At 38.4% G+C, this 576,716-nt stretch overlaps 4 protein-coding genes and 2 pseudogenes across 6 annotated transcripts in view; 2 read left to right on the top strand and 4 right to left on the bottom strand.

The window, feature by feature from the left end:
• The first annotated feature begins 106,543 nt into the window (after positions 1-106,543).
• GHR (growth hormone receptor) lies at positions 106,544-416,967 on the top strand. Of its 2 annotated transcripts, none has more exons than XM_019013672.4 (10): positions 106,544-107,051; positions 255,408-255,488; positions 325,070-325,135; positions 383,894-384,023; positions 389,932-390,104; positions 394,842-395,020; positions 405,577-405,742; positions 407,798-407,888; positions 413,193-413,262; positions 413,594-416,967. In XM_019013672.4, exons 2-10 carry the CDS (start codon positions 255,419-255,421, stop codon positions 414,563-414,565), a joined length of 1,917 nt encoding a protein of 638 aa, XP_018869217.4. In that variant the 5' UTR covers positions 106,544-107,051; positions 255,408-255,418; the 3' UTR covers positions 414,566-416,967. The 2 variants fall into 2 exon arrangements, with proteins under 2 accessions (XP_018869217.4, XP_055223504.2); XM_055367529.2 differs by lacking the exon at positions 106,544-107,051 and adding an exon at positions 107,065-107,686.
• On the bottom strand, positions 155,536-156,808 carry LOC134757648 (SERPINE1 mRNA-binding protein 1-like; annotated as a pseudogene).
• Positions 157,042-158,483, bottom strand: LOC129528047 (zinc finger protein 35-like; annotated as a pseudogene).
• A 28,926-nt stretch (positions 416,968-445,893) lies between the features above and the next one.
• On the top strand, positions 445,894-490,824 carry CCDC152 (coiled-coil domain containing 152). The gene is made up of 9 exons (XM_019013294.3): positions 445,894-445,974; positions 448,212-448,300; positions 451,546-451,651; positions 458,689-458,757; positions 468,748-468,812; positions 472,753-472,855; positions 485,615-485,742; positions 488,141-488,224; positions 488,417-490,824. The coding sequence occupies exons 2-9, from the start codon at positions 448,214-448,216 to the stop codon at positions 488,537-488,539; spliced, it is 765 nt and encodes a 254-aa protein (XP_018868839.1). The 5' UTR covers positions 445,894-445,974; positions 448,212-448,213; the 3' UTR covers positions 488,540-490,824.
• Positions 488,638-500,955, bottom strand: SELENOP (selenoprotein P). The gene is made up of 5 exons (XM_019013293.3): positions 500,595-500,955; positions 496,908-497,123; positions 495,651-495,863; positions 493,409-493,526; positions 488,638-490,087 (listed from the first exon to the last, which is right to left on the bottom strand). Exons 2-5 carry the CDS (start codon positions 497,108-497,110, stop codon positions 489,476-489,478), a joined length of 1,146 nt encoding a protein of 381 aa, XP_018868838.1. The 5' UTR covers positions 497,111-497,123; positions 500,595-500,955; the 3' UTR covers positions 488,638-489,475.
• Positions 500,956-525,425: 24,470 nt separating this feature from the next.
• The window catches only part of LOC129528046 (uncharacterized), a 134,634-nt gene continuing 83,343 nt past the window's right edge, over positions 525,426-576,716 (bottom strand). The window contains exons 5-7 of one of the 2 annotated variants that reach the window (XM_063700439.1): positions 545,333-545,476; positions 544,094-544,150; positions 541,834-542,041 (exon numbers count right to left, since the gene is read on the bottom strand). In XM_063700439.1, coding sequence (XP_063556509.1) covers positions 541,953-542,041; positions 544,094-544,150; positions 545,333-545,476 — 290 coding nt within the window. In that variant the 3' untranslated portion in view covers positions 541,834-541,952. Of the gene's footprint in view, positions 525,459-541,833; positions 542,042-544,093; positions 544,151-545,332; positions 545,477-576,716 lie in introns of those variants that run through there. The other variant, XR_010131659.1, reaches the window with a different exon arrangement.

The following is a 576,716-nucleotide window of genomic DNA, read 5'->3' as shown; positions in this document are numbered from 1 at the left end:
GGAAATAATGGTCTCTACAGTTAATAGGTCTGCCCTAAAATATCTCCCCATCTCTGCTGTGTGCACATATGCATGTGTAGTGACTTGCTCACTACAGGAATATGTGCCTCTTTGTCAAAATTACATTATAATCCTAACCTTTACACTATCCCTCTCTGTTTAAAAAGGATATTTCCCAACCTTACCTCTCTGAATCTACCCAGTAAAGTATTGAAATTTTTAAAAAGAAGGTGCTTCCTGGCTGGGTAATCCCCAAGTCAAAGAGAATAATGATTAATATAATTTTTCTTGTCCTCAGGGATGAACAGAAAACCAGCACACTGATGTAATACCTGTCTCATAGTTTTTGTAAAAACCAAATCACTGAGGGAAAAAGACACATTAATGAATCTGCCAGTGAGTGCACAAACAGCTGTAGGAAAAATTATCACAGGTGCCAATATGAAGAGACAGGATAATTTGAGTAGTTAAGTAGTTTTTTTGTTTGTTTGTTTTTGAGATGGAGTCTCACTCTGTCACTCATGTGGGAATGCACTGGCGCTATCTCGGCTCACTGCAACCTCCACCTTCCAGGTTCAAGCAACTCTCCTGCCTCAGCCTCCTGAGTAAGCTGGGACTACAGGCACGCACCACCATGCCCTGCTAATTTTTGTATTTTTAGTAGAGACAGGGTTTCGCGATGTTGGCCAGGCTGGTCTCGAACCCCTGATCTCAGGTGTTCCACCCACCTCCGCCTCCCAAAGTGCTGGGATTACACGTGTGAGCCACCGCACCCGGCCAGGAAGTAGTCTTTTTAAAGGTAAAATACCAAAGTCTCTTGAGTTTGCAAATATATAACAAAATATTCTTTTTTCTAATCATTTAAAATCATTTAAATTATTAAAGCTAAAGCATAGTATTATATGAAACAGAGAACAAAGCTCTATTTAAAGTTGTTCTGACCCTGGGTCTTAGGGTAAATTCATACTTTTAAAGCCCATGAACTATTTGAGAATTTCTGTTTTACTCGTTTTCTTTTCTTTCTTTTTCTTTTTCTTTTTTTTTTTTTTTTTAAGACGGAGTCTGGCTCGTTGCCCAGGCTGGAGTGCAGTGGCACAATCTCGGCTCACTGCAAGCTCCGCCTCCTGGGTTCCCGCCATTCTCCTGCCTCAGCCTCCCAAGTAGCTGGGACTACAGGCGCCCGCCACCACTCCCGGCTAATTTTTTGTATTTTTTTAGTAGAGACGGGGTTTCACCGCATTAGCCAGGATGGTCTCGATCTCCTGACCTCATGGTCCGCCCGCCTTGGCCTCCCAAAGTGCTGGGACTACAAGCGTGAGCCACCATGCCCAGCCTACTGTCTTTTTCTATAAATATAAATCATCATGCTACTAATATACCTAGGTTAGTCCGGGTAAGCTCAGTTGACCCAAGGCCTGCGATAAGGAGCCTAGTGTTGTAAAGGATTGGATTTGAGCCCTTTGAGGCCAGATTGCTCTTCTCTGTCCTTGCCACAGTCTGTACCATTTCCTGATACCAAAGTCAATATTCTTTTCAAAGCCTAATGATTCTGCTTTATTAACTTTGAAGGGAAAAGGGCGAAATGAGGATGAGCACTTAGCTTTTAAGAGAGTCACTGCAATCATCTTTATTAAAATTTAAACTGTAACCACCTTTATTAAAATTTGATTCCATTAGCCATTTATTGAGATTATGCCTTTTCTCTGAATAACCCAGGAACTATGAAAATGAGCTCCAGAAATGAAACACAAATTCAGTTAAAAACACAACAGAGGACAAGACAGGTGAAAATCCCAGAAAATGGAAAGGGGACTCAACAGTGGAATAGCAGCCTATTGTCCACAAGACACCATATACCCAGGATTAAAGGAATTCTGCTGCTCTGTCAAGTTTCTTCTCTGACATCAGACTCTGGATCCCGGAATAAAGTCTTCAGGGAGCCTTGTCCTTAGGATTTTAGGAATGGTACTCCTAGTATGCAGGAAATATATTCTGTTCTTTGGCAGATTAGGGTAGTTCTACACCCAGGGAGTACCAATAATTTTTTTAAAAATCTCTAAACAGTAAAATGACACTACATAGGGGACATTGCAGCAGAGACTCCTGGCAGTTCCCCAGTCTAGACTCTTTCTATTGAAGTTTTATATTCCTATTTTTAACTTGGCAAATGACTATAGTTAAAAATGACTACAGTTTTCAGCTACTCTTCTTTCTACCTAGGGAGGGAAATGCAGCAAAACATTTTGGTAAAATTCAACAATGTGAGGAAAAAAAGAATTCTCTGTAATTAAAAGTAGACATGAACTTCCTTAATCTGGTAAATGGTAACCGCAAAAAATATTTAGAATCCTACAAGAAGCATTGTAATTAGTAGTAAAAATTTTGAATCTTTCTCTTTGAGATGAGGAATGAGAAAAGAATTTATGTTGTCACCACTTCTAACCAACACTGCATTGGAAGGCCTAATGAGCACCATGCAATAAAAAATTTAGAAAGAAAACAAATTGGAAAGAAAGAAAACAAAACTGCCATTATTAACAGATAATATGATGATGTGCACAGAAACTCCAAAGACGGTAGTAATAGAGTTGATCAAAGTCCCAGAATGAAAAATCAATATACAAAATAAACTATTTCACACAACACAATCAAACAGAAAATGAAACCTTTAAAATACCATTTGTAAACATATGAACATATATAAAGTGCTTAGAATAAACCTGACAAAAGATATACGAGACTTTTACAGAGTAAATTATAAAAGGTTTCTTATAAAAATATTAAAATAGTATTAAATAAATGGAGAGATATAATTTGTTTATGGAAAGGAAGACTCAATATTATAAAGGGATAAATTTCCTTCAAATTGATTTATAAATTCAATGCAATCTTAATCCAAATACCAACCACTTTGTGTGTGTGTGTGTGTGTTTGTGTATGTGTGTCATTTCAAAAGTTGTTTCCAAAAATATGTATGAGAATGCAAAAGGTACTTCAAAATAAGGACAAAGGTGGAAAAATTTGAATTACCGTACAGCAAGATGTATTACAAAACTGTGATATTCAAGACAATGTTTATTAACAAAATACAGACAAAAAGATTAACAGAACAGAATAGATATCCAGAAACTGTGCCTTGCACGTATTATTTATAATAAAAGTGGCACTTCAGAGAATGCGGGAAGACAGAATTTTTTGTAATTTAATAGAGGTTTTTTCTTAGCAGTTTTAGGTTTACACAAAAATTGAACAGAAAACACAGAGTTCCTACATGCTATTTCATCCAATCCCTGGTTTCCTCCATTATTTATATCTTGCAATTATAACATTTCTTACAATGCTGAGCTAATGTTGATAGATTATTATTAACTGAAGTCTATAGTTTATATCAGGATTCAATCTTTTGTGTTGTACATCCTGTAAGTTTTGACAAATATATAATGATACGTGTTCATCATTACCATATTATTCTGAACAATTTCATTGCCCTGTGCTCTACCTATCATCCTTCCCTCTTTTCCGCTCGCAACCACTGGAAACCTGTGGTCTTTTTACTGAAAGGCACATCTTTAAATAAATGGTCTCAAGATGCTTAGTTACCCATAAGTAAAAAAATAAATTTTAATTCAAAGCTTTTCTCATATCAAACACAAAATCAGTGACAAATGAATTAAAGGTCTAAATGTATAAGACAAAACTGTATGTTTAAAAAGGAATGTAAGAGAATATCTTCATGACTTTGTGGTACAGGTGAATTTCATAAACACAATACCAAAGTACCAACCATAGGAAAACATTGTTAATTAAAATCAAAACTACTGTTTATCAAATGACATTATTAAAAAAGTGAAAAGATAAGTCAGAAACCAGGGGAAGAAAAATATTTCCAGCAACATAACTAACAAAGAACTACCAATATGTTAACAAGATATAAAGGACTATAAATCTGTTGCAAAGATGGTAAAACCAGTATTTAACTCCAAGAGTTCAATCAGGTTCTCACACTAAATATTAGAGAAAAATCCCCTCTTACTTCAGGCAGGGAGAGAAGAAAAAGAATCATTTTCAAATACACAAAAGCACTCTGTTTAACACGGTCTGTTCCTAGTAAAAACTCCTTAACCAGAGAATAACCTATCAAGGCATTGTAAGAGTCCAGGAAGAGAAATACCCAACTTCACTCAGCTCTAGTCTTCCACATAAGAGAAGGACAATACCCAAATACAGCCTACTCCAAGGAGAGAGAAAAAACTGAGAAACACTTATGAAGTCTACAGTCTAGAGGAATAAGCTCTCTAAAATTTGAGACCTAATCACAGGACTAGTGAATGCTTCCCCTGTCCCACACCTCACCACCACATTACTAAAGACTTCTTTACAACAATTTCTTTTACCAAAAATCACAATTTGAAAAGAGCAAGCAGCAGAACCAGACATGGCAGGGATGCTGTAATTATCAGAATGAGCATTTAAAATAATTGTGATTAATATGCTGAAGGCACTAATGTTTAAACAGAAGAAGAGATGGGCAATGTAGGCAGAAAGATTAAGTGTTAAGAAAAAACTAAACGAATACTATAAAGTACTATAACAGAAATGAAAAAATGCCTCTGATGGACTAATTAGTAGACAGAGCACAGCTGAGGAAACAATCTCTAATCTTGAGGATATTTTAATAGAAACCTCTAAAACCAAAAAGCAGAGAACAAACAGTAAAGGAAAACAAAGCAAAACAAAAAACAGAAGACCCACAGACTGTGGGATAACTACAAAAGACATGAAACACAAGCAAGGAAAAGATCAAAAGGAAAAGAAAGAGAGAGAAACAGAAGATGAAACAATAATAACAGTTGCTTCCAAATTAATGTCAGATACTAACGCACAAATCCAGGAACCCCAGAGAACACCAAGCAGGTTAACAAAAACAAACAAACTAACAAAACACCCACAAAAAACATGTACCAGAATGAGAATTTAAAATTAATTGTGATTAATATGTTAAAGTCTCCAATAGTTAAAGTAAACAGAAGAGATGGACACTTTAAGCAGAAAGATTAAAATTTTAAGAAAAAAACTAGAAATAGTAGTACTATAAAAGAAATTAAAAATGCCTTCAGTAGGCTCATTAGTAGACTAGGCACGACTGAAGAAACAATCTCATATGATTTTCAAACTACATTAAATCAAGGATAAAGAAAAGATTCTAAAAGAAGCCAGAAAAAAGAAAACACCTTATCTATCAAGGAGAAAAGATAAGAATCATATTCAACTTCTCCTCAGAAACCATGCAAGCAAGGAGAGTGAAGTAAAATATTTAAAGTGTTAAGAGAAAAAAAACACCAACTGAGAATTCTATACCGGGAAAAGTTATCCTTCAAATGTTAAGGAAAAAAATACATTATTAGACAAATGACAATTGAAGAAATTGTTGCCAGTAGAACTGCGTTGCAAGAAATTTAACAGAAGTTCTTTAGAGAGAAGAAAAAAAATATGTCAGAAACACAGGCAGATCATTTTAAAAGAGAATTAAAGAAGGAAGAAGTGGAGGTCAAATAAAAAACTTCTCTTTCTTATCCTAAATCAATCTAACATAATAGCTTATACAAAATACTGGCACCAATGTATTCAATTACATATGCTTATGCATATGCATATAGCATATATATACTTATGTACACATATATATACACACACACTTATGTATGCATAAATGTAACTGAAATGAATGAAAGTAATGATACCAAGGATGAGAGGGAGAAATTAAAATTATTTTATTGTTATAAGTTATACTATTTATAAAGTGGTATAATGTTATTTGAAAGGGGACTTGGATTAGTTATAAATGTATATTGCAAACCATAGGCCATCAAGTAAGGAAGTAAAAAATAAGTTATAACTAACACATTAAGAAAGGACAGAAAAAATAAACATATAAAGTGCTAAATGACAATCAGAAAAAGAGTAGAAGACAAAAATAAGAGAATATAGGGACTGTTGGAAGGGCATGATTGTGTTTTGAAATGTGAGGACATGAGATTTCGGAGGGGCCAGGTGTGGAATGATATGGTTTGGCTGTGTCCCCACCCAAGTCTTATCTTGAATTGTAGTTCCCATAATACCCACGTGTCATGGGAGGAACCCAGTGGGAGGTGATTGAGTCATGGGGTTGGTTTCCCCGGGCTATTCTCATGATAGTGAATAAGTATTTATGAGATCTGATGGTTTTATAAGGGGCTCCCCCCTTTGCTCAGCTCTCATTCTTCTCTTTCCTGCTGCTCTGTGAAGAAGGATGTGTTTCCTTCTCTTTCTGCCATGATTGTAAGTTTCCTGAGACCTCCCCAGCCATGCTGAACTGTGAGTCAATTAAACCTCTTTCCTTTGTGAATTACCCAGTCTTGGGTATGTCCTTGCAGTAGTGTGAGAACAGACTAATACATGTATACATTATTTCATCTAACAACATCGGAATACACTTTCTTCTCAACTCACATTTACCAAGATAGACCACATTCTGGGCCATAAAATGCACTTTAACAAATTTAGCATAATAAAAATCTAACAATGTCTGCTCTCAGATAACAATGGAATTTAACTAGAAATTAGTAACAGAAGGATAACTGGAAATCCCAAAATGCATGGAGATTAAACAAAACACTTCTACATAACATTTGCTCCAAAAAAAACTCAAGTGAAATTTTAAAAATTTTGAATTAAACATAAATGAAAGCACAACATATCAAAATGAATGGGAAGCAGTGCTTAGAGAAAAATTTATAGCATTAAATGCCTATGTTAGAAAATTTAGAAAAAATAAGATTTAAAATCAAGTATCTAAAGTTTCCACCTTAAGAAACTAGGAAAGAAGAGCAAATGAAATCCAAAGTAACCACAAGAAAACAAATAATAGGAATTAGAGCAGAAATCAATGAAATTGAAAACAGGAAGTCAGTGAAGAAAATAAAACTAAAAGCAGAAAATATCAATAAAAGCTATAAGTCTCTAGGCAGGGCTAACCAAGAAATAAAAAGAAAGGTTACAAATTACTAATCTCAGAAATAAAAGAGCTGATATCACTGAAGATCCCATGGACATTAAAATGATAAAGGAATACTATGAACAATTTTAGTCCCCCAAATTTGATAACCTATATGAAATGAACTAAATTTGAAAGATACAAACTTTTAAAATTTACACAAGAAATAGATAATCTGAATAGGCCTACGTCTACAGAAGAAATTAAATCAATAATTAATAGCCTCCCAAAATAGAAAGCCATAGGCCCAGATGCATTCACTGGTGAATGCTACCAAATATTTAAGGAAGAAATTATACCAATTCTTCATAATCTCCTTCAAAGGACAGAAGCAAGTGGTAAATCATTGTATGAGTTACCAAAACCAGATAGACATTACAAGACGAGAAAACTATAGACCAATATCTCTCATGAACATACATGCAAAAATCCTCAACAAAATATTAGCAAATTGAATCAAGGAATGCATAAAAATTATACACCACAACTCAGTGGAATTTATCCCAGGTATACAAGGCTGGTTCAACATTCAAACATCAATTAATGTAAAACATATCAATAGCTAAAGAAGAAAAATTGTGTGCTCATTTTAATGGATGCAGAAGAAAGATTTGACAAAATCGAACACCCATTTATGATAAAAACTGTTAGTAAACTAAACATAGAGGGGGAACTTTGTCAACCCGATAAAAAGTATCTACAAAACACCTACAGCCAACACCATGCTTAATGGTGAGAAATTTGAAGCTTTCCCACTAAGACTAGGTACAGATAATGATGTTCCCCCTAATTACTCCTTTTCAACATTATCCCAGAAATTCTAGCTAAAGCAATAAAACAAGAAAAGAAACTGAAAGGTATGCAGATTGAGGAGGAAGAAATACAACTTTATGCACAGACAACATGATTTTCTACGTAAAAAATCTAAAGGAAACAACAAAAAAACTTAACTAATCAGCCATTATAGCAAGGTTTCAGAATACTAGATTAATATGCAAATGTCAATCACTTCTCTATGTAACAGCATTGAACAATTGAAATTTAAAATAAAAAAACACACTACCATGTACATTAATTAGCATGGCAAAATAAAAAATACTTAGCTAAAAATCAAACAATATCTATATGAAGAGACATACAATATCTATATGAAGAAAACTACAAAATTATGATGAAAGAAATCAAGCAAAAATATAAACAGGTATTCCATGTTTATTATGGATAGGAAGATTCAATGTTGTCAAGATAGGAGTTCTTCCCAACTTAGTTTATAGATTTAATACAATCCCAATTAACATCTCAGCAGGTTGTTTTGTGGGTACTGATAAACTAATTCTAAAGTTTATATGAAAAGGCAGAAGACCCAGAATAGCCAATGGAGAGAGGAGAGGCTCATGAAGACAGCTGACTAGTGGCATCTTGTACTGCCCTTTTCCACAATGAAAAGAAACAAAATAGTAAGTAGATAATCACACTTCAAATATATCATCTAAGAGAGAACACTGGAATTCTACAGAGAAGTGACAGGAAACACCAAAGTAAGTAAGGAGTGGAAAGCTAGACAGCCTGCTCAGTGAGTACAAGCTGAGAGCCTGGATGAGCTCCCTAATGCAGGGAAGTGATGAGTGAGTGACCCTCAGCAATCATCCAAGCCACAGGAAATCCTCTAGCCTCTCATGGGGTCCAATACTGATAACAGAGAGCTGCCTGGAGATTGCACAAAAACATTTATTCAAAGAAGGAGCTCACACTGGGTCCTATATACTTCTTGAGCGCTATACAGCTACAGCAAGGTGCCGGATTGAGAGCCCACCTTCCACCAGACTACTTCCTGCCTAGGGGCCCAACAGCCTCTGCAGCTCCACATCCCTGGAGCCCAATAAACATTCCCAACCCACTGCCACTGCTACAGCTGCCTGCCACCTCTAGGGCTAAAGTGTGAACCATTAGCAAAGACCCTGCTGCCCCCAGCAGCAAAGCCACTACATCATTTCAAGCACTCTAAGGACAGAGTTCTCCACCCACAGCAGCCACAGCAGCAAGCTGCCACAACTGGGGCTGAAGCACTAGCAAAGTGAATGTTCTTCAGTCCCCTGCATATAACTGCTGCCATTGAAAGCTACCCCACCCTCCCCAGTAGCAAGGCTGCTGTGCAGCCACTGCTACTCCCACCCAAGCATTCTACCTTGGGCCTGGAGAATGTCCTGCTCCTGCTTCCACAGCCAGCACCCGCCAGCACCAACCGGAGGCTTGAGAACAGGTTCACCTGGCCCAGCTCTTTCCCCTACCCAGCATGCTATATGGGGGCCTGGGAACTATCCAGCCAAGCCCTTTACTGCTGGCACCTGAGCACTCTTCCTGGGGCCTGTAGGAACCACCAAACCAGGTGCTACCACCACAGGAGGTACCCATTAAAATGTACCACCTGTAAGCCTGATGACTGTCCCACCCAAGTATGTTGCAACCACTGGCAACACCAGCACAGACCACTGGGACCCAAAAGTTAATTCTATCACTACTATAGTCATTACCCATTCCAGATCCACTGCCCAGGGACCTAGAAACCCACCAAATTCCCCAGCCTATCTCTGCCACTACCAGCCACCTGAGCAAATTGCCCAGAAGCTCAAATATAAGTCCCCCTGGACCCATTAACACCTGTGCATGTATACACTGCCATGGGTCCCTAACACAGCTACGCATGGCTTACCACTACCATACTGGGGCCCAAGGATAGGCCCACCTGTCATCTCCATCTCCAGCAAAACTTCAATACAGCTTCTACTAAAAACAGCACACTAAGCCACTGAGGAAACCACAGACACCACCAGTGCTCTTTACAGCCAAATAAAGCATACAAAAAAATGCCTGTACTACTGAATGCACCCAAAACCACAGCCAAAGTACCCTACCCAACCAACATGATAGATACCTTTTCAGCAAAAAGACCTCTCCCACAGAAGCAAATTCAAAACAACTGTTACACCACGTATGCAGATATCAATATAAGGACATCAGAGATATGAAAAAAAAACAACAAAGAAAAATGACACTTACCAAAAAAATTCTCCAGTAATACATTCCAATAAAAAAATAAAATCCCAAATAAATAATTCAAAGTAATGATATTAAAGAAGTTCAATAAAACACAAGAGAAAACAGAAAAACAATACCAATAAATCAGAAAAACAATTTAGGGAGGATATACATCATAAAAAGAACCAAACAAATTCTGGAACTAAAAATTTCATTAAATGAAATACAGAATACATAGGAAAGTTTCAACAATGAACTAGATCATGCAAAAGATATAATTTCAGGATGTGAAGACAGGTATATTGAAACAACTCAGACAAAATTAAATAAAAGACTAAATGGGAATGAGCGAAGCCTATATGACATATGGGACACCATAAAAGAACCATATGTTTAAATTTTCAGTGTCCCAGAAAGTAAAGAGAAAAATAAAAGGCTTAGAAAGCCTATTTAACAAAATAATATTTAAAAAATGCTCAAATCTAGCAAAAGATTTAGGCATTCAGATACAAGAATATCAGAGATTCTCAAACAGATACAGTGAAATTATATCTTCTCCATGGTACATTATAGTCAAGCTATCAAAAGTCAAAGACAAATATAGAATTCCAAAAACTGCAAAATAAAAGTGTCTGGTCACTTATACAGAAACCTCCATCAGACTTTTACAGTGGATTTATCAGCAGAAACCTTACAGGCCAGAAGAAACTGAAATAATATATTCAAAGTACTGGAAGAAAAACTTGCCAGCTAAAGATACTGTATTTGTCCATTTTCACACTGCTATAAAGAACAACCTGAGACTGGGTAATTTAAAACAAAAGAGGTTTAATTGACTCACAGTTCAGCGTAGTTGGGAAGACCTCAAGAAACTTATAATCATGGTGGAAGGTGAAGGGGAAGCAAGGTATATCTTCTCATAGTGGCAGGAGAGAGAGAGTGCAAGGGAGGAACTGCCAAACACGTTTAAACCATCAGATTTCATGAGAACTCACTCACTTTCACTAGAACAGCATGGGGGAAACCACCCCTGTGATCCAATCACCTCCTCCTAGGTCCCTTCTCTGATACATGGGGATTACAATTCGAGATGAGATTTGGGTGGGGACACAGAGCCAAGCCATATCATTTCACCCATGGCCTCTCCCAAATCTCATGTCTTTTTAACATTTCAAACCAATCATGCCTTCCCAACAGCCCCCAAAAGTCTTAACTCATTCTAGCATTAACTCAAAAGTCTAAATCCAAAGTCTCATCTGAGACAAGGCAAAGTCCCTTCTGCCTACGAGCCTGTAAAATCTAAAACAAGTTAGTTACTTCCGAGATACAATGGAAGTACAGGCATTGGGTAAATGTTTCTAAATAGGAGAAATTGGACAAAACAAAGGGGCCACAAGCCCCATGCAAGCCTAAAACCTGGCAGGCACTTATTTAATCTTAAAGCTCTAAAATAATCTTCTTTGATTCCATGTCTCACATCCAGAGCATGCTGATGCAAGAGGTGGGTTCCCACGGCCTTGGGCAGCTCCACCTCTGTGGTTCTATAGGGTACAGTGTTTCTGGCTGCTTTCACGAGCTGGTATTGAGTGCCTGGGGCTTCTCCAGGTGCATGGTGCAAGCTATCAGTGGATTAACCATTCTGGGGACTGAAGGATGGTGATGCTCTTCTCTCAGCTCCACTAGGCAGTGCTCCAGTAGGTCTCTGTGTAGGGGCTGCAATCCCACATTTCCCCTTTGCATTGCTCTAGTAGAGGTTCTCCATGAGGGCTCTGCCCCTGCAGCAGATGTCTGCCTGGACATCCAGATGTTTTCATACATCTTCTAAAATCTAGGTGGAGCTCTCAAAGCTCAACTATTGTCTTCTTTGCACCTGCAGGCCTGACACCATGTGGAAGTTGTCAAGGCTTGGGCTTGCACCCTCTGAAGCCACAGCCTAAGCTTCACCTTGGCCCCTTACAGCCACAGCTGGAGCTGGAGCAGCTGGGATGCAAGGCACCAAGCCCTAAGACTGCACAGAGCAGTGGGGTTCTGGGCCAGCCCTGCCCATTGAACAATTTTTTCCTCCTAGGCCTCCAAGCCTGTGATGTGAGGGGCTGCTAGGAAGATCTCTGACATTCCCTAGACACATTTTCCTCATTGTCTTGGCTATTAATATTTGGCTCCTTATTACTTAAGCAAATCTCTGTAGCAGGCTGTAGCAGGCTTTAATTTCTTCCCAGGAAATGGGTTTTTCTTTTGTACCACATGGTTAGGCTGCAAATTTTCCAAACTTTTATGCCCTGCTTCCCTTTAAAACATAAGTTCCCATGTCAGGTCATTTTTTTGTGAACTCATATAACCGTACACTCTCAGAAAAAGGCAGGTTACCTCTTGCATGCTTTGCTGCTTAGAAATTTATTCTGCTAGGTACCCTAAATCATCTCTCTCAAGTTCAAAGTTTCACAGATCTCCAGGGCAGGGGCATAATGCCACCAGTCTCTTTGCTAAAGCATAAGAAGAGTCCCCTTTGCTCCACTTCCTTGTAAGTTCCCCATCTTTATCTGAGACCAACTCAGCTTGGACTTCAATTTCCATATCACTATCAGCATTTTGGTCAAAACCATTCAACAAGTCTCTAGGAAGTTCCAGACTTTCCCACATCTTCCTATCTTCTTCTGAGCCCTCCAAACTTTTCCAACCTCTGCCTGTTACTCAGTTCCAAAGTCGCTTCCACATTTTTAGGTATCTTTATAGCAGTGCTCCAATCTCCCAGTATCAATTTTTTGTATTAGTCTGTTTTCACACTGCTATAAAGAATGACTTGAGACTGAGTAATTTATAAAGGAAAGAGGCTTCTTTCACTCAACTCATTGCAGCAGGAGAGATAGAGCACAAGAGAGGAAATGCCAAACACTTTTAAACCATCAGATCTCATGGAAACTCACTATCATGAGAACAGCATGGAGGAAACCACCTCCATGATCCAATCACCTCCCACCAGGTACCTCTCCTGACATGTGAGAATTACAATTTGAGATGATATTTGGGTGGGGTCATGAAGCCAAATCATAACAGATACATAGCTGGAAAATATTCTTCATAAGTAAAAGAGAAATAAAGTTTTCCCCAGATAAGCAATAGCTAAGGGAATTAATCACCAATAAGCAGTTCTACAAGAAATGCTTAAGTGAATACTACACCTGGAAGCTAAGAGACAATATCTACAATCATGAAAATGCATGTAAGTATAAAACCCATGGGAAGAGTACACATAAATAGGAGAGAAAAAAGATTCCACTGTTACCAATACAGAAAAGACCCCAACAACAATGGTAAATAGTAAGAGAAAAACAAGAAATAAAGAATATTGAAAACAATCAAAAAACAGCTAACAATATGATATAAAAAAAGCCTCACATATCAAAAATAAACTTGAATGTAAGCAGATTAGACTGTTCACTTAAAAGAAATATAAAGAAACACTGAATAGATTTTTAAAATGAAAAGAAAAGAAAAAGGCTCTAATTATATGCCGCTCACAAGAAATTCACCTTAGTAGTAAAGACACTTATAGATTGAAAGTAAAGTGATAGAAAATGATATTTCAAACAGAAACTAAAAGTGAGCAGAAGTAGCTACACTTTGACAAACTGACTTTAAGTCAAAAACAAGGGAAGTTTGTAGTGATAAACGAATACAGTAGAAAAAGTAGAAAGATTTTAAATAAGCAATCTAGCTATGCATCTCAAGGAACTAGAAGAGCAAGAACAAACCAAACCCAAAGATAGCCTGCAAGGAATTATAAAGATCAGAGTAAAACTAAACAAAACAGAGACTGAAAAACAATACAAGTAATCATTGAAACAAAAAGTTGGGTGTTTGAAAAGATAAACAAAATTAATGAACCACTAGCTAAAATAACCAAGAAAAAATGAGAGAAAATACAAACAAAAAAAACTTAGAAATGGAAGAGGAGACATTATAATATAAATACCGAAGATTATCAGAGAACTATTATAAACAACTATAAAATAACAAACTGGAAAGCCTAGAGAATAAATTTCTGCACACATAAAACGTATGTAGATAAAATCAGGAGGCAATAGAAAATCTAAAAAGACCAATTATGAGTAATGATATTGAATTAGTAATAGGAAAATCTCATCCGCCCAACCCCCAAAAAAAGTCCGGGACCCAATGGCTTCACTACGGAATTCTCCCAAACTTTCAAAGAGCATATAACCTCAATTCTCCTCAAACTCTTTTAAAAAATTGAACAGAAGGGAGTTCTCTCTAACTCATTCTACAAGGCCAGCATTATCCTGATACCAAAATCAGATAAAGACGCAATACCACCAACAAAACCTACAGGCCAATACCCTGATGAACACAGACACAAGAATCCTTAACATAATGCTAACAAACCAAATTCAACAGCACACTAATAAACTAAAATACACCATGATCAAGTTGGATTTATCCTAGAAATTCGATGATTGTTCAACTTATGCAGATAAATAAATGTGTTATATTACATCAAAATAATGAAATACAAAAACTATATGATCATCTCAATAGATGAGAAAAATCATTTGATAAAATTCAACATCCCTTTATTATAAAAACTCTCAAAAACTAGGCATTGAAGAAACATACATCAGCATAACAAAGGCCATGTATTATTACAAACCCACAGCTAACATCATATTGAATGGGGAAAAGCTGAGAGCCTTTCCTCTAACAATGAAACGAGACAAGAATGCCCACTTTCAAAACTCCTGTTCAACATAGTGCTGGAAGTCCTTTACAGAGCAAGCAGGCAAGAAAAAGAAATAAAAGACATTCAAACTGGAAAAGAGGAAACTGTATTTTCTCTTTTTGCAGATAATATGATCTTATATCTAGAAAATTCTAAAGACTTCACAGTAAATTATTAGATCTTATCAATGAATTCAGTATATTTGCCGTAAAAGCAACATACAAAAATCAGGAGCATTTCTATACACCAATTATGAACTAGCTGAAAAATAAATTAAGAAGGCAATCACATTTACAATTGCTACAAAAAAAGATAATAAAATATTTAGGAATAAACTGAATGAAGGAGATAACAGATCTCTACAAGAAAAACTACAAAATGGAACCAAACAAATGGACAGACATCTCATGTTCATGGATCAGAAGTATTACTATCATGAAAATGGCCATACTGCCCAAAGCAATCCACAGATCAAATGCAATCCCTATGAAAGTGCCAATGCCATTTTTTCTCAGAAATAGAAAACAATTATATCATTCTTATGAAATCAAAAGAGAGCCCCAGTAGCCAAAGCAATCCTGAACAAAAAGAACAAAGCTGAAGGCATCAAATTACATTACTTCAAAATATATTACAAAGCTATATTAACCAAAATTGCATATTTGTTTTAAAACAGACATATAGGCCAATGGAATGGAATAAGGAACTCAGAAGTAAATCTACATATTTATAGCCAACTGGTTTTCAACAAAGATACCTAGAACATACATTGGAGAAAGGATAATCTCTTCAGTAAGTGGTGCTGGAAAAACTGGATATCCATATGCAGAAGAAATAAACTATATTCATATGTCTCATCATATGAAGACCTCAAACTATTAAACCACTAGAAAAAAAAAAAAGCATAAGAGGAAAACTTCAGGACATTGGTATAGGCAAAGATTTTACAGCCAGATCTCAAAAGCACAGGCAACAAAACAAAAATACACAAATAAGACTATATTAAACTAAGATGCTTCTGCTTAGCAAAGGAAATGATCAACAGAGTGAAGAGATAACCTGTCCAATGGGAGAAAATACTTGAAAACTATTCATCTGACAGTGTAGTAGTATTCAGTATATAAAAAGAACTTAAACAACTCAACATTAAAAAAATAGATAATCCTATTAAAAATTGGGCAAAGTATATGTACAGACATTTCTAGTCAAATGACCCACAGGTATATGAAAAAAATGTTCAACATCATTAATCATTAGGGAAATGCAAATCAAAACCATCATGAGATATCATCTTACCCCAATTATAATGCCTATGATCAAAAAGACAAAAGATAACAAGTACTAATGAGAATGTGAAGAAAATGAAATCATTGTACACTGTTGTTGGTGGACTTTGTTCACTGTCTTTTATTCTTTTATTAATAAAGTATAAATATATTTATATAAAAGTATATAAATGAAAGTATTAATCAGTACAGATGCTATGGAAAACAGTATGAATATTTCTCAAAAAAAACCCCCAAAAACAGAAATATCATATAATCCAGCAATCCCACTGCTGGGTATTTATCCAAGGGAAAAGAAACTAGTATATCAAAAGGATACCTTCACTATCAAAAGGATACCTTCAGCGCAGTGTTTATTGAAACACTCTCCACATTTACAAAGATATTGAATCAACCTAAGTTCCAGAAAATGGATAAATGAATAAAGAATATGTGGTACATATACACAATGAAATACTATTTAGCCATGGAAAAGATTGTTACCAAGCCATTTGCAGCAATATGGATAGAACTAGAGGCCATTATGTTAAGTGAAATAAGCCAAGCATAGGAAGACAAATATCTCATGTTCTCACTCTTATGTGGGAGCTAAAAAAGTTGATCTCATGGTTGTAGAGAATAGGATGATAGTTACCAAAACTAGGAAGGGTGTATGGGGAGGTGGTGGTAAAGAGAGGTTGGTTAATGGATACAAATATACGGTTAGATGAAAAGAATCTGTTCTAATGTTTAATGGTAACAATGTATTATACATTTCAAAGTAGCTAGAACAGAGGACTTGAAATGTACCCAACACATAGAAATAATGAGTGCTTGAGTTGATAGGTCCCTCAGATACCCTGACTTAATCATTACACAATCTACACATGTAATAAAATGTCTCATGTACCCCATAAATATGTACAAATACTTATATCAATAAAAAAATAATAATAATAATATTAAAGGAGAACAAAGTTGAAAGAGTGATATAATTTGAATTCATGACTTATAAAGATATGAGATAATACTGATGAAATCATAAATACATCAACGGAAAGCAATAGAAATCCCAGAAATAGGCATTATATAAATATGAACTTATTTTTAACAAAGGAGCAAAGGCAATAAAATGAGGCAAAGATAATCTCTTCAACAAATGACTGAAATAACTAGATGTCCACATGCAAACAAAATAAATAAATCTAGACACAGATCTTATACCTTTCACAAAAATTTACTCAAGATAAATTATACACCAAAATGTAAAATGCAAAAATATAAAACTTCTAGAAAATAACAAAGGAAAAATACTAGAAGACCTTGGATATTGCAATGAGTTTTTAGATACAACACCAAAGGTATAGTCCATGAAAGAAATATTTGATAAGCTGGTCTTCATTAAAATTTTAAAAATTCTCTGTAAAAGACACTGTTGAGAGAATGAGAAGACAAGCCACAGACTTGGGGAAAATATTTGCAATAGACACATCTGTTAGAGAACTGTGATCCAAAATATATGAAGAACTCTTAAATCTCAAGAAAACAAAAGCAACCCAATTCAAAATGGGCCAAAAACCATAAGAGATACATCACCAAAAAATATATAGAAATGGTAAATAAGCCTATTAAAAGATGTCCCACATCATATGTCATCAGAGAAATGCAAATTAAAATAACAATGAGATACCACTATGTATATATCAGAATAGCCAAAATCCAGCACACTGACAACACCAAATTCTGACAAGAATGTGTACCAATAGAAACTCTCCTCTGTTGCTGGTGGAAATGCAAATTTGCACAGCCAATTTTGAAGACAATTTGGCAATTTCTCACTCAACTAAATAGGATATGACCCAGTGAGAATGCCCCTTCGCATGATTTGAAAGGGGTTTAAAATTATATCTACATAAAAACCTGCACATAGATATTTAAAGCGGCTTTATTTATAATTTCCAAAACTTAGAAACAACCATGATGTCCTTCAGTAGCTGAATGGATAAATGATACTAAGATACATCCAGATAATAGAATATTATTCATCCCTAAAAGAAAATGAGCTGTGAACCCATGAAAAGATGTGGAGGATGCTTAAATATATATTACTAAGTGAAACGTTCCAATCTGAAAAGGATATATTACATAGGGTTCCAACTATACGAAAATTTCCAAAGACAAAACAATGAAGAAAATAAAAAGCTCAGTGGAGTGGGCAATGGGATAAATAGACAGAGCCCATAGAATTTTTGAGGCAGTGAAAATACTCTGTATAATACTCAAAAAATGGATACATGTCATTACATTTTTGTCCAGTCTGTAGAATATACAACTCAGAGACTCAGCTCTAACATAAACTATGGACTTTGGGTGACTATGATGTGTCAATCTAAATTGTAAAAAATGTATCAATCGGGTGGAGAACGTTGATAACCGGGAAGTCTATGCATGTGTGGGGGCAGGGAATACAAGGAAAATCTGTATCTTTCTATTTTGCTGTGAACCCAAAACACCTCTAAAAAAAGTCTTTTTATAAAGTAAAGAAAGTAATTGAAAAGTAAAAATAAGTAAATAAAGTGGGGAAAATACATAAAATCTCCCCAAGTGCTTTTAAGATGAGGCAAAGTTTGATGTGTAAAAACCACCAATATACTACTGCTATTCTAGTTTTATAAAATGAGTAAAAGAGCATTTCTTCTTTCCTATTCTTGGAGCCTCTTTGCATAAAGAGAATACCTGTCCTGTGAATATTTGGTCATGCCTATAAGATCATTTGGGAGTACAAATCCCCACTGATATGGATTGGCTGTGTCCCCACCCAAATCTCATCTTGACTTGTACCTCCCATAATTCCCAAGTGTTGTGGGAGGGACTGGTGGGAGATAATTGAATCATAGTGGTGGTTTCCTCCATAATCTTCTTAGGGTAGTAAATAAGTCTCCCGAGATCTGATGGTTTTATAAGGGAAAATCTCTTTCACTTGATTCTCATTCCTTCTTTGCCTGCTGCCATGCTTTTTGACTTCTGCCATGATTGTGAGGCCTCCCCAGCCACGTGGAACCATGAGTCCATTAAACCTCTTTTTCTTTATAAATTACCTAGCCTGAGGTATGTCTTTATCAGCAGTTTGAAAATGGACTAATACAGTAAATTGGTACCAGTAGAGTGGGTGCTGCTGTAAAGATACCCAAAAATGTGAAGCAACTTTGGAACTGGGTAACAAGCAGAGTATGGAACAGTTTGGAGGGCTCAGGAGAAGACAGAAAAATGTGAGTTTGAAACTTCCTAGAAACTTGGAGGGCTCAGAAGACAGGAAGATGTGTGAAAGGTTGGAACTTCCTAGAGACTTGTTGAATGGCTTTGGCCAAAATACTGATAATGATATGGACAATAAAATCCAGGCTGAGGTAGTCTTGGATGGAGATGAGGAACTTGTTGGGAACAGGAGTAAAGGTGACTCTTGCTTTGTTTTAGCAAAAAGACACATAATTTTGCCCCTGCCCTAGAGATTTGTGAAACTTTGAACTTGAGAAAGATGATTTACGGTATCTGGTGAAAGAAATTTCTAAACAGCAAAGCATTCAAGAGGTGACTTGGGTGCTGTTAAAAAGCATTGATCTTCAAAAGGGAAACAGAGCATAAAAGATCAGAAAATTTGTAGCCTGATGATGCAATAGAAAAGTAAAATCGATTTTCTCAGAAAAAATTCAAGCCAGCTGCAGAAATTTGCATAAGTAATAAGGAACCAAATGTTAATGCCAAGACAGTGGGGAAAATGTCTCCAGGGCATGTCAGAGACCTTTGTGGCAGCCCCTCCCATCACAGGCCCAGAGGCCTAGGAGGAAAAAATAGTTTTATAGGCCAGGCCCAGAAACCCCCTCCTTTGTGCAACCTAGGGACTTGGTGCCCTGTGTCCCAGCAACTCTAGCCATGGCTAACAGGGGCCAAGGTACAGCTCAAGCCATGGCTTCAAAGAGTGCAAGTCCCAAGCCTTGGCATTTTCCACATGGTGTTGAATGTGTGGGTACACAGAAGTCAAGAATTGAGGTTTAGGAAACTCTGTCTAGATTTCAGAGGATGGAAACATCTGGATGTCCAGGCAAAGCTGTGTTTCATAAAGAACCTCTGCTAGGGCAGTGTGAAAGGGAAATGTGGGGTTGAAGCCCCCATGCAGAGTCCCCACTGGGGCAATGCCTTGTGAAGCTGGGAGAAAAGAGCCACCATCCTCCAGACCCCAGAATGGTAGATCCACCAATGGTAGACCCACAGTGCAGCTTGCACTGTGCACCTGGAAAAGCTGCAGACACTCAATGCCAGCCCATGAAGGCAGCCAGGAGGGAAGCTGTACCCTGCCAAAGCACAAGGGTGGAGCTGCTCAAGGCCCTGGGAACCCACCTCTTGCATCTGTGTGACCTGGATGTGAGACACGGAGTCAAAGGAGATAATTTTGGAGCTTCACAATTTGACTGCACTGTTGGATTTCAAAATTGCATGGGGCCTTTAGCCCCTTTGTTTTGGCCTATTTCTCCCATTTGGAATGGGTGTATTTATCCAATTTCTGTATCCCCATTGTATCTAGGAAGTAACTAACTTAATTTTGATTTTACAGCTCATAGGCAGAAGGGACTTGCCTTGTCTCAGATGAGACTTTGGACTGTGGACTTTTGAGTTAATGCTGAAATGAGTTAAGACTTTGAGGGACTGTTGGAAAGGCATGATTAGTATTGAAATGTGAAGACATGGTATTTGGGAGAGGTCAGGGGCAGAATGATATGGTTTGCCTGTGTCACCATCTAAATGTCATCTTAAATTGTAGCTCCCGTAATTCCCACATGTTGCAAGAGAGACCTGGTGGGAGATAGCTGAATCATGGGGGTGGTTCCCCCATATTGTTCTCATGGTAGTAAATAAGTCTCATGAGATCTGATGGTTTTATAAGGCAAAACCCCTTTCACTTGGTTCTCAGTCCCTCTTTACCTGCCACCATGTAATATGTGCCTTTTCCCTTCCAACAGGATTGTGAGGCCTCCCCAGCCAAGTGGAACTGTGAGTCTATTAAATCTCTTTTTCTTTATAAATTACCCAGTCTCAGGTATGTCTTTATCAGCAGCATGGAAACGGATTAATATACTCACCTTAAAAAATAATGCTGTAATCACATTCTTATGGGCTGGTAGCAGGTTTTCTTTGGAATATATGTGCAGTAGCAGAGATTCTGAGTCATGAGATATTCATACACTTAATATGACTAACTTCTGCCTGCCTACTCTTTGACATAACCACTCCAGCCCACATTTCACCAGCCAGGTATGAGGGCTAGAATAGTTCCCATGGCCCTACCAACACTTGACTGTAAAGGGCTTTCAAAATTTTACTACTCTAATAAAGTTATATCTCTATTGTTTTCACTTGCATTTATTAGACTACTAACAAAATTGAGCCTTCCCTAATATGCCTGTTAGTTTGTCAAGTTTCTCTTTTACAAATTCCTTTATTCATTTTTTTCTTTGGAGTGGCTTTCATTTTTGTTGTTGTTTATCTGAAGATTGTATATTCATCTTCTAGATATTAATCCCATATTCATTTTGATATTGCAAATATATTCATATTTTCTCATTTCAATATCAATCTATGCCTTTGACTATTTTCCAAACCTTTTTAACAGAAAACCTTGACTTTAATCAAGGTTATCAATCTTTTGCTTTAAATATTGATTAAGAAGTTTTTTTGTCCCAATTCATTAACCACCTTTTCATTTTGTTGATTGTTTCCTTTGCTGTGCAGAAGCTCTTCAGTTTGACGTAGTTCCACTTACTTATTTTTGCTTTTCCTTGCTGTGCTTTTGGTAAAAATACTCAAAAAATCTTCCAAAGGCCAAAATCATGGAGGTTTTTTCCTATGTTTCCTTTCAGGGGTTTTACAGTTTCAAGTCTATGTTTAAGTCTCTAACCCATTTTGAGTTGATTTTTGTCTATGATGTAAGAGACCAGTTTCATTCTTCTGTGTGTGGATTTCCAATTTTCCCAATAGCATTTATTAAAGAGCCTGTTCTTTTTCTATAGCGTCTTCTTATCAGCCTTGTAGAAAAGTCAAAAATTAGTTGACTGCATATACTTGAGTTTATTTCTCATCTCTCTACTGTTGCATTGGATTGTGCATCTGTTTTTATGCCAGTACCATACTGCTTTAATTACTATTGGTTTGTAATATAATTTGAGATCAGAAAGTATGATGCTTTCAACTTTGTTGCTTTTTGTTTCTTAAGTTTGTTTTGGCTACTTGGAGTTTTTTGTGGTTCCATACAAATTTTAGAACTATTTTTTCTATTTCTGTGAAAAATGTCACTGGAATTTTGATAAGGATTATATCGAATCTGTATATTACTTTGCATAGTACAAACATTTTGACAATATTAATTCTTCCAGTCAACAAACACAGGATATCTTTCCATTTATTTGTGTCTTCTTAAATTACTTTTATGAATATTTTATAGTTTTCAGTGTACACATTTTTTACCTCTTTGGTTAAATTTGTTTCTAAGAATTTATTCTTTTTGTTGCCATGATACATAGGATTGTTTTCTTGATTTCTTTTGTATTGAAAGAAAATATTTGCAAACTATATGTCAGATAAGGCGATTCAGATAAGGGGATAATATGTAAATATATAAACAACTCATACAATTCAATAGTCTAAAATCAAATAACCTTATTAAAAAATTGGCAAAGACCGGAATAGAGATTTTTTCCAAAGAAGACATAAAAACATCACTAATCATTAGGGAAATGCATATAGAAACCACAATGAGATATCACCTCATATGTGTTAGAATGGCTGTTACCAAAAAGACAAGAGATTAAAAGAGTTGGCAAGGGTGAGGAAAAAACATAACTGTTCTACAATGTTGGTGGGTATGTAGATTGGTGCAGTCACTGTGGAAAACAATATGGAGGTTCCTGAATAAATTAAAAGTAGAACTACCATATTACCCAGCAATCTGTCTTCTGGGTATATACCCAAAAGGAGTTTACCATCTTGTAAAGATATCTGCACCCCCATTTCATTGCAGCATTATTAACAATAGGCAAGATATGGAAACAATTTAAGTATCTATTGATGGATGAATGATAAAAAATTGTGAGATATACACACAGACACACATATGACAATATTTTTCAGCCATAGAAAAAAAATAATGCCATTTGTGACAACATAGACCTGGAGAACATTATGCTAAGTGAAATAAGCCGGACACACAAAAATGTATGACATAATTTCACTTATATGAGGAATCTTAAAGAAAAAAAACCTTAAACCTTAGAAACAGAGAGTACAGCAGTGATTTTCAGGGGTGGGGTGATGGGAGTAGAATGAGGAGATGTAGGTCAAAGGGCACAGAGTTACAGTTACATAGGGTGAATAACTCTAGAGACCTAATGTACAAGATGAGGACTCTGGATATTTCCTGAGAGTAGATTTTAGGTACTTTTCACTTATACACACACAGAGACACAAGGCAACTATGTGAGATGAGGGATATCTTAATTTCCTTGGCCATAGTAATTATTTCACTATGTATATCAAATCATCATGTGGTACAATTTAAATAAATACAGGTTTTAAAAAGTTCTTTTCGATTCAGGGTTATAAGAATATTCTCCTATATCCTACACATAAGCTACTCATTCACCTCAGCGCCATTCAAGATGATTTTGAAATAAATCCAAAACATCATATTATGAAATCCACAAATATTTTAGTATATATTTCCAAAATCGATGACTCCTGAAAAATAAATTCACAATACTGTTATTAAGCCTTAAAAAGCAATTCATTAATATCATCAAAGCAGCTTATCTTTAAACAGGAAAGATTAGGAAGTTTAGACATAGAGAGTTACAACACAGGACTCAATGTGTTAATGGCATACAAAAAGTACAAAGGAGCTATGGGAGTTCAGGGAAAGGGGAAATGATTTTCAGCACTAAAGAACAACTCACCCAGGGGAAAGAATCAATGTTCAAGAAATTTAACAACTGTTTGCTTTTGGCTTTTCTCAGAAAACTGGTTCTGAAATAGTACACAGAAGGAAGTTTCCTTTCTACACAGAACACTTGCAGATTTTTGTGTTCTTTCTCTTTTCCCTAGTAAACAGGAAATAACAGGAAGAAGGACTCAGTTGAAGCAAAGAAGTTGTACCTTCTCACTTTTGAACAATTTCTAAGCATTCAAAGCCTCTGGATACTATATTAGAATCATCATCTTCCTAACTAAATGTACTTTCTTTTTCCTAGTTTTCAAAATTTTATCTCTAGCCATTGAGGGTATCTTTGAATTGCTTGCTTGAGCCAAGCTTCTCCAGAATTACGTATTACCAAAAGTTTGCCAATGTATTTCAGCTGCTCTAGCATTTCTGAACCATTCATTCAGGCCTTGCACTCAAATTTGGTATCTTGATATAGGTGAGATGATCTACTTTTTTCTTATATAATTTTTGCCTTTTAGGAGCTCAGAATGCACGAGGTTAAAAAAATATAACCTGCTCCATCAAATGATGATAATATTGGACTATAACCTATAGAACAGGGGGAAAAAAATCCATGAGTCCATGCTGACATAAATAAGTAAGTAAAACATATTGACACGATGCATTGGAAAAGGTACAACATCATTTCTATACTATTTTTGCACAAAATGCACAACTTCAAAGAGGAACAGTCTATAAAAATAATTACCAGTTCTCCCCAAAAAGGTCAAAGTTATGAAAGACAAGGAAAGACTAAGGAAGTGTCACAGGTTGGAAAAGACCAGAGACGGGACAATTAAAGGTAACATGGGATCCTGAATTGGATCTTGAAACAGAAAATGAACTTCAGGGGAAACTAGGTAAATCTGAGAAAGGTCTGTATAGTTTCATTATGGTATTGTACCAATGTTAATTGTCTGGTTTGGCTAATTTTACTATGGCTGTTTAAAATATTAACATGGCAGAAAGCTGAATAAAAAGTACATGGGCACTTTCTCCATTATTCTGCAACTTTTCTTTAAGTCAAAAATTATTTCAGGAGGGAGGCTTCCAAGGTGGCTGACTAGGAACAGCTCCAGTCTGCAGCTCCCAACAAGATGAACGCAGAAGATGGGTGATTTCTGCATTTCCAACTGAGGTACCTGGTTCATCTCACTGGGACGTGTTGTACAGTGGGTGCAGGCCACAGAGGGTGAGCTGAAGCAGGGCAGTGCATCGCTTCACCTGGGAAACACAAGGGGTCAGGAGATTTCCCTTTCCTAGCCAAGGGAAGCCATGACAGTCTGTACCTGGAGGAATGGTACACTCTTGCCCAAATACTGTGCTTTTCCCTCAGTCTTCACAACAGGCAGTCCAGGAAATTCCCTCCCATGCCTTGCTTGGTGGGTCCCAAGCCCACAGAGCCTTGCTCACTGCTAGCGCAGCAGTCTGAGATTGACCTGTGATGCTGCAGCTTGGTGGAGGGAGGGGTGTCCAGCATTGCTGAGGCTTGATAAGGCGGTTTTGTGTTCACAGTGTAAACAAAGAGGCCAGGAAGCTCAAACTGGATGGAGCCTACCATAGCTCAGCAAGGCCTACTGCCTCTCTAGATTCCACCTCTGTGAGCAGGACATATCAGAACAAAAGGTAGCAGACAGCTTCAGCAGACCTAAACATCCCTGTCTAACAGCTCTGAAGATAGCAGTGGTTCTCCTAGCATGGCGTTCAAGCTCTAAGAACAGATAAACTGCTTCCTCAAGTGGGTCCTTGACCCCGTGTAGCCTGACTGGGAGACACCTCCCAGTAGGGGCCGACAGACACCTCATACAGGCAGGTGCCCCTCTGGGATGAAGCTTCCAGAGGAAGGATCAGGCAGCAATATTTGCTGTTCTGCAGCCTCCGCTAGTGATACCCAGGCAAACAGTGTCTGGAGTAGACCTCCAGCAAACTCCAACAGACCTGCAGCTGAGGGACCTGACTGGTAGAAGAAAAACTAACAAACAGAAAGGAATAGCATCAACATCAACAAAAAGCACATCCACACCAAAACCCCACCTGTAGGTCACCAACATCAAAGACCAAAGGTAGATAAAACCACAAAGATGGGGAGAAATCAGACCAGAAAAGCTGAAAATTCCAAAAACCACAATGCCTCTTCTGCTCCAAAGGATTACAGCTCCTCACCAGCAAAGGAACAAAACTGGACGGAGAATGAGTTTGACGAGTTGACAGAAGTAGGCTTCAGATGGTTGGTAATAACAAACTTCTCTGAGCTAAAGGAGCATGTTCTAACCCATTGCAAGGAAGCTAAAAACCTTGAAAAAATGTTAGACGAATGGCTAACTGGAATAAAGAGTGTAGAGAAGAGCTTAAATGACCTGATGGAGCTGAAAACCACGGCACGAGAACTTCATGACACATGCACAAGCTTCAATAGCTGATTCGATCAAGTGGAAGAAAGGATATCAGTGACTGAAGATCAAACTAATGAAACAATGTGAGAAGACAAGATTAGAGAAAAAAGAGTGAAAAGAAATGAACAAAGCCTCCAAGAAATATAGGACTATGTGAAAAGACCAAATCTATATTTGGTTGGTGTTTCTGAAAGTGATGGGGAGAATGGATCAAAGTCAGAAAACACTCTTCAGGATAGTATCCAGGAGAACTTCCTCAACCTAGCAAGGCAGGCCAACATTCAAATTCAGGAAATACAGAGAACGCCACAAAGATACTCCTTGAGAAGAGCAACCCCAAGACACATAATCATCAGATTCACCAAGGTTGAAATGAAGGAAAAAACGTTAACGGCAGCCAGAGAGAAAGGTGGGGTTTCCCACAAAGGGAAGCCCATCAGACTAATAGCAAATCTCTCAGCAGAAACCCTACAAGCCAGAAGAGAGTGGGGGCCAATATTCAGCACTCTTAAAGAAAAGAATTTTCAACCCAGAATCTCATATCCAGCCAAACTAAGCTTCATAAGTGAAGGAGAAATAAAATCCTTTACAAAAAAGCATATGCTGAGAGATTTTGTCACCACCAGGCCTGCCTTAAAAGAGCTCCTGAAGGAAGCACTAAACATAGAAAGAAACAACCAGTACCAGCCACTGCAAAAACATGCCAAATTGTAAAGATCATCAACACTATGAAGAAATTGCATGAATTAATGGGCAAAATAACCAGCTAACATCATAATGACAGGATCAAATTCACACATAACAATATTAACCTTAAATGTAAATGGGCTAAATGCCCCAATTAAAAGATACAGACTGGCAAATTGGATAAAGAGTCAGGACCCATTGATGTGCTGTATTCAGGACACCCATCTCATGTGCAAAAACACACATAGGCTCAAAATAAAGGGATAGAGGAAGAACTACCAAGCAAATGGAAAACAAAAAAAGCAGGGGTTACAATCTAGTCTCTGATAAAACAGACATTAAACCAACAAAGAACAAAAGAGACAAAGATGGCCATTACATAATGGTAAAGGGATCAATTCAACAAGAAGAGCTAACTATCCTAAATATATATGCACCCAATACAGGAACATCCAGCTTCATAAAACAAGTCCTTACAGACCTACAAAGAGACTTAGACTCCCACACAATAATAATGGGAGACTTTAACACCCCATGGTCAATATTAGACAGATCAACAAGACAGAAGGTTAACAAGGATATCCAGGACTTGAACTCAGCTCTGCACCAAGCGGACCTAATAGACATCTACAGAACTCTCCACCCCAAATCAACAGAATATACATTCTTCTCAGCACCACATCACACTTATTCTAAAACTGACCACATAATTGGAAGTAAAACACTCCTCAGCAAATGCAAAAGAACAGAAATCACAACAAACTGTCTCTCAGACCACAGTGCAAATCAAATTAGAACTCAGGATTAAGAAACTCACTCAAAACCGCACAACTGCATGGAAACCAAACAACCTGCTCCTGAGTGACTATTGGGTAAATAACGAAGTGAAGGCAGAAATAAAGATGTTCTTTGAAACCAACGAGAACAAAGACACAATGTACCAGAATCTCTGGGACACAATTAAGGCAGTGTGTAGAGGGAAATTTACAGCACTAAATGCCCAGAAGAGGAAGCAGGAGAGATCTAAAATTGACACCCTAATGTCACAATTAAAAGAACTTGAGAAACAAGAGCAAACGAAATCAAAAGCTACAGAAGGCAAGAAATAACTAAGATCAGAGCAGAACTGAAGGAGATACAGACACAAAAAACCCTTTGAAAAATCAATGAATCCAAGAGCTAGTTGTTTGAAAAGATCAACAAAATAGACTGCTAGCAAGTATAATAAAGCAGAAACAAGAGAAAAATCAAATAGATGCAATAAAAAATGATAAAGGGGATATGACCACTGATCCCACAGAAATACAAACTACCATCAGAGAATACGATAAACACCTCTATGCAAATAAACTAGAAAATCTAGGAGAAGTGGAAAAATTCCTGAGCACATACACCCTCCCAAGACTAAACCAGGAAGAAGTTGAATCTCTGAATAGACCAATAACAGGCTCTGAAATTGAGGCAATAATTAATAGCCCAACAACCAAAGGAAGTCCAGGAGCAGACAGATTCACAGCCAAATTCTACCAGAGGTGCAAAGAGGAGCTGCTACCATTCCTTCTGAAACTATTCCAATCAATAGAAAAAGAGGTAACCTCCCTAACTTATTTTATGAAGCCAGGATCATCCTGATACCAAATCCTGGCAGAGACACAACAACAACAAAAAAAAGAATTTTAGGCCAATATCCCTGATGAACATCGATGTGAAAATCCTCAATTAAATACTGGCAAACTGAATCTAGCAGCACATCAAAAAGCTTATCCACCATAATCAAGTCGGCTTCATCCCTGGGATGCAAGGCTGGCTCAACATATGCAAATCAATAAATGTAATCCATCACATAAACAGAGCCAACAACAAAAACCACATGATTATCTCAATAGATGCAGAAAAGGCCTTCAACAAAATTCAACAGCCCTTCATGCTAAAAACTCTCAATAAACTAGGTATTGATGGAATGTATCTCAAAATAATAAGAGCTCTTTATGACAAACCCACAGCCAATATCATACTGAATGGGCAAACACTGGAAGCATTCCCTTTGAAAACTGGCACAAGACAAGGATGCCATCTCTCACCACTCCTATTCAACATAATGTTGGAAGTTCTGGCGAGGGTAATCAGGAAAGAGAAAGAAATAAAGGGTATTCAAATAGGAAAAGAGGAAGTAAAATTGTCTCTGTTTGCAGATGACATGATTATATATTTAGAAAACCCCATCGTCTCAGCCCAAAATCTCCTTAAGCTGATAAGCAAATTCGGCAAAGTCTCAGGATACAAAATCAAAGTGTAAAAATCACAAGAATTCCTATACACCAATAACAGACAAACAGAGAGCCAAATCATGAGTGAACTCCCATTCACAATTACTACAAAGACAATAAAATGCCTAGGAATCCAACTTATAAGGGATGTGAAGGACCTCTTCAAGGAGAACTGGAAACTGCTGCTCAACAAAATAAAGGAGGACATGAACAAGTGGAAGATCATTCCATGCTCATGGATAGGAAGAATCCATATCATGAAAATGACCATACTGCCCAAAGTAATTTATAGATTCAATGACATCCCCATCAAGCTACCAATGATTTTCTTCATAGAATCAGAAAAGACTACTTTAAAGTTCATATGGAATCTAAAAAGAGCCTGCATTGCCAAGACAATCCTAAGCCAAAAGAACAAAGCTGGAAGCATCATGCTACCTGACTTCAAGCTATACTACAAGGCTACAGTAACCAAAACAGCATGGTACTGGTACCAAAACAGATATCTAGACCAATGGAACAGAACAGAGTCCCCAGAAATAATACCACACGTCTACAACCATCTGATCTTTGACAAACCTGACAAAAACATGCAATGGGGAAAGGATTCCCTGTTTAATAAATGGCGCTGGGAAAACTGGCTAGCCATATGTAGAAAGCTGAAACTGGATCCCTTCCTTACACACTATACAAAAAGTAACTCAAGATGGATTAAAGAGTTAAATGTAATACCTAAAACCATAAAAACCCTAGAAGAAAACCTAGGCAATACCATTCAGGACACAGGCATGGGCAAAGACTTCAAGACTAAAACACCAAAAGCAATGGCAACAAAAGCAAAATAGACAAATGGGATCTAATTAAAGTAAAGAGCTCTGCACAGCAAAACAAACTATCATCAGAGTGAACAGGCAACCTACAGAATGGGAGAAAAGTTTTGCAATCTACCCATCTGACAAAGGGCTAATATCCAGAATCTACAAAAAACTTAAACAAATTTACAAGAAAAAAATGAACAACCCCATCAAAAAGTGGGCAAAGGATATGAACAGACACTTCTCAAAAGAAGACATTTATGCCCCCAACAGACATATGAAGAAATGCTCATCATCACTGGTCATCAGAGAAATGCAAATCAAAACCACAATCAGATACCATCTCACACTGGCTAGAATGGCGATCATTAAAAAGTCAGGAAACAACAGATGCTGGAGAAGATGTGGAGAAATAGGAATGCTTTTACACTGTTGGTGGGAGTGTAAATTAGTTCAACCATTGTGGAAGATAGTGTGGTGATTCCTCAAGGATCTAGAACTAGAAATACCACAAGACCCAGCGATCCCATTACTGGGTATATACCCAAAGGATTATAAATCATGTTACTATAAAGACACATGCACACATATGTTCATTGCAGCACTATTCACAATAGCAAAGACTTGGAACCAATGCAAATGTCCATCAATGATAGACTGGATTAAGGAAATGTGGCACATATACACCATGGAATTCTATGCAGCCATAAAGAGGAGTTCATGTCCTTTGCAGGGACATGGATGAAGCTGGAAACTGTCATTCTCAGCAAACTATCACAAGGACAGAAAATGAAACACCACATCTTCTCACTTATAAGTGGGAGTTGAACAATGAGAACACATGGACACAGGGCAGGGAACATCACACACAGGGGCCTGTCGTGGGGTGGGGGTCTGGGGGAGGGATAGTATTAGGAAAAATACCTACTGTCAATGACAAGTTGACGGGTGCAGCAAACCAACACGGCACATGTATACCTATGTAACAAACCTGCACGTTGTGCACAGGTACCCTAGAACTTAAAGTATAATTTAAAAAAATTTTTCAAAATAAAAAGTTAAACATAAAAAAAGTCTGTTCCAATAATACACAGGTATACTGTGGCTTGGGTCCTCCTTACAAACATGTTACCCTTTAAATAAATACTGGGCCAGATTGTGACAGAGCAGATTTGCTACACAGAGGCCTTTTTCTTGGAGGCCCCAAAGTCTCTCCCACTATGTACTGTGTATCCCTCGGGATCAGCAATAGAAGAATTAAAGTTGGAAAAAAATTTTTATGCTTCATGAATGGCTTAGAGCACCTCAAATACCTCGTGGAATAATTTTTATTTGCTCTAGTTGGAGACAGCAGATAACTGGAGACAACAAAAGATGGTTTTAGACATAACTGTGGACTACAGGGAGCTTTCTATGACACATGCAGACTTCTCTTTCTGGTTCCTTATGCCTTGAGCATCTCTCCTTTACTCTTCCCTCTGTCCATGTTCTGCCTTCAATTAACAACACTCTCAAGACTCTATTCTCTGAAGTGAAATTAAAGCCAGCAGTCGTCAGAAAATTTCATTGAACATGTGCACACGTGTGCATGCATGTGTGCATCTGTGTGTGTGTGTGTCTCTCTGTGTGTGTGTAGTTTAGGAAGGTCTCATGGCAGCAATCACCCAACTTCTATCTGTCCATTCACAGGAGAGCATGGCTGGACCTCAGCACAACTGCAATTAGGTGTTTGTACCTGCTGCTGTAGTCTCCCTTTCTGTCCCTTTTCTCCTTATATGACATCCCCCCATCTGCCTTTCCATTTTACATGACTAGCTCACCCTCTGCTAAAGCAGAAGGAGATCCAATAACATTAACTATACTGACAGAGTGTCTGTCACATTAATATAATCATTCTTTCCATTCATGGACAGCATGAACAATTTAAGCGCTCGGGAAATTGTACATCCTGCCAAAATACTAAGTCTTAACACTGACCTCAGTGAGCAGGAAATGCTCCTGGCCAGACAATAATTTGGGGATGGGGATAAGTATTTTGAATCCACAGCCTTGAAACAAGATCTCTGACTTTGGAAGTTAATGAGTTACTTACTTTGAAAGTAATGAAAGTTAATGAAGTCTCCTTCCAAAGCTTGGTCCTAACTTGAACCTCTCACAGACATAGAGGAGTCTGGAAGACAATTTGGTCTGCCTCTGTGAACTGTTCAATTCAGACATAGAAACATCCAAAGAAAGCTGTTTTGATGCTAATTGGGACTGCTTCTAGCCTTGCTCTGCTATCCCTGTTTCCAGAGATGGCAAATGTGGAAATAGTATCAGAAGATGTCCTTATGTTGGTAATTAATAAAAGAATGTTTGAGGAGAAAAGAAGATGGATATGTACATATTGATTTTTTAATAGTTCAGTTTTTAGTGTAGGCTTCTGACCTCCCTACGTTTCTTCCTTATCCCACCATTGTTACAATACTGTAACTAATCTATAGCCCTTATTCAAATTTCACCAGTTTTTTCTGCTTATGTCCTTTTTTTTGCTCCAGGATCCCACAACGAATGTAGTTATCATGTCTCCTTGGATCTCTTCTGATATCCAAATCCTTTGGGTTCTTTCTTTACCCCACTAAGATGGTATTTTCACTGTAGATTAAGCTGAGTTTCATTAATTGTCTTAGCCTGGCTGGAGTCAGTAGGGTCTCTTTAAAGAAGCTGCCATGCTGCAGGTAAACATGGGTCTGAAGTGTGGAACTGCTTTGTTTCTCACACATATCCACCTAGTTTGCCTAATAGGAAACTGGCTCATATATCAAGGAAGTATTGGGGCATCAAACTACAAGCACACAGATACTTTTTAAGTCTCATGCATTCTATTTAAAATTTTTAGAGATTTTATATTTTACTCAATAAATTATACATACTTATTTTAATTCAAAAAAATATTTTCCCAAATACTCTAGACAAAGTTGACATACCAGAAAGATGCACTATATTTAGTACATGGCTTGAAGTACTCATTGGCATACTTCTGCATACTTCAGTTTGAGAAACTCTAACAGTGTTATTTTACTGTTTCAAATGTATGATACTGGATTACACAAGCCATTGTGACAAACTGCTGGTGTCCGGACATTACTTATAACACTCTTCCTATGAGTAAATGCTTTCCAAGTTACACACAACTGACTCACAAATAAACTTTTGGCCCACAATCCATTTATATGTTGGGGACTGTTTGTACTAATATAAGATCCTTGCCACAGGATTTTTAAAAGTCATTGCAACAAATAATTCTTTTAATTTCTAAGAAAACCCACCACTTCTGCAAATTGTGTGTTGTTTTTAATCCCTAGATATCAAATTGCCTTAAAGCAAAACTTCCCAGTATGCATATCTAGTTGGGAAAATAGTCTGACAACAACAAAGAGAAGATAAATGAGAAAGCAAGATTGAACATAACTCATTTACAAGAAAAGGCCTTTGATTCTGTACTTTGTCCTTCAGCTTCAGAATTCAATTTTCCTACTCAATTTTCTGCTGTTCAAATGCTGCAGTCGTTTTGTTGCTTGGATATAAATGGTGGACTCCAGCTCTGAAAGAAACAAAGTTGGTGAAAAATTCACAGGAAGCCAACTCCTTTCAGTTCTTTGTCAAAGCCCTTTGTATTTTCAAAGTGATCAAAGGCACTTGCAGGTGAAAAGCCGAGAGCTGTCAGTGGTGCTAGGGAGGGCGTGCTGTGGAAATGCTATCCTTTTAGGAATACAGTTTTTTTCTGAAGGAGGAAGAGTGAGGGAATTGTATAAATAATCCTAGAGGCCATTGGAGTACAATTTTAACTTGTCAGCCCTATTTAAATTTGGGTCACTCTTGTTACTGGTTCTGGTTATAAAAAACCTCCCTCAGGGGGTAAGAATCCTTTCCTCTCCTCACAAGATCTTTCCTAATTCTCCTGCCTCCCCTTGTTCAGGCATCATGCTTGGAGGAGAGCAACATAATTTATGTAGCAGCCCATTTCAAGCTTCTTTTAGATGGAGATAATTACAGATGGAAAATGTGCCACAGTAAGAGACCACCTGTGGTCAGTGCCTCACAAATGGAAATGTAAAAGGTGACTTGTATGGATCACAATGCTCTGCAAAGCTAACTTCCTGAGTAATTTTAAATTCTTTTAAGATGGAATATCTCTCTTCAATTATGATTTGGGATAATCGAATATTATAAGGGAGCCTTGGGACATAGCATATTTAAAGAGACTTGCCTGTGTGCACAACTCATGCTGAAATAGAAGTAGATTAAACTCCATGCCACTCATATAAAATCTCTAACCTGTGAGAGTTTATTATTTATAGTAGTGGGTCTGCAAACTACAGCCCTCACGCTAAATCTGACTCATCGCCTGTTGCTTTGCTGTTGTTTTTTTCAGCTTACCGGTTAAGAATGGTTTTTATACTTTTACGTGGTTGGAAAAAAACAAAAGAAGATAATGTTTTGTGACACATGAAAAGTATTTGAAATTCAAATTTCAGTGTACAGGAATATAGTTTTGTTAGAACATGGTAATGCCCACTCATTTATGTGTTGCTTATGGCTGGTTTTATCCTACAACTGCAGACTTCAGTAGTTGCAAGGGAGACTGTGTATGGTCTTCAAAGCTTAACGTATTTACTATCCGGATCTTTCTGAAAAAAACTTGCCAATCCCTGTTTCATGTTCACTGAGAATTCACTTTTTCTAGTGATGTGCTGCAACGAGGTAGGGCATTCTTGGGGCAGGAGACAAATGTTATAAAGGAGAGGGGGAAATAATCCCAGAGAAGCATGAGGGCATCGGAAGGCACACCTGCCAGCATCACAGGTTGTCTCAGCTAGGGCTGTGATTTGCTTTTCTCTGAAGAACTTCATGCCTACAGCCTATATTTTTAATAGAGGGAACTAGGATACAGCGAAAGTTGGACAAATGAGGACACAGAAAAAGAAGAGAGAATAGTGGCAGCTATAACACAGACATACATTATTTTCTGTCTCTGACTCCTCTTCTCTCCCTCACTATCTTTAGTGGTCGCACTTGAGATATGAAGAGGATGGGGAAAAAGAGGGAGGAAAGTAGGAGGGAGACAGAGGTCAGGATGGAAAGGTGGAAAGTAGGAGGAGGAGAGAGAGAATTGTAGAACGAAAACTGAGTGTTAGAGTAACAGAGTAGAAAACAAAGCAGAAATCAAAGTGGGGAAGGTAGAGAAAAAGAGGTTATGGAGTAGTGAAGAGGGCCTTCCAACTATCTATTCCTACCACAAGTTAAGCTTTCTAAAAGGAGGCCATAGAGGCTTTGTTAATTAATTGATTGACTGATGATTGATTGAAACGAAGATCAAGACACTAAAGACGGAGGATATAGAAAGGTGATAGAAGAGAGATGTGACATGAAAAAATAATTTTAAAAACTATAACGTGTTCAAAACCAGCTTTTGAATTTTTTGCAATTGCACTTTTAATTCGAATAAAAGCTTATACATGGGCTTAATATGTAGACAATATAGTTAGATAAGTTCTGGCCTGACCTCCAGCCATGCACCACCTCTCTCCCTTTACCAGGGGTTTCCACAGAGTACAGTTCAAGGACCCCTTACCCTACTTTGAAATAATAATCATCACTTCCTCACCTGGGGTTAGGGGGTCATTCTGATTTTACAGGAGGGAGTCGTTTTGAATCTAATTACCTGAAAGAGAGAGAACACAAACCTGTATTTGCAGTTTCTGTCCATATCGAACTTGTATAACAGTCATAAAATCGTTTACAGTTTGGTAATAACACAGATGAATTTGAAGCTCACACATTTTTAAGCCATATTGTAATTCTCACATGGAACCCGAAAACACTAAGTAAAGGGTTAGAGCATGACACATATGAAACCGTCATAGGTGTTTTTCCTGTGATGTGGGGCAATTTTTTAGGGCATTAGATATCTAGAAGAGAAGTAACATTAATTCTGAATTTTAAAACAACATTAGCAGCACGAGAACTACGTGAATAGGATTCCTTATAGCCTTAATCCATTACAAATTTGGATTTATAAAGGTGTTTGCCTTAATATTCCTTTTTTTCTTTCTTGTCTTTTTTTTTTTTTTTTTTTTTTTTTTTTGCAGTGGCGCGATCTCGGCTCACTGCAACCTCCGCCTGCCGGGTTCACGCCATTCTCCTGCCTCAGCGTCTCTAGTAGCTGGGACTACAGGCGCACGCGGCCTCGCCCGGCTAATTTTTTTTGTATTTTAGCAGAGACAGGGTTTCACCCTGTTTGCCCAAGCTTGTCGCGAACTCCTGAGCTCAGGCAATCCGCCAGTCTCGGCCTCCCAAAATGCTGGGATTACAGGCGGGAGCCACCGCACCCGGCCAACATTTGTTTTTCTTTGAAGAATTTTCCATCCTTGTCCACTCTGGCACACAGGTCAACTTGTTAGAAGACCAGGAGACATGGGGTTTTCTACACTCACTTTTGCCACTGTGTGGTTTGGTTCAGACCACACAAAGCACGTTAGAAAACACAAATGTGCCAGGTGTGCCTGCCTACCTCTCCATCACATTTGCAGCCCCCCTTTCCTATCTGAACATGGAATGCCATAACCTTAGGACAAACCAGGACTACTTAAAAGGGCACCTAAATGTTCTAATGAAAATAAATTTGAATGTCACTCATTATTTTGCATTGAGAAATGTACTAGAAATATTTGTGGTCAAAGAGGAAGTTTTACTACCCTGAAATGTTGCCTTGGAGATGCACAGTGAGGAACAGGTAAATGAAATCTTTTCCCTTTAGTTTCATCTCTCCTCTGTGGCTAAAGGAAGTGTTATATAGAAATATAATCATCAGCTCTATCCCAAAATCAACAGAAAAAATGTTAAGGACTGGACGCAGTGGCTCATGCCTAGAATTCCAACACTTTGGAAGGCTGAGTGGGAGGATTGTTTGAGCCCAGGAGTACAAGGCCGGCCTCAACAACATAGCAAGACCCCATCTCTACCAAAAAAAAAAAAAAAAAAATTAAAAAATTAGCAGGCATGGTGGTGCAAGCTTGTAGTCCCAGCTACTTGGGAGGCTGGGGCAGGAGGATCTCTTGAGCCCAGGAGTTCAAGGCTGCAGTGATCTATGATTGTGCCACTGCATGTCAGCCTGGATGAAAAAGTGAGACCCTGATCTCTAAAAAAAATAATAATAATAAAGTTAAGCACAAATTACAAATTGTCTTCTATTTACATAAATAGAAGTGGATCCTACTACTGAAAATATGAGTTATTCTAAAGCAAACCATGCCCCTTCTGGGTAGGCAGGTTATCTTGGAAATCAACAGACATCAGGTTAAAATAGAGAATCACAGCCTCACACTGAAACCGTCATGATAGGATTAGTCAGTTCCCTTATAAGAAGAGACACAAGAGAGCTTGCTTTTTCTGTCTCTGCTCTCCTTTATGTGAGTATACCAAGAGAAGACAGCCATCTGTAAATCAGGAGGAAGCCCCTCACCAGACACTGGATCTGCTGGATTTTTGATCTTGGACTTCCCAGACTCTGGAAGTGTGAGAGTAAGTGTTTATTGTTTAAGCTGCCCATTATATGATAATTTGTTATCACTGCCTGAACTAAGACAACCATCTTAACCATTTTTAAGTATACAAGTCAGTGGCATTTAAGTACATTCACATTGCTGTGCAACTATCACAGCCATCCATCGCCAAAAGTCTTTTCAACTTGTAAAACTGAAATTCTGCGCCCATTACACAATAATTCCCCATCCTCTCCTCCCTCATTCCTTAGGAACCACCATTCTGACTTCTGTTTCTATGAATTTGATTACCCCACATACTTCATGTAAGTGGAATCATACAGTATTTGTCTTTTTGTGACTTTATTTCCCTCAGCATAATGTCCTCAAGGTTCACCTATGTTGTAGCATCCATCAGACTTTACTTCCTTCTCAAAGCTGAATAATATTCCATTGTATGTATACACCACATATTATGTATCTATTCATCCATCAATTGGTGCTTAGGTTGTCTCCAACTTTTGGCTATGGTGAATAATTCTGCTATGAAAAGATATTTATAAATGTATAAATACCTTTTTGAGATGTGGGATATTTTTTATTTTCATAATTAGTGAGAAGGTGGGGGGGGCATATGCAGAGGTAGGAGCAATAAGAAAATCATTTATTACCTTGGTGTCAAGGTGGAAAAAAATGTCCAGCAATGCAGAAGACAGTTTCCCACAATGAAGAACTTTCCTACCTAAAATGCCAATTGATACTCCCATTACAAAACACTGCAAGAAGAAGAAATATCAATTAATAGGCCATTGCAGTAAATCAAGTACTAGGTGATGAAGCCCTGAACTATAGGGGAGATAGCAAAAAAGAGGAACAGGTAAGTATGAGGACCCTTTGACAAGATTCAAGGCCAACAGTCTGAGATAAGAGTTCTCTGCATGGTTTAAGACAGTTTATTGATCATTACTGGGCCCCGATTTCTTATTTATTTGCAAGATGAAAATATGAATTATTTCAAGTTTCTATCATTTCTCACATTCTATGGTCTTTTGACATTAGATTTTGACATTAAACATGACTGTCGCACACCTAAATGAGGACGTATAGATACTTGGCAATCCCTACTGAAAAACCTGATCTTTGGAGAGCTTGTGAAGTTGGTCAAGTTTGACTTGATAATCTCTCAGCTGTCCTTATGTCAGTACTTTCCCACCAAGCACCTGCCCATGAACATTCTTATAGGTTCCTGGCTGCCTAAAACTCCCTGAGGTGCTTTGAGAGGATTTGCCTTTCTAGAGCCTTACCCATGCCCACAAATATTTTTCATCTTTCTATCAATTGATAGAAATAATTAGCTACTGCCGCATAACAAACTATTCTAAAACCTAGTGGCTTATATTTTAAGACTTAAAATAATAATCAATTATTACTTCTCATGAGCCATGGGTGGGCTGGGCAAAATTACTGAACTAGAATGACATAAGCTGATCTCAACTAGGCTCACTCATAATTCTGTAATCAACTAGCTAATCAGCTAGGGTTGGCTGGTCTAGACTACCCTGAGCTGTTTTCATAGGTGTGGCAGGGTTTCACAAGAGCAGAAACAAAGCCTCTTAAGGTGTAAACTTGGAGCTTGCGTGCTGTCATTTCTGTTACATTATTAGCAAGTAACAAGTCCAGGCTCCATCTCTTAATGAGAGGCACTTTCAAAGTTACACTGCAAATACATGATCACAGAGAAGAATAGAAGAATTGGGTCATTTTTGCAACAAATATACTATCAAAACTTCGTGTGTCCTCCAGTCTACTCTCAGGAAATAGCTAAGTGACAGCTAGTACTATCACACTAATCAAGACCATGAATTCCTCAAGAATTAGGATAAGTCTTTTATCTTGGTAATCTTGGTTATACAGTATAAGAGTTAAGGCAAGCCCTGAAGAAATATTTGTTGAAATGACATGAAACCCATTTACAAAGGCATTTTAATAGTTACCACAGAAAATGTTTTTCTGACCCTTTCTTCTCTAAAAGTTAGGTAGGCAATTTAAGGATGTGCTTTATAGAACGCTATTGTGTTGATTTGGACTGTTACACATCATTGAAAGAACTAAGTCTGTGATTGTACTACACAGCATATTTCTAAAAATCTTATTTAGCTTGTAACTCTTTTATACCATGCAGAGGACTCAATATTTCTTCACTAATGAGCAACAGACTGCTGTCAGTTAATAGCTGGACAAAAACAGCTAAACTAACATGACTAGGGAATTCTCAAAGCGAAGAGGTGGAACTACTCTAAATTAACATATCATGTGGCTTTAGGTTTCTTTGGTTTCAACCCAAAACTGGTTTTTCTTTCCTCCCTGCCCTGAATATTTTTAGAATATTTTACTCAGCGATGAAATATCTGTTGCAGTTTACTCAACCTGCATCTTTTCTCCTCTTATGATAGAGCCACCTTTAAAATCTTATCCACCACTTGGCCCTTACTGCCAATGATTGGATTAATTAGGGCTTGCTATTTTGATTAAAACAACAAAATGTCTAACAATGTGTCTTGTCTTTAACACACCAGAAATTATTCTTAAGGTCAGGTAAAACATTGAACTATTTGGAACAATTTAGTAATTCTTGGGTGATTACAGACACAATTACTATAAAAACCAAATAATTTAGGCAGACCATTTCCCATTAATTTTGCAAAAAGCACTTCTCTAAGTAACAATGAAGACACTGGAACAAATAGGATGTTAAAACATTTGGCCATATATTTTTCATTGGTGTGGTTTTGGTCATGGTCAAAACTAACTGCTGAGACTAGTATTACGCCTCTTCTGTGTCCTCTGGAAAAGAGGATAATAATAGAACTTATCTCAAAGAATATTTGTGAGGGTTAAATTATCTAATTCAAGTAAAATATTAAGTAAGTATAATGCCTGGCACATAGTAACTAATCATCACTATCAGCTGGAGTTCCGTTAATTTGCTTCACTGATTAGTCATTGCTCTTACACAAAATCAACGCTTGATTCTTATTCTGAACAAATGATGACTTTATTGCATTCCAGCTGAGCATAGAGCATGGCACTATTATTAATAATAGTAATAATTATAATATCAATAATGGTATTGTGAAAAATAAAAAATCAATTTATCCAAAGTTTCTTTTTAGAAGGAACTTACCTTCTAAACAGGGATATGAAATATTACTACACCATGACCCCCCAAAAGTGAATATTTAATACCAATGAAAATTAATTATGAGTAAATATCAATATCCAAATGATGTTGATGATTCCCAAGGAGATCTAAAATTCATTGTTTACATGGAAAAAAAAAGTTAAGTATCTATGTCACAGTGCACACAAATAAATGCCAGATGGAAAAACAAATCTCTATGACCTTGGGGTAGAAAAAATATCTTATTAAGAAACAAAAAGTGCCGGCCAAGCGGGAAAAGACTAATATATTGAATTCTTCTAAATTCAAGAACTAAGAAGAACATTTTGTATGAAACGAACGGTGCCATAAATAAATTTTAAAAACAAATAATTGGCACAGAAAAGATAATTGTAACACAAATAACTGTCCAATAATTAGTGTTCAAATATATATAAATAAATCTGCAAATGAATAAAAGAAAGTCAAACAACCTAATAGGAAAATATTGAAGAATATGAATATACAATTTACAAAACCAGAAAGCTGAATAGCCACTAAATATCAGAAAAAAAATGCTCTACTTCCCTGGCACAAATTAAAACAATGGCAATCCGTAACACATCATCAGCGTAGCAAAAAATATTTAAGTCTGGCAAAATCAACAGTTGACAAGGAATTGAGAAAATGGGATTGCTCAGGCATTGCTAAAGGGAATAAAAATTGACATCACCTTGAGAGTACTTTGCCATATCTAGAGATTTCTATAGCCTATCTATACCACTACCTACTATACACCCTAGAGAAAATCTCCCACATGTATTATAAGACATAACATACATAATGAGACATGTTTAGGAATATTTATAGAAGCATTGTTTATAAAAGCAAAAAAAACTCGTATTAATTATACTAGAGTCATATAATGAAATATTACATAGCATTTAAAATTAAGAACTATAACTGCATGTTTATGTATTTTTTATAAGTTACACAGCCTGAATGAGCTACTATAACAAAATACCTTAGACTGGGTAACTTATAAACAATAGAAATTTATTATATACAGTTGGGGAGGCAAAAAATCTAATTTTCACATGTCAGTAAATTCAGTGTCTAGTGGAGGATTGCTCTTTGTTTCAAACATTGCTCCTTCCCACTGCATCATCATGTGGAGGAAGGAAAAAACAAAACCCCTCAAGCCTGTTTCATAATGGCTCTAATCTCACACATGAGGGCAGAACCTTCATGACCTAATGGTGTCTTAAAGGCGCCACCTTTTAATACTATCACATTGGAGATTAGGTCGCATCATACGAATTTTAGGGGAGCACCAACATTAAGACCATAGCATGTATTGTATAGATCAACCTTGAAAAAATAATTCTAAATGAAAACAAATTACAAGATATTACATATAATGTGACATTCACATAAAATTTAAAAACATACAGCTATATTATATAAATGAACTGTGAATGCCTGCCAATTTTAGGCAAGTGGCTATATCTGGAAAAGAAGAAAGAGAAGGAAATCTGTGAGGAATTAAAAAAACTTTAGTTTCTATAACTTTTTTTAATAAAAACCCTTAAGTAAATACAGTATGGGAGATATTAATATTTTACATAATCTGTTTTGGATATATACACATTAAAAATAATATTTGGGAGGAGCATTTTTGGCTTTTTTGAAATATTTCATAATAAAAGGAAAAGTAAACCTTACCAATCCTTTAGGAATACTCATAAAGCCATTAATAAACCAAAGCCCATTATGATAACATCACACCTCCAGAGCTGTCATTCATTGGATGATTTTGATCTTACAGAAGACAACCAAGACCAAGAAGCATCTAAGTTGTCAAACCAAGCTCCAAAACTATGTGTCCAAACTCTTAATTGTTATTCTTAACAGAGATTCTCAGTTCCTTATATAAAGCTACTAAATCTTACTTTACAAGCTTGGTTAAAAGTTGTAAAAAGCAAAATATTACTAGAAAGAAAAGGAGAAGAAATAAAAATATACTAAAGAGACATGAAATTATTAAAAGTTAAATGGTGGCTATTAAATATACATATACATATATATGTAAATCCATAAAGCCAATAGTAGTGTACAAAATGGCACAAGAACATATGCTGGTAATGATATCAAATAATTGATAACATTTGTCATCATGCTCTGTGTACTCTAAAAATAGAGGGACATCTGCAATACATTTTAGAAAAATGCCCATTAAAAATGCTAATATTTTTTGTTTTATGGGCTTCATTTCCATTGTGTACATGGTAATAAACGATTTAACCCAAAAGTGTGACTCTAATCATGGCAATTTCAAACACAGTATAAAGTTGTCAGCTTTTTGGAGTTGTGGAACATATATTTCTTCTAGATGAGGTTTGCTTCTTTTACACATACAGCTTCCCTCAAAGTGTGACTGCAAGTAGACTATCTAAAGGACAGTGGAGAAGGATTGCTCTCAGAGAACAAAAAATAATTATAAAATTCTTTATGTACAGAAAGGATTTGTCAGCATTTTAACCCCTGAATGTCATACGATATATCTATGAATCTCAACAACAAAGATTAAACATAAATGCCATTAATGTTAATTTTATTAATTTATTTTTTACCTCAAATTCTAGTTCTTAGTTTAACTGAAGTCATATATAATACACAGAGAAAATATTTTAATAAAGGAAAATGGATCCACAGATATAATTTGCAAGAGATGGAAAGGAGATTATGATGATAACTTTGGTAGTGTTATAAATTATTTTTTTAAGTTAACAGGAGAAAGGCTTGCCCTCTAATTCTCATGGTTAAGAGTTTGAAGAAAGCTGTACCTCTATCAGATAATGTAAAATCTAATGAAAGATTCTAGGAAATCAATGGACTATTTTATTGATATGAAATCTCAATCTAAAACTTTTAAAAGTTTCTTCATTTTCTTTACTATAACACTCCATCGTTTGGCTATATAATCTTCAATAATATTTGACTAAATTTTCATAAATTTTAAAAAACCTATTTTATAGTCCTTCAGAGTTAAATGCATAATCAACCAGTTTGCTTGCAACATGCATCTAAACCAGAATGAAGAGCCACATTCTTTGGTCTATTTCATGTTCTCTCCATCTTGATCTTAATTGCATTATTGCTAATATTAGTATATTAATTTTTTCATCTTACATTATTTTAAGTGGTGCAGAAATGTGTAATAAAACACTCAAATGTATCTGCAAACAAGTTCCATTTTTATGTAATGATGGTTGCTTGATGGAGGCTGAAAAAGTTGACTAGTAGGCAGAGAGGGATGACAGTGCTTGATATTCACTTGCTGGATGAAAGTCTAAAAGAAATAAGAAAAGTGATTTAAAGGTAGCAGAGTAAAAGTTGAGGTCCCATAATACACATAGATGAGATGGGTTCTAGAAATAGCCTGCCTGTATATTTTGATTAAAGAGTAAGGTTTAAATATCCTGGCTGTTGAGAGAAGAAAAACTAAACACACACACACTTGTTGAAAGGTGTGGAAATCTCTGGTTTAGAATTTGATATCAGTTCTGAGAAAGTGGCATCTCTTATAGAATACTAGTAAGCTATACCACATAGTTTGATTCTGAACTTGGCGTAGATATATGACATGGGAATAAATGTACACCTGCAAACCAGCTCATTTGGTGAGGTCAAAATGAAGCCTTTTGACTAAAACTACCAGCTTTTGACCAAAGGTAAGTTGTCCTTTCCCACTAGCTTTTTATCCAGTGCTACCACCTTATTTTGGTTCCTCATTCTGGTGGACTGTGGTCATTAGTAAAATACTGTCATCAAGCAGAAATCAATGAACCCCACTTCAAGCAGCTGAACGTGAAGGATGTCTTCAAGGAGAACTACAAACCACTTCTCAAGGAAATAAGAGAGGACACAAACAAATGGAAAAACATTCCATGCTCATAGATAGGAACAATCATATGAAAATGGCCATACTTCCCAAAGTAATTTATAGATTCAATGCTATTCTCAGAAAGCTACCACTGATTTTCTTCACTGAACTAAAGAAAACTACTTTAAATTTCATATGGAACCAAAAAAGAGCCCACATTGCCAAGACAATCCTAAGCAAAAAGTACAAAGCTGGAGGCATCATGCTACCTGACTTCAAACTATACCACAAGGCTACAGTAACCAAAACAGCATAGTACTGGTGCCAAAACAGATATATAGACCAATGAAACAGAACAGAGGCCTCAGAAATAATGCCAAACATCTACAACCATCTGATCTTTGACAAACCTGACAAAAACAAGCAACGGGGAAAGGATTCCCTATTTAATAAATGGTGCTGGGAAAACTGGCTAGCCATATGCAGAAAACTGAAACTGGACCCCTTCATTACACCTTACACAAAAATTCACTCAAGATGGATTAAAGACTTAAACATAAAACCATAAAAACCCTGCAAGAAAACCTAGGCAATACCATTCAAGACATAGGCATGGGCAAGGACTTCATGTCTAAAGCACCAAAAGCAATGGCAACAAAAGCCAAAATTGACAAATGGGATCTAATTAAACTAAAGAGCTTCTGCTCACCAAAAGAAACTATCATCAGAGTGAACAGGCAACATACAGAATGGGAGAAAATTTTTGCAATCTATTCACCTAAGGTCCAGAGTATACAAAGAACTTAAACAAATTTACAAGAAAAACACAGCCCCATCAAAAAGTGGGCAAAGGATATGAACAGACACTTCTCAAAAGAAAACATTTATGGGGTCAACAAACATGAAAAAAGCTCATCATCACTGGTCATTAGAGAAATGCAAATCAAAACCACAATGAGATACCATCTCAAGCCAGTTAGAATAACAATCATTAAAAAGTATGTAAACAACAAATGTAGCAAGGATGTGGAGAAATAGGAATGCTTTTACACTGTTGGTGGGAGTGTAAATTAGTTCAACCATTGTGGAAGACAGTGTGGCATTTTCTCAAGGATCTAGAACCAGAAATACCATTTGACCCAGCAATCCCATTACTGGGTATATACCCAAAGGATTATAAATCATTCTACTATAAAGACACATGCACACGTATGTTTATTGCAGCACTATTCACAACAGCAAAGACTTGCAACCAACTCAAATGCCCATCAATGATAAACTGGATAAAGAAAATGTGACACATACACACCATAGAATACTATGCAGCCATAAAAAAGGATGAGTTCATGTCCTTTGCAGGGACGTGGCTGAAACTAGAAACCATCATTCTCAGCAAACTAACACAGGAATGGAAAACCAAACACTGCATGTTCTCATTCATAAGTGGGAGTTGAACAATGAGAACACATGGACACAAGGAGGGGAACATCACACACCAGGGCCTGTTCAGGGGGTGGGGAGTAAGGGGAAGGAGAACATTAGGACAAATACCTAATTCCGTGAGGGGCTTAAAACCTAGATGATGGGTTGATGGGTGCAGCAAACCACCATGGCACATTGTATACCTACGTAACAAACCTGCACATTCTGCACATGTATCCCAGAACTTAAAGTATAATAATAATAAAAAAATCTGAACAAAAGGATTAAAAAATGGTATTCTTAGTTACCAGATCTCAGACATAGTAAAAGGCATGAGCTGTCAGTGCAGTAAAAAGGAGACAAATAATAATCTAATAAGCTGGCTGATACTGACTCCACAGGTGAGGTCACAACAGGCATTTGGCACTAAAAAGAAATGAAGGAATAGAAACAGTGGGCAGATCTTAATATACTCTCTGCTAGAATGCTTTTGTAACTACACCTATCCATTATGGTTTTCATAAATTCTTCTGCTTCCATTTTGGCAACTGTTCAAATATTACAATATCACCTTATCTGTTCCTCTTGTACAATTGTCCCTGCAACAGAATAATCACATTCAGGACCACATTAGCATCAGGACCACAGTAGCCAGAGCAACTAGTAGAAGAACTCTTACATCCAAGTCTCTCTTGCTATATTCTTTATTTTACAGCAATGTCCAAACAGTTGTGAATACCTGCTATGTGGTTTACAAAGGTCAGGCATGGATGTGCCTCTTATAGATCTATCTCTAGGATATTGCATCTGTTCCCTTGGGTCATATGATACCTCCTTATACGTCTGAGAGACAGGCTTTTCCCGTCTCATGGCCATAATCTCACATATATCATTTGGATAGAGCTCCTTGATAACAGGGACTATTTTTTTATTTTGATGACAAACACCCAAGTGCTCAGGACATAGTGTTACATGCCAGATATGTGTTTCTGAACTGATTGAATGTAATTTCCTTCAATTACTTTAAATATTTATAAATCAGTGTTCAGTGGCTTTGTTTTCCAACCAGCTCCATTGACAGCCTTCATACTGAAATGATTAGCTATTGCTTTGGGTGTTGAATAGAAACAACACAACTTCTAGACCCTGATTATTCATTTAAGAGGGCTTATATTAGATACAGAATTAGTGTCATGATTGATTCCGCCTTCATGTCATAAAAAAGTGTCACAGACCACATATGGAAATTCAGAATGCAGCAGGAATTCTAGAGCTACTGAGAACCTTGGTCATGGCTTTTAGCAGAACAGAACACAAGAAGCACCTGATCTCTTGCTGGATGCTGTAAGGGTAAATGGATCTGGGAGAGTGCCACACGCAGCTCTTGAGATGTTAAGATGCTTACACTCAAGGGATAAGCTAGACATTCAAATATATCTGAAGTTTGAATAAGATTTTGAATTCCCCAAAAGCTTGACAGTTGACTCATCTATGTTCTGTAATATGAGGGATTTTCAAAAAGTTCATGAAAAAAATGAAATTAAAAGATAAAAAGTAAAAGATATAAACTTTATTTCTCAACATAAGCTCCACAAAGGTCAAGGCACTTTAGTAAGAAATGATACCAGCCATTTGGTCCATCACTAAAGCATTGAGGGTCCTAGGAATTTACTCATATCAATGCAGTCTTTTGTACATTATTAACTGAAGAAAAATTAATGTCCTTTATAGATTTTTTAAGATTAGGAAACAAAAAGAAATCAGAAGGAGGCAAATCAGGATTCTAAAGTGGTTGCCTAGTAATTTCCCATCAAAAATCTCATAAAATTATCCTTGTTTGATGAAAGGAATGAGCAGGAGCATTATTGAGGTGGAGAAAAACTCTGTTGAAAATGTAATGGGCATTTTCCTGCTAACGTTTCAACTAACTTACTCAAAACACTCTCATAATAGATAGATGTTATCATTATTTGGCCCTTGAGAAAGCCAACAAGTAAAATGCCTTGAGCATCCCACAAAACTGTTGCCATAATCTTTGCTCTTGACTGGCCACTTTTTCTTTAACTGGACAGCTTCCATCTCTTGGTAGCCATTGCTATGATTTTGCTTTCTCTTCAGGACTGTACTGGTAAAGCTATGTTTCATCAGCTTTTACAATTCTTTGAAGAAATGCTTCAGAAGCTTGATCCCACTTTTTAAAAATTTCCATTGAAAGTTCTGCTCTTGTCTGCAGCTGTTCTGGGTACAATACTTTTTGCACCCATTGAGTGGAAAGTTTGCCCAGCCTTAATTTTTCAGTCAAAGTTGTATAAGCTGAATACATTGAGATTTCTATAGTGTTGTCTATTGTTTATGCTGTTAATTGTCACTCCTCAATTAGGGCACAAACGAGATTACTTTTTTCCCTTCCCAATCAATCTGGATGGACTGAAGCTGCAAGATTAAGCTTCAACATCGTCTTGTCCCTTCTTAAATTACATTATCCACTTGTAAACTGCTGATTCCTTTGGGGTATTGTCCCCATAAACTTTTTGTAAAGCATCAATAATTTCGTCATTCTTCCACCCAAACTTCACCATGAATTTTGATGTTTGTTCTTGCTTCAATTTTAGCAGAATTCATGTCGCTCTGACAGGGGCTTTTTAAAAATTGATGTATTATACTTAGTGCCTCAAACTAGATTCTGTCCAGTCATGATATAACAAGTTAGCACAAGTTTATTTTGGTGCAAAAATATTTTGAGATCCATGCAAAGTTTTTTTAATATATAATAGGTATTTTTCATGAACTTTTTGGAGACCCCTCATATGATAGGAACAAATATGGAGGTAAGAATGGGCCGGCCAGTGTTTATGGCTGTTCTTACTTCTTTCCCTCCTAGATTCTCAGTCTCTGTCTCATTCAGCTGCCTTAAATCATTTGAATATCAATCATGCTTCCCCTCAACACATCCTCTATCTCTCTCTTCTTGCTCTCTTTTTTCTAAATTACCTACCAATCTATTTTGAGTAAAGCGTAAAAAAAAATTTCTTCTTAATTCATCCAAACCAACATGAAAAGTTTTTAAAAGCAACTTTCAGGGAAAATAAAATCTAAGAAAACATAAAACAAAACAGTGTCCAAACATACGAGGTTCAGCATGGTACTTGCATAAAAACAGACATATAGACCAAGGGAAAAAAATAGAAAACCCAGAAACAAATCCACACACCTACAGTGAACTCATTTTTGACAAAGCTGCCAAGAACATACACTAGAAAAAAGGCAATCTCTTCAATAAATAGTGCTGGGAGAACTGGATATCCATATGCAGAAGAATGAAACTAGACCTGTATCTCTTGCCATATACAAAAATAAAATCAAAATGGATTAAATATTTAAATTTAAGACCTCAAACCATAAAACTACTATAAGAAAACTTGGAGAAAATCTCCAGAACATTGGTCTGGGCAAAAATTTCTTGAACAATACCCCACAAGCATAGGCAACCAAAGAAAACATGGACAACGGGGATCACATCAAGTTAAAAAGCTCCTGCACAGCAAAGGAAATAATCAACAAAGTGGAGACAACCCACAGAATGGGGTTAAATATTTGCAAACTACCCACCTGACAAGGGATTAATAACTAGGCTTTATAAGGAGTTCAAACAACTCTATAGGAAAAAAGCTAATAATCTGACCAAAAGATGGGCAAAATATTTGATTACTCATTTCTAAAAAGAAGACATGCAAATGGCAAACAGGCACATGAAAAGGTGCTCAATATCATTGATCATCAGAGGAATACAAATAAAACAATAATGATAAATCATCTCGCCCCAGTTAAAATGGCTTATATCCAAAAGACAGGCAATAACAAATGCCATCTAGGAAGTGGAGAAAAGGGAACCCTTCTAAACAGTTGGTGAGAATGTAGATTAGTACAACCACTATGGAGATCACTTTGGAGGTTCCTCAAAAAACTAAAAATTGAGCTACTATATGATCCATGATATTGTTTTACTGTGTCCCCACCCAAATTTCATCTTGAATTGTAACTCCCACAATTCCCATGTGTCATGGGAGGAACATGGTGGGAGGTGATTGAATTACGGGGGTGGGTCTTTCCTGCACTGTTTTCATGATAGTGAATGATTCATGAGATCTGATGGTTTTAAAAATGGGAGTTTCCCTACACAAACTCTCTCGTTTTGCCTGCTGTCATCCATGTCAGACATGACTTGCTCCTCCTTGCCTTCTACCACGATTGTGAGGCCTCCACAGCCACATGGAACTGTATAGTCCATTAAACCTCTTTCTTTTGTAAATTGCTCCGTTTCAGGTATGCCTTTATCAGCAGCATGAAAATGGACTAATCCAGCAATCCCATTCCTCTGTATATACCCAAAACAAAGAAAATCAGCATATTGAAGAGGTATCTGCACTCCTATGTTTTTTGCAGCACTGTTTACAGTAGCTAAGATTGAAGCAACATAAGTGTCTATCAACAGATGAATGGATAAAGAAAAAATGGGGTACTTACATGCAATGGAGTACTATGCAGCCATTAAGAAAGAATGAGATCCAGTCATTTGCAACAACATGGATGGAGATCATTATGCTAAGTGAAATAAGCCAGAAAGACAGACATCACATGTCCTCGCTTATGTGTAGGATCTAAAAATCAAAACAATTGAACTCATGGACATAGAGCATAGAAGGATGGTTATCAGAGGCTGGAAAGGGTAGTGAGGGACTTAAAGGGGAAAAGGTGGTGATGGTCAATGGGTCCAAAAAAATAGAAAGAATGAATAAGGCCTACTATTTGATATCACAACAGGGTGACTATAGTCAATAATAACTGTACATTTTAAAATAACTTGAAGAGTGTAATTAGATGGTTTGCATCTCAATGGATAAATGCTTAAGGAGATGGATACTCCATTCTTCATGATGTGCTTATTTCACTTTGTATGCCTGTATCAAAACATCTCATGTATCCCATGAATATATACACCTACTATGTACCTACAAAAATTAAAAACAAAAAAAAAATTTCAAAGGATGAGTTTCATAGGGCATATATTTATGAGCCAAGTTTACTAAATTAAACAGGTCAGATTGGCTGGCACCACTTGCTTTCCTCCCCACACTCAGAACATTTACCATCAAAAGAAATAACTTTAAATATGACTTACAGTGGCTATATATTCCACCAAAATGAAAACAAAACCAAAAGAGACAAAAAAGTCTTTTTGTAACTCCATTTACCACCAAACTTCCTGAGAGACAAGGCTAACCTCACTGCCTTCCCTCCACTTAACCACCTGCCACTCACTCCTCAACCCACTGGGTTTGGCATCTGCCTCCAGGGCTCCTCTAAAGCTGCTTCCAGGAAGGTCAGCAACAGCCTCCTGATTGCCAAATCCAATTCCCAGATCTCTTTAACTTGTTCTTTCACCCTGTTAACCAATTCTTCATTCTCAAACCTCTTTCCTTGGTTTCTGTAATCCTTTTTTTTGTTTCCATTCAATTTTTTAATTAGTATACTTCAAAATAATGTCATTAATAAAATTAATCACAAGCTGGAAAAGTATTTGAAACAACAATATTCTTTTTAAAAATTTTTTGAATTTTGCTAATTCTTCATTCTGGTCTGAAACAATATTCTTTTTTTTTTCTTCTTTCAGAAGACAAGGCCTTGGCTATGGTGCTCAAGCTGGTCTCCAACTCCTGGGCTTAAACGATCCTCCTGCCTTGGCCTCCCAGTGTGCTGGGATTACAGGCATGAGCCACTGTGCCCAGCACTGAAACAATATTTTTTTCTTCTTCTTCTTCTTATTATTATACCTTAAGTTTTACGGTACATGTGCACGATGTGCCGGTTAGTTACATATGTATACATGTCTTACCAGTGAATGTTCACGTTTGTTAGTTTCAAAATAGACTTGAAAAGACTAAAAAATAGTATGAGTTTCTACCACATGTCCTTCTCCTACCTCTCCCCAAACTCCTCTCTCTCTTGCTGGTAGTGATTACCACTTATTAAATCAATCTCTTTGTTTTACTCTCATTTGTACTCACTTTCCCTCTTCTTACCCCAAATTTCTTCTACTTCCATACCTCCAATTTCACTTACTGAGAAGAAAGACTTGTTAATTGACTTAACAAATCCTGGTCTCTTGGCTCCCATTTCCCACTGTCTGCTGACCAACTCTGCATTTGCTGAACGGCATTATTCCTGCTACTATCTTGGCCTAGAGGAATAAATTGAAAGGGCAGTCTACCCATCCCATCTGCAGCCGTGGGTTTTTGCATTTTAAAAGTTTACTTACCCTTTAAGGTATAATTTGAATTATAGGGCTTTGATCTCATCAGTCTGAATTCATCAGTCTTTCCTATGAACTGACCCTTGTATTTTCAGACCTCTCATGTTAGCATATCATGAAAACTAGCTCCTTTTTGCTCCCCAATATGACTGTTAGTAGATTTTAAACTCTCTGAGAACAGAAATCTATCCTGAACATGTGTTACATAGCTTAGTACAATACCTTGCATTAATTCATTCACACATTCACTTATTTTTATCATGAAATATTTATTGAACACCTACCTGTGCTAGATGCAGTTCTGGCCATTGGAAGCACAGTGGCATACAAGACAGATACAGTCCTTATCCTTAAGGCACTAGTCAGAGAAAATAGCCATATGAAAGGAAACAAGCTAATTACAGAGAGTGGCAAGTGCTATGAAGAAAACAGTGCAATGAGAGAGGCACTAACATGTCAGGGGCCACTCTGTATATGAAGTTTAGGAGGCCTCTCTGACAGCTCAGCTGAGGTCTAAGTGATAAGGACAAGCAAACCACAAAAAAATCTTGAGGAATAACATTTCAGAAAAACGGAATAACAAGAACAAGTGTCCAAGAAGAGAATGGAGAGGTAACCAGAAAGTAGTTAAAGGGTTTTAGTTTTATTTTTAATGCATGCAATGGGAAAATATAGGAGGGTATTAATCAAGAACATTATGTGATCTGAATTCCAGTTTTCAAAATCCAGTTTTCAAAAACACTCTGGCTGCTATGTGAAAAAGAAACTGAAGAGCAGATGCAGGAGACTAGGTAAAAAATGGTGCGGGAGCCTGGGCAAGTATAATGGTGGAAACTAGTATGAGCTAGGTTGGGACTGAGGAAATGGTGGAAAAGAGTTGTATTTGTGATAGATTTTAGAGTTGACATCAACAAGATTTGCATTGGATAAGGTGAGGTCTGAGAGAGAGTTATTACGTAGTAGTTAATAAAGATTTGTTGATTCAATGATGACTTATGTGTTCAGGTACTTCCAAGCTAAGTGATCTTGTAAAATCCTCCAAATATGGTTTAAAAATAGAAAAAAAAAAGTTAAGCAGATGTGTATGTATGACTGCCACCAAGGGAAAAAATGGCGTTTCAATTGCAGCCTAAGTCCAAATATCACACCCATCTTCCCTCCACACATACACACCACTCTCATATTTCTATATTTCTTGGAGAAAGATTTGTGCATTTTTAAGTGGACTTAAAAGGAATGTAGAATGAAATCTAAGGATATATATATATATATATATATATATATATATATATATGTATGTAGAGGTGTCTGACTATCTTTGGAAGTGTGGGAGGAGGATTGTTTTATGTTCCTAACAACGCAAAGGACTCCAGACTTTTAAAATGATTTGACACTTTAGCCTGGAATCAATCAAAGGGTCAAACAACCATGATTACGAGAAACTCAGCTTTGACAAGTTCATAAATACACATTTTAGTAGTTCTTTAAAGTTATGAGAAAAAAAGTTTCTCTACAAATGAACAATTTTTATGTAAGTTATATCTAAAACATCCTAATTGTCCCCAGCCCATCTGTTTCCACAAGTAAAAAATAAAAATACTTAGAAGGAAAGATTTTAGTGATTTGGGAAAAAAAAACTCTTAATAATAGTTCAATTTATATTAGGTTTCAGAGTGCACCAGACCTATACATATACTTCTTGCCAAGTTTGCACTGACGGTTCTTATAATAACTAATACTGCCTCCATGTATCTAAGAATATGTATACGTAGTAAGCTCATTGAGCTTTGAGAAGTGTTTTTAAAATAATTTTTGAGTTACACAAAAGTTGCAAAATAGTACAGTTTCTATATATCATTCCCCAACCTTTCTCTAATATATACATTTTTTATATAACCATGAAGAATTTATGAAAACTAAGAAATTAACCTTAATATAATACTATCAACTAAGGAACAGAACACATTCAGATTTTATCAGTTTCATCCACTAACTGTCCTTTTTCAGTTCCAGAATGCCACATTGCATTTAGATCAGGGATCAGAAAACCATGGTCCCAAAGGCCAAATTTGGCTCATTGTGTCTTTTTGTAAATGAAGCTTTATTGGAACATAGCTATGGTGACTTATTTACATGTTATTTCTGACTGATTTTGCACTAAAATAATAGGAGTGAATAATTGTAAGAAAGACTGTATGGCCTACAAAGCCTAAAATATTTACTATCTGGCCTTTTACAGAAATAGTTTACCCACCCTGATTTAGATGTAATGTCTCCTTGATCTCCTTCAGTCTGTGACCTTCCCCTAGCCTTCTCCCATATTGCATGACTTAGGTTTCTTCTGATTAAATTGTGGTTACCTAGTTTCACGAAGGCCACCATGGAGGGGATGTGCTCTCCTCACTGTATTACTGATTACAATAGCCTTGATCACTTGGCCAGGTTAGAAAGTTTCTATTTTTCCTTTTGTAATTAATAGATATTTTAACAAAGATAATTTGAGATTATGCGAATATCCTGTTTTGACTAAACTTTAGCAAATAAATGTAAGCATTCATAATGGACTTTGCCTGCAGTACTTCTTACTATGATGCTCTGATGGCAATTTTTGTATTAGTTTCATTCCTTTTACATTTATTAATTGCAATTCTCCTATAAGGAAGAGTTGTCACTTTGTCTTTATTTTTAATTATATCGGTATACATTTATATTCATTTTGCTTTATAATCTAGTACTATTATAATTTATTTTGTTGTTCAAGTTGTTCTAAATTTGGTCATTGAGAGCTTTTATAGATTAGTTCCTGTGCCCTTTTGATATGCCACAATTTTTTGAAGACTTTATTTTAAACACCACAAGATACTCAAGCTAATTTGTGTTTTCTCTGGCTCAGTTCTGGAATAAAACAGTTCTCCAACGAGTCCAGCTTCCTCTTATTAGAGAATGTATTTAGAAAACAAAATCTGCATGCTAATTGTGCCCGTTTCAACTGAGGTATGACTATTCTAGCCACTCTCAGTGGATAAAGCTAATATAGTAAGCTTACATGTTTATCTGTATACATATTTTAAAAAAGACTCCATATTGATACCTCTGATATCAGTCCACCTCTGTAGGGTTTAATCTATTTTTTTATTTTCTTATTTTCAAATTCTACTTCTGACAGTGAGAAATATGGCTCTTTTTAATCAATTTTATGTATATAGATATACACACACACACACACACACACACTTAATTATAAACTATAGTATAAAAATAAAGTAGTTTCAGAATTCCTAACCCATACCCCTGTGAGGGACAAAATTGCCAATTACAGTACAGTGTTTATGTACAGGTTTTTTTTATCATTAGCTTTATAGTTTGCAGTCAAAACGCTGTTTCCCAAAGTTACTTGGGTCAGTCCTTTTCTTCTACCCCCTTTGGTTTGATTTTTTTTGTCTGTATTATATTGCTTAAAAGAAAGTCAAATTCCTACCTTTTCAGACAAAAGACCCCAGGGCAGAGTTCTTATATATTCTGTATTTCCCATCCAACCACTTAGGACTAATAACTTCACAAATTTGATTATTAGGTCATACTTGTGTTTCATTGATTAATCTTTAATTTTTTAACTTATTCAGCCAATAATGGAAAATTGAAATGACAGCACTATGGCACAGGCATCCAGTCACTTCAACTCTTTTTGAGTCACTTCAACTCTTTTGACTACTTAAACAACTGCCTTGAGTCTGCTAGAACTAACTCAGGCACTTCTGTACAGACAAAGCCCAAGAGGCCATAAATGACCTTTTATAGCAGATATATTCTGCTTCACAATATATCTTTATATTCTCTTTAACATCAATTCCTGCTCAGGTCAAGCTCAGAGAGAAGAGAAGAGAGGACATCTAAGAGACACTGTCTGACTTTTACATTTTTTTCCTGGCCCACATTCACTTCATTTATATATCGGATATGTTAACTAAAAGTAATTTTCATAATCATATAAGCTGGGGACTATGATAAATTTTAATATATATACATTCCACATTACATTTTAGATGGAAGGGCTGCCCTAAATTTGCTTACATTTCTTTCAATCCTTATGAGGCAACATACACAAAGCATTTGGGGATTATTGTCAAGCCTGTTAGGGTTGAGACTCTTCCAGAATAAAATGAAGAACAAATCCCCTTAGAGAAGGCACAGGTTCACCATAAGCTAAGAGAATCATGGAATGGTATCCTGCCTTAGGGCAGAGCAGAAAAGTTAGCAGGTTTAGTTCCCCATTAAACCTGAATTAGGGTTAAATGAGCTAGAAGAAGCTGTTGAACTGCAAGGCTTCTGTGAGATAAAGACAGCCACTGCTACATCTTACAGTGTAGAAACCTTGAAAGCATAATTCTGAGCTGTCTCCTCACTCACTTACTGATCTGGCAGCAGGCCCATAACTAGCTCTAGGCTCAGCCCTGTACTTTGAAGAGTTTGAAAGAAATATGAGAAAGCCTTGCTCTCCAAGGACCTTAGAGACTCACCTTTACTTCCTTCATGGTCTGCCACCTGATGATAGTAACCAGAATAACCTTGATAAGAAGGTTTAACTACTCTGAAATACCTGCTGAGAAGTTAACAGTAAGTTGCAGCTAAATCACTGCGTATTTTTAAATTGAAATATGCATGAAAAGGAAGATAAGTCTGTGCTGCTTAGGATAGTGTAGATAGCCAGGATAAAGAAAGATGAGAAATTCAGATATATCGCTCAATCATTGGCAGTGTTACTGAAGACACAGAAATCAAATGGCATGTGAACCAAAGAGCGCTAATGTTTCACCTTAAAGTGGAACCAAATCAGAGATTGAAGATGAGGCAGGCAAAAATTTTCTGAGACCACACAGCTAAGAAAGGGAAACTTGAATAACGGGCATTGTTTGAGTGTTTTAAATACATATTCAGTTGTTTGAATTACGATTGGAGCAAAACATATCAGGCTGAAGAATCTTACAGCCACAAAAAGGCTAAAGGGAAAGGAGAGGATGAGTGTTTTTTCAGAACTGCAAACTGGAACATGGGTCATCCAAACCTGATGAAACTAGGGTAACCATAATGGGCAGAGCTATAAAGGAGCAGTTAAAAAATATAGTGGATGAAAGCCAGCAGAAACCAAGATCAAGAACTGAGTGCATGACAGGGCTGCGTAAATGAGTAACTTCCCTGTTCTGGGTAACAATAAAGGTTAAAGCAGAGAAACTACTTTAAAAGCATACAGTAAAATTTCAGTCATCCTTCATATGCCTATAGTGAATTATGTTTTCCAAAGCACATTCACATCCCTTGACTGTGTTCTCATAACTACAGTAAGGTGTATTATCCATGCTTTACAGATAAGGAAGTTAAAGGTCATGAACGCCGAGTAGTTTATACTGTGTCACACAGCTAGTTAGCGGCAGAAGAGGGTGGGAAATCTCTTAATCTCTTTCTCCAGTACTCTGTCTAATATATCATGCTGCGTCTTCCTAGCAAACAGAGTCATCATCCACAAGCCCATTTTTGCAATCTGGGAAAAAGTCTAAAAATGTTCCACAAGCCCCACATGGGCAGGCTCCTTCCCACTCTGTGCCAAATATCCCCACACCACTGTCTCAGGTGATGCCATGCACTGGACTTGCTGCAGGGCTTAGCACATGACATTCCTTCTGCCTAGAAAAGGGATCCCTCCATATTTCTCCTAGTTCATGGTGACTCCTCTTTCAGCCTAAATGTAATTTCCTTCAAGGAAGTCTCCCCTGAACTCTAAGCTGCCTTAAATATTTCTATGTGATATGGTTTGCTTGTGTTCCCACCCAAATCTCATCTTGAATTCCCACATGTTGTGGGAGGGACCTGGTGGGAGGTAATTGAATCATGGGGGCAAGTGTTTCCTGTGCTGTTCTTGTGATAGTGAATAAATCTCACGAGGCCTGATGGTTTTAAAAAGAGGAATTCCCCTGCACAACTTCTCTCTCTTTGACTGCTGCCAACCATGTAAGACGTGACTTGCTCTTCCTTGCCTTCCACCATGATTGTGAGGCTTCCCCAGCCACTGAATTTAATTAAACTTCAGTTTAATTAACTGAAGTCCGATTAAACCTCTTTCTTTCATAAATTGCCCAGTCTAGGGTATATCTTTATCAGCATCACGAAAATGAACTAATACACTATATTACTCTATAAACACTTTGTATCATAACATTGTTTTATTTTACATTTCTTTAGATCAATAATTGATCAATCATCTACTCTCCCATTAGTCTAAAAGTCTGCTTTGCTCACTTTTATATAGTAATTATTTACTAAAAAGTTGTTGATTAAGGAAATGACTGCTGGACTTTCTTCTCGTATGGAAAGAAATCACTAATTTTCTGAAATAATTTAGTCATGTTGAATATTATGTCTAGGTCACGTCCTCATGTGCGGCAATTACCTGGTGTGCTTGCAAATATGTATCCCAATTCCCGGAGATTTAGATTTGGTTTATATCAAGTGGATCCCAGAAGTATTTGTTTTTACATTAAGCCTCTCAGGTGTTTCTGCTATGCATAGTCCACAGACCATACTTTGAGACACACTTCCAGGGTAAAGATGTTTCCAAAGAAAATGAGTACAAAACTGTTCTATCTTTAGGCTAGATTAAATGAAAGACAATTGATATGAAGGATAAAGCATGGATATATACAGAGACAGAGACAGGGATAGAGACAAAGACAAAGATAGAGATAAAGAATAGAGACATAGAAAGATAAATAAGTGATCAAAATCTAAAAGGATTCAGAACAGCTCTAAAAAAAGAGGCAGTTAAATCACGAATTATAACAGTGTATCTTCATTGTCTCTTCAGTACAATCTGGTTTTCATGAGAATCCATGTGTACATCTGCTTGTATATTTTTGAATGCCTCTTCTTTCTCTAGAAAATACAAAGAACAGGGGAAATGTAGTGGAAATTGACAAAAGGTGAGTTTTTCTGGGAGCAGTTCCAATTTGAAAGGCTTATAGTGTCTTCATAGGCCAGGTGGTCTTAAAAACAACAGCAACTGCATCAACAAAAATCCTATTTTTGTAGGAGAAACTGAATAATTCCCTATGGAAAAAAGTGGAGGCAGCATTCAAATTTAGTTAGTGCCTGGACATTTTGATACAGATTGCTGGGATGCATTATCCTTACTACCAGCAGCTTGACCTCAAGGTATTTCCCCAACCTATAACTTCCTGCCCAGATGGGGAAGACCCTGACTCCTATTTCCTCCTACAGGTTCTCTGACTTAGTATCGATGCAAGCCCTCTTTCATTCATGAAAGCAAATGATAAGGAGATTAGAATCCTGCAAAACAATCTTCCCCACCTTCTTCTCACCTCCAAGAAATCTTTTTCTGCAATTCATTTTTCAACTGATCTTAGTTATCCTAGGGTCACACAAAAAAGACTAAAGAGACTTTACTAACACATTAGTTAAATAAATAAGTTTTCTTATCTATTTTCTAAGTCCAGAAAAATTTCCCTAAGTAGAAACCGATAGGATCTCTATTTCCAAGAGGCAATTCTTCATTACCATTAAAATTTTTAGTAAAAGTACCTTATTTGCTATTCTGAGCCAGGCATATCTTCCCTAGAGAGTCTATGAAGTAGTTCCTGTTTGCTGTCAGATACTTTTAGAATACTGGTGAGGTAAAACATGCCTCAAAGTGAAAAGATTCATATTGAAATAATTGCTTCGTACAAATGGCTAAGATTCATTTCCAAAGCTGATTTGAGCTGACTTCCCAATTGCTATTCTCTGTCAGCTCCACTATAACATCTCTATTCCTTTCCCATGATCAACAGCCATGGAATGAGTTTCACTGCTGTGTTTATAACTTTTAGACAGTGGAAATTGCTGAGCAAAGGTGTCCTTCAACAATCTCCAGTTAAAGAATTTGTTTGTTAGAACCGGTTAGGACAAACACTGTCAGTGCCAAGGTCTTATACAATGAAACTCCTTCCCATTTCCTCCCCGTGAATGGCATGCAAAGGTCAAGCATTTAACCACCTCTGGAATTCCAGTTGTTGAACACCATCAAATATGTTGGCAATGATCACACCATTAGGTCTTCTTCCTCTCTTTCTCTTTAGCTATCTAGATGTATCTTCACAGAGTTTTGGCTTTATGTTATTTAGAACAGATAAAATATGATTTAGCTAAGAAATTAGTGTTTGAAGTTTCAGAAAGGGATTGTCTTACCAGAGGAAAGTAAATGTATTGGAAAAAATAGTCAGTTGACAACTGAACTGTAGATTACTCTCACATGTAAGGGGTGGGATATTAGGAAGAGTCCCAACAGGAATAGGATGTCATATTTAAAGGAGTGACTGAGAAGACTATAAAAATGGGGGAAGGGTTAAGGAAAAATCCTAAGAGATGGTTTTCCTGAAGATTATACAGGAGGAAATAAATGAGTAGAGGGAAAATGCAGAGCCTAAAACCCAAGAAAAGCTGAAGCATGGGACAAGGGTCACCCTCCAGGAAGAATGGAGGGACACAGCCATTGTCAGTCCAATAGAGAAAGCCAGGGGAATAAATACCCAGGCCATTCTATCTTCATGGACTCTAGTTTATCACCAACATCTCCCATTGGGTGAACCCAACTGGACGCCTGGGTACAAGATAACTTCGTTGATGCAGTCCATACAGGTCAGCTACCTGGTCTGAAAGTATGGCAGAGAAGAGTGGATACTGGTTCTGGAAGTAGAAACAAATTATCCAGGAGAAAGAAAACAATCTCTCTCCTTTTGTATTTAGTACCCCTGTTACTAAATCCTTTACTTTACAATTTCTCCAGTGTCATAACTAAATGTTTTTACTACACACACACAGCACAAACTTAGATACTATTGGCATATTTGGGAAGGATGGAACTGGGCTTTTTTTTCAGAATTAAGTTTATTTTTAAAGAAAATGTATTTTATATTTAACTTCATGTACAAAATCTTGATTTTACAAGAAAATTTTCTCAAATAAGTACAAGACACTTTAATATTTTGTTTAAAGTACATAAGTGGATGAATGATAAATTTGTATACTAAAAGCAGACATTAAAAGTTTGGAAATTTCAAACATTTTTATGTAGTAAAGCATGTAAAATATCCAGTTTTTATAAAGTCTGAAATTTATTTTAGATTCATTTCAAAAGTGAAAATTGTTACAAGAACAAAAAAAAATGGAAATTATTAATAAGTTCCACTGCCACCAGCATTCTCTCATTCGCTATTTCTTGAAGTAACCAGTGATAACACCATGGTGTTTGTCCTTGCATGCATTACTTCATCCTCATTAAAATGCATATATATGTAATACGTATTATCCCTCAAGTTGTTTTTTGTTTTTCTTTACTTAAAAAAATGCAGCAATTCTGCAAGGTCAATAAATGTGGATGTAGTTATGAGTCCTTTTTAATAGTAGCATTGTGTTTCATTGTTTCTTTGTTTGAGACAGAGTCTCATTTTGTCGCCCAGGCTGGAGTGCAGTCGGGCAATCTTGGCTCACTGCAACCTCCTCCTCTCAGATTTAAGCGATTCTCCCACCTCTGCCTCCTGAGTATCTGGGATTACCGGCTGCATCACCAGGCCTGGCTAATGTTTTGTATTTTTAGTAGAGATGGGGTTTCGTCATGTTTGCCAGGCTGGTCTTGAACTCCTGGCCTCAAGTGATCCACCCACCTCGGCCTCCCAAAGTGCTGGGATTACAGGCATAAGCTACTGTGCCCGGCCAAGTTTCATAACATTAATGCATTATAATTTGCTCCCCAGTTCTATTATTGATAAAGATTCAAGTGATCCCCACCTCTGGCCATATATACAGAATTCTAATCAAGTTAGAGTGTTGTTGAAGAACCAGTTGTGTCAACACCAGAGTGTATTAAAATATTTAATCTGTCTCACTGATTTATTTGCTTTTAAGAGACTGCATAATATATTTATCAAGGCCATGTTTGAACCTAGACTTCACTATGTATCGGCTATGTGACCTTGGGCAAGCTTCGCAGTTTCTTCACATGTGAAATGGGAATAATAATAGTATCTCTCTCTAAGAGTTAAGAATTAAACAAGGCCGGGCGCAGTGGCTCACGCCTGTAATCCCAGCACTTTGGGAGGCCCAGGCGGGCGGATCACGAGGTCAGGAGATTGAGACCATCCTGGCTAACACGGTGAAAGCCCATCTCTACTAAAAAATACAAAAAATTAGCTGGGTGTGGTGGCGGGTGCCTGTAGTCCCAGCTACTCAGGAGGCTGAGGCAGGAGAACGGCGTGAACCCAGGAGGTGGAGCTTGCAGTGAGCCGAGATAGCGCCACTGCACTCCAGCCTGGGCGACAGAGCAAGACTCCCCGTCTCAAAAAAAAAAAAAAAAAAAAAAAGAATTAAATGAGTTAATGTTTGCAAAGCATTTAGAATTATTAACATAATAAGAATTACATATGGTTTGTTAAATAAATGTAAATAAATTCCAATGGCATACCTTTCTACTTCTGTTGTAGTAAATTTTTAATATCTGATAACACTAGTTTCCTTCACCAGTATTCCTTATTCTAAATTGTCTTGGCTACTCTTAAGCAATTATGCTTCCTTTCATATGTACTTTAAAATACTTTTGTCTTAACCAGTTGGAATTCTGATTGGAATTGTCTTAGAATATTATATTAATTTGGAAATGATTAATATTTTATTATATTTTAAAAAGTACTTTTGTCTTAACCCATTAGAATTCTGATTGGAATTGTCTTAGAATATCATATTAATTTGGAAAGGATTAATATTTTATGATATTAAATCTTCCATCCAAGAGCACAAGTTTCATTTATTCAGGTCTGATTTTATGTTTTAAAGGTGTATTTTGTAACTTTCTTCATAAAAGTTCTGCTCCTTTCCTGCTAAATTTTCTTCCTATGCATGTTATAATTTAGGGAACTTTTGTGAATAAGATGATTTTTCATTTCTGTGTTTTAAAATTTTTATTTATTTTGAAATAGATAATATATATACAGCTCAAAATTCAAAATGCACTCAAGAATATACAGTGAAAGCCTTCCTCTAATCCCTTTCCCTAGTTTCCTTTCTCCTATGGTTTTTATTTTTTAATTTTTTTAATATTTATTTATTTATTTTGAAATGGAGTCTCTGTCGCCCAGGCTGGAGTGCAGTGGCATGATATTGGCTCACTGCAACCTCCACCTCCTGGGTTCAAGTGATTCTCCTGCATCAGCCTCCTGAGTAGCTGGAACTACAGTATTTTTAGTAGAGAGAGGGTTCCACCATATTGGCCAGGCTAGTCTCGAACTCCTGACATAGTGATCTGCCAGCCTCGGCCTCCCAACGTGCTGGGATTACAGGCGTGAGCCACCAAACCCAGCACTTTCCTGTGGTTTTTAAAAGGCCCTTTCACAACTTTAAAAGTAAATAGGTTTGATCTTCATATTATAGAAATGCATTACATGCAAAAACGATATATAGGGCTTTCAATCTACTGCCCTTTAATTATACTTGGATTTCAACATAGCCATCATCTTTTGTGGTTCAACATTTTCTCTGATTTACTGAAAATATTTGTTACTTAATGTAGGATGTTTTCATAAACTTATCTTCATGAGCAAACGTCTACTCTTTGATGAGTAAACAACAGCTTGCAATGTCATTATAAAATGTCAGTGAAGGTTAGAAAGAATATAAGGTAAATAAGCAATATTTGCATCAATGTCTAAAATGGCTTTAGTGAAATAACACTACTCAAAAATTGTCACACATTCTAACTAAGAATTGTCATGCTAGAAGAATGCTTTTTTAGGTTGCTACCTCTGCAACTCTTTTCCATAAACAGATAGGATTATTTGGCCTCATTTACACAGAAACAGTCTTTTCCATCTTGGGACTATTCCTGTCTGAGGTTGGATATTGTATGCATTGCAGCCCCACATCTCTCTCTTCCCTAAAGCAAAACTGTCCTTCCCCACCTCTCCTAGCTAGGTTAATACCTACACCATGTACCAGTTCCCCAGCTGGGAAACCCTGGTAGTGGAAGTACAGCTCACAGTGAGCCCAGAACCAGTAGAGACCACCAAGCACTGTGCTTTCTTCTTTATGGCGGTGAAGGCATGTTATGGCAATTTGACTTCTATTTCGTATGGAGTATCATAGCATGCTGTTGACCATGGTCTCTTAAGATCTTCACTGAATAGCAGGTACCTGAATCTTCAAAAGGTTTATATGCCACCCTTCACAACGTGTGTATCTTCCCAAGGCTTCCAGCATATTAGTCGCCTCTTGCTCATCTTTCCCAATTAGCATATATCATTGATAGGACAGATCTGTGTGAGGTTCTGTGGCATATCCAGGCCATCCAGATTACTTAGGTCATATGATGACAAAAATCAGACTTAACAGGGCCCTAAGGCAATACTGCAAATGAATATTACCATCTGCTTCACATAAATTTAAACAGTTTCTGATCCTCTCTTCTGATACAGACAGAAAAGAATGTGTTTTTTACATGAATGACTGCATATTACGTACCTGATGTCTTATTAACCTGTTCTAGCAACAATACCCTTCTTGCTACCCAAGCGCTGCACTGTACCAGGGCTATTACACAGTTTAGTTGCTGTAGTCTTTAGTTATTCCCCAGGATCCAACCAGTTTCTGCTGAGGCCAGACTAGCAAAGTTAATGAAAATAAGATAGGGAACACTATCTCTGCATCTCTAAGGTTTTTAACTGGAGACACCTAGCTCTGCTATCTCACCCAAGTGTCATGTTTTTGATTTACTCTTTTAACCACAGTGGGGGGCAGTTTCAGCATTTTCTGCTTGACTTTCTCCACTATGGTGACTCTTACTGCATAGGCAAAGGACCAAACTGTGTGTTGGGGTTTGGAGGAAGAAAAGTGTAACTCCAATGTGAAGTATAATAACCATAACTATACATTCAGATAACGGGGGGATAATCATAATATGCTCAATGGGAGTTGAACTTAAACCATAATTCCAGAATTCCTTCTTTCTATTGTTGTTGTACATGTTAAGCAGCACATTTGTTGGTTGTCCCTCTCCGGACGGACATTCCATATGCCTCTGGAATTAACACACTCTATCTACCAGCTCTGCAACTCCCTGTCAGTCAACCTTTCTTAGCTGCCTCTATAACTTTCCCTCTCATGATAATTTCATTATCATGGCTCTATCAGTTAAGTGCTGCCAACTCGCTTTTATTGTTACAGGTCCCACCATTCCAATGATATTAAGCCCAGCTCTGTGACCATCTCCACTACCACCAGGCCTGGCCTGCAAAAGAGAGCCATTACCCCCCTCACCTTCTTCTGGTAGTCTTGACTGGTGTCCTCACCAGTGCATTCTTGATGGTTTTGGTGGATGGTATGTCCTCTAGACCCTTGTGAAATATCAAATTCTGTTGGCTTTTCTGGCCTCATATAATATAATATATCCATTCTGGTATGCCCACTTTCTGGAACCTCTTCATTCCTTTATATGTTGTCTGACAGGGCATTTTGGGCAGTTCTATTTTGTTCAGCATTGGTTATTATTTCTTGCAGACCTATAAGAGCCACACTAGCAATGACTGTGATCTATCACTTGAGGCTTTGCCAGGGTGATAAATCCTGTGTCTTGAGAAACTAACCCTAAGTCAATAAATTCTTGCTTATCTAGTTTTACATTCTGGCCCCCTTGATCATGTACCCTCAACATCCCAGTGGTACTCCAATGGATTTTGCCAATACAACATAGCAAATTCCTGTAGCTTCTTCTATGGTAATCTTTTCTCTCCCTTTTCAGATCCAGCACTTCCCAAGGCAGATCTTGCCAGTTATTGACTTAGCAGCCAGGAAAGGAAGTTGGGGGCAATTCTTACCCCCCTCTTACTTTCCCTCTTACCAGGGAAGTATAGTCACCTTTTTAATCTGTGAGGGTTCAGAGGAGTCTGCAGAGCCAGAATCCTCAGGGTTATCCATCCAAATGTCCCCATCCAGTATTTCACAGTCTCAGGTTTGCCCAAACAGGGTCTGTTAGTGTAAGAGTTCTGCCTTGATTGAACACCCAAACACCTTTGTAGTTAAGCAACTCTAACTACCATTTACGGCTCAACTGTATCAGAAATCTCATAAGATATGGGGCTTTTTGTTATTTACCAATGAGGCACTCTGGCCCTCAAAATTAACCGGTGACTACATATTAATGGATCTCAGTTTCTCATTAGCTTTGTGCTAGGCAATTTAGTAGTAAGCAATTAGCTCTGCTATCCCCATCACCACCAATGTCTTTTAAATTCCTGAATTACTACACTTGCAAAGGCATTCCTCTCTACTAATGAGGTTTCTTCAGGTCATCACCAGTGAAATTTGTAGTGTTGTACCACTACCAAGTGCCAGGTCTATCTACATCCCACATTTCACTTAGGACAGCATCCTCTTTGCCTACCAGGCAGTGAGAAAACTAGTCCCAGATTCTCATCATACCACCTGTGTGGTCAAACCACTTCTGGCACCACTTGTGTTAGCTGAGGATTTCTAAGAAGCAAATGTCAAGATGGGACCAGATATAAAATAGATTTATTGGGGAAACCTATCTTTGATGGAAAATATAGAGAAAGCCTTAGGAGGCTGGGAGAACCATCAGACTAGGAGGCATGTCTGGCCCCTATTAAGAAGAGAGGGAAGAAAAAAAAGCCAGACTGCAATGAATTTCCACAAAAGTTTCAGCAAGTCTCATAGAAAATCCTTGAGCCAAAGTCACCTGCAGAAAAGTCATACATTTCCCAGGAATAGGACTGCCTTAGTATCTTCTCTGTGCTCAATCACTGGCTGAAAGAAGCCTGTGGGAAGTCAGACGTTATCATGAAGGTGGTGGTTAATTCAGAGGGCAGCAACTGGAACATTTTATGGCCATGATAGATATAATGTCTTATATTTTTATTACTATAAGCAATTCTGCAATTGATATCCTTATATATGTTTTCTTTTATACACGTATAAGATTTATATAAGTAGGTGCAGGTTACTGGAACACAAGTTATATGCCTTTTTCATTTTACTAAACCCTTAATGACATTCTTCAAAATAGTTGTCATAATTTAAGCTCCCAGTAGCATGTAATGAAAACTTCCGTGTTTTGCCAACTCTTGATATAATACATTTCAAAACATTTAGCTGACTTTAATGGGTAAATAGTGAAATCTAATTTTTGCTTTCATTTGTATTTATCTGATGTCTAATGAAGTTGAATATCTTTTTATGTGTCTATTGGTTATTTGAGTTTTTTCTTCTGTGAATTGCTTGTTCTTGTCTTTCTCCTATTTTTATTTGGGTAGTCTTTTCCTTTTTGATCTTTAAAATCTGTTTTAATGTACTCTAGAGACTGGTCTTCTATCTGTTGTACATATTTAAAATATTTTTTCTTTAAGTTTAATGATTGTCTTTTCATTCTGTTTATGGGGCTATACTATATATTCTTGCTATACTCAAATCTTCCTATTTTGATTTGTGCTCTTGGGATCCTGTTTTAAAAACCTTTCTCCACCAAAACATAAAGATTTACAGCTATATTTTCTTCTACTAGCAGATTAAAAACTTGCTTTTCATGCTTAGTTCTTTCCGTCCATGTGAAACTCATTTTTTATATATGTTGGGAGGTAGAAATATAATTTCGTTCTTTGATGTGTCCAAGGTTATGTTTATAATTCATGGCCATTTTCAGATTTTCAGTGAGTACTACTCTTTAAAGAGCAGTAGAAACAAGTTTGAAACAAGTGCACTACATGGGCACTCTGCAGAAAAGAATGAGTGAGAATATTTCAGATACATTTGCCTCATTTTGGAACTTCTTACATTTATAGTAAATTGTGGGGCTACAGGAAAATAAATGGGTAAATAAGCTTTAGAATATATTTATTGGCAAAACAACTTCCCACTGACCTGTTAAAAGGATATTTAGCTAAGATATTAATAGCGCTAACAGTATTTAGCTGTTACTTGAATTTGATTATGAAGATAAAATTTGATATATAATTTGATTTATAAAGATAACATTCAAAGTTACATTTATTTGACTTTAAATCAGTTGTTTTAGAATTGATTTCAGTGTGAAATGCTAAATTATGTAAAATGGAATATGTTCGAAATATTAAAGCAGTTTGTAAAAACTAAATAAACGTGAAGGTTTCCATGTAAGATTATGATGAGTTCAGCTTTTAGTCTCTTTGTTAATCGATTAGGAACTCAGGTACAAGTAAAGGGAACTCAAGTCAAACTGTCTTGAGTCAAAAGAGGCCTTAATTGCCTCACATACCAGGACAGTCTATAGAATAGAACTTTCAGCGTTCCAAAACTCAAAAGCACCAGGCCTCTAGTTTGAGATTTTGCCGCGGACTATGTCAAGTCTACTCGTAGCCTCTCTCTTCATGATTGCAAGCAGCATTGATATAGCACCTCTAACACCATTTTCTCCCAGGAGCAGATTCTGTGGGAGAGGGCAAGGACTTCTTCCCAGAAGCTACAGCAAAAGTTTTGCAGTAACTTCCTTTTTGTTTCTGAAGTACAAGAACAAAGATTCGCTCCCCACAGAAAAGGTGGTTTATAGTTAGAATAAAAAGGTGACTGGATGCAGGGCCTCCTGAACAAAAGGTGTTCACTATGTTCCCTCATGCTCAGATTCCCATCAAATAACCATCTCAAATAACAATAGAGAAAAAGTCCCCTTAACCCCAGAAATTGGAGAGCAGTAATATTCCCAAGTGAGAATATTTGCAGAATTTCTCTGAATATTGTGAAGACGTGAACAGACTGAAAAAGAGCCCACCCTAAACCTTGTTTGGGAAGGGAATAACAGAACACCTGGCAGCAACCTGCTACCACTCCCTAAATCAACGAGTGAGGAGTGGAGGAGAAGCGAGAATCAGCCCAGAAGGACCCCTCCATAGTATCAGGAAGCATAATGAGTTCCAGAACCATGGAAAGTACAAAGCACACAGTTCTTACAGCCTAATTTACCCTCTCTATGGTCCGTCACAACTGATGAGGAGTGTCGACACCACTGCACTGGGCTCCTAATAAAGGAATCTTTTCAGGCAAAGAATGAAGATTCTGCTTTGATTAACCCCTGGACACCATAAAAATCATGACAGAAATAATTCCTTACGTTAGTGGAGGTTCCTATAACAACTTCATCTAGTTCTTTCTCTCCCCACTCTCTGCGCACTTTTAGATTTCCAAAGTAGCAATTAGCTACAATAATCTCTATTTTTTCTTCTCTCTTTCTCCAGATCATAAAAAATGAACAGAGATTTACATGATCTCTGAAAGAACACATTTAAACTCCCAATTCTGACACTCATAGATCTCCCTTTATAAGCATTAGAAAAGAGTTATTAAAAAGCAACCTCTGAACATACAAAAGAACATATGCATTCAACAGATGTTTGTTTTAATTTTCTTGAGGAACTAGCAGATGACCACCATTCCTCATAGAATTACTGCAAAAAAGAAAAGTATATCAAATTCTTTATTATGTGGCATCAAGTTTCAGTAAAACATTGTGTTCATGGACTAAGAATAGGAAATCAAAATAATCATGCTATGAGACTAAGAAAGGTTTCATGGAAATCTGATTCCTGAATTTAAAATTGTAAAGGAGGCAATGAAAAGCAGATTGGATGGATGCTATACATTCCAGACTTCAAGCCTTGGATCAACCTAGCTACTTATTTTTTTTTCTGTATCAGCACCCAAGCAATCAGGAAAAATAAAATTGTCTAAGTAGTTACACTTCAAATTGATGATTGAAGAACTCCACTTGGACACTCAATAGCCTCTAACAATCCGACTACATATTCCAAATTAATGTGGTTTCCCACTAATTGAGCTATTTCACGCCTTCACTTAGAACATTCTACAACAGCAAGACTCATGCTAAAATCAATGTAGAACAGGAAATGAGGATGCCAGTATGTAATCTGATTCCAAAGTTTAAGAGGCTGTGCAGTGGCCAAAAAACAGCCATATCCCATTTGTGAGTAATTGTTATTGTTTAAGAATAAATTTTTTTTATTTTAAAAACATTTTACATATTTTCCTTAGTGAATAATCTCACCTTATCTTTATTGAGAATATCATGAACATCAGTTTGGAAACTTCCTCATACCTTCACTTCAAACACACAAACCTGTCTGGGTTCTTACTTACACTTTCTTCTCTCTTTTTATAGTGAAGGATAAGTTCCTTTCCACATCAAAGATCAGTCTCTCAATCCTTCCACCCATGCTCTGCCTTCTATTCCATCTAGTCAAATCAAGAACTTTACTTCCACAAATTTCCCTTTTCTCTCCTGCATCAATAACTTTTTTTCCTTCTGGAATATTCTCATAAGCCTAAAGACATTCTACACTTTCTTTTATTTTTAAAAATAATTAAATAAGGGGCTTCATTTTACCACAGCTTTCACACCATTTTTCTGATTTTTATAGCAAAATGTCTTGAGTTACTTAAGCTCATTTTCTCCAGTTTCTCACCAAATTTTCATGCTTCTGCCTGTGTCATCTGGCTTCTGTCCCAACTTCTCCACTGTCAGTATTTTTATTGAAAATAATGATTATCTCCTTATTGTGAAACTCAAAGGATACTTTTTTCTTCTTGCTTGACCTCGCAGCTATCCTTGATAACAGTTGTTCACTGCCTTCTTTATGAAATCTTTCCATTCTCAGGTTTTTTACATTATATTCTTTTGGTTATTTTTCTTATAATATTCACCATTCTTCTCCAGCTCCTCCACTGTCAGCTCTTGTAGGAGACCTCTCAGTGCTGAAGTTCTTCAGCAATTGAACTTGAATCATTTTCCCTTTTCTATCGTCATTCTTCCTTCAGACCTTTTCTTGCTTTAAACATCATTTATGTGTTAACAGTGCTCAAATTATATTTCTAGAACTTGTCTAATATTCCATCTTCTCAACATCTCCATAAGGCATACCTGTTTTACCCCTATCTTTTCTATCGTTGTAAATTGTTCCATTTGCTCCAGCAAGAAGCTTTGAAGTCTTTTTCCCCTTCACCCTCACATCCAATAAGTCAGCACATCTATCTGAAAAAATATACTGTTGCTACCCTAATCCAAACCAGATCTCTCACACAGATAGTTGCAATAGCCCACTTACTGGACTGCATTTTCTCTTTGGCCTTTCTACAATCCTTTCACCCTTTTTAGAGCATTCAGAACAACCCTATAAAAACATCCATCTCTTCCTGCTAACAACCCTGGAAATAGCTTTCCATTGCACTTTAAATTCTTATCTTTATACTTATCTCATGCCATGACCATCCTTTCTTACTATGTGTCAGTCATGCAGGATTTTTTTTTCAGTCCCAGACTATCCAAAAGTCTTTGCTTTACAGTTCTCTTTACTTAGAATATTTGTTCTTCATCTGGCTGGTTCCTATTCATTGTATAGTGTAAAAGTCACCTCCAGAGGGAAGTTTTCCTTTGTTCGTGCTTTCTAAGTAGCTTACTGAAGGTATTCTCTATCACAGTACACCATTTATTGACTCATAGGAAATACTAAAGTTGGCCGGGCGTGGTGGCTCATGCCTGTAGTCCCTGCACTTTGGGCAGCTGAGGTGGGCAGATCACAAGGTCAGGAGACAGAGACTATCCTGGCTAACACAGTGAAACCCTGACTCTACTAAAAATACAGAAGAATTAGCTGGGCGTGGTGGCAGTCACCTGTAGTCCCAGCTACTCGGGAGGCTAAGGCAGGAGAATGGTGTAAACCCAGGAGGCGGAGCTTACAGTGAGCTGAGATTGCACCACTGCACTCCAGCCTGAGTGAAAGACTGAGACTCTGTCTCAAAAAAAAAAAAATTAAAGTTGTAATTATTTAATTTATATGTTGTTTATATTACATTGTTTATTTATTTTCTCCCACTAGCCATGGAAAAGGTGCTACCCAAAAGGAGCTGTGATATTTGGTAGAGGAATGCCACCCTCTATTCCAACCAAGTTCTGTTAGGAAGAAAGCAGGGTGAACAAACACCTCAACCTCAATCCCCATCTCCTCTTATCTATTTCTGTTTCCTTTTGTCAATCAGACCCAAAGAGCAAAAGAAGCTAAGCTAGGTGATGTAGACAATAGAGATCAGCATCCTAAGAAACATAACAGGACAGAGGAGGGCTGAGAAGGAATCTGAGAGGCAAATTGAGACTACCCAGGACATAGATTGAAGACAGAATGAGCTGAGTTTAATGGGAAGTCAAGAAGAAAAGCATAGTATGGGGGCTCAGTCATGGTGGTGGGAAAGATTTTAGAGGAAATAAACACAAACCTTGGAAGGCCAAGAGGTTTGCATAGCTTTAGTAAATGTCTTGGCTGAAGGCAGCTGAGTTCTCTTAAAAGCTCAGGGCATAGATACATAAGAATGTAGAGGAGTTTATCTAAAGAGCTTGCTTACTCATGTGGTCCTAAAATTGACCTTTGCTCACTCCTGGGCAAGATGGCTCTCCCGGGGTGGGGGTGACCAGATTAATTACCCACAGGTGTGTTGACTCAAAGTCAACCATGCTAAATAAATGCCCGCAGGGCCAGCTAATCAGGGCCATTGCTCCTGACTCTTTACAACACCTTCCTTGGTGTCTGTGAGTGGCTTGGACCCCTAGCTGCTCTTTGACTGAATATTGGTGTTTGAGTACGTTATCCATCCGTCGTGCAAGCTGGGGTCTGCAGAACAGACCCCCACGGTATAGAGCATTCTGTAGAAAGGGTGTGATCAAATCAACAATGGGAAAATAAAATCTTTCCTGAATTGAAGAAAGGCTTGAGTCTACCAGTCAAATAACAGAAATGCAAAGGTTTGAAAATATACTTTATAGATAATATCCCTTAAAGCACGAATCAAAGATTTACCAAAGCTCTCCAAGAAAAGAGACTAAATAAGCAACTCAGTAATTAGCAAAATAAATGAACTGGAAATAAGCAATAAAACTAATAAACCAGAGACTCATATTTTAGTTATTTATAAATGTTTAGAAAATTTAATGCAAATATTAAAAATAAACCCGTGAATCATAAGAATCTTATAAAATAGATTCTCAATTTCAATCATAGATGATGTTAATAAGATTGAGTAATAGAATAAGAAAAGAGCAAAATTATTTTACAGGGTTGTCAGTAGAAAGAATTTTATCTTTGGAATTTATAGGTAAGGAAAAAAAGATCATTTTTAAAATAAAAATGATAATGCCAAAAAGCTATAAATAGAAAGAAAAAAGAAAACATAATCAAATATCAGAGTACATAAAAATAACCTCTAAGAAGTATTAACACAGAAAGATATAATAAGTATAACTGGGTTGACATTCTCTATTATAAAACAAAGACTAATATATTTATCACAACTCACTAAAATTAAAATTAAAGTTCAGTAAGAGAAAGTTTTAAAATATTCTCTTGATCTGTGTTTGGGTCTGTATTAGTCTGTTTTCACACTGCTATAAAGAAATACCTGAGACTGGGTAATTTATAAAGGAAAGAGGTTTAATAGGCTCACAGTTCCACATGGCTGGGGAGGACTCAGGAAACTTACAATCATGGCAGAAGGCAAAGGGGAAGCAGGCATCTTTTTTACAAGGTGGCAGGAGAGAAGAGTGAACAAAGGCAGAAGTGGTAAACACTTTTAAAACCATCAGCTCTCATGAGAACTCCCTCACTATCATGAGAACAGCATGAAGAAAATTGCCCCCATGATCCAGTTACCTCCCACCAGGTCCCTCCCTGAACACCTGAAAATTACAATTAGATTACAATTCAAGATGAGATTTGAGTGGGGACACAGGGCCAAAGCACATCATTCTGCTCCTGGCTGCTCATGAATCTCATGTCCTTACATTGCTAAACACATCATGCTATTCCAGTAGTCCCTTAAAGTCTTAACTCATTCCAGCATTAACTCAAAATTCCAAGTCCAAGGTTTCATCTGAGACAAGCACAAGCCCCTTCCACCTATGAGCTTGTAAAATCAAAAATAAGTTAGTTACATCCAAGATACAATGGGGGTATGGGCATTAGTTAAATGTTCCCATTCCAAATGTGAGAAATCAGTCAAAACAAAGGGGCTACAGGGCCCATGCAAGTCTGAAATACAATAGGGAAGTCATTAAATCTTTTTTTTTTTAATTATACTTTAAGTTTTAGGGTATATGTGCACAATGTGTAGGTCTGTTACATACGTATACATGTGCCATGTTCGTGTGCTGCACCCATTAACTCATCATTTCACATTAGGTATATCTCCTAATGCTAACCCTCCCTACTCCCCCCACCCCATGACAGGCCCCACTGTGTGATGTTCCTCTTCCTGTGACCATGTGTTCTCATTGTTCAATTCCCACCCATGAGTGAGAACATGCAGTGTTTGGTTTTTTGTCCTTGTGATAGTTTGCTGAGAATGATGGTTTCCAGCTTCATCCATGTCCCTACAAAGGACATGAACTCATCATTTTTTATGGCTGCATATATTCCATGGTGTATATGTGCCACATTTTCTTAATCCAGTCTATCATTGTTGGACATTTGTGTTGGTTCCAAGTCTTTGCTATTGTGAATAGTGTCGCAATAAACATACGTGTGCATGTGTCTTTATAGCAGCATGATTTATAATCGTTTGGGTATATACCCAGTAATGGGATGACTGGGTCAAATTGTATTTCTAGTTCTAGATCCCTGAGGAATCACCATACTGAGAAGTCATTAAATCTTAAATCTCCAAAATAATCTCCTTTGACTTCGTGTTTCACATTTGGGCACACTAATGCAAGGGGTGGGCTCCCACAGTCTTGAGAAGCTCCTTCACAGGCTGATGTTGAGTGTCTACAGCTTGCCCAGGCACATGGTGCAAGCTGTTGGTGGATCTGCCATTCTGGGGCCCAGAGGCTCTTCTCACAGCTCCACTAGGCAGTGACCTAGTGGGGACTCTGTGTGGGGGCTCTGACTCAACATTTCCCTTCTGCACTGCCCTAGCAGAGATTCTCCATGAGGGCTCCACCCCTGCAGCAGACTTCTGCCTGGAAATCCAGGTGTTTCCATACATCCTCTGAAATCTAGGCAGAGGCTCCCAAACCTCAATTCCTAACTTTCGTGCACCTGCAGGCTCAACCCACATGGAAGCTGCCAAAGCTTGGGGCTTTCACCCTCTGAAACAATGACCTGAGCTGTACCTTGGTGCTTTTTAGCCAGGGATGGAGCTGGAGCAGCTGGGACGCAGGGCATCAAGTCCTGAGGCTGCAAAGAGCAGCAGTTCCCTGGGCCCGGCCCTTGAAATCATTTTTTCCTCCCGGGCCTCTGGGCCTGTGATGGGTGTGGCTGCCTTGAAGATTTCTGACATGCTCTGGAGATGTTTTCCTCATTGTCTTGGCTGTTAACATTAGGCTCCTCATTACTTGTGCAAATTTCTGCAGAAGACTTGGATTCATTGCCAGAATTTTTTTTTTTCTTTTTTTGGCTACCACATGGTCAGGCTACAAAATTTCCAACCCTTTATCTTCTGCTTCCCTTTTAAATATAAGTTCCAATTTCAAACCATTTCTTTGTGAACACATAAAACTGAATGCTTTCTGAATAATCCAGGTCACCTCTTTAATGCTTTGCTGCTTAGAAATTTCTTCCACTGTATACCCTAGATCATTTCTCTCAAGTTCAAAGTTCCACAGATATCTAGGGCAGGGGCATAATGCCACCAGTCTCTTTGCTAAAGCATAGCAAAAGTCACCTTTACTCTAGTTCCCAACAAGTTCTTTATCTCCATCTGAGACTACCTCAGCGTGGATTTCATTGTCCATATCACTATCAGCATTTTGCTCAAAACCATTCAACAAGTCTCTAGGAAGTTCCAAACTTTCCCACATCTTTCTGTATTATTCTAGGCTCTCCAAACTGTTCCAGCCTCTTCCAGTTACCCAGTTCCAAATTCGCTTCCACATTCTCCAATATCTTACAGAAATGCCTCATTACCTCAGTACTAATTTTCTGTATTGGTTCATTTTTACACTGCTATAAAGAAACACCAGAGACTGGGTAATTTATTAAGGAAAGAAGTTTAATTTATTCACAGTTCCACATGGCTGGAGAGGCCTCAGGAAAATTACTATCACAGAAGAAAGCAAAGGGGAAACAGGCACTTTGCACAAGGAGGTGGGAGGGAGGAGTGAATGAAGGAGTAACTGCCAAACACTTTTAAAACCGTCAGTTCTCATGAGAACTCTCTCACTATCATGAGAACAGCATGGGAAAACTGCCCCCATGATCCAATCACCTCCCAACAGGTGCCTCCCTGGACACCTGGGGATTACAATTCAAAATGAGATGTGGGTGGGGAAACAAAACCAAACCATGTCAATGTCAAAAAAGAAAACCAAACAAACCAATTACATTGCAAACACTATATTAAAATAATATATGAGACTATCCCAAACCTTTACTTATGAGTACATTTGTAACCTAAACTTATTTTATTCTTAAAACAAACAGAATAAAAATAAATGAATTACGCATTCAACTCCAGAATTTAGGAGAAGGAGGAGGAGAAGCATAAGGAGAGTGCAAAAACATAAAACAAACAAACAAACAAAACAAAACAAAGACATGTCTACAGAAAGCAAGAAGAACCAAAGCAAAAAATAATACATTGGAAAATATGTTGTTTTAAAGAGAGAATGGATATGTAAATGCAATTTCTACAAACACACAGATGCACACACACAGATGTACTGAAAATATTCATGAAAAATGTTTAAATGTATCATGTAATACACTGTGATGTTATTATTGACAAATAAGCTGCATACATTTAATTTCCACAGTTTGATAAGTTTTGACATATGTATACACCCATGCAGCCATCAACACAATCAAGATTATGAAAACATCTAACGTATTCAAAAGTACCCTCATGGCCGGGCGCGGTGGCTCACGCCTGTAATCCCAGCACTTTGGGAGGCCGAGGCGGGTGGATCACGAGGTCAGGAGATCGAGACCATCCTGGCTAACACAGTGAAACCCCGTCTCTACTAAAAAATACAAAAAATTAGCCGGGCATGGTGGCGGGCGCCTGTAGTCCCAGCTACGCGGGAGGCTGAGGCAGGAGAATGGCGTGAACCCGGGAGGCGGAGCTTGCAGTGAGCCGAGATCGCACCACTGCACTCCAGCCTGGGCGACAGAGCGAGACTCCGTCTCAAAAAAAAAAAGAAAAAAAAAAAGTACCCTCATGTCTCTTTGCAATCTCTTTCCATCCCCTCTCCTTCCTCCCCCATCCACAGAGAAACACTGATCTTCTTTCTATCACTATGGATTAGTTTTAATTTCTAGATTTTTAAAAATACAGAATCATAAAGTATGTGCTTTTTTGTCTGGTTTCTATCACTAAGAGTAAGTATTTTGAAATCTTTCCATGTGGTTTCCTGTATCAATAGCTCATTCTTTTTTATTGCTGAGTAATATTGCATTGTATGGATATACCACAATTTATTTGCTCAATTATATGTTGATGGATATTTGTGTTGTTTCCAGTTTGAAGCTATTAGAAATATTATATTCCTGTTTAGTTTTCTATTTTTAATGTGTCCATAACCTTCTTAAACTGATGGTACAGCCACTAATGAGACATAAGCCATAGATTTAAATAGTGTCTTAAGACATAAAATGTATATCAAGTATATCAAGGAGAAGAGAGGAAAATAATAAGAAGTTATTTCTACTATGACACAGTTTAAAGATACAGTTTAAAGATCCCCTTTAGATCCACCTCTTTCTTTAAAACCTAGCAGATAAACAATATTAACAGTTCACTTTTAACATTCCTGTTAATCGGCTATTAATTCCCTTAAGAGGGAATTAATAGAAGTCAACACAGAGCAAGAATAAAACGTAAGAAGATGGGGTTGGGAAGAAGAATAGGGACAGGAATGATAATAGGGATTACAGAAGGAGAGACACGTTGATGAAGGCAATTGACAAGGTGCAAAGGACAAAATTCACCTATGTGCCAATTTCATTTAAATTGTCTCCCTTGACCCTTTGACATATATGATGCAGATACCATATCTTTTCCTAAATTTCCTCATTTCTTTTGCTTTCTCTATATAGACTGCATTCAAATAGCAGGCCTTCATTTTTGTTAATATTCCTCCCCCCAGATATCTTCACATGGTAAAAATTACCAATACAAAATGAAATGGTGGCAGTTGGTATTAGGTTCAATATATGTACAGTTAGCCCTCCATATCCACAGTTCTGCATCAATGGATCCAGTCAGTTGCACATTAAAAATATTCAGAAAGAAACTGAAATAATAGTAAAACAATAAAAAATACAAATAAAAAACAATACAGAATAACAGCTATTTACATAGCATTTACATTGTATTGGGTATTATAAGTAATCTAGACTAGAGATGATTTGAAGTATATGGGGAGGGTGTGCATAGGTTATATATAGATACTATGCCATTTTACATAAGGGACTTGAGCCTGTATGTGATGGCAGCAGCAGCCCCCCTAAAGCGGCTGCTGCCATGACCCTGGCTGCAGGTGGGGAGGCTTGGCCAAGTGCAGGCAGGAGCCCCACCCTCCCAGGTGCAGCTTCAGCTATCAAAGCCATGGCTACAGACTCGGACATCTCTGCACTCTTGGGGGCACAGAAAGGCCCCCCAAGCCCCACAGGCTCAGAGGTATCTGCTCCTGCTGCCTGGTCTCTCACCACTCCTGGCACCTGCTCTGGTCTCAGAGCAAGGTTTGGCCTGAGCCCAGGCACTGTCACAGCCTGACTGGGTGCGCACATGCTTGGGGCAGCACTGACATGCCAGCCCCCTGCTGCGTCAGCCCCCTCTCAACTTTGCATTGATATGCACAGGAGGGAGGCTGAGGAGGGGCTGAGGGCAACTCGGTGCTGGCCTGCAGGCACCCCATGGTACAAACAGCCTGGGCACCATAAATGGCAGCAAGAGGCAGACAGGCTCCTGGGCTGAAGGGCACAGTCCCAGTGAGCCCCACCTACAAGCCAGGGGAGGCCTGAAGCCTGGGGGCCAGGCTGCTGGTCCAATGGACCAGAATGAGAGCTTGTGGTGCTTTCTCTGGGTGCGCCCATGGCTGCCCATGGACCGATTGCCACACACTTCCTCCCCTCTTAAGCTCATATAAACCCCAGACTCAGCCAGACTTGGGGAGATGACGGGATGACCAGCTGTGGAGAGCAGCTACCCACCCTAGGGTCTCCTCTCTGCTGAGAGCTGAAAAGATGACGGGATGACCAGCTACACAGAGGAGCTACCCACTTCAGGGTCTCCTCTCTGCTGACAGCTGAACACTCAATGAGAAGACCTGCCTGCAGAGAGGAGCTACTCACTCCAGGGTCTCTTTTCTGCTGAGAACTGAATACCAGTTGGGACACCCTGCCTGCAGAGAGGAACTACCCAATGTTGGTCTCCTCTGAGCTGCTCTGTTGCTCCATAAATGTCCTCTTTGCCTTGCTCACCCTCCACTTGTCCATGTACCTCATTCTCCCTGGACACAGGACAAGAACTTGGGAACTGCCATAGTGGAGCCAAAAGAGCTGTAACACAAACAGTGCTAACACATGCCCCTGGCTCACCACATTGTGGGCAACAAGAAAGAGAGAAGAAAAAAAGACAAGAAGAAAGAAGGAGAGAAGAGCTGTGGCCCTTCAGGGATCCCAGACCTAGGACCTCCTGGTGCCAGGGCTGTGACACCCTCTTTGGGGCTTTGTGGTTCCTGGCATCTCCAAACCTCCAGGTGCTACCATTTTTCCCAGTGCTAGCTGTGGAAGCTGCTTGTGGTATGCTTCATCCAGCCACAGCCTCACAAAAAGCTGGCACCCGTGCTGACATTCCTGGCTGTGAGCAGTGTCCAGACCCCATACTTTCTAACACACCCTTCACCACTCTGTGCCTGGCTTGCCCTTGGCAGGTGCGGGGTCCAGGCCAGTAGCACGAGCTGAATGCAGCCTGCCAGGACGAGTAGGCCCTGCAGGCCTGAGCAAAACTAGGGCAAAGGCGTCACTGGCCACAGAGGTTTCTGACTGGCAAAGCGACACCCGAAGCATTCTGTAACACATGGATTTTGGTATTTGCAAGGGGTCTTGGAACCAATGCTTTGTAAATAACAAAGGATGACTGTGTATTGGCATACAATTTATAATATATGTATGATAACTAATAATAGCAATAGCTTAAACAAAATAAGAGTATTATTTTTCTTGCACATGAAAATGTCTGGAGTAGGCAATCCAAAGCTGATACAGTATCAGCTTGGTATTACGAAACCCTATCCCTTCTATTTTATGCCTTTCTAGCCTTAGCCTGAAATCTTTTGTTCAGAGGTAGTTTATTGGTTATCTGTGTATATGTAAGCCTATGAGGATCTGTCTGTATGTGCTCTCTCTCGCTCTCTTCCTCTCTCTCTCTTTCCCTCTCTCTCTCTGTCACACACACACACATACACACGCACACGAGTATGGTGTAGTAATGTAACAGTGAAAGCACAAAAATAATCGATATAACTATTAATTTTTGTTTAAGGGGTCTTTACCAATCTCTGCACATAGACTAGGATAATTTTAGAGCACTGAGGTAATATGCAAAAACAGTAAATGTGTAGTTTTAAAAACTAAGTCTGGGATTAAAGGAGAAGTATGTAAACCCATAAAAACTGATACGCTGTTCAGCATCTTTTTTACTGAGTGGTTCCAGTCATGCATGCACACACATACTTTTAAAATTTTAATCAGATACATATTTAATGATCTACCACTTGATCACCTCCTTTCTAGAATCAGTGTTCCTTTGACCCCAAGATACCTGCAGGTATTGCCTCTTTTAATAATCACAGCATTCGTATGAAGTATACATTATTATTTCCATTTTGAAGATAAAATAACCTCTAGCACCACTTTTTGGGTCACTTTTTATTGAAGGATAACATACATAGAGATATGTGAGCAAATGCGTATAATTCAATTTGTTCTTACATGCCTTTTAGCCATCATCTAGATCTGGATTTAGAACATCTTCAGCATCCCAGTAGCTTCATTTATGCCCTCTCATAGTCAATAGAGAGGTCTAGCCTACAGATGGAACCTATGAGATCTGGACAAAATCATTAAGGGAGTGCCATCATGGTAGAAGAAAAAAAACATTTGAGTGCAGAAGTTCTAGGAGACAATTGAGAATAAAGGAGTCTCATGCACATACTACTTGTGAGCACCATGTTACACATAGGTTTTATTGGGAAAAATCTCACAAATGGAGACATAGCAGAGCACACATGATTCCCTAAGCTCTCATCTCCACAGGCAGGACTCCAGGAGAAGAACACCACTCCCATAGCACTCTAGCATGTGTAAGAATAGGTAGGAACACTTAGATTCCTAGGTAACCATGGAAACTTCCTCCTTAAGGAAGTGACTCTCCTAGAAGCAGCTGGTATTTGCTAGTTCTTTCATTTAGTTAATTCAGCCTTGCTAAACTACCAAAAGAGAAGAAATAAGCCTCCAGAACCATCTAGATGTCTCTCCTTGCCTAAAGAAGAAGCAGTATCAAGGAGTTGAGAGCAATCAATTATTTCAAATGCTGCTGATAGGTCAAGTGAAAGAACTGAAGATTGGATTTAGTAACAGGCAGGTCATTGACCATGTAGACAAAGCCAGTTTTAATGGAGTGCTGGAGGAAATGCCTTAGTGGAATAAAATTAAGAGCAGTTGAAGAAGAGGAATTGGAAATAGTGACTATAAAGAACACTTGCAAGGAGTTTTGCTGCCAAAGGCAGAGAAAAAAATGGGTGACTTAGCTGGCAGGGGAAATGAGATCAAGCACAGTTTTTCCTCACGTTAAGTCAGCCTGCTTACAGGAATGATGCAGAAGAGAGCAAAAACTAATAGGAGGAGTAAAGGGAAACAGCAGTGTCCTGAGTGAGACGACTTGGGATCTTGTGCACAAGAAGGGTATAGGACTTTAGAAAGAACAGAAAGGTTGATCTATCATAACAAGTTTGAAGACAGATTGCAAGTGGAAAGATGCTGGAAGGAGGGGTAGATGTGGTGGTGGTGGTGGTGGTGGTGGAGAGTGGGTCCATGAAAGTTCTCCTCTGATTTCTTCAATCTTCTTAGAGAACTAAGAAGCAAGGTCACCAGCTGAAAGTGAGGATGACAAGAAGGTGTTGGACATTTGAGGGGAGATGAGAGGCATGAAATAATCATCTGAAATTATATGCTATTGAAAATAATTGGTAAGCCATTATCAGTGGGCTCACACTAGGAGTATAGTAGCATTTGTCAGAAAATTAAACAGCTAAAAAACCTAAGCATTATTCACCCAGAAAAAATATGAGCATGCCTGAACTCATTACTCCCACATAGCCCAAACCTGACAGTTTTCTTCTGTAACTTAACATTTAAGATGTTGAGTTACAACATGTTTGCTATGTTTGTCTTTCATTACAATATTTCACGTTGACTATTGAGAACTATAAGCCAATTTCCTTTTAGACTCTTGATATTTTGCTATTAGTTACTGTTGAACAAGAGCCATATCAGCTGTGCAGCGCCTCCAGGGAAAGGGTGGATAAGTGTGTCTCTGGCAAGATAGAAGAAAAGCTACTTGTTAGCTTGTTTCTTCTATTTCCTTTTGTTAATTCTTTGTTTCAACTAGGATGAAAAATCTAGACCTCTTTGCTTCATTTTGGTGACTGTATTAAAAGGAGACCATCTAAATCAACTGAGATAGCTCAGTGTTCCCTTACAGGCACATTTATCAAGTTAAAATCTGGGTCATCTCCCCTCATGCAGAAGACAAAAGGAAATCATATTTTCAGGTCTGTCTTGATGCATCCATAAAAAGAAGGAGTAATTTTTTTTCTGTTCCTGAAAAACATGAAAGAGCCTCTATTCCAGCTGTCACTGTGGAACAAAATAGGAAAGAGAGACAGACTGAGCTTTTTGGATTTATTTCATTTTGATCATTCAATATGTTTTCAATAAGATGCTAGATTTGGTTTTAAAATAAATATGAAAAATGTAATGGCAGATCCATCGGGCAAAAGATTTGGCTTGAATTCGCAGTGGATGATAACATAGGAATACCAGATGTGGAGGGAATACATGAGAAGAAGAGCAATTTTATAAGCTAAAAAATAGTGGGCTCAGCATTTTTTAGGACTCTTAGTGCTTTGACTATTCTTCTTTTAATAATAAGTAGAGGATGAGTAGATTATTCAGCAGTAACCTATTACAGCCAAAAATTCCAGAAAACCCATATAAGGCTTCTTGTAGTCTATAACTATGCGAATGCATGCATAAAACTAAAGAGAACTCTGAGGAAGGAATGATATGATTGTGCCCCAGTGCTTCCTGGCTTATGCAATAATACTTGGCCCATGTTGCATCAATTTGCTAATATAAACATGATATTGACTACATTTTATATGGTAATTATATATCTTCAAGAGGAAGATAAATTTGAGATGCCAATGATTAAAAGAGGAAAAACAATTTATATCATACTATACATAGGAGACTTTCCATCTGGATCATTCACTGATTTTTAAACAGTTTGAAGTGACTACTGAAAGATCCAAATGAACTTTATCTCCGCTGTAACTTGATAGAGTTATCAGACTAGAAAATTTAGAAAGAGTGCAAGTGAAGAAATGCACATATCAGAGAACTATCACCCCCAAAACTATTGCTTGAATTAGAATTTTTAATAGGGAACACTAATTAAAACCTTGTAGGATATTTGGCTTTTTCAAACCTATGTATAAATTCCGTTGCATCTATATGCATGAAATATATATAATACATGTATAATTTCTAGTGATTTATTACTTTTAGATGATAATATCTGTTTTAAGATTTATTCGTGGCATTAAACTTAAATACACTTTCCAAAGGAGCCCAGGACACTCATCCCCTCATGAAACTTACATTTTTCTTTTCTTGCCATATATGCTCTATTTTAATGTAGAGAGAGAAATAGAAACTTAAAGTTTCAGAAGACTTGGCACACTCAAAAGCATACATGGAGGCTTGTATCCTACATTGCATATAATTACTATTTTTTCAAATTATGTTTTGGTAGGAGCTTATCCAGATTAGCTACAGAGCAAAGGAATGTTGGGGCAGGAAGTAACCCTAGAGAGGGTCAGGGCTCTAGGCCGATTAAACTTGTTTTATGAGTAAAGAAATTCTCTTGGGGAAGTTAAAGGTCATCACCAGTGTTACATTACTGTATAGCATGGTCTCTGTCTTCCATTGTATAGTATATTTGGGAAAGTTGTACCAAGTATATGTAAAGACAGACTTGGGGTCAGTCTAGTCCACATTAAAATCTCTGCTAAACTAATAGCTATGTAACTTTGAGTGTTATTCAGCTTTTCTGAAACCCAGCTCCTATATCTTAAATCAAAGATAATAAATAGCATAACACATACAGTTGTAATGAGAATTAGTGGAGGTAATCAATGTAATAGGTCATAGCACATATAAAATATATAATAACACAGGAAATGTATAAATCTACTATGCTAAAATTCCCAATGGTATTGTAATAGAGAATAAAATAGTCTTCTATAAATAGCATAACAATTAAATTTGAATGGAGTTTCATGAAAAAATTCTTCAGACTCTTTATATTCATGACTTTCATTAGTTACAGAGGGTTTAATATTGAATATGAGGCACTTAGGTACTCTACGTGTCTATGCAAAATCAAACCAGTATGAAGGAGGTCTATGCAGATGAAACAGTGGGTGATCCTATGCACCTATTTGCAATGCAAATGAACATGATATATATTCATATACACCTGACTGAAAAAACTTGAAGTAAACTGGCCCTCTTGATTTATCCTTTTTCATTAATTGAATCTGGTAATACTAAAATCAGATCTTAACATCTTCAATGCATAGATTATCATTTTAAATACAGACAAAATATAAGAAAAACACTATATTGTACTCTTATTTGTTTGAATTTAGTCGATCCAGATGTTCAATCTCTGCATGTAAGAATTCTGAACCTGAACATCAAAGATTTTTGCAAAGTACACCCAGCGAGATGCCAACCAAGAGTCATGACCAACTGGCACCAAAACAACTCTTTTTGGCTGATAGGCAAATTGTACTTGGATCAGGGAGAAAGCCAAAGCACTGAAGATTCTCTCACAGCATTCTAAACAGCAAATAGTTTTATTCTTCAGAAAAGGGGCTCCTTCCTCAAAGCCTCCTTGTAAACAACCCAAAACATATACAGACAGCAATGGCTCTTACTGGAGCAAGTTTTTAAGCAGTATTTAAAAGTTCTTCAGGCTGGGAGCAGTGGCTCATGCCAGTAATCCCAGCACTTTGGGGGGCCAAGGTAGATGCATCACTTGAGGTCAGGAGTTCAAGACTAGCCTCACCAACATGGTGAAACTCCATCTCTATTAAAAATACCAAAATTAGCCGTGCATGGTGGCACATGCCTGTAATCCTAACTACTCGGGAGGCTGAGGCAAGGGAATTGCATGAACCCAGGAGGTGGAGGTTGTAGTGAGCTGAGATAGCACAACTGTACTCCAGCCCAGGCAAGAAAGTAAGACTCCATCTCAAAAAAAAAAAAAAAAAAAAGAAAATTCTTCAAAAAGGGGCTTAAAAGTTTTAAAGAACTATTACTGCTATTGCACATTGGGATCCATTTAATTTATTGTATCATTTCAAGTCCTTTGAGAAACAGATGCCAAAATGAATTAAATGTTTGAAAGATTTATGGGAGAAAACACCTGTGAAGGATATAGGAGAGAGAAGCAGGGGAGACTTCAAACCAAGCTGCAGGTTTAGCATCTGACTAAGGAAGAAGGAAGAAAGGGCGATTGTGTACAAGGAGCCTCAGACTATAATGAAGCTCTGCGAGTATCTCAATGAGGTCAAGAGGGAGTGCTAGAGCAAAGATTCACCTGTAGAGGAGTCCAGTGTCAGGCAGAAATGGCTCAGCTCTAGTAGCCAGTTGTTGGCTGGGAGCAGCCTGCAAGAAACTGTGGCCTTGGCAAAAACATTATGAATCCAACATATTTTTGAATTGTTGTCCACTGGAGACTGTCAGCCAACCCCAGTACTTGCAGAAAGTTCTCTCAAAGGGATATGGGAGCAGCTCATCTTCATAGCTACCACTGATGCCTCCCTAAAACACTACCCACAAGGATTCTCTAATCGGGCTACTTAGAAAGACAAGAGAGTTAAGAACAATTAAAACAGTTATATGCAGCTTTCCATATATAGTATTATATGCAATACATTATAGGCAATAGTTAGGGCTCTGATGTTAATTTCCATTTCCTATGAAATAAATTGGTAAAACCTTTGGTCCGGCATGGCTTAAAAGATTATAATTGCTTCAGTTGTGGTACAGGTCAGGTTTCTTTCTTAGCCATTTGTGGTCCAGGTTTCCTTCACATGCGTTTCGTGCAGTTATAGGCTGAAATGGATTTTCCATTGAATAATTGACCATATTACTGATACTACTACAGAAATGATCAGTTCAACTGCATAAAGTTCTTATCTCATAAACTTTTCCATAACTATTTTCATAGTCTATTCATATAACTTTTCATACACTATTTCAATAACTTTGTGACTCCTTTATTTTGTAAAACTTAAAGATTATCCTTTGTTCTTTCTTGACAATTATTATTATGTGGGAATGGTGACTTCCTATAAAAGATCTTGTGAAGTTCATGACTATTTTTCTTCTAATAATAAGTAGAGGATGACTAGGTCATTCAACAGTAATCTATTATAGTCAAAAATTCCAGAAAACCCATAGAAGGCTTCCTGTAGTCTACAACTATGAGAATGTATGCATAAAAGTAAAGAGTACTCTGAGGAGGAAATCTGATTGTGTCATATGATGGGAATGATGACTTCCCATATAAGAGCCTGTGAAGTTCTCCTGTTACTTACTGAGGTACTTCTGTTGTTCTGCACACAGAGAAGTGTAGAGCATTCAAGAAGAAACGTTACTATGTCTTCTTTGAAATTCGCTAGGGAGCAATAATTCTAGTATTTCCTCGGTAAATCCTGTATCTAGATGAATCAACAAAGTACAGGCTGTCTCTTGAGCTAAACTTTTTACCATGACGGTATAATCTAACCTTAATCTAGAATGTGCCAAGAATTTTGACAACTCCTCCACAGGAAAGAATGCATTCTGTTACAAGATTCCTCCCTGACTTACGCTGAGATAATTCTCTGCCAAGCAAGCACAGAAATCAGGTCCCAGCCCTTATGAGAAATGAAAGAAATTAATCTATAATGGGAGTTGGAATAGTGACCAGCTTTATTCCACTTTGTATCCTTCCTTTCCCCAAAGTATGTGAATCAACTGGGTCTATGTGAACCTGAGAGAAGCCTTGTGAGGATTTTTAACACAACTACCATTCTCTCGGACTCATTTTTGCTTTAACCATATTAGGACATACCAAGAAAGTTGGATTAATAACAATGCCAAATTTTAATGTAAACAATTCCTATTGAAAAAAAGACTTAATCCTTTGCTTTGTGTGCTAATGAAAGTTATCTTTCAGTCTCAGATTGCTTCAAGGGTTTATCACAGTTCTTGGACTACACAGCTTGGTCACATTTCCTTATGCAGAGAAGAGGTGGAGAAAATGTCTAAAGCAGGCAGCCAGTTGCCTCTTTTAGTTTTTTCTTTTTGCAATACTCTCAATGACCTGTTTCTTAAACTAAAGCAGAAGTATTACTTTCATCTTTATACAAATCATTGCTTTTTAAAATATTACATAGTTGTCCTTATCACTAAAAAATTTAATAAAACTAATATAAAGAGTGAATTTATAAAGTTTTACATACTCACTGGGAAAAAAGTCAAACATTACAACAAAGTGTGTAAAAAAAAAAGAGAGAGAGTGAATATTCATCTTTTTCCACTTCCCTCTTCTCCCATTTCCACTCTGTTGGGGTAACTGGATCTTTTGCCATACATTTTTATAAAAGTTCATTCATATTTTAGTTATTTTTCTGCAACTATTTTTCTTTAACAACATAGCACTGACAGCCAACTGTATTAGTGAATACTTGTCAATCTCATTCTTTTAAAAGTAGTACAACATTCTGTTGTATGAACTTTTAATTTAAGTGATCTATATTAAGGAGCATTTTAATTGTCACTAATTTTCCTCTATTACCGTTAAAATCGGAAGAAATATCTTTTTCCCTATGTCTTTGCACTTGGGTAAATGTTACTGTAGGATAATCCCAGCAGTGAAATTGATGGATCAAAGGGTAGACAGAATTTAAATTTTGATATATATTGCCAAATTGCCTTTTTAAAATGTTACTAACCATACATTTCCATAATCATATGCACTTTTATCTTTCCCCATGCACTTGTCATAACTGGGTGTTATCAATCTTTTTGATGTGTTGCATTTCCCAATTGTAAATTACCGAAATCATTAATACTTTCAGGATATATTTTTAAAGATGGAAATGTGGTTTCACCTGCTTAAGCATTCTAAGGTTCAGCAATATTTTGATGCATATTTTATAAACCAGAAACTACGAGGTAGAAAAGATGACTCCACTAAGTAGACGATGCCATCAGCTGCTAGGAGTAGTTTGCTATTGGGTGGTCCCCAAACTGGTAGGAATTCAAACAGTTAGTGGTGGTGATCGCAAAGTTACTTTCAATGTTACATTATTTTCAACATTTCAAGATTGGGTTTGCTGAAGTGAAAATAGCACAGGCTTTGAAGTCAGTTAGAACTAAGATCAAATTCCTGCTCTCATTCTTAATGGGTGAACTCTCTGAGCCTTAGTTTCCTCAAATGAAAGGTAGTTGTGCTCTGTCCTATCTCACAGCAGAGTTAAATATATAAATAGCTATGAGGAACAAATAGACACATGTGCCATATAAAAATTAAATATTCATAAAAACAATGTACCATTTTAAAAAGTCAAAAGACAACAAATGTGGGAGCATTTTAAAATTTGCTTCCTTCATAATAAACATACACTTCTAAAAGTGGAATTTCTGTATAAAAGGATACATGCGTTTAAGTTTATAAATATGCCAAACTGTTCTGAAAATAAGTTTTACCTATCTATATTCTCAATTGACATTGAATAAAAATGTCTTTGTCTCCACACCCTGACTGATCATGTGCACTATTGACACATTTTTCCCCAATTTGATAGGTTAAAAAAAGTTCCTTGTTGTGATTTACATTTCTTTAACAGTGAATTAATTTGAATATCTTTTCATGTGTTTATAATAATTTTTGTTTTTCTATAAATTTTCTGTTCTTAACTATTTTTGAAATATTTATTTTCCTATTGAGCTGTTTCTAAATCAGTTTTTAAGATCTCTTATATGTTAACTAAATTTTTCTTGTTTTACCTGTTGCAAATAATTGTTCATTCTATATTCTTTGGTGTTTGATTTTTTACCATGGTGATATATTATATTTAATATAAAGTACAATTCTAGACTATGTAGACAAACATATATATTATGACAAACCTATATCTGCATATAATTACTTTCTTCTAGTGCAAAATATACATTACCCATGATAAATCCAGGTAGGAAGAATAAAACACTAAATTCCTTATCATTGGGTAAAACATGTTAATGTTGTTTTGAGGTGATCAGCGCCGCATTTTGTAATTATATAGATATATAGATTTTGACAAAACCGTTCTGCAAATCAAGCCTCAGCCGAAAGAAGGAATTTTATCATTGCTTTTAAGATGCTCAGAAGGATACATTTAGGGTAGAGCAGCATGAGGTGAGAGTGGGGAATTTTACCAGGAAAATTTTGAAGACCCTGATTCTCGCCACAGAAAATTGAGCTGCTGATTCTACCAGTCTTATTATAGCCACATTCAATTATTTAAGTGTACTAATGCTATTTATTTCTGTAAATTTATTTTCAGAGAGTGATCTAAAGGGTAAAAATCAGGCTCTAAGTTATGTTTTGATAGCTTTCAGTTCGGAATCAACATTCATCACGCATAAGGCATGAAAGTATGGTTAAAATGGTTTATTAACTCTTGTGAATCATAAGCATAAAAGAATCCGTTGATATATTTCTAGTAAATGTAATAAACCCCAAGATAATGCAGTACTTAGGTCAATCTTTTACATCAAGTAATCCCAGGAAAACTGGAGATTGTAAATAAATCTCAGATATCTTGCTCATTTTAGTTTTTGTTTATCTGGATGCATTTTGCTCAATCCCTGAAACTCATAGTTTCACAGACGCATTGAGATTTTCATGAACTATAAAAGCAATTAAATATTTAAGTACAAAATTCTCAAATTCAAGATATTACTAAACTGAAAATTGCAAAAAATAACTTTTGAACCAAAACTTTCTGTGGTAATCATGAAGTAAGCAATTTATGTTTCTTAAAATTAAATTTCACCAATGTCTTTGAAATAAGAAGAAGTTAAAGATGAGTATGAGATTGCCCCTACTTTCTAGTAGCATTTTTTCCATTCGGGAATCTCCATGAAAATTTTAGAGAGAGAGAGGGCCTCTGGGTCTCATCTTATATAACATCATTGCCACTACATTATCCAGCCCACTACCTCTGGCCCCTATTAAGATGATCTTGAGAAACAATTTCTATGGATTAGTTTCAGAAGAATATGCACTTCTAAAAATAACTGCTTGGCTTTCACTTTATGATTAACATACATGTTGTAAAGGATTATGATATTTTATTTGTTATAGCCACAAAGAAACTCAGAGCCAAGCTAAGAGCCCACTTCTAGCAAAAGAACAGGATGTTATGATACACATTACAAGAGCTAACTATCCCTGCTGGTTATCTCAGCTTTATATCCTATTTTTCTTACATTCTCATTTCCTCACCTGTTTTATTTATTTATCTTTTTGGCTTATATGTATTTCTAGAAGCCACCTCAAATCCTCTTTTAGAAGAAAGGGGTAGAGAGACATTAAATATATGAGTGAATAAGGTAAATAAATAACAACACAGATGATAAGGATATACACAGATTAAGAACTCTGACATATTGGTTTGGAAGATTATCTAAGTCTGCATAAATAAAGTGATTGTTATGCATCAACCACTTTGTTTTATCCAGGCTTTTTATCATGTTGAAATTATTAATAAATTGGTTCATACCTCATCTCATACTGTATAATAAACGTTTCTTTAATGTTGCTTGTGAATCAAGTCATTGTAAAGTGAATCATGTATTTAATCTACTAGAGAAACTTACCATTCAAGCACTTCGTAAATCACAGAATTTTAATATTCTGTTAAGATTCAACTTCTTATATAGATGAGGTTTCCATTATACAGATTCAGAATTTATGTTCCCTGAGTTAAAAGAAAACTAGAGTGTAAAAGCAAGGTAGAAGTCCTTGTTCTCTCATATACCCAACCCCCTTACACTTTCCAAAATTTTCACTACCTACATTTTCCTAGAAAAAATCATTTAATAGTTTCATGTAATTTTTTCCAAATTAAAAAATAAATATTCATAAATAATGTGTGTAGCTATATGTGTGCATAATATATAAAGTTAGATAAAATAAGAAAGAACTAAACAGACACTTTTGAAAGAAAAGATCCAAAAAATCAGTAAACATGAAAAGGCATTCAAGTTCCTAAGAAATCAGGGGAATGCCAGTTTAAACCACGATGTAGTATGCTCCACAGGCACCACAATGGCTAAAACAAAAAAAGATGAAAATTACCAAGTGTTGGTAAGAATGTAAGAAATGAAATCTTTCATACACTGCTGGCAGAAGCACAAATTCATACAACCACTTTTGAATATCGTTTGGATATATATATATATACTCAAGAAAAATGTGGACAGTCTCTAAAAGACATACAACAGAATGTCCATAGGAAAACTATTTGTAGTAACCAAAAATTGAAATCTACCCAAATACCCATAGATAGTAGTATTTTGCTATCAAGTTGTTGCTGTCTTCTGCATATATGTTTCCTACATATTTCACATTGTATTACTTTTCTTTTAGCTTTATTTTCAATAATGAGCATCAGATAGCCCAAAAAATGAAATTCAACTTTTTAAACAAGGATTTGATAAGTTCTTAATACACTGAATTCCATACTGGGCTCCTCAATTGAAAACCAACCCTGAACCTCTTTTCCAAGCTGCTCTTAGATGAATATCTGCCCCCTTCCAGCCCTGTTCCCACTAAAGAAATGTACAGAGGTCTCCAGAAGATCATACTGTAAATACTGCCCACTGGCCAATGCTAGAGAGTTCCCGAGATGTCTTTCCTCCAGCAATGTCCCCATTCACCAGACAAGGAAACTTTGGATGAATGAGATGTGCCTGGCCATGGGCTGTGGTTCCTCTTCAGACCATTCTTTGTGATATCTCAGACTTTGGAGTTCCTAGCTGAAGTGTCCTGGAGTTCCAAGGTGGGGGAGGGAGAGGTTGGCTAGAGCTTGGACATGTATGCTCCTATACACACATATATAGGAGACCCTTGCTGAGCATAGTGGGAGCCAAGAATGGGGAAAGTGGCAACGATTGGGGACTAAGAATCAAACTGAGGACCAGATATCCCTGCATGACTAACTTCTGGTGCAAAATTCTGAGAGGTCTGAGAAATCTAAATTCAAACCTGTCCTTTCAGGTCATTATGAAGGTATATTTCTGAAGGTAAGAGGATAGAACACATTGTAGCCAACAAGTCATTCGACTGACAATACTTTAAAATATTAATATTTAGACTTATGGACTTATACTATGTGGGCTTCATTTGTCCTCTGGCTGTGGCTCCCACAAATGTTAGAAATGGGCCTACATGTGATGGAACTAAAATGCAATAGACTTTCCTTATGTCCTTCCCTGCTACCACTACCATTAGTTTGGTTCCTAGATATTGAAAGATAATTTTAAAGTTTTTGCCAAAGATAGATGCTTGTAGGGTGGTGGCTTGAAAACACAAATTGAGCAAGATGGTAGCATGGCTACATGAAGAGGTATGGAGTTGCCCACAGAATGCTCTTGTTTCACTGGACTATATCAATCTCATTGTGTGACTTGGTCTAGTTGATTTTCTTCTCCAAGCCACTTTCTTACTAATAAAGAAAGGACAATCACACCTTTTTCACAGGACTACTGTGAAAAAAACCTTACATAATTTATGTGATTTGTGCTTGGAATATTGCACAGTGTTAAAAAAAATATGGTAAACACATTTTAGGAAGCAAATAAAATTTGGACAATCTGATTTATTTTTGTCTACAACAGCTGAAACCTATTTTACTTAGCTTTTAAGTTCTTTTATAGAGGTATCACTGTTTTTTATGTGGCTAGACATCTCAGCCTTACACCTGGTTCAGAAAGTGCTCCAGAGGGCCAGTGGCTGGGAGAAAAGTGCTATTACCTTCCTAGTCATCTTGTTTCTCAATATAGCCCTTACCCTACCTAAGGAGTTTTTCCAGCCAGAAATTCTCCAGTAGTTCATACCCTCACTTGACCTTTTCTGGCTTCACTGGGTAGATATTGAGTAGGCAGAGCTGGGTTTTTTTCAAGCTCAAAAGCGTTCAGTGTTATTTCTCTTGGGCATCCATGATGCCCTCAGTCAAGTCTGATTAGCAAGTTACATTGAGAGTTCATTTAGTAATTGGAAATGATCTGTGTGCCTTTTATGAAGGAAAGCTGTTATGAGAAACTTTCTCATACCTGGTCAGATTCCTTTCTCATTTATATCCTTTTTTTTTTTTTGCTTTTATATTTTCACTTCTTTTAAAAATTAAGAAGATAGAGGTAAAGAAAAAAATCCTACAGTATGTGAAGATAGGCAGTAGGAAAGGATTGAAATGGAAAATGAAAGAAGGGATAGACATCCCTTTATCACACTGAGGTGCCTGAATTCACTTCCTGGGAGTGTAGGCTGAATAAGTAGCACAGGTTGTTTGGAACTGGGATCCCACCACATCTAACAGACTCCAGGGCTTCTGTCATTTCGTTACTCTATGGCACCTAGCTGAAAGCTTATGGTCTTCCTCTATCTTGTGGTGACCACAATGGAATTGAATTTGATACCGGGAACAGCAATTTATGAAGGAGTTTTATAAACTGGGGCACACACCAAGGAGGTAGCCCAGGATGGTGTAGGGTCAGCAAGTCTCATTGACTTCTCATGTCAATGAGAAGTAGTGAAAACACCTGTGTGTGTTTGGTCTGGAGAAGAGGTAACTGGCAGTATGACATGTAAGTGTGTCTCATGAAACAAACAAATTTAAATTGCTAATTTTTTCCCTATGAGAGATAGAATCAGGTACAAATAATAGAATAGCAAATTCTTAGTAACATATTTTTAACAAATAATGCAGTCATGCTGCCCAGTGAGGGAATTAGTGGGTTACTCATCAGTACAATTATTCAGAAAGCAGAAATCATCTCAATGTTTCTAATTGTTTCATCATCTTTGATAGATGATTGTCTATCAGATGGGTTTTTAAACAGGCTTTTGCATTTGGTGAAAAGGTAAAGAAAATAATGTCAATTTTTAAAAATCTCCACACTTAAATTATTTAAAGGGGAATGTTTATTCATGAGTCTCTTTTGAGACCTGTTTGATTTTATTCCTCTCTACCAGGTGGCTGTACATAATCTGGCATATCCCTGGCCTGGAACTTTCCTGTGGGTGAATCCACTAAAGAGCATAAAGGAGATCAGTTTTATTTATTCCTTTGAGTTTTTATAAACTCTGAATTGAAATACCAATTTTTTGAAATTCATAAAATAAATGGTAATTTTCATTCATTTGTTTTTGCTTTTTTTATTATACTTTAAGTTCTAGGGTACATGTGCACAACATGCAGGTTTGTTACATAGGTATACATGTGCCATGTTGGTTTGCTGCACCCATTAACTCGTCATTTACGTTAGGTATTTCTCCTAATGCTATCCCTCCCCCATGCTCCTACCCCATGACAGGCACCAGTGTGTGATGTTCCCCACCCTGTGTCCAAGTGTTCTCATTGTTCAATTCCCACCTATGAGTGAGAACATGTGGTGTTTGGTTTTCTGTCATTGCTATAGTTTGCTCAGAATGGTTTCCAGCTTCATCCATGTTCCTTCAAAGGCCAAGAATTCATCCATTTTTATGGCTGCATAGTATTCCATGGTGTATATGTGCCACATTTTCTTAATCCAGTCTATCACTGATGGACATTTGGATTGGTTCCAAGTCTTTGCTACTGTGAACAGTGCCGCAATAAACATACGTGTGCATGTGTCTTTATAGCAGCATGATTTATAATCCTTTGGGTATATACCCAGTAATGGGATGGCTGGGTCAAATGATATTTCCAGTACTAGATCCTTGAGGAATCACCACACTGTCTTCCACAACAGTTGAACTAGTTTACACTCCCACCAACAGTATAACAGTGTTCCTATTTCTCTACATCCTCTCCAGCATCTGTTGTTTCCTGACTTTTTAATGATCGCCATTCTAACTGGCGTGAGATGGTATCTCATTGTGGTTTTGATTTGCGTTTCTCTGATAACCAGTGGTGATGAACATTTTTTCATGTGTCTGTTGACTGCATAAATGTCTTCTTTTGAAAAGTGTCTGTTCTTATACTTTGCCCACTTTTTGATGGGGTTGTTTCATTTTTTCTTGTAAATTTGTTTAAGTTCTTTGTAGATTCTGGATATTAGCCCTTTGTCAGATGGGTAGATTGCAAAATATTTATCCCATTCATGTAGGTTGCCTAGTTAACTCTGATGGTAGTTTCTTTTGCTGTGCAGAAACTGTTTAGTTTAATTAGATCCCATTTGCTAATTTTGGCTTTTGTTGACATTGCTTTTGGTGTTTTAGTCATGAAGTCCTTGCCCATGCCTACGTCCTGAATGGTATTGCCTAGGTTTTCTTCTAGGGTTTTTATGGTTTTAGGTCTAACATTTAACTCTTTAATCCATCTTGATTTAATTTTTGTATAAGGTGTAAGAAAGGGATCCAGTTTCAGCTTTCTACATATGGCTAGCCAGTTTTCCCAGCACCATTTATTAAATAGGGAATCCTTTCCCCATTGCTTGTTTTTCTCAGGTTTGTCAAAGATCAGATGGTTGTAGATGTGTGGTGTTATTTCTGAGGGCTCTGTTCTGTTCCATTGGTCTATACACCTGTTTTGGTACCAATACCATGCTGTTTTGGTTACTGTAGCCTTGTAGTATAGTTTGAAGTCAGGTAATGTGATGCCTCCAGCTTTGTTCTTTTTGCTTAGGATTGTCTTGGCAATGAGGGCTCTTTTTTGGTTCCATATGAACTTTAAAGTAGTTTTTTTCCAGTTCTATGAAGAAAGTCATTGGTAGCTCGATGGGGATGGCATTAAATCTATAAATTACCTTGGGCAGTATGGCCATTTTCATGATATTGATTCTTCCTATCCATGGGCATGGAATGTTCTTCCATTTGTTTGTGTCCTCTTTTATTTCATTGAGCAGTGGTTTGTAGTTCTCCTTGAAGAGGTCCTTCACATCCCTTGTAAGTTGGATTCCTAGGTGTTTTAGTCTCTTTGTAGTAATTGTGAATGGGAGCTCACTCATGATTTGGCTCTCTGTTTGTCTGTTATTGGTGTGTAGGAATGCTTGTGATTTTTGCACATTGATTTTGTATCCTGAGGCTTTGCTGAAGTTGCTTATCAGCTTAAGGAGATTTTGGGCTGAGATGATGGGGTTTTCCAGATATACAATCACGTCATCTGCAAACAGGGACAATTTGACTTCCTCTTTTCCTAAATGGATACCCTTTATTTCTTTCTCCTGCCTGATTGCCCTGGCCAGAACTTCCAACACTATGTTGAATAGGAGTGGTGAGAGAGGGCATCCTTGTCTTGTGCCAGTTTTCAAAGGGAATGCTTCCAGTTTTTGCCCATTCTTTATGATGTTGGCTGTGGTCTTGTCACAAATAGCTCTTATTATTTTGAGATACATTCCATCAATACCTAGTTTATTGAGAGTTTTTAGCATGAGGGGCTGTTCAATTTTGTCAAAGGCCTTTTCTGCATCTATTGAGGTAATCATGTGGTTTTTGTAGTTGGTTCTGTCTATATGCTGGATTATGTTTATTGATTTGCGTATGTTGAACCAGCCTTGCATCCCAGGGATGAAGCCAACTTGGTCTTGGTGGATAAGCTTTTTGATGTGCTGCTGGATTCAGTTTGCCAGTATTTTATTGAGGATTTTTGCATCGATGTTCATCAGGGAGAATGGTCTAAAATTCTCTTTTTTTGTTGTGTCTCTGCCAGGATTTGGTATCAGGATGATGCTGGCCTCATAAAATGAGTTAGGGAGGATTCCTTCTTTTTCTATTGATTGGAATAGTTTCAGAAGGAATGATACCAGCTCCTCTTTGTACCTCTGGTAGAAATCGGCTGTGAATCTATCTGGTCCTGGACTTTTTTTGGTTGTTGGGCTCTTAATTATTGCCTCCATTTCAGAGCCTGTTATTGGTTTATTCAGGGATTCAGCTTCTTCCTGGTTTAGTCTTGGGAGGGTGTATGTGCACAGAAATTTATGCATTTCTTCTAGATTTTCTAGTGTATTTGCATAGAGGAGTTTATAGTATTCTCTGATGTTAGTTTGTATTTCTGTGGGATCAGTGGTGATATCCCCTTTATCATTTTTTATTGTGTCTATTTGATTCTTCTCTCTTTTCTTCTTTATTATTCTTGCTAGCAGTCTATCAATTTTGTTATCTTTTCAAAAGAACCAGCTCCTGGATTCATTGATTTTTTGAAGAGTTTTTTGTGTCTCTATCTCCTTCAGTTCTGCTGTGATCTTAGTTATTTCTTGCCTTCTGCTAGCTTTTGAATTTGTTTGCTCTTGCTTTTCTAGTTCTTTTAATTGTGATGTTAGGGTATTGATTTTAGATCTTTCCTGCTTTCTCTTGTGGGCATTCAGTGCTTTAAATTTCCCTCTACCCACTGCTTTAAATGTGTCCCAGAGATTCTGGTACATTGTGTCTTTGTTCTCATTGATTTCAAAGAACATCTTTATTTCTGCCTTCATTTTATTATTTACCTAGTAGTTATCCAGGGGCAGGTTGTTCAGTTCCCAGGTAGTTGTGCAGTTTTGTCTGAGTTTCTTAATCCTGAGTTCTAATTTGATTGCTCTGTGGTCTGAGAAATAGTTTGTTGTGATTTTTGTTCTTTTACATTCGCTGACAAGTGCTTTACTTCCAACTATGTAGTCAATTTTGGAATAAGTGTGATGTGGTGCTGAGAAGAATGTATATTCTGTTGATTTGGGGTGGAGAGTTCTGTAGATGTCTATTAGGTCTGCTTGGTACAGAGCTGAGTTCAATTCCTGGACATTCTTGTTAACCTTCTGTCTTGTTGATCTGTCTAATATTGACTGGGGGATGTTAAAGTCTCCCATTATTATTGTGTGGGAGTCTAAGTCTCTTCGTAGGTCTCTAAGGACTTGCTTTATGAATCTGGGTGCTCCTGTATTGGGTGCATATATATTTAGGATAGTTAGCTCTTCTTGTTGAATTGATCCCTTTACCATTATGTAATGGTCTTCTTTGTCTCTTTTGATCTTTGTTGGTTTAATGTCTGTTTTATCAGAGACTAGGATTGCAACCCCTGCCTTTTTTTGTTTTCCATTTGCTTGGTAGATCTTCCTCCATCCCTTTATTTTGAGTCTATGTGAGCCTCTGCATGTGAGATGTGTCTCCTGATTGCAGCACACTGTTGGGTCTTGACTCTTTATCCAATTTGCCAGTCTATGTCTTTTAATTAGGGCATCTAGCCCATTTACATTTAAGGTTAATATTGTTATGTGTGAACTTGATCCCGTCATTATGATGTTAGCTGGTTATTTTGCCCGTTACTTGATGCAGTTTATTCTTCGTGTTGATGGTCTTTACAATTTGGCATGTTTTTGCAGTGGCTGGTATCAGTTGTTCCTTTTCATGTTTAGTGCTTCCTTCAGGAGCTCCTGTAAGACAGGCCTGGTGGTGGGTAAATCTCTCAGCCTTTGCTTGTCTGTAAAGGATTTTATTTCTCCTTCACTTATGAAGCTTAGTTTGGCTGGATAGGAGATTCTGGGTTGAAAATTCTTTTCCTTAAGAATGTTGAATGTTGGCCCCCCTCTCTTCTGGCTTGTAGAGAGGGATCTGTAAAGATCTCTTGTAGAGAGGGATCTGTAAAGATCTCTTGTAGAGAGAGATCTGTAGAGATCTCTTGTAGAGAGAGACCTGTAGAGATCTCTTTCTGCCAAGAGATCCACTGTTAGTCTGATGGGCTTCCCTTTGTGGGTAACCCTACTTTTTCTCTTTGGCTGCCCTTAACATGTTTTCCTTCATTTCAACCTTGGTGAATCTGATGATTATGTGTCTTGGGGTTGCTCTTCTTGAGGATTATCTTTGTGGTGTTCTCTGTATTTCCTGAATTTGAATGTTGGCCTGCCTTGCTAGGTTGGGGAAGTTCTCCTGGGTAATATCCTGAAGAGTGTTTTCCAATTTGGCTCCATTCTCCCCATCACTTTCAGGTACACCAATAAGACATAGGTTTGGTCTTTTCACATAGTCCCATATTTCTTGGAGGCTTTGTTCATTTCTTTTTACTCTTTTTTCTCTAAACTTCTCTTCTCACTTCATTTCATTAATTTGATCTTCAATCACTGAAACCTTTTCTTCCACTTGATCAGATTGGCTACTGAAACTTATGCATGCATCACGTAGTTCTCATGCGATGTTTTTCAGCTCATTTAAGGTCTTCTCTACACTGTTTATTCTAGTTAGCCATTCGTCTCATCTTTTTTCAAGGTTTTTAGCTTCCTCATGATGGGTTCAAACATCGTCCTTTAGCTCGGAGAAGTTTGTTATTACTGACCTTCTGAAGCCTACTTCTGTCAACTCATCAAAGTCATTCTCCGTCCAGCTTTGTTCTGTTGCTGGCAAGGAGCTGCAATCCTTTGGAGGAGAAGAGGCACTCTGGTTTTTAGAATTTTCAGCTTTTCTGCTCTGGTTTCTCCCCATCTTTGTGGTTTTATCTACCTTTGGTCTTTGATGTTGGTGACTACAGATGGGGTTTTGGTGTGGATGTGCTTTTTGTTGATGTTGATGCTATTCCTTTCTGTTTGTTAGTTTTTCTTCTACCAGTCAGGTCCCTCAGCTGCAGGTCTGTTGGAATTTGCTGGAGGTCTACTCCAGACACTGTTTGCCTGGGTATCACTAGCAGAGGCTGCAGAACAGCAAATATTGCTGCCTGATCCTTCCTCTGGAAGCTTCATCCCAGAGGGGCACCTGCCTGTATGAGGTGTCTGTCGGCCCCTACTGGGAGGTGTCTCCCAGTTAGGCTACACGGGGGTCAGGGACCCACTTGAGGAGGCAGTCTGTCCGTTCTCAGAGCTCAAACACCATGCTGGGAGAACCACTGCTCTCTTCAGAGCTGTCAGACAGGGCCATTTAAGTCTGCAGAAGTTTCTGCTGCCTTTTGTTCAGCTATGCCCTGCCCCCAGAGCTGGAGTCTACAGAGGCAAGCAGGCCTCGTTGAGCTGCGGTGGGCTCCACCCAGTTCAAGCTTCCCAGCCACTTTCTTTACCTACTCAAGCCTCAGCAATGGCTGACGTCCCTCCCCCAGCCAGGCTGCCACCTCGTAGTTTGATGTTGGACTGCTGCACTAGCAGTGAACAAGGCTCTGTGGGTGTGGGACCTGCTGAGCCAGGCACAGGAGGGAACTTCCTGGTCTGCTGGTTGTGAAAACTGAGGGAAAAGTGCAGTATTTGGGCAGAAGTGTACCATTCCTCCAGGTACAGACTGTCACTGCTTCCCTTGGCTAAGAAAGGGAAATTCCCCAACCCCTTGCTCTTCCTGGGTGAAGTGACGCCCCACCCTGCTTCAGCTTATTCTCTCTGGGCTGCACCCACTGTCCAACCAGTCCCAATGAGATGAACCAGGTACCTCAGTTGGAAATGCAGAAATCACCCGTCTTCTGCATCAATCACACTGGGAGCTGCAGATGAGAGCTGTTCCTATTTGGCCATCTTAGGTTGTTTTCCAATAAATGATAATTTTAAGCTTTACCTGGCTCTGGGACCTCCTCATAAATTTTGGCTAAGAATACCCAGATCATGAAATAGCATTTTCCCTGTTACCTTCCAATATAGGGGGAAAGCAATAAATACTTCCCTAAGCCGTTTTTTTCTCTTCATGATTCCCTTGCCATCCTCACCCAAGGCAGTTGTGGGATGGAACTAGGGAACTAAGGTAAAGAGAGTACCCTAGTCAAAGAGCTCTCACAGTGTGCTCACAAGCATCACATGCTCAATTCCATGATATGATGAGTCCTGGGCAAGGAAGGAATTCTCAGCACTCTTGTACCTGCTACCTGACATTCTTGAGCCTCTTACCCTGCTATGGTTTTCTTTAATCAGCACTTTAGTGATTTACTTATCATGTTTATTGTTCATTGTCTCTCCTAACTAGAATGCAAGCCCCATGAGGGCAGCATCTTTGTAGATATGTGGTATAAATTTTGTTCCCTGATGCATGCTAAGTTTTTAGAACGAAGTCTGTCATAGTGTAGGCTCACCAACATTTGTATGAATGAAAGAACATGGTGAATGGGAATTCAGTGTTAGTTTAAAAAAATTCATTAAAGGGATAATGTTTTATTAGAATCTTATTAATTTTACCAGTAAATATTGTATTAATCAGGGAGAGATATATATATATATATGTCATATTCATGAGATATATATACAGAGACTTATTTTGAGAAATTTGCTCACATAATTGTGAAAACTGAAAAGTCAAAAATCTACAGGGTAAATTGGTTGCAGATTTAGGGAATAGTTGATATGCAGTTTGAATCCAAAGGCTGCCTGCTGACAGAATTTTCTCTTCTTTGGGATAGGTCAGTTTTTTTCTCTTAATGCCTTCAACTGATCGATTGAGGCCCACCTACATTATGTAGGGCAATATGATTTACTCAAAGTCTATTGATTTAAATGTTAATCTTACCTTAAAAATGCCTTTGCCAAAATATCTAAAATAATATTTGACCAAATATCTGGGTACCATGGTCTAGCAAAATTGACACATAAAATTAACCATCTCAATGTGTCAACTTTGCTAGAGCATGGTACCCGGACATTTGGTCAAATATTATTCAAATAAATTTAGAATTTATCACAAATGTTTGATATCATAATTTGATTTACAAATATCAATCTAATACTTTATTTTACAGCTGAATGATCTCAGAGAGCAACCCCTTCCTTCTATAGGCCAAGAAATGGAGTCATTGTGAGATTAGTAATTTACCCAAAATCACAGAGGACCCACACAAGATCCCAAGGCTCCTGACTAACAATCCTATGTTCTTCAACTACAAATGCTATAAAACAAAACAGCTATAAAATGCTACTTTAAGTGTTTTGGCCTCTTTTGTTTTGTTTTGAGAAGAAGCTTTGGCATTTTATAGTACAACAGAGTGACTAAAGCCATGCTCTAACCTCAGATAACTGTAGATTTAGGAAGTTTATACTGTGGTGTTTTATGGTTTGGGGAGATGGCGATCTGACCTAGATATCTGCACTTGAATATATATAATCAGAATTATTTTCTAATTGTTTCTATTGTCTTCAAGGCAGTTTATATTTTTTGCTAAGCCCTACTGGGGATGTATAAAAGACTGGGGAAGGGTGGGCCATAATAAGGTAAAATAGGTTGGACAAGATAAGTTGGCCAATATCTGAGTAAAGACTTCAAGGAACTATAGGAGGAAGCAAATGAATATTTGAGGAAGTGTGTTTAAATCAGAGAGAAAAGCCAGCAAAAAGGCTTCAAGTTAGGAGTCTGCCTGGCCTGCTTAAGAAACAGCAGGGAGGCCGGTGTGCTGGGAGCAGAATGGATGACCCAGTGATGGGGAAATTCATGGGAGATGAGGTGTGGGGCAAAGGTACATAGCTCATGTAGGGTCTCATGGGCCATTCTGAATTTTATTCTGATTTGAATGGAGAACCATTGGAGGGTTTTGAGCTGAGGAATGACATGATATTAGTTTTAAAAGGAATGACTATGGCAACTGAATTTATACTTTGGGTTGTTGTTGGTGTTGGTTGGGGGTTAGGGGTGGGGTTTGTCAAAGCAAGGAGACCAGTTGAGTTGAGAGACTACTGCAGTAATCTGAGAAATTCTGGTGGTTCAGACCAGGTGTCTCTGGACCTCTCCAAGAAATAGACAGAGTTTTGAACGTGGAATGTGATTGGCAGAGAAGAAGTAAGGATGATTTCAAAGGTTTGTGGCCTGGGTAACTGGCAAGAAGTAGTTGCCATCTACTGAGATGGAAATGTCACCCACTGTGATTGGAGTATGTTTAAGGAGAAAGAACCAGAGTTCAGATGTGGACATGTCAAGTTTCAGAGGTCTGTTAGACATCCAAATGGAGATACCCAGTTGTTAGCCTGGAGCTCTGTGGAGAGATCTGGGTTAGAGATATAAATCCAAGAGATACAAGTTTTCATTCAGTTTGATTATTTATTGGATGCTCTATAAACTCTGTAAATACTGGGCACTAACCTAGACATTGCAGGTACAGATATTAAGAATATATAGTTTCTCCCTCAGAAATCTCTTAATTCATGAGAAAAGCAAACATATCAACAAAAACTGCAATATTTAATAAAAGAAGATATAAAGGCCTATAAAGGTGCTGATACAGGGAGAATTAGCTAATTCCACCCTGGGGAATAGTCAGGAAGACCTTCAGAGAGAAAGTAAACAACTGATTGGAACTTTAAGATTAAGAAGGATTTCTCTGGGTGGACAAAGTAGGATCTTCCAAGCAGAGTGAAAACCATGAGCAAATGCAGTTTCACTCTTCAGAAGGTAAATGTGCTCTGGCATGCCTTAACTTATAACAAATTAATCAACTCAATACCTGCTACATTTTCCCTCACAATTTGGAATATATAAAGAGGCACATACTACTATAGACCAATACCTGGTCATATATGAGATTGAAGGACCTTTATTTACGAGGCTTAAAAATAAAGACTGCCCTTCATGTCAGTTGCAGGTTTATATCTAGTCCTATAATATTAACCGAGGTGTCTTTTCCTATGTTTTCTGTGCATGATGACTTTTTAAAAATCAAAGACATAGCAGCAGCCAGAGTAGTCTAGTTTCATGGCACACAGAATGGAGGATATTGCTGAACCCAGATTTAAAAAAAAAAAAAGTCAATTCTTATTTTTTTAAGTATGGCCCTGAGCTCATCTCAGAGCACAAACAATAGAATTTAGAATATCTTTTATGACTCCGTCTGGCACCTCCTAAGCTAGATCAAGATTCTCTAGCTCAGGGAAGAAGGGCAAAGGATGAGAAGGCATAGAGAGGATATAAACAGAGAGGTTGGTAGTGCCAGGCTCTGAAGAAGGTCCAACTTGGAAGGTCATTTCAGACAGGCGTGGAGTCAGCATTTGAGGCCTGTCTGGTCTCTACTCCTGCCAGGACTACCCTGTCAGCCAGCTTGGCAGGTATGGACCACCCAGCAGGAGTTTTTCTTGACTGTGCCCTAATCTTTTACTTTCCCAAGTTTCTCTATATGGGTACCTCCCCTTTTAAAAGCTCCAGACACAGCCAAGCACCACTATTGCTCCAGCAAAGTATGAAACCCCAGAAATCAATGGTTTGGGGAAGAGTCTTAGGGGAACTAAATGCCTCCTTATTTTTAGATGCGATAGAACAAGAGCAGTTCAGGATCAATAACCATCCCACCCCATGATAAAACACGCCCCTTCCAGAATCTTTCCTTTTTCGTTCATTCTAGGTGTCTGTCTGGAACAGCTGGGGTATTTGAGCCACAGCTGAGCTTCTGAAAGCATTCTAAGGAACAGTTTTTCACTTATCTGATTCCTCTGAAAATAGGGGTATCTTATGTGATATCTGCTATCCCAGAGTCTTTGGTCCTCTGTTCCTTCTCAAGTCTTGGCTCCCGTGTACTACTTCAAAGCCCTATAGATATTTTATTCTAAAGAAAAGAAACTTGGTTCCTTTAAGTTGTTGTTTAAACATTTCTTTCTGGGTATAAACTTGGGTTTGTGCCTGGGAGCTCTGTTAAAAAAAAAAAAAAAAAAAAGTCTTTAGTAAGCCAAAGCTGTTAGAAGCTTATAAGTAAGTGACATTACAATTGACCGTCAGTAAATAGTGGAAAGATCGCATGACTAGCTCCTTCAGATCTGAGACAACCTGGAGCTAGATTTCTGTACTCTCTACTCAGAAAAGCATATAGTGACTCGGGGTTTGATGCTGTACAAAAATGACATGCTTATGCACAACTTTAACTTTCTGCAACACTTTTACAACTTCTTGTGAATGAAGTAGGCAGGGCTCGCATTTGACAGATGAGCTATGTCCAGCGTGAGGCAGAGTTAAAACCCTTTTCCTGGCTCAGGAACTTCAGGCTGGGGCCTGTGTCTGCTCTCCCTGCATCCCTGTCCTTTAGCAGATACCTCTCTGCTAACATGCTAAGTGTCCTTGGTAAATTACTCATTCTCTCTGTCCCCGTCTTCTAACCTCCACAATAAAGTCCTTCGTAGTTTTAACTATCTTTTCACTGTGCCCCAGTGAGCAGGAGTTTGGAACTTGATTGCTGATGGAAAGGCAATATTTGGATGGCTAAACACGCTTTCCAAGGTATCTTGCTCATCTTCCTCTCATTCCTGGAGATAGCTAACCTTTTTGTAAGTGTTTCTTTGAGTCTATGGACTGCACTTAGCGCTCTTGTAGGTCCTGCTTTCGTTTGGGAACGGGCAGGCGGAGAGGAAGGAAGTGTATTGCAACCACCAATATTTTCCTCTAGGAGGAGCCGCGCAGCTCAGTTGAGAGTGACACGCACCAACTCCAGCTCCTCGCCTGGAAGACTTCATCCCAGCAACTCGGAATGCTTGGCCCGGGCGGCACTCGGCCTCTCCGCAGCAGTTCTCGAACTGGCCTCCTTGAACGTCCGCTTCCCCTTCGCTTCTGCAGCCTGGATCTGGGGGACGGCGGGCCAGGCGCGGCGTGACCCCTGGTGAACGGTGGCCGCCTTTTCCCACCCCTGCCCTCCCATCCTCCCTTCCCGTTTCACCCCGCCCCCTCTCTCCTCCCCAAGCCTGACAGCCCGCGAGCTGCCAAGCAGGGCGCAGCCATGGGAAGAGGAGGAGGGCTAGGGAGCGGCGGCGGCGGCGGCAGCGGCAGCAGCGGCTGCTACAGTGGCGGTGGCGGCGGCGGCGGCGGCTGCTGCTGAGCCCGGGCGGCGGCGGGGACCCCGGGCTGGGGCCACGCGGGCCGGAGGCCCCGGCACCATTGGCCCCAGCGCAAACGCGAACCCGCGCTCTCTGATCAGAGGCGAAGCTCGGAGGTACTGGAGTGGGGCTCCGGGAGTCTGGCTTTATTTTCCTCCTGTTGTGCCAGGGGGCCTGAGAGTGAACCCTGGGACTCTAGTTGTTTATGAAAACGGGAGGATCTGTCTTATATATTTACACGGATAATTTTTTATTCCGGATGACTTGGCTGTGCTCCCCTCCTCCTTGCGAAGAAGTAGTTTTCTGCTGGTGGGTTGTTGTAACCCAATCTAGTGTGTGTGCGTGTGCGAGTGTGTGTGTGTGTGTATGTGTCTGGAAGTTGGTGAGGGCGGCAGGGAGTTGCGGGCGACAGACGAACCATCACACTCTGGCGTCTGCTCTGGCCCGCGAGTAGGGTACGTGGAGGGGTTTACTCCGGAGACAGTTTTGTTAAAGTCATAAAAGTTTTGCTAGTGTGTTTCTGTTTGCCATCATCTGCCTGGCTGAGGCAGGAACTGCCGAGGCTGCTGCTGCTGCGCGGGGAAGAATCCCCGGCAGCGCGACTGGCGAGACTGGGGAGGTCGAGCTGTGCGCGTGGACACAGCGCGCAGAGCGCGCGGTCTTTTGCGCGTTTGTGCGGGCCGCAGCCGCACATTGGCACCGATGGAACTGGGGTCAGTAGAGTGACGGCCACCAGTCTGCATGAACTGGGGTAAGTGGAAATTGTGGCGAGCCGACCTCCCCCAGCCTCTGACACACTAGTGGTTGTAAAATCAACCAGGCTTAAAGTTTTGACAGAACTGCCAGAGGCTGCGGGTCAATGGGGTGGCCGCGTGTCTAGGGAGAGGGCGCTGGCGGCGCAGAGGGTGCGGGGCAGGGTCACCCACTTGCGAGTGCGTGGGGAAGTCTATTTGGGGCGAGTGCTTTATATATAGCCCGAGGGGATGCCTGCTGAGACCGAGCTGCGGGGGCTCTCGGTCTGGCGCGGACTGTGTGTCCTGAATGAGTGTACGTGTGCGCTGTGTGTGCGCGCGCGAGTGTGCGCCTGGGGAGGCGTGTCGGCGCCTGAGCCAGTAGGGTGTGCAGGGTGGAAGAGGCCACAGAGGTGCCGCCTGCCTGTTTGTGCCGCCAGGAGACCTTGGAAGGGACAGAGAAAGGTAACGGAAGGCCAAAGTGTTGGGAAGTCAGAGTAGTTTCTGCATAGGATTAAGTATTAAGGGCTTTAAAATAACTAAACGCATTGCCCTGAGTGGCTGAGGACTGGAAGTGAGGGTTTGGGGAGTTCTCAGGAGAACTGCATGGGAGGGCGTTTGGGAGGTCTAAGAGATGTGTAATATGTGTGAGTACAGAACTTCGGAGACAGACACAGGTTGGAGCTATGAATTTGAAATTTTCAGGGTGCTGCTGTCCACAGTCCAGGGACTGGCTGATTTCAGAGGTGTTCAGGCTCCCTGGTGTGTGTGCCTGGGAAGACACTCATCTTTTCTTGCAGACATGGGATATTGTGGCAGGTCAGGCTCTGTTTCCTGAGCAACTGGTGTTCCAGGCTAGTTTCCACCTGAATCACCCTAGAAGTATCTTTTTTCTGATGATAAATGTTGAAACCTTTCCAGAAATTAAAATGCTGGATAGAAACAAAATTGATGCAGCAGACAGGATTGTTGGTTCTATTTATTCAGTGATTGGGAGCTCTTTTTCCTTTTGAGAAAAGCAAAGCTCAGTGTTTCCAGATTAGATTTCAAGGAGTTTTCAGCTATCTACAGCTTCCCTTCAAATGGGCCTTTGGATGGAGCTGGAAGGATGTGTTTTGCCCTAGAGACCTTTGGAAGACATCATGTGTAGCTTAAAGGGGTTGTCTCGTCTCTCATCATCTTCTTCCACCCTTAAAACTTTTTGTTTTGCATTAATCTAAGGAAAGTTGGTGTGTCAACATTTAGCTTTTTTTTTTATTGGAGTAAATATATCACAGTGAAATTATAGTTATGGTCTCCTGAAGCCCATGGAAAGCCAACACTTAATGGGCAAAGGTGTGAAATGAAAGTCTATAAATGCAATGACAAAGTGACGAGATGAGTGCATTCTTTTTTCAAAATGAACATAACTGTGCTCACAAAAATGTGTTTTAGCCAGGGTTTGGGCCCATGTTTTTTATTATTAGTTTTTAAACAGCAGACTCCACATCATAAACCACTTTAAAATGGATACTAGATGCCTCCTCTATGCTATCTCTGGCGCCTGCTTAAACAGATGTTTACGGTGCTTGGTAACCTATGGGATTGTCATGTTGAGTATCTTGTTAGCTCAGGACATAATGTTTATAGCATAATATAATAAATGGAGCCACAGTTGCAGCGTGCTTCTTCCAAGTGCATGAAGCAAATCTTGCAGCAGGGAAACAAATCTTGCAGTTGGTCCAACTTGGCTAGCCTTCTTTGGCTATCTCCTGGTAAGCAATGTTAATGTAAAGATAAATGTGAGTGACGTAGTGAGAAAGTGGGACAGTAAATTGTTTAGCTTAGCGAAAAAAGCATGGATTATGTTTTTTAAATCTGCTAACCTGAAGATTACACTTCTCAGGTCGTACCACTGGCAAATTGCACAACTATGGGAATTTGGTTTGCTTTTAAAGAGCAATTTTTAAAAAGTATGTCAGTAATGAAAATAACTTATATTTCTTAATGTGTTTATGTGTGTCCATACAAGCAAATACTTTTTCTTCTTTAAAAAGAACCCTATAATTTCTGTGGTAATTATTTAAATATTATGAGCATTCAAATCACCTAATCACCTTTTCAATCTTCAATTGATAAGAATCGAAGTTTGGTAAGACTGGAGTCATCCCTCAGCCAATTGTGTAAACAAGACAGTACAGAATGTCTTTCTGGCAAGTAATTTTTTTCAACCTGAAACAGATAATATAAATAATATGTCCCATAAAAGAATTACTTAAGATGATAATTACTTTAGAGGTAATTATCTGGTGCATGAACCGCTACCTGTGAAAATGGTCTAGTCTATCTCTTCTTGGAAATAATCAGTTGGAAATCTCCCTTTTTCATTGGTCAGTCCATTCTAGGAAAGATTCATTTCTAGAAAGTTCTTATACTGAATCAACATTTTCTTCCATCCACTTGCCTATCCTTCAGGAGCTGACCACAATGAATCTAGTCTCTTTTCCCTGTGTTTACCATACTTGAAAACAAACATTATCCTCCTTGCCGAATCAATCCCCTTTTGCCTACTCTTGGAGCAGTTTTTCATCCACTATAGGGTTCCACCCTCCTCTGCCTTGAACAAGATGCCCTTGATTGTACATTCTCATTGTATTAGTCTGTTCTCATGCTGCTAATAAAGACATACGTGAGACTGTGTAATTTATAAAGAAAAAGAGGTTTAATGGATTCACAGTTCCACATGGCTGGGGAGGCCTCACAATCATGGCGGAAGGTGAAGGAGGAGCAAAGCCATGTCTTACATGACAGCAGGCAAGAAAGCATGTGCAGGGGAACTGCCCTTTATAGAACCATCAGATCTCATTAGACTTATTCACTATCATGAGAACAACATGGGAAAAACCCACTTCCATGATTTAATCAACTCCTACTGGGTCCCTTCCACCACATGTGGGAATTATGGGAACTACAATTGAAGATGGCATTTGGGTGGAGACAAAGCCAAACCATATCATTCTGCTCCTAGCCCCTCCTAAATCTCATGTTCTCACATTTCAAAACCAATCATACCTTCCCAACAGTCCCCCAAAGTCTTAACTCATTTCAGCATTAACTCAAAAATCCACAGTCTAAAGTCTCACCTGAACCAAGGCAAGTCCCTTCCACCTATGAGCCTGTAAAATCAAAAGCAAGTTAGTTACTTTCTAGATACAATGGAGGTACAGGCATTGTGTAAATATGCCCATTCCAAATGGGAGAAATTGGCCAAAACAGAGGGGCTATAGGTGCAAGTCCAAAGTCTAATAGGGCAGTCATTAAACCTTAAAGTTCCGAAATGAACTCCTTTGACTTCATGTCTCACATCCAGGCTGTTTTCATGGCTGGCATTGACTGTGGCTTTTCCAGGCACATGGTGCTGTCAGCCCCTACTATTGTGGGGGCTGGGGAATGGTGGCCCTCTTCTCTTAGCTCTACTAGGCAGTGACCCACTGGGGACTCTGTGTAGAGGATCCAACCCCACATTTCTTTTCCTCATTGCCCTAGCAAGGGTTGTTTATGAGGGCTCTGCCCCTGCAGGACAACTCTGCCTGGACATCCAGGCATTTCCATACATCCTCTGAAATCTAGGTGGAAGTTCCCAAACCTCAGTTCTTGTCTTCTGTGCACCTGCAGGACCAACACCACATGGAAGCTGCCAAGACTTCGGGCTTTCACCCTTTGCAGCCATGGCCTGAGCTGTACCTTGGCCCCTTTTAGACATGGCTAGAGGGGCTGGGACACAGGGTACCAAGTCCCTAGGCTGCACCTAGCAGGCTCAGAAAACCATTTTTCCCTCATAGGCCTCTGGGCCTGTGACGTGAGGGGCTGCCATAAAGGCCTCTGACATGTTCTGGAGACATTTTCCCTATTGTCTTGGTGACCAACATTTGGCTTCTCATTACTTATGCAAATTTCTGCAGCAGTCTTGAATTTCTCCCCAGAAAATGGGTTTTTCTTTTCTATGGCATCATCAGCTTGCAAATTTTCCAAACTTTTATGCTCTTTTCACCTCTTGAATGCTTTGCTGCTTCGAAATTTCTGCTGCCAGATACCCTAAATAATCTCTCTCAAGTTTAAAGTTCCACAGATCTCTAGGACAGGGGAAAAATGCCACCAGTCTCTTTGCTAAAGCATTAACAAGAGTCACCTTTGCTCCAGTTCCCAACAAGTTCCTCATCTTCATCTGAGACCACATCAGCCTGGACTTTATTGTCCATATCACGATAAGCATTTTGGTCAAAGCCATTCAACAAGTCTCTAGGAAGTTCCAAACTTTCCCACATCTTCCTGTTTTCTGAGCTCTCCAAGTCTCTAGAAAGTTCCAAACTTTCCCACATTTTCCTGTCTTCTTTTGAGCCCTCCAAACTGTTCAAACCTCTGCCTGTTACCCAGTTCTAAAGTTGCTTCCACATTTTTGGGTATCTTTACAGCAGCACCAACTCTACCATTACCAACTTACTATATTAGCCCATTCTCATGCTGCTAACAAAGACATACCCAAGACTTGGTAATTTATAAAGAAAATTAGGTTTAATGGACGCACAGTTCCACATGGCTGGGAGGCCTCTCAATTATGGCAGAAGGTGAAGGAGGAATAAGGCACTCTTACATGGTGGCAGACAATAAAGCATGTGCGGGGGAACTACCCTTTATAAAACCATCACATCTCATGAGACTTAATCACTATCGCAAGAACAGCATGGGAAAAACTCGCCCTCTTGGTTCAATTACCTCCCACTGGGTTCCTCCCATGACACGTGGGGATTATGGTAGCTACAATTCAAGATGAAATTGGGGTGGGGACACAGCAAAACCATATTACTGACTGTCCCTCCTAATGTGTGTTTTCTAAACAAAAGATTTATAATTTGTAGTTCTGAACATTCTATATCTATTAAGACAGTTTAATATTAATGAAATTCTTTAGCCATTTCATTACGCTCTTGATTAATTTCATACCTATAAACAAGATAACTTGTTCTTTTCAGATTATTAATCATCCATAGTCAAAGCATTTTTATAATAGCTTCAAAACATTTTTTCATGCCTGAATGTCCTATAAATTTATGGAAAGTATAATACTGTGCGGGTAAATAAAATTCTATAAACAGTGCAAATAGTGCCTTAATTTCTCCCTATCAAGGAATATCAACCCCAAATATACCGAAAGTAGAATGTTCCAAAGATAAACAAGTTGAAGCTACATGTTATAGACAGGTAGGGACTATGATGTATTTTTTTCATAGGCCTCATTGTGTCTGCTTCCATGAACATGAGTCAGTACTAGCAATCAGGCATTTATTGAAGGCTTGTTCTGCCAAAGTCCCAGAGAGTACGCCATCTGGCCTTAAATGAAGTGAAAGTACATCAAATAAAGATACTTCCTTGGGCAACTGGGATTTAAGATGTGCATGCAGGACATGTCTAAGTCAGCCATCTACTTTTTCTCAGGAGGTAAATGGCTTGCCAATGCCACAGGAAAGTCTAAAGTGTTCACACTCCATAAGCAGGTCCCATGTCCTGTTGTAGGTCTGGACAGGAGCTGGACAAAGGCCCTGTTACTCTTAGCTTACCAAGTCTTAGCTGCCTTGGAAGAAGATAGCAAATCTGGCTTATCCAGAGGAGAGGCCTGAAGTGTGCATTGGGCACCTACCTGGTGTGATTGATTTCTCTTTTATGTATCTGTCTTGGGCTTCCAGCTAAATTGTGAATTCCCCTTGCCACCAAGCTAAGAATCTGCCACAGCATTGTCTTCCTGCACACACACACACACACACACACACACACACACACACAAACATATATGTTGGATGATGAAGAGACAATGTCAGTTTTTCAGCAAGTCTGAATGTGAAACAAATGGCTATGTTTCTTGGTGCAGTGGGGTGGGAGGATGAGAGAGAAAAAAACAACCTGTGATATAATCTGACATCTGAGCCTACCAAAAGCCCTTTGAGAGACCTTTGATCAAGACAAGGGGATAATCATAGTGTTGTGCACTTAGATAAAATTGTCCATGCTAGTCCCGTGTGTGTGTGTGTGTGTGTGTGTGTGTGTGTGTGTGTGCTTCTTCACTTTATCCCCAGCATTATGGTCCCAATTCATACACATTTGCTTTTCTGCTTTATTCTAGTCTGATATGAAGAGAAGAAATAAGCAACGATTCAGTTCCTTTTTTTACATTTCAAACATTTATTTCACTACTCCCCACCTCCCAGTCCTCACCCCCCCAAATTACAAGAGACCCATTGGCAAGTACTTGGACATGCAATTTTCAAACCAAAGGTTTACTTTGCTATAAGAAACGTCTAAGTTAGGATGATATAATATGAAATAATAGTAAATTAGATGTCAAGAAACTTGGGTCCTCTCCAAGCTCTGCCTTTAATGGGCTTTGCAGTTTTTGCCAACTTTTTAACCTTCCTGGGCTTCATATTTCTTGTATGTTAAAAACGAGCAAAAAGGAGAAGTAAACAAAGTGACCCCTTAGAATTCTCTTCAGGGCTATTGTTTGGATCCATTTAATTATCAAATTTCTCTCTTCTTTTAAATGTAAGCATCAAAAAAGTTTGCCTATTTTATTCTCTCATCATTAATTTTTAATCAATTAAATAAAATAGATAAAAATTTTATCAAAACCATGCTTCTTGCTTTCATTCTAAAACAATGCAACTCATCACTGTCTGATGCAGAAAGTCTTTCTGAAGTATTGTTTTTCTCTTTTGTTGTTGTTTTTTCTTTGTGCTAAAGAAAATTCATTGATGAGTACCAGGTTCTTCAAAGAAGGATGGAAAAGTCATGGTTTTTTAGTCTCAACTTCTTTCTTCAGTGCTTCTTCCTACCTTTTAATATAGGCAAATAAAGCCTTAGGCCAGGCACTAATTTTACTTAGTAATGATTCATAAGAAGGTAGTGATTTTGTCAGAAATTGCTGGGCTGCATGCTTTTAATCAGCATCTAAACTTACCTTCAAATACTCCATTCCAAAATCAGCAGATAACTTCTTCTACAGAGTCTTTCAAACTTCCAGATGTGTTTACTGTTTTGATTAGGGCTTTCTTCTTTTGTTGTTGATAAGACTTCAGCCAGTTTTCTTTAGGCTAACATTATTATATTCCCAATGAATTATATTTCTTAGGTTGTGAATTTGTTTAAAGATAAATCTATCTCCAGCTGGCTGGCTTCTAAGTAAAAAGGGGTATCCTAGGGAAGAAGTGCACTTCACAGGGATTCAGTACAGGTGTAGAGTATTCCCTGATAGATAATTGGAACACATCAAGAGTTTGCAAATTGAAAAGGTACTTTTATGTACTTATCCATGGTGGACAACCTGTGTCCTAGGGAAGAAGCGCATTTCGCAGGGATTCAGCACGGGTGTAGAGAATTCCCTGACTGGAACACATCAAGATTTTGCAAACTGAACAGGTACTTTTATGTACTTATCCATGGTTGACAACCTACTGTGCTAGACATTTGCTGTAGTAACTCCTTGATTTTTTCCTCGGTTGTTTATAAAATTAAACATTTGAAGTAGCCTATTGAAAAGTCTTAAAAGAGGCATCTCCTCTATTCCTTTAGAATACAGTATATTAAACAAGTGATAAAGTCCAAAGAAAAATCCTTATTCTTTTCTTGCTTTAAAAAATGCACTTTATTGTATTAAGCATTATATCTATCTTTTAAAACTTTAAATTGCCATATCAATGAAAGTAGAGTGTTATCATTACAAAACAGAATCGCAGATAGTTCTTTCCCTGTGCTTATTGAGAGAAAAGGTGCATAATTGATGCTGTAAATGATCATCTTGAATTTGATGATGGCTGGTGAGAAACCTCAGTCAGACATTCAATTTTGATTGCCATTGTCAGAAAGGCAGCCTTTGTTCTTCGTCAGTATGTGGCACATGATCCTAATTCACCCTATCAGCTGCTTCTCTGCACACTTTCAAGCTATGTGATTGTTATACTAGAAAGCCTCTAAGTTGGCCAAACTAATGAAGACTAATCTGACAAAGCATATGTGAATGATAAATTGTGTAAAGACCGTGAAGATAGAGCCTCTGCAGTGGCTTCTTCCCCTGGGGGCAGAAGAAGATACCAGAATCCCTGGGCAAGATGAAATAGATAAAGGAAAGGCATCATTTTTATACCCAGGAAATCAGAAAGATTAAAGAAAGAGAAGCAAGAATAAAGAAGAACTACTACTTTCATAGTTCATTCTTTCAATGTAGCACCTTATTTCCCATAGAGACATTGGTGAAACCATGCTTTGCTTTGCCATAGAATAGGTGTTCAGTAAATATTTTGCAGGTGGCCTTAATATGTGGTAAAACAGACAGAAATATGGAAGCATTGACAAGAAGTTTGTGGATAATTTGAGGGCAAAAGGATGTAGGTAGGATCAGGTTCATAATGCAAATTTGCTATTATTCTCCTTAGATTAATGATGTCACTCAAACTTCATGACCTGCTTTCCAAGGTGTATGCTGTTCACAACCTTGGAAACATTTAGAAGTTTTTAGTACTTGGAGCAAGATGGATATATGTTTCACATTTTATCTAGGACTTAGTAGGACTTGGGAGACATATCTACTTTGCCAGATCTTAGTATACTTATTATGGAGCATGACATTTTAATTTTCTTTGCTTTTGTCCTACAAAGTTTAGTGTTTTAATTTATTTTTCTCAGTGCATATAGGGAGAGAATTATTTATATAATCTGAAAAGTACTTTGAAAACTACTTGGGAAAATATGTTGAATAAATAAGTTTTTTTTTAAAATTAGCCTACAGGATGTAAGTCTGGCCAGGCTAGTGGTATTTTTGGTATCATTGTGAAAAATCAAAAACAGAACATGTATTTATCAATCCATTAGTGTGTTCCCAGGAATGTGCTAGACACTAGGGAATACAAAAGTAGTATAAAACATGACTCTTGACTTTAGTACCAAGCATTCAAGCTAGAAGGCAACACTATTAATGTACATTCATGGTGTGATTATGGAACAGTCGATGACTGTACAACTTAATGAAAAGTTCATTACAGACTATAAATGCTGCCTTTATTTAGAGAGAAGGACAATCTGTTTGGACTGAGGGATTGGAAGAGTGGCCTTCATGGGCAACATGGCTCCTGAGCCAGGACTTAAGATATGGTATTTTTTTTTTTTTTTTTTTGGATAGGTAGAAGGGTTGGAGAGGTTTCATGCAAGGAGTTAGGAACTGAGGACCAGGAGGCGTATCTTGAGCTCACTGGGGTTACTGGTAACAGGGAGGAGGCAGAGAGTACCAGGCTGTAGATTTGTTATCCATTGGAAGCTCTTCCCATTGCTTATTATGGTCGCTGCGTATAGGCTCATCCCTTGAGTAGGGCTATTGGAGTGGCCACCCTGAGCCTATTGCTGATTGGATAGTGGTGGCTGCTGTGTGGTATTTCAGCACATTTATCTTTTCTGAACATTATGTAAATTCAGTCTGAAAACTTCTTTCTTAAACAATGTTTCAAGAGGCCTATTAAAGATGCCAACAGTATGACTTCCATTCAAGAATATGATCTTGAATGGGCTTTACAATGGCAGAGCTGACCTGAGATTACCTCCTCTACTCCTGCTCTCAAGCCATGTGCTGATGCTGACAGTCCTGGCCCAATAGAGCCATAAGGCCTCACAGAACTTGAGATCATCTACCAGTGGCTGTCAACCAAGCCACTCCTTTCTGCTAGGTAGTGCATAGGGACATTGGGAAATACAGTTATGATAAGAACTGGAAAGAGTTGTAGGCTTTTGGTGCCTGAAGTCAGAAATGCTAAATATCTGTGATGCCAGGGGCAGTCCTATATAAGAAATTATTGTGCCTCCTCAAATGCCAGTAGATCCCTATTGAAATACTTGAGTCTCATATCCTCACTTTATTTATAGGTGAGGAAATGGGAGGCCCTGAGAAGTGACAAAACTTTCTTCTAGGATTAAACTTCACAGTCTCAGTGACAGATTTATAACTCAATTCTTTTAGTTTTCTTTCAAGAGCTCTTGTTGCAGCACCACAGTCCCTCCTATTAACATGGGCTGTAACTATGGAATAGCATGTTGTTTATCTCTGCCATTTTTATAGAAGGATGATAGTTAGCTATGTTAACTATCTGAATGGGTGGAATGTGAATTGAGATAACTGGTACTTGACCAGCAGTTCTTTCCCCTGGGAACACACACAGATTCACCTGTAAATTAGGGTTGGCAGATGCCTGTTGAGATGTCAACCATAGCCAAAGCTTACAAATTGGTTGACTTTTTGGAAAGGGCATGGAGTAGGCTTTGGATTCACACAAATCTGCTTGTCTGACAGGATTTGAATACAACCCTTCTTATCTTTACTATCTTTGTGACTCTCAGCCAATTAAACTCTCTGAGCTTTATCTGCAAAAAAACAGGTGATGATTCTTATTTCACAAGCAATGAGTCAAAATAGTGCCTGGCACATATTGGGCACTGCAGATATAGAGAATTCCCTACAGTATCTTTTTGAGCGTAAAGACTTGAAACCTTCACTTATAAAAGACCCTCTTGATAACAGTCACTATTTTTTTCTCCTCCTTTCCCCAAACAACGAAACTAGGGCTTCAGTGAGTCCCTGAAGTGTTTATTTTGTTGGAACTGTTGAGATTTCCCTCCTTCAGAAGAGTCCTGCTGGCCAGAGATGAGTTTCTTTTGACTTCTCTGTCAACGTGCCTGTATTATTGTCATATAGTAAAAATGGAAGATATATCTAGATGGCTATTAGCAGGTTATGAAACTTAGATTTTAAAGTCAATAATAAAAGCCATTCCTGGGTAGAGAAGTTTTGCAGAGAGCCAGCGATGAGAGAGCCTCCTTAGGTGAGGTGAATACTTTAGGCAAGTTAAGGGATAACACAATATAATTTATTTAAGTAAGTTTTTTATCTGGGACTAATTTCAGGTTTGCAGAAAAGTTGCAAAAATTGTAGAGGTCCTGTATATTCCTCACCTAGTTTCCCATGTTGACATCCATAATCATGATATATTTGTCAAAACTAAGAAACGAATGTTAGTACAGTACTATTAACTAAAATCCAGACTTCATCCTAATTCCCCCAGAGCTTTGACTCACATCTTTTTTTCTGTTCCAGGATTCAACCAGAAGCATGCACTGCTTTTGATTTTATGATTTTTAAATACTGTGCATATGCTTTTTTTAATTTGGGCCCTCTCATGTGTTAAACTAACCGGGCTTTGTAACCAGATAGCAAGTTCTGTAACAGAAAATACAATGATGTTGAATCCAACATCATGCTGGACACAAAGTATGTTCTCCAAACTAATTAAATTTATCACAGCAACAAGAACGAAGTTTTACTCAGCGTACATATGTGTAGCTGAGTCCTCATTGGTAAGCTAAGAGGTACTCATAAGAGTGGGATAACTTGGAAGAAATTTGATTTTGAATGTGTGCCCTGAACATTGGTTTATACCTGTTTTATAACAGGACCCCCTAAATCATATATGAACTGAGTCTGTACAATGTGCCTAGCATTGTGTGTGCATATCACAGTTACTCCTGATAACTGTAAGGCACATAGCCTTGAGTAACTTAGCTGAGGAAATGAGACCAACGGAAGTTAAGTTACTTGCCCAGGGATTCACAGCTAGTAACAAAGCTGAGATTAAAACATATGTTTTTCTGGCTTCAGAGCCTACACTCCTAATGCTGTATTCAATTACTCCCACACTTCTCCACTTGCTTAACCCCTATTCTTGGTGTCCTTTTCCTAGGTATACAGAATTTGAAAACTCTATATTGTCAAACTACAGCAGACCTGGATGCATGGTATATACTTCTTTGTGAGCTGGATTAAGTTTCAGCCTTGAATTTGTGGATTATTTTCAAAACCTGCCTAACATCTGTAAAACATGTTATTTTTTTAATATGTAGATATCCACATAAATTGACCACAGTGCTCTTCAGAAAGTCCCATAATCCAATAATAAATAAATTTTTGATACATGGCTAATAACAGGCACAGAAGCATCTCCAAAGGGCAGGACATTGATATTGTGTAATAATTTAAAGTATTTTATGATTGTATAATGTGCCTGAGTTTTGGATAGTTGACCTCTATTTCTCAGTCTTTACATAGTTACTGCTTTTTTAAGTGTTACATGAGGGATGTGGAATATTCAGTGTAACATTTGACTAATCTTTATATTTTGAGTGGCCCAACTGAAAATTACCCTTGGTTGCCTTGGAACTCTGGGCATGATGTTCAAAACTAGAAATTCTTGCAAATTATTTGAGCTTTGGCTCTGGGAAGAGAAACAACATGAATAACTAGGTTAACCAGGGCTGAAATTTCTCTAACCTATAATTCTAAATTCAGAAAAGAATGGGCTTTAGGGTTTTTTGTTTATTTTTGCTTTGATTACAAGTTGTTGGAAGCCTAGAGTTAGTATCTAATAACACAATCTATGTAAAACACAAATTATTGGCTCAGAATGATATCTAATTTCTAAGAAGATATGAGGAGGCAATCATGTAAAAACGTGCTTTTCTTCCTAGAAGGAATAAGCTGGGATTGGCCAAAAGGTAATCCCTTTAGAGTCTAATGTTTAGAGCATTGCATATTTTTAAAGAAGACATATTACCTTTTAGAACATATGTAGGAAACCATTTTCTTTGCTTATATGGCTACATAAAGTTGTCATGGTTTTAAACCATGACCTTAGATACCTTATAGAAGTAATTACAGGCACAATCTGTGAATGAAGATTTGCAAACTATGCTTCACCAAGCCTCAGGGACTATTGGATGTCCAGAGGACAGAGCCATGTTGGATGTCTTATGGGCCTTCAGTCCTGCAAAGTGGTGTGCTTTCATGTTTTATACACAGCAGTTCTAAGAAAATTTAAGTTGAAAAAACAGCCTCTCTTCTTCTTATTTTTATTTTTATTTATTTATTTATTTATTTATTTATTTATTTATTTATTTATTTGAAACGGAATCTTGCTGTGTCACCAGGCTGGAGTGCAGTGGCATGAACTTGGCTCACTGCAACCTCTGCCTCCCAGGTTCAAGCGATTTTCTTGCCTCTGCCTCCTGAGTAGGTGGGACTACAGGTGCAGGCCACCACACCCAGCTAATTTTTGTACATATATATTTTTAATAGAGACAGGGTTTAGCCAGGTTGCCCAGGCTGATCTTGAACTCCTGAGCTCAAGTGATCAGCCCACCTCAGCCTCTCCAAGTGCTGGGATTACAGGTGTGAGGCACCGTGCCGAGCCATCCTGTCTTCTGAAAAAAAAAAAAAAAAAAAGCGAACAAAAATGTTTAAGCCTGGTATATATTTTCTTATATTGCATAAGCTACTTTTCTGACTGCCTCTCTTTAGAAATTCCTCTGATTTCTAGAGAAAAAAAAATCACATTAGCTTTTTGGTTTCTAAATTCAGGCTTACTTTAGTAACTGCTTGATTATAAACTCTTAGAAGGCAAAGGTCTGTGTATTCTCTACTTGTGGACACTCAATTAGTTTGCTTAAGCAATTACTTCTGTGTAAGCAACATTAATGAAGTGCTTACTATGATCAAGGGCTATACCAAGTCCTTTTTTATATTATTTAATCCCACACAAAACCCATGATCGACCTAATTGTACACTTGGTGAAACTATGATGTAGGGAGGTTAAATAATTTGTTCAAGAACCCACAGCTGGTAAGTCGCACAGTGTATTCAAACCCAGATCTTCCTAATTGCAAATGTGTCCAACTCCCATGCTTCTAACTACTGCCTATGTGATAGTTCTTTGAAATTCCTCCCTCCAAGAAGTGGAATTTAATTCCCCCCGTCCATTGAATGTGGGCCAAACTCAGGTGACTCATTTCTATTAAATGGAGTAAAGTGGAAGTGAAGATGTGTGGCTTTAGCGACTAGGTCATTCAAAGTGGCTCCTGTCTTGGTTGTTCTGTCTCTTATACCTATTGGGCATTTAATCTGGGGAAAACCAGCTGCCATGTTTTGAGCTGCTCTATGGAAAGGCTAACATGAAAAGATACTGTGGATCCTACAGACAGCTTCAAATGAGGACCTGAGGTCCTCAGACCAATAGCCAGTATGAAACTGAAGCCTCTTGACCACAGCCTCCATGAGAGTAATGGAATCTTGACCCCCTAGTGAACCACAGCCTCCATGAGAGTAAAATTCAAGATGGAGCCTTGACACCCAGTGGAGCCTCGAGATGACTGCAGTCTTCCACCAACAGCTTGATTCATCAAAGACCATCAGCCAGAGCCACCCAGCTAAGGTGCTTCTAGGCCCCTACTCCTAGAAAATAAATATTTGCTGTTCTGAATGCCAAGTGTTTGATTAATTTGTTACACAGCAATAGATAAATAACGCAGCCTAACACTGTCCTGGTCATTTTTAAAAAAGAAATTGTTTTAATTTTACTAAATCACAAATTTTAAAACATTGATACAGCAAGGAGAAACTTTCCAGAAAAAAAATGCTGCCAAATTTAAGTAGTAAAATATTAATGTCCAAAAAACATAATAGTTACAATGACATCTCTAGGATTGAGGATTTTGTAAGTTAAAGGTCAGCTGCTTAAAAAACCCATAATTTTAAAAGGAAGGATATTAATAATAACTGCATTATTGAACATAGATAGCATTTTGAACTTTTAAGAAATCCTCATGGGAAAACTCAGGAAATAATTTGTTTGGTAAGTTATCACTCATAATCTTAAATTGTTAGGTGCATGTTTGCACTTTCCATGATTTGAAGAGGAATATAAAGCAAAGTTGAATTTTAACCTCTTCCCTAGTGATTTTACTCAGCTTTTCAAAGGGGTCCTAAAAGCTCAGAGGTCAAGTCATTTCTTGGTTTGCTCTACCTGACAAATTGCATTAACTCTGCTTTATAGCCACTTGCAGTTTAATAAATGACTTAGACTTTGATTAATATCTTTAGTGCTTAAGCCCAAGAATTTGTATAAGACTTTGGGATATAGTACTGTAAATTTATCTAAAGATGGACACTGGAAGGTAGAAGGAGATATATTAGTGTTGGTTTGGGTACATGTCTAGGTACTGAATTTGGATCATCATAAGTCCTTACAGAAGATACTTGTTGACTTGTCTTTTAAAAAATATGTGAAAGTGATTTTTTAATATATTTACAAAGTGATTTAAGTGATTTAAGGAATTCATTCATGAAGTGGATATGACTAGTTCTTGTTTAGTATTCAGAATGACTGTAAAATAGAAATGCTGATTTTCCTTGCCCAGATTGTAGAGCACAGATCAAACCCTCCTAGTCCTTCCCTTAAATGTTTTTTCTCCATACAGCTTATGCCCTGAGTTCTCAAAACATTTTTTATATTGAACTGGACTGGATACTATATGCCTGACCCTGATTCATGGGATTATGCTGCAAGGGAATATAAAGATGAATATTGATAGCCTGAGTGTGAAAATTCATCATTACTCTCATCCTCATTCATTAATTCATTTGTTCATTAACTCATAAACACACTAATTGATTCAACAGATATTTATTGAACGTTTACACTTTGCCCAGTGGAGCACTGGACTAGGTGCTAGCACAGTATAATAAGCAACCCAGAAATAGCCTCTGCCTTGCTGGATTTCATAGTCTAGGATGGAGAAAGGCATTAACCAAGTATAATTTAAAATTGTTTTAAGTAATGTGAAATAAACATATATGAGAACTTGACTCAGGTTGGTATTTGATGGTTAGGGAAAGCTTCAAAAACGGGATATTTGAGATCTAAGTAAGAGGGAAAAGAAAGAGTATAATGGGTAGAGAAAAAATAGGACCCAGGACGATACTTAGTACTTCTGAGAACTAAAAACAGTCAAGTCAGTGTAGTCAGAGTTCAAAGAAGGAGAAAGAACATGATCCAAGAAGAAGCCAGAAAAGTAAGCAGGGACTACATCTTACACGATGATGTAGGCTGTATTTTAGTTTTTACTTAGCTTAAGAGCAATAGAAAACCATTGAAGGGTTTGAAGCAGGGGAGTGACATAATCAGGTCTGCATTTTAAGGAGGCCACCTGCTCTATTATGAAGCATGAATGGAGGAGGATGGAAAGAGATATTCAGGGAGCTGGTTTATGAGTCTGTTGTAGGCCAGAGGTATTGGTAGCTTGGACCAGGGTGATGATGCTGAAGATTGAAAGGAGTTAATAGATTTATAATATATTTGTGAAGTAAAGTTGACTGTACTTAGTGCTGACTTAGATAGTACTGGTGAGGGATGTCATGGTAAACTCCAAGGTACTGGGCTTCTTCAACTGAGTGGAAAACACTAGAGGGAGACCAGGTAAAGGTTGAAGGAAAGTGAGGAACAGTAGTTCAGTTTGGGGATATTTTGATTTGGAGGCCTTTTTAAGACTTCCTCAAGGAGACACAGTGCAGTCTTGAGTCCTGGATCAGAGGAGATACCTCAATGTATAAATTTGTAAGACAATGGTTTATGCACACTATTAAAGCCACAGAGGTAAGTGAGATCATGTACAGAGTGAAAATGAAGTGAGAGAAGAAAGCATAAGTCTGAGCCATGAGAACTCCAACATTTAAAGGCCAAGTGGAAAAGTTGACAAGAGTGGGAATTGTGACTGGGGTAGATGCTAGAGGGGCATCTCAGAGGCCAAGGAAAGAAAATCATTTAAGGTGCTGATGAGGGGTAAAGTAAGAAGGTCCTGTAAATGTCCTCTTGGATTAATAAATTTGATGTTTTGAAGGACTTTAGGGAGAATGAGTTTGTTGTAGTGATGGGGGCAGAAGCCAGAATGAAGTGTCATGGGAAATGGGTGGAAGTCTTGAAAGAGAGACAATGAATATAGATAACTCAAGATATGTGGTCAAGGGAAACAAAAAGGATAAGGCTTTAACTAGAGGAGGAAACGGAGTTAAAGGAGGAGTTTTTTGTTTTTTTTTTTGAGACGGAGTCTCGCCATGTCGCCCAGGCTGGAGTGCAGTGGCACGATCTTGGCTCACTGCAAGCTCCGCCTCCTGGGTTCACGACATTCTCCTGCCTCAGCCTCCTGAGTAGCTGGGACTACAGGTGCCCTCCACCACGCCCAGCTAATTTTTTATATTTTTAGTAGAGACGGGGTTTCACCGTGTTAGCCAGGATGGTCTCGATCTCCTGACCTCATGATTCGCCTGCCTCGGCCTCCCAAAGTGCTGGGATTACAGGCGTGAGCCACCACTCCCAGCCAGGAGGAGTATTTTTTAAAGATGGGAGACTTGAGCACATTTGAACACTAATGGGGAAGACCAGTGGGGAGGATCAGGGGTGGCCTGAAGATAGACAGAGGGTGGATAAATAATCATGTAGGATTCCTGAGAAGATAGAAGTTGGATCCAGAGCACAGCAGGGGGAATTAGCTGGCCTTGGAGAGGAGAGATGATCTCTATCCTCTATTCTAGAAGGAAGCCAAAGGTGATGTGTGCAGATGCAGAGGTGTGTTTGATGTGGTGAAGCCAAGTCAAAGGAGTTTTTGTTCGATGCCTTATATCTGCCCCAGAAAGCAGTTGAGTCACCAACTGAGACAGGGAGAGAGAAAGGGGCTGGCATACTAGGAAGGAAAGGGGATCATTTCAGATATTTGAGGAGGACAGAGTAAGTTGGAATATGAAAGGGAGTAAATGAGTAAAATTTAGTAGGACTGCTAGTCACTGCTTGAAGGCTCAGCTGAGGCTGATGATCATGAATTCATGGTACTATTGTTAGATATTATTATAAAATATATGAGCCTTTTTGGAGGTGCTCAGCAGTTTACCAGACACAGAAAAACAGGGTCATCTAGGCTTAAGATTTTGTCAGAGAGGTATGATGAAAAGATTGCAAAGGAGTTTAGGATATTGGCATGGGCAAGGGAGCTTCTGGAGTGATAAACCAGGAATCTAAGCCTGCTAGGGAGGGACATATAGACAGGAGAAGGAGAGTATAGAGATCTTTCTGAAGGTTAGAGGAAATTTGTAATCAAAGTGGTTGATTAAACAAGACAGAAGTATAGCAGTCAGTGATCAGCCCAGGATGCTGTACCCCAGATCAATTAAATCTGTATTTCTGGGTGTAGGGCCCATCCCAGTTTCTCAGGAGATTCCAGTGCTTTCCTTAAGGGAGAATATTGATATAACTGTTATTAAGACTATTGTGAAAAAAGATATTAGCAATGTGAAATCAAGACAAAAACACAAACACAGAAAGAAGTTAGACAAAAACAAAAAACACTGAAATTACACATTTTCTTTTTCACAAATCAAAGTCAAATTCACGGGCCTTCTTCCCTGACTCATTCTCCCTGACATTAGAAGTCCAAAGGGAGTAAGTAAAGTCTTTATGGGGAAGATGGTATAATTAAGCACCAATTACCTAGGGACCAGATGCTTTGGGATTTGACTGATGAAAACAGATTAGAAGCATGGTGAATTTGTTCACTACAGTCTTTTTGGAGGGGCAACACTCTTGGCTCACTTGGCATGAGGTAGTGTCAGTCTGGCTACAAAGACTTGAATGTGGGGCTTGAGTTTCTAAAAGGGGACTGATTGGACTTCTCTTAGCCAGGATACTCGGACTTGGTGGCTATATCATGGCTCACAGTGTCTTGGAATGGTCTTGAGCCTAGTTGAAATTTGTTGAAATTACATATGAATATTCATTAATGTATTACTTGGAACTCAGTGAGAAGGATCATCACTGCCAGATTTCCTAGTTAGGAAAACTTACCTTCATTCCTTCCAGTTAAATAGAAGACCATTGTATAGTTCATTTTGGGCTAAGTGGAGTGTTTATGAAATGTGTAGGGCTTATAGGCATAACTATTGCTAGAGAAAGCCCAGTAAAGCTTGACATCCCCTCTGTTGCCCTTGTCTGTCATTCCATAAATTTAATGTCAAGAGCATTTTTAGAGAAGATGATCACAGGATGATTCAGGTAGACATGGAGCAGGTTGTGAAAACACTGGCATGTTTCACCAATGTATTAGGGTTTCCAGAGAAACAGGACCAGTAGGGTGTGTGTGTGTGTGTGTGTGGATTTATTTTAAGAGATTGGCTCACACAATTATGGAGACTTGCAAGTTCAAAATGTGCAAAGTGGGCTGGTAGGTTGGAGACCCAGAGAAGAGCTCATGTTGCAGGTCAAGTCCAAGTCCGCTGCAGAATTTCCCTTTGCTTGGGAGGTCAGTCTTTGGCTCTATTAAGGCATTCAACTGATTGGAGGGCAGTTTACTTTACTCAGAGTACGTCATTTAAAATTTTAATATCATCTAAGAACACTCTCATAGAAACATTTAGGGTAATGTTTGACAACATATCTGGGCACCATGGCCCAGCCAAGGTGATATAGATATAGATATAGATATAGATATAGATAATGGATATATATAATGGATATATAATGGTTATATAATTAAACATTACACCTGGGAAGTTGCAGCACTATCTTCTCTGGATTAAACAACAACAAAAATACTCAGTCCAATTCATGATTTGTTGAGGGTCTGTGTAGAATATAGAAATTATACTACAAGTTTGGTTTTCTTTAGGATGGTGAGCATTTTATAAAATATGTATATATAAAGAGAGGCATTCTCTTGTAACACTTAGAATAGTCCTGTACACATAGAAGGCACACAGAATGTCCAGTGCCAGTGACATGAGACTTCATAATGATGTGTTTGAAGCCAAAGCTTTGTGTAGTAAAAAGCCATGAGCAGTTAATAAATTAACATTTGATGGCAGCTATAAATATTAACCAGAAGACTCATAACTGTGTTTTCAACTCACATACCTGGGTTGGGGCAGAGGCAATAGTTTCAGCAGCCTTTATTTATCTGTTTTTAATTCCATCTCACCATTGTTAAATTTACCTGAAATAATTGCCATTTTGACAATGCCCTCAAAAATCATCTTATTGCCTGGGGACTGATTTTCAGATTCCTGAGCCCAGTATTCAGAATCCTATATATTCCCTCAGCCTATCTTTCCATGTGTATTTTCTGTTGAGCTTCAAACTGAACTACCTCTTTGCTCTCAACATATTCTATTTGTTAACTTTTGTTCATGTTATTCCCTCTAAAATGACTTTTCTCTAATTTTTTTCATTCTTTCATTCTTCTTGTCTTTCGGGGCGGAACTCAAATGCCACAACGTCAAATGCCACAGTATCTGCTATGATCCTTCCCCTTTCCAGCTACAAATTCCTCTTTCCTCTACCACTTCTTTGGCACATTTATTAAGACTCGCGATTTCTCTCATCTAAGTCTCTTGTGCAATGTCTTACTGTATGTGGCCTGAATTCAGGATCTATGTCTACAGCCTTCCCTTTAGCCTCACTCCAGTATCTTGCAGGTGGGCAGTCCTATGTAAACACTTGTTAAAAAAGTCAAAACACATTTTTCAAATCAGAAAGAACCTAACATACAAAGCCTCATTGTCATTTTTAAATTTCATCGAAGAGCTATACATTGAATTTTTTGTGTGTTCTCTATAGTACCTAGCCATGTGCTGGACAGTGGACCCACAGTGGACATTCAGTAATTAGTAATTGATGGATTTATTCTCTATTTAACAAAATTTTCTGGATGCTTTTAGACTGAAGGAGATTGGTTTGATGACACAAGTTTCAAAAGACAATGTTATTGCTAATGCACATTATGAGGGAACTATGGTATATTTTGAAGTCCAACAAATAGAAAAATGAATCAATCACGAGTCAGATTTATTGATGGAATTGTGCCACCATCAAGTTCTAAAGTATTAGTCGTGATGTTATCAGAAAATATCCCACTCTGAGATCATCTGTAGCCAGCTTTATACTCTAAAAGAATAGTCTCAGTATGTTCTGCTAGGAAAAGGGCTCAGTGGTATAGGAATTATTGTTTTTACTTTTTCAAAGTTTATAAACTTGGCATGACTGTGCTTTTCTGTGGCTTCCAATCTCTGGTGATAAGTTTTCTCAAAATATTCCTGACTTATCCTGATGTAAATCACAATTCATAAATATCAAGAGAGACTGCCTACAGTACCATCTTCTGATTTAAAAACACATTTGAATCAATATTTACTTATATATAATGCATTCTGCTGAATAAGGAAGTTCTGACTTGTTAAGCTCAGTATGCTTCGATAAGAAAGCAAAATTTTTTTGTTGGGTTTTTAAAATGTATTTTAAGGTCCTTATCTCTTGGTGATAGTTCTTTACATATTGAAGTGCCAGGGAATAACTGTCCAGTAGCTGGACAAGAGAGACTCATAATATGGCAGCTGAAGCCAAAGCATTAAGCAAAAACAGTTATTAATATTAACAGGCTCACTGTAGAGAGAAGCCATAGTTGTCAGGGGAGGCAGAACTGCCCAGGAAACCCATCTTTGTCCTTTTGTCTACACAGGTTGGGGCAAAAGCAGCAGTTATTTGAACTCAGCAAACCTGTGTTCCATATTGAAGGCCTGCATAAGTCAGGGACCAGGGATGTGATGAAGACCAGACATGGACTTTAGGAGCACACAGTGTAGAGATAAAACTGCACTCATAATGTAAGCTAATGGGAGGCAGGAACGATGGAAGCAGCAAAGACTTGCTACAGTGGGAGGAGTTATGAGAGACTTCCCAGAAGATATGGCATCTGAGCTGATTCTTAAAAGTTCTGTAAGAGGCCAACAGGCAGAGAAAAAATGAAAAAATGCTATTAAACAGGATAGCCCATAACCATGGGGATATACCAGAGGATGATGTCTTAGGGAAATGGTAAGTACTTTAAAGTGGCTAGATCAGAGAATGTTTGAGGGCAGGTGAAGGGAAAATTAGGCAGGGTTCTTATATTTATATCAGTGATCTGGGACTTTGTCTGGGGACCAGCAGGTAGCTGCTACCAGAATTTCTTATGTCAGTAAGTAACATGATCAGATTTGTTATTTTAGCAAGACAACTTACACTATAAAGTATAGAGAGGTGTTTGGAGTGCACTGATTGAATAGTGTGGAGGTGCGTTTTTTAATAATAAACCAAATGAGTAATAACATGTCTTACTCTTACATAATTAGTAAGATCTTGCCAGCATCTTTGTTGGATGAAAGGAAGCCTAGTGTTTATCACCAAATCTTTTGAGATGTCAGTATAACACAACACTGTATTCCATTTTTGAAAACAACCATCCCTATAGTGTGTGAAGAGAATACTTAAAGTGCAGACAGACGAGTGAACACAGCACTTCTTTGTCACATGCAGTCAAGAAACCAGACAAGATATTTAAGCTATGATTATTAGTGTTGGCAAGGGTTCAGCTCCAGGGAAAATAAATACACTGAGTTAGTGGTGGTGATGAGATTGACACGAATAGAGTTGTATTTTCCTTTTCGTGCTGTTGCAAGGGAAATGAAGCTTTAAACATAATGAAATTGGTTCTTGTGAACAGCAAATCTGCTATTTCTTCACTTTTTATGGCTTTGTCAACAGTGATCTAAGTTTTGCTTTACTTATTTATTTTAAATTTTGTTTTATTTTAATAGTTTTTGGGGAAGAGGTGGTTTTTGGTTCCATGAATAAGTTCTTTAGCGGTGATTTCTAAGATTGTGGTGCACCCATCACCCAAGCAGTATACACTGTACCCAGTGTGTAGTCTTTTATCCTTCACCCCCTCCCACCCTTCTCCCTGAGTCGCCAAAGTCTATTATATTATTCTTATGACTTTGCATCCTCAGAGCTTAGTTCCCACTTACAAGTGAGAACATACAATATTTGGTTTTCCATTCCTGAGTTACTTTCAACTCCATCCGGGTTGCTGCAAATGCCATTATTTTGTTCCTTTTTATGGCTGAGTAGTATTCCATGGTATATATATATCACATTTTCTTTATCCACTCATTGGTTGATAGGCATTTAGGCTTGTTCCATATTTTTGCAATTGCAAACTGCACTGCTGTACAAATGCATGTGCAAGTTGTGCAACTGCCTCCCTCCCTCCATCTCTCTCTCTTTCCTTTCTTCCTTCCTTCCTTTTCTTCTTTCCTTGTTTTCTCCCTCCCTCCCTCCCTCTCTCTCTTTCTTTCTTTCCTTTCTTTCTTTCTTTTCTTTCTCTCTCTCTCTCTTCTCTCTCTCTCTTTCTTTCTTTTCTCTTTCTCTAGCCCTGCCACCCAGGCTGGAGTGTGGTGCCGTGATCTCAGCTCACTGCAACGTCCAACCTCTGCCTCCTAGGTTCAAGCAACTCTCCTGTCTCAGCCTCTGGGATTACAGGTGCCCACCACCATGCCTAGCTACTTTTTCTATCTTTAGTAGAGATGGGGTTTCATCATGTTGGCCCGGCTGGTCTCAAACTCCTGACCTCCAGTGATCCACCCACCTCAGTCTCCCAAAGTGTTGGGATTACAAGCATGAGTCACCATGCCCCGCACAAGTGTCTTTTTCATATAATGACTTCTTTTCCTTTGAGTAGATACCCAGTAGTGGGATTGCTGAATCGAATGGTATTTCTACTTTTAGTTCTTTAAGGAATCTCCCTACTGTTTTCCATAGCGGCTGTACTAGTTTACATTCCCACCAGTAGCGTAAAAGGGTTCCCTTTTCACTACCTTCATGCCAACATCTATTTTTTTTTATTTTTTAATAATGGCCATTCTTGCAAGTGTAAGGTGATATCACATTGTGGTTTTAATTTGCATTTTCCTGATAATTAGTGATGTCAAGCATTTTTTTCCATGTTTGTTGGGCATTTGTATCTCTTCTTTTGAGAATTGTCTATTCATGTCCTTTGCCCACTTTTTGATGGGATTATTTGTTTTTTTCTTGCTAATTTGTTTGAGTTCCTTGTAGATTCTGGATATCTTGCCGATTCTGGATATTAGTCCTTTGTCAGATGCATAGTTTGCGAAGATTTTCTCCCAGTCGGTGGGTTATCTGTTTACTATTATTATTATTATTATTATTATTATTGCTGTGCAGAAGCTTTTTAATTAATTACATCCAATTTGTTTATTTTTGTTTTTGTTGCATTTGCTTTGGGGTTCTTGCTCATGAGTTCTTTGCCTAAGCCAATGTTGAGAAGAGTTTTTTTGATGTTATCTTCTAGAATTTTAATGATTTCAGGTTCTAGATTTACATCTTTGGTCCATCCTGAATTGATTTTTATATAAGGTGAGGGATGAGGATCCAGTTTCATTCTTCTACATGGGGCTTGCCAATTATCCCAGCACCATTTGTTGACTAGGGTGTCCTTTCCCCACTTCATGTTTTTGTTTGCTTTGTCGAAGATCAGTTGGCTGTAAGCATTTGCCTTTATTTCTGGGTTCTCTATTCTGTTCCATTGGCCTATGTGACTATTTTTATACCAGTGCCATGCTGTTTTGGTGAATATGGCCTTATAGTATAGTTTGAAATCAGGTAGTGTGATGCCTCCAGATTTGTTCTTTTTGCTTAGTCTTGTTTTGGCTATGTGGGCTCTTTTTTGGTTCCATATAAATTTTATGATTTTGTCTCCAGTTCTGTGAAGAATGATGATGGTATTTTGATGGGAATTGCATTAAATTTGTAGATTGCTTTTGGCAGTATGTTCATTTTCACAATATTGATTCTACCCATCCACAAGTGTGGGATGTGTTTCCATTTGTTTGTGTCATCTATTATTTCTTTCAGCAATATGTTGTAGTTTTCCTTGTAGAGATCTTTCAACTCCTTTGTTAAGTATATTCCTAAGTATTTTATTTTTATTTTTGCAGCTGTTGTAAAAGGAATTGAGTTCTTGATTTGACTCTCAGCTTGGTCATTGTTGGTGTATAGCAATGCTACTGATTTGTGTACATTGATTTTTGATCCCGAAACTTTACTGAATTCATTTATCAGATCTAGGAGCTTTTTGGAGGAGTCTTTAGGATTTTCTAAGTATACAATCATGTCATTGGTGAACAGTGACAGTTTGACTTCCTCTTTTCTGATTTGGATGCCTTTATTTCTTTCTCTTGTCTGATCACTCTGGCTAGGACTTCTAGAACCACGCTGAATAGAAGTGGTGAAAGTGGGCATCCTTGTCTTGTTCCAGTTCTCAGGGAGAATGCTTTCAACTTTTCCCTATTCAGTACAATGTTGGCTGTGGGTTTGTCCTAGATGGTTTTTATTACTTTGAGTTATGTCCCTTCTATGCCAATTTTGTTGAGGGTTTTTATCATAAAAGTATGCTGGATTTTGTCAAATGCTTTTTCTGTGTCTAGTGAGATGATCATATGATTTTTGTTTTTAATTCTGTTTATGTGGTGTATCACATTTATTGACTCGGGTATGGTAAACCTACATCCCTGGTATGAAACCCCTACATCCCTAGTATGAAACCTGCTTGATCATGATGTGTTATCTTTTTTGAAATGCTGCTGGATTCAGTTAGCTACTACTTTGTTGAGGATTTTTGCATGTATGTTCATTAGGGATATTTGTACTTTTAGTTTTCTGTTATGTCCTTTCCTGGTTTAGGTATTAGGGTGATACTGGCTTCACAGAATGATTTACTGAGCATTTCCTCTTTTTCTATCTTTTTGAATAGTTTCAGTATCCAATTCTTCTTTAAATGTCAGATAGAATTCAGCTGTGAACCCATCTGCTCTTGGACTTTTTTTGTTGGCACTTTTTTTTTATTACTGTTTCAGTCTCACTACTTGTTATCGGTCTGTTCAGAGTTCCTGTTTCTTCCTGATTTAATGTAGGAGGGTTGTATATTTGCAGGAATTTGTCCATCTCCTCTAGATTTTCTAGTTTGTGTGCATATAGGTGTTTATAATAGCCTTGAATGATCTTTTGTATTTCTGTGATATCGGTGGCAATATCTCTTGTTTTGTCTCTTATTGAGCGTATTCGGATCTTCTCTCTTCTTGGTTAATTTCACTAATGGTTTTTCAATCAATTTTGTTTATATTTTCAAAGAACCAGCTTTTTGTTTCACTTATCTTTTGCATTTTTGTTGTTGTTGTTGTTGTTTCAGTTTCATTTAGTTCTTCTCTTATTTGGTTATATCTTTTCTTCTGCTGGGTTTGGGTTTGTTTTTTTCTTGTTTCCCTAGTTCCTTGAGGTGTGACCTTAGATTGTCTATTTGTGCTCTTTCAGACTTTTTGATTTAGGCATTTAAAACTATGAAATTTCCTCTTAGCATCACTTTTGTTGTATCCTATAGGTTTTGATAAGTTTTGTCACCATTATCATTTTGAAAGAATTTTTAATTTTCATCTTGATTTCATTGTTGACCCAAAGATCATTCAAGAGCAGATTATTTAATTTCCATGTATTTCTATAGTTTTGAAGGTTTCTTTTGGAGTTAATTTTCATTTTTATTCCACAGTTGTCTGAGAGGATACTTAATATGATTTTGATTTTCTTAAATTTATTGAGACTCGTTTAGTGGCCTATCATATGGTCTGTCTTGGAGAATGTTCCATGGGTCTCTTGACAACAGCAGACACTTGGTTGTTGGATTTCTCTCCATTCTGTCATTCTGTATCTTTTAAGTGGAGCATTTAGGCCATTTGCTTTCAACGTTAGTATTGACATATAAAGTACTGTTCTATTCATTATGTTAGCTGTTGCCTAAATACTTTTTAAAATTATGTTAGTGCTTTATAGGCCCTGTGAGATTTATGCTTTAAGAAGGTTCTGTTTGGGTATATTTCAAGGTTTTGTTTCAAGATTTAGAACACCTTTAAGCAGTTCTTGTAGTGCTGATTTGGTAGTGGCAACTTCCCTCAACATTTGTTAGTCTGAAAAAGACTATCTCTCCTTCATATCTGAAGCTTAGTTTTGCTGGATGCAAAATTTTTGACTGACAATTATTTTGTTTAAGGAGGCTAAAGATAGGACCCTGCTCCCTTCTGGTTGGCAAGGTTTCTCTTGAGAAATCTGCTGTTAATCTGATAGGTTTTTCTTTATAGGTTACCTGATGCTTTTGTCTCACAGCTCTTGATTTTTTCCTTTGTCTTGACTTTAGATAAACTGATGACTGAGTGCCTAGGTGATTATCTTTGCAATGAATTTTCCAGGAGTTCTTTGAGCTTCCTGTATTTGGATATCTAGGTCTCCAGCGAGGCCAGGGAAGTTTTCCTTAATTATTCCCTTAAATAAGTTTTTCTAACTTTTAGATTTCACTTCTTCCTCAGGAACACCATTTATTCTTAGGTTTGACTGTTTAATATAGTCCCAAATTTCATGGAAACTTTGTTCATTTTTAAAAATTCTTTTTTCTTTGTCTGATTGGGTTAATTCAAAAGTCTTATCTTTGAGCTCTGAAGTTCTTTCTTCTTCTTGTTCTAGTTTGTTGCTGAAACTTTCCACTGAATTTTGTATTTCCCTAAGTGTATCTTTCATTTCCAGAAGTTGTGGATGTTTTTCTTTATGATATCTATTTCTCTGGAGAAAATTTCGTTCATATTCTGTCCTAGTTTTTAAATTTATTTAAATTGTTTTTTGCCTTTTTCTGGTAACTCCTTGAGTAGCTTAATAATTGACCTGAATTCTCTGTCTGGAAATTCAGAGATTTCTTCCTGGTTCGGATCCATTGTTGTGGAACTACAGTAATCTTTGGGGGTTTTATAGAACTCTGTTTTGTGATATTACGAGAATTACTTTTCTGGTTCCTTCTCATTTGGGTAGACTATTACTTAAAATTGTTTTTGTGGACTGTGTTTTTTTTTAATTTCTTATTTTTTCTTTCTTAAGAATCAGACTCTAATGTTTATTTTAGCCTAATTGGAGTCTTGGTGCTTGTAGGGGTGAAGACTCTGTATGAGATCCTTAGTTATAGAATCTTCCTGCACTGGTTTTCCCCAATGCTGATTTTAGTAGTTACATTCTTGGTGTGTGGGTGAATTCACTGTCTCCTGTGAAGCTGGAATGGCAGGGATCCCTTGACGCTTATGTCCTCCTCTCATGGTATACAGTTTATTTACTGGTCTTTTATTTACTGAGTTGATGATTCAGGCTTCAGGACAACTGGGGAGGTATCCCCCGGCAGGCACCAGTTGTGGCTAAGGCAAGTGGGTAGATGTAATACCCAATGGCGAGCCGAGGTCACAGCCTTGATGAGGGTGGCTGGAGGAGCTCTCAATTAGGTGTGCTGAAATTTTATCAAGGTGAAGAGTGGGAGCTTCCTCAGCTCCCCTGCCAAGTCAGAAAGAAAACTATTCACCTCACAGCCTCACTCCTGTCCTAGCATTTCAGCTATTCAGATCAGACAGGCACCTCTTTTCATCTATAGGAATGTTGTTGTTCCAAGTAGGGAGGAACTGTGACTCTGCCTCTCATGCAGGACTGAATCTGGGGTGTGCTCCTCTTGTGGGCTATACTCACCCTGGAGTGTTCCAGAAAGGCTGTCTACAGGTGTATCCATGCTGTGTTCCTGTGGGGGAAGCCCCAGCTGTGTCTGCAGTGGAGTGCCAGGGGGAACAAGAACTCCTTTTCCAAGGCCCTTCATGGTCACAGAGGCTGCTTGCCTATTGGGGTATAGGTGTAAACTTTCCCTACTGCACCTGGCACTACAATTGGGTCTCTGCTGTCAGAAACTACCCACTAGCAGAAAGATCTGAAACTCATACTATTCAGATTATTTTGTCTCACGTAGTGATTCCTTGATGTGGTGTTCTCCTCTTTCCCCTAGGGATGGGCTTCCTGAGAGCCAGATTGCAGTGACTGTTATTGTTCTTCTGGGTCTAGCTACCCAATGGAGTTACCAGGCTCTGGGCTGGTGATGGCGAATGTCTGCAAAGAGACCGGTGATCTGATCAGTCTTCAGGTCTCCTAGCCATGGATACCAGCACCTGCTCTGGTGGAGGTGACAGGATAGGGATGTAGACTCTGTGAGAATCCCTGATTGTAGATAGGTGTAGTGTGCTGGCTTTCTCAAATGCTAGTTATGCTAGTATTGAAGTTGCCACATGGACAGACTAAGGACCTCTGGTTAGCCAGGATGTTGCAGGCAGTGATATTAGCTGTTGTTTTCTCCTTCCTGGGAGCAATATTATTGTCATGAGTATGGCCTGAGTTGGTTGGCCTCCAGCCAGGAGGTGGTGTCTTTTGCGTTCGGCTGCCAAGGCAGATAGAAAAATACCATCAAGTGGGGGCAGGATTAGGCGGGTCTGAGCTGAGACCCTTCTTGGGCTAGGCTTGCCACAGCCACTATGTAGGATGGGGAGGATGGTTTTCAGGCTGATGGGGTTATGTTCCAGAGGGATTATGGCTGCCTCTGTGGCACACAATAGTTCACCAGGGAAGTGGAGAATAGCCAGTAGTGAAAGGCTTCACCCAGCTCCCACACAGTTGGTGAGCCCAATCTCACTCCTGCAATGCTGTGTTAACAGCACCAAGTTTAGATCCATGCATCCTGCTTGTGGAACTCAGTCTTACTCCAGGCCATACACTTCCCCACTGAGAAAGCAAGCAAGGCTTTCAGGCCACACCCCTCCCTGTCTGCCCACAAGGTTCCTGTGCTCATATCTGCTGCAGTTCCCATTGACCCACCAGATTCTGTTCACGCAGGTTCATGCCCACTCAAAATTATCACAAAATTCATTTGGAAGCTTCTTTCACCTTGTGGCCCCTCCCTAATTCTGCTGGCTGCCTTCCCTGAGGGCCCCTGTGAGATATAGTCAGGCATGGCTTCCCTGGGTTTGAGCTGGAGACTGGGAGTGCCTACAAGACTCTTCCTGCTGCTGCTTCTACTTTTGTATTTCACGTGGCTCCCTAAATCTGTTCCAGCTCTAGGTAAGGTTAAATCCTTCTCTCATGATCTGGATTTTCAGATTCCCCGGTGAGGATGTGTGTTTGGAGGCAGGTTTTCCCCCATTCACACTTTGGGAACTCATTGCTTTTTGCCTGTCTCACAGAGTTTGCAGCAGCATGTCACTTCTTTCAAAGGATCTGTGAATTCTTTCCATTTTCCTGATATGATCCTGTGGTGGTTCTTGGAAAAATGGTTCACAGTCTGAGTCTCCACACACTGTTCTGTCCATCCAAGCAGGAGATGTATGTTAGCCCTGCCTGCTATCTGCCATCTTTCTTCTGTCCCCAATCCTTCTCTTTAGATAGCTGAGATACCATCTTTTGTTTCTTCTGACTTGGTTCTATTCACTGACATTCCTCTCTATCAAGTAGATTTTTGAACTTTCATGGAAATTTATTCCCAATTTATATGGAAATAATTCCCAATTTATATGAAAAGCTTATAAAGTGATTCATTAACCAAGTATTTACTGAGGTGCTAAAAGTATACTCTGAAGCAGGAGTGGCAAGTCCTTTGCCTTCATGGAGATTGCATTCTCTTGTAAATGTTACATGATGGTCACTAGATTTAGGAATAAAGGACTCCAGCATAAAACACTGACACTTCTGCTGGAGAAATATTTTACAAACTATATATATTGAAGCCCAAACTCTGGTTTATTGGTAAAGGAGTAGCACTGATACTAGAATTTTGTGATCAACATGTTGGGATAAGAAGTCAGAAGACTTAGATCTGTGTTCTTTTTCTCCCGCTGGCTATAGGTTGCTTTAATCTCTGAGCTGCAGTTTCCTCATCTACAGAATAGGTTAGACCAGATTAGTGGTCTTCAACTTTGGCTGTATATTAGAATTATCTTACTCTTGACCAATTAAATTAGAAATTTCGGGCCACACACAGTGGCTTACGCCTGTAATCCCAGCATTTTGGGAGGCAGATACGGGCGGATCACAAGGTCAAGAGATGGAGAACATCCTGGCCAAGATGGTGAAACCCCATCTCTACTAAAAATACAAAAATTAGCTGGGCGTGGTGGTACACACCTGTAGTCCCAGCTACTCAGGAGGCTGAGGCAGGAGAATCACTTGAACCTGGGAGGCGGAGGTGGCAGTGAGCCGAGATCGTGCCACTGCACTGCAGCCTGGTGACAGAGCGAGACTCCGTCTCAAAATAAATAAATAAATAAAAATTAAAATTAGAAATTTCCTGGTGGAGAGGAAGGCAGAGGTATTTTTAAAGCTCTCAGGTGATATATTTCTGTTTTAAGGTAGGACTAAAAATCATGGGACTACGTCAGAAGTTCTAATTATAAATCTATAGGTTAGTTTTCTCCAGGCATGGGTATAATGCTTAAATGCCTTTTAAATTTGTTACCAACATAGAAAAAAAAAGGTTTCCGGCTTCTCTTGAAAAATGGAAATATTAGGCAACAGTTGGGCTTATGTTTCTGAGTGGTAAAAATTAAACAAAGTAAACGAGTCTCCGTTTCATTTGTTCCTGTTGCCTTCCTGTCTTGAAGGCATTGTCATTTGTGAAAACTAAACTAGATGGTCTTTAAAGTCTCCAATTATTTGAATTGCTTATTTCCACATCCAGAAAAGAGACGGTAAACAAACTATACCTTTATCTATAAGCTAGTTGGTTTGTGAAATCAAAGGGAACTTAATCTTTGAATATGGAAAAATCCCAGGGTCCAATGGAAGAGAAACTTCATCTCATTAATAGCAGGACTCCACAGACTGCTATGGAAAAGACACCCACCCGGGGCTAAGAGGGAGGGAGGCGGAAGAGGACTTAATTCATTTTCTGGGCATTTTTAATGAAGCTTTCCCCTCTTTCATTATTTCTTATTTGGGAGCTGGATCATTAGTTGGGATGTGACTGGCTTTCCCTGGGGAGCAAAAAGGAGATTAACAGAGGTTTTGCTCGCTTCTTCCTGTGATTTACTGTGGGAAGTCTCCCAGGTTCTTCCCTTCGCTTCTCTGTGGCCTTCATCTTCATGGTTTCTTGCTGTGTCTCTCTGAGAGCAAGTACCTGGGTGAAAAAGGCTGAGTGTGTGGTTTTTTGGCAACTGCCTGGCATTGGATTTAAGTGGGTATATTTGAATTACTAGAATTTTACATTTTATACGTTCAAAATATGCACTTGAATTTTGTAGGACCTCTTACCCAAATTGAATAATCCTTTGTGCCTTGTTAAATTTTAAAAAGTCACACTATCAACATTATGACATATGGTATATATGATGGCAATAATAAAAATAACACACTTATTGTCCACTTTAATGTGCCAGCAGTGTTCCAAGTGATTTGCGTAAATATCAAATTTGTTCCACGCCATTATCCTATGAACTAAATGTTATTATTTTCTGGTTTATAGGTGAGGAACACAGAGGCTCAAAGCAGCTATTTGATTTCTCTTATTTCAAAATTAGGGGAAGTGAGATACATTAACCTGTATAACCAGACCTTGTTAACTGTTTTTGGTAAATTCCAATGTGTATTGATTTTCACAAAGACAAATCACACCATTGTTATATTAAATATTAATTTTTTCATAGTCCCTCAAGGTGCTTACTGGCTATATTGTTATTGTCTTTTGATGTTGTTTATACATGGTGGATTACAGAATTCCATGAACATAAAAAATCTTGACTTTATCCTAGCCTATTTCCTATTCTTACCCCCTGCAAAGTAAAAAGTTCAAAATAGCATTAGTAAGCCAAGCAAACTACTTACTAGCCACATGAACCTACTAGCCTCTCTGCCTCAGTTTCTTTGTTGGGAAAATGGACAATACCTAACTCAACTCATAAGGATATTTCTAGAATCAGGTGTAATATCAAATAAAAATATATTTCCTTTTTCCTAGAAGATACCCATGTATATCTTAGGTACTGATGTATTCATAGTGATGCAGAACATAAAATGTTTATTCTTTTGCTTAGCAACAACTATCCATAGAGATTTTTCCACTTTAGAGATTTAATCCCATTAAAGGTTTTTAGATTGATTGGACAATGAGAATGTTTTTGTCTCTCTGAAACTGAGGCTGAAAGTTGATTTCATTCTCTCACTTGTTCCCAGTAAAAGCTCCTTCCATGCTATCACCAGCTAACTGCTGCCAGCCTCTTTTCAGTGCAGATAGACAACATGATGGATTAATTTCTCTTGCTGAAGTCATTTCTACTCTTCATTGCTGAAAGATTGCTTATTTGTGTGCTCAGCTTCTTGAATAAGTTGGCACATTCAGTGAATCTCCCCTTGTATAGTTCATACCCACTTGTCAGTAAAAGATTTGTTGTGTGCAGAAAGGGAGTGGGGGGACAATAGCTCTTGCCTGCTAAGCAATCTAAATTATGAGTTGAGCCTTTCATTCATTGCTTTACATGTGGTTGTATGCTTGCTATTAACTAATTGTTTCTGTTTATGGGAAAAATAGTTGCCTTTTAAAAAGAAAAAACTGAAAAGAGGCATCCATATTCTTCTCAGGTCTTAGTCCCTGGGTGAGTGGGTATGTGCATAAACATATCTATATACATATATATGTAAATATAAATTTATATACATGTGGTATATGTGCATACTTAGTGTAACTAATGCTATATATAATTCATGTGGCAAATTCAATAAGGACAACAGTAACAAAAAGGCCAGGGAATGTAATCTTCTCCCCTGAAGACTTCAGCTGCCCAAGAAACTTATTTGTCTTTCATATTGTGGAGTAAATAAAGTTCTATTTTAAAGCAACTTTCTCAGATCTTTAAATTTTTTTTTTTTAGATACAGGGTCTTGCTCTGTTGCCCAGGCTAGAGTGCAGTGGCAAGATCATGACTCACTGCAGCCTGGAACTCCGGAGCTCAAGTGATCCTCCTGCCTCAGCCTCCTGAGTAGCTGGGACTACAGGTGCAGGCCACTGTGTCTGGCTAATTTTTTTTTCATATTTTTGGAGATGGGGTCTGGCTGTGTTGCCCAGGCTGGCCTTAAACTCTTGGGGTCAAACAATCCTTCTGCCTCTGCCTCCCAAGTACCTGGGATTACAGGCATGAGCCACTCAGATCCCTTTGTGTTGCATGTATAAAACCAATATTTTAAAATCTGAGCAATCTTTTTTAATCCTTGGAGTAACCTTATGAATGTAGTAAATAAATAATAAATGCTCGGAGATCTATAATCTCTACTACTTTAAAGATTTATAAAAAATTTGAGTTTTTATTTTCATAATTAGTATTTTATATAGTTATAGTAAATAGTATTTTATAAATGTATAAATATATTAATGCTTTTAAAATTTATTTTGGAGTTTTATGTTGACTTCAAGATAATGTTAAGTCTTTTAAGGGTTACTTATTAATACAATTTTCAGCTTTTATTTATTCAAACTCAAGTAATGAAAATTTCTGCTTAAAGGAGAAGGTTTTACTTCCAGCCTTTTCAGGATTAACTTGAAAGAAAATGTCGTTAAACTCAAAAAGCTATACATAGTACACCACCAAATACCTGCTTTCTGGCACCAATAAATTAGTTTTTTGAATACATCCACCTTAGTAATGAATTATCTGCCTGTATATACTTCCATTTTAAAGGATAAATGCCATTTGTTACCTGTGTTTCAGTCACAGATTTTTACTAAACTTTGCTCCCTGGTATAAAACACAGAATGGGAATTTGCAGTATAGTTGTGAAAAAAATCAATTTGTTTCTTATATTAAGAGCCTATAAGCAAGGTAGAGGTGGTTAACTGAGGAAATAGAATGATAACATCCAAGCTGAGAGCCAATTCAAGAATACAATCCCATTCTCAATAGCCACAGAAAGAATACAATACCTAGGAATACAGCTAATCAAGGAGGGGAAAGACATCTACAACAATAATTATAAAACGTTGCTCCAAGAAATCAGAGATGACACAAAAAAATAGAAAAACATTCCATGCTTAAGGGTAGGAAGAATCAGTATTGTGAAAATAGCCATACTGCCCAAAGCAATTTACAGATTCAGTGTATATCAAACTACCAATGACATTCTCCACAGAGGTAGACAAAAACTATTTAAAAATTCATACTGAACCAAAGAAAAGCTCAAATAGCCAAGGAAATCCAAGGCAGAAAGAACAAAGCTAGAGGCATCATGTTATCTGACTTCAAATCATACTACAAGGCTACAGTAACCAAAACAGCATGTCACTGGCACAAAAACAGACACATAGACAAATGGTGTGTCTGTTTAGATTAGAGAGCCCAGAGAGCCCAGAAATAATGCCACACACCTACAACAATCTGATCTTTGATAAAGTTGACAAAAACAAGAAATGGGGAAAGGACTCTCTATTCAATAAATGGGGCTGGGAAGCTAGCTAGCCATATGCAGAAGATTGAAGCTGGACCCCTCCTTACACCATATAAAAAATCAACTTGAGATAGATTAAAAACTTAAATGTAAAACCTAAAATTATAAAAGACCCTGGAAGATAACCTAGGAAATGGCATTCTCGACATAGAACCTGGCAAAGATTCCATGACAAAGATGTCATGACAAAGATGTCAAAAGCAATTGCAACAAAAGCAAAAATTGAGAAATGGAAACATTAAACTAAAGAGCTTCTGCACAGCAAAAGAACTATCAACAGAGTAAACAGCCTACAGGATGGGAGAAAATATTTGCAAACTATACATCCGACAAAAGTCTAGTATTCAGAATCTATAACAAACTTGAACAAATCAACAAGCAAAAAACAACCCAATTAAAAAGTGAGCAAAGGACATTAACAGACATTTTTCAAAGGAAGACATACATGTGGCCAACAAGCATATGAAAAAATGCTCAATATCACTAATCATTATGGAAATGCAAATCAAAACCACAATGAGATACCATCTCACAAGTCAGAATGGCTATTATCAAAGAGTAAAAGAAAAACAGATGCCTGTGAGGTTGTAGAGAAAAGGGAATGCTTATACACTGAAAAGGGAATGCTTATACACTGCTGGTGGGAATGTAAATTAGTTCAGCAATTGTGGTAAGCAGTTTGGTAATTTCTCAAAGAACTCAAAGTAGAATTACCATTAGACCCAATAATCCCATTATTGGATATAAACCCAAAGGAATATAAATCGTTTTACCATAAAGACACATGGATATGTATTTTCACTGTGGCACTATAACAGAGACACAATAACAAAGACATGGAACCAAACTAAATGTCCTTCAATAGTAGACTGGATAAAGAAAATGTGATACATATATACCATGGAATACCATGCAGCCATAAAAAGAAATGAGATCATGTCCTTTGCAGCAACATGGATGAAGCTGGAGGCCATTATCCTAAGTGGACTAACACAGGAACAGAAAACCAAATACCACATGTTCTCATTTATAAGTGGAAGCTAAACATTGGGTACATATGAACACAAAGAAGAGAGCAACAGACACTGGGGCCTACTTGAGGGTAGAGGGAGGGAAGAGGATGAGGATTAAAAAACTACCTATCAGATACTATGCTTATTACCTGAGTGGCAAAATAATCTGTACACCAAACCCCTCTGACATGCCATTTACCTATGTAACAAACCTGCATAGTACCCCTGAACTTAAAAGTTAAAAGAAAAAAAAATTAATTAATGAGCGTGATACTAGAACAATATTATGATGCAGGGCTATTTTTTGTGTGTTTGCTAGCTGGGCTTGAGATTTGACAAATAAGTCCCATTGTCCTAATCCGCTAGTGATGATGTTCTAGCCTTTGAAATTCAAACTACTACTACTCCACTTTGAGAGAGACTGCATGAGAATTGGACCCAGCCTGGGGCTTTAGACACCATGGTTCAAATCTTGGCTCTTATCATTTTTAGCCACGTGTCGTGGACTCAATGTTTTTGTCTCCCAGCTCCCCAGATTCACAGGTTGAAGCCCTAACCTCCAATGTGGCTGAATTTGAGATTAGGGCCTGTGAGGAGCTGGTAAAAGTTAAATGAATTCTTAAGGATAGGTCTCCAATCCTATAGAGTTGGTGCTCTTACAAGAAGAGGAACAGACACCCGAGTTCTCTCTCTTTGCTATATGAGGACATGGTGAGGAGTGGCCATCTGCAAGCTCAGAAGAGAGCCCTCACCAGGAACTTAAGTGTCTGGTACCTTGATCTTGGACTTCCCGACCTCCAGAACTGTGAGAAATAATTTTTTGTTGTTTAAATCACCCAAACTGTAGTATTTTGTTGTGGCAGCCCAAGCCAACCATGTAAGCAGGTTACTTAAATTTACTAAATATGTAAGTTACTTAAAATTTCAAATCCTGGTTCTAACTTTACTAGCCATCACTTTTACTAGCTAACACATTACATTTTCTTCAACTTGCCTCATGCTTTTGCTGTGAGTTTTAAATGAAATTGCTTAAGTACTTTGCTTATCATACTGCTGATCCATAGTAGGCACTTAAAGTTAGTTTCCAGGAAGTTTGGAATGGATCTCACTTATGCAAATGGTTGACTTTGACGGTGCTTGTTCCTCTCTGGAAAGGGTTCACCTCCCATTAGAATAGTCCTATGACTGCAGTAATTTTGTATGTTAAACTTACATGTTTATCTGCAGAATGTTAAATCTGCAAACACCATCCATCAACCCAAAAGCAAAAAAAGAGTGTTTCCTAATAGTTAATAGTTGGTAGCTTAATAGGAAATCTAGAAAAAAAAATGTTTAATAATGAAGGCTATATTAATACCAAGTCTCATTTGAGTGCCTGTCAGTAAGGAAATAGTTATCTTTCATTGTTAATCAATGAAGACCAGTTGCCGTAATTAGGGCTCTGGTGTGTTTTCTTCAAATGGTCTTCTAGGACCTAATGTAATATCATTTGAGAGGCTCAAAGAGGATCCCATATTCCCAAAGGTATCTTAGAGTCCTCAGCTGCCCAACATCCCACCATTAATCATGCTTTGCAGATGAAAAATTGAAGACTCCTTGTCTCTGAATATCTGGTATATGCTTTCATTCCTAGGATGGACATTTTTCTTCTTCACCAATAAGGAAGAAAAAGGGACAGAGGTGATTTATAAGAGCAGTTCTACTGAGTGAAATGTGGGTCCTAGCAAAGGAGGACACAGCTGCCCCTTGTAATAGTGGAGGGAAGGAAGGAGGCAGGCTGGCTGTACTTTGCCCTCCTCAACCCTAAACCCTATCTGTTTACCACAGTGGACCTTTTTTCTGAACTCTGACCTCGTTATTTCATTCATTATCCACGTAATATTCATCAATGTTCTCCAAGGCTCTTAGAATAAATCTTTAACATTTCCCCAAAAAGTCACAAGGTCTGACACCTGCCTTCCTTTTTCCAGCTTCCTATCATAATCCTCCTTTTTGGCAGTGGCCACACTGATCTTCTTTCAGGTTCCCAAGCTCAGCATTTGCTTTTCACTGTGAGCCCCTTACATCATGACTGTCAGCCCGATTGTCATTTCTTTGGGGAGGCCTTCCCTGAACCCTGGAACTGGATCATATACCCCTATCATGTGCTTTCATAGCACCATGAATGTCTCCTTGGTGGCAGTCCCCAGTAGGAGAATTCTGTGTTTATCTGTATGGCTGTTTCATAAATGTTTATCTTCCTCCCAATAGTCTGTCAGCACTTTGGCAGCCAGTTGTGTTTTGCTCTTGATTCTACCTCCAGCACAGAATGTCTCTTAGTATTTATGGAAGGGGACATGAAAAAAGAAAAAGTCCACTGCATGAAGATTTAATCCAGTGAGACTGAGGCCTGAACATCTAGCTTTAGGGAAGCCAGCTGCTAGCAGGACAGACTGGTAGGGACTAGGTAAGGAGAATGGAAAAACACAGGGAATGAGCATCACTTTCTTTAAGATTTTGCCTCTGGCAGACCCCTCCAAGTAACAGATTCCAAAGAGATTGTGAATGTTCTCCCTCTGGTATGGAGTCTCCTGTCGTGTCAGAAACATGGTACCCAGAGGCCAAAGCTGCTGCATAAGCAAGTTATCATGAAACTATTCCAGGACAGGTTTCAGAAGCAGGGTCTTAAAAATGAGTATTAAATCTAATATTCACCCAGATACATTTCCAACCCACATATAGACACCGAATTTAACAATGAAAGTGGAAGTTACTCTGTTGAGGATTTATTTGAAATGTTGGTTTTCTCTTGTCCATCTGATACAGGTCATAGCTCTGTTTCTGTCATTAGATTGATTTTCATGTTTCTCAACACAGACTCTCTGTGAGTCAGAGGTAAGTTTAATTTTTCAGCATGGCCATAGGAATGATGAAGTCACTCCTCATTAAAATGAAGCTAAGCAAAATTTAATAGTACTTGTTTAAGATTCCTTATTTACTTTTCTACACAAAAAGAGTTGCAAGGCGAAAACAAAAACTTTAGCTTTGAGTAATTTCCTTAATTCAAATATAGATTTAAACCACTTTGTCATAATATGTAAATGAACTATTGCTTTTTTCACCACAGGTCTGTTTTCAAATAGATAATGAGATTATATAAATAATTACCTTATATAAACATAAGGTTACTCATTATTGAAAGCAATTTTCTTTTTTTGTTTCTGGTTTATTATGGTTTAAGAGTGAGCCTTTGTTTTAGATATTTGAAAACAAAATGTGTGTGTGCATGTGCATGTGTGCGTATGTGTGTGGATGTGTGTATCTACGGAGGTCCTCAAATTCAAAAATTATAATACAAGGTTGTAATGTCAGCACTTCCTATTGCATAGTTTTATAATGGGGATATATAGCTATGCATTAAAATGCATTATTGAAATGGAAAATCAGTATGTGTTAAAAATGAATTAGTAATTATATTAAGATCTGAATGGGAACTAGCATACAATGTAACTTAAGCTTTTGAAAAATAAAAAAAAATCCAGAAAATAATTAATGATAAGTTAGTTTCAGTATTACATTGATAAATATTTCAAGAATAAGCTATAAAAAATAGGGAGGTAGATTTATTATTTTAAGGTCATACTAAAAGATTGTAATATTTACTTAACCTTTCTTTATTTAATTTAGAATAAGATTACTGTCATCTCTCTAAGCATCTATGTAATAGTGTTTTATTTACTTTTCCATTAAATATTACTGAGATAAATAAGGAGTCCTGGTGAATGAAATATAATTTAATAAGCAGGGTTTTCTTAGGTGAAAACTAATCATGTCCTGCTATAAATGTATATTGACAGAGAAGCTGAATAGACAAGCTCCATGATTTAGTCAATGATACGACTTCAGGGAAAATGTTTTTATGCCTTATTGGCCATATCTTTTAATACTTGCATTGAAAATAAAATTACATCCCAAGATATGAGGGTTGTGAAATTTTATAATTAGATATTTAAGTCCTGAATTGATTAGCAGCAGTATAAACATAGAAATGGATTTTGGGTTAAATCTGAGAACTATTTTTTGGTACTAAAATTTGCATGCAGATGACAATGGGAAAATCAAATGTTTTCCTGGAAAATTTTCAAATGGGACAAATAGTCATCTTTCTGGAAATATGAAATAAAGGGAGTAGTAGTGGTTGGACTATAAACCTCTTTGAAGGCCTTTTAATCTTTAGCTGTAATTCATGTTTTATCACCATTGAATTTTCTTTTTTTTTGGATGGAACTCAAGGCCGTTATCTTTATTTTTTTTTATTTTTTTTTATTATACTTTAAGTTTTAGGGTACATGTGCACAATGTGCAGGTTAGTTACATATGTATACATGTGCCATTCTGGTGCGCTGCACCCACTAACTCGTCATCTAGCATTAGGTATATCTCCCAATGCTATCCCTCCCCCCTCCCCCCACCCCACAACAGTCCCCAGAGTGTGATATTCCCCTTCCTGTGTCCATGCGATCTCATTGTTCAATTCCCACCTATGAGTGAGAATATGCGGTGTTTGGTTTTTTGTTCTTGCGATAGTTTACTGAGAATGATGGTTTCCAATTTCATCCATGTCCCTACAAAGGACATGAACTCATCATTTTTTATGGCTGCATAGTATTCCATGGTGTATATGTGCCACATTTTCTTAATCCAGTCTATCATTGTTGGACATTTGGCTTGGTTCCAAGTCTTTGCTATTGTGAATAATGCCGCAATAAACATACGTGTGCCTGTGTCTTTATAGCAGCATGATTTATAGTCCTTTGGGTATATACCCAGTAATGGGATGGCTGGGTCAAATGGTATTTCTAGTTCTAGATCCCTGAGGAATCTCCACACTGACTTCCACAATGGTTGAACTAGTTTACAGTCCCACCAACAGTGTAAAAGTGTTCCTATTTCTCCACATCCTCTCCAGCACCTGTTGTTTCCTGACTTTTTAATGATTGCCATTCTAACTGGTATGAGATGATATCTCATAGTGGTTTTGATTTGCATTTCTCTGATGGCCAGTGATGATGAGCATTTTTTCATGTGTTTTTTGGCTGCATAAATGTCTTCTTTTGAGAAGTGTCTGTTCATGTCCTTCACCCACTTTTTGATGGGGTTGTTTGTTTTTTTCTTGTAAATTTGTTTGAGTTCATTGTAGATTCTGGATATTAGCCCTTTGTCAAATGAGTAGGTTGCAAAAATTTTCTCCCATGTTGTAGGTTGCCTGTTCACTCTGATGGTAGTTTCTTTTGCTGTGCAGAAGCTCTTGAGTTTAATTAGATCCCATTTGTCAATTTTGGCTTTTGTTGCCATTGCTTTTGGTGTTTTGGACATGAAGTCCTTTCCCATGCCTATGTCCTGAATGGTAATGCCTAGGTTTTCTTCTAGGGTTTTTATGGTTTTAGGTCTAATGTTTAAATCTTTAATCCATCTTGAATTGATTTTTGTATAAGGTGTAAGGAAGGGATCCAGTTTCAGCTTTCTACATATGGCTAGCCAGTTTTCCCAGCACCATTTATTAAATAGGGAATCCTTTCCCCATTGCTTGTTTTTCTCAGGTTTGTCAAAGATCAGATAGTTGTAGGTATGCGGCGTTATTTCTGAGGGCTCTGTTCTGTTCCATTGATCTATATCTCTGTTTTGGTACCAGTACCATGCTGTTTTGGTTACTGTAGCCTTGTAGTATAGTTTGAAGTCAGGTAGTGTGATGCCTCCAGCTTTGTTCTTTTGGCTTAGGATTGACTTGGCGATGCGGGCTCTTTTTTGGTTCCATATGAACTTTAAAGTAGTTTTTTCCAATTCTGTGAAGAAAGTCATTGGTAGCTTGATGGGGATGGCATTGAATCTGTAAATGACCTTGGGCAGTATGGCCATTTTCACGATATTGATTTTTCCTACCCATGAGCATGGAATGTTCTTCCATTTGTTTGTATCCTCTTTTATTTCCTTGAGCAGTGGTTTGTAGTTCTCCTTGAAGAGGTCCTTCACATCCCTTGTAAGTTGGATTCCTAGGTATTTTATTCTCTTTGAAGCAATTGTGAATGGGAGTTCACTCATGATTTGGCTCTCTGTTTGTCTGTTGTTGGTGTATAAGAATGCTTGTGATTTTTGTACATTGATTTTGTATCCTGAGACTTTGCTGAAGTCGCTTATCAGCTTAAGGAGATTTTGGGCTGAGACAATGGGGTTTTCTAGATAAACAATCATGTCGTCTGCAAACAGGGACAATTTGACTTCCTCTTTTCCTAATTGAATACCCTTTATTTCCTTCTCCTGCCTGATTGCCCTGGCCAGAACTTCCAAAACTATGTTGAATAGGAGCGGTGAGAGAGGGCATCCCTGTCTTGTGCCAGTTTTCAAAGGGAATGCTTCCAGTTTTTGCCCATTCAGTATGATATTGGCTGTGGGTTTGTCATAGATAGCTCTTATTATTTTGAAATACCTCCCAACAATACCTAATTTATTGAGAGTTTTTAGCATGAAGGGTTGTTGAATTTTGTCAAAGGCTTTTTCTGCATCTATTGAGATAATCATGTGGTTTTTGTCTTTGGCTCTGTTTATATGCTGGATTACATTTATTGATTTGCGTATATTGAACCAGCCTTGCATCCCAGGGATGAAGCCCACTTGATCATGGTGGATAAGCTTTTTGATGTGCTGCTGGATTCGGTTTGCCAGTATTTTATTGAGGATTTTTGCATCAATGTTCATCAAGGATATTGGTCTAAAATTCTCTTTTTTGGTTGTGTCTCTGCCCGGCTTTGGTATCAGAATGATGCTGGCCTCATAAAATGAGTTAGGGAGGATTCCCTCTTTTTCTATTGATTGGAATAGTTTCAGAAGGAATGGTACCAGTTCCTCCTTGTACCTCTGGTAGAATTCGGCTGTGAATCCATCTGGTCCTGGACTCTTTTTGGTTGGTAAACTATTGATTATTGCCACAATTTCAGCTCCTGTTATTGGTCTATTCAGAGATTCAACTTCTTCCTGGTTTAGTCTTGGGAGAGTGCATGTGTCGAGGAATGTATCCATTTCTTCTAGATTTTCTAGTTTATTTGCGTAGAGGTGTTTGTAGTATTCTCTGATGGTAGTTTGTATTTCTGTGGGATTGGTGGTGATATCCCCTTTATCATTTTTTATTGTGTCTATTTGATTCTTCTCTCTTTTCTTCTTTATTAGTCTTGCTAGCGGTCTATCAATTTTGTTGATCCTTTAAAAAACCAGCTCCTGAATTCATTGATTTTTTGAAGGGTTTTTTGTGTCTCTATTTCCTTCAGTTCTGCTCTGATTTTAGTTATTTCTTGCCTTCTGCTAGCTTTTGAATGTGTTTGCTCTTGCTTTTCTAGTTCTTTTAATTGTGATGTTAGGGTGTCAATTTTGGATCTTTCCTGCTTTCTCTTGTGGGCATTTAGTGCTATAAATTTCCCTCTACACACTGCTTTGAATGCATCCCAGAGATTCTGGTATGTTGTGTCTTTGTTCTCGTTGGTTTCAAAGAACATCTTTATTTCTGCCTTCATTTCGTTATGTACCCAGTAGTCATTCAGGAGCAGGTTGTTCAGTTTCCATGTAGTTGAGCAGCTTTGAGTGAGATTTTTAATCCTGAGTCCTAGTTTGATTGCACTGTGGTCTGAGAGATAGTTTGTTATAATTTCTGTTCTTTTACATTTGCTGAGGAGAGTTTTACTTCCAACTATGTGGTCAATTTTGGAATAGGTGTGGTGTGGTGCTGAAAAAAATGTATATTCTGTTGATTTGGGGTGGAGAGTTCTGTAGATGTCTATTAGGTCCGCTTGGTGCAGAGCTGAGTTCAATTCCTGGGTATCCTTGTTGATTTTCTGTCTCGTTGATCTGTCTAATGTTGACAGTGGGGTGTTAAAGGCTCCCATTATTAATGTGTGGGAGTCTAAGTCTCTTTGTAGGTCACTCAGGACTTGCTTTATGAATCTGGGTGCTCCTGTATTGGGTGCATATATATTTAGGATAGTTAGCTCCTCTTGTTGAATTGATCCCTTTACCACTATGAAATGGCCTTCTTTGTCTCTTTTGATCTTTGTTGGTTTAATGTCTGTTTTATCAGAGACTAGGATTGCAACCCCTGCCTTTTTTTGTTTTCCATTTGCTTGGTAGATCTTCCTCCATCCTTTTATTTTGAGCCTATGTGTGTCTCTGCAGGTGAGATGGGTTTCCTGAATACAGCACACTGATGGGTCTTGACTCTTTATCCAACTTGCCAGTCTGTGTCTTTTAATTGGAGAATTTAGTCCATTTACATTTAAAGTTAACATTGTTATGTGTGAATTTGATCCTGTCATTATGATGTTAGCTGGTGATTTTGCTCATTAGTTGATGCAGTTTCTTCCTAGTCTCGATGGTCTTTACATTTTGGCATGATTTTGCAGTGGCTGGTACCGGTTGTTCCTTTCCATGTTTAGCACTTCCTTCAGGAGCTCTTTTAGGGCAGGCCTGGTGGTGACAAAATCTCTCAGCATTTGCTTGTCTGTAAAGTATTTTATTCCTCCTTCACTTATGAAGCTTAGTTTGGCTGGATATGAAATTGTGGGTTGAAAATTCTTTTCTTTAAGAATGTTGAATATTGGCCCCCACTCTCTTCTGGCTTGTAGGGTTTCTGCCGAGAAATCCGCTGTTAGTCTGATGGGCTTCCCTTTGAGGGTAACCCGACCTTTCTCTCTGGCTGCCCTTAACATTTTTTCCTTCATTTCAACTTTGGTGAATCTGACAATTATGTGTCTTGGAGTTGCTCTTCTTGAGGAGTATCTTTGTGGCGTTCTCTGTATTTCCTGAATCTGAATGTTGGCCTGCCTTGCTAGATTGGGGAAGTTCTCCTGGATAATATCCTGCAGAGTGTTTTCCAACTTGGTTCCATTCTCCCCATCACTTTCAGGTACACCAATCAGACGTAGATTTGGTCTTTTCACATAGTCCCATATTTCTTGGAGGCTTTGCTCATTTCTTTTTATTCTTTTTTCTCTAGACTTCCCTTCTCGCTTCATTTCATTCATTTCATCTTCCATTGCTGATACCCTTTCTTCCAGTTGATCACATCGGCTCCTGAGGCTTCTGCATTCTTCACGTAGTTCTCGAGCCTTAGTTTTCAGCTCCATCAGCTCCTTTAAGCACTTCTCTGTATTGGTTATTCTAGTTATACGTTCGTCTAAATTTTTTTCAAAGTTTTCAACTTCTTTGCCTTTGGTTTGAATGTCCTCCCGTAGCTCAGAGTAATTTGATCGTCTGAAGCCTTCTTCTCTCAGCTCGTCAAAATCATTCTCCATCCAGCTTTGTTCCGTTGCTGGTGAGGAACTGCGTTCCTTTGGAGGAGGAGAGGTGCTCTGCGTTTTAGAGTTTCCAGTTTTTCTGTTCTGTGTTTTCCCCATCTTTGTGGTTTTATCTACTCTTGGTCTTTGATGATGGTGATGTACAGATGGGTTTTCGGTGTGGATGTCCTTTCTGTTTGTTAGTTTTCCTTCTAACAGACCGGACTCTCAGCTGCAGGTCTGTTGGAATACCCTGCGGTGTGAGGTGTCAGTGTGCCCCTGCTGGGGGGTGCCTCCCAGTTAGGCTGCTCGGGGGTCAGGGGTCAGGGACCCACTTGAGGAGGCAGTCTGCCCGTTCTCAGATCTCCAGCTGTGTGCTGGGAGAACCACTGCTCTCTTCAAAGCTGTCAGACAGGGACATTTAAGTCTGCAGAGGTTACTGCTGTCTTTTTGTCTGTGCCCTGCCCCCAGAGGTGGAGCCTACAGAGGCAGGCAAGCCTCCTTGAGCTGTGATGGGCTCCACCCAGTTTGAGCTTCCCGGCTGCTTTGTTTACCTAATCAAGCCTGGGCAATGGCGGGCGCCCCTCCCCCAGCCTCGCTGCCGCCTTGCAGTTTGATCTCAGACTGCTGTGCTAGCAATCAGCGATATTCCGTGGGCGCAGGACCCTCCGAGCCAGGTGTGGGATATAGTCTCGTGGTGCGCCGTTTTTTAAGCCGGTCTGAAAAGTGCAATATTCGGGTGGGAGTGACCCGATATTCCAGGTGCGTCCGTCACCCCTTTCTTTGACTCAGAAAGGGAACTCCCTGACCCCTTGCGCTTCCCAGGTGAGGCAATGCCTCGCCCTGCTTCGGCTCGCGCATGGTGCGCGCACCCACTGGCCTGCACCCACTGTCTGGCACTCCCTAGTGAGATGAACCCGGTACCTCAGATGGAAATGCAGAAATCACCCGTCTTCTGCGTCGCTCACGCTGGGAGCTGTAGACCGGAGCTGTTCCTATTCGGCCATCTTGGCTCCTCCCCTCCTTATCACCATTGAATTTTCAAAACGGAAAATACCTTAGAAATAATTTAGTGTTACCTTGTTGATATTACCAAAAAAAAAAAAAAAAAGTGCTCAGAGTCACATAACTTGATTCAGTCAGAGCTGGTACTAGATGCTCAGTCTTCTGACTTCTAATTCAGTTTGCTTTCATTATCTACTACCTGCTGCTGACTCAGAGCTCCTCAGCTATCTGCAAGTGGATGTGTTTATTGAACATTTATGATGTAAATGAACTGCTCTCAATGCGAAGGATGCCATGGTGAATGGGAGCTTACTTTCTGACTCAAAAATTAGTTTTCTCTCTTTGTATTCTAAATGAAAGTGTCCTTTTGCTTTATCTGAAGCAGAAAGTTGTAAGTTTGTTTATTTTACTTTTGAAATTTTGGAGAATTGGCAGTGGGGTCATGCCATCAGAAACACATACGTGCAATGCATGGATGCACGGTGTGAATGAGCTCTCTGGAAGATGGTAGATTATGGGAAAGAAGGAAGCTCAGGAAGAGAGTGGACCAAGTCAAGAGGAAAGAGAGAAGAAACAGGCAAGTGTGGAGCAGAGGAAAAGTAGGAGGGTCATGAATCCATTCTGCAGGTGTGTGCTGAGTGACTGGAAGAAGGAAAAGAACCAAGGAAGTCTCCGCCATGTTATCTTAGTTTTGTTAAGGGTATAAAGAGATTGAAGAGAGTTTAACTAGGCCGTCCTTAACCCTAGGACATCCCTAGAGTACCTGGCAGAACTAATAATCTAAATTATGAATGGCTGTGTGTGCACACACACAGGATGCACTTACTAATGTCTATCATTATGAGTATCTTCTGTCTTCTCCACTACAAAGAAAGGAAGGGAATGTGACCCTCTTTCCAGATTAGAAGTAACTAGGGCATAGTAACACAAATGGATGAATTAAACTGTTTGAAATGGTGCACTGGAATATATTTATTTTGGGGCAAATCATGAAGAAATAAAAAAGGAAGAGATTCTCTTTTGAGAAAAAGTTTGTTTCCTATTGTCAATTGAGCAACTCCGTGAACATTCTAAAGATAAAGAATGATTATTCTGTAAAGTGCTGGGATTTCTGGTGCTGTGTGACAAAGTCCAGTTCCTTTTGTCTAAGTTAGTTATAATAATCTTTAATGAAAAGCAGAGGGGTCCCATGGTTTGGAACAAGTATCTGAGTCAAGAGTTGACAAGTAGAATAGCTGGGCGCAGAGGCTGCTGTCGAGTTGACAAAGCCAGAACAGTACATTTGGACAGAAAGAATTTGATTTTCTTATACTGAATGTGATGATCTTGAAGAACAGATTTTTTTTTTGTTTGCATGAAAATAAATCTTTATTTTCAGTTATTACCCACCGGTAAGAGAAAGTTAGGTTAAGGGTATAAAGGGATTGAAGAGGTTTCTACTTTCGCCCAGTCCTTATTTTGAATAGCCTTCCACTCACCCAAAGTCATCTCTTTTGGACCCTCCTCGTTTACCTCTTCAACTTCATTCTCCTTATTTTCAGTGTCTGCCACTGGATGATGTTCTTCACCTTCAGGTGTTTCCTCAGTCACATTTGATTGATCCAAGTCACTGCAATTATAAGATATTTGTTTCTGAATGTATTTGGGGGACTCTGTTAATTCATCTTTGACAATTCCCCCGTTGTGAGATCTGCTACCTCCACGTTACAGGTCCTCGTGCTTCAGGCCACTGTAATGTGAAAAAAAAGATCTATCACTTCCACTATACCTATCAAATTCACGTTTGCCACGAGAATCAAATCCATCTCCTTGGCCCATTTCACGTCCACTGCCCTCTTGACCTCTTCCAAGACCACCATGACCTCGAATAGGTCGGTCAATAATCAGTCTATCAACTGAATATTCACCTCCTTCACCCCTTTCATCAAGTGGCTTTTCAAGTCTTCGTTCACAAGGTGGTCTCCTTTCTGGTCTTCTATCAGTTATTTTCCCTTCACCGTGAAGTTGTTGAGCAGGTCTTCTTCCAACTCGTCTTATTCCTGCTTCTTTTTTTGTTTTTTATTTTTCCTTTAGGCAAGCTTTATTCTTTGATTCCTCTATCCAGGAAGGGGGCTGTTGGTTACATCTTACCCAAATGGAATGCAATGGGAATTGGGAGCTTGAGTTGTGTGGAGGAGGAGTTGTCGATCTTAACAAATGACTATAGCTGGCGTGTGGTGTCCATCAATCCTTGAGGGCTTGGCCATGCAGACTAGGGAATGGTCAGAACAGACTCAACAGAGGTCTCCAGAGCTTTACAATATCAAGGTTCAGGGGGTATAGACAGTAAGGAAAAAGGCCATTTCCTGTTTCTGTCCATTTTTGGTACAGTAGACAGTTAAGGTTTTTTCTTTTGACCAGCTTTTAAAAAATTACTTAGAAAATGGAAAGCTTATAAACATTCATAAGTGAATTGTTGAATTGCTACCCCAAGTGGTTTCCTTACCTAGTCACCACTTAACCAGAAATACTAGAATACACAGTTCAACCAGAATTCAACCAGGCAGATAACCTGCCTATTGCTCAAGCAATCATCAGAGTTTTAGAAAACAAAATTAAGCAAAAAAGACCTTTCCCCAAATACAATCATTACTTTGTATGACCCATTCCTAAGAAAGCCACATTCCATTTCAGAAAACATGACCGCTTAAGGTACAGTTAAAACAAAGTCCTTGCCTTCAGGTGCTTACTTTCTGTTTTCTTTAAATTAACTGCTGAAATGTTTATCTTGTGTTTTGTGCTGCATTCCTGAAAACTGTAACTTTTAAGGACATAGGCCTCATCTTTATAAAGGAAGAAGAAAACAGCAAAGAGGTGTCTCATTTGGGAGGCAGAAGGTTATGACCAATGCCGGAAGTCTTCCTCTTCCTTACTTGTTATTCAACAAGATGGGTTCTGTGGTGTCGCATGAGGTGTGAGTTGGAAATGAAAGCTGCATCACACTTCTTATATTCATAGGGCTTCTCCCCAGTGTGGGTTCTCTGGTGCACCGTGAGGCTCAACCTCTGTCTGAAGGCCTTCCCACACTCATTACACATGTAAGGTTTTTCTCCATTATGGATTCTCTGATGAATAAGTAGGTATGAGCTACATGTGAAGGCCTTCCCACATTCATTACACACAAAAGGAAGATCTCCACTGTGAATTCTCTGGTGGACAAAAAGGCAAGAGAGCTGACTGAAGGCTTTCCCACATTCACTGCAGTCATAAGATTTCTCTGCAGTGTGAATTATCTGGTACATAATAAGGTGTGAAAAACCACTGAAGGTTTTCCCAAACTCTTTACACTCATATGGCTTCTCACCAGTATGGCTTCGCTGATGTACAATAAGATTTGCAATCTGCGTAAAGGCTTTGCCAGAATCGTTACAGGCAGAGGGCTTCTCCCCAGTGTGGATCCTCTGGTGGACAATATGGTTTGAGCTCCCAGTAAATGTTTTCCGACACTCATTACATTTACAGCATTTTTCTGTAACGTGGACTTTCTGGTGCCAAGCAAGTTGTGAGCTATAACTAAAGGCTTTCTCACATTTACTGCGCCTAAAGGTTTTTTCTAAGGAGAGGTTTTTTTGATATACAGTCAGATTTGAACTCTGATTGAAGGCTTTCCCACATTTTGAGCAAACATAAGGTTTCTGTCCAGTGTGGATTCTCTGATGCACATCGAGGTTTGCACTCTGAATGAAGGCCTTCCCACACTCATGACATTCAAAAGGTTTCTCCCCGGTGTGGATTCTCTGATGCACAACGAGGTTTGCACTCTGACCAAATCCTTTCCCACACATGCTACAATGTAAAAGACTTTTGCCCAAGCTGGGTTTTTGGATTGTTAACAGTGTCAGAATTAAGGCTGTATTTTCCCACAGATTTCTTACATTTCTGGTCTTCCTCTTCTTTGAAGCTTTCAGGTAAGTGACAGCCATTCACTATCACTTATCTGAAATCTTTCCTTTCCCTCCTTATTCTCTGCTTCTTTAACATGTTTTCTTTTTCACAAGCCTCTCTTAACTCAGGTCCTTAAGGATCAGCTTTCTGGATTCTTCCTAATATGATGAGGGGGTTTTCAGCTTCCTCACATATCTCAGTTTTTGGAACCAGTAACTGAAGGTTCTTGGTTTCAGCACCTTTTCTTCCTCTTCTGATCCATCAAGGCCTGTCTAACGAAACTCCCCTGGGGCCCAGACTTTGATGTTCTCAGAGTGCACTTGTTGGCTGGATGCCTGACCTGGGAAGTTTTCTTCTTCCTCCTCCTCCTTTTTCAACTTCACTGGGCGGCATGGGCCTAGGGCCATGGCTTCTCTCAATTCTGCAGTCATCTTCTCTGCTCAGCAGGGGAACGCCTATAGCTGGGAGCTGCCCAGCACAGGTCAAACCCCATCTAAGCTTTATGTTTCAAAAGCTTCTTCCTGAGTTTCCTCCCAGGGCCAAGATGAGTATTGCCTACGTGCGCAGCTGAGAGGCCCGACCAGAGTTCACCCGCTCTGCAGCAGGAGGCTGGGGGACCGGGACCTCAGCTCCTACTGGCACGAGAACAATGACCCTTATTCCTTCTTTCTTAAGCGCCACGGACGGCTACGTCTCCTCTTTCTTGTCAACCACGCCAACGCTGGAGGGCAGCGGGTTCTTGCTGTCTTTCTGGGACTCCTTGCGCAGCTAGCTATTTGCCTGCCGCCTTGGAGTTGGTCTGGGCCGCAGCCTGAGCTGCCGCTCTTGGCCCCAGAGACGCCGCCCCCGCCAGCTTATTTTTTCTTGTTCTTTCCTGCCTTCAGCACCTCGAAGGGGTCTGATTCGTTGTCAAATAACTGGTCGAATCGGTTGGTGACCAGGCAGCTGAAGCCTTCCTGTAACTGCCCAGGCATGATGGTTGCTCGGCGGCACATTCCTCCACGGATTGCAGCGGGCTGCGCCGAGCCAAGAGCGCGTGCTTCAGCTCTTCCCACAAGATCGAAGAACAATTTTTTTGAAATCTGCCTGTAAATGTCAGGCAAGGTAAATTTCAAAATGAATTTTTAAAGTCTCTAAAATGGAGTTATGTTTAATTATGACTTTATGACAAATTAAAAGATAGTTCTAGATAATATTATTCTAGAAAGAAGCTTCTCTTGTTCTGGGAAAGAGAGACAGTTTGGAAACTTGAGACAAGACCCTTATTGTCTGTTTTATTATTTACTGCTAACAAACTGCATTCTCTCACTGTTCACTGGAATAGGTGGGTCCAGGGAACTTAGGAAAGCCTAATGGGAAGTGAGAAAAGTAAATTATTTCTTATATTTTTATGTATACAAATAGTTGATAAAGGAGGAAGTGTAGTGGTGGGGTGGATCATGCAGATTGGGATAGAAGAGATAGTATAATTATTCACAATTATAGATAAGGAGATCTAGGCTTCACATTTTCACTTCTGGAATATTCCGCTTTGACAGAACAGTCTACTGTCTGCCTCAGCCTATCCTGGAGATGTCCTGGTGGTGGGAGAGGACCTGCTTTCTCCTTGCTGTGCTCCTACAGTTTGTCTCTGCCAGTCATGTCCAAGCCCCTTGTCTTAGTGCCTCACAAGACCTCTTCCTCTGACCAGGATTCAGGCACCTTCTCAGAACCTTCATTCCCCTGACGGCAGGACCAGCCAGTCTCCCAGACCCGGGGTAGTGCGAAGAGGAGAGCAGACTCCTCAGACCCAGAGTCCCAGGACACTTGGCCTCAATTCCTGTGACATCTATATCACCCAGACAACTGGGAAATGGAGGTGCTGGTGCCAGAACAAAAGCATAAGCTGTGTTTCTCAAGTTTGGACTTTACCTGGGCTGTTGCTTTATTTTCTAGCTGTTTACTGATTTTTAGAAGCATAAAGGTTTCTTTCTGTGAAGTTCCTAGGGACACTTAACGGAGTGGGGACAGGTATTCCTTTTGTCTTTCAGAAAGGCATGTTAAGAGTTAGTCTCTCAGTAATTTAAGTCTCACCTCCTAAATGGGGTAAGAGTGGGGAGAAATATATAAGTGTGTATATTTGTGTGTGTATATAAACAATATATATACTACTAATATAATTAATAATAATGTGTGTATAAATAATATGTAAATAACATTATATATCAATAATAAAATATTATATTATTAATATATTATATATGTTATTACATTAATATATTATATATTATAATATATAAGATATAATTGTATATTATATACTATTTATTATATCTATAACATATAATATATATTAATATATATCATTATATAATATATTACATGTATTAATATATAATATCTATATAGTAAATATATGGGGTGTGTATTTGTGTATACGCACACACACACACACGCACATATATATCCTGCATTGTTTGCTTAGAATCATGCCTTGCAATTATTAACTGCTTTTTCTTCCTTCCCTTCATCTAATACACCAGAAGAATATTTCAGTTAGCCAAAGGTGAGAATCCAAATTCATATTTGTATTCCCAATAGATTTCCCCCAAGATTCTGGGGGAATTTTGGCCATTCAAAAAGCAATCAGTGCCTTCTTGTTGATTAGCACTAATCACCACAAGATCCTTCCAATAGTAAATTTTCCAGAGCAAAATTCTAAACTTACAGATTAGTTTGCCGCAGCCCCTAACCCTACACTGTAAGGATCTTCCTTTCCATAAGGTCCATTGTTAAATGGAAACGTTCCCCTGGCTCTATGCAGTGCTCAGGTGTTTCTTACTCAGCTGAAGGACTAATGAATTTAGTTTGAATCTAAATTTGGAGTAAAAAATGCCACTCAGGAGAGCTGCTTCTGTGACTGCATTGCCTTCCAACCTGCTTTTCCATTTTTCCTTATTACTCCATGTCCTTGAGGAGTTTATTCCTTTATAGCTTTTGTGATCTGGCTGTAATTATTTTGAAAAAAAATTTCATTATACTGGACATTTTAGATTAAGTCCTCCAAATTTTCTTATTTGTGAGAGTACAAGTCACTATTTACACTATGGTAAACTGCATGCAAACATCTGAGTACCTCTCTGTTCCTGTCTTCAGCTGGGCCAGCACTAAGCTGGAATAGCCTATACTTCGATGTTTTTCTGAGGAAGTACATTTTCCTTCTCCCTCAGATTCCTGGTGCCTGGTATAGCACTTTTTTGATTTGCTCTTGTTCTGGCAATAGGTCAACTGGCTTTCATGGTCCTTAACATTTCAGGTAAATAATTCCAACAGTTGTGACTGGAAGGAATTCAAATCAACTCAAGGCATACACTCTATGTTCAAAATGCCATGTTTTGAGTGATTTGTCCTTTGGTTAGTAACTTTAAAAAATATGAGGACTGGAAGGAGAAGCTACTATTTGAGGAACTAATGGAAAATCAAGCAGTTTTTGATATACTAAGATATTCACTTATGATGCAAGGAGTGTGATCATTGACCGTCCTACTTACCTAAACATTATGCTCTCAGAGCATGTGGATAGGTAGCATAGCCTAGTGGTTAACACACATAGAAAAGTCAGACTGCCTAGTTCGAATCCCAGCTTCATCACTTGCTAACTATATAATCTTTATTAAATTAGTTAACTTTCCTGTGCCTCAGTCTGGTTTTCCTGAGGATTAAATGATTTTATATTTGTTAAGTGCCTAGAACTGTAGCTGGTCTGCAACAAGTACTATACGTCTTTGTTTAAATAATAAATAAAACGACAGTATTGTTCATATGGAGAAACAGGGGTCTTAGGCAGCTTAGGAGTTTTTCTAAAGTAACAGAATCATTTAATGGCAGGAACAACAATATTATCACTGCCCAGAACCCTAATGGAGAACTATAGCTCTTAAGGGTGATGTGGGGAGAAATACACTGATGAAAAACAAGCAACATTATTAAAGACAGGATGGGAGAGAGTGGGAACTCGTCATTCATTTATCTAATGGCTTAGTCAGCAAGTAACTAATGCCTACTTTGGGCCTTGACACTATACCAACATTGTGCAGAAAGTGATTAAAATGCAAAAGAACATTCACTTAGGCTGGGATAAACAAGAGGTCTTTTGCAAAATCTGATGATGAGCTTGTTGATGTTGAGTTGACAAACTATGCAGCAGGTCAGTGGGGGGGTGATTATCATAAAATTCCATCCCTTAAACATCTACAGGAAGATGATTATTTTAAGATGCTTTACTTCTGGAGATGTATGCTTTACTTCTACTTAGAGAATCTGGCTTATGTTCTCATGTTCTGGTTTTATATGTAATTGGTCATGAGCTTAATTTGAGCCAAGCATTTGACACAGTTGCCCCCAGAAGTTAACTCATTTGTGGATTGTATAAATGCTATTGCACAAAAAAGAAGTATATATATACAAATAGTCATAGTAGACCACATCTCGGTTAATGGCTTCAAGTCTAGATGAAATGTTTTAAGAGGGATATTGACAAATTAGAGAACATTAGAAGCATTTGCCAGAATACTGGCAGGGCAAGAAATTATGCCAAATAGTAGAAAGAGAATTAGATGCCTAAGTGGAACATGGTGTATAGCCCATAAGAATTTGAAGGATTGTCATTGGTAGAATAAGATGTTATTCTTGGCTGCTTCCAGCTGAGGAGTGGTGGATGGGTGACTAAGGCCTATAAGAGAGCAAATATAAGGAAGAGTTTCTAAATATTAAAATCAATTTCCAAAGAAACAGCCTGGCCTCTAAGGGAAAGAGCTTCTTGTGAGTAGATGTGTTTAGGTGGGGCCAGATGAACAAGCTCCTGAGCTCTAGGGATTAGACTCCATCTGCTGGATAGGAGGTACAACCAGGTCATCCCAGAGGTTCCTTGTGTTCCAAGATTCTGTTACTCTGTGATTTCATGACTTGGATGTCACCTCCCTTAGGTTGGTTACTCTAAATAATGTTAAAAGTCAGTGTATGCCTTAAGATTGGGTGCATTGCTATGACAGAATGAGGTTTACCAGAGAAGCAGTTGAGTCTAAGAATGAAACTACTGTTTCTAAGTGAAAGAGGTATGAATAACCTAAAGATAATAGTTTTCTCTGTAGATAGAAAGAATTTGTATTATAGGTCTGTGTTGGGTGTATAGTAGGGCATCACCAGAATTCACCCTAACTGGGTGAATTCATGGCAGTGATCAGTAGAATATGTAGTTTAACAATGAGGCCTTATCATTTCTAAGTAGTTTCTTTTTGAGACGGAGTCTCACCCTGTCACCCAGAGCTTTGCCCTGGAACTCTTGGAGTGCAACGGCGCGATCTCGGGTCCCTGCAACCTCCGCCTCCCAGGTTCAAACAATTCTCTTGACTCAGCCTCCCGATTTCTAAGTGGAGAGTTATGAATGGCCCAAAGATAATATTTTTCTCTATAGATAGAAATAATTTTTATGCTAGGTATGTGTTGGATATATAGCAGGACATTACCAGAATTCAGCCTAACTCGGTGAATTCATGGCAGTGAACACTGCAATATGTGGTTTAATAATGAGGCCTTATTCTTAAGGCAAAGCTCAGAAAAGCTGATAAGCAAATTAGAAAGGTCTATTGAAAAGTGTCTGTTGGCCGGGCGCAGTGGCTCACGCCTGTAATCCCAGCACTTTGGGAGGCTGAGGCGGGTGGATCACGAGGTCAAGAGATTGAGACCATCCTGGCCAACATGGTGAAACCCTGTCTCTACTAAAAATACAAAAATTAGCTGGGCATGGTGGCATGCGCCTGTAGTCCCAGCTACTCGGGAGGCTGAGGCAGGAGAATCGCTTGAACCAGGGAGGCAGAGGTTGCAATGAGCTGAGATTGTGCCACTGCACTCCAGCCTGGTGACAGCAAGACTTCGTCTCAAAAAAAAAAAAAAAAGTGTCTGTCTGGCCAGGCGTGGTGGTTCATGCCTGTAATCCTAGCACTGTGGGAGGCCAAGGTGAGTGGATCACTTGAGGTCAGGAGTTCAAAACCAGCTTGGCCAACATGGCGAAACCTTATCTCTACTAAAAACACAAAAAATTAACAGGGCGTGGTGGTGCACACCTACAATCCCAGCTACTTGGGAGGCTGAGGTAGAAGAATCGCTTGAACCCAGGAGGCAGAGGTTGTAGTGAGCCGAGATTGTGCCACAGCACTCCAACCTGGGCAATAGAACAAGACTCGGTCTCTGAAAGAAAGAGAGAGAGAGAGAGAGAGAAAGAAAAGAAAGAAAGAGAGAGAGAGAGAGAGAAAGAAAGAAAGAAAGAAAGAAAGAAAGAAAGAAAGAAAGAAAGAAAGAAAGAAAGAAAGAACAGTGTCTGTCTGCCAACCTGCTTCCACAAAGGCCCCTCTTCTGATTGTAGAAGTGCCTGGTTTAGGATGGCAGTGTGCTCTACCTGCTGTCTGGTGAGTAGTCAGGATTGGACTTCTATAAGACACCCTCTATGAGAGGCTTGCAAATACCTTCAGAATCAGGCAAAAAAAAAAAAGGCAGGGAACTTAAGAGAGAAATGGATTTTAGTCACTAAGAACACGAAGAGGAACATTTTGATAATATGTACTCTATACAAACAGAATGCTTATACAAAACAATCAAAGAGGAATGGGTAGTTTTCTAAAGAGTAAAACCTGTATTTTTAGGAACATATATTTGTTTACAATATATTTTTTCTTTTTTCACCCTTGACTTTTAACTATTTAATAATTTTCTACAACATTTTTTTTTTGCCCCCTTTTTTTTTTTTTTTTTTTAGACAGAGTCTCGCTCTGTTGCCCAGGCTGGAGTGCAATGGTGCTATCTCGGCTCATTTCAACTTCCGCCTCCTGGGTTTAAGTGATTCTCCTGCCTCAGCCTCCTGAGTAGCTTGGATTATAGGCACCTGCCACCACACCTGGCTAATTTTTGTATTTGTAGTAGTGACGGGGTTTCACCATGTGGGCCAGGCTTGTCTGGAACTCCTGACCTCGAGGCCCACCTTGGCCTCCCAAAGTGCTGGGATTACAGGCGTGAGCCACTGCGCCCGGCCTGCCCTTGATTTCTAACTATTCCTCCTGTGAAAATTTAAGTCTTTCTATGGGTTAAAGGGAACTGGTAAAGAGCACTGGATTTATGCTTGGGCTGGAATTTCCCTCTAGGTTTGGATGTAATGAAGGCAGTAGAGATTTGGGTTTATAACAGAGGCAGATTTGTGAAACTTTAGGAGTTGAAGCCTGAGGGTCCCTCACTTGCAGAGACCCCTTCCAGGGTCCTGGAAGGAACCCTGCTAATGTGTTATTATGGTCATTTTTTTTATAAAAATTGCAAAACATAATGTGTTTCAGCCATGACTGGTTAAGATTATTGTCTTCTTCCAATTCAACTTTCCCTCCTTTCTCCTCCCCTTTCTAGTTGGGTGGCATTAAAGTGGTCATGCGCATTTTGTATTTGTAATTATGTATTTTTTTTTTTTCTTAAAAAGGACCCCCCCCACCAAATTGTATAAGTTTCAGGCCCTAAAAACGTGGATCTTCCACTGGGTGTAGGAATGGAATGAGTAACAATTTGGAAATTGCCTGTGTAGCAGAATCAGAGAAAAGTCAGAGTCAGCAGTCAAAATGTTGTGATGGGGTGAGTGAGAGTAAGCTGAAATCCATAATCCCAACAGCATTTGACAGTGGGAAAATGGAGCTTTTTCCCCCCTCTTTAGGGTTCATTTTAAAGAATTTCATGCAAAGGATATCATGAATTGAGAAATATACATCAGATTCATCAGATTAAATTCTTTTTTTTTTTTTTTTTTTTTTTGAGACGGAGTCTCGCTCTGTCGCCCAGGCTGCAGTGCAGTGGCGCGATCTCCGCTCACTGCAAGCTCCGCTTCCCAGGCTCACGCCATTCTCCTGCCTCAGTCTCCCGAGTAGCTGGGACTACAGGCGCCAACCACCATGCCCGGCTAATTTTTTGTATTTTTAATAGAGACGCGGTTTCACCGTGTTAGCCAGGATGGTCTGATCTCCTGACCTCGTGATTTGCCCGCCTCAGCCTCCCAAAGTGCTGGGATTACAGGCGTGAGCCACCGCGCCCGGCTTTTTGTTGTTGTTTTTTTTTGTTTTTGTTTTTGTTTTTTTGAGATGGAGCCCTGCTCTGTCGCCCAGGCTGGAGTGCAGTGGCACAGTCTCGGCTCACTGCAACCTCCGCTCCCGGGTTCAAGTGATTCCCCTGCCTCAGCCTCCCGAGTAGCTGGGATTACAGGCACGCACCACCATGCCCGGCTAAATTTTTTGTTTTTTAGTAGAGACAGGGTTTCACCATTTTGGCCAGGATGATCTCCATCTCCTGACCTCGTGATCTGCCTGCCTTGGCCTTCCAAAGTGCTGGGATTACAGGCGTGAGCCACTGCACCTGGCCTAAATTCTTTTTAAAAATAGCAAATTCTTAAAAATAATGCAAATTGATGATGAATTATGAAAATCATGATGAGAAACTCCTGACTGAAGAGAGAAATTGTTGGAAAATGATTCTCCTTTTCCTCTACTACTTTATGTAATTATAAAGCCTTTTTCTAAAGTTCCTTTCTGACACAGAAATACTGGCCAACAGAAATTCAAAGGAAAGTTGAGGCTTTTGAAGTTCAGGCAATTTATATGGTGTTTCAGGTGTTACTACCTCTAATAGTCTATCAATAAAACCCTGATAGGGGATGGTCTCTCTTTTTTGCCTTCTACTCCATCTCTTCTCACACACACTTGATTCTTTTTCTTTTTTTTTAATTTTATTATTATTATACTTTAAGTTTTAGTATACATGTACACAACGTGCAGGTTTGTTACATATGTATACATGTGCCATGTTGGTGTGCTGCACCCATTAACTCGTCTTTTAGCATTAGGTGTATCTCCTAATGCTATAACTCCCCCCTCCCCCCACCCCACAACAGTCCCCAGTGTGTGATGTTCCCCTTCCTGTGTCCATGTGTTCTCATTGTTCAATTCCCACCTATGAGTGAGAACATGTGGTGTTTGGTTTTTTTTCCTTGCGATAGTTTGCTGAGAATGATGGTTTCCAGTTTCATCCATGTCCCTACAAAGGACATGAACTCATCATGTTTTATGACTTCATAGTATTCCATGTGTATATGTGCCACATTTGCTTAATCCAGTCTATCATTGTTGGACATTTGGGTTGGTTCCAAGTCTTTGCTATTGCGAATAGTGCCACAATAAACATATGTGTGCATGTGTCTTTATAGCAGCATGATTTATAATCCTTTGGGTATATACCCCGGTAATGGGATGGCTGGGTCAAATGGTATTTCTAGTTCTAGATCCCTGAGGAATCGCCACACTGACTTCCACAATGGTTGAACTAGTTTACAGTCCCACCAACAGTGTAAAAGTGTTCCTATTTCTCCACATCCTCTCCAGCACCTGTTGTTTCCTGACTTTTTAATGATTGCCATTCTAACTGGTGTGAGATGGTATCTCATAGTGGTTTTGATTTGCATTTCTCTGATGGCCAGTGATGATGAGCATTTTTTCATGTGTTTTTTGGCTGCATAAATGTCTTCTTTTGAGAAGTGTCTGTTCATATCCCTCACCCACTTTTTGATGGGGTTGTTTGTTTTTTTCTTGTAAATTTGTTTGAGTTCATTGTAGATTCTGCGTATTACCCCTTTGTCAGATGAGAAGATTGCCAAAATTTTCTCCCATTCTATAGGTTGCCTGTTCACTCTGATGGTAGTTTCTTTTGCTGTGCAGAAGCTCTTGAGTTTAATTAGATCCCATTTGTCAATTTTGGCTTTTGTTGCCATTGCTTTTGGTGTTTTAGACATGAAGTCCTTGCCCATGCCTATGTCCTGAATGGTATTGCCTCGGTTTTCTTCTAGGGTTTTTGTGGTTTTAGGTCTAACATGTAAGTCTTTAATCCATCTTGAATTAATTTTTGTATAAGGTGTAAGAAAGGGATCCAGTTTCAGCTTTCCACATATGGCTAGCCAGTGTTCCCAGCACCATTTATTAAATAGGGAATCCTTTCCCCATTTCTTGTTTTTGTCAGGTTTGTCAAAGATCAGATAGTTGTAGATATGTGACATTATTTCTGAGGGCTCTGTTCTGTTCCATTTGTCTATATGTCTGTTTTGGTACCAGTACCATGCTGTTTTGGTTACTATAGCCTAGTAATATAGTTTGAAGTCAGGTAGCATGATGCCTCCAGCTTTGTTCTTTTGGCTTAGGATTGACTTGGTGATGCAGGCTCTTTTTTGGTTCCATATGAACTTTAAAGTAGTTTTTTCCAATTCTGTGAAGAAAGTCATTGGTAGCTTGATGGGGATGGCATTGAATCTATAAATTACCTTGGGCAGTATGGCCATTTTCACAATATTGATTCTTCCTACCCATGAGCATGGAATGTTCTTCCATTTGTTTGTATCCTCTTTTATTTCCTTGAGCAGTGGTTTGTAGTTCTCCTTGAAGAGGTCCTTCACATCCCTTGTAAGTTGGATTTCTAGGTATTTTATTCTCTTTGAAGCAATTGTGAATGGGAGTTCACTCATGATTTGGCTCTCTGTCTGTTATTGATGTATAAGAATGCTTGTGATTTTTGCACATTGATTTTGTATCCTGAGACTTTGCTGAAGTCGCTTATCAGCTTGAGGAGATTTTGGGCTGAGATGATGGGGTTTTCTAGATATATAATCATGTCATCTGCAAACAGGGACAGTTTGACTTCCTCTTTTCCTAATTGAATACCCTTTATTTCCTTCTCCTGCCTGATTGCCCTGGCCAGAACTTCCAACACTATGTTGAATAGGATTGGTGAGAAAGGGCATCCCTGTTTTGTGCCCGTTTTCAAAGGGAATGCTTCCAGTTTTTGCCCATTCAGTATGATATTGGCTGTGAGTTTGTCATAGATAGCTCTTATTATTTTGAGATATGTCCCATCATTACCTAATTTACTGAGAGTTTTTAGCATGAAGCATTGTTGAATTTTTACAAAGGCCTTTTCTGCATCTATTGAGATAATCATGTGGTTTTTGTTTTTGGTTCTGTTTATATGCTGGATTACATTTATTGATTTGCATATGTTGAACCAGCCTTGCATCCCAGGGATGAAGCCAACTTGATCATGGTGGATAAGCTTTTTGATGTGCTGCTGGATTCGGTTTGCCAGTATTTTATTGAGGATTTTTGCATCAATGTTCATCAAGGATATTGGTCTAAAATTCTCTTTTTTGGTTGTGTCTCTGCCCGGCTTTGGTATCAGAATGATGCTGGCCTCATAAAATGAGTTAGGGAGGATTCCCTCTTTTTCTGTTGATTGGAATAGTTTCAGAAGGAATGGTACCAGCTTCTCCTTGTACCTCTGGTAGAATTCGGCTGTGAATCCATCTGGTCCCGGACTTTTTTTGGTTGGTGAGCTATTGATTATTGCCTCAATTGCAGAGCCTGTTATTGGTCTATTCAGAGATTCAACTTCTTCCTGGTTTAGTCTTGGGAGAGTGTATGTGTCAAGGAATTTATCCATTTCTTCTAGATTTTCTAGTTTATTTGCGTAGAGGTGTTTATAGTATTCTCTGATGGTAGTTTGTATTTCTGTGGGATTGGTGGTGATATCCCCTTTATCATTTTTTATTGCATCTATTTGATTCTTCTCTCTTTTCTTCTTTATTAGTCTTGCTAGTGGTCTATCAATTTTGTTGATCTTTTCAAAAAACCAGCTCCTGGATTCATTAATTTTTTTGAACGGTTCTTTGTCTCTATTTCCTTCAGTTCTGCTCTGATATTAGTTATTTCTTGCCTTCTGCTAGCTTTTGAATGTGTTTGCTCTTGCTTTTCTAGTTCTTTTAATTGTGATGTTAGGGTGTCAATTTTAGATCTTTCCTGCTTTCTCTTGTGGGCATTTAGTGCTATAAATTTCCCTCTACACACTGCTTTGAATGTGTCCCAGAGATTCTGGTATGTTGTGTCTTTGTTCTTGTTGCTTTCAAAGAACATCTTTATTTCTGCCTTCATTTCGTTATGTACCCAGTAGTCATTCAGGAGCAGGTTGTTCAGTTCCCAGGTAGTAGAGCGGTTTTGAGTGAGTTTCTTAATCCTGAGTTCTACTTTGATTGCACTGTGGTCAGAGAGACAGTTTGTTATAATTTCTGTTGTTTTACATTTGCTGAGGAGTGCTTTACTTCAAACTATGTGGTCAATTTTGGAATAGGTGTGGTATGGTGCTGAAAAGAATGTATATTCTGTTGATTTGGGGTGGAGAGTTCTGTAGATGTCTATTAGGTCCACTTGGTGTAGAGCTGAGTTCAATTCCTGGGTATCCTTGTTATCTTTCTGGCTTGTTGATCTGTCTAATGTTGACAGTGGGGTGTTAAAGTCTCCCATTATTATTGTGTGGGAGTCTAAGTCTCTTAGTACATCACTAAGGACTTGCTTTATGAATCTGGGTGCTCCTGTATTAGGTGCATATATATTTAGGATAGTTAGCTCTTCTTGTTGAATTGATCCCTTTACCATTATGTAATGGCCTTCTTTGTCTCGTTTGATCTTTGTTGGTTTAAAGTCTGTTTTATCAGAGACTAGGATTGCCACCCCTGCCTTTTTCTGTTTTCCATTTGCTTGGTAGATCTTCATCCATCCCTTTATTTTGAGCCTATGTGTGTCTCTGCATGTGAGATGGGTTTCCTGAATACAGCACGCTGATGGGTCTTGACTCTTTATCCAATTTGCCAGCCTGTGTCTTTTAATTGGAGCATTTAGCCTGTTGACATTCAAAGTTAATATCGTTATGTGTGAATTTGATCCTGTCATTATGATGTCAGCTGGCTATTTTGCTCATTAGTTGATGCAGTTTCTTCCTAGCCTTGATGGTCTTTACAATTTGGCATGTTTTTGCAGTGGCTGGTACCGGTTGTTCCTTTCCATGTTTAGTGCTTCCTTCAGGAGCTCTTGTAAGGCAGGCCTGGTGGTGACAAAATCTCTCAGCATTTGCTTGTCTGTAAAGTATTTTATTTCTGCTTCACTTATGAAACTTAGTTTGGCTGGATATGAAATTCTGGGTTGAAAATTCTTTTCTTTAAGAATGTTGAATATTGGCCCCCACTCTCTTCTGGCTTGTAGAGTTTCTGCTGAGAGATTAGCTGTTAGTCTGATGGGCTTCCCTTTCTGGGTAACCTGACCCTTCTCTCTGGCTGCCCTGAACATTTTTTCCTTCATTTCAACTTTGGTGAATCTGACAATTATGTGTCTTGGAGTTGCTCTTTTCGAGGAGTATCTTTGTGGCATTTTCTGTATTTCCTGATTTTGAATGTTGGCCTGCCTTGCTAGATTGGGGAAGTTCACCTGGATAATATCCTGCAGAGTGTTTTCCAACTTGGTTCCATTCTCCCCGTCACTTTCAGGTACACCAATCAGATGTAGATTTGGTCTTTTCACATAGTCCCATATTTCTTGGAGGCTTTGTTCATTTCTTTTTATTCTTTTTTCTCTAAACTTCTCTTCTCGCTTCATTTCATTCATCTTCCATCACTGATACCCTTTCTTCCAGTTGATTGCATCGGTTACTGAGGCTTCTGCATTTGTCACGTAATTCTCGTGCCTTGGTTTTCAGCTCCATCAGGTCCTTTAAGGACTTCTCTGCATTGGTTATTCTAGTTATCCATTCGTCTAATTTTTTTTCAAAGTTTTTAACTTCTTTGCCATTGGTTCGAACTCCCTCCTGTAGCTCAGATTAGTTGGATCGTCTGAAGCCTTCTTCTCTCAACTCATCAAAGTCATTCTCCATCCAGCTTTGTTCCATTGCTGGTGAGGAGCTGCGTTCCTTTGGAGGAGGAGAGGCACTCTGATTTTTAGAGTTTCCAGTTTTTCTGCTGTTTTTTCCCTATCTTGGTGGTTTTATCTACCTTTGGTCTTTGATGATGGTGACGTATAGATGGGTTTTTGGTGTGGATGTCCTTCCTGTTCATTAGTTTTCCTTCTAACAGACAAGACCCTCAACTGCAGGTCTGTTGGAGTTTGCTAGACGTCCACTCCAGACCCTGTTTGCCTGGGTATCAGCAGTGGTGGCTGAAGAACAGCAGATATTGGTTAACCACAAATGCTGCTGCCTGATCGTTCCTCTGGAAGTTTTGTCTCAGAGGAGTACCCAGCCGTGTGAGGTTTCAGTCCACCCGTGCTGGGGGGTCCCTCCCAGTTAGGCTACTCAGGGGTCAGGGAACCACTTGAGGCAGTCTGCCCCTTCTCAGATCTCAAGCTGCGTGCTGGGAGAACCACTACTCTCTTCAAAGCTGTCAGACAGGGACATTTAAGTCTGCAGAGGTTACTGCTGTCTTTTTGTTTGTCTGTGCCCTGCCCTCAGTGAGGGAGCCTACAGAGGCAGGCAGGTCTCCTTGAGCTGTGGTTGGCTCCACCCAGTTCGAGCTTCCTGGCCACTTTGTTTACCTAATCAAGTCTCAGCAATGGTGGGCGCCCCTCCCCCAGCCTCGCTGCCACCTTGCAGTTCGATCTTAGACTGCTGTGCTAGCAATGAGCGAGACTCCATTGGCATAGGACCCTCCGAGCCATGTGCGGGATATAATCTCCTGGTGTGCCCTTTTTTAAGCCCATTGGGAAAGCACAGTATTAGGGTGGGAGTGACCCGATTTTCCAGGTGCCGTCTGTCACCTCTTTCTTTGACTAGGAAAGGGAATTCCCTGACCCCTTGTGCTTCCCAGGTGAGGCGATGCCTCACCCTGCTTTGGCTCGCACACGGTGCGCTGCACCCACTGTCCTGCACCCACTGTCTGGCACACCCCAGTGAGATGAACCTGGTACCTCAATTGGAAATGCAGAAATCACCCGTCTTCTGTGTCGCTTATGCTAGGAGCTGTAGACTGGAGCTATTCCTATTCGGCCATCTTGGCTCCTCCCCCAGATCACACACTTGTGATTCTTGCTGGCATTCACACTTACTCTCTCTTTATTTATTTATTTTTTGAGACAGGGTCTCACTTTGTCATCCAGGCTGGAGTGCAGTGGCGCCATCTCAGCTCACTGCAGCCTCCACCTCTGGAGCTCAAGGGATTTGAGTAGCTAGGACTACAGGCGTGCACCTCCACCACCGGCTAATTTTTGTATTTTTTGTAGAGCTGGGGTTTTGCCATGTTGCCCAGGCTGGTCTCCAACACCTGGGATCAAGCAGTCTGCCCACCTTGGCCTCCCAAAGTGCTGAAATTACAGGTATGAGCCTCCATGGCTGGGCACTTACTGTCTTTTTAATTATCAGCTTGCAAATGAGAAATCTGCCCAAGGAGCCTGAGCTTGGTGAATACAAGTTCATTTCAGCCCCATTGGTGAGTTTATGATTCTATGAGACTTTAAAGATGTATTTTATTTGGACATGTTAAAAAAAAAAAGAACTGTGTTGTTTCTTCACAACATCCAAAATAATTATTTTATTGGTATTGATAATTATTATTGAGGAATAGGGAAGTCATGCGTGTTATCAACCACTTCCTAAATGATACCTAGTTAACACGTTAGGGGAGGGAATCGAATCTGAAAGTGATGCCCATTTAGTGAAGCCAAGCAATGTAGCAAGAGTTGAGAAAAACTTATAAAGGGACCTCTTAGCCCATGTCCATAACATTGTCGTTAACATAAAGATAGGTTGCCAGAGAAAGGGTAACTGTATGGTCAATTTAGCCAGGTCTGAACTCTCAAAAATCAAGCACTCTCATTCTGTTAGGGTGAAGTCAGAGAAAAGAACCTTCACAAGGTTTGAAAACACGGTTGTAACATACTGGGCTGTATTCCAGGGCTAGCATTTGACTCAGATTTTTATCTTGTGCTTAGAACCAGCCTACTGTTGTCTCTGTGCAGAGAGAGTACTAAGTAGGTACTTAATAATACTTGCTGTCCAGCACATAGCTCTGTGCAGAACGAGCACTAAGTAGGTACTTAATAATGCTTGCTGGCCGGCACATGGATGGATCATGTTTATAAGTGTGTATCATAAACACTTTGCCTTGAGGAAATTGTTTTCTTTTTAGAGTTTTCATACTGTGGACATCCTTAAAAAGCCCAGAAAATGTATCTTTATGGATTGACATGTGACTCCTTACATGTGAAGTTAGAACCCAATGAAACGCTGTTCTTTGGACTAAACTTTCAAGACTCATGTGTGTGGTGTCTAATTCATTAACTAAAAATATGATTCATATTTACCTTATGTAGGACTACAGGTATCCACATATCCACCGTTAGGATATTCTTTAAATCTGGTAGTTTGGAAGATTTCCAGACATTGTAAAGAGTAAATGCATCAGAAATAAGCATTTTCCAGAAGAGGGAGGTATGAAATTGTAGTGATCAGCCTGTTGCTTAGTCCTGGAAATGTGAAATCAGATCAAAATGAAAAAGATGCTTTCCTTGCATTCTCTTCCAGAAATATGCAGCCTGCTGCTCTTTTGTCTTCAGTGTGACCATGCTTCCCTGAGGAGAGCCCAGAACTGTTTCTAAATTCAAAAGGACAACTGCTTTCTGCTCACTCAGGTCCACTGAGGCATGCTCCAAGACAGGAAAAAGGTGCTTAGCGGGGCTCTTTGATAGAGATTCAATATATGAATTTTACTTTGAGAATAAAAAGCTCACCCACTTTTAAAAGGTTAATCAAAAGCTCATTGTAGTGTATTCTTCCTTTCCTATGCAGTTTCCTATGGAATCAGTTTAAATTCTGGCCTCAGAACAGCAATATTTTTCACAGAGGCAGTCCTTCTGCCAAGTGGCTCTAGAAGCACCCATAATATCCATGTCAGGAGTATGAAAAATGAAAGGGATGAACACTTCCTTCAGAAATTATACCTTTGATTCCTTTACTTTACAGCCAGGCAGGAAGAATCCTGAGAGAGGTCTTTACTGAAAGTTCAGTATTTATGAACTACATACTGAAAAATGAAAAATGATTCCTAGCACTGAGTTGCTTACCCTGTCAAGTTTGCCCGTTATTTTCAGGCTGTTGAGCATTGTTTGAAAAATCGATCTGAGAGCTAAATGTCCCTTACCATGGTCTTGCTGTTATAAATTCACACTGGGCTATTTCCATTCCCTAAGTTTGCTTTGCCCTTTCCTACCCTTTACCTTTATGGTCTTCCATCCGGTAAATTTTCTCTCACCCTTCCTGGTCTAGCTCTATTTCATCTTCACTTATGAAGGCTTCCTTGTTTTCCTTTTTTAGAATTAATTGCTAATTCCTCACTGCTCTCTAAGCATTAATACCCCCATCATAGCCTTCATCATAATATGTTTTGTGCTGTAGTTATTTATGTACTTACTTGTTTTTCCCCCTTCTTTGCTCTTTGATTAAATGCATGCCAGATCCAACTTTACAGATGAGAAAAATGAGCTCTGAAGTTCAATAACTTGCCCAAGGCTACCCAGTTAGAAGAGTTATGGACTTCACTCTGAATATGGTGACTTTTGTTCTAGTGTGTTGCCTTCTCTAGTCTTCTTAAGAAAAACTTTGTCTTCTTTTCTTTTTTCCTTAGGTTGACTTATTCTATACATTAGAAGTTTCTAAATTATAATCAAACTGTCATTCCAGGGTCATAGTCAGCCATATGTAAATCAGAATGCAGTTTTACATAGATTCATTATTACTGTGCATGGAGATTAGAAGCCAGCTCACAAGAAGACTTAATTTGGAAAGATATGTAACCAACTTCACATAAGTGCTAGCCTTTCATTGATTTCTCACCTCCATTCTATATTCCTCCTGGCACTTGTTTTAAATCTGTTCTACTGAAGTCCATACTCTACCCCCTTGCTCTCAGCCGATGATCTGTTTACCTGCTCTGAGAAGATTTAGATCAGTAGTTCTCAAACTTTAATATGTATAAAAATCACATGCAGAGCTCTTTCTAACATAGTTTCCTGGGACTTTTCCCAGGAATTCTGATTTCAGTAGGTCAGGGTGGGGCTCATGAATGCTCCGTTCTGACAAGCTCCCAGGTGATGGCAACACAGCTGGTCTGAGGACTACACTTTGAGAACCTCTGATTTAGGCCATCCTCTGCAATAGGATGTCTTCTCCAATACATCTTCTCTGGATATTTATCCTTCCTCTCCTTCTATGAGAATTCAGTCGTTCTATTCTCAGGCTGAACCCTCTCACCACGAGCTTTTATCCCATCTCACTTCATCTATTTCAGGACCTTGCTTCAACTCGGCTCTCTTTGAATCTTTTATATCACCCTCTCAATTGCTTTTTATTCTCTACTGCTTTACTAATAAAACTGTTCCTTTCTCAGTTGTACTATTTAAGATACATCTAATGATTGTAAGCAAAATTATTTTCTCTAAGAATGGTCGACAATTTCAGATTCAACTCAGCTGGCTAGGAACTAAGTTTCTGTAATTTGGGAATTGGCTTGTAGAGAGCAAAATTAAGAAACCAAGTTTGGCCGGGCACGGCGGCTTACGCCTGTAATCCCAGCACTTTGGGAGTCCGAGGCAGGTGGATCACGAGGTCAGGAGATCGAGACCATCCTGGCTAACACGGTGAAACCACGTCTCTACTAAAAATACAAAAAATTAGCCGGGCGTCGTGGCGGGCGCCTGTAGTCCCAGCTACTCGGGAGGCTGAGGCAGGAGAATGGCGTGAACCCAGGGGGCGGAGCTTGCAGTGAGCGGAGATCGCGCCACTGCACTCCAGCCTGGGCGACAGAACGAGACTCCATCTCAAAAAAAAAAAAAAGAAACCAAGTTTAACTTTTTTTAATGGATGTGAGTGGAAGAGACTAATGAGATACCACAAAAGAGTTAACTTCTTACATTTCTGTAGTCTAATACGAGATAGTTTCTCCAGGAATTAACACAGCACATCTGGTTCACTGACCTGAGTTTGTTTCCTGGTGAGGCATTGCAGTATCATCCATATCTCAGGCAAAGGTACTCCAGCATTTTGTAGTTAAGCAGTTGGAGGAGGAGTAGGGAGAACTTCTGTACTTTGAAACGTTTCACAGTGGACTACTTTGCGTTCTAATGATGTTCTCCTTACTTAAGGACTTTGTTATGTAAGGATACTTTGTCCTTCTGATAATCACTTACACTTTTCTTCTGTGTTCATGTCACTTCATTAATCCTGATTACTTGTAATGAATCATAATCTTACCCACTTATTCTTGTGTGACTCATTCCTACTTGTATTCTTAATAGTATTTTCTATGTCTGATAACACATTGTCAATTGACTATGCTATTTTTAACGTAAGCGTTGGCAAAAAGGTTTACTTAGAGAAAAGCTCTACATTTAATTCCCCGGTGCCTCAGTTCCCAAATTTGCTAATAAAGATTATACTTAGCTGTCACTCCACGTTTCATCAGTAGGATTAAAATGAATAGGGATCATGAAATAAGACAATGAAAAAAGATAATTGTAATGGACCAGATTGAGAAATCACTACAAATCAACACAAGTGACCTGCCATGTCAGATTCCTAGATGCAGTTTATTTACTCAGTGGGCCATATTTCTTCCTTATTCTTTCTTTTTCCATGATGCCTTCCAAAACTACATTTTAACCAGGAGGGAAATACCATTTGTCTTCTGATATAGGAAGATCCTACTGAGAGATTATATTCATATATTTCGTCCATCGGCCTGTAGGTGGAATTGTATTTAAAATACTAATAAAGGTTATTATTGCTTATATATCTAAAAATGCTCCAACTCTCCAAACAAAGCTTATACTGTTGATGATATTTATCAGTGGCTCTGAACACTTGCATATCATAAAATTCTCCCTCAAAATTTAACCTTAAACTCTTTCAGGCTTGTCTTGGTCACAGTGGGAACTGAGGACAGCTGCTCATGTTTTTTGATAGAACAGCTCTTAACATGCTTTTGCTCTTGCCTCCCACTGCCCAACACCAGCTGCATACACACAGTCTACTTGCTGTGTGCATGCTCTGGCTCCTGTCTCCTTTTCCTTCAGCCTAGTTAGCCTGGTTTTATTTGGTTTCATCATACAAAGTATCTATTAGTAAAACTTTTATGAACTCTGATTATAGTACTAAACTCATAATAAAGTAATCAGAACTTCATTTATTAAAACACTGTCTTGAGCTTATTTTTTAATTTAGTACACATGACAATTTGGTAAGGTAGGAATTTTCATTCCCCTTTTATAGATGGGAAAACTGAGGTCCAGGATATAGGTAACATTTTCAAAGTTAACTCGTAAGTAAATGGCTTAGCTGGAATTTGAACCCAGGTTTCTGCAATTCTAAAGCCCACCCTTTTAACTGCTATGCGCACAATTACTGTATTCTTATTTGCTCTCTGAAATACAACACCTTATTCTCATTTCATCTGCTCTTTCTGCCCTATACACTTCAGTTTCTGCTCTATAGATACCTGCTCGTATTGTGACATCTCAATTTTTTTTTGTACCTTGGCAGGGTTTTGATTGATGTATTGGTGTTCTGAACTCTTTAGCATATGTATTAATATGGAAGACCTACCAAATATTTCGTGTAATAGGGATTATTTTGTCTACCTATTTTCTCTTTCTTTATAATGTAAGTTTGTAGAGGGCAGAAACTATAAATTGCTCAGTTAGGGACTCCACATTGAGCCAAGCACTTGACCCAGAGAAGTCATCATCATCTTTATCGCCACAGCTAACATATGGGTACTGCTCACCATCTACCAAACATGTGCATGGATTATTTTATTTACTCTTCACAATAACCCTATAAAGTAGATTATGTTGCCATCCCCAAGGTTAAAAAACTAGCCCAAGTTCATCGAGTTACTGCATGATAGAATTCGAGTCTAACCAACACCAATCTATCCACACGTCTGTCAACACAGTTAACTACCCCACACTTCTCAGTGGAATCTAGAGTTCCACTTATTTCCTATTCCTTCCATTCTTCACTATATGTCCTCTTTGCCTTCTTATCCTGTTTCTCTACTTCTCACTTTCTGCCCTATAGGTATCTCCTCAATCTTCAATCTTCTCTGCCTTACCCTCTCTTTTTCAATTTTGTTCTCGTTCTGTCTTATCCTGCCTCCCCACTCTTCTTATGTCACTTTCCTAGTCCCCTTTTCTTCTTTTTTTCACCTTTTTACCTCTTACATATTTCTTTTTTAAAAGTAACTTCAAGCTTGATAATAGATTCTTCAACTCTCTTAGCAATATCGTATCCTAACCATAATAAAATGATAGTGTGCTAGGTGTAAACAGAAGTAGAATATGAAATTGAAATGAAGAATCTCTTTACTTTTTCTATTAGAAACATAAATAATGAGTGACTGTAACATCTTGGTCTCCATAATTTCTAAGTCTTAAATAAAACACATTTCTTTTTTTTATTTAACACACACACATAAACTTGTTTTATGCATTGATTGTCATTTATTGAGCAGCATATTTTTGGAAATGCAACAACTACAAAAGAATTTTTAAGTTATCATACAGTGACATTAATAGGCTCATCACTTTGCCTTCTTTCCTTTGTTCTATCATGTAGAGAGTTGCTTTAGAGATCATTGTGTATTGATATGAATTATCATTGAAGTTTTATTAGTCTGGATGTCTCATCTTGGGCATTTTGATAAATTTCTTTTGCTCCAAATCCAGAAGTTATGGCCATTCATCTTTATAAATAAGACTTTTTAAAAAAGGCAAAATCATAAAATAAATATTTCAAAGCAGTGTTGGATATAGCCAGCTGAATAAACTGCCCTTTCTATTTAACTTTGAACTCTAAACCTTATTTAAATATCCTCCCTTTGTTCTGTAAAGAAGACGAGAAAAAAAAAACAATTACAGTAGATTCTAAAAGAAAATATAGCAAGAACATTGTCATAAGAGATATCTCACATAAAAAGCTGTAAAAATTGGGCAAGTATTTGCACCTAACCAGTAGAACTTAGAAGAGAAAACATGAAATGAACTTCTTAGCTTATGGAATGGTGTGGATAGGTTTGCATTACTTAGATGTTCACAGAGCTCTAGCATTTACTTACTGAAACACTGGAATGGTTCATATCCCTGTGGTTTCCACCTTATTTCTTCCAGAAGGATTAGGGTGTATGCTGCCAGAGACCACATTGACTCTTAGTAATGGGATCACCAAATTCTGGTTCATAATTTTGTGCATAGAGAGATTGCACTAATATCTCAAAATTGTAGCTATGATTACAACCCTGGCATAGAAATCTGAGCTATGCTGGCAGTGCCATGCTGTACAATCGAATCCACCTGATCATCTTTGCATTTGTGACAGCTGGGCTGGCCTTCATTGGCATATGCCTCTTTGCTGTGCCCAGGGCTTTGAATGCAAAATGAAAGATCAGCATGATATTAGGGGCCCATGATCCATAGATGTAGCTTCCCAACTGAACAGTGTCTCAGCTTTAACATGGCCCCCAGTATCCTGCTTTATCTTTCTGGACTGAAGTTCCTATGACAGATTTGTTGCTTTAAAAAAGTAATTTTGCAGATTTGTCCTTTTTTAAAAGAAATAAAGATTGCCTTCCATTTCCTACTGAAAGTGATATGGTAGTATCCATCTTATAATTGCACAGATTCAAAAATAAGCCACAAGTATGTGTGCTGAAATATAACTGTGGACTATAAAATACAGATATCATAGCCTATAATATGGAGGGTAGTGTGATGTTATAAAGCCATTTTTCTGTGTTTTACATTATCATAAAATTTAACTACTGAAGGGAAAGCGAAGGTTTTAATATTTAACTAAGCCTAGCACTTGAAGAGAAACACATATATTTTACTTGGAAAAAAAGGAAGTTCCATTTTGGACACTGCAAATGACAGTGCCAGCTGTTGTCATAATATTTCTAACATCCGCTGAGGATTAATTCCAGGCCCAGCAAATTCACTAGATGAGCAGAAACAGCCAAAGAAGTAAACACTGGTGCTTATGCTGTGATATTATTAAATTAGGCATGAGACTTCTACAGAGTTGGATATGTAGTGAACACCGGATTATCATGCCTGAGGATCATTTGCTTTGTGTATATCTGCAGAAAATTGAATCCTGAACTTGCTTTCTTCTGCCCCTTGGCCCTCTTCCTCTGTAGAGGTATACTCAGAAAATGTGATCTCATTTGAATATAAACTTTTCTATTAATATTCATTAAGTACTCATACAATATAAGCTGAGGAAACAAAGTGGTGGGTGTAAAACACAGGCCTCATGTAAAGAGCTTACTTTCACTACAGAGGCAATGTAGCATAATGAAGCAGAGATGGGTTTCACAGGCAGGTAGACCAGAATTCAAATCCTACTTCTCCTAAGTATGGCCTTGGGCCCATCACTTAAATTTCTGAGACTCAGTTTCCTTTTCTATGAAAGGTAGATACTAATCATGCTACAGAGTTCTGTTGAGAATTAGAAATATTTACAGATACTTAGACCACTAAAAGGTAGCTATTTTTCTAGAACAGGCATACCTTATTGTATACATTCTATGTTTCTAGAACAGGCATACCTTATTGTATACATTCTATGAAACAGAATATGGAAAGTGCTAAATGAAAGGTACAATCAGAGAATTCCCCAGGCCCTCAAGAAGGAAGGCGGAATGGATGAGGAAGTCTGCTGTCCAAGGGGTGGGCCAGAGCTAAGGCAAGATTTGTGGGTGGGCCTTCACTAACCAGGCACAGGGAGAGGGCATTCCAGGAGCAGATGTAGATCTGGCCAAGGAATTAAGACAGGAATGCAAGTGGCGTTTTCCAGGCAAAAGATTAAGAAGTTTTAGATCAGCCTGGATATGGAGACCTTGAATAGCAAGCCGACTGAAGAATGCATGAAAGAATGACTACTAGCTGGAATAAGAGATAAATCTCAAGGCCTCTTTTCTCTTTCACCTCTCCTCTTGCCCACATCATGGACAGATAGTTCTGGCTTTTCCTTATACTCTGTTTCTGTGAGCAATTTTAAGAAGGCAGAGTGCATAACGGTATTACTTTTATGTCTGTGTGTGTATTGCCACCATGAAGCCTATAGTTTTGCTTTTCAAACTACTAGATTGTGACCTTGTAATGATCTGGCAAAAGGCTGAATTTTTAAAAGCAGTAAATCCATATAGTGGATAATATTGGGAAAAAATTAGGGCTAATACTGAGGAATGAGAAGATTAGGAAAAAGATAAATAAAATATGGGTGGTATAAATAAAAATTAAAGTGAAAATGTGGGGAAAGGACTGCTTATGATTCACCTTACAAAATTTCTACCTTATGGGGTCTGTTTTCACTGTCAGTTCTTTCTGTGAACGCATGTTCATGAAGATACTGAAGGCTGTTTTTCTATAGGCAGCTGGTGGTTTTCTGCTGTAGGCAGAAGTGGTTGAGGTAATCCTAGGGAGGTGATGCTGAATGGGGCTGTGGTCCTACTTTATGTAAGGTTATTATATGTGAAAGAAAGAGTAATTTTTAAAAGTAATTAACTAGTGGTAGATTCTGAACTAACATTAGCAAAGGTTGATTATAAATCAGATTTTATTTTTACTACTGATTTAGAAAAAATCTTTGGAGAAGTAGATTTGGAATGGTTAAATATCACTTTAGGGAGCACATTTTGGTATCACAGCTTAAAGGTACTCTTAAGAGAAAACTTTACAAATGGGGCAACCTGAAAAGACACATTTCATATGCATTCAAATTCAAGATAAGACCCAAAGCTCTGTTGCCAAGGTAAAGGTTTTGAGAGTTAAATGGGAATTTGGAAAACAATACACAAAAATTGACTTAAAATGTAGATAAGCCTACAAGTATTTACAGGGTGGAGACATCAAAGAATGCAAGAAATAGTTTGGATCACTAACAGGAATGTGTAATGGGAAGTCAAAATCTATGCTGTCAGGAAAAATTCATATTATTGGATAGAAACTGTATTATTTGGTACATTTAAGATAAAATGAAAATTGTGTTTTCAAAGGGTTACGCCTCGCAGTGGATGAGTGATTGGGGCGTTTTCTGGTTTTAGTGATTCTGTAGGCAGAAAACAGTTTTTACTGCCAAGTGTGTCAGTGGAGGTGGGGAGACAGAGACCTTGCTGTGTTAAGTGAAATCTGTTGCTTAAGAATAAAGCTGGGATTTCTGTAGAATGGAGAAGGAGTTTGGTATTATCATATTATCAAAAATAACTGCTCTTTGAAAAGTAGATTTTTTAAAGTTTGATTATCAAGTATTTATTTAAAACTACTGCCTAAGTATTTAAACACTTTCAGGCTCTGATTTTGTTTTTTTTACAAAGGAAACCTATGCCTAAAAATTATTTTAAGTAGTTATATGGATACATGAGCTACACAGTTTCAGACCTGTGTATATGACTTTCTAAGAGGTCTATGGTATCCAATAATAAATGATTTTATGCAGGGATTTAACACATAATGGGTCATGCATTATCTATACCTTGTTAATGGGATCTATATAGAGTGATAGCAGAAAAGAAAGTTAATTTTAGGATCCTTTAATGCCTATAAATTTAGAGCAAAAGAAATATTTCTAAAAGTTCAGCTTTTGTATACGTATGCCCAATCACAAGTTTTACAGACATTTTTACACGTTTAGGCCTGAAATATTTGATTCCGCTCTTATTTGTCAAGATACAATATAATTACATTAGTAAAATGCAAGCAGGGCAGATAAGTTTTCCTTCTTTTTCCTATGCTATAGTCATGCTGCAAACCCTCCATTACAGTTTTTTGGCTGAGGTTGGTCTAGATGTCTAGAGGCCAACTAATACAGTTTTATATAATCAACATGGGGAAGTCATTTCAGAGACTGGCATTGAGCTCTTGGAGGGAAGAAAATGAACCTTAAAGCTTCTTGGGAATATCCCTCACTGCAGCAGAGTTTATGTGCTCTAATGGATGCTCCGTAAATGCTTGAGAGAATATAAGTCCCATAGGTTAGCATATACTTAATTCTACCTATCATGGAAACCTCTCCATACATTCTATAGCTGAAATATTTTAGGAGCTCAAAAGGAGTAACAGAAACTAAAGGGAACACCAGCTCCAAGATTGGATTTTTAGGCTTTCTTTCTAGTGTAACACTTCTCTTCCTGTTGGGCTATTGGCAACCATATCCTGGCTAATTAGAAGTGATTTTCAGGGGAAAGGAAGAGGTCATAAGTTCTTGCCTCCCTATTTTCCTTCTTGTTGGGTTCTAGTAACTTACCTTAAGAAGTAATGAAGTCCTAGTAAAACTCCTAATATTCAGAAACCAACTCTCATTATTCAAACATGTTGAGGAAAAAATGTCTCCTTGCGTCCTCTTCTGCTTAAAACTCCCCCAGTACCATCAAGCATGGACGGATATATGATAGTGGCAGTATCCAGAAGACACACCATCTATGTAACAAACCCTAGAAATAAAGTATGGTATAATCCTAAGCATTCGCTCAGCACTCTTGCTTCTGGGAATTTGCTATGAGTCAGCCACAGGCATCTCTGTGTACCTTCAAGCCCAGATTAGCACATATGGGAGGATAAGAGAGAAAGTGTACTTCCTGAATACATCTTGGGTAGAGTAAACTAATCCTTAGCTAGGTTGATGACATCCTTATCCAGAATTTAAAAGTTCAATAGAGACTCTTCTTGAAATGTTGAATTCTTATTTCTGCTTATTGCCCTCTATAGATGAGTGAAATGCAATGAAGATATTCACGGCTACTATAAAAATGCACTAGTTCTTTTTGGTGAGCTACTTGACTATCAGAGCCAAATATGTAGGTAGGTGGAATTAAATTTCCAATTTAGCATCCCCCTTAGAAGGGTGATGGAAGCTCCCATATCTTGGTGTTTCTCTTTCTGAGTATCTGCTGTCTCACTGAGGCAACATGCTAGCCTCCATGTTGTATTATTTCACAGGTATAGAACTAAGTGACACATTGCCAATTCCCACCCCCCCCCCATTTTCTTTGATGGAGGTAGATTACATTTATAAGGTGTAGATATTGCTTGAAGGTACTTGTTGTTCTTTCTTATAAGTAAGCAAGAAAGAGAGCAGCAAAGCAGCAAATAATAGCTAGAAGGAAGATGTGCCCACACCACATTCAGGCCACTTAGTCTATCTAGTAAGATAGAGTGTTTCAGGCATCAAGCATGTACTGGGAGACATGCACACAGAAAAAGGACAAGCAATAGACTCCTTTGAGAGTGACATGGTAGGTCTGAAGAGTGAATGTAACTTTTTGTCTCCATCCCCTCAGTGATTCATGAATTATTCATTAGCTGTTTTTTTCCACCAGGATTACAATCAGTTTACCTTTGCTTGCCAGCCTAGTGGGTTATTAACAGTGGTTACTCTATTTATTTACACATTTTCCTTGTGTATGTTATTCATCCTGTATTAGTTCACCCCCACCCCTAGTCACCATTCTTTTTTCTTTCTTTTGTTTGGCCTTTCATGGCTACCATATTACCATGTGATCAGAAAAAAGATGCACTGGTGTCAGAATTAGGCCAACACAGACATATGGGATAGTAGGTTCATTTGGGTTGGATAGAGAGCTGTTTGAAACTTGTATACACATTTTTCAATTTCAAGAAGAAACATCTGCAGTAAAGGAAGCACTGCATAGTTTGCAGTGGTCTAACGGAGGTGAGCTCAGGAATCTCAGATGCATTTAGCTCTACAAGTCTCCATTATACAAATGATGTTGAATGTTTCATCTCTTGCTACAGATTAGTTTTGGGCCATCATGAAAAACTTTCCTGAAGATTAAGTCAAACTTATCTATGCATGCCTTCTTTGGACACATAGATCCACCTTTGACAGCTACTCTGTCCACTAATTCTGTCAAGTAGGACTGAGCTTTCTTGAACGCCTCTCCTTTTGTTAACAAGAAGGAGAAGAAGAAAATTAAACACTCCTGGCATCTGCCTGGCTGTGATTTAGCCCTTGGTAAAAAGTATTACAAATTGAGACGGTGCCAGACTGCTCCTGTGATTCATCTCTTCTCCTGTCAAGACCAGTTGAGGCGATGCAATTGGAAACCTCTCTAGTTTGTGAAGAGACACTTTATGCTGGAAGGAACAGCATAAGCACAATAGTACTTAGGCATTCAAAGCAGAGAGAATTGGTTCCTCCTGATTGGGTGAACAATCACTGCAAATTAAGGTCAAAAGTATTGTCAACCAATTCAGTGTACTAGGCTTCTTCATCATTTCCCATGACTTGTTCTCTCTTAGAAGATGGTTTAGCAAATTGGAGCAATTATTTTTTTTTTAAATCTTGGTGCAGCGTTAGTGATAAAACACAAGAAAGTTTAAGGCTGGATATAGCATGTGCATCTATATCAAGATGCAGATCCATAGAGAGATGTGCTTGATCTTGGGATGCTGGATGAAAATCCAGGCACTGTGTTGTGGGAGCCTGATTTCTGAAAGTTGGGGCATCGTTGTTTGGCTTATGACGTTTATAAGTGTCAGGTATGTCTTGTCCCACAGAATACTTGTTATAGCTGTTAAAGGACAGATTGTCTTCAAGACAATTGGTACCCATGCCAGAGTAGGGTATATTCTGACAGAAAATCCATTTACTCTCATCTGTAATTTATCCCCTTAGTTGAAACATGATCCCAGTGTAGGGCATTTACTTTTCACACTCCATTTAAATCAGTGTGGTTTCTTCCTACCTTAATGAATTTTACCTCATTTCTTTGTCTTGCAAAAACCCAGGGCAGAATGGTAAAATTTCAAAACAAATCTTTCACAAGGCTGGAACTAGACACTCTGTTGGGTCACATGCAAGTTATTTGCAGAAGAGGAACACTTTGCATGTGAATAAGAGAAAGCAAAGCACTTACACCAGTATTCAGTGCTCTTGGGGCCAGGAGTGAGGGGCCTTCCATGTTTGCAGGACATCTGTTTGGGCCTTAAGTTCTGCTACAGCCCCAAGTCCTTATCTCATATCTGCCTGGTGTCCTATTTTTCTGCTTAAAGAGTCAAAGACTGAAATTCTTATCCTTGTTTCCCATTCATTCCTAAGTTACTTTAGCCTTCACATGGAGCCACCATGCTGTGGCCCACAGAGTGTGCTATTCACTTAAACTTATTTATCTTAACCTTTTTGTGAAATATGGTTGCATTCTTTGACTTTCCTTGCTTGTCACAGTTTACATTAATCCTGGAACTTTTGAGTCTTAAGCGCTACATGATAGTACTCTTTCTAATGGTTTCTAATGTTACACGAATGCCTCTCTTTCCCATTTCATCCCTTTCTCTCTGTTGGTTTTGACTTTAAGCTCTCTGGCTGTTTCACGGCAATGATTATTGGTGACAGTATTATCTATTACCAAGTGTTTCTTGTTCAGTTTTGCATAGTTTCAATGTCTTTTTAAGCAAGGGTTGCCAAACTACAGGCCACCTGTTTTTGGAGATGCCATTTAATTGGAACACTGCCATACCCATTCATTTACATATCATCTATGGCTCCTTTCTCACTACAAGGTCATTGTTTAGTAGTTAAAACACAGACCTTATGTACCTTCACCTCAAAACCTAGAATATTTACTATCTGACTCTTTACAGAAAAAGTTTGCTGATCTCTGCTTTGAAGAAGAGACAGTCATCAGATACATACAATGCCAAAGAACTGCTGGCTATGAAAGAGATATTGTAGAATTCTACAATTTTCTTAAAGAATGGAAAACATTGGAAAAGAGTCACCTGTTTACAGGTGATTTGCATTTCTATAGGTATCAGAATAATGTGGGTGCTTGTAGGTTGGGGAGGGAATGGCAGGCCTTCTCTCTCTGTCAGTATCTTCAGGCCCTGAAGTCATACAATCAATGGATTGCTTTTCCTCTTCACTTTTCCATTTTGCCATAATTTTGCCAAGGGGGAGGTTGGAAGTGGGTTAATATTTTGCGTTAGAAGAGCATTTGGATACATCCTGATAATTACTTTATCTCAGATATTCTTAGATTCTCTCTAGTGAAGGCCACACCTTCTCTGTGCCTCAGCCTGGCATGGCCCAACTGTGCTACTTACCTTGGGTTCCTGCTGCTCAGCTTAAAGGGAATCTCTTTCATATGCCTAGAGCCTTGTTTACTCAGTTCAGGTCTGTGCCAGTTGACACCAAGTCAAAAAGCACTTTAGACAGAAGCCTGCTTTGAAAGTGCTAGCTAGCAGCAAATAAGTCTGGCTTAATTCCCCCTTGAGTCTGGAGATCTGATTGGAAGGGTAAAAGGGAGAAAGGGATGATTTATTTGTTGACTGGATTGACTACTTTATATTAGTAATTATGAGGCAATTCTACCCACATTATCTCATTTAACTTCCCATAAAAACCCTACAAGGGAGGTAATATACTTTGGAAAACTGAGACTCAGAGAAATTAAGTAAATTGCAAAGTCCCCATGCTATAAGCATTATAGTCTCATAAGCAAATGTCATGAGCTTCTTCTAGCTTTTTCTTCATGCTCACAAAATGGTTGAAGGAGATCCAAGCATCATGTTTCTAGTTAAAAAGAAGGTGCAGAGTAAAAGGCAAAAGGCAAACGGACAAGCCAACCAAGTTTGTTCTCTTTCCTAGATGTCCTACTTGGTGACTTCAGCTTATATCTCGTTAGTGCGCATCATAGGATTATCTCTGCAAGGGAACCTGGAAAATATAGAAATTTGTTTGTGTTAAGCTGGGCACCTTGCCACCTCCATAAAAATGTGCTCTATAGGTACAGAGCAGGAGATAATCATTATTAATAGGCAACTTATAGTCTCTGTTTCAAGAGGTCATTCTGGTACCTGAGAAAATTGACAATCTTTGGTCTAAACTCTTACAGGCCTCTCTTGCCTTCCTTTAAGATGAACTTGATAGAATAAAGATTATTGTTGTTCTCTAATCTCCTGGGTATGAGACAGAGAGGTAACAGATGGAATGATTTCCTTCTGGCTTCCATAGCAAACCAAAGCATGTGCCAGTGAAGAGTGGCAACTGCTACAAATACTTAGCCAAACGTGGGGAAGAGTGTTGATGCTGTAAGTCTCCTAGCTATGTCGAGGCAGCAGGTGTCTCTGTAGATCAGGGCAGCAATCCCTTTGGTAAGGGCATGAAGAGGGCACTTGGGACTGCTGGATTGCATCAGCTTGGCAGAGAAAAATGTAGCATATACTGGAACTCTAGCTGGGTAGGGAATTGACAAGTTGAACCACAAGTTGACTACTATTCAGTCAGCACTAGCTTTTATCTTCCAGTCACCATTCCCTGTGGCTCTTCATTGATCATCCACAAGCTCCAGGCCTGGGTGGTGCCTGTTGTGATATAAGAAGGGAAGAGTGATGGTTTCCAAAATGTGAACACTCATGTGTACAGTTTTCATGTTGATAATGAAATGCTAGAAGGGGAACAGCTGTCTGATGCCTATGTCTTTGTCCATACCTGGCTACCCATGACAAAGTTGTTGTTGTTGTGGTTGTTGTTTCACTCCAGGCACAGAGCCGCAAGAGTAGAAAACAAGAATTCCAGCCTGCAAAAGAAAACTGAATCCCCCTTGCTTGGTCACTTAGGGAATCAAGTTCAGGAGGGCTGGACATGCTTTCTGTTGCTCTGCAATAGGGGCTGAAACTTAGTTCAATTATGGTGCTTAGCTGAAGCACCATGACTGAATCTTTTTTTGAGAAGGAGAAAGGAGAAGATTTTAAAATGAAATGCCATAAGTGTAACGTAGTACATATAGAGGTCACAAACTTGGAAAGCCTGTGGTGTCTTGGAAGGTCACATAAATGTGTGAAACATGCCAGTTGCACACAGGCAAGCACATGTCCCTTCTAGAGAAATTATTGCCACTGAGGAATGCTGGTTCTAATCTCCACCCTCCCTTCCCCTCCCCTCCGATCCTGTAAAAACCAGAGGTTTGGAATTTTGCGTGAATAACTCAGTTTGTTAGTGTTGACAACCAGGCATGACAGTAGCTCATTTGGACCCTTTGTCCAAATCAGGAAACAGCAGCCCTTCCTTCATGGCAGCCCTGTAGCTACGCCAGTCGAGTGTGGGCTGGATTTCAGCCCTTACTCTCCTCCTTAGCTGAGACTTTGTGCCAGACACAAGCTGCCCAACTGTAGACAGTGGGCCCAGAAGTTATCAGTGTTACATGAGCAAAACAAAACATATCTATGGGCCATACTCAGCCCATGGATTATTATTTTGCAGCTTCTGTAGCTGCGGTTAAAACAAAGCTCTGGGGCCAGATCACCTGGGTTTAAATCTGGGTTCTGCCCTTCAGGCAAATGACTCAGTATTTCTTGGCCTCAGCCTCCTCTATCTGTAAAATGAAGATAAATACTTGTGCCTACTTAACAGGTTGTTACGAGGATAAAATCAATACTGTGGGGCAAACACTTAGCTCTACAGAGGGTGGCACATAGCACTTAATGTTATATAATACCAAAATCATGTGAAAATGATTTTTTCACACTTAGAGAATACACAGCATATAAAATGATGGGAGAGTGCATGTCAGACCTTCATGATTATTTTCTGCTTCTTGGGGAAATGCGTATGCCTCTTTGGTCACTGTGAAGACAGAGAACTCAAAATAGTAAGCATTACTTACTAGCTGGCCTACTAAGGCCACAAGAACAAATGAAGTAAACACTCTGCTTGAACCACTGATTTTGTTTGCCTGCATGAAACACTTGCACAGGTTGACAGCTGACATCCGTAACAATGACATCCTAAAACCATTAAGAAATGATTAAATTAAGTTCAGTATTATCTGTTGCAAAAGACAAAGATGTGTGAGGTACGTTTTAGAATAACTTACAATGAAAACAACTAAAAAGTGTGGAAGTTTAAAGTGGTGAGTATTCAATTGCTTGAGTTCATCTTCTACACTGGCTCATTATCTGGAAGCTGGGCCACAGAGTTAATACTCCATCTTTAAAGACTGTCACAGGTGTTTGCATCTAAGATGCATCAGGTTCTACAGTAAAAATTTGGTTCCTAGCACTGAGACAATGCTAGGAGGAGGGTGTTAACTTAGTACTGACCATAATGAAATCTGTGGTTGACTGCAAGGACCTGGGTTGAAATAAGACTAAATCCAGTAGTATTGCTCCGGTAGTTCAATCATATTCACGTGTTCAATAATGATTATGAAGAAGTGTCAACCTGTCATGCTTACTTTAAAACATATCCAGAAAAGAGAATCCAAGGAAGTTTATTTAGTTCTACCTGCATTTAAATTAGTTTTTTTTTTAATCATTACATCAATGTCATTAGGCCCTAAATGATATTAAGAGTGTCTATGAGACCCCAAAGACAAAGATTGTCCCCTAAACTTCTATTCTTATTTGTTTAACATGGACTTGGCCCAGCTACCTCCAATCTAAAGCTTCTTTCTCTAGAGTAAGGTATCTCAGTCTATGCACTGTTGACATTTTGGGCCAGATAATTCTTTGTTCCTGGGGCTACCCTGTGCATTTTAGGATGTTTAGCAGCATCTCTGGTCCCTACCCACTAGATGCTAGTGACTTCCTTCCCCTCAACTCATGACAACCAAAAATATCTGTATACATTGCTGTAATGTCACCTGGGGAGAAAATCTTCCTGGTGAGAAGCACTACTCTAGACTAAGAAAAGTAGCCAGATTTTTAAACACAGAAGTGTTTTTCCTCCCAGAGGCAAAAAGTGCCCTAGAGATGGAAGAATTTTGAAAATAAGCTCTTCCACAAACTATACTGCCAAAATGGTTAGAGAAAGATCCTATAATCACCATGCTTGACAAATGGTGTTTTTGCTAAGCCTCACAGCAGCTTTGTTCATGTATTGTGTTAATTGCAATTAAATAAACTAGTCTAGAAGTGTGGGTCATCATCCAGCCCATTCATATCCCTCCTTTACAGTACACATCCAGACTTCTTTCAGAGTTTTGCTTGCCCATTGGTGCTCACATATAAAAACTCAGTGGGTGAGAGTTAGGGATTCATAGAGCAGAGAGGGACCTCAGCTCTTCATGTCCACTTTCCTTGTTTTAAAGGACAAGGCACTGAGGTCCAGAAAGTGGAATTTGCAGCACAAATTGCTATGATAAACCTCAGTGATTCAGCCCCTGGGATCTTCAACAATATAGGCACAGAACATATAACTATTACTGAGTAAAATGTTTAAAATTATGTTCTTATGGCAATGTTCAAGGTTTTAGGCATAAGTAAGACAAAGCAGAGACAAAATAAAAAATATTTTTCAAATTGAAGGCTTAAAAAATTAAGGATACCCTCTATGTGCCTTCTGCTTTAGGATCCAGAATCTTATGTTTGTTTGCTCTTTATAACACATGACTGTGTAATATCAGTCAATTGTGACTGGTAAATTTCCATTAATTTGCCTAATCATATTTAGAAATTATGCCTACTAAATAAATTATGGTTGGAACTTGAAAGGAATAATGGCTTAAATAAGTGATTTGTTCTTTAGTCAGAAAAATATTCTCACGCTCTCTCTCATACCCTCATGAAGCACTGTCATCTCCATCTAGTTTATAATTAAGGCAATGGGACCAAAGTCATCCTTTTGGCACAGGATGGCCATCTCTGCATCCAAATTTCTTTTACTAATTGGAGAAAACCACTAATTGTACATTTTAAACTCAAAATGTCTTTAAGTATATATATATTTAAAATATATTTTATTATTTTTATTAATTTATTAATTATAATTATATTTATTAAAATAATAATTATTTTTATTAATTTATACATATATATAATTTATGTTTTCTCCATGTGGTTAGCTGTTGATCTAAAGGAGAAGGAGCAAGGCAGGAAAATTATCAGGTTCAGTGTTTAACTGGGAGATGAGGACATCACTAAAAGAAAGGTACAGCATGTTCTACTGGTATGTACAAGTTTTGATTACAAGGTGTACTCTTGCCACCTGGTGTGGTGTCTCAGCTAACTTTAGTTTCTGATTACCGGGGTCTCTGAGACAACTCTCCAGGGTCAGGTATAGAGCTCCTTTTGCCCTTGGCATGTTCCAAATCGCTTCCTTATGCTCAACCTTCTGAGCAATACAAGGAAAACTTCCTTGTATTGGCATGTTATGAAGGTTATTGAAATACTTTAGGAAATGCCTTTGACCTTGTTTTGTACTTAGAGGACGATCTCATTCAGAAATGGGTAGTGTCAAAATATGGAATGTGCTAGTAAAATAAGCACACAATTCACTTAAAGAAACAAAAACAAGACAAGACAAAACAAAACAAAACTTGTTTGGGATGGGTGAAAGGCATGGGGCTGCAATTCATCCTGGATTTTAAGGTTAGAAGTGGTTGAAAGAAATGTGATATTTTTACCTAAACCATGGTCGACTATACTTTTACTTTTTAGCAATGATGTGAATGAAGAATGGCTTTGAAGACTGTTGGTGGATTTGACAAATATTTATCAAGAGCCTGCTATGAGTGCCACCATTATAGGTGGTAGAGATTCCACAATGAACAAAACCGAGTCCTTTCTTACACTTTGTGAAGGGAGACCACCTCTAAACCAATATATGTCATGTGAGGTAGAGATAAGTGCCATGGGGAAAAACAAAATAGGGTAAGGGGCTAGGTGGGGCAGGATCAGACCAAGGAATTTATATTTTATATAAGATTGTCAGGGAATGCCTCTCTAATTAGATGACTTTTTTTTTAATAGAACTGAAGGACATAAAAGGACGAGGCTTATGGATATCTGGGGGAAGATGTCAGAGGCTGTTATAAAAGTTGCAACAGGAAACTGATTAGGACTCTTAGCAGACTTAGATGTGCTTAGAATGAAAGGGATTGTTATAAAAGAAAAGAGGGGAGCTTTGAGAAAGCATTAAACTGTGGCCACAGCACTGACTGGATAAACCATAACATTGGATTATGTGTCTGCAAATTTCTTACATTTTTTTTAAAGTATCAGACCCATAGCCCTAGTAATAAGCAACATGGTCTTTTCTTTGAGCATAGTTGTAATGAACATGTTATTCTTTTGGAGTTATCCTGCAAAGCTTATCAAACTCAAGAAGCAATAGTTTATATGCATTGCCCAGGTTGAATATTATTAATTTGGGTTGGGAAGTGATATGACCACATTCTGACTGCCTATAGGCCCTAGTTCAGTTTACCTGATTTTATGCCCAATTTTTAATGAGAAGGGAGCTTGCTAGGCCAGGCAGGAAGAAAGAAATGGGGACAGTGTCAAGCAGGAAATGCAGAAGAGTTGAGTGTAGGTAAATCCCATCTTTCCTGGCTTTACGTTGCCTTCACATCCCTCATATGATCTTCTACCTCAGTCTTCAGTATAAGCAGTATGTTGTTCTAAAGGTATGAAGTCTTGGCCAGACACAGTGGCTCACGCCTGTAATCCCAGCACTTTGGGAGGCCGAGGTGGGTGGATCACGAGGTCAGGAGATTGAGATCATCCTGGCCAACATGATGAAACCCCATCTCTACTAAAAATACAAAAATTAGCTGGGAGTGGTGGTGCACACCTGTAGTCCCAGCTACTCGGGAGGCTGAGGCAGGAGAATCGCTTGAACCCAGGAGGCGGAGGTCGCAGTGAGCCGAGATCGCACCACTGCACTCCAGCCTGGGAACGGAGCGAGATTCCGTCTCAAAATAAAATCAAATAAAATAAAATAAAATAAAATAAAATAAAATAAAATAAAATAAAATAAAAGTAAAGGTATGAAGTCTTTTCCAAGCTAAGGCAAGAATGCTGAAACCTCAATCATAGCCCTTTCCCAGAGTCTTACCTTATATTCTGGATCTCTTCATTATCTCAAGAGGGGCTTCTTTCTCTTTAAATGTGAAAGGAAGAGAGGCATCAGCTAGCTGTATTAGCCCAGGGCTAAGAATTGCTCCAGATTTTTGAATGCTTAACCTTAAACAAAGTCACATGTACCAGTGGAAAGTGGCTCCCCTGTTTTCAAGGACGGTCAGATTTTAACTACGTGCCTCTTAGGCTTGCCCTGTCTTCGGAGTTGTTAAACGTGCATGTTGGGAGCTGTTGACTGTTTTTTTTTTTTTCTTTCTTTCTTTCTTTCTTTTTTTTTTTTGCCTTATAATTTACTTTTATTTTAAATCTATTATACTTTGAACCGTTGACTGTTAGAGAAAGCAGTACTGGCTTAGGATTAGCAGAGAATATGCTTGAATTCTATTTCTTAAACTGAGGAGAATTTCTGTTTGAGCCCAGTCCAAGTCATTACTTGAGCAATTTTTTGCACATTTTGCTTGCTTTAAGTGTTTGTTTATTTTTTTTTTTGCTTTTACAAGTAATTTTTTTTAAAAAAAGTTATCATACACTCAGCAAACATTTTTTGAGCACGTACACAATGCCCAGCCCTGTGCCATGCATGTTCAAAAAAAAATAGGTAACATTATATCTGTGCTTGTGAAATTAATACATTTGTTAGAAAGATAAGACTTCAATCAGTAAAGCAATCCAAGAAGGAACAAGTACAAATCCAGGTAGGAGACATTAGCTCAGTGGAAAGAGTCCGCTGAGGTAGGTAGACCTGGGTTTGAGTCAGAAGCAAGAGCGTGCTTTTGTGAGATTTCGCTTATCCTGTGTGGGCCTCAGCTTCCTGTTATGTAAAATGGGATAATAGTACCTATTACATTGTCACATTGGATTGCTGTGATGACTTGATAATATTTATATACAAAGCAACCAGTATAATGCATGCTCACAGTAAGCACTTATTATATTATTATTATTTATTGGACAAATAATTAGAAGGTCTGGGTTATAATCTTGATTCTACAATTATTTAGTTTTGGTAAGTCACTTAACTTTATCATACCATTCATGCATATTACCTATAAAGTGAAAGGAACAGAGGTTCTACAATTTATCTCCCAAATTCCATGGTACTTTGAACCAAAATGTATTGAATAAGTATTTGATGTTTGCTTCTCCTTCTTGTTAGTGATATTTACAATAGCAATAAAACATCAATATTTATTTAGGACTTGCTCTGGAGCCATGAACCATGGTGCGTTCTTGACATTATGTTATTTACTCCATGCTGCATACTCAGTGAGACAGATAACCTTGTCTTGTTTCCTAGATCCTAGGCCATATTTTATCCAGTTTAATATTTCTGAAATCAGAATGTATTATGTAGTATTATGTAGTTAATAAATATATTTAATGTGGAAATTTTTTCCCAAAAGCCCTTTCTAAGTGAGATGGACCCTCTTATGATTGAGGATGTCTTCCAAGGGAAATAAATATTTTTTCTATATTTCTGATGGTAAAGTTAAAGCATAGAGAGGATAATTTACATGACCAAGATTAATGAACTAACAAAAGCAAATTCAGGACTTGAACTTAGGTTTGTTTTATTTAACAATGCTCACCCTACCATACTTCTTGGGAGCAAAAAATTTAAAAAGTTTCTAACATATATTCATTAGTTCTTTCCATTTTTTATAGCAAAATATATTTGATCTGTCTCTAGAATGAACGATAGATTCACTATTTGTTAACTTTTAACAGGAATATATTTTAGTCCCTCTAGCCTGACTTTATAGGCTATGTATCCAGTACATGAAAATATATAGTAGCCTCAATTTAATGTTGATGTTTATTTGATGTCGACATCACTAGTGACACTGGTCAAGTGTATCCTTTTAGATAAGAGCCTATTAGAATTATATATTCCCTGTAGAAATCTTACCTTGACCATAGTACATTTAATAGCAGATTTTTCTCAGACTTTCAAAATCCTGAAAGTCTGGGTCATTACAAGAAAACAAGGATGTGGTCATAAACAGTTGATTATTAAGCAAATTCATTGAAAATTAACAGCAGTATTCTTTGACCTCACTCTTTATAGCCAAACTGCTAATCTTGGGTAAATTATAAGATTGTATTACTAATCCATTGACATTTAGCACAAATTAGCTATCAAATGGGTCAGTTGTTACTGTTGGAAACTTATGAAAATACATTAAATTTCTTCCCATTTCCTGTATGTTTCTTTCTCTGACACAGAATCTTAGAGGCTTTTATTGGGCTGGGAGAACTTCCCAAATAATCTAATGACTAGTTGAATAATTGTTTATGATATAAAATCAGCTTTGTTGTCAGAATGATTACAGTTTCAGGGTCATAGTTAATAGAAAAATATTTCAGTGAAGGTTACCATTAGTCGTTGTAAGTATCCTTTGATTCAAGAAGTGAAACTTTTATTGAAAAAACTATTTGCAGAGCTGGTGCCCTGATGGGCCTTTCTGAAGTTTTTAAAATTAAGAAATCCTATCTCTACTTTTAACAAGACATGAATGTTAGTATATTCACCCAGACTAAATGAATGAATGAATGATCACATTACACATGCTTGGGATTTGATTTCCTTCCTCTGGTGTTCCACTGGACTAGCAGCTTCAGTACTCAAGTGCGATTGTAAAATTACACATGGTGGAATTCAAAATGGTGTACATCAGTCAGGTCCTGGAAAGACACACAATCTAACTCAGAAGTTTCAAGAGACTTCAAGGGGAAATGTACAGAAGTATGGGTAGGATTAAAGTAGCTAGCAAGGAATGCTGAGTCACTCGGACCCTAGCTGCCTTGAGAAGCTGTTATCTCCTCTGGACCTGGAGCTGCAGAAGAAGGAAACCGTGTTACTCTAGTCCTGAGAGGGCCGGAGCCATGGAGGAGGGGTCTTCTGACAGAAGCTAGAGTTCTGGAGAGACATAGGCTAGGCCAGAGCATAGGAATGTGGGGAAGACATCCCTGACCTCTCTGTCAACCTTCTAATCTCCATTGTTCAAACCCAGTAGGAAGTTATCCAGCATTGAGCCTGGAGAGTCAGCCCGCAGCAGTCAGCCTCCTGAGTGCAGAGCAGAGGAAGACCTGGAATGGATATGCTATAGGAGGAGGGCCAAACAGAGAGTAACTAGTCCAGATGGGAAATGCTATTTTAGACCTCATACACTGCCAAAAAAGAATGGCATATTCAAGGAATCCAGGACCTTGACCTCATTTGATCTTGGATTTGCATCCATTTTCTGATACTTTCTTCCAAATACTCTTGTAAGCATCTGACAGCAGCCAGGAGAATTGCTGGTCAGTTCAGCCTGTCCCAGCTTCATTGCTGAGGTACATATGTGGTTAAGGAGCTGAGAGAACTGGTCTGATAGCTCACCAAAGGGGGCCTTTCCCAAGGAAAATAAAATAAAGAGAAAATTTGTTGAGAATCTGTCCAAAAAGGACAGTAAGTAGGCATGGAATCATAGTAGTAAGGAAGCATGGAGGAGGCAGGTACATAAAAATGACTTGTGATATTTTTGAAGCTATATGATAATGTTCTGACCCACACTCTTGCCAGCCTCTGCAATCTTCTGGAGGCTTCATATGAAAGCAGGATTGGTAAGCTGTTTATTATAAATAGTGAGACCTAAGAGATGATTACTGTCAGCATAAATGGATATTACACATTGCACCTATCTCCCAGCACGAAGTTTGTTTGTTTGTTTGTTTGTTTGTTTGTTTGTTTGTTTTAGACGGAGTCTTGCTCTGTCGCCCAGGCTGGAGTGCAGTGGCACGATCTCAGCTCACTGCAAGCTGCACCTCCCGAGTTCACGCCATTCTCCTTCCTCGGCCTGCCAAGTAGCTAGGACTACAAGTGCCCGCCACCACGCCCGGCTAATTTTTTGTATTTTTTAGTAGAGACGGGGTTTCACTGTGTTGGCCAGGATGGTCTTGATCTCCTGACCTTGTGATCCACCCGGCTCGGCCTCCCAAAGTGCTGGGATTACAGGCGTGAGCCACCGTGCCCAACCAGAAGTTTGTGTTTGATGTCACTGTTGTTTCACCAATTTAAAAGAAAATGAATATTTTTAAAGGAAATGAAAAAAGATATCACACTGTGTGATGAAATTTGTATCTATGGGTGGTTATTTGCTACTTGTTAAATAATTAAATCCTGTACTGGTTAACTTTCCTTTAGCAGCTGACAACAAATAAACATCCTCACCTCACACCTTATACACTTTGCTCCATGGTTCATTTTCAGTATTATTTTGTACTTCTCTTGCTTCATCATACTATTGCCTGGCAAAATTCCAACCCAGATTTAATCCTGCTTTCCATCTATACCCTGCCTACACCTGAGAGTTCAATGTTACTGTGGAAAATGCACACTGTGGTGACTTGTTTCACTTTAAATGCATGGGCCCTAACCTCACTGAGCCATTTATTAGTAATGATTGGCAACTCCTCCGTATTTCTTGAATCCACTCACTTTCCTAGTCTCCTGGACAACTATGTGACAACTCCTCTATCCTCAAGCCTCCAACAATTACTTCTCATACCCTAACTCTGCGCAGATAACCTTTTTTCCTATTTCACTGCAAAAAGCCCAGAAGTAATCAAAAGTGAATCTACAAGCTTCCACCACCACATCTACGCCTCCCAGTCTCAGTGACCATATGGTTTGCCTTCCTTCTGTTAACAGAGAGCTTCTATCAAAGATGAACCTCTCCACTTGCCACTTTATTTCCCTCTTGCATATTCAAGGACATTAGCTCAGCAATTTTCTTTCTTTCTCCTTTCTTGTATTATTTATTTTCTCCCTCCACCAGAAGTTGTCACCCCAACTTCTATTAGAATGACTTAGGAAGCGCAGGCCTCAAACATATTTTTTTTTTTACACGTCTACCTCTATTAGCACTCCCTGCTCCTATTTTAGGAATCCAGGCTTTAACGCTAACAGTTACAAATTAAGCCACAAGCTTTGTAAGTATTTGCCTGTGCTCTAGCTGCTAGTGGGTTTTTGGAAAATCCGTATCTGATGGGCATTTGAATACATTTGCTCTTGTGGCTTTAAACAATGTCTGTACAATAAAAACTTGAGAATTTATCTCTTCTGAATTCTAGACATTTCTATTCAACTACCTAGCTGGCATTTCCACTTGCATGCCTTAAAGGCCCTCAATCTTATCTGTACTGAATCGATCACCCCCCTAAGTGCCTCATCCGTCAGTTATCCCCATTGCAGTTGGTGACATTCCATCCTTTGGTTGCTTCGGTTAAAAAATGTTGGAGTCCCCCTTGACTCCTTTCTTTCTCTCATTTCCCAAAGCCAATTCTTTGGCAAATAGTAACCATTTATCACATTTTCCACTGCTACTGTCCTGGTCCAAGCCACCATCCTCATTCACTTGGATTATTGCAAAGACCTTTACCTATTCTATCTGCTTTTATATTTGCTCATTTTTCTCCCTTCACCCCTATTTTGCTTTCAGCACAGTATATCATCTCATGCATCTACTCAAAGCCTTCTAATGCCTTCCCATTTCATGATGGCCTATAAAGCCCTTTGTGATCTGGTTCCCTGAAATCCTTGACTTCATTTGGGCAGATGTTTCTGCTATAACGCTATTTATGTGTTCTGTAAAACTTTTTGGTCTGCAAGATGTACTTTGAAAAATAACAGGTCTTATGGTAAAATTACGATTGGAATAGAACACTCATATCTTATACAACATAAAAAACTATAGCACTAACCAAAGCAATAATAGATACCTTGGGAGATAACAGGAAGGCAGGCAGCTCAGATTGACTGAAGGCGACTCAAGGAATATTAAAAATGCACAAAAACAGTAGCATGGAGATGCCGGCTGGGGAGCTGAGATGAGACAGATGAATGGAGCTCTGAGCCAGAGGGCCTACCACAAAACTGGTCATAGGAAGAAGTTCAGCCTGCCTTGAGCAGATAGCTTTGCCTGGTGGGAGAGGGTGTATTTCTTGGGAGACACCTCTGGGTGCAGGCGCTCATCTTTAATTCCCTTAAGAGAGCTGAAATCACTGCAGTCTGTGCAGCAGCCAACTTCAGGGATTTTTCCTTTCCTGCTAAGGTTATAATTCTGTTCTTGCTATTCTTACTCCTCTTGCCTAAGAAAAATCTTGTTTCCATGTTACACCAATATTATCCCACTATTTACCAATAGCATATGAGCTGCTTGCTGTTACAGAAACACATGCTGTAATAGAACAGACTGTACTCCTTGGGTCATCTTTGTTATTTCCCATGTGTCAGGTGCGCACCCACCTTGTGACTTTTGCTACTGGTCTTTCCCTGCCTGGAATGCTTTCCCTCCAGAAGTCCTCACGGATTTCTTCTTCTATTTCAGATTTTTATTTAAAAATATTTTTCATAGTTTGAACCTCTCTACCCAGCTGATTTAAAAGAACAACACCACCCCAACAACATTCTCTACTTTACATCATAGTTTAATTTTCTCCATAGTATTTATCATCATCTGATATATTATAATACTCATGTATTGGCTGAACCACATCCATAAGTATTAAGATCTGTGAGGGCAAGACTTGTGGGTTTTTAAACTTGTTTTCCTCCTTTGTTTTTCTCTATTATATCTTTAGTGTCTGGAATAAGGTCCAGCACATACAAGGCATTTACTAAATGTTGAATGAATGAATGAATGAAGCTCAAGCTCCATTACAAACAGTCCTCTGTTTTTTGTTTTTTGTTTGTTTGTTTGTTTTTTGTTTTTGTTAGCTGTTATCTGGCTGTTTTTTGTTAGATAATAATTTGTCTTCCTTTACTTACTGATTTTGTTTATGTGTTTGCAGGTGTGTGTGTGTGTGTGTGTGTTTGTGTGAAAGAGGAGAATGACTTTTATCAAACCTGGTTTTATGTCTTCCTTAGGATGCATCAGAGTTTCATGCTGTTCACACTACCCTTCGGGGTATTCAGACATTTAAAGTCTTAATATTTCAGCAATAAAGTCTTAATATTTCTGGCCTGGAAAAATACTGTGATATGGGTTGAATTCATCTTTTTGCACCCCTCTATCATCATAACCACTCCCTGCTCCCATTCTAGGAATCTAAGCTCTTATGCTAACAATTAAAAATTAAGTCCACAGACTGCAGATAGACCCTACGCTTGAGCTGCTGGTGGGTTGCTGAAAAATTAATATTTGATGGAAATTTGAATTAATTGCCTCTTTACCCCCTACCAATCCCTGGGTATGGTCAAAAAATAGGACATTCCAATACTCCACAGTGATGGCCACAGTGCTGGTTTGTGCTGATGTGATAAAGGAGCAGGAAGACGGTAATGAACTCCCTCTGGTGCTGGACAAGGCTTCACAAGGGTGGTGATGAAAACAATGTGAGAAAATGGACTCAGGGGTTCTCAAGGCAGAGAATGGTGGGGGGATCCAGGAATCCACATATTCAAAGACACAAAGAAGTACAGATTTCTGATGTGTTCAGGGAATGGTGACTCATTAGGTATGGGGCTGGGGGTGGGGCACAGGGTAGGCAGAGGAGAGAGCAGTAGGTGTATATGCCATGAAGATTTTGGAATCGATCCAACTATACAGCTATCAAAGGTTTTTGGTGATACAACCAGATTCGTCTTCTCACTCCTTACCTTTCTCACCTGATCCCTCCCTGGCTTTTCCAAACTGTCAACTATAAGGCTGTGTGACCAGAGAGCATGCCCCTGTCCCCAGTACTCAGATAAGTGCCTGACATATATATATATATATATAGACAACCTACTTGTTTATGTGTCTGAACAAACTATCAATATTCATTTCTGCATTTTCTTTTCAGCAATGCTTACACTGTCTTCAAATCCTTTAGGGCCCTACACTTGACTATCAGGCTGCCCATTGAAAACTAACTTTACAGGTTGTTCATTGATTACCATGATGGCACAGGTAACTTTTTTTTTTTTAACTAGAATTGAAAGCTTTGATCCATTCTCTTTTTCTGGTCTCATTTCCCTTCTACCAGATCTGATTCATGGTGCAACTTTTGGTGGCATCACCCCTTACTCCAGCAACATTTTTGTATACCCTGAGGTTATTACTCTGATGTCCTGAACTTATGGCTCTGGGGGATATTTTTTTAAAGGGGTCAGAGAAATAAGGTTGAATTAGAGAGATTCTTAGAAATTTATGATTAAAACACTATCCCCTCTGATCTGAGTCCCAGCTCTGCCATTGACAGGTTATGTATCATTAGCAATAGCAAGCTACTTCACATTTCTGAATCTCAGTTGATTGAGCAAAATTTAGATAATCAAAGACTACTGGAGATGTGATGCTTTGACACAAAGAAATCTACCTCTTTGGTGAAATTTCAATTGTGTAGGAGCAGTTATTTGGGAGAAAAGTGCCTTCTCACCTTCTTAAATCATCTCCTAAGGCTATAATAGGAAATACGCAGCTTTTGCTGAGAACCCAAATGACATTGTGGATTATCCAGCTCTAGTCTTCTCTCTCCCATATAGAGGCTGGTTATCTTTGTCACTTCACAGCTCATTAGCAGCCCAACTCAGGGCCATGGAGAGGAAATAGATGAGATGAAGCTTAAATATGTCACATCGGTTATTTCTTAGCAGCTCTGATAAAAGGCTTAGCAGGGGCCAGGCGCGGTACTGTACGTCTGTAATCCCAGCACTTTGGGAGGCCGAGGTGGGCCGATCACCTGAGGAGTTCCAGCCCAGCCTGACCAACATGGAGAAACCTTGTCTCTACTAAAAATACAAAATTAGCCAGGCGTGGTGGTGCATGCCTGTAATCCCAGCTACTCAGGATGCTGAGGCAGGAGAATCGCTTGAACTCGGGAGGCAGAGGTTGAGGTGAGCCAAGATCGCGCCATTGCACTCCGGTCTGGGCAACGAAAGCAAAACTCCGTCTCAAAAAAAAAAAAAAAGCTTCAGCAGGGTGAGGTTAAAACTCAAATAAAGAGGTCTGAGGATTATCTGTGATGTTAGCTCATGTGTGTTACCTTCCTGTCTTCCCTTCTTTGTTCTTATTTCTAGGGATTAGTTGACTGCAAACATTAATGGGTTAAATATAAAAAATCTTTTCTATCCTGAAGGTCCTTGAAAAAATGATTTTATTACTTACTGGAAAAGAAAAATAAAACAAAGCTTGCTTCACCCAGAATTTATTTTTTCTTCTAGTTAAAATGAGCAACTTCTTTAACCAGAAGTGACCTTGAAGACAAATAGCTAAAATAAAACATTTGCTGAATTCACTGGGCGCATCTTACAAGTAATTTTTGGATTCTGCATTGACTGCCTACAAGTGCCTTCTGGGTGCAAGTCCACAGGCAAGATTTGTTCTGCAAATCTTCCATGACCAAGGTCACCTCTTTGGATTGGCAGACCCAGGGAGTCCATATTGGGAAGATAAATTCACACTTCACCCCTTGTTGAGATCTCCAGCCTTGCTCCTCTGATAACCAGGTCTCTCTTCTGTCCTATTATAATTTATGACCTTTGAAAAGTGACTTATATCTGGGGCTATTCAAACTCTCAGCTATCTATGACCATATGCATAAATGGTTCTAGATTTAAAAAAAAAAAGAAGCTATTCAGAGATATTGGGATACCCTATAACCAATATAAATGGGTAATTCAGCAGAACCAGGTGCTGGGGTTGAGGAATAGATGTGGACAATTGGGGCAGGGCCTAAGAAAGATTGGAGGCAAAGACAGTGACTAGATGGGGAGCTCTGATAAGGTAATGCCCAGGCCTGTGCTTGGAATTCTGCCACAGTGGGGACATTAGTGGGGGTCTGTAGTCATTGCAGGGTGAGAGGAGGATAGAAAGAAAAGATTGTGTGAAGGTCAGTGGAAGGTCCCCCATTTCATTGCTAAGAGAACTATGTATGCACGTTTTCCTGTGTTTAGTCTCACACATAATTGTACCTTTAAGAACTGATCACGGCCGGGCGCTGTGGCTCACGCCTGTAATCCCAGCACTTTGGGAGGCTGAGGCGGGCGGATCATAACGTCAGGAGATCGAGACCATCCTGGCTAACACGGTGAAACCCCATCTCTACTAAAAATACAAAAAATTAGCCGAGCGAGGTGGCGGGTGCCTGTAGTCCCAGCTACTCGGGAGGCTGAGGCAGGAGAATGGCGTGAACCCCCGGGGGCGGAGTGTGCAGTGAGCCGAGATCGCGCCACTGCACTCCAGCCTGGGCGACAGCGAGACTCCGTCTCAAAAACAAAACAAAACAAAACAAAACAAAAACAAAAAAACAAACAAAAAAAAAAGAACTGATCACACACTGCATTTCCCTGGCAGTTTTTGGCATCTCAGATGAGGAAGAGTGATGGGCGACAGGTGATGGTGACAACTATTAATAAGATCTGAAAGTAAACAGTCTCATGAAAGGTGGCCAGGAGAGGGCAGTCACCTTTTATCAAGAGCACAGACTGAATTCGCAAAGGGTACTTAAGCTACAAGACTATAAAGCATGGTGCAGGCTTAACCAAAATGCAGTGTCTTGAGCATAGTAGACTCAGTGTATGTTTGCTAAATATACCTTAGCTGCTGCTGTTCCCCAGAGCTCATCAGCGTTCCATAGAAACCTAGTCCCTTCCAGAAAACCAAAGAATGACTAAAGAAAAGTGATTGCAAATCCAGAAAGCAGCTTTGCCTTACTGGTTGGTAACAGCAGGATTTTCTTTTCCTTGCAGTTTATTTTGGCTTAGGCTAGTGTCTCTTTCATGAAGACAGCTACTATTTACAATTGTTGTTAACATGTTTTTCCTTTTTCATCTCCCAATATACTCTCTTCCTGTCGTTAAACACAGTCAATTTACCAATGGAATCTGCTTTATAAGCTCCTGCATTTTCTTTTTCCGCAGATGGGATTAATGCCATTATGTTCTATGTCATCCAAATAGTCTTGGCTTCTAGGCACCAAGGTGTTGTTTTACAGGAAAGAAGAGTAATGGTCGACACAGGCAGGCTGAGGGCTAACCTAATGATTTCATGCATTTAGTGGTAATTCTTAATTAAGATCCCAATTTTATTCTGTTGGATTTAGTCTATAACCTGCTGGAAATCATTCTTGAATTAACACTGGGTGGATATAAAAGCAGAAAGCCAAGGAGTTCGCACTTTTCTCAGCTGTAGCTATTTATTTAGCTGGAGAAAATTTAGTGGGTGGTCCAACCTTCATAACCAGGAAGAATAAAATAGAGGTGTAAAGGCCTTGGTGGAAGGAGGGCAGTAGCAACCTTTCCATTTCTTCAGTTTTATCACAGCCTATGAAATTAGTTCCTTAGGTATGTTGATCTTGTAGGAGCTAGTATTTTAACATTTGCTCCATCAAGTTGTTTAATTTAAATCTAAGAATAAGCCCACCGAAAACTATTCCTAATTTGTGAAATGAATAACAATAATAGATGTTAATAGAAACAAAGACTTCATTTGGTTTGTTTTTAGAGGGGGCACAGAGAATGTAGTAAAATAATAAGTTAGATTTTTGTTGTTTTCTTTTTCTTAGTCCTTTGTAGTCTTTATAATCTCTAATTGGCATTTGCTCCTGACTTTTCTTAGTGTACTTCCACATGGAAGAGACAAAAGTCTCAAAGCCGGTGTAGAAAAACCCTTAATAAATTGCCCATTAATTAGCCACCTTGATTTCCACCTTTAAAGCAGTTAATTGGAGTGAGAATTTGTTAGATTTTTCTCAAGCATAGCAGAAATTAAGATTAATTTCTTAGGTGTCATTGCTACTTGCCTACTTAAACCACCAGTTCATCTTTATCATAAATACTTAAGCCAAAAGTCACATTAGAGGCAATATGGCACAGTGATTGTGGACCCCGGAGTCAGGTGAGCTGGTTGAAATCCTGGCTTGGCTACTTCCCAGCTATGTGACCCTGGGCTTCAGGGTTCCCTTTTGCAACATGACATGATTGCTGAGCTGCTTCTTAGGGTTGTGTGTGGCTCCGGTAAGATAATACAGGAAAAGAGCTGAAAGCAGTATCTGACCCTGGAGAGAAAGTAGGGAAGAGACAATAGAGGAAATAGGACAAGGAAGTGGGAGATGAAGAGAAAGTTCAAGAAGGAAAGTGGAAGAATCTCAAATAGAAAGTTAATTTTCAGTTTTTCCTGAGAAGAGATATATAGACGTCTTCATGTGGCTTTGGAGAGCCTTGGAGCCCATCAGCAAGACGGTTGGAAATTATACTGAAACAGAAGTGTAGACCTATGTGACTTATGTCCTGGCCAGTTGCCTCATGTCCTCTGTGGTCAGGTTGATCTCTACTGGCACTGTCAAAAGATTTTTTATGGACAGCTGGTTGGGGTAAACTTTGAAACCTGATTGTTTGCACTTGAGTGCCAGAGTGTGTAATTATTTACCGGTGTTCACTAAGGATGTCAGTGTAGCTTTTTAGGGGGAGAAAAAACTTAAATTTAAAATTTGGAGGCATCTTTTTCAGTCTGCCTGCCCTGGTGTTTGTTATAACACTTAGTTTGGCATGTAACAGCTGAACCTACTGGTTAAATCATTAAGCATTTATTATTTTAAAACTCATCTTCTCAAAGCAAAAAATAACTATCATGTTGAAGTTCTTTCCTCTAAGAATGACATTTACTGTGAGTTTTATACCAATGGACTAATTGGAGGGTTGAGAAAATAAATTTTGGAAAGACAACAATAACTTCAGGATTTTCCTTGGATGGAGGTTTCCTTTTTAAAACCTGAACTGAGCTTTATCAAAACAGTAACTGAACTTTGAAACGAAACAAGAGTGCTGAATTGAAAGCTCCAGGAAGGCAGGGATGTGTCTGTGTTGTTTATGACTATAACCTCTGGGCCTAAATCAGTACCTATCCCATAGTAGGCACTCGGTAAATACTGAATGAACGAGTACAGTATTAAAATTAGCATGGCTGATCCTTGGAAAAAATATAAGTCAAAAGGGAATAGCATGCATATGTAACTAAAACATCAGTCCAGATGCTTGAAATGCCATCACTTTTTTATGGTCAGGACCTGTTTTTTTCTGCTCCAATTAAAGAAGAAAATTGTAATGTAAAAGAAGCAAAAAGTGAAGTATTTGGTATTCATGTGTTTTGACATCTGCAGTAAGTTTAAAATAAATTTCTAAATCTTACTGTATTGAAATTGTATGAGTTTCTTAAGTGGTATTATTCATTCAGACTTAAAGTGAAGTTAGATTGCTGTCACTCATACTGGACTTTTTTTTTTGGCATTATTAAAACAACATGTCTTCTGGGTGTTGTCTTGTATTACAAAAGCTTGTGTATTTTCTCTTGATGCCGTGGCCTGTCTGTTGCCATTGAGGGGTCTAAGGACCAAATGAGGTCTTGTTTCCTTCCTGATATTCTTTTGGCCAGTTTAGAATATGCCAGGTCCATTCACACAACTAAGCAGCTCAGTTCTCTCAGTTCCCTGGTCTTCTCATATTAGATTGTTATCCATGAGCTTGAAGTTTAGACATGAAAAAGAATGGTTGTAATCCTCTTCCTTCTCTCGCCCTCTTCCCTTTTTTTCTTCAGTTAGCCTTTTGAATTCATGATTCTAATAATTAATATATATTATTATATAATATAGTATATATTCATAATAATGATTAATGATAGTATTAATAATTTTGTGTGTGTGTAGGCAGCTACTCATACAGAGGAAAACAGATTGATTGGTGGAAATTACATTAATTTCATAACCTCTTATTAAAAGAGTTTGTGTGTGTGTTGTTGGTCGTTTGTTCCCATTGCAACTCAACATGGTCTTCTTGAGGTGTAGGGAAAACATATGCTTAGGAAACAGAGCCTCCTTTTCTCCTTTTGAAGACATATGCAAAAATAATGAAGGAACTCATTGTCTCTAGCCAGGGCTCTGCAAAAATAGTACTGGTAGAGAAAAAGCTCTAAAAGAAGTAAAAGTTTATGGTGCTTTCTCCTGGCAGAGTTAACCTCATCTTCATCAGCTTTTCCCCTGCCTCAGAGAGGCAGTTTTGGAATGATCAAAGCAGAGTGCCCAACCTCTCTGTTCAGAGTTAGCTAGCATTTGGATCACTGTCTCTCTCTGCTTCAGTATGAGTGGAATATTGCATGACCATTTCTGATTTCTGCCATGAGCACACTCGGCCTAGATGAATAAATCCTCCTTGAAGAAGGCGGGGCATTTTGGCATTCACAAGAAACCATGTTGATATCTGATCCTCCCACTGGAGAAACGTGGCAAAGTGAGAAAGACTCACTCTTTGGGACTCCAAAAATGTAAACACAAATAAAAATGCAAGCTGAAGAAGTCATTTGAAGTAGAAAAAAAAACGTGTTAAACTCTCTGTTAGTCATGTGACTTTTTCTTGGCATTCAAGGAGCCAGGAGGCTCTTGTGGTCTAATCTGGAAAGAGTCGCTAATCGCTGTGTCACCTTGGCAAATTGGTTGATCTCCCTGTGCTGGAGTGTTTAGTCCAGCTGCTGGATGGGATGAAAGCAAGACCTCACTGAAACCAGATGCTGTCTCTCCGAAAAGATTTCAGCAATAAATAATATCGTATATACTTTGTTCCTGGCAGCAAATACTGAACTGCTATAACCCCCTGTTTTCACTTGCTTCTAAATTTCTGGAAATATCTCCTTTGGGCTTGAATTTTTCCATGCTTGTCTTCAGCCCAAAACTTTTTGGAAAGTTTGACCAAAATTTCACTTAGCTGTTTTTCCTGAATTATGGGAGAATAAGGGCAATGCATTGTTTTTCAGCTCATAAATTCTAATTTTTCCCATTATTCCTCAGAAAAATAGCTGCTACATTTAAAGTGTTTAGAACTAGTAAAAGAATCTTGGTATGGTAAAGAATACTGGCAGAAGACAAATTTAAGTCTCTCAGTATTTCCTTCTAACTTTAAACATGACCGCACACAATCAGGACACACATAAAAAGCTCTGGTGTAGTTTTATAGATGGCCAAAGAGAAGATTCTGCAAATTCTCTCAGTAACCCATCCCAAGTTACCAAGAGGCAACTTTAGCTACCATCAGTTGTTACCTTTCTCAACCACTTGCTCTGTCTGTGGATCTGATTTCTAAAAAGATGTCATGGTTATATGTTGGCATTGACCCCTTGTCTACATTTTAAATAAAGTTGACCATTTCTTTTAGGTAGCCTTCATGTGTGATGACCTCAGTCATATCTGCTGACCTACTAGACTCAAAATTCCTTTACAGCAGGGCCTAGGTCTGTCTACCTCACCATTGACACTGTAGTGCTCAGCAGGGTATGACACATGTAGTAAAAACTGATTGTTGAATGAATTAAATGACCATAAGTACAGTTGTTTTTGCTGCAATTTGTTCATTGATTTGTCCACTAAGACATGCATGCATGTATTCAGTGAGTATCACTGAGTCTCTACTTTATGCCAGGTATTGGTATGAATGTTGTGAATATTTCTTTGCTTTGATGGATAACACAGAAGTTTTGCTGATACACAACAAAATAATTATATTATTTGAGTACAATTACTATGCCTGTAGTTGGAATATTAGTCCAATATAGCTAAAGGCAATCCCAGGGAATTTATCACTTACTGAGCGTCCATGATGTGCCTGGCCCTGTGTTAGGTACTGAGAAGAGATCAATTAGACCAGTTTCTGCAGGAAGTCACACATAGGTTAACAGTGCCAAGACAAATCCTAAAGTACCTATTATACAAGGGGAACTATAATAAAGAGCCAGGTGAGTTGAAAGCAGGAGAGGTATCATTGTACCACAAGATTCCTTGTGATCTTGTGTAAATCCCCTGAACAATCAGGAAAAGCTTTATGGCATAGCTTTATGGTCAGAGATCTCATGGGGACAGGCAGTTAGTTGCAATGCCTTTTATAGCCGCATCCTTCACTCCTTAACCCTGCACTGTCTGCCATTCATTCTCTCTGTGCTTTCAGCCTTGAGAAGCTGGCCAAATGTCTCAGGACTGGAAAATAAACTGGAATGACACTCAGGCACTTGATATCAAGATTATTAGGGTCATGATTGTGTTTAAGACCCTAAGACCTCTTGATGCTTCTACAAGAATGGGTACTTTTTTTGTCCCTATGTTTTCTTCTTTTGCCCCAAGTTTCAAGAGCATGTTACAGCAGCAGTATAAGCATACACAATCAAAGGTGATTGAAGTGAGGACAACTGGCTCAATGAGCTCCAGCCACTTCAACTCTCCTTCTAGTCCCTGTCCCCTTGCCCGGAATGCTTCACCCTCAGATTTTGACATAGCAGGCCTCTTTTTGTCATTCAGATCTCAGCTCAACTGCAAGGATTTCTCTGACCTGAAGTTACATATGTGTCACCCCTTCTGGTCTCCGTTGCTCTCTATCACATCACCTATTGGGCTACCTTTATAGCATTTATCTCCACCTGATTGTGTCCTTTTCACTGTTTTTCTTTAAACTTTTTATTGTCAATTTTCTTTCACTAGATGCCAGTTCCATGAAGTAGGAAACCTTTACCACTGGTCTTGAGTGCTCTTAAAAGTGTATGTGTGCAATAGGCACTCAAAAATGGTTATGGAATGATCAGCTGGATGCGTATATGGCAAGTGGCGAGAAGCCAAGGGAATAGGACAAGAGTCCTATTGTGCTCCTTGCCTGAAGAAAACCTCTTGCAAGAATCATAGGCTGTCCTTGAGGGTGGCTTTGCCTTGGATTCAGCCAAAAATTCTTCTGTTTGTTTTGTGTGAAAATTTTCCCCTCATACACAGCAACGGGCACTAAGAATGCATATATCCAGACTTTTCAGGTTACAGGATGGCATCTCAGATATAGTCTTCCTTTGATCTATATACTATGAAGCCATAATTGCTTAAGCCAGTATCTTTTTCAGGATTTACTCCATATTTCTTATTCTAGGCCTTTCAGGTGGCAGCTGCACTGGCTTTCAGATATAATTTAGAATTTAGCTTCGGATTTGTAAAGCTACTCATGATGCAGATCTTCTCTGAAACATTTCTGTCACATTTTAGAAAGCTTTACATTTTCGTTTGCTAACGATTTTCATCTGCCAAAGAACTCATCTACTTAAAAAGCAAATCACTGAAGCCACACTTGGCACATATTACTTTCGCTTATTTTCTTTTGATTTTTTTGCTTTGCTGGGATTACTTATTTATGAAGAAAGAGAGAATATTGACTTCTTATTTTAGAAGAGAGGATATTACTTGGGTTGAGAGTTCTAGTTATATAAAATGTATTTATCTAAGTTGTTAACTATATCAAAAATGGAGCAGTCAATCTTTGGAAATAGTTCAGGGTGAAATGTTTTTAGCATGTTCACATATTCTCTTTGCTGTTTTTAAATAATTTTGCAAAGCTTATTTGCATTTCCCAAATTAAAAATTTTGGCCAAGAGGAAAAGCTAAAGTGTTGGTTTTTCTCAGCCCAACTTTTTGGGTGTAAGTAATTTATAAGCAAGATTTTATGAAGGGAGAACAGATAGGACCTTTCTACAAAGTCCCTGAGCCAAAATAAACACCCCATTGTTCCATCGTTTCATACTGCACATAGGAAAACATCCATCCCTATCATTATTCTGTTAAAGGGACACAGATTACCAGATTTGTAATTTTAAAAAAGGCCATTTGTTGATTGAGCCACTTTGCATATAAAGGGTGGTATATGTTGCCTGCCAAATTTCTGTACAAGAAAAAAAAATCATATATCAAAAAAAATTTCTCATTCATCATATAAGAAATTTATGCATTTTAGTATGTACCAGAAGAAATGGCTTTGGCATTTTCTGTTTTTAGCAGTCTGTTGAAATTTCTTGATTAAAGACATTTTCTGTTTGAAGGTTAAAATGACCATATAAATACAGATTAATTCAGTTTTAATGGGTGCATCTTCCTGTCATTTACCACTTTCTCTCCTCAATATCAGCTACAGTGATCAACATATATTTAGCAGTGAAACTGATATATTCTGTTTATCTTCAAATCATAAGCTTTTTGTTTAAATACAAAGGAAAATCTTATACCTCTGATTTTAATATGACAAATCAAAAAGTCCACACCAAACTCCCAACTCATCCCAAAAAAGAGATTGCTATCTACTCATCACTGTTCTCTGCTTCTAAGATTTGTTTCCCTTGGGGTTACTGTTTGAGCAACTTTTCTTACTTCCAAGATTGTTTTTGTGGTTTTAAGAAAGAATCTGAATTCCAAGATTATTTTTCTGGTTTTAAGAAAGAGTCTGAAAATCTAGAGATTACTTACCTTGTGGTGAGATGGTTGTCTATGCTTCTGTTCAACAAAGGCCTCATATACTGAATGGAAAAAACGCATCAGGACCTATAATTTTCTAGGCATTATGCAAGATAATAGAGGAGACAAAAATGATGTCTTGCTTCGAAGTCTTAGATCTATTTCCCTTTGGGGGTTGAGGAATGAGAAAGAGATTTTTAGATGAAAAACAGGAAGCCCAATGAGGACTGTGTGGCAATAGTTCCTAAAATGAGCAAAGAGATAAATTTACTCTTTTATGTGATTACAACCAAATCACACACTGGTGAGTTTCAAAACAGTAGTTTTCATTTAGAAAGCAAATTAAGTGGAATAATTCAACTGAGTTTCACTGCAATGGGATTCATTCTAGATGGTTCAACTCTGGAATTAGAAACAATATCTAAGGATGTTGCTGATAGTAGTCAGCAGATAAATACCAGTAAGTCGTATACAGGTATACATCATTTTGTTGTGATTTGCTTTATTGTGTTTTGTAGATAATTGTGTTTTTACAAACTGAAGGTTTGTTGCAACCCTGTAATGAGCAAGTCTTCTGGCTCCATTTTTCCAATGACTTGTGCTCATTTTGAGTCTCTCTGTTACATATTGGTAATCCTTGCAATGTTTCAAACTTTTTTATTATTATTATATCTGTTTTGGTGATCTGTGATGAGTGACGTTTGATGCTATTATTATGTTGTTTTGGCACACCATGAATTGCACCCGTATAAGGTGGGGAACTTAATCACTAAATGTTGTGTGTGTTCTGACTGCTCCACTGAATGGCTCTTCCCCTATCTCTCTCCCTCTCCTCTGGCTTCCCTATTCCCTGAAACACAACAATATTGAAATTAGGAGCGTTAATAATGCTACAATGACCTCTACGTGTCTGATATGGTTTGGTTGTGTCCCCAACCAAATCTCAACTTGAATTGTATTTCCCAGAATTTCCATGTGTTATGGGAGGCACCCAGGGGGTGGTAATTGAATCATGGGAGCCAGTCTTTCCCATGCTATTCTCATGATTGTGAGTAAGTCTCACTAGATCTGATGGGTTTATCAGGGGTTTCCACTTTTGCTTCTTCCTCATTTTTCTCTTGCCACCACCATGTAAAAAGGGCTTTTTGCCCCCAGCCATGATTCTGAGGCCTCCCAAGGCATGTGGAACTGTAAGTCCCATTAAAGCTATTTTTGTTCCCAGTTTCTGGTACGTCTTTATCAGCAGCATGAAAACAAACTAATACAGTAAATTGGTACCAGTAGAGTGCGGTATTGCTGAAAAGATACCCAAAAATGTGGAAGTGACTTTGGAACTGGGTAACTGGCAGAAGTTAGAAGAGTTTGGAGGGCTCAGAAGAAGACAGGAAAATGTGGGAAAGTTTGGAACTTCCTAGGGACTTATTGAATAACTTTGACCCAACAGCCTGATAACAATATGGACAATAAAGTCCAGGCTGAGGTGGTTTCAGATGGAGATGAGGAACTTGTTGGGAACTGGAATAAATATGACTCTTGTTATGTTTTAACAAAAAGACTGGCAGCATTTTGCCCTAGAGATTCATGGAACTTTGAAAGTGAGAGATGATTTAGGGTATCTGGCAGAAGAAATTTCTAAACAACAAAGCATTCAAGAGGTGAATGCTTGGGTACCATTGAAAGCATTTCATCATGAAAGGGAAACAGAGCATAAAAGTTCAGAAAATTTGCAGCATGAAGATGCAGTAGAAAAGGAAAACCCATTTTTCGAGGAGAAATTCAAGCCAGCTGCAGAAATTTGCATGAGTAGCAAGGAGCCTAATGTTAATCCCCAAGACCATGGGGAAAATGTCTCCAGGCCATGTTGGAGACCTTCATGGCAGACCTCCCATCACAGACCCAGAGGCCCAGGAGGAAAAAGTGGTTTTCTGGGCCAGGCCCAGGGTCCCCGTGCTGTATGCAGCCTAAGGACTTGGTGCTCTATGTCCCAGCTGCTCGAGCTGTGGCTGAAAAGGGCTAACACAGAGCTCGGGCTGTGGCTTCAGAGGGTGGAAGCCCCAAGCCTTGGCAGCTTCCATATGGTATTGAGCCTGTGGGTGCACAAAAGTCAAGAACTGTGGTTTGGGAACCTCCGCCTAGATTTCAGAAGACGTATGGAAATGCCTGGATGCCCAGGTAAAAGTTTGCTGCAGAGTTGGGGCCCTCATGGAGAACCTGTGCTAGGGCAGTGCAGAAAGGAAATGTGGGGTCAGAGCCCCCACACAGAGTCCCTGCTGGGGCACTGCCTAGTGGAGTTGTGAGAAGAGGGCCACTGTCCTCCAGACCCCAGAACGGTAGATCCACCAACAGCTTGCACTGTGCTGCTGGAAAGGCCACAGTCACTCAATGCCAGCCCATGAAAGCAGACAGGAGGGAGGCTGTCCTCTGCAAAGCCGCAGAGTAGAGCCGCCCAAGACCATGGGAACCCACCTCTTCCATCAGCGTGACCTGGATGTGAGACATGGAGTCAAAGGAGATCATTTTTGAGCTTTAAAGTTTGACTGCCTTGTGGGATTTCAGGCTTGCATGGGCCTTGTAATCCTAATCCTGTTGTTTTGGCCAATTTCTTCCATTTGGAACAGCTGTATTTACCCAATACCTGTTGTATCTAGGAAGTAACTAGCTTGCTTCTGATTTTACAGGCTTATAGGCAGAAAAGATTTGCCTTGTCTAAGGTGAGACTTTGGACTGTGGACTTTTGGGTTAATGCTGAAATGAATTAAGACTTTGGAGGACTGCTGAGAAGGCATTATTGGTTTTAAAATGTGAAGACATAAGATTTGGAGGGGCCAGGGCCAGAATGATATGGTTTGGCTGTGTCCCTACCCAAATCTCAACTTGAATTGTATCTCCCAGAATTCCCACAGGTTGTGGGAGGGACCCAGGGGGAGGTAATTGAATCATGGGGGCCAGTCTTTCCTGTGCTGTTCTCATGATAGTGCATAAGTCTCATGAGATCTGAGGGGTTTATCAGAGGTTTCTGTTTTCGCTTCTTCCTCATTTTTCTCTTGCTGCCACAATGTAAGAAGAGTCTTTTGCCTCCTGCCATGATTTGGAGGGCTCCCATACATGTGGAACTGTAAGTCCAATTAAACCTTTTTTTGTTTCCAGTTTCAGATATGTCTTTATTAGCAGCATGAAAACAAACTAATACAGTGTCCAAGTGAAAGGAAAAGTCACATGTCTCTCAGTTTAAATTAATTAAGCTTAGTGAGGAAGGCATGTTGAAAGCCAATATAGGCTAAAAGCTAGGCCTCTTGCACCAAAGAGTTATCCAAGTTGTGAATGCAAAGGAAAAGTTACTGAAGGAAATTAAAAGTCTACTCCAGTGAATACACAAATGATTAAAAAAAAAAAGTGAAACAGCCTTAGTGCTGATATGGAGAAAGTTTGAGTGGTCTGGATAGAAAATCAAACCAGCCACAACATTTTCTTAAGCCAAAGCCTAATCCAGAGCAAGGCCCTGACTCTCTTCAGTTTTATGTAAGCTGAGAGAGAAAGCTACAGAAGAAATGTTGGAAGCTAGCAGAGGTTGGAAGTTTAAGAAGCCATCTGTGTAATAACATAAAAGTACAAGATGAACCAGCAGGTGCTAATTTAGAAGGCGCAGAAAGTTATCCAGAAGATATAGCTAAGATCAGTGATGAAGGTTACTAAACAACAGATTTTCAGTATAGACAAAATAGCCTTCTATTGGAAGAATACGTCAGTAGAAGATCTAAGACTTTCATAGTTAGAAAGGAAAAGTCAATGCTGGGCTTTAAGACTTCAAAACTTCAAAGGGAAGGCTGATCCTTTTTTTATGGGTTGATGAAGTTGGTGACTTTAAGTTGAAGCCATTCTCCCCAGCCTTGCTAGAGAGACCAAAAGTCAAATTCAGAAAATACAGAGAACCCCTGCAAGATTCTACACAAGAAGATCATACCCCAGACACATAATCATCAGATTTTCCAAAGTCAAAATAAAAGAAAGAATGTTAAAGTCAGCTAGAGAGCAAGGGCAGGTCACCTACAAAAGGAACCCCATCAGGCTAACAACAGACCTTTCAGCTAAAACCCTATAAGCCAGAAGAGATTGGGGGCCTATATTCAACATTCTTAAAGAAACAAATCTTCAACCAAGAATTTCATATCCAGCTGAACTAAGTTTCCTATGTGAAGGAGAAAGAAGATTCAGAGAAGCAAATGTTGTGGGAGTTTGTTACTACCAGACCTCGCTTATAAGAGATCTTGAAAGGAGCACTAAATATAGAAAGGAAAGACAGCTACCATCTAATACTAAAACACACTTAAATACACAGACCAGTGATACTATAAAGCAACCACAAAAGCAAGCCGGCATAACCAGCTAACAACACAATGACACTATCAAGTTCACACATATCAATACTAACCCTGAATGTAAATGGGCTAAATGCCTCACTTAAAAGGCACAGAGTGGCAAGCTGGATAAAAAAGAAAGACCTAATGGTATCCTGTCTTCAATAGACCCATCTCACATAGCCTCAAAATAAAGGGGTGGAGGAAAATCTACCAGGCAAATGGAAAACAGGAAAAAGCAGGTTGCAATCCTAATTTCAGACAAACAGACTTTAAACCAACAAAGATCAAAAAAGACAAGGAAGGGCATTACATAATGGTAAACGGTTCAATTCAACAAGAAGACCTAACTACCCTAAATATATATGTACCCAACACAAGAGCACTGTATTCATAAGGCAAGGTCTTAGATACCTACAAAGAGACATAGACTCCCGCACAATAATAGTGGGAGACTTCAACACTCCACTGACAGTATTAGATCATCAAGGCAGAAAATTAACAAAGACATTTAGGACCTGAATTCAACATTGGACTAAATGGATCTGATAGACCTTTACAGAACTCTCCACCTAAAAATAACAGAATATACATTCTTCTCATCACCACATGGTACATACTCTAAGATTGATCACATAATTGGAAACAAAACAATCCTCAGCAAATGCAAAAGAACTGAAATCATACAATTTCAAAAATCAGAGGGCCCTTAAGAATTACGCTAAATCTACTCTGTCTATACTCTATAAATGGAACACAATACGTGTGTAATAGTACACCTGTTTACAGTATGGCTTGCTGAATATTTTAAGGCCACAGTTGAGACCTCCTGCACAGAAAAAAAAGACTTTTTTCTAAATATTAGTCCTCATTGAGAAAGCACCCAGTGACCAAAGGGCTCTGATGGAGATGTACAAGGTTAATGTTGTTTTCGTGCCTGTTAACACAATGTCCATTCTGCAGCCTATGTATCAAGGAGTAATTTTGGCCTTTAAGTCTTATTATTTAAGAAATACATCTTGTAAGGCTATAGCTGCCATAGATAGTGATTCTTCTGATGGATCTAAGAAAAATACATTAAAAACCTTATGGAAAGGATTTACCATCCTAGATACCATTAAAAACATTTATGATTCATAGGAGGAGGTCAAAATATCAACCTTAACAGCAGTTTAGAAGAAATTGATTCCAATTCTCATAGATTACTTTGAATTGATTCAAGACCTCAGTGGAGAAAGCTGCTGCAAGTGTAGTGGAAATAGCAAGAAAACTTGAATTAGAAGTGGAGCCTGAAGATGTGACTGAATTGCTACAATCTCATGATAAAACTTGAACAGATGAGGAATCACTTATTATGGATGAGCAAAAAAATAGTTTCTTGAGATGGAATCTACTCCTGGTGAAGATGCCATGAACACTGTTGAAATGGCAAAAGATTTAGAATATGACATAAACTTAGTTGATAAAGCAGCAGCCAGATTTGAGAAGATTGACTCCAATTTTAAAAGAAGTTCTGTGGGTAAAATGCTGTCAAGGAGTATCACATGCTACACAGAAATCTTTTATGAAAGGAAGAATCAATCAGTGTGTCAAACTTTACTGTTGCCTTATTTTAAGAAATTACCACAGCCACCCCAGACTTCAGCAACCACCACCATGATCACTCAGAAGGTGTCAACATTGAGACAAGACTCTCCACCAGCAAAAAGATTATGACTCACTAAAGGCTCAAATGATGATTAGCATTTTTAGCAATAAAGTATTTTTAAATTAAAGTATATACATTGTGCTCTTTTTAGACATAATGCTCTTGCACACTTACTAGACTACAACAGATTATACCCATAACTTTTTTTTTTTTGAGACAGAGTCTTGCTCTGTAGCCCAGGCTGGAGTGCAGTGGTGCAATCTTGGCTCACTGCAAGCTCTACCTCCCGGGTTCACACCATTCTCTTGCCTCAGCCTCCCGAGTAGCTGGAACCACAGGTGCCCACCACAATGCCCAGCTAATTTTTTGTATTTTCAGTAGAAACGGGGTTTCACCATGTTAGCCAGGATGGTCTTCATCTCCTGACCTCGTGATCCACCCTCCTCAGCCTCCCAAAGTGCTGGTATTACAGGTGTGAGCCACCGCGCCTGGCCAAACATAACTTTTATATACAGTAGGCAACCAAAAAATTGTGTGACTTGCTTTATTGAGATATTTGCTTCATTGCAGTAGTCCGGAACTGAACTGCAGTATCTTCAAGGTATGTCTGTATTCAAGTTTATATTTTGGCATACATTCTTCTTTACTTGTTAAAATCATGGTCACCTCATTATTATATGACTGATTAGAATTTGCAGGGTTGCTTTGACCATATACCATTGTTCTACAACTACACAGATGTCTGAGTCCTAAAGGTGAATCTGTCTGGCCAATTCTGGGTTTAACGGCCTATATAAAAAGTAGATGTTACACACATTGTATAACTGAAGCCCCCTATCACGGACACAGCTTAACTCTTGGGTGGGTCACTTAGTCTGCTTGGTTGAGGTTTCAGTGCTTTTCACATCTACAGAAATGTCCTATTTGTCTAAGGCAATTTTATGAAGTAAATTTACTCTTGTCATCCTTTCCAGCCTGAAAATAGAGGATATATAATTTTTAGCATTCCATTATTACCTAGGGGATGATCTTCAGTCATTCTTCCCTGAATTTATTACACTGGCCCTATCTTCTTCACCTGAAATAAGTTAAATGTAGAATTAGCACTAAAGAGAAATAGAATGAACTTCTTCCGGAATGGGAATAGGAAATGAAAGAGAGTAAATCAGAAGTGAATCACTTCTTTTCTTTCTTTTTTTTTTTTTTTTTGCTTTGCAAATCTATATTTTTTTCCAGCTTTATTTAGTTATGATCAGCAAATAAAAGTTGTATATATTCAAGGTGTATGACATGATGATTTGATATATGTGTACATTTTATAATGATCACCATGATCAAATTAATTAACACATCCTTCACCACACAGTTACCATTTGTGTGTGTGTGTGCAAGAGGAGGTAAGGGAGTTTAATCATTTTTGAACACTAGCTACAACATAATTCAATTAAAATTCTGAGAAAGAAGAAAAATTGTCATGCAGCTGTTTAATTTTAGAAGCATTAACTGACAAAATCCAAGTCTTATGAGGAATACTCAGTCAAATTTTCATGAATGAATGGGAGCCCTTACCTCTGAAATTGTTGTCATGGAAGAAAACACTAACACTGTCTTACACAATAATTCAAGTTACCAATTGAGTTAAAGTAGCAAGATGAGCCATGGTTGTAATTGAGAATGGCAACTATGGTGTTCTTATCTAATCTGCTACCTAGTTTGCCTTTTTGCTCTAAAATGGGGACTATGTTAGAATTCAAAGAATAAAAGGCCTTTATCCTTTCAGGGGAAATACAAGTAACAAGCTTAATTTTTTTTTTTTCTTAATACTGATGAAACTCATTTGGGGCTGTGGAAATTGCTGCTAGCATTGAACCTCTTATTAACATTCAAGGTGTGCCAGTTTTGCACAAGCTGTGTCATATTCAGAGATAGATTGTTGGCACAAACTAAGGCACTTATTCTCTTGTTTTTTCACTTCTTTCAATGAGAACAGATAAATATACTATTTCTAGATAAGCAGTTGAAACTGTTCTGCTCATCTCTTTGGAATAGGTTTGTGGGGGTATCACTGTATGACATGCCGAATAAATATACAAGGGAAATGCTCACGCATACATTGAGATATAAATGGATGCCTATTTTAGAATATGTTATTTCTTAAAAGTAAAATAAGTTTTGGCTGGACGCAGTGGCTCACGCCTGTAATCCCAGCACTTTGGAGGCCAAGGTGGGTGGATCACCTGAGGTCAAGAGTTCAAGACTAGCCTCGCCAAAACAGTGAAACCCCATCTCTACTAAAAATACAAAAATTAGCCAGGCGTGGTGGCGTGCGCCTGTAATCCCAGCTACTCGGAGGATGAGGCAGGAGAATTGCTTGAACCCAGGCGGTGGAGGTTGCAGTGAGCTGAGATAGCACCATTGCACTCCAGCCTGGGCAACAGAGTGAGAGTCCATCTCCAAAAAAAAAAAAAAAAAAAAGTAAAATAAGTTTTTAAAGTCACTGATTCTGTTTCTAAGGAATTCTCAGCTGGGGCTTCTGAGTCAATTCTCGATGGTTAGCACTTATGAGTAGCAGGAAAAGAAAACTACTGTGGATTTTCTCTACAATGATTTGAGACAGTGAATGGGGCTTTCTGGCAGGTTAGCAGTTAGGAACTCAGATGACCATAGATTTTTTTTTTTTTTTTTAGAGTGGGTCTCGGTCTCACTCTATCACCCAAGCTGGAGTGCCATGGTGTGATCATAGCTCCCTGAAGCCTCGACCTGGGCTCAAGCAATCCACAGATTTTTGAAGTTCACCCTGGATTGTTGTGTTCTACACAGAGGTTCCACCTTTTGCTGCCTTTTATGGTTACTATATTATTATTTTGATGTTTCTTAACCAGCTGAATCACATTGTAGTATATGAAATATGTTTTGGCTCTTGTTTTAATGGTTATTTGCTAGCAGATTTCACAATGGCCCAATGAAACAACCCATTCATTGCTATTTGTTGCAATTCATGGTGACTAAACATGACTCCATGGTACGGCTCGCCAAAGTCTTGGTTTATGTGTGACTTCCATGGGAGAGAGATTGAGAACCATCTGTTAATCATTTTGTCCCTAAACTAGAGTTTTTCAATGGAGTACTTGGGCAGTTGAATTAGTATGTTTCTCGTAGGCTAGTGAGAAAAATAGATTTTTTTTTTTGGCATTAATCAGACTGCTGACCCACATCTCTGGGAATACTTGTGACAAGATCCAGCCTGTACAATATCACATATGATTTGCTTTTCTTCTTGGAAGGGACACATTGTGGCTTTTCTCTGGAATCTGTGAAGAAAATGCTCCTGAGCCTAGAAACTGGAACTGAGAAAGCTCTTCCTGGACATATAACAATAGGTCTTGTGAGGGTCAACCCTTGAGCCATGAGGGCAGCTTGAAGGAACATGCGGTTGAGAGTCATGGATTCAGTGATTGGAACTCACTTGACTAACCAGTCTAGCTCAGCCACCCCTCTTAGGATTGTCACAGGGATATGTGCCTACATATAGAAAGTCATCAGAACTTCTGTTTATTTTTCTGTGTAATATTTATGGACTTGTTATGTTTAACTCTAGGCAAAGGTATAGATTTGGAGGTCTTTGATATATAGATAGATAGATAGATAGATAGATAGATAGATAGATAGATAGATATATGAAATATATTTTAGCATACAAAGGAGGCTACAATACACACTCATGTACCTGTCACTCCAATGAATTCATCAAATGTAAACATTTTCCCCAAATCTGCTTCTTAGCTGTTATTTGTAAAGAAACAAATTATACAGAAAAATTTGAAGGCCCCCGTTTTACCTTCCCCAGTCTCATTCTTTTCTCTGCCACCCCAGAGAAAACAACTGTCTTGCATAGGTATTTATATAATTCTGTTTTATACTTTGCCACTTTTACTACATATATGAAGCATGCTTGTTACATACATGAACATAAAATATACATGTTTTACTGTAAGTGTGGAATGTATTCTAGAATTTGCTACTTTTACTACAAATATTTTATTTTCAGAATTTACCCTTGTTATTATATAACCCTAGTTCATTTTTTAATTGCCATATATTACTCCATCTTATGAAAATACCACAATTTATTTATTCCCATACTAATCAGAATTTGAATTGATACAATTTTTAATTAAAATTAATGATGCTGAAAGAAATGTTCTTTTTATACATTTCCCTCAGGGTGCATGTGATAGAGTTCTTCTCACATATGTATCAGTGTACTTGCTGTGTCTTAGGATATGTACAATTGCATATCTATTAGATATGCCAAATTGCTCTGCAAAGTACTCATACCAGTTTCCACTCCTACCAGCAATGAATGAGAACTTTGTTTCGCAGGTCATTGCCAACACTTGATTATTATCAGATTTAATTATTTGCCAGTTGATGGATGTGAATTGCTCTATCACTGTTTTAATATTCATTACTTTGATTATTTATAACATTAGGTATACTTTTCATAGGGCCATGTAAATTTCCTCTCATCTGAATTGCCTATTTCTCCTCTTCGTTGATTCTTCTATTATCTTTTCTTCTCTTTATTAATTTATAGAAATGTGTGTATGTGTGATCCTAATATGTGTCATAATATCTATGTTCATATTTCATATATAAATATAATGAAATACTTGTCTCTGTTATATATAGGTTGAAAAGTTTGCTCCCTATCTGCTGATTGCATTTTAATTTTGTTCATGACATCTTTTAACACACGTGATTTTTAATTTTGATATAGTTAATATTTTTTATTACTCTACATTTTGAGAATTGCTCAAGAAATGACTTTATTTTGCATAGTCATATGCTCTAATTTTTTTAATCTACTTACAATAGTTTTATGTTAAATATGTCAACCTTTGTTTCACCCGGAATTTTTTATATGTATGGTATAAAGCATAAATCAATTTTTTTTACTATTGAGAATGCTTTTATTATATTATATCTTATTCTATTCTATTTTTATTTTTCCATAAGTTATTGGGGTACAGGTGGTATTTGGTTACTTTAGTGGTGATTTGTGAGATTCTAGTGCACCCATCACCCAAGCTGTATACACTGCACCATATTTGTTGTCTTTTATCCCTCATCCCCCTCCCACCCTTCCCCCAAAGTCCCCAGATTCCACTGTATCATTCTTATGCCTTTGCATCCTCATAGCTTAGCCCCCACATATCAGTGACAACATACCATGTTTGGTTTTCCATTCCTGAGTTACTTCACTTAGAATAATAGTCTCCAGTCTCATCCAAGTCACTGCCATTAATTCATTCCTTTCTATGGTTGAGTAGTATTCCATCAAATATATATATAGTATATGTATGCATATATATGTACATATGTATATATGTATATATGTATGTATGTATATGTACATATGTATATATGTATATATGTATGTATATATACTATAGTTTCTTTATCCACTCGTTGATTGATAAGCACTTGGGTTGGTTCCATGATTTTTCAATTGCGAATTGTGCTGCTATAAACATGTGCAAGTATCTTTTTCTTATAATGACTTCTTTCCTCTGGGTAGATACCCAGTAGTGAGATTGCTGAATCAAATGGTAGTTCTACTTTTAGTTCTTTAAGGAATCTCCACACTCTTTTCCATAGTGGCTGTACTAGTTTACATTCCCACCAGCAGTGTAGAAGTGTTCCCTGATCACCACATTCATGCCAACATCTACTGTTTTATTATTTTTTTTTTTATTATGGCCATTCTTGCAGGAGCAACATGGTATCACATTGTGGTTTTGATTGCATTTCCCTTATCATTAGTGATATTGAGCATTTTTTCACATATTTCTTGGCCATTTGTATATCTTCTTTTGAGAATTGCCTTAGCCCACTTTTTGATGAGATTGCTTGTTTTTTTATTTTCTTATTGATTTGTTTGAGTTTGTTATAGATTCCAGATATTAGTCCTTTGTCAGATGTATAGATTGTGAAGATTTTTCTCCTACTCTGTGGGTTGCCCATTTACTCTGCTGACTGTTCCTTTTGCTGTCCAAAAGCTCTTTAGTTTAAGTCCCAACTGTTTATCTCTTGTTTTTATTTCATTTGCTTTTGCATTCTTGGTCATGAAATCCTTGCCTAAGCCAATGTCTAGAAGAGTTTTTCCTATGTTATCTTCTAGTATTTTTATAGTTTCACGTTTTAGATTTAAGTCCTTAATCCATCCTGAGTAGATTTTTTGTATGAGGTAAGAGATGAGGATCCAGTTTTATTCTCCTATATGTGACTAGCCAATTATCCAAGCACCATTTGTTGAAAAGGTGTCCTTTCCCCACTTTATGTTTTTGTTTGCTTTGTCTAAAATCAGTTGGCTGTAATATTTGGATTTATTTCTGGGTTCAATATTCTGTTCCATTGGTCTATGTGCCTATTTTCATACCAGTACCATGCTGTTTTGGTGACTATGGCCTTAGAGTATAATTTGAAATCAGGCAGTGTGATTCCTCCAGATTTGTTCTTTTTCCTTATTTCTTGCTTTGGATATACAGGCTCTTTTTTGGTTCCATAAGAATTTTAGAATTGTTTTTTCTAATTCTGTGAAGAATGATGGTGGTATTTTGAAGGGGAAGGTTTTGAATTTGTAGATTGCTTTTGGCAGTGTGATCGTTTTCACAATATTGATTCTAGCTATCCATGAGCATGGGATGTGTTTCCATTTATTTGGTCATCTACAATTTCTTTCAGCAGTGTTTTGTAGTTTTCCTTGTCAACATCTTTCAACTCTTTTGTTAGGTATATTCCTAAGTATTTTATTTTTTATTTTTTTGGCAGCAATTGTAAAAGGGGTTGAGTTCTTGATTTGATTCTCTGCTTGGTCGCTGCTGGTGTATAGAAGAGCTACTGATTTGTGTACATTAATCTTGTATCTGGACATGTTGCTGAATTCTTTTATCAGTTCTGGGAACTTTCTGGAGGATTCTTCAGGGTTTTCAAGTTAAATGATCATATCATCAGCAGACAGTGACAGTTTGACTTCCTTTTTACCAATTTGGATGCTCTTTATTTCTTTCTCTCATCTGATTGCTCTGGCTAGGACTTCCAGTACTATGTTGAAGAGGAGTGGCGAGAGTGGGCATCCTTGTCTTGTTCCAGTTTTCAGAGGGAACACTTTCAACTTTTCCCCATTCAGTATTACGTTGGTTGTGGGTTTGTCATAAATGGCTTTTATTACATTGAGGTATGTCCCTTGTATGCCAATTTTGCTGAGAGTTTTAATCTTAAAGGGATGCTGGATTTTGTCAAATGCTTTTTCTGCATCTTTTGAGATGATCATGTGATTTTTGTTTTTAATTCTGTTTATGTGGTGTATCACATTTATTGACTTGCATATGTTAAACCATCTCTGTGTCCCTGGTATGAAACCCACTTGGTCTGGTGGATTATCTTTTTGATATGTTGTCAGATTCAGTTAGCTAGTATTTTGTTAAAGAGTTTAGCATCTATGTTTATCAAGGATATCGGTCTGTAGTTTTCTTTTTTGGTTATGTCCTTTCCTGGTTTTGGTATTAGGGTGATGCTGGCTTCATAGAATGGATTAGGGAGGGTTCCCTCTTTATCTTGTGGAATAGCATCAAAAGGATTGGTATCAATTCTTCTTTGAATGTCTGGTCGAATTCTGCTGTGAATCCATCTGGTCCAGGGCCTTTTTTTGTCGGTAAGCCTTTAATTACCATTTCCATCTCACTGCTTGCTATTGGTCTGTTCAGGTTATCTAATTTTTCCTGATTTAAGCTAGGAGAGTTGTATTTTTCCAGGAATTTATCCATCTCTTCTAGGTTTTCTAGTTTATGTGCATAAAGGTGTTCATAGTACTCTTGAATGATCTTTTATATTTCAGTGGTGTCAGTTGTAGTATCCCCCATTTTGTTTCTTAATGAGGTTATTTGGATTTTCTCTCTTCTATTCTTGGTTAATCTTACTAATGGTCTATCAATTTTATTTATCTTTTAAAATAACCAGCTTTTTGTTTTATTTATCATTTGTATTTTTTCTTTTAATTTTATTTAGTTCTTCTTTGTTCTTGGTTATTTCCTTTCTTCTCCTCAGTTTGGGTTTGGTTTGTCCTTGTTTCTCTAGTTCCTTGAGGTTTGACCTTAGAAAGTCACTTTGTGTTCTTTCAGTCTTTTTGACATAGGTGTTAGGGCTATGAACTTTCCTTTTAGCACTGCCTTTGCTGTATCCCAAAGGTTTTGATAGGTTGTGTCTTTACTGTTGTTCAGTTCAAAGAATTTTTTAACTTCCATCTTGACTTCATTTTTGACCCAATACTCATTCAGGAGTAGCTTATTTAGTTTCTATGTATTTGCATAGTTTTGACAGTTCCTTCTGGAGTTGATTTCCAGGTTTATTCAATGTGGTCTGAGAGAGTACTTGATATAATTTCAATTTTCTTAAATTTATTGAGGCTTATTTTATGGCCTATCATATGGTCTATTCTTGGAGAAAGTTCCATGCACTGTTGAATAGAATATGTATTCTGCAGTTGTTGGATGAAATGTTCTGTATATATTTGTTAAGTCCATTTGCTCCAAGTACAGTTTAAATCCATTGTTTCGTTGTTGTCTTTCTGTCTGGATGACCTGTCTAGTGCTGTCAGTGGAATATTGAAGTCCCCACTATTATTGTGTTGCTGTTTCTCTCATTTCTTAGGTCTATTAGTAATTGTTTTATAAATTTGGAACCTCCAGTGTTAGGCACATATATGTTTAGGATTGTGATATTTTCCTGTTGCACAAGGCTTTTTACCATTATATAGTGTCCCTGTTTGTCTCTTTTAACTGCTGTTGCTTCAAAGTTTGTTTTGTCTGATACAAGAATAGCTACCCCTGCTGGCTTTTGGTGTCCATTTGCATGAAATGCCTTTTTCCACCCCTTTACTTTAAGTTTACGTGAGTCCTTATGTGTTAGGTGAGTCTCCTGAAGGCAGCAGATACTTGGTTGGTGAGTTCTTATCTATTCTGCTGTTCTGTGTCTTTTAAGTGGAGCATTTAGGGCATTTACATTCAATGTCAGTATGAGATGTGTGGTACTGTTGCATTCATCGTGCTGTTTGCTGCCTGTGTACCTTGGTTTTTGTTTTTTGTTTTTGGTTTTTAACTTGTATTTTTGTTTATAAGTCCTATGTGATTTAGGCTTTAAAGAGGTTCTGTTTTAATGTTTCCAGGATTTGTTTCAAGATTTAGAGCTCCTTTTAGCAGCTCTTGTAGTGCTGGCTTGGCAGGGGCCAATTCTCTCAGCATTTGTTTGTCTGAAAAGGACTGTATCTTTCCTTCATATATGATGCTTAGCTTGCTGGATAGAAAATTTGGGGCTAATAATTGTTTTGTTTGAGGAGGCTGAAGATAGGGGCCCAATCTTATCTAGCTTGCAGGGTTTCTGCTGAGAAATATGCTGCTAATCTGATAGATTTTCCTTTATAGGTTACCCAGTGCTTTTGCCTCACAGCTCTTAGAATTCTTTCTTTTGTCTTAACTTTAGATAACCTGGTAACAATGTGCCTAGGTGATGATTTCTTTGCGATGAATTTCCCAGGTGTTCTTTGTGCTTCTTATGTTTAGATATCTAGGTCTCTAGCAAGGCTGGGGAAGTTTTCCTCAATTATTCCCTCAAATATGTTTTCCCAAACTTTTAGATTTCTCTTCTTCCTCAGGAACACCAATTATTCTTAGGTTTGGTCGTTTAACATAATCCCAGACTTCTTGGAACCTTTGTTCATATTTTCTTATTTTTTTCTTTGTCTTTGTTGAATTGGGTTAATTCAAAGACCTTGTCTTCAAGTTCTGCATTTCTTTCTTCTACTTGTTCAATTTTATTGCTGAGACTTTCCAGAGTGTTTTGCATTTCTATAAGCTTGTCCAATGTTTCCTGAAGTTTTGATTTTTTTTCTTTATGCTACCTATTTCCTTAAATATTTCTCCTTTCCCTGCTTGTATCATTTCCTTGTATCAGATTTCCTTGCGTTGGGCTTTGCCTTTCTCTAGTGCCTCCCTGATTAGCTTAATAACTAACCTCCTGAATTCTTTCTCAGGTAAATCAGAGATTTTTTTCTTGGTTTGGATCCATTGCTAGTGGACTAGTATTACTTTTGGGGGGTGTTAAAGAGCCTTGCTTTGTCATATTACCAGAGTTTGTTTTCTGTTTCCTTCTCATTTGGAAGCTCTATCAGAGGGAAGGTCCAGTGCTGAAGGCTGTTGTTCAGATTCTTTTGTCCCACCGGATGTTCCCTTAATGTAGTACTCTCCCTATTTTCCTATGGATGTGGTTTCCTGTGAGCTGAGCTGAAGTGATTGTTATCTCTCTTCTGGGTCTAGCCACACAACCAGTCTACCTGGCTCTGAGCTGGTACTGAGGGTTGTCTCCACAGAGTCCTGTGATGTGAACCATCTATGGGTCTCTCAGCCATGGATACCAGCACAGTATTTGGGGTGTCTCCTGCATCCTGCAGGAGCAGTCCACTTCCTTCAGAGGGTCTGTGGGTCCTCTCAGGATTCCTGGTTCATTCTTGAAGTCTAGATCTATTTTTTGACAGTCTAATCCTAACACCATTTACTGAGGAACATTCTTTTTTTCATTGTTCTGTAATGCCTCCTCTGTTGTAAATTAAGATCCCACAAATGCCTTGGTATTTGCTAGACTTTCTTTTTCCTCTGTTGTTTTAAAATTTTCTCTCCCAACAAGATAAAATATTGTGTAAATATTATATGTTTATACTAAGCATTTTTATCTTGTACTGAATAATACTGAGAATGCTTCAAAATTTCACTGTAAGTATGCTATTAAGTACTGTATAGGTTTTTGGCTGACTTATTTTTGTCAGGTTAAGAAAACTGCTCTCTATTTCTAGTTTATTAAGACAGTTTATCACAAGTATTAGCCTATAAATAATGGTTTTTCTGCACATTAGAATAATCATTTGATTCCCACTTTTAAATTATTAATGCTGTAGATTATTTTGATAGATCTGCCTGATATTAAACTATCCTTGCATTCTTGATCTAAATCTTACTTGAATGGGATGTGTTACTGTATTCTCTCTTTCTCTCTCTCTGTATCTCTCTTCCTCTCTTCATCTCTCTTCTGCAACATCTTAAAGCATATTTTGGTAAATTTGCTTTTTATAGTTATTGATTTTCAGAAATATTTCTTTGAGAAGTTAAAAATGCAAAGGTTTTATTTCACCTTGTTTCAAATATAGTAATTATCTAGGAATAAGAATTGTCCATTTTCTACCTATTGAGAATCAAAACATTCACAGAACATAAACCTACTTGTTTCAAATATAGTAGTTATCTAGGAATAAGGATTGTCCATTTTCTACATATTGGGAAAAAAACATTCAAAGAACATAAGCCTAAAACCTCTCTTTCTTTTGTTTCTAACCTATGGGAAGCCTGTCACTTTTCTAAAAGTTATGATCAGGCTGAGCTTCACTCCCTCTTCCTGGGCTCTCTGGTAGAATATGCCCTCCCAAGTCCTCCCTAGTGTGAGTCCGCCCCTGTCTGCCCCCCCATCCCCTCTATCCACCATCGCCCCCACTCCCAGGCTGCCCTGCAGTTGTTTCTTAATGCAGCAGAAGGCTGCAACAACCACAAACTACATTGCCCATGCTCAACCCATGCCCATGTCCTCCTGCACCCCCCAGTCAGACTACCCACTCCCACAACAACCGATATCAGTGTTCCCATATTTCATGCATTATCTATCCTTCTCTCAAATAAAGCAGATCTAGCACATTTTAATTATCCTTTGCGACTGTCTCCACTATTTTCCTTGGTTTTTTTTTTTTTTTTTTGTCTAGAATTTACTTTCATCTTCTGATTCACAGGAAATTTGTTCCATGTTGTTTTTTTTACAAGCAATATCTAGTTGAATTACCCACCATGTTTTACTTTTTTCCTCACCATTAGTTCATTCACCTAATAAATTCTTATTGCATGCCTTGTGTTGTCCTGCTGTTGTACGTGCCTGGAAATATAGGAGTCAACAAAATCGTCTCTGAGCTCATGTAGTTGACAATCTAGTTAGAGAACAGAGATGATAAACAAGCAAACAAGTAAATATATATAAAAAATAAGTGCCATGGAGAAAAATTAAGTAGTATAAAGATTGTTATTTATCTAGGTTGTCAGGCAAGAGCTTACAGATGGGTGACATTTGAATGCATACTTGAAAGAAGTCTGGGAGAAAAGTATCCCAGGTAGAGGGAATAGTATATACTATTTGGGATCTTCAAGGAACATCAAAGAGGCCAGTTTGTTGGAGCAGGATGAGCAAGAAGAATGTAGTGGTAAATGGAGGCAGAGATAGTGGGTGAGAGTGGGGTTGGGAAAAAATCAGATAGGACTTTCAGACCACTGTAAATACTTGGTCATTTACTCTAAGTGAGATAGGATGCCATGACAGGGTCCTGGAAAAAAAAAAGGGGGACATGTTCTTATTTTAGTGAGGCCAATTTGGGTGTTGGGAATAAGGAGATTCAAAAGCAAAAGCAGGTAGGCCATTAAGAAACTGTTATAATAATCCAGATAAATGTTGGTGCCTTGGTTAAGGGAGATAAAGATGGAGATGGTAAGAAGTGATCGCATTCTGGATGTAATTTGAAGGCATGTCTGAGAGGATTAGTTGATGGAGTGTTACTTATGGGGTATCAGTGAAAGAATAGAGGAAAGGCCTGAGAATCTGGAAAGATAAAGGTGATATTTACTGAAATGGCCTACACTCTTGAATGAACAGATTAGGAAGTAAAATTGAAAGTCTGGTTATGGGTTTTATAAGTTTGAGATGCCTATAAAACATTCAAAGAAATTATTAAATAGTGAACTGGATATATGAGCCTGTAGTTCAAGAAAGAGGTCTGGATTAAAGTTATGATTTGGACAACATCATCATATATGTGGCATTAGTGTCATGATTCCAAATGAGATAATCCAGGGAATAACTATAGAGAAAAGAGGAGAGGAGGATAATTTCTGGTGATATTTCAATGCTAAGTGGTTGGGAAAATGAAGAGAACACAGTGAAGTTGACCAGGATGAAGTACTTACTGAGGTGGAAGAATCAATGGAGAAGCGTGTTCGAGATACAAAATTAAGACAGTGTGTCAAAGAAGGGGGAGTGATCCATTGTGGCAAGTGTTATTCATTGGTTAAATAAGATGATTAAGAATTTGCCACAATGTGGAAGTCGTTGGTGACTAGAGCAAAAGCTATTCCATTGATGTAGTGGAGATTAAAGCCTGATTTCAATAAGTTTAAGAAATTGGGCAAGGAGGAATTAAAGAAAGGAGAATAAGATAATTTCTTTAAGAAGTTTTGATTTAGAGGGGAGCAGAGAAATGGGTCAGTAACTTCATGAGCAGTAACTGAAATAGGAGAAAAGTTCTTTTCCTCTTTTTCTAAAAGGAGATAATTTTAGTGCACACTTAAGGTGATTCTTATCTTCCTGCAAAAATAGCTCCTTTAGGTATTTTTCAAAATTTTATACATGTATATTTCTATTCCAATCATTTTTGGGGTATAAGTGATTTTTGGTTACAAGGTTGAATTGTATGGTGGTAGTGAAGTCTGAGATTTTAGTTCATCCATCACCCAAGTAATGTACATTGCACCCAATATACACCTTTTTTTATCCCTCAGCCACCCCTACCCCCTCCTCAGTCTCCAGTGTCCATTATATCACTCTGTATGCCTTTGCATACCCATAGCTTAGCTGCCACTTATAAGCAAGACCTTCATGGTGTTTGGTTTTCCATTCCTGAGTTACTTCTTTTAGAATAATGGCCTCCAGCTCCATCCAAGTTGCTGCAAAAGACATTATTTCCTTCTTTTTTATGGCTGAGTAGTATTCCATGGTGGATATATACCACATTTTATTTATCCACTCATTGTTTGATGGGCATTTAAGTTGTTTCTACATCTTTGCAATTGTGAGCTGTGCTGTGATAAACATACATGAGCAGGTATCTTTTTGATATAATGACTTATTTTCCTTTAGGTCGATTCCCAGTAGTGAGATTGCTGGATTGAATGGTAGATCTACTTTTAGTTCTTTGAAAAATTTACACATTGTTTTCCATAGAGGTTGTACTAATTTACATCACTACCAGCAGTGTATAAGTAATCCTTTTTCACTACCTCTACACCAGCATTTATTGTTTGTTTTTGGGGGTTTTTTTTGTTTTTGTCTTTTTATAATGGCCATTCTGGCTAGGAAAAGGTGGCATATCATTATGGTTTTAATTTGCATTTCCCTCCTTTAGGCATTATTTAATGAGAGTCTGTTTTGGTAAAGTATCTTAGTTTTCATGTGTGCTCACACACACATACACAGAGTCTTTAGTGACAGGCTAGTTGGGTATCAAATTCTGAATTGATGTTTTTTTCTCTAATACTTTTAAAGTTTATTTGTGTTCTGGCATCTGTTGTTACTAAATAAAAATCTTCCACCAGTCCATTTGAGTTCATTAGCAGGTAATCTGCCTCTTATTTTAAGCACTTTTAAAGATTTTTCTGTATCTTGATGCCATATGATAGATCTACTTTTTATTATACTTTACTCAGTAATTACTGTGGGCTTTTAATCTGCAAACTCAATCAATTATTTGATTTTATAAAATTATCAGTAATAACCTTTTCTATAACTGATTATTTGCAGTTGAATTAAATCCTCTCTTTCTGGAATTCCCATCATATGTGTGTTGGAGCTTCTCAATCTGCCCTCCAAGGCTCGTAACTGCTCTTTTAAATTTTTCAGTACTACTCTCTTAATTTTTTTTAAAAAAAAAACAAACCTAATATTGCAGTGTTTGGCACAGAAGAAGAAGTTCAAAGTACAACTTTGCAGTGCCACGTTGACCAGCTATTCTGGCACTGGTTATTCTTTAAAGTTATTTTTAAGGTTAACGTACCTTATCAGGCAGCAGGTCTCAAAACCTAGGGAAGCTTAAAAGCCTAAAGGCAGCCTGGCAAAAATCAAGCTGATTAAAATGCTCTTTCCCATTTTCTTGTCCTCCTATGCCCTCATCCCTAAAGAATAGTGAGAGGGCCTTCCTTAAAAAGATATGTATAAAATAGCAGAAAGAAAAAGGGGATCCAGCAAACGTGAGAAGACATACTTAGATAATTCACAGTAAATGTTCCAAATAATATTCAGCCTCACTAATTCTCAAATAAATGTAAAACAATGGCAGATCATTTTTATCCATTAAATTAGTGAAAATAGGAGGAAAAGAACATTTTGCTGACAATTGTTAACAGTGAAACTGAAATTCTCTTCTTGTCTAGTTTGAGTCTAAATTAGGACAGTTTGGAAGCAATTGGGTGATATCTATGAAAAATCTCATAAACATTCCACCCTTCCATGTAGCAACATTGCTTCTGTGAATCAACCATTAGACAAATAAATGGAAATAACAAACCAAATTTCCCCCCACCTCCCAAGAGATGCTTATTGTAACATTACTGATAATATTGAAAAACTAGAAGCGATCTATATCAGTGACCCACCCTTGTTTTGACTGTCACTCACCATAAGAAAATATTAGGTATACGAAGTAACCCAACAGACACACCCATGCATCAAAAAGTTCCATATAAGGAAACCGTTCAATCCATTCCATTTATTTAAACAAGCCAATGAACAAAGCTGGCTTTGATCCACTAAACTGATCCTACAACCTAAGAGTAGGTTATGACTCAGTTTGAAAAGCACCAATCTGAATGTCCTATAAAAGACATATGATGGAATATGAATTAAATTTGGTATTCACAATTTTTTATTTTTTTTTTGTTTGAGGGTAGTTGGAGGGGTACTATGTTTCTTCAGCCAGCAAGGAAGATAATGTTTCCAGAAAACTCCATATAATGGAGATTTACTGTAATGATACCAGATCTGTTCTACTATGCCCAGCCATTCTTATGTATCTGTCTCTCAGTGCATCATGGGTCCTTTATGGATTCTTTTGTGATGTCCTCAAGCTTCCTGTCCACTCCCTAGCAACTTGCCCAAACTGATAGAACCCGCCTGAATCACTCAACATCTGATTTCAAGCATTTTCTCTTGGTCAGCCTTTGGTATTAGGACTTTATTCTCAATCTAATCAATTAATATTAGCTGAGCTAGGTTGATTTCATTTGAATCAACAAAGAATTGCTAAAAGCTGCATTTCCTAGAAAATGTGGCAATATAATTGGCAGGTACTTGAGAGTCTTTAAAGTTAAATGGAAAAAAAATAAAAAAATAATAAGAGACAACTTTTTATATGGAGCATGTTTTTGGTTTTCTTTAGATTTTTTTTAGACAAAAAAGGAATCCAGAATTTATTTTATACTATATTAGTACTTAACAGATTTCTACATAAGCAAGTATTATGCATTTGTAATCAGAAAAAAATATCAAAATTAGCTCTGTGGAAAATGATCATCTTGCAAGCAAGCATCATGTACCCCTACTTTTGATTTAGCTCATCTTCTTGATGTAAATATGAAGTGTCTGCGGTTGAAATTCTGTTTGAAGTGGAAATCTTCATGTTTGTCTTACAAATACCATCTCAGAGTACATTGCTCAGTATAAAACCTGTTTTGGGGGTTGGGTACAAAAACCTGCAAAGATATAGTCCAGGCTCCTTTTCCCAAAGTCCTTCACTTTCCTACTCTTGGTATAACCATTATTTTGTAAAATTTAATAAGGCCCCTAATAACTTGGGGTTTGGGAATTTGATTTGAGGTAACATGCCTCAGAGTATCACCTATTTTTTATTAAACCAAAAAATTTCTGTCTGACAAAGATGTGCATTTATGTGGGCCTTAATAATTCCCCCAAATAAAACTATTCATAAGTTCTAACAGTTCCAAATACTTTTGGTTTCAGCACACTAATAGGATTTATAGCTATCTTAGATAAGGAGCAGTATCTTCTAAAACTCATGAAAAAGCCATATCAGAATGCCATGTGTTCAGGTATATTTCCTTTTCTTTATGGTATCAAGAATAAAATCTCAGCTTATGTTTTCACACAAGTGTTGTGTGATTACTCTTTCCCATTACTCTTTCGATTGAGCCTGACAAATGAGGTGAAAAAAATCTTTCTCTTTCAAGGATGAACTAGAAAGATCTAGGCTGGCTGGTCACAAAACCACTGACTAGTTGGCCCTTTGTCTTTTTATAACCCCTCATTGTCTGGGATCCAACATCATAGTGAGTCTCAGACATGTTCCACAAGTCTATATAGCCCTCATCCATGTGTTCAGTGGTCCAGCCCATCAGCATCCAAGCCAGCAAGGTGAGGAGGGGAAGTGTAGGGGATGCTCATTGCCCTGAAGGATGCATATGCCACTTCCATTCAGGTCCTGCTTGCCAGAACATAGTCATGTGACCACAGTTAGCTGCAAGGTTGGCTGAGAAATGCCTTTCACTGGGTTCTATTACTAACTGAAAATGGGAAGAGTGAAAGTTGGGGATAACTAGTAAATATTAGTTAGTCCAAGTCATGGATTGTGGTATTAATTCCGTGTGCAAGGAAGGTCATTTAAATGTTTTATGCAGAAGGATGCCATGATGATAATTATGTTTCAAAGCATATTTCTGTGTGTGAGAGAGAGACTGAAAGAGAGAGTGAGATAAATGGATTGGAGAGAATTTGTCTGAGTGTTAAGAGGCCATTCTCAAACCCAAGTGGGAAATGGTGGCTAGTAACAGTAGTAAGGTTAAAGGAGGATGGAATGGACTCAAAAGATACAGAAGAGATAACATCAAAAGATGAAACAGGGGCAGAGGAGGAAGAAAAGACATCCAGATAACTCCTAGGTTTCTGAATTATACTGCAAATTCTGGGGATCAGGTGTTTATGGACCACTGAGTTTAGTTTTAGAAACGTGATTTAGAGGTATTTGTCAGATAGGTGGTTTCTACACATTCAAAATAAGATTTCAAAACATATTAGCCACAATTCACAATCAGCAAAATTCTCAAATCTAGTCATTGTCAACTAAACTATTAAAATGAATTTTCCCCTCTGAGTGTTTCTCATCTTAAAGGGTTTGTATGTATTACATGTCACAGAATGGTTTATTGCATATAAACATGGGAAAGCAAGCCAGGCAGAAGGAGTCTTGTAACCAGCTAAAGGCCCAGCTAATTCTTGAAGCAGTCATAAATCATGAATGGTCTTCTTGTGTTAATAGTGTGGACAGGACTGTTGGTCACACACAGGAAAATGAGTCACACAGTCTTGTGTGTACAGCAACTCACTCCACACTCAATGATGGGAATGGTCATGATTGTTCTAACTGTGTGAGCAGCTACAAGAATTATGGCAAAGCTCCAGAGCTAGAAAGCTGGTCTTTTTTTTTTTTAATGTCACCCGAGTATGTAATTCACTAAATGTTTAGTATTTTATACCTTTTAGTTGACTTGTGAGCCCTTTCTAAAAGAGATCTATTTCCCTCTACTAGAAGGTAATCAGAAAAACCCTAAACTACGTTTTCTAAATGCTGTGTTCTTCTGCCCGATTGACCAAAATATACTTAGTTGATTAGGACTTTGAAGGGATGAGATGAGGGGACTAAATTAAGATGCAGGAATTTCAGTTTTCTAGGGGTTTTCTGTAAACTACTTTATACTGCTGACAAATGGTTAAATGTTTACAATGAAACTAAGTATGCTAGGATTTCTAATGAGCAATGAAATTTTAGAATTCATTTACTCATTAATTTCTTCATTTACAAGGTGTACAATGTGCTGTCTTCTTGGCATTTGGGGTACTTTAATGAGGTAGCAGTGAGTACAACAGATGGTCACTTCCGCCTTTGTTCTTGTACTCCTTAGAGAAGGGAAAGGACCAGATTCAGATAACCCTATCACTGCTTTCTACCCATCCAGATCAGAGCCTTTGCTGAGTTCTAACGCTTAGCCCTCTTCTCAGCTGATTTGGCTGCCTCCATTGTAATAGGCCTCATGAGACTCCAGCCCAGGCCTGGCCTTCAGTTCAGCAGGCAGAGCCCAGAGATGTACTGGGCAAAGGTCAGGGGATTTATTATATGAGGCAATGGTCTGATGTGATTTAATTTACTCCTCTGGTACCAGATATGTGTGTGTGTGCATGAGAGAGAGAGATTGAGAATGACTGATTTTGGAGGGATTTTGTGAAGGTTTATATATCAAAGCAGAAAGACCAAGAATTTAGAGATTAATACATGCCAAGTGGTAACCAAGAAACTTCTGTGGGATCCCACCTCCAACCCCTCCCTCTCTGCCAGATTTTAACCAAATCAGTGTGATGTGATCTGCTTGCATATATGAGTGAAAGAAAAAGGAAATTTAAAAAGTTCTTGATATAAAGCCTGGAGGAAACAATACGAAAATCCAGCCTCTATTTCAGCAATATCTGCCGGACTATTGGTTAGTATTCGCTTACTGTTACTTATTGTTTGATTAAAAGGCTGATAGTCAGGGGGTTTTTTTCTTACTTTTGCATTTTTTAGATATAAATCTTTAATATGGCTTTGGCCAGATGTTTTCCTTTCTCCTCCCACTTCGTTCTTCCCTCTTCTGGGTTAATTTCTCATTGTCCTCTCTTCCCCTTACTTCTCTGCCCTTTTCCTTTCTACTCTAAGCGAAACTTCTTTTTTTCTGTGCTGGAGTTTATAAAGTATTCTTTTAGGCAAAGAAAGCCTTTGGCTGCCTTCCTCCTTGTCTGGTCACCGTCAAGATATAATTTTGGTTTTCAAAGGTTGTTCTCTGAAGGAAGGACTAGTTTTCTGAGCATTTAGAGAGCAGATACATTTTGAGAAGGTCAACAGAGATAGTAATTTGCACTCAGGAAATACTTAAGGGTTTTAATTCTTTTCCATGTGTTACATTTCAACAGTTTACATTAAGAAAAGTATTGTAAAGAGAAGTGATACCACAATTGCATGTTTATTTTGCATCTTTAGTCTGAGAGATGGTCAGTACTTTGAAGGAAAGAGAAATAGGGCTTTGTATCCTTCTGCTTCTTGCTATACCTCTTTTCAGATTAACTCTGATGCTTTGGGTTTCTTACTGTATGCCTGATTAAAACCCATCCCATAATGCCTGATGTGATGGGAACCACCACTTATTCTATCTCAATGGAAAGTATTCAGATGAACTTTCAACAGAAGGACATTCTCCCACCTCTTCCAAACACCTCTTTTAAAACCGTGTCCATGGGCCTTTATTCATGTCTTCAACAATTTGTTTAAAACTGGTTGTGCTAGGTAGTGGGCAATATAAAGATGAGCCACAGGAGAGAGATGACAATATCACTGATTCCTTATAGTGCTGTAATAAGGGTTTATTAAGGCTGTGATAGAAGTAAAGAGGAGAGGCACCTGACTTCACTTGGGAGTGGGGTTGTTGCTAAGGTGTTTCTAAGTTGAAATGTCCTTGAGCTGAGGTTTAGGGGAATGAGTAGCAAAGATGGATTAAGTGAGAAGAAGATAGGAGGCAGCAGGGCCAGAGGTGTGAATAGCCCGGAACCTTCTGAGAAGATTCCTTTGTGGACAGAAGAAAGGGGAGGTTTGTGGAAATGGTGGAAGATAAGGTAGGAAGAGGCCACATCAGATCACACATGGCTGGATGTACCTCTCTAAAAGTACTGGGGGGTTTGAAACAGAGGCTATAAATTGGCAGTTTAAGAAAATCACTGTGGTGTCAGTGTGAAGAATACATTTTTGCAAGATTCTAACTAGGATTATTTTCAGAAATTTAGGCCCAATTTAGTCCAGATGTCAGGGCTAGTTTGGAGTAAATTTCTTTCTTTAATTACTCCAGGGCTCTTGTATTGCTTCAAAGAAAGTAGAAAGTGGAACTCACCCTCATTCAGGGAGGGTGGGCAAGCGACCAGCCAGCTGGGGAAGGCCAAAGAGCCAGGTCACCTTGTGCCCACACTTGTTATGATTTGTTTGTATTGTCTGCCTGATGATCAATGATATTAGCTATGACAGCACGTATGAGCCTGGGGTAAGTGTGTCTTCTTGCTACTTGAAGTGCTTCTTGAAAATAGTGGCAGGCTGAAGACAACAAGGAATACTGAAAAAGCCCATTGGACTGGGGACAGGAGACCTGGTGCTGCTCCCAGCTTGGCCGGCACCAGCTCCGGGGGCTTAGACACATTACTTCACCTCTCTGGGCTTAACTTACCCCATTTATAAAATGCAACCTTTAGACTAACACTGTTCTCGGGGCCATGTTCAGCCCCTGGCTTCTGTCATTGTGATCCTGCCTCCCCAAGGTTCCCCTGCGCCCCATCACTACTAACCCTAGGCTTCTAGACATTCTGATTCATAGAGAAATAGGAAAGCCCATTTATCTTAAGTTAATGTCAGCCAGAAGTACAGTTGTGTCTTAAGGAATTTAATCTAGTGAACATGGAAAATAATTTTCTAAGGAAAAAAATTGTGATTGGTGCTCTGTCCTGAACTGATGGCAAAAGGGAAGCAGAACCACTTCACACATCTCAATCTCTCTGTTTTTTCCTTTTTATCCTCTTGAATTTTTCTGCCTGTTTGTCTTTCAAAAGTAGAGAGGAGTTTGAATGGGGATGCTGAGGAGACTGAGGGTAGCCACCGATGGGGGAAGCTGGACTGTGGGAAGCCGAGTTCTGCCACCTGACAAAGGGGCACGTGTTCAGTGTTTATTTGGCATAGCAGCTGTTCAGGTGGAGCCCAGGCAGAATTTTGATGTCGTTGGGACCTTCCATACCTTTCTGAAATTCTCTTGCACCAACACCCGGCACCCTCAGGTTATGTTCTGCTGCCCAAAGCCTGAGGCTCAACTTCTAGCCCTCTCTTTTCTCTTTTACCAGAACTAACTTCTAAAAATCCAGAAATGACAACTAGATGGTGGTCTGGATGTTCCTGAGGTGGAAAGAGAACCTCTAGTGCCTCTGGCTGACATTATACCCACTGACAGGTCCCCTCCCGCACACATACATGTCACATGTTTCTGCTCATTTATCAAATACAGCCCATGCTTTGGTGATTGAGAGCAGAGTGGGGATTATAAGTTGATGCAGTAGGTCTGTGTCTTGCCCTTAGAACTTTACAAACAGCAACACAGGCACCAAGAGCTCATCTGTTCCACCCACAGGGATTTATCATCTTGTGACTTGGATATTGTGGAATATTTTATAGTAAAGGTTAAAAAAAAAACAATGTAGGCACAGAGGAGTTAACAGCTAAGTCGCGGTGGGGAGTATGGAAGGCTTCATGGACGTGGTGATATTTGAACGTGACTTTGAAGGGTAGGTAGAGTCCTGATTTGTCTAACAGTAGCCTTGAAACTAAAGGAAACTTGACCATGAAGAAGGCTGTTGAAAGTCTGGAGAAAAGAGAAGGTAGGGGACTAAGACTCTAGGAGAAGGTACTACATTCCAGGGAGAATGCAGAGGTAGAATCCTCCCTCATGGTGACAAGTTAAATGTGAGAAGGGATGGAGTAACCAACTGGGTGAACCCTGATCTCATTAAGCAAAATAAGAAATAGAAGAAATGAATCTGCATGCTCATAATGGAGGGATCAGAAGCAGGTAGGAAATGCTGACTTTATTTTAGACAGAGGTTATTTTAGGTACCTGTGGATATCCAGGTGTATTATTTCCCTATGTCTAAAGCACATGTCCTTTGGTTCTTTAGCATTTTGATGATGCTGCTGCATGTAAACTGCCCCCTAGGGATTTTCTATAAGTTTTCTTCCTCATTCGAGAGTAAAGTTTTAACTGGTAACATGATCACAAGTGGTTGAAAAGTTAAAATGTTATTTATACAGCTTTTCAATGAGGGGAGCATGAATGGTTTGGTACTGTTTTACAAGATGTGAAAACTGATTGCACTTAAGTAGACTGTAACATAAAGTTTATGTGTCTGTCCCTTTGGCTTCCTGGTAGGTGGACAGTCTCTCTGAATCAATAGTGGCTCAGACTTCTGATTTCAAACCTCTTCGGCCAGCCAACTGGTTTAGGAGAAACATGGCCAGGTCATTGAATTATCATTTCCTGAGTTATGGTGTGGTGGTCCCATAGGACAGTAAACATAAGCCTCCTGGGAACTGAACTTTTAATTCAGGAGGACTGAAAACAAGCTCTTCTGAGCCAAGATTTGCAAGGACATGTTACAAAGATAGACTGGCCTTCCCGCTTCCACACCATTTTTTCCTCCATAAATACATGCTCCTTTTCCGTATTTTTCTTCTACCCTAGTCTATTGTAGATTTTGACCTTGGCTGTTACTTTCCTACCAACACATTGCCTATTTTTAAGTTTCCTGGTTTGACCTGATGTTAAGATGGAAAGCAAAGCTAGCAAACTGATGGAGATAGGGCCTTCCAGCCTTTCTAACTTTCCCTGGGATCATCTCATGTTGATTTACATGTTCAAAAAATTTTTAAAAATAAATAAATTGCATCAGTTGATCCAGAGGTGATTAGACTCTAGGGGCCTGATTTATCTTAGCCAAACTTAAGAGATGAGCCAATACACCAAAATGCCAATATATTTGTTTGTTCTCTATGGCACTGTCAAGCAATTTCATTTCATCTGATTATTGTGTTCATTTTCCTGAAAGATAGTGAACCCAGAAAACAAGAATCAGAAGGTCATTTGACAACTGTGGAGTTGGAATAGAGGGAACTGAATGACCCTCTATTGGGTCATGAGGGAGAGCATCATCAAGCTTTGAGAAATTATTGCACCTGTCTCTGTGTTGGGACATTTTTTTGGTCCCAGGTAGTTGGAGGAGACAAAGCTGTAAATTATTTACTAGTTTTTCAACATTTCCTTATCAGTTATCATTAACTGATGGAACTAAGTTGTCTCTAAAGTCCCTTATGAATAAAATTGCTAGACATTGCAAAAATGCCCCTCTCAATATTGACATGCTTCAGTGGTGATTATCTTCCTGATTAATGTTTACGGTCAATCTCAAGCTCTATAATGGACTCTTAAAGGCTGTAGTAGTTTTCTATTGCTTCCATAACATATTACCACAAACTTAGTGGCTTAAACAATACCCATTTATTGTCCTACAGTTCCATATGTGAGAAGTCTGGGCACACCATGGCCCAACTGGGCTCTTGCTTAGAGTTTGCAAGGCAGAAATCAGTGTTGTTAGGGCCTCTAGGGATGAATTTTCCTCCAAGCTCATTCCAGTTGTTTTCATAAACTGAGTTCCCTGTCATTGTTGGACCATGTTCCCCATTTCCTTGCTGGCTGTCAGCTGGGAGCCAGTTTTTGCTCCTAGAGGCTATCTGCATTGCATCTCATGGTTTCTGTGTGCCCCCTTCCAGCAACAAGATTCTATGTACCCCCTTCCAGCAACAATATTCTATGTACCCTCTTCCAGCAACAGAAGATCAAGTCCTTTTCAAGTTTCTAATCTCTCTGACTTCCTCTTCTGCCATATCTCATTCTGCTTTTACAGGCTTAGGTGATTACATCGGTTTGTGCAGATAATCCAAGATAATCTCCCTGTTTTAAAGCCAGTGGGTTAGCCATCTTAATTATATCTGCAAAATTCCTTCACAGCAGTACCTAGATTAGTGTTTGAATAACCCAGGATGGTAATCTTGCGGGGGATCTTTTGGCATTCCGTCTACCCAGTCTCATCAGCAACACTTTGAAATATTGTTGTTGAGTGATCATTTCTGTGGCCGGCTGATTTCATCTATACATGTGTATTCTTTTTATTTGCCATTTTATAGGATAATATTTTCTGATCTTAATTCCATATTTCAGTATTAAAATTACTTGACATAGATCCATAAATCATCATCTGTTGCAAAAAAAGCACATTAATTGATTGGTTGAATGGGGAGATTGATATTTCTTTTCTCTTCTTCTGCTCAGGTGGGGGCAAATTTGGGGGCAGATGAGTTCTGTTGTCACAAAAGTTATATAGCACATTTGGTTTGCACTGAATCAGCGATTCTCAATCCTGGCCATGCTTTAGAATTATACAAGAAAAATCTTCAAGTATCAATACTCAGTCCCTACCCTACTGATCCAATTCATCTATGATAAAGCCAGAGCATTGATTTTTAAGTTCCGCAAGTGATTCTAATATACAGCCAAGGCTAAGAACTACTGATATGTTCCAAACATTCTATTTTGGAGATAAAGAAGTTGAGGCTGAGGATGAGAACTTAGTCACATAAAGTTCCATAACTAGTAACAGACAGAAGTTCTGTCCTACAAAAAAAAAAATTGATGCTTTAATTGTATGTAGAGTTCAGTGCTCAGTAATTATGTACAAAGTGAGTGTTGAGACGATCTGGAACACCCTACTTCTTGCTTTAGTAGGAAGACTATTTCTTTCTACTACTTTAAAAAATTATCAGATCTTGCAAAATAACTGTATGAAGGTCTCTGCTGAGCAGCTTTGGCCTGCCTTGTGAGTAATAATAAACACAGATCTATTCTACACTAGCTAGCGAGCTGGCCCCATGGACTTCTACTACCTCTCTGTGTTCCAGAGCTTCATGGTACAATGCAGTAGCCACTAGCCACATGTAGCTATTAAACACTTGAAATGGGACTAGTTTCAACTGAGATGTATGTGAGTGTAAAAGGCATACTAGAATCAAAGATTCAGTATGAGAAAAAAGGTGGAAAATATCTCATTAATACTTACATTGATTACATGATGAAATAATATTTGAATATATTGAGTTAAATAAGATACATTATTAAAATTAATGTATCAATTTTCAACTTTTTTAATGCAGTTGCTAGAAAATTTACAACTATGTATGTGGTTGGCATTTGTGGCTCACATTATATTTCTGTTAGACAGCACTTTTCTAGGGAGTATTTTCTATTAAAGCTATTAACAATGAATGGTCCAAGTCCAAGCTATTACACCTCCTTTGATCCTGAAGAGTGAAGGGGTACACTGTAAACTTCCTGGAGATGAGACATGATATTGATCTGCCCTGTGTTTGCCATCTATCTGGCAGCCAGTCAGTCTGGCCAAATAGACTTCTATTTTTACATAGAAGCTTAAAGGAGGCAGGATAATGCCCCATGTCATGGAGAGAGCACACTGCATAGCTCTTGAGTAATGTACCCAAAAGTAGACCAGATGCTATTGGAGGTTCTAAGGCATAGCGATAAATATTACATCCCTTGAGCAATGTAATACAGCCCTTGAAGAAACTGCCATGTCAGCACTTATGAATTATCACTGTCTTTGACAGGCCCTATGCACTGAAAATATTATGGTGTCTACCTCTCTTTATTAATTCACATCCAAATATTACTCTGTCTTTTTCTTGCTCCCTGTAGTTTGTTCTGATTCACTGCTACCCTGATTGTGTGTTTAGTGTGCCTAGTTCACAATTGAAGAAGCATGGGAAAGTAAAGGCAGGCCTTGGAAAGATCAAGCACAGTTCGAAACCCTACCCAGAAATATTCTGCCTGTGTGAGCTTGGGAGATTTACTTAACCTCTCTGACCTCCTCTAAACTTCCATTTTCTCATTTGTGAAATGAGCCTTTCTCTTGCAAGGTCTGTCTGAAGGTTGAATGAAAGAAGAAGGTACCTGGCACACTTATTTTTTGGGTAGATGTTGTGGTGAACATCTACTCTGTGGCAAGCCTATGGCTAATTGTTAGGATGTAATCATGAGTGAGACACAGCTACTGCTTCCAGCTGAGAGAAGAGAAAGACAAGGAGCCTGGTAACATTGGGACATGAATAGCCGTCAATGAAAGGCAGCTATTATTACACTGCACAGTGCAGGATTTGGCTTATAACAAAATTTTAGAAGCGTGTTCAGGTGAGGGAATTGAGACCCATAGTGATTAAATGACTACCTGAGTCACCAGCTCGGGCAATGTTGGGCTGGTGTCAGGTTATGGGATTGCTGACTCCTCCTCTAGTAATGCCTTTCCTGGGAGATCACATTGCCTCACTCTTGGTTTCCCAACTTGTTTGCCTTCAAAGAATAACTTTACCATGTTGGACTTGATAAAAGGAAAGAGGGGTTTCTTCCAATTTTTGCTCCATATGTTATTAGGGCATGCTAGTAACTAACTGTCTTTGAAAACCTACACTTCTGTTAACTCCAAAGAAGGCAGGATCACATGCACTTCTTTAAGATATAAAAAGTATTTAGTATACTATAAATTATTATAGTGATCGTTGTTAGATTATATCTCACCAAGATAATGAATGTTTTTGTTTGATGACTTCACTGTATGAGAAATTGTCTCCTATAGCTTATTTATCTCCTTTTATACTAGGTAAAACAAAATTTTCACATTTGAGTCTGAAGAAAGTTCCAACATCTTTAAATTTGTTTAAGGAACATTTTCCATGATCTATATGATCTGTCATAGTAATTTAAAAAATCAGATTTTAGAATGAGCCACGTGTAGAAAGAGAAAAAAAAGTAGAAAGTCAATAAGAGGTTTCATTTTTCAAATTTTGTTTTGGAAAAAACTACTTGGTAGGGACAATGGTGTAAAGTAAGATATAAGAAGGAATATACTGTTCAAATAAGCGGCCATGCAATTGATTTTCTCTTTCATGTAACAATCACATCTGCATTGTGAATCCGTTAATGCACCAAGTGAATCAAGCTTAGTGAGTTGACAAACATCCACAGGGATAGTTGCGGGGAGGCGTTATAAAGTGCAATGTGGTCCTAGTGAAACAGAATGCTTCGTTCTTTGAGAAAGTTCCACTCTGAATAGAATAACTATGCATACCAATATCGGAGTATGGCCAAGCATTTGGCTACTGACATGCCCCTTCTTCTTTCACTCCTCCATAAAGGAAGAGACAGAGACTCAGGTTCTTGTAACTCAGTTGCCTTTTTTGAGTTCTCCCAAGAAAAGTTCTAACTTCAAGCCAAGCGTCTTGTCACTGGGATTTCTGTATCTAATTTTTAGTTCTAGAAATCCATGATTTCACAAAACAAATTATCCAAACCTAACGACAACCACATAGAACTTTCTTAAAGTAGACGAGGGAGGAATTAGCCCCTAAAGTATTTCCTGCACAATTGGAACTCACTATAGAAGATGTACAATTGCCTGTACACCCGAGCACAAATAGGCTGTATTATTGCCTTATCCTAGGAGATATACACTTTACATTATGATGGTCCTTCCCTTTCCTGGACCTTCATATGATGTAAGTGCTTGATTTAGGAATAGGGTCTTACATATTGTGGCTGGTGAAGAGCACATTTGCTGATTGCTCTACCACCTGCCTAGATGTCCTCTTCATGATATATAAATGAGGGTCCCTACTCTCAATATACCCCATAGGAACATAATAAAACATAAATAGTCTATTTGTTACTACTACCAAGAAGACTTTAGTAAGTGTAATAACTAACCCTTTTGGATACATGCAGAGGGAATGCCAAATGCTTTAAATAAATTATCTCATCTAATCCTGATTTTTTTATTAAAAAGGGAAAATCTTATCATATCAATATTAGAGATGAGTAAACTGAGGTTTGGTAGAGCTGGGATTTGAACCTAGCCCTCTGTGACTCCAAAGCGCATTCACTTAACCCCAAGCCCACCCTCTCTGTAAATGAAGATTAATGATAGCATCTGTGATAGAAGCTAATGTCTCCTGACCTGGGAAAATATCTTTCAGTGATTATTAACTAAATGTGATCAGCTGCCAGTGGATCAGATGTCATCAAATGAAATCGAGTGTCCAGGGTTTACTCAACAGTACTGTCTCTTACATTTTTTATCAATGTTAGTAGATTGCTTAATCTTTGTACCTGTTACCTCACATGAAGCCTAGATAGCATCAGTCCCTTCCCCAGCCAGTTTGTGCTGGGTTCAGCTTCTGGCTTGTGAATCCAGTCAGTGAACTAATGTTGGTAGCTTAAAAACAGCCTTGAGAGAGGTATTTACACCACAGAAACTGGCAAATGATACAAATCATGACCCTTTTTTTTAATTCCAGGGAGACAGGTGTTAAACATTTACCAGTACACCACTGTCTATGATTCAAATCGGGACATAATGTGAATAATTGTATTTCTGAAGGTAAACAAATGCACACTGAGTACCCTTGAAAAAAACCAACCTTCCACAGATACAATCACACCTAAGTCACCTAAGTCTGTAGTGAATTTTTTGTCCCCATCATTCTGCATTTGGGAGGACCTTTTACAACGTAACCATAATGATTTTATATGTCATTTGAAATTTTAAAAAATTACTTTATTTGTTCATTTTTGTTATGAAAGCAAATATGCCCATAGTAATCATTTAATGTTTTGGAATGTAAGTGCAGACATATAAACCACAAAATGTATATACGAATGCTACCAGTAGAAATAAAATGCAAGCCACATACATAATTTAAAATTTTCAACTACAGTCATGCACCACGTAATGACTTTTCAATGATGGACTGGTCCCATAAAATTATAAAATCATGTTTTTACGATATCTTTTCTATGTTTAGATATGTCTAGATACATAAATACTTAATATTGTGGTAAAATTGCTTATAGTATTCAGTAGAGTAGTAACCTGCTGCACAGGTCTGTAGCCCAGAGCAATAGGCTATCCCATATAGCCTAGGTGTGTAGTAGGCTATACCATCTAGGTTTGTGTAAATACACTCTGTGGTGTTCACAGAACCATGGAATTGCCTAATGATGCATTTTTCAGAATGTATTCCTGTCATTAAGTGATGCATGACTGTAATCACATTTAAAAAATAAGAAATATTTGTTTTAATAATGGATTTTATTTAACTCAGCAGTCAAAAATATGATTTCAACTTGTAGTCAACGTAAACATTATCAAGATATTTTGCATCTTTTCTTCTTGTACTAAGCTTTCAATTCTGTGTATATTTTATACTTATAGCACATATGAATTTAGATGCTAAATTTTAATCATAAATACTTGATCTGCATTTACATTTCATAAAATGTAAAGCTTAAAAAGTGGGTTCATATATCCAATCTGTTATAGACTTACATATTTAATTAAATTTAATTGAAATTGTCATTGAATTCCTCAATTGCATTAGCCACATTTTAAGTGCTCAATAGCCACATGTGACTTATTGTAACATAATTGGTCATTGCAGGTACATACCATATATCCTTATTTTATAAAATTGGAAACCTAGGCTGGATGTGGTGGCTTATGGCTACATTCCCAGCACTTTGGGAGGCCAAGACGGAAGGATCAAGTGAGGCCAGGAATTAGAGACCAGCCTGGGCAACACACCAAGACCTTGTGTATAAAATAAATAAATAAATAAAAATAGCTAGGTGTGTTGGCGCATGCCTATGGTACAAGCTATTTGGGAGGCTGACGAAGGAGGATCCCTTGAGCCCAAGAGTTGGAGACTGCAGTGAGCTATGATTATGCCACTGCACTCCCAACCTGGGTGGCAGAGTGAGACCCATGTCTCTTCAAAAAGTAAAAATACAAATAATATAACAAATAAATAAATAAAATTGGAGACCTACTATATATACAACTCCCGAAAGTCTTTTCCCCCCTCACACATTACACATTTAAAATTCCCATCCTGCATTCCCTGCTGGATCTCCAACAGGAGAGAAATCTCAGCAAAAGTAGTTATATCAAAACTGTCTGTGAGCTTTTTCTTCCTCACTCATAGGAAGGAAATAAATTCACATAAGGCATTTTGGATCTGACCATTTTCCAAATTATCATCACCATAAAAATTTGGTAACAACATGAACTCTGAAAGCAAGCTGTTTCAATGCATGCCTGGTGCTAATGAAAACCAGCAGTTTTAAATGCCCTTTTGGGTTAGCCTCTTCCTTTTTCTGTGCTATATTATTAGAAAAGCTTCACCAAGGAGATCAACTAGATACAATTTCACAATATTTCTTAGTAATCAATGTTGGCATTTACTCTTCCCATATATTAATATATTAACATCATGCTTCTAAGGATGCTTTAATCACTTTTAAAAAAAATACTTGATACAAATTAGAGGGTGTTAGTTATTTTAGGTGGTGATTTGTTTTGTTTCTGCAAAATTACAAGCCAGATATGAGCATATTATTCCCTGTGTGGCTTAATAAACTTTTTTTTCTTTTTTGAGACAGAGTCTCGCTCTGTTGCCAGGCTGGAGTGCAATGGCACAATCTCGGCTCACTGCAACCTCCGCCTCCTGGGTTCAAGCGATTCTCCTGCCTCAGTCTCCTGATCAGCTGGGACTACAGGTGTGCGCCACCACACCCAGCTAATTTTTGTATTTTTGGTAGAGACGGGGTTTCACCATGTTGGCCAGGATGGTCTCAATCTCTTGACCTTGTGATCCACCTGCCTCGGCCTCCCAAAACGCTGGGATTACAGGTGTAAGCCACCACGCCCGGCCAATACACTTTTAATATAACTTTTGATAAAGGTGTTATGGAGACTTGTCACCAAATTGCCTAGTCTTCACATTAAATTCACATGATACTCCTCATCTCTATTTAGCTCTCTCTCACCTCCAGTAATGACCTCCCTTGTCTCTCAGTCTTTGGTCTCTTACCTTCAACTTCCCACTAGCCGTTTCTCACATTTCCAAAAGTCTTGTAATTGCCTTAAAACACCAAGTATCCAAAGCAGTCCTATGACCTTCTCCTCCTGCTAACCAACTCAGATCCCCAAATCCTGATTTCTTTCACTAGCACTATCTCTCATCCACACATACTCAGTTATTTGTGATAGACATGTCTCTATCATCTCTCATATCCAGTCATCACCAAATCTTATCAATACTTCTCAGTGATATTAAGTTAAGAAGTCATGAAGGGCGGCTGTACCCTAAGGAAAACCCACTTTTGCACCAATCTGAGTTTCTGATCAATCTGAGTTCAGAATGCTATTTTAATCTGGTCCTACCTCGCCAATCTAATTTTAGGCCCTTTTATTCGTGAATTTGAACCTTGTTCTCGATTCACCAGCTTCCTCAGAATATTGTCCAAAACATACTCAGAATTCATACTCATATCCAGAACATTTGCTCTGAGCTTTTACCATACAAGTTCACCACAGTTTCTCTCCCTTTTCCATATCCACCAAAGCCTTATCTGTCATTTAGTTTTAATTTTAAGCCCTTCAGTTTGATAGCTGATTTTTCCCTAGTCTGACCTTCTATTTTCGGGTATGCTCCTTCTTTTCACAGTTTCATGTGTTTGTACTGCCTTATTCTTGAAGAACCATTATTTTGATTGCTTTTGCATTAATCTCCATAGTGCCTTGCTCAGTGTTAGCAGGAACTAGTAGTTTAACAAATACTTGCTAATTCTAAATTAAAGAGAATGAAACATATTGTTTTCTTTGCCTGGAGTTGGTTATAGCATGCTGGAAAAAGTATTATATCTAACCTTCATCTTTTCTCATGTGTTTATGAACTGTTTTATAGCCAAAGAATAAGTTAGTATATCATGGGCCTAATTATGTAATTTGGAGGCCTCCTCTGCTGGGCAGTCTACAGATTTAAAATTCATGCCAGCTGCATTACACTGGTTTTGAACTTGCTTTTTCTTGAGAAAGATGGGGAGCAGGCAAAATGCCTCAGGCTTTGAGGGTAGAAATGGTGTGAGTTCCATTATGCAAGAATAGAACCCCATTTTTTAATCCCTCCTGCTGAAAATCTTGCCATGAGGCTATAGCCAAAGAATGTGTAAATATCAAAAGAAATTTAGAGAGGGATTTTCCCTAGGAAAATATTGCAAGCTTAAAAAACCCAGTGGGCTAAGGTCCAATTTAGTAGATTGCTCCGAACAATGCCATCCTCTACTTAGATTGTTGCAGAACTTCTTATGACAGCATTTGAGTAGACTCCTGTACCTCTGGGTTAAAAGGTACATGTAATAAGTTTAGGTACCTGGGCAAAAAGGGCTTGGCAGAGGGGAATAGAGGGACTTTCTTTTTCTCACATCCAGTATATCATTACATTGTAATGTTAGATAACATTAAAGTTCCAAACTTCGTGTGTCAGCACTCTGACCTTTCCTAGGGACGTTTTATCTCAGCTAGAACCTAATAGAGAAGGATTCCCTCATCTAGAAGCTGCCGTGTGGGGCTCTGTGAAGATGACGTGGACAGTGTACAATCCAATTGAATGTCACGTCTCGTCGCCTGGCTCATGTGAGGGCACTAGAGAGAGTTCTCCAGAGGAGTGCAGATGGGGCTACTTTTGGAATCATTCCCACTGAGCCAATATCAGTGGAAGAGAAGGGGAGGAGTTAGATTCTAATAAAGCCCTTATCTTCTGCTGAATCCATCCACATTTTTTTATCCTCCTCCTGGCCCCTGCACTTAGTTAGAGTCGGGTCCCTATGCAGTGTTCCAGGCGGCAGTGAACTGCATTCACCTCCTGTTTGGGAGCATGGCAATTTTAAATACTCTTTTCTGCTGTAAGAGTATGCAAACAGATTTCTGGTTAATTTTGTGTTAAGGATTCTTGTTTGTTTTTTGTTTTGATAGAGCACATTCTATGGACATATGTTCAGCTTGTAAAGGAAGTGTTATGGTTCATTTTTTTTCTTTTTTTTTTTTTGGAGATGGAGTCTTGCTCTGTCACCAGGCTGGAGTGCAGTGGCGCAATCTCGACTCACTTCAACCTCCACCTCCCTGGTTCAAGCGATTCTCCTGCCTCAGCCTCCCGAGTAGCTGGGATTACAGGCATGCGCTGCCATGCCCAGCTAATTTTTGTACTTTTAGTAGAGACGGGGTTTCACCATGTTGGCCAGGATGGTCTCAATCTCCTGACCTCACGATCTGCCTGCCTCGGCCCCCCAAAGTGCTGGGATTAAAGGCATGAGCCACCACGCCCCACCTAGTTCTTTATTTGGAAGAAGTGAAGTTCATTTGCAGGCAGCTGCTTTCAAAAGTTTGGGGATTGGAAGAAGGTCATCTTCTATTCAACTGAAGCAAATGCCACTTGTTTGTGGCATCTGCCAGGCATCCTTGAGATGTCTGAAGAGGTGACTTCCAAACCAGAGGATGCAGCCTTCCGAGAAATGCAAACCTGTTCACATTCTTGCCCAGATGAGAAGCAGAAACGGCTGCGTGGGAATTGGGAATTTACTGTTATACTCTGGCATCGGAATAGCAGGTGCTACTGGAAACTTCTTTACCTGACACTAAGTGTCTTGGGAGATAACAAGTAAAATTAACACAGCATCCAGTTCTTCAGTGCTTTCTCCACTTAAAAAGAATCAGGCTGGGCACGGTGGCTCATACCTGTCATCCCAGCACTTTGGAAGGCCAAGGCGGGTGGGTCACTTGAGGTCAGGAGTTTGAGACAAGCCTGGCCAACATGGTGAAACCCCATCTCTACTAAAAATACAAAAATTAGCTGGGCATGGTGGTGCACACCTATAGTCCCAGCTACTTGGAAGGCTCAGGCAGGAGAATCGCTTAAACCTGGGAGGCGGAAGTTGCAGTGAGCTGAGATCGTGCCACTGCACTTCAGGCTGGGCAACAGAGTGAAACAAAAAAAGAAAAGAGAAAGAATCAAATGCAAAGTAAATATTTAGTTACCAACAGGATGGCATTTTTAGCCTATAACTTTTTTTCAGCCTTTTAATATATTTCTGCTGGAGGTTTCCAGCTTTGATTACATAGCCTGTTCACCTAGGAGTAAAAGACATTGGGAGGGAGAGATGCTCAGTGGTTCTCATTTGCAAAGTAGACGAGGATGATGAAAGGCCATCAGCTCAAGGCCTTCCAGGTTAGGAATTAAAAACATGGATGTTGTAAAAACCACAACTCATATTTATTTGAAATCTCACAAAGTGTGTTCATCTGCATGTTTCTCACGTGAAATCTCACAAAGTGTGTTCATCTGCATGTTTACACTCAATCCTATGAACGACTCCATGAAGTAGTGTATGAAGGAGAGTTCCTCATGCCTGTGGATTTGCACATGGGGATTCAGATACAAGAAGACAATTTAGTTTACATAGAGATGTGTTTTTTTAAAGAAATTTTTAAGAATATAAAATTATATGGAACAAAAAAAGATAGATCCTCTGCTGTCTAGAAATTAAAGTACATCAAGAATTTTATCCCTATGTAGAATTACACAGCCATTGCCAGAGGGCCACATCTGTAGGCCCATGAAAAAAAACATCTTTGCTCATTATTTCAGCCTGATTAGGGATACCATGAAGGGCTATTCCATTAGGTCAGGTTTGCACAGTAATAAAAATGAAGCCAGTAGAGGATCTCGTGGAGCTCCTGGTATGATGATAAGTCTCTGAGTAACTTGTAAATACTGCAATTTTATGGAAATGTTGCAGCGAAGCTTTAAAGTAGTTGGCATTAGTTGTCAGACACAGCAACAGCTCTACAAAAGGCAATGCGCTGAGTTCATTTTCAACCAGCCTAAACTTGCCTCAGAAGATCCGGGATGTGGACACCCTGGTATATTTTTTCTAGAAAACTTATTTCCTTCCTCCAGATAAAGGTGTATGGTCACTGAGGTGTTGTGCTGACAGATGTGTTGATCTACTCTCTCCGTTAGACTGAAGGGCTCCAGGTGTGGCCACACTGGGCTTCTAAACGGCTAGCAAAGCCACAGACGCATCCCTCTTGGTGTCTGAGGTGTTCACATTCCTGGGTCTTTCAGATCTGTATTCCTCATGAAAATAAAACCCCTCTACGACACACTGTGTCCTTGTGGGTTTTTACTAGGGAGTTTTTGTTTCCTTTTGCTTCCCGCCTTCTTTCTGCTTCCCTTCTAGTTAAACCTCTTTAGGATGGCTCATTAGCAACTCGTTTTGAGTGGTTTGAGCTCTTTTGTTCACTGGGAAACAGATTTATGAAATGTTACTATTACCACGATTGTTCTGTTTTTCCTTTTATGGCCTGTCCAGCTCAAGGCCCCATGCTTTCTGATACTGCTGATAAGGTTTTCTATTTCCAGATCAAATTAAAGCAAACCTTACTGGCCCTGTTACTGAAGCTGTGCATGGGGGTCATTTGCTGTGAGGTGTTTCTATGGCTTTGAGCCAGGGTGTGAACATCTCTAGTGTTCATGTTATTTCCTGAGACGAGCACTCACGGGAAGTAGAATTTATTACAACCTGCTGTTTGAGTTCATGAAAAGTAGGACAATATGAGACTCTGGGGCAGTGAAAGACTTACTAGGATTCCTTCTGGAACTGACTCGTCAGCTCATTCATGTCTTACCCAGTCTTTAAACAGTATTTCATGATAATGGTCTGCTTTTAATTGCTGGGCTTTACCTTACCCTTTTTGTGATTGCAGGTCCTACAGGTATGGATCTCTGGCAGCTGCTGTTGACCTTGGCACTGGCAGGATCAAGTGATGCTTTTTCTGGAAGTGAGGGTGAGTTCTGCTTTTCCATTTCCACCCTCAGTGTTTTGAAACAACACTGAACTGTGTTTGCTACATCCAAGTTTTTTGGATGATTTTATTAAAAGATGCAAGTTTTACATAGCAGCAAATAGGAAACTTGACTTAGCTTTAAAATCAGAAACTAGTAGGACTTTTCTGTGGATGTTTAGGAGGAATGCAGTAGTCAGTCAACTTTGGCATCTGATGTTTTCATATCAACAATTAATACTACAAATCATGCTGAGGACATTTATGTTGAAGACAAGCCAGGTCTCTTGTTCTCAGGCTCTGGGAGAGATATTGAAATTACACTGAAGGGTTATTGGCTTACTGTTCACTCAGCTCATCTGTGACTAAGGATATCTAATTTATTTCCAGAGCTCAGAATTCAGGCTTGTTAATCATATTCTCAGAGAAAAGAAATTGCAGGTTTCAAATGAATTTTACTTCTCAGTCTCTGGGTGATTAGCATTTGGCTAAGTTGAGGAAAGAGACATCTGAAATAGTTGAATGATATACCCAGAAATTGTGAGCTTCCTTCCCCATCTCTATAATTCTCCCTCCCTTTTTTATATCCCTCTCCTTGTAGAGAAGTCTCAATATGTTTAAACTATGTTTCATAGCAGACCTAACTAAAACAAGGAAGAGTAATAGAAGGGAAAGGGAAGAAGAATTTTTCTGTCAGAAAGAAAACTGTGCTCTCTAACGGGTGGGAAACTTTTTTTTTTTTTTAATGAGTACTTGATGTTTTTCCTTGCCTGGGCTTCTACAGAAGAAAGAAAGAATACATTTCTCCCATGCTATGACACTGAATTTAGTTGTTGCTTTAAGAGTGTCAGACTCCCCTTCTCACCATTCAGCTCATGTTGGAAAACAGTCTAACAGCAGACTTAGCGCCTTAAGATGTCCTGCCTGACCTTCTAGCCAAAAATAAATCCGTAGTAGTGAGCTGCTGAGGGTGACCACGGTCACTTAGAAAATGAGAAGAGTAAAATATGCTATTTTATCTCTTAAAGCAATTTAAAAATATTTATAGAAAAGAGTCATAATTGTTGGAAATATTTTTTGGTCTCTCTGGCGTTATAATGTCAACATTATGCAAGTCAAACATGGAGAGAATTGCAGGCTCCATTTCAGCAGCTTTTCCCATGGCTGGTTTTAGACCCTGGTTCTGAGCCAAAGAATTGCAGCTGAGATCCTCTGCTGTTCCAAAGTCATGGTGGCTTAATCTCTCGTTTCTTCATTAAGGTGACTTTCACTCCACTGGGCAAGATTTGAGGAATTTAAAAAACTTGTGAAATGAAAAGTATGGCATAGGAAATCTTTAAAGAAAATTAAAAATGCATCCCCAGCTGAGAGATTAGAGCTCAAATTACATTTTAGAACTAGAAAGTCTGCAAGGAGCATCTGTTTCAGCTGCTTCGACATTTTACTAAAACTTTGAGTTCCTGAGTGAAGAGAAAACATCATTAGTTGCTTTTAATATTTGCTTTTTGTTTTTCTTTTTAATAGTTTTGTTTGATTCATTTATTTGTTCAGGGAGAGCAGAATATAAGCAAATGCAATAGTTTATACTAAACACAAATCACATATCCTACCAGTACTTACGCATAGGAAGTAATTTAACAAAGAAGAACATTTTTGTCTCTTTTTTTTTTGTCTTATTGAACTAACCAATATTTCTTTTTCCTTTGGAATATGTGCATATTCCAGAATCCTTTCTTAAAATGGTCTAAGGATTAAGGATGGGGCATGATGTTTACGTAAGAAGGCATATGTAAGCACGTTCCAGCATGTGTGTGCATGCTTGCCTCTGTGTGTGTGTGTGTGTGTGTGTGTGTGTGTGTGTGTGTTTATTCTAGTTCTGGCCACTTATCTAATGAATGGGTTCATGGGTTCATGGGTTCAGCCAAAATTACTGCATAACATGACATGGGTCAGTCTCAGATAACATTTATGGACCGTGTGTTTGTTTTTCTGCCAGGTCTGGATTGTAGCCAAATCATTTTATTTTTATTGTGTCTCCTATTGAATAAGGCAGACTAAAAATATAGATTAAATTTTTAAAAAGAAAAGATACTACTATTGAATTCAGTTTGTTCAGTGAAAGATGTGGCATGGATGGGTAAGTGATCTTGGAAGCATCACCTGGAGAAAGGTCACCCAGGAGCTGGTGGAAGATGACAGACCTGTATGCGTAGGGAAGGGTAGCACTTGAGCAGGGATTTTCTTGCTTGGGCAGATGAGCAATTAGAAATATACTGGCCCTGAAAGGATTTTTTTATTAAATCTAATTGCCCTGTGGGAAATTTAATGAGAACTAAATTTGAGCAGTGCCATTATTGTGTTAGCTAAAGTGTTGTAATAGATGTTTTCTGTCTCTCATCCTTAATATGAAGTTCTCATCCTTAATATGAAGCTCTATATCTGCTCCTCAAAGCCAGTTACATAGTCTAGAGGAGAATTTTTTATTCCAAAATCAGGAATGATCCACAATGCCTTGTTTTCAAAGGGCTTCACACGGTTGACCTATCAACTGATTGTATCAAAATTGCTGCTGCTGGAATGATGCTGCTAATGAGAAATGTGCATAAAGATCTAATGGATATAAGTATTCTTCCAAGGAGTGCCTGTTATAAATTAGGTCGTATATCTCTACTATTTCAATCAGTCTACCCTTGAATATACCCTTTGACCTCAGTAACCTAAGGTGGAAGTAAGCAAGCCCCTGTCTTGTAGTTCAGTCTAGCTGGGACACGAGGAATGTCTTGAAATTAATGAGAGACTGTATACCTTTAAGGTCTAGATTGTGTGATGAAGAGAAATGGTCAAGATGCCCTGAAAAAGAATAGATCAAGGTGGACTAGAATAGTTAATTCAACAAATTCAGTGTACTGATAATTCTTAAGAGCTTCCTATTTTCAAAGCCTGCACCTATGGCTATGAGGAATACATTGATTCTTCCCTCAAGGAACTTTTCATGGGTTAATAAATCAGGCATGTACACCAAGAATTACAATATCAGGCATTGTATATTAACTATCAAAATGGCTTGAATCACACTTTATAGAAGTGATGATGACGTGAGGGATACCTCAGCTGTGGTGAATTACAGCTTCATGAAGGAGGTTGACATTGTTTCCATAGAGACTAGAATGTCAGGTTTAAGATTTTAAAAGGCTGAGAAGAACAGAAGGCTATTACAGGAATAACTTATGTGATAAAGCAACAACATAAACAGAAGCGTACAGATGTAGATATGAGATGTCTATGGACAACAATTCATTCACTTACTGTGCTAGTCAATGGATGGTTCTATTTTACGCATTTAACATTCAACAAGTATTTCTTGAGCACTTATTTCATGGAAGGCATAGGATTAATTTGGCCAGGGTGTGTGGTACATAGGTGCTATATTTGTAATTATTCCCTTTGGAAGCAAACTTAGGTCGGTAGGTTTGAGTCAAGTTATAGAAGGCCCAGAGATAGCAAAGGCATTATGGAAAAGGCAAGACTTGCTGGGCCCTTGAAGAATCGGTAGCATTTGGAGAGGAAGAAAAGAAAGAGGAAGTGTATGCCATATCCAGCAAGTAATAGTCCTCAATATTGGAGGCCAGACAAAAGCGCTACCTGCATGATGGAATAGTGTGTGTGTGTGCATATGTGTGATATTTATATGTACCATATATAGTATCTACATGTAATATTGATATATAATATTTACATACAACATATTTATATTTGCATACGTGTAATACATACACTATATATGTACATATATACTTATACGTGTATATATATGTACACTATATGTATATAGTATATGTATATGCACACCAGTTAGGTGTGGCTTGCAGGCAAAGCACATAATTGACATCACTCAAATTCTGCAAAAAGTGTTATATCATTCTGTACCATTCAAGGTAAGAGACTTAGGAATGAGATGCCACATCCTAAGGGAACCAAGAGCCCCAAAATAATTTTTTCTGTATATTTTGAACATTTTTCATAAACCTATGCACACTGACAAAACACTTACTTGAAAGAAAAGACACCCCTGTTCTCATTGCTATCAGACAGGAAATAATGGCACAGTGGACAGAACAATTTATTTTTTAAAATAAACTCTATCCCACCACAGTTGAAGTTCCACAGAGCTCTGAGAGGATGTCAAGACATGTCAGATATATTTCACACAAGTATTAGAGTCATGGTTTCAGTTAGCAAACAGTAATGAATGCATCTGTTAAATGTGTTCAAGAATGAACAATACAAGGCTTTCCATTCACAGTGAAGGTGGGGAAAAAAGCCACAGAGCTTTTGATTGCTGCTGTCTTCACCATCATCCAGAGGCAAGAAGAAATCTTATGGTGTGTTCTAGTGCAATGGCCTACGTCCATGTACATCAGCAATCCTCTGTCCCCTTGTCCTCCTGATATTGCAGACTTTATTTGATGTTGGAGTTCAGCAGGTCACAGCAAGCTGGGTTAATCTAGATGGTGCCAATGTAGATAATGACACATAAAAAGTCTTTCAAGAAGCTTTTATTAGGTCATTTTACAGATTCAAGGAGGAATTTTATGTATTTATTTATTTATTCATTCAATTTTGCATGCATGCATTTATTCATTTTTTTGTTTTAGAGATAGGAACTTGCTATGTTGTGCAGGCCCCAAACAGTTCTACTAGCTTCAAACAATCCTTCTTCAGCCTGCAGAGTAGTTGGCATTATAGGTATGAGCCACTGTGCCCAGCCCAAGGAAGAATTTTGAATGTATATTCCTGCTTTTAAGGAGCTCACAGTCTTTAGAAGAGAAAACAGAGAAATAAACATAATTTAATTGTGATCCTCTTAGATTATTAAAGGGTTTTAATCTAGGTAATAATACTGTTAGATTTTCACTTTGTCAATAATACTAGTAATAGGATAAAAGTGAATTCGAAAGGTATGAATTAGAGGAGGAAGTTGATGACAATAGGTCAGGAGAGAGATAATCTAAGTGTGACAGGGATGATAAAAAATAGATGGATCACAAACACAGGGATGTTAAGAAGACAGAATTACCGGTACTCAGAGTCTAATTAACCTATGGATTTTTGACTCGGGGAACTATCAGTGCCTTCTTTTCCATCCATTTCTAAGTTTCTGCATTTTTAATTAATGTGATCATCAGCAATGACTCACGTTTAATGCAGTGAAGTCCTGGTGCACAGTTCAGCCTATTAGCACTAAAGTGGTACTTGCACAGAACAACTCTGTAGGGGAGAAAACATGCTGAGGCTGGATGACAGCAGAGTGTCTAAGCTACGCTTCTTTTGTACCATTTCTCTGAATTCCTCATGCCTGTGTCTACCCTGGGTCCTGCAGCTGTCTGCTCAGCTCTGCAGTATGGCTGTGGTATGGCTGAGGCTACTATGCAGTGAGGGTCTACAGCAAGGACAAAGGTCTGAACTCCCTCCTCACTGTAGTCTCTGGACATGTGTGACTCTATCCCAAAACCTTGACAATCCCCCAGATATTTTGTCATTGCTAGAGTATGTACTTACTCATGGGATACAATAAAATATATGCAGGATGAGTTGAGAACAGCAGAGCCATGTGCTGAGCAGAGTCTGGGAGGTTGGTTAGGCTCCCACAGAAAATGAGTGACTCACCCCTACAAAGAAGCTGGCAGTGTGAGTGATTAGATTTGTGCCACAGCTAATTAGTAAATTGAAGGAGTGGGACCACCCAAGAATACTCAGAACCCTGAATGTTAGTTAAATTCACACATGCCAGTGATAAAGTATATTTCTGGTCTTCCACCTTAGATGCCAGCTCTTACGGGAACAGAGCCAGTCCTGGTTATATAACAGAATGTTTCCACACCGCTTTGGTTCAGTATCCTAAATTGTGGCTCTTGTTATGGGGTAGACAGGAATGAGGTTGACATAACGTATTTGGTGTTTGGTGATGGCAAAGAGTACCTGTTCATAGACACACCTGGTTGTCCACCTCTGGCTAGAGACCAACCCAAGTTCAACTGTGCAGAAGTCCATGTTGGCCTTTACTGGCCCAGCCAGCCTCTACCTGAGATCATTCCCTACAACAAGGGGCCCAGGATTCCTCAGTCACCCCAGCACCTTTTCCCAAGGAAAACCATCTCATGAAGAATTTGTCATTGATGATTTTCTCCTCACTGTGCATCGAAGTCAATGGGTTTCTTACTGAGAGTTGGTTCCTTTTAAACCTTAACCTTACACTGTATATGATATAGAACTGTAGGCAGTCCAGGGTCATCAATAAAGACATTTTTGGGGCCTCTACTTGGCTTGTAACCACCTGCTTATCCACAGTACTATGCACCTAGCTTGTCATCAGGCAGAGTCACCAGCAGCCACAACAAAAGGGTGCACCTTCATCTTTTCCAAGCAGCAGGCAATGTGGCTCCATTTTAATTTTTCTGGCAATACTCACATGGATTGTTAAATAATGCTGTCAACAGTGTCATCTTCAAACGCGAAGCAAACTTCCTCATCATCTGTAGTTAGCAGCATAAAGACGGTGATGATGTGTAACATAAACACACTTTGAAATCTGATGCAATTGACCCTACGAAGAGAGTATTCCTTAGTGCCCTGTCTGGCAACTTCTGGACAGACCAGGAGGCCTTGGGGCTTAGAGCACTTCTTCAGCCTCAGCTGCAAATCCATTTTTTCTAGTCCCTTGTTCCCAGGATGAAGCCACAGTGTTTCATCAGATACATTTATCAGGAATCTCTGTTTCTGTTTATATAACAATTTAACTTAAGCCTCAACCTTCACAGTGTACGCATCACATTTCCATGGAAGGATTGCAGGTATTAGAAGATGGTGGATCATGTCTTAACCACAGGGGAAATGTTTCAGGATGTTTTTATAGAAGCTTTCACTAACAAGCAGGACACAGGATTGGCAGAGAGGTGGGGGTAGGAGGCAGGTGAAGGGTGGCATTTGTTGTGTTTCCCTCTTCTAAATGAAGTTATAATGACATCTGTGTTTCAAGAGTGTGGCAAGTTTGGACTGAGCTTGAAATAAATACAGTTTAATTGGTTTCAAATAACTGAACAAAATGACCATTCCATGCCCTGTGTAATAAAATGTTATGGAATTAAAACTTACTAGACGTTAAAATCCATGAAGGATATTTTGCTGGATGCCCATCCTTCAGCATTCTGATGAGGATCTTCATGTATTTGTTCAGTGAATAAGTGAATCAGCAGCTAAATCCTGACCTTTGATTTCCTCAGTTCTCTCCTGCAATTGTCACTGATGCTCTCATCTCCAGTCCTGAGCAAGGCAGGAGTTGAATTAGTATCCCCTTATAGTGGGAGGGGTCTAGAAATAGCTGTGCCACTTTAGAAGCTAGGCTTTGTGGGCTTTTCCGGGGGATGGAATGATTTTATTTTCCTGCTTTCTACTCCAGATACCACCAAGATCAGAATTCTGCCCTAAACACTAATGTGTGGGAGCCTGATGTCCTGCCTAAGTCTTGTCAACCTCTTTCCAGGTGACTGAACTCCGAACCCCATGCACCAGTCACTGGCCAACATTCTGCATTAAGTGACCCGGTCACCCAGCACCATCCCCCTGACACCACCTTTATCTCTACACCACCTGCCTGATTAAATCTCCTCAAATATTGACAGACATAATGACACCTGAAGATCCCAAATCCAAATTTTCTTTGCCCCTTTGGACATTGAACTTTAGATTACAAAAGACCCTGACTAGGGATCCTGTGGATAGCTGAGTCAATTTTCTTAGCCCCATTCCTTAAATATCAAGTCTTTCTAATTTTCCAATGAGAGCACATGAAACTCTCAAGGTTAAAAGTCAATTTATATTAATAAAATCTTTAATTTCTTGATTTCTGAATATGAAAAAATGATACTTTGTGTATCTTTTAATTTTTTGGCAAAACCTTCCAAATTTGTGGAAAGAGAAATAATATTGACTACTGGATAACCATGTGCTATATGTAAATATTAACAGATTCACCTTAGTGGGCACTGACTTGATGATGTTTGCCACATTATATTTTCCAGAGCCTTGGCTCTCCCAAAAAATGAGAGGTCATTCTTCAGGGGAGGACCATTTTGTGTTTGGCTAACATTTAGGACATATAATTTCTTCTCCTCTACATGCCACTGACCCACTGCATCCCTGGTTGGAGCAAGAAGAGCCATGCTTTCTTTAATAATAACTAATGGTGAAAGGATGTGTTGTAACAAGAGCAGAGGAATAGGGAAACAGGAGAAAGACAGTCAGTTGAAGAGTCCTGCCCTGTGTCAGGGCACCGTTTGGCCAGCTGGGCTTGCTAGGAGTAGAATATAGAAAGTACATGAAGTGCCATACTCAGACAGCTCTGGCTACGTTGACAAACTGGTATATCATGGTGCCCAACTTTCTTTGTTAGCTGCGCCAGCATCATACCCTCTAGTATTTGCTCTGAACTTCATAAGCTTGGTTGACTAGCTTTCTTTTCCTCTGCAGTTATCATTCAGACTGAATAGTTTCTAAGACGCTCTCACTGAGAAATAGAAGGAGGTAAGTTAACTTCTGTGCATACCTTGGCCATATTTGCTTGACAAACTGATGTGTATACTAAAGCCATTATGGGTGTGAAAGGCAAAAGTATAAGTGCTCCCCAGTATGACCTGGCTATTTTGTCTTACTTTTATATTTGATTGCTTAAAATATATGTTCTTAGGTCAAAAAACTCACTTTAAGGGAAAAAAATGGAAGAATATTAATAACCAAAATAGAAGAATATTAAGAACTTTAACATGAGATGTATTTAGATTAAAACCATCTCTTTTGGATTTTGGTGGGTGATTTCTCCATCATGTTTAGAACTGGGCTGCTATTCACCCAAAGGTGGAAACTTTTGATGTTGGGGAATACCACTGATGCCTTAAAGCAGAGGGTAAAAGGAAAAGACTGAAATTCCAGGCTAAAATGAGGAGAGCATGGCCACCACTGAGCCCAAGGTAGCATTCAATAAATACTATATAAATTACTGATTTATTTCTACAGTTGGTTGATAGAAGCTTACTATGATCTGCCTAAGGGTGCATCAAATTCCTCTGGTACTTTGATCCTATTCTTGACTATCACTTCCTTGGGGGCAGCAGTTAATCAGGTAGAGTCTTATCCTGTCAAGAGAGTAAAGGGAGCTATGGAGGAACTCGCTGGGAGGAGAAGCTGGTCCTTAGAGATGCTTAGGGTTTAGGACCAGTAAGAGGCAGTCTCCACACCACCCACATCTGATTCTTGTTTCCTTCTTCTCTGCTGTGGTCAGGAGAAACAGTTTAGATTAGGGATTTCAGAGCAGTGGTGTTGGACTTCGTCAAAACTGCATTTGAATCCCATTTATGAATTGTGTGATTTTTGTAAGGTTGAGTTCCCCAGAAGTAGGATGCTGAGACAAGGATTCCTATGAAAGTGAATTATTAGAAAATGGTCCAGGGAGAAAGCGATAGGAGAGTAGGAAAATGAGACGGGGAAGGTAAAGAAACCAGACAAGGATACAATATCAACTAGTATCCAACAGTGGTGTGGGTGGGTAGAATTATCTGTCTCAGCAGATTTTGAGTTGTCCAGATTATCCTCAGTTGGTGGTTAAGGTTAAATTCGCATCCTCAGGAGGATGCAAATTTCTGCACACTATCAGTTGTCCAAGTGCAGGTAAAGCTGGCTCCAGCAGCCTGAGGGCAGCCGACAGAGAGACACGGGTCCTGGGTGTGGGAGTGAAACCACACATGAAGCCTGCATGTAAAAAAAAAAAAAAGGTAAAGAGGGGCTGGGCGCGGTGGCTCATGCCTGTAATCCCAGCACTTTGGGAGGCTGAGGCGGGTGGATCAAGAGGTCAAGAGTTTGAGACCAGCCTGGCCAACATGGTGAAACCCTATCTCTACTAAGAATACAAAAATTAGCTGAGCGGGGTGGCGGGCACCTGTAGTCCCAGCTGCTCGGGAGGCTGAGGCAGGGGAATTGCTTGAACCCAGGAGGCAGAAGTTGCAGTGAGCTGAGGTGGTGCCACTGCACTCCAGCCTGGTCAACAGAGCAACACTCTGTCTCAGAAAATAAAATAAAATAAATAAAATAAAATAAAATAAAATATAAAATAAAATAAAATAAAGTAAAGTAAAATAAAATAAAGGCAAAGAGATCAATCTACATCACCAAAGCACTGACAGCATCTGCTACAGTGATTTGGTAGTTTCTTACATTCTCTGAGCCTCAGTTTTCTTATCTATTAAGTCAGAGGAAAATGACTTGTTTAAAAAGGCTTCAATGAGGTAACGCAAGTAAAGCACGTATTGAGATTACTACACAGGAAAAGCAGTTACTGAATACAATTAGTCAACTGGTAATTGGTAATAATTATGTAAAATTCCTATAATTATAGGGAGCGCTATACAATTATTATATATAATTCCTATAATTGGAATTACCAATAGGCTAATTGTATTCAGTAACTACTGTTATTGTCCTCAAGTTGAGTTATTATTGCAAACCCTGAGGCCTGAATAAACATGCAAACTAAACTGACATGTAGAATTTTATTTATAACAATATATGCCTAAAAGAAGTGGTTTATTTGCACAAGGAAATTTTGGAAGCTACAGATAATTTTAATAATGACTACAGAAAACTATCTTGAAGATGTTTCTAGTGTTTAAGACATAATAGCATAAACCTTTATAAAATGGGATACTGTTATATAGTTATAGTTGTAAGAATCGGTGTTTAAAGGATGGGTTTGATGAAATTTTACTACTCTAGTTCCTGTGCTTCTAATAAAATTAAATCTGATTAATACAGCAAGTAGGTCTTTGGTGAGTTGATTCTGATGCTGGGAGTGATTTTCTTAATTCTTGCTCAGAAAGCCATCCATGAGAATTAAATGAGATAGCATGTACAATACCTGGTATAGTTACTGGTAAGAGGTTTTCAGTAGAGACCAATCTCCTCTTTGTTTACCTTCTCATCAAGAGAGGAAGAACAAGGAAAATTAGGTTGCTTTTTTGAGAAAATACTTTAGGCCAATTACAATTATCTGAAAGTAGAATGAATTTCTAGGTTAGGCAAGACTAGAGTTAAAGTGTGGGTGTGCAGGGCTGACCTGCCAGGGTACTCTGTATGGAAGTACATGGAAATGTATGCCCAAATAAAGCTTCATATAATTGTTTTGATCGTACACAGTTTCCACATGAGATTATATTTGAATGACTAATTCAGCAAATATAAAAAAGGCAGAAAACCAGTGGACAAGATGATTCCTAAGGTTCCTTTCTTCCTGGTCTATGCCCTAGTGTATTATTTGAATTGATATTCACTGGAACACACAGTTACTGCTGGAGATTGAGTTATAAAAAGATTCAAATGGGTTACTCCATTATATCTACTTAGGAAATCTTTTTTTAAAATAACTGATAGATGTTCAGTTGTGCGAAACAAAAGGTATTTCTGGCTACCCCTTTATAGTTGTGTACATGACTGCAGAGCCATCATTTCATGCTTACTTCCCCACATTCATGTACCATTTTCTCAAAGGAAAATGATTGAATGAACTTGCCAGTTTTGATTCTGGGGTTTGTTTTAAACAACTGATATTTAAATCCACCTAGTCCTCTTTAGCTGTTCTCCTAGGAACTTTAATATTAACAAACAGCTGAACTTATACATTTTGTAAAAGAGTTCAGACAATGAATTCATTCTTCTTGAAATGCATGGAAGTACCCAGGTGCTAGCTACACCCAAGAGCCTTTTCTAAATACAAAAAGGATTGACAAACCAAGCATTTATCCTGTCTGCGTCCAACAGTTCGGAATCAAACCATGAACTTGCTGTTCCTCTGTTTGTGGTTAGCTTGTTTGTATATTTTTGAGGAAGATGATTCAATGCAAGAAGTAGTTTTATATAGTACGTTAAGTAAATTTCCTATATGATATACTTAATCAGAAAAATATTTTTGAACTAGAGCTCACAGAACATATGATTACAATAGTTTTCAGAAAGCAAGGGGCTAAATGAGGATTTCTCAACCTTGGCACTATTGAGATTTTAGGTTAGATAATTTTTCTATGCTGGGAGGCGTGTCCTGTGTATTGTAGCATATTTATCAGCATTTGTGACCTCGTACCCACTAGATACCAGTAGCCCCCCTTCTCAGTTGCAACAACCAAAACAACTATAGACATTGCTAAGTGTTCTCTAGGGGTCAAAATGGCTCCTGCTTGAGAACCACAGTCTAGATCTGGTAGTTGCATATTGAACTGACAGTCCCCAGGATTGTTGTGGGGATCAAATTAGATAAAACTTGTTTATATTTTTTAAAAAGTAAAACTAATACATATAGTTACATTACACCTCTTCTTTTCATTTGTTACTCATCTAAGATTTTTTGAGCCAGATGATGGAGACCCATAAATAAATTAACCTTAAGAGGCTCGAAGGTTTGCCAGGTAAACAAAGAGGTTAGAAGAAAAAGAGAGATCATGTCGGATGTGCCTTAATGAATGTGTGTATGTAACATGTACAAAAAGTTATGGGAACCCCAAGAAAGAAAAGGCTCCTTTTGAATGAAATCAGAGAAAACCAACTGGACCATACAGTTGAAGCTCTATAATAGGAATTACCAATTAACTAATTGTAACTAAATACTGTTTTATACAATGTCATATATTCATGTAGTTTTTAAATCTAGAAGTAGTTAAAGTTCATAATTGTCGTTTCTCAGGGACACTACTGAAGCGGTATCAAATCTAAATGAGCAACTTAAGAATTGAAGTTGTCAGACAGCTGTTAATTCCCCTTTTTCATACCTGCTCCAATGATAGCCAACAATCAAACAAAAATAATAAAATAAAAATGAAAGCAAAAAATACAACTCAGATTTCACTAAGTACAGCAATAAATGTCAGAGACATTAGGGAATAATAATAGGTCAAAGCAGAAATTCATTCCTCAGTATGTTCTTCAAGTGGAAGAATTAGGTCTGTTTTAGTTCTGTTGATTCTAAAAGAAACATTCAGGCTATCAAGAAAACCTGTTTTAAACTCTAAATCTGACACTAGATAGATAGATAGATAGATAGATAGATAGATAGATAGATAGATAGATAGATAGATGATAGACAGACAGACAGATAAATAGATAGATATAATTCTGCCTAAGTAATTATCTGCTGGTACCAAAGAGATTGACAAAGAGATTCACTAACCCACCAGAATTTCCCAACCTTGTTCCAGGGTATTCTACATTAGATACTCATTACCAAGGAAATTCCACATAAAAGCTGTCATGCTTGATGGAGCCATATTTACATGAAATGTTGCAGCATTTTCTTCTTTAAACCTCTTCTACAATTTGACCAATTCCATGCTCCAGGGAGCACTCAGAGGTTGATTAGGACATGAGTTGTTAGCATGTGCTGCACTAATGGTTATGAGTCACATTTGTTTTGGAAGATCACCCTTAAAGCCTGTCACTCTTGCTTGTTTATGGGAAATGCAACAACTTAAACATCAGTTAACAAATCCCCATGAATGCATGGTCATATTTGAGTGCTTCTAACAAATGCTTCCTTTCATTTCTCCATTGACAGCCCTAAGAATTAAAGGCTGGTAGAGCAAACTGGGAGACATCCATGAACATTTATTAAAGGAAGCATAGGACAGTATGATAACTGCAAAGCCAGCTGTTGATATTACTGGTGTGAGATTAAATTTCATCAGTCTTAAAACCTGCTTTTTACCACTAGAGAAATCAATCTGCCATATTTAAGGTTACATTAACGTGGAACATTCCACATACTGAACTGTCACATGCCTTTAAAATAACCATGCCATGCTTTTTTTTTTTAATCATTACAAGTGAAACAAACAGCTGACAGGTGGGGATCTATTGGTATATTCAAGTTTTTCATGTGAAAATTTCCCCCAATATTAGTTGTAATCACAACTTGATTATAAGAAACAAACATACCATATATAGGCAGAACTATATATCAGTAGCCTTTATATTTGACAGCTCACTGTAAAATCCATACTATGATTCAGTGAACAATTTATGTCTTATATCTGGGTTGATCTGGTTGCCTTCAGCTTTCCTCACTTGAAAAAACTATACTTAAAAATCTGTAATTTAATGTTAAAGTTAATTAACACAGCAAATACTTATTGATGACCTATTATTTACTGGGTACTATTCTCGGTGCTTGCAATGCCTCAATGAACAAAAGAGATAAAAACCTCTATGGTCAGGCTGCTTGCTTTAGTGAGATATATGTGTGTTTGTGGGGTGGAGGACATGCATGTGAGGCAGACAATAGGCTACAAAAATAATAAATTATCTAGTATTTTGTAAGGTGGAAAGAGCTATGGAAAACTGCCCCATTTGTTCCTCATCTGAGTATACCCAAAAGTTGATCTTTAATATTTTATATGAGTCTCCTAGGTTCTAAATGTTAGAAACTAATTAAAAATAAATTGAAACTAAACTAAATATCTTTGTGATCTCTCTGGCTAGAAGCCTCAGGACCAGTCCTCACTGTTTACTGATGAGGAAGCCGAGGCCCAGAGAATTAAATGATGTAGCCAAGATTTCAAGCAGTTACTGTCAGAGGTAGGACCAAGACTCACAACCTCCTTCTCTGGTGTGTTTTTCTCAATCGGTTAGCATTTAACAGCAAGTGTTTAAGTTGAAAAAATTTATTTGAAAATCTGTTTGAAACATGACAAAATAGGAAATACGTGCTTATTCCCTCACTGCAAAGTGGTCCTCAGCAGAAAGAAGATTTTGAAGTTTATGAATTATGTTCAGACAAGACCCTTATAAAATCACTGTCCTCTCTCCAGTGGCAGAAGTGTGGCCCCTGACTCCTCACCCACCCTCATTCATCTTTCGTATTCCTTGAAAATTACCACTGAGTATTTTCCTCTGCTTCCTGCAGCACCAGCAGAAAAGATGAGGATGCGTCTCTTGATTGTCATCACAAATCTCTTTCTTATGCTTGCTTCCATTCTTATTCTGCACATAACTTGGACTTGGCCATCATTCTTAGAGCTCCTCTAAATTGTTTGATTAAAAGATTGTTTATAAGTCCAGAGTCAGAACGGAATTGAAAAGGCACTGCACATTATGATGGAGAGGAATAAACTCCAGTCAAAAGTCATGGCTTCTGGACTCACCACCCTAAGGCAGCCTCACTGGAACTTGGTTTTCCAACTGTCAGTGTAGTTTTAGAATTTTCCTACTTGCAAGCTTGTTGTGAGGATTAAACGGTTAAGAGAGATTGTGTCTGTTATGGAATTGTGAAAACTGTAAGTTGCAGTCCACACTGTAGAAATCTTAGTTACCTCTGCCCTTTCTTTCTCTAAAGACAGGTTGCTAGTGGAATAGACAAGTTTGCCATTATTTTGAAGGTTGCATTAAGCATATATTATGTTAGTGAAGTTGGTCTTCTGAAAGTTGGAAGGGACCTCAGAGGTCCTATATTAGACCAACTGTGGCTGTTCCTTAGAATAAGCTGGGAGTTTTCTGAAAAATACAAATTCTGAAGCCTCATACATAGAGATTCTGATGTGGAAAATCTGGAATTGATGGCAGCAGTGGCCCATCTGGAGCCGCTGCTGTGAAGATGCCGGCTGTAGTGGGGGAGGTGCGGCTGGGGTTGTACCCTCCACAGAGCTGCCAGGTGGGAAGCCTGACCCTTCTGAGTTGGCAGATGTGAAGCCCAGTGCTCTTCAGGCACAATTGCAGCTGCCCATCTGTGCCTCCAGACCTGGGCATCCCTGTGCTGTCAGGGGCCCAGGAAGCACCCCCTGCTCCTGCAGGCTTGGAAGTGCCTGCTATCACTCCCTGGCCTCTCCCTGCACCTGCACCCAGCACCCGCTCCGGGGTGAAGCAAAGTCATGGCCAAGCCTGGATGCTGTCATGACCTGGTCAGGTGTGCACACACTCAGGGCAGTGCTGACACACCAGCCCCCTGGCATATTGGCACTCTCTGGACTTTGGACACCAACCAGCATGGGAGGGAGACTGAGAGGGCACTGAGGGGTTGTTCAGCACAGGCCTGCAGGTGCCCCTTGGCATGAACAGCCTGGGTGATGTGGATGACATGTAGATGGTGGCAGAAGGCAGACAGGCTCCTGGGCAGAAAGAGGCCAGTCCCCAGCGAAGCTCCACCTTCAAGCCAGGGATGGCTGGAAGCCTGGTGGCTGAGCTATCAGTTCCAGATGGAGTCCTTGGCTGGTAGTGAGAACTTATGGTGCTTTATCCAGGCCTTCCCATAGCCACCCATGGACCAATAAGCACACACACTTCCTCCCTTCTAATCTCATAAAATCCCTGGACTTACCCAGACTCGGGCAGATGTCGGGATGACCTGCCTATGGATAAGAGCTACCCACTTCAGGTCTCCTGAGAACTGTACTGTCACTCAGTAAAGTACTTCTTCACCTTGCTCACCTTCCAGTTGTCTGTGTATCTCATTCTTCCTGGATGTGGGACAAGAACTCAGGACCCACTTAATAGCAGGACTGAAAGAGCTGTAACACGAACAGGGCTGAGACATGCCTTCCCTGCCCACCACATTGTAGGTGACAAGAACAGAAGAGCTGCAGCCCTTTGGGGAGCCCAGACCTGTGTGACACCCTCTTTGGGGGCTCTGCGGTTTCTGTCATCTCCAAGCTCCCAGGCGTTACCACATTCCCCTCGTCCAGATGCAGTTGCCCACGGTGGAAGCCATTTGCGTACATCAGATGCAGCCGCAGGCTTGCATGGAGCTGGTGCCTGTGCTGGTGCCTGGAGCTGCTCACCCCACCACGGCAGCTGGTGTACCTGGCTGTACACAGTGGCCGGACCCCATGCTTACCCACTCACGTATCCCTCATTGCTCCATGCCTGGCTTGCCCTTGCCAGGCATGGGGTCCAGGCTGGTAGCACAACCCAAGCATAGCCTACCAGGCCATTGGCAGAACAAGCCCAGTGGGCCCGAGCAAAACTTGGGCAAATGTGCCACCAGCCACAAAAAGGAAACACAAAGGTTTCCGGCTGGAAAAGCAACACCTGAAGAATCCTGCAACAGAATGATGCTCTGGAGTGTTTTCTGTGTTAGGTGTGCTTGTTTGTTTGACGAAAGCTCCAAACATGAGTCTGAAGATTAGCCAGTTTGGGAAGCCTTGCTTCAGCTTTCTACTGACATTAAACTCTTTCTCCTCTCCCATTTCTGTCTTCACTTAGAAATGGAAACCCACTAATTACTCAAGATCTTACCTTTTCCACTCAGTCAACTAGGCCCTTGCACCCCCATTACTTTGCGTTCCACCTTGACAATTGCTATTGCCAAACATCGGCATTAATCTATTTTGACATCTTCTTTCCACCTGCTGCCCTCTAGTGGAAGTGCTGACAAGCAGCAAAATATTTAACTGGGAACAGCAGGAAAGTGACCAGTTTGAGCTGGCCAGTTCACACAAGTCAGCGCAGGTCCCCAGCATGATGTCTACAGACTACAGCTATGCCAGAAATCGTTAGGATGGCCTCCAGCTGTTTGGACACTATTTGCACACAAGTTACATTTAGAGCAGAACTTTGTAAAGACCCTGGCATTTATTCATGGGCTTTTTAAAGGTTTCAAAAATCTACCTGGAAAACATTACCCTTGGGATATTTTTGTTTCTTTGTCCCTCGTTTTATTCTTTTGTCATTTACCCAAATTCTTCTTCTTGTAAAAGAAGGTGGTTCTTTCCTGCCTTCCCTAACCTTTGAATTTTCCAAATCTTGCAAAAAATAAAGATACATATATCTTTAAATAAAGATATATATATATATAAATTCTTACAGTTTAGAAGCTTCCAGTCACCAGGTGAAAGGAATTCACATGAACTGAAAATTGACAATGTAAAGGACACTGTATTCTCCTACTGTTCCTCCAAGTCTCTTTGAGGTCCGTTAGTAGTCTTCTTTTTTCCAGGAGACACTGAAGTTAAGAGAGTTTAAGAAGATTGTAGTATGTCACAAAGCAAGTGGAAAAGCTAGCACTAGAACTCAGGTCTGGCTGATGGAAAACCCTTATGTGTTTTTTTAATGTGCTTGTTTGGTGTTTAGTGATTATTTAGTCTTCCATGAAGTAATAAATAATAACTTGCATGGTAAATGTTATTAAGGCTCATGGTACTAAATTTATAGCAAAAATCATTCAGCTTTTTTTTAAATGAATGTTTAATAATCAGTGTGTCTCTGCATAATCTCCAATTACTCCTTTTAGCAGAGGAACATGGCAGGAATGCGGGTAAGTTTGGGTGGGAGGAAAAGACAGCAAAAGCCACAGCACTGATGCAAAGTTGAGACTAGATTTCACAGGGCAGATGCTGTATACTCCCTCAAGCTTTGAAGAAACTAAATAGTTATCTATGTTAACCAATAGGGCAGAACTCGTACTCCAAACACTGATATAAACCGTGTGTGTGTTTTGTGTATGTGTGTGTCTTTCCCCCACAGCATTCTGCACAATTATTAACCCTTTTTGTGTAGTGGTTTTTCATAGTTTTATCCTTGGTTGTTAATATCATGGTAAGTGATGTGTTATAAATATATTTTTCCTTAAGTATCATAAACAATCTAAGATTTCATTTGGCTGATTTTTCTTTTGTTAGTATTGCATATCATTATTGCTGTTAGAACACTCATACAGATTATTCAACTTCTTAACTAGAATGTACACACACACACACATGTGCATGTACAGAACTGCCTTCTTTCTCTTTGATGGTAGAAAATACAGCTCTCTATAGTAAGAGAATTTGCTTTCAGTCTCAGACATACCCTTCATCCTCTGCATGACTGGTAAAGAGCGGAAAGAGTGATACTTAGGATCTGGATTCCAGTTCCCTGTTCTCTGACCATTTAAAAATGTTGTTACCTTGGCCAGGTAAATACAGTTCTATGAACGTCAGTTGTGCCTCAATTGAGCAGGCTTGTCCAAAGGATTCCTCAACGATGAGGTATCCTTTCAGCTGTATGAGCTGAACCTTGATTTGTGCAATAGTTTAAGCCCCTGAATAGTCAGATAAAAATCATGTTAATTAAAATTAAATAGCTATTGGTTGGATCTGGTTTTCCACTGGCTTGCATGAATGATGTTTTGCCTTCCTTTCTGATACTCAGCTCAGAGGATTCCTTCCATTGGGTTTTCTTTCTTGTAGTTTTTCTGGTTCATAAATAGCCTATAGACAAACACTAAACTGTTACAGGTAAAAGGACCCTAGATTAAGCCTTTTATAAAACAAATAGTCCTGTGTAAATAATGACATCTTATTTTATGTGTGTGAATTTGAGTTTTAGGGTGTAGGGCATGTCTGACTAGATAGCTAAAGGCTGAGCTCCAGGCAGCCAGCTGCTATCCAATCTCCACACCTGGAATGTTCCAAAAAACCTCCTGTGTTTTCTTTCTGCAGCTAAGCACTGATGAGCAGGATTTAAGAAGTACAGCCATACACTTTTTGCTGCACGTTTTTTAAAGTTTGTTATTGTTGTCATAGATTACTTGTTTTGAATCAAAAATTTTTAAAGAAAACTTAATCTCCCAAATTTTAACCCCAAGGTTAAATTTTAACTTCAAGGTTTCAGGATTCCAAGGAATATTTTTATTTTAAGATGCATAAAATACTCAGTACATGTACAAAGGTAATGCTTATAAGAAACTTAGAAAAAAAAAAGGAGCTAGTAAGACTGAGAAGGGGAAGAATATCTAAGCTAACATTACTAACCTGGCAACTATTATAGGTGGCTGGATAGCATGAAGGCATAAAGCTGAACGCAGTTAAGAAAATAGACTGGATTTGAATCCTGCCTCTACCTGGATTAGTTTTGTGACCTCAGAGAAGTTGCTTCCCTTCTCTGTGCCTCAGTTTCTTCATATGTAAAAGGAGATAACTATAGTGTCTAACACACAGAATTATTGTGAAGATTAAATAAGTTAATACATATAAAGAAAGTCCAAAACTATGGCACACAAATGTTTAATATATGTAAGCTATTATTGTTATAAAACTAAAGAAAGAGAACCCAGAAGACATTCAGTTTGGTGGGATTCAGATATATGTTTTCCTTTCCTCCTCCTCCTCCTCCTCTCCTTCTCTCACCCCACTATGCTTGCCTCCCAATCTATCCCTGACTCCTATTTTTCTTCCTCCCAACTTAAGAATTGTCACTAAAAATATTTAGAAGAAAAGAAAAGGTGCATACTTCAGGGGGTACCAAGCTTTTGGGTAAAGTACACTTTTCAGCTAACATGACTGTATCCAACAGTAATGAGCTTTATGGCAAGAAAAAGCTTTTTTCTCAATAAATGGGTTTTAACTTTTTAATGGATTATTCTCTTTGCATGGGTAATTCTCCTGGAAGATGGAAATTGGCTCGATGATAAGATAGGACAGTGGGATTTAGGGATCTAGATTAAGGGACTATCATGTATGCTTTTAGGAGAGAAGTTTAATCTGCAAAACCTACTTGTCTTATTTAATTAATTGTTGCTCTTAGCTGCTCAATTTTGTACAGGTGACTTGCATGAAAGCAAAATGTATGTCAAAATCCAAAAGCAGAGTGAAGCCTCGGGACTTCAGTGCTTTTGGGTGTCTTTCCAGACCTCTGCTCTTCCCCCACCCTCACCAAGGCCCCACTGACCTCAAAGGGCCCTTCTTGCCAGGCCATGAATTACATCTGAGCCAGAGGGCTGGGACTACAGCCAAAGCCAAATGAAGGTGCAGAATTTAGGACTAAAAAAAGCCTGAGCATGTGGCACTGGGTATAGCAGATAAATTTGTTGGAGAAATGGTTTATAAATAACATGAAAAGGGGAAGGGGATAGAGGGTCAAAATATTGAGCTGTTGAGAGTTGTTCAATATTTGAGGTCAGTCTCACCATTTTTAATACTGAACCCAAAAGTAATACACACTAAAAAAAAAACCTCTCTGAATAAAATTAACTACAGCTGGGCTTACTTTTTCTTATCAAGACGTTTGTAAGTTTGGCAGCAAGCATTTTTAAACAGGATCTCTATTATATGAAATAAATTTAAAAACATGTGTCTATAGTCAGGACAAACAAGTGAACAAAAACAAAGCAAAAGCAATAAAGAAGCCCCATGAAGGCATTATGCTTTTCTGAGGACAGTATAAGGCTAGGATACTGCAGAAACTGAAATACTTAGGGATCTTATTGAAATAATTTTCTTTTCCTCCAAACAAAGCAACCATCTCAGAGGGATAGATGGACTAAAAGACAAGGAATAAAGTAAACAGAAGATTGGTAACTTGGGAGGTTTTCTTTTCCCCTTTCTCTTTTTGGTTTTGATTTGCTTTTCCCTTGTTAAAGCCAGAAAGGATAAATTTTGGGCCAGAACTCCCAAGACCAGAGGGTCAGGGAAAGCCACCCCGAGGCTGGAAGCTATGAACTTATCGCTAGTCTAAACTCCACCTCCTTCTTCCCTGGGAGTCCTGCACAAATATAACTGCCTGATCTTTCTGTTTAGTGGCAAAGGTTTTGCTCCCTTCTCTTTCGTATCGGAATGTGAATTTGGGGAAAGATTTGGGGTTTTTTTTTTTTTTTTTTTTAAGAAACAGAGACTTGACTTATTCCTCCCACAAACTCTTACCCTGGCACAGGGAGACCACAAACTAAGTGAAAACAAGGTAAGAAGTGTTATGCCCAGACCATTTGTTCCCCAAAGAAGACCACCAGAGTCCAGAGTCAAAGCCAAGCGGCAAGGATCTTTACTACAAGTTCGAACCCGGTCCCTCCATTCCACAGCATACAAGAGGGCCCTGAACAATGCGAGTGTTTGCTTTTTATAGCCTGAGAGTTACAGGGGAACAAAGGAATTCTTTTGGTTCCCGCTTTTTCAGTAAAACTTTGAACGGCTGTCCCCTTATCGGAGACTTTCCTGGTGGTGTTTGTACTGGGCTCAGGAAGTTTGAGAGATATATGGCGATATGTGGTGAGATGGGAAGATGGGATGTGTTTGTACTGGGCTCAGGAAGTTTGAGAGATATATGGCGATATGTGGTGAGATGGGAAGATGGGATGTGTTTGTACTGGGCTTGTTTGTTTTGAGCCCGGGGCTGAGGAATGTGCCCGGCTCGTTTCATTCCCCCCTTTTCTTTTCAGGTATTTTTAGAGCCAATCTTGGGTCTTATAAGTCTGATTCTGCTTCAACGTTTATAGGTTGGTATTGGGCTCTGAGGACCATGAGTTGTACAGTGTCAAACCTTTCTCTAACGAACCGCAAAATTCTGTTAACAACACAAGGTCCTACAGTAAGCAGAAATAGTAGACTCAGCAGGGGTCCAAGGAAGGGGGCTAACAGAGAAAACATAGATAAGTTCCATTGGTCTGCAGCTGAAGCAAACTGCCGTGTTCTTACTTCTGTGCTTAACTTGCGTAACTGTTGGACCCGGTCTTCCACGAGCCCTGATTCATTTATGTAGAAACAACAGTCTTCCTTTAGAAACATACACATTCCTCCTTTTTCAGCAGTGAGTAGGTCTAAGGCCCTCCGGTTCTGCAAGGTTACCTGTGCTAGGGACGTGAGCTGTCACTGGAGGGAGGCAAGGGACTCAGCTGACTCCTCCATAGTAACAGCAAATTGTTGGTACAGCTTGTTACTTTCTATAAGGGTGTGACCTAGGGCTCCCCCAGCCAGTCCGGCCGCCATGAAGGATGCAGTGAGGGAGATTCCTGCAATGAGGGGGAGAAATATGGCTCGTGCAGGTCTCGGTCTAGGGTCTGGGTGAATAACAGCACTAGTCCAGTTACCAGTATACCCTAGGAACTCGCCGGCAGTAAGCAGAGTTAACCGGGGAACTAATGTGACAGGAAGACACAGTAGGTTGGTAACAGAGGGGCTTGATAGGTTTTTAGATAATGTTCCATTACACCAGAAGAATATGCCTGACGAAGCCCTTAAGGTGATGTTAGGGGGCGTTGCAGTGATGCTGCAGAGGCTGGAATTAGTTCCTGAGAAACAGTAGGGAAACTTTTCTTGACTGGGGTTTAGGTATAGTGGCACGTTAGGGATAGGGGCATATGAGAGGTTTCAGTGGTTGTTAGCTTGGGCTGAGGTGGAGGATCCCCATGGCAGGGGGACAGCGGTTAGCGGTGGACGCCCTAGAGTGGCACACAGAAAGCAGCCAGACAGGCTGTGAAGTCCTGTAAGGTGGGCAAGTTTTAATCCTTCTTGCAATAATTTTAACCAGGAAAAAGGACGTAAGTCTTGTGTCAGGCGGTTTTCTTGTCGCTGGATATTTCCATGGACCAGGGGCCATACCTGCACTAGACCCCGCCACAGATAGAGGTGACTGCTAGGCCATGTGGAGGCGGAGGAGTAGTATACAGCCCCGTGTTGAGGCGTGGTCCAGCGGGAGTTCCAGAGGTCTCTAACTATTCATGTATATGAAAAGTCTCTATCTCGTCTGCGATGGAAGGGCCATCTGGGATCTATCTGTTCTTTTCCACCCCACCATCGGTATTTATGGATGTTACAATAGTTATAAGGGCAGCCGGCACTTTGGTGCCACCAATAGTGCTTACAATTGTATTTAGTCTGATCATACTCGAAGCATATTATTGGTGCCACTGGTTTGGCTACTGGGAAATCGGTAAAATTTAGTAAAATTGGGCTATTGTACCCTGAGGAGGGGCAATCTGCACTGGCCACTAATTTCCCGGGCTTATGAGGTTGCCCAGGGTGAGTTTGGTTTTCATAAAGCCAGAATCTCCAGACAAAGGGATTAGGAGCTGGCTTTATGTTTTCCCCAGCAGCCACTAGGGCGACTAATGTTAGAGTTAGACTACCTAACTGCATGTTTGCAGTGAGCTATGCTGCCGGCACAGGGTGAGTTTTAAGGGGTTGTTCTTAGCTCTGTCCACAGTCCACGTGTCCGGTGCTTTAGCCACCGCCGTGATTGGCCCCAGAAGGTCGGAGGTTGGGTCCACTGGCTTGACGTGGGTGTAGTGGATCCACGACGCAATGCCTTCTACCTTCAGGGCAGTGGGTGTGGTCAGGAGTACTTGGAGTGGTCCTTTCCACCTGGGCTCTAGGGTCTCTTGTTGGTGTCGCTTAACCAGGACCCAGTCTCCCGGCTGGTACGGATGGGGTGTTGGTGGGGGACTGGTCTTATATAGCCCTTTCAGCTTGGGCCAGATTTCTAGGTGAATTTTCTGTAAGGCTTGTAAGGAAAATAAGAATTCAGAGACATTTTCTGTTTCAGACTTAAGCAGGTCATCTTTTAAGCTAGGAACCAGGGGTGGAGGTCTGCCATACATGATTTCGTAAGGGGTAAGGCCTAGTTTGTAAGGGGTATTACGGGCCTGGAACAGAGCATAGGGGAGAAAGACTACCCAATTAGCGCCAGTCTCTATAGTCAATTTAGTTAAGGTCTCTTTTAAGGTCCGATTCATCCTTTCTACCTGTTCTGAACTCTGGGGCCTGTAAGCGCAATGTAGTTTCCAATTTGCCCCAAGGATGGAAGCCAAGTCCTGACTTACCTTAGTGATGAAAGCGGGCCCATTATCTGACCCTGTCTGGACAGGGAAGCCATACCTGGGAAGGATATCTTCCAGAATTTTCTTTGCTACGACCTGAGCAGTTTCTTTTTTTGGTTGGGAATGCTTCAGTCCACCCTGAAAAAGTATCTACAAAGACAAGTAAGTACCGGTGCCCGTACTTTCCTGGCTTTATTTCAGTAAAATCTACTTCTCAGTAGATACCGGGCCTGGTTCCCCTGAGCCTTGTTCCTGTTGCAGCTTGAGATTGGGGGTATGCGTTGTTAAGCTGGCAGACTTTGCAACTTGTCACGATACTGCTGGCCATCTCAGCTATATGTCTGATTTTGAGCTTGGAGCGTCTGATCAGGTCTTTCATCCGCCGGGCCCCCAGGTGGGTGGTTCGGTGGATGTGTTCTAACACCTGTTGTCCTAGTTTTTCTGGTAGGATGGTTTGGTCATTAGTATCAGTCCACCACCCATTCTGGATTTGTTTCAGGGGAAGTTTGTCAATCCACTGGAGATCTTGTTCTGAATATTCAGGGAAATATGGCAAGTCCCGGGGGCCCGGGTCAGGGAGCTGGAGTGCAAGGAGTTGGCTGGGGGCCTTCGCCACATTCCTTGCAGTTTGGTCTGCCAGAAAGTTGCCTTGAGCAGTTGGAGTAGTTAGTTTCTGATGCCCTGGGCAATGTACAATGGCTAACTTTTTTGGCCTCCATAGGGCTGTTAGCAGGGCTAGGATCTCTTGCTTGTTTTTTATCTCTTTTCCTTCAGCCGTCAGTAACCCTCGCTCCCTGTAAATGGCCCCATGTATATGCGCCGTTGCAAAAGCATATCGGCTGTCTGTATATACTGTCAGCTTTTTCCCCGCCCCTAAGGTAAGAGCTTGGGTGAGCGCTATCAGTTCGGCCTTCTGGGCCGATGTCCCCGGGGGCAGGGGTTCCGCCCAGATTACCTCAGTCTCTGAAGTTACTGCCGCTCCAGCGTACCTCTGGCCTTGATGTATGAAGCTGCTCCCATCAGTGAACCAGACGAGGTCGGCGTCAGGAAGTGGGCGGTCCTGCAGGTCTTTGCTCAGATTATCATGCCGGGGGGGCCGCCTAGGTTGGGTGTACTCTGGCTGTAGATGCTCTTTCTGTACCACTGCTGCCAGGACCTTGGTCATTTTTTCAGTGGCCTTAAATTGCTTTTCCTCTGGAGTATCTCTGTTATTGTAAACCTGCTGGGCTATCTGAAGGAGGTCCTGAATCCGCTTTCCCTCCAAGTCTTCTAATTTCTGGAGTTTTCTCTTAATATCTGGGGCTGCCTGATTTATGAAAGGCATTATAACAGCTGCCTGACTTCCTGGAGCCTCTGGGTCTATGGGGGTGTACTGTCTAAAAGCTTCCATTAATCTTTCTAAGTAGGTAGCTGGGCTCTCTGTCTTCCCCTGCAGAATAGAATATACTTTAGCCAAATTAGTGGGCTTGCGAGCAGCTGCCCGGAGACCTGCCATTAGAGTCTGGCGATAAAGGTGTAGCCGTCCCCTACCTTCTGCCATATTGTAGTCCCACGCCGGCCTGGTCAGAGGAAAGGTTGCGTTTATGAGGTCGGGGTTGGCAGTCGGTTGACCGTCGTCCCCCGGGACCAGCTTTCTAGCTTCTATCTGTATTCTCTCTCGCTCCTCCGTGGTGAACAAGATTCGGAGGAGCTGCTGACAATCATCCCAAGTGGGCTGGTGGGTGAACATGACACTATCCAGTAAAGCCAGTAAATCTTTGGGGTTGTCTGAAAACCGAGCACTCTGAGTCTTCCCGTTATACAGATCACTGGTGGAGAATGGCCAGTACTGGAGCCTGGGGATTCCTGTGTCATCTGGGGTTCCTATTTCCCGAAGGGGTAAAGCCACCGTGGAGTCAGGCAGCTGAGGGGGCCTAGTCCGCGAAGTGCGCCCTCGCGTCTGCCCCGCCGGCCCTTCAAAGTTACTTTCTCTTTCAGCGGGCCCGTGTGTGCCGGCTGCCTCCCGTCTGCCTGCTCCCTCCCGCAGCTCAGCCAGGGGGGCTGGGGCCTGGGGCCCGGAGGGGTACGGAGGGGGTTCTGTGAACAGTGGGTCCCCGCTGTCAGGTAGAACAGGATGGGGGGGGCAGTTGGCTGCTTGGATTTTAGTGGTCGAGCAACCAGTGCCTTACAGGGTTCAGAGGCTAATTGGAAAGGGGACAGCCAAGGAGGCGGGTTCTCAACAAGGTCCTGCCATATGAGGATATATAGGATTTGATCTAAGTGGCCTGCAAGCCCAGGTAGGAAAATCTTGGACTTTACTCTAGTGATGACAGCAAGTCGGAAGGTCCCTTCGGGTGGCCACCCCACATCAAAGGCAGGCCATTCGGAGTGACACAGAGTAATTAGCTTTCCTTTCCTGATTTCTATACCAAGATCATGGCCCCTTGCTCTAACTTCTTTGAAATTACTCGTAAGGAGAGATAGGGGAGTGCTCTGGGTATTACCCATCCTGTAATAATTTGTAGTCTCTTCCTATAAAGGAATGTGGGTTTGAATCCCTGTAAAGGAAATCTGATTTGACTTCTTAATGATATCTAATCGCAGGCGCACTTTGGCAGCCTTGGTCAGAGTTAGCTGCCTAGATGGTAGTCGCGCTGAGGCAGCCCAGGTCAGAGGCAGCTGCTGCCCGCCAAACCGGGGCAGTTCAGATCGCAAGCGCGCACCGGAAGCCCGGGTCAGAGTCAGCTGCCTGGGTCCCGGTCGCGCTGAGGCAGCCCAGGTCAGAGGCAGCTGCTGCCCACCAAACCGGGGCAGTTCAGATCGCAAGCGCGCATCGGAAGCCCGGGTCAGAGTTAGCTGCTGCCCGCCAAACCGGGGCAGTTCAGATCACAAGTGCGCACCGGAAGCCCAGGTCAGAGTTAGCTGCTGCCCGCCAAACCGGGGCAGTTCAGATCACAAGCGCGCACCGGAAGCCCGGGTCAGAGTTAGCTGCTGCCCGCCAAACCGGGGCAGTTCAGATCGCAAGCGCGCACCAGAAGCCCGGGTCAGAGTTAGCTGCCTCGGTCGCGGTCGTGCTGAGGCAGCCCAGATCAGAGGCAGCTGCTGCCTGCCAAGCCGGGGCAGCTCAGACCGCAATATAAATCAGATGAGAGCCAGGGGACGTCTCCCACCGGTCTCCGCTGGCTGTCCTATAGCGCGTCCGCCAGGACTGTGCCAGCTCCAGTTTCAGACCTCACGAGTCACAGATTCGGATTCAGAACAGACACAGACAGACAAACGGAGACGAGCCAGCTCACCTATCAGTAGATCGATCCTAGCAGATCCGTTGACCAGGGGTCTGGTGGGCTTGGGGAATCCCGGACAGGCCCCCAGATGTTATGCCCAGACCATTTGTTCCCCAAAGAAGACCACCAGAGTCCAGAGTCAAAGCCAAGCGGCAAGGATCTTTACTACAAGTTCGAACCTGGTCCCTCCATTCCACAGCATACAAGAGGGCCCTGAACAATGCGAGTGTTTGCTTTTTATAGCCTGAGAGTTACAGGGGAACAAAGGAATTCTTTTGGTTCCCGCTTTTTCAGTAAAACTTTGAACGGCTGTCCCCTTATCGGAGACTTTCCTGGTGGTGTTTGTACTGGGCTCAGGAAGTTTGAGAGATATATGGCGATATGTGGTGAGATGGGAAGATGGGATGTGTTTGTACTGGGCTCAGGAAGTTTGAGAGATATATGGCGATATGTGGTGAGATGGGAAGATGGGATGTGTTTGTACTGGGCTTGTTTGTTTTGAGCCCGGGGCTGAGGAATGTGCCCGGCTCCTTTCAGAAGCTTAGAGAAATGGGACCACATGCCCTACCCGGAGCTGAACCATGTTCCCTGTCCACCATCACCTTGTCTTCCCATGCTACTACTCCACTCCTCTCTCTTCCACACTCTGGGTCACATGTCTACCCCTTACTGTGAGTTATAATCCCCCAGGAAGGGTAACCCATTGACTGAGGGCCAAGCTTCTGATAAGTGAATGAACTTGTCTTTTCTCCTTGCCAGATATCTGTCTTTGCCAGAGAGGGTTGAGTCAGGGAGACTAAGATTTTCAAGATCAAATTGTATATTGTTTAAAATTGTGAAAATTTGCTTTCTGCATTGAATCTCATTTTCAAAATAAAATTATGCCTTAAGTCAGATCATACTGATGCAGATTCTGCAGATGTTAAGAGGCTTCTGTGATTGTATTTGCCAGCTGCAGGTCAGGCAGTGGTGGATGGTGGTAAGAAGTAACCTATACTTTTGGCTGGGAGCTGTGGTTCACGCCTGTAATCCCAGCGCTTTAGGAGACTCAGGCGGGCAGATCACGAGATCAGGGGATCGAGACCATCCTGGCTAACACAGTGAAACCCCTTCTCTACTAAAAATACAAAAAAGTTAGCCAGGCTTGGTGGCACACGCCTGTAGTCCCAGCTACTCGGGAGGCTGAAGCAGGAGAATCGCTTGAACCCAGGAGGCAGAGGTTGCTGTGAGCCGAGATCGCGCCATTGCACTCCACACTCCAGCCTGGGCAGCAAAAGCGAAACTCCATCTCAAAAAAAAAAAAAAAAAAAAAAAAGTAACCTATAGTTTTGCAGTAGAATTTTGAATTCAAACTCAGGCTTTATATTTTCTCCAAAGTAAATTGTATTTTGTTCATTTTAATCCATTGGTTGACTCTAATGAGATCTTTCTGACTGGAAAAATCTGCCCTTTTTTTCCTCCATAACTGAATTACCAGTTATCTCTCATCCATGTGTTTGATAAATCCATATGAATGTCCTTTTTTGTTTTCTACCAAAGCCTTTGTAACAAAACCAAATTCATAGCTTTGTCAACTACACTTGAAAATTATGCCCCAGGCTTTTCAGGATTCTGTAATTAACTTATTGAGTCATTTGTTTAACCATTGGTGAATTCATTTATCTTTACTCGGGCCACAGTAATGTATTTTACTTACAACATATTATGAGAAACTACATCACCTGCTTCACCAAAACTGAAAAACATTAGATGAACAACACTGCCCTAAACCATATTTCAATAATCCTTTCATGAAAAGAAAGGAAGTACATTTCCTATAATGATTTGTTCTTAGTGAAGCCATGTTGACTCCAAGTGACCTGTTGTTTCCTTTCTGGGCTCATACAAATAATCTAACCATTCTAAAATATTGATGGGGATTCAGGTCAAAGGTATAGTTTTAAAAATTCACCATCTTTAACCTGTTAAACATTCAGTATCTCCTACCTTCTGTCTTCCAAAAATCCAAAGAAATAACCATTTATTGTTCCATTTATGCTTTCAGTATCTAGGACATAGCTAATCTGATATTGAACATTTGAACTTATCATTAGCTTTGAAAATATGCCCTATTGTCCTATTGGCTTTATACTAAAGTTTTATTAATACATTCCCTGAATAGTCTCCAGTCTTTGCCCAAGAAGAAGAAAATTCTGTAAGAGTTTCTTTTTACCTTCCTTTCTTCTCTGAGTGGAATAATCTTTTTTGTTGTCTTCATAGTATTTTAGAGTTTTGTGAGATCAGACAAAATTTACCTCAGCTTATAGCTTTATCTTTTAAGTGGAAAAACTCTGAACTATTGATTATTGTGTCATCTTGAAAAAATAGTCTATGGAATATATATAGGTAGTTGTGTTATTTTTTTCAGTGTTAAGTTGACCTTTTTCTTTTAGTGCATTGTGAATATTTAAAAGGTCATTTGTGCAACATATAAGAGGATTGACAGGTTTCCATGCATGATGCTTAATGTGGAGGTGATTTCTTTCCATCAAGTTATTATGCCTGGAATAAGTAACACATCTTAAAATTACAACCTTGATGTAGCAGATCATCAGATGGGTTACCATTACATGGAAAGAGCCAGTGAAATAAAGACCATTAAGTTCAGGTAGACAGAGATGGCGGTGAGAAATTCACAGCCAAAGAGGGCCATATGGAGGTGAAAACACTGGTGAATGGCTCTGGGACCCTAGGAGTCTACAGTAAGTCATTGGGAAGTTGGAGAGGAGAAAGGCAACATTAGCTAGGTATTTCATTCATTCCTCCATAAATGCTTATTGGGAGCATGTTGTGTGCCTGGCATCATCCTAGCTTCACTGAAAAGAATGAGGGACATATAAAATGAGAAGGTGAGAATAAGTGAGAAATAATTGCTCTTTACTCTCAATTATAGCTGGGCAAGTACATATATGAATATGCTTTTGTGTTCTGAACACACACTAAGCAGTTGGTCAAAGTATTAAGCTAGAGACAACTTCTACTTTCAAATGTAGTGTTTCAAAATAATAATAATAATAAAGATTTCAGGACAGTTTACATATAACCATTTAGAGATTTAAGGATTAAAATCAGGAGGGAAGGAGAAATGTCTCTGCTGGGGAAAGTTTTTTAAACTAGTGTTTTCTACTCAGCTACTCAATGTGATTTCTTTTATTTTCTTCCTTCCATTGCTTATTGGCATTTATTGTGGGGAAGACTGCTGTGTTGGCAGCATGAGAGAGATGGGAATCAAGAAAATGGAAACACCATTCAATATTCAAAAGCCACTATCTCCTTAAAAGCAACCACAGATCATTCAGTTTTGCCACATACTCAGATTGCACACTAACTGGAGGATGTTAAAAAGTGTCCTGTTACAACCAGTTATCCAGTTTTTGCCACTTAAACTCTGCTGTGAGAAATGTGACTGTAGAGCAGCCTTAAAAAGAGATCATCTTGATATTAAGCCGTGTTACTCATACATGCTTATTGACATTCTAACAGGTGACTTTGAATGGATCTTCAGGCTCAAAAACATGGTTGTGTGCCTAGAACTGGTGAGGGTGGAACAAGGTGTACAGAAGTGAAATGACCACTTGCTTTCTCTATTGGATTTCTTTATCCAGCTGTGCAATTGTTTCAGGGACTACAGTTGATTTTCCTGATGCAAGCCTAGCAACTTGTTTTTCAGTTCAGCACAGTAAAATCTGAACAGGAGAGAACTCCCTGTTGGCCACCCACCTCACAATCTTTAAAAGGGAACTCTGTACAGAAGCATTCTGCATTAGGCAAATGTACACTTCTGCAATCAAAATGAAAAACACTTGAGCTGAATCGTTTTTCGTTAGCTTTAGTTTCCAGCCCTGATTAAAAAGAACACAGGGAACCATGCAAGTTTAAGCAGTTTTGGCAGCCGAGGAAACAGCTGTGACATTGTCAAGGGTTGTCTGTAGGAGCTGTGCAGGCTGCTGACAGCACTGATAATGCCCAGAAATGGGGCAGACGCTTTTCGCATTTGGTCATCAAAGGAGTGGCAGCGGCTAGGTTCAAGAAGTGAACTTTTGACCCTGTCTGAGACAACTGGCTCTCGTGGATCTTGTTCTGTCATTCTCCAGTCTGATTTTCTCTTTCAGAACAAGTGGGTAGGATCTTTGGTTTTTAAACTGTTTGACTGTTATTAAAAGTAAGCTAGTTCTTATAGCTGCAATTGGAAGGGATGGAAGGTGAGGAAGAAGAGCTGGTATTTCCCACTATCCTGCAGGGGTGGGGAAATCTATCAACGACTGTTCCACTAATCTGCGGATGAGTTATCTAGGGAATATCATGCAGTTGCCAAAGTTTTCAGCATCTAAAAGCCTCCAAAGTTCTCTCTGTGAGGGTCTACCTCTCCTGTCTCCAGATCCTTCCCGTGCCCCTCAGACTCAGCACTTGTCCACTGTCCTTGCTACCAGGGAATCCCTCTGCAGCCCCCTTACCCTCCTGCCCCTCCCAAAAGAGCTCCAGACTTTGACCTTTCTCTTCCACCTCAACATCTGTTTGTGTCTTAAACTGATGTCCATGGAAAGAAACAGATAAACTAATTAATGCTGAGATATGACTTATTAAGAATTATGAATGTGCTAACTCTCTCAGGGGTATGTGCATTTTAATAGAGGACCAGCAGTCCAAAGGCCGGTCTCACTCCACTGTGCCCCTCTAACAGCACCGAGTCTATTTCCAGGCAGCCAACGACCAGGCCTGAGAACTTGCCCCAGACCACCAGCGTCCCCACTGAGAAAGCAAGCAGACTCAACAGTTTTTCAGTGTTTCAGGGAGCCTGCAGCAGCAATACAGTTCCTTCAAAGGGTCTGTGGATTCTCTCAGCTTTCCTAGTATGTTGCTGTGGTAGTTCTTGGAGCAAAAGTTCACAATGTGAGTCTTCACATGCTGCTCTGTGTGCCGAGCGGGTGCTGCAAGCTAGTTCTGCCCCTATCTGCCATCTTAATCCTAACACCTCACATATTTTTTTAAGTTAACTTCTATTTTGGTTTCAGAGGTACATGTACAGGTCTGTTATATAGATAAATTGGATGCCATGGGAGTTTGGGGCATACATGATTTCATCACCCAGGTAATAAACATGGTTTCCAATGGGTTAGTTTTTATGTCCTCACCTGCCTCCCATCCTCCACCCCTAAGTGGGTGCCAGTGTCTATTATTCCCTTATTTGTGTTTATGTGTACTCAGTGTTTAGCTCCCACTTATAAATGAGGCCATGCAGTGTTTAGTTTTCTGTTCCTGTATTAGTTTGCTTAGGATAATGGCTTCCAGCACCATCCATGTGGCTGCACAGGACATGAGCTCATTTTTTATGGCTGCATAATATTCCATGGTGTATATGTATCACATTTTCTTTATCCAGTCTACTGTCGATGGGCATTTAGGTTTATCCCGTGTCTTTGTTATAGTGAATAGAGCCTCAGTGAACGTACGTGTGTGTGTGTCTTTATGGTAGAGCAGTTTATATTCCTTGGATTGTTGGGTAAAATAGCAGTTCTGTTTTATTTGAGAAATCTTCATCCTGCTTTCCATAGTGGCTGAACTAATTTACATTCCTACCAGCAATATAAATATTCCTTTTTCTCTGCAACCTTGCCAGCATCTGTTATTTTTTTGAGTTTTTAATAATAGCCATTCTGACTGGTGTGAGATGGTATTCACTGTGGTTTTGATTTGCATTTCTCTAGTGAATAGTGATTGTGAGTATTTTTTCTGATGCTTATTTTCCATGTGTATGACTTCTTTTGAAAAGTATCTGTTCAGGGACATCATTCCTATGAAAATGCTAGTTAATTATACAAGTATTACTTGTTTCCAATAATCGATTTTTTTAAAAACCTTATAATCAATATTGCATTAAAATTTTCAGCTGTGTGATTCCTTATCATTTTCTTGGATGCAAATGCCTTATGTCAGGTACTATATCTCATAAATCTATATTGCATCTAACAAAGTGCTTTGTGCAAAGTAGGCAATTAATAAATGCGTGTTTAATTAGTAGATTTGTTTTTGTTTTATTTTGCTTTCTATGTTTTCCTAAGGATGTGGGGCATTAGGCCAATGGAAACTGTCTCTCAAAAGTTCTTATATATAAATATTGATGTCAAAGTCACTATTTTTGTACAAATAAACACATTTACCTAATTTGGTGAGCATTTATAGAGTCCTGCCTATATTCAAGGTCCCTATGCTGATCAGTGGGCAACTGAAGAAGTATGAGGCACTGTTACTGCTGTCTTCCTTCCCTAATTGGGTCCTATACCTTATCTTGGTAGAGCTACCTCCTAAGGAGGCCCATCTGTACTGTTGAGGGTACATCTGAAGGCAGTGCACTGGAATGTATAGCCTAGGACTGGAATTTGGAGTGAGGCCCTGAGAGATCATACACATTTTTCACTTGTGGGGGAATGTCCTTAAGTAGAAATAGATGGTGATTTCAGATATTTGATCCAAACCTAATTTCCTCATTCGAATTGAGTATGCTAATAACTCTTCTTGAGGCTCTGGAATAGTGATGAAATTTCCTGGTTGGGAAATCAGATGCTGATTTCTGAAGCAGAGTTTTAAAGTTGAAAGATGAAAAGGGAACAGAACAATAAACACAACCTTAGACTGAAGGGTCATTTTTCTAGTCCAACTTCCCTCCACCTAGCTGCCGCCCAAGATTGTCCCTCAGCCATCCTTAGAATATTAAAATAAATCCATTGCAGTGCTCAAATGACTTGTTTCTATTTGAAAATCCTTGCCATTGGAGAATTTTTCTATATATCTTACCTTAATGGCTCTCCATGAATTTTGTCAACAGTTTGTCAGCAATGTACTCATGAAAATATCTCATATCTATGTGTATTCTATCACTTTAGCCTCCTTGACTTCTAGACTAGCAGTTCCCAAACTTTTCAAATGTGACCCCTTTTAGTATCAACTTCTGTTTATAAAAGTACAAAAGCCCTCACATCTTATACTTTCTTTTATGCTTTTATTTATTGAGATATTAGACAACACATACTTGTAGGTGACATGGATTCTTAGATCTAAATAACTCCACTCTCCATGGTCACTGTCACTTCAACACAGGTTGATTCAGTCCTTAGTTTGGAAAACAGTTTTGACATAAATAATCCCAAACCTTCCTATCACTTTTTGGAGCTTTTATCTTCATGCTTTCCTTGCATCTTTCTTAAAATGTGAAGACTACATTGGATATATTATTAAAATAATGTCATTATTAGTGCTATGTTTAAAGCTGACCTTTTCTTCCTAGCCACTGATATAGCAGTGCCAACTGTGGACTCTCTTTAGAATGAACACTTTAGTAATAATAAGTCCTTAGAACACAAACACTGTCACTTGTAAAACACTTTTCTATGCTTACTTGGTAACCTACACAGAACAGCGGTTCCCAGACTTTTTCTTTTTTTTGTCATGTGGGTCCTTTATATATTCTTACAAATTATTAAAGACACCAAAGAGCTTTTGTTTATGTGAGGTTTTGTTATTGATACTTACTGTCTTAGTAATTAAAACTAAGAAAATTTTAAAACAACACATCCCATTAGCTGTCAGAGCATCATCACGTCTTGTAGGCTCTGGAAAACTCAACTGTACACTCATGAAGAATGAGTGTGAAAGAGCCAAATAGTAGCTTAATATTATTATAATAATAGTTTAACTTTGTGAGCTCACCAATATAATACATATTCATGACACAGTCCCTAACATCTAAAAACTTACAATCTAAGGCCCAACATAAATACTAATAGATGATGCTAAATTCTGGCTTCACAGTGCTTCCTACAATAATACTAAAAATATATGAATTTAGACAGAGGCCAAAATGTGTTTATTAACCACTTGGCTTTGCTTAGTATTTTGTTACCCACCTTGGAGAATTGCCTCTGCTGATTTACACTTTATAAGAAGCATCCCTATGAAATTTTTTATCATAAGTTTAACAGTGATGTAGAACATACTGTTTCATTTTATAATGATCCTTGGGCAAAATGGTATAATATCTGTGGGAGAAATGCTCAATGCTGCAGTAAAAACTATACTTCTCCTCAGAATCAGGTATGTTCTTATATGGTCAGTATAAATCTTATAACTGTGCTTTCTGATCTCCTTTGGCCACCAGGAAGACAGGAGCTGACAACCCAACTTATTATAAATTCTTCAGGGTCTGATGTCATTATTTCTATAAGATTTTCCCTGGCATTATCTTATTTCTCAGGTCTCACTTTTCCTTTGTTATGATTTATTTTTCTTAATATGTTTTATTGTGCATTTGTTAATATGTTTTGTTGTGTATTTAATTGCCAATGGGGATGAATGAATAAGTGAGAAAGAAAGATACTTGATCCAATTGAGTGGGACTGCTTGAGTACCTGGAGTGGTGCAGACCAAGCAGGGTAACTGTATCAGGTTTCATTAATGAAATGGGTCTTAAGTGGAGATTAGGAAGGAAAGGAAGTGGTTTGCTGGAGAGGCGGGGTGTTTTATGTGACAGATTGGCTGTAATAAAGATGCAGCTGTGGAGTGAGTGAGTGATGTCCTGAGCACAGTAAGGAGATCTGGCTGACGTGGCACTGCACTTCATTGCCTTAATATCTTTTCATTTGATTGAAGAGGCAGCTGAGGGATAGGTGCTCTTGAAAAGTGGAGTAACCATTTCCAATTAAGGAAGGACTCTCACTTCAGTTTCTAAAATAAATTAGAAGGGAGAAAATATGAAGTCTGAGAGATCAATTAGGAGAAAGTTCTGGTGCTACATATAGAAATAGGCTTATCCGCATATGCAGGTGAGAGTACGAAGAAGAATCTGTGAATGGCAGTCATTTTTTGTAGCTGGTTCCAATTAAAATTGATTCTCTATAGTGACTACTTATTGGCTGCTGCTCACCAGGTCTGCCTTTTGCATCATTGTCTGCAGAACATATCACAGTATACAGCACAGAGTAGGTGCTTCATAATGTGTTAAATGGATGAAATGGGTTCCTACCTCCAAAGGAGATGGAAAAAAAAAACAGGCAAATAAATAAAGTGAAATATGTATAAATTGCTTTAAGAATGTTTTATAAAAAAGGACAGTAGCCCAACAGCATTCACAGTAGGCTGGCTGGAGCAGCAGTCATTGAAGAAACCCATGAAAACAGCGGCAGAAGCAAATGTGCAGCTGCTCTGCCTTTTCACACTGTAGGGCAGCACACGAATAGTCCTGGAGCACCAGGGCTCTTAGACTGTGGGATTTTTAAGTTACCTAGTTGGCACAGCATTGACTCCTCCTCTGGTGTGATTAGGGGCCAGGATACAATAAACATATGTTATGTTGGAACTTTGATGCCAGCCTAAACTTTCCAGTTCAGTGTTTGTGGTTGCAGGTAGTATCAGCTCCTCTCCTGATATGATTGAGAGACTGAGGTCCAAGGCTTCAGGTTGAACAGAATTGATTGCCCTAAGGATTGGGTTAGAACTCTTCCAAAGCACTTAGCAGGAAGCCAGTTTACTTTTCTTGGATGCCAGCTTCCAAGAAAAGATCAGTCTTGAGCAAAATAGTCCTTCACTCTCAGCTCAGAAGCCTAATTGAGAGGGTATCCTATAAGTATCACAGCCCACTCTGCTAGTAACCTGTTCTACTTCAACCTGTAAGGCCCATGAGGCTAGCCAGTGACATCACTACAGGACACAGTGGAGGATGTTTAGGAATGGCTGGGTGATGACCAGGGTGCAGATTGTGTTTACTCAAGGCTGATTGAGAAATACTGTTTTCAGTGGTGTGCTTATAAATGTTTAACAGTGGTGGGTGGAAGGGGGGCTCTGGCTTGTAGCATTTTTCTAGTGTCCATGGTGTAAATACTCCCAACATGACCAACTTTAAGTTACCAATGTGATTGAAAGTAGAGTTTGGAAACGAGGCACAGTAGCCCACTGTTGTGTAGTATTTTTGCCATACAGATGCATAAGAGACATAAGTAACCTGAAGAACATAGATAATTATTAAATGTAGTAAAATGATCATGAAGTGACAGATCGTGAGTGTTTTATCACATTTGTTTTTAATATAATTTAATTTTAAGTTGCCATAATTTAATTTGTAATTAAGACTATGTTAATAATTGGCTTATGGAATTTCTGAGAATTCAAAAACCAGTGCCCATAGGTGGATCCAGTACACCACTAGGTAAGAACAGCCTAGAAGTACTTCTAGGCTCTTGTTCTGAAAGGTGCCAAGACTGGCATCCATGGTTCCAGTGCCAGGGTCGAGGAAAGACTTACTAGGTCCTGCAGTATTGCTCCCAAATCTCTTTCAGTGGCTAGGGAAATTATCAGCCTGAAGGCAGGCTGAATGGCTTGCTTACATTCAGGTCCCAGTATCTACGATTGACAATCGGCTTCATCTGTAAGTACCAGATGGTGCAACTCCATGTATCCAGGAGGCTGGGAGGTACTGAGAGCAGACTGATAGTGTCAAGAGACACTGAAATGACTGCCAGCTCTCTCCTGCCATATCCACTACTAAGTGAGAAATTCAGTGACATAGTCACTGAGGACTCCACCACTGCTGGGTGTTGGGGAGGGCATACTGAGTATTTCAAGACAATCCGGGTAAGATTTTTCTTGGAGGGATTCAAGTACAAAATAGTTAATATGCAGAAATGAAGCAGAAATTATTATACCTCAGAAATGAGTCAGATAATACTAAAGAAAGGAAGAAAGGAAAGCATGACTTGAATCGTGTCTTTAATGATGACCAAAGAAGTTGGGTCTTTAAAGGTGACAAGAGAAGACTGATCAGGTAGCAGTGAGGTGGAAGGGGAAAGATGAGAGAGGGGACATTCCTGGTAGAGGAAGCAAGGTAGACAAAGTGTAGGAATGTGAAAGAGCATAATGTATGTAAGTATTGTTCAGGTGACTTCTTGGGTACCTAGATAGTAGACAGAGAGAAATTAGAGGTAAGAATGGAGGAAGGGGAGACTCAGGGCCAGGCTGTTGAGGGCATTTTATGCCATGCTAAGGAGTTTCCAATTTTTCCTTTCAGTAATAGCAAGAACTTAAAATGAGCAGGGGTTTGTGTTTTTGAAAGAACTGAGAAAACACCTCTGGGCACTCCATTACCTGGGGATAATGGGTGAAATTTCCCAAGTTAGTGCACGGGCTGCTGGGTAGGGCTTGAGGCTTTCCTCTTGCCTCCTATTTCAACACTGTGGTCTTTTAGGGCTTGTCCTCAACATGTTCTTAAAAGGAATGTTTGCTAACTGCCAAAACAGTAGTCTTCATATTTATTCTGTTCCTTTCCAAAAGGTAAATTGAAAAAGCAACATACCCTCAGCCAAGAGAATTAATCTTTTATCACCTAAGTTACTGCCCACTGCCTTTCAGTTTTAAAGTTAATTTAGTGTGCATAAATGGCTATGAGCCCCTGGAACTCTCTTTATGTTTGCATCTTAAATTTACCAGACCCTCCTTCTGCCTCTAGTTCCAGAATTTTCTTTGTCTTATTTTCTTCAAGAAATGTATTTCTTTAAATTGGATTGCAAATTTGGAATACACACAGTCAAAGCCTTTTAAAACCATTCTTTTAAAAAAGGACAAGTTTCTTGAGAACATTTTTAAAGGAAAAAGTTAAAATAGATGTCAATGGAAGATGCAAATATGAATATAAAATATGAAAAGCATCTATAGGCTGGAGCTTCTCAGTAGAGCTCTACTTCATTTAAAGTCATATTATCTGGCACCATTTCAAAGCTTTTGGTTACTTGATTTTGTAGTTAGAAAAAAAGTATAAAGTTGAAATATTGGGCTCTTTACATGACCATTTTGCTAGTAGCAGTGGATGAAGCTTTTCTCTAAGAGATCAATAGCTTTAGTGTAAACTTGGTCAATACCTTATTGGAAGAGGTGACTATGTCAGATTAGGTAGAAACTTTAAAAGCCAGCAAGTTTCCAAATGTCCTTCTGGAATTGGCCTCCTAGGGCCATGTGGACCAGAGAGATCTTATCACAGAAGTCATAAACTGATATCCGTGAGTCAAATCTAGCTCACGGGCATGTTGTTTGGCCTACATCACATTTTTTTTTTTTTTTTTTTGAGACAGAGTTCACTCTGTCACCCAGGCTGGAGTGCAGTGACACAGTCTCAGCTCACTCAACCTCTGCCTCCCGGGTTCAAGCAATTCCCTGCCTCAGCCTCCTGAGTAGCTGGGATTACAGGTGCCCACCACCACGCCAGGCTAATTTTTGTATTTTTAGTAGAGATGGGGTTTCACCATCTTTGCCAGGCTGGTCTTGAACTCCTGACCTCGTGATCCACCCCCCCGCCCCTTGGCCTCCCAAAGTGCTGGGATTACAGGCGTGAGCCACCACGCCTGGCCCACACCACATTTGTATGAAGATGAATTGGTTCTTTTTAAAAATTTGAAGAATTTAACAACAAAAACAACAACAACAACAACAACAAACTTTTGTGTCCAGCTTCTTTTTTTTTATTGTCGCAATAGTTAAGGACAATCCTGGGCCTGCATTCTTTGAACAGTTGGCTAGACTTAAGTAGCTGCTGCCCCTTTTAGATGGGGCAAACATTCTCTACTTTTTCACAGTCCCCTTCAAGGGTGCTTCAGCGATTTTTGCTACTCACTTGGCTTCAATAAACCAAGGTCATGTTTAAAAGATTAAATAACAGTTATTGCATGCGCACCAAACCGTCACAAGGAACCAGACCTGTGTACCAGAACAGAGTCCTGGAGCATATCTCTGTTAGGCTAGACATCACTCTTTTAGTTATGGGATCATGGAAAGGTGCAGAAAGTTCCAGGGAAGGGGTTGGGAGGGATTTGGTGAGTGAGGCACTTGGAGGCATGGGTCAATAGCTTTTCACCAGCTAGCATGGAAGTACTTTTAGTGTTTAAAAACCTATGGCACAGTGGGATCTTCTAGGAAAGTAGACCCTGGAGATGGAGATTCACATGTAGCACATTTATTAGGGGGTGCCACTAGGATCAATATCTGTAAAAGAGAGAGAAAGGATGTAAGAGTGGGCAGAGGGAGAAGTTGAGCTGCAAAGCAGGCCCAGTGCCAGCCTCAACTGGCTCCATAAGGAGCTCTGGCGCTGGAATGCCTTTTATATTTGTTTCCCATGGGACCAGGATGGCTAGGCCATTCTACTCTGACATGCATCACTCACTGAAAGTGGGAAGAGTCTTGCTCTTGAGTGAGGAAATCCCCTGCTACTGAGGCAATCCCTCAAAGGAGTAAGAAATGAAAGCTCCTGGCCTGGAGCACCTGCACCATCTGAAACAAGAAATCCTTCATTGAACAGGATCTGGGCAGCACACCAGAGTGATCACAGTCAGCAGCTATACCAGTGACAACAGATGAATATCAACTCTGCCTTTAGCCCCTAGGGTATGACACCTGGCCTACCAAGGCTGTGCCTAAACTCTTTGGACTGATTCAGAATCAAGCAAGTCCTAGCCTAAAGAGAGGAGTTTAATGTCATGCTACGCTCTAGCCCAATATTTGCTGACTTGTAATTCAGTCATTAAAAAAATTCTTTTTATCTTCACATAGTTTTAGATTGTCAAACTGTTACCATTCTGTGTCCAGAAATTAAAATGTATTCTTTCTATTCTTTTTGTGTGTGTGTGTGTGACGGAGTTTTGCTCTTGTTGCCCAGGCTGGAGTGCAATGGTGCAATCTTGTCTCACTGCAACCTCCGCCTCCTGGGTTCAAGCAATTCTCCTGTCTCAGCCTCCTGAGTAGCTGGGATTACAGGTGCATGCCACCATGCTCAGCTAATTTTTGTGTTTTTAGTAGAGATGGGGTTTCATCATATTGGTCAGGCTTGTCTTGAATTCCCGACTTGAGGTGATCCGCCCCCCTCAGCCTCCCAAAGTGCTGGGATTACAAGTGAAATCTATTCTTATATTTTATTGTAACCTCAGAAAAGAAAGCTTTTTTGAGGACTAGAATTCTGTCTCTTTTATTGTCTTCTCCTTTCTCTTTCCCAAACCTATAACTCTATTTTGCTTAGCACACAATGAATAATCAGATGTCTTAAACTGTGGCTTACATAATTACTAGTATAACTTTTTTGCTTTTTTTATTTCATTTTAATCTGTTCATGAGGACTGTTACCCAGGTATTTAAAAAATCTCACTCCATTGTTTTAAGGTTAGTGGTTCCAAAGGGATTTTAGAGACCCTGACCCAATAATAGTTATATTTTTCTAAGTGGTTCTGAAGCAATGGTCACAAGTAAGAAACTGCAGATCAAAACACATCATAGGTTTGTTATTTTCCAAATTCTTATTAAAGCATTAATGCAAATGGAATTTTCCTACTAGTATTCTGCTTTCTCTAGTCCTTGACAGGATTAATTGCTAAACTATAATATGATTTATTATAATTTTATGTTTATATTAAAAATATAGAATATGATTGCCCTTTGATGTCAAATACTAAAGATCCTGCTACTATTTTAGTTGTGCTGGTTCTTATCTTCCTTATCTTTCATTCACCTTTTCAATTCATCTCATAAACATTTAATGAAAAACTTATTGTGTATCAAGGGTTGTTTATTATATGATTTGTAATTCAAAAACTTTCTTTCTCTGGTCTGAGAATTTTAGAAACATAAAAAGAAAGAGGGAGGGAGACCAACTGAGAGTATAAAAATAAATCTGGCATTTATTAACAGTTAACCAGTTTCTTTTTTCTATAATAATTTATCTACTAAACTGTATTTTTTAAATTATTGTTTTAGTTTTTGTTGCATATATTTAAGGTATACAACATGATGTTTTTTATAATTACTAGAGTGAAACAAATTAACAAACTCATCTCCTACATAGTTATCTTTTGCGTGTATGTGTGTGGTAAGAGCTCCAGAAATCTACTCTATTAACAAATTTCCAATATGCAATACAATATTATTAATGATAGTCCTTCTGCTGTATGTCAGATTCCTAGACTTATTCATCCTTCATAACTGCTACTTTGTACCATTTGAACTACGTTTTCACATCCCCTGTGAAAATGGGAGGGGGGCGGTACCATTTGCATGGAATATCTTTTTCCATCACTTACCTTGTAGTGTATGTATGTACTCAGATCTAAACTGAGTTTCTTGTGGAAACCATACAGTTGGATCTTCATTCTTTACCCATTCAGCCATTCTGTATCTTTTTTACTGAGGAGTTTAGACCATTTACAATGTAAGTAATTATTGATAGGGACAGATTTAAGCTTGCCATTTTGCCAACTGTTTTCTATTTGTTTATAATTCTTTTTTCTCTTGCTCTCTTCTTCAGTGTTTTGTTGGATTTTTATGCTGATAGGTTTTGATTTCTTCTTTTGTGTAACTTCTATATATTTTTTCTTTGTTATCACCAAAGGGCTTACATAAAATATTTTAGAGTTGTAACTGTCCAATTTATGCTGATAGCAACTTAGCTTCCTTTGCTTATAAGAACTCTCTGCTTTTACCTCTTCTCCCCCATTATATGCTACTAATATCCCAATGTACATCTGTTTATATTGTGTATCTAGTAACATAATTTAGTTATAGTTGTTTTAATACTTGTCTTTTAGTTTTTATAGTAGAATGAACATATTTACCTACCACTGTTGTAGTAATACAGTATTCCGTATTATTTTTTACCAATGTGTTCTCTACTCTGCTGCTTTCTTTTTGTTTCAATTTTAAGAGCTATCTCTGCATTTCTTATAAGGCAAATCTAGATAAACTCTCTCAACTTTTGTTTGTCTGAGAAATTATTTATCTTGCCTTTATTTTTGAAGGACAGAATTGCTGGGTATAGCCATCTTTGTTGTTAGGTTTTGTGTTTTTTTTTTTTCTTTTTTCAGCACTTGGAATATATCATCCAACTCCCTTCAGGCCTGCAAGGTTTCTGCAGAAAAATCGTCTGATAATACTACAGAGATTTCATTATAAGTAGCAAGTCACTTTTCTCTTGCAGCTTTCAAAATTCTCTTTGTCTTCAACTTTTAACAATTATAATGTGTCCTGCTGTGGGTCTCTTTGGATTCATCTTATTTGGTGTCCTTTGGGCTTCCTGGATCTGGATGTTTATTTTCTTCCCGGGACTGGAAAATTTTCAACCATTATTTCTTTGAATTTTTTTCTCTCTCTCTTCTCCTTTTGTATATTCCATAATATGTATATGGGTTCACTTGATGTTATTCCATAATTCCCTTAAGCTATCTTTACTTCTCTTCATTCTTTTTTCTTTTTGCTTCTCTGACTGGATAATCATCAATAATCTGTTTTTGAGTTAGCTGATCTTTTCTTCTGTTTGATTTAGTCTTCTCTTGAATACCTTCTGAGTAAAAACAAACAAACAAACTGTTTTTCCTCTGCTTTCACAGTTCAACAGCAATCAGTAAAGAAGCCCTTTGTGACAAAATGTGTGTTTAGGGAAGGGGTGGTTTCCTTCACACAACAAGTAAGCAATCAGTTCTGCAGTAAATACCAGTTTGGTGTCCTCTAATTCAATTCCAACACTTCTACTGAGAGATCCTACAGATTGGGGGGCTCAGTCCCCGAGACTGTCTTCCTCAACCAACTTCCAATGCCAATTGCAAACCCCAGGTTATTTTGCCTGTACTTCTTACTGACTGGCTATAAACTGGGGTTCCCACAACCCCCTTCTGAGGTTCAATTAATTTGCAAGAGTGGCTCATGGAACTTGGAAACACTTGCTTATGTTTATGAGTTTATTATAAAGGATATTTTAAGGGATACAAACAAACAGCCAGAAGAAGAGATGTCTAGGGTAAGGTCAGGAAGGGTCATGAGTACAGGAGCTTCTGTCCTTGTGGAGTTGGGGTACACAACCCTTCGGACATGTAGATGAGTTCTTGTTCACCTTCCTGTAAGCCTTCACATGTATAGCTATCTAGAAGCTCTCTAAATCCTGTACTCTTTGGCCATTTATGGAGACCTCATTGGATAGGCATGATTGACAATCATGTGGAAATGTGATTGGACAAAAAGAGTATTAGCTAGTGCTAACAGACTGAATGGAAAACCCAGAAAGGCCTGTCTGTTCAGATTCTTCCTGGTCTCTCTCTGCAGCATTCTTTCCTCCAGGGAATGGGGCAGGACCTTTTTTGAAATGAAAATCTTATGACCTACAATCAGACAAAGTAGGTCAGAGAATTTCTTTATGGCCAGAGGCAGGGGAAGACTTAAGTGTATTTTTAGTTTCTGTTGCCTGCCTTATGGAGAAAAAGGAACAGGTGAATAGAGGGTAAGAGAAAGTCATAGAGAGATTTCTGTTTTTTGAGGCCTGCTTCTAATGTCTAAAGCACCCCAGCATTATAATAAAAGACTGTAATAAGAGCTAAGGAAGTTATGAGCCAGGAACTGTGGACAAAGTAATATCACACCCCTCTATTTTTTTTTTAGTTTACTTACTGTATTATTTATTTCTATGATTTCTGTTTGGTACTTTTTAATATTTTCTATCTTTTTGTTGAAATCTCACTTTGTTCATGCATTGCTCACATAAACTCAGTGAGCATCTTTATGGCTGTTATTTTTAATTCTCTGTGAAATCAGTTACCTCCATTTCATTAGGGTCAGTTTATAGAGGATTTATCTAGTTCTTTTGTTTGAAATATATTTTCCTATTTCTTTATTTTCCTTGACTACCTAGTGCTTTCTTTAAATTATATAAAATAGCCATCTCTCCCAGTCTTGTCAAACTGGCTTTGTGTAGCAGAGGTACCTCACCAATCAACTTGACCAGAGATTTGTGGTGCCTCTTTTTTTTTTTTTTTTTTTTTTTTTTTTGAGACAGAGTTTCACTCTTGTTGCCTAGGCTGGAGTGCAATGGCGCCATTCAGCTCACCCCAACCTCCACCTCCCAGGTGCAAGCAATTCCCCTGTCCCCTGTCTCAGCCTCCCGAGTAGCTGGGATTACAGGCATGCACCAACACGCCCGGCTAATTTTGTATTTTTTTTAGTAGAGATGGGGTTTCTCCATGTTGGTCAGGCTGGTGTCGAACTCTAGACCTCAGGTGATCCGTCTGCCTCGACCTCCCAAAGTGCTGGGATTATAGATGAGAGCCACCGCGCCCGGCCTGGGGTGCCTCTTAAACTTTTGTGCTTATTCAAACCACCAGTTTTGTTCTTAGTGGCCCTCGGTAGGAATGTCCCAAGTCCTAAGTTAGTGACCAAGGTAGAAAAACCTGTCCCTCAAGAAGCAGCTAGAAATATTGGGGCTCTAGATGAGTGGTCCATCTTCTTCTCTCCTCAGGGATAAGCTGGGAGCTGGACTTTATGCCCCACTCACTCTGCAGTCCAGATAGAGGATCTGTGCCAAATGCTTGTGCTCTATTTCAGACAATGCTCTCTTTAAACATTTACTTTGCTCTCTCAAATGGCAGGTCTCATTAGCTGTCCTGGATAAGTGAATTAGCTGGAAGCTTGGTTATGTTTCTGGAGTGAGGAGCTGCAGGAAGTGCCCTCATGCCTGTTCAGACTCCCAGAGTTCTACTAATTGCCTGCTCCATCAGCTCCCTGATGCAGGCTAATTAATAGCTTAATCCACAGACAGCAGCTAGGAAAGTCAGAATATTATGTATGTAGTCTAACTCCGTCCAGGGAGAAACTGAGAGCTGGGTGTTTTTGCTTTCTCACTCTTCACTGAGCTTGGGGAACTAGCTGCTGGTAGTGCACATGAGCTCATACTTCTTTGTTCCTTGTGGTCTTGGGGGACACATAAATGCCAGTCCCCCATAGCTCCCAGAGCTAGGTGATTTCAGAGCCAGTCTCTCAGGTGGGAGCTGTAAAAGTTGGGGTGCTCAATGTATGGACAAACTCCTTCCAGGAGAGATTAGATGCTTGATTTTATCATTGGATTGAGCTGGGGGAGAAGGCACAGGAAGTGCCCACACACTAGTGCCCACATACCCTTTCAGGCTCCCAGAGGTCTTACTAATTACCTGCCCCACTGGCTCTTAGTCCACTTAGTAATGCTATAAGGAATACCTGTTGCTGGGTAATTTATGAGGAAGAGAGGTTTATTTGGTTCATGGTTCTGCAGGCTGTACAGGAAGCATGATGCTAGCATCTGCTTCCAGTGAGGGCTTCAGGCTGCTTCCACTCATGGTAGAAGGTTAAGGGGAGCTGGCATGTAGAAATCACATGGCAAGAGATGAGGCAAGAAAGGAAGAGGAGAAGGTGCCAGGCTCTTTTCAACAATTGGTTCTCTCGTAGAAACTAAGACTAAGAACTTAACCACTGCCCTGACAAGGGCACCAAGCCATAAATGAGAGATCATTCTTATGACCCAGACACCTCCCACAAGGTCCACCTCCCACACTGGGGATCAAATTTCAACATGAAGCTTTCTGGGGCCAAACAAACTGCATCAAAATCAGGCTCCCAGTTTTAGACTATGTAGAACTTTAATCCTTGGGCAGCAGCTGGGAAAGTGCAGTAAAACCCCTACCAGAGAGCAACTAGGAGCTGGGCAATATCGCCTGTTCACTCTGTGCTAAGCCTGAGGGAATTGGTGTAGGAAGTTCTTGCACACCTGTTTAAAATTGCCACCTTGTTCTCTGTGGTCCAGAGATACTTGCAAATGCTGAGCCTATCTGCTCCCAGAGCTAGGTGAATTGGTGATTATGGTTTGGCTCTGTGTCCCCACCCAAAGATTGAGCATGGGGACGGTTTCTTCCAAGCATTCTCATGATAGTGAGTGAGCTCTCACAAGAGCTGATGAAGTTTTAAAGGTGTTTGGCAGTTCCCCCTTTGCTCACTTTCCCTCTCTCCTGCCACCATGTAAGATTTGCCTTGCTTCCCCTTCACCTTCCACCATGATTATAAGTTTCCTGAGCCCTCCCCAGCCATGTGGAACTGTGAGTCAATTAAACCTCTTTCCTTTTTAAGTTACCCAGTCTCAGGTAGTTTCTTTCTAACAGGGTGAAAACAGAATAATATAAGGAGCAAGTCCCTCAGGGAGGAGCTGTAAAAGTTGAGGTGCTATATGTGTGGTCCCAACCCTTTAACTTCTAAGAAGGTAAAGCTAGGAGTTGGGTTTCCTTCCTGATTACAAAGTGATGTGCCTGGGTGGTGCTATTGGTGTGAATTAACCAATTTCTTAAACATCAACTAGGTGTTCCAAACTGTGCTAAGGGCTAGGGAAAAGGCTTTGTTATCCTTATTCTGAGAGAGCTTATACTCTAATTAGGAATAAGAAAATTGACACAAAATAACAGCAAATAACAAGGCAACATAATCAGTTGCTACATGTTATGGTGGTATATAAATGATGGTAGAATTTAGAAAACTGAAAGGGGACAGGATAGACAAGAGTGGTCAGGAAGGCTGCATGGAAGAGAAGGAACTTGATTTGGGATAGAAGAAGGGGCTGGGATTTGGGAAGACAAAACGAAAGAAGAGGGCCATTCCGGTATCCAAGTAATGACAGATAGAGGCACAGGGCATGTATTAACACGAGAATAGCAGAAGTTTGATGTTGGTTAGAACTTACTACCAACTTCTTAAAGAACTTTCCTCTAAGAATTCTGAGTTTGAAAACATTCAACACCTCAATCTACTTTCAAGATTTCCTGGCAAAGTGAAGGAAGCAAATACCTTTATTATTTTACAACTGAAGTTACCTGCTTTGTCAGTTATGATCTAGGCTGATTCTAACTACCTACTGGCAACCTAGAACAGTCAAAAGAGCTAGGAATTCATTCAAAAGACCAAAATCTGCATTGTCTGGTAGTGTGAGCATGAGCAAATCACTTCATCTCCTTGAGCCCCAGTTTTCTCACCTAGGAATGAAAAGTAGAGCCTTATCTATCTGACCAGGTTATTATGCTATTAAGTTATATAAGTAAATGTGAAAATTCTTCTTAAACAAGAAAACAATATAAATTTTAGTTGGTACTTTTGTTAACATCTACACTAGACCACGTTTATATAGGTAATTTAAAAATAAAAAAGAATGAGGAATTCATTCTTATGTCATGGATTTAGATTTTTTTCGTAGTACAAAGTTAGTCGCTCAGCAGTGCTTTTTACATTTCAAGTAGCAACCATCATATTGCCATGAAATTTATTTAGTAACCCCTAACTAGTTTTTTTTAATGAAATAGCATAGAATGAAAGTATAGTGTATATTGTACTTTTTAGGGCAGTAGATTATATCATTTGTCATAAAGATGAGTGTCGTTTAGTGACACACAAAAGCGTAAGTGACATACACACTGGTCAAAACGTAAAACATATTTCTTTTTGTGGATTGTTGTCAAAGAAGATTGAAAGACACTAATTAATAATATAGTATTTCAAATATAAAATCCTCAGTCTTCATATTTTGAACCCTCAAATTAAACTAACCAAAAAGATAAATTTCAGAGAAAAGTTATTTTATGTAAAGAAAGTGAGATTTTGATGAAATGAGACATGCTACCACATATTCTTTATTTTCTTCTTATGTCTCTTGCTGAAACCCAAATTCTGTCTTCACTTCTGCTACCCAAGTATAGAAAGCAAAGGGATTTTTTGTGTGTGTTTCCATCAAAAGCTACATGCCTAGAAACTCATTGTACTCTATTTTTTCTGGTAGCTCTTGAGTTGTTTATTTTAACTATCAATCAATATTATATAATTTAAAAATAAAAACTTAATTTGTGACAAAGTCAGTTTTCAGTCTGGGTTCAGGAAAGAAAGGGATGGCATATGCAAAAAGGATGTAACCAGGAAGAATGCAATAATATGTCTATATACAAGAGAGGTGATAGAGTTAAGGAAACCAACCAAAGATGGTGAAGAACCCAGAGCTAGGAAAAGGGTACTAGCTCCCAAGCCTGAAAGGGCACAGTGTTCTAGGTTCCAGAAGTGACACTGAGCAGTGGGAGAGGAGCAATATGACTAGTGCCATCATGGGAAACCAGTCTTTTCAGGAAAGAAAGAGGCATGGAGGGGACAGGTGCCAATGGCTGAACCCAATGAAGACCAAGGGTTCTGGGCAATGTCGTCTGTAATGGCCAACTTCCTGGAGAACAGAGCAGGGAAGACGAGAGTGGAAAATGAGTGTGGAGCAACCTATAATAGTAACAAGCAACCTATTATATGAATGATCATTTTTCATGTCAGATGGTGGCATATAGCTTTTCTACTCAAATTCCGTCTCCTTCCTCTGTTTGCTAACTGGCCTAGACCAATCCTGATCTAGCCCATGGTAGGGTACTTTGGTTCCTAGCTGTTGGGTAGCCAACCAGTGGTGTCTTCCTACAGGAACTTCTTAGAAGGGCCAAAGATAAAGGATGAAGTGTCCTCATTGATTTCATAGACACAACCAGTTCTAGATCACTGGTTCAAAGAGGGTAATGAATTAGTAAAGTGGGAGAACACGAAATTAGGAAGATTCATTTCTGCTTTATTGTGAACTGGGTCAATTTTTGCTTTCTTAATATTAACCTTGAAAAAGATATCCTTTGAAATCTCAAAATCCTTTTCTGTAATTTAAAAACAACCTTACCATCTGTGTCCTCTGTCATATGGTACAATATTCAAGAGGGTGAAATAATGGTCCAGTGACTAAGAAAAACCTTAAAGGATAAATTGGCCTTAGTGACTGTCACTAAAATGTAAACATGGCTTTAAAAAGTAAATCAAGAGGCATGAAAGGGCCTTGACAGCTAAGGCTCTCAGGAAGGTTCTAGAAAGACATGAAGCACAATTTTATAAGTGTGATATAGGAGTTACTCTTCTTTTTTTATTCATGTGTCATAGAAGGGAAAGAAAATTTCTAAAGGAGTAAGACCAGTCAGATATCACAAGAATATAGAGGAATGTAAGGATAGCATGTTCAAGGGCAGCATGAAGAGTAAGAGAAAATGTCCTGGATGCCAAGACTAGCTGTGTTCTTGCAGCTGCTAGCTCCTCCTTGGCAAACACACAATTGGCAATGAACTGATCTGATCTGAACCCTTCTAAGTCCTTGAGACTCTCTTTTTATTGCAAAGCTTGCCAGCCTCTTTACCCAGTACATGTACTCCACTCTAAGAAGAAGAAACAAAACTAAGTGACTGCTAAGCTCATAGACAATGTTTTTGGGTCTCTCTAGCAGCCAGCTAGTGGCTGACTAGGTAAAATCATTTATTTTTCTCAAGATGTTGTGATTCTGGGAATGCAGGGTTTGGCTGCCATGTTAGCCTGGATTTTCTGAGATGCATCCCTGCAAGAGATTCACTGGGAAATTAGATGTGCAAGAGATTTATCTGGGGAAATGCCTATGAGGGAAAATGGAGAAGGAGCTGCAGAAGACTGGAAGAGATGGCCACTGCAGTACAGGTCTAATCCCAGTGGGAAAAAAAAAGGAGAGAAGGAATGAGAAAAAGGAAAGAGAGAAGGAGGGAAGAAAGGAAAGAGGTAGGGAGGGAGGGAAAGTCTTAGACATCAGTGCAGTGCCAAGAAAGTTTTGGCAAGGCTGACGGGGAGTCTTCAAACGAAAGTCACTTGAAAGAGGAATCCCCTCATCATCCCTCTAGGAATGGGCCTGCTTTGGTGTCCTTGTCATGCAAAGTCACTGGCTGGGTGGATTTCAGAGCATAGCAGCTGAGGGCATAGGCCAGTTACACTCTGCCATAGGAGGCTTGAGAGATGCATTTTCATAGCTGCCACAGATGCATTTCATAGCTTCTGGGAGTGATGGGTTGTGCTGGAAGAATTTGAAGATACTATCTTATGCTCCAGATAAAGAAATGCATTGATGAAGGCCCTTCACTATTAGATTTATTTTTGTGTGTCCCAACTATTATATAAATTCCCCTATCAAGGAATTTTCAATGTTTTCTCATTGCCCTTAGATATGTGATCTTATATCCCAGGTTTGCTGAGACATTCCTTTTACAGATAGTTCTACTGGCTCATGAGTGTAATGTGTCTAAATGTATGGTTGGAAAAATGTGGTTATTAGATCTAAATTTTAAGTCCAAATTTCCTTAGCCTGAAGTTTAGAGTCTTCCACAGTCTACTCCCAACCACTTTTTCCAACCTTAATTACCATTGCACTTTATCCTGTATTTCAATTCATTTGAAATATTTGCTCCTTTCTAAATTACTCTTGCTTACCCACCACTATCTCTTTGTTCATACTGTTCTCTTCAACTAAGGTTAATTAATCAACATGTATTTATTGCCCCCTTCCCATGGGCCAAGCCCTGTGCTTAGAACTGTATGTTAGGGGACAAAACGCACATGGTTTCTGTCTTCTTAGAGTTTGAATTTAGTAGAAGAGGAACAGACAAATACACAGGTCAATGGACAGTGCATGCTTACAAATCATGTGACAGTGTCAAAAGTAAACAAAGAGGGTTCCCTGACAGAGAATTAGAGGAAGGTTTTATTTTAGATAGAGCTATCAGGAAAGAAATGGCATTTCAGCTGGAACTTGAATGATAAAGGGAATGTAGTTACTAAGGACTTAAGTCCTGCAGGTACCAGTTCCATCATCTTCAAGATATTGCCATGATCTTCACAAAATCTTTACTGACTCATCATTGGACTCTCAACCAATTTTAGCCCTGTGCTATCTGCATCTTTTATATCACAGAAAGTGTTGAAGGTCATACTATATACTAAATGTGTTTGTCTCCAATCAGACTATAAGATTGCGGAATGTTATACCCATGTGTGATGTATGTCTTTGTCTCCTATCAGATTATATGATTTTGGAAGGTTAGAGCTATGTCTGTATCCAGCATAATATTTATCTCTGTATCTGCATGATACTTAGGATAATAGTATGTGGCCACATCCAACAAATACTTGTTGAATGAATAAACAGTATTCCATTCTCTGCAAGTTTGGCCTTTCTGACATTTGTCTGAATTATAGAAGGAGAAGGAGGCTTTACATAATAGTTGAAAATTACTGTTCATGTAATACAGAGTTCTGAACTTCAACCAGAAGCAAGTCTACAGCAGATGAAAACATTTTTAATGAGGGAATTAGCTGTGGATAACTTTCAGATAGGATGTTATAAGTTTAGCATTTATATTAAAATCCATTATTATATGCATAATTAAGTTTTAGGAAGAAAATCTGGCTGAATAGTAAACAATTACTATTTTCAAACAGTTCTTCAGTAGTTAGTTACCACTGGCTTCTAGAATTTAACTGTTGTTTTTTTTTTAATATATCAAACTAGCATGTGGGTTGAGACACAACATCACATTAAAATGGGTAGTCCCTTCACTTGTAGATCAATCAGTAATAATATAGATACTGATTTTTACAGTTTGTAAAATTATTGTCATTTCTTTCTCTTATCTGTATTCTCAGAAACAAAGAGTATAAACAAAGAGAAAGGACATGATGTATTTTTGATAGGCTACCATCTCAAATTTTCATTTCAATGTTTATTTGGAGAAACACTTTTATCTAAAATGGACCTTTTCCATTTTACAATTGCACTTGCTCTCAGAATGAGAACTGCGCCTTCCAGGAGAGATTTCCATCTGACTCCAAAGCCTTGACCCTCACAAACAGTGTTGTTTGTAATGGCCCCTGGTTAGAAACTCTCAGCCTAACAAGCATGCAGCATAGCCCCTGAAGTCCCTCCTCCTATCTGCATAAATTTGGGATGTAGAACTCCTGCATATCAAGCCTCACTTACTCATAAAATGCTGGGAATCATTCCAAATTGCTCTTCCAGAGGAAAGTTTGTTTTTATAATTATTTCAGAAACAGATGTTTCAAAGTCTACATAAATGCATATTATTTCTGATTGTGCTTTCTTGGTATTTCTCTTCCTGTAACACCTACTTAGCCATTCTCCAGGGACCACTTCAAGGACTTTTGTAATCCATATAGCTTTCCTAAGCTGTTCCAACTTTCAGCAATCCCAACCACATCACTGACCTAGTTTGTAATGACTCACCAGACAATGTGTTGGGTCCTCTAGTAATACTTTGTTAATTCCAAGTTATCCTTGCTGCTGTTGTTTCTCAGTGTGTGTTTCTATCTGCGCTCTCCAGTTAAGCTGTAATTGACTTAACCACTGGGCTTTGTCTTATACTCTACTTCTCACAACCCTTGCCTCTTAAATTGGTTAATGTATGTTTGATGACTAATTGTACACATAATAGCTACTTGATAAAAGTTCTTAAGAAAGGGACAAATTAAGTATTTTCCCTGATAATCCTCTATACCAGGCATCGCTGTGGAAAGCTGCATAGTTGGGAAAGCGTCATTTCAAAAACAGGAAAAATCACCTGTAAATTATTTCAGGGATTTGAGTTTGACATTATGTTGACATAAAAGAGGCTTAAGAACAGCTATTAGAAAATAGAAACAAATAAATGAATGAGTGAATGGCATACCTAAATGCCATGAAATGTGAAAATGATACAAAATGTTAAGGTAATCCTTTTTTCTTCTCTAATTAATCTCCACTGGGTATGGGGAATAGGGAAGAACCGGGGTATTCGTAACAGGCAAACATTCCTGATTCTTGCCCTACTAAAGGTAGGGACATTAGGAGAAAGAATCATCTACTTGGAAAATAAACTGGCATTGCTAAGTCTAAATGATTGAGTCAAGTGCAAATTTTATAGGCCAAATAGAATTTTCACAAGTCCATTGACTGTGAAAACTACTTGTACCCTGGCTCAAAGGACATTTTCTTGCTGTCTGTAGTAAGCGGTCTGTAAACTGTGTTTAGGACCTGAACCAAATGCTGGCCTTTCACTTCTCAAACTATAGCTTAGTAATCCCAGCTCAGAAGTCCCTCCATACACAATTTAGTAAAATTAACATCAGAGCATAAACATACTTTGTTCCCTCCAGAAGTAAAATGTGAAGTTTCTTCCCATTGGAAGTCTATTTATTATTAGTTTCAGATGTTGTGACACCGTTTTCATCCAAATGTTAGAGAACAGAAAGAAGCCTTTTTTAAAAGCGTAACTTTCATTATTCATCTAGGTTTTTTTCAGGGTCCTTGAGAAATGCTAAGATTATGCCTTGTGTTTGAGAAGTAGAAAAGGAAAAAGGGAGGAAAACCGCCTAGAGAAGTGCTTCTCAAACTTTAAGGCACACATGAATCACCTGGGGACCTTGCAGATTCTGATTCTGAAGGTCAGAGGTGGGGCCTGACATCCTACATTTCTAACCAGCTTCCAGGGGATGCTGATGCTGCTGGCCCACAGACCATACTACTTTGAGTAGCAAGCTTTATAGGCCATAGAGGACATTATTATTATTATTATTATTATTATTATTTTTTGCATGGAGCACAGATTACTGCTCTACTCTAGGTTACAATTCCAAGGAAATAATGACTAAAGAAAAATACTGCTGTTTCAACATTTCTGAGTCATTCAGTAAGAATGGAAGGTTAACATTAGCAATTTAACATTTCAAATGTGGTGGGAGTATTTATTGATGTACTAATTTGCATTTTGTTCCTGCCAAATCTTTTTACTCTGTTGGCTCCAGGGAGTTTGAAAGTCTAGGACAGAATTTTTCTTCCTAGGTTTGTTTACATATTGTGGAAAAGAAGTGAGCATCTTTGGAGTTAAGGAGAGTTAAGACCCAAGGAGAAGAAAGAAAAAGACTATGAAAGATTTTTAAAATGTTTATCCCTGTGTAAGATCTCCAAGGCCCCTCCCTTGACCCAGTAGTAGCAAATGGAGCCACAGTGATGGCTGAAATTGAATATCCCACTAACTTGGTAAAAGTTCGGCAGGCTCACAGTCAGACTTAAATCATTTTAGAGAAGTACAATAATGTGGCATTCCTTGCACCCTGGTGATATGCAGAAAATACATACCTGCTTCCGACGAAATTTAAACATGGACTGTTAACAAGAATGTACCCTTAAAGTTTTGTAAACTCTACAGCAAAGAAAAAAAAACTGCTACAGAAAAAATAAGGATTTTTTTTTTCTAGCTTTACCAGCGACCTATACTTTCATTTCTTCATGTTACTAATTACAGAAACTTTCAGCAGAAATGTATCACTCTTGGGCATCAGTTAGTTCTAAACATTTTAGCTCTTAGGAGCCTCTGACGACATCTGTTCTGTTGTTAGTTTTGCTCCCTGACTAGATTGTAACTTCTAAGCTCAGGAATCATGTCTTCAACTACTTTTCTTTAGTCCTAACCTAACCAAGAGCTAGGCATTTAGGAAATGCTCACTATAAATGTATTGACAAATGATTATGTATAATTAGCTCTTCATCACAATATTTTTCATCATCAAGAAATAGATTTGAAGGAGATATTTTCAAACAGTATGGATGTATCATCCCCTTACCTTTATGCATGTGTCTGGTTGTGAATAGTCAGCACATATTATGGTTAAACTCAAGAAACAAGGGAGATTATTTTCTAAGCCTGCATCATAGCAGTAGAAATTTGGGGAAAAAAACCAAAAAAAAAGGTAGAATTAATTGAGTTGTAATCAAAGAAAATTATGTGACTATAAATTGTAATATTTCTAAAGTATACACACATATGCCAATCTATTGTAAGAAAATGTTCGCAGAGGGAAAACAATGGAAATTCCTAGAAGCTTTAGATAGATTCTAATGATTGGAAATAAGTATTACAAATGGTCCACATTTTAATGTGACTTCTAGAATTTTTTAGAAGTCATAGTATCCTTTCACGTTCTTATGCTGCTTGCTTACAACATACACTTGGGTCACGTTTTTCTGTTAGGAAATATCATACTAATGATTTGTGATCATATTTACCACTTGGGGATCTTGGTGGCCATAAGGAATTTGGACTTTATTCTGATTACATGGGAAGCCACTAGAGAATTTTAGCCAGTGAGGTAGCATGATCTTACTTATGCCTTAAAAAGGTTAATTGTTTTGGTAGTTAATTGAAGGAAGGCAAAAGTGGAAGTAGGAAGACTAGTTAGGAAACTATTTGATTGTTTGGGAAAAAGGTGCTGGATGCATGCATGGGCTATAATAATAGCAAAGGAGATGGAGAGAAGTGAATGGATTGAGATGGAACTGAAAGAACTTGTTGATGGTTAAATGAGTTGGAAGGAGTTAGAGAAAGCGAAGTGACAAAGATGACTCAGAAGTGTTTGGCTTAAGTACCTGAGTGGATGGTGAAACAATTTTCAGACATAGAGAAGAATTTAGGAAGAACAGTTTTTTTCAGACATTACTCGAGAGTTCTGTGTTAAGATTGAGATACCTATTAGATACCAACTGAAGATACTGAAGAGGCTGAGTAGAGTCTGAAGTTCAATGGAGAGGCTCAGACTAAGATAGAAATTTGGAACCATCAGTGTGTAGATGATATTTAAAGCCATGAGACTCGATGAGATTCCCTTTGCAGGGGGGAAAAAAAAAAGCTAGAATATTGGAGGGAAGAGTTTTGTGACAGGACAGTATTTATGGGTCGGGCAGAGGAAAAGAAGCCAGTAAAGGAGACCAAGAAAGAACAGTCGGTGAGCTAGAAGGGACAGCAAGTGGATCAGGCATCCTCAAAGCTGAACAAAGAGCATATTTTTAAAAGACAGTAATATACTGGGTCAAATGCCTCTGAGAAGTTAAGTAATATAAGAAATAAGAAGGGACTATTGAATTTGATATGAACAGGTTTAGTGGAATGGAAGGATTAGAAGTAAAACCAAAGTAGATTCAGAAGAGGAGAAATTAGGAAGTAGAGACAGCCATTCAGACAAGGACTTAAAAGATCCAGGAATGGAAAGGAAATTCCTGGGAGCGCAACCCCTAAGAAGCCAAAAATAGAGTATGCTTTCCATGTAGGTTTTTAATTCTTTTTTGGTGGTGTTCTTTAGAAAGAGAAATGTCTGTTGGGATTATTGTTTGAAATGGTGTTGGGGGCCCAACCATTTCTGGCTTCTATAGATCCCCTTTTTGTACATACACATTCCCTTAAAAAAAAAAAAAGAAGAAGAAGAAGAAGACTAGATTTTCTAATTTAGGGCAAGGGGCTAATAGCAAACCAAACTCATTTGTAATCTAAATGGTCACACATTATTTTGGTTGCTCTTCAGTGGCACTAGCTGCTGCTAGGAAGTTCATTTTACACACACACACAGTATTTGCTGCAGATCCTAAACTTGAAGCCCTGGATCTTCCTTACATCATTTACCCAGAGGTATCTTTGTCACCCTTCTTAACTTACATCCACCGGAAAGTAGAACAAGGCAGAAGTTGTGTGGGAGTTCTGTTCCTCCCCATTTCCCCCCTCACCTGCTGGCGTCAGCACAATAAATACTGTGTTCAGAACTTGGCTAACTGCTTCTTTTCCCACATTCGATCAGGGAATACTTAAAGCCATACAGTGTCCTTGTTCTGCCAAAAAGCATATGGGGCAGATTGCCCCTTCAGGCTGACACAAAAACACACTGTGCAAGACATCTATGGCCAGTGGAGTGGCCGTGTATGGGTTATCAATGAGGCTTTTGACTTTTTTCTTTGTGTCATATTGTCATCACATTAAATAGAATTCAAACAAGGAAACAAAATTTATATTCTAGACTTTTAAGGCATTGCCTGCCCTATAGCTATGAAACTTTTCTTTTTCATACCTGGTATAATTTTCCACTTTAAACGATGTTGTGTGATTTGATTACCGTTTTGACTCTCATTTAATTGTCCATTTTAAAAATTTTAACTGAAGTTAGATTTAGATTTAAAGTTCAATACCCATAAAGGTTACTTCTCAATAGAGCCAAGAACTTCAGAAGGCACAACAAAAAAAGGGCAAAGTTCAAAAAACTAAGCGTCAGGTAGGTACTTTACCGCCCAGGGACATGTCTAGGTAGACTGTCACCATATCCATCTACATTCGCTTTCTAGTAGAGCTTCCATTTTCTACTGCAAAATAGTTTCTGGAACCACTTCCATGTTGGCCAAAAGAGAGTGTCAACAATTCCTTTCCAAAATTGGCCTTTAGAAAGTGAATCTAAAATGTTTGATTCAAGTATGTGAGGGGAGCTGCATCAAAGTTTTCATTTTTACTACATACAAAAGTGACAGATAAATCTGTAAAATGTATGCATTTTTCTGCTAAGACTGCTAATTAATTTAAAAAGAGATTGTTAGAATAAAAGGTCAGAGAGTAAACATATTACAGATATTTATTGAGAGCCTGCTGTGTGCAGAGTTGGAAAAAATAAAATGAGGTTGCTCCTTTCAACAGACTTACAATCTAATTGAAGGAGCAACAGCATAAACGTATGCAAAGCAAATAATGCAAGATACAGCATAAGACATAATTAACTGTCAGATGAGTGACATATATAATAAATACCATTAATTCACAGGCAATCGTAATCAGAAGCACTTAACTTACTATGTGCCAGGCATTCTGCTCAGTACTTCACATACATTATTTCATTTTTTTGAAATATTATTTCTACTTTATAGATGGGAATTGGCTCTGATCTTCCCCCTATTCTGGAGAAAGCAAGGATAATGGTATAAGGTGGACAAAGACCCAAGCAGACATGTTGGTCTGGGGCAAAGGTCCATTTAAGGGAATGGAGAGAAATGAACCCTGGGGCCAGCATTAGTCTGTTTACAACCATATCCCAGTGCCTAGTATAGTGCCTTGCACATAATAAGTGCTCAATAATATGTCTTGAAAAAACAAATGGCCCTCTGGTCTGTGCCTGTAACCCAGATCAAGTACCATGGAATAAAGTTAATTAGTGAATTAAAGCCACATACCACATAGCTTAAGGACCCATCCCCAAGAGCTCCCAATTCCCAACTATGACAATAAAGGATTGCAGTGGAAAAGATACATCATAAGGGGAATAGCAATAGCAATTCCAGCTCACTGGGGTCTATTGCATGGAATCTGACATGGTGAACAGTTCATAAGTTTATTTCCAGGCTGCAAGACCCTGCAACATCTGGCCTCTTGCACCTCCACAACCTCAAATCCTTCTGTTCTTCTCTCACTTTCTCTACTCCTGCCACACATACCTCCCTTCTACTCCTCAAACCCATTTCAGGGCCTATATTCTTGCTTCATATTGCCTGGAATGTTCTTCCACAAAACATCTGTGTGGCTCATTACCATACCTTCAGATCTATAACAGCCACTCTCCCCACATCTTCCCAGCTGCCTGACATTATAATACACATCTATTTCCTTATGTGTTCATCCCCGTACACACTAGAACGTGGGTCCAGGAAGGCAGAATTCCATCTGCTGTTTTTGCCATTGAATGCCCAGCAACTAGGACAGTGCCTGGCACATTGTAAGTACTCGCACACAGCAACTCTAACTCAGGATTACTTTTTCTAGCTCTGAAATACCTACTTCCAAGAGAACGAAATTTATTCAAGAAATGTTGGATGGAAATTGAAGAGTGAGCTTGGAAACGAGACACAGAGTGGCAGGAGCCCAGACCAACCTGTTTATGAAAGATGCCTTTGCCCATAGAGGGAAAAATACACCTTGAAACCTCTGCCAAAGTATATGCTTTCTTAGGACACCTCTGACACGCTGAATGGCACCTGGTCTGAACAAGATCTATGAATTTGCCAAAACAACTAATTCCTGTGACTTAAGAGTCACTACTACCAGTATCAGCCTAGTAAACAAGTACCAAGCAACGAGCACCACATATGTCAGTATCCAAAGACAAACATGCTGCTGCATGCAAAACCAGACAAATGCATTCACGCAGGTGACAGCGAGTGGAAGAAATTAATCTTATTTTTATTATTTTTTCCCTTATCAAACACTAGCAAGGGACTAGATGTCATAAATCTAGTTAAAATATGTTGACTTTGCCTCAAATTTGAGTATTCGTGGTTCCAAAAGGACATTTGTTATAGGATCTGATGATGTACTTTAGAATCTTCTTTTGTGCAAATTGAGACTTCAGAGAACTCAAAATATACGGTAAATTCAGAGTAATATTATAAGTAAAATCATAATGCCTCACAACATTTTTTGAAAGTTAAATATTTAGTAATTTTACAAATATGTATTGAGCACTCCCTATATTTAAGGAACTATGCTAATGCTGTGATGGACCAAAAGGAGAATGAGCCATGATCCTTACCTTCAGACTTCAAGCTTATCATTCATTGGGCAGTTAGATAACTAACATATCAGACATGGAATAATAAGTGCCATTGTCCAGATATTAAAAACAAAATTGGTGTTGTGGAAGCACAAAGAATGTAGAGATGGATCCCAACTAGGAGAAAGAAAAAGTGCTTCCTAAAGAAGACACAGACTGACCTTGAAAGGTGGGTGGTTCTACACAGGACTAGAAGGTAGGAATTCTTCATTTGTTGGACTTGCTAAATTTTTTTGGTGTAAATATACCCACTGTGGTTGATTTAAAGTTGATAATGTGATGCAACTGAACACAGAATTGGGAAGAGAAGGTGGCTCCAGCACGCTACCTATGAGTCACCAGCTGAGCTCCAGACTTAATTAAATCAACCTCCTCACTACTATTTTGAATGAGTGAATTCACAAGTCTTAAAAAGATCTATGATAACATTATAAGGGAAGAGTTAGTCACTTCTGTCATTCTCTCTTACATCTCCATCTCACCTTCCAATATTCTGTTTGAATATCCTTCCAATTTCAGTCATATGTTCCTGGCTGGCCAACCTAGGATTAATCTTGGCCCAGTGCCAAAACGTGATTCTATTTATTCCTTTTAGCATTGCTGTGATTAATCTGCGCTCCTGTTATCCCATGGCATAGCAAACTCTCTTACTGATTATGGCCTGGTATTGACACCTCTGCTGTTCTCCATAATGAAAAGCAGCTTTTGGGGTGGCTAGCTGGGCAGGATGTTTTGCTGCTCTTGTAACAGTAGGAAGGAAAAGCTGGAGGAATTACTGGCAAGCTTTGCAGAAGGAAGATACAGGCCAGCTGAGAGCCAGCATTCATATTGCCTGTTCCTTTCAGTATTCTTTGTGAAAACACCACCAATGTGTTCCCTGGACGTCACTACTGCACCTTTAACTGGCCTTATTATGCTAGGGACTGCATTTGAAAAGCCAAACTCTAGTATCTGTCTGTAATTGCAAGCGGATATCTCAGCACATGCACAAGCTTATGTCAGGAGGATGTTTATGAAAAACTCACCAAGCAGAACACTGCTAGACAGGAAATAAATATGTGAAGCTTGAAGTTGTTAGGAAACTTCCACATTTGTCCCTCTAAGCCAGAGATAGGACCTGTGAGAAAAGAAGGTCTTTATCATTGCACATTGATTCTTGTTGAAGCCCTGCTATTCTCAAAATACATTTACAGCAAAATGTGGCTACTGCAGATGTATTTAAACATGTGCTTTTTTAAATGACACTGGTTTATCTTCCAAGTTTGTTATCTATTATTTTACTGTAAAGCATTAAAAAGTGTTTGAAACCACCAGCACCATTTCACAGTTCCTGTTTTATTTGTTTAAATTCTCTAGCTCATGTAATATGCTGTATGATTTACTGTTCAAGTAGAGAAGAAATACACTCCCTCATGGAGATGTGGGGAGGTAATACTGTCTCTTGGAAGGGCTCAGAGATTTCCTGTTTAGATTACACAGGCTTCTTTAGAGCTGCCAAGAGTCATAACATGTACGAGATAATACACTTTGGTTCAGGAAAAACTATGGATAGGAATGTAATTAATTCACTGAGCCACAAAAGATATTCCAGCTTAGAACTGTCACTGCACTCAGGCCTGGTGGACTCAGTATGACAAGGGGTAGCGATGACCAAAAAGAGGATCGCGGCCTGAGGACCCACTGAGTAGTATCCAACCACAGAGCAAAAGGAGGGGGCCTGCTAAGGACATCACACGTCTCACCTGCTTCTTTGAGAATTGATCCCTGAAGGGTATTTCTGCCCAAAGCCTCAGCAACCTGGCTTCATCAATATAACTGTGTGATGCTTGTGACATTGAGATCAATCAATCAGCATGTACTTTATCAAGTGCCTCCTCATGAGTACCAATTGTGGCACATAGTGGGGAAACCCTAGAGGCAGAGCCCTGCAGAGGATCTAGTGATTCTGACCAGAGCAAGAAGGTATGGTGAAAAGTTTCCTAAATATATTTTGTGTCTTGTCGTAAGAATCACCTGGCAGGGAGGGGTATGGAAGGGCAAGGTAAGCATACACATTCCCAGGACCTTTCCAAAATGTAGAGTGACCAGGGACTTAGAGATTCGGACTCTATCAATCTGGGGCAGGGCCCTAGACTTGGTATATTTAATAACTGCTGTGTGAGGCCCTTTACATGCATTACCTCCTGTAATTGTATAGAATGGTTGCTGTATATGGTACTATGTTTACTTGTGTTTGCACCGTCTATTCAGGGGTGTTTCTAAATGCCATTGCCACACAACTGGTGAACTATGATTCTTGCCAGAACATTGATTCTCCTACTCTTGCTTCCTTAATGACATGCTAGAGAGCTGGGATTGGCTGCATTTAGTCTCAGGCTGAATCATTGCCATAAGTAGATTTCTATCCCCTACTCCACCAACTCATTTGCCAAACACCTTTAAAGAACAGAACCCACTGCCTACATGCAGCCTGCACCAGGAGGGCCTAAATAGTCTAGCTGGGTTTATGACAACATCCCGTCTTCACATCAGCAAAACCCTAAGTGCACAAAGTCTAATGTAAACACAATGTCAAGTTCTCCATAGGAAAAGACATGCCCCTGCTGTCAAGGTAGTGACTAGCAATAATAATAATGACAAAAACAATAACAATGGTAAGCATATATAACACTTACTTATCACTAATTGTATTGTAAATGAAATGATTTGCATGTACTGATTTAAATCTTATATATATATAGATACTTTTACTCTCTCAATTTTAAACACAGAGAAACCAAGGCCTAGATACGTGTTTCTGTTGAGAAGTTGAGTACAAGGTTGAGTGTAAGTAGGGAAAGTTCAATTGCAGTCAGTTCTAGTCTTGGTAAGTACACTGTGAGGTGCTCCACCTCCAAGCATAGCAAATTAATGGTTCCCCAGTGTTTGCAGAATCAAAATTAAGTTCTTTGGCTAGGTTCTCCCTGATGTGCCCCTGCTTCTTCCCTAATTCAACACATCCTCAGCTCCATCCATGCATTCCCAACACATCACAGCTCTTTACATGCCCAGGCTGTGTCTTCTGCACCTTTGTACCTTCTGCACCTTTGTTTCCTTGGCCCCAACTGCCCTTTCTTTTCCTCCACATTACCCTTTATCCCAAATTTAGCACCTGTCTCAAGGAGTCACCTTCCCAAGGAAGTTTGTCCAAATTTGTTAACAGATATTCCATTGTTCCTCCAATGCTTGACCACTCTTTCTTTATAGATCCCTGCCTAGAAAAATGTGGGCTCACTGAGGCCGGGGGCTGCAGCTAGTTTATTTTATAACCCAGCATTTAAAAGTGCCTATTTATTGGTTTGTTGGGAATAGTTAATAAATGGAGTGCTTGCAGATCATAACCAAGACCACAGTTCGCAATGGTTTCATTAACTTTGTTACTATTGGATGTGATTCTCTGCTTATGGTCTTCCTTTACTTGTTTTTCCCTTACTGCTCAGCACCTCTAGACATTAGGTACATGGCTCTGACGCTAATTAAAATTGATGACTGAGAATGACACTTCCATTTGCTAAGCCAGCGCAGTTTTGTTCATTGTGCTTTACTTTTTAACCAGCACCCTTAGCATAAATCTGTAGTCTTTCCATGAGGGTACCATTTGTTCCTTTTATGTCTCGATTCATTACATATTTTCAGGACTGTTAGCTGACTAAGACTTTTTGGTTCGTGAAAATGTCACCAAATGCACGATAAAGGCAAAGTCACAAGATGTCTGTTTGCAAAAAAAATTAAATGCTGGCTTGTGAAGATTCAAGGCTGGCCAGGGCTCCCCAAGCATTTCCAGGCCAGAGCTTTGGCTCTGCACTCTCCTTAGGATCTCATAACTGACCCCCACATTCCATTTCTGCCATCGTGGAAAAATTTGTCAACTCTACTGCTGATTTTAGGCCTGGAAATTGTCATCCATCAGTTTTCTCAGATTCAAGCTGAAAATTGAGACAAACTTCCTACGTAATTTTGACCAAAATAACACATATGTTTATGTGCTATCCCATGATTAACATATTTTTTAAACCACTTTATTGAGGTATGGTTGGCATACAAAAATCTGTGCCTATTTAATGTATACAGCTTCATGAATTTGGAGATAAGTATACATCCATGAAATTATTACTGCATGTATGCCATAAACCTATCACCTACAAAAATTTCCTTTCACTTTATTTGTTATTATTTTGATTAACTTAATTTTTTTCTTCCTTTGAACTATCAAAACTTTTTCAAGTAATACATAGTTGTCAGTTATACAAACTTACTGAACCTTGACCAAAGGTCCTCTTTTAGTGCTCATCTTAGAGAAAGAAGTAATGAAACAAAGTGTTCTCTGATTTGTAGCAAAGATCTGTGATGGTGGTGGGAATGGTTCTAGAAAATAATGGTAATAATAAAAACTTAGAGTATCAAAGCAGCAAGTAGATTTGAAGGAATTGTTACAATGCAATTTTGCTTTCCGGCCACTTTAAAATCAAGGTGTAGTACTTTATTTACTTTAGGAAAATGTTTGCTTTTTGTCATAATTCCTTATTGCATATGAGAGTAAATGATCTATAGATGAAGATAATAATAAAATTTAGAGAGAGAATGAAAAAGAAACACTTTCACAGCTGAAAGGCTGCTTCCCAGTTAGCTAACTGGGAGGAGTTACTGAAAAAGTACATTGAAAAGTGGCTCAGGGGCAGGTGAATTGGACTCACTAGGCTCTGACATTCAGAGAGATGGGAATGAGTCAGCTCACTGTCCGGTACATCTTTATTTTCTTTCTCTTTCTTCTTTTATATCAGAAATAGATTTCTTGGCATTGTTACTGTGGGTTTCTATTAAGGACTGAAACAAAAGTATTAATAATCTGAGAGTATGTAAAAAAAAATTCATTTTCTCCTACTATACTCTCATAACACAGAATATTTTAGTGACCAGAGATCACCAAAATGTGTGTGGTGTCAACGAAAAGAGTCAAACTCTGTAAAATATTTGAAGAGATTTTTTCTGAGCCAAATGTGAGTGACCACGGCCTGTGACATAGCCCTCAGGAGGTCCTGAGAACATGTGCCCAAGGTGGTCAGGGTACAGCTAGGTTTTATATATTTTAGGGAGGCATAAGACATCAATCAAATACATTTAAGAAATGCATTGGTTTGGTTCAGAAAGGCAGCAGGACAACTCAAATGGGGGGCTTCCAGGCTATAGGTAAATTTAAACATTTTCTGGTTGACAATTAGTTGAGTTTGTCTGAAGACCTGGGATTAATGGAAAGGACTATTCAGGTTAAGATATGTTTCTTACTGGACCTAAAACTGTGCCTGGCTCTTGGTTGATTACTGCCTGGATCTGGGAAGGAAGGAAGGAAAACAAAGGGGGAAGGGGATTCTCTACAGAATGTGGATTTTTCCCATAAGAGACTTTGTAGGGCAATTTCAAGGCATGGCAAGGAAATATACTTTGGGGTTAATATTTTTTCCTTGTCTCATAATGTTATGCCAGAGTCAGATTGAAAAGCAAGTCACAATATACAAGGTCAAATAAAACCCATCTGATGAGAACCCATGGTTTGTAGGGCATGACTCCCCAGAACCCTTAGGTAGGAATTTGGGCAAGATAAAAAATCGGAACTTAGTCCTCGGCGGGAATCTCTCCCCACACAAATTCTCCAACAGATTCTTCAGTGGGACACCAACTAGGTGTTCTCTAATTCAATTCAATTCTGACAATCTACCTATCTACCTGGAAATAGCATCAGATAACCACAGGTTTAGGGCTCATTCCAACAATACTGTCCCCCACTTCAGATGCCAACTGCAAGTAATAGGTTGTTACCTATACTTCTAGCCAATCAGCTGTAAATTGGTGTTCCCACAACCTCCCCCTCAGGTTTGATAATTTGAGACAGCTTGCTTACATTTACCAGCTTATTAGAAAGGATATTACAAAGGACACAGATGAAGAGATGGATAGGGTAAGGTATGTGGGTTGGAGTTGCAGAGTTTCCATGACCTCTCTGAGCGCAGCATCTTCATGTGTTCAGCTATCCAGAATCTCTCGGATTAAGACATTGGCCACTGGTGATCAAATTAACCTTCAGTCCCTCTCCCCTTCCTGAGGTTGGAGAGTGGGGCTGAAGTGTCTCATCCTCTAATCAACTCTTGGTCTTTCCTGTGACCATGCCCCATCCTGAGGTTCTCCAGGAGCCCCCAGGCATCAGTCAACTCATTAGCATACGAAAGACACTTACCACTACAGAGATTCGAAGGATTTTAGGAACTGTGTCAAGAAACGGAGACAAGGTCAAATATGTATTTCACAATATCACCAGTAGTTTCACTGGGAGGTAAAACTCAGTGTTTACTGTGGGCCTGAGCCATGCTGACCCTCTAAGAATAACTTAGAGGTAACGTGATCAGATATGGGGAATTCTGGAGAAACACCTTTCACCACCAAGCCCAGACAAGAGATGCCTACTTTTCTAGCTGGGATGCTTACAAAGCAACCCACTCTAATACTTCAAGGTAGAGTGACACTACATTCATCATTTTTCATTTTTTCCTGTTTTTTATGCCACCTACTACTAATGTCAATCAAATTATGACTGTGTTTATAGTGGATGAATTATGGACCATCTCACACCATAAAGTTCTGTTTCTCTCATGTTGAGCTTTTCACCTCCCTTCATTCCCTCCCTACTTCCAGGATCATTCACATGTTTATTTCTAAAAATAAACTTTTTTAATTGAACTTTTTCTCATACTGTTTAAAAAGAATTTATATTTCTCCTCATTCTTACAAATAAGATTCAAGTTTAAACTCAAATAATGTAGGAAATCTTTTTTTAAAAAATAGTTCCCTACTGTGTCTAGGCTTGAGACCAAAGGTAATTAAGACCAGGTTTTCATTTGCTGTGATTTGTATGAGTTCTTTTTAGAGGTTAGGTGCAATTTTAATTTTTAAAAGGGGGATTATTATCAGAGGAGAAATCATACTTTATCATTTGAAAATGATGCCATAACAGGTGTTAGCAGAAAAATCAAACTGTAAAATATTTTAAAGAGATTTATTCTGAGCCAGTATAAGTGACTGTGGCCCCATTGAAATGAGCGAGTTCCCTGATCCCTCTCACAGAGCTTGCTACAGGGGTGTGGCTCACCTGTTCAGTTGCCCCACTGCTCAAACCCCTAGGGGGAGAATACAGACAGTCAGGTGCAGAGGCTGGGGCAAGTGCCTTGGCCCCTTGGCCCCTTAGCCCCGAGGTAGTGTCTAGGGGTGGGGTGCCTGCAACCCCAGTGTTACAAAGTTCTTTCAGCTTTGCAGTCCACAGACAGCTTGAGTGTTAATCAGCTCAATGGACCCTCTGCCTTATAGCAAGGGCAGAGGGCCAGAGTGACAGCTTTCTGTATCCCAAGCTCTTGCCCAGTGTCCTAGAAAAAACAGATCATACAGGGGCTCGAAGGACGAGTGCAAGGTTTTATTGAGTAGTGGAGGTGGCTCTCAGCAAGATGGATGGGGAGTGGGAAGTGGGGATGGAGTGGGAAGGTGAACTTCCTCTGAAGTCGGGCAGCCCAGTGGCTGGACTCTTCTCCAACCTCCCCCAGCCAAGCTCCTCTCAGCGTCCAAATGTTCCTCTTCTCTCTCTCTCTCTGCTGCATCATTTCACCATCTGTCTGCTGGTCAGCTGGTTTGCTGGTGTGCTGGTCTGTTGGTCTGCTGGTCTGCTTCTGGAACCTCGGGTTCAGAGTTTATATGAGTGCAGGACAGGGGGTGTTTTGGGCCAAAAGGTAGCTTTTTGGACATGAAAACGGAAATGCCTGTTCCCATTTAGGGCTGCAAGTCTTCAGGCTTGAGGGTGGGGCCTTTGCCCAGGAACTACCCTCTTCTACCCAGTGTTTCCCTGTCTCCTGTCCATATCACCAGTATACACAGTCTCAAGGAGTCTTGAGAAAGTGTGCCCAAGGCCGTCAGATTCAGTTTGGTTCTGTATGTTTCAGGGAGGCAGGAATTACAGGCAAAGACATAAATCAGTACATGGAAGCTATACATTGGTTCACTCTGAAAAGGCAGGATGTCTTGGAGTGGGGACTTGCAGGTCATAGTTTGGTTCAGAGATTTTTTAATCTGCAGTTGGTTAGAGGAGCAAAACTGTACAAAAGCTTAGAGTTAGCAAAAAGAAATATTTAAATTAAGATAAGGATGCTATGTCAGAGTCAGCCACAAAATGACCTGTTTAGCAAGATTAATGGCCTATAGGTGTGACTTAACCCTTGCCTTGCATGGCCTAAGGTCTTGTTTATAATTTAGTATCTTATTGCCCAAAGAGTCTATTTAGTCAGTCTTATGATCTCTATTTTAACATTAATGCTGGTCACTTGTGCCTAAACTCCAAAGGGGAGGTATATCCAACCTGCCTTCCCGTTGTTGTCAGGAACTTTTCTCTGGAGTCCCCTTGGCCAAGAAGGGGTCCATTCAGTTGGTTTGGGAAACTGAGGATTTTATTTTTAGTTTATACAGGGTCATATCAGATTGTTTTGACAGGGATGACTAATGGTTTTCTTCTCTTTCTGTTTCAGCCACAGCAGCTATCCTTAGCAGAGCACCCTGGAGTCTGCAAAGTGTTAATCCAGGCCTAAAGACAAGTAAGAATTTCAGTCCTTTTTCTTCCTTCAATGATATTTTCCATGTTTTAGTGTAATTAAGCTACTATCCTTTCTCTATTTTATTTGGGATGGTAGTAACTGGAATAGTGACTGAGTTGAAATTTTATAGGCAAGCAAAACATTTTTTAAGGATTTATTTTTTAACTTCTGATATAGTTTGGATGTTTGTCCCTTCCAAATCTCATGTAATCCCCAATGTTGGAAGTGGAGACTGGGAGGAGATGTTTGGGTCATGTGGGCAGATTCCTCATGAATGGTTTAGCACCCTCCTCTTTGTGCTGTCCTCACCATAATGAGTGAGTTCTCATGAGATCTGGTTGTTTAAAAGTGTGTGGCACCTCCCCCTTCAATCTCTTGCTCCCACTCTCGCCCTGTGAGACACCTGCTCCACTTCACCATGATTATAGGCTTCCTGAGGCTTTCACCAGAAGCAGATGCTAATACAGCCTGCAGAACTGTGAGCCATTTAAATCACTTTTTTTTATAAATTACCCAGCCTCAGGTACTTTTTTATAGCAATGAAAACAAACTAATACAACTTCTCTGCAAGGCTGCTTTTTTCTATTTTTGCTTATGCTTGGAAGTTAAGTAAGGCCAAATTAATGAAGGAGGAAAAAAGAGGAAATGATACATCATGGATCAACAATTATTTATTGAATTTAGGAAACTGCCTCTTTTTATAAATTCTTTTTAAAATTATTTTCATTATTATCTTGAAGTATTTATCTAAGGTTTACACTGGTAGAAAGTTAAACTTGTCTCTCCAACCAAATTGCCTTAAGCTTCAAAATTATGCCTTCTTGTAAGCTCTTTCTTACCCTTAAAATGACTTTACACATTCTCCCCTGGTCCTTTGACAATCTCCTCTTCAACCACAAGACAGAACCCCAACATCAACTCTGTGGGGAAGCGTCTCCAAATTCTCTAGTCCTGAACAATATTCTGCCTTCTCTGCTTCCGTGGAACTTTGTCCTTTACAACATGATAGCGTTTACCTCCTGACATTTTAGTGTGTGTGTTAGCCCTGCATATAGAACTCACCAGATTGTGTGGACTGCATGAATGAATTAATTCTATTGAACTTTAAGGCAAAGCCTAAACTTTATGCTTCTTCTAAATCCCTTACATCTCCTAAAAAAAATTCCGATCCATAGTAGTAGGTACTTGTTTACTTAAATTTTAGGGATGGATATTTTTCATCAGTGGAAGTATATGCTAGAGTCCATATTATGCAATAAGGGAAGGGAAGACAGTGTACCTAAATCAGTTAAGATATTGCTATTCTTGTTGTTATTCTGGAGTCACGAAATCATAATTTGAATTTTATGACTAAATTGCAGAATTAATTTCCAATGTGAGATTTTAACATTATTTCCTTGGAGGTGACCAAAAAGGAGAGTTGGTACTGTTTTTAACAGCTGTCATTCAATTGTCAGTTGTGCCAGACCACAAATCCTTTATAGCCCTCCTGTTTAAGAAGCATCTGACATGTTAAGCTGCTCCCTAATTAACACAGATGTTGTAAAAGAAGTGGCTGTTTGGTTCTGTTTGGGTTTCCCAGCCAGTATATTCCAAAGCCTTTTTTCACTCAACAGATGAGTGATGTGCTTTATATTCTGTAAGGAAATGAGAAGTAATCAGTTGAAAATGTGTTACTAATGGTACATGCTTCACATTGAAACCATCCTCCTGACACAAACATAATACTTTACCCTCCACTGTCCCCCAAAGTGGCAGTAGGATTTCTCTAAGTAATTTTCTTTACTTATATGAATGCAGGATAGGGGGTGTTTTGGGCCAAAAGGTAGCTTTTTGGACATGAAAACGGAAATGCCTATTCCCATTTAGGGCTGCAAGTCTTCAGGCTTGAGGGTGGGGCCTTTGCCCAGGAACTACCCTCTTCTACCCAGTGTTTCCCTGTCTCCTGTCCATATCACCAGTATACACAGTCTCAAGCAGTCTTGAGAAAGTGTGCCCAAGGCCGTCAGATTCAGTTTGGTTCTGTATGTCACAAGGTCTAAGAAGCGTAAACATTGTGCCTTGTTGAAATATAGCCTCTAGGTATGGAGGATGTGTTGAACAACTTCCTACCAGTCATTTGGCATATGTTGATTTCCTGTCTTCATGATACGTAAGACGACTAGCTAATTATCATTCATATGTGGTAAGTCACATAGATACTGACTTCCCCTATCTTTCCAGCTTTTTCTTATCAAAAGTCACCTGCTCTCTGTCCCAGGAACGACTGGCTAAAGTAACCTATATCAGTGTCTGTAACAGTGGGCACCTATCATAGTGCACATGCCTGAACATATCATTGCCTTTTATCATCACAAGCCTCACATCCAGATGTGACAGACTCAAGTGCTCACATCACCTCACTCTGTCACTGTATACATTGTTACCGTGTCACAAATATTTAACAGTCTGCTGTGTACTCAAACTTTAGCTGTGTGCCCTGAGGGAGACAGAGTAAGATACTGCCCTGACATCAAGGAGCTCACATTCTCCCTAAAGAGATAATTTCACATGAAAAGTTAGTGTTTAACATGAAATGTCCTGAGAATATAAAATTATAATTTACACGTTTCCTGTGTGTACTTTTCTAAGTTCTCAGATTCAAAACAAAACCCCATGGAAGAAAAAATGAAATAAAAACCCTGTCAGGACAAATCCTAGCCAGAACTGACCAAACATAAAAAATAAATGCCACTGCCCTCTCCAAGCCACCTTTACTTTATACTTGGGTCCAAGAAGCCCAAACATTGTGCCTCGTTGAAATATAACCTCTAGGTATGGAGGATGTGTTGAACAACTTCCTACCAGTCAGTGCAGTGCAGTGACCATTTAGCAGCATCTCCCTCCTCTCTCCGTCCACCCGCTGCCCCATCTCTCCTTCCTTGCATCTATCTTCCCCTGCCAACAATAATTTTCTTATGTTCTAAGTAAATATCTTTAGTGCTCTCCCTACTACCTAAACATTAAACTTCAAACCTTTCCTAAGACCCTGAACACCCACCCCAGCTTGTAAGTTCAGGCTACTTACCATTCCCCAGGCACACTGTATTTTCCCTCCTCTGGTACACTGCTCATGTCATCGAATCTATCTTCCTCCCACCCCGCCCTGGATTCTGTAAATATAAATGAGTCCTGCCCACCTTTAAGTTTCAGTCAAAACCTGATACTCACGGCCTGAAGCAATCCCTCCCTTCTCCATGCTGGTCTGAGAGAGGTCATGATATTTCAGTAGCTCTGGAGAGACACATATGGTCAAACCAGACCAGCTAAAATTAACCCATGCTATGCACAACCTAAAGAATCACCTCTTGCTGTAACCTCTTTCTTCTCTTGCTCACCAAAAACTGTCTGTCCCACTTGCTAAGTAAGCCCTTAGGGCTTTGCTGTGCTGGCAAAAGGTCTTAATCCATGTGAATGTGCATTTTTGTGTTAGTGAGCACATGCTAACATGCCTTCCACAGATTAGTTTCTTAAGAAACATTTTCTGGGAAAAAAAAGACCTGTTTTTGGTTAGTAACCCCAAAAGGACCTTTCAGTTCACATACGTGGGTAGCAGCATACTCCACTTATGCAAAGGTCAGCCCAGGGTAAATATGAGCAAAAACACATACTTAGGATAAGAAGAATGTTAAGGGAGTTTACAGTTTAAAGAGATATCCAAACAACTTTTTTATATTTTAAAGAAGTAATGCTATAATTTTACTACAAAGAAAACTTCTTTTATTTCTGGGGAGAAGAATAGGAAGAGTTACAATCTCCTAGAGAAAAGCAAAACATTTTTAGTATTCCCAAGTAAGACAGGCACCTCAACTAGGGTGCTGTGGTTGCACGTTCTTTGTACTTTTTCAAGAATTTTATTTCTCTGTCACGATTATTTATTGGCAGAAGATTTGTTGGGCCAAATATATAAGACTTTCTTAAACACATATAGAGAAAAAAATTAGATGATTGCACATCTTTCTGAGGGAGACTTTTCCCCTATTTTTAAAAGTCATTGCTTTTCACTGAATTTGTCTTGTATTCCTATAAAAGTGTAAATTTTGTGATTGATAGCATTTTTACCTCAAAATAAAATGAACATCCAACTGGAGCAAGTTTTATTGACTGCTTATTGGAGCATAAATTAGTCTAAGGTTTCATGAAAATAGGCATTTGAACATGAGTATTAATGGCTGAGATCAGAGACAAGTTTTGAAAGGATTCCAAAATATTATCATATTAGATAGGCAAGCAAATGAATTGCTTGAATGCTAGAAGTTCACAAACATTCAAACAATTCTGAGTTACATTAACTTCAATAAAAACTTTTGCAGGACAAAAATTTAATATAGTAAACTTCATCTTGCTTGTCCAGGTCCGTATACATTCTTAGCTAGACTCTTGTCCTAGCTTCCTAATTTTTCTTCCTATCTCCTATTTTTCCCTATTCCAAGCCACCATACTCTGTTCTTGATTAATTCTTCCTGCCTACCTCTGATTCAGTGATTCATCTGCCCAATCATCTATAGTAGCTCCAAACTCTTTTCTAAATTATGAATAAACTTATCTCCCTGGCGTTCAGAAAATTCAACAGCATTCATCCTATACACTTTGCTAGCCTTATCTCCCTTTTCTCTTATGTACTCCTATGTTTATATTCCCTGCATTCTTGCTTCATTATATCCATTTACAACGACCCTTTTACCAGTAATTTCCTCTTCTTTCCTCTCAGTCTGAAACAGTCCTTCATAGATTTTGTCCTATGAGCCATATTTCAAATACAACTTTATCCACAAAGCTTTGCCCAGTTCCCCCAAGAGGATGCTGCTTTTGCTTTAGAATCGTAGCCTTTTTTTTCCTCTCTCGCAAGGAGAGAGTGTAGCACTGCAGTTTAAGTACTCAGCCTCTGGAGTAAGCTTTAGTTTAAGACCCAGTTCTACTGCTTACTTCCTGTATGATCTTCTCTAAATTTTAAGACCTCTGTGTCTTTTTTTTTCAATCTCTAAAATAAAGATGCTAATAGTACCTACCTCATAAGATGGTTGTGAGAATTATAAGTGTTGATATATTTAAAGTAGTTAGAATAGTATCTGGCCCTACAGTAAGCTTACGTGGTATTTATTGTATTCTCTTATGGCTCTTATTTTATTCCAATGTGTATTAAATTGAACCGTATGAAATTGCCCATGTCAACTCTATATTGGACCCTAAAATCATTATGTCATTTGGTTCAACCAAATGTAGTGCTTTTTGCACCCCCCCCGTTAATAAATTGAAATATCTCTAAAGATAGGGACAATATCTTACACATCATTATATCCTACAGTACCTGCTACATACTTGACACATGCTGAGTATTTCACGGATGGTTATTGAATTTTGCACACACACACACACACACACACTGCAAAAAATAAACAGAAGCCAAGCCCTCCCAGTATCTTAAGTACTCTTTGGCTACCAGGGAGTTTCCTCCACGCCGTTCAGCAGTCATTTATGAAAGGAGAGTGATAAAGATAGAGAGGAGGGGAATTTTATCTTGTCTATTGCTGAGTATAAATACTATGCCTTTCCCAAAAGCCTTCCACAGAACCTTTCCTTCAGGTCAGGGACCTAGTGTCATGGGTCGGTCTTGGATAACGTTGCAGGACATATCAGTTCAACTGCCAAGGGAATCATAAATAGTCCTACTCCTGCCTGCGGCCCACCACTGCCTCTCTGCTTTCATTCTTTTTTATCAGATATTTTCAACATCAAGAACTTATTAGCTGATAATTTAACTAAATTAAGTATAACATAAGGGAAATGTGTCCTGGCAGGGATGGTATCTTAGAGTGAATGCACAGTCTTTATTGGTTACCAAAAAAAAAAAACAAACAAACAAAAAAAAAAACTTGAGCTTTGGACAAGCAGTAGGAGCAGAATTGATACTGGGTTCTGACATGGAAGCTGACATTAAATTATTGACAGTCTACTTGTTTATAAACTATTCAATAAACAATTTAGTAAGTAAACATAGATTCTTGCAGTCCCTTTTAAGGAAACAGTGTTTATGTTGGCTCTCTCTTGTACCCAACCTAGTGCTCAGCCTTTCCTGGCTCACATAAGCACTAATCTCCAGATAACACCAAGCATCCTAGGGTTATTATTTATCCCCCTTCCTTGTTCTCTGAAATAAGAGAAAGGCAGGTAAAATTATGCACTTTATGAAAGAAGAAATGGAGGTACAGAGAAAACAGCTTAAGTCTCTTAACAGCCTGAGAGAGTGAAGAAGATATTGCCAATGCAATGAGTTGTATCTGTCCCTAGGTAAGTAAAATATTAATTAAAGCATACAACTATATTAATAATTCAAACAACAGTCTTTACTTATATGGACTTTGCAGTGACTTTTTTCCAGCCTGAAATACTCAGATAATGACTGCCATTAGTTTCACACGTTAGTGCTTTATTATATACTGCTTTGTTTTCACACAAAATCGTTGGGAGATAAGAATTTTTTGAAAGAAATATTTGGTCTTAACTTTTTTATCCCCCTTCAACTTCAAGCAATTTTCTGAGCAATGATAAGTGGTAAGTAGATATTTACCACTTAGTTTACAAAAGACCTGTTTCTCTCTGTGCATTGGCTTAGGCACTATTAATGAAACCTTTGGAATGCAGGTCCCTTCTGGTTGTAAACATATACTGAGGTCTTCTATTTCTTTTGGAACTCAAACGGTAAGAAAATAGTTAGAAATCTGTTTGTGGGCATAGGTCTCTAAAAGCCTTAATCTTAGAAGTGAGTAAAAAAAATTTTAGGCCAGACGCGGTGGCTCATGCCTGTAATCCCAGCACTTTGGGAGGCCGAGGTGGGCGGATCACGAGGTCAGGAGATGGAGACCATCATGGCTAACACAGTGAAATCCCGTCTCTACTAAAAATACAAAAAATTAGCCGGGCGCAGTGGCGGGCACCTGTAGTCCCAGCTACTCAGGAGGCTGAGGCAGTAGAATGGCGTGAACCCGGGAGGCGGAGCTTGCAGTGAGCCGAGATCGCGCCACTGCACTCCAGCCTGGGCGACAGAGCGAGACTCCGTCTCAAAAAAAAAAAAAAAAAAAAAAAAAAAAAAAAATTAGAGCCTAATAAACATGATTAAGCACCTTACTTAAATTTTCAGTATGCCTATGTACACTCTATATACTGACTTCTAGCATGGTTTCTTTGCCAAAGCATAACACACATTTTTTAAAGGGATAATTCAAGACAAACATTCTTTCACCCTGGGTGACCCCAATGGGTGGTGAACACTTTTTAGTAACTCTTGAAAGTTAAAGCATCCAACAGTTGGTTGTGACCTTTTTGGTTGTGACCTTTGAGTTCTTCTAGCTTGTAGCCCACTGATTTGCTGCTTAATTCCACAGCTTCAAAACCAACTCTAATCACTGCTCCCGAGAGAGCCCTAGCTTCTGCACACATGAGCCTCTCACCAGGAAAGGATACCTGAAGTCCAGAAAAGCCCTTTGTTCACACTGGCTCCTCCTAGTGGGGAACAGTTTTTTTAAATAATGTACATTTATGCACTGGGAAAATATCTTGAATTTATTATTTAGGTGTAACCAGACTTTAATACAACTTAACCTACACACTGAGAAAGCAGACATTTACAAAAAGATTTATGGCTTTGACAAAGCGTTCAAATGTAGTTACCATTAAATAGTAGTTCAAGTAATTGTGTGTCTCATGGCAAACACATGCAATATAAGGTAATATATATTTAAACCAAAAATAACAAGAGGTGATCATTTGCTAAACAAAGAACTTATTACTTAGGAAAAAATGTTACACAACTTTCAAAGGACTTTTGAAAATATAATATGATTTATAGGAAATTTATTTGCATATAATTCACACTATCTGGTACAAGGTAAGCTACCTCTGTGTTTTTTCTCTTTAGGTCAACAAATATTTAAACCGAGGGTTGGCAAACTGGCCCTCAGACCAGATGCTTGTTTTTGTAAATAAAGTTTTATTGGACCACAGCCATGCCTGTTTGTTTCAGATTGTGGCTACTTTGAGGCTACAGTGGCAGAGTTGAGTAGCTAAGACACAGAGCATAGGTCCACAAACCTAAAATATTTACTCTCTGGCCCTCTAAAAAAAAGTATGCCAAACCATTCTAAACAGAAAAGCAATTAATTCTTTTTTTTCAACTCTTATTTTAGATTTAGGGGGTACACGTGCAGGTTTGTTACATGGGTCAATTGCATGTCTCTGAGGTTTGGTGTACAAATAATCCCCTTATCCAGGTATTGAGCTATTACTTGATGTTTTTCAACTCACACCCCACTCCCAATCTTCACCACTCTAGTAGTCCCCTGTGTCTACTGTTGCCATCTTTATACCCATGTTTAGCCAGTGTTTAGCTCCTGCTTATAAGTAAGAACATATGGTATTTCGTTTTCTGTTCCTGCGTTAATTCACTTATGATGATGACTTGCACATGCATCCATGTTGCTGCAAAGGACATGATTTTGTTCTTTTTTATGGCTGCATAGCTTTTCATGGTATACATGTACCACATTTTCTTTATCCAGTCCACCGTAAATGTGCATCTAGGTTGAGTTTATGTTTTTGCGGTTATGAATAGTCCTGTGATGAATATATGAGTGCATGTGTCCTTTTTGTAGAGTGATTTATTTTTCTTTGGGTATATACCCAGTTATGGGATTGCTAGGTTGAATGGTAGTTCTGTTTTAATTTCCTTGAGAAATCTCCACACTGTTTTCCACAGTGGCTGAACTAATTTACATTCCCACCAGCAGCTATAATATGGTTGTTTGGTTGTTTGTTTGAGACGGAGTCTCGCTTTGTCACCTGGGCTGGAGTGCAGTGGTGCGATTTCGGCTCACTGCAATCTCGGCCTCCCAGGTTCAAGCAATTTGCCTGCTTCAGCCTCCTGAGTAGCTGGGATTACAGTCGTGCACCACCACGCCCGGCAAGTTTTTTTTATTTTTATTAGAGATGGGATTTCACCGTGTTGGTCAGGCTGGTCTCGAACTCCTGACCTTGTGATCTGCCCCCCCCCCTCAGCGTCCCAAATACTATACCCCCCCCCCTCAGTATAATATGGTATTTTAAGGAACTAATCATCAAGTTTGTACTGGTTACCATCTTTTAGTCTCCGGTTATCTTCAATTTCATAATTGGCATTAATGACAATACAGTATTCACTTTATAAATTTGCTTCATAGTAAACTCTTCTGAAATAAATTACAGTCATGCATCACTTAACAGTGGGGATAAGTTCTAAGAAATGCATGATTAGGTAATTTCATCATTGTGTAAACATGAAGTGTACTCACACAAACCTGGATGGTACAGTCTGCTGCACACCAGCCTTTATAATATAGTCTATTGTTCCTAGGCTACAAATCTATACAGCATGTTACTGTACTGAATATTCTCAGCAATTGTAACACAATGGTAAGTATTTATGTATCTAAACATAGAAAAGGTACAGTAAAAATATAGTATTGTAATATTATGGGATGACTATCATATATGCAGTCTGTCGTTGACCAAAACATCATTATACAGCACAAGACTATAGTTGAAAATTTTAAATTACATATGTGGGTTGCACTGTATTTCTGTTTGCAACATTGATATATACATTTAATGGTTTGTATGCTTGTGCTTGCATTCATAAATGTTAAACTGTTACAGGGAGCATATTTTCTTGTGTAAAAAAATAAATAATTTTTATTTCTAATGACATATAAAATTATTATGGTTATGTTTAAAGAGGCTTAAAGAGGTATTATGGTTATATTTGAAGAGGTAATGGAAACGTCACCTTTGTCATTGACCAAAACATCATTGTGTGGCTCATGACTGTAATAGTGTAAAGTAAGGATTCAATGTATCGGCTAATCAATGTGGACATATCATTCAGTACTATTAAAAATACTCCATCCAATGAAGCCTGAACACCTGTAAATGCTTGGTGATGGATGGAAAGGGCAATTATTTGCAGCTGGACTGTCTGAGACATGTCATCATTATTGCATAATATTTATTTAATGAAGGATCAATGCACCATACAGCTCCAGTTTGAGAGCACACTTGACATTGTAGTTTGTAGATCTTTTATAAACTGACTGCTATCACTGAATTTTTGCTGAAGAATAAAGACAAAAGATTCTCTCTTTAGGAAATTGTGCACTTTAAAGACTCATAAACCTGAAACCCCACAGAATCATAATAGATGTATTTTCAGAGACAATTTCTGAGTCCTTGACATATTCTCAAATGTCATTCATGTCTTCACTGCCGCAGGTTATCTTTTTATTTTTATCTCTCATGGAAAAGCAGCCTTTTTTCTTTTCTTATCTCTTACTATGCCTTAATAAATAGAATTTAAAACCCCAAATTTGAATTATTGTGAAAGCCAATATTTGTAGCAAATCCATCTATGCTCTGTATTGTCAGCTCATATGGTTTTGTGTACCTGCTACCATGAAACTCTACCAGGGTTATCCTCAGAGAAATGGAGAGACACCTGATGCCATCCTTACTCTGACAGAAGTTTTTCTTTCTGTGAATTCCAAAAACTTTTGAAGTTATGCATCTCTTGCATTGAACTTCAGTGGCTTGTGTACACATGGTATCTTCCTTTCTAGATTGTAAGTTCTTTGAGGGCAGGGACTGAGTCTTTCTCATCTTTATATGCGCTGCTCCTCCACCCTTGGTTTAGCCAGGGCCTTACAAAAAGTAGAAGCTTAAATAATGTTTATTAGATGAATATCATACTAAGTTCCAGAAATTACCTGAGAGCAATTGAAGAAGGGAAGTGTGGAGGGAGAGGTATTAGCATAGATTTCATAGTGTTTGAGTTTGGCATCCTTTTCCTCAACACTAATACTAACACAGATAAGTAACCTAACTGCCTTCTCAAATCTGAGAGCAGTAGATGCATTTTCTCTTTTGGGACTTTTCTATCTCATGTGGGAAAAGCAAACAAGAAGGTCCTGCGAAAGTCTTGTAGGTATTTATTCTTATCAGTGGTTGTGGCAAACTCTCTTACTGGTTTCAATTGGTCCCACAGACTATGTGATGAGGACTTTGGGGTTTGGGGAGCTGGGAACCATGAGTTGTCTCTTATGTATGACCTAACATAGTGCTAATACCCCACAAGCTTCAATTTATCCATCTCGAAATGGAGATACTAACATCTATCTCAAAGAGTCATTGTGAGGAGCGAGTAGGAACGTAAAAAAGTTCCTAGCACAAAGTATATATGGAAGATATGGAATAAGATGTTAGGTATTTTATTATTTTTACTGCTGCTGCTGCTGTTACTACTACTGCCATTATTATTACTACTCCTGGAAGAGTAGGACTTGCCTGGGACACTGACCCTACTTACACCTTCACCTCATTCACCAAAACTTATCTCCTATATAAATTCATGTATATTTTTCTGGAAGGATAAGAAAAATCCTTCATCTAGGTAGCATATTTTGTATTTGAATAGTTTATGTTTCAAATCCCAGAGAAGGCCTATACAGCCAAATTTGAAAAAAAAAATAAATTTAAAAATAAATATTCAGTGTTTCATATATAATAAAATACCTAACATCTTATTCCATATCATATATGTGTGTGTGTGTGTATCTTTTAATTGCCATGTATTTCTACCAAAAAATACAAAACTTAATTTTGTATCCTGAAAGACCCTTGTTTGAGAATCCCTGCTTTTATGTTCTGCTTTAGTCCAGGCAACAGATAGCTTAGGTTGTCGCTTTATAACTGGAGCAGCAGGTAGGGCTGAGAGGCTCGCCATACTCCAAATTACCAGTGCCAGTCCCATGGCACCAAGACAGGAAAGGCAGGCACTCAAACAGAAAGGTAGTGCAATTAATTGCTTCAAATTCTTTACTCAGGGCTGCCCTTAGGCATGATCAGATAAAATGTACACATCGTTTGGCACTTGGTAAAATGTTGTTTCCTTTCCTTCCTCCTTCCCCTGACAGACTCTCCTTAGGTACAAAAAAGATGAGGCTGTACACATAGCTGTACACATAGCTAAAAGCGTACACCTTTGAAAAAGGTGTCTTTTTCAAAGAGCACCTTCACCCCTTACTGGACTAAACTCCATCCAAAGCTCTTTTCTCTAAGCTTTATAACACTTACTGCCTGGATGAGTCATTTGTCAATAAATACAGAATATTTGTATAGGTGGGGTTCTTGTATATATGTACGAGCCCCTAGAGTCTCCAACTTAAAATTTATTTTTGCTTTAGAAGTTCAGGAATAAGGAGGCTTTGATGATCAATTTTAACAACCGCAATATATAATACAGTAACTAATGGTTAGGTGTCCAGGCTAGCCCAGGGCAGCCTGTGTGATTCATGCTGCTGGTGAACCGTGGCTGGCTGGGTGAACTAGATCTGGAATTCTGTGGTGCCTAAGGGAGGGAAGGGAATATTTCCCACACTATCTCATCCTGCCCTCACTATCACTACCCCCAATCTCTCTCTACATTCTACCCCACCTACCCTGCTTTTTCTGTGAAAGACCAGCTGGGGAAAATATTTTGGATTAAGTAAAATTTGTCTTGGGTAACTTCCCAAAAATTTAGTTTTTAACTGAATAATCTTGGTTAATCCATGAGTAAATAAGCTTGTAGAGTATAGTCAGCCTCACTGTGAGAAGCTGACAAACCAGAAAACCAGATGAATATACACCAATTCCTTCCTGCCCTGCAAACCTCTGCTTCTTGAGGTTTGTAAAGAGTGGCTGCCTAATTGATTAGTCATTAGTTATTGACAGGACCAAAGAGATATGCCTGGCTCCTCTTGGAAAAACCAAAAGACTGAGAGGGAAAAGTACACCAAAAAGATACCTAAGGAGGCAGACTGCTATAAAGAAAATAATTAGGAGAGGAAATCATATGTTTTCAGATGAATAGAATCTGGGGATGAAAAAAGCAGCCTTTTCACGCAGATGATGGAAAGATAGAAACTAAATTCAGAAGGATTAGAAGACGATTAGAAGGGCAAGAAGTCATAGAACACCAAGATTTCCCAAATTACCAAAAGAAAGCAAGCCCAGTCTTGTTCAGGCTGCAGAATGAGAACGCCCTTCTAGTAAGATCCGTACAATGAATTTCACAAATGTTGATTTCTTTCTCTCCTCTTTGAGCCCATAATCACCTCCTTCTACTTGCACAACCTTGACCATCACCACTACCTGTAACTAATAACCAGTTCTTATGTTCCCCTCAAGGCATAACACAAAAATATTTTCTTCATGATTACTTTATCTACAAAAAAGAGGGAGAGAGAGAGAAACAAGTCAGGGGACTTCATTGGTGAGTGTAGACCACAGCAAGAACCTAAAATCCTAGTGGGCTGTCAATATAGACAGGCTGAAACCACTATCTTGAAGTGGTGGTTCTAGGTAGGTATGCCCATCAGAATCATCTGTGGATAAGTATTTTCAGTAAATACACATGCAGGACCTCTACCTCAAATGTACTGAATTGAACTTCATTGCTGGAGCTTAGGCATTTCATATTTGTTTCCTAAGCTGCTATAACAAATTACCACAAACTCGGTGGCTTAATAAGAGAAATGTATTCTGTCACAGTTCTGGAGGCCAGAAGTCCAAAGTCAAGGTATGACCAGGATTGGTTCCTTCTGGAGGCTCTGAGGAAATTCTGTTCCATGCCTCTCTCCTAGATTTTGGTGACTGCCAGCAATCTTTGGTGTTCTTTGATTTGCAGAAACATTATTCCAATCTCTGGTTCTGTCTTCACTTGACCTTCCCTATGTCTGTGATTGGTCTCCTTTCTGTCTCTTATAAGGACACCTGTCACTGAATGTAGAGCCTATCCTAATGCACAAGGAGCTCAATGATACCTTAATTATATCTGTAAAGACCCTTTTTCCAACTAAAGTCATATTCACAGGTACCAAGGTTTAGGACTTGGACATATCTTTGGAGGATACAGTTCAACCCATTACACATATGTATTGAAGGGAAAAATTCACGCCACAACTGATTATCCTGTAAAGAATGTTGGCTTAACTTAACGCATTTAATGCACCATTTCTCCAGCACTTAGGAAATGCTAGGAGATGCAAAGCTGAAGCTAAATAGGCTTCTTTATTGCAGAACCTCTCAGAGGCTCTCATCTGTTTGTGTGCATTATAAATGTCCAAGAGAAAGAAAAGAATCACAACATTTCCTGGAAATACTTGACCAGGGAACTTCTTTTCAAGGGATTACCTGTTAACTACCTCAATGGACACTAATGACTAAAGGAATACACGCTGCTGGTGATCATGGCACTTCCAAACTATGCTCAATGGTGTGGGCATGAGTCCACACCACAGTGTCTAAACACTTAGAGTGTTAATGTCTACACGACCTCTCCCTGGATATGAGCACACATCCTTCATCAAATATCCACAGTGGTTTCCCTAGAGGATTTGCATATGTGCATGGATTTTTAGATGTCTAGTCTCTACTCTTGTCTTCAGCCATTTTTGTAGAGAGAAATTGGCAAAATATTGGCATGAATGGAAGGGAAAGGTGGCCAAGATAATACATTATGCCTTTTTTTTTCCCTGAAAACAGCCCAGAATATCTGAAAAGGGAGAAGTGACTTAATCATTTCTATTCCCACATTTCTGGTCCTACAAAATTGATATCAGTATATGATTCATCCAGAAGTTCACAGTGGTATTTTTTAAAAAAACTTTTAGAGGTTACCAGGGCATCTCACTATTTTAAAATTTAATACCTCAAGGGAAATAAGCAACTACCTTGAATTTTTGCATGAATTGCATTCGAGAATAACTGAATAGTTGGTGGAATAAAGTTGTTTTTTTAAAAGTAGGTATATTCTAGTTAATAAATATAAAAGAAATGGTAGGATTAGAAAAATCACTACATTACAAACTCTAATGACATAATAGATTTAAGCAAGATGATCAGTGAATGATAAAATATTTAGGTATGCTGTCTTCTAGGTGAATCAAGCTGACAATACCTTGGACCCACATTAGTCTTACCACATGATACTATATGTCTCCTGATACTTAAAATAAATATCAAATAAATCTTGATAATTGTTGAAAATTGTTAATGAACATATAGTTCACAGCACCACCCATGATGTATTCTTTCCATGAGAATTGATCTGAATCAAAGTAAGCCTCTAGGTCTAACTACCAGTGTATAGGAAATAACAGGGATAGAGGAACATTTTTAAAGTCTTTAAGAATGCAGTAAGCTGAAAGAAATTGTCTGGTTTCTGCAATAACAGCAACAAAATTATGTAGTAAGAAGAGAGAGGGGGAATCACGGATTTATACAAACTTAAGAGACACTGTGTGAATCTAGTTTGTATCCTGATCAAACAAATTAACTGCCAAAAGATGTCTTTTGAAACATGATGGGAAATTTGAGCATAAACTAAGTATTCTACGATATTCAGGAATCATTACTAATTTGTTAGATATGATGTTGGTATGTTTTTTTAAATGAGAAAGTTTTTAGCTTTTAGAGATACATACCTAGATAGTTATGGGTGAAAGCATATGATTTAAAAAAAAGATAGTGGAAGTACACAAAACAGGATTGCTATATGTTGATAATTGTTGAACCTTGGTGATGAACATATAGGAATTAATTAAACCATATTTTCTATTTTTATGTTTATTTTGCAAATTCCAAAATAAAAATAGAATAATCCCTCATGAACAGATGGTCTCAAATTTCATCCTCAAGTAAACACAATTCACATTCTCAGTGGAACCCATGAGAATATTATGAAGTATATGTCTATCTCATTTCATTATATATGGAATCCTACCATTCCTTTTGTCTTTATTACTAGTGGCCAGAGTTCTATCTTGAAATGTGGGAAATGTTCTTATATGAACAGATTAGTTTAGAGAATTATTGTGAGAAAACCAGAAAATATTTGAGTTCTAGCTAACTGGATATTGAATGAGTTGTGCTGAAGTATGTGGTCATAAAGGGTTGATAATGAAATACTTGCTTTCCAGTGGCAAGGAAAAATAAATGTCTTAGCTAGAATTTACAAGGTCATTCTTGAAATCAATCAACGTGGGCTGAAGATCTCATTGCTGCTGTTATCTGGCACGATGGTATTTGTTTGTGCACAGCTCTGTTGATGTGAGCTATCAAATGTTTCTTAGAGCTGAAATCATCTAATAGCAAACACTGCTATGTCCCAATGGAGATTCCAAGACTCTTTGGCCATGGGACATTTACATTCTATCCCCTTTCATCACTCCTGAACAAACAAAAACAAAAAAAGGAAAGATAACCAGTAGGCTTTTTATTTAATTGAAAACCAAAGAGAGAGAGAGGAAAGAACCAGTTGGTTGCCATTTTCTAAATGCAGGCTTTTGTTTGTTTCTGCCTTCTAATTCTTTGCTCTTGAAGCTATAGCTTTCAAGCTTGTGTATACAGGCCCAGAGAGAACATTTGAAATGTGGCCACCCTACCCATGTCCATGCCACTGTTACTGCCTTTCTCTCTGCCTACTTCTGCTCCACCATCCCAGGTCAGGGGCTTGGAGGCTGACAGCATTACAAGTAATATAGTCGTTCAAGCTCATATAAACAAGATGAAATCCAAATAATAACCAAAATGTATTTTATTTCAAGGACTGGACTACTCAGTTCCCTTAGTTTTGCTGACCGATTTCTAGGAGCCCTAGGCTCAGCTCTTGGTTGTCTCAGAACTGAGGAGAGTACTCATTTGCACCATATGCATCTGCTTGTTAGCCTGTGCTACCAAAATTGATTCATTACTTGGCCTTCTCTGAAAAGAAAAATGAAAACAAAAATGCACTCTTAAAAATAATTCTTAAAATACAACCAGGAGGCATGTGCCTAGACATGACTCACCTTCTACCAAATCATATTTTATGATTTCCCACAATATTATCTTCTATTCCTCCTGCTCCTAAGGTTCCATGGAGCAGAGCAAGTTGAAGAATGTTAAGGCTTTTTAGAATGTCTAAACTTTTTAGAACAGAGGCTTTGGGGAAGCAAGAGAGAGGTACACTGAAAATGAAGTGTCTGTCTCTGCTCCTATTAATGTCATAGGACTAGAAGTTGACCTCATAGCTGATTACAAATGAACCCTGCAAAATGAACCCCAGCACATGCCTCTCATTATCCATTCTTCTCTTTGCAGGATGGGGTCCATGCTCACATATCAAGAAAATGGTGGGTTTCAGTCTGGCTCACTGGGTGAGGTTTTGGCATGCAAACTAATATGGGTTAGTGTACATCACCCATAATAAAAGTAAAAGCTTTTTTTTTATTTACCCAGGTAAATAAGCAAAAGGCAGATCTAAAATACATTAGAGTTAAGTTCCATGGGGACAGAAATGTCTGCTTTGTTTGTTGTTATACAATTGACACCTAGAATGGTGGCTGGACCACAGTGACTACAAATAAAATATTTCTTAAGGGAATGAATGGTTCTGCAGGATAGATGTTCTCTGCATTTGGATAAGTGATGATACTATAGACTCAGAGCCTAGATAGAAAATATTGTCTCACTTTCAGTTCTGCAAACTCACTTGAGGTGCTTGGTGACGTCCTGCAGCAAGCAAACCCAATGAAGGCATCTCTGAGACCCCATAGTCACACCAGCATGCTAGCCTCCCATTACCTTGCCCACCCTAGATTTTCAAATTGGGAATCACTGTGGTACCAGACTGGGAATCGTGACTTGCATACTTTCTCATATTGGGGCTTGGGATTTTGAGATCTTATTTCCTTTTTTGGCTTCTTGAGATCTGAAATTGTTGTTCAGAGAAGCATATTAAGACAATGATTCTTCCATTACCATGCATTTCTGTTACCAACAGAGGAGGTAAGTGAATCACTTAAAATGATACAATTCCATCCACTTCAGTACACCATAAACATATCCTTAGCTTTGACTATAATTATAGTATGTGGGTGATGCCACTGAGAAAATGGTATAATTATAACATTATGGTTGAGAATTGTCTGAGTAGAAAACACTGAGCTGTACTGTGCAAAGTTTAAGGCGGAATTATGGGTCCCTTTTCAATATGAATAAAATTGATTAGCCAATTGCAACTGAGAGCTTTGTACAATGATATTAATAATATAAAAATCGGCCAGGCATTGTGGCTCACGCCTGTAATCCCAGCACTTTGGGAGGCCGAGGCGGGTGGATCACGAGGTCAGGAAATCGAGACCATCCTGGCTAACACAGTGAAACCCCCTCTCTAATAAAAATAAAAAAATATAGCTGGGCGTGGTGGCAGGCGCCTGTAGTCCCAGCTACTCTGGAGGCTGAGGCAGGAGAATGGTGTGAACCCGGGAGGCAGAGCTTGCAGTGAGCTGAGATCCTGCCACTGCACTCCAGCCTGGGCAACAGAGCAAGACTGCGTCTCCAAAAAAAAAAAAAAAAAAAAAAGTCAAGGGCCAAAGTAACAATGTAGGAAAAATTTGATGCTTTTAATTTCATTTACTTCTAGGAGTCTTATATGCAAGCCTAATGCAGAGTAGAGAAGCTCACCAACTTGAAGGAAGCATGAATGAAATTATAAGGAAATCTAGCTTAGAAAAATTAACCCTGTAGCTTGGTTTTTCCACTCTTTGCTATTGGCAAAAGGATCTTACATATGTATACCAAATGTCTACTTGAAAATTTTGTTTCTCTGAATATAGCTTTCTTTTCTCTTTAACACACTGGTCCAATGGTTCTAGATTTTATGCTCCCATAATTTAAGTAAGACAACATTCTATATCATGACTGAGGTGTTAATGACGTTATGCAGTTGTCACATTTTGAAATATAAACTTAAATGCAAGCTTTTCACTGTGTGTAAAGTTTCTCTGTATTTTTAAAAAAAAATTTTAAAGACCAGAGGTTTTCAGCAACAAGAAACATAAAGAAGTAAAAAGAGCATAGAAAACCTGCCCTAGAGGACCTGCTCCACCACTTAAAAGCCATGTACCTCTTGAAGCCTGTTTCCTTTATTTCCAAAACAGGAATTTTTATATTTACACCCTAACCATCACATGGGTCACATGTGATAACAATGTGCAAGTTTCTTACAAGTGTTCTAGGAATCTGTAAGTCTTAGAGTTCTGAGGTTTATTCCCAAAGGACAGGAAATTGTGGGTTGCACCAAACAGTTAAACAGGGTGGCAGGGAATCCCTGTCACGTACCCAGGCCTTTGGGTTATTTTCTAGGGTGAGGGGACATGGCCAGTAGTACAAAGAGCATGTGAGTGCGTGGATGTGGGTGTGTGAGGTCATGAGTGGGTGTGTATGTTTACATACAACACATGTATTGGAGGATAAAAGGGAAAATAATTTGTCTTCCTGACTTCATCTCTATTCCTGGCTTTTCTTGGATTGTTATTCCTCTCTACACAAAGCATCAAAACAGAAACCCCTCCCCTTCTTTATTATATCGGAAATCTGGGAATTCAGTTATCCTTGTCTTATCCTACTCCCTGTTCTGTTCTAAATATATAATAACAATAAGTAATAGTACTACTACTAGTAGTAGTACTAGTAGTAGTAGTAGTAGTAGTAGTAGTAGTGGTAGTAATGGTAGTAATAGTAAGAGGATGAAAAGATGGAGGAGGTGAACTGGAAATAGGGAGGTTTCCTGTACCTGACTGGCAGTTTATATAGCAACTGCCTGCAGATTTAGGTTTTTTCTGACTGCGCTTATTTTATAGCAACCTCAACAAGCTGTGACAACTTGCAATATCTTTAGCCCTTAAGATACTGTCTCTTAAACCTGACCAATATTTCTTATTTCTCAAAGAGTAATGATAGTCTTTTCTGTCTGATAAGTTCAAAAGGCACAACTGATTTTCCTAACATTTTCCTCAAATGAAGGGAGTATTTGAAAAATGGAGCTCAAATGAGGAGCCACCTCAGAAGCCTAACTGGAGCATTCAGACTGCATCAGACAGACTTGGCTTCAGTTCTGACACTGATACTTACTAGCTGTGGGATTTTTGGACAAGCTTCTCATCTGTAAACAAGTATAAATACTACCTACTTTATAAGCTCATATGAAAATTCCCACAAAGTTTGATGGTAGTTTCCTTTCTTTTTGTGCTCAGCTCTAAAAATATGCAGTGTAGTGAGTCACTAATATTTCATTAACATAAGGGAAAACTATATACCCAACCCAAAAGCTGAGATTCTTCAGAACATTTTTTAAAGAGGTTCTAATTAGGAATTTTATAAATGGAATACAGAGTACTTTTTAAATAATAATAACAGTGATTAATTTAAAGTTGCTAAACAAAATACCTTAATGAATTTGAGAAAAATAAACTGAAGATAAATATTAATTATTAAAAGAAAAAATTATTAAAGTAATAACATGCAAGTCACTTGATACTTGCAAAGTAACACAGAATTAGACATAAAGCCACATTTAAGAGGCAGCAAAGCCAAAATGGCTGGCCCCCTTTAAAAGGCTCTTGGCAACAGACATATGGAAAACTGTCATCTCTTCCCTGGGCCTTTCTTCCTACTCTGGACAAGCAGCATCCTTCACACAAAAGAACATCCAGAATAACTAAGAAAGAGATGAAATGATTTATCGGAACTAGTTAAAATAATTAAATCTTAAAAGCATGTTCTCCTGGGCATAGAGTGGGGTGATTTCTGCAAACCTTTTGAAAATAAAGTACCCCTAAAACAAGGATTTGGTTTAACTGCTAGAAAACAATGTGACAGTTTGAGAAAACTGAAAATTCTCTTAAAATCTTGTTTACTTGAATGGTGAGCCAGCCATCCAGGGGAGAAACCAGAGCTCTTTCCTTTAAGAAATATAGACTTCAGTTGGAAGAAAAAATTAGTAGGTTTTAACCTTCAACCTTCTAGTGAAGTGAGAATATTGATTGAGCACCTATTATTAGAATAAATTTATCTTAAGTGACCCAGGGAAGGGTCGTGGGTGATGGGAACTGTCAAGAAAGAAAAAAAAATATGGCTGTGGATCTTAAGTACCTACAATCTACTGAGGGCTCTTGTCTCCATTTTCCTTAGACCGTGATGTTGCTCAAAGTCACATAAGAGGGCACATAAATTTACTGAATAGTATTACAGAAAGCAGCAGTGACACTGAAATGCTTGCATTATATTCACTATCCCAGTCATCTGCAGTTGCCTGAGGGATTTGCAAGCAAGGACAGGAAAATGCTAGTACCAACCAGTTCTAGATAAAGAATTTATTTGCTCCAAAAACTTTCACTGTATTAAATTAAATTAGATTGGCTGGAATTAAAAGGTAATGAGGCCTATTTTCTTATGTAGGTCATCAATTAATTTAACTCTAAAGATAATTTCAAAAGAAGAGGTTTAAAAATTGTTTGAGTAGTAGTAACATCATTGGAGTTTATGTAAAACTTCCCAATGTACTCACTTTTACAGATAACATATATATATATACATATATATATGTATGTATATGACTGCTGGCATAATGATCAAAATGATCAGTTTTATTACTTTGTAATCACATCAGGCAACACTGATGGTTGAAATAAAATGTGTTAGATGAGTGAATGCAAAGATAACATACAGCAAATGAAAGTCTTTGTCTATGAAGCACATGATTGTTATAATTGTTGCTGCCCTTTTGGGATCCTGAACCAGATTCCCCAAATAAGTAGGTAACACAGCATTTGTCTTGAGCACTTTTTCAAGCATTGTAATCCATGCATTGAAGTAGGCCTTATCAGCCTACAGCTATAAACTCCAAGGTGATTTTAAAGTCTGAAGGTTTATAGGTTTGCATTAGGATAAGCTGGGCTTGCCATATACCTCTATGAGGACTTTGCTAGAAAAATAGTGGAATTGTTGAATAGGGAAAAGAGATAATGGTAACAGGATTTGCCTGATGTCTTCATCCTAGAAAAAAAGATTTCTGCTTGGGCATTAAGGACCCCAGTGATGATTCTGGGAGACTTTCAGGAATGTTGACAAGGCTTGAGCTACTCAGGATTTGATGCCAAAGAAGCCACACTGCACATGTGTTCCTCTAAGGTGTACTTGGTTCTCATCTGAGAGGCAAAGTCTCTACTTCTTTTTAATTGTTTGGTCCTAAGTTACCTTCAAACTCCACCTAACCACATCTCTAATCCTGTGTATTGCCTTTCCAGCATCTTGTAAATTCCAAGGGGTTGGGTTCCAAGGCTGAGCTACGTTATAAACGAATACCCTGTGCAGTGTTGAGAATGAAACAGAAGCTTTGGTGCATGGTAGCCCACTGTGAGTGGGGTTTCAAAGGAGCAGTCCAGGGGCCCTACATGAATAGGCATATATGGGCCAAGAGACAGGCTTCTCTCAGCCATACCATAGTATACTGGAACAATGAGAAATGGGAGAGGACATACTTCTTAAAGTGACACACTGACCTGTTTTCATTCTCTCCTCTCTCTGCTTCTCCATTTCCACTTATTGCCCCTATTCCATCTGTCCAGTAACTGTTTCTTTAACAGTTTTCCAGACTGACATTATTAATCCAGAAGATGGATGGTGGTTTTTTAATTAAAAGAGAAAGCTGATTTTATTTGGTGAGACTTCTGCTATCATCTTCAGTGTTATATCCCAATATGAGTACTTTTTTTAATGTTCTACTAAATCCAATAGTATATTCACCTCACTCTCGAGTTAAACTCTTGGCTTTAAAGAAATTAGCCAGAAAAAAATCATAAGAAAAAATACAGTATTTTAAATTCTATAAATGAGCTATATCTTAAAATATTTGGGGGCATAATTCAATTGTATCCATTTTACTTTAAGATCATGCAAAAAGGGAAAAGCATAGATGCTATTTTATTGATATGCTGCTCCATGGATTTCAAATTCAACATCATAAGCCAAGATTTGTGGGACCAGAGGAATGTTCAAAAGTATAATCTGATACATTATCTCCTGCAGGAATTAAGTAAAATATTGCATACATCTCACTTCCTATACCAAATAGAGAGAATGAAAGTACTAGATTTTGTATTACAGATAGTTTAGACAACTATAGGGAATTCTGAACTTTCAAACTTTTATATCCTAAACTCAAGATTTGGGCCTTGAAAAATAAAACTGATAAAACTGCTACAGTGTAGATTTTTAAAATTACAGTTTTCATGTGGTGGAGTTGACACTTTCTGTTGGTATGGCTAGAAGTCAGATAGATGCTTAATTTGAAAGACCATGTTTTTATTTCTTCTCTTTTTCTTACCCTATGATTTCATTGACCTGAAGTGGCTTTTAGTACCGTTCAATTCACACAGAAGCCAAAATTGGTTACTGTGTTAAGAAGAAACCAGGATGTTTTATTTAGTTTATGAAACACTAGCAAAATTACTATTTGATGCAAAACCGTGAGGAAGTTTTGTAGTCATTGAAAGGAGCAAGAATATAGACTGCTTGCAGTTCCAGTGTCGAGACATTCATTATCAGATTTACCACTTGAAAATATTATCAAGATAGTATTTATATTGTGTTTACCAGGTAAACTAAGCACTTTAGTTCTGAGCACTTTACATATTTTAAATCATTAATAGTGCTGTAACAAGCTTCTGAGGTAGGTACTGTTATCCCTCTTTAATGGATAAAGAGACTGAGGCACAAGGAAGAGAAGTGACTTGCTGAAATCATACACAGCTGAATGTGGACCCTGATTCAAATCCACACATCCTGACTCAAGCATCCTTGCTCTGTACTACTGTGCTACAGTGCCTCTTTACATCCTCCTGATGTAGAAATCTTCTTCTAGAATAATGAGAAGCAGTGTGAGCTTTGAAGTAGGACTTCCTGGGCATGGTGCTTTCCATCTCTGGGCCAAAGTTTTCTCATCTTTACAAAAGGATTACGATCAACCCCCATCTCATACTGTGGTTAGGAGAACTGAGCAAGACCATATACTAAAAGATGTCAGAACAGGGTCTGACAGATCATAGTGCCCAATAAACATTGGCTCTTGTTATCATCATAAATATGTTAAAATGAGCTTTAGTATGTGGATAATAGTAGCAGAATTTCCTGAATGAGACATGTTAAACATTTATTAAGCAGGCACTTTTTGGAGTTTATCTTATAATAATTCAGTAAGGTTACTCTTGTCATCCCTATTTCACTGAATTTGAGGAATCTCAGGCTGCAAGATAACATATTAGTTTTCTAGAATCAAATAAGCAAGGATTCAAACTCAGGATATATTGACCCCAAAACCTCAGATCTTTCTGCCATCCCTGTCTTGTTCTAAACCCCAGGTTTGCTCATCCGGGCCCTAGTCATTGATCAAAAAGCACCAGTACAAATCAGAGTAGGGAAAGTCATATTGAGTTGTGAGACTGTATCATGGGCATGATAACAAATGTAATTCAGCTGTATTGGCGCAGTGCATAACAACCACACTTAATTTCTGTGCTAAGACCTGTCTCAGCCCATAAATAAAGTTACATTAATAATTACGGAATGGTAAGGGACCACTCAGAAAATCTTGGTTGATATAGGAAGTGGCATCTGTGGCTTCTAATTGAGAGATATTGCTTCTTGAATCAGTGCTAGACCATTGCTCTAGGGGGATATTAAGCCTTCTCTGTCCATGGGAGATGTGAAATTCAACAGCTGACCTGACTGCTTGTCGCTGTTGATGATCCCATAAAATTTCCTCTAAGATACGAACTCTGTGTTCTAGTCCAAATCAAGTGAATATTTCCTGTTTGTTGACCTACAACTTCAAGGGTATGAGGTCATAAGTTTAAAAAGATTCCTTTTCTCCCCAGTGTTGTAAGAGTTATTTTAGTTCTATCAAATGCTCCAAGTGAATACTGCATATTTCCTTTTTGCCAGATACATTAGCTATTCACTCTTTTTTCCTATCTCTTCTATGCTTTTATTTTTTCCCTCATCTGTTTAACAAATGATACCCTGAATTTTAGAACCAGACAGGTAGTAGGACAAGGCAGGTGAAAATGCACAGGTTGTAAATTTCAGAACGCACATTCAAATTCCATCGTTGTCTCTTACTAACTAAATGAATGTAGGTAAGATGCTTTACCTCTCAGAGTCTTACTTACCCCATCTATAAAATGAGAATAATACAAACTGTCTTCTGTGGTTTTCTTGAGCATTAAATGTCTCTATTTATGGAACATAGTTTCACATAGTAACTGATTCTGTACCAATGCCCTGCCCCCCATGTAGGCAAACGCATGTCCCGAAAGACCCAAAACAAGTTGTCCCTCTTTTCAAGATGAAGATTTGTAATCTCTCCTTAAACTTATCCAGTTCTGGTGTTTAATTTCCTTTATAAGCCAGAAGTTGTTTTACGTCTCACCAAATCTTATAACATGAATATTACACTGTCTTCCAAATGTGAGCCTCTAATTACCTTAGGCCAACAGCAGAGCCTCTGATCTTGTCTTTTCTCCTTTTCCGCTTACCAGACAGCACATTCTGCCTGAGAGTTGAGACCCAAAAAGATATAAATCAACTAGGGGGCAAAAATGGAGTTTCCTAAGCTCGTCCCAGAGTTTGACTCAGTAGGCCTGAGGTGGAGTTCAGGGGCTTGATGTTAAAAACAAGCTACCCCAGTGGTTTTGCTGCAGGTGGACCAGACTCCCAAGACCACATTTTGCAAGCACTGGCATTTAGGAAGAGCAAGTACCTACTCTAGCAGAGTTTATGCAGACTATGACTGCAGCCTAGTTTGTGCAGACTATTGATTGCAGCCACTTGGCAAGGCTCTATAAGAAAAAGGGAGCCAACATGTAAGTAAATTATCACGGCCATGAAACTCCTCATCTGAAAGGGTTTCCTCTCATCCCCTCATCCCCTTGGGTCTGCCCCTGAATGCCAGACTATCTTCTCCAGACCCAAGTCAACCTCTCATTTTTAAGCCATTCCTCATTCTCCTATATAGTCCAAAATAGCGAATACATTTTTAGGAATTCTCTTGCTTTATGGGCATTCATCCAAAAATATTTCATTATAAGAATAAGTGCTTAGCTTATCCTGTAGTGTCTTTCTGCTCTAATATTTGGGCCCTTCCATTCCACATAGTTGCATTTTCTTTGACAGGCATCTAGATGCTGCTGCTTTAATATTTTTCACACCTTTGTGCTTCTAACAGAGCAATTATTTCAGGATGAGGGCACTTGGAGAGCTGTAAGAGGATAAGGAGCCCAGGGCTCTGCCTTGGATTTGTGTACCGAAATGTTACCTAATTAGATAAACCTGAGGAAGATGTGGAAGCAAAGTAGAATGGAACAGAAAGTGTTTGAATAATAAGAATTTGGACATTGATGCTCCGTGGTGACATTGGCAGACTCTAAGCCTCTTGCCTCATTTTATTCATTCATGTATGAGGGGGTTATGCTCAGTCATAAGTCACTAAAATTTGTATTCTACATCCCATTAGTAAAGCAATTTTTGAACACATGATACATATGTTTACATATTTGTAAGTTATATATATGTACAAGGTTCTAATATATTCTCTTCATTGTCAAACATAAAATATATATAAATTTGGTTTAATATAAAATATAAAATTGGCATTAGTAGACACTGTCTACCGAAATGAGACACTGTCTCATTTCTGAAAAAAGCACAATATATACTAAGTTAAAGGTTCATTCTTAATAGCAGTAGGAGTAGATCTTTATTTCAAATAGTCTTTGGGATAATTTCCTATTTTGGAAGACAGCTTATCAGATTTGGTTAGAGCTGATGAAAGCTTATTCTAGGGTTAAGAAAAGTATTAGCCCAGCCATTTTCTTATTGTTGATTTGGGCTTGCACAATTAGTTTTACCTTCAGTATGAAGTTTCTTTACATGAATCTTTTTAACCCACTTATTTGTTATACAATTATTAGTTAAATCAATATTAAATCAGTATAATCTATTTATCCACAAAATCAGTCATACAGAACCTGCAAAAAACGTGTTGTAACATGTTACATGAAGAGGTAACTAAAGATACTACAAACAACCCCTCTGAACGGTAACACTCCCACTCTTCCTGCAAAATTCCTCTCATAGCAAATGCAACATGTGACTCAGACACAGGCTGACTGAAGGCTTTATGCAACTCTTACATGCTCAGTATTAGAAAACCTTCATTTGTTTCCTATTTTATATAAACAACACATATAAATAAACGTTTTAGTATCTTCTTATTACCCAGTGGATTGTCTTGCATGGTCCATTTTGAAGATAGTAAACTGTAGCCTCTATTTTTATTTAATTTCAAATACCTGTTTGCCAGTATTCACAGCCAGCTCTTGTTAATGTTCTTTTCTGTCCTGTGAATCCTGATGTCGTATCTTGCAACATCACCTCTAAATCCTATCTTTGCACTCCTGTCCATCCCCCATTCTCTATTATTATGCTGCCTGTAATGGCCAGAGAAAAAAATCTTGAAAATATATATTGTATTGCCCTACCTGGCGAGGAATCAGCAGTTATACAATTCAAAGTTGCAGCAATTCACCACATTGTTTAGCACCCTGCTATGTGTAAGGAGGAAGCTTGATTTAAAAAATATATACAATCATGCCTTCTTCAGGAATGTTTGGGAGCATGCAAGAGCTTAATGCTCATGGATATTTACTTTATTCCAGCAAATTTAGACCCAATCTCTGTGTAGTTCCCTTTTGTTTTCCATTTCCTGATTAACTGACTATATATCTAGCTACTTATTTGCTGCCATCTAGTGTAATAAAGTATGTTGATTATACAAGGAATTTTGAGCCCATTATGTAGTTGAATATCAGTACTCAAAATGATTCTTTTTTTCTGGTTTCTTATAAGTTTACAAAATGCCTAGTCAGGGACCTTTCTTATCACTGTAACCCTGAACATGGTCTTAATCTTGTGTCATAGAATCTAGGGCTCAGGATCAACCTTCGTTCATTTTCTATAAATGTGACATTTGGAAACTGGGTAGGGGCTTAGCAGTTGGTGGATATGAAGTAAATATATAAGAGCAAGCATTAAGAGATCATCTCAGTTTAGTGACCATGATTTTTTCCTCATGGAGGCAGCAAAACACAGCATGGATTCTTACCAGTAGTGTGACCATGGACAATTTCTCTCTTGGAGGCATCATTTTCTTCATATCTAAAATGAAATGGTAGGTCCAAGTGACTGTTAAGGTCTCTTCTAGCTCTAAGAGTCTGTGTCTACATATAAATGATTTTCTCTGCCAAAGTAGTGTTTTTAGAGTCCTTTTTAATGCCAGAAATGAATACAGCTTCTCTAGTTCTTCTAAGTGACCATCTATCCTTTGGTGATGGTTAGAAGTAAGCAGAGATCCTGGCTAGAAAGAGAGAGAGGAAAATGTGGACCATGATTTTATTCCTTTTATTCTTGAGAGTTGTCCAATGGGATATTGTCCACTAGTGGATAAGTAGATACTTGCCAATATGCACCTGACCTCTTCTCTTCGCTCATAATGGGAATTTAGAAGTATAATACCTGTTATAATCAACTTCCTAATCTCTATCCCTTTTTTGTCACTCTATTTCCTACTGTAACTTCTCTATGAAGTACTATAAGTCTACAGTAACATACTGGTGTTTCCCTTTCCTTATGAAGTTTTATATAGCTACTCCAGTATATCCTAAAATGTTCTTTTTTCTTGCTTTTATAGTGGAGTCTTGCCTATTGGCCAGGCTGGCCTCAAACTCCTGAGCTCAAGTGATCCTCCCACCTAATAGTAGCTGGGTATTCTTCTGAGTAGGTGGTCCTAAAATGTTTTATTTTCAGATTATTTCATAGGTATAAGTCTTATTTTCCCAACCAGGCTGAAAACTTTTCAGAATCAGGAATTGTCTTTAGTTTCTCATTTTTTATGAGGGGATGTGGCATTATTGCTTAGGGAATTCAGATATTTCTGATAATAAAGATGCTTTTCTGTTTGTTCATATAAATTAGGGTAAAAGAGGAAGTACAAAACTATCTCAAATCAAGTACAGGACTCTTAATTATTACTAGCTATCTAACAGCTCATAGAAACCAATAAGTCTCTGAACCTAATGCCAAAAAAAAGCAACCTTACCATAAAGAGAAAATCCAAATAAAACTGAAAGAGGCAGTGGGGAGTGCTACCTATGGGAAGAAAACTTTGAAGTGGGAAAAATCTGGATTCACATCCCAGCTTTGCTACTTATTACCTTTGTGTTTTGGCTAAAAATTATCTAACTTTCCTGAAGTTAAGTTTCCTTCTCTGTAAAATGAGAGTTATAATAATATATACAGCATACTACACAGAAGAGTTGTGAAGATGGAATGAGAAAGCAAATGGCAAAAACTTAGCACAAAGTAGGAGCTCAATCAATCATGGTTAAAAAGAACTTTTATCCATTGTTATTTTTGCTTATATACAGTAAGAATTATCCAATACAAATGTAATCAGAGCATCTGCAATTGAGCTTTATAAAGTGAATTACAATTCTCATACCATAGTGGTTCTCATCAAGGGTGATTTTTTTCCCCCAGGGGACATTTGGCAATGTCTAGAGACATTTTACTTGTCACACTGGAAAAGAGGGGAGTGCTACTGGCATCTAGTAGATAAAGAGTAGGAATGATGATAAGCATTCTCTAATGCACAGGACAGCATTCCACAACAACAAATGATCTGATCCAAAATACCAATAGTGTGGAAGTTGAGAAACCCTACCATGAAGCCTAGGGAGTCCATTACTTCTGACCTAAATTTGTTTTATATTTAAGAGTGGATGTGGATTAAAAGTAGCTTCCATTTTGGTAGGTTATGAAGAGAGTTGTCTAATCTGTGCTTTAGATTCTAATTTTGAGGCATATTTTTAGGCTAAGGCATTGCAATATATAAGGCTTTCTAAGTTTCAGACATTTTCTTGGAGGTCAACAAACGAAGGCTTGGGGATCTATTAACCCACTAGAGTAGTGTAATAATGGTGGTGGTTGTTTATTGAAGACTAACCATGTGCCAAGTACTCTATAATAATCTGATTTATTTTTAAGCAACTGTATAAGACAGGTATTTTGCTCTCATTTTACACAGGGGAAAACTGGAGCTTAGAGAACTTATGTAACATTATTAGCAAGTTGCACAGCTGGGATTCAAACTGAAATCCAGCTAGCTTCAAAAACTGTGCTCTTTCTACTGCTGCATACTACCCCTACCTACCAAGGCTCTGAGATTAGAAAGCAGGATGGGTGTGTTTTAAAGGAAATAAGGTAGGAAAGTTTTCAAATATTAGAAACTCTTCACAAGAAGATTAGGTCAAGTTTCCTGCTGAGGGGCCCTTGAGTATCTATGAACTCGATGAAAACTCTGAGCTTCTCAGGAAGGTAGACCAAAGGGAAAGGATTCATCAAAATGGATGTTACCACTATGCCATGTGTATTACTCCATCCTCACACGGCCAAAAGGACATACCTGAGACTGGGTAATTTGTAAGGAAAAAGAGGTTTAAAAAAGTTCTCTTCGATGGCTGACTAGGAACAGCTCCGGTCTACAGCTCCCAGCATGAACGACGCAGAAGACAGGTGATTTCTGCATTTCCATCTGAGCTACCACATTCATCTCACTAGGGAGAGCCAGACAGTGGGCGCAGGACAGTGGGTGCAGCGCACTTTGCGCGAGCCGAAGCAGGGCGAGGCATTGCCTCACTCGGGAAGCGCAAGGGGACAGGGAGTTCCCTTTCCTAGTCAAATAAAGGGTTGACAGATGGCACCTGGAAAATTGGGTCACTCCCACCCTAATACTGTGCTTTCCCAATGGGCTTAAAAAACGGCACACCAGGAGATTATATCCCGCACATGGCTCAGAGGGTCATACGCCCACGGAGTCTCGCTGATTGCTAGCACAGCAGTCTGAGATCAAACTGCAAGGCGGCAGCAAGGCTGGGGGAGGGGCGCCCGCCATTGCCCAGGTTTGCTTAGGTAAACAAAGCAGGCGGGAAGCTCGAACTGGGTGGAGCCCACCACAGCTCAAGGAGGCCTGCCTGCCTCTGTAGGCTCCACCTCTGGGGGCAGGGCACAGACAAACAAAAAGACAGCAGTAACCTCTGCAGACTTAAATGTCCCTGTCTGACAGCTTTGAAAAGAGCAGTGGTTCTCCCAGCATGCAGCTGGAGATCTGAGAATGGGCAGACTGCCTCTTCAATTGGGTCCCTGACCCCTGACCCCCGAGCAGCTTAACTGGGAGGCACCCCCCAGTAGGGGCAGACTGACACCTCACACGGCCGGGTACTCCTCTGAGACAAAACTTCCAGAAGAACAATCAGACACCAGCATTCACGGTCCATGAAAATCCACTGTTCTGCAGCTACTGCTGCTGGTACCCAGGCAAACAGGATCTGGAGTGGACTTCTAGCAAACTCCAACAGACCTGCAGCTGAGGGTCCCGTCTGTTAGAAGGAAAACTAACAAACAGAAAGGACATTCACACCAAAAACCCATCTGTACATCACCATCATCAAAGACCAAAAGTAGATAAAACCACAAAGATGGGGAAAAAACAGAGCAGAAAAACTGGAAACTCTAAAAAGCAGAGCGCCTCTCCTCCTCCAAAGGAACGCAGTTCCTCACCAGCAACGGAACAAAGCTGGACGGAGAATGACTTTGACGAGCTGAAAGAAGAAGGCTTCCGATGATCAAATTACTCCAAGCTACAGGAGGACATTCAAACGAAAGGCAAAGAAGTTGAAAACTTTGAAAAAAATTTAGAAGAATGTACAACTAGAATAACCAATACAGAGAAGTGCTTAAAGGAGCTGATGGAGCTGAAAACCAAGGCTCGAGAACTACGTGAAGAATGCAGAAGTCTCAGGAGCCGATGCGAGCAGCTGCAAGAAATGGTATCAGTGATGGAAGATGAAATGAATGAAATGAAGTGAGAAGGGATGTTTAGAGAAAAAAGAATAAAAAGAAACGAACAAAGCCTCCAAGAAATATGGGACTATGTGAAAAGACCAAATCTACATCTGATTGGTGTACCTGAAAGTGACGGGGAGAATGGAACCAAGTTGGAAAACACTCTGCAGGATATTATCCGGGAGAAATTCCCCAATCTAGCAAGGCAGGCCAACATTCAGATTCAGGAAATACAAAGAATGCCACAAAGATACTCGTCGAGAAGAGCAACTCCAAGACACATAATTGTCAGATTCACCAAAGTTGAAATGAAGGAAAAAATGTTAAGGGCAGCCAGAGAGAAAGATCGGGTTACCCACAAAGGGAAGCCCAGCAGACTAACAGCGGATCTCTTGGCAGAAACTCTACAAGCCAGAAGAGAGTGGGGGCCAATATTCAACATTCTTAAAGAAAAGAATTTTCAACCCAGAATTTCATATCTAGCCAAACTAAGCTTCATAAGTGAAGGAGAAATAAAATACTTTACAGACAAGCAAATGCTGAGAGATTTTGTCACCACCAGGCCCTAAAAGAGCTCCTGAAGGAAGCACTAAACATGGAAAGGAACAACAGGTACCAGCCACTGCAAAATCATGCCAAATTGTAAAGACCATCAAGGCTAGGAAGAAACTGCATCAACTAATGAGCAAAATAACCAGCTAACATCATAATGACAGGATCAAATTCACACATAACAATATTAACTTTAAATGTAAATGGACTAAATGCTCCAATTAAAAGACACAGACTGGCAAATTGGATAAAGAGTCAAGACCCATCAGTGTGCTGTATTCAGGAAACCCATCTCACCTGCAGAGACACACATAGGCTCAAAACAAAAGGATGGAGGAAGATCTACCAAGCAAATGGAAAACAAAAAAAGGCAGGGGTTGCAATCCTAGTCTCTGATAAAACAGACTTTAAACCAACAAAGATCAAAAGAGACAAAGAAGGCCATTACATAATGGTAAAGGGATCAATTCAACAAGAAGAGCTAACTATCCTAAATATATATGCACCCAATACAGGAGCACCCACATTCATAAAGCAAGTCCTGAGTGACCTACAAAGAGACTTAGACTCCCACACAATAATAATGGGAGCCTTTAACACCCCACTGTCAACATTAGACAGATCAACGAGACAGAAAGTTAACAAGGATACCCAGGAATTGAACTCAGCTCTGCACCAAGCGGACCTAATAGACATCTACAGAACTCTCCATCCCAAATCAACAGAATATACATTTTTTTCAGCACCACACCACACCTATTCCAAAATTGACCACATAGTTGGAAGTAAAGCTCTCCTCAGCAAATGTAAAAGAACAGAAATTATAACAAACTGTCTCTCAGACCACAGTGCAATCAAACTAGAACTCAGGATTAGGAAACTCACTCAAAACCACTCAACTACATGGAAACTGAACAACCTGCTCCTGAATGACTACTGGGTACATAACGAAATGAAGGCAGAAATAAAGATGTTCTTTGAAACCAACGAGAACAAAGACATAACATACCAGAATCTCTAGGACACATTCAAAGCAGTGTGTAGAGGGAAATTTATTGCACTAAATGCCCACAAGAGAAAGCAGGAAAGATCCAAAATTGACACCCTAACATCACAATTGAAATAACTGGAAAAGCAAGCACAAACACATTCAAAAGCTAGCAGAAGGCAAGAAATAACTAAAATCAGAGCAGAACTGAAGGAAATAGAGACACAAAAAAACCTTCAAATAATTAATGAATCCAGGAGCTGGTTTTTTGAAAGGATCAACAAAATAGACCGCTAGCAAGACTAATAAAGAAAAAGAGAGAGAAGAATCAAATAGACGCAATAAAAAATGATAAAGGGGATATCACCACTGATCCCACAGAAATACAAACTACCATCAGAGAATACTACAAACACCTCTATGCAAATAAACTAGAAAATCTAGAAGAAATGGATAAATTCCTCGACACATACACTCTTCCAAGACTAAACCAGGAAGAAGTTGAATCTCTGAATAGGCCAATAACAGGAGCTGAAATTGTGGCAATAATCAATAGCTTACCAACCAAAAAGAGTCCAGGACCAGATGGATTCAGAGCCGAATTCTACCAGAGGTACAAGGAGGAACTGGTACCATTCCTTCTGAAACTATTCCAATCAATAGAAAAAGAGGGAATCCTCCCTAACTCATTTTATGAGGCCAGCATCATCCTGATACCAAAGCCTGGCAGAGACACAACCAAAAAAGAGAATTTTAGACCAATATCCTTGATGAACATTGATGCAAAAATCCTCAATAAAATACTGGCAAAACGAATCCAGCAGCACATCAAAAAGCTTATCCACCATGACCAAGTGGGCTTCATCCCTGGGATGCAAGGCTGGTTCAATATATGCAAATCAATAAATGTAATCCAGCATGTAAACAGAACCAAAGACAAAAACCACATGATTATCTCAATAAATGCAGAAAAGGCCTTTGACAAAATTCAACAACCTTCATGCTAAAAACTCTCAATAAATTAGGTATTGATGGGACTTATTTCAAAATAATAAGAGCTATCTATGACAAACCCACAGCCAATATCATACTGAATGGGCAAAAACTGGAAGCATTCCCTTTGAAAACTGGCACAAGACAGGGATGCCCTCTCTCACCACTCCTATTCAACATAGTGTTGGAAGTTCTGGCCAGGGCAATTAGGCAGGAGAAGGAAATAAAGGGTATTCAATTAGGAAAAGAGGAAGTCAAATTGTCCCTGTTTGCAGACGACATGATTGTATATCTAGAAAACCCCATTGTCTCAGCCCAAAATCTCCTTAAGCTGATAAGCAACTTCAGCAAAGTCTCAGGATACAAAATCAATGTACAAAAATCACAAGCATTCTTATACACCAACAACAGACAAACAGAGAGCCAAATCATGAGTGAACTCCCATTCACAATTGCTTCAAAGAGAATAAAATACCTAGGAATCCAACTTACAAGGGATGTGAAGGACCTCTTCAAGGAGAACTACAAACCACTGCTCAAGGAAATAAAAGAGGATACAAACAAATGGAAGAACATTCCATGCTCATGGGTAGGAAGAATCAATATCATGAAAATGGCCATACTGCCCAAGGTCATTTACAGATTCAATGCCATCCCCATCAAGCTACCAATATCTTTCTTCACAGAATTGGAAAAAACTACTTTAAAGTTCATATGGAAACAAAATGAGCCCGCATCGCCAAGTCAATCCTAAGCCAATAGAACAAAGCTGGAGGCATCACACTACCTGACTTCAAACTATACTGCAAGGCTACAGTAACCAAAACAGCATGGTACTGGTACCAAAACAGAGATATAGATCAATGGAACAGAACAGAGCCCTCAGAAATAATGCCGCATATCTACAACTATCTGATCTTTGACAAACCTGAGAAAAACAAGCAATGGGGAAAGGATTCCCTATTTAATAAATGGTGCTGGGAAAACTGGCTAGCCATATGTGGAAAGCTGAAACTGGATCCCTTCCTTACACCTTATACAAAAATCAATTTAAGATGGATTAAAGACTTACATGTTAGACCTAAAACCATAAAAACCCTAGAAGAAAACCTAGGCAATACCATTCAGGACATAGGCATGGGCAAGGACTTCATGTCTAAAACACCAAAAGCAATGGCAACAAAAGACAAAATTGACAAATGGGATCTAATTAAAATAAAGAGCTTCTGTACAGCAAAAGAAACTACCATCAGAGTGAACAGGCAACCTACAAAATGGGAGAAAATTTTCTCAACCTACTCATCTGACAAAGGGCTAATATCCAGAATCTACAATGAACTCAAAGAAATTTACAAGAAAAAAACAAACAACCCCATCAAAAAGTGGGCAAAGGACATGAACAGACACTTCTCAAAAGAAGACATTTATGCAGCCAAAAAACACATGAAAAAATGCTCACCATCACTGGCCATCAGAGAAATGCAAATCAAAACCACAATGAGATACAATCTCACACCAGTTAGAATGGCAGTCATTAAAAAGTCGGGAAACAACAGGTGCTGGAGAGGATGTGGAGAAATAGGAACGCTTTTACACTGTTGGTGGGACTGTAAACTAGTTCAACCATTGTGGAAGTCAGTGTGGAGATTCCTCAGGGATCTAGAACTAGAAATACCATTTGACCCAGCCATCCCATTACTGAGTATATACCCAAAGGACTATAAATCACGCTGCTATAAAGACACATGAACACATATGTTTATTGTGGCACTATTCACAATAGCAAAGACTTGGAACCAACCCAAATGTCCAACAATGATAGACTGGATTAAGAAAATGTGGCACATATACACCATGGAATACTATGCAGCCATAAAAAATGATGAGTTCATGTCCTTTGTAGGGACATGGATGAAATTGGAAATCATCATTCTCAGTAAGCTATCACAAGAACAGAAAACCAAACACCGCATATTCTCACTCATAGGTTGGAATTGAACAATGAGATCACATGGACACAGGAAGGGGAACATCACACTCTGGGGACTGTTGTGGGGTGAGGGGAGGGGGGAGGGATAGCATTGGGAGATATACCTAATGCTAAATGACGAGTTAGTGGGTGCAGCACACCAGCATGGCACATGTATACATATGTAACTAACCTGCACAATGTACCCTAAAACTTAAAGTATAATAATAAAAAAAAAAGTAAGAGGGTGAAATTAATTTTAACAATGTAGGTTATTTATCCCAATATCTCCAAACTATTATCATTTTGACATGTAGTGAAGCTAATAAAAGCATTCACTGTTAATGATCTATCTCTTACATTATTTTTTCCTAATAAATCTTCAGAATCTGGGTGTGCATTTTAACTTTCCAGCACATCTCAACTGGGATGTGAAATTTTCAGCAATTAAAGTGAAATATAGCCCTATCAAAACTATTAATGTTGCATTTAGGAAAAAGATATTTTTCACTCTTTTTATTTTTAAATTTGAGTTTAATTAAAATGGAATAAAATTTAAAATTCAATTCTCAGTCACACTAGCCACATTTCAAGTGCTCAATAGCTATGAAAGACCCATGGCTACCATATTGGACAGCACAGATCTAAGCTCTTATTGCTCAGAATGTGGTCCCCAGAGCAGAATCAACAGTATCTGTGAACTTATCAAAAGTGCAGTATTTCAGTTCACACCTACTGAATCTGCATTTTAACACGATCCCCAGGTGGTGCTTGTTCACATGAAAGTTGTGTCTCTCTAAATCGCAGATCTTTCCAACAAAGAGCCCAGAAAAAGCACATGAATCAATAACTGTGAGGAATAAGGAAACTTGCCACAGGAGAATGGTGCCAGGGTTGGCATTAATGATGTGCTCTGGTGAAAAGTCGTAGGTTTCCCACAAAGGCAACCATGGCTATTCTATTGTTTGAACTGACACAGAGCCATTCTAGAGCTTGGAGTTGGCTCTGCTCCCAGAATCTACATCAAAGAATCTAACACTAACTTCCATGACTACCACAATTAAGGCAGCTGCACACCCCACCACTATATATATTTGAAATTGCAACTTTAGAACCCCTGTAACACAGCCGTGAGCATGTTTCTGCTACACGCAAGTGGAATTTAAGGTCGAACCTCCCTGGGAGACCCCAGGAAGATCACCCACAAGAGTGGCTTTTGTTGTCTGCCTCACTGTCATCCTCTGAGAGCTAACACAGACACAGTCAACATCCTCTTATATGGAGGTTGGCCCAGATGCCCCTGGGGATTCAATGCATTCTGCTTCACCTCACTAATCCTTATTTGGTTTGTTTTTCACAGAACTCAGTATTTGATGGGCCTTTCAATATTTTCCTTTAAGGAATTCATTGTACTAATATAACATAGAAGCTCATTGTTCTAATAAGTGGTCCCCAATGTTGGCTGCACATTAGAATCACCTGGGGCATTTTGAAAAATACCAATGCCCAGGCATCACCCCAATCTAATTAAATTAAACCTGCGGAAGGTATTTTGTTAAAGATCCCCAAGTGATTACAATGTGCAGCCAGAGTTGAAATCCACTGGTCCAATTAGAAGGAGGCCTTAGCTAGCGGTCAGGTGCCCAAGTAAAGGCATCTCAAGTTTTAATGCACATACAGATAACTTGGGATTTGTTAAAATGCAGATTCTGATCCAGTAGGTATGGGTGGAAATAAACCCACGTTTGTGTGCAGATGTTTCTCTTGTGGTATGTGGTTGGTGATCATCCTCAGTGTGTTTCCATTTCCGGCAAACTGGGTTGAGTTGATGACCCTATTCTTACTCCTCCCTGAAACCTTTGTCTCTCCCTCAGGCTCCCAGTTCTCATTAATCACTACTTTCTGTGATATTCTGAAGCAATTATTATCTTTAACTGCCTTTTTTCATTAGCTACTTCTCTATCTGCTTATGTACATGAGTTATTTCCTCTACTGGATTACGCTCTTCAAGGTAGATCCACATATCATGTCATTTTTATAATTCTCACTGCACCTAAAGAGTGCCTTACACACAAATGCCACTTGTTGATTAATTGAAACAGGGAATAGCTGATGTGATCATCTCAAAAAATATCCAAAGGACTTAAAAATGCAAGATATTTTTCTTTGTTGGACAGAAAAAGAAAATTTAGACAGGCAAGGGGGTAGGAGATATTGAGGCTTTCAATTTTTATTTCACTCGGTGCATATTTAAATTTTGAAGAATTATTTTGTAATTTAGTGATTTTAACTATTTGTTTGGAATAGGGCACTATTGACATTTTGGACTAGATCATTCTTTGTTGTGGCTGTCATCCTGTGCATTGTAATATGTTTCACAGCATCCCTGGCCTCAACCCACTAGATGCCAGTATCACCCTTTACCCCAGTCTTGAGAACCAAAAATGTCTCCAGTCATTGCAAAATGTCTCCTGGGAAACTCATTCATGGTTGAGAACCCTTAGTTTAGAAAAATGGAAGTGTGACACAGCTGTCTTGCCACACTAATGTAGACCTGAAAAAAATAAAAATTAAAAACATGCACATAAGAGAATGACAAGCTATGTTCTGAGCAATATGTGTATATATAAATATTAATATAAAAATGTTCTCTGTTCCTGCATTTTGGAGGCCATGTGCTTGTAGACCATATTTATCTTTTTATTTGTCATCTTGGTCATTCTCTTTATAAAAATAGAGGTATACTGCATGCCAATGCTCCTCAGCTTATGAGGTTACATCCCAATAAGCCTGTTGTAAATTTAAAAAATCATAAGTTAGAAATGTCAAAACTTGAAAATGCATTTAATACCCTGATAAACACATCATAAAGTTGAAAAATCCTAACGCAAACCATCATGAGTCAGGAACTATTTGTATATGAAACATTTTTAAAATCTGAACATAGACTTAAGAATTTTAATATGTAGTGGTAGTAATTCCACCAAGCAAGAGAATACAGAGAGCAAAAATCATTAAGAAACAGTGGCTGAGATGATTCTCATTCTCAGGAAACTGGTCCAGCCCCTTTACATAAAATATTCTGTTCAGTGTGCTGTGATCCTTGGACTGAATATACTGTTTTAGCAAGCAGAGTTGTTAAGCTAAAGCCTGCACATCAACAGGTGTTCAATGTCTGCTGAATAAATGAAGAATGAATGAATATTAACTGTACCTCTAAACCCTAAAATTAAAAAGCTTTAATGTGCTTATCACAAAAGACCCTATTTTGTTGCATTTGAAATTTCAAGCTTCAAAAATGAAATTACATGCAAGAGTATATTATCATCAATGAGAATAAATGGCCTCAACAAAATTACAAGATAGAAAACAAAGTTTCATTTGTCAGTTGGTTTCTTCTGGCAATAGAAGGCTCCCCTTAGACTTCATTAGCTTCAGATATTTCAGTGACAGAAACTTAATGTTGGCAAAGCATTGCTATACTTTCAGGCTTGGATTGGAATGCCCCACATTTACTTTTTCCTACCATTCCTGGCTAAAAACTTGAATGTGAGAACCAGACACAAGGCTCTAGTGGTAGCAAGCAGAATGTCTCCTAAGCTCCAAGGGGAAAAAATGATATAAGTCAGTGGTTCCCAAATTAACCATCAAATGCTACACATTAAAATCACCGGGGAACTTTTAAAAATTAAATGCCCAACTAACAACAAACTGTATGAAAAAGAAATTTAGAAAACAATCCTATTTTTAAAAGCAGCAAAAAAAATAAAATACTTAGGAGTAAATTTAACTAAGGAAGGGAAATATCTGTTTACTGAAAACTATGAAATGTTGATGAAAGAAATTGAAGATGATAAAAATAAATGAAAAGATAAATATGCATGGATTGGAAGAATTAATATTGTTAAGAGATCTATACTACCCAAAGCAATCTATAGATTCCATGCAATCCTATCAAAATTCCAATGTCATTCTTTATAGCAGTAGAAAAAATCATAAAATTCATATGGAACCACAAAAGACTCTGAATAGCTAAAGCAATCTCGATCAAAAAGAACAATGCTGGAAGCATCACATTATCAGATTTCAAAATATATTACAAAGCTACAATATTCAAAATAGCATGCTACTGGCATTAAAACAGATCTATCAACTACTGAAACAGAATAGTGAGCCCAGAAATAAACCCACACATCTATGATCAATTGATTTTCAACAAAGATACCAAGAACACACAATGGGGAAAGACAGTGTCTTCAATAAATGGTGCTGAGAAAACTGGATATCCACATGCTGAAGAATGAAATTAGATCCTTATCTCATCCCTTATACAAGAATCAACTCAAAACAGACTAAAGACTTAAACATAAACCCTGAAACTATAAAACTAATGCAGAAAATATAGGGGGAAAGCTACATGATATTAATCTGGGCAGAAGTTTCATGGATATGACCTCAAAAGCACAGACAACAAAAGCAAAAATAGACAAATGGCATTGTGTCAGACTAAAAAACTTCTGCACAGCAGATGAAACAACAGAGTGAAGAGACAACCTACAGATTAGGAGAAAATATTTGCAAATCACATATTAGATAAGGGGTTAATATTCCAAAAGGTACAAGGAAATCAAACTACTCAATAACAAGAAAGCCAATTACCCTATTAAAATATAGGCAACAAACTTAAATAGACATTTCTCAAAAGAAGCAAGTATCACCCTGATTTAAAACCTGGCAAAGACACAATGAAAAAACAAACTACAGGCCAACATCTCTGATGAACATAGACACAAAAATCCTTGACAAAATACTAGCAAACTGAATACAGAAGCACATCAAAAAGTTAATTTGCCATGATAAACTAGTGTGTTAGGGTGTTCTAGCATGCTATTAAAAAAAATACCCAAGATTGAGTAATTTATAAAGAAAAAAGGCTTGATTTGTTCATGATTCTGCAGCCTGTACAAGCATGGTGCCAGCACCTGGCCAGCTTCTGGGGAGGCCTCATGAAATTTTTATTCATGGCAGAAGGTGAAGCAGGAACAGGCACATCACACAGGGGAAGCAGGAGTAAGAGAGAGTCTGAGGGAGGTGCCACACACTTAAACAATCAGATCTCACAAGTACTCACTCACTACTGCAAGGACAGCACCAAGCCATAAGGGGCCCACCCCCATGATTCAAACACCTCCCACCAAGACCCACCTCCAACATTGGGCATTATATGTCAACATGAGATTTGAACAGGTACAAATATTCAAACTATATCAAGTAGGCTTCATTCTTGGGATTCAAGGTTGGTTCAACACACACAAATCAATAAATCTGACTCACCACATAAACAGAATTATAAACAAAAACCACATGATTTCAATAGATATGGGAAAAGCTTTTGATAAAATCCAACCTCCCTTCATGTTAAAAAAAAAAAAAACCTTAAGAAACTAGGCATTGAAGGAATATTTCTCAAAATAGTAAGAGCCATCTGTGGCAAACCCACAACAACATAATAATAAATGGGCAAAAACTGGAAGCATTCCCCTTGAAGACAAGAAAAGGATGCCGTTTCTCACCTGTTGTATTCGTGACAGTACTTGAAGTGCTAGCCAGAGCAATCAGGTAAAAGAAAGAAATAAAATACATCAAAATAGGAAAAGAAGAAATCAAACTACCTCTCTTTACTGGCTATATAATTCTATGCCTAGAAAAACCTAAAGGCTCCACCAAAAAAGCTCTTGGAACTGATAAACAACTTCAGTAAAGTTTCTGGATACAAAATCAATGTGCAAAAATCAGTAGCATTTCTATACAGCAATAGTGTTCACATTGAGAGCCAAACCAAGAATGTAATCCCATTTACAGTAGCCACAAAAGAAATAAAATACAACTAGGGATACATCTAACCAAGGAGATGAAATATCTCATAATGCTGCACAAGTACAGCCATTTGATCTTCAACAAAGATGACAAAATTAGCAATGGGGAAAGGACTCTCTAGTCAGTAAATGGTACTGGGATAAATGTAAATGTCAGTAAATGGCTAGTCAGTAAGTGATACTGACTAGCTATATGTAGAAGAATGAAACTGGACCCCTACCTTTCACCATATACAAAAATTAACTCAGGATGGATTAATTATTCAAATGTAATATCTCAAACTATAAGAATGCAATATTCAAATATATCTCAAATGATATACAAACTATAAGATATATATTATATCTCAAGCTATATACAAACTATAAGAATGTAATATTCAAATGTAATATCTCAAACTGTAAGAATCCTATAAGAAAACCTAGGAAACACCATTCTGGACATCAGCCTTGGAAAAGAATTTATGACTGAGTTCTCAAAAGCAATTTCAACAAAAAAAAAACTGACAAGTTTTTCTGTGTAGAAGCTCTTAGTTTAAGAAAAAGAAACCAGCAACGGAGTAAACAGCCTACAGAATGGGTGAAAATCTTCACAAACTGTGCTTCCAACCAAGATCTAATATCTGGCGTCTGTTAGGAACTTAAACAATTGAGCAAACAAAAAACAACCCCATTGAAAAATGGGCAAACAGCATGAACAGACAGTTCTCAAAAGAAGACATATAAACAGCTAACAAACATGAAAAAATGTCTCACATCACTAATCATCAGAGAAATGCAAATCAAAACCACAATAATATGCTATATCACACCAGTCAGAATAGCTATTATCAAAAAGTCAAAAACAACAGACACTGGCAAGGCTGCAGAAAAAAAAGTGAACACTCATACACGGTTGCTGGGAATGTGAGTTAGTTCAGCCACTGTGAAAAGCAGTTTGGAGATTTCTCAAAGAACTTGAAACAGAGTTACCATTCAACCCAGCAATCCCACTGGGTATGTATCCAAAAGAAAGTACATTGTTTCTTTTGGATATTGTTCTACCCAAAAGACACATATACTCACATGTTCATTACAACACTGTTCGCAATAGCAAAGACATGGAATCAACCTAGGTGCCCAACAAAGGTGGATTGGATTAAAAAATGTGGTACATGTCCACCATGGGATACTACACAGCAATAAAAAAGAATGAAATCATGTCCTTTGCAGCAACGTGGATGCAGCTGGAGGCCATTATACTAAGTGAGGTAATACAGGAACAGAAAACCAAATACTGCATGTTTTTACTTATAAGTGGGAGCTAAACATTGGGTAAACATGGATATAAAGGTGGCAACAATAGAAACTGGGACTAACAGAGTAGGGAGGTAGGGAGCAGAGAGAGGACTAAAAAACTATTAGGTGCTATGCTCATTCCCTGGGTGATGGGATCAATCATACCCCAAACCACAGCATCGTGTGATATACCCAGGTAACAAACCTGCACATGTATTCCCTGAATCTAAAATAAAAGTTGAAATTACAATTTTTAAAAGGATAGAAACTAGTCATCAGCGTGTTTTTTAATTTTCCAGGTGACTCTAACATTCAATAATTATTTTAAATAATTACTTCTGTCTGTAGACCTTCTGCCAGCTGCTAAGTTTCAGGAATTTTGATGATCTCATTAAAGAGAACCTGACAACCCCATTTACAAGTGCTTCAGCTAAGTTTCATTTATAATATTTTCATATTGCCAAGGATCCAGTAGTGTCTTTTTTACAGTGAGTTACAAATTCCTGTTTTTGTGACAGTGACAGGCCAAAATTAATGAGCTGTGATTTTTAAATTGAAAAAGTGACTGTCCAATAGAGACTAAAAAGAAAACTAAAATTATATTTAGTCAATTTTAGTGTTAAGCATGATTTTTTGCTTTGTATGTTTTAGATAGATTTTTTTATTGAGATAAAACCCAAATAGCATAAAATCCACCTTTTTAATCTCAAAGTGGTTTTTGGTATATTCACAATATTGTGCAACAATCACTACTATCTAAATCTAGAACATTTTCATTACTTCATCATGGAACCCTGTACCCATTAGTAGTCACTCCCAGTTTCCCATTCACCTCATTTCCTGGCAACCACTAATGTACTTTTCTGTCTCTCTGTATTTGACTATTCTTAACATTTCATGTAAATCAGATACTGTAATATGTGGCCTTTTATGTCTGACTTCTATCACATAGCAACATGTTTGCAAGGTCATTCGTGTTGTAGCATGTATCAGTATTTTATTCCTTTTTAAGACAATACTTTATTATAGGATTATACCACATCTTGTTTATCCACTCATCAGTTGATGGATCTTTGAGTTGTTTCTACTTTTCTGTTATTTTAAATAATGCTGTTATGAGCATTCTTGCACGTGTTTTTGTGTGATCATATGTGTTTGCTTCTCTGGGCATATACCTAGGAGCAGAATTGCAGAGTCATATGGAAACTCTGTATTTAACATTTTGAGGAACCCCCAAATTGCTTTCCCCAGTAGCTATACCATTTTACATTCTGAACAGAAGTGTGTGAGGGTTTCAATTACTTCATATCCTCTTGCTTTCTATTTTAATTATTTAATTATTTAATTTGATTATCTAAGATGCCCTTTACCCTAACCAACCAGAAAATAAACTTGACTGAATTTAGTGCTAATTGTTTTTACATAGTCATTCAGTATAATTGTCTTTTACATCTCAAAACACTGCTTATGCAGAATACACTTTTTTAAAACAGTGAAATCATAGCAATTCTATTTCCTAAGTCAGTTCTTCTTCAGGGTAGTAAGTTATAGGTCTTTGAGGTCATGTTCCTGTTTCCATCTTCCAAAAGGCAACATTATTAGAATCTTGTTGCTGTATCTGCCTTGGCATATCCCCCTCTCTATCCAGAGAAAAGATCACTGACAGAATAGTGTCCCCACCTTTCTATCTTAGAGGTCTCATTACGAGTCACTATGCTTTTAAAAGAATTAATGGATAAAGAGCTAGACATCAAGAAGAAGAGAGAAAATTTTAAATAAGACAGAGGAGTGTATGATCACTCTTTCTAAGATGATTAAATGGAATAATTTGAAAGGCAATAAACTAACTGCACCAAGTAAATCTTGTGAAAACGAAAGGAAAGAGGAGAAAGAAGATTTGAGTGCTGAAAACCAGGATAAATTGTATTCAACCACCAGCATTAAGGGAAGTGCATACAATACATTTTATGAAGAAAGTGTTCCATGAAAATAAAACAACAAAAAGTAAGTTTGGTGAAGGTTTAAATGATAAATGCCAATAGTAATATATGTGCAATTATCTACTGACACTGCTATACAAATGAGCTATCTATATAGGCTGTGACCACATAACTTCACCTGCCAAACCACAGTACTATAAATAAATACTTTTCCCAGACACTACAGAGCTCAGTTGACTTGAGATTCATCTTATGGTAACTGGAAATGTAGACTGTGCCTTTATTTGGGTCAATCCTACAATTTTCTTTAATGTACCAGCAATTCATTATTTAAAGTTTACTAGAGTTTAATTTAAAATTATAAAAAAGGAAGAAATTGGCTGGGTATGGTGGCTCATGCCTGTAATCCCAGCACTTTGGGAGGCCAAGGCGGGCAGATCATGAGGTCAGGAGATCGAGACCCTCCTGGCCAAAATGGTGAAACCCAGTCTCTACTAAAAATACAAAAATTAGCTGGGCATGGTGGCACACGCCTGTAGTCCCAGCTACTCAGGAGGCTGAGGCAGGAGAATCGCTTGAACCTGGGAGGCGGAGGTTGCAGTGAGCCAAGATCTCACCACTGCACTCCAACTTGGTGACAGAGCGAGACTCCATATAAAAAAAAAAAGGAAGAAATTAATAGTTCAGGTGAGAACTTGTGAATTTTTATTCTCAACTCTAAGCTAGTAAGTGCTTAAATAGAAGACTTTACAACGAGCTGTACCTTCTTAATTCTACAGAGAATCATGAGGAAAATCAAATATAAATGTGAATTTCTTATGTTCAGTATTGTCCAAAAAGAAAATATTTTATTAAATTTTTTGTCAGTTGCCATCATTATTTAAAGCCTTCCTGCCAGTAGCCTATACTATTTTTGGAATGGAGTGTTTGCAGTTTCATAACCACTTGATAACACCATAGGTTAAAAAAAAAGTCTACCAGTCTTTTTCAGATGGCCTCTTTGACAATGCATTATTTATAGGGAAGTTCAGTTACTTTTAACAATAAAGACAAGCCAAAAAAAATTACAGATCTCTTTTACCATATTTTGATATACTAGCAGCATCCACTCAGGACAGGACCTTTATTAAAAGGGGGCTTAAGGTACTTTTAATTGGAGGAATTACTGAATTCCTGAAGCTCTTCAAGCAAAATAGCACTTGGGATATGGCAAGAGTACTTTGGAGAAGGCTGCTTGGTCCTGAAGCAGAGATTCAAGATGAGGACTCCAGCTAGCTGGGTAAGGGGTTCCTTCCTCTCAACCTAAGTGTTTACGTAAGCCTGCTGGGGGCCAGGAACTGCGTAAAACTCAGTAAGCTCAGTACTTCTCAGCACAGAATCCAGTCCCAAGGAAGCACCCAGCAAAAATTTAGGTTGAATTTTCTTTAAAATAAAATAAAGAAAAAAGTAAAATTAAAAAAAAAAATACAATTCAACTACTCAGCCCATTCCGTTCAGGGTAGTTTTGGCTCAGAATGCTGGAAGAGTTGGATAGGCTATTAGTGAGAGAACTCAAAACTCCCCAAACTCCACTTCAGTACTCTTCCTTTATAATATATTTTTTCTGAAAAGAGTATTGCCAATATATCAATAAAGCTTTTTTCTATGACTTCAGAGTTCCCAGGTCACTAGGGAAAAGTATCAAGTAGCATCCTGAATCCACAAATCCTTTGAGAGCCAGCCACACAATATCTGCGTGAGTGTGGTAATTCTCTACCCTTACGAGTGTCATCACAGAATTGCAGCATTCTCTTTTCATTGTTTCTCAGGAAAACATAGACAAAGGCTCTGCTTGGATTTTTTTTTAATTTAACACTAATATGTAATAATATAGCAACATCTCCTAGTTATCTAGAACTCAGGCTTTGATAGCTATGACTGTCTGGAGTACAACCACAGAAAATCACCTCTGAACAGTGAGGGAAATAGCTGCCACAGTATCACCACCTACTCCAAGCTTGAACCTCTCAACCCGCAACCAACAGGCTGCAAGTAGTTCAGTACAGCTTTGAATGCGGCCCAAGACAAACTCGTAAACCTTCTTAAAACATTATGAAATTTTTTTGCAATTTGCTCATTAGCTATCGTTAGTGTTAGTATATTTTTTGTGTTGCTCAAGACAAGTCTCTCCTTCCAGTGTAGCCCGGAAAGCCAAAAGATTGGACACCTATACTTTGGATGTTTCATCTAGTACCGATATACTTATAATTACATGTTTCAACTAGTACTAATGAACTTATAGTTACAGGATGAAATTCCAAATTAGCAATGTTCATCATTTGCTCTTCCTAGGTAACAACAGTTAACAAATCATAGGTTGACAATCACAACTGATTGTGAGGATGGAAATAATAACAATGAGCATTTATATAATGCTTACTCTATACCAGGCACTTTTCTAAGAACTTTACATAGATTACCTCACTTAATCTTTACAATAACCCTGTGACATACCATTATTATCCCCATTTTACAGGTGAGGAAACTGAAGAAGTTAAGTAATTTGCCCAAGATTACAGATTGTATGTGATTGAGTTAGGGTTTGAACTCAGCAGTCTGGCACCAAAATCAGCACTCTCAGCCTCTACCCAGTATTATCAAAAGTAATTTCCTGGTAGCTTCTTTCAATTGTCATGGCAACTCTCAAGATAAAGAATTATTGTTTTTAATAAATAATGTCATTCCCAGAAATGAATTATGTGTGAATCATACTAAGCTGCAGTGAGAGAATGAATATCACCATCACAGTGGTGAATCTACTTAGTGTAGGGGTAAAAGGCCAGTCTCTCCCAGCAGCCCTGCACATAGGTGCACCGTAATTCACTAGGATAATCCCTGATCGCCATGCTGTCGTAAAAAACGTTAAATGATGTTTAACAGGTTTCATTAATGATTCAGAGAATCTTATAATATGTCTTAGGAAAAATAATTTCAGGAGTAACTTTCAGTTAGCTAGACAATACAGTTCTTTTGAGCATCTCATAATCTATGCCAGACAAAGGAAACATTCTTGCCTTTCTTTGAGGGAATTATAGACCAACAATCTTATTAATTTTCAACTTTTGTCGAGGCAAGATTAGCTTCATGAACAATGTTTCTCAAACTGAAAGTAGTGACCTGTATTAGTAAATCAATTTATAGGGTTGCAAGCAGCATCATTTATAAACTGAAATCAGAATTCATTGCAGGCAGTAATTTTGAGACATTTTATTTTACATGTGCCTGTGTATATCTATCATATAAATAAGTATGTGAGAACATTTTAAAACATTTAAAATATGTTTATATATCTAAAGTTTAAATGTAAATATATATTTATATTAATAATATAATTAATATGAATTAATAACATATTAATTCATATTAACTTATATTAATTTATATTAACAATACGTAAACAATATATTAATTAGTAATATATTATACTAATATTAGTATGCATTAATATATTATTATAATATATTATATATTAATTAATATATTATATATTATATATTAATAACATACTAACTATATATTATTAATATTTTAAATATATTTTAATATACTTAACTTTATACTTAAAATTTACATATATATATAAATAATTTTCCTGAAAGTCACTTTCTGAAACTTTGAAAGCCACCAGTGCAGTGGTTAAGAATACAAATTTTGGGCTGGGCATGGTGGCTCACACCTGTAATCCCAACACTTTGGGAGGCCGAGGTGGGTGGATCCCGAGGTCAAGAGATTGAGACCATCCTGGCCAACATGGTGAAACATTGTCTCTACTAAAAATATAAAAATTAGCTGGGCACGGTGGCACGCACCGGTAGTCCCAGCTACGCGGGAGGCTGAGGCAGGAGAATCACTTGAACCCAGGAGGTGGAGGTTGCAGTGAGCCGAGATCATGGCACTGCATTCCAGCCTGGCGACAGAGCGAGACTGCATCTCAAAAAAAAAAAAGAATACAAATTCTGAAGCACAGCTGTTGAGTGGGAATCATGGCTGTGCCACTTAATAACCAAGTGACTTTGGGCCAGTTATTTTACTTCTCTATGCCTCAGTGTCATCTATTCAGTAGTGAGAATAATAGTACCTAACTCATTCTAGTTTTGAGAATAAACACTTTTTATATTACATATAAAATGTGTAGGACAGAGACCCCAAAGAAGCCGTAGTTGCTGTCATATTGTTATTCTGTTCCTGCTTAAGAAGGGGACTTGGAAAAATAATGATGTTGAATGCAGTAACTTCTTTCACTCATGGAAGAATTACATATTCACATCTTCTTTGCTCATCAAACCTTTGAAGATCATGCATGTCTCTTTCTGTAACATCGCCTTAACCAAATATAAAGGCTAAATACAAAGGTGTTTTTAAATAACTTATACATTTAGGCCAGTCACACAAAGATTTTACCCAAAGCCTATGCAGGCATAGTCGAAGAAGTAGACTTGCTCTACTGCAATCACCATCTCTTGTTTATTATTTGTGAAAGGAACATTACGGTTTCACCACAGTTGGCCTGGCCAACGTGCTTATGCAGTCCTCAGAACATATGAAAGTGATTTCAGCTGACAATAAGTATTTCCTCACTTTGGCTTATGATCAATAATAGCCATTCTTTATCCAGATCAGGGTGACTGATCATGCTGTAACCATTCTTCTCTTCTAAAACTGACCCTTGTTTGACTGCATATGCAGATTGCTTAGCAGAACCCATATCCACCATAACGGGCCAAAAGTCATTTGATCCAATGTGCTTTTCTTTTTTTTTTTCTTTTTTTTTAATTCCATGAAATTTTATTAAGATAAATTAATTATAAACATTGCAAAACACTTTTTTTTTGAGACAGAGTCTCACTATGTCACCCAGGCTGGGGTGCAGTGACACGATCTCAGCTCACTGCAACTTCCGACTCCCAGGTTCAAGTGATTCTTGTGCCTCAGCCTCTCTGAGTAGCTGGGATTACAGGTATGCCCCACCAGACCTGGCTAATTTTTGTATTTTTAGTAGAGACGGAGTTTCACTATGTTGGACAGGCTGGCCTCAAACTCCTGGCCTCAGGTAATCCACCCGCCTCAGCCTCCCAAAGTGCTGGAATTACAGGTGTGAGCCACTGCTCCCAGCCCCAAACATGATTTTTTGATTGAATGCTTAATGTCTTTCTATTATTTTTTTTTATTATACTTTGTTCTGGGGTGCATGTGCACAACGTGCAGATTTGTTACATAGGCATACATGTGCCATGTTGGTTTGCTGCACCCATTAAAAATTAATTCAAGATGGATTAAAGACTTAAATGTTAGGCCTAAAACCATAAAAACCCTAGAAGAAAACCTAGGCAATACCATTCAGTAAATAGGCATGGGCAAAGACTTCATGACTAAAACACCAAAAACAATGGTAACAAAAGCCAAAATTGACAAATGGGATCTAATTAAACTAAAGAGCTTCTGCACAGCAAAAGAAACTACCGGCAGAGTGAACAGGCAACCTACAGAATGGGAGAAAATTTTTGCAATCTGCCCATCTGACAAAGGGCTCATATCCAGAATCTACAAGGAACTTCAATAAATTTACAAGAAAAAAAAAACCCATCAAAAAGTGGGCAAAGAATATGAACAGACACTTCTCAAAAGAAGACATTTATGCAGCCAACAGACACATGAAAAAATGCTCATCATCACCGGTCATCAGAGAAATGCAAATCAAAACCACAATGAGATACTATTTCACACCAGTTAGAATGGCGATCATTAAAAAGTCAGGAAACAACAGATGCTGGAGAGGATGTGGAGAAATAGGAACGCTTTTACACTGTTGGTGGGAGTGTAAATTAGTTCAACCATTGTGGAAGACAGTGTGGCGATTCCTCAAGGATCTAGAACTAGAAATACCATATGACCCAGTGATCCCATTACTGGGTATATACCCAAAGGATTATAAATCATGCTACTATAAATACACATGCGGCCAGGCGCGGTGGCTCATGCCTGTAATCCCAGCACTTTGGGAGGCTGAGGCAGGCAGATCACAAGTTCAGGAGATCGAGACCATCCTGGCTAACATGGTGAAACCCCGTCTCTACTAAAAATACAAAAAATTAGGCAGGCGCAGTGGCGGGCGCCTGTAGTCCCAGCTACTCGGGAGGCTGAGGCAGGAGAACGGCATGAACCCAGGAGGCAGAGCTTGCAGTGAGCGGAGATAGTGCCACCGCAGTACAGCCTGGGCAAAAGGGCAAGACTCTGTCTCAAAAAAAAAAAAAAAAAAAAAGACATATGCACACGTACGTTTACTGCGGCACTATTCACAATAGCAAAGACTTGGAACCAACCCAAATGTCCATCAGTGATAGACTGGATAAAGAAAATGTGGCACATGTACACCATGGAATACTATGCAGCCATAAAAAAGGATGAGTTCACGTCCTTTGCAGGGACATGGATGAAGCTGGAAACCATCATTCTCAGCAAACGATCACAAGAGCAGAAAACCAAACACCACATGTGTGTTCCAACTTAACTCATTGTTCTTGGTGATAATTCACTTAGGGACAAAGTTAGACTCTCTTGTTAATTGCAACATTCCTTTCAGAGGTGCTATAAATGGATGTTGAACTATACTATTTTTAGATTTAATCTTTAAAAATCATAAGAAAGCAAGAAATATTACTAGTTCAGAAATGAGTTTCTGTTCCTGGCTAATCAGAGAAGACCTAAGAGTCTATAGTAGTCATTTGTTGTCTTCGTAGTAAAAGTAAGATTCTAATAGGATTTTTAGACATAGTGAGAAAGGTGTTCATTTTAAGATTATGGTAGTTCCTCTCAGATTTAGAAAGCCTTAAGATGACACTAAGGAGTTGGACTTTAGGAATACTGAGTGTCTTCAGCCACAGCGGCACAATGGTACTAGATGTGATAGGATGTGATTAAGGAGAAACTAAACGGCCAGCCACAATATAGTTCTTCTTGCCTCCAAAAGAGGAGTCACCCACTTTCTCACACTCACTGTGATACATTCCATTTGCTAAGAAAAGTGGCTAGTGTCATTCTTGAGCACTACTTTTAAGTTCTGATATATTAAATTCATTTACTCTGTATTAATAGCATTCAAATATTTAGTAAAGTTAATATACCTCTCACACTTTTTCCAAATTAACCCACCAGCTGTGTCCTGTGCTTCAAGCTATCTTATAAGACTGCAATCAAAGTGTCAGCCAGGGCTGTGGTCTCATCTGAAGGCTGGATAGGGAAAGATTGGTTCCCATGCTTATTTACATGGTTGTTGGCAGGATTCAGTTCCTCAAGGGTTTTTTTTATTTATATATATATATATATTTTTTTTTTTTTTTGAGATGGAGTCTTGCTCCATCACCAGACTGGAGTGCAGTGGCGCAATCTTGGCTCACTGCAAACTCCGCTTCCCAGGTTCAAGCAATTCTCCTGCCTCAGCCTCCCAGGTAGCTGGGATTACAGGTGCATGCCACCATGCCCAGCTAATTTTTCTATTTTTAGTAGAGATGGGATTTCACCATGTTGGTCAGGCTGGTCTCAATCTCGTGACCTCATGATCCACCTACCTCAGCCTCCCAAAGTGCTGGGATTACAGGCATGAGCCACCGCGCCCAGCCAGTTCCTCAAGGGTTTTTATACTGAGGGCCTCTACTTCTTGCTGAGTGTTGGCCAGAGGCCATGCTTAGTTCTTTGCTGTATGGTTCTCACCACACAGCAACTTACTTCATCAAAACCAGCAAAAGGGTGAGTCTGCTAGTTAAAAAGAAGTCTCAATCTTTTGTAACCTAATCATAGAACTGCCATCCACTCCATGCTGCCATATTCTTCTGATTAGAAGCAAGTTACTCAAGGGAAGGAAATACATAAGGCTGTGAATGAGAGAAGACAGGAATCATTGGAGGCTACTTTAGGGGCTGTCTGCCACAGCACTTAACAGCACATACCCAGCCATAAAATTTAAAAAAGCAGGAAAGAGAGAAGGAGGGTGCAGGGTAAAATAAAGAAAACAGGAAGGTGGAAGGGAAGAAAGGAAGGGAAAGAAAGACATTTAAAAAGACAAGAACAAAACAGCTCTGCTGCACTACATCTGTATCAGAGTTCCATGTGCAGACACACACGTCATCACATTAGCACCACACCCATAAATTTCCTATTTCTTATTTACAATGAGAAGGTAATAAGGACTTTCTATGCATCTGGAGTTAAAAGGAAACAATAAATCTAAGAATACTAAGTTTAAGTAACCAAAATGTGTTTCAAATTAGTTATTTTTTCTTTTTAAGTTTTTTTGTTTCAGCTGACAAAGTTTTTTATTTCTTTCTGTTTCAAGTTTTGAAGTTGAGTTTATTATTCTTGCTATTATGTAACAGGCATATTTTACAGAGAATATAGGAACCTGATTGACATTTGTATTTGGTGTTCTATTGTTGTTTCAACTCAAATGCCAAAATTATGTTTTTGTTGTGTACATTATTGTTCATAATTATATATGCCCTTAATTGTAAAAGCGAAGCTGTAAAATTGTAAAGTACTTTGTGTCTCATCTATTCCAGGCATTCTACTAAGGAAATCAAGACCGAATGGCTTGGGAAGGTCAACGTTAAATAGTGTCAGAGCCAGAACTAGAGTACACATCTCTCAATTTCTAATCTAGTGCATTTCCTTTTCTTATTTCTGTGCAAATGAACAGTTAGAATGTGAAATAGTCTCCTCAGATATACCAGCATTAAAACAGTTGTGGTTTAAATATTTAGTTTTAATAATTACTAACTTTGTAGAAGGACCTAAAACAGTGTTTGTTTTCAGTGCTTCGACTAATAGTAAAAAGGAATATTTTGAGTGCTTTACTGTATGAGAGGTGCTTGCCTAACGAAATACACATCTTTTTCACTGTACTCATTTGTAACAGATAATGTGGGCTCCTACACCTCAGTGTTCTGAGAGAGGTTGGTAAACACTGACCACATAGAGAGAGCTGCCCATCTGCCCTCGGTACCAAGGCACATCCCATCCATGCCCTAAAACTCTTGTAAATTTCTCCATTCATACAGGAAAATGAGTATTTCTTACAACAATATGACTGTGGAATTTGATTACAAAAACACTCCTGCTATCCCCAACATGTGCTCCCAGGGCTAAAGACATATCTGCAACTCAGGATTTTCTGAAGATTCACTTGTTTGTACTATTGAGGGCAACAGTTGTTCTCAAACAAGGATGCAGTTCCTTTCTTCTTACCCTGCTTATTTTTCTTTTTATTATTATTATTATTATTATACTTTAAGTTCTGGGGTACATGTGCAGAACGTGCAGGTTTGTTACATAGGTATACATGTGCCATGGTGGTTTGCTGCACCCACCAACCCGTCACCTACATTAGGTATTTCTCCTAATGTTATCCCTCCCCCAGCCCCACAGCTCCCAACAGGCCCCAGTGTGTAAAGTTCCCCTCCCTGTGTATGTGTGTTCTCATTGTTCAACTCCCACTTATAAGTGAGAACATGTGGTGTTTTGTTTTCTGTTCTTGTGTTAGTTTGCTGAGAATGATGGTTTGCAGCTTCATCCATGTCCCTGCAAAGAACATGAACTCATCCTTTTTTATGGCTGAGTAGTATTCCATGGTGCATATATGCAACATTTTCTTTAACCAGTCTATCATTGATGGGCATTTGGGTTGGTTCCAAGTCCTTGCTATTGTGAACAGTGCTGCAATAAACATACATGTGCAAGTGTCTTTATAGCAGAATGATTTATAATCCTTTGGGTATATACCCAGTGATGGGATTGCTGGGTCATATGGTATTTCTAGTTCTAGATCCTTGAGGAATCACCACACTGTCTTCCACAATGGTTGAACTAATTTACACTCCCACCAACAGTGTAAAAGCGTTCCTATTTCTCCACATCCTCTCCAGCATCTGTTGTTTCCAGACTTTTTGATGATCGCCATTCTAACAGGTGTGAAATGGTATCTCATTGTGGTTTTGATTTGCATTTCTCTGATGGCCAGTGATGATGAGCATTTTTTCATGTGTCTGTTGGCTGCATAAATGTCTTCTTTTGAGAAGTGTCTGTTCATATTCTTTGCCCACTTTTTGATGGGGTTGTTTTTTTTTCTTGTAAATTTATTGAAGTTCCTTGTAGATTCTGGATATGAGCCCTTTGTCAGATGGGCGGATTGCAAAAATTTTCTCCCATTCTGTAGGTTGCCTGTTCACTCTGCCGGTAGTTTCTTTTGCTGTGCAGAAGCTCTTTAGTTTAATTAGATCCCATTTGTCAATTTTGGCTTTTGTTACCATTGCTTTTGGTGTCTTAGTCATGAAGTCTTTGCTCATGCCTATTTCCTGAATGGTATTGCCTAGGTTTTCTTCTAGGGTTTTTATAGTTTTGGGTCTTACGTTTAAGTCTTTAATCCATCTTGAGTTAATTTTTGTATAAGATGAAAGGAAGGGATCCAGCTTCAGCTTTCTGCATATGGCTAGCCAGTTTTCCCAACACCATTTATTAAACAGGGAATCCTTTCCCCATTGCTTGTTTTTGTCAGGTTTGTCAGAGATCAAATGATTGTATCCATTGGTCTATATATCTTATTTGCTACCAGTACCATGCTGTCTTTGTTACTGTAGCCTTGTAGTATAGTTTGAAGTCAGAGACACAATAAAAAAAGAAGATTTTAGACCAATATCCCTGATGAACATTGATGCAAAAATCCTCAATAAAATACTGGCAAACCTAATCCAGCAGCACATCAAAAAGCTTATCCACCCCGATCAAGTCGGCTTCATCCCTGGAATGCAAGGCTGGTTCAACATACACAAATCAATAAACGTAATCCATCACAGAAACAGAACCAGTGACAAAACCACATGATTATCTCAATAGATGCAGAAAAAGCCTTTGACAAAATTCAACAGCCTTTCATGCTAAAAACTCTCAATTAACTAGGTATTCATGGAATGTATCTCAAAATAATAAGAGCTATTTTTGACAAACCCACAGCCAATATCATACTGAATGGGCAAAAGCTAGAAGCATTCCCTTTGAAAACTGGCACAAGAAAAGAATGCCCTCTCTCACCATTCCTTTTCAACATATTATTCAAAACTCTGGCCAGGGCAGTCAGGCAAGAGAAAGAAATAAAGGGTATTCAATTAGGAAAAGAGGAAATCCAATTGTCTCTGTTTGCAGATGACATGATTGTATATTTAGAAAACCCCATCGTCTCAGCCCAAAATCTCCTTAAGCTGATAAGCAACTTCAGCAAAGTCTCAGGATACGAAATCAATGTGCAAAAATCACAAGCATTCCTATACACCAATAACAGACAGAGAGCCAAATCACAAGCAAACTCCCATTCACAATTGCTACAAAGAGAATAAAATACCTAGGAATACAACTTACAAAGGATGTGAAGGACCTCTTCAAGGAGAACTACAAACCACTGCTCAAGGAAATAAGAGAGGACACAAACAAATGGAAAAACATCCTCATGGATAGGAAGAATCAATATCACGAAAATGGCCATATTGCCCAAAGTAATTTGTAGATTCAATGCTATCCCCATCAAACTACCATTGACTTTCTTCACAGAATTGGAAAATACTACTTTAGATTTCATATGGAACCAAAAATGAGCCTGCATAGCCAAGACAATCATAAGCAAAAAGAACAAAGCTGAAGGCATCACGCTACCTGACCCGCTTATTTTTCTACATAGGATCCCCACATCCCTGCCTTTGCTAGAATGGAAACTAGACAAGGACCAACTTTTATCAACTTGTTCATTTCTCTATTCCTAGAACACAGCCTGGTACAAAATTTGCGTTTAATAATGTTTGTTGAATGAATTTGAATGATGGATTTGTTTAGAAGGTTTATAACATCCCATCCCTTGTGAGTTTGTTGCCAGAGGAAAAAAGAAGCGGTTTTTGGTTCATAACATCAGGTTTGTAACCTGGAATTTGGAATCATGAGTTTTTATGCATTTGCTTCATATTATTTATTTTTAAGAGATCTTTCAAAGTATTGACAAAGATACTTTAAGATTGAGAGCCTCCCTGATAACCCAGGAATGAGAGTTTTAGATTAAGTTTACAATATGATTTAAGGCTAATCATATAAGGAGAAAAAAATAAGAAAAAGAAGAGAAATTTGAAAAGAAATCTCCAAAATGGCCACGGACATCAGAACACTGAGAATTCATACACAAAAATGTGTTTTGCTTCATACCTGTCTGTTGCACATCTATAGCGGCAGATTTCATTGATGCAGAGGAATTTTGGCTAAAATCCTAACACATAAGAGGCATTCTGCACTTACTTCTCAAATTAGAATTAACACCTGAGTATGTATAAGTTGTTTAGAGTGGGCATCTATTTAATGAGTTTACTGGCTGAATCTTTTAAAAGAATGCAAACATAAGTGCCTTTTATCAAAAATCAATGAAAAGATGAAAGGCCCTGTAGTGCATGCTGTGGTTCCCACACTACATCCCCCACATCCACCTGATGTCATCACAACTGTCTATGGTGTCCATTTGCCACTATGCACCCTGCCGGGCAGACTCAGGTGCCTGCCTTGGCAAAGACCCTCAGCTCATGTGCAGGTACGGCCTAGAAGTGCATGGGGGTGAACATCTCTGAGGCACCCTTCAACCAGTGAGTACTGGGAGTGATAGATAAATATCCTAGCCTCTCATCTTTCTACACAACAGTGGTGGTGCATATTCTACACAGCTTCTCAAAGGAGCCTCAGTGGGATTGGGCCCCATTAGCCACTGTGATAACCAGCTCAGTAACACACACATATTAGTTGTTCTCCCTTTCCTTCCCACCCTCCCCATTCCCTGACTGCTAGATCCGGAAGTCACCTTGCAGATGAACTACCTATATCCAAATCCTAATCTCTAGCTCTGGTTTCTTAAACAGGTCCTATGAAATGCTTGAAATAAAAGGCAAAATGGTTTGTGTCTAGAATCAAAGGCTGACAATGGCAAGCAACAGGCACTAAAACTATGACCCAGGAAAAATGCTTTTCTGGAAGACATCGGCATTATCTCCTAGACACGGAATACACTGGCTTCATCCCAGTAGTTTCTTCACACACTTTAGATACGTGTCTCATTAGGATCACATATGACTCACCTGATTTCATGCCTTGCCTTTTCTTTTTATTCTGCAGATTCTTCTAAGGAGCCTAAATTCACCAAGTGCCGTTCACCTGAGCGAGAGACTTTTTCATGCCACTGGACAGATGAGGTTCATCATGGTACAAAGAACCTAGGACCCATACAGCTGTTCTATACCAGAAGGTGCCGCCATCATGCTTTTCTGATTTTCCTCTCCCTGGATGTACCTACTAAAGTACACTGAGTCAGATGTACTGTGGGAATGGAAGTGATTTGTTGTGATTTGTGTAATCAATGAATATTCATTCACTCATTTATTGAAAAAAATATTAATCAAGCCCATCCTATGTGCTGAGTACTATTTTAGGCCCTGGAGATATAGCAGTGATTACAAAAGACAAAATCCCTGGTCTCATGGAGATTTCCTTCCAATGCAGGGAGACAGGCAATAAAAATTGAATTAAATGTCAGCTAGTAATATAGGTTATTAAGAAAAATAAAGCCAGAAAGCAGCATATCAGCAGTGTGTGGGAGTTTGTGTATGTGCATGAGAATGTGTGAGTGTGTCAAAGTGTGAGTGAGAGCATGTATGGATACACGTGGGCATGTGCATGTGGATGAGAGTGTGTGTAAGAGGCTTGAATGATGCTGAAATGCGTGGTCCTAGGAGGCCTCTCTATTGTGGTGTCCTAGACCAGAGACATAAGTGAAACGGGACAGGCCACGTGAATATCTGGGGGAAAGGCTATGCAGGCAGAGGAAATTGCAAGTACAAAGTCCCTGAGGCAGTCTTGGCATATTTGAGGGATGAAAAAGGCCAGCACTGAAGGCACAAGATTGAAAGTGAGGAGAGTGATATGGGAAGGGATCAGAGAGTTACTTAGGGACTGACTATGCCAAACCTCATAGGCAAGGGCAAGGCTTTGAATTTTACTTTATTTGTGGTGGAAAGCTATAGGTGTTTTTGAAAAGATGTATGCTTTAAAAGATGTAGCTTGGTTTCTAACCAGATAATACACTCCTTCTCTTAAATATATTCAGTAAAAGACTGTAGTCCTTTTTCATTTTTACCAGTGACCCTCTAAAATAACAGAGGAAGGGTGAAACAAAGACCTCTCAATATAGGTACCACCCAAGTTGTTTATTTCTTCCCCTTCACCTGGCATTATTTTCGTTTTTGTTTACTCTCACTGTGTATATTTTTCCCTTTTTTACATTTTAGGCTTAAACACTTCATTATCTCCTCTTTTCCACCCAACCCCCAGAGAAGGCCTAAGCCAAGATGCAGGGTTAGTGAGGACCCTTTATCCTTGGCTCAAGGTGTTCGTTAGTCAGAGGATGACATTGTCTATCCAACCGAAGAGCTGGAATAGGGAAGGAAGATGCAGCCAGCAGTTAAGGGTATGAGCTCAGGGCTAACAAACCTGCACTTCAGTGTAGTTCTGCACTTTCTCACCAAGGAATACTCGGGAAATTAGCCAGTTTGTGTGCAACTCAGCCTCCTCATTTGCAGAAAGGAGATAATGGACTTGCCTCATGGCTTCTTGTGAGGATCGTATGAGATAACCCATGAAAAATACTTGGCAGAGTACTTGACACATAATAAGTACTCACTAAATGGTAGGGTATTCTTATTATCAGTAGTATAGTGATAATTTAAAAATAATTATGGTATAGAAATCCAGTCCCTGGACTATAAAATGACTATAAATGGTATAAGACCATTTATACCAATAAATTGTTATAATTATTTTAATTATTGGTATAAGATCATTTTAATGCAGAGCTGCTGCTTAATTTGCAAATAAAAAAATACTTGGAGTTAGCAACCAAGTGGACCTTCCCCACCTTTCAGTATAAGAGAGGTCTCTTGGATGAGGTGAAGTGAAGATGAAATGTTTGGGCACCAAGTATACTATATTTTTCCTTAAGGCTGACACCACAGAGAGGTTGGGGCCAGTAAACAGAGTTGATTTCTATAAATACATTCAGACATGAAGTTAGTATGTTTGATGACACTTTTGAAATGTGTGGAATCATTAAGTTATTTGTACAGGCACAATTAGCCAAACTGTAAAGAAAAGTAGCAGAATAACCTCTTAAGCTGGGCCCACTTTATGAAAATAATTTTTTGCTACCTCAATATTTACCAAATTTGATGAGCAAAAAGAGAAATCCAAAGGAATGAAGCCTTGATAAATATATATCCCTTGCCCTCATCAATCAGGGTCACATAACTCTGTCCACAGGCATCTTATGCACACTCCAGTCATTTCAGCATCTCTGGTTCAAATCCAGGATCTACACTACCAAGGATGCTGCTGAAAGTGTGACTGGGTAAAGGGAAACGTTCAGACATATTCAGAAAGATGTCTTAGATTTTGCCCTGGTAGTGTTTGGAATCCCAGGAAGGTAAGTACAGCTTCATGATTAAGTGCCAACCCAAACTTACAAAATTAGATATTTGTGTTTTTTCTATAAAATATAACTATTTTGAATATCTTAGCCAAACTACTATGAGCCCACAGCCCAGTTTATCCAAGAAGGGTAAAACTGAGGGATTAGGAGTATCAGGACTGGACTGGACTGATTAGTGTACAGTTATATTTGATTTCTCATTGCCAACTTCACAAAGAAGACAATACAAATGCACTTTCTGACTCTTGTCACTGTTTCTTAGAACTCAGTTGCCAGGCAACTCCTGAAACTATAGAAACATGCTTCTCATCCCTGACACATAAATAAAACTCTGAGATGATTTTATCCAAAGTCAGAGTCAGTGGGCGGTGCAGTTGTTTCAGTTTGCTGGCCTGGCCTCAGTATCTAAAGCACAACAGAACGTGAACATGTCAGGCTGTCAACAGGACAGTTCAGGCACAGCCCTACAGGCAGTTGTGTGTTTTGCCTGGCTCTGCTCCTTGCCAGGTGGCTGGCAGAAAAGGCAGCCTCCACATGTTTGAGCAGCAGATTCAAAACAGTGTCTGCCATCCTGTGACGGCGATAGTGCCAAATTCAGCCTCTGAGCTTGCAGGGGACTCAGGATGAATGCACATTACAGGCATGGTAAAAAGAGGCTCTGGGAAGCATGTTCGAGCTGCTCTGCTCTCAGCTCCTTGCATGTAAATGCTGTGTTTTTAAAGGAAGTGGGCATGTGAATACTCAGTCCTTAAGGCTATATCCCCCACCTCTTCCATACCCATTCAACCCCACTTCAAAAATTACCCTGGTCTTAAGAGAAATTTCATTTTCTATACAAGGTTGTGTGGAAAATCATTAGGGAGAAAGGGCATTATTACTTTCATTTTTCTTAAACAAAAGTATTAAATTTAAAGCCAAAAACGTGCGCTTTCTGTCATGAAAACAGCTGCCCTTAAAAACATAAATGATGTTTTATTTTTATTATTTTTTTCTAGTTGGTTGTCTTTAGATGAAAAACATTTCTTCTGCTCTTTATTCTTATTTTTAACGATAGTCTCTTTCTATGGTTCTCACCCCTTCCATTTCACAAGATAGTCTGGGAGCAAACCTAAAGCACTTAACTTTTGGGAGTAAGAGCAGAGGGGAGCTTCCATACATTGATTTTGGTCATCTGTAGAGACATTCAACCCAGAGAAGGCAAGTGACACAGTATCTGTTTTATGAGCTAATTTGGGTTCTTGTCTACATTTAATAGTTTAAAATATAAGTTATAAATATTTATTTAAAATGAAATTCAACATTGGTTCATGAAGAAAGAGGTTAGAAGTAGTGTTTTGAACTAGCTGTTTCTGATCCATCATGCTTAAAATAAATGCTCTGTTTGTCCTGTGGAGTTCATGGATTTGGGATAATCTAAACAGGGTTTTTTAAACAGTCCTCATGGGGAACAAGGTACTGACATGCACTGTTGAGAAATTCTGTGAATCATGAAAGAGCTAATCTTTTAGAAATCCAGACCTGTTAAGCACTAATCTACATCTTTGGAATATCTTAATACTTTGAGTTTTCTAACTTTTATACTATCACTTATGCTAAGTACATTTGATATCCCTTCTATTATGTGAAAGCCTCATTTTCTGGGCAATCTTCTTACAACTACTCTCTTTAATGCACTCTTACTTAATTTGAAAGTAAATATCAAATTAAGCATACTATAGTTCAATGAACCACCCACCTATTCCTAATTTTTTTAACATTTCTCTTCTGACTCTACATACACACATACTTACACACACACACACACACACACACACAAACACACCTTATCTTTTCTTCTGCCTTTTGCCCATTTACTTTTTGCATCAGAGATGAATCTCTCATTCAAGCATATGCAACTTTTTTTTTTTTTGAGATGGAGTCTTGCTTTGGCACCCAGGCTGGAGTGCAGTGGCGCGATCTTGGCTTACTGCAAACTTTGCCTCCTGCGTTCAAGCAATTCTCCTGCCTCAGCCTACCTACCGAATAGCTGGGATTACAGAACCATGCCATCACGCCCAGCTAATTTTTGTATTTTTAGTACAGATGGGGTTTTACCATGTTAGCCAGGCTGGTCTCACTCTCCTAACCTCATGATCCGCCTGCCTCAGCCTCCAAAAGTGCTGGGATTACAGGCATGAACCCTCGTACCCAGCCAGCATATGCAACTTTTAAGAGTCTCAACCAAAGCAGCAATTCACTGTCTCAGACCCTGGAGTCTCTGCCATTTAAATCCCAATTTCCTTCCAACAGCTGAGGAGCAGCTGTCTCAAGGACCCTCTGATACTACACAAGTTTTCTCCTAGTGCCAAGCAGACCAGCCTGAGAAACAGCTATAAGAAGGAAATAGGCGTCTTCTCCCAGCTTGGCATCCTTTCCTTCCAGGCCCTGCCTTCTCTACAACCTGCATTGTCCTCCTTGTCCACTGCTGCCCAGCACCCATCCCACAGAGGGATGGTCCCAAACCTCCACAGTCTGGCCTGTGAGCCACAGGCGCCTCTGCCTGCGCAGGGCCATTCCTACCTCATCTTCCACAACCACAGATTACATGGTTTTATGTCCCTTTGACTTATATGTTGTCTTCTCAATTAATAGGCTAGTGAATAACAGGGAGATGATGAACTACCTCACCCAAGTAGCAATTCTAATTTAAGAAAATTTTCCTGTCATTCCATTGCCTTTTACTTCCATTACCACACTCATGCCCATACTTCCTTACCTCAATCCCTTTGACCTCTCTGTTTCTTCCCTTCCTTGCCGTATTGCCATCTATTAAACTTTTACCCATCCTTCAAGAATGCTAAAAATATACCTCCACCTTGAAGCCTTCCATGAAGAGCCAGAGCAATCATTCCCTCTTCTGAACTTTTAAGGACCCTAGAGAGCACTACTAATGAGCTCTTACCCACATTGCTTTGTAATACCGTTTTTTAGTATTTCCTTCTGAGGCAGGAGGAATTCCTTAGACATCTATGAATCCCTCATAGTGTGTGTCATTATGTTTTAGACATAACCAATTCTCATTAAATATCAATAGAATGAATATAAGAGGCCCAAAAAACTACTCAGATGGGAATTTGAGTCTTATTTTAGCCTGAAATTAGGGGACCACATCTTACTTATCTTTATATCTGCACAGCGTTGGTGCTGGATATAATGCATCACTCTGCCTGGAGCACACATCAACTTGTCTCCTCAGTTTCTTTCACCATAGGCTGGTGAAACAGCCAGGTCTAAACCTTCACTGTTCTCTGGGAATCTCTAGTTTGGGAATGATTATCTGCACTGTTTTAATGAACATTTTTAAAATGTCCCTAAGTCTCAGAACCTTCATCTATAGAACGGGCATAATAAAGTACCTACCATAGGAATCGATTTATGAGCAGGCATAGCATATGCATTCAATAAACGGAAGTTTTACCGTAGGCAGAAGTACCAAACGGCCTCGTAGCAGTCGTCAGACACTGATGATACTGTCCACTGATGTGATATGTCTCGGAAATGGTGTTACTAAAATACCTCTTCACAAAATATTTGTGTTCCAGTTTATTGAATCAGACTATCAAGCACCTTACTTGGACTTAAGCTACAACATGATTTTTGGAACAATTAATCTTTTTTTAACCCTTCATTTTAGGAACACTCAAGAATGGACTCAAGAATGGAAAGAATGCCCTGATTATGTTTCTGCTGGGGAAAACAGCTGTTACTTTAATTCATCGTTTACCTCCATCTGGATACCTTATTGTATCAAGCTAACTAGCAATGGTGATACAGTGGATGAAAAGTGTTTCTCTGTTGATGAAATAGGTAAATCACAGGTTTTTGTTTCATTCGATATAGTTTTAGACTAAATAAATGGGGAAGCCTGCAAGGTCCAGGTATAATCAAGTAGGAAGACTTTGTAACAGTGTTCTATAGATACATGGAGATCTGTTTTACAGGAGATGGGATCAGCTGGTGAACAAGACGAAAAGGGCAGGGGGAACTTAAGTTGACTTTAACATAAAGCAGCCTGGCAGTAAATGTGGTGAAGAAAAGAATAGGAACCTTGTGGAGTCTTTTCCTTTAGGATATCTTTGAAGCTGCGTTGTGTTCTTACGTTCCACTGCAAAGGGTGAACTTAATATATTCTTAGGATTTTTTACTTCCTAATTATTTGATAGGATCCTTATATTCAAATTCACTGAAATACGTTGGCCTTTGACCTCTACCATTGCTGTAATCAAAGCCTAGATTTTCTTTGTCACAAAGCATAATCATTCTGGAATTTTACATTTACAAAACAGCCACAGTTACTTTAAAGACATGTTTATTAGATCTCAGAACAAATACTGGAGACAATCAGCTCAGTAAACTAAGTGAAAGATCCAAACAGAGGATCCTTTGCCCATCATATGGACACAAGGTGGAAACAAAACAAATAAAACAAACAATTGTAATTAGAATAGTCATGTTTATACCTTAATAGTATAAATAGCAAAATAGAATCAAAGAAGGACTTTGAGTAGCTGAAATTAGTGCCTCAAAATCTATCCACAAAAGCTCATTTGTTGCTATAGGAATTTCTCGTTGCTTCTCCCAAATGTGTTGTTCTTTTTATGTGGTTTTCTAGGCATAAGCTGACTGGAAGACATAGGAGTATGTGGCTAGAACTTACAGATAGAAACAAATAAAATCTAATAGGCTGACTTTAAGGGAGAAGATTAAGAGAACTGTATCAAGCAGTAAAGATAACCCAATTGCTTTGCAAAGACAATTTAGTATGTGTCCTAACATCAGTGGGTATAGCTGTTGAGTTGAAACTAAATGGGATAGCAGAATGGGATAGTAGCAAGAACACTGGGTTAAAACCCATGTTCTAGCCCTGTTCTCTGCCAATAGCCAGTCCTACTCATTTACCTGGCTGACATGTGCCTGTCATGTGTCAGGCACTGTTCTGGTGGTGGTGGTTATAGAATAAGTACAATACAGTCAAAGAGGGGAGTCAGGCATGTTCACAAATAATTGCAGTGCAGCGTGATAGGTGTTAGCTTGGAAATACGTGGAATGCAGAGCTGCAAAGGTGGTGGCCAAAGGCGTGAATGACTGACAGGCCTGAGGGATGAGGAAGGGCTGCACAGAGATGGTGACAGTTTAGTTACCTCTGAACTGGAATTGGACTCTCCCTATTTTTAAAAAAGTGATGACCCACAGTGGTCAAAAGCATGAGTGAGTATTGTCAGTTACCTTTCAGTAACTACTAAGTTCCAACAGTAACTTAGTAGTTACTTAGTAGTTACGACAGTAACTTAGTAGTACTACAGTAACTTAGTAGTCCCAACATGTTCAGGGACTCAGGAGCAGTTAGGAAGCCCTCCTAGTCAGCTGGAGAAATCATCAGTAGTTGTTTGTGCCCCAAAAAGGAATTTGGACTTTAACTGTCACGAGGTACCTTTGAGCATGTTTAAATAGGGAAATTACTTGAGGATAGTAATAGTCAACAGTCACAAAAGTCTTACCATGTGTCAGGTATAAAAACCATCTTTTGCAGTCGCACTTTACAGATAATGAAACCGAGGCACAGAGCAGTTAAAGGACTAGTTCAAGTCAAACAGCTAGTAGGTAGAGCTGGGATTTGAACCTCCAGCCTCCATGCTCTTACTCTTGAGGCTTTGCAGTACCACTTGTCTCTTTATTAATGCTCAGAGAAATTAATCTTGTTGCAATGTGAAACGTAGATTGGAGTGGGACGGACTAGAAGTAGAAGAGGTTAAAAGACTGAGACGATCAAGGTAAAAGATTATGACAGGTAGCTACAACTAGCACAATAGTTGTGGGGCAAGGTGCTGAGAGTGAAAGAGAACAAAGAACTAATGTAACCCTAGTAGATCTTGAGAAAGTTGTCAATCATTATAAGCCTCAGCTTCCTCATAAAATATGTATGTATGGTACTACCTCACAGGGCTATTCTTTGGATTTGAAGTACTATATTAGTTAGACATTTGTCATTCATTCAATTCATTCAGCAAATATTTATTATGTTCTTCTCTCAGGCCAGTCAGTGTTCTCCATGCTGGGGATAGAAACTGTCTTCCCTGGTGGGATTTAATCCCAGCGAGGATGGAAAGCGACAATGCTATGGAGAAATATAGGAAAGGTGAATTCCTATTCTCCGACACTCCTGTGTCGGAGGGGTTGCAGTGTTGAGTTTTCAGGATTGGCATCCCTGAGTCAGTGGCATTTGAATAAAGAAGGATTGGAGAGGATAATTATGTGTGTGTCTCAGGGAAGGGCATTTCAGCAAGGGGGCACAGCCAGAAGAAAGATCTCAAAGTAGGAGCATGCTTTTCCTCACTGAATGAACAGCAGGCCGGCAGTGGAGTGGGCACAGAGTGAGCGAGGAGACTGGTATGAGACCAAATCCCACAGACAGACAGTCAAATCTACCCAACCATTGCCAAAGACTTTGGCTTTCACTTGGAGTGAGGTAGGCAGCCTTTGGAGGGTTTTAGATGATGAGCGATGTGATCTAACGTAAGTGTTAGGATAATCACTGTGTCAGTTCGCTTGAGGATTGCATGGAGAATAGACTGGAGGGGGACAAAGACCAAAGGAGTACAGTGGGGAGACAAATGAAGCAAGAAGAATGAAAAAGGATAATGGCCAGGACCAGGTTATTAGTGGTGCAGGCGGTGAGACATGGTTGGATTCTGTTATATCTTGAAAGTACAGCTGACGGAATGTGGATTAGTGAGGAAAAGATGAGCCAAGGACAAGTTCATTGTTTTTATCCTGAGCAACTAGAGGAATTGAGTCCTCATTAACAGAGATGGAAAAGAGGAAAGGAGAGCAGGTTCTGGAGAGGAAGAGCAAGGGTTTGTTTGGGGATATATTAAGTTTCAGATATTTTTAAAATATCTCACAGGAGTTGTCAATATAGCATGTAGATTTATGTATAAAGGAGAGGTCATTATTATGCCTGTAATGGTATCTCACAGGAGGTCATTGTTATGCCTGTAATGGAGGTACCAAATCTTTTCCAAAAGGACCTTGTCTCATATCCTCTATTTTTCAAATGCAGCATAAGTAATAAGTTATAGAAAATCTTCCATTAAAAACAATTTTATAGTTTGGTCACTTTAAATGGTTAAGCTTTGATTATCAGGATTCCTGAATCTCCAACAAATCCAGAAGGGTGAGGAATTATTGCCATTATATCGGCACATGTAGTTTGGCCATTTTGCATATCCTTCCAATTTAATTTTCAAAATGTAGTCATGATTCATCAAATTTTGACTCTCCCTGTTTTTAAAAAGGTGGTGTCGACCCCACAGAGGGCAACAACATGCTCCTCCACCATAAGGCCTGTTTTCACTGTGGGTGCACACAAGAGCTTCCCTCTTTGGCCAACAGTTTTGACAGCCAGTAAGAGCTCCTTACTGTGTATATCTGTAAAGTTATCTCCAGTCAACGCTAGGGATGCACACTCTGCAACACTCTAGGTGGCCTTCTGTATATATGGCAGAAAAAGAAAGTAAATTTTACTCTGTATCTGCGAGTGATTTTCAAAACCCTCAGTAATGAGATCCAACTAGCAAAAATTTACCAGGAACTATCTGGAATATAAATTTAGACATAGTTCCTAGCTTTGGAATCCATATTTTTCTTCATCAACCTCTGAGAAATTGTGGTCTTTGAGGTCCTACTAAGCAGAATGCAACAAATTTTCGTGGAACTGTAGAGTATATCAATAGAACCTGAGGAAAACAATGTTTCAAGTTGTTCATGTGACAGTTAAAAAGACAGCAAACACTGAATTGTCACCATTTGTGAGACTAGCATAATGCCTTCTTCCTTCTTATGTCAGAAGAAAATATCACATGTGGCTAGGAAGACCACAAAGCTAGGGAGCATTAGCAGAGTGTGCAGGAAGATTGTATGAGAAGATTGAAGAAGAGTAAAAAAGGATAATGGCTAGGACCAGCTTATAGTGGTGCAGGCGGTGAGATATGGTTGGATTCTGTTATATCTTGAAAGTACAGCTGACGGAATATGGATTAGTGAGGCAAAGATGAGTCTTTCAGGGAACGACACAGAAATGAGGTAAACAGGGTCTCTGCCCCCAGGCCATACATAGTTACAAGAAAAAAGATTTCTCTACCCCTAGTTCCGAAGCAGCCCCATGTCTAAATTCTGTAAGTCTTTCTGACTCTGTTTTTTCAGTTTCAAGTGAAAATAAATTCCTTTGCCAAAATCCTGAAGCATTTATGATATCAGAGCAAAAAGAAATATACAACATGGCAGATCTTGAAAATAATGATCAGATTTTTTACTCCAAAAGGAATTTTTGTAAGGGCTTATTTAAAAGTTAAAAACAAGTCATCCTTGAGTTAAAAAAATAGTTACTCTCTTATAAAGTGAAAGTTATAATAAGGAAAATATTGGAAGAAATAAGAGCATGAATGATCAAAAATGTAGAAAGTAATTTGGTCTTCTGAGAAGAATGCCTTCCATTAATATTAAATTGTGTCTGTATGTGTACTAATGCTCTGTTGAATTGCACAGTGCAACCAGATCCACCCATTGCCCTCAACTGGACTTTACTGAACGTCAGTTTAACTGGGATTCATGCAGATATCCAAGTGAGATGGGAAGCACCACGCAATGCAGATATTCAGAAAGGATGGATGGTTCTGGAGTATGAACTTCAATACAAAGAAGTAAATGAAACTAAATGGAAAATGGTAAGATGTTGCTACACCTTACACTTTGACTTTTCTTTCTATTTCAACAAACTCTCTCTCATTTATCATTAAACTTTCCTTTGACCTAATACCACATGTTCATGCTGTATGCTCCATAATTTCTTATTTGAGAAAACATTATTTAATCGGTAAAATATTATCTTGAAATTCTGTAAGACAGGAGATGCTTATGTATATATGGAGGCCTGTGGAAGGAAAGGAAAACTATTTCTCCATTCATTCTTGCTGTCCAGTTTAACTTTAGAGCAAAATTATAGACTGGCCACTTAGCTGTCTTTGGGGATGTGGATAAAAATGGGAAAGTTTGTGATCAAGTCAACAGTGACTATGGCCAAATATTTTCCCATGATTTCAGTTGCTGCTACTCAAAAGACTCCCACTAAAACAAATTCATACATGTCTATAGGAAAACAGAGGGAGGGAATTTGTCTCCTTAGAGGTTTCAGAAGGATGTTTTGTTACATACCTCAGAGAAGAATCAAGCTGAGATTCTTATGTAGGCAATTAGAGAGCATGGTACCAGTTGACCTCCGAATCCCTCTCTTCCTTACCAAGCATATGGAACTCAGCATTTTGATAAATTTCACATGGCACATAACAAGAGGAAAAACAGGAGTATCATGCTGCTCCCAATATAACTAATTCTAAATCTGTCTAACCACAGCCACAGCCACAGCCACAGCCAAGCCAAGCAGTTTCTGGCCACTCATCAGGTGATGCCCAGCAGCCTGGCACAGATCACTCCCAGAATTTTGAGACACCAGGACATTCAGTGAGCCACTGAAAAAGATGCCAATTTTGTCATTAGAGGAAAGTTAAGTTTGGAGGAACTTTGAGTAGTTACAATACTGGGCTTTGAGGCTCTATTTTCTGAATCATTTTAATTTAGATATCTGTTCTGTAACTTGGTACAAATAAAATGCCTGATTGGATGCTAAGTCAAACAAGACTGTCTAAATCCAAGCTACAATCAAACATTATTTAACAACAGGTACTGAAATAACTACTATGCAGAAGGCACTGTGCTAAATACCTGAGGTGGCGGTTCTCAAAGTGGGAGCCACAGACCCTTGAGGGTCCCTGAGACCCTTTCAGGGAGTTCAGTACTATTTTCACAATACACTAAAATATTATTTTATTAACTATGTTGAAATTTAACTTAATGGCACAAAAGCAATGCTGGAAACACTGCTGGCACCTTAGCATGAAGCAAGGCAGTAGGATCAAATTTTACTAATAGTCATGCACTCCCAGTGAAGAAGGAGGAAAAAGCCAGTTTCACGTATGAAGTTCTTGATGAAGCTGTAAAAATTGTTAATTTTACTAAACCTCGACCTTTGAGTACATAGCTTATTAATATTCTGTGTGACATATGGGAATTACACATTAAGCATGTCTGCTGCATACTGAGGTATTGTATTTGTCTTGAAGAAAAGTGCTTAAATGACTGAGTTGCCAGCTGAACTAGTTGCTTTTATTGCTTGGAGCACCATTTTTACTTGGAAGAGCAATTGATAAACTGGCAGATGGTTATTCATATTTGAATTGGCAAACATTTGTCAAAAAAGAATGAGGCAAGCTTGTCGCTTCAAGAAAAACAACTGACAGTATTTTTTGCAATGGAAAAAATTTGACTTTTCAAAGCAATTCATTTTGCCTTTTTCGAAAATTTGTGTCTCCAACCGTGAGCTTGATACTGTTTTAATATTTGAAGACTTTTCTTGAAGAGATTGATGGTGATATTAATGAAAGTGACTTTTTAATTATATTGTGTAATAAAATGTATGAACATTTAGAAAAATCTACAACTCAGTGAACCCATATTTTCCAAATGACTAATACATGATGTAATCAAATCATGCATGGGGAAATGATCCATTCAAAGTACTAGATAGAATCGTGAATTTTGTTAATGATCAAAAATTTTTTTGTATATTTATTGTGTACAACATATTTTTTTGAAATATGGATACATTGTAGAATGGTTCTATCACACTAAGTAACATATGCATTACCACACATACCACTTTTTTGTGTGTTGAGAACACTTAAAATCTACTCAGAGATTTTCAAAATACAATACATAAGCATTAATTATAGTCACCATTTTGTACAATAGATTTCTTAAACTCATTCCTACTAAATGAAAATTTTAATTCTTTCATCAATATCTCCTTAACTCTGCACCCTGCCCACAACTCCTGATAACCACCATTCAACTCTCTGCTTCTGAGTTCAACTTTTTTAGATTCTGCATGTAAGTGAGATTATGTGGTATTTGTTTTTCTGTCTCTGGATCATTTTTCTTAATATAATATCCTCCAGGTTCATCCACATTGTCACACGTGACAGGATATCCTTCTTTTTTTAAGGCTGATAGCATTCCATTGTATATACCTACCACATTTTCTTTATCCACTTATCCATTAATGGAACATAGGTCGATTCTATTTCTTGGCTGTTATAAGTAAAGAACATGGGAGCCCAGATATTTCTTCAACATACTGATTTCATTTTCCTTGGATATATACTTAGTAGTGGAATAATATAATGGATCACATGGTAGTTCTATTTTTAATCTTTTGAGGAAGCTTCATATTATTTTCCATAGAGGGTATACTAATTTACACTCCCACCAATAGTGTGCAAGGGATCCCTTTTGTCCACATTCTCACCAACACTTGTTATCTCTTCTTTTTTTGAAAATAGCCATCCTAACATCTTTGTGCACTCTATGCCTTCTGTGAGCTGATAGCTCATTGTGGTTTAAATTTACATTTCCCTGATGATTAAAGATGTCAAGCATTTTTCATATACCTGTTGGCCATTTCTATATCTTCTTTTTAAAAATTTATATTCAGGTCCTTTGCCCATTTTTTAATTGGGTTATTTTCTTGCTATTGAATTGTTTTAGATCCTTATATATTTCAGATAGTAACCTCTTATCAGATGTATGCAAATATTGTCTCCCATTCCATAGAGTGTCTTTTTACTCTGTTGATTGTTTCCTTGGCAGTGCAGAAGCTTTTTAGTTTCATGTAATCCCATTTATCTATTTCCACTTTTGTTGCCTGTACCCAATGGAGTCATATCCAAAAAATCATTGCCCAAACCAATGTCATGGAGCTTTTTCCTATATTTTCTTCCAGTAGTTGCACAGTTTCAGGTTTTACATTTAAGTCTTTAATCGATTTTGAGTTTATTTTTGTATATGAAGTAAAATAAGGGTATAATTTCATTCTTCTGCATATGGATGTCCAATTTTCCCAACAACATTTAAAGACAGAGTCCTTTCCTTACTGTGTATTCTTAGCACCTTTGTGATAAATCAATTTACTGTAAATGTGTGGATTTATTTCTGAACACTTTATTCTTTTACATTGGTTTATGTCATTTTTATGCCGGTACCATGCTGTTTTGATTACTATAGCTTTGTATTATGTTTTGAGGTTGGTAAAGTGATGATTTCATCCTTGTTCTTCCTGTTCAAGATTGCTTTGGCTATTCATAGTCTATTGTGGTTGCATACAAATTTTAGAATTGCTTTTTCTATTTCTGTGAAAAATGACATTGGAATTTTGATAAGGATTGCATTGAATCTGTAGATTGCTTTAGGTAGCAGGGACATTCGAACAATATTAATTCTTCTAATCCATGAACATGGGCTATCTGTTCATTTATTTGTGTTGTCTTCATGTTTTACAGTTTTCAGTGTACAGATCTTTCACCTCCTTGTTTACATTTATTTCTTGGTCTTTTATTTTATTTTTATTTTTATAGATATTGTGAAAGGGATTTCTTTATTTCTTTCTCAGATTGTTCCTTATTAGTGTATAGAAATGTTACTGATTTTTGTATGTTGACTTTGTATCCTGCAGCTTTACTGAATTTGTTTATCTGTTCTAGCAATTTTTTGTTGAAGTCTTTAGGGTTTTCTATGTATAAAATCATGTCATCTGTAAGCAAGGGCAATTTAACTTTTTCCTTCTCAACTTTGGATGCCTTTTATTTCTCTCTTTTGCTTAATTGCTCTGACTAGGATTTTGAATCGAGTAGAATAGAGTAGAGGAGTTACATTGAATAAAAATGGCAAGAGTAGGCATCTTTGTCTTGTTCCTCATCTTAGAAGAAAAGCTTTCCACATTTCACTGTTTATTATGATGTGAGTTTGTTATATATGGCCTTTATTGTGTTGAAATACATTCCTTCTATATCTAATTGTTAAGGGTTTTTATCATGAAAGGATATTGAATTTTGACAAGTGCTTCTTCTGTATCTGTTGAGACGGTTCCATGGTTTTCTTCTCGGTTCTATTAATGTGATGTATTATGTTTATTTATTTGTGTGTGATGAACCATCCTTGCATCTCTGGAATAAATCCTACTTGATCATGGAGAATGTTCCTTTTAGTGTGCTTTTGAGTTAGTTTCCTAGTATTTTGTTTAAGATTTTTACATCTGTATTTATCAGAGATATTAGCCCATAATTTTCTTTTCTTGTAGTGTCCTTTCATGGTTTGGGTATAAGGGTAATGCTAGCATCAAGAAATAGTTTGGTAGTATCCCCTTTTCTTCCACTTTTTGGAAAAGTTTGAGAAGGATTGGTGTTCCGGTGAAGCTTCCAGTGAAGCTGTCAGGTATTGGACTTCTCTTTGATGACAGACTTTTTATTACTGATTCAATCTCCTTACTTATTATTGGTTTATTAGATTTTCTATTTCTGCAAGAAAGTCTTAGTAGGTTGTTGTGTGTAGGAATTTATTCATTTCTCATGCATATAATTTTACAGAATGGTCTCTTATGAACATTTGTATTTCTATGGTATTGGTTGTAATGTCTCCTCCTTCATTTCTGATGTTGTTTTTAATTTGGGCTTTCTCTTTTTTTATTATTTAGAGTGGCTAAAGATTGGTTGGTTTTGTTTATCTTTTCAAAAAAACTTGTTTCATTAATCTTTTCTACTGTTTTAATGTGCTAACTGAAAAGCACATTAAAAGGATCATTCTCCATGATCGAGTAGGATTTATCCCAGGGATGCAAGGATGGTTCATCACACGCAAATACATAAACATAATACATCACATTACTAGAACCAAGAACAAAACTATGGAACCATCTCAATATTTTCTACTCTCTATTTCATTTATTTCTGTTCTGATCTTTATTATTTCCTTCCTTCTATGAACTTTATGCTTAGTTTATTCTTTTTCTGGTTTCTTCAGGTAAAATGTTAGGTTATTCATTTGAGATCTTTGTTTTCTGATGGAGGCATTTATTGCCATGAACTTCCATTGCTCTTAGAACGACTTTTGCTGCATTCCTTAAGGTTTGGTATGTTATTTCCATTTTTGTCTCAAGATATTTTTGATTTTATTTTTTACTTTTTAACTATTTTTTTAGGTTCAGAGATACATGTGCAGGTTTGTTATACAGGTAAATTGCATGTCACAGGGGTTTACCATACAGATTATTTCATCACCCAGGTAATAAGCATAGTGCCCAGAAGGTAGTTTTTTGATCTTCACCTTCCTTCCACCCTCTACCCTCCAGTAGGCCCTGGTATCTGTGGTTTCTGTCTTCGTGTCCATGTGTTCTCAATGTTTAGCTCCCATAATAAGTAAGAATATGTGGTATTTGTTTTCCTGTTCATGCATTAGTGTGCTTAGCATAATGGCCTCCAGCTCCATCCATGTGACTGCAGAGGACATGATCTTGTTCTTTTTTATGCCTGAGCAGTATTCCATGGTGTACATATACCACATTTCCTTTATCCAGTCTACCATTTTCTTTATTCTATGTCTTTGCTATTGTGAATAGTGCTATGATGAGCATACGCATGCATGTGTCTTTATGGTAAAATGGTTTATATTCCTTCAGGTAGATACCCAATAACGGGATTGCTGGGTCCAATGACAATTCTCTTTTAAGTTCTTTGAGAAGTTGCTAAACTGCTTGCCACAATGTCTGAACTAATTTGCATTATTACCAGCAGGGTATAAGTGTTCCCTTTTCTTTGCAACCTCACCAGCATCTGTTATTTTTTGACTTTTTGATAATAGCCATTCTGACTGCTGTGATGTAGTATCTCATTATGGTTTTGATATGCCTTTCTCTAATTATTAGTAATGTTGAGCATTTTTTCATACACTTCTTGGCCCATGCTTGTGTTCTTTTGAAAAGTGTCTGTTTATGCCTTTTGTCCATTTTTTAATGGGACTGTTTGTTTTTGGCTTGTTGATTTAAAGTTCCTTATAGATTCTGGATATTAGACCTTTGTCAGATGTATAGTTTGCAAATATTTTCAGCCATTCTGTAGATTATCTGTTTTTTCAGTTGTTTCTTTTGCTGTGCAGAAGCTCTTTGGTTTAATTAGATCCCATTTGTCGATTTTTGTTTTTGTTGCAATTGTTTTTGGCATCTTTGTCATGAAACCTTTGCTAAGGCCTATGTCCAGGATGGCCTATGTCCAGAATGGTATTTCCTAGGTTTTCTTCTAGGGTTTTTATAGTTTGGAGTTTTGCATTTAAACCTTTAATCCACCTTGAGTTGATAGTCGTACATGTTGAAAGGAAGGGGTCCAATTTCAATCTTCTGCATATAACTAGCCAGTTACCCAGCACCATTTATTAAACAGTGTTTTCCTCATTTCCTGTTTTTGTCAACTTTGTCAAATATTAGTTGGTTGCAGGTATGAGGCTTTATTTTGGGGTTCTCTATTCTGTTCCATTGATCTATGTGTCTTCTTTTTTAACCAGTACCATACTGTTTTGATTCCTATAGCCTTGTAGTATAATTTGAAGTCAGGTAATGTGATGCCCCTGGGTTTATTCTTTTTAGTTAGGATTGCCTTGACTATTTGGGCTGTGTTTTGCTTCCAAAACGATATTGATTCTTCTAATCCATAAGCATGGAATGTTTTTCCATTTGCGTTATCTGTCATTTTCTTTCATCAGTGTTTTATAGTTCTACTTACAAAGATATTTCACCTCCTTTGTTAAATGTATTCCTAGGTTTCTGTGTGTGTGTGTGTCTATAATAGGCTATGTTAACCTGATAACAATTTAACTTTCTTGTATAAAAAACTCTACACTTTTACGCCACATACCCCCCCCCACACACACATTTTAAATTTTCGATGTCACACTTACATCTTTTTATATTGCATATTTCTTAACAAATTATTGTACCTAGTATTATTTTTAATAATTTTATCTTTTAACCTTCATTCTAAAATAAAAGTGATTTGCATATTACCATGAAAATATTAGACTACTTTAAATTGGACTGTGTACTTACTTTTACTAGTGAGTTTTATACTTTCATATGTTTTTATGTTACTCATTAGCCTCCTTTTCTTTCAGCTAAAGAACTCCCTTTAGCAGTTCTTGTAAGATAGGTCTGTTGGTGAGGAATGGTTAATTTTAATATAACAAAGTACAAAAAGTTCATCTGTAGAGTTTCAGGTTTCATATTTCCACTAACCTGTAAGAATTTATCATTTGAGTTTTAGTCTATTGTTAAACAGAAATGTTCACAATTATGTGAAAAGTTTATTAAAATATTCCTCATTTTCCTCATTATTTATCTGTGTGAGGCCAGGTTTTATTCATTTACTTCAACCAAAATAGCACATTCTAATAGATTTAATTCAGAAGCAGTTATAAAAATACAGTCATCTTCCTTTAAGTCTGACATTAAATAAATTTGCAAAAATGTAAAACAGTATCACTCTTCTCACTCTATTTTTTGTTGTTTGGGAAAGTACAATAATTTTTATGAAAATATATTATTTAACAAAATCAATTTATTATTTTCATTTTAAAAATAAGGATTTTAAAATTTTTTCATTTCAATTTCTAATACGGTAAATAGTGATGGGTATAACCCAACTAAACCAAACTCTTTAAGATTCTCAAATTTTTAAGAGTGTAAAGGAGTCCTGAAATAAAAAAGTTAAACAACCTAGAAAAAAACAAAGATATAAATCAGCATGTTAGCATTCATCAATTCAGTTACCATCATTTCATCCCTAAAAGCCATGGCATATAGTTACGTCTCACTGAGCCACCACTTTGAAACTCCCACCCTGTGCCAGGTACTTGTGAGCATGCCCTTTGTTAATCAGCTGTTCAGGGCTATATCCCAACATGGCTTTGTTGCACTTTTCGTGGCACCTCTGCTAAATCTCATTAGGTAGACCAAAGGGGTCAGTTAACTTTTTCTTTATACCTTTTATTCATGATATTTATAAGTTTGGTAATTTACAAAGGTCTTGGAGAAAGACCAGGGGCTTATATATAATAATTTATTTATCTCTTGAAGAAACAAACAATATAATTGGTTATGAAGCACAGGCGTCATAAGCAGAAAACAGGTTTATAAGTAAAGGGGGAAAACCTAGTGTGTGTCGCTTGCATCAGGAATTCATGTTACCATTTGGCAATATGAATTTGCTTAGCAGTGTGCTTTTTTTTCCCCTCCCCACAGGATCTTGCTCTGTCCCCAGGCTAGAGTACAGTGGCCCAATCTCGGCTCACTGCAACCTCCACCTCCAGAGTTCAAGTGATTCTCATGCCTCAGACTCCTGAGTAGCTAGGATTACAGGCGCAAGCCACCACACCCAGCTAATACAGCTAATTTTTGTATTTTTAGTAGAGACAGGGTTTCTTCATGTTGGCCAGACTGGTCTCGAACTCCTGACCTCAGGTGATCCACCAACCTCGGCCTCCCAAAGTGCTGGGATTATAGGCATGAGCCACTGTGCCCAGCCGCCCTTTTTAGTAAATACATTTTGCATGACCATGCGGTTGTTTATAGCTATTTATCTAGTAAACCAATAACTTACAGTTTTTTAAAGGCTTAATGGATAGCATGGAATTATTCATGATATCTGTGCCATATCTTGAGGACCCACTGTATACCTGATATAGCACTGAACTTTGGAAATGAAAAATAATGAGTGATCTTGGGGAATTTACAATGTAACATAGAAAGGTGTGTATCACTAAATTTGCACAATGAAATATAATTAATAATAGAAGAAGTATATTATCTGGCAGAATAGAGTGGGGAAAAGTACCAGCAAAGACTTAGAATACCAGCTCTCCTCAATACTTGCACTTAGACTTGGATGAGAAACAGTTCCCCGCACAGGCAGATGACAGGGTTAGGTATGATAGGAGCCACGTAAGTAAGAGCCACTCAAAATCTGAGTTTGGTGTGGCTGGTGTGGAGGGTTGAGGGAATATGAAGAGAGGACCACAACTTGAATCACTGAGGGCCCTTTTTTGATCCTATTAGTGAAATCTTTAAAGAAATTGCATTGGTGACAATAACAGAGAAATAAGGGCTTTGAGGATGAAAACATAGGCTTTAAAAAAAAAACTTAAGAAAAAATAATAAAGTAAGTTCAGTATTCAGTGTCCTGTCTTAAAGAAAGCATTTTAGGCATGCAAATATCCCATATATTCAGAGGCTTCTATAAAAAATACAAACAAACCCTGTCATATACACATGAGGCAAAAAAAGATACTTTGTGAGTAGAAACTAATTGAGGTAAAAGAAAAACTTGTTTTAGAAGCTGAAGGCCCAGCTGCTGACTTAATAAAACAAATTATGAGAATTTTGTTTATGCGAAAATCCATGCTGTTGAAAACGCGAGTGTTTAAAGTTTTCTATAAACAGGAACAAGGTGTTCTACCAAAAAAAATGTATGAAAAGCACATTGAATACCTGCTTTGAGTATTTGACTTGGAGGAAAATACAATCACTAGTTGAGTATACCTCTTTGATAGCAATATGTGTTAAAAGTCTGACAGTCTCACTCTACCCCTCCCCGAGAAGGTAAAGGAACATCCTGACCTTAAGGGTTGTGAGACCTAGATGTTTCTTACCGAAGAACTCTGGTGACTTTTCTTTGCAGATTTTAAATAGCAAACTATTTTATGGTAGCTTTAAGCCTTCCAGAGCAAGCAGATTAGGTATGTAGTTCCTTTTAATAAAAGTATTTGGAAGTTCAATAAAAGCAATTATGATTTTTCTAGGACCTTTTCCAATTCTGTGATTATGTGAATGACTACCCAGAATTTCCATCAAACACTGATATACAACTTGCTATGGCTACAATTTATTTTGGTGTGAAAACATGTTTGTTTTTCTGTTCTTATGTCTCCCTTCATACAAAAGTATAATATCCCAGATATGTAGGCATATAGTTCTGCCATTCAGAGTAATTCTAATATGCTTTAATCTTATTAACTATCTGGAAGACTAATGCACAGTTATAGCTGCATTTCTTTAAGCAAGTCTATCATATCTTTGGGTTTATACCAAACTAAATTTGTGAACTATTATCCATTTACAAAATGATTATTTACATCAATCTTCCTTTAAATAGCAAATGCTCACAATGCATTTTAAAATATTACCTACTTTATAAAAATCCATTCTGAATAAAAATGGGAGAATACCTGTAGTGTTCATTGCATTGAGTTGTTGACTCTTTGGCCAATATGCGTTTATATTTTGTCTTGAAAGATGGACCCTATATTGTCAACATCAGTTCCAGTGTACTCATTGAAAGTGGATAAGGAATATGAAGTGCGTGTGAGATCCAAACAACGAAACTCTGGAAATTATGGCGAGTTCAGTGAGGTGCTCTATGTAACACTTCCTCAGATGAGCCAATTTACATGTGAAGAAGGTAAAAGAAATAAAAGATTAAAATAGTAGCTAACCTGGCTTTTGTCAATATAACAGTTGATTCACCCCTGCACTGGTAGTGTGTTGTCCAAATCAAAATATATTAACATCAGATATCAGGGTGAGAGACCTTGAGCTCACTATCTGTAACAGATATTGTTCATTGCAAAAGCAGAAGGAAGATTTAGTTTCCAAATTTTTCATTCAGGAAAAGTCCGGGGGGCAGGTGGAAGTTTAGAGACAGGAATTTGGTGGCAATCTCCAGATGGTAGAATTCAGATGATTCTTTTCTTTATATATTTTTATATTTCTGAAATTTTCTATAGTAAGTTTGTTTTGAATTTATAATCAGGAAAAAAAGCTGTACTGATGGTTAGGGAAGAAAGTATGTATCTATATGGATGGACAGATATGTGGCATCTAAGAGGAAACCCAATATTGAGTCAGCATAGGTAGTCAACAGCAGGTGCATACGGTTTTAGAAAGCGGAGGCGTGGCTTTTACCTAGAGGAATGCCTAATAAGTAGTGTGGCAGTCATACTTAAAGGAGACGTGGAACATTTGAAAACCCTATGTAGGAGAATCACAACAATGATTAAAGTTTTTAAAAATGGGACCTATGAATTTAGAATAAAAGAATTAAAACTTTTAGATACAGAAATAAAGAAAACTGATTAATAATGAGCAGAAAGTATAGAGTATTATTATTCTCAAATGGGAAATGGCTCTATTCCATCTTCACTGAAAACAGAAGTTTACAGGGCTATATGTTTGTTAATGAAACAACCACAAGCTACATAGAAAATAAATTTATATTTCTGTATTTACTATACGGGTAGAATCTCATGATACTAAATAGCATTAGGATGAAAATTTCTATAGCACCATTTTCTCTAAACTCTAGTTAACTGAATTCTTGTTTCCAAACTATTTGATATTATGCAATTCTGGCCTTAAAAGTACGATAGCTATACACCCTTAAGCTTAGTGTAGTGGCATTTAATTCACTTAACATATATTTTTTAAACTGTCTTTTCCTTCTGTTACTAACAAAAAAAGAAGCTCTAACTTTATGTTATTTTCCTGAATATATCATTGATATGAAATTATAGACACTACAAGACAAAAAATGATTTTTTCTCCCCCACCAATTCTTTAAAATGCTTATAATATCTCCCTAGGGGATTTTAATAACTTTTTAAATAAGAAAAAACTATTTCAGCATAAAGACCTACATTTTAAATGGCAACGTTAAGGTAAATTTCATCTGTCATTTTTATGAAAAAGTGGTTAGCCTTTGCCTCTGTGGTAAGAATACTGGGTACCAACTGCAAAGTAGCTGGCAGGTACTCAATCTTAAGGAATGAAATAGAAGTTTTACAAACAGGTTCCCCTAAGTCTCATACAAAGCATACTAAAACCTGAAGATGGGAGCCTCAGTAGTGATCTTTCTGTCAATTTTATGTATATAATATACATGAGACATATTTATTATATTTTAATAATTTAATTTATTGATATAAATATGTATATCTATAGCTGTAAAATATATGTTATTTGTGTCTAAGAATTTTCTGTCATGATTTATCAGTAAAAACTCCGCCTTCATCTTTTTGATAAATCTTCAATCTGGAGGCTAAGAAAATCACCACACTTAAAAAAAAATAGAAAAGAAACCGAGTGGGCATTATTTAGGTAGTGTGTTAATAAGCAACACTTTTTTCCTGGAGCTGAAACCTTTATGATACTCCCTGGACACATAGTATGCTTAAAGCAGATTGTTTGTTTTCATAAAACACACATTGATTTTGAACTATATGCTGTTTCTTTATTTTGAAGTTTTTTTTAATGTGAGGAGATTTGAAAAGTGCACAGAGATGTTCATAAAACAGAAAAAACTAAGTCATTGCATTCTGTTTCAGTGGTTATCAAGAGAAATCACTGACTTTATTAGATGAATACAAATTATGAATTTTTTGTGAAAAGGGAAAGGGAAATGTAAACTGTGCTTCAACTATTCGTAATTCTGAAAGCGAAATATTCTTGTGTGTTTCAGATTTCTACTTTCCATGGCTCTTAATTATTATCTTTGGAATATTTGGGCTAACAGTGATGCTATTTGTATTCTTATTTTCTAAACAGCAAAGGTAGGTCTGGAGTAGTATTCTTTGGTATTTTGTGTCAGTTGCTTAGATTTCCGTATGTGTTTCTATTTGTTATTTGATATTTTCTTTGTCAAATTATGAGTGGAAATTTTAGTTAACCTAGTACACTTTTATCTCCAGTTATATATTTACCATTCATATAAAACTCAATTTGTTGTATTTATCATAGACAACTTAGAGGTTTAGATTCTATCTGGAGACTTGTACAGGACATTAAGAGGCTTAAGCTGGTGACTATGCATACCTTGTGATATGTACCTCTTTATCCAAGAGCTAGCTCTTTCCCTCAAGTCCTCAACAAGTTGACCCATTCATTCCAGGACTTCAAAGTATCACTGAGCCTTTGACTGAGTCTGATACAGTCCTTATATACAGACAATTTATTTTTTCCTTGAGACGGAGTCTGACTCCGTTGCCCAGGCTGGAGTGCAATGGTGCAATCTTGGCTCACTGCAACCGCTGCCCCCCAGGTTCAAGTGATTCTCCTGCCTCAGCCTCCCGAGTAGCTGGGATTACAGGCACTCACCACCATGCCCGGCTAATTTTTGTGTTTTTTTAGTAGAGACAGGGTTTCACCACGTTGGCCAGGCTGGTCTTGAACTCCTGATCTCAATATACAGGCAAATTTAAGTGGCAAACTACCCAGGTAGATAATTAAGTCTAATAAAATATTTTTTACACTTCATATAATGGTGATTTCAAGTAAATTCAGGTTTAATTTAAATTATTTGGATATTTATGATTTTGTGTTTTACCTGCATTTATAAACACAGCTAAAAGTCTTTAAAAGTGTAAAGAGATTCCATTCCACTTTCTCTTGGAATCAAAAGTCTTGAGTTCCAGTTACCATTTTGCCATTGCTGTTTGACCTTGTTTGAGTCCCTTAATCTCTCTAGGCCTCCATATTCTTGTGGTTAATATGAGGGTATGGGTTATATAATCTTTAAAGTTTCCTTGAGCTATGGTGTATATTATTTATATTATTCTGTTTTTCTTCCTGATAGAAACTCACTACACACGACAGGAAATTTTTTTTAACAAAATATGGGAAAAATGATTGGTACTGATTGCCAGTGTCGTACACTTAAGGTTTTTTTGTTTGTTTGTTGTTGTTTTTCTTTGTTTGTTTTGTGGGTTTTTTTGGTTTTTTTTTTTGTTTTTTTTTTGAGACAGAGTCTTGTTCTGTCACCCAGGCTGGAGTCTGGAGAGTGCAGTAGCGCAATCTCAGCTCACTGCAACCTCCACCTCCCAGGTTCAAGCAATTCTCCTGCCTCAGCCTCCAGAGTAGCTGGGATTACAGGCATGCGCCACCATGCCCAGCTAATTTTGTATTTTTAGATACAGTTTCACCATGTTGGTCAGACTGATCTCGAACTCCTGACCTCAGGTGATCTGCCTGCCTCAGCCTCCCAAAGCGCTGGGATTACAGGTGTGAGCTACCGCTCCTGGCCCCATTTAAGGTATTTTTAAAGTCCCAATGGTTAATCTTGCTGCTTCTCCTAGAATTAAGGTGACTAACACTCCCAGGTTGCCTAGAACTCTCCTGGTTTTTAGCAATGCAAGTCCTGTGTGCCAGGAAATCCCTCAGTTCCAGGTAACCAAGACAGTTGATCCCCTTACCTAGAATTGAAAATACATTCTCCAGCTGAAGCCAAGAGGCATCTATAAATCAAAATGAGATCTATGTTAATATATTTTAAAAGATTTTACTTTGTTATATAAGGTAGTATAGCACTTGTAAACTTCAAAATAGAATTTTGTTAGGAAGAAGAATTATTGGGACGCTAGATTTCTAGAGTGTCAAGCATGCTAAAAGTCTAACTGAATGCAGAAAGGGTTATTTTCAGTAGAGCTTCATGTCCAATTTTATAATATAAACCAATTGGAAAGTAAAATTCATTCTGAATTCCATTTTGCACCTAACTTTCTGGCAACATTCCTGTTTTCCAAAACAGCAGCTATCGTAAATCACAACACAATTTTCTGTTGTTTCAGGAAAATAAATAAATATATTTTTGGAATTTTGTGTATTTAAGTAATGCCAACAACAAAAAAGCCAAATTATTCTGTTGATTAATTTCAGTTTATTAATCTATATATTTGGTGGGAAAATTTATACATAACTTCAGTAGATAAACTCACGAGGTATGTAAAGTAATTAGCTCTTAGTATTAGCTGTGAATTTCTAGCCATTGTGAAGGCCAAGTCAATTTGTTATGTTGTTTAGTTATATTAGTTAACAATATTAGGAAGAAAAAATTATCCTCTCAAAAAGTAGGATTTCCAAGAAAACATATTACTTATAATACAGTGCTTTTTATAAATAATGAAATGCTTAACTATAATGTTTACTCAAAATCACCAAATTCTACAATTGATTTGAAATCTTTATTGTTCTCCCAAATTTCCTGCACTAAATTGAATTTTCTGTAAGAAAGAATTAACTTTTTTTTTCATTTGCCCATTAAAAACCCTTATCATTGTCTAAATTTGCATGTTCTACTGAAAGTGGGAAATAGTAGCAAATATTTGTCAGCAAGTATGGACAGAACATGTAGTTCCAGCAATTAAATTGATACTGCAAAGAATGAGATTTTTCCTAGAACTGTAGGGCTGTAAAGTGGCATCAGGTCCTGCATGCCTTTGAAATTTTCTGAGTCCACAATTCATTATCCAACCCACTTCACCCTGCTTTAATCCAGTTAATTGAGTCAACTCTAGCAAAATTTATAATTTTATTTGTATCTGATACAAAATCACAAACATAGTTTCAAGTCAGGCTATTATTATACTGGTTCCTACCACACAACCCTCCCAGCCTTTGAGCTGTTACCAATTGAGGAAAGAAATAACTGAATCCACCTAAAATAGAATTTCCAAACCAGTAGCGAAATTCAGCCTACAGATTCATATTTTGTTATTTTATTTTAATTAGTTTTGATTTCAGAGTGAAGATTTTCCTACAAAGTGTTTGTAAAATAGAGAATTTTCACACAAAAATCCAGATTTGGGGATTATCTTTTAAAAATGAAAGATGTAGTGAAACTGAACAAGGCAGCATATGCTGCAGCAGACAACCAGCTGTCCTATTTGGGATTGGCTCTCATTCTTTAATTTGCCACCATCCTCATTCCTCCTAATGACTTTGCAACTGGCTTGCTTTGTTCATCTTCATGACCTGCTTGGGCCTCTTAGATTTACGGTCTGCCACTGTGGCATAAGGTCACTACAACCCCTAGAAAACAACTAGCGCATGCCTGAATGCATCATCCTATTCAAAAAGGAAAAGCACATGTCACAAAGTCAAACATCAGCCATTTGGAAACCTTTGCTACCTGTAATTAGAGTTATGTTCCATCTTTTTATGTTTTTGGGAATTTGAAATACGAATTTCGAGATGCAAAATCAAAAAAAAAAAAAACAGCGAAACAGCAGCATGACACAAAGAAACTGGGTTTTGATTTGGAGTCAGGTTCTCTGGGTTTGAGCCCCAACTGTGCCAACTATGAATGCATGATTTGAACATGTTCCTTAATTTTCCAAGTTTTTGCACAGATATATCATCTGCCTCCCTGGGAGTCATAAGGATTAAGTGAAATGTTTAGTGCAGGGGTCACAAACTTATTTCATAGAGTCCGAGTACATTTTTAGGCTTTTCAAGCCATACAGTCTCTATCACAGCTACTCAACTCTGCCACTGTGGCATGAAAGTGGCCATAAACAAAATGGAAATGAATGAAGATGCTTGTGTTCTCATGAAACTTTATCTACACAAACACGTGACAGGCCAGATTTGGCCCACAGACCTTAATTTAGTGACCCATGGTTTAGTGCAAAGTATATCCCACAGTGTCTGATTTATCAGAAGCACTAAAAAATGATAGTAGTTATTATTAATAATTTGTATTGCTTATTTCTATATCTATAATTCATCAGTAACAATATGCTTTAACATTTGCCCCACTGAGTAGTAGAGGCTACTTAATGCAATTTATAAAATGGAATTTTGCTTATTCCTTGGATTAGGTAAAATAGCAAGTGGAAATACTGAGAAAATGTATTCCTTATGGAATGGACTAGACTGACCATTCACACTGAGTGGAATAGCAACTGATATCCAAAAATCTGGTTACCACCTCTTCATGACAGTGTCATCTCTGAGTAGTCAGGAGTTTTTTTAAAAATTAAATGAATTGTTTGGAATAATCTCTGGGCCTTTTTCCAGTGCTATAATTTGATTTTAAAAAATAAACTCCAGGCCAGATACAATGGCTTATAGCATATAAATCCAGCACTTTGGGAGGATGGGGCGGGAGTATTGCCCTGAGACCAGGAGTTCCAGACAGCTCGGGCAATGACTAGAGCAAGACTCCATTACAAAAAATGAAACAACAAAAATTAGCACACCCTGTAGTCCTAGCTACTTAGGAGGCTGAGGCAAGCATATCGCTTGGCCCAGGAGTTTGAGGCTGCAGTGAATTATGATTGCACCACTGGACTCCAGTGTGGGCAATGAAGTAAGACCCTGTCTCAAAAAGTTTTAAAAAAAATTAAAAACACCATAAATTCCAATTACACTATTAATTGTACAAAATAGATACATGATTTATTCATTTTTATAACCAAAAAATAATTAAAAGATTTGGAACAAAAAATGTAAATGCACCCTAGAATTGTATATATAAACCCATACTGATTAGTTAGAGATAGTTAAAATTTAATCTGTCATCTGAAATGAATCCTGTAGTAAAACCCTGGTTAATAAGATCATCTTAGATAATTTCATAATTAATATGAACTATATGGCTAACCTACCCAAGTCTACCCTTTTTCAAGTGTGTAAGTAATCTTGGCTCCATGTGGATTGACTCTTTTTTCTTTCTTTCCTGTACAAATTACTGATGAGATGTACACTAGAATTGCCTTATAGCTGAAGTGGAAATCAGCTTCAGATGAAATTAAATTTCTTTCTTTCAAATACTAAATCTGGCTGAAAATAAAAAGCATTAAGAAAAAAAGGATTGTGGGAAAACCACATTTTCTTTTAATAGACTTCAGATGAGGCTTTTTGGGTTTTTTAGTTGTTGTTCTTTTTTTTCCTTATACAGTTTTTCTTTCTCATTTACTGTCTAATATTTTCTTCTGTTTCTCATACTCCAATTATATAAAGTACCAGAATATTTGGAAAAAGTAATAGTATTGCCAATATTTTATTTCTATCTTTTGCTATAATTGAGAATATGTAGCTTTTAAGATGTCAAAACCAAAATTTTATATGTTTTCAAGGATTAAAATGCTGATTCTGCCCCCAGTTCCTGTTCCAAAGATTAAAGGAATCGATCCAGATCTCCTCAAGGTAACTAATAATTTTATCTAAATTGTAGCTAGTACTAATTAACACCTGAAGACGCCTGTCATATGGTGAAGGTTTTCTGTAAGCTATATATATCGCATTCAATTTTCTTGTATCTCTTCTCCTGGAGAAAATTTTTTTAAATATTCTATTTCTTAAAAATAAGAAACTGTCATATGTATTTAAAAAGTTACACACTAATTTATGTTTTGTTATATGTTTTGTTACTGTTGTTCTTATTGTAACCGTAATTAATCTCTGAACATTATTTGCTAATTCATTTAATTATTATGAGTTTCTTTTCATAGATCTTCATTTTCTTTCTATTTTCTAGGAAGGAAAATTAGAGGAGGTGAACACAATCTTAGCCATTCATGATAGCTATAAACCCGAATTCCACAGTGATGACTCTTGGGTTGAATTTATTGAGCTAGATATTGATGAGCCAGATGAAAAGACTGAGGGATCAGACACAGACAGACTTCTAAGCAGTGACCACGAGAAATCACATAGTAACCTAGGGGTGAAGGATGGCGACTCTGGACGTACCAGCTGTTGTGAACCTGACATTCTGGAGACTGATTTCAATGCCAATGACATACATGAGGGTACCTCAGAGGTTGCTCAGCCACAGAGGTTAAAAGGGGAAGCAGATCTCTTATGCCTTGACCAGAAGAATCAAAATAACTCACCTTATCATGATGCTTGCCCTGCTACTCAGCAGCCCAGTGTTATCCAAGCAGAGAAAAACAAACCACAACCACTTCCTACTGAAGGAGCTGAGTCAACTCACCAAGCTGCCCATATTCAGCTAAGCAATCCAAGTTCACTGGCAAACATCGACTTTTATGCCCAGGTGAGTGACATTACACCAGCAGGTAGTGTGGTCCTTTCCCCGGGCCAAAAGAATAAGGCAGGGATGTCCCAGTGTGACATGCACCCGGAAATGGTCTCACTCTGCCAAGAAAACTTCCTTATGGACAATGCCTACTTCTGTGAGGCAGATGCCAAAAAGTGCATCCCTGTGGCTCCTCACATCAAGGTTGAATCACACATACAGCCAAGCTTTAACCAAGAGGACATTTACATCACCACAGAAAGCCTTACCACTGCTGCTGGGAGGCCTGGGACAGAAGAACATGTTCCAGGTTCTGAGATGCCTGTCCCAGACTATACCTCCATTCATATAGTACAGTCCCCACAGGGCCTCATACTCAATGCGACTGCCTTGCCCTTGCCTGACAAAGAGTTTCTCTCATCGTGTGGCTATGTGAGCACAGACCAGCTGAACAAAATCATGCCTTAGCCTTTCTTTGGTTTCCCAAGAGCTACATATTTAATAGCAAAGAATTGACTGGGGCAATAACGTTTAAGCCAAAACAATGTTTAAACCTTTTTTGGGAGAGTGACAGGGTGGGGTATGGATTCTAAAATGCCTTTTCCCAAAATGTTGAAATATGATGTTAAAAAAATAAGAAGAATACTTAATCAGATAGATATTCCTATTGTGCAATGTAAATATTTTAAAGAATTGTGTCAGACTGTTTAGTAGCAGTGATTGTCTTATTATTGTGGGTGTTAATTTTTGATACTAAGCATTGAATGGCTATGTTTTTAATGTATAGTAAATCACGCTTTTTGAAAAAGCGAAAAAATCAGGTGGCTTTTGCGGTTCAGGAAAATTGAATGCAAACCATAGCACAGGCTAATTTTTTGTTGTTTCTTAAATAAAAAACTTTTTTATTTAAAAAACTAAATTAAAACTAGAGGTGAGAAATTTAAACTATAAGCAAGAAGGCAAAAATAGTTTGGATATGTAAAACATATATTTTGACATAAAATTGATAAAGATATTTTTAATAATTTAGACTTCAAGCATGGCTATTTTATATTACACTACACACTGTGTACTGCAGTTGGTATGACCCCTCTAAGGAGTGTAGCAACTACAGTCTAAAGCTGGTTTAATGTTTTGGCCAATGCACCTAAAGAAAAACAAATTAGTTTTTTACAAAGCCCTTTTATACCTACCCAGACTCCTTCAACAATTCTAAAATGATTGTAGTAATCTGCATTATTGGAATATAATTGTTTTATCTGAATTTTTAAACAAATATTTGTTAATTTAGAAAACTTTAAAGCGTTTGCACAGATCAACTTACCAGGCACCAAAAGAAGTAAAAGCAAAAAAAGAAAACCTTTCTTCACCAAATCTTGGTTGATGCCAAAAAAAAATACATGCTAAGAGAAGTAGAAATCATAGCTGGTTCACACTGACCAAGATGCTTAAGTGCTGCAGTTGCACGCGGAGTGAGTTTTTTAGTGCGTGCAGATGGTGAGAGATAAGATCTATAGCCTCTGCAGCGGAATCTGTTCACACCCAACTTGGTTTTGCTACATAATTATCCAGGAAGGGAATAAGGTACAAGAAGCATTTTGTAAGTTGAAGCAAATCGAATGAAATTAACTGGGTAATGAAACAAAGAGTTCAAGAAATAAGTTTTTGTTTCACAGCCTATAACCAGACACATACTCATTTTTCATGGTAATGAACAGAACATAGACAGAAGAAACAAGGTTTTCAGTCCCCACAGATAACTGAAAATTATTTAAACTGCTAAAAGAAACTTTCTTTCTCACTAAATCTTTTATAGGATTTATTTAAAATAGCAAAAGAAGAAGTTTCATCATTTTTTACTTCCTCTCTGAGTGGACTGGCCTCAAAGCAAGCATTCAGAAGAAAAAGAAGCAACCTCAGTAATTTAGAAATCATTTTGCAATTCCTTAATATCCTAAACATCATTCATTTTTGTTGTTGTTGTTGAGACAGAGTCTCGCTCTGTCGCCAGGCTAGAGTGCAGTGGCGCGATCTTGACTCACTGCAATCTCCACCTCCCACAGGTTCAAGCAATTCCCGTGCCTCAGCCTCCTGAGTAGCGGGGACTACAGGCACGCACCACCATGCCAGGCTAATTTTTTTGTATTTTAGCAGAGACGGGGTTTCACCATGTTGGCCAGGATGGTCTCGATCTCCTGACCTCGTGACCCACCCGACTCGGCCTCCCAAAGTGCTGGGATTACAGGTGTGAGCCACCACCGTGCCTGGCCCTAAACATCATTCTTAAGAGCATTGGGATATCTCCTGAAAAGGTTTATGAAAAGAAGAATCTCATCTCAGTGAAGAATACTTCTCATTTTTTAAAAAAGCTTAAAACTTTGAAGTTAGCTTTAACTTAAATAGTATTTCCCATTTATCGCAGACCTTTTTTAGGAAGCAAGCTTAATGGCTGATAATTTTAAATTCTCTTTCTTGCAGGAAGGACTATGAAAAGCTACAATTGAGTGTTTAAAGTTCAACATGTTATTTGTAATAGATGTTTAATAGATTTTCTGCTACTTTGCTGCTATGGTTTTCTCCAAGAGCTACATAATTTAGTTTCATATAAAGTATCATCAGTGTAGAACCTAATTCAGTTCAAAGCTGTGTGTTTGGAAGACTATCTTACTATTTCACAACAGCCTGACAACATTTCTATAGCCAAAAATAGCTAAATACCTCAATCAGTCTCAGAATGTCATTTTGGTACTTTGGTGGCCATACAAGCCATTATTCACTAGTATGACTAGTTGTGTCTGGCAGTTTATATTTAACTCTCTTTATGTCTGTGGATTTTTTCCTTCAAAGTTTAATAAATTTATTTTCTTGGATTCCTGATAGTGTGCTTCTGTTATCAAACACCAACATAAAAATGATCTAAACCACTCTGTATACTGTGAATTATCATTGTAAGGAGAGCTTAGCACCACTGGATCAAATACATCAGCATTGGGTATGGAGATTTTTATGTGCTGAGATATAGAGAGGGAAACGTATCCCCCTTCCCTTATTTTTTGAGAAGACAAAAGCCCAACTCAGAAATATCCCACTGGCTTGGCCCTCACCTTAGGCTGTGACTCCCCATAGGCAAAGGTTCATAGAGCCGTGTATTTGATGCATCATGGAAAATAAATGACATGGGTGTCGGATGAGGGAAAGTGATATGTGAGCATTATCTTTACATTTCCAGCTTGAGCATGTTGTCTGGAAGGAAGGAAAGCAGTTCTTCCTCTGCCATTCACCCATTGGCCTAAGTCAGTTTATTGGACTAGCTGCTTGTTATCATGGGAATCAGCTAATAAGTCAGGCTTGGGAGGAAGGCTGATTAGGTAGGTTCTGTAGGAGCCTGAGAGAGCCGTGAAGTTTAGATTCCTACAGCAGGAGGCAGGATGCAGGTGAGGTAGCTGCTGAACCCTAGGCTCCTGAGCAGGCACTGGATTCTGAGATGTAGGAATCTGGTGAGGACACTGATAAACCTACTAAACAATGAGGTATTGCTTCAGCAAGTCAAATGCAAAGTGCCACAACTTTTTATAATACTCAAGTGTTATGTTAAAAAAAAAAAAATGTCTTCACCTGCTGCCTTCTGCTCGGCGAGCAGCCATTACCTGAAAGAAGCATGGAGTGAAGCCTCAGGGCTTCTTCATATAGATGCTTTAAGATATGAGGAGTACAGGGAAAAGAAAGCCTGCCTACTTCCGTGGATTGAAATAACACAATTCCATTTCAGAAGATTAATGGTGTGTTGAAAATGGCTACACACCTTTCACCATTTCAATTTCTCAAAGTTTCTACTAACACTTTATTCAAGTGCTATAATATTTACATATTTGTATACCAAAATATGTCTTGTTATGTGCCTGTTTTAGGGTAAGAAATAGTGACCAGAAAAACCAGAAGTTACTTAAATCTAAACTTTTTAGTTTGGAATCCAAGATCCCACATAATTTGCCCCAGTCTCCTTTGAGAGTTTAAAATTTAAGACCTAGATGTAAAGGGCACAGCTTCTGAATAAGAATTTGACATTTGGTTAACATTCAAACTCTATTGCTGTGGAAATCTAATGAGCATATGATGTCAGCTATGTTACACAGGAAACATTGCTCATAGTTTAAATGATCCCTGACTGATAAATGACATCTGGATAGGGAGAAACTATAACCACCTGGAGATAAGTTATACTTTGGACTTGAGTGTAGTGACTCTTGTAATTAAGCATTTCCCCTATAGAAACTCTGGAAGCTATGTTTCTGGAGATGTAACAAGAGTAACTGGCTCCAGTGAGGCATAGAGCTTCTAAGCCCGGCAGACTCCTTTACCTGCCCAATACCTTCTCTGAATCTGAGCTGCCAGTTGTAGGAGGAGAGAAAGGAAAAGAGCTTCTGGATAACTATATAAACAGCTGTTTAGATTGCTTCATGCACTGTTATCATTACTGTGACTCTAAAGCAGAAATCCTGATGCTGTATCCCTTCTGTCCTACATCCCTCTGAGTAGACTGGAACCAAGTATGGTGAATCTGGGGAATGTGTGGTTGAGCCTAAGAAGATCCCCTCGCATATGTAGCAAAAGACACTTGCCATTTCTTGAACAAAGTTTGTGCTTTCCCATCTCTATGTTCTTGGTCATGCCTCCTCCTTCAACTAAAAAGCTCCCGCTTACCAACCCTGCCTGTCAAGATTCCCTTCATCCTTCATGGCCCAGCTCTAATGCCTCCTTCATGAACTCTCTTCTGATTCCTACCATCCAATCAGTGATCTTTTCTTCTGAATCATGTTTAATGGTGTTTATCACATTACTTTGGTAGCTCACCTGACAAACGGCTAGTATAGATTTACCAGTATGTACACTGGTGAATATCTATCTCCAAAATGCCCTTGAATGGATAATTTTGTGGTCAAATAAATTTGGAAAACATCTCATACTACACTCCCATCTGGGAGAGTCATAGTGCATTTTGACATTTTAAAGCTTCTACAGTTTAAAGAAATCCATTTAAATTTAACACATTATTTCCTAATTAATAACAAGAAATAGTTAAAGAATACCCAGTATTACATTATTAACACTTAGGAAAAACTGTATAAGGAGAGTAACACACCTGGCACAAAATAAAGTTATATTAAATTTCAGATGAATGTGAATTTGAACAAAACCTTTTATATGATGTCATTAAATTTTTACTCTCAATAAAACTTCCTAAAAATTGAATGCGAAGGAGCTGCATGATTAAAATAAACACAGATTCTTCTCAACTCAACTCAGATATGACATTTTTCTGAAAGTCTGGACGTCTTAGAGCATTCATTATCTTCTCTATGACAGTGACTTTTTATATGCTTGCTGAAACAGATTTCAACTTTTTCCCTTTTTCGGTCCAAAGAATGATTGACATATGGAATGTACCAATAGTAACAAATTCTGATTCTTATTTAGGACACCCATTTTTCTATGAAATCTGAGCTTATAACACCAAGAAATGCTTATATCACTTCTCATAAGAAGGAGCATATGTTGCTGTGAAACTGCAGAATAACATTTATCTGTTATTATCTGAACAAAAATAACTCACTCCTAATGCTGCCTGCTAAGTTAAAAAAAGAAATTTCAAATATAATAGATTTTTTCACAGTAGTCCCAGGAAGCAGTCTTTGTAGGAATACATAGAAATCAATTTTGTTGATCTCTTGTTAGAAAAGAATCCTTACACAGTTGTTCTGTGGGCATTAAGAGATGTTACCAGCTTTTTCTATAAGGATAAAATAATTTGTGAAGAAATTATACTCACTTTGGCTTTGACAATGGTACTGTAGTCAAAAATTCAAAGTCGAAAGATTTTTATTGTTACCTTTCCCTTAATGGTACCATATGATAAAAAAAACTTGCATATAAGGACTTTATAAAGTACTTTCAAAGGTATTATTTCATTTAAACTTAAGAAATCTGTGTTGTAGGCTTGTCAGATATTATTCTTAATATTTTATTGGGAAAAAAGGGCTCGTAAAAACTAAGAGATTTTCCCAAAGTTAATAAACTAGTGAGTGATGAAGTCAGGATGAAAACCCATGTTGACTAGTCCAGAGTTCCCAAAACAACGCAACCTATAACATTACTGGATGGGGGAAAAGCTTTGGATCCTATTCACAGTCTGAAGAAAATGGAAAGTTAATTGTTTTGTAATAATTATTATTCAAAGATAATAACTAATCTTTGAATAATCTTTGGTAATAATAATTCTTTGAATCCTTTGGTAGAACTCAAAGAATCACCTGCCAAAGACAAAAGATTCTCCTCTGATAAACATAACCAGCTAATAAATGTCTAACAACCAGTTCTGGAGTCAGGGGGATCTAGATTTGTAACATTTGCCAATTTCAATGGTGTGAATACACAAATATGGTGATTTTAAGCTATTATCTTATCACTCCACATGAAGTTGGGAAAAGATGGCACAGTCAGCTCTCATAACTGTACAGACCAGCTCCAGGAAACCACTGAGTCTACACAACCTTACAATTTCATCTAATGCTGACATTTTTTATAATGGCTAGGTAGCATTTTTAGCTAACATTTATCAAGCACTTACCATATGCCAGACACTCTTCTAAGCACTTTACATTGATGAACTTATTTATCCTCACAACAATCTCGTGAGGTAAATCCTATTTTCCCCAGTTTACTGATGTGGAAACTGAGTTATAGATCATTTAATTAACTTGACCAAAGTCACAAAATTAATCAATATTAGAGCCAGAATGCAAACACAAGCACTCTGGCTTTAGAGCTTGTGCTCTACATTTAGTGCTATCCTTCCTTTGAATAATAATTGTGTCCAGATTGGATGCACATAATGACAACAAAAGGCAGCTGATTGCTGAGCACTCCAGGCAGGCAGTTCATATTCAGTATTGCTAATTTTTATATAACACAAACATCATCTTTCCATGCCTTCAAGACAACTATCTAGATTCGTATGTGGGATAAACAGAGATTACCAAATGTCTGCTTCTGAGTCTTCCACAATGCCATGGAGACTTCATTGCATGCTTTCCCCTTGGCTCCAAGTGTGCTGCTGGCCACTGAGCAGAACCGGACCACAGATTTCTCTAAACCAGTGAAAAAGTGCATCCAGGTCAGCCAAACTCCTCGATACTCCTTGTTCTCTTTATTCACCCAGACACCCCCAAACAAGGCTGTGCAGACGGGCTGTGAATAACTAGAGAGAATTAAAATATGACTGGAGAAATATCATTTTTACTCACAGGACCATGTAAACAACCATGAAAAAGTCAACCCTTAATAGGGATTCCTCTCACAGACACACCCCAAATCTCTGCCTTCCCCACTTCCCATCCCCAGGCTCACCTTTCTCTCTGAGAACCCCTCCTTCTCCAAACCATCAAAATGTGATCATTTCACTTCCTTAGAAAAACCTTATCCCACTTCCACAAAGGTGGGTTTGTCTCATCCCTCAAATCTAATCCCAGATAACTGGTGATACAGTACAAGATAAGTGTTATCCTCCTTCATCATTGAAAAATAGACATTGAGTTGAATTTCAGAAGGTTTCTTGATGTATAAAGTGTTCTGGTAAGAGGCAGAAGCAGGATTTTCCCTCTGTCTCCAAAACCAGCCTTGTTACTAAACCATAATTTGTCCTGTCATGCCTCCCTGATCCCAATGACAAGCATGTTCACACATATTCATCTAGCAGCTAATACCATAAAGAGGTTTGAAGAATAGTTACCAAGCACCTACTGTGCACCAAGGATCTTCTAGATGAAGAGAATGTGGGTACAACATAGGCTCGGCCTTCAAGATTACACCTAAGGCAAGGTTACATCCTTGTGATATAGTGACAATCAGTATTAGCACTATATGCTGTGTACAAAGTGGGAAATAATCTGTCTGGGGCACTCAAGAAAAGAGTGGTAGGAAGTGAAAAAAAGGGGGCAACCAAATGTACTACTCACCTCACTGCCCATTGGAAGGATTTTTCTTCATTTTCGTCTTTCTGTGATGCCCCTGATTTGATTATAAATGTAGCTGGAGCCAGCATGTTAGGCAAAACCAGTTGTACCAGACTGCATTTTTCCCTTCTAAGTCAGTTGATTGTGAGAAAATGCCCATGAAGCCATGAATGCAGACTCAGGAACAGGAAGCAATGTAGAAAGAGAAGCTATTGTAGGAGTCAGCACTATCTGTTCATGCAGATTCCTTTTGTATTCCATATTTCTTAGAACCTAATCTCTTTCCATGTGTTGATGGATTGTTGCTGCACATTCCCACCCTTATAAAATGATGAGCTAATTAACATATAGATCATGACTGGCAACTTAATTGTATGGTCACTTGCTGTCCCATGGTTAGGCATTCAGATTCTGCCAGTGTCCAATATCAAACCAGAACTATTTCTAAAAGACTAGTTATCTGCTGAAGAGAACATGGTTTGCTCCAAAACTCTAGGGGTCTACAGTGTGATTCCCTTATTGGGGCTATCCAGCAACTCCTTACAGAAGCACTAATTACCACAGAAATGTCGAGTGTTGTTGAATTTGCTGGGTCATACTCCCAATGGACATAGCGTGTCTGTGCTCCCAATGGACGGAGCAGCTTGTATTGTATCCTAGATTTGCTAGAGTATATTTTCTTACTCTAGGCTCACTTAAATCCAGCAGTCTTATGGGTTACTAATAAATATTTTAGAGAAGCATATTCAAATGTAATGTATATTGTCTCCAAAATCCAAATACCATCAAGTATTTTAGTGCTCACAGTTTAATGTGCAAGTATTACACTTTGGAAGGGATGGTTTGACATATTCCAGATATATGGACCTCCAAAATCTGCATCTCTTATGTTCTCATTCAGCCCATCCAGGCTAAAGAATAATGCAAAGTGACATAAAACAGGGAGAGGTGACTCTTAACACACATTTGTCCTGGGACTGTTTTTTTGGACTCTTGGCTACATGAATTATTATTTGATCTCTCTATATGTGTTTTACTTCCTTCTCTCTTAGTTAACCTCATTGGTCCTTTGTCGTAGATAAAACTCTTGGTTTAAAGTAACAGAAACCAAAAATTGGCTTAAGAAAAAAGGAGAATGTATCTATAAAGTTATGGTAGTGTCTCACAAAAATGCAAAAAGAGGAATCAGGAACCTCGTGATGAATTGAAATGAGAGATTAAAAAGTTGCCAAAATGCTGGAAGAAATTTCACTCTATTGTTTGGCTTTATTGGTTTTAGTCTCTTTCTCTCTCTCTCTCTCTCTCTCTCTCTCTCTCTCTCTCACTCCCCCATACACCCACTTCCCTATCCCCAGTCCCTCTCCACTGAGAACTTGATTTTTTCTTTTCAGTGCAATTGGAAGAAAGAAAGCAGCCTCTATACTGCTTCCCAGTTGATAACAACTTTCATTTTCAGTTGCTCTAAAAGAATAATTGATGACGCCCAAATAAATACCTCTTTCAAATATTCAGGGAGGAGAATTGATTTAGCTCAGTTTGGATGAAGTTTCCATGTTCATCCAATCAATTGTGTTGATGTAAAGAGGGGAGAGTCACATATCACAAAGAAGAATGCTGAGACCAGCCCCTGTGATAAGAAAGAACATTTTCAGAGAAAGTAGGTTGGGTTGACATCAAACCAAATTACCTATGAGAATCTTTTTCCTCAGTGAAGAAGTTTCTTTTTTATTCTAGACTTTCTTTTTTTTCCTTCATTTTTCTTATTTCCTTTGGATATTAAGCAGACATCTATGCCCAGCTTCTTTTAAGTTTATTACATTTTGAATTGACCCTTTGGATATTTACAGAAGGGATTTATGTTGGAAGAGCAAATGATTACTAGGGTCAACATGTGGAAAGGAATGCCCACTCACCAAGGTTGGGCTACTGATACTGGACCACCAGTTTAGAAAATGAAATCCAGCCAGTTGTTGTTGTTGTTGTTTGGTGATGCAGCCAAAAGGTATTGATCGAGATATGTCTGCTCAATTTTAGCTGATTGGAGTACATAATGAAATGTATTTCTTTCCTGATTAACTTTCAAAAGTTAAATTCTTTAGTTAAAAATAACGTTAATTTGTATAGTTTAATTTACACAGTAAGTTATTCACCTACCAAATATTCTGCATCACTATTTAGTCTGGCAAGAAGCATTTCAGAAGAAATTATAACTCTTACAAAATCAACATAGTGACAAATAAAATCAAAGGAAAAATTGGTGACTTTCAGCTAAATGTGGTATGAAAAATAATCTAAATTTTTATGGTTTGGGTGGACATGACAGGATTTGAGTGCTCTACTTGTCATCTCATCTTTGAAGAACACATATTTGAGAAGTTAGATGCAATCACTGACAAGAAGAATAACAAAATTAATCTGGCCTATGGAATGATGGACACATCTCAGACAGATCTGTTTGACAGAGTGTGTGAACAATTTGAATCTCTGAGTACTCGAAGCAGTAATCGATGCCAGAGAATTCATTGCTCTGGGCACGAACTTCCAAAGTACGGTAAATAGGAATATTTTCATGATATTTTACCTGTATTTTTACTACTCTAATTTCTTATTGTAATTAAAAGGCAACATAGAATAAGAATTTTTTTCTGTTACTAGCTTTAATATTTTAATTCATCTTATGTGACTACTGAGTTTTATAATCCTAAAAATATGTGGTCTTTATTTTGATTAAACTATTAAAATGATAAATATTAAGGCAAAATGAATATAACACCTTACACATGACTATTAACTTGTATTTGTTTACTAACTTTATCCAAGTGTGTTCATATAAAGCTTATTTTCTACTTATATATAAATTAGGTAAAAGGGTTATTATACGGGCCAGGCACGGTGGCTCATGCCTGTAATCCCAGCACTTTGGGAGGCTGAGGCGGGCAGATCATGAGTTCAGGAGATCGAGACCACCCTGGCTAACATGGTGAAACCCCGTCTCTACTAAAAATACAAAAAATTAGCCGGGCGTGGTGGCATGCACCTGTAGTCCCAGCTACTCAGGAGGCTGAGGCAGGAGAATCGCTAGAACCTGGGAGGCAGAGGTTGCAGTGAGCCAAGATTGCGCCACTGCACTCCAGCCTGGGCAACAGAGCGAGACTCCGTCTCAAAGAAAAAAAAAAAAAGAGTTATTATACCCATTTCAGGGTTGAGACAAAGAACTTAACTTCCTAGAGCCATTCCACTAATTAGAATATCTGATACTAGACCTCATGTCTCCTTACCACAAGCTCTGTATTCTTTCTTCACTTAAACTCTACATTTTCTACATTAAACTATTCAACTTATTCAGACTGAAACTGAAAAAGTTGTGAATGTCCTGTCAATAACAATAATCAAATGTGAATGTGCACAGAAAAATATGTAATCTCTAAGTGAATTATTAATTTCAAAAAGAACTACCAACCTACGTTAATTGAATTTTTTTTAATTTGTATCATTTAAAAGTATAAGTCTGCATATAGGCATTATAACATTGTATGAGATGTTAAATCTTTCTTCTGATTAAAACTGGAAGAACAAAACTAAAGAAAATATATACCTTCATCATATTCCTTTCTAAGCAGAACAGGCTATGTCTTAATTAGTCTGCCACTAAAATAATGCTTTTAAATAAAAATGGAGAAATTTGACTTTATTCTCTGGAATAATTTAAATAACAAAGGACTTCTTTAAAGTTATGATAGACCTTGACCTAATACATTTATGGGGACAGATAGCTAACAAAGTTTTCGATTTCTTGTACTTTGTTGAACTAGTAAAATTAACAACTGCCTCTTGAGTCAATGTTACTTTTTATACTTTTCTAAAAGTCATTCCTTCCATCTAAATTTCCAAATTCATCGTAAGTGTTATCAAATATAGCTGCAGTTATGTACATTTTCTCACTTATTCTACAGGCATTTTGTTCTTTCTTTTTTCTTAGTTGAACTTGTCAGATATTTGTTTATTTTACTGCTCATTTTGAAATTCCATTTTAGGCTTTAATAAAAATTCTAATTTTTTGTTTTGTTGGCTAATCGAATTATTTGTCTTTGCTGCTATTTATCTCCTCTTCTTCATATTGTTTCTCTTTTTCAAGCTTATTGATTTAAGTGTTTCCTGAGCTGAATACTTGGTTGACTTATTTTCAATCATTTTTGTTTAAAAAAAAAATAACTTAAAAAGGCTTTACTTGCCTATGGGCTGTGGTCCCACATGCAGTGTTTTTATGTATAGTGTTCTACTTTTCAATAATGCATGTATAACCTATAATCTCACTTTTGAATTCTTATTTGGTTGAATAATTATTTATACTGTTTTTCTTAAAGTTCCAAGTAACAGGAGATATTTTAAGTTAAATTTTCATTATTGGCATCTGAATGTATGACATCATGATCAAAGAAAATTGATAAGAGCACCAAATTTTTAGAACGTACTGAAATTTACTTTGCATACTAACACGTGATCAAATTACGTAAATGATATTTGGATGTTTAAAAAAATGTGCATCAGACCAGGCAAGTGGCTCATGCCTGTAATCCCAGCACTTTGGGAGGCCAAGGTGGGTGGACCACTTGAGGCCAAGAGTTTGAGACCAGCCTGCACAACATTGTGAGACTCAGTCTCTACTAAAAATACACAAATTAGCCACTCACAGTGGTGCACCTAGGAGGCTGAGGTGGAAGGATCACTTGAGCCTGGGAGGTGGAGGTTGCGGTGAGCTAAGATCGCACCACTGCACTCCAGCCCAGGTGACGAGTGAGACCCTGTCTCAAAAAAAGGGTTGGGGGGAGGTGGGTGGTATCATTTATTTTTAGGTACAAAGTTAAAAATATAACTACTAAAGATTACTAACAGCCTCATTCAAATCTAAATGCTTGATATTTATTTACTTGATCTCTCACAACCTGAGAGAAGTAGATTAAAATTCTTCACCATGCTTATGATTTCTTTTGGTCACTTCATTTATATATTCTGATGTTGCCTAAAGGCATACATTTCATTACTGTAACAAGCAAAAGAACTAATATATTAAGTAGGTCACTTTTAATTTCAAATAACAGAAGCAGATAATGCTATAGTAGAGTGCCCTGTACACAATTCAAAGTCAGAGAGATTGCTAGACCTCAAGAAGGTAATAAAATCAAAGACCTATAGCTACACAGAATTTATTTTTCCTTCTATCAATCTATTTCACTCTTCCATTTCTTTCTGCATGTATATGACATTACATGATGATACATGTGGCATGTGTACAGCACATGGAGGATGCTCCACTCACCACAGCTCCCAAGCACCAACCCTTCTGAAGTTACCTGTCAAGCTGTCTGAAACATAATCACTTCTTCCTTTTTGTAGTCTCGGAACAGGGAAGCTGACTGACCCATCTTGGGTTAATTACGCACTCTGGTCCAATTAGCTGTGGCAGTGAGACTGGGCAAAATCACACTGTTCACAGTAATTGCTGTTATCCAGCCTTGTCCATGGAAAGAGGAAGCCGTTGCCAGAGAAGAAGGGCTGGACAAACAACCGCTATGTGTGCCCTAGAATAGGAAACCACTTTGAAGGCCTAAGATATATCCAAGGCATATAGTGAGAGTAATAAATTAAGTACATTTAGAAAAATGAAGATAAATATTATTCCAGAGCTGTCACTGACACTTCATACAATGCAACTCAAAATATTTCTATGGAGAACATTTATAGTGATTCATATCCTCTCAACACAGTGGACAGCAAAAGAGAAAGAATAAAACAGAAAATAGAAGGGATAGAATCACAGGAGAATTCTAAACACAACCAAAGAAAAGTTAGGAACAACACTATCTTGTAAATATTTCAAACCAGGCACACAGGCAAAGTAGTAAAAATAAATGACATCAGCAGTTAAAAGGAGAAAAGAATGGTAAATATTTGCGTCTTGCAGCTAATTTTATAATTTGGAATTTATATCAATTTTATTGATCTCATAATGCTGGCAAAATACAAGTCTTATAACACCTATATAACACCTTATAACACCTATATAACCCCAGGTGTTATAGTCTTATAACAGCTATAAAACCCCAGAAGTTGATTGTCTAAAATCTCACCCACACAGGGGCAAAGACTTATATCCCAATAGATATATTTCTGAATGGTGCTCATATGGGCTTAAATGAAAGATGACTTATTTAATAGTACTGAGTTTTATTATGCTACTAGTCTCTGACTAGCATTCATACTGAATTTAAAATAATGGACTATTTCCTTTTAGATTAGTATCAGAAACATAATTTACTGACTTGTAGATGACTCATTACAAATAATAAATTTCAATTGTAATAAATGTAGTAGAGTCAGAAAATGAACTTTTTAGCTTATTAATATTTTATTTCTTTTTATAAATCTACAGGGAAGATGTAACTAATTTTTCAAAAATAGAAAAAGCAGAAGAAAATGAAAAACAGAATATATTTTCCTAAAAACAAGCATTTCAATAGCTCAACGGAATAAGGTAGCCTCCCCATGAATGTATTGTGTCCATTTATTAAGATTGAATATTCAAATAAGTTAATATAATTTAATTACATAAAATTGGTTGCATTTTAAAGTCTAAAAATAACATAGAGCAGACTCTGAGCAGAGTTTATCACGTAGAATATTTATTGGGGAATGTCCTTAGGATCAACATCTGTGGCGGGAAGGGAAGGAAGCAGGATTGGGCAGAAGGAGAAGTCAGGAGAAGACTCAAGAAAGCCTTGACTGACCCCACAAGGTGGTTTTGGATTTGGAATGGCCTCCAGAATTACCCTGAATTGTCTTAAGATGTCCAGGCCTTCATACCCCTGCCTCAATTAGGGGGCAATATATTTGCAACAGCCATTCTGGAGAGCAATTTAGCAGTATTTAATAGAACTGAGTAAGCACATAACTCTGTGACTTGCCATACTACTTGTTTGTGTGTGCTCCAGGAAAACTGAAGGGAATTGGAGTTTATTATGGACTGAATTGCTTTTCCCTCAAAATTAATATGTTGAAGCTTCAACCTCCAACATGACTATATTTGGAGATAGTGCCTTAAGGGGGATAAGGTTAAATTAGGTCATACGAGTGGAGCTCTAATCCAATAGGACAAGTGTCCTTATAAGAAGAGGAAGAGACACCAAAGATCTCTCTCTCTCGCTCGCTCCGTCTCTCTCCCTCTGTGTCTGTCTCTCTCCCCTCTCTGGCTTGTAGAGGTCTCAGGTTTCCAATGAGACCTCTATAAGCCAGAGAGGCCTCAGTGGAAACCACCCCTACTGGAACCTTGATCTTAAACATCTAGCCTCCAGAAGTGTGAGAAAATAAATTCATGTTGTTTAAGCCACTCAGTGTGTAGTATCCTGTTAAGGCAGCTCGAACTGACTAATACAGTGTCTATGTGTTGTCCAACATTAGGGAACTGGATGAACAGAATGGGGTGGATGCATATGACAGTCCAATTCAGTGGTCAGAAATGATGAACTAGCTGATGATGATAGCAATAGCGGCAAACATTGAATGCACTTCTAGGAAATGACAATAATAGAACTAATATTTACTGAACACTTATTATCTGTCAAGCTTTTTTTTAACCTGCATTATTTTCATTCAGTCCTATGTTATCTCCATTATAGTGTATCTAAATGAAGAAACAGATATTGAGAAGTGTAATAATTTGTTCATAATAACATGGCTAAAAAATCACAGAGCCAGGTTTTGAATGCAAGAATTCCAGTCTTTAGAGATCATGCTTTTTACAACTACCTCAGGCATAGATCCTTTAATGGTTAAAAAAAAGAAAAAAAAAGAAGAATGAAAGAAAACAAGATCTATCATAATACTCTTTGTATAAATGTAAAGCACAGTAGTATATAAATTAATATCATATATATTTGAATGATACTGGCTGAGCTAAGGGATACCCAGATATCTGGTAAAACATTATTTCTGGGTGTGTCTGTGAAACTATCTCCAGAAGAGATTAGCATTTAAATCAGTAGACTGAGTAAAGAAAATATGTCCTCACCAATATGGACATCATCCAATCACTTGAAAGCCCACCCAAATAAAACAAAAACAAAAACAAAAAAAAGAGTGAGGAAGAGCAGATTTTTTTTCTCTTTCTCTCTCTTCTGGAGCTGGAACATCCATCTTCTCCTACTGTCAAATACCATGAGCTCCTGACCTGGGCCCCCTCTTCTGCCTCACTCTTAAAACCCTTTCTCTCTCCCTTAAACATTTTGTAACATTTTCCCAACAGTACCTTCCTTCCCAGATCATCTTTCCTCATTCTGAATGTCTGCTTCTTCTTTCCTCAGCTTGGCTACGTCCTGCCCATTCTTCAGTCTGTGCTGAAACATCCTTTTTTTTCAGGGAGATTATCTTGGCTCCCAAACCAGGTTAGCTCTTCATAGCATTTATCACAATTTTATTATGTCTTTTTTGTGCCATTATGTGTTTTCCTGTCTTTCTTCCACCTAATCTGAGGGCATACATTTTATCTACCACGTTCACCATCTCAAAGCCTAGCAGAGTGTTTAACATGTATTAGCTGCTCAGTTAATATTAAATGAATGAATTCCATAGTTGTAGTTTTTAAAAAACAGATAGAAATATTTAGGCACTTTTCCCTTTAAGAGGCAGAATCTACGCTTTCTCCCTTTGAGTCTGGTGAGCTTGTGACTGCTGTGACAAAGAGTAGAAGTGACACATATGATTTTGAAAGCTAAGTCATAAATATTAATGCACCTTCCTTCTGGCTCTCATGGTGTACTCTCTTTGGAGGAACTCATTCACTATGTGAGAATGCTGAAAACACTGTAAACACCATGCCTAAGAGGCCTTGTGTAGGCACCCTGAAAAACAGACCTGGCTAACTCCAGCCTTCCACACAACTCTGCCAAGAAACCAGAGGATCAGTAACACCATAGTTGGCCCTTCACACCAGGCCATCCACTGGCTGAGTGCCACTAAATGACTCCAGTTGATGCTACAAAGAGCAGAATAATTGCTTAACTAGCCCTATCCAAATTTCTGATCTGAATATGTGTGCTATACTAAAAAGGTTCTTGTAAACATCAGTAAGTTTGGGGTAGTTAGATTTGCAGCAATAGCAACTAGAACACCTGGAGACTAGAGAAGAGTGATATAAAGAAACCCTGAAAATTGAGAGCACCTGTGTGTACCACCATCTGAAAAATAAAAGAGAGTTACACATATACAATACAGCTACACATACTCTGGTAAAATTTTCACATTTCAAAGAAACCTAAAATTGCCAGGATTTCAGGTATAAGTCTGTCTCCTGCATTATAGAATGTTTAGCACCTCTGGTTTCCAGATACTAATTCTAGTAAATCCAGCAGGCATTGTGACAATCCATAGACATCCTTACACATTTGAAACTGTACAAATAATAAAACTCATTTTTCACTAATCTTACAAATTAAATTGCATTCTTTCTATAAACACAAACATTTGAAAAAGATATTACAAGAATATGACATCATAGAATTTTCCGGCTGTCCTAACCAAAAGCTTTTTGCAGCTTTGAAATTTTTAACACTTTGTTTTAGAAACTTCTTAGAAGAATTTTAAACTTATACCAGGAATTTGAGTGTGGTATCAGTGTATAGGTTCAGAATTGCAAGCCCAGGCAACTCCCTTTGGGAGATGAAGAGGGAAAAGAAAAATCTCTACCATTAGGAAGGATTTTTTGAGGTGCCAAATCCTGGTAATTTTCTTCCCAGCTTCATCTTGAAAAAGGAATACATTCTCATTACTACTTAATTTTATATTACAAACTTGCAAGGTTTCAAAGCTATCAGAAATGCTCTGTAAAGCAAATCTCATTGCCACTCTAAGGAATATGCAATTAAAGTAAAATTCAATAAAACTTGTTTTAAGCTGGAGGCATCATGCTACCTGACTTCAAACTATACTACAAGGCTACAGTAACCAAAACAGCATGGTACTGGTACCAAAACAGAGATACAGACCAATGGAACAGAAGAGAGGCCTCAGAAATAATACCACACATCTACAACCATCTGATCTTTGACAAACCTGACAAAAACAAGAAATGGGGAAAGGATTCCCTATTTAATAAATGGTGCTGGGAAAACTGGCTAGCCATATGTAGAAAGCTGAAGCTGGGTCCCTTCCTTACACCTTATACGAACATTAATTCAAGATGGATTAAAGACTTAAATGTTAGACCTAAAACCATAAAAACCCTAGAGGAAAACCTAGGCAATACCATTCAGGACATAGGCATGGGCAAGGACTTCATGTCTAAAACACCAAAAGCAATAGCAACAAAAGCCAAAATTGACAAATGGGATCTAATTAAACTAAAGAGCCTCTGCAGAGCAAAAGAAACTACCATCAGAGTGAACAGGCAACCTACAGAATGGGAGAAAATTTTTGCAATGTACCCATCTGACAAAGGGCTAATATCCAGAATCTACAAAGAACTTAAACAAATTTACAAGAAAAAATCAAACAACCCCATCAAAAAGTGGGCGAAGGATATGAACAGACACTTCTCAAAAGAAGACGTTTATGCAGCCAACAGACACATGAAAAAATGCTCATCATCACTGGTCATCAGAGAAATGCAAATCAAAACCACAATGAGATACCATCTCACACCAGTTAGAATGGAGATCATTAAAAAGTCAGGAAACAACAAGTGCTGGAGAGGATGTGGAGAAATAGGAACACTTTTACACTGTTGGTGGGACTTTAAACTAGTTCAACCATTGTGGAAGACAGTGTGGCGATTCCTCAAGGATCTAGAACTAGAAATACCATTTGACCCAACCATCCCATTACTGGGTATATACCCAAAGGATTATAAATCATGCTGCTATAAAGACACATGCACACGTATGTTTATTGTGGCACTATTCACAATAGCAAAGACTTGGAGCCAACCCATCAATGATAGACTGGATTAAGAAAATGTAGCACATATACACCATGGAATATTATGCAGCCATAAAAAAGGATGAGTTCATGTCCTTTGTAGGGACATGGATGAAGCTGGAAACCATCATTCTGAGCAAACTATCACAACGACAGAAAACCAAACACCGCATGTTCTCACTCATAGGTGGGAATTGAACACTGAGAACACTTGGACACAGGGTGAGGAACATCACACACCAGGGCCTGTCGTGGGGTCGGGGGAGGGGGGAGGGATAGCATTAGGAGATATACCTAATGTAAATGATGAGTTAATGGGTGCAGCACACCAACATGGCACATGTATACATATGTAACAATCCTGCATGTTGTGCACATGTACCCTAGAACTTAAAGTATAACAAAATAAAAATAAAAAATAAAAATATAAAAAATAAAACTTGTTTTTACCAAAATTGAGGAAATGGGCAATTCTGGATAGAGTTCTGTATATCATAGTATGTATAGTGTAATACCTTACATTATTGCAACTTTTATCAGGACATTTTGGTCATCATATATCTCAGCTATATTCTAGTCCCTTTGGCCTTATTTAAAGAACAAAATGTCCTTACTGGACAATATCTGTTTACTTTTGCTTGAAAACTTCAAGAATTATGATAGGCTAGATCTCTAATGATGTGGCTGCAAATTGTGGAAGTCAAGAGTATAAACATCTTTGTTACTGTCTTGCTGTGTATTAGGGAAACCATCCCACCTCCCCCAAACTCATATCTTCAGACAGAAATTTTATTGGATGATTTGTTCTTTCTCTAGTACTCCTTATATCAAATAATAACATCAGCATTAGAGATGGTCCAAGTTATAAAATATGAAATCCACCAAAGTCCACTCTCCCTGACCTCCAAATATTCATTCTATCACCAAGATTCAGCTTCTGCCTATCCCTAAAATTTTCTCTTCCTTTTTTAAAAGTTCAGACGTTTCACAACTACCCCTTCTATAAGCTCTGGTCCCTCGAAAAGTTTCTTTCTATAATACATACCTACTCATGCCAAACCTTTGGTTAAAACATGTTGATGCCATCCTACTGCCATAAAAGTAAAGTCTATACCCCTTAGCCTGATATTCAAGGCTCATCACAAACCTGTCTTGTGGTCCTAGCCTGTTGTAAAGTTTACTTTTGGGCACTTCTAACCTTAACATCACCTACAATCAACCCTTAATCAAAACTCTGAGCTTTAACTTTGGCATGATGATTTTGATGGACTTTGTGGATTTTATTTTTAAGGAATTGACTTAGTGGACTTAACCCTGTTTTGTATCCTGACTTTTCCTGGCCCCATCAAATCTGACCAATAGAAAGAGCCATGCCTCCTCCCTTGACCACAACAAAGACATTTCTGAAATAACCAAATTCATCTGTATTCTTTTGAATAACCATTCACACAGCATTTTTCTGAGTTCATTTTAAAGAAATGTTTACACTGGTCCATGGTTATAAAAACAGCGGATGTCAGTGAGAAAGCACAAGAGAGATCCTGAGAGATGCCTGCCTTCTCAGGAGTTTGTACAAAATTTTGATGCAGTCAATAGGGGGCGCTGCTCCTCTCTCCTCCTCGGCATCTCAAGCATTCCCAGCATACAAACTCTTCTTGTCCCTAAACTTCCAAGCCACACAAATAACAGGGAAGCTAGAAAAAGGTAAAAAATTGTCAGGGTGAGAAGGCAGGAGTCAGAAGCCGGGCCAGCTTCATCGGTGTGTGATAGCACAGAACCCCTACATAGAAAGGCTATCTAAGTCCATTCTGGCTGCTATAACAAAATACTGTAAACGGTGTAGGTTTTAAATAACAGAAATTTATTTCTCAGAGTTCTGGAGTCTGGAAGTTCAAAATCAAGGTGCCAGCAGATTCTGTATCTCTATATCTGGCGAGGGACTGCTTTCTTATTCAGATGGTGCCTTTAAGTTGTGTCCTCACATAGTCAAAGGGGAAAACTTTGGTCTTTTCAGCCCCTTATAAGAGCACTAATCCCATTCATGAAGAAGAACCCTCATAACCTAATCCCCTCCTAAATGCTCCGCCTCCTAATCCCATTAAATTGAGGATTAGGTTTCAACATATGAATTTGGAGGAGAACACAAATATTCAGGCCATCTGCAAAGGCCCACAGTTGATTTTATGTTCTGCTGTTCCATCTTGAAATTCTTAATAATTGAATAGGGGTCTCACATTTTTATTTTGCACAGGACTCCACAAATTATGTGGCCTGGCCAGCTCTGGTCACAGGGTTTGGGGCCCAGCACTTCTACCCACAGTTAGCTTCCAATAACAAAAGGTTTGATATTGGATTTTCTTTGTCAACTTCTTTTTACCATCCAGGCTCAGATATAAAACATTTTAATCCCATCTACCCCTAAAATTGGTTATAAGGTATTTTGTCAGTGCTCATTTTATATTACCACTTCCTAGCTCAGCAGCTGATTTTCTGCCCAGAGCCTTCAGTCAAGGGAACAGGCTGTCATTTCTTTCTGTTTGACCTAGATTCTTTCTTTAAAAATCCTAACATAAACTCTTTCAAGATGACTATAATGACTTAAATGGAACTGGAAATCACCTTTCTGCAGCAGTATCACTCAAGACATGGGAATAAGGTTTTTATAAAGCACATTATGTAGCTGAGGAGACAGTGACACTAAACAAATTGAGAAGCATTCAATGCCATATGAAGTCAGTGGATGAATTGTTTGGTAAAAGTTATAAATGATATAAATTAATAAATTACTATTTATATCTTTAATTCTCTTTAAACTATATACACAATTACCTGGGAGATTCTGGTCTCTGCTACTATGATCATTTTTAGTAGTAAAAAGTCAACATACTTTAAAAAGGGAAAAAGAAATAACTGAAGGATTTTCTGCCCTAGTTGAAGAATATTGTAAACTCAGTGAGATTAGATTGATTATTCAAGCCCAAGAAGCCCTGAAGTTACTTCCAGTGGAGACATGTCTTCTGAGGTTACAACTCTGAATTTGGCAGCACTTATATTAGTAACAATATGAACATCTTTGATCAAGAATACACTAGACCTTCTTAACAAATAACATAAAATAGAGCTCCCTGAAGTTTCATTTCATTCGGTGATGATGGCTTTCCTTCAAAAACAGACATTGTCATTCAGTGATGCATCAAAATATCTCAAATCCTAAGTGACTGTCAAAAAAAAACCCTCTTAAAAAAATCTCAGAAGGATGGAGTCCATTTTAGAGGAAAATGAGTTGTGTGGATGAAAAGTTCATCTTTAGGAAAACCTAAAACTGCTTTCCCAAGAAGCCAGAAGGTGAAAATAGTAGTGCAGGAACCAAAGGAACAAATGAAAATGTTTAACAACTCTAACATGCAAATGGAACAGGTTGTAAGTGACTGAAAACCACTTATGGTCTCTAATTAGATTAGATTACTAGCTTTCTTTAGAATCAGAAAATGGAAGCCACTATTGATAATCTTTATCAATCAAAAGTCGACTTGAAAAAAAACCTCATTGATGGTGTTAACTTAAATGTTTCCTTTAATAAGGCTTGAAGAAGAAAAACAAAAGATATTTTTAAAGGTTCTGTGAAGAAAATAAAAGAAGCACTTAGAGTTCAGATGAAAAGTTTCCAAACTGGGCAAACATTTATAGTCTGAAATGCACAGCTTAAAAATGAAATTCAAAAGCCTCAGCTCAAACCTCAGATAGTGCTTGAACTGCATCAAGAACACATAATGCAACTTTGCAGAAAATTAATGGAGGAGGGAATTTACTTACAAGAGAGAAACCAAAAAATTTCCCAAAATATATAAAAACATGGCCACATACATCTGAAGAGAGCTCCTACAGGGAGATGGCTGAAAGCCTGGGGTAAGAATAAGCTCCTTCTATCAAAGGAGTATTCTCTGCCATGAGGAAAAAACTCTAGAAAGATCGTTGGAGCTTTGTGAACTAACAAGATGTTCAAAGAGCCACGAAGAGAAAACGGTCACAACAGTCAAAATGTGGTAGAAGTAGAGTTTAAGTTTCAGTTTTTTCCAGATGGCCCCTTTTGTCATTGCTGTTCCACATACAGTCCCAGGCAGAGGCCAGAGAGGATCAGGAGATCCGCTAGACTCTCAGGTCCTCAGAGAAGGAGGGTTGCATTGTGAGGACTCAGGGATCTGGTGTCACATACAGGCTGACAGCTTTCACAGCTGCCGACTCTGAACATCTACAAGACATTTGACTGTGTTTTCTCCCTTAAAAATCACTTTATTTCTTTTTTGTTTAATTTCAGTTATTTAATTAATGCACATTTGCTGTTATTGAAGTTTGATAGAATCACATTTTCCCAAAATACTGTTTTGTGAATATAGGTGGTTTAAATATAATGCTTATGAACATATTATTTCAACTTCGTTGAACCCTCTAGAATTAAATAGTTTAATTGCATTAAACAGGCCACTACTCCTTAAACCGCAAACCACTATTACATGACCAGATGGAGCGATTTGAAACAGCAAACCATTTTTATATGCTAAGAGACGTTATTTAAAATATCTAAAAATAACAATATCTACCTCAATAAGTTTTCATTGGTTTTAAAAGCAACACGCACACACGCAAACACACACACACACACACACACACACACGTTAAACAATTTTTGTTGGTTTAGCCCTAAATCCATAGATTAATCTGGAAGACTGGACATTTTGCAAGCATTTGCTTTGTGTTTTGTAATTTCCTTTTAATCTTTGTTATTTTGTTTAGGATACCCTACACTGTTTAAATATTTCTAGGTATTATGAAGTCAAACTAAGAATTTTCACTGAAAAATTAATCTACTTATTTTATATCAAATGAATTCATCCCAGATTTTTAATTTAGTTGTTAAGCATTCTGGATGTATTTTTCATAGGAACACTATCAGATCACCACTTGAAAAGAACACAGTTTTGAAATTATCTTTCATTTCATGTTGGAGAAGAATACTTGACCAGAAGAGAATGAGGAGGCAGATGGTGGCTTCTGTGAGAATGATGAAGAAGACTCACAGACACTTCCAAGGTCTGCAGCATTGGTGGTAGTGGTTTCCTATGTCATACTTTCTTTTATGTGAGTCACACTGCATTTATTTGCCATAATTTCATTTTCATAACATATGAATGGATCCCAGAGAGAGAGAGATAAAGATTCCTTAAGACTAGTGGGCACAACCTGTGTACAGTAGAAAGATGTGGTTATAGTGGTGAGAAAGCAGTTGCCTGAGGTAGAATTAACTGAATAGTGACAAGTAAAATGGCAAAGAGTAGGCCTCTCACTGAGGGTTTGGGCTTATCAAACAAAATCTTGATCCTTTCTGACCACATTAAGTGTCTTTTCAAGAAGATATGATATCCTCAACGCTTATAGACACTCTGCTGTGCCTTATACTGCCTATTCATATATCTAGCTTCAATTTGTTCATTTTTGCTTGTTTTGGTTTGGTTTTTACTATAATCTTTTCTGGAGACACTAATGGCAGGGCTATGAATTACTTTTTTTGTAGGAGTCAGAGGGTGAAGCACATCCAGATTGGATCTGTTCGCTGTGGTTTTCTTTTTCTTTTTTTTATTACTATAAGTTCTGGGGTACATGTGAAAAATGTTCAGGTTTGTTACATAGTTATACACGTGCCATGGTGGTTTGCTGCACCCATCAACCATCATCTACATTAGATATTTCTCCTAATGCTATCCCTCCGTTAGCCCCCCGACCCCCCAACAGGCCCCAGTGTGTGATGTTCCCCTCCCTGTGTCCATGTGTTCACATTGTTCAACTCCCACTTATGAGTGAGAACATGCGGTGTTTGGTTTTCTGTTCTTGTGTTAGTTTGCCGAGAATGATGGTTTCCAGCTTCATCTATGTCCCTGCAAAGGATGTGAACTCATCCTTTTTTTATGACTGCATAGTATTCCATGGTGTATATGTGCCACATTTTCTTTAACCAGTCTATCATTGATGGGCATTTACGTTGGTTCCAAGTCTTTGCTATTGTGTTCACTGTGTTTTAAGAGTCATCTGCCTCTACAGTTTCTCCATTTCTTTTTTGATATTGCTCAAATATTGACAACTGCATAGGAAGATATGTACACTCCTATATGTAGATGATTTTTAAAAAGCATTATCTCAAAAGTTACTTTATTTTGCTAACTACTATTGGAATGAATGAGCATCTTTCAATTTTTCTTACACAAAAATCATTTGGCAGATGTCCTCTCTTAACTAATACAACAAACTATTTTTCCCCCTTTACTTAGGCCTGCATAATGGAACTGTTATTTTGACAGGTTTATGTAAGGGTAATTATTGGTAAACTTTTTGCAAAGTGGCTATAATTATTACCTTCCTGTATTTACCCCCTTTGCAGCTCCTGCCATCAATAGATGGAGTCTGTTTCTTTGCTACTTGAGTCTGCGTGGCCTTGTACCCTGCTTTTACCAATAGAATGTGTGGAAGTTGCTGTAGGCCAGTGCTGAACCTGGTCCTCTAGAGCAGGGGTTCCCAACCCCCGCACTACAGACTGGTACTGGTCAGTGGCCCATTAGGAACTGGGCTACACCGCAGGAAGTGAGCAGCAGGCGAGGAAGCGAGGCTTTATCTGTATTTACAGCCACTCCTCATTGCTTGCATTATCGCCTAAGCTCCACCTCCTGTCAGATTAGTGGTGGCATTAGATTCTCACAGGAGTGCAAACCCTATTGTGAACTGTGCATGCAAGGAATCTAGGTTGCATAGTCCTTATGAGAATCTAATGCCTGATGATATGTCACTGTCTCCTATTACCCCCAGATGGGACTGTCTAGTTGCAGGAAAATAAGCTCATAATGATTCTACATTATAGTGAGTTGTATACTTATTCATTATATATTACAATGTAATAATAAAATAAATAAAGTGCACAATAAATGTATTGTGTTTGAATCATTCTGAAACAATCCCCCCATACCAGTCTGTGGAAAATTTGTCTTCCACGAAACCAGTCCCTGGTACCAAAAAGGTTGGGCATCACTGCTCTAGAGGGGCTTGCATGTCTGTGATTTCTTTCTCAGGATGATTAAACTCCTTAAGAACAAGCCTGACTGAGCCTGCTAGAGAATGAGAGACCAAGTGGCAAAGTGACAAGAGTGATACCAACTAAGTCTCCAGAGACTGAGAGCCCGGCCCAGATGAGTAAAACTAGCTAAGCCACTTACCTGACCAATGGCTAACCGCCAATGCATTAAGAACCCAGCCAAGACGAGAAAACTTGCCTACCTGATCCCAGTTTAAACTGCTGACCTTAAATAGCATGAGCTAAATAAATGGCTGTTTCAAAGCACTGCATTTTAGAATGGTCTATTGTATCACAAAAGCTTGCTGATATAGGAACTAGCATTGTTCTTTGGTTCATTCTTTCTTTTATTCAACAAATATTTATTTCTTGCCTACTCAAAGCCAACCCAGGTTTGACACATTTATCCTAATCTTCAGAGGTTTGTTCTCATTTTATAAAGATGAAATAGAAGGGCAGAGAGATAAATTGACTTGCTGAGGACCACACAACTAGTAGGAGCAGAGCCAGGATCTGAAGCTAGGAATGTTGAAAGGCTCATTAACCTGCACCCACCAACAATGTTATCACTAAGAAGGTAGGTTATGAAAAAGTTGATGTTCTCTGGGAGCAATGGAATATTTTAGGCCCAAATTGTCAAACTTATGCTCTATTATGACATTGAAGCCATCATGGATCACTTGTTTATGTACTGGAACAGACTTAAGACTAAATTTTGAGAAAAAGTCTGACTTCTTCTGAGAGTACCACATAGCCACCTCCAAGTAGCTGTTGAATACAAGGCCATTGAGAGCTGGTTAGACTATTTTATTATCACAAAAATACTACCCTTACCATAGACTCACTATCTAAAGTATATTTATGTCAATAAATTAAGTAGAATAGCTTCACTTCCTGTCCTCATCCAAAAATGCAAACTCTGCCCAGATAGCAACATTGATTCTACTTTTAATGAAGCTCATTAAAAGATGGAATATTTATATATCTAAGTAGGATTGTTTCAGGAAAAGTAATCCAAGTACTGCATGGTTTAGACTTTATTTTAGAATCATGTTCAAATTCCTCTGTCCATTTGGAAAAGGATGGGGGTGAGTCTAATCAACAGTGTTCCATTGGGTCATAAACCTGATGCATGGAATGTATTTTACCTAATTACTGCAGGAAATGCTGAGAGCTAGAGATCTACAGAGCTCGAAGCCAAAGTTGCAGTTGAAGCCAAGACAATATGGTCCAGAAACAGATACTGAAATATGGGAATTACGTAGAGAAACCAGAGGAGGGAAATAGTGCATCAAGAGATCAAGTAGAGGTTAAAAGTAACTCTAGCATTTAAATGTTGCCCACAGCTAACATTTTTTTTTTTTTGAGACAGAGTCTCACTCTGTCACCCAGTGTGGAGTGCAGTAGCGTGATCTCGGCTTACTGCAGTCTCCACCTCCGGGGTTCAAGGGATTCTCCTGCCTCAGCCTCCCTAGGAGCTGGGATTAAAGGTGCCTGCCACCATGCCCGGCTAATTTTTTTTTTTTTTTGTATTTTTAGAAGAGATGGGGTTTCGCCATGTTGGCCAGGCTGGTCTCAAACTTCTGACCTCAAGTGATCCACCCCCCTCGGCCTCCCAAAGTGCTGGGATTACAGGCGTGAGCCATCATGCCCAGCCACCCACAGCTAACATTTTGATGGAGGACAGTCGCTGAGTAAATAAAATAAAAGTGAGACCTGAAGGGTACATTAAAATGTTAGCCCTTCAGTTCTCACTTTTATCTTATCTACTCAGCGACTGTCCTCAATCACTGTAACTGAAGCACCTCCCACTCACTTTTAAAATCGATATCATAGATTTGTGTTTCTTCGCACTTATTACAGTTTTATGTACAGGTAATTTACTCAATGTATTACCTATTTCCCTTTTAAACTATAAGTCCTCTAAGGTCAGGGGCCAATCTGTTTTGTTTATTCCTAGTTTTCTCATAGACCTCAGGACATAGTTGGTGCTCAAGTATTTCTTGAATAAATAAATGTGTAATTACTGATAATCTTAAAAAGGCAAAGGAAAGAAATAAAAAGCTCTAAAAGCTTTCTACACAGAAGATCAATGCTTCTCAAACATTTATATGCACATGAATCACCTGGTAATGTTGTTAAAATGCAGACTTTGATTTAGTAGTTACGGGATAGAGTCTGAGACTGCATTTTTACAAGCCCGCAGGTGATGCCCATGTTGCTGGTGCAGAGACCACACTTTGAAAAGCAGGGGCCTAGATCATGATTCATTATGATTGCCATTTCTGATCCAATCTAGCCTTTTTCATAGAGATACTTCGAAAGTGTCTTAAAAAGCTCATTTCCACCTTTACTCTCAGGCTAATATTGAGGAAATTGCCTATTAAATTATCCAGTGCCTCCTATATGAATCTTAATGTGAAAAATTAAGAAGTTAGAGTTAGGGAACATGGTTCCTCCTGAGAAACTTGTATGTTTTTTCGTCTTTTACAAAAATAAATAAATAAACTAAGTAGTTAAGCCTGTATCCTTTTTTATTCCAACCATCAGTAAATTCAAAGCCAAATTTGTAGCAGAAATATAAAAACTTTATTGACCTACAGGCCAGAGTATTTCTGTTTTATTTCTCTACTGCTCTTCAATTTCTAATTTACATTTCACCTTGTATAGGTGAAATATGTATGTAGCATTTTTAAATAAATATTCATGGAAATGAGAGTGAGCTGAAATTTCAGCAGTTGGTGAATTTGATTCAAAGACAAAAAGCATGGCCTAAGCAGAGGTAAGAATATCGAGAGAGTTAAATAATAGGGCTGGAACAAAGGACTCAACAGATTAGCCAAACCACTTATAAACATTTGCTGTGATATGGGAGCAACACCATAATATTTTGTTGTTATAATATGCCGGTGATAGTAACTAAAATAATCAAGTGAGATTCCAATGCCAGAGCAATATTGCCAATAACATATACTAGATTTCAATCCTCTGCTAGTTTCTCCTTTGAGACTGTAAGCTCCAAGGCAAAAGGAGAGTCTCTTATTTGTCTTTGCTCTCCTTAGTGCCTAGACTTGCAGCAGCTGATGTTTTGTAAGTACTTAAACATTTTAGAATGAATTAATGAGTGAAGCTGTTTTCAACCTAAAAAAATCAATGTATCACTCATTTTAAGATCTTTATGTACATAAACCGGTAGCTTCTGATTTTTTTTCAGCTGCCTAGGTACATATGCATTTTTCTTCCAAATCAGGGTATTTTTAATGAATTCCAGTGTTACTTTCTTTGTTAGTATGACAAAACAATGTAATTTGTTTCTCTATTTTGGTTTTCCAGGCAGTCTTAAAATATATATTAAATAAATCCTTGATCTATCAGAAAATAAATATTCTCTTTTTTCCCAACTTTTATTTTGGGCTTGGGGGGTACATGTGCAAGTTTGCTACATGAGTAAATTGCATGTTGCTGACATGTGGTGTATGAATGATCCCACATCCAAGTAGTAAGAAAAAATGAATATTTTCTGAGCAAATATTTGATGAATTCTGTTTCTCAGTTGGATGGTATCTGAAGAATAAGACTGTGAATACAACTGTGAAACACATTCACTTTTTAAAGATGAAATCATGACAAGTTCATTTAGTTTCTCATTGAAAGATGTACTTTAAACCTACTAGAATTCTTTGAAAAAAATGCTAACATCTATAAACTGGAAGATAAACTTGCGACCCATTCTAAACTAGAAAAATTAAGCTAAACTTTTCTGATTTATTCCTGATGTGTTGGTTCATTTCTATTTTCTCTATGGTAGGCTCTATGGAGAAATATATACATATACATATATATGTGTATATATATACATATACATATATATGTGTATATATATACATATATGTGTGTGTGCATATATATATATATATATATAATATTCCAACTTTCTTAGTCTCTACATCCCAAAATCATTAGATAGTCAAAGCTTCTGTATTTCAAATGTTGGAACATCCAGAAGATTTGGAAGTACAGATGAGGCAGGGGATCTAGGGAGCTCCCTCTCCACCTTACACATTCCAGTCACCACATATTTTCAAAGGACTCCTGAAATTTGCCTAGGATGGGCCTAGGTGGAACTTAATACATACATACATTCATACGTGTGTGTGTGTGTGTGTGTGTGTGTGTGTGTGTGTGTGTGTGTGTGTGTATAAAGAAAATAGAGTTTCTTCCCCCAAGGAGCCAGTAATAAATACAGCAAAAGAGGTAATACATCAATTCAGTCTTAACAAATGCCACAGAAAGCTAGCATGCTCCATAGAGTAAGGAAAGGTAGATCACAACTGATTGATACGATCAGTGAATGACTCATGGAGAAGGTAGCATTTTAGCATTTAGGGTCTTAAAATGGGCTTGTTTCAAAAGTTATTATGACATGAGTTATATGGAACATTTTATATTTGCTAATTGGGTAGAACCCGCAATTCAGCAGGTCATTTTCAATATTTCTATGTGTTGCTACTAATGTTAGGGAAAGCTTATTTGAGCAGCAGAGTGAAGACTACAACCCCCATTTTCCACTTTAACCTAATTTTCTTGCCATTATGCCACACTACCTTTCAGCTAGTAAAGTATGGGTTATCATATTACTGTTTATATTTTTTCACTTGCCAAATTTTGGAGTCTATCGAAAAATCACATTAACAAAAATAAACCTCCCATCTCCCACTCAGAAAAAAAAAAAAGCAGATGAGGCAAAGTTGGCAGTGGATTCGCTTTCAAACTATTACTGAACAACATTCAAAAATTCTAATAATTAACATTTCTGAACACTTACTTTAAGCAAGCATCTCCATTAAGCACCTTATAAATGCATCACTTCATTTAATCATCACAACCGTCCTAAGAGGCAGGCTTCTTATTTTTTTATTTTTTTTTATTTTTTTGACTGAGTCTTGCTGCTGTGGGTCTGGGCTGGAATGCAATGGTGCGATCTCCGCTCACTGCAACCTCCGCCTCCCGGGTTCCAGCAATTCTCCTGCCTCAGCCTCCCAAGTAGGTAAGATTACAGGAGCCCGCCACCACGCCCGGCTAATTTTTGTATTTTTAGTAGAGACGGGGTTTCACCATGTTGGCCAGGCTGGTCTCCAACTCCTGACCTCAGGTGATCCACCCCCCTCGGCCTCCCAAAGTGCTGGGATTACAGGCGTAAGCCACAGCGCCCGGCAGAGGCAGGCATTATAATTAATCTCTTATACAGATGAAGATGCTTAGGTGCATGAAATTAAGAACTTACCCACTATCACCCACGGAAAAAGAGAAGAGTTGGGGTTTGAATCCACGCAAGAGCCCACGCCCTTAATCATTAAGCTACCAAGATATAACTCTGTAGATGGGAAACCATATCTATTAACTGGCTCTGGAATTTTAAAAGGCAATTTTATAAGTTACAAAAATAGATATGGATAATTATTTATTCAATGGAGCTGACTCACAATTCAGAACACCCAATGTGATTTATTCTTTGGTTGGGGAAACAATTATTGATCCGGTGTTGATTCGTGTTCTGGAAACCACATGAAAATACCTAAGCAGCCGCAGATGCTGAGCGGAGCTGGGCCAAGTTGGTAAGAACTGCTGGTGGTAGGAGCTCCAGCATAGCGCACAGGGCGGGCCCAGAGAAAGGCGGGCCCATTGTTGGGGGATTCGGCTTCCGGAGGAGGGGACAGCATTGAGGGGTGTACCAGGCCCCAGAGGCAGCGGAAAGGGAGACTGTGGGGAACTAGGAGCAACAGCAGGTACACTCCAAACTCTATTGACGGTTCGAAATTTCCGCTTTCTCCATAGAGATTCCTTTCTTCATATTTCCTTACAGTGCTCTGGGTCCATTACAGGCTTTTCTTTTCAGACACCTCTCTCACATCCGCGGGTCCTCGGCCCCCATCCTTTATTTTTGCTAGGCCGCTAAGGACGCTAGAAAGCGATTCGAAACTCCCGCTTTTTCCATAGAGATGCTTTTCTTCTTATCTCCTTACAGTGCTCTGGGTCCATACAGGTTTTTGTCTCAGGCACTTCTCTCACATCCGCGGGTCTTCGGCCCCCATCCTTTATTTCTGCTAGGTCCCTAAGGACACTAGGATGACGGGGAGGGAGCCAGGGGACCCAGGCTTCAGGACTGAGAGTGAATTCTTGAGGGGAGGTGAGGAGGAAAGAGGAGGGACCAGAGCGTGGGGCAGGCGAGCGGCGAAGGACCGACCAACTGTGTGGGGTAGGGGAGAGGACGAGCCCCGGGACTCAAGCCAGCAGACAGGAGGACCCAAAAGGAAACGGAACTGTCATGCTCCTGTGGGGATGGTTGAAGCCAGCAGGCAAGAAGACAAAGAAGGAAATGGGACTTTCACTTGCCTGTGGGGACGGTTGAAGCTGAGCCTTGAAGGTCACAAATCAGTGTCTGCTGCTCACTAAGGAATTTGACAAGCACTGAATCACCAGCTTGACACCGAATTTCACAGGGCAAGACCATATTCACTGAAAGGATCTTGACCTAAGAAATCAGAAGAGCAGGCAATGAAGATACCTAGAAATGAATTGCCTGGCTCTGCCATTATGGCAAAAGGGATATCATGCAACGATAGCAAATGGAATATTAGTGATGGTTTTACAAGGAAATAACAGGGTCTTCTTTGGGGGAAGGAGTTGAGAGAAAATCAAGCTCAAATTTAAATGCATTTATTTCAAGAGCCAGATTCTGAGACAAAACCCTAGTAAAACCTTTTTTATTTAAAAGGTTAGGTACCAAAAAAAAAAGTTGGGGGTGGAGGGAGTTTCCATTAACTACTTCAGATTACCATGTAGCACTATTAAAGAATAACAGTACTATCAAATAGCAATTATTTTTAATTTTACTCCAAAAGGAATTTTACTGTATCATGGGAGGCTATTAACAAATATTTTTCTGCTGTAAGGATCAAGTTTTAACTATTTAAGGGATTTTATATGTAGTTGTACTTGGATATGTCATACATAAGATAATAATTCGAGATAATTTAAGAAACAAAATATACAGCTAAAATTCTCTGAGATTTAAAAACCATTAATAATTGCTAATGCAAAATATTTCAAAAGAAGAAAATGAGCTATCTTGATGAAATAACATATTGTCAAGCAATATCTGTTTTGGTTAACTTCCTTTTAAACAATAATATGCCCCCAAATTGCTTTGAGTAACTACATCAGGAATTTTACTTACATTTTACTTTGGACTAGTTACCGCTTTCACACACCATACGTTGGTTCATGTTTTTCCCTCAACCTAACATCCCTGAATTTCAAACTTGTATTTTCCCTTTCTTCTTTGCTATAGAAAAATCTGAAGACAAGTGTCTCATACTTGTTTACATTACATCTGAAGATGTAAACTCATCCAGTCAGAATGGATAAATTGACTTTTGCAAAGTAGCCAGCATTTACATTCTGGGATTCTGAAGAATTTCTTATGATTGATTTCATAGGACTAAAACTGAAACTCTTATTCTTCGGCAGTTAGCTGGCTATCCCCAAAGGTTAATCCCTTATACAAAATTACAAAACAATAGAAATGCAGAGAGATTGCTTTGAGCACATTAATTTCCATGCATCTTTTATTTACCAGTTTACCAAACAAAATATAAGAAATAAGCATAACAGCAGAAAACATTTGTGACATGATAGTTAAACAAGTATTTTTAACATCTTTAATTAAGAATAATTACAGTTAAAAGTCATGCCTCAGATTTAATATTGCATTAGGTTTTAATGCAGTAAAGAAACAAATATAAATAAGTCAACTGGGGTGTGGGTGGTAAGGAGTGGAAAAGACAATGCATTTGACCACTGTTAATATTGGTTATAACAAAAATTCTCTCAGTGCAATGGAGCCCAAGTAGGTGCCCTATGAGTTGAATATAGAAATGTTAGTATTTGAGCTATGAACACTATTGTGGTGCTTTAGATCTTATTTATTTATTTAACACTATCTACTGTTTACTACTTTCAGGCATGGACCAAAGCAGTGAAGGATATATGAAAAAGATTAGCAGTGTGAATCTTGACAAACTTATAAATGACTTCTCACAGATAGAAAAGGTATGTAAAGATAGAAAACAATTCTACTATATAGGGATACATGGAACAGATTTTGCCAAGGGAAGAAGTTGGGAAGAAAGAAAAATATACCAAAAAATGATCAAGATAATAATATATTTGCTACGCTCTTCTCTCTCATATTAAAACTCCATGTTTAAAATATATCTGGCTTGGATTCATTTGTACTAATACATCAAAATGTCCCTATGACAGGGGAACAAATAATGTATGTACTTTTGCCAAAGTCAAACAGAAAATACATATAGTAGTCCCCTTATCTGAGGTTTTGCTTTCTACAGTTTCAGCCACCTGAGGTCAACAGTGGTCCAAAACTATTAAATGGGAAATTCCCAAAATAAACAATTCATAAATTTTAAATTCTGCACCATTCTGAGTAGCACGGTGAAATCTTCCATTGTCTCTGTCAGTCCTGCCCAGGATGTGATTCATCCTTTTGACCAGTGTATCCATGTTGTATTATAGACCACTTGTCTGTTAGTCACTTGGTAGCCACCTCGGTTATCAGAAGGGTGAGTACAGTACAATAAGATAATTTCAGAGAGAGAGACCACATTTATGTAACTTTTACTACAGTATATTATAATTGTTCTATTTTATTATTAGTTATTGTTATTAACCTCTTACTGTGCCTAATTTATAAATTAAACTTCATCATATTTATGTATGTAGACGTAAAAACATACTATATATAGGGTTCAGTACTATCTGTGGTTTCAGGCATCCACTGGAGGTCACGAACATATCCTTCCATGGATAAAAGGGAATTGCTATACTTGAAAGCCTACATTGTCCAGGCAGGGCACGGTGGCTCACTCCTGTAATCCTAGCACTTTGGGATGCCGAGGCGGGCGGATCACGACGTCAGGATATCGAGACCATCCTGGCTAACACGGTGAAACCCCGTCTCTACTAAAAATACAAAAAATTAGCCGGGCGAGGTGGCGGGCTCCTATAGTCCCAGCTACTCCGGAGGCTGACGCAGGAGAATAGCGTGAACCCGGGAGGCGGAGCTTGCAGTGAGCCGAGATCGCGCCACTGCACTCCAGTCTGGGCGACAGAGCGAGACTCCGTCTCAAAAAAAAAAAAAAAAAAAGAAAGCCTACATTGTCCATAAACTCAGGAATGGTTTTAGTAAACATTGAAGTAAATGCATATTTCAATCTGTTATTATAACTACTCATTTTTTACTATTTCCTGTTCTATCTGTTCCATTTTCCTTCTTTTTTGCCTAAAAGCAAAGCCATTTAAAGTCTGTCTCCCCAACTCTGGACAAATGGTAGACCAAACCCACAAGTGTATATTGGGTTTATCCTCCCTCCTCTGCCTTCAATAGCTGTTGAAAAATGTAGGTGGTTAAATGAAAGAATTGGGAAGTGACTTTGTGAAGCAAGAGTGGGAGGGAGGCTAATATCTACTTCTGTTTTCTCTTCTTTTCTTGTAATTCTTTTCTATTCCTTCTTTTCCTCAGCACACACACACACAAATGTCATAATGAAAGAATTTTTATGATCATGCGTATTTTGAAGTAACATTATGAGCTTTTTTTAAACGGTAAAGTTAAGTGTTCTTAACCGAGTGATTCCTAACATAATAAGAGATAAAAGAGAAAGGAATAAGAAGCATTTTTGGTGGGAAAGGAGTTAGTGCAATGATTTTGGAAATTAATTTGGAAATATCTGTCATATTCTTAAACAATTTAAATAAGAAATAATTGTTCATTTTTGAGGTGATGATGGTATTGTGGCCATATTTTGAAAGAGTCATCTCTTGGAGATACATATGGATGGTAATATTAACAGATGAAATAACATAATGTCAGAGAGTTGCTTTGAGATCAATTCAAAAGTGGTGAGACGAGGGCGGTGGATAGAGATACAGATGATATAAGACTGTTCATGAGTTGATTTTTGAAGCTATTTGAAGAGTATATGGAGGCTTATTATACTATTCACAAAAATACCCAAGAGATATGGTCAAGAATGTTTAACCATTACAAAAAGTAGAATATGGCCTCTGTCTGTCTCTCTCTCTCTCAGTAAGAGACAGGCTAAATAAATTACAGCATATTCAAAAATGAAACTCAATGTAGCTGTTAAAAAGAATGAGGTAGGCCAGGTGCGGTGGCTCACGCCTGTAATCCCAACACTTTGGGAGGCCAAGGCAGGTAGATTGCCTGAGCTCAGGATTTTGAGACCAGCCTGGGCAACATGGTGAAACCCTGTCTCTACTAAAATACAAAAAATTAGCCGGGTGTGGTGGCGTGCCCCTGTAATCCCAGCTACTCAAGAGGCTGAAGCAGGAGAACTGCTAGAGCCCGGGAAGCAGAGGTTGCAGTGAGCCAAGATTGCCCCACTGCACTCCAGCCTGGGCGACAGAGTGAGACTTCATCTCAAAAAAAAAAAAAAAAAAAAAAAGAATGAGGTAGATCTATGTGGGTTTACATGACATCATCTCCCAGATAATAGTACTAAGCGGAACAGCCAAGGCACAGAACAGAATATAATATGATTTCTTTCTATAGCTGTACAGTCATAAAATATTTTGGAAACATATATAAGGAATTGTTAACCATGGGACTGAGAGTTGAATAGTTGGAAAGAAAGTGGTTCAAGTTAGGTCATATTTTTACTTTTCATTTATAACTGCTAGTCTGTTTTAATATTTTACCATGTTACTTTTTAATTTGAAAATAAATTGGGAAGTGGGCTTATTTAAAATACAGTCATATATTGCTCAATGACAAGGATATGTTCTGAGAAATGCATTATTAGGCAATTTTGTTATTGTGTGAATGTTATAGAGTATATCTACGCAAACCTAAATGGTGTAGCCTATTACACACCTAGGCTTTATGGTGTAGCCTACTGCTCCTAGGCTACAAACCTGGACAGCATGTTACTATACTGAATATTGGAGGCAATTGTAACGTAATGGTAAGTATTTGTATATCTAAACATAGAAAAGGTACAGTAAAAATATGGTATAAAAGATAAAATTGTTACACTTGTATAGGGCAGCTCCATTATAATCTTGTGGCACCGCTGTTATATATGCAGTCTGTTCTTGATCAAAATGTCTTTATGCACTACATGACTGTATATGTATTTTTTATTAGACTATCAGATATTAAGTGGTTTGTATTTTCATTAGTCTGCATATACTTAATAAAAAATTAAACTAGCAGCATTGATTTGTTAATAATAAGTATTCTATTTCTTCTACAGAAAATGGTAGAAACCAATGGAAAGAACAATATACTGGATATTCAGTTGGAAAAGAGTAATTGTCTATTAAAAGTAATGCAAGCAAAGGAGGTCTCCATTAAAGAAGGTTAGTTATTTGCTGCCTGAGGAATGCTAATTCTAATGAAAGTGTTTTTCGGTTCAACTGTGATTAATATTACACCATATATTTGTAAAGTGTTTTTTTAAGTCCACATAGAATTTTCCAGACTATCATCTCATTTATATCCTTACTATAGCCCTGAAAGACATGTAAGACGGGTATTATTACTCTACCTCACCAATGAAGAAACATAGAATGAGACAAGTTAAATAATCTTTCTGAGACTGCTCAACTTTCTGAGGCCAATAAGAAATGGCCAATTGAAGTCTCAATTCAGGCCTATAAAAACCATAGGGAAAAAAATTAAGTTGAATTTCTACCTTATAATTACATCAAAATAAATGTCAAGTGTGTCAAAAATTTGTGTTAAAAATGAAGCTGTACACATATATTGATTTGCTCTGTCAACTGAGAGAGCCTAGAGGCAATAATACCCCACTGACATTGAGCATACCTGGTTCCCAGATCTTGGTTCCTTATACCATTCTCTAATAAAAGGAACCAAGGTTTTTTTGAGACATGGCTGATTATAGCACTGGGGCAGGAAATATGCACGATAAGCCTCAAGCATCTTGTAAGGGCAGAAAGTAAGAAAGTCCTCAAAAAGGAAAAAACAAACAAAGAAAAGCACCCCACAGTGATGGGAGTATGTTGAAAGTGAGACAAAAGCCAACTGAAAGAGCCAAAACTGGAACAACGTGAGCTAGCCCAAAGTATAAAATAAACATCCATAAATCCTTACTGATATAAATAAATGATTTAATAAATAAACAACTGGGGAAGAAGACACACATCTGTGCAGAAGAATTACAAATGACTTTTGTAGATATTTTGCCCTCAAGGAGGAAGAGCATGGCTCCACACTCATTAATCGTGGGCTCAATATAGTCACTTTACTATAGTGAAGACACAGTATGGAAAGGGTGAGGGTAGGGGAAAAGTAACTACAAAGTGGAGAAGCCTGACAAATACTACCTCAGCACAAGATCAACATAAATTGTTATATCATATTGATAGTATATACTCTTGATAAGATACAATAAAGATGGCACTTCTGTGGTCTTTCTCCCCAAAACCCATAACCCTAGTCTAATCATGAAATAAATATCAGAAAAATTCTCATAGAGAGACATTACAAAATACCTGATCAGTATTTGCAAAACTGTCAGAGTCATCAGAACTAAGGAAACTCTGAGAAATTGTCACAGCCACGGTTTGAAGATATAGCCCTAAAAAGTAAAGTTTATTAAAAGTTAAAAAGATGAAACCACAGAAAAACTAGAAGAGAAATGTAGGGTTTTTATTTTTATAATGGAGAAGGACTTTCTAAGTGTATGACACAGCATATAGAAACAATGAAAGAAAGGATTTGTACTTTTGACTCTAAAAAATTAATAAACTTTTTGGAGAAGTTTTAGGTTTACAGAAAAAAATTGAGTGAAAGTACAGAGAGTTTCCGTATACTCTCTCACCCCACCACTTCCCTATTACTAATATCTTGCATTAGTATGGTACATTTGTTACAGCAGATGTACCAATTGATCCACTATTATTAACTAAATTTCGGCCAGGCATGGTGGCTCACACCTGTAATCCCAGCACTTTTGGAGGCCGAGGAGGGTGGATCACGAGGTCAGGAGTTCAAGACCAGACTGGCCAAGATGATGAAACCCCGTCTCTACTAAAAATACAAAAATTAGCCGGGCATGGTGACAGGCGCCTGTAATCCCAGCTACTCGGGAGACTGAGGGAGGAGACTTGCTTGTATATTCAAACATTTGAAGAAGAAATAATACCAATCCTACTCAAACTGTTCCAAAAAACAGAGGAGGAGGAGAGAATACTTCCACACTCATTCTACAAGGCTGATATTATTACCCTGATACCAAAATCAGACAAAGACACATAAAAAAAAATAACTACAGGCTAATATCTCTGATGAATACTGATGTAAAAATCCTCAAAGTACTAGCAAACCAAATTCAACAATACATTAGAAAGATCTTTCATCATGACCAAGTGGGATTCATCCCTTGGATGCAAGGATGCTTCAACATATGCAAATCAACCAATGTGTTACATCATATTAACAGAATGAAGGCTAAAAATTATATGACCATTTCAATTGATGCTGAAAAAGGATTTGATAAAATTCAACATTCCTTCATGATAAAAACCCTCAAAAAACTGAGATAGAAGAAACATAACTCAACATAATAAAAGCAATATATGACAGACCCAAAGCTAGTACCATACTGAATGGGGAAAAACTGAAAGCCTCTCCTCTAAGATCTGGAACATGACAAGAATGTCCACTGTCACCACTGTTATTCAACATAGTACTGGAAGTCCTAGCTAGAGCAATCAGACAAGAGAAAGATATAAAGGGCATCCAAATTGGAAAGGAAGAAGTCAAATTATTGTGGTTTGCAGATGACATGGACTTACATTTGGAAAAACCTAAAGACTCAACAAGAAAACTATTAGAATAAACAACTTCAGTAGAGTTGCACAATACAAAATCAACATTTATATGCCAACAGTGAACAACCTAAAATAGAAATTTAAAAAGTAATCCCATTTACAATAGCTACAAATAAAATTGAATACCTAGGAATTAACCAACAAGTGAAAGATCTCTATAATGAAAACTGTAAAACACTGATGAAAGAAATTGAAGAGGACACCAAAAAATGGAAAAATATTCCATGTTCTTGGATTGGAAGAATCAATATTGTTAAAATCCCCGTACTACTCAAAGGAATCTACAGATTCAATGCAATGCCTATCAAAATACCAGTGACATTCTTCAAAGAAATAGAAAAAACGATCTGAAAATTTGTATTGAACCACAAAAGACCCAGAATAGCCAAAGCTGTCCTAAGCAAAATGAAAAAAAACTGGAGGAATCATATTACCTGACTTCAAATTATACTACAGAGCTACAGTAAGCAAAACAGTATGATACTGGCATAAAAACAGACACATAGACCAATGTAATAGAATAGAGAACCCATGAACAAATCCACACATCTATAGTGAGCTCATTTTTGACAAAGGTGCCAAGAACATACACTGGGGAAAAGACAGTCTTCAATAACTGGTGCTGGGAAAACTGGATATTCATATGCAGAAGAATGAAACTAGATTCCTGTCTCTCACCATATACAAAAATAAAATCAAAATGGATTAAAAACTTAAATCTAAGACCTCAAACTATGAAACTGTTACAAGAAGACATCAGGGAAATTCTCCAGGACATTGGTCTGGGCAAAGATTTCTTGAGCAATAACCCACAAGCACAAGCAACCAAAGCAAACACAGACAAATGGGATCACATCAAGTTTAAAAGCTTCTGCACAGCACAGGATACAATTAACAAAGTGAAGAGACAACCCACAGAATGGGAAAAAATATTTGCAAACTACCCCTCTGACAAGGGATTAATAACTAGAATATATAAGGAGCTCAAACACCCCTATAGGAAAAAAATCTAATAATCCAATCCAAAAATGGGCAAAAGATTTGAATAGACATTTCTCAGAAGAAGACATACAAATGGTAAACAGGCATATGAAAAGGTGCTCAACATCATTGATCATCAGAGAAATGCAAATCAAAACTATAATGAAATCTCATCTCATCCCAGTTACAATGGCTTATATCCAAAAGACAGGCAATAACAAATGCTGGTGAGGATGTGGAGAAAAGGGAGCCCTCGTACACTGTTGACGAGAAGGGAAATTAGTACAATCACTATGAAGAACAGCCTGGAGGCTCTTTGAAAAAATGAAAATAGAGCTACCATAGGACCCAGCAATCCCACTGCTGGGTATATACACAAAAGAAAGGAAATCAGTATGTCAAAGAGAGATCTGCACTCTTTGTTGCAGCACTGATTACAATAGCCAAGATTTGGAAGAAACCTAAGTGTTCATCAACAGATGAATGAATAAAGAAAATGTGGTACTTATACACAATGTAGTATTATTCAACCATAAAAAAGAATGAGATCCTGCCATTTGCAACAACATAGATGGAAGTGGAGATCATTATGTTAAGTGAAATAAGTCAGGCACAGAAAGACAAACATCATATGTTCTCATTTATGGGATCTAAAAGTCAAAACAATTAAACTCACGGACATAGAGTAGAAGTATGGTTACCAGAGGCTGGGAAGGGTAGTGGGGGGCTGGAAGGGAGGTGGGGATGGTTAATGAGTATAAAAAAATAGAAAGAATGAATAAGACCTACTATTCGTTAGCACAGTAAGGTGACTACAGTCAATAATAACTTAATTGTACATTTTAAAGTAACTTAAAGAGTGTAACTGGATTGTTTATAACTCAGTTGATAAATGCTTGAGGGGATAGATACGCCATTCTCCATGATGTGCTTATTTCACATTGCATGCCTTTATCAAAACATCTCATGTACCCCATAAATATATACACCTACTATGTAACCACAGAAATTATTTTTAAGAAATACAATTTTATTTGTTCTAAATTAATGTCCTTTCTGCTGGATAGTACTTAGCAAAAAGCATAAGCTGTCATAAGAATGACAACTTATGGAGCCAAGTGTGTAATAATTCACTTAGGAAGGAGGGGCAAACTACGCATGATCAAATTTATTCAACAACAAAGAATGATACATGGACATTTTATTTTCTACATTTGATGCCAGACAGATAAATAATTTATTTGCCAGTTAAAGATAGTAATAATATTAGTATTGAGAAGCAAGTACTGCAGGAAACTCTTTACATGTATAATTGCTTTTAATATTTGCAACTATTGTATGAAATACATATTAATATTCATATTTTTGGTTAATCTTACAGCCCATATTTGAGCTCAAAATGATTATTGATTTACTAAATTATACAGTATAAGAAATAGCTTAATACTCTGACCTCTGGTTTTTAGGAAGAATTTAATAGGCCAGCATTTTCAAATTACACAGTAAAGTCCAACAACAACAACAACAACAAACAGTGTGGATTAAATTTTGAAAGAGAATTAAAAGCCATTGTTCAAAATTAGTGAATGGTATTCTCGTGAAGAATTTATCTAGGTTCCATTGTAGAAAAATGTGGTGAGAGAGCCACCTTGTGTTTAAGTTTTGAAAATACACATTTTTGAAACATTCAGTTGCAGGGTTCTGTTTTCAATTTACGGATTACTGAAGTAACTTCAGCTACTATATTCTATGAATCACAGGATTCATTATTCTAAAAGGCACAAAGACAAGTGATGGCAGAGTCTGTCTATGCCTCTTTAATTTTTGAATTCTATCAGCTAGCACAGTGATACTCATGAAGCAGACTCAGCTAATTTCTGTCAAATGTAATTTAACCGTTATTCTCTTACTGGGAAATAGCAGGATAGAGAAAATGGAGGATGAGGGGAACTTTGAGTAGATGGTGGGGATGGTAGGGAGAGCAGGGAGGCGTGAAGAGCCACAATAGCACCTTATAGCATCACAAAGCTTTAAACTTCTGCAAAATACTTTCATTTCTATCAGCATAGTTGAAAAAGTACATGAGACTGAGTGCAGAATCTCTAATTAAAAGGTGAAAAGTTTTGAATTCTCCCTTCACAGTATTGGTTCTTTCATTCAGTCAACAAAATATATGTTATTTTCATACCAGAGATTCTCTACTTACCCCTTATCTGCTTCAGCTTACTGTGATATTACCTATCAACCCAATAATCACTGAACAAATATTTGTGGATTGCCTACTATGGACCACAAGTGTTCTAAACAGTAGGAAGCAATGGTAAGCAAAACAAAAAAAATAGTCTCTGCTGTTGTAGCCCTAATAGCCAAGTGGATTTCTAAAGTAATAGAAATTACCACTACTATTGCTGTCCATCTTGGCTGTTGCTGGTGGCTACCAATATTATAGTCAAGGCTTGGATGCACACGTCAAGGCTCTAATATTTGCAATGAAACTTCTATCTTCTGTTATGTCAGCAGCCATTGGCAGCACAGTTGCTGAAGCCTTGGAACACTACTTACTGAGTTTTTACTCCTTTTATTGCTAATCTCTTGGTCTAAGACTCAAGCCTAAGTACTAAGAGGACAGACTGGAAGATAGAGTAAGAAAAGCATTGTCTTATACCACACAATTGTACCACACATTGTCTTATACCAAAACAATATAATTTGACTCCCTTTCCTTAGGATGTTCTTTCATGGAAGATTTGCATGGACATACTTCTTATAGTTCCGCAGATATATGTAGGTGTGCCTTACTACTTAGGGCAGAGATTGCTTAGGCACATGGTAGGATCCATACTATTCTGTGCTTTAGAAAAGTCATTACCAAGTTTTGAAATTCATTTGGCTTAATGAGTGAGTTAAAAGTAAAGGCTCACACCTATAGTCCCAGCATTTTAGGAGACCAAGGGGGGTGGATCACCTGAGGCAGGTGGATTACTTGAGGTCAGGAGTTCGAGACCGCATGGCCAACATGGTGAAACCCCGTCTCTACAAAAATATACAAAAACTAGCCAGGCATGATGACACGTGCCTGTGATCCTAGCTGCTCAGGAGGCTGAGGCAGGAGAATCACTTGAGCCTGGGAGGCGGAGGTTGCAATGAGCCGACATCGTGCCACTGCACTTCAGCCTGGACGACAGGGCAAGACTCTGTCTCAAAAAAAAAAAAAAAAAATTACATTTTTCCTTTATATAATTTTCTTTAAGGTGCTTGGCTGCTTTATTAATATCTTGTAATTTCAAATTAAATATTATTATTATTATTATTTTTAGAGACAGGGTCTTGCTCTGTCACCCAGGCTGGAGTGCAATGGCATGAGCATAGCCCCCTGCAGCCTTGAACTCTTGGGTTCAAGTGATCCTCCTGCCTCAGCCTCTTGAGTCAATAGGACTGCAAGGCACACATCACCATGCCTGGCTTAAATATTATTTTATTTTAATAATTTCAACTGAGAGAATAATTCCAAAATGAAAGCAAGGGATTTTAAAATAAATTTATCTTTTATGTTTCAGAATGTGCTACTCTTCATAATATAATAAAAGGGCTACAACAGACCATTGAATATCAACAGAATTTGAAAGGTAAGTTAGAAAAAAAAGTAAAATCTAAAAAAGCATTGTGTATTTGAGCACCTTTAAAAATAGGAAGTTTTTACATTGTTGATAATAAGTTTCAATTTATCAGCTAAAAGAGGACTCCTTACTACTTAAAAATACTTTCCTAGATGATTATGAAATAAGAAATGTTATCCTGAACAGAACAATTCAGTCATGTTTTATCTGATAGTGACGTAAAGGGATGTTTTATATAGGTCATATAGTTATTACCTTCAAAAATTTAGAACTCTATTTATTCTCAGTAGCATTCTTGGTCTTTAATAATCTTGTGTTCAGTTTTGAAGAGTGGATATTACTAGTTAAACCATAATTTTTTATTTAAACCACAGTGATAGTTTACCATTTAATTTTTTTGTCATAAACTAAGACTATATTTGTGCAAGTGAAGTCAACACATTCAGCTTATCTTATCTGTAACAATCATGTTAATCGAACAGGCCTACCATTCACAAAACAGACCAACCAAGTATTTTATGCTGTTCTGACTCAGCTGTGATGGCTGTGAGATTTTCTTCTACTATATCAGAGATTAGACTAAATTGCCTTAAAGGCCCCTTCCACATAAAACTCACATCAAATAAGCATTTCTCATCTTAGACATCTGCCTTTATTTTAAAACAAGCACCTTATATATGTGAGATAAAATATTGATCTTATATGTGATTCCTGTAATTTGGAGTGTTAAAAAGGGGCACTCATGCTCCTATTTCAATGCCAGGGCTCAAAACAACTTTTCCCTTCCTTGTGACTAAAGTACCACACCCAGCTGGGTTCTCTATTCTGTTCCATAATCTACATGTCTGTTTTTTTTTTTAACAGTGCTATACTGTTCTGATTATTGTAGCTCTATAATATATTTTGAAATTAGATAGTGCAATGGCTCCAGGTTTGTTCTTTTTACTCAAGATTGCTTGGGCTATTTGAGGTCTTTTGTGTTTCCATATGGATTTTAAGATTGTTTTGTCTACTTCTGTAAAGAATGTCATTGGCATTTTGATAGCGATTGCATTAAATATGCAGATCATTTTAGATAGTATGGACATTTTAACAATAGTAATTCTTCTAATCTATTTATCTGTGTCTTCTTTCATTTCCTTCATCAATGTTTTATTACTTTCAGTGTACAAGATTCTCACCTTCTTTGGTTAATTCTTAAGTATTTTTATTGCCATTGTGAATAGGATTGTTTCTTAATTTCCTTTCCAGATATTTTGTAATTTGTATATAGAAATGTGATCGATTTTTATATGTTGATTTTGTATACTGCAACTTTACTGAATCCGTTCATTAGTTTTAATAGGTTTTCTAAGTATATAGTCATGTCATCTGCGAATATGGATAATTTTCTTCTGTTCTGATTTGGATGCCCTTTATGTCTTTCTCTTTCCTAATTGCTCTGTCTAAGATTTCCAGCACTATGTTGAAAAGAAGAGGCAAAAATGCTAAACACACTCCTGAACAATCATTGAATCAAAGAATAAACCAAAGGAATTTTAAAAGTATCTGAGACAAATGAAAACACAACATACCAAAACCTATAGGATACAGCAAAAGACATTTTAATGGGGAAGTTTATGGCTGTAAAGCCTAAATTTAAAAGGAAAAATATATATATATCCAATAAGTAATCTATCTTTACACCTCAAGGAACTAGAAAAAGAACAACAAATTAAGCCCAAAGGTAATCAAAGGAAAGAAATAATGAAGATTATAGGATAAATCAATCAAATAGAAAATAAAAAACAACAGAAAATTTAACAACAATAGGAGTTTGTTTTTTTTTTTTTTTGAAAAAATAAACTAAATTGACAAATGCTTGGCTACACTGAAAAAAAAGAAAGATGTCAATATATAAAAGCAGAAATGAAAGAGAAGACGATACAACTGATATCCTAGGGGGCGTGAGGAGGATAATAAGGGACTATTAAGAGCAACTATATGCCACCAAACTGGATAACCTAGAAGAAATAGTCAAATACCTAAGAATATACAACCTGCCAAAACTGAGTCAGAAATAATCGGAACACACCAATAACAAATAAGGAGACTGAGTAAATAATCAAAAATCTCCCACCAAAGAAAAGCCCAGGATGAGGTGGCTTCATGGGAATTCTATTAAACACTCAAAGAAAAAGTAATACCACTTTTTCTTAAACTCTTTCAAAAAATAAAAGCAAGGGGAACACTTCCAAACTCATCCTATGAGGCCAGCATCACCCTGACACCAAAATCAGACAAAGACACTGCAAGGAAAGAAAATTACATCCCAATATCCCTGATAAACACAGACTCAAAAATCTTCAATAAAATACTATCAAATAAAATTCAACAGCCCATTAAAAAGATCATATATCCTAACCAAGTGGGATTTATCCCTGGGATGCAAGTATGGTTCTGTATACACAGATCAATCAATGTGATACACCATATGTTTTCTATTTATTATCAAAATGAATAGAAAAAAACACATGAACACCTCAATAGATACAGAAAAAACATTTGACAAAATTCAACATCCACTCATGATTAAAACTCTCACGAAATAGGCATAGATAGAGAAGATAATAGGCATGGATGGATCTTGCCTTAACACAATAAAGGCCATAGATGAAAAGCTCACAGCTAACATCATAATCAATGGGAGAAAACAGAAAACTTTCTCTTTAAGATCCAGTACAAGGCAAGTACAAGTTTTAAAATAGCCTTTCTTGGCCAGGCGCTGTGGCTCACGCCTGTAATCCATATCCTGGCCAACATGGTGAAACCCCGCCTCTACTAAAAAAAAATACAAAAATTCGCTGGGTGTGGTGGCACATGCCTGTAATCCCAGCTACTCAAGAGGCTAAGGCAGGAAAATCACTTGAACCAGGGAGTTGGGGGTTGCAGTGAGCCGAGATCGCACCATTGCACTCCAGCCTGGCTGCAGAACGAGACTCCGTCTCAAAAAAAAGAAAAAGAAAATAGCCATTCTTAAAAATGAATATTGTATGATGTCTCTTGCAAATAAATGATGACTCATTGAGTTCACTTTCCCAATGCTTTTACAAACCTTGATTGAGCAAGGTAATAGATAAGAACTATCTATATTTGACCATTTTCATCCAATTGATTGCCAAGATAGTATGATTAATCTGCTTATTTAAGCTACCCAGTGGTTTCCTTTCCAATAGCTCTTTTCTCTCCTTAATAGGAAACTGTTTTTCTTTTTCAGACATTCACCCTTCATTCACTTAACCATATGCCTCAGGGGAAGCTGATCGCATCCAAGCTCCAAGGGAGTTCTTTTGGAATAATTTTCCTCTCTCCCAAGAGATGGACTGTGTTCTTCTGGTTGTTATAAGACTGTACATAATGCCTAAAATTGTTTCAGATTTCTTGTTTCTAGTCTAAAAATCATGCCAGCAGGATGATTTTAGAGGATAGCAAGAAAAGTAAACTAAAAGGATCTGGTTTTTTGGTAACATTATTGAGCTGATTAATCAATTACCCTTTGGGTTTAAGAGACTTTTCAGTTACAATGAGAGAAATGCTACCTTGCTTTAGTCTTATCAATGAATCTTTTGAGTAGGGACTTATGGATTATGAAAAAGATAATTCAATGAGATGTAGAAAAAAATTGCAATTCTTATTTATCTTTATTTTTATCTGAGAATTCAAAGCCAGTCATCTTACAAAAATTTAATAACTGGGATAATATTCCTTTTTCTATCTATAAGTTAATTATATGTCACTCATGATACACAAGTTTCTTCTTTCTCTGAGGAGAATGGGAGTTCTAAAACTGAACAATTGCATGTTTACTTTTTCCCCTAGTTTCAGTGTATGGCCATGTAGTACAGTTTATATGTTTCTGGATAAGAGGATTGATAGATAAAATTAGCTAGTTCTAATCAAACTAATCCTTTCAAAATGGACAAGTAGTTTTAAAAAATAAAACATATATTGAGGACAATAATTACAATAATGCAAGCACAAGCCAACAATAAGAAAGTATCAGAGCTGTCACTTCTCCTACCCCCATACAAGCTCTTTATCAGGCATATTAAGTTAAAAAGTAGTGAAAGTCTATTAGACTTGATAAAATGTCAGCCAACAGTGGCCAATTAACTGATTTTGGAAAATTAATTTATGGAAAAACCATCGTATCTTTAGAAATGGTTCCACCATTAAGCAACTTCAGGGCTGAAAATGTGTCACTTTTAAGTATTCTCACTTGCACATAAAACTTGGAAATAGAATTCTAACTTTAATGAAAATCCTTCAAACGTACCTCATCTTTCTGGTAAAACATATAAGGATCTCAGAAGTTGTCACTCCCTGCTAACAACAAGTAAAACATTGAGCAAACTGAAAAATCAACATTTCTTAGACTTTTGATCAGAGAAGTGAGGTCGCAGGACAAACTGATGCATCTAAAATTAGAGACAGGGAGGCAGACTCAGAGAATTACAACTTAATAAGAGCAGAAACCTCCCTGTTTGTCAGGCTAGGAAACCCTAAAATGTAATTTTGATGAATTGCAGATGGCTCATTGTAGTCAAATCTAAGAGATTAAAAATTTCAGGGGACCCAATCCCATAGGAGAGCCCCTATAGTTTTGTAAGTTTTACCTGTGAGAGCTCTACTAAGATCTCACAGTTAAGATATGAGAAAAATTCCCTCATGTTGTTGGCTGGAGGAGAAGAAAAGTAACCATTTTGAAATAATCCACAGCTTCTGTTCTTAACAAAGCCTGACTTGAAAGAAGCTATTTTATCTGAGCCTAAACTACTGGGGTTTTAGCCGAGGATAAGCTGCCTCAGGGGAGGAAAATATCCTATTTCAGCTCCCCCTAGCCTTCCCAACTCCAGCCCACTCTAGCCATCCCATCCCACCAAAGGGGAGAGGAACTGAGAAGCATGTGGGTAACTCACAGTCCAGAGACACAGGCTTACTGAAAGACTGAGACCTAATCATAGGACTATAGAATGCTTCTCCTTCCGCAACACCTTACCATCAAATCACTAAAGGCGTATTTACTGGTACTTGGTCTTGAGCTTTGTACAAAAAATTACAAGGCACACTAAAAGAAAAAAAATAGGCAGTTTGAAGAGACAGAGAAAGCATCAAAACCAGACACAGAAATGGCAGGGATATTGGAATTATTAGACCAGAAATTTTAAAAAACTACAGTTAATATGCTAAAGGCTCTAAACAGTGTAACACAAATGAAGAATGCCTTTGTTGGACTCATTAGTAGACTAGACATAGCCTAATGAAAATAATTTCTCAGTTTCAGGAAAGATTCTCTGAGCTTGAGAATATGTCAATAGAAACTTCTGAAACTGAAATTTCAGAAAAAAAAAAAAGACTAGGAAAAAAGTAACAAAATATCCAAAAACAGTGTAATAACTACAAAAGCTGTAACAAACACTTAATGGGAATATCAGAAGAAAAATAAAGAAAGGAACAGAAGAAACATCAGAAGCAATAATGACTGAGAATTTCCCCTAATTAATATCAGATACCAAACCACAGATCCAGGAAGCTCAGTGAACACCAAGCAGGGTAAATGCTCAAAAAACTACCCATAGACATGTCATATTCAAACTGTAGAAAATAAAAAACAAAGAAAAAATTTTGAAACGAGTGAGGAAAATTATTTACCTATAGAGGACCAAAGATAAGAATTATACCCAGCTTCTTCTCAGGAACCATGCAAACAGTAAAGGAGTAGAGTGAAATATTTAAAGTGCTGAGAGAGATAGAATAAAACGCCAACCAATAATTCTGCATCCTGCAAAATTATTGTCCAGAAAGTAGAAATAAAGACTTTCTTAGACAAAAATTGAGCGTATTTGTTGCAAGTATACCAGCCTTGCAGGAAATGATGAAAGAGGAGAGAAGCAAAATGATATAGGCCAGAAACTTGGATCTGCATAGAAAGGAAGAACATTAGAGAAGGAATAAGTGAAGGTAAAATAAAAACTTTTATTTTTCTTATTCTCAATTGATCTAACAGGTAACAATTTATTCAAAATTATAGCAATAATGTATTATTAAGTAATTATAGCTTATGCATAAGTGAAATGCATGACATCAATGACATAAGGAATGAGAGGAAGGAATTATGAATACTTTAGTATAAAGTACTTGTACTACCTGAGAAGCAGTATAATGGATTTGAAAGTGGACCTGAATTCATTGTAAATGTACATTGCAAATTCTAGGACAATCACTAAAAAAAAAAAAACTAAAAATAGAAGTATAATGGATTTTCTAAGAAAGAAGAGAAAATGGAATCACGTGAAATACTCAAAACCACAAAAGGCAGAAAAAGAATAGAAGACAAAAATAGGATCAAAGAACAAGATCTATGAATAGAAAAGAGTAACAAATACGGTAGATATTAATCCAACTTTATCAAAAATCACTTTGAAAATCAATAGCCTAATACACAGTTTACAAGACAGAGATTATCAGAGCGGATCAAAAAACATTACCCAACTATATCTTTCTACAAAAAAAAGTCTACTTTAAATATAAAGGCACATATAGATTAAAAGCTAAGGGCTGGAGAAAGATATGCCGTGCTAACACTAAGAACACTGGAGTAGCTATATTCATTTCAAACAGCAGATTTTTAGAGCATGAAAAATTATCCAGGATAAAAAGGGGTATTACATAATGATAAAAGGGTTAATTCTCCAAGAAGACATAAAATTGTTTTATATATGCATCTAGCAAAGGCATCAAAAATATGTGAGTCAAAGATTTATGGAACTGCAAGGAGAAATAGATGAGTCCACTATTGTAGTTGAAGATTTCAACATTCTTCTATCAGAAAATCAGTAAGGACACAGTTGAAATCAACAATAACATCAATCAATTGACTATAATGGACATCTATAGACTATTTCATCCAACAACAGCAGAATACACATTCTCCTCAAACTTAATGAATAGTCACCAAGATAGATCCCATTGTGGTTTATAAAACACACCTTAGCAAATTTGAAAGACCAGAAATCATACAATGTCTGCTGTCAGGCCACAATGGAATTAAAGTAGACATCAAAAACAGAAAGGTAGATGAAAAAATCTCAAAATATATGCAGATTAAATAACACTTTTAAATAATACAGTGGTCAAAAAACAAATATCAACAAAATTTAAAATATTTTGAACTAAATAAAAATGAAAATACAAGTTATTAAAATTTGTGAAATGCTGCAAAAACAGTGCTTAAAGAGATATTTATAGCGCTAAATGTGTATATGAGAAGACAACAAAAAACTAAAATTAATTTAAGCTTCCACTTTAGGAAATAAGAAAAAGGAGAACAAATTAAATCCAAAATAAGTAAAAAAATAAGAAATAATAAAAATAAAGCAGAAATTAATAAAATTGAAAACAAGAAATCAATAGAGAGCAATGAAACTAAAAGCTGTTTTTTTGAAAAGATCAATAAAATTGACAAGTCTGTAGCCAGATGAACTAAGGAAATAGGAGAGATTACGCAAGTTAATAATATCAGAAATGAAAGAGAGGACATCACTACAAATGTCATGTTCATTAAGAGGATAATAAAGGAGACCAGCCTGGCCAACATGGTGAAACCCCATCTCTACTAAAAATACAAAAATTAGCCGGGCATGGTGGTGTGTGCCTGTAATCCCAGCTACTCGGGGGCCGAGGCAGGAGAATAGCTTGAACCCAGGAGGGGGAGGTTGCAGGGAGCCAAGATCGCGCCATCGCACTCCAGCCTGGGGGACAAGAGCAAGACTTCATCTCAATATAAAAAGAAGAAGAAGAAGAAGAAGAAGATAATAAAGGAATACTCTGAACAACTCTGTGCTCAACTCAAATATTTGATAGCCTATGTGAAATGGACTAATTTCTTGAAAGACACAATCTGACAAACTGAGGCCGTCATCAAGATTAAGATTTGTATTAAATATGACCCTTAAAAATGTAACACTTTTCCTATCGGTTTCTCATCACAGCCTTTGAAAACTAATAGATTTTAGATCTTTACTTAATTTTAATACTTTGATATAATGCCTCTGCAAGTTTTATATGTGGACCCTATTTCCAAGGCTCCTCTCAATGTTACCATACTACAGAACAAACCTTCCTAAAGCATTGTTCAGATAATGTCAAAAATCTTTACTGATTTGTCATTGTTTTGTTTAACTACTTCTTAGTTTTGTTTATAGTCAAGGTTTTAATTTTAATACTGTGATTTAATACCTCTGCAATAGTTTCATAAGTGGACTCTATTTCCAAGGCTCCTCTCAACGTTACTCTACTACAAAATAAACCTTCCTAAAGCATTGTTCAGATAATGTCAAAAATCTTTACTGATTTTTTGTTGTTTTGTTTAACTACTTCTTGGTTTTGTTTATAGTCAAGGTTTTAATTTTAATACTGTGATTTAATACCTCTGCAATAGTTTCATAAGTGAATTCTATTTCCAAGGCTCCTCTCAACTTTACTATACCACAAAACAAACCTTCCTAAAAGCATTATTCAGATAATGTCAAAAATATTTACTGATTTGTTGTTTTGTTTGACTACTTCTTGGTTGTGTTTATAGTTAAGGTTGTAGAGGGGAAATTGTAATAGGATGTCCGTTGAGGCTTTTCCTGTTTACCGGGAATTAGTGACTAGGGCCAATGCCACAATTAACAACAAAATAGCTACATATTTCCATATTCTAGTGACATCTGCTAAAAAGTCGCCAAATGTTGGAGTGAGTCCAGACTCTGCATATATTTGCTACAACCACCTAAAAGACTGGAACCTCGAAGTTAAATAGAGAATTTTTTACCTCTCCTCATTTCCTGTCTCCACCCGCCAAGAGATGACCCAGAGGAAAGACAGGGAAGAGCAACTACGGAGTAAACTAAGACTTCTTTCCCACTTCTATTGACTCTTTACAGCCACTGATCTAGCCAGTGATAAGGATCATGAAAACTTTCAATCAAATAGGAAATTACAGTTGGAAACCGACCTGGATGTTTAGTAATCAAAATTAACCACAGGGTTTTTAAACTTTGTTAAAAATATTAAGGTATTGTTTTCGGTTACCCAAACCAGAAACCTAAAAAGAAAAGGCTCCCCCTTTCTCTTTTGCCTCCTCTATCTAAAGGGTCACTAAATTCCTAGGTAATTCTATCATCTAAATAATGATTCTCCTCATTGCTTCCTTTTTTCCATACTGCCACTGACGTAATTTAGGTTCCTGTTGTCTCTTACTTGACCTATAGTTACTGATCTCCATTCCTCTAGGGTCAAAACCCTCTCATTCATCATCCACATTGCCAGATAATCATTTTAGCATGTAACTCTCATTATTTCACTTCTGCACTATTCAAAATTCTTTGATGACTCCCTGTAACCTCTAAAACCAAAATCCAAAATTGTTCATCTAGAATATGTCTACCTAGTGATAGGATCCCAACCTATATAGCATCTCCTGCTCACACTTTACACTTCAACAATACCGTACTTGAATTGTAGTTTTTCCAAGCTGTATTCACTCAAGCCCATGGTCTTCTGTGCGATTTTCTGTATTTAGAATGCTCTCTCTTAACATGGGGTAAGCCTATCACTTAAATCTCGTCTCAAGTAGCTTCTCTTCTCTAAATCCTTTCCTGACTTCAAGCTGCCCTAGGTTTTCTTTTTACAGGTTCCTGTAGTATTTCAGATATACTGCCATTAAAGAGCAATTATCATAGCATATTATAACTACTAACACATTTGACTCAGCACTAGGCTGTAAGTTATTTGAAGAGCAGTAACTCTTTTCACTTTCATATTCTCAGTGTCTAGCATGGTGCCTGATGTGTAGCAGCTGCTGGATGCATGTTTGTTGAATGCATACATAATGGAAGCTAAAATGTTGAACATATTTTCATATTAATTGAAAAGTGCTATATATTATGATGTTCTTTGATTATTCTTACACAGGTGAAAATGAACAACTAAAAATAAGTGCTGATCTTATAAAAGAGAAGTTAAAGTCTCATGAGCAGGTGAGTTTATGTATCATTCTATTCAGTCAAGTCCCTGTGGAGATTTATCTTTTCAAATTAGAAAAAAAAAAAAAAAGGTTTTTAAATTAATAAACACAGCCAAATGTTTGTGGGGGTGTGTGTGTGTGTGGAGATATACGTATATATGCCAAAATCTTTAGTAAATGACAATTTGTTTTCAAAGCAATACTAGTTTTAAGAGTTTTTTTTTTACAAAATATAATGTACTAACAAATAACTTGCATTACTTTTTCTTTCTACCAAAAAGAGATGCAGTTATTTTGCTACATATTTTTCAGTTATGTTAATAGAGGTTTTACTCTAGTAAACTTTATTTGTTACTACTAGTGAACTTTCTTATTATAATGTAAATGAATCTATACTCTTTATGATTTGGGTAATCATTACACCATTCCAATACAGGGGGCATTTCATGTGGATCACAAATTATTTCTCTCCCAGGAGCCACCATACCCTCTGCTACTTTTCCTTATCTCCTGTAGGAACAGTGTAGTGACAGCAGTTGTAGAACACATGAACAGTGTCTAAAAAGCATAAAAGATGCTAAATAAATGTCAGTTCCCTCTGCTCTTTGAGAGGTTCATTATGCTAACTTCCTCATCTCTCAAGAGCTAATATGTCAAATTCTAGCAGACAAAAGATCCTCAAAACTCAAGTTGAATCTATAGGAGCCTTCAGCTTGAAGAATCTTCTCTAAATTCAGTCTGGTTCCTCATCTGAGGACCCTCTGAAGAAATCTGCCCAGAACTTCTGGTTAATCCTGTACAGTAATAAGTAGCATTCTGGCTGTGCTCTTAGAAAATTTAGCTTTTCATCACCAATTTTGAGATGGTTTTTAAGTATTTCTGAAATGAATCCTACCCTTTCTCCCCCTTTCTTTTCCTTTTTCCCTTTGTTCTTTCCCAATCCTTTTAATATATTGACTCTAGATCTCAAAAATAGATGGTAAAGTCAGGTTGTAATTGGGGTGGGGAACCAGGGGGAGAAAATTTGACCTACTTTCCTTTCTAAAACTTCAAGCACTAGGATACTGCTTTGTTGAGAATGCTACAGGAATGTTCAGAGGGGAAGAAATTAAAGAGAAAACACCACAACCCAAGAGTCTGAATTTCTTACTTAGGGGCTGCCCAAAGCAAACTATGACAACGCAGATTTGCTAATTCAAAACCTCTGAACACATCTAAAATTCATGGAGAAAACTCCCCAGGAACAAACTCAGGAGGTACCCAATAGCAGTATTTGTGAGAGTAGAAGGATTTTGCAACTTATATAGAGAGAATCATTGTTTTTTATATCAAGAGTGAAACCAGAGGCTATTCCTTGGAATTTAAAGTTCCCAGAAAGCATATGAAAAGAAGACAACCAATTGTAACCTATTGGGATTAGTCTCCTTAGAAAAATGAAAAGATTACATTTTTTAGGAATGGCACAGGCTAAAATGGAAGAGAAGATCTAGTGAGATAGAGCTTGGCTCAACCCAGATAGAATAGTCTTCATGACTGGAGGCTGAAATGCAAATCCTGGGTCTCACCGAATTAACTGGTAGCATTCCACTTTCCTGGTGACATCTTCCTGTGGCAAAAATCAGTGGAGAATAGAAAGGTGCATAGGTTTGTCTCTTGTGGTTTCTCAGAGCAGCAACAGCTTAGTGCACACAGTTGTCAGGAGTAGTTTATAAAAGCTGCTCTGTAGTTGCCCATCTAGAAATCTAGATACATAGAAAATGGCAATTTGTGGGATTGCCAGCTGGGTTCACCTGCCCAGTTTTAATCAGAACCGAGAAGTTGAATAGCTTTGTTCATTCCAACAAGTTGCCTGGCAGGATAAGTAGAACAAACAGGAATCCAGACAAAATCTCTTGAACTGAGATAATATGGAGGAATGTATGCCAATTTTTAATTGTGGGCATAGAAACCAGTGTGTCTTGACCTGTTTTAAATTGTTTAACCTCCTCAATACCATGAAATATCTATTAAAAGCTATGAATCCTCACTGAGAAAAATGCGCGCACACACACACACACACACACACATACACACACAAATAAATACATGTATAATTTTACATTAAAATTGGAAGTTGATCAAAAGCCTATTCACTGGGTCTAGGTTAACAGTTCTGACCTAAATAATTCTTATTGGCACTCCCATTCATTCAAGAAATATACATCAAGATATATGTGTGTGCACATATATATATGTATTTACACACAAGGAGTTGGGAACACAATGGTGAGTCCCAGCTGTTAGGTATTAGAGGCTTTTATTGACCTCTTGCCTTTATTATTGCCTTTTTATTACTATCATACTTTTATTCTTCCTGCTTTCCTTTTCTCTTGCCTGCATTTTAGGCCTCTGAATAATTTCTTCATGTAGGACCATACCCCTGGTAAAGCTTTAAAATTTATCTCCACAATTGTAAAATAACTGTCTTCCATCACCACTCTCAATGCTCCTCTCCCTGTTCTTAGCATAATAAATCACCCCTATCCTTCAACAACCTAAGAAGCTAATCTCAGGCAGCTGTTAAGCACTTTGCAAATCCCAAACTCATCTTTCTCTCTATGCCTCCTTATAAAGCATACACTTACCATGGGTAATGCTTAATCTTGCTCTGGGAATTAGGAATATTTATATAATTTTTGGAAACAGAAGTTCAGCTTGCATTCAGAGAGACTCATCTTACATTATAGTAAGCTTGCTGGCTATTGAACAGTGCCTTTTGTTGGCTCTAACGTATAGTTTTGGCTTATATTGAACATACCTTAATTCTGTAGTGGCATTTATTCATAAAATTAAATATTTTGAGCATCCTTAATATTCTAAACCCTGGTGATGAGTATCCAGAAAGCAAAGATAAAAAAAGGCATTGTTTCTGTAATATCTTTATCTTATCTCCTTGGATCAGAAATTGATCTTTCTTATGGAATTCATGAAGCAGAGAGTAGAGTGGTGGTTAGGCTGTGGTGGAGGCAGCAATTGGGGAGATGTTGGTGAAAGGATAAAAAATTTTAGTTGGAAAGGAGGAATAGAATCAGGAGAGCTATTGTACAATTTGGTGATTGTTATCAATAACAATGTATCATATACTTCAAAATTGCTAAGAGAGTAGTTTTTTAATGTTCTCACCACAAAAAAGTGACAAATATGTGAGGCAAATGGATATACCTCACATATTTAACATATATTTAACATATCCGTAATATAGATATGTTAATTGGCTTGAGTTAGGCATTCCACAATGTATACATATATTAAAACATCATGTTGTACATCATAAATATATATAATTTTTAATTTTCAAATTAAAAATTTAAATTTTTTTTTTTTGAGACAGAGTCTCGCTCTGTCCCCCAGGCTGGAGTGCAGTGGTGCCATCTCGGCTCACTGCAAGCTTCAGGGCCTCCCGGGTTCACGCCATTCTCCTGCCTCAGCCTCCCGAGTAGCTGGGACTACAGGTGCCCACCACCACGCCCAGCTAATTTTTTTGTATTTTTAGTAGAGACGGGGTTTCACCGTGTTAGCCAGGATGGTCTCGATCTCCTGACCTCGTGATCTGCCTGCCTTAGCCTCCCAAAGTGCTGGGATCACAAGCATGAGCCACCACACCAGGCCAAAAATTTAAATTAAAAAATAAATACTTTATACATACAAAAAAATAAAATAAAATGAGTCTATCTCAAAGCTGATTATTCAAACAATGAACAATATTTTTCCTTGTAGATATAACTTTTAATTATTAGAAAGGTGAAATTGTTCATTTATATTACATTTATAGTACCTTTTAAAAAAGTAACATAAATGGAGAATTTTTAAAGTATTTAAAAAGTAATATGAATGGAGAATTTCACCTTTCTAGGAATCAGAAGTTATATACACATATTTAAATTTTAAAAATTAATATATATTTTAATCTTTAGGAATATAAGAATAATATTGCCAAACTTGTAAGTGAAATGAAAATCAAAGAGGAGGGATATAAGAAAGAAATAAGCAAACTTTATCAGGACATGCAGAGAAAAGGTAATTTTAAAATAAACTTGCTTTTTTGTTATTGATTCAAGAGATATAATGTGCAGGTTTGTTACATGGGTATTTTGTATAATGCTGGTGTTTGGGCTTCTAGTGAACTCATCAATTATATAGTGAACATAACTCGTGGTAGATCATTTTTCAACCCTCACCCCTCCCACCCTCCCTTCTTTTGGAGTTCCCAGTGTCTATGGTTTCTGTGTTTATGTCAATGACTATGCATTGTTTAGCTCCCACTTATAAGTGAGTACATGCAGTATTTGACTTTCTGTTTCTCAGTTAGTTCACTTAGAATGATGCCCTCCATCTCCAACCATGTTGGCAAATAACTCAGTTTTATTCTCTTTTACGGCTGCATAGTATTTCATGGTGTATATATACCACATTTTCTTTATCCAATCCATCATTGATGTGCACTTAGGTTAATTCCATGACTTTGCTATTGTGAATAGAACTGTGATAAACATGCAAGTACAAGTGTCTTTTTGATAAAACAATTTATTTTCCTTTGGGTAGATACCCAATAGTAGGATTACTGGGTTGAATAGTAATTCTATTTTTAGTTATTTGAGAAATCTTTGTAATGTTTTCCATAGGGGTGAAACTAATTTACATTCCCATTAACGGTGCATTATTGTTCCCTTTACTCCACATCCCTGACAACATCTGTTATTTTTTTGACTTTTTAGTAATACTCATTTTGACTATTAGTCATTTTGACTGGTTTGAGAAGGTATCTTATTGTGGTTTTAACTTGCATTTCTCTGATAATTAGTAATGTTGAACATTTTTTCATATGCTTGTCAGCTGTGTGTATGTCTTCTTTTGAGAAGTGTCTATTCAAGTCCTCTTTGCCCACTTTTTAATGGGGTTGTTTTTGTCTTGTTGATTTGTTTAACTTCTTTGTAGATTCTGGATATTAGTCCTTTGGTGGATATACGGCTTGCAAATATTTTCTCCCATTCTGTAGGTTGTCTGTTTATGCTGTTGATTGTTTCTTTTGCTGTACAGAAACTCTTTAAATCCGATTTCTCTATTTTTGTTTTTGATGCATTTGCTTTTGAGGTCTTAGTCGTAAATTCTTTGCCTAGGCCAATGTCCAGAAGAGTTTTTCCTATGTTTTCTTTTAGGATTTTTATAGTTTAAGGTCTTACACTTAAGTCTTTAATCAATCTTGAGTTAATTTTTGTGTATGGTAAGGAATGGAGGTCCAGTTTAATTCTTTTTCATATGGCTAACCAGTTTTCCCAGCACTGTTTGTTATAATAAATAGGGAATCTTTTCTTCATTGTTAATTTTTGTAGAATTTTTGAACATTAGTTTGTTGCAGGTGTGTGGCTTTATTTCTGGGTTCTTTATTCTGTTTTACAGATCTATGTTTCCATTTTTGTACTAGTACCATGCTGTTTTGGCTATTATAGCCTTGTAGAATAGTTTGAAGTAGGGTAACGTGATGCCTCCATCTCTGTTCTTTTTGCTTAGAATTACTTTGACTATTCAGGCTCTGTTTTGGTTCCATATAAATTTTAAAGCTGCTTTTTCTAATTCTGTGAAAACTTACATTGTTAATTTGATAGGAATTGAATATGTAGATTGCTTTGGGTAGTATAGTCATTCTGATGATATTGATTCTTCCTATCCATGAGCATGGAATGCTTTTTCATTTGTTTGTGTCATCTATGATTTCTATTATCAAACTGTTTTGTTCTCCTTGTAGAGGTTTTTCTTCTTTGTTAAATGTATTTCCAGGTAATTTTGTGTGTATGGTAATTGTTAATGGGAATGAGTTCTTGATTTGGTTCTCAGCTTGAGTGTTGTTGGTTTATAAGAATGCCACTGATTTTGATGCATTCATTTTGTATCCTGAAACTTTACTGAAGTCATTTGTCAGGTCTAGGGGGAATCTTTAGGGTTTTCTAGGTGTAGAATCTTTTAGATGAATCTTTAGGGCTTCTAGATGTAGAATCATATTATCAGCAAACAGATAAAATTGGACTTCCTCTTTTCCAATTTGAATGGCTGCTATTTATTTCTCTTTCCTGATTGCTCTAGCTACAGACTTTCAGTACTATGTTGAGTAGGGGTGGTGACAATGGATATCCTTGTTTTGTTCCAGTTCTTAGGGAACATGCTTTCAACTTTTCCCCATTCAGGATGATGTTGGCTGTGGGTTTGTCATGTATGGCTCTTGTTATTTTGAGGTACGTTCCTTCAATGCCTATTTTTTAGGGTTTTTATTATAAAGGGTGTTGGATTTTACCAAATGCTTTTCCTGCATATACTGAAATGATAATATAGTTTTTGTTTTTAATTCTGTTTGTGTAGCGAATCACATTTATTGACTTGCATATATCGAACCATCCTTGCATCCCTGAAATAAGGCCGTTTGATCCTGATGAATTATCTTTTTGATGTGTTACTGGATTCTGTTTTGTTGGGGATTTCTGAATCTATGTTTATCAGGGATATTGGCCTGTTGTTTTATTTTTTATTGGGTCCTTGCCAGATTTTGGTATCAGCATGATACTGGTTTCATAGCATGAGTTAGAGAGGCCTCCCTCCTCCTCAATTTTTTGGAATAGTTTCAGTAATATTGGTACAACTCTTCTTTGTACATCTGGTAGAATTTGGCTGGCCTGTAAATACTCTAGTCCTGGGATTTTGTAGTTGTTGTTGTTGGTATATTTTTTATTATTTATTCAATTTTATAACACATTAATGGCCTGTTCAGAATTTCAGTTTCTTCCTGGTTCAATCTCTGGAGGTTGTATGTTTCCAGGAATTTTTCCATTTGCTCTAGATTTTCTAGTTTGTGCACATGGAAATGTTCATAGTAGTCACTGAAGATCTTTTGTATTTCTGTGGTATTAGTTGTAATGTCAACTTTATCATTTCTGATTGTGCTTATTTGGAAACTTCTGTTTCTCTCTGTTTTTCTTGGTTAATCTAGCAAGTGATCTATCACTTTTGTTTGTCCTTTCAAAAAACTCAGTTTTTGTCTCATTGATCCTTTGTATGGATTTTTGGAGTTTTGTTTTCATCTCATTTTCACTTAGTTCTTCTCTGATCTTTTGTTATTTCTTTTCTTCTGCTACCTTTGAGTTTGGTTTGTTCTTGTTTTTCTGGCTCATTTAGGTGCAACATTGCGTTGTTAATGTTACATCTGTCTTCCTCAGGTAGGCATTTAGTGCTATAAACTTTTCTCCTAATACTACTTTTCTGTATCCTAGAGGTTTTAGTATGTTATGACTGCATTTTCTTTTGTTTCAAAATAAGTTTTTATTTCTGTTTTTTTCTTGTTGTTTTTTACCCAAAAGTCAACCAGGAGCAAGTTGTTTGGTTTCTATGTATTTGTGTGGTTTTGCAAGTTCCTTTTGGTATGGATTTCTAATTTTATTCCATTATGGTCCACATATACGTTTGATATAATTTTATTTAAAAAATTATTGAGACTTGTTTTATGATCAAGCATATGGTCAATTTTAGACAATGTTCTATGCACAGATGAGAAAAAATGTATATTCTGCAGTTGTTGAGTGGAATGTTCTGTAGATGTCTATTAGGTTCATTTGGTCAAAAGTCCAATTAAAGTCCAGAGTTTCTTCATTATTTTTCAGCCTCCATGATCCAGTAGACTGGTCTCAAAGCTTTTAAATTATTCCTTCTGCTTGGTCTAGTCTGTTGCTAAAACTCTCAACTATATTTTAAAATTCCTTTAGTGAATTTTTTAATTCCAGAAGTTTTTGTTTTGCTTTTTAAAATGTAGCTACCTCCTCTTTTATATCCTGAATAATTTTCTTGGTTTCTCTGTGTTGGTTTTTAACTTTCTCTTGATCTCTTTGAGTTTCCTTGCAATCCATATTTTGAATTCTTTATCTGTCAATGGGGCATTGACAACCCCACTACTATTGTATAGCTGTCTGTCTATTTTCTTAGGTTTAATAATATTTGTTTTATAAATCTGGGTGTTCCAGTGTTGGGCACAGTTAAATCTGCTTGTTAAATCTTTTTGTTGAATTGAAGACTTTATCATTATATAATAGTAGTTAGGTAGTTATATAGTAGTTAGGTAATTGCTGAATTGAAGCCTTTATCATTATATAATACCCTTCTTTGTCTTTTTTACTGTTGTTGGTTTAAAATCTGTTTTAATTGATACAAGAATATCAACCCCTGTTCTTTTTCATTTTCTATTTGCATGGTAGATCTTTCGTCACCCCTTTACTTTGAACCTATGGTGTCATTACACATAGGATGGGTCTCTTGAAGTCAGTAGATGGTTGAGTCTTGTTTTATTAACCCAATTTGCCAATCTGTGTATTTTAAGTGGAACATTTAGGCTGTTTATGATTAATATTTATATGTGACATTTTGTTCCCTTTAGAGTGTTGTTAGTGAGCTTTATAGTCTCAGTTGTTTGTTTTATAGGATCTGTGAACTTTGTACTTCCGCGTGCTTTTATGGTAGCAAGTATTGTCCTTTTGTTTCCATGTTTAAAACTCCTTTGAGCATTTCTTGTAGGTCTGGTCTGGTGATGATGCATACCTTTAGCACTTACTTATTTGGAAAATACTTTACTTCTCCTTCCTTGTGTGGTGGATATAAAATTCTTGGATGGCATTTTTTTTTTCTTTAAGAAAGCTAAAAAGAGGACCTCAGTTTCTTCTGGCTTGTAACGCTTCTGTAAGAAGTCTGCCATATAATCATTAGACTATTTAAGGTCAATGCCAAAAAAAAAAAAAAAAACCCTCAAAGGCAGCTAGAGAAAATAGCCAAATTACCTATAAATGAAATCCAATCAGGCTAACATAGTAGACTTCTTACAGAAGCCTCACAAACCAGAAGAGACTGAGGTCCTCTTTTTAGCCTTCTGAACTCAAACTCACAACCTCAGGTAAACTGCCTGCCTTGGCCTCCCAAAGTGCTGGGATTACAGGCATGAGCCACCGTGCCTGGTCCTTCATCTGTATGTCTCTGGGATAGTAACCGTCCAAATATTTTTGCCATTTGCTTGTTGAATTGTTTGACTTCTTGTTATTGAATTCTTAGTCTTCTTTATATATTTTTGGATATAAATCCTTTATCAAATATCCATCTGCAAGTCTATGGATTGCCTTTTCATTTTCTTAACAGTATTAAAGAACATAAATTAATAACTTTGACGAAATCCAATTTAGAACTTTTGCCTTTATTGTTGGTGCTTTTTGTTGCTTTCCAAGAAGTTGTGCCTAACTCAAGATCACAAAGATAATCTCTTATGCTTTCTTCTGGTAATTTTACAGATGTAGGTTTTACATGTAACTTATTACTAATTTTAAGTTAATTGCTGCATATGATGTGCATAAAGATAGGCTCATTAAGAAAGGTTTTCAACAACCATATAAAACCGATTAACCCTCAACACAGGCTTATGAGATCTGCTTTACTGAAGGAGGAAAATTTCATTAGTGAAATTATATTCAATATGCTTTACATATACATAAAATTATTAATTATACATTTAATACTAATTTTAATTTTATAAGAATACAAACTGTTTCACATTAGATAACATTAAGTGTAAATACTAGGAACCAAATTTAGAAATGTTGTATTTACATACATAAATATATAGGAACGTACAAAACCCAAATTAAAATGCATCAAGGGGCTAGGTGCAGTGGCTCATGCCTGTAATCTCAGCACTTTGGGAGGCCGAGGCAGGTGGATTACTTGAGGTTGGGAATTCGAGACCACCCTGGCCAACATGGCTGCCTAGGAATGTTAGATGCTAGTTCTTCTCAAAGAGATCAAAGTTACTTGTGAATGGACATGTTCTGAAAGGAAAACTGAGGGAAGAGAGCCAGGACCTGTCAGAGAGCCCACAGGAAGAAGCCAAAGTGCAGAAAACGAAGGCAGCAAGAGTCTAGCAGAGATCAACACCAAAGGAACTCAGAGCCCTGCAGAAAGGGTAAGTGAGGGTGCTTCTTGGCTTTCCTCACTCCTGCAACAATCTCCTGACTGCCAAACTACTAAGGAGGTCGTCTGCCCTTGTGACACTGGGCAATACTGTTGGTGGTCATTTAGGAACTTCCCGAGGAAAGAAAACCAGGTGGTTTTCTTTCATACAGATGAAGGGCCAGGCACGGTGGCTCATACCTGTAAATCCCAGCACTTTGGGAGGCCAAGGCGGGCAGATTACCTGAGGTCAGGAGTTCGAGTTCAGAGACATACAGATGAAAAATAAGCCATGAAAAGATACTCAACATAATTAGTAGGTAGGGAAATGCAAATTAAAACCTCACACCTTTTAGAACAGGTAAAATCTTAAAAATTATCAATGCCATGTTGATAATGCCAAATGGAGCAACTGGAACTCTGAAACATTATTACTGGGACTATATAATGGTACAGTCACTTTAAAAACAGTTTGGCAGTTTTTTAAAAATGCAATGAGTTAATTTGGGTCCTCTGCGAAACAGATGCCAAGACAGGATTAGACATTTGAGAAGTTTATTGGGGAAAACATTTGTGAGGGTAAATGGGAAGGGAACCAGGAGAGACTGGGTAAGCTGACAGTCTGTAATACAGGTTTAACCTCTGTGAAGAAGAGAAGAAAAGAAGGAATCTTGGGTAGGGAAAGTGTTAGATTGTAACATATTTCTAAGAAAGTTTCAACAAAGTTGAGCCAAATTTGCCCATTAAATAAGTTCTGCAACTTTCAGGAATAAGCTTGCCTTCATAGCCCTATCAAGCTCAGTCATTGACTGGGAGTAGCTCTTGAGAAGTATGACCTCAGCATAAACATGGTCATGAAAACAGGGAGTCAATTATGCTCTCCGAAATTGGAGATCTAGTAGGTGCATTTTCATGGCTACAACACTCCACCTACTGTACTACACAGAGTTACTTCTCTACATGAGTTCATGTAGCAACTCTTCTGTGGTTCTTGTTGGCCTCTCTTCCTAAAGGGATACCTAGAAGTATTATTTAAGTGTTCCTCCTAGTGACCTGACCATATATTTAGCCAATGGGTTCCAGATCCCAAAATTGGTTCAGGTCTGGAGACTGAGAAAAGGATGATAATTTTTTAATTGAGGCATGTACCCTAAGCCTTGTGTTCTTCCATTTTTGATTTTTTTAAATTGTAGTACCTGTTAAGCATAATTGGCTATCCATCTATTAACTATCTCTACAACTATCTGCACATCAAGTCTTTTTGGCTGCTCTCCAGCCTTCCTGGTAATTTGGTAATTGTGGCCTCCTGCCTTTTGGCAGTTAAGCACTATCATCTGGCTTTTATTACTTTGTGGTGGAGAGGCCTGCCATCCCCATGGGTATTAATGAACCTAGCTCTATGGCAACCTATTTTACTGTCAACCCTGGCTTGCAAAGAAGACCGACCACTGAATTTTCTGTGATACTTTTTTACCCCTCACCAGCACATTTCTGGTGGCCTTGGTTAATAATGTGTCTTCTGGGCCCTCCTGAAGAACATAATCCTTTTGTAGGTTGTCTTACCTCATGTAATATATTCCTACTAGCATGCCAACTTTCTACAGCCTCCTTATTTCTTTCTTTACTATCTGTCAGGCAGCTCAGATATTTTCACTTCACTCAGCTTTGGTCATTGCTTTCTTTAGAGGTTTAAGGCCACTCTAGCAGAGCATTTGCCCCATCTCCTAGGGCCCTTGCTAGGATATTACGCCTGTTGTCCCTGAAGAGTAATGCTGAGTCAATGAATTCTTGCTTACCTAGTCTTACTTTCTATCTTCTTTGATCCAGCAGCCTCAAAATCTGTTCTCAGGGATACTCAGATAGCTCTTCCCAGTACAACCTAGATAATTCTTGCAGATACTTTTAGATATAATCACTTTTCTCCCTTATCTCCCAGCCAAGTTATGGTGCATCTTGGCCTAGTTATTGGCCTAACAGCCAAAAGAGGAGATCGAGGCAGCTTCTGAGAGAAGCCTCTGCATCCTTCACCACAGGGGAATTGCTAGCTTTTACTAGGAAAGAGTGGGCCACCTCTTCAGACTCCAAGGGCTTAGGGAAATCTTTAGAGCTAGCATCCTCAGAGGCATCCATCCACATGTTTCCATTCTATTTTTCAGGATCTCAGGTCTTTCCAACCAGGGTCCAAATTTTATCATAGTAGAACTGCTTTGGCTAAGCATTTAAACATCTCTGGAGTTCTTCAAATCTATTAGATTTTCTGTTGCTTAGCTGTGTTTGATGTTCCATTACCAGAGGTAAGAGCATGTTTGTAAGCTACCAAAGAGATCTCTCGCTCTCACATTTATTCTTTAATTCTGTAACTTTTAAGCTAACAGCCCTCGATTTCTCATTATCCTTTAGTAGAATGTCAATTTAATTTAGCAGTAACCAGATAACTCTACTGCGTTTGTGGGCATTATCTCCACCCATATTTCAAATGTCTTAACGATAACTAATGTCTTGCAAGGCATTCCCCACCACCAGGACATTTTTCTAGATTACTTCTGGTGAAATCTGTAGTAATTATAACACCATTGTATACTAGGAACTACCAGTGCTCCACATACCACTAAGGATGGCTTCTTCATTGCCCAGAAAGTGGTAAGTGAGCCCATCTTAGAACCCCATTATACCTGTTTCCTTGTGCTAGTTCAGGTCCTTAAAGGAGGAAACACCAAGATAGGATTAGACATCTCCCAGAATTGGCCCACAGTAGTATTCCTTCCATACCCTGTCATTGACTAGTTGCAACCATAGAAGCATGGCCTCAGCTTAAATGCAGTAATGGATTTTAGAGTGCAGGAGCTGGGGCAAGTGATCAGTTAGGATTCCTGAGATCTGAGAGGCTCGTTGTCATGGCCGCCACATAACACACCATCTGACCCAGCATTCGCACTCCTGGGTATTTACCCAAGAGGAATGAAAGCATATGTCTACCCAAAGACCTGTTTGTGAATGTTTACAATAACCTTATTCATCATGGCCCAAACCTGGAATCTAGCAAATCCATTAACATAAATAAACAAATCATGGTACATCCATGTAATGGAAATTACTCAGCAATAAAAAGCAACAAACTGCTGTTACATTCAACAATACAATCACTTCAGAAGCAATATGCTAAATCAAAGAAGCCAGACACAAAAGTCCACATACTATATAATTCTGTTTATACAACATTCTTGAAAACGAAAATTATGGTGACAAAAATCAGATCAATGTTTGCCAGTATTTGAGCAAAAGGATAGATTATAAAGGGGCACAAGGGCTCCTTTTGAAGTGATAGAAAAATTTAACCTGATTGTGGTGATGGTTAGATTCTTGTATATGGTCCTCGAAGCTCCTCAAACTGTATACCTCAGAAGAGATTTTGCTATACATGAATTATGCTGCAGTAAATCTGACTTTAAAAATACAAAAAAACCTAAGCAAGCTTAATTATAAACATTTTTAAAAGGAAATAAATATAAATTCATTTATGATCCAGATAATGGCATTATCAGATATATAATTTACAATGACTCTGATTAATATAATCAAAGAAATAAAGAACTTGGGGAATTTTTTTGTTTGTTTTTTTGGAGACACAGTCTCACTCTGTCACCCAGGCTGCAGTGCAGTGTTGCCATCTCGGCTCACTGCAACCTCCACCTCCCAGGTTCAAGCAATTCTTCTGTGTCAGCCTCCTGACTAGCTGGGCCCACAGGCACGTGTCACCATCCCTGGCTAATTTTTGTATTTTTAGTAGAGACACGGTTTCACCATGTTGGTCAGGCTGGTCTCGAACTCCTGACCTCAGGCGAGCCACCTGCCTCGGCCTCCCAAAGTGCTGGGATTACAGGTGTGAGCCACCAAGCTCAGCTGGACTTGGGGAATTTTTATGGAGAACTGGAAATTATACTAGAGAAGTAGATGGAAATGTAAGTGCTACAAACACAGTAGGTAAAAATAAAGTTTCACTGTATTGGTTTAATAGCCAATTAGATACACTGGAGATAGAAATAGTAAGCTGGAGAACAGGTTAGAAGAAAATAGCTACTCTGAGACAGGGAGAAGCAAGAAAATGGCATATACAGAAAAGAACATGTGAGATATAGGAACTGGTAGTAAAGTCTATGAAAGGCTGTTGTCTCTCATCTAGTGTTGGGCCTAAAGTTGCTGCAGTCAGAAAGGCCTACAGGTAAAAAAAAAAGTTGGATGTCAAGTGGAAATACTGAGAACAAACTGGAATTTGCATCTTTCTTATACCTCCTTCGACCTTAATGACATGACGACCTGCAGGAAAAGATGGTGCCCTACGCCATTGAGCTTCAAGGACACCTGGCCTGAGACTTCTAGCAGCTAAAAAAAGAAATCTGTTGGGAGCTTAAGAAGCTGTGGAACCAAATGTTTTTCCTTATCACTGAGATGATCCATTGATAAGTGACAACTTGTATAAATTGCAGTGTTCCCTGGGGCTCTACATTGACCTTCAAAAAATAATAGCTGCTGATTTGGTGAGCCAGAAGGCCAGCAACACCATGTGTGAACTGAAACACTGCCCAGCATCCTATACTAAACATCAGAGAAAATTAGTTCTTGCTATACTTCCATCTTCCAAACCTTGTGGAGATTTCTCTTACAGCTAACTCTACCTTAGAACATATAGACAAGGGAATTCTGGAAAACATAGTTCTAATTTAGCTAAGTTAACATAGTACAAAAACACCAAAGACAAAAGGGGGAATAAATGGAGTTAAAATATTTTTAAGGTTTGTATGATGTCCATAAAGTGATAAAAGTACTAATTTTATTAAATTCTAATAAGTCAAGTATGCATGCTATGAACTCTAAGGTAACCACTAAAGGAAGAATAAAAGAATATTTATCAAGCTAATGATTATCAATCTAATAGAGGAGGAAAAAAGGGAAGTAAAAATAGATATTCTGTCTAAATGAAGATGAGAAAAGAGAGAAATGAACATAAAATGTAAAAGCCAACAAATAATAAGATAGTCGATTTAAACCCAAATATATTACTAAATGCATTAAGTTAAACTTGAATGAATTTCCAATTAAAAGACAAAGATTGCCAGATTGAATAAGTATTAAAATCTGCTACTATGCTGCTTTCAATATACCTAAAATACAAAACTATAGAAAGATTTAAAATAAAAGATGGAAAAGGATATAACATGCAAATAGTAGCCAACATGAAGCTGGCATAGCTATACTAATATTGGACAAAGTATACTTTAAAGCAAGAAGCAGTTCTAGAGCAAAAGATGGATATTTTATTATGTAAAGTGTTTGATTTACCAGGGAAATAAAACAACAATTCTAAATGTATATGCACCAAATAAAATTCGCAGAACTAGTAGGTGACAGACAAATCCACAATCATAATGAGAGACTTTAATTCACCTTTTAGTGGTAGAAAAGTACATACAAATATGCAAAATTAGTAATGATATAGAAAATTTAAGCAACAAAATAAACAACTGATACTAATTGACATAAATGATATACCCAATAAGTGCGGAATATGTATTATTTTCAAGTATGCATGGAACATTTAAGAAAGTTGACCATATCATCAATGAAAAAGTAAATTTCAACCTATTTCAAAGGTTTAAATCATACAGAGTAGGATCTACAAATTTATTATCTAAATATCTATATCAGAATACCATTTGACCCAGCCATCCCATTACTGAGTATATACCCAAAGGACTATAAATCATGCTGCTATAAAGACACATGCACACATATATTTATTGCGGCACTATTCACAATAGCAAAGACTTGGAACCAACCCAAATGTCCAACAATGATAGACTTGATTAAGAAAATGTGGCACATATACACCATGGAATACTATGCAGCCATAAAAAATGATGAGTTCATGTCCTTTGTAGGGACATGGATGAAATTGGAAATCATCATTCTCAGTAAACTATCGCAAGGACAAAAAACCAAACACTGCATGTTCTCACTCATAGGTGGGAATTGAACAATGAGAACACATGGACACAGGAAGGGGAACATCACACTCTGGGGACTGTTGTGGGGTGGGGGGGACGTGGGAGGGATAGCATTAGGAGATATACCTAATGCTAAATGACGAGTTAATGGGTGCAGCACGCCAGCATGGCACATGTATACATATGTAACTAACCTGCACATGGTGCACATGTACCCTAAAACTTAAAGTATAATAATAATAAAATAAAATAAAGAAAAAAAAAAGAAAGCTAGGAAGCCCTTCATTGTGGGGCTTGTAGATTGTCTCCTTTCTCGTTAAAAATCAAAGATTTTCTTGAGCCTCTCATCCTAGATGTCATGGTGTCATTAACAGGAATAAGAAAGTTGGGAGAAGAAGAAATTTGATAAAGCATAAAGATATGATGTGAACATGAGAATGGCCTGATCATATGGAATAGTATAGCAGGGGTTTCATGTAGCTCTAGAGTCATCCAGTAGTTTGAGCCCTTCATACCTAGAAACTCAGGCTTTGTGTCCCTCTTCAACCACTGTATCTCCCTTTTATTTTCCAGGCCTTTGACGTTTAATAGTTTAAATTACCTTATTCATTCAAAAATATTTGGCAAGTGACCTCTGTGTCTCAAATATTATTCAAGGTCTTGTAAAAAACATAGAAAAGCTATTCTATACATACACCATTTCTAAAATATGTTTCATTAATAAAATTTACTTTTTTAGGAATGATTTAAAACACTAAAGAAATACAATTTTGAAATTTTTAACAAATGAATTTTATTTCATTTTATTCAGTTGAATTAAATGAAGAAAAGCACAAAGAACTAATAGAGAAAAAGGAGATGGAAATTTCAGAGTTAAATGCAAAGCTAAGAAGTCAAGAAAAAGAAAAACAAAATGAAATAATCAAGCTACAACTAGAAGTAAGTGTTTAAGTGTCTGCTAAACTTGAGGACACATCCCTTAGTCTAAACTGTACTTTGATTGTTTTTCATCACAGTGAGATACATTTTAGGATTAGAAGCAATTCTGTGAGAGGGCTTCACACATGCTCATTCTCCACCACATGATTGCAGTAATCACATACCATACAACTGTCATCTGCATTGCCTTTCAGCACTTGACCTGAAAGTGGACCCTTGAGTTGTTCGAAAGCTCCTGGTTTTTAGGGAGGATATTGCTTCCTCTGAGAACTTTTCTTCTCAGTATTTCCCACTTGACATCCAACTTTTCCTTTTAACTGCAGGCCTTTCTGACTGCAGCAACTTTAGGCCCAACACTAGGTGAGAGACAACAACCTTTCATAGACTTTACTACCAGTTCCTATGTCTCATATGCTCTTTTCTGTATATGTCATTTTCTTGTTTTTTCCCTGTCTCAGGGTAGATATTTTCTTCTAACCTATTCTCCAGCTTACTAATTCTATCTTTAGTGTATCTAATTGGCTATTAAACCAATACAGTGAAACTTTATTTTAGCTATTGTGTTTTTAGCACTCACATTTCCCTGACAGAAAACCCAAGGATTATCTGCATTTTATGGTAAATTCTATGTAGGTTTCATAATTTCTACCATTCCAGCATGGGAAGAATGTTTCTAACGCTTCACATTTATTCTCATCCCAGCAGAAATTTGTCAAACCCCAGTAACCAACTAGAAATTTATTTTGCTTTATTTCTCATAAAAAAGACAAATTTCTTCCTAATAACTTTCTGGAAGAACATATATCCTGGGGGCAAACAAACCAAATTCCTACAATATTTTTTTAAGGGACTTCTAATAGGGCATCTCAAAGGCTGAGGCTCTAACTCTTTGCTCAAAAGTCTTGAGTAGGCCAGGTGCGGTGGCTCGCACCTATAATCCCAGCACTTTGGCAGGCCGAGGCAAGCGGATCACCTGAGGTCAGGAGTTCGAGACCAACCTGGCCAACGTGGTGAAACCCACCTGTACTAAAAAAAATACAAAAATTAACTGGGCATGATGGCAGATGCCTGTTATCCAGCTACTCAGGAGGCTGAGGCAGGAGAATCACTTGAACCCGGGAGGCAGACTTAGCAGTGAGCCGAGATTGTGCCACTGCACTCCAGCCTGGGCAACAGAACGAAAAAAATAAACAGTCTTGAGTAGTTCATTTAACCGGATATTACAATCTCAAATGTACTTTGACAAAATATTTGTCCTTTAAATGTTTTCTAGACTCTATCAATCTACTCTTCCATCATTCTTCCGTTGCTTCCCCCCACCCCAACTTTCATCTTACCTTTTAAGAATTCACAAGTCTTAATTAAAATCACATACTACTCATACTCCTGAAACTTTGGAATCCCCAGGGTACTTGGTGAGTTACCATGAGTAATCACTGGGCAGAAAGAGGACTGATGTTGACTTTAGATACCCTTTGCTGCTGGTGCTGCTGCTGCTGCTGCCATCTGACCAAGTGTACCGCAAACCACAGGAAAGGCTGAATGGCCAACTGAAATTAATAGGCCATATTTCAAGATCTACTACCAATTTCTAATCCTCCTCTGTTTGAAAATTTGCATTTTGTTTGCCATTTGGACCTTATCACTGGTCTATTATTTGACTGGTATACACAGCTCCTTGTTATTTATTTTCATTGTACCTAACCATTTCTCTCCTCAAACCAGAGCATAATCTCAGAGTTTATTCTTAGTCCTCAGAGAGGCTATGTTAACTAAATCTGAAGAGTTATATAATGGAATATTGTGCAAAAACAAAAAAAAATTGGCCTGTAAGAATGGCCTATGAGAACTTTTTTAACCTGATTCAGTTTAATTCAAACCAACAAGGGTTCAAAGTATATCGACAAGATGGTATTCAAATTCTACTGTTCAGCCCCAAAGTTCCTGCAGAAAGCTACATGAGGTTTTCTTCCATGACTGTTCATTACATTTTCTTTATAATACACTCATTTTAACGTAAAAATATTTTTACCTATATTTAAGTTAAACTAGATTCTAAACCCTGTCTGCACTATAGAATCACGTGATGTTTTGAGAAAAAGATGATGCTAGCTGCACACCAGAATCTCTAAAGTAGTGCCCAGGCATTTGGTACTTTAAAAACAAAGGAAAAAAAAAACCTCTCCAGGTAATTTTACCATGCAATCAGGGTTAATCTTGTTTTTCTGTTCTTTGCTCTTTCTGAAAAATTATTTCTTAAAGATTTTTCTATTGTCTATACTGTAATTTACACCTGAATTACAGATTACATGTCAAAGGATAACATGGATTATAATTACAGAAACAATTGTTTCTAATTGTCTAGAGTTTCAATAACTTTCTTTTCAATTTGATTCAGTTTGATGCCAAACTAGCAAGAGTTCAGACTAAATCAAAATCATATCAGGATTCTACTGTTTTGCCACAAAGTATCTACAGAAGGGTATGTGAGTTTTCCTCTATTTGTTGCTTAAGAAAACTTTCTAAGCATGTTTCTATAAAAACATCTAATTCTTAACAATATAAGGTATTTTTTAAAGTACCAATAGCAGAAGTGCTTTTCTTTATTTTGTTGTTCCTTGTACTAAATTTTATTATTTCTGAATTGTAATAATAAATTTTTTGTTTCGTTTAGAAACTTCAACATTTTCAAGAAGAAAAAAACAAGGAGATTGCAATTCTTCGTAATACCATTCGCGATTTAGAGCAACGCCTTTCTGTTGGCAAAGATTCGCACCTTAAGCGTAGACGGTTTTGAGCTTAGCAGTAAATTCATTAGTTGGTATTTATTTAAAAGCAATAGAAAGTTTCACTTCTGTTTTCAATATACGCATACAGCCTACATAACAAACAAAATCAGCTTTAAGGTTTTTATTGAATTTATTTGGACAAATCCATACTGTATCCAATTGTGTACTGCATTGTTGCTTAATAGTATTAACCATAAAGGAGGTCAGGTTTATAGGGTTTGGTTTACCTATTAAACCATCATTGACTATGGAAATACTTACTAAGCAATATAAAGACAGACAATATTTTCTTTCCCCTTGTATCTTTTAAGACAGCCACTCAAGTTTTAGAAGAGTGTGATACAACATTAGAGAAAGAAAGATACAAAGGCTTTATTCATGTGTGATAGTAAAAATCAGGATGAGTCTTAGATGTACAAAAGATAAATGGATATTTAAAATAGTTATATATGCTTTTTTAGCAAAATATTCACGTGTTAAGTATTTCTGGATCTTAAAATACAAAATCCACTTCGTTTATTAGTTAAAAGTAGAAGATTGAAAAGACAAAGTAATATTGTTTTGAGAGATAAGTAAAGAAAAAAATGGAAAGCATGTCTTTGTTGTTCTTCCTCCATTCTAAACTGCTAACTATCCAACAGAAACCCCTAGGTCATAGTTTACGTTTCTATTCTCATTAAAGCAAATAGAACACTGGAAAAAGAAAAAAAAAGACATATTAACCAAAAGCTGCAATCACCTTTCAGTTGCCCCATCATAAAAAATATGGTTTGAGTCAATATTTCTGACATAAAATTTAAAATGTGGAAGCCAATTCAGTAGATTTCTCCATGTTTGCACAAATCTAATTTCTATTTTTGGTTCACTAATTTGGTAGTTTATAAAAATGCTGGAAATGAAATTGTGTCTAAACTAAATTGGGGAGTATGTCCTATTTTAAATATTTAGTTTGAAGGTCATTCTCACTTTTTTGCCTGATTCTTTCAGCGTCAACTGGTACTGGCTTCTGTGGGTATAAGCTGCTGACTTATTTGTCAGGCAGCTGGAGGCAAACGTCACTGACAAGATTCAGTTATGTTCTCCTCTGCCCGAAGTCCCTGTCAGCTACATAAAGATGGGAGGTTTTCTTTACATTGTCAGGTGATTGCAGACCCTGTTTTTTCAAATATCAGATGTCGACAATGGCAGCATCAGCTCCTAGGAGCCAACTCTGAATCTTTGGGCAATTTACAGAGTAATTGATTTATACATCTCTTTCGACAGAGCTTCTTTTGTAAATCTTGTAAATCTTCACTTCCTGGCATATCTCGGTTTTCTGGGTGACCCTGCCTATGCTGACCCTTGTGCTTATGGTGGTGATGAAGGCCTGGAGGAGCAGGATGAGTAGGAGCATCTGGTGCTCCTGGTTGCTGATTCTCTGAAAGCTCACTGCTGCCAAGGTGCTGATGTCCGTGATTGTGATGATGCTCATGATGGTAATGAGGCGATGGAGTTTCAACTGTTTTATCCACAGTAGCCAAAGATACACGTTTACAAAAGTCTTCATCTTTGAGAGTCTGGAACAAATTTATAAATCACTTTTTAACAAGCTTATAGAGATAGGAATAATGCGTGAAAAATGATTTGTAGAGCTAACATATGTGAAATTCCAACTAGTTAATTAGAATCGAGCTGGCTGTGTATTATATTAATGAGAAAGAGTCTAATGTTAGTCTCAACACCTAGACATTTTATTAAAGGCTTAAAAAGAAAGCCAAACCACTGTACTTATATTTGCAGAAGGAAATGAAGTAAACTGGCAAAAGGAACTTGGATTGCAGGAAAGTCAAACTAATATCAAATCCTAAATTCAGTTGATCTGGGCGAGCATGGTGGCTCATGCCTGTAATCCCACCACTTTGGGTGGCCAAGGCGGGCAGATTACTTGGGCTCAGGAGTAGGAGACCAGCCTGGACAACATGGCAAGATCCTGTCTCTGCGAAATATACAAAAATTAGCTGGGTGTGGTGTCACATGCCTGTAGTCCCAGCTACTTGTGAGGCTGAGGTGGGAGGATCGTTTGAGCCTGCAAGGTGGAGGTTGCAGTGAGCTCAGATGGTGCCACTGCACTCCAGCCTGGGTGACAGAGTCAGACCCTATCTCAAAAAAATAAAAAATAAATAAAAAATCAGTTGAACTATATGGAAACTTCTGTACCTGTGTCAACGGTGCATCTTATCTAATACCATATGATACTGTAATCTAATATTATCTCTGATAATTCAAAAATGCTAATAAACTCTGCTCAAATGTGTTAGTTTTTCATACTTCATCCTATGCCAGGAAATGTTTTGAACTTCACCAAAGCTTTGCTAATGTCTCCCTACCATAAGGCTGTCAGCTGAAAATAGCAAATTACTGCCCGACTCCCATTGACCATAATATCCATTCCGAGTGATCCTAGTTCTTTAATTTACTGGAAGTCTTTACTGTTTTGTGGTACCTACTAATCAGAGACTCAAAGCCTATAGATACAGAAATGTAACATTAAATCTCAACCTAAGGCTAATTTGCAAATAAAATTACAAAATCAACTTAGAACCCAAAGACTCACTAAGTGATATGCTTTTGATGTTTTGAAGGTTTTAAAAGGTTATAAATTCCATTAAATTTTAGCATACAACTACTAAGTGGTACTTTATTTGGTTATTTCTGAATTATTTCTACATTAGAATCTAATAGTGTTTGCTTACAAACTTATAAACAATTTGATACATGTTTAAAATATACTGTGTAATGTTCAAAGTGTTCAAGGTTTAAACAAACACAAATACCTATGCTAGTAGTCTAATTTCTTTCATTTATTTATTTATTTAGTGACGGAGTCTCACTCTTTCGCCAGGCTGGAGTGCAGTGGCACAACCTCGACTCACTGCAACTTCCGCCTCCTAGGTTCAAGTGATTCTCCTGCCCCAGCCTCCCAAGCAGCTGGGATTGCAGACACGTGCCACCACGCCCAGCTAATTTTTGTATTTTTAGTAGAGATGGGGTTTCACCATGTTGGCCAGGATGGTCTCGATCTATTGACCTTGTGATTCATCCACCTCAGCCTCCCAAAGTGCTGGGATTACAGGTGTGGGCCACCGCACCCTGCCAGTAGTCTAATTTCAGAAACGAATTACTATATTTTACTGATTATGTGATGCATATTTCTTTAGATTTTAATATCTCTAAAATTAGAATGTACCACACTGTTGGTGGTGTTTTCTCACTGTATCCTACTTTAATTAGCAGCATTTTTTTTCCTAAATAGTACATAAGATAATATTTCATATAATCAGTGGTATCTAGGAGACAATGAAATAGAAAAACTCCAATCTGATTTGGCATATCAGATACTAATAGTGTCTGATCTGTAATTCGTATTTACAGATGATTCACACATTTTAAGCATATTGTGGTAACTGTTAACTGCCTTTTTCAATATAACTGGGTATATTTATAACTAGCAAGCACTTGCACAAATGAGAAATGCAGAAATAATCCCAAAATATGAGGAATCATTATAGTTAGTATTTATTAAATGCTTAGTATAGGTTGAGTTAGTACTTTTCTTTCATTACTCTTAGTATTTTCTTCCATTACCTCAGTCTCCTCATCTTTAAAAATAGTAAAATAACCCTCAAAAGATCATTATAAAGATTAAAATGTGAAAATTACATAACTAGAGTAAGTAACTTATACTCCTTAACAACTAAATTAATTAATTAAATTCGTTAAAAATTTGAGGCGGCTTTCTTTAGAGCTGGGGAAAATCTGAAGGAAATACAACTTACAGATAAAATTGTGAATTGTTTTTAAACCTAAGTTCAAATTTTCCCAATCTGACTTATCAATGGAACATTGTTTAGAATTATTTTCCTTTTTGTTATGAAGGAAAACAAGTCTAGTTAATACAAATTAAATTCTTTGAGTGCCTTTTTTATTTAAAAAAGATTTAAATATAGTTCTCATAACAAGGAAGAAATATTTTCATGGTTGTTAGGAAATAAATACCAGTAATGAGTAGAAAACTTACTCCATTTTGAAGTAAACTCAAACTGCAGATGGGCAGGCAGTGGAAGGGCTTCAGGAAAAATCTGATAGCCTTGCATCTTCAATAAATTAAGTAGTTTCTGGCCCCAGTTCCATTCCAAGTAATGCTGTGGGTAAGCTTTGCTATTTTTATGTTCTTGTGCTAACATGTTCAGGATAATACAATAACATTGCTTTTTTGTGGTGACTAAATTTTTTGAGCACTTATGCCCATGCAACGTCATTTGGTGGTAACTGAAATACGATACATTGATTTTTAATTTCTAAAGCCCTTCTAGATAAAGGCAGCAACATCGATCTTCAAAAGATGTTTTAAGCTAGAGGTTAGGCCAGGCGCGGTGGCTCACGCCTGTAATCCCAGCACTTTGGGAGGCCGAGGCGGGCGTATCACAAGGTCTGGAGATCGAGACCATCCTGGCTAACACAGTGAAACCCCGTCTCTACTAAAAATACAAAAAATTAGCTGGGCGTAGTGGTGGGTGCCTGTAGTCCTAGCTACTCGGGAGACTGAGGCAGGAGAATGGCGTGAACCCGGGAGGCGGAGCTTGCAGTGAGCCGAGATCGCGCCACTGCACTCCAGCCTGGGCGACAGAGCCAGACTCTGTCTCAAAAATAATAGTAATAGTAATAAATAAATAAATAAAGTAGAGGTTAGATGACAGGATATGTGTTTAATTATAAAAATTATTGTTATTTATTTTTAGTACACCTGCAAAAGCATTGAGTTTTCTAAATAAGTGTTTCATGATAAACTCTTAAAAGATTTCCTCTTTTCTCCCCAGAAAAATAATTCAGAAAAGTACCGTGAGAGAGCAGTTTCCACATTTCTTTTCACAGTAAGCAATCTTAATGGCTTCTTCTACATATGGGAAAGTTAGGAAGGAAAAAGGCAAACCAAGATGATATACAAGGCGGCCACATCTAAGAAAAAAGACAAATACAATGTCACTATAATATTTTCTGTATCACGATCCTACTCAAATACAGTCTGGGATATGTATTATAGGTTTAATGGTCGTAACTAAGACCCTTTCATGCCTTTACTAAATTTCTTTGGATGAGAGCTACAAATGAGCTCCCAGGCACTGCACACCAGGTCAGGTCATAGCAACACTATAATCAGTCTAATACTAGTATTTCAAAATGTCATAGATATGTCACTATATAATATCAAAAATGTCATCACTGTGACTTGGTAAAATACAATTTTGTGACTGACTTATAAATTCTACCAGTGCCCAAACCACTAACTTATAAAATAGGCTCTGAAAATCACTTGAGCTTGTCATAACTGCTAAGGCAACACAAATTTGACACAACAAGAAATCATCACATAACAAAAAGATCTCCAAGCCTTGGCCAGTAGCCCATTTATTTAAAAATGTATCTAATGCAATGAAAATTTCAGCACAATGAAAGTATTAGAACATGTGGCGTTGTCAGAAATGGTGGGGTTAAAATGTTCCTCTTGCCCACATTTTACCTAGTATATATGGTTTTATGTGACTATCAAAGGGTTATACTTTTAGGTTATCCTAAAAATTAGAAGTTTAAAGGCCTAAAAGAATGAATTGTGAATTTTTAAAAATTTAGTATAAGACCAAGTAGGGCTCACCAGACTCCGGAGAGTCAAAAAAAACAAAGCACCAACTAAGAATGTTTATAATGGCATAATGCATGAATTGAGATTCCCTCAAAATATAAATGTTTTATTTGTTCATAGAATCAAAAGTAGATTTGTGCAGATCATGCTTAAATGATTAACTCACTTTACAGTTCAGAAATTCAGGTATGTAGACTTACAATTATTATTTAGATTAAAATTAATTAGAAGATATGGTTATTCATTTGCAAAAGAATTAGGTTAGAATTGTACAGGATATACAAATTGGTCATTCTTTTTATTTAACCGAAATGCCAATTTACGGGGATAATCAATTTTCTGTATTTTCCTCTTGGAATGGTGAACTCTTTTACATGAGTTACTTTTTAAAAAGTCATTTCAAAAATAAAAGTCATTTCAAAAAAAAATGTGAATAAAGAGTTTATAAACTATTTGGCAATAATCAAAAGCAAATATATTATTTTAAATCACTTATTATTAAATACAAAACAAGAAGAAATCAAGTGAAGAGATTAGTGGAAAAATCTAGAGGAGTGGTCACCGGGAAGTAACTTGAGATAATAATTATGGATATGAGATAAATATACTCAGGATTAAGAACCCATAGAATTTGATTACTGACTGAGGTGGGAAGTGTGGTGGAAGGAGTCAGTAATACATTCCTGTCACACAGTTTTGTGAAGGGGTGGATGGCAGCAAGGCTGCCATACCTGATGGTTTTTGTGACGTCCTGCAAAATAGTGGATGATGACTGGGAGTGCAGGGTCTGAAAATTATAGGATTATATGCCCTAGTGATTGGCTGCATCTGCCTCCAATAGGTTGTATATAAAAATCATACAAAAGTGAAAGTATAAGCATGTTTTAGGAGAAGATAATCAATACAGATTTGAATAATTAAATTTAAGATGTTTGTGAATATGTCTAGGAAGTAGACTCATCTGGAGTTCAGTCATTGTGTTTCAGCTTTGTATATATGGGATCATCCTAATATGTGTTTTAATTGTAATCAAGGGATAGATGAGATTGCTCAGGTAAAATGTGCGGAGTGTGAATAGGCGGAAACCTGTACAGCCCTGAATAACACAAACACATACAGAATAAACCAAGGAAGAATGTGGGAGGAAGAAAAATCAGGAGGTGGAAGAGGAGGAAGTGTGGAGGAGGAAAAAGAAGAGGAAGGATATGGGGAAAACCAGCAGGGTATAGTGTCATAGAAATTTTTTAAAATGAGAGTATTTCAAAAATAAGGAGTGATTTTTACTTCTAAATGTTAAAGAGAGATTATATGAGCTGAAGACTGAAATATGGCATTGTATTTAACAGTAAAGAAGATTGTTATGTGTGATGGGAAGTAAATAAATAGATAGATATGAAACAGTTATTTTTAAATTTGGGATGTGTTTGTGTGTATGTACAAACCTATCATATATGAGGAAGTCATCTTTGCTTCCATTTAAAAGAGTCCAGACATCTGTTTGGTTTTCTTCTTGTTGATAAACAGGAATATGCTCTGAAACCTTATTCTTAAGATGTGTGTATTTTAATCGAGAAGAGATTCCTCGATGATTAACAACAATATAAGAAATATTAGAATATCCTTCTTTCTTCAGTTTTACTCGCAGGTCTTCTAATCTAAAATATTTGGGAAGAAATACATAAAATGAATAATCTCATTTGATTTGATTAGTGGTTTTTCTCCCTCTTCCTTAATTTTCTATGTGAAACTCTCCTTATTTTTAACTAACCCATACTGCACCTATTCTTTATATTGTTGTAAAAGATTTTAAAACTTTCATTTTTAGAATTGCTTAAAACTTGTGCTTAATTAAAACCTTATGCTTACACAAACATTGGTTCATTTAGTTCTCAAATCAGCACGATGAAGTGTATATATTTTCAATGTATCTTATAGGTAGAATGGATTCAACCAACCACAGATAAAAAATGGTTGGAAAAAAAAAGATGGCTGCATCTATAGTAGTGAACATGTAGACTTTTTTTCTTGTCATTCATTATTCACTAAATACAGTATAAAAATTCCCTTACATAGCATTTACATTGTGTTAGGTATTATAAGTAATCTAGAGATGATTAAAGCATATGAAAGTATATGCATAGGTTATACATGCCATTTTATATAAAGGATTTGAGCTCCATGGATTTTGGTGTATGAGGGGGATCCTGGAACCAATCCTGCACAGATACCATTGGATGACTGTAAGGAGAATTCCACCCAGTGAATATCTGGTGAATAACTTAACAAATATTTTTTATATTTATTTGTTAAATAACCCAAGACTTTGATAGCAAGCCTAGTGTTCTTTCTACTCTGACAAAACAGTCTTCTCTGCCTCTTGTATTGAAGTAACTGTTCTATTTGCAGAAGTACATTTTAGAGCATTTTCATTACACAAGTAATACATATTTAGTAGGAAGTTATAAAATATAGGTGCACAAAAAGAAGAAAAAATTTCCATAACCCTAGGAAACCCGCTGTAAACATTTTGGTGTGTATCATCCTAGTTTCTCTCTTCTAATATGTTCTATGCAAATACACAGTTTTTCTAAAAGTGTGACTTAATACATTATTTACACTTTTATTTTATGTCTATATGCATGTGTGTATTTAATAGCCTTCCCCTTAAGGTATTTTAAGCCACAGAAAGACTGTCTTACTTAGATGCCTGCAGTATGCACAGGTATCAGCTGGCTTGAAGAAGAGCAACCACAGTCACTGAACCATTGGAGTTTAGCATTGGATCTTGATCTCTTATGCTCCAGGCTGGGGGTTGCTTACATAAGGAGCTTTGGTCCTGGCTCTCTGTTCCTCCTGATGGGAGGAGACAGAGAGCCAGGGCAAGCACCAGGCTTCTCCACATTGCTGGGGTTGTCCTGTAAAAGAGAAAACCTGTCACTCTTCTTCATAGTTAACTTCACAGTCCTAACTATGAATTTCTATAAATCCTGCAGACATAATTCCACTTCCTAAAAATACCTAGCCCATGAATTCTGTCTCCAGAAAGTTGTGTTCAGACTGTGGCTTATATAAATAAGTCTGTGACTTATATAACATTCTGCAAACACAACCTAACTTTTGTTTGAGACACACCAAGTTCTGACTGTTCTTTCTATCCTCCAAGAAGAAAGGGATAGGCTGGGTGCGGTGGCTCACGCCTGTAATCCCACCACTTTGGGAGGCCAAGGCTGGCGGATCATGAGGTCAGGAGATCGAGACCATCCTGGCTAACACAGTGAAACCCCGTCTCTACTAAAATTATACAAAAAAAAAAAAAAATTAGCCAGGCGTGGTGGCAGACGCCTGTAGTCCCAGCTACTCAGGAGGCTGAGGCAGGAGAATGGTGTGAACCCGGGCGGCGGAGCTTGCAGTGAGCCGAGATCGCGCCCCTGCACTCCAGCCTGGGCGACAGAACGAGACTGTCTCAAAAAAAAAACAAGAAGAAGAAAGGAATAAATACAGAATTCTGCACAGAAATGAAAAGAGCCAACAAAAAAAAGAGAACCAAGGAAAAAAGATGATGGCAGAGAAGACAGTATACCAACATGAATGTGACTCATGTCGGGCCCTTAGCTCTTCAAGTTCAAACATTCTATGTTTATCTCTTGGGTATGGCTCCCTTTTGTTTCTCTTATTCCTTAAAGTCTGGCTGTATGTATCTAACCAAGTAGAAGTATCACACATCTGCCCCCTCTACCATTTAAGACTCTTTGAAATCCACACTCAATTAGCCTATTTATTGGAAAGTTCCTATGACTAGAAAATTCCTATGACTAGACAGCACTTTCTTTGGTAAAAAGATGCTTCCTCTGAGCAACGAAATTAAAATGCTTTTAAATACCTGACTATAAATATCCTCAAAACTAGGGCTAGCTCTCTAAACAGAGATGTTCAAAAACAGGTGAACTATAGACAGGTGATAAAGAAAAAGGAACACATTCAGCAGAGAGGAGCAAAGAAAAATCCTCACAAGTAATTCAGGCTCATTTTGATGCAAGAATCTGTGGGGAGAGATCAGGACAAAATTTGAAAACTGGGAAGTCAATACATTTTCAAGCACTGATTTGAGATTTTTAAAAGCAGATGCATTTCTTTGGAGGTGGGGAGCTAATGGTAAATTACTTAGAGTTAGCCCAAAATTAAGAGAAGAATAGAAAAGCTAAAATCAGATTGATCTGGGCTTTAATGCACTGGTAGATATAGATAGAATTTTTAACCCTGATTGTCTTTCACATTATTTAACACATCAAAACTCCTACCTATATGTGATATCTTGATAAGAACTTGACTAAAGGAAGAGAAAAAACTAGACAGAGAGAGTGAGGTGAGAGAGAGGTAGAGAGAAAGGACAAATTAACTTATTTAAGGCCACTCCAACTACTTATTTTAATATTTAAAATATTCTAATATTTGAAGAAGAAGAAGATATATTTGGACTATTTCTAGAAAATTCCTCTAGAATGGTATTTACAATGATAATACAATTATCCTTATTATAGCTAATGTTTATTTAACTTTTATACAAATATATTCAGGTGGCACTAAGCACTTATATATCATATCAGTTAATCCTTAAAACAATTATGTGACCATTATCCCCTTTTGCAGTTGAGAAAAACCATGGCTAAGAGTTTAGGTAACTTGTCTATGATCACACAGAGAGAAAGTCAGTCACAAGAAAGACTGGATTAAAACTAGTTCTGTCAAATCCTAAGCTACATCTTAGTTACTGCAATATATTGAGAGTTTTTAGATAGATCACCTTGTAATAACTATAGCCGCCAACTATTTTTGTTTATGCACTAAGATGCCAAAGAAAACATAAAAATAATTCAAGCTGTTTTATTTCTTAATAGAAAGGCTAGGTTTTCTCTGTTTCCTAGACCACAAATTCAGTAGTTACAGAACCTTGGCAAAAAATCAGCACTTGGTTTTTTCACTTTGCCACAGAGCACATATTTATTTATCTATTTATTTATTTATTTATTTTTTGAGACGGAGTCTTGCTCTGTTACCCAGGCTGCACTTCAATGGCGCAATCTCAGCTCACTGCAAACTTCGCCTCCCGGGTTCAAGCAATTCTCCTACCTCAGCCTCCCAAGTAGCTGGGATTACAGGCGCCCGCCACCACGCCCTGCTAATTTTTTTATTTTTAGTAGAGACGGGGTTTCACCATGTTGGCCAGGCTGGTCTTAAACTCCTGACCTCGTGATCCGCCTGCCTTGGCCTCCCAGAGTGCTGGGATTACAGGCGTGAGCCACCGCGTCCAGCCCAGAGCACACATTTCAAGTAGCTGAATGGTGAATACAAATGAAAAGACTATTTCACTCATTTCCCTCATTTAGGTTTATGATGAAAAAATAACCCATTGGCAGAGAGTTGTAGCTTAAGAGTTCACACTTTCGGATTTCTTCTGTCATTATAATCAACAGGCTGCTCAATTTTGTTTTCTTTAAATTATTTATTACACAATAAACCTTTGATAATTATAGTTGTCAGACAGCTATATAAAAATAATGAAGATAAATAACAAAATTGGGTTTCCTGGAAGCTGATCCAATAAGAATTGAAAAGTAGTTGTAAATTTCACTATGTCACCACTTTTCAACTGCAAAACTTAAATTTCATGGCCACATTCAGACCTACGTTTATTTAAAATTCCTCATTAAAAAGCAGGATATGTACAAACTTTCTCTGTCCTCCACCTCTGAACTTTAGGCCAGCATCTGAAAGCCCCTAATTCACCTGAATGCTCTCATTCACCATTTAAAATACAAAATTTTGCATTTAATCACAGACCACCTAATTGTTGACATGGGTTTTAGCTTATTTAAGGGTGACCACTTCTGCACTGTGGACTGAACCTACTGTACCCTACTCCACCACTTTTTCTTCTGAAACTGCTCACAATATCCCTGGACATTTCTACAACACTAGAATGAGCATATTTCAGTGTCTGCTCTTCAAATCCAAATGGCTGGGTTTTTTCCCTGTTTGTTCTTACTCTGCCCTTCAGTGGAAAATATTTAAATTTGAACATATAATACTGCCTATGTAACATCACAACAGATTATAGAATAAAAGGTTTGGATTTCTCCAGCTTCCTCTGCTCTCAGCTGTGCTGAAGACAGGGCAGAAATCAAGAACTGACAAATGTGCGCACTGGGAACTTCACCTACCACACCCAAGTTCAGACTCTTATTACTTTTCTCTTTTATTATTTTTATTTCCTCTACCCACCTGTTTTCGGAATCTATTCTATGGAAAAAAACAATTTATCAGACTCAAAAAATATTTACCAAACTCTAAAAGAATAAAGTATCAGAAAACACGAAGTTCCTACTTACACAACCCCTTCCAACGGGCCTGCTTCCTTTCTCTTTGCTTTACTCTGGCAGCTCCACAAAGCCACAGCAGCACACTCTGATATTTATAGTCCTGTTGTTTACCTCACCCCTCAGGTATAGTCCAAAGTTCAATGTTCATTCTTGCAGTGACCTTGCAAGCAGAGCAAACCCCTGAGCTGATTGTTATCAACTTAAAAGAAAGTAGCAAGTGCTGCCATGCATAATATGGGGAAAACAGTTTGACAATTACTAATTTATTCCCTATGCTTTTCAGTCACCCCAGAATCTAGGATTTAATGGTACAGTCGGGGGCGGGAGGAAGGGCTAAGGGTAAACAAGGCCTCCAAGTCTCCTTCTTTCCCAAACTATAACAGGGAAAAACATTTGCTGAGCCAGCGAATTATGCTGCTGCTTTAAAAAAAAAAAAAAAAAGAGAAGCTTTTTTTTCCTTTTGTTTTGCTTCTTGCAGTGATGAGGTGCTAGCTTAGCCCACACAGTGTGACCTTTGTTAGAAAAGTCACCTGCTGTTACAAGTTACTCTGGTCTCCTGTTGTTGCAGACTTACACGTCGATTGTGTTCTATGTTTATAACTTGAATTCATATGGGATTTCACAGGACCACTGCTCTTTTCTTGTTAATTTAAGGAAATAGAAAAATAGACTTCCTATCTGAGGGAAATCAGACCTCATTTTTATTGTCACTGAGGTCGTACTTCCTGGAAGACCTATGCATCCCCAGAATTTTTTGATAATCGAATATAAAATCTTTACAAATGTGAATACCATAAAAATAAAAATTAAAAGTAGTAGTTCGACATGGAAAGAGTGTGGAAATTTCAAGATGTACAAAGAAATAGCTAATTCCTACTATTTCAGAAGAGGGAAAATTCTTTCTGGTAACGCTTGTAAGTTGGCATGCTCACTGTAGGTGAGGTAAGGGGCAATGTCAAATGATGTCATTCCTAGATAGCAATGGTTTTCAAGTAGGCCTTGCTTTTGTCATCAATTAATTTTTTTCCAAATAATCCCCTACTGATTGCTGTATGCTGAATACTGTTGTACAAGGTGCAGGAAATACAAAGAGACTCAGATGTTATCCTTTCAAGAAACTTCCTATCAAATTAGGAGGTTACCATTTGAAATCCAAGTTCTCTTTACTTGCCCTGAGCAGTTGTTACTTGCCTTTTGGGGTCCCATATCTCTTTGAGAATCCAGTTAAAATGCACATATACATACTCATGTTTTTAAAGAGTATCATAAAAAAAATCTTTGTACAAAGCAGATATTCCTCCCTGTAGTTCATTTCCTTGACCAATTTAAGTAGTCATATTGAGGAAAGAGAGAGACCCTCTCATATTGTTTTATATTGTTTTATACTCAGTACCTGTTTTAAGAAAAAAAATACAAGGAAGTGAAATCAAAGACAGGCAGCCCGGCGCCAGGCCCAAAACCAGGCCTGGGCCTGCCTGGCCTAAACCCAGTAGTTAAAAATCAATTCATAACTTAGAAACCGATGTTATTCATAGATTCCAGACATTGTATAGAAAAACACTGTGAAACTCCCTGCCCTGTTCTGTTTCTCTCTGACCACCGGTGCATGCAGCCCTTGTCATGTAACCCTTGCTTGCTCCAATCAATCACAACCCTTTCATGTGAAATCTTTAGTACTGTCAGCCTTTAAAAGGGACAGAAATTATGCACTCCGGGAGCTCGGATTTTAAGGCAGTGGCTTGCCCACGCTCCCAGCTGAATAAAGCCCTTCTTTCTACAACTCAGTGTCTGAAAGGTTTTGTCTGCGGCTCGTCCTGCTACATTTCTTGGTTCCCTGACCAGGAAACAAGGTAACTGATAGACGGCGGAAGTAACCCCTTAGACGGCTTAGGCCTGTCCTGTGGAGCATCCCTATGGGGGACTCCAGTCAGCCTGAGTGACGCGATCCAAAGAACGCTCCGGGTAGGAAATTGCCCCGGTGGAATGCCTTGCCAGAGCAGCGCGTAGCAGGCCCCTGCAGAGGATTAACACAGTGGCCGAACACCGGGAAAGAACTGGCACTTGGAGTCGCGGCATCTGAAACTTGGTAAGACTAGTCTTTCGAACTTGCCCCACTCCATCTGAGTGGAAGTGTGGCCTGATCACCCACGGTGTGCCTGCATTGGCACTTTTGTTCTGGTTTTGAATTGGCTTGACTTGGTAAGACTAGTCTTTGGAACTTGCCCCACTCCATCTGAGGGGAAGCGTGGCCTGATCACCCACAGCGTGCCTGCATTGGCACTTTTGTTCTGGTTTTGACTTGACTTGAATTGCTGGATACTTTGGTTTTGATTTTGACTTGGCTTGAATTTTTTGGTACTCGGATTTTGAATTTCGTGATTTTGGTTTGGTATAAACGGTAAAAGTGTGTGTGCACCCTCTTTACCCGTTCTTTTTCTTGTGGTGAGTGTGTGTGGTGTGAGCGTGGTATTTTGTCTCAGAAAAAAAACATGGGTCAGGCACAAATAAGTCCACCCCACTAGGAACTATGTAAAAAAAAATTTTTCAAGAAAGAATTTAAGGGAGATTATGGTGTTACTGTGACACCAGGAAAACTTAGAACTTTGTGTGAAATAGACTGGCCAGCATTAGAGGTGGGTTGGCCATCAGAAGGAAGCCTGGACAGGTCCTTTGTTTCAAAGGTATGACACAAGGTAACCTGTAAGCCAAGGCACCCAGACCAGTTTCGGTACATAGACAGTTACAGCTGCTTTTAGACCCCCTTCCCCCTACAGTAGTTAAGAGAACAGCAGCATAAGTGGCTGGCAGAGGCAAGGAAAGACCAGCAGAGAGAAAAAGAGACCATCTATACCAATTCTAAGTTAATTTAGACTAAACAAGGTCTTATTAATAGCAAAGGATAATTGAAATCCCAAACTTACAAGGTTTTCAACAAAAGTGAAGTGTGCTAAAAGTTAACAGTGTAACATGTATTATGGTAACTTCTAATCTTGTGGCCTTAGACTGTCTAGTCCAAAGACATAAAGAAAGTTCGCCTTAAAAAAAAAAAAAGGAATGGTTATCTTAAAAAAAAAAAAAGGCGGGGGGGGAGGCAGAATTTATGTAAAAAGAGTGTTATAAGGTAAATTCTTCTCCTAAAATAAATTAACTGGTTGTTAAAAAAAAAAAACTGTTTGTAATAAGTCAGAAAGTTGAGACATGTTAAAAAATTGTCTGCGAAAGTCGTAAAAGAAAATGTTATAAAAAAATTTTTATGCAAAAAATGTTGTATAATTTAAAAGTAATAAGGCCTCCTGAGTACTATTAAAGAAACTGTTTATGTACAAGGTGTATAAAAAAAGTAAACTATACCTTTGGTAAAAAAAATTATAAGGAGGCATAAGAATTAATTTTTACCTACATTAAAAGGTTAAAAAAATTATTGTTTTAACAGTTTAAGCAAGTTTTAAAACATTAATTTTAAAGAAAATTCTGTGTGTAAACATATTAGCTAAAGTTAAAAAGTATCATCTAGTTTTTCTGTGAACTGGACATTAAAGTAAAAATGCAACAGGTTTTTCTTAAAGCATCAACCTGCTTTTTAACAAAAATTATAAAAGATTAAAAAGAGTCTATAAAATCTTACCTTACGGTCAAACATAAAAAATTGGATAAATATGTCTACAAGATTTTATTAAAATTAAGTTTAACATTAATAACACACTAATAAAAAGGTAAAACTTAACTCATCTGGTATAGAAATCATACAAGAAGCATTATTAAATATAAAATGGTGTTTAGCTTTCTTTGATTTAAAAACTAATAAAAATTGGTGCTAAAGGAAACATTCATTTTACCAGAGGATCATAGAAGTTAAAGACTTAAAACAAACTTTGGCAATTAAGACAGCATACCAAGATGCAAATGCCTGGTTGGAATGGATCAAATATTCCATCTGCACATTAAACAAAAGCAATTGTTATGCTTGTGCACATGGCAGGCCAGAGGCCCTGATTGTCCCCCTTCCACTAAGGTGGTCCTTCAGTTGACCAGGTGTGGGCTGCATGTAGCTCTTTTCCAGGATTCTGCAGCCTGGAGTAATAAGTCATGCCAAGCTCTGTCTGCTATATCCCGAAGTCCCTGCGGGTCAGCCCCCGAGGGCCATCCAGCTTCTGTCTCCCAACACTAAGTTCACTTCTTGTCTCTCACAGCAGGGAGGAGACTTAGCATTCCTGGGAGACCTGAAGGGATGCAGTGAGCTTAAGAATTTTCAAGAGCTTATCAATCTGTCTGCCCTTGTTCATCCCTGAGCAGATATGTGGTGGTATTGTGGTGGACCTTTACCGGGCACTCTGCCGAATAACTAGAGTGGCACTTGTCCTTTAGTCCATTTGGCTATCCCTTTCACCCTGGCATTTCATCAACCAGAGGAAAAAAAATAATAATAAGACATCGTAAAGCAAGAGAAGCCCCTTATAGGTCTTTCAACTCTCACATCTATTTAGATGCAACTGGAGCCCCGCAAGGAATACCAGATTAATTTAAAGCTTGAAATCAAATAATTACAGGATTTAAGTCAATATTTTAGTAGATGACAGTCAATAAAAATGTAGATTAGATAAACTACATCCATTACAACCAACAGCAATGAGCTTTTCATGAGTTAAAAAGAAAAACTCATGTCGGCCCCACCCCTGAGTTTACCTGGCCTGACAAAACTCTGTACACTCTATGTGTCAGAAAGAAAAAAAATGGCAGTTGGAGTTTTAACCCAGACTGTAGGGCCCTGGCCAAGGCCAGTGGCCTCTCTCTCAAAACAACTGAACGGGGTTTCCAAAGGCTGGCCCCCATGTCCAAGGACCCTGGCAGCAACGGCCCTGTTAGCACAAGAAGCAGATAAGCTAACTCTTAGGCAAAACCTAAACATAAAGTCCCCCCCATGTTGTGGTGATTTTAATAAATAGCAAAGGACACCATTAGCTAATGAATGCTAGACTAACAAGAGACCAAAGCTTGCTCTGTGAAAATCCCCGCATAACCATTGAAGTTTGCAACATCCTAACCCCGCCACATTACTCCTGATATTAGAGAGCCCAGTTAAACATAAACTATGTAGAGGTGTTGGACTCAGTTTATTCTAGTAGGCCCAACCTCCGAGACCACCCTTAAACATCAGTAGACTGGGAGCTGTACGTGGATGGGAGCAGCTTCGCCAACCGCTGCAAAGTGACTCTGAAGAAGACCACAAGCCCTGCTCCAGTCACACCCGGAAGCTGACTGGTCCACGCATGGCCGAAGCATGAGGAAACTCATCGCGGGACTCATTTTCCTTAAAATTTGGACTTGTACAGTAAGGACTTCAACTGACCTTCCTCAGACTGAGAACTGTTCCCAGTATATACATCAAGTCACTGAGGTAGGACAAAAGATTGCTACAGTCCTATTATTTTATGGTTATTATAAGTGTACCAGGACTCTAAAAGAAATTTGTTTGTATAATGCTATTCTATCCAAGGTATGTAGCCCAGGAAATAACCAACCTGATGTGTGTTATGACCCATTTTAAGCCTCCCATGATCATAGTTTTTAAAATAAAATTAAAGAGTGGTCCTTTTCTAGGTGACACAAGTAAGGTAATAGCTAGAACAGAAGAAAGAGGGGTCCCCAAAAATCTAACCTTAAAATTTGACGCTTGTGCTGCTATTGATAGTAAGCAGCATGGAATAAGATGCGGTTCTCTAAATTGGAAAAAGAGTTACACAGTAAAAAAAATAAGTATATCTGTCAAAAATCATATTTTTATGAGATGTGTCAGTACTGGTCTCGTGTCATTTAGGCTACTTGGAAAAAAGATTTAAAAATCCTGTTTGGCTCCAAAAAGGAAAAATCAGCCCCTCCTGCATGAGTGGGAGCTGCAACCCTTTAGAACTGATAATCACAAACCCCTCAGACCCAAAGTGAAATGAAGGAAAATATGTAACATTAGGCATTGATGGAAAAGGACTAGATCCTAGTGTAAGCATCCTAATAAAAGAAGGGGTTCAAAGATGCTCTCCAGAACCAGTATTTCAGACTTCCTATGATAAACTAAATGTGCCAGTACCAGAGACTCCAGGAAAAACCAGAAATTTGTTTTTGCAATTAGCCGAGCATGTAGTCCAGTCTCTAAATGTCACTTCATGTTATGTTTGTGGAAAAACTGTAATAAGAGTTTCCATAAGAAGAACTTCCATAAGAAGCCCGAGAATTAGTTCCTACAGACCCAGTTCCTGATGAATTCCCAGCCCAAAAGAACCACCCTGACAATTTTTAGGTCCTAAAAGTCTGAATTATTGGACAGTGTTGCATAGCTAGAGAAGGAAAAGGATTCACTCATCCTATAAGGCGGCTTAGTTGTCTTAGGCAGAAGCTGTATAATGGTACCACAAATACAGTTACATGGTGGAGTTCCAATTACACAGAAAGAGATCCATTCAGTCAATTTCCAAAGTTGCAGACTGCTTGGGCCCACCCAGAATTCCACCGGGACTGGATGGCCCCCACCAGGTTATACTGGATATGTGGACACAGAGCTTATGCTAAGCTGCCTGATCAGTGGACAGGTAGCTGTGTAATTGACACCATTAAACCATCTTTCTTCTTACTGCCCATAAAAGCAGGTGAACTTCTGGGCTTCCCAGTCTATGCTTCCCGCAAAAAGCAAAGCATAGCCATAGGTGATTGGAAAGATGATAAATGGCCCCCTGAAAGAATCATACAATACTATGGACCCACCACTTGGGCACAAGATGGCTCTTGGGGATATCGGACCCCCATCTACATGCTCAACGGAATCATACGGTTACAAGCTGTTTTCGAAATTATTACTAATAAAACTGGTCAAGCCTTGACTGTTCTTGCCCAGCAAGAGACTCTGACGAGAAATGCTATCTATCAAAATAGACTAGCTCTTGACTACTTGCTAGCAGCTGAAAGAGAAGTTTGTGAAAAATTTAACCTTAGTAATTGTTTTCTACACACAGATGATCAAGGGCAAGTAGTTAAAAATATAGTTAAAGATATAACAAAACTGGCACATGTACCCATACAAGTGTGGCACGGACTCAATCCAGGATCCATGTTTAAAAATTAGTTCCCAGCAATAGGAAGATTTAAAACTCTTATAATAGGAGTTATAATAGTAATAAAAACCTGCTTACTGCTCCCTTGTTTACTACTTGTACTTCTTCAAATGATAAAAAGCTTCATCGCTACCTTAGTTCACCAAAATGCTTCAGCACAAGTGTACTATATGAATCACTATCAATCTATTGCACAGAAAGACATAAGTAGCAAAAATAAGAGTGAGAACTCCCACTAATAAAAAGTGAGAGTCTCAAAGGGGGAAAATGAGGAAAGAGAGCGACCCTCTCATATTGTTCTATATTGTTTTATACTCAGTACCTGTTTTAAGGAAAAAAAAAAAGAAAATGAAATCAAAGACAGGCAGCCCAGCGCCAAGCCCAAAACCAGGCCTGGGCCTGCCTGGCCTAAACCCAGTAGTTAAAAATCAACTCATAACTTAGAAACCAATGTTATTCATAGATTCCAGACATTGTATAGAAGAACATTCTGAAACTCCCTGCCCTGTTCTGTTTCTCTCTGACCACCAGTGCATGCAGCTCCTGTCACGTACGCCTTGCTTGATCAAATCAATCATGACCCTTTCTTGTAAAATCTTTAGTATTGTGAGCCTTTAAAAGGGACAGAAATTGTGTACTCAGGGAGCTCGGATTTTAAGGCAGTAGCTTGCCGATCCTCCGAGCTGAATAAAGCCCTTCCTACTACAACTCAGTGTCTGAGAGCTTTTGTCTGCGGCTCATCCTGTTACAATATTGGTCTATCTGCAATCAGAAAGCAGGTGTTTCACTATGTCCTCTTTTCTTTACATGTGAGCTTAGCAGGGACCTCCTGACCCAAAAGAATTTCATCCAAATGTTCAAGTTGATTGTTATCAACTTAAAAGAAAGTAGTTTTGAAAGTGGTTTCAAAAGAAAGTGCCAAGGATTATGTGTATTGAGGCCAGTGTATGTCTAAAACCTCAGGTGGCAAAAGGAAAAGATGAGGAGCTTGTAATGTTTGAAAGGAATTTATTCTTAGAGGGCATGGTGTCTCATGCCTATAATCTCAGCTACTCAGGAGGTTGAGATGGGATCACTTGCACCCAGGAGTTCAAGGATACAATGAGCTATGATTGTGATGCAGGATTTTTTGCTTCTTAGCTCAGCTAAAATCTAGGTTCTTGTCTCACAACCAGAAAAAATTAGGCATGCAGACACATTGGAAGGCAGGGAGAGTGGAATTTATTAAAAGAAAGCTCTCAGCAAAAAAAAAATTAAAAAATTAAAATGGGGGGTTCCTGCCAACAGGCTTCCACCTCACAGATTGAATACCAGCCCACCACACAAGAGCTGAAGAGACAGGGCTCCTCCCCACTCCATAAGGTGAGAATTCCCAGTGGCTCCACCCCATTCTCCCAGTGCACAAGGGGACCCCTAGTCGGTTGTGGGCATCTTTAGGCAACCCTCCTGTACACAATGACCTGGGCAGCATTTGGCTGTCTCCTGTCTCTATCAGTTGCACCACTGAACTTCAGCCTGGGTGAAAGAGCAAGACCACGTCTCTAAAAAAAGAAAATAATAATAATAATAAAATGGGCTAGGAGTGGTGGCTAACAACTGTAATCGCAGCACTTTGGGAGCCCAAGGCGGGTGGATCACATGAGCTCAGGAGTTCAAGATCAGCCTGGCCAACATGGTGAAACCCCATCTCTACAAAAAATACAAAAATTAGCCAGGCATGGTGGCGGGTGCCTGTAATCCCAGCTACTCGGGACGCTGAGGCAGGAGAATCGCTTGAAACTGGAAGCAGAGGTTGCAGTGAGCAGAGATCATGCCCTTGCACTCCAGCCTGGATGCCAAGAGAAACTCCATCTCAAAAAAAAGAAAGAAAGAAAGAAATTGATCCATTCCTAACAGTCTCTTCTGTGCTGGGCAACCTGGAACCGGTCAGCATTTTCAAGAAAGCAGAATTTCCAAACAAACACCAACTCGGTATTATACAAAATTACATTAAATCAAACAAATCAAAGGAACATTTGTTGGTTGCTTATGCTAGGCACAATGCTAAATGTTGGGACTACAGAGATTTAAAAATAAAAACAAAAAATGGTATTTCTTGTTCTCAGGGACCTCAAAATCTGATAGGGTAGACAGACAAGTAAGCAGAAAAAACAAAGTATAAAGCTTGATCCCCTCTAGGATGACTGTAAGCACAAGATTCTGTTGGAAACTTGGAAATGAAGACAGGAGCATTGAACCCAGCCTGGAGATAGGATCAGTATCAGGTTGGTGCACTTTCCAGCAAGTTCAACAGGCATTATCTTGGATTTTACATTCCACCTACAGAATACTCAGCAAACCTGACCACAGCACTGTCTAGACCAGGGGTGTCCAATCTTTTGGCTTCCCTAGGCCACATTGAAATAATTGTCTTGAGCCACACATAAAATACGCTAACACTAACAATAGCTGATGAGCTAAAAAAAAATTAAAAACACTATGTATAAAGACGGTCATTATTTATTATTCCACAATGCTTTTAATTTAAGCATCATGGAAATCTTTCCCCGTCATAGACATTCTTCTGTGTCAGTGTGTATAGAGTTACCTCACTCTTTTTAAAATGCACATTATTTTATTCTATGAATGGTCTGTAATGTGTATACTCATTTTCCCTTTCTAACTGAAGCAAAGATTTTGTAAATAAGACATTCGTTTTTATTTTACAGTTTTCCATGTTTATGTAACTGAAAAATATAAATATTTAAATAAAGCAATCAAATTTAGAATATATACTTTCGCTGATCTGAGAATTAATGAAAAAATGGCAAAATATTTATTCTCTTTGAAAAATTACTCAATTGTCATTTAAGAGTTATAACTATTAAAACAAGCCATGACCTTAGTCCTGAATACATATTTGTGCAGGATTGTCTAATGTTGGGACTCAGAAAAACATACCCAAAATGAAGGCCGCAGAAGCAGCCTCAAAACAGAAATTTTTCTCTGACCTTTTCCTACCCTACTATCTCTCAATCCCATTCTCTCTCAAGGCTAGCCATGAAAACTAGAATCTGTCTTACTCAAGGTGGGTCATAGAAACTAGAACCCCTTTACCCAAAGCCAGCCATAAAATCTAAAAATTTTACTCTAACTTTCCCTCCACTATAACTTCACAAAAACTGGCCACTAAAAAATTAGATAACTAGACTTATCTTGTTTGATTACAGGTCATAAGACCCCCATTCCAGAGAGGGCCCTGTGCCATATCCAAAAAAAGGAATACATGCTCAGAGAGGCGAAGAAAAATCTAGACAGACAGAACTTTCTGAGTTTCCCCACTCAGTCTATTAACATTAGATCATATTTTTTGTCCAATCATGTTTCTTGCTGCCCATACTTTGTTAAACCTAAACATAAAAATGGACAATTTCCCCTGTATCTTTGGGTCTTAATTTTAAAGGCTCCCATGTACACATTAATAAATGTGTATGCCTTTTCTCCTATTAATATGCATCTTATCAGTGATTTTCTGCAAATCTTCGGAGGGCAAAGGGGAAGTTTTCCCTTTTCCCCTATACTAATCATTAAGGCACATATTCTAACTTTTACAAGAAGCATAAAATCATGTGTGCACGTATATTTCTGTGTATGTGCCTGTGTATGTGTGCATGCATGTGCATTGGAAACCTAGGCCCTGGAGCATGACTCCAGAGTGAGAGTAAACAGAAGACAAGCACATGAACAAAGACTGGGAAGATATGCTCAGAATTAACAGTGGTTCCCCTTCAGAATAAACATGATTTTTAGTTCTTCTTTGTATTTTTATGTATTTTCTAGAAAGTCTAGAATAATAATAGCTATCATTTATTGGATGTTTGCTATATTCCAGTCATATTCTGTCTTTTATAGGTAATAAATAACACATTTAATCATCACAATAGTCATTACCCTGTGAGAAAATAGGTACAAAGATGTTAAGTAACTTGACCTATATTCACAGCTAGAAGATAGAGGAGCTGGGATTCAAACCCAATGGTTTCAGAGCTCCAGAGTTTAACTACAACAATAAGCATGAATTTATTTTTCATCATAAATGTGGATAAGTGTGTATGTACATACAAATATATATATACACACACACACACACACATTTATATATGCATGTATATAAAGGCTAGACACAAGCATGCTGAGGCCTGGTACATTTGAATAAATGCATAACACCTTAAGTTGAATTCCATTCTCGTGGTTGCTGGAGAATAGTCATTATAACTATTCTTCAAAAGACCTCATTTGCTAGGCTTTTTCAACTGGACAAAGAAGAAACTTGAGTGAGGAGGACAAAGGCTTTGCACAACTTTTCCTGCTACTTGACTAGCAGCAGACTCAGGGCTGCTGAGTCTGCAAGCAATAGGAAAGGCTTTGCAGATTCAGATTGCTTTTTGGAGATTACAATTCTGATCGATTTCAGATGGGCATACTGTACAATTATGAAGTGCAGATTTGAAATCCTTTTAGTCAAACTTTATCCAGAAAGCAATTTTGAAATCTCTCTCCTCGACAATCTTCTAGCCTCTGTTTGAACACTACCAGGTCAGAAAGCCCACCACTCAGAGTGGGGCCATGTTCTCTTGCTGAGCCTCACATATTCTAAGTAATGGTCTCCCTACACTAATCTGACATCTCATGGTGCAAGCTCTGTACTCAACAACGACACTGAAAAATATATAATCCAAAGCTGATGTGGTTCATCACTTTGCACAGCTCCTTCCTTTTTAATTCTACCTATTTTTGTATGTCCCCACTCCACTTACCCTGTGAGATAACAAAGGTAAAGCTAATATTTGAAAGTAACGTGTTTCCATGGAAAACAACTGTTTCTTTGGTGCTCTCATAGTCTGGGGTCATCTTATCCTCTTAAATGTTACAGCGTTTAACTATAAGAGTTAAAAACTAGTGCTAAGTAATGGGCCAATAATATTCCTAAAGTGCTGGGATGTACTGCCATAAAACAAACAAGAACCTAGGTATGTAATATTCCAGGATTCTCATTCCCCAACTCTAACTCCAAACCATCAGACCCTGGCCTCCAGCTCATATATCTTTGACTGCTGGACACATCTGGACTGCAGAACATCCTGGACCAAACCTTGGCTACTGCTTCTTAGGATGTTCCAGCTTCAACTTTTGATTTACCACACCCTGGGTTCTGGCTCTGCTCATATTTGGCATCTCCTCATGCCTTCTTGCCAATATTTGCATATATATTGTCATTATTTCAATTTCAGGACCGACGCAGTTCACGTTCCTGAAGGCTTACCCAGGCAGATGGTATAAATCCAGATCTCCTTCCCACCTGACTTCCCTCCACTCCTCAGCATGGCTCCTTTATTCCAGCCTCAGGGCCTCTCTCACACATGATCAGCGTCTAGGGTTCCAATGTACATGTATGCACATGTACACACATACACATGCGCACACGTACACATGCACATACGCACTGCACCTTTGTTAACACTATCTTCCTGTCACAAATTGCCTTTCCCTCTACTCTCAGATTCAAATCCTAGCACAGAGTTAAAAGTTCAGGCTCTGGAAATCAGATTGCCTGTGTTTGTATCCGGCTTTTCTACATATTAACTAGATGACCTTGGGCAGGTTACTTAACTCTCAATGTCTAGGTTTCCTCATGCAAAACGAGAATAATAGTAGTACTCATCTGTGGTGGCACTGCTAAATGTCTATTTGATGTCAATTTCCTTCCTTCTTCACCAATATCCAACTCCATAGCTTTTTAGGCAGCTATGTTGTCAGATGAAAGAAAAACAAAAAGCCTTCATTTCTCAACCAGTTATGCCACTGGGTGTCCATGTGATATCGTTCTAACCAACGGGATGGAGTGGAAATCTGAAGTCTGCTAGAAAATCTAAGGAAAGATTTCCATTTATTTGCACTTGTTGCTTTTGTTGTCTTTCTACTGGGATGCCAGTGCGATGCCTTAAGTGGACCAGTCATTTTATAACCATGGGGCTAAAAAACACACATTGAGCATAATGCAGCTGAAGGTTAAAGGAAGCTAGAAACTTGATGGTTTCTCACGCATTTGTATCAGCCCCAGACTGCCTACTCCTGAACCTTATTATGTGAGGAAGGATGAGCCTTTACTTCATTATGCCACTGTGATTACGATACGAACAAGAGGCAGGGAAATACTGGTTAAAAGAGAGTGGTTCCCTGGCAAAGGCCCCATCCTCAAGCCTGGAAACCTGCAGCCCTAAATAGGAACAGGCATTCCTGTTTTCGTGCCAAGTGTTGCCTTTTGCAGGACCACTCTGGCCCACCACACCCCCATCCTGTACCCATAAAAACTCCAAACCTCAGGCTCCATGAGCAGAAAAGCAGCAGAGCAGTGTGGCAGAGGAGAGAGGAGAAAGAGTGTCTGAACATCGAGAGGAGTTTGGCTGGGGACTGTCAGAGAGATCAGCCATGGGATGGCCAAACCCCAGGGGAAGTTTATCTTCTCACTCCATCCGCTTTCCAGCTCCCCATCCATCCTGCTGAAAGCCTCCTCCATCATTCAATAAAATCTCTGTATTCACCATCCTTCAAGTCTGTAGGACCTGATTCTTCCTGGATGCTAGACAAAGACCCGGGTACCAAGAGGACAGGGTGTAAAAGGCTGCCACCCTGACTCTCCACTGAGCTGGTTTAACACTTAGCCATCCGCGGACAGCAACTGCTAAAAGAGCATTAATTGTAACACACCCCTAGATGCTGCCATGGGGCTAGAGCCCAAAAGCGCTCACCCCGTCTCCTGCACCTGCCTGTCTGCGTGCTCCCCCTCCCTTAAGGGGTTTGAATGTGCAGTGGCCAAGCAAACAAGCCACACCCCTGTTGCAAGTCCCATAAGAGGGTCAGAGAACTCTCCCATTTCAGTCAGGTTTCTGTTACCTAACAGTGTGTATGTGACTGTGAGGGTTGAATAAGAAAACACACATCAATGACTAGCAGAATGCCTGAATAAGTGCTTATAAGAGTGTTAGCTAGAGACTGGGCATGGTGGCTCAGGCCCATAATCCCAGCACTTTGGTAGCCCAAGATGGGCAGATTGCTTGAGCTCAGGAGTTCAAGAACAGGCTGGGTCAATATGGCAAACTCCCATCTCTAAAATGTGTATATATATACACACACACACATATATACACACACACACATATATATATATAAAGATTGTTAACCGGCATTGTTATTTCAAACCTCAACTCGACGGCTTCGAAGCCCCTTTTGTGAGATCTCCCTCCTTAATATGGCACTTAAAATTTGCACTACTCATTGGGCACATATCTTAAGTCCAATTCTCTCCTACTGCTATGTGGTTTTTGTATTGCTGTTAAACTTGTATTTCCTAAGATTTCCCATAATGCTTATCTGAATTCTATGCATATGGGTGCTACTCACTAAATAAAATATGTATTCAGGAACTTTGAAACTGCTTTGGAAACATTTGAAAGGTTGTATTCTCACATTTCTTGTTTTACTTTATGGCAAGAGTCTTTAAAACTAATAAATTCTCTAGCTGAATTAAACAGCTGATTGTTTTTTATGGAAATATCTAGGTAATGAACTTCTATTTCCTTTTCTTAGCTTTTGATTACTATATAATTGATACATTATCAAAAGGTAGATTTTGAAAAGCTATTAATTCAACATACATTTTAATAGAAGTATTAGCTATATATACAAACTTTATTACGCATCAAATAATACAATGCTTTAATAAGCTACTCTTACCCCAGGAACTGGACTATACATAGACCTAAAGCTGCAAGAGAAAATACACTGTCTGTAGTGACTTCTTCACTTGCATAACTTGGACTACATGGCCTCTGAAAAACAACAGGTCCCTCCCCCTTGTCCCCACCCTGTGAAGATGCAGGAATAGGATCGTCCAGGAAATCCTTCCCTCCCTGGATCCTTCACAGCATTGTTTTAATATATTCCTCTACTATTTGTGTATTTTTAAAATTATACTTCCAGGCTATGAACTTCTAAGGGCCAAGAGTGTGTTTTACTCAGTTTTGTATACTCTACAGCTACCATCATAATACTTGCCACAAAAAAAGGTCCTCAGAAAACATTTATTATGTTTCACTAAACTAAGTTGAGCTGAAATTGGCCAGGAACAAGAACTGGAAATTTATTTGCATCATAGTCAAGGGAAAAAATGTTTCAAAGAGTTAGAGACCTGTTTTCTATTTCTATTTCATGGCTATGTGAAAAGCTCCTTTTTTAATAGATCTGCTCTCCCAAATAATATTTGCTTCCTCCTGTTTCCCAGAAGTCATATAAAAAGATGTATGGCAAAAATCCTCGGGAATCCCAGCAACAGAAGACATGTTGTTTGTAATGTCTTGGTCACTGTCCTTAGGGTGTGTTTTTCTTAACTGAACAAGTAGTTCTGGAATATCTAAGTGCTGACATCCTTCTAAACACTTGAAAATACATCGCTATCCTTATAGAGCTTATAGTTCAATGCTAGAATAAATGTCAGTAAGTGTTAAATAGCAAAGAATAGAAAAATAGAGAAGTCACCCAGTTCATAGAATTTGGCAAAAGCTTCCCTGGGGAGGTAAAAATTAGCAGCAATTATAAAGAAGTGTAAAACTTAACCAGGTGAAATTGGAGGCAGATGAAAGAGCATGTGCAAGGACATGGTAGGAGGGAGGAGGACAGATTGAAGGAACTGAGCAAAGCCTATGTAGCTGGAGCCAAAGGTAAGCAATGAAATAGGAAACATGTACAGAGGCTACACCATGCCAGGCCATGTAGACTTTGTGGGAGTTTGTGTGTAACATGATCAGATTTGTATTTTAAGATTCCTTTGGTGTATGGTGAGGAATGCATTGAAAGGCAGCAAAGCAGCCATGTGTATCACGGATAGTCCAGAAAACCTCAAAAGGCCAATTTCTGCCTTTTCAACCATCAGCTTTCTTCGTACAGATACTTTTTTTTTAACTTTTAAGTTCAGGGGTACAAGAGCACGTTTGTTACACAGGTAAACTTGTGTCATGGGGGTTTGTTGTACAGACTATTTCATCACCCATGTATTAAGCCTAGTCCATTAGTTATTTTTCCTGATCCTCTCCTTCCTTCCACCCTCCACCCTCCAATAAGCCTCAGTGTCTGTTGTTCCCCTCTATGTGTCCGTGTGTTCTCATCATTTAGCTCCCACTTATAAGTGGGAACATGCAGTATATGGTTTTCTGTTGCTGTGTTAGTTTGCTAAATATAACAGCCTCCAGCTCCATCCATGTTCCTGCAAAGGACATGATCTCATTGTTTTTTATGGCAGTATAGTATTCCATGGTGTATATGCACATTTTCTTTATCCAGTCTATCATCGATGGGCATTTAGGCTGATTTTATGTCTTTATAAAAGAAGCCTAGTGGGGCCATTTATGCACTGAGTCAGAATAGTTTGGGGTCGGACTCAATTTTAAAGTGTTGCTCTAAAGTTGTTGCCAGATTCAATATTTAGGAAGACTCAAAATTCATGCCTTACCACCTTGGTGACCACAATTGTATATTATGCTTGGTTTTGTGTCCTGAGAAAAGGAAGCCAATTTTTTTCCCTTATAGTAATGCAATTTAGAGTCTCTACAAACAGTAAGAAGTGTTTATTTAACACTTCTTACTACAAACAGTAAGAATATGAGAAAAGAGTCAAGAGTCTTATAAGGATTGTGTTTGTGTATGTTTAAGTTAAGGAATTTGTGAGTTGGCATGACAGCCTGCGGGAAAACAGCTTCATGACTGTCTTTCTGTCAGAAGCAGTTTTCAGCAGGTTCCCATCTTCCTGGGCTTCCACTGTCAGTGCCAAGACACAGCCCCTCAAGCCTGGGGCCAGGTAACCATAAGACTTCAGTCAAATCTTCTTTGCATTTTCTCTGAGAAAAGCCTGCAGTTTCTTTTCTTGATCTTAGTCCAAGGGTAAGGTTTTCTGGAAAGTTTGAAAAGAAATTTATGCCTAGCGGTTGGAGGCCTATAGAAAGGGAAAGCAGTATGGTCCTATACGGCTATTTTTATCTTTTTGGCTGGAGAAAGCTACAGGAAGCAGCCTTGTAATCAATTTCTTTGGCATACCTGAGCCCTTGCAGGATGCACATTGGCTATTTCATACTCACACAAAGAATATTACTTAGTACAATACTGACACCAGGAAAGCTGAATCTATATAAGATAGTAAAAGATGCTAAGCAACAAAACTGGCTATATTCCTTCATTTATTTATTCATTTATTTCTAAATAAATGAGCATTGATTAAGCAGCCACACTGTGCTAGGTAATGGGAATTACAGTGTCATTGATTTCACTAGGGTGGCACCAGGATAAATATCTTGTGAGCTCAGAGATCTAGATCCCTGAAAATGAAGGCCACAGTGCAGACCTTAGTTCAAGCCATCAGGTTAGACTTGGCTTAGACTAAGTTCTCACAGTATTTTGGAGAAATAGGTCTTCCTGGGGTCCAGACAGTGTCCCCATCCTGGTAATGCCTAGGGCATGGGTATATCTGACCTCTACTGCTGAAATGGGCCCAATATTCTCATAGACAGTTGTTTTTGGGTAAACATAGAAATTGACCCTTCTTCTGTTTTTTTTAATTGTTGTTGGGTTTTGTTTGTTTGTTTGTTTTTGAGATGGAGTTTCACTCTTGTTGCCGAAGCTGGAGTGCAATGGCGCAATCTCGGCTAACCGCAACCTCCTCCTCATGGGTTCAAGTGATTCTCCTGCCTCAGCCTCCTGAGTAGCTGGGATTACAGGCATGTGCCACCACATTTGGCTAATTTTGTATTTTTAGTAGAGATAGGGTTTCTCCATGTTGGTCAGGCTGGTCTCAAACTCCCGACCTCAGGTGATCCACCTGCCCTGGCCTCCCAAAGTGCTGGGATTACAGGCGTGAGCCACTGTGCCCAGCCCCTTCTGCTGTTAAAGCTTGAAACTTGTATTTGTTTTATCTGAGTTCCTTCCTCAGGAAAGGACCCTCAGGCCTCTCAAAAAAAAAAAAAAAGTAGTAGTTCCTGTTTTCTTACACATTGTTACATTTCTCTCTTGCTATATAAACCCCTAGTTTTAGTCAGTTAGGGAGATGAATTTGAGGCTGAGCTTTCATCTCCTCAGCTACAGCACTCAGTTAAAGCCTTCTTTCTAGGCAATAATCGTCATCTCAGTGGTTGGCTTTCTGTGTGGCAAGCAGCAGGACCTAGCCTGAACCCCTGGTTTTCAGTAACAGTGCCACTTTCTGACTTGCTATCTGAGCTCCTGGAATCAGCTCTCAAGATGCAGGCTACATTTGTCCCAGAAGCCTTGCTGTGAGTTTACATGCCTACAGAGTCCCATTAATGGACCTAGTGCCAGCTACCCAAGTACCAGAGGCTCTAAACCCCATTAAAAATGTACATGTGTTTGTGTCTGCCGACCTACTTCCCTCCCTACCTACCTAACTGCCTGTCTCCCTCATATCATATCGCTATAACAATAGGAAAAACTGAAGCTGTGGTCGTATTTGGAGAAGAGAATCTGGATGATAGCTTGGAGGGAGACCTTGCCCTGTGTGTCTTTGGTCTTTTTTGTATTCCTTAAGAGCACATCTCCTTCTAGCTTCAGCTCATTTACTCCTTTTGCAGCAAAGTGTCTCAAGTTTCTGTCTTCATGACTCCTTTCTACGTCTTCCTTTGTATAAGTTGCCAATGGCTTTTATGTTACTAACTCCAATGATCAGTTTTCTATCTTCTTATGATTACTTATCAGTATCTGACTCAATAAACTCTTTAGTTTTTCTTAACCAGTGTCTTCATTTGGCTTCTGGGACACTATACTTGAATGGTTTTATTTTCTCTTCTCTCATTGTTCCTTCTCAGTCTCCCTTGTTAGCTCTTCTTCTTTTGTTTGACATCTGTATTTTGGATTGTCCCGGAGATCTGTCTTGGGTTCTTATCTCTATCTACACATGCTGTCTACATGGCTTTATTCATATTTATGACTTAACACCATCGATGTATTAGTGATAGCAAGTTTATATCTCTAGTACTACCTCACTTCTGCTGACTCACCATCTCCAGATGGATGTCCGGAGGCATCTCAAGCATAACATATCTAGATCAGGACTTATGACTTCCTTGTGGTCACTCAAAATCTGATTTTCTCCTAGTGTTCCCCCATCTTGGTACTATATCCACCCAATTGCACAGGTCTCAAACATAGGAGTTAGCTTTGATTTCTCCTTTTGTCTCACTTCATGGTCAATCTTTCAGCAAGTTCTATAGACTCTATTTCCAAAACATATCACAAAGACATTTATTTCTTCTCATGTCTACTACTCCAGTCCAAACACTAATATTCTGTCTTCGAGGAAACTGCTGTAGCCTCTGAACTGGTCTCCTTCTTCATTCTTGCTCCACTACAATCTATTCTTCACATGAGAGTCCAAGTGGATTTTTTAAAAATCAGTGGTTATTAATTGAGATAATTTTGCCCCCAAAGGGACATTTGGAAAGGTCTTGACACATTTTTGGTTATTACAACTCAGAGAAATAGATGCCACCGGGTAGAGACCAGGGATGCTGCACAGGACAGTGTCCCACAACAAAGAATTATCTGGCTCAGAATGTCAATAGTGCCAAGTTGGAGAAATGCTCAAAATCTCATTCCCTGACTTCTCCTTGCACTTGGAGCAACTCTTTATATTGTTTTACAAAGTACTAGTAATCTGGCCTGTCCCTGCCTGTGTTTCCAACTTCATCTTTTACTATTCTCCTCTTTACATTTTGATTCAGCCACATTGATTTTCCTGTTTTCGAACATACCCAGCCCATTCTTCCCTAAGGTCTTTGTGTCAGTTGCATTCTTTGTCTGGAATTTTTTTCTCTTTACTCCTCAAATGATTATTCCTACTTATAATAATAATTCACATTTATATAGTGTTGACAAGATGCCAAGAATCCCAATTTTCTAAGCACTATACACATACTAACTTGTACATGCAACCCTACAAGCAGTTAACTGCCAGAAACTAAGGAACAGGGTTTATATAATATGGCTGAGGTCATATGGCTAGTAAATGAGAGAAGTAGCAAGTAGCTCCAAAGTCCCAGCTCTTAACCACTGCATGGTACTGTAAGGCAGGCTTCAGCTTACGTCATCTCCTCAAAGAGACTTTCCTTTACTCACCTCTAAATTTGTCATCCAGGCCAGGCGTGGTGGCACACGCCTAAATAAAATCCCAGCACTTTGGGAGGCTGAGGTGGGTGGATCACCTGAGGTCAGGAATTTGAAACCAGACTAGCCAACAAGGTGAAACCTCATCTGTACGAAAAATACAAAACTTAGCCGGGCATGGTGGTACACGCCTGTAGTCCCAGCTACTCAGGAGGCTGAGGCAGGAGAATCACTTGAACCCAAGAGGCGGAGGTTGCAGTGAGCCGAGATTGTGTCATTGCCCTCCAGCCTGGGCAACAGAGTGAGACTCCATCTTAAATAAATAAATAAATAAATTTGTCATCCAGTTATTCTGTCACCTCATCTTACTTCAATCCATGGCACAGCTCAGACCATAATTGGATTTTCTGGGTTCTTATTTATGTGTTTGTTTATTACATGTCTCTTCCAGTAAAATCAGGAATCATGGCCATCTTATTTATTCTGTATTCTCCATATGTAAGAAAGTGCCTGGCACATAGCAGACATTCAAAAAATATTTTTGAATGAATGTTACTAAATTGTATTGTTAGAGAAGGCAATATGGCAAATTTATTAAAACCACATATTTTGGGGCCAAATCTATGTTTGAATCTCATCTCTACCACATCGTATTATGTGATCTTTGGCAAAATGACCTAACCTTGTTAAGTCTCCATTTCTACATCTGAAAATGGAGGTAGGAACTACCTCAGAAGGTTGACATAAGAATTAGATAATGCTTATAAAGCTTTCAGATTTACCTAAGTGTTTAATATATGTTAGCTATTAATATTAGAGAAAATAAAAAAGACATAATGACAGCCTAACTATACTCCTCCAAATTTACTTTTTTTTTTTTGGCCTAAAGGCCTACACTCATTTACATATTATTGCCACAGCAAGTATCAGAGCCAGATCTTCAATATCCAGTTCTAATACTTCCGATCCTTGAGTAAGAGTTGCTAACTACCTATATTAATGGACTAGCACATGCTTAATTAGGCATATTCTTGTCAGTTTTGAATTAACAACTAGAATTGATATTTCAGTAATTTGATGTTTCAAGAATAAGCTTTTCTTTTATTAAGCCTAAAAATTACTTCAACCTAAATTAAGTTCATGCAGTAGTATTCTACAAAATCAAAGTTTTCCCATTATGGTTTCTGAAGAGACTTTAATAAGAGTTAGCCAGTTTCAAACCAGATGGTCTTTATAGTGACATAGTGGGAGGAATCCTATTTGAGGATAATGGGTCAATAAGAAACCCAGAATTATAGTTTGGTCTACAGAGTAAAGAAAGCTAAAATTCCAGGGTAATCACTCAAAATAATAATGGAAGAATCCAAACAGTAACCAAAACACCATGGTACTAATACAAAAACAGACACATAGACCAATGGAACAGAATAGAGAGCCCAGAAATAAGGCTGCACACCTACAACCATCTGATCTTCAACAAAGCTGACAAAAGCAATGAGGAAAGGACTACCTATTCAATAAATGTGCTGGGATAACTGGCTGGCCATACGCAGAAGATTGAAACTGGACCTCTTCCTTACACCATATACAAAAGTCAACTTAAGATGGATGAAATACTTAAATGTAAAACCCAAAACTATAAAAACCTTGGATGAGAACTAGGCAATATCATTCTGGAAATAGAAACGGGCAAAGATTCCATGACAAAGACACCAAAAGCAATTGCAACAAAAATAAAAATTGATGAATGGGATCTAATTAAACTTAAGAGCTTTTGCACAGCAAAAGAAACTATCAACAAAGTGTTTACAACCTACAGAACGGGAGAAAATATTTGCAAATTATGCATCTGACAAAGGTTGAATATCTAGCCTCTGTAAGGAACTTAAACAAATTTACAAGAAAAAAAAACAAAAAAAGTGGGCAAATGACATGAACAGACACTTTTCAAAAGAAGACATACATGCAGCCAAAAAGCATACAAAAAAAGCTCAATATCATTGATTATTGCAGGATCTGGCCAGCAGCCGGCAATGCAACGGGGCTCTTTCTTTGTTCCCAGGCAGATCAGCAGGTCAAGAAATAAAAGACACACACAAGATAGTGAAAGCTGGGTCCAGGGGGGTCACCGCCTTCTGGTCCTGCGATGCTGCCAATGCACTGGATATACCAGCATTTATTATTAAGTTTAGTGAGGGCAGGGGTAGGTTAGTGAGGGTTTTAGGGTCGTTTGATTATGAGGTGAGATGGTCACATGGGGATGAAGTAAGTCTTTAACGTAACATTGGTATGCAGAAGTACAGTATACAGAGATAAGAATTTACAGTATAGTGTGTGCATCAACAATTTCTAACAGAGCCTTAAAACAGAAACACAGACTCTCCATAACCTATGATTAGCAAGATATTAATCAGCAGTAACAGTTGCAGCAAAAGCTGGTTGAAAACAATCAATAGAAACAGGATGTGAAGCTAGACAACCAGTTAGACCAGAAATTCTCAGAAGGGAGTATGCCTTAACCCTAAAGAGGCCTAGAAGAGCTGTGGCAAAATAAGGACGTTTATAGCCCTATCTTATCCATATGAACAGGTGCCCCTCATGCATCTGCTCATAGGCTCTCCACAAGAATCACATTCCATTCCCAGAGCTATAAACATCTGCTTTTCTGGGATAGGAATCTTGGTTATGTGAAACCTCCCTGACTGCACGTCCGTTTATAGGCTCTCTGCAGGGGGGAAGCACATTACGCACTGTTGGCTCATTCTGGCAGCCCAACCTGGCATTGTCTTTACACAATCCTGCATGCAATTTTGTATGTACAATAATCAGGAGCATTTCATCTTTTACTCCATAGCAATAGTTTCAGGGGGTCTCCCTACAATTGATCATTAGAGAATACAAATCAAAACCACAATGAATTACCATTTCACACCAGTCAGAACATCTATTATTAAAATGTCAAAAAATAAAAGATGCCAGCAAGGTTGCAAAGAGAAGGGAACCCTTATACACTGTCAGTGGGTGCATAAATTAATTCAACTACTGTGGACAGAAGTATAGTGATTCCTCAAAGAACTAAAAACAGAACTGTCACTGGACCCAGACATTTTATTACTAGGTATATACCCATAGAAATATAAATCATTCTATCATAAAGACACATGCACATGAGTGTTCATTGCAGCACTATTCACAATAGCAAAAACATGAAATCAACCTAAATGCCCATCAATGACAGATTGGATAAAGAGAATGTAGTACATATACACCATGGAATACTATGTAGCCATAAAAAAGAACATGATTGTCTTTTGCGGGAACATGGATGGAGCTGGAGGCCATTATCCTTGGCAAACTAATGCAGGAACAGAAAACAAAATACTGTATATTGTCACTTGTAAGTGGAAGAGAACACATAAACATATAGAAAAGAACAGCAGACATTGGAGCCTACCAGAGGGTGGGGGGAGGAAGAAAAAAAATAACTATTGGGTACTAGGCTTAGTACCTGAGTGATGAAATAATTTGTACAACAAACCTCTGTGACACAAGTTTACCTATATAACAAACCTGTACGTGTACTCTGAACCTAAAATACAAGTTTTTCTTAAAAAAAAAGGAAGCCCAATCAACGGAATGAAAATAAAAGAGCAGCAGGAGCAAAGGTTTGAATCTTTCTGAGACCTTTTAAAATTAAAGCAGTAGTTACACAATCAACTTTTGGGTTTATATCCAGCCCAGAGTTGAGGCCCCAGGAACCATGTTCCAGGGGATTATAGCTGACTTCCTGGGAAAAAAAAACAATACTAAATGCAGCAAGAAAAAAAAGCAGATTGAAAGTGGGACTGTGGAAGGCTGGTTCTAAGAAATCTAGCGGGGACTTGGAGAACTTTTGTGTCTAGCTAAAGGATTGTAAATGTGCCAATCAGCACTCTGTGTCTAGCTCAAGGTTTGTAAATGCACCAATCAGCACCCTGTCAAAAGGGACCAATCAGCTCTCTGTAAAACGGACCAGTCAGCTCTCTGTAAAATGGACCAATCAGCAGGATGTGGGTGGGGTCAGATAAGGGAATAAAAGCAGGCTGCCCAAGCCAACAGTGGCAACCCGCTGGGGTTGCCTTCTTTTGCTCTTTACAATAAATCTTGCTGCTGCCCAGTCTTTGAGTCCGCACTGCCTTTATGAGCTGTAAAACTTACCACGAAGGTCTGCAGCTTCACTCCTGAGGCCAGTGAGACCACGAACCCACCAGGAGGAACGAACAACTCTGGCTGGGATGAACAAACTTCAGATGGGAGGAACGAACAACTCCAGATGTGCCACTTTAAGAGCTGTAACACACCGCGAAGGTCTGCAGCTTCACTCCTGAAGCCAGTGAGACCAAGAACCCACCAGAAGGAAGAAACTCCAAACACACATCCAAACATCAGAAGGGACAAACTCTGGACACACCATCTTTAAGAACTGTAACACTCACCGTGAGGGTCCGTGGCTTCATTCTTGAAGTCAGCGAGACCAAGAACCCACCAATTTCGGACACAACTTCTCCTTCAGCTAGGTGGACATAGTGACTCATTTCTAAGGAATAAAATATAGCAAAATAATGAGCTGTCACTTCCCAGACTCTAATTTCCATCCTTCTTCCCTCTTCCATTTCCTCCCTGGCTCTGAGCAAAGCCAGCTGCTAGGCTGTGAGCTTCCCTATGGAGAAGTACATGTGACAAAGAACTGAGGGAAGCCTTCAATGCAGTAGCAAGCAAAGAAATGAATTATGTCAACAACTACATGAAGGAGCTTGCAACAAGAACCTGTCTCCATTGAACCTTCAAATGAGAGTGCAGCCCTGGCTGCCATTTTGACTGCAGCCTTGTGAGAGACTTTGAGAAAGATATATTTCAGCTAAGCTGCTCCCAGATTCCTGATCCAGAAACTGTAAGATAATAAATGTTTATTGTTTTAAGTGGTTAAGTTCTGGGATCATCTATTAGACAGTAATAGATAATTAATACAGAAACTGTGCCAAAAGTAAGGGCCCCATTAACTCATTCATTTATTTGTTCACTTAACACTTATTTTTTGAGCATTGGTGAGATAAAACCATCCCAAGGACAAGAAGAGTCCTCTGTCTTCTAAAAGTTTCATTTTATAGAAGTCCACGAACATCTAGAAAGGGCAGAAGTATTGAAGGCCCAGTCAGGGAAGGCATTCCAGAGAAGGTAAACTGAGTTCTTGGCCAGAACTCGTTGGATAGATAGTATTCAACAGGCAGGCAGGATGGGGACAAAACAAGTGGAGAAGTGAAAGGATGGTGGCAGACAGGAAACAGGTTTAGAATCTGAGACTCTACAGGTTCATGAAAAGTATGAGGGGAAAAAACACAGAAGAGAAAAAGCAAGATTCATTTAAACTTTCCTTTCTGGCCAATCACCACCAGCATCAGGGACTCTGTGGAAAGAAAGGTCATCCTCTGCCGACCCTAATATTGTACATACAACTTGTTAATTCTGTCAAAGATGGGAATGCAGAGGACATAATTTCTTCATTTGGTTTATTGTACCATTTCTGATGAGACCATTGTTATACTACTACATTGTTCCTAAGCTTGAATGAACCATTTATCACCAAAAATGAGGGAGAAACAAAGCAAAAAAAAATTTTCAGATGCAACTTCTTGAGGATTTATATCTTATCAGCTAGACTCTAGAAATTTACCTAAAATGTTGTATGTGTGTCATGAAATGTGGGAAGAGAGAAATTTTTAAGCCACAAATGCAAAACACCATTGGAAAAGATGACAGAATGATGATTATCATAGAGTTTTGAATTCCAGATATACAACAAGTGCACATGTGTGTTATTAGCATTAGACCTTTCCATAGCTCTTTCTGGAGTGTTTGGAAGAAATATTATAAACTTTACTCTGAAAATATTCTTTATTTCAGAAGTGAAGCATTTGAAGAGAAGATATAGGATCCTCTCAAGCATCTGTTAATGTTGTTTTTATCACTGGCATCAATTTTTAATGTCTTATTTAACTTAGACATTTCAATGATGAACATTGTTATGGAGGCTGAATTGTGTCCCCTCTAAAATTCATATGTTGATGTTTTATCCCCTAATACTCACAGTGTAATGGTATTTGGAAATAGGGACTTGAACGAAGTAATTAAGATAAAATGAGATTATATGAGTGGCATTTATCCAATGTAAGTGGTCTCCTTATAAGGAGACTAGGACACAAACACGCACAGAGGATCACGTGAATAAAGAGAGAAGATGGTCATCTACACACCAAGTTGAACGACCCTCATTAGAAACCAACCCTGCCAACAACTTGATGTTGAACTTCTAGCTTTCAGACCTGTGAGAAAATAAATTGCTGTTGTTTAAATTACCCAATCTGTGATATTTTTTATGGCAGCTCCAGCAGACTAATTCAGCAGTCCTTATAGTTTCACAAACAGAATAAATGGAAAAAAAAATTCACTGAAACTTGTTACCATCCAACAGTAAATGTATTTAACTCATCTATAAACAGTTTCACATAATTTTCTCACTTAAAAAAAACTTCTGTTAACAAAAGACATTCATTGGAGATGCATTTTGAAATATACATAATCTAAATTTAAAAATTAAAAAGTCATTGTCCTTAATCAGTTAATATTACAGTTTATTGCCAGTGGTTTTTCTTTACAAATACATACACTAATGGTTCAAAATATCCTAACGCATCATGGATATTTTTTACATATTGTCAATGTGACTTTGGGCATATTGTTAACTTCCGTACACCTCAGTTTTGTCATCAGTAAAATGAGGATAATATGAACCGTTCAGGTTTTTGTTAATGATTTATATTAAAGTGCTACATACAAGGCACTTAATGAAGTGCCTGGCACCTAGTAAGCAAACAATAAGTGGTCTGTATTATTTGTATGTCCTGCATTTTACCAAAAGGGGGTCTTTCTGCATGTTATTTTTGCAATCTGCTTTTTTTCATATTTTATATAGCTATTACTAGTTATTTGTTACATTATCTTTCTGGGTATAAAAGTTACCCACACATGAGAATGTCCTCTCCTGGTCTCATGGAGTTTTTGTTTGAACAGCCTTTCTTCAAGACTCTCAGTGTAGAATTTCATGCAGTTTTAAGACTCTTGTTCTGTTAGCAATCTCCTTTTGTTTAGGAAAATTTCTAAAAGCATAATTGGGGTTGAGAACTCACTCAAATTTGAGACATTGCCAGGCAGTAAAGGAAAAACAACAGTTCTTGCTGACTCTGCATCACAGCTGCCAGATGCGTTGGTTAACTTGTGGAAAGGGAAACAAAATGGAATTGCGAAATGAAATGCTTTGGAGACCACAAAATGGTGGGGGCAGAATTGAAGTTTACTCCTCTGGTACTTTTAGTAAGAGTTCTAAGGGTCATCTATATGCCAAGCCCACAGGTCTGAGCCAGTGGCAGGCTGCCATGGGGTGGAATGCACTGATAAGAGGCAACTGCAGTCAGGGTAACAAGTGTACCAGGAAGCCACCTCTTCCATGCCTCCTACACCACCACTGCCACCAAAAAGCAACCTCCTTCACCTGAAGTTTTGTTCACTGAGCTTTCCTAAAAGGCATAAACTCACAAGAGAATTTCAACTTGAATTTTTTAGGATGAATGAGTTTCTAGTTCTTTTTCAAAGTGGGTGTCATGGGGGGAAGGAAACAGCTTGAGAGAACACTCAGCCCATGTGTGTAAGAGACACCAGCTCCAAAGGGTGAAACAAATAAAAGGAAAGCTGGAGGCTGAAGCTTTAAGCCAGCTAAGTCTTGGTTTACCTCCAACTGTGCAAGGGCCAGTCGAAGCTGTGCAGGGGAAGGGGTGTTGTGATAGATAGTCAATGTCGCTTACAAACACCGTGTGGCTATCATGAGGAAAAACTGCATCCTAGCAGGGCATCAAGATATCACTTTTGTACATGCAGGATAAGGCTGTCTCCATATAAAAAAACACCTGCTTTTATCCAGAGGCACTTTATGGAGCAGCCTTGGGCCCTATAGAAAGACACAAGACAGGAAGTGTGGTGAGCTCCTGCCTGTCAACAGTAGTTCTTTCTTCCAGTGCTTCCATTATCACATCAAATCAAATCAACGTATCTTTGTCAGGTGTCCAGGATGGGCAAGACCTGGCATGAAGGTAGCTCTGCCAAATGGAGGCTGCTCTGAGAAGGTGGCAGCTCTTTTTTGCAGCAGCTGTATCAGAGAACTTTGGCCTGGGAGGCTGTGAGGAAGCCAGTGATAGGAAGACTGGAGGAGAGAGCCACATCTCATACCAAAATGGTCAATTGTCACATATGTCTACATTGAAAAAGGAGCAAGTGATACCACAGGCTGAGCCAGTAGGGCTTTCCTGCCAGCTAGCTTTTTCAAAAAAGACAAAATTAGATTGTCTCTGATGAGAAGAATTTAACATGGATCTTTGAATAACCCTAAGAGTCAGATGTGACTTTATTTCATAAGAGATAAATTTCATGGAACAATATGTTCAAGAAGGTGGGTCAATGGCAAAATATTGCTGCAGTTGGTTGTATTTATTTTAATATTGTTCTTTTTTTAATTTTATATTTTTACTCAAGAAGATGTAATTTTTTAAATTTTATTATTATTATTATACTTTAAGTTTTAAGGTACATGTGCACAACGTGCAGGCTTGTTACATATGTATACATGTGCCATGTTGGTGTGCTGCACCCATTAACTCGTCATTTAGCATTAGGTGTATCTCCTGATGCTATCCCTCCCCCCTCCCCCACCCCACAACAGTCCCCGGTGTGTGATGTTCCAAACAAACAACCGCATCAAAAAGTGGGCAAAGAATATTGTTCTTTTCTGCTGGTTTTTCTACCAGAGTTTGAAAGCATGGAACATTGTCAGCATAAACTTTATGATATAAAGATGGCTGCAGTAAGACCCCTAAAATAACACAATTTCCAGACTATTGTTTACAAGTACAACTAAACAATTTCACTCATTTTTTGTCAGTATGCCTGAAAACATGGGTTCTTCATTTCTTTGTCTGAAAAATGAACATTGCACTGCCAGATAGATAATGATGCCTCCCAAGCCTCCCTAGCCTACAGTTTTCTAAAGAAAACTGCCAGCTAGAACCCTGTGGAGGAGAATTGCAGCAGACTATTGGTCCTAATTATGACTGCACACAAGAATCACTGGAGAATTTTAAAAACTTGTAACTGTCCAGGCCAGGCGTGATGGCTCACACCTGTAATGCCAGCACTTTGGGAGGCCGAGACAGGCGGATCATGAGGTCAGGAGATTGAGGCCATCCTGGCTAACATGGTCAAACCCCATCGCTACTAAAAATACAAAAAAAAAAAACTTAGCTGTTCATGGTGGCACACACCTGTAGTCCCAGCTACTCTGGAGGCTGAGGCAGGAGAATTGCTTGAACCTGGGAGGCGGAGGTTGCAGTGAGCTGAGATCACACCACTGCACTCCAGCCTGGGCGACAGAGCGAGACTCTGTCTCAAAAAAAAAAAAACAAAAAACAAAAACAAAAAAACTTGTCATGTCCAGAACCTACACGCAGATTCTAATTCCAGGATTCTAATTAATCTTGGAGGGGGTTCAATTTATAAAGGCATTATAGAAGATTCTGCTTTGCAGCCAGAGTTGAGAGCCACTGCTCTAGATCATTCCATAAGCTAGGGTGGCTGGCTTAAGTAAGACTCTAGCTGCTCTCCGCTATATGCAATTAATCTTGTTAATTAATTGAAATGGCCTGTGTCAGGATCTTCAAGATCATCCCCATATTCAGAGATTTGCTAGAAGGACTCATGGGACTCAGGAAATCACATAGCTAGGATTTATTACACAGATGAAATAACAAGAATACACAGTGAGATCATAATGGAAAAAGACACAGAATTTAGAGAAATCCATGCACGGGCTTCCTATGCTCTCTCCTTCTGTAAAGGGAGACATGATGTGAGTGACTTACTTCCTTCAGCAATTAAAAATGCTGTACCATGTATGCAATGTTTCTGCCCAGGAAATCCCACTAGAGACTCAGCGTTCAACATTTTTATTGGGGGCTCGTCACATCTACTCTCTGCATAACACATGCCAAAATTCCAGACTTGCAGAAGGAAAGCAGGTGTTCAGCATAAATCACATTTTCACAAACAGTCTAGGCACAGTGAAACTTCTTTATCATTTGGAATTTATTCCAAATAATTATCTGTGGAAATTATTGTGCTAAGGGCCAACCTTGCAAGCAGACCCTACTAAAAATAGCAGCCTTAGGCCTGCTATGTTGACATTCTGCCCATGGCCCAAAACAGAGATAATGAATATCAGCTAGACTAATAAATTATCTCTCAGGAATTTGACTTGAAAAACACAAAGAGCCTCAGGCAGTTGATTTTGAAATAAGTGACCAGACACAGAGGAGAGAAGCAAAAATTGAGAGAATGGTTGAGTCGCATCGACGACACTGCTCTAGTGAAGAGAACAAATTCCAGTGGTGAGAATTCAATAAGATAACTTAGTTTTTTGAGCTCTGTCATTCTTGTGTCCCAAATACTGTTTCTCTTTATTCCCTGAAACCTATCACCCCACTTACTCCTTGTTCTCCATGAATTTTCTGTTTTTTAGAGCCACTTCTGTCCTCTCTATAAATCTCAATAATTTTCTCCTTTCTACAAACTTCAATTACTCAGCCAGAGTGAGTTTTTAACCCTTCGAATGGAAAGCGCTAACATATCCACTCACCACCTGATAGTGAGCCAGGACCACCCATGACACAGGCTGGGACAGAGCAACCACTGTCAACCTCAAAGAAGAGAAAAAGAGGAGTATGAGCTTGCCACCCAGAATGGGCTTCACAAAGCCACAACCATCATTTTTAGCAACATGCTGTCTTCCACACTAATTGGACTTTTAGCTGAATTGGTTAATTAATAACTTTGCAGAAATTATTGACAAGTTTTGGTCATGGAGATCATAGAGATTTAGTCCCTGTGGATCCAGAATAAAAGGCAAATAATTGAGAATGGTGCAAGAATTTCTAGTTTTACACCAGGCACAGTGCTTCACATTTGTAACCCCGGCACTTTGGAGGACTGAGGCAGGAGAATCACTTGAGGGCCATGAGTTTGAGACCAGTCTGGGCAACAAAGTGAAATCCTATTTCTTTTTTTTTAATATAAAAGACGTAAAATTTATTCTTTTTTTATTATTCTACTTTAAGTTTTAGGGTACATGTGCACAACGTACAGGTTTGTTACATATGTATACATGTGCCATGTTGGTGTGCTGCACCCATTAACTCGTCATTTAACATTAGGTATATCTCCTAATGCTATCCTTCCCTCCTCCCCCCACCCCACAACAGGCCCCAGTATGTGATGTTCCCCTTCCAGTGTCCATGTGTTCTCATTGTTCAATTCCCACCTATGAGTGAGAACATGCGGTGTTTGGTTTTCTGTCCTTGCGAGAGTTTGCTCAGAATGATGGTTTCCAGCTTCATCCATGTCGCTACAAAGGACATGAATGCATCCTTTTTTATGGCTGCATAATATTCCATGGTGTATATGTGCCACATTTTCTTAATCCAGTCTATCATTGTTGGACATTTGGCTTGGTTCCAAGTCTTTGCTATTGTGAATAGTGCCACAGTAAACATACATGTGCATGTGTCTTTATAGCAGCATGTTTTATAATCCTTTGGGTATATACCCAGTAATGGGATGGCTGGGTCAAATAGTATTTCTAGTTCTAGATCCCTAAGGAATCGCCACACTGTTTTCCACAATGGTTGAACTAGTTTACAGTCCCACCAACAGTGTAAAAGTGTTCCTATTTCTCCACAACCTCTCCAGCACCTGTTGTTTCCTGACTTTTTACTGATTGCCATTCTAACTGGTGTGAGATGGTATCTCATTGTGGTTCTGATTTGCTCTGATGGCCAGTGATGATGAGCATTTTTTTATGTGTCTGTTGGCTACATAAATGTCTTCTTTTGAGAAGTGTCTATTCATATCCTTCACCCACTTTTTGATGGGGTTGTTTGATTTTTTCTTGTAAACTTGTTTAAGTTCTTTGTAGATTCTGGATATTAGCCCTTTGTCAGATGGGTACATTGCAAAAATTTTCTCCCATTTTGTAGGTTGCCTGTTCACTCTGAGGGTAGTTTCTTTTGCTGTGCAGAAGCTCTTTAGTTTAATTAGATCCCATTTGTTAATTCTGGCTTTTGTTGCCATTGCTTTTGGTGTTTTAGACATGAAGTCCTTGCCCATGCCTGTGTCCTGAATGGTAATGCCTAGGTTTTCTTCTAGGGTTTTTACGGTTTTAGGTCTAACATTTAAGTCTTTAATCCATCTTGAATTAATTTTTGTATAAGGTGTAAGGAAGGGATCCAGTTTTAGCTTTCTACATATGGCTAGCCAATTTTCCCAGCACCATTTATTAAACAGGGAATCCTTTCCCCATTTCTTGTTTTTGTCAGGTTTGTCAAAGATCAGATAGTTGTAGATATGCGGCATTATTTCTGAGGGCTCTGTTCTGTTCCGTTGGTCTATATCTCTGTTTTGGTACCAGTACCATGCTGTTTTGGTTACTGTAGCCTTGTAGTATAGTTTGAAGTCAGGTAGTGTGATGCCTCCAGCTTTGTTCTTTTGGCTTAGGATTGACTTGGCAATGCAAGCTCTTTTTTCGTTCCATATGTACTTTAAAGTATTTTTTTCCAATTCTGTGAAGAAAGTCATTGGTAGCTTGATGGGGATGGCATTGAATCTATAAATTACCTTGGGCAGTATGGCCATTTTCACAATATTGATTCTTCCTACCCATGAGCATAGAATGTTCTTCATGAAACCCTATTTCTATTAAAAAAAAAAAATCTTAGTTCTATGTAACTCATCCATTTATATCTTGGTCTCACTCAATGTTTAGATGGACATATCTATGAACTTCAACATCTTTTTAAACAGTGAAACGATCACAGAACTATTCAGTTCAGATTATGTGAAATGCCAGCTTTCAGGTTAAAGCCTTAAGCCTTCCTCTATCAAAAGATCATTCATTCAGGGAGAAATTCTCCTTCCCGAAAAAAAAAAAAATCATTCCTTTATTCCTCTCCATTCTACAGCTCATTTTTCTACACTAACACTTTCCATTATCATTGCATATTCTTTCTACCACAGTTGTTGTTGATTTAAATAAATAGTAGAATCTGAAAACAGGAAGAGGTATTACCAATCATCAGAATTCAAGCCTCTGAGGCCAGGCATGGTGGCTCACCCCTGTAATCCCAGCACTTTGGGAGGCCAAGGCAGGCGGCTCACCTGAGGTAAGGAGTTCAAGACCAACCTGGCCAACATAGTGAAACCCTGTCTCTACTAAAAATACAAAAATTAGCCAAGCGCGGTGGCAGGCGCCTATAATCCCGGCTACTCTGGAGGCTGAGGCAGGAGAATCGCTTCAGCCCTGAAGGTGGAGGTTGCAGTGAGCCCAGATTGCCCCATTGCACTCCAGCCTGGGCTATAAGTGAAACTCTGTCTCAAAAAAAAAAAAAAAAAAAAAATTCAAGGCTCTGGTTTTAAATATGAGGATTTGGAGACCCAGCAAGATTTTAGAGTTACTCAAAATCTCACAGTTGACTAGAACCAAAGCCAGAACTAAAGAACTCGGATCTTCTGACTTTCAGGCTAATTACCACTCTAGTTCTTTATCTTGTTTTGTTTTGTTTTGTTTTGTTGTTTTTCCTGTGCAATTGAATTTAGGCTTCAAAACTATGGGTATCTAAGGACTATCTCTAAAGCTTTTTATCTTTTTGTCTGTTCTCATTCCCAGAAAATATTAACATTCACAAGTCTGTAAATTTGTGATTGTGCAATAAATAAATAATTCAAAACTCTCCAATTTGCTAATGTTTGCTGACTAAAATTACGTGTTTCTAAAGAACAGGAAGCTGTGCTCAAAATTTGTACTTTTCAGTCTAAGAACAAGTCAGCACGATGTGTTGTTTGTCATAGTTATATCTAAAAGAGAATATAACCTTCACTCACTGGTTTACTTTTAAAACTATATCACATGACAGTGTTCAACTCAAAGAAGGTAAATGTTGCTGGGCGCGGTGGCTCATGCCTGTAATCCCAGCACTTTGGGAGGCCGAGGCGGGTGGATCGCGAGGTCAGGAGATCGAGACCATCCTAGCTAACACGGTGAAACCCCGTCTCCACTAAATATACAAAAAAAAAAAAAAAAAAAAAAATTAGCCGGGCATAGTGGTGGGCGCCTGTAGTCCCAGCTTCTCGGGAGGCTGAGGCAGGAGAATGGCGTGAACCCAGGGGGCGGAGCTTGCAGTGAGCAGAGATCACGCCACTGCACTCCAGCCTGGGCGACAGAGTGAGACTCTGTCTCAAAAAAAATAAATAAATAGAAGAGAGTAAATGTTACCTGTACAGCAACTGCTTTACTCAGAAGTCAGGCGTCAGTTAATCTATGAGTAACCAATGGAGAGGAACTTAGCTAACCATTATTAGAGTCACAAATCAAGATGCTCTCAGAGCATTTAATGAAATGTAGAAATATATTAATAATGCACAGGAAAACAGAAAGTGAAATGCAGAAATAATAATATACAGGAAAATATTTAAAATGATAAGCACTAGATCGTATAATAAATCTTTCAATGTCATAAAAACTCAAGCATGAGAGAGATCAGCAGAGATAGAGCTAGTCCAACTAATATTTTCTAACTAGGCATTTGTGCTTGAAAGTAGTTAAACTAGAACATTTTTGCCCCTGAGGCATATTAGAAAGCCAAGACAGCTTTGGGGTCCAGCTGATTCTTCTATTTCTTCTCTTTGTACAATGAATATCATACTATTGTATAATGAATATTGTATTAATGTTATTGAACACATCCTTATGTGCTGGAAAAACTGGACATCTATATGCAAAAACAAAAAAGCCTCAACTTTATTTCACAGCATACACAAAAATCAACTCAAGATGGATCATGGATCTAAAACTATTACACTTCTGGAAGAAAACACAGGAGAAAATCTTTGTGACCTTGGCTTAGACAAAGACTTTTAGACATGAAATCCACAAAAATTTTTGCTCTTCAAAAATCGCTATAAAGAGAATTAAAAGACAAAGTGACAAACTACCAAAAGAAAATGCAAAAAAGGATATCTGATAAAGGACTTGTATCTAAATATTAAGAAATCAAAAAATAGTAAAACAACCGAATTTTAAATGGGCAAAAGATTTGAACATGTGACTGGAGAAGAGATACAAATACAAATGGCATATAAGCACATGAAAAGAAGTTCAAAATCATTCGTTATTAGGAAAGTAAAAATTAAAACCACAATAAGATACTATCATTTTCTTACTAGAATGGCTAAAATTTTGTAGGAGGAAGTCTAGTGCTAACAAAGCTATAGAGCAACTAAAATTCTCGATATTACTAGACAGAATGTAAAATGGTACATTCATTTTGAAAAATGGCTCAACAATTTAATATAAATTTAAATATAGATGTACCATATAGTCCAGCAATCCCACTCCTAGGTATTTACCCAAGCGAAATAAAAACTTATGTTGAACTACCTCACATTCACTAGGATGGCCATCATAAACAAAACAAAACAGAAAATAACAAGTGTTGGCAAGGATGTGGAGAAGTTGGAACCCCTGTGCACTGTAAAATGTAATGTAAGATGTTGCAGCTGCCTGCAGAAAACAGTATGGTTGGTACTCAAAAAGTTAAAAATAGAATTACCATATGATCTTGCAATTTCACTTCTGTGTATATGCCCAAAATAATTGAAAGCAAAGTCTCAGTGAGATATTTGTACACTCATGGTCATAGCAGGATTATTCACAATAGCTAAAACATGGATCCAACCCAAATGTTCATCGGTAGGTGGGTAGATAAGCAAAGTGTAGTATACACATACAATGGAATATCATTAGGCTTAAAAAGATAGGAATTCTGACATATACTACAACATGAATGAATCTTAAGAATATTATGCTAAATGAAATAAGCCAGTCATATAAAAACAAATACTGTATGATTCCACTTACCTGAGGTACTTAGAGTAGTCAAATTCACAGAGACAGAAAGTAGCATAGTGGTTACCATGAGCTAGTGGGAAGGGGAATGAAGAGTTACTGTTTAATAGGTATAGAGTTTCTGTTTTACAAGATGAAAAAAGTTATGGAGATGGATGGAGATGATGGATGAACAGCATTATGAATTTGTTTAATACTACTGAACTGTACACTTAAAATTGGTTACATGGTAAATTTTATTTTATTTTACTACAATAAAAGAACATGGCTGAGAAAGGGAGTTTTGTTTTTTTTTTTGAGACAGAGTCTTGCTTTATCACCAAGCTGCAGTGTGCCACTGCACTGCGGCCTCTGCCTCCTGGGTTCAAGCGATTCTCCTGCCTCAGCGCCCGAGTAGCTGAGACTACAGGCACGTGCCGCCACACCCAGCTAATTTTTTGTACTTTTAGTAGAGATGAGGTTTCACCATGTTGGCCAGGATGGTCTCGATCTCTTGACCTCATGATCCACCCGCCTCGGCCTCCCAAAGTGCTTGGATTACAGGCATGAGCCATGGAGGAAGATTTTTTTTTTTTAAAGTGTGGAAACTGAAGGGAAACCTCAGGGTAGAGACAGAAATTTTTATTTTGGACAAAGAGAATATTTTTATAGCCTATGAGGTAGGATCCAGTAGAGGGAAAGAAGCTGAAAATACTAGAGGAAAAAGTAAACGTTGAAAATTACAATTACAGAGGAGATGGACAGTGAACATAGGTGTGAAAATTTATCTTGAGTAGATGATAATAACTGTTTTCATTATTCCATTATATTGAGTGCTTACTATGCCACACACCCAACTAAGTGTTATGTATGTTATCTTATTTTGTCCTCACAACAACCTTAAGTGGTATATACTCTTTTTTTTTCCATTTAGCATCTGTTTGAATCTAAAACTGAGGTTGGGAATATATAGTACAAATAAAACACAAATGTAAACATAAGTGTCATACCAAAACCTGTGTCTTAATGCCTATGTGAAACCGAAGTAAAGAAATAAGAAGAGACGTGGTATGTGCCTGTAGTCCCAAGCTACTTAGGAGGCTGAGGCAGGAGAATCCGTTGAGCCTAAAAGTTTCAGTCCAGCTGAGGCAACATAGTGAGACTCTGTCTCTACAAATTTTTATTTTAATTAAAAAAGAAAAGAAATAAGTAGAGGTGCATATATTGAAACATTTGCAGGATGCTGAGGAAGAAATTTGTGGGAGTTTGTGTTGGATAGAATTAATGTTCATGAATCCTATGAAATTAACTATTGAGATAGAGGATATCAGACAATATACATCTAGAAAAGTTACAAAGGAAGAAATAGATTAATTGGGGAAGAGGTAACATTTGATGAGAATTTTTCAGAATCAGTGAAAGAATTTAATTCTCAAATATAAGATTTTCATTTCTTAATTCTCAAATATAAGAATTTCATGTAGAAGAGCAGAGATTCACTGAAAATTGCTTGAAGGGGACCTGGCAGCATTGACCACTAAGCTAAACAAACAAAAATTAATTCACACCTAGACACATCAGAATAAAACTGTAAAACACCATAAATAATGAAAAAAACTTAACAGCAGTTAGAATGAAAATATAGATTACTTACAAAGTGACTGTTAGACTAAAGCTGACTTCTCAATAGAAAAAAAATAGAGATCCCAAAATAATATAATAATATCTCCAGAGTATTGAGGAAAAATATCAGCTAAATTATCATTCAAGGGTAGATAAAATAAAACAAAATAAATCTGAATGTGTATGCCATATGCAATGAGCAGTAAGGATTTTCAAATGGTTCTTGAAAGAACTATTATATAAAGGAAGTACTTTAAAAAGAGGAAATTCAACTGAAAAGAAAACAGTTGGGTATAAAAAACCAGTATGTATCAAATAATTTGGTAAATATTTGAGTAAATAAAAATTGGCTATTGAAAAACAGTAATAATAATGACTATTAGATAGAAGAATTTTAATGAGATGAAACTAAAATATTAAACAAAAATGGAAAGTGGAGAAGGTGATTAGAACTAAAGAGTTCTAAATTTCTTTGTTTTGTTCACAAAAATGTAGATATATTAACTTTTGGCTTTTTACAGGTATGCTTTTTTACTTTTTTTTTTTTTTTGTAGAGGTGGAGTCTTGCTATGTTGCATAGGCTGGTCTCAAATTCCTGGCCTCAAGTGATCCTCTTACCTTGGCCTCCAAAAGTGCTGGGAATATAGGCATGAGACACTACACCTGGCCTGTTTCCTTTTCTTTTTTTTTTTTAAGCCAGATTTTATTTGTATTAAAAAAAAAATCCTCAGGAGACTTAAAAGTTCCACAGACCTGAAGATATCAAGGTTCAATGTACAGCTACAGCGAGGTGCTTGCGATTAGTAACTGAGTCATGGAAGGTTCTATAGTGCCTCGGGGACTTCCACTCCTTCATATCACTGCTAGTCTTGACCTTGTGGTTTTCTGCAAGTTCTCGTTGACTGTAACTTTGTAACTTTACACAGGGCTGTCACTCCAGTAAGGAAAAAACAAAACAAAACAAAACCCCTATGGCTATCATTGTTAATCCAGTAGAGAAACTACAGAGTCACAGGGGTCATGTACAACAATGATTCCCGGAATCACAGTCAATAACCTTAAGCAGGTGACAAGCAGACATTCAGAGCAAGACAAGCATCAGAACTCCTGTTTTCCCGGTAGTCCCATCCATGGATAAGCTTGGACAGATTGGTACATGGTGATTTTTTCTTTTTTTTTCTGAGACAGAGTCTTGCTCTGTCGCCCAGACTGGAGTGCAGTGGTTCGATCGTGGCTCACTGCAACCTCCACCTCCCGGGTTCAAGCAATTCTCCTGCCTCAGCCTCCTGAGTAGCTGGGATTACAGGCACATGCCACCATGCCTGGCTAATTTTTGTGTTTTTAGTAGAGACGGGGGGTATGTGGTGATTTTTTGCTGGTATGGCAGGCAGGCAGCTTTTTTAGTCAAAAGAAGGTCAGGAATAGTATCCCCAAAACAGCCAGATGCCCTCCATCAAGACAAACTGTTTTTGGATAAAAAGATCCTGATTTCTTTTTTTAATGTAAAGGTAACTATTATAGGAATAAAATTACAATCTCTTAATTTCAAAGGAAAAGAGACAAGAAATGCTTGAATCCAGTACAACAGGAGTTGACAATTTTTTTCTGAAATGTCCTAATAGTAAATATTTTAGTCACTACAGACCGTATAATTTGTTGCAAATATACAGCTCTAGCATTGTAGTATGAAAGCAGCTATGTGCTATATATAATTGAATGAGTGTGGCTATGTTCCAACAAAACTTTATTTATATAAAATAGTTTGGTGACAACCCCTATAATATTAAGGAGAAAAATAAAAACTTTATTTATATAAAATAGTTTGCTGACTCCTATAATATTAAGGAGAAAAAAAGACACAGAGAGGAAAAAATGCCTGCCAAATAGAAACACAACAGAATGTAAGCAATAGAAATATAACTGTAATAAATAAAATTCATCAAAATTCCTAGTGAAACATACAGTAATTCATAAAACTGACAAAAAAAATCCAACTGTGTGTTGATCATGTGAAAGAAAATTAAATTTTGAGACCCCAAACTCATTTAGCCAAAGGGAAAAGTCAAGCTAGGAACTGGGTCACGAAAACCTGCCTCACCATTTTGGTTCCTAAATAAGATGACTACAAGATGAAAAGCTACACACCTCCCTCATATTTTGTCCACAAGGAAATTCCTAGTGAGCTGCAAGATCTTTTAAGGTGTTTCTGTTAAAATTCCACCATGGCAATGTAAACTGATAGCTTATCTTTATAGGTGCAGTCACTCCTAGTCCACCAGACACAAATGCATATCTGATTGTTCTCCTGCCCCATTTTGTCTATGCTATCCCTAAATTTTTCCTCTGCCCCATTTGTTCATGTCATTTTATGTAAAAAAAAAAAAATGAAGATTCATTGAGCCAAAGGCATGAATAACTATTTTTCCCTACCTCCTCTTACATAAAAATTGTGTACTTCTCAATATCACGGCCTTTCCCCTTTCTTCAGAGAAAGGCATATAGACCTGTCTCCCAGGCATGCATCCCTAACTTTGGCAAACAAACCTGCTAAAATGCTTGAGACTTGTCTCATCATTTTTCTGGATTGACAATCACAAGAGACACATTAAATCATAACTACACCAGAAAGTTTGAGAGAAAGTGGATGAGAAAAGTTAGAACAGAAAAAATACTGAGTAAACTATATTAGTAGAAGACAAAATACATTAGGAGAAAATGTATTATTTGAGATGAAGCTATACCCACCCTGAAGCTATATGCACTTAACAACATAGCCTCAAAATATAAAAATCAAAACTGACAGACTGAAAAGGAAACAATGATAAATCTACAACTACACATTTCTTTCAGAAATGTATCAAGAAGACAAAAACCTAATAGAAGATTTTAACCAAAAAATTTAACAAACTTGATTTGTAGACATATATAGAAGTCTGCACTCAATAATTAGAGAATACTCCTTCTCAAACAAACATGAAACATTTAGCAAAAGTTAGTCATCTACTAGGTCACAAAACCAGTCTCAATAAACAGAAAGCATCAGTAACAATCATACCACATTTTTGGACACACTGCAGTAAAATTCAATGATTTGTAACCAAAGTATTTGAACTAATTAGAGAATTCAGTAATGAGATATGGACTTGGTGGTTTATTTGGGAAGTGATCCCAGGAAACAGAGCAAAGGGGCAAACAGAGTGAGGCAAGGAAGGAAGCAAGGCAAATACAGGATGTTTTATTGTGTTTGTTACCTCTTTGAGCAGCTGTGATACTATCCTGCTTTGGGATCTCCAAGGAATAGTATGGACTGTGCCTCATAACTTTTCATGAAGAGAACAAGAGCCTGGAAAATTTATCCCTTGACTCTGCTGCTCATTAGTTCAGGGCTGCTCCTGGTATTACTCCTCCACAGCTGTAGTCTGTGCCTGTGCAGCCAAGGAACTTCCAGGTCTTCAGGGAAAACCCTGATGTAGAAGAGCAGAGATTCACTGAAAATTGCTTGAAGGGGACCTGGCAGCATTCATGCAACTGTCCCCTACAGGTTCCCTAAAATCCAGTGGCTTGAGGGAATTTAGCATCTGCTACAAATCGCATCCTTGAAAAATTAAAACAAAATGATTGTATGCATTATTTAAGATACATAAATATGTGTAAAACTGTCAAAAATATTCAAGGGAATAATACAAACTACTTCAAAATCATAGTTTTGGGGTGGATGTAAGAATGAGTGTGACTTCAACTGTAGATATAATTAATTTCTATAGAGAAAAAATGAAGAATCTAAAGGAAATATCACAAAATGTTAATATTTATTAATTTAATACATATGAGTATCTAGTTATTATTTTCTGTATTTTTTTATATATTCCACAATTAAACATTGTTTTGAAAGAATAAGTTCTGGTGCTTTCAATAGAAAGGTTTTGCTTGATAATACATGCCATAATCGCTGAACCTTCATTAAATAAAGAAGCTGAATTAGCAAAGCTCAGTTTTGTCTAGGTAGGCCCTGGCCTCCTCCAGAAGCGGAATTAAATGTTATGTTGTTTTCTGTTTCTTTAGGGGAAGTGTCCCTTTAAGGATCTGAACTTTGAGCACATGAGTCAAGCTCAAACAACAGTTTTCAGTCACAAGCTGTCTCAGCAGGTCATGGTGGCCTCCATCTTTCAGTTTGTGGTTATCACTTAAATTATCCTGAAAGAGTATTCTTAGCAATCTTTCAGATTCCTTTCCAAGTCCCTGTCAGTTTAGGTTCACCATTTTTATGGTCTAATTGGTTAATTATCATAAAATGATACACAGTGTACATGCGATCATGCTTTATAGCTGTTGTAAAAATAGATTATCACTCTAACTCTGTCTGGCCACAGGTGAGTTTGTTTTAATGGATTACAACAAGATTAGATTAGATTATCAGTCTACTCTTTTCAATTTACAGAAAATGAGCCCTAGAAAAATCAGATTTTTTTGTACTTAGTAACTAGTAGGTGACAAAGTTGAAAATCAAATTTTGGACCCATCATTATCATCAGTCTATGAGATAATATCTACGTTCCTTAGAGGTTACAGAATAAAACAAGTTATCTGTGAAGATCTAAAAGTATCACTCATTAAGACATCACAATTTATAGCCACCTCATTTAATCACTGTGGATAGCATAAGTGTAATGCATCTGGCACTAGGAGCCATGCTCCCGGTGGTATTCATGTCCAGCCTGTGCCTGTCTAATGCACTCATGCCCCTGGGATCTTCAGAGACAACTACCTTGCATGATTTCATGGTGTGTTAAGGCAGATCTTGTGTGTTGGTATCATCTATAACAGCCTTAGCAAAAGCCATAACATCACTAATGTGATTAGGCACACCCCATCAGAATTATCAAAATTGCCCAGATCATTTGCCATTGGGTCAAAGAACCACTAGACTGGAGAGAACTTTGAGAAGTCACATAGGGCACCTGTATCTAATACAGTGTTTCTCAAACTTTAATGTGTATATGAATCACACAGGGAGCTTGTTAATGCAGATTCTGATTAAGTAGGTTTGTGCTATGGCCTGAAATTCTTCATTTCTAACAAAGGTGATATGAACACTGCTAGTCTTAGGACCAGCCTTGAAGTAGCAAAGCTTTTTCCTGTGCTTAAAAACTGCCCAGGGTCTGTGACAAAGAAGCTGTGCTTCTCTGAGACAGGACACTGATGGCCAGAGAGGGTTGGTGGCAGGTGTTTTGTGTAAGCAACACTCACAAAGCTAGTTATGTGCTGTCTAAATGCTTGTCTACACTAGTCAGAAACAGACTATTTGGCACTGCCAAAGTGCTTGACCCTGAAGGTTGCACTGGAGCATCTAGAAACTCAGAGCTAGTAATTTTGCAAACAGCAAATTTCCCCACTCCTTAATTTAGAAAGAATGAATCATGGTCTATCAGCCTAAAAAAGTAGATTGAAGAGGGAAAAAATGCAACTTGGAATGACAGGGTTCAGATCTGCTATCAAACTCCAGCTCTTTCGTTTACCTTCTGTGTGACCTTGGGTAAGTTGCTTAAAGCCTTTGACACTCAATTTCCGCAAGTCTAAAAGGAAAATCATATTAATATTAACCAAGTCACAAGGACTTTGCACATTAAACAAGATAATGATTTGAAAAGTCCTTTTGTAAATTAAGTGCTCTACCTGTAATAGTTTCATTAAAAGGTAATAGTTTTAAAAGAATAGATAAATCCTAATGATACCCCCATTGTATTTTAAAGGCTTCAGCAACTGCATTTTAGAAAAGAGCCAATATTTCATTCTTTATCTACCCCTAGTGAGTCTAACATCCGAGAGAGCAGATGGGCAGTCTTCTCAGAGTCTCAGGCAAAACGGTCACTGTTTATCTTCTCCCAATATTCCTTCCAGGTAACTGTAGCTATACCTGGAAGAATGCTTGTATGCTGTTTAAACACAGGGTGATGTTTATTCAAAATGATGAAGTTCCCCTAAATGTTCTTTAGGTCCTAAATTTATCAGGTGTTCTCTTCACTACCATCTACCCTAATCATAACATGAAACATGTAACGGTGTACAAATTAGATCAACTTAGGTACACATACATAGTATGTGTTTAGGGTTTTCACTTTTTGTACCATTAAGTGTTTAGGGTTTTATACTTCACATTGTGCCTTTGTATATGTACCTAATTTGATTCTCTTAGCTATCTGTAACTTGCTTGTTATTAGTACCTAAGGATTATACATTACTCCAAATATATATCAAAATAATTTGTAAATGTCTTTTGCCATAAAATATGATGCTTGTGTATTGCAATGGATACTGTGGTTGCTTCCCCTTCTCTTGGTAACAACTCTATATTTATTTGGTATTCACACCTCTTCAAGAAGCCTACATACTTAGAACTTGTAAGTATGTAGATCTCCCCTGGGAGCTATTTTGCCCCTACACCCAGGATGTTTGGCAATGTCTGGAGACATTTTTAGTTGTCACAATATGGATAGGCAACTTCTGGCAACTGATGAGTAGAGGACAGGAATGCTGCTAAATATACTACAGTGCACAGGACAGCCCCTCACACCAAAGAATTATCCAGCCCACAATGTCACTATTGCTCAAGGTGAGAAGCTGACTTAGAAAACAGCTAACTCTACCTCTAACTCTAGCAGTGGCACAGGTAGTTCAAGCCTGCTTAAAAATCACAGTCCCATCTTGCAAGAATTATAGATTTAGGGTAAACACATGACCTTAAATCGTCAACGAACCTGAAGAAGACATTTCCAGAGGGTTTTTGGAATAAGAAATCTTCCTTAATCTTTTGAGAGAGGTTTTGGAAGTGGCTCTTGTTGGTTCCACTTCCAGGTAGGATGAATTAACAGGGACCAATTTTATCCACCTGTTGGAGGTAACTGGAAAGCAGGAAAAAATATAAGACACATAGGACATCAGACTGTGCAGGACAGTGATCCCTAAAAAAGAGAAAAAACTCAAAAATAAAAAGAAACAGAGTATCAGTGAGCCATGGAACAACTTCAGGCAAGCTAATTATATGTGTTACTAGATTAACCAGGGTGGGATGGGGGCAGAAAAATATTTGAAGCAATAATGGCTAACACTTTTCCAAATTCTAGAAACTCAAGATCCAAGAATCTCAATGAGCCCTCAACTGAGGGCTCATTACTCAATAAGTACAAGAAAAAAAAATAAAAGAAAGAGAGACTATCATTATAGTAAAAGAAATTTAAGTCAGTGGTGGAAATCCATAAACTATTTCCTTTAAAAGAGGTCTGTATGTTAAATAATTTTGTAAAACCTGTTTTAAATATATTTGCATTTCTTCTGTAAATCAGTACTAGAATAGAAATAGTTTGATTTTGCTTTTAGCAGAACTCAAAATAGCTTAGATATGTCAATAGATCTCATTGTTCTGCCAATGTATTATTCATCAGGGTCACATGGTCAGGCCAGACCGAGCTTACAAGGCAGCCAGAAACTCTGCCCAATTCAATTATCTGTTTCACCACAGCTACAAATCATGTACTTCCTTAATGTATGTGTTTAGGGTCTTGACTCCCATCCCATTCTCCGTTTAGAGACACCCAAAGCCAAGGCAGTCTATGACCTCCTGCAAACTTCCCTACCTGCCCTTGACCAGTGGCAGTGGCTCCCTGCCTTCCTCCCTTTCAAGCAGGCCCAGCTAAGTTTCCACTGGCTATTTTTAAACTCTGAGTAGCTAAATGAATTAACTCAATTTGTAGAAGAAAAGACAAGGAAGCTGTGTTTTGGCATTTAATCCACACATCTTTCTTCCATCCAGCTTTTCCATTAAATAAAACTGGTACTTTAAACCTCCACATTTTTTTTAAAAATTGTACCATTTACACAGTCATGAAAAAAAAAATCAACTAGCCTTAAACTATCAACATGCTGACTTTCTGATTACTTGCTAAGAAACCCCAAAAGACAAACTACAGACACGTTCTTAAAATATTTCCTCAAGAACATGGGGCACATTATTCTTGTCACATCCTGACTGCCAGGAGGAGCTACATTCCTCTCCCCAAGTGGAACTGCCAGGAATGAAAGCTAAGAAGACCCATTGTCTGCCTGTGGAACTCGGTGCAGTCACTGCTTGGTATTGCTGGGTCCGTGAGCACAGGCTCAGCTTCCTTGTTTTTTTTAACAACGTGCATGTCCATGTATTGTTTGCCAACTCTTAGGATCCCTTTCCCTTGCATCTCAGCCTGAGCACTTGTTTATTGTGCACACTAAAAAGTACAGTCTGTTGAAGAGAAACAAGGCAATTTCTAAAAGCAAAGTCAGGCTGGAACAGTCTGTGTTCAAAACATAGAGCTTTTTGATCTTTTTGTCTTGTCTGTTTTTTTAAATTTATTTTTAATTTCAGTGGGTTTTTAGGGAGCAGGTGGTATTTGGTTACATGAATAAGTTATTCAGGGGTGATTTCTGAGATTTTGGTGCACCCATCACCCGAGCACTGTATCCAACGTGTAGTCTTTTATCCCTCACCCACCTCCTGCCCTTTCCCCAAAGTCCCCAAAGTCCAATATATCATTCTTATGCCTTTGTGTCCTCATAGCTTATCTCCCACATATGAGTGAGAACAGTCAATGATTGGCTTTCCATTCCTGAGTTACTTCACTTAGAATAATAGTCTCCAATTCCATTCAGGTTGCTACAAATGCCATTATTTCCTTCCTTCTGAGTAGTATTCCATTGTGTATATATATAACATTTTCTTTATCCACTTGTTGGTTGATGGTCATTTGTGCTGGTTCCATATTTTTGAAATTGCAAATTGTGCTGCTATAAACATGTGTGTGCAAGTATTTTTTTTCATAAAATGATGTCTTTTCCTCGGGTAGATACTTAGTAGTGGGATTGCTGGATCAAACGGTAGATCTACTTTTAGTTCTTTAAGGAATCTCCACACTGTTTCCCATAGTGGTTGTACTAGTTTACATTTCCACCAACGGTGTAGAAGTGTTCCCTTTTCACCGCATATATGACAACATCTATTATTTTTGGGTTTTTTTGTAATGGCCATTCTTGCAGGAGGGAGGTGGCATTGCATTGAGGTTTTGATTTGCAGTTTTCTGATAATTAGTGATATTGAGCATTTTTCCATATGCTTGTTGGCCATTTGTATACCTTCCTTTGAGAATTGTCCAATCATGTCCTTAGCCCACTTTTTGATGGGATTGTTTGTCTTTTTCTTGCTGATTTGTTTGAGTTCCTTGTAGATTCTGGATATTAGTCCTTTGTTGGACGTGTAGATTGTGAAGATTTTCTCCCACTCTGTGGGTTGTCTGTTAACTCTGCCAACTCTGCCGATTATTTCTTTTGCTGTGCAGAAGCTTTTTAGTTCAGTTAAATTCCGTCAATTTATCTTTGTTTTGTTGCATTTGCTTTTGGGTTCTTGGTCATGAATTCTTTGCCTAAGCCAGCATCAAGGAGGGTTTTTCCGATGTTATCTTCTAGAGTTTTTATGGGTTCAGGTCCTACATTTAAGTCTCTGATCCATCTTGAGTTGATTTTTGTAAAAGGTGAGAGATGAGGATTCAGTTTTATTCTTCTACACGTGGCTTGCCAATTATCCCAGCACCATTTGTTGAATAGGGTGTGCTTTCCCCACTTTATGTTTTTGCTTGCTTAGTCAAAGATCAGTTGGCTGTAATATTTGGGTTTACTTCTGAGTTCTCTATTCTGTTCCATTGGTCTGTGTGCCTATTTTTATACCAGTACCATGATGTTTTGGTGACTATGGCCTTGTAGTATAGTTTGAAGTCTGGTAACGTGATACCTCCAGATTTGCTTATTTTTGTTTAGTCTTGATTTGGTTATGCAGGCTCTGTTTTGGTTCCATATGAATTTTAGGACTTTTTTTCTAGTTCTGTGAAGAATGATGGTGGTATTTTGATGATAATTGCACTGAATTTGTAGATTGCTTTTGGCAGTATGGTCATTTTCACAATATTGATTGTACTCATCCATGAGCATGGGACGTGTTTCCATTTGATTGTGTCATCTATGATTTCCTTCAGCAGTGTTTTGAGTTTTCCTTGTGGAGGTCTTTCATGTCCTTGGTTAGATATATTCCTAAGTAATTTTTTTTTTGCAACTATTGTAAAATGGGTTGAGTTCTTGATTTGATTATCAGTTTGGTCACTGTTGGCATATAGCAGAGCTACTAATTTGTGTACATTAATTTTGTATCTTGAAACTTTGCTGAATTCATTTATCAGTTCTAGGAGTTTTTGGGGAGTCTTTACATTTTTCTAGGTATATGATCGTATCATCAGCAAACAGTGACAGTTTGACTTCCTCTTTACCAATTTGGATGCTCTTTATTTCTGTCTCTTGTCTGATTGCTCTGGCTAGGACTTCTAGTACTATGTTGAATAGAAGTGGTGAGAGTGGGCATCCTTGTCTTGTTCCAGTTCTCAGGGGAAATACTTTCAACTTTTCTCATTCAGTATTATGTTGGCTGTGGGTTAGTCATAGATGGCTTTTATTTCCTTAAGGTGAGTCCCTTCTATGCCGATTTTGCTGAGGGTTTTAATTATACAGGGATGCTGGATTTTGTCAAATTTTTTTTCTGTGTCCATTGAGATAATCATGTGATTTTTGTTTTTTATTCTGTTTATGTGGTATATTACATTTATTGACTTCTGGATGTTAAACCATCCCTGCATCCCTGATATGAAACCCACTTAATCATGCTAAATTATCTTTTTGATATGCTGTTGAATTCAGTTAGCTATTATTTTGTTGAGTGTTTTTGTATCTATGTTCATCAGGGATATTGGTCTGTAGATTTCTTTTTTTGTTATGTCCTTTTCTGGTTTTGGTATTAGGATGTTAACTGGCTTCATAGAATGATTTAGGGAGGATTCCCTCTTTCTCTAACTTTTGGAATAGTGTCAACAGGATTGGAGCCAATTCTTCTTTGAATGTCTGATAGAATTCAGCTGTGAATCCATCTGACCCTGGATTATTTTGTTAGCAGTTTTTTTATTACCATTTCAATGTCGCTGATTGTTATCGGTCTGCTCAGAGTTTCTATGTCTTCCTGTTTTAATCTAGGAGGGCTGTATATTTCCAGGAATTTATCCATTTCCTTTAGGTTTAACACCCCACTGTCAACATTAGACAGATCAACAAGACAGAAAGTTAACAAGGATATCCAGGAATTGAACTCAGCTCTGCACCAAGCGGACCTAATAGACATCTACAGAACTCTCCACCCCAAATCAACAGAATATACATTCTTCTCAGCACCACATCTCACTTATTCCAAAATTGACCACATAGTTGGAAGTAAAGCTCTCCTCAGCAAATGGAAAAGAACAGAAATTATAACAAACTGTCTCTCAGACCACAGTGCAATCAAATTAGAACTCAGGATTAAGAAACTCACTCAAAACCGCAAAACTACATTAAAATTGAATAACCTGCTCCTGAATGACTACTGGGTACATAACGAAATGAAGGCAGAAATAAAGATGTTCTTTGAAGCCAATGAGAACAGACACAACATACCAGAATCTCTGGGACACATTTAAAGCAGTATGTAGAGGGAAATTTATAGCACTAAATGCCCACAAGAGAAAGCAGGAACGATCTAAAACTGACAACCTAACATCACAATTAAAAGAACTAGGAAAACAACAGCAAACACATTCAAAAGCTAGCAGAAGGCAAGAAATAACTAAGATCACAGCAGAACTAAAGGAGATAGAGACATAAAAAACCCTTCAAAAAATCAGTGGAATCCAGAAGCTGGTTTTCTGAAAAGATCAACAAAATTGATAGACCACTAGCAAGACTAATAAAGAAGAAAAGAGAGAAGAATCAAATAGACGCAATAAAAAATGATAAAGGGGATATCACCACCAATCCCACGGAAATACAAACTATCATCAGAGAATACTATAAACACCACTACACAAATAAACTAGAAAACCTAGAAGAAATGGATAAATTCCTGGACACATGCACCCTCCCAAGACTAAACCAGGAAGAAGTTGAATCCCTGAATAGACCAATAACAGGCTCTGAAATTGAGGCAATAATTAATAGCCTACCAACCAAAAAAAGTCCAGGACCAGACGGATTCACAGCCAAATTCTGTCAGAGGTACAAAGAGGAGGTACCATTCCTTCTGAAATTATTCCAATCAGTAGAAAAAGATGGAGTCCTCCCTAACTCACTTTATGAGGACAGCATCATCCTGATAGCAAAGCCTGGCAGAGACACAACAAAAAAAAAGAGAATTTTAGACCAATATCCCTGATGAACATCGATGCAAAAATCCTCAATAACATACTGGCAAACTGAATCCAGCAGCACATCAAAAAGCTTATCCACCACGATCAAGTTGGCTTCATCCCTGGGATGCAAGGCTGGTTCAACATACACAAGTCAATAAACGTAATCCATCATATAAACAGAACCAAAGACAAAAACCATATGATTCTCAAGAGATACAGAAAAGGCCTTTGACAAAATTCAACAGCCCTTCATGCTAAAAACTCTCAATAAACTAGGTATTAATGGGACATATCTCAAAATAATAAGAGCTATTTATGACAAACCCACAGCCAATATCATACTGAATGGACAAAAACTAGAAGCATTCCCTTTGAAAACTGGCACAAGACAGGGATGCCCTCTCTCACCACTCCTATTCAATATAGTGTTGGAAGTTCTGGCCAGGGCAATCAGGCAGGAGAAAGAAATAAAGGGTATTCAATTAGGAAAAGAGGAAGTCAAATTGTCCCTGTTTGCAGTTGACATGATTGTATGTTTAGAAAACCCCATCATCTCAGCCCAAAATCTCCCTAAGCTGATAAACAACTTCAGCAAAGTCTCAGGATCCAAAATCAATGTGCAAAAATCACAGGCATTCCTCTACACCAATAACAAACAGAGAGCCAAATCATGAGTGAACTCCCATTCACAATTGCTTCAAAGAGAATAAAACACCTAGGAATCCAACTTACAAAGGATTTGAAGGACCTCTTCAAGGAGAACTACAAACCACTGCTCAAAGAAATAAAAAAGAGGACACAAACAAATGGAAGAGCATTCCATGCTCATGGATAGGAAGAATCAACATCGTGAAAATGGCCATACTGTCCAAGGTAATTTATAGATTCAGTGCCATCCCCATCAAGCTACCAATGACTTTCTTCACAGAATTGGAAAAAAACTACTTTAAAGTTCATATGGAACCAAAAAAGAGCCTGCATTGCCAAGACAATCATAAGCCAAAAGAACAAAGCTGGAGGCATCACACTACCTGAATTCAAACTATACTACAAGGCTGCAATAACCAAAACAGCATGGTACTGATACCAAAACAGAGATATAGTCCAGTGGAACAGAACAGAGCCCTCAGAAATAATACCACACATCTACAACCATCTGATCTTTGACAAACCTGACAAAAACAAGAAATGGGGAAAGGAGTCCCTGTTTAATAAATGGTGCTGGGAAAACTGGCTAGCCATATGTAGAAAGCTGAAACTGGATCCCTTCTTTACACCTTATACAAAAATTGACTCAAGATGGATTAAATACTTACATGTTAGACCTAAAACCATAAAAACCCTAGAAGAAAACCTAGGCAATTCTTCAGGACATAGGCATGGGCAAGGACTTCATGACTAAAACACTAAAAGCAATAGCAACAAAAGCCAAAATTGACAACTGGGATCTAATTAAACTAAAGAGCTTCTGCACAGCAAAAGAAACTATCATCAGAGTGCACAGGCAACCTACAGAGTGGGAGAAAATTTTTGCAATGTACCCATCTGACAAAGGGCTAATATCCAGAATCTACAAAGAACTTAAACAAGTTTACAAGAAAAAATCAAACAACCCCATCAAAAAGTGGGTGAAGGATATGAATAGACACTTCTCAAAAGAAGACATTTGTGCAGCCAACAGACAGATGAAAAAGTGCTCATCATCACTGGTCATCAGAGAAATGCAAATCAAAACCACAATGAGATACCATCTCACACCAGTTAGAATGGCGATCATTAAAAAGTCAGGAAACAACAGGTGCTGGAGAAGATGTGGAGGAATAGGAATGCTTTTACACTGTTGGTGGGACTGTAAACTAGTTCAACCATTGTAGAAGACAGTGTGGCGCTTCTTCAAGGATCTAGAACTAGAAATACCATTTGACCCAGCCATCCCATTACTGTATATACACCCAAAGGATTATAAATCATGCTGCTATAAAGACACATGCACACGTTTGTTTATTGCGGCACTATTCACAATAGCAAAGACTTGGAACCAGCCCAAATGCCCATCAATGATAGACTGGATTAAGAAAATGTGGCACATATACACTATGGAATACTATGCAGCCATAAAAAAGGATGAGTTCATGTCCTTTGTAGGGACATGGATGAAGCTGGAAACCATCATTCTGAGCAAACTCTCACAAGGACAGAAAACCAAACACCTCATGTTCTCACTCATAGGTGGGAATTGAACAATGAGAACACTTGGACACAGGGTGGGGAACATCACACACCAGGACCTGTCATGGGGTTGGGAGAGGGGGGAGGGATAACATTCGGAGAAATACCTAATGTAAATGACGAGTTAATGGGTGCAGCACACCAACATTGCACATGTATACATATGTAACAAACCTGTACGTTGTGCACATGTACCCTAGAATTTAAAGTATAAAAAAAAAACAATAGCTACTCCTGCTCCCCTTTGGTGTCCATTTGCATGGGGTATCTTTTGCCACCTCCTTACCTTAAGTTTACATGAGTCCTTATGTGTTAGGTGAATCTCCTGAAGACAGCAGAAACTTGCTTGGTTAATTCTTGTCCATTCTGCCATTCTGTATTTTTTAAGTGGTGTATTTAGGCCATTTATATTCAATATTAATATTGAGATGTCAGGTACTATTCTATTCATCATGCTATTTGTTGCCTGAGTACCTTGTTTTTTGTTTTTGGATTTTTTTTTTCCATTGTATTATTGTTATGTAGGTCCTGTGAGATTTATGCTTTAAGAAGGTTCTGTTTTGGTGTATTTTGAGGATTTGTTTCAGGATTTAGAGCTCCTTTTAGCAGTTCTTGTAGTGCTTGCTTGCTGGTGGCAAATTCTCTCAGCATTTGTTTGTCTGGAAAAGACTGTATCTTTCCTTCATTTATGAAGCTTAGTTTCACTAGTTACAAAATTCTTGGCTGATAAGTTTGTTTAAGGGCTAAAAATGGGGACCCCAATCCCTTCTAGCTTGTAGGATTTCTGCTGAGAAATCTGTTGTTAATCTGATAGGCTTTCCTTCGTAGGTTACCTGATGCTTTTGCTTCACATCTCTTAAGATTCCTACCTTCATCTTGACGTTAGATAACCTGATGACTATGTGCCTAGGTGATGATCTTCTTGTGATGAATTTCCCAGGTGTTCTTTGAGCTTCTTGTATTTAGATGCCTAGATCTCTAGCAAGGCTGGGGATGTTTTCCTTGATTATTCCCTCAAATATGTTTTCCAAACTTTTAGATTTCTCTTCTTCCTCAGGAACACCAATTATTCTTAGGTTTGGATTTTTAACATAGTCCCAAACTTCTTGGAGGCTTCTTTCTTCATTTCATTCTTTTTTCTTTATCTTTGACGGGTTGGGTTAATTCAAAAGCTTTGTCTTCGAGCTCTGAAGTTCTTTCACCTGCTTGTCTGATTCTACAGCTCAGACTTTCCAGTGCATTTGCATTTCTCTAAATGTGTCCTTGATTTCCGGAAGTTGTGATTGTTTTTTATTTATGCTGTCTATTTCACCAAAGATTTTTCCTTTCATGTCCTGTATCATGTTTTTTTTATTTTTTTAGGTTGGATTTCACCTTTCTCTGGTGCCTCCTTGATTAGCTTGATAATCGACCTTCTGAATTCTTTTTCTGACAATTCAAATTTTGTCTTGATTTAGACCCATTGCTCATGAGCTGGTGTGATCTTTTGGGGGTGTTAAAGAACCTTGTTTTTTTCATATTACCAGAGTTGTTTTTCTGGTTCCTTCTCATTTGGGAAGACTATGTCAGAGGGAAGATCCAGGACTCAAGGGCTGCTGTTCAGATTCTTTTGTCCCACAGGGTGCTCCCTTGATGTGGTGTTCTCCCTCTTCCCCTATGAATGGGGGTTCCTGAGAGCCAAGCTGTAGGGATCGTTTTTCCTCTTCTGGGTCTAGCCACCCAGTGGAGCTACCAAGCTCCCGGCTGGTACTGGGGAGTGTCTGCAAAGAGTCCTGTGATGTGATCTGTCTTCAGGTCTTTCAGCCGTGGATACCAGCACCTGTTCTGGTGCAGGTAGCAGGGGAGTGAAGTGGACTCTGTGAGGGTCCTGGGTTGTATTTTTGTTCAGTGCACTGGTTTTGTGTTGGTTGGCCTCCAGCCAGGAGGTGATGCTTTCAAGAGCACATCAGCTATGGTAATATAGGGAGGATGCAGACTTGCCCTAGGGCCACCTGTTTGTATTCAGGTTTCTCAGGTGGTGGGCAGGGCCAGAGAACTCCCAAGAGATTATGACCTTTGTCTTCTGCTGCCAGAGTGGGTAGAGAAAGACCATCAGGTAAGGGCAGGGATAGGCTTGTCTGAGCTCAGACTTTCCTTGGGCAGGGCTTGCTGTGGCTGTTGTGGGGGATGGGGGTGTGATTCCCAGGCCAATGGAGTTAGATTCTCAGGGAATTATGGCTGCCTCTGCTGAGTCATACAGGTTGCGAGGGAAGTGGGGGAAGGCCAGCATCACAGGCCTCACCCTGCTCCCATGCAGCCAACAGTCCTAAAGGCTGGTCTCATTCCCACTGTGCTTCTCCAGTAGCATCGAGTTTATTTCCAGGCAGCCGATGCCCAGGGCTCAGAATTTGCCCCAGCCCATGAGCTTCCCTGCTGAGAAAGCAAGTCTACTCATAGTTTTTCGGTGTCTCAGGAAGCCTGCAGCAGTGATACAGTTCTTTAGATTCTCTCGGCATTCCTGGTATGTTCCTGCAGTAGTTCGTGGAGGAAAAGTTCATGATGTGAGTCTCCACATGCTGCCCTGTCTATCTGAGCAGGAGCTGCAAGCTAGTCCTGCCTCCTATCTGTCATCTTCCGCTATTTCCTCTTACTTGCCTGCTTTGGAGGAGCTTGTAAATGCCATCTCTGTCCAGTTTTGCTTTGCAAAGGTAGGTTCCTTAACACCTACCCACTTTCCCAGGGACTCCCACATGGGAGCAATACTGCCAAAACAAGCTTTGGCTCCTTCTTTAAACAAACCCTTTACCTTGAAAGACTGATTCTCATAGAGGGTCAATAAACCATTTTCTTTCTTCTACAATGAAATAATTTAGTTTCAAATTGTTAGAAAAGTCAAGTCAGAATCATGGGCTCCTACAGTCTCTGCAAGATGTTTCATCCACATATTTCTTGCCTTTGGCTAATTTTAAAAAAATCAATAGATCTTTTCTGGCCAAAACAATTCCTTTCACACTTCTATTTTAGTAAGAAATTATTTGAATTCTTCCTCATTCTCCAAGTAGAGTTTTAAGTTGAGATTGAGCTGCAGAATTAAAGATGAAATTCCTTACCCACTTTCACTGGGCAGCCAATCTCACAGGGAGTGAGAGAACCGGCAAGTCAGACAAACCCCTAGATTTCCTGGAACCTGCACTCTGAGGTCGTCAGCCTCTATAGAACAGGGGCTATGGACACTAAGGTGATGAGAGCCCTACCATCCCCAACTTAGGTTGTGCACCCACTCCGCATCTACTCCCATCACAATAGGGACTTACTGAGATGAGAAGGGGATAATCTAATGCAGGAGTGGATCCATAGAGCCCTCATCATTTATCTTTGTTTTCAGTGTTTAAAATCACACACACAGGCCGGGCGCAGTGGCTCACGCCTGTAATCCCAGCACTTTGGGAAGCCGAGGCCGGTGGATCACGAGGTTAGGAGATCGAGACCATCCTGGCTAACACGGTGAAACCCCGTCTCTACTAAAAATACAAAAAATTAGCCTGGCATGGTGGCACCCACCTGTACTTCCAGCTACTCGGGAGGCTGAGGCAGGAGAATGGCGTGAACCTGGGAGGCGGAGGTTGCAGTGAGCAGAGATCGCACCACTGCACTCCAGCCTGGGCGACAGAGCGAGACTCCATCTCAGGAAAAAAATAAAATAAAATCACACACACAAATACACACACATACGTGATGTTTACTCTGTTGCCAAACACATAGAGCTGTGACCCAGGTTTCATATTTAAGCAGCTGATGTTGGATACTATCGTGTTTCATGGTTAACCATGTTTTGTAGAGTTGCCAATTGTTTTCCCCCTTCTGAGACAACAGGACACTAATTTGGTGTGGTACATGGGTTGGGCATGGAGTGTGGAAGGATGCCTCTTCCTCACTGCTACATTAATATAAACACCTTTTAATGCTGTTAGCGAAATGGTTTATACCTATGAAGAGACCACATTGCTGAATAGCATAAAGGTCAGAGTCTTCATTTCCCTTACAAGAGCCTGTCAGAGAAAGAGACAAGAATGGTATTGCCTATCAATGCTAGGGTTTTGGTGCAGAGGCTACTGTTGCATGAAATGTATATTATGTATAAAGATTTCAATTTCTAGACTGTTTTTAAACTGTCATTTGCTCTTCATCATAAAAGACAGTAACTACCTGGGTGATGATTATAAGCAGAGCCCTAGTCCTTACCTCACTTTCCCAATTACTAACTGTGCTCTTCCAGAAAGCCAGAGAGGGACTGTGGCTCGCTTATCTCATGCTTGCAGCAGCCTAGAGAGAGCCCAGCATGGCTGGGACAGATGTTCTCTGTTTGCCCTCCAAATCTGCTCTCCACCCTTCTCCACCCTTTGCACCCTGCTCCGCATCATGAGGGTGTCCTTTTCTTCAGCTTCTGATTTGATTTTGCCAGTGGAAAGTACCAGCAGGAGATTAAAGGGACCAAGGAAGGAGAGATCAGGGCCACTTTCTGCCAGGTTTTGGTTTGGCAGTGGCCACACTACCCTGCTGAAGGCCACAATGATCAGCAAGCAGCCTCTCCTTCACCTGAAGCTCTCACTCAGCCTCCCTGGGAATTGTATCTTTCCTTTCCCCTCAGGCCTAGGGTATACAGACTCCTTCTCTCTGTGTGCCTCTTCATCCTTTGTCAATGTCCTTTCATCATGCCCTGCTTTTATAGATACTCTCCATTCAACTCTGTTCGTTCACCCCTTTAGACAAATGCTCTTTCATGTGTTTTATGATAGGACCCTAATCAATGAGGATGCCGGTAAAGATTTATGACAATGCATAGAATTTTCTTCAACATGATATAATTCAGGAAAACACCTAAGTGACAACTCAGAGATGCAAGCTGTCAAAGTCTTTTCAGGACCATGACTCTTGAAAAGCAGACTTCACCTTGAATCCCAGCTCTGCAATTTGCTAGCTTGTGATAGCTTGTATGATAAGGCATCCATGAGTCCCCTAACCCCATCCCAGATGGTTACTCTTGGCCAAGCAAACAATACTAGTCACTCACCCTGCAGTATTAGAGAAACTCCTTGAGGCTAGAAGACTCTACAGTCAGTCCTGGATTCTGGTAGTTCCCATTTTTACACACACACACACACACACACACACACACACATACACATATTCACACATATATCCCCTTACCTACACTCACACACATAAACACATATACACATTCACATATATTCACTCATACACACTTTCACACTTTTCCTCCAAGATGTCTCAGAAAGACACAATCAAGAGGGATTTCCAGCCTCAGCTAACTGTTACACTCAAACACACCCCTGCTTACACTCATGATCTTCCCCAGCCTCAAGGGTTAAGAAAGCATAGGGCACCACCTCGTTTCCTGCTGCAATACAAATAATATTTACTTCAGACAATAATCCCACCCAGGTGCAGTCTTCATTGAAATTATTTCAAAATACATAAGTTATGAAAGTTTAAATTATTATGTTTTATAACTTTCTGTCTTGTTTCATGGAACTAAAATATAACTGTATCCACACAATTTCAAGTAGCTGGACAAATTTTTTTTAAACGGTAAATCTTTCTAATATTTTGCAACTCATCTATTGTTCAATCCTATCAGAATTTCACTCTGTCTCTTTATGGGAGGATAAAGTGATGTAGTCTCTATGTCACTGCACACTCAGGTCAGGGCAGCTCAGAGAGCATCCTGAAATGAGTACATTCGCCTGTCAAGTTACTTGAACTTTAGTGAAAGGAGAGGAAGAGCAATCAGTGCCCAAAGGCAGTTACTCTATTTCTGATCCTGTTTCTCATGGCTACAAAAACTGGGTTTGCATTTGCCTGGCACTTTACAGTTTATAGAATATTAACAAATGCTGGGGAATCTTGGTGTTGGAATTTAACAGTGAGTGTGGATGATTAGAACAGCATCCTGGAAATTGGTAACATGCCCCAATTTACAGTTTTCCCTTGGATTTTCCAACAGCCTTGTGCTTCTTTATTTTCATGTCTGGACAAAGCTCTGGATAAAGGGACAGTTATGACCTGCTAGTGGCCAACACTGAGGGCAGTAGGATGAGGGAGGGGGTGCAGTGATGGCTCCAGCCAGCAAAGGGGTTCTGAGTGGGCACCCACAGCATCTACTATGCAGAGTATTTGCAAATTTGGGATCATCAAGTTCTTAATTTTTGTCTCTTGCATGTGTGAAGAAATGTCTTGTAGTTTCCAAACTGTGCTTCCAAAGTCCACCAGGAAGCTGGGGCTGGGATAAGCAAGCAGAACTTTAGCCCCTGCTCTCATTTCCTTTTTATTTATTTTACACATTGGATTTCTAGGTAAGATTACAACTGAACAAAGAGTCACCTCATTCTTTAAAAAATGAAAAATACTGATGCACTTTGAAATATAAATGGCCTTGATGGCAGGGTCCTTGTCTATCTTGTTCACTGAGAGACCCCAAAGGCTGCAGAACAATGAGCAAAATTCAATCCCTTGATAAATAACATGAAAAAAAAAAAGAAAATATATTAACCAATTTAATCCTCATGACAGCCTTATAAGGAAGACAAAGCAGGTATTTTCTCCCATACTTACATAGGAGAAAACTCAGTTTCAGACACTTGTCCAAGCTCACACAGGTCACTTGCACTGATCTGAGTTAAGTAGCAGTGGTATATTGGAAGAACATATGCCTGGGCATGGGGCTGGGATGTGTTCACATCCCTTCTTCCCACCTGTGTTAAAAGGTGCCCATAAATAAATAAATAGGAGAAATGACTTGGAAAATTTGAGAGCTTCATGCTTTGGACAATCAACAAATCTGAAGTTAACTTGGTGGAAAATTCATATAAAATTCCTCGTTAGACCTGAGGGTACTCTCATAGACCAGTATGTCAGGACAGATGTCATTCCCTTCCCCTCCTTCACTGGGTCTGGAACACAGGTTTTCCAGCCCTAAGTATGATGCTATGGCCTCTTTTACCAGACCCTTTGGTCTAATGAATTTATTTCCTCCCATACCCTTTCCTCTGCCCCCAGATTCCCAAACATTCAAGATTCAGTGAGTGTCCCCAGTGAGGAAAGCTGAGCCAACTACCTGTGCCCTTGGACTTGGACAGTTTCTGTTTCCTCTGAGGAGTCAGCCTTCCTCTTCCTGGGGCCACAGAGAAGAAGGAGGAAGCAGAGCCCTGGGGTTAGAGCTTGACCCCAAGCTAAAAACAGGAAATTGATTAAGCAGAGGACTCAGTCTGCAGAGGGGTCAAAAACCAGGAGTCAGTTCAGGGAAAGCAACCTTGGTGACCAGACTAGCAAGCTTAAAAGTCATTCCTGTGGAGGCCTGAGCCACCTGCCTCCTCTGTAATACAGAAGGTAATTGGAAGACTACTCACTCCTGAAGCACATGGATGCCCACTTGGTGTGTGATTTCAGAGGAATCCTAAAACTTTCCCAGCCTGAAGCCCCACCAATTACAAGTTCTTTGGGGGTTGGTAAATTTCCTTTAAAAAATCTATTATTAAAAGGGAGAAATAAATAATTACATGGCATTACATTAGCAAAAAGCAGGCTTTCAACCTATGAGGTAAGGCAAATAGGAAAATCAGAACTTTTGTGCTTTGCTCAAGAAAAAAGGAAAAGAAAAGAGTGTTTGTCCAATTAGCAATCTCATGTGCTCAAATTTAACATAAAAACAATGATAAGGAGAACAGGAAAATTCCTGAAGCCCTCCATAATTTGAGGTCTTTTACTGTTTACACCATAGAGGAAAAGAAAGCACAACAAACACAAAACCAGACAGTCAGATAAAGCAGCCTGGTCAGCATTACGCCGTTTGTCATAATGTCATATTGCTTCCTTTCTAGCAGCAAGCTGAGACCTACTACATATAGGGATCATGAATGAGATAAGAAAAGAAGCCATTGTGAAATAGTGGTTCAGTAAATGTGTCTCCCAGTTCATCCAGGATAATCATGACTTCAAGTGTTCTGTTAGTGGACACCATACGTGCACTGAATCTGATCAACGCATGTGCTTTCATTTTCAGCTAAGAAAGCAAGTTCATAATAAATAGCCTTGGAAGGGCAATGCTTTTATTTCAAGCAGGAAAACCATTTACTCTGCTTGTTACTAGCTGAATAACTTTGTGAAGCTCATTTAAAATCTCTGAGCAACAATTTCCTTATAAGCAAATGGGATAATGACAGCTGACTAAGAAGGTGGTGAGGAATAAAAAAAAAAAAGTTAGATAACTTGTCTAAGGCTGCTACTAAAATGTCTGAGACTTTAATAGACCTTCAACAAATGATAGTTTTTATTATCTGAGCATTCAGAGAGCAACCCATAAGCATGTGACACCATCTTTAGGAAAGAGTTTTACTGAGGTGAGTTGTATACATGCATGCAGAAAGGCTTACAGGCAGGTAAGCCCCCTGCACTGTCCCGGGGAAGTTCAGATGACAAGGCCAGGAGTGCTGGGAAAAGTGAGAAAAGAGGACTCCTTCAGCACAGGTTTATGAAACTCCAAATAATGGAAGGATCTGGCTCTCAATGGCTAGAAGAATCCATCGGGGTGAAGTCCAGAGCGCCATACCCTCCTTCCTCCCCAACCTACACCCTAGGCATCAGTGCCTCCCATTTGAGGGGTACAGAGCCTGTAGGGACCTCAGGTAAAGGCCAGGTGCATTAGAGGATAGAAGAAGAAGGAAATGGGGAATGAGTGCTTTGGAGACATTTGTAACAAGAGCTCAGAACAGGGGCTCAACTACAGAAAAAAGAGGCAGCTCTCACTCCACCAACTAAAGTCAAAAAGGTAATTATCCTAGGCAATGTAGTCAGACTTGTCCACGTTCTGCCTCAGACACATATTCATCTACATATGCAGTGTCCAGGCTCAACCTCCAAGTTTACAGGAAATCCTGATCTCCCTTCTCTCCATGATTTAATCTTTCCCTAACCCAGGTTTAATTCCTCCTTCTTCCCTTTGTCTAGAATCAGGAAATACCAGGACCTCGGTGTGGTGAGGGGCCTTAGAAGTGACTGACCTTCACCTTGTAAAGCAGTCACTGGTACTCTAAAAGGTTAGGAGACTTGCCCCCATTACACACCTAAGCGATGGCACAGTCCAGACCTGAATACAGAATTTTATTCTACTTTATTATGCTGCATGTGGGTACTTATACTACAATCCCTGGGTAAAGTGGTCATTCTTGCAGTATCCTATAGTAAACTAACTTTCAAGACTGAAATTGAACATGCCTGGGCTCAAATCCAGGCTCTAATAGCTGAATGATCTTGGGCAAGCAACTGAACTTTACAGAACCTCAGCTTCATGGTTCACCAATTAAAATAATACTCTACATCAGTTACCTTGAGGATGAAAAGAGATAGCATGCAACATAGTGTGTGCCTCCAACACCACAGGTGCTCAATGTTGCTTAATATTGTCATTAATTAAGCTGTGATCAGTCACTGAACTTCAGATTGCTGCAAAGGGCTAAAGTGTCCAGAAGGCTTGAGAAAGAAGAGCCTTCTGAGGAGGAGAAAGTGGAGATTGGTTAGCTTTGCGTCTTTGGTAATTCAGAGGCCTGCTAAACTCAAGAGCATATGGAGGGGGCTGGGACAAAGACCAAAGGGAAACAGAACTCAAACCTTTGAGTCCCTCTTGGCTGTTTTATCAAGTTCTCTTTAAAGCAAGTGACCTTCTAACCATTGAGGACTCAAGGCCGGTAGGAAGAGCACAGAAAGTGAAAGGCATCAGAGTTGTCCTTGGGATGAAAGCAGAATCTCTGTGATGGTAGTGTTCTTGCTGGGGCAGTCATATCAGTAATATCCCTGAAAATCCTCGTACTATGACTCTAAACTTAAAAAAATAAAATAGAGACAAAAAAAGGAAGGGACGAGGAAGAAAGCTAACCCTGAAAATTTTTCAGTATCAAATTATAGCAACAGAGCTTTTGTCCACCATAGAGTTAAGAAAACTAAACAAACACTACGGTTACACAGAAACCAGATGTCTCTGCTACACTGACAGGTTGCATGCTGGAATTCCAGATGCTATTCTGTTGACCAAGATACATATTCACACATTTTCTGAATTATTGTAATCCTAAAGTGAATTGCCCAAAATGCAAAAAGAACTCCCTTTGGGGTGTTTTTTAAAAAGGTGAGTTAGGAGAAAAAAGTTTCCAATTTTATTTTAAGAACTAAAGCCAGCTACTTAAAAGTCTGAGTGTTAGGATCTAAAAAAGATAAGCTGACTTCACTATAAAAATTGTGAATTCAGCATTTAGCTTTTTCAATGAGAAAGAAGAAAAGACTAGGAAAAAGAAGAGAATGTTTGTCCTGATATTTAGCTCTTCTCTAGGTATAAACCACATCTTAAATCATTAGATGTCAAAAACGAAAAAGCATTTTGTAGGCCTGTGCTCAGGAACCTGTATCAATAAGCCTATTTTCTGCTCAAGCATGTGTGTGTGTGTGTGCGTGTGTGTGTGTGTGTGTGTGTTTATGTGGGATTTGGAGTGGATTTCCATTTCCATGGGGATGGTGGGTAGTCTGGAAAGCAGAAAATCTAAAATTCTCTGTCTTGGAACTTAAAGTAAAGCTTCCTGGTGATCTACTGCCAAGCTGATGATCAGGCCTCAGCACAGGCAGGACCAGCAGACAGTCCAGCTCTGACCTCACAAAGGGAAACTTCAGTCTATAAATGCTAATCAAACATATCGCCCTGCAGAATCCACTTGTAAGAGAATTGCCTCTAGAGTGGACTTTGCTATGAACTCATCTCTGAGACTGTTTTATGATCTTTATGATAGTCAGGTATTGGGAGGGTGATCATTTTAGGTTACCAGGGCCCTAGCCTTGATTTGCACCATATGACCCAGGCAGATTTCCAAGAGAAAGAATCTGCAAGCCAAACCAGTGGATCTTAATCTAGAGTCTTCAGACACTCAAGGTGTCCTTGAAAGTAGCAATAAAAGTCTGAGAAGTTTCTTTAAGATAGTGTTTTCTAAAAAGCATATCTTCATTTGCTCACTATAATGCTGCAAATGCTTGCTAGATCCCCAAGTTTCTATGCTTTTAGCTAAAATTATGTCATTCATTTTAGAAACAAGAGTAATTAGTCATTGACCACAAAATTCAATATGTGAAAAATCTAAGCATAAATTAGACTGGTTCCTTATATGATAGAAGTATTTTCTACTTCACTAAAATATTTGCAGTGTTTACATATTAGCATTTTCTTATATATTTTACCTTAACCTTTTAATATATATTGAGTCACTATAAGCTTATAGTTATAATTCTGCCAATTTCCTTGAGAATTGTGTTTTCAGTTAAGTTCCCAAACAAACAAGTGTTTTAACAGACATTTGGGCTAAGAGATTGGCTAGTAGTTCTTTTTGTAAGTTGAGAATTTTAATGAGGTGAAAATATAAATTTAAAACTGTTTCATCTCTGCATGAATAAATGGACTTACTCTTCCACCATTTTATAGTGATGGTAAACAATGATAGCATGTTGATTTATTCAGAATTTGTAGTGTAAATTTCTACTGCATAAAGTATACACACAATTTGTAAAAATTAAGGATAAAGAGGACTAATGGAGTAGCCATCTTCCTTCCCCTCCTCCTATATGCCCAAAGTAATTTAGAGTTGATTTGAAGCCACTTCTCTAGCAATTGGACTTGCATAGAATCGTGGGGGTTCACACATCACCAGCCCAGGAAACTTCAGGCTGTCCTTTGTTACTGTTTACTGAAATTGACATATCAGCAAGTTCAAAATTATCCTGAATAGTAGTTTTGGCATGTTCTACCTCTGGACCAGTGATAACTGTAGTCAGTGTATAATCCTTCCTGTTCAAATGGCCACACAGATTTCCTTAATGGCTTGACCTGCCAAGAGCTGGAGGCCTTCATCATCCCAGGAAAGAGGATGCCAAATACGGAGGATTTTAATTACTCTCATTTTCTTGGAGGAAAATCTCTTACAATCTTTGAAATATATAGCTTAGAACATTCCATATCTGAAAAGTAATGTTTTCTGTTAGCATCTATTGTGCAATTGGCTATAATGTGTTTACTTAAGGAAATATGGAGATGGCTTTTAACTAATTCAAAAACACAGTAAGACAGGGTATGTACACAATATTACATTTACTTAGTATGACAGTAAAGAATCCTTGTTCCCTTTTCTGGGACTTTGAGTTTAGCTCAACAAGATGGTTGCTACATAAGTGTTTGAAATATTGATGCCATGTAATTTTTAAAAACATTTTTAAAGGGTGATTTGTTTTGTATTTCCTTGAACTCAAACCCTGAGACAAGAACTAGGTGCAAGCAGTTTATTTAAAAAGATCTACTAGGGAACCAGGTCAAGGGAGCTTGGAGAGGGACATGAGGAAGCAGGGAGAGCTCATGTAAGGATGCATTACTGAGGTCCCTGCCATCAGCAATGGATATTCAATTCTGCTGGGACTTCTGAGTGGTGTACAGACTTTCTCTGAATGGTTCACCTGAAAGATGGAAGGCGGAGCAAATACTCCAACACCATTCTCCCAAGGGTTGGTCTCAAGGGCTTTAACACCTAGCACTTCTGAGCTGCTCTTGCACAAGCCAAAGATGTTCCCAGGGCCTGGGAGATGGCCTGGGGCAGAATGTGGAAAGACAAAAAGCAGGAGCCTCTTTTATTTTATATTTTATTTTGTGATAAGAGCACTTAGGATCTATGCTCTTAGAAAATTAGGTATTCAATACAGTATCTTTAACTACAGGTGCTATGCTGTACAGTAGGTCTCTAGGACTTATTTATCTTATATAACTGAAATTGTGTGCCCTTTGACCAACATCTTCCCTCTAGCGGACAGCTTGACTGCAAACTCATGACAGAACGTGGCCAAAACTACCCAGCTAAGCCACTCAGGTATTCCTGACACTGAGAAACTATAGGATATAATAAATTTTTTGTTGTTTTACGCTGTTGAGGATAATTTATTTTGCAGCAATTGATAACCAATAGACTGTCCATATAAAGTAGAATATTGTGTGGTAATAAAATATCAGATTTTCAAAGAATTTTTGAGGATATGAAAAAGTGATGAGTATACAACATTAAGTGAAAACAGCAGGAAGCAGAACTATGTAGTGCGTGTTAATCACATCTGTTGTTTTCTTCTGATCAGCAGATGTCTTTCCCCTCCTTCTTCTGCTAAGAGAACTTCCCTTTCCTATGGGAAAAACATCTCACGTGTTTCAAGTGGTGCTTTGACTCCAACCCATATAGGTCAAAAAAGTTAATTAGATTAAATTAAGGTAACTCATTTCCTTGGTACATCATGAAAGACAGGCTAATGAAAACAAGTCCTGGACCTTTTCTTCCTAGAACTTGGTTAAGGAAAAGAAAGGTCTTAACTCCCAAATAAAGATGGTGAAGATATCAGACACCCTAGATTGAGTAGTTATTAAAGTCAGAACCAGCTTTAGACTTCTCAGTCATAAGCCAATAAACTCTGTTTGCTTAAGCTAATTGGGCTTGGGGTTCTGTCTGAATACAAATACAATATACAATATCATCCCATAATTGTATATAAAATGAATAAATAAAATTATTCACAAAGAATAATTTGGGGTAAATCTACCAAACGTTATCACTAGTTCTAGCTAGATTTCATATTAGTGAACTTGCCATATCAGAAATTTTTAAAACAAAACTTCTTAGCCCTCACAGTTGGAAGCTTTGACTCAGTAGTTCTGGATTACAGACTAGATCTTTTATTGAATATTTCTATGTGTTTGTGAGTTTTCCAAAATTTCTCTTGATTTCTAGTTTTATATCATTCTGTTCAAAAAAGATATTTGATATGATTTCAATCTTCTTAAATTTGTTAAGACATATTTTGTGGCATATATGATTACATATTATCTGTCCTGGAGAATGTTCCTTTTGTGCTTAAGAAGAATGTGTATTCTGCAGCTATTGCAAGGAATGTCCTGTGTATGTCTGTTAGGTCCATTTGGCTAAGGTATAGTCTAAGGCTAGTGTTTGCTTATTGATTTTTCTATGTGGATGATCTGTCCATTGCTAAAAGTTAAGTATAGCAATCTCTTACTATTATTGTGTTATAGTCTAATCTCTTCCTTCAGATCTATTACTATTTGCTGTATATATTTAGGTGCTTTTGTGTGGGCATGTATATATTTACATTCGTTATGTCCTTTGGCTAAATTAACCTCTTATCATTACATAATGACCTTCTTTGTTTCATTTTATACTTTTTGACTTAAAATTTATTTTACCTGTTCTAAGTATGGCTATTCCTGCTTTCTCTTGGTTTCCATTTATATCACTTTCATTCTACGTGTTGTATTCTTACAGATGAAGTGAGTCTCTTGTAGGCAGGTTATGATTGGGTGTTTTTTTTTATTCATTCAGCCACTCTATGACTTTTGATGGAAGAATTTAATTCTTTTAAACTCAATATAATTATTGATAGATAAGGATTTGCTATTGCCATTTTTTAAATAGTTTTCTGATTGTTTTGTAGAACCTTTGTTTTTTTCTTCTCTTGTTGGTCTTTCTTTGTGATTAAGAAATTTCCTCCAGTGTTATGCTTATATGTTTTGATTTCTTTTTTAAAAAAATCCTTTTTTACTTACTGTAGGTTTTTGCTTTGTGGTTACCATGAGCACCATGAGGCTTACAAAAAAATCTTATAATGGTGATAAGCTGATAACTTGACTTTGATAGCATTAAAAAAACTCTACACTTCTACTCCACCTCTCCCTACATTTATAATATTTGATGTCACAATTTCCCAGTTTTTATTCATGAGGTAAATTTCAGCCACCTGTTTTAAAGTGGGAAAAGAAGAGAAGAAGTATAAAACCTGTACACCAAAATTAAAAATCTAAGCCCCCACCCCACCCCACCGCCAACCATCTGAATGGACCCCTCCTCCAGGCCAGGGCACTCCAAAGTTAACCTGAAAAGCTGATTTAGGCCATGGTGGGAAGTGGGGTCAGACATGGCTCATTATACCCTCTTCCCTTTTGGAATTCAGGAAAACCCAGCCAGCATTTAATATCAACACAGATCTTAAGTGTGATGAGAAACATTTATAATCTGTTATCTCTGAAGCCTGCTACCTGGAGGCTTCATCTGCAAGATAAAACTTTGGTCTCCACAACACTTTATCATAACCCAGACATTTCTTTTTATTGATAATAACTATTTCAATCAATTGCCAATCAGAAAAACTTTAAATCTACCTATAACCTGAAACCCCTCTCCCCCTCACGGTCCCCTGCTTCAAGTTGTCCTGCCTTTCTGGACCAAACTAATTTACATCTTAAATGTGGTTGATTGATGTCTCATGTTTCCCAAAATGTATACAACTAGGCTGTGCTTTGACCACCTTGGGCACATGTCCTCAGTATCTCCTGAGGGCTGTGTCGCAGGCCACTGGTCACTCATGTTTGAATCAAAATAAATCTCGTCAAATATTTCAGAGTTTCACTCTTTTTGTTTACATCAGGATAGGTCAGTTCATGTTAACTTACTTTCCTGGTGGGATGGTGTTGAAGAGAGCCTGAGAACTTCTCAAAAACGAGGAAGAAAAGGTAACAGCAGACAAAAAAAGACAGAATAGCATCAATACGTTCTCCCTTGTTACCCCCTTCTTGAGAAGGGGGCACATGGATTTGCCCTTTGATCTTGCACTCTCACCTAGAACACAACCACACTGGCCTATTACACTCCATAGACCTCAAACCACACTAATCCACTATTTACATTCACTTTCACCAGTTACCAGGGGAAAATAGCACATGTGGGGTTACCAAAGGCTACATGATTGGGCTACCCAATTAGAACTTCACTGTGAAACTTCAGGACAAAATGCAGATCTGAAGATCATCCCAAAATGCCCAATAATGTTGGCTATGCTGACCCCAGCTGCTGGACTCCATTCCTTCTATGCAAGCTAAGTTCTCAGGCAAAAGTCTCTTGGAGTGTTTCTGCAGGGAGCAGAGAGCAAGCTCTGCCCTCCAAGTTCTGTATCTTTGCCCTTAAAACTCAGCTCTCAAAAGGGAACCATATAATATTTCTGTAATATCTCTCATAAGCAGGTAAAGATCCCTCCTTAGACTCCCTTAATTCACCTCCAACTACTGCTTTGTTCCTCAGCAACCCTTTAGAGAAAAACCTCTAAATAGAGTTGTCTATTCTTACTGTCTTCACTTCCTTGGCTCTCATTGTGGTTTCAGCACACACCGATTGAGTGTTCACCCCTCTCACTCCCCTGAACTTAGCCTTCTCCAGACACCAGTGATCTCCATCTTAATTTACCTATAACCATCATTGTAGCAGGTTATCACTTCCTTTCCCTTGAAAATTCTTCAGATCTCACTGGACATCTCCATTCTGCCTCTGTTGATGACTCCTTTACTTCTTCCAACATTTTACCTCAGTCTTCAACACTCTTGTCTATCTACTCCCCTCTCCTTGAGTGGTCTCACTCAGTTCCATGGCTTTAAATACATCTAGATATTGAATCTTAAACCTACATCTTTACATTGGCTTAAATCTCCAGCTCCCTACTTGACATCTATGCTTGGTGAACCCTAGTCAGCCTCTCCACACTTCCTTGTTTCAATAAATGGCCCCAATATTCACCTAGTTTTTCAGACTCAAGGCATAGGAGATATTTTTACTCTTTTCTTTACACCACACATCCAACTCATCAGAAACTTCCATTTATTCCACCTTCAAAATTTATTTCAAACTTCACCACTGTTTACCACTTTCACTGCTGCTATCTATACCAAAGAAACCATCTTTGTTCACCTAAATCCCTGCAGTAGGCTTGCACCTGGACTCCCTGATTCCTTTTATACTCTTAAGTGGTCAGGTCTCCAGATAGCAACTAGAATGATCTGCCTAAAACATAAATCAGATAATGCCTCACCCCTGCCTCAAAGTCCTACATAACACTTTGGATTTTGGTTGTTGTTTTTGTTTTGTTTTTTGAGATAGGGTCTTGCTCTGTCACACAGGATGGAGTACAGTAGCATAATCACAGCTTACTGCAGCCTCGACCTCCTGGCTCAAGCAGTCCTCCTGCCTCAGCAACCTGAGTAGCTGGGACTACAAGTGTGCAACGTCAAGCCAGGCTAATTTTTTATTTTTCGTAGACATGGGAGTCTCACTACATTGCCCAGGCTGTCCTCCAACTCCTAGGTCCAAGCAATCCTCCTGCCTTGACCTCCCAAAGTTTTGTGTTTACAAGAGTGAGCCACCATAATAGGCTTCCCATAATACTTTGAATGAAACCCAAACTCCTTACCATGTCCTATAAGGTCTAAAATAACTGGCTTTTGCCTATTTCTCCAGTTTCACCTCTTTTTATTTTCTGGCTCACTTCTGCCAGTTTGACCAAATTGACCTTCTTCCTTTTCCTACAGCAGATCAAGCTCATTCTGTGCTGGATTGTCACTCTGTCCAGAATGCCCTTCTCCCTAGACATTCATATGGCTCACACTCTCCCATCTTTCCAATGTCCACTCTCTTGTCACCTTCCCAGAGAGACCTCCCTGACTGCTTCATCTTAAATAACCACCCTCTCCATCTCCTTACTCTCCAGCCTATTAACATGTTGTTACATTTCTTCGTACTTTTCCTAACAGTATATTACATATGTATTTGTTTATTGTTCTTTCTCCTCTCTCCTACATGAAAACAAGGAAATTGTTCATTGTTAAATTCTATATGCCCAGCATCTAGAACTAAGCCAAGCACTTAGTATGAGCTCAGTAAATATTTGCTAAGTGAATGAGTGAATTGAGCATGGGTGACTGAAAGATGGCTAACAGTTAAAGGCAGGGTCTTGGAAAGTATATCCCAGAGAGAAGTGAACTCCCAGATAGCAAGTCTGCTTAAAGAAACTGACCTTCTCTCTGATTTTCAGACTATATGAAGCCATTACTGAAACGTCACCTGGGGATTGCTAGTGACTGTTCTTTAAACCTGTCTGAATAGTTGCTGAAAGCCAAGCTTTTAACTACCATTTTCAGATAATAACAGGAAGTAGAAGAGACAGTCAGATGACCAGCATCAGAACAGCTCTGTAGCAAAAGGCATGTGAGAAAGGAACCATGCATATCCCAGTCTGAGTTTATCCTAGGATTTAACAAAGCAAAGAACAGAACACAGGAAAATTAGCAACATACCAGAGAGAGGGAAAAAAAAAAAAGATCAACAGAGACAATAAATAAAAACAAATTAAATCTGTGTTTAAAATTTTAAATTTGCATAAATATTTTAAGTAGTGATGCTTAGTTTTGGCATTCATTTCATATGCTGTTTCATGTTGTCCACATGAAGGTAAGTCAGATTGTTACGTATCAAAATATGAGGGCACAGAATGGTGTGTCTGCTGCTGGATAGACACGGGTGAGTTGCTAGCTGCTGTCAATAGAAACACAAGAGAAAGGACAGTTGTTATAGTGTCTTTGCACAGACAGGGTGTGGCGCTCACCTGAATGGAGATTGGATTTTATGAGGCACTGACGTGGCTCCTGACGCTAAGTCAGATGTCTCACCCCAGCCTCGATGACCTCTCTTCCTCGTCATGCTCCTGCCTCTCCCTGCAGGAACTCCAGCCTCTTCTGTAATATCTAGCCCAGATCTTCCTTCTGGTTATGACTTCCTCAATGTCCTGATTTCCCACATGAAAGGTCACAAATCATTTTTTCTGATTTTTCTAATATAATATCTTTCCATAAAACAATGAATACCTCCAGGTCTAAATGTGGGCTGTGTGGCTGTGTGATACAGTAGCCACTAGCCATATGTGGCTATTTAAATGTAAATTTATCAACATTAAACAAAATTTAAAATTTAATTCCTAGTCACAGTATCACATTTCAAGTGCTCACTATCCTGGTGGTAAAGGACTACTATACTGCACAATGCAAGTAGAGAATGTTTCTGTGAGACAAAATAGTAAATGTAAGAAGCTGTGTTTGCTCATTCTTCTTACCAGCAGAATTTCACATAATCCCTTGCCAGCAGAATTTCACAGAGCCCCTGACTTGGTGACTGAGCACACCCTCCAAAAGAATGCCTTGAAAACGATAAGAAGGGGAGAGCACAGGTTCCCACATCTCTTGCCTGAATCAGTGCATTTTTTAGAAAAGATAAGTTCAATGATTCTGGTCCTTGCCTTTTTCTGTACAAAAGATAATGTACAACGGGATTAATGATTATGCCTCTGTAATCTATAACCAGACGTACCCTCACATCCAAACTTTGATGACATTTTGTTTGCTTGTAACTTCTGAGCACACGTAATGTAATTCTGAGCACATTTGATGTAACTTCTGAGCACATACTGAGCTGCCACCACCTGTATATAAGCAGTGGATTGAAACACTACTTTGGTGCAGTCTGACAGAAACTCCTTGAAAGACTCCTATGGGATTGCAATTCTCATTAAGTCCACAATTCTATTACCTCCAAAGTTCTTTTATATAGTACTGTCCTAGATTAAATGGCAGTAAATGTATGGGGTAAAAACAAACAAAAAAATTACTGAAAAAAATGATATGTTATCCTGCAAACAGTGAGGGGTAAAAAGAACTGAAGATATTATCCTGAAGAATCCTGGAATATAAGAACTCGACCCAGAAACTGAGACTAGCAAATGACAAGGAATAGCGAGTGGGATAGAAAGAAAAGCATAAGAATGTGACATCACAGATGCAGAGGAAAGAAGAGCTTTCAGGAAGGAAAGAGTGTGCAGTAATTTCAGTGCTGTTGAGAAGTCAAGTGAGATAATGATTGAAAGTATGCATTAGATGTAGTGATTAGGAAGAGATGTTGGTGATTTGAAGAAGAGAACCTTTTGAGGAATTGTGGGGGCATAAGCCGGACTGCAGTGGGTAGAAATGTGACTGGGAAAGCGAAAAAGAAGAGGGCAAATATAGACAACTCTGCAAAAATAATAGTAATAATAATGGTTATGAAATACAGGAGAAATGGGAAAGTTGAAGAATGATACAGTCTAGGGTAATGGTTTTAATGAGAAAATATGACTACGTTACAAGTTAATACAAGAACTCTTTTTTTTTTTTTTTTTTTTTTTTTGAGACAGAGCCTTACTCTGTTGCCCAGGCTGGAGTGTATTGGTGCAATCCTGGCTCACTGCAACCTCTGGCTCGCCTCCCGAGTAGCTGGGATTACAGGTGTGCACCACGTAGAGAGGGGATTTCGCCTTGTTGGCCAGGCTGGTCTTGAACTCCTGGCCTCAAGCAATCTGCCCCTGCTCAGCCTCCCAACATGCTGGTATTGTAGGTGTGAGCCACCGCACCCGACAAGTTAATATGAGAACTCTTCTAAGCAAAATGAAGTAAATCCTGTAAGCCAATATTTCACTATCAGAATGGGAAAAGCTGGAAATTTAAAACTATCATATTTTTAGGGGATTTGGAGACCTGTAGAATCAAAGAGAACTAGATAAACTAAAATTCCAGGGGAAAGAAAACTGTTTCAAGATGAGTCAAAAATGGTCAGCCCATCCTCCCGCACCCCCTACTCCTGCCCCACATACACATAACACTTCAACAAAAAAAAAGAAAGAAAGAAAGAAAGAAAGAAAGAAAGAAAGAAAGAAAGAAAGAAAGAAAGAAAGAAAGAATATTTTCTGAGGCTTTACTATACAAATTATCTCATAACCCATGTTTTCCTCTGGCTATGCATCCACCACCCTTACTGAGAAGATAAGGAATCCCACCTGGTCCTATGGCTCCACCTAGTGTCGCCATTGGGGAGCAATTTAACTACCTTGACACCAGCTACAGGGGTTGGTTGGGAATGATGTATTTGCTTTACTGTCTTGCCTTCCTCTTCTAGGAGATCATGATTAGCAGCCTTAAAGAAGAGTCTGTGATTAATTAGACCTGAACCTCTCCTCACAGGAAATGAGTGAGAACATTTTCATTCCCAAGGGATAAAAAGGAATCCCATATTGTGGCTTGTGAGCTGGATATATAGGTAGCATATGAGAGGATCTGCGTGGGAAAGGGGGTGAACTGCTTTGAGACGCAAACTTATGCATCTTTTCAATAACTTTTCTTTCTCCCTCTTGATTTAATGCTACTTTTGGTCTTGGGTGGAACATTTCCCCACTAAGTATGGGAGCTGATGTCCAGAAAGGTCAGGAGACTGAATGTGACAATCCAGAAGGGCAGGAGTTAGCTCCTCCAAGGGTAAAATATGACCAGTGAAGAACAAGGACCAAGCAAATAAGCGACTTCTTTTTTTCTTCAGCGAGCCGTCCGAGGTATGGCTTTTCCTTACAATCCAGCTGGAGAAGTACTGCACCAAGTAGCCACCTGCCGACTTCTTGGCTTGTGAAGGCAGAGGCAGCAAAATGGCACCCATCACATCACACTGCTTAGCATCTTCCCTTCCCTCACCTCCGTCCCTCCTTTCCAATAACTGACCTGAGTGTGCACAACCCAAATGAGCCGCTGGCATCTTAATCCTAGCTTCAGCCTCTACTTTCTAGAGAACCTGCCTAAAACACTCTCTCTCTATATATACACACACACACATCTATATCTATAGATATGTACATATGTATGTGTATACACATAGATATAGATATATATTTAGACAGAGTCTTGCTCTGTCACTCAAACTGGAATGTAGTGGTGCCATCATGGTTCACTGCAGCCTTGAACTCCTGGGTTCCAGCAACCCTCCTGCATCAGTCCCCTGTGTAGCTAAGACTACAGGTGCATGCCACCACACCTGGCTAATTTTTTTTTAATATATTTCTTATAGAAACAGGGACTTGCTCTGTCGCCTAGAGTGGTCTCAAACTCCTAGCCTCAAAAAAATTCTCGGATCGAGGAGCCAAGATGGCCGAATAGGAACAGCTCCGGTCTACAGCTCCCAGCATGAGCGACGCAGAAGACGGGTGATTTCTGCATTTCCATCTGAGGTACCGGGTTCATCTCACTAGGGAGTGCCAGACAGTGGGCGCAGGCCAGTGGGTGCGCGCACCGTGCACGAGCCGAAGCAGGGCGAGGCATTGCCTCACCCGGGAAGCGCAAGGGGTCAGGGAGTTCCCTTTCCGAGTCAAAGAAAGGGGTGACGGACGCACCTGGAAAATCGGGTCACTCCCACCCGAATATTGCGCTTTTCGGACCGGCTTAAAAAACAGCGCACCACGAGATTATATCCTGCACCTGGCTCGGAGGGTCCTACGCCCACGGAGTCTCGATGATTGCTAGTAGCACAGCAGTCTGAGATCAAACTGCAAGGCGGTAGCGAGGCTGGGGGAGGGGCGCCCGCCACTGCCCAGGCTTGCTTAGGTAAACAAAGCAGCTGGGAAGCTCGAACTGGATGGAGCCCACCACAGCTCAAGGAGGCCTGCCTGCCTCTGTAGGCTCCACCTCTGGGGGCAGGGCACAGACAAACAAAAAGACAGCAGTAACCTCTGCAGACTTAAATGTCCCTGTCTGACAGCTTTGAAGAGAGCAGTGGTTCTCCCAGCACGCAGCTGGAGATCTGAGAACGGGCAGACTGCCTCCTCAAGTGGGTCCCTGACCCCTGACCACCGAGCAGCCTAACTGGGAGGCACCCCCCAGCAGGGGCACACTGACATCTCACACTGCAGGGTATTCCAACAGACCTGCAGCTGAGGGTCCTGTCTGTTAGAAGGAAAACTAACAAACAGAAAGGACATCCACACCAGAAACCCAACTGTACGTCACCATCAACAAAGACCAAAGGTAGATAAAACCACAAAGATGGGGAAAAAACAGAGCAGAAAAACTGGAAACTCTAAAATCAGAGCACCTTTCCTCCTCCAAAGGAACGCAGCTCCTCACCAGCAACGGAACAAAGCTGGATGGAGAATGACTTTGACGAGTTGAGAGAAGAAGGCTTCAGATGATCAAACTACTCCGAGCTAAAGAAGGAAGTTCAAACCCACGGCAAAGAAGTTAAAAACCTTGAAAAAAAATTAGACGAATGGCTAACTAGAAAAACCAATGCAGAGAAGTCCTTAAAGGACCTGATGGAGCTGAAAGCCAAGGCTCAAGAACCACGTGAAGAATGCAGAAGCCTCAGCAGCCGATGCGATCAACTGGAAGAAAGGGTATCAGTGATGGAAGATCAAATGAATGAAATGAAGTGAGAAGAGAAGTTTAGAGGAAAAAGAATAAAAAGAAATGAACAAAGCCTCCAAGAAATATGGGACTATGTGAAAAGACCAAATCTACCTCTGATTGGTGTACCTGAAAGTACGGGGAGAATGGAACCAAGTTGGAAAACACTCTGCAGGATATTATCCAGGAGAACTTCCCCAATCTAGCAAGGCAGGTCAACATTCAAATTCAGGAAATACAGAGAACGCCGCAAAGATACTCCTCGAGAAGAGCAACTCCAAGACTCATAATTGTCAGATTCACCAAAGTTGAAATGAAGGAAAAAATGTTCAGGGCAGCCAGAGAGAAAGGTCGGGTTACCCAGAAAGGGAAGCCCATCAGACTAACAGCTGATCTCTTGGCAGAAACTCTACAAGCCAGAATAGAGTGGGGGCC

This window comes from Gorilla gorilla, chromosome 19, assembly GCF_029281585.2.
Source record: "Gorilla gorilla gorilla isolate KB3781 chromosome 19, NHGRI_mGorGor1-v2.1_pri, whole genome shotgun sequence".
In the NCBI taxonomy this organism is placed as follows: Eukaryota; Metazoa; Chordata; class Mammalia; order Primates; family Hominidae; genus Gorilla; species Gorilla gorilla.
This window is presented reverse-complemented; position numbering and strand designations above follow the sequence as displayed.

Bases quoted from the DNA above. Each gene is read 5' to 3' on its own strand.
- GHR (XM_055367529.2), top strand. The intron at 390,105-394,841 runs GTAAATCACAGG...TGAATTGCACAG, and splicing joins TTTCTCTGTTGATGAAATAG to TGCAACCAGATCCACCCATT. The intron at 405,743-407,797 runs GTAAAAGAAATA...TGTGTGTTTCAG, and splicing joins CCAATTTACATGTGAAGAAG to ATTTCTACTTTCCATGGCTC.
- CCDC152 (XM_019013294.3), top strand. From the start codon at position 448,214: ATGGACCAAAGCAGTGAAGGATATATGAAAAAGATTAGCAGTGTGAAT. The intron at 472,856-485,614 runs GTAATTTTAAAA...CATTTTATTCAG, and splicing joins TCAGGACATGCAGAGAAAAG to TTGAATTAAATGAAGAAAAG. The intron at 488,225-488,416 runs GTATGTGAGTTT...TGTTTCGTTTAG, and splicing joins CACAAAGTATCTACAGAAGG to AAACTTCAACATTTTCAAGA.